This window comes from Corvus moneduloides, chromosome 5, assembly GCF_009650955.1.
Source record: "Corvus moneduloides isolate bCorMon1 chromosome 5, bCorMon1.pri, whole genome shotgun sequence".
Taxonomy (NCBI): Eukaryota; Metazoa; Chordata; class Aves; order Passeriformes; family Corvidae; genus Corvus; species Corvus moneduloides.
This window is the reverse complement of record NC_045480.1, coordinates 829,594-1,391,760: the sequence shown is the minus strand read 5'-3', so window position 1 is coordinate 1,391,760 and position 562,167 is coordinate 829,594. Positions and strand designations below refer to the sequence as shown.

Genomic DNA, 562,167 nt, shown 5'->3' with positions numbered 1-562,167 from the left:
GATGGGATGGATGGGACAGGACAGGGATGGATGGGACAGCAGCACTTTGTGTTTGCTGGGAATTATCCGCAGATGATCCCACACCCTGGAGCTTCTCCTCTGGAATTCTGCTCCCAAGGGCAGCTCCAGAGGTTCTCTGGATCCACCAGGAAGAGCCTGTGGATGCACCAGCCCAGGACCTTCCTCTGGGACACTGAGGTGAGAGGCACAGCCCCTGGAGTGAATTCCTTGCATGGCCATTCCCTCTGGAGTTCCCTCCAGTGGACACGGCACTGGGATTCCAAGGGAAAATCACAAACTCATGGAATGGTTCCATTTGGAAAGGACCTCACCCAGTTCCACACCTCCCACCATCCCAGGTCGCTCTTCCAGTGGATCTTTGCACCTCTCATCCCTTCCCATTCCTTCCCATTCCCACTCCCTTGTTGCAAACGAATCCAACACGGCTCCAGCATTCCAGGACCCTCTCTGGCCATCCCACCCCTCGCTCTTCCCAATGGGAAGGACCAGCTGCGGCCAAGCCAGCCCCGAGCATGATCCATGAGGCCCTGGAGGAGTTGTTGACAGGGGAAATCCAGGCTGGGCCAGAGATCTGAGGGAGCCGCGGGCACTGCTGGGTCCTGGCACTGGGACAACCCCCTGGATTTGTCCTGGATCCTTCTCCCGGGGAGTTTTTTCCCCCAAGGGAGTTTATGGCTCGGCCAGAGGCGGGAATCCCGTGCCAGGATTTTAACAAGGCTTTCCTATAAATATTTCTCTTTTAGCTTAGGATAAAGGCGGGGCCTGCTCCGATGGAAAGGAGGGAAAAGCCGGGGAAATCCATTTGTTTTCCCATTTAAGCAAAACCACACATCCCTGGAATTATAGGCAGCATCCTCTGGCAAATGTGTCCCTGTTTTTGCTGGAATTATTTATGTCCTGAGAGTGGGAATTACACGGAGCCTCGTGCACAGCCCCCAACTCCTGGATTCCGAAATGGTTCCCATTTGTGGCTAAAAAGAAGGGAAACAACTGGAAAACAATTGGATTTATGGTTTGTCCGAACATCTGTACAATTACCCTGGAACTGGCAGCTGGAAAAGGAATTTTTCCCTTTTCTCTCCCAAATATTTGATCTGTTTTAGGAGTGGCTGTTGGGGGGTTCTGTTGTTTTGAGGGGTTTTAGGGTTGGGGTTTTTTTTCTGGAAACTCCAATTGGTGGCTCTGGGAAAGCTCCAAAAATAGGATGAGGATGGATATTGTCAGGGTGTAACGTGTGCAAGGAATTCAGGGAGAAAAATCCATGGAAAAGCAGAGATATCTGCAGTATTTTCCCACAGAATATGAGAACTGGTGACAGGAGCAGCTCAGAATCCCTGGAAGTGTCCAGGCCAGGTTGGATGGGGCTTGGAGAAACCTGGGATAGTGGGAGGTGTCCCTGCCATGGATGGATTGCGAATGGGATGGGATTTAAGGTTCCCTCCCAACCCAAAGCATTCCAGGATTCTGGAGCCCCTCTGCTCTGGATCAGGCTGGGAGAGCTGGGAATGTTGCCCTGGAGAAGGGAAGGAGCCAGGGAGAGCTGCGAGCCCCTTGCAGGGCCTAAAGGGGCTCCAGGAGAGCTGCAGAGGGACTGGGGCCAAGGGCTGGAGGGCCAGGAGGCAGGGAATGGCTTCCCAGTGGGAAAGGGGAGCTTGGGCTGGGATGTTGGGAAGGAATTGCTGGCTGGGAGGGTGGGGAGGGGCTGGGCTGGAATTGCCAGAGCAGCTGGGGCTGCCCCTGGATCCCTGGGAATGTCCAAGGCCAGGCTGGACACTGGGGCTTGGATCCATCTGGGATAGTGGGAGGTGTCCCTGCCCATGGATGGGGTGGAATAGATGGGATTTAAGGTCCCTTTCCAACCCAAACCATTCCAGGATTTCCTGGTTTGCCATGATTTGCCTTCCAGGAGACAGGAAAAGCCCATTGTCCCCTTCCAGCCCACGGAGCTCCAAATAGAGGAAAACTGGATTTTCTAAAGGCATTTCCATAATTCAAGGATGAGACAAAGCCCTCGGTGGACACTGAGGGTGTACAAATGCCCAGCTCCCATGGCAATCCACATATCCAGGAAAGTCGGTCCAGGGAAAATTAGGAAAAGCCCAGCAGGGCTTAATTTTTATTTTTAGACATTTAAATGTAAATATTCTTCTCCAACATCACCTCTGGAAGCTCCAATTCCAGTGGAATTTACTCCTCCTTTACTCCATATTCCAGGTGAGGCCACACCTGGATTATTCCTGGTTATGGACAGATTAACAGCTGGAGGGATTTTTCTCCTGGGATTATTTTTCCTCTTCCCATAAAGAATTCCTCTCTTGTTCACGAGTTGTCCAAGTTTATTAAACTGCCAAGCTTAATAATTTATGGAAAATCCATTTCCATAAATTCCCGATAACTTCTTGTATCATCAGATCCATTTTAACCCAGTTTTATGGGAATTTTCCACACTGGGAAAACCAAAGGAGCTGGACCAATGATGACAAGAGGAGCTGTGCAAACAGCTGGCGGCACTTTTCCGACATCCCGGTGCTCCTGGAACATCTGGATGCGACTCTGAGAAGCACTCGGAGAATTTAACTCCTTTCAAGTGCTTGTCCACTTCCCCTCCCAAACAAAGCAGAAAATTCCGTCTTTTTTTCTGCGGCAGAGGGAAGTTAAAATTCCCCATTTCCTCACGGATCAGCAAAATCCATTCTGGGATGAGGAATGTTTTATGGATTTGTTATCTATGGATCCAAAGAATCCTGAAGGGCCCTGTGCTCGTACGCAAATTTTGGGATGTTCTTTCGGTTGTAGGCAGCATCCAGAGGCTTTGGATGCGTTATCCTGGGAATATCCGTGGGCACAGGACATGTGGCTCTGTCCATCTCCTGTCCTTCCCCAGTGGGAAGCTCGTTCCATGGGAATGCTGCATCCTGAGGCTGGGATAGAATCATGGAATGGTTTGGGTTGGAAGGGACCTCAAAGTTCATCTCATTCCATGGGCAGGGATATTTTTCCATTATCCCAGGTTGCTCCAAGCCCTGTCCAATCTGGCCTCCACCTCCACCTGGATCTCCAGCTCCAGTCCAATATCCTTCTCCTCCATTCCCAATGGATTTATTATGGAGCATGGATTACGATGTCACAGTGCAAACGCCTCGCCAGGGGTTTATTTATTCCCAAAGGAAACACCGCTGGTATCCAAGGAATTCCTGGATGTGGCACTCGGTGCCAAGGTGGGGATCGGGCGCAGCTTGGACTTGATGAGCTTGGAGGGCTTTTCCAACCTCAGGGATTCTGGGATTCTGCTGCCAGAGCCTGTTGCCTGAGTCCTGCTGCGGCACAGGATCCAGAGCAATGCGTCCAGCGGCTTCTTCCGGTTTCCTTCCTGCAGCCTGGCAGAGCCGGTGGAAACGGGGATTGTTGGGATCGTTGAAAGGAAATCCAGTCTCCTCTGAAGTCATGGAATCATGGAATGTTACGGGGTTGGAATGGACCTTAAAGACCTTAAACCACTGCACGAGGCACTGGAGAATCCACACAAGGATCACCGTGTGTTATCCAGGGAAACCCCATCCCTGGAAGTGTCCAAGGCCAGGTCGGATGGGGCTTGGAGCAGAAAAGGCTCCAGGGAAAGCTGCAGAGGGACTGGGGCCAAGGGCTGGAGGGCCAGGAGGCAGGGAATGGCTTCCCAGTGGGAAAGGGGAGCTTGGGCTGGGATGTTGGGAAGGAATTGCTGGCTGGGAGGGTGGGGAGGGGCTGGGCTGGAATTGCCAGAGCAGCTGGGGCTGCCCCTGGATCCCTGGGAATGCCCAAGGCCAGGCTGGACACTGGGGCTTGGATCCACCTGGGATGGTGGGAGCTGTCCCTGCCCATGGATGGGGTAGGAATGGATGGGATTTAAGGCTGTGATTTGCAGGGAAACATTACAACTCTCCAGGATTTCAGAGCAGGTGGAAGTCATGGAATATGGAACCATCATAATCCAGGAATTCTGCGACCACGCCAGGGCTTGGAACTGGGATGGGAATTGGTGACACGGAGTCAGGAGTGAGAACATTTCACTCCAAACTGGGACTCACGGATGTACAAATCATTCCCAAACTATTCCCAAATTCCAGGTGGCTCCGGCACCAGCTCCAAGCAAAACCCACTGGGCTGCTGGCGGAATTCTGATTTATTCCATGATTTTTTTTAATACAAAGGAAAAAAGGATCTCCATGAGGAGTAACATGATAAAATTCCTGTATATCCCCATGTTTTCCCTCCTAAATCCGTGTGTTTTCAGGGAAAATCACATCCATGAGCACGTTTGGGAAGTGGAGCCATTAAAAAAAAAATTAAGGAAAAAAAGCCCCAGATGGAGATTTTTGGCCTGGCATCAAATCCCATTAAAAAGAGGGCAAACCCTCCCTAAAAATCTTTTTTTTCCTAATCCCAGATATTTTAGTCATTCCTGGTTTCTGGGCTCCCACAACTACTTCAAATTCCAAAGATATTTTGGTCCTGTTTTCCCAGATTTCCTCCTGTTCCCAATGTTTTGTTTCATCTCCCTTCCCTCTTTTTTTTCGATGGGGTAACACAAGGATTTGGGGGCAGATTGAATCCATCGGCAGCATTCCCAGTTTTCCCGCTTTCCCTATTTCTGATGCAGCTGATAGTGAGGAGACACCTAAGGAAAAAATTCCTTTTGTTTTCCATGTGCTCCGAGTGAGAACAAGAAACATCCTGGATATGGGATCTTCCATGCAAAAAATTCCAAGCTTGACCACTCCGATTTTTAATCCTCCTGGGCCATCCCGATCCATAAAGGAATGTGGGGATTTCTCCATGCTGTTGGAACATTATGGATAAGCCCCCAAAATTCCGGGATTTTCATCCTGCCTGGACCAAATCTGTAAAAATAGAAATATGGCAGGAGATTGGAGGGAAAATCCAGCTTTTATCCCAATCCCAGGTTTGGGTGGATGCTTCGCATGACATCAGGACACAACAAGGAAACATGGGATTTCCTTGGAGTCCCTTCTCCAGGCTTCCAGCTGTTGTTACATCCAGAACTTCTTCAGCTTCTCCATGGATCAGCTCCTGGATGTCCATAGGAATTCTGCTCCCGATTTCTCCATCTGGTTCTGCAAAACCAGAAGAACAAAATTTACTGGGAGATGTTTTCCAGGTGGGATTGGTGGGATTTGGACTTTTATGGAAGCGAAGATCCTCAAGGCTCGTGGCAACATGGAAGGGATGTAGCCATAAAAAATTTCCATGAAATGAAAGGAAAGGAGCTGAATTCCCCCAAATCAGGAGAAAAGGTTGGGTTTGGGAAGGCACAACTGGAATTCTAATCCAGCTGTGCCCACACTGGGATGGGATGTGGGAAGTATCCCTGCTGGAATACGACACAACAATCTCCTGTTTCTGGGAAAAAGACGGGAATGAACAGCTGGGATGAACGGAAGCTTTTCCTTTTTGGGAGATTTTGGGACTGGAAATGGAGAAGTTCCACTCAAGTCTTGCTTAGCTAAAACCAGAATCCTTCTGGAATCTTCAGCCAAATCCGGCCTCTTTTCACCCTGGAAGTTGCTCCCGCCACTGCCTGGATCCCAGATTTCCTCATGGAGTCAGACTTGGAGCAAAGTCTCCGACGGGGGGTTTTCCTGGGTCATTCCAAAGGAGAACCCTGGGTTGACTCCAGAAAATCGGGATGAAGGTGTAGGCCCACGATCTCAATTCCCTGGAAAAGCTGAGGTGGGCTTGTGAGGATTCCTTTTGCTAAAAATTCCAATGATTTTTTCATTGTGCTTTCCTGTTAAAATTTGCCATCCCCAAATCCCAACCGGCTCCAGAGCCCTCCCAGCTCCAAACAAGGGCAAATCCGTGGAAAACATCACCGCATTTTCCCTTTTTTTTTCCTTAAGAAAACAATCCGGGGAGTTTAGAAGGAATTTTACCTCTTGGAAAGAAAAAAATCACTGGAAATGGGGCCCTGAAAATCCTAGGAAAACACGAGGGGCTTGCCACAATGTTTTCCAGGGATTTTATGAGGAGCAGAGGCCAAACCCCGACATATTTGCTGGAGCAAGAGCGAATATCCGTCAGTGGAATGGGATATTCCCAGTGCTCCTGGAAGGGAATATTAAATTATTGCCGGTTAATATTATTATTAGTTATTCCAGGTGGAAAGGCTTCATTATTATTATTATTATTATTACTAGAAGTATTATTAGAATTATTAAAATTATTACTATTGCTAGAATGAGAAGTATTACTAGAATTACTAAATTTTTATTAATATTACTAGAATTATTATTAGAATCATTTAAATTATTATTATTAGAATTATTTTTACAACTATTATTAGAACTGTTAGAATTTTTACAATTTTTTGTTGTTATTATTATATTCATTATTATGATTGTTATTATTGTTATTATTATTAGAATTAGAATTATTAAAATTATTACTATTGTTAGAATTAGAATTATTATTAGAATTATTTAAATAATAATAATTATTAGAATTTTTATTATAGATACTATTAGAATTATTAGAAGTATTAGAGTTATTATTATTATATTCAGAATTATTATTAGAATTATTATTAGAATTCTTATTATAATTATTATTATTAGAATTATTAGAATTATTATTATATTCAGAATTATTATTATTATTATTAGAACTATTGTTAGAATTAGAATCATTATTGGAGTTATTTAGATAATAATAATTATTAGAATTATTATTACAAATATTTTTAGTATTACTATTAAAATTGCATTCAGAATTATTACTATTACTAATACTATTATTACTATTATTATTACTATTGTTAGTAATATTATAATTATTATTCTTGATATTATTATTATTGTTATTATTATTATTGCTATTGTTAGTAATATTATAATTACTATTATTGATATTATTATTATTGATATTATTATTATTGATATTATTGTTGTTGTTGTTATTATTATTATTATTATTATTATTATTATTAATATCAGTATCTATGTCTTGGTCAGACCAGAATTCCTTCTCCAGACGTTTTTTTCTCGGAGTCCTTCCCCTGGCCCAAGTGTCCCACATTCCCTGCGGGCTCCTCCGAGCCTTTCCCAGTGCTCGGGATGCTCCCAGCTCCAGGAGCGGATCTGGGAGTCGAACCCAGCCCAGGGTTTCTCGTCCTGTTCCGTAACAACGCCATCCATGGTTATCCGCGAGCATTTCCTCGGATACCGCCTGGGATCGGACCAGCACCAGTTTGAGTTGTTTGCGGGGGGGAATCGATGGGATCCATCCAATATAAATTGGATTTTCCCAGCCTCCTGCAATCTCCAATCCATGGGCCCTGTGGGCCAGAATTCCTTAATGGAGTCCAGGGAATTTTTCCAAAGCTGCACTTTTGGTTTTTCTGGGATGACTTCCCTGCCTGTCCCACACAAACCTCGCTCTGAGTAAGAGCGTCCGGTCCTTGTGGTGGTTTAATCCACCCCGAATTCCCAGCTGGATGAGGTCACTTTTTTGGGATTGGATTTCCAAACATCCCTTTGTACCTGGTGACTCCATCAGGGCGGGGATGTCCGGCCCTGGCTCCGTTTGGATTTGGACAAGGGACAGCCGGTGACACCCGGATTTGAACAATTCCAGGAATTTCCACCAGGGTTTCTTGCCTTTGCTTTACTCCAGAAAATCCAAGTGATCCCAAAGCTCTTCCCAACAGCTCCCCAATTCCAACCCCACCTTCCCAAATTCCATCTATTTTACCTACCCCATGGCTGGATTTGTATTCCTGCTGCTCTTTTCCTGGGAAAAGAGAAGCACACACAACCTTTGGACTGTTTGGGAGTGCCCCCCATTCCCAGACTTTCTTTGATGAGTGATTGATGTTCATGGAAGAGATTCCCACATCCAAATGGGAGCTCGACTCAAATCCAGGGAAGGAGGAATTAAAGCGCTCTGGCCAGGGAGTGTTTCCTAAGGAAAATAATTCCAACCATGCCCAGAGCTGTTTTCCAGGAGCCAGCTCTCCATCCTGGATGCAGTCGGAATAACATGTGCTCACCTCCCCTCAGCGCTTGGAACAACAGCCCCAGCCCAGTCACACTGACAGGACATTCCCAGAAAACCTCGGGATCCGAGGGTGTTGCATCCCGTGGCAGCGAGGGCGGGGAATGTTTTCCCATCACCTCCAATCTGGGCGATGATTCCCAGGGGATGGTGGGAAGTGACACGGAGATGACTTCATTTGGAGCGCATTTCCCACATTATCCATGCCCAGGGCCGGGATGTTGGCGCTGATTATTCCAGGCTGGAATTCCTGCTCTCTGCTCGTTCTCACAGGCCTTGATAAGGAACCCAAATCTTATCACTCCAAACCCCTTGGAAAAGACATTTCATGGATTTAATCCCATTTTTCAGGTGACCGAGGCGAAAACAGAGAGGGAAAGCAATTCCCACAAGGATTTCTTCCCACCTCGCCCTCAGGAATTATCCCCAGGATGGATTTTGGGGAAGGAAAAGGAATTTCCTTACAATGGAACGCAGCTGCCAAGGGGGTGGATTTCTCCGTAATCAATACACGGATATCGCAAACAGCTGGAATTTGGAGACCTTTCCCACAAAATTCAGCACTTCCAGCAAGTTATCGAAATCCACAACTCATCCAGGACTTTTCCAGCTCTTTTCCAGCTCCTTGTGGCAAAGGATCCGGCAAACAGGGATGGAGGAGATGGAGCTGTGGGCATGAAACCGGGATTTTTTTTCTCGGGAATTTTCGGATAACTCATTTTTTCTCGCCGCATCTCCGTACCTTGGGAAAAGGGGCAGTGGAAGAGGCAACTTTCCCAGTTCCTGAAAACTATTGGGATATGGAAACATTTCTCCCACTTGAAATGAAGGGAAAGAAAAGAAAGATCTCCAAAACAATTTGGAATCACCAACTTGGTAGGGAAAACAAATTGGATTCTATGGAATTTCATTTCATAATTAAAGATTATTTTAAAATTCCCATTTATCCCAATTACATCCAGGTTAAATTCCAAAAAAAAAAAGGACACTTGGGAGCATGGAAGGAAATTTATCTTTTTTATGGAAAAGGAAAAACATTGATCTTATTTTTCAAATATTGTTTGTGCGGAAAACTCTCCCAAAGCCAACATGGTCTGGAAAAAAGTACGGATATGGAGAAATGGGAATTTGGCAACAACAACAAAAAAATTTAATTACGGTATTTAAGTAATTAACAGGTTAATTATCAGAGCCAGCAGTAATTGCTGCTGCTGCAGCCTCGCTGGGGGTGTTGGAAAGGATTCTGGAGAACCTTGGAGTCATGGAATGGTTTGGGCTGGAAAGGGAACTTAAATTCCATCCAATCCCATCCCATTCCATGGGCAGGGACACCTCCCACTGTCCCAGCTGGATCCAAGCCCCAGTGTCCAGCCTGGCCTTGGGCATTCCCAGGGATCCAGGGGCAGCCCCAGCTGCTCTGGCAATTCCAGCCCAGCCCCTCCCCACCCTCCCAGCCAGCAATTCCTTCCCAACATCCCAGCCCAAGCTCCCCTTTCCCACTGGGAAGCCATTCCCTGCCTCCTGGCCCTCCAGGCCTTGGCCCCAGTCCCTCTGCAGCTCTCCTGGAGCCCCTTTAGGCCCTGCAAGGGGCTCGCAGCTCTCCCTGGCTCCTTCCCTTCTCCAGGGCAACATTCCCAGCTCTCCCAGCCTGATCCAGAGCAGAGGGGCTCCAGAATCCTGGAATGTTTTGGGAAGGAAGGGACCTTAAATCCCATCCCATTCCTACCCCATCCCATCCCACCCCACCTCATCCGTGGGCAGGGACACCTCCCACTATCTCAGGTGGCTCCAAGCCTCATCCAACCTGGCCTTGGGCACTTCCAGGGATCCAGGGGCAGCCACAGCTTCTCTGGAAATTCCATTCCAGGGCCTCGCCACCCTCCCATCCAGGAATTCCTTCCCAAGATCCCATTGATTGTGCAGAATTCCATGCTCCACATCCCAAATCCATGGAAGAGAAGGAGCTTCCTCGCTCAGCTCCCCGATCCTGGGGGACGGAGCACCTGCATCCCACTTGGAGCCTGGCCAGGATTTGGAATCCGCCCCTCCGTGTCCAAAGCAATGTTAGAACAACAAATCCTTCCCTCATCTCTAATTCCTGGGATTTCATGAGCTCTCTGCTGTCTAAACTCTTAGGGAAAACACCCAGGGCACGGCCCTGGCCGCGCTTCCGAAGGAATTTGTGGGATTATGTTGGACAGTTCCGGGCGAGCCGAGATCAAAGATATCGGGTTGCAGGTTTAACAAAGCTTAATGGGATGTGACAGCTGGGTCATTCCATGTTTTTGGGCTGCCAGGATGGATTGGAGGAAATCTCCAATTCCAGGAGATTATTCTGGGATGAGGGCAGAGGATGCGGCTGCGTGTTATTTTTAGGGAATATTAGAAATGGGATAAACGGGAAGAGAATTAAAGATGGAGCTGGGAAGGTGAATCAGGTCGGAATTTTGATATTTGGAATTCCAGGCTCTCCAGGGACAGTTTGGTTCCACAAAGAACATGAGGAGGGGAGGAAGAGGGATGGGTTGGAACAGGGATGGATTGGAAGGGGAATGGATTGGAACAGGGATGGATTGGAAGAGGGATGGATTGGAACAGGGATGGATTGGAACAGGGATGGATTGGAACAGGGATGGATTGGAAGCTGGATATTTTCCAGTGTGGCATCTCTGGGGAAGGGACACCTGGAGCCTCTGTGCCGGTGCCCAGTTTAGGTCCAAAAATTGTCATTTAAACATTTCCTGCCCAGGGAATATTTTAATATCCTTTGGCATCTCCACAAATCCGAGGGATACAGCGGAGAAATTGGAATCTTAGGAGTGTTTGCGAGGAATATCAATCTTATTTATTTATTTATATTTATACAATATAACAATATTTATCAACAATGAATACTTTATTATTTATATTTACTTATACCTCCAAGGCACCAACACCCCCTGGAACCAGCAGGGAAAGATTTGGGATGTTGTGGATGCGGCTGGAATGGCCCAGCCCAGACCCCCCCATGCCCTGGGCTGATCCCATGGTTTGGGAAGCAGGAAATGTGGGAATTCTGCCCCTGGGCCCCCTCAGATGAGACCCCACCTGCAGAGCTGCCCCAGCTCCTGGATCTCAACTCCAGGAGGACGTGGAGCTGCTGGAATGAGTCTGGAGAAGGCCTTGGAGATGCTCTCCTAAGTTTATCCACTGTGGATGGTATCCCACGTTCTGCAAAATCCCTGTGCTCGTGGCTGTGGCCCTTCCCAACTCCTGGTGCATCCCAGGCTCCTCACTGGGATGAGGAGCAGAAAAGGTTTTGGATCTGTGCAAGTTCTTCCCAGAAATAACTGAACCATCCCTGTGTTCCCAACATCAAATCCAGCCCAAATCCCAAACAAATTCCAGCTCCTGGGAGGAAAATTAACTCCAGCCTCAAAAGTCATTTTTTGGTAGCCTTCATGGGCCAGGAAAAGCCTTTGGAATGTTTGAAAATCCCAAATTATGGATTTTATCCCAGTGGGTGCCACCATGGAGTTCTCCAAGGGAAAACAGCCCTGGAGAGGATGATCCAAATCCAGGATTTTGGCTCAGGAACCAATCCATCCTCCAGCATTCCAAACTCCAACGGGAGGCTGTTGGTTTGTGAGGAAAAGAAGCCAGAAATGAGATTCCCGGCAGTTTCCAGCCCCGGGATTTTCTTTTAGAGGGGAAAAGGTCACCAAAGGTGAATTTATCCAAAAGGTGAATCATGACTGGAAAGAAATCCAAGAGGAAATAATCTCATGGATTGGCAGGGCAGTGCTGATAGTCAGGAGCTTAGATCCCTAAAAACCAACAACCCACGGATCCAACTCCGGCTCCTCAGCTCCCTCTTTTTCCTACTTTTCCACCCAGATGTGAGGTTGGAAATCCACCAAAGGAACAGAGACATCCCGCTGCTTTGGGAAGTTAATTCCTTAGGAAAACAAAGCAAACCCCTGGGATTAAATGGAATGAACTGGTGAGAAATCCTGGGATACCTCCTTATCTCCAGCAGGATGTGTCTGAGTGATGGGAAAAACACGGAGCTGGAGCAGCAGGTGGAGAAAAACGGGAAAGGAATTGGCCAGAAGAATGGTAAGATCCAAAAATCCAGGCAATTCTGGAAAAAATATGGAAGAAAAGGATAAGGAGGACACGGAGAGGGCAACAGACGGAAGGGAAAAAGGGAGAAGCCACTTTGGACTTGGAATTTTTCCCTGTGGTTCCAAAAAAATCCTGGCCAGGAGCCAGACTTGAGCAGTGACCTCATTGAGGCCTTCCAGGACCTGAGGCGGGGCAGGAAAAGGAGGGAGAGGGATTTTTAAATGGGATAGAGGGCCAGGAGGCAGGGAATGGCTTCCCAGTGGGAAAGGGGAGCTTGGGCTGGGATGTTGGGAAGGAATTGCTGGCTGGGAGGGTGGGCAGGGGCTGGGCTGGAATTGCCAGAGCAGCTGGGGCTGCCCCTGGATCCCTGGGAATGTCCAAGGCCAGGCTGGACACTGGGGCTTGGAGCAGCCTGGGATGGTGGAATTTTTCCCCGCCCATGGGAATGGGATGGGATTTAAGGTCCCTTCCAAGCCCAAAACATTCCAGGATTCTGGAGCCCCTCTGCTCTGGATCAGGCTGGGAGAGCTGGGAATGTTGCCCTGGAGAAGGGAAGGAGCCAGGGAGAGCTGCGAGCCCCTTGCAGGGCCTAAAGGGGCTCCAGGAGAGCTGCAGAGGGACTGGGGCCAAGGCCTGGAGGGCCAGGAGGCAGGGAATGGCTTCCCAGTGGGAAAGGGGAGCTTGGGCTGGGATGTTGGGAAGGAATTGCTGGCTGGGAGGGTGGGCAGGGGCTGGGCTGGAATTGCCAGAGCAGCTGGGGCTGCCCCTGGATCCCTGGGAATGTCCCAGGCCAGGTTGGATGGACTTGGATCCACCTGGGATAGCAGGAGGTGCCCCTGCCCATGGAACAGGATGAGTTCAAGGTCCTTTCCCACCCAAAACGTTCCATGATTCCATGATTCCCTTCCCTATGGTGAGCAATGCCAGAGGCGCCCGGAGCAGTTTGAGGGATGTTTCCACACAAACATTTCTGGAGTGGGTTTAAATCCAAGCAAACCTTTTCCCAGATTTTGGAATCGCTTTGAACTTTTGGAGCCACTTTGGAACACCAGAACTGCCGCGATTCCGGAGCTCCACACAAACTGGGGGAAGATGAATCCCAAAAAAAGTTTTTCTGGAGGAATGCCAGGCCTGTGTGCCCAGCAGTGTGGGAAGGAAGGAGCTGCCAGCCAGACTTGGAGAGGAGGATCCAGTCCAGGGAAGCGCAGCTGGGATTCCATGGAAATAACTCAGGTGATAAAACAGCTGAATTCCAGCCCAGCTGATCCCGGAGCAGGGAATAAATCTGGGAAGTTCTCACTCCCACTTTTTCTGTGCTGGGGGTGCAGCTGATCCTGAAAAAGGGAAGAGTTTTGGCAAGAAAGGAATTTTTTTTCCCTTTTTTTTGTTGTTGGGAAGAAGCCAAGGGCTGAACATCCCCATCCACGGCGGAGCCAGAGCAGAAGGAGAGAAGGAAAAGGAAGGAAAAGGCAGAAGGGAGGGAAAGGAGTCCCAGGAAAAAAATGAAATCAAATCTGGCAGGTGTGGAAAGGGAGAGAAAAGTGAGAGGGAAGGAATGAAAAGAGGGGAAGATGGGAAGGGAAGGGAAAGGAGGAGAAGGAGACTCAGGAAAAAAACTGGGAGATGTGGAAAGGGAAAGGAAAAGAGAGGGAAGAAATTTAAAGGGAAGATGTGAAGGAAGAAAGGGAATTGTGGACAGGAAAAAGGAGGAGAAGCCGGTTTGGGAATTGTGGGCAGTGAAAAACTGGGGGAATAACTGATTTGGGAATTGTGGGCAGTAAAAAGGAGGAGCAGTCCGTCTGGGGGAGATTTGGGGTTTCCAAACAGGAATTTCTCCCCAAAAATGGGGAGAAGGGCACAGGGAAGAAAGCGGGAGGAGGGAGCGAGGAATCACAGAATCCTTTAGGCTGGAAAAGCCCTGGAATATCATCCAGCCCAGCCTTGGAACAACTGGGGAGAGCAGCGGGGCTGGATCCTTCCTCACCTTGGGAATGAGGAGCAGCTCCCTGGAGGTTTTCCTTCCAGGAGGATTTTTCCTCACGGCATTCCCAGCCCAGCTCCGAAATATCCCGATGCCAATCCCTCCCTGCCATCCACGTGGAGCCGTTTGGAGAGCAAACAATTACCCCGTTCCTCCCTCCCACACGTGTGCGGCCCCCCTGGGAATTCCTTCCCAAACAATCCCGGGATCGTGTCCTTTGGCTGCCCTGGAGCGACTCCCGGGAGCAGCGGAACGAAACCCTTCTCTTCCCATCTTTTCACTCCAGGGAGAAGGGAAATGTGGAAAAATCCTGCTGGGAGCAGTTGGATGAGGCCTCTCCCGAAGATCCAACCCCCCCCCCGGAACCTTTCCCCTCCCTTGGGATCGGCATCCAAGAGGGAAAAATTGTTCCTCCTGGGATCACTTCCAGCTTGGAAAAGCCATTGTTTATAGGACACAAAAGCCAAAGGGAATTTGTGTTTGTTCTTTCCAGCTGTCCCCAAAATCCGGCCGGGAAAGGGATGCTCAGGGCACCCGAGGTGATGGAAATTTGTGGGAAAAGCAAAGGGAATGGATTTTTCTCTGGGATTTGACCCTGGAAGAGGCCACAGGGGTGGAAAAGTTGTTTCCAAACAGGTGAAACCATTCCCTGCTCCTCACATTTCTCAGGATAAAGGGCTTTTCCTGGATTTTTTTCTCTCTTCCAGGAGCTGGATAAAACCAGGCTTCCAAGAAAACTCCGAAATCTCCTCTTCAGGTGAGGAAAAATTCCTTTGTTTTCCTCACCGGGTTCTTCCCGTCTTGGGAGATTCAGAGGAAAAAGGATAAAGATAGAAATTGAGGGATAAAACCCCTTCCTTCCTTTGCCCTGCCTTGGAAAATTCCTTCCTGTCTTATGGGAGGTCGACATTCCTCATGGAAAACTGTTCTTTCCTCATGGAAAACGAGTTTGGAGGAAGTTATCCATGTAGGATCTTGGAATTAGGGGGGAATCATTCAGGATCAGCCTCAGGGACAGCCCCGACATTCCCAAGTTTCCATGACAGCTCGGCTGGAATATTTCCAGTCCTTTTCCCACGCCAAAGCCATTCCTGGTGCAGCAGGAAAAAGCCAAAACCTGGAATTGAGCCGGAGGTTACAAACTTTAGGGAAAAAACGGCTCCAAAAGTTCTGCTAAAGCTCTGGATCAGTCGGAATCCCACGGGATTCCTGTGGCTGGAAGGAAACTCTTCCCAAAGGGCCAAGGAAATCTTCCCATGGATATTCCAAGGTGGAAAAATGCAGCAGTTTGAGAGATTTTTATTTAAAAATCAAATTTCAGTTCTGGTTTCGGGGTCCAATTCCCTAATGTTTTGCAGATTCCACCAAAATCTGCATTTCCATAAGAATTAAAGAATCCCGGAGTTGTGAAGTTTGGAGAAGATTCCAAGATCATCAAATCCAACCCGATTCCCACCACATTCACCCCAAATTATTCCTCAAATGCTACATCCATAAATTCTTTGAACAATTCCAGGGATTGGGATTCCACCACTGCCCCGGGCATCCCATTCCAATGCCTGACACCCATTCCCATGGATACATTTTCCTAATTTTTGATCCAAACCTCCAGTGACCATCCCGTGGTGTTATCCCGGGAGGAACCGACTTTGCTTCATCCCTTTCCCGCACAATTAACTCTTGGATTGTCCGATTTTTCCCGGCTGAGATGGTCCCTTCATCCCGAGGAATTCCAGGGAGTAAAGATTCCAACCCAAATGAAATCAGACCAAACAATTGGATTCCTTCCACAAATCTCTTCCCTGAAGGATTTTTTCCCAGGGGAGGCTCAGGTTGGACATCAGCAGGAATTTCCTCATGGAAAGGGCTGTCCAGGCCTTGGAAGTGCCCAGGGAGCTTTGGATTTCCTGTTCCTGGAGGTGTCCAAGGAATTCCTGGATGCAGCACTCAGTGCCAAGGTGGGGATCAGTCCCAGGTTGGACTGGATGATCCTGGAATTCCAACCGCAGTGATTCCGGGATTCCATGCCAGCAGGGAATCCCTGCAGTGGTTCCAGGTGTGGTTGTCCCATCTGACAGCTCTGCCAGGCTTAGCCTGGGGATCCAAAGTTTAAACTCCCGCTTTAGGCTGGATTTTAGGGAAAATTCCTTCATGGAAAGGGTTGTCCAGCCCTGCCCAGGTCTCCAGGATGGCACCTCCCAAGTATCCCAAGGATTTATCCCAGCTCCAAGGGGAATCTGGTGCTCTGTTGCTCACATCCCGTGGGAAGATCTCCCGCTCCCGCACAGGATGGAAATCTGCCACTTCCACTTTTTCCTTCCTCTTCCCAAGGTCCACAACAATCCTGGGAATCACCTGAGCCAACCCCAACTCCTGCCACCTTCTCTCTTCATGGAATTCTCGTCCCTGCTGGAACAGATGAACCAGAAAATTTTGGCTGCTCTGTGGCCAAAAAATTCCTCCCCGGAGCCTTCCCTCCTCTGGGAACGTTCCCGATGAGCCAACGAGAGGAACCACAGGGAGTGGGCTGGGAAATCAGTCCCGGATTTGATGTTTTGCACATTCCCGGCCACTCCAACGGCTGCATCCTCAAAGGAATTGTTCTGGACACGTTCGGGGTGGCCCCGCTCTGGATGAGAAATGCTCCTTCCGAAGGAAAACTGGATGCACTGGGATAACTCCTGACTCAACTTTCTGGGAGCGAATGAGTCTTTTTTTCCCACTAATCTGAAGGATGTGGGAATTTTTTTTGCTCCCTGAACCAGCAGCGCTGTCAGCAATTCCTTAGAAGAGCTGAGCAGTGCCGGGAATGTTTAATTTTCCTGGAGAATTCTGGCTTTGCTGACGGCATTCAATCCTTATCCATTTGAATGGCTTTTTATATAAACCCATGGAAATCATGGAATCTTGGAATGGTTCGGGTGGGAAGGGACCTTAAATCCCATCCCATTCCAACCCCATCCATGGGCAGGGATACTTCCCACTATTCCAGGTGGATCCAAGCCCCAGTGTCCAGCCTGGCCTTGGGCATTCCCAGGGATCCAGGGGCAGCCCCAGCTGCTCTGGCAATTCCAGCCCAGCCCCTCCCCACCCTCCCAGCCAGCAATTCCTTCCCAACATCCCAGCCCAAGCTCCCCTTTCCCACTGGGAAGCCATTCCCTGCCTCCTGGCCCTCCAGGCCTTGGCCCCAGTCCCTCTGCAGCTCTCCTGGAGCCCCTTTAGGCCCTGCAAGGGGCTCGCAGCTCTCCCTGGCTCCTTCCCTTCTCCAGGGCAACATTCCCAGCTCTCCCAGCCTGATCCAGAGCAGAGGGGCTCCAGAATGCTGGAATGCTTTGGGATGGAAGGGACCTTAAATCCCAGCCAGTCCCACCCCTGCTAATCTGGCCTTGGACACTTCCAGGGATGGGGAATCCACAGTCACTCTGGAAAAGCCCTCAAACCTCTCATTCCCACTTCTCCGCATGCTGTGGATTGACACAGGAGCTCCTTTCCAGGGCTGTTACCCCTGTCCTGTCCCAAACCCATCACAGAGGTGCTATGAAGTGGTGGGTGCTGGCAGGACCCAAAGGAGCCATCCCTCTTTTTTGCTGTATTCCCAGAGCTTTTTCTTCAGAAATCACAGAATTGTTTCAGAAAATATGGAATTGCTCATCTTGCAGGAGAGGTCAGGACCAAGCTGATGTCAATATTTTGGGAATGGTTCCTCCCAGCCTCGGCAGCGGGAAAAGCCACCGGAACATTCCAAACCCCAGATCTTTCCCAAGAAAGATCTTTCCCTCCTCCAGCTACAAACACCAAAGCCAAATATCCTGGATTTTCAGCGCCTCTGGAATCGGTGGCACCCCCAGCCAGGCTCCCGAATTGTTTGTGCATTCCCTGAAATAATTTTGGGTGTAGCAATCCCAGCCGGGGGTCAGGAGCCGGCTCAATCTGGCTCCGGTTGGGATCGGGCCACGCTGTTGTGAAGGGAAATGACTTGGAAGCACAACCCAACGGATGGAATCCATCAAATCCGTCTGGACTTCAGGGCTCGGGGATGCTCCATTGGTCTTTTCATTCCAGAGGAATTTGTGGCCTCGCTGGCTCCAGGGCTCCTATGAAGCTTTTCCGAGTCTGGCTCGGGGACAAGGGAATTTCCTGAGGTGACAAAGGGGAGCAAAAGGTTCTTCTGGTGAGATTGGGAAAGGGTTTCACCCTTGGAAAGAAGGGAATGAAAAACCCTCCGAGGTTCTGTGGTGCAGAGGTCTGGGAGCCACATCCAAAATCATGGAATTATCCTGGACTGGTTTGGGTTGGGAGGGGACCTTAAACCTCAGCTCATTCCCACTCCACCTCCCACCATCCCAGGTGGATCCAAGCCCCAGTGTCCAGCCTGGCCTTGGGCATTCCCAGGGATCCAGGGGCAGCCCCAGCTGCTCTGGCAATTCCAGCCCAGCCCCTCCCCACCCTCCCAGCCAGCAATTCCTTCCCAACATCCCAGCCCAAGCTCCCCTTTCCCACTGGGAAGCCATTCCCTGCCTCCTGGCCCTCCAGGCCTTGGCCCCAGTCCCTCTGCAGCTCTCCTGGAGCCCCTTTAGGCCCTGCAAGGGGCTCGCAGCTCTCCCTGGCTCCTTCCCTTCTCCAGGGCAACATTCCCAGCTCTCCCAGCTGGCATGGAAATGAAGGAATCCAAAAAAACGACATTGTGATCCTGAAAAATCCCTCCTTGTTGTCGGATTCTTTCCCAACGGAGCCAAGAAGAAGCTGATGATAACAAAATTCCTCTTGGTAAGGAATTTAAGGGATAAATTGTAGGGAAGGGAAAGGCCTGGATGTGCTGAGGGAGATTTTGGATGGAGGAGCAGATGGGACAGCTCGGGATGATCCAAGGTGGGCCCCAAAGAACATTCCAACCACTGGAGAACACACCTGAGCTCCAACACTTGGCTAAAGACAATAAATTTTCATTAATTAACAGAGCTTTGAACTCACTAATTCCCAGGAAAAAAACCAAAAACATTCCTTTTGTCCATTTGGATTGAAAAACTGGGGGATTTCCTCTGGAAGCAACTAAAAATCCCATGGAGTTCCCTCCTTTCTTTCTCCACCTCCGATATTTTGCTGGAAAATATTTTCCTTGGAGTTCTCTTTTTCCCCTCCAGGAGCATCTTTTTCCTGTTTGCTCCAAAAGTGCTACAGATCCATTAAAGCTCAGAATCCAGGGAATAAAATCCTTGGAATAGACCTTTTCCAGGCTGTTTGCAGGGAGTAGTGTCCACATCCCAGGAGGAGATAGAAGGATAAGGATTTGGGATGGGAATTCACCTGGATAACAGGATTTTGGGTTGTGTCCTCATCCCACGCTGATTCCAGGAGGGAAAAACATTCCGGACGTGGTCCCGGTTTAAATCCTGAGAGAGCCGAGCCCAGCTCTTCAACCAGGCTCAGGCAAGCCCAGGACTGGGCTTTAGTTCCAAATCCATCCCTTGGAGAGAGGGAAACTGAGACAGAGCCAAGGATTCTTCCCAGTTTGGATCCACATCTGTGTCCAAAAATTTGGAGCAGCTTCTCCAAGGAGTTTGTTTGTTAAAATCCCAAACTTTCCCAGCTTCCACCTGGATCCTTTCCATGCCCAGAGTTTAATGGAAAAGCTCCTTAAAACAATTAAATAATTCCATGGATAAATGAAGTTCCTGGAGCCCTTTTCCAGATGATCCCGGGGAGTGGGAACGTCACAGCTCCAGCGCTGGAGGTTGGTGCTGCCCATGGGAGTTTTCCTTTGGTTGGGTTATCCTGATCCTGGTTTATTTTTCCTCCGGGAATTCTTCCTGGTAGGAGCCTCTGTGATTTCCTGACCTGCTCCTCTGACCTCATCCAGGGGTATCGTGCCCTTCTTTTCCTTGGAAAATTCCTTGGAAAAAGGATGTTGAGCTGCTGTTGGCTGTGACGCAGCTCCTAAATAATCTGGTTAAGATGATCCAGAAGATTCCAGGCAAACCTGGAATACGGCGTCTTCTGAATTCCACGAATATTTTTTCCAGGAATTATGAACCCTGTGAGCTTTGTCGTACTGTAAATTCCCAGCAGGATTAATTGTGATTAATTGTGACTAATTGTGATTAATTGTGATTAATTATCTCATGAGCTCTTACCAAATACTCCTGTGGTTTAGTGGATACTCCAGGGAAAAAAAACAGCAATTCCTTGGAATAATTTGTGGAAAGATCCTTCAGGGATGCTCTCAGGTTGAGTTTGGAGGTGGAGGAGGGAGGATTCCTCTCGGGATTTCACCCCGTGGGTCATGGAAACCTGGGATGGATGGAGAATTTCCAAGGAATCTCCGAAGATTTTGTCTGTGCTCCTTGGAGATTTCCATGAGGAAAATTCCCTTAGGGAGTCACAGCTCCACTGGGACACCTTTGGGAATCCAAAAGGATTAAAAACCTCAGGAATAGGCCACCAGACCTCTATTTCCAGGGGTTTTCCTTACCCTTAACCCAACACCAACCTCACGGAGATGCTCCATGGGCTGAAGATCTTCGAGAGGAGACCTGAAATCCTGGAAAAGGGGAGGGACTCCCCTGGATTCATCCCCAAGATTGGGGTGCGGAGCTGGGAACTTCTGGCTCCCCCCAGTAGAGGGCAGCAATGGCCCACACTCCACAGCCGGGCGATTCCAGCGGGATTTGGGGAAAAGATCCGTGCGGAACATGCCTCAGAAAGAACCAAATGAAAGGAAAAATCCCCTCAGCTCCAGGAGAAAGAGCTCCAAGTCCAGGGATTTGCTTTCTCTTTGGGTGATTCCTTTAAGATCCAAAAAAGTGGAAAGAGAGCAAGGATGGGATGCAAAAAAAAAAAAAAAAGGGATGCGGGTGATCCCGATGGAAAACGACCCACAGCCATCCAGTGAATCCTTGTGGCTTTCCTGGAGGGCTTGGACTTAAAGAGAGCCCAGGGAAAGATTGGATGAAATCAGGGCTAAAGCAGCTCCTTCCCGTTGGATCTGTGGCTTTGGAAAAGCTGGATTCTCCTTGGGATCTCCATCCCAACTATCCCGGGGTCTCCAGAAAGAACGGAGCCTTGGCGATCCAGCCCAAGCTGCTCCGGGTGTATTTCCTGGGAAGGTGCTTTGGAAGCACCTTCTGGCTGCCTGTTCCTGAGGTTTTTAATCCTTTTGGATTCCCAAAGGTGTCCCAGTGGAGCTGTGACTCCCTAAGGGAATTTTCCTCATGGAAATCTCCAAGGAGCACAGACAAAATTGTTTTTCTAGGATTGAAATCTTCGGAGATTCCTTGGAAATTCTCCATCCATCCCAGGTTTCCATGACCCACGGGGTGAAATCCTGAGAGGAATCCTCCCTCCTCCACCTCCAAACTCAACCTGAGAGCATCCCTGAAGGCTCTTTCCACAAAATATTCCAAGGAATTGCTGTTTTTTTCCCTGGAGTATCCACTAAACCACAAGAACATTTTGTAAGATCCGGTGGGGGCTTGGGAGTGAATTCCTTGCAACGAGGAAAGTCGGGACGGAGCGAATCCATCCAAGGAGAAACATCAGCACGGAGGGAAACCAAACCGGGAATGCAGCTGGGCCCCTTCCCATGGGGAAAAGCCAGGGATAACACCCTGGATGGATTCTGCTGGTTTAGGGGGAGTTTTCCATGTGGATATTCTCCTCTGGAGCATTGGATGGTGTTTCCTCCTGGCCTTTTTTGGGATGGGAAACAACACTGGGACATCCAGGCACAGAGGTCAGGATGTGCCTCTGGAATGATCCCAGGGGTTCCAAGTGGGCGAAGTTCCACTTGGATTCAGGAGCTGCTGGAGAAGATGGCATTCCCTTCTTGCAGCCCGCCTGGGAAAAGTTGGGAAGCAGATCCCAGTCTGCGAAAGGGCCACCATTCCCTGCCTGCTCCTGGGAAGTGTGGCATGGAAAGGGAACAGAACAGGGAATTCCTGGGAATACAGACATGCCTGGAATTGAGGGATCAATGCCTGAGCTCTGCCCTAGGGATTGAGGGATATGATAGCAGGGAAAGGGTTAAAAGTGGGATGCTGAGGGTTGGCTGCAAAAACTGGGATGTTGGATGAGGCCTGGAAAGAGTGGGATCGCGATATTCCAGTGGGATGGTTTTTGGGAGCCTTGTGCCGGTAGCTGAGCTCTGGAGAGGAAAAGGATAATGGGAACATATTCCAGAGGCGATCCTTGTTCTCCCCTCTCTGCTGGGATATGGAACTGGAGAATAATCCCAGTGCTCCGACGGCAGACAAGGAGCTGTGCCCAAAACTTCATCTGAGCTGGGAATGTGAACCCCGCAGGAAAATTTGGGATCTGGGACTCCATGGAGAGGCTGCTGAGGCTTGTCCGGCTCTGGGACTGTATTCCCTGATGGTTTTCCATGTAGGAAACCACATGGATATGGAGACATGACTCCACAGGTCTGTGGGTGATGGTCAAGGGCCTGGAATTGTGGAATCATAAAATCATGGAATGGGTTGGGTTGGAAGGGACCTCAAAGATCCTCTCATTCCAAGCCCACTGACAAGGGACACCTTCCACGATCCCAGGGTGCTCCAAGCCCTGTCCAGGAGAGCTGCAGAGGGACCCAGGGAATGGCTTCCCAGTGGGAAAGGGGAGCTTGGGCTGGGATGTTGGGAAGGAATTGCTGGCTGGGAGGGTGGGGAGGGGCTGGGCTGGAATTGCCAGAGCAGCTGGGGCTGCCCCTGGATCCCTGGGAATGTCCAAGGCCAGGCTGGACACTGGGGCTTGGATCCACCTGGGATAGTGGGAGGTGTCCCTGCCCATGGAATGGGATGATCCTTAAAATCCCTTCCCATCCAAACCATTCCATGATTCCATGACTCATTCCATGGTTCATTCCATGATTCCATGATTTTAATGCTCTGGAGGCTCTGGCAGGTGGGACGGAGCAGTGGAAGTTTGGAACTGTCCCTCCATTGCCTAAATCCAGTGCTCATCCAGCCCAAATTCCCTGGAGCAGAGCTCAGGATTCCTGGAGCTGTCAGATCCCAAAGATCGCCAAAGAAAACAGCTCCGGGCATTTTTAAGGATTTCCCTCCATGGAGAGAGGAACCATGGACGGAAACTGGATCATCCCACCTTTCCCACCTTCTCCTTTCTTCCAAAGGAGCTGCTTTGCAAATTCCATTTCCAAGATTTAATTCCTGGGATTCATCCAAGCCCTGCTGTCATTCCGAGGGCCTCTGTTTATTTATATGTTAATTTTATTTAGCCCTGTCCCACTTCTTTATTTCCAACCCCATTAATTCCCAATTAAACGCCTCATCCCTTATCCCCGGGAGATGGGATGACCTTATCCCGGCGTTTTATCCCTGTCTTTGTTTATCCCGAATTTTGGAAAGACATCAAATCTTAACGCAAAGGCCTCAGCCTATGGAGAAGGAGGCACATCCCAGGGGAAGCAATTTGAAGGGATTTGTCCTTCTTTCCAGGAAAAATCTTCCAAATTCTTTTCTGGCTTTAACCCCCAGCTGTAGGAATTGTATTTTTTTAAAGGAAAATCCAAACTTTTTGGAAGCAAAGTCCTTCATTTTTATGGAGCGATTCCTCTCCTGGCATTTAAGGATCTTAGGTGGACACAAATCCTAAAAATATTCTTTGGATCTGGATTCTGATGGTATGGGATAAACTTTCCTTTTCAAATTTTAAACATCATTAAATGCAAAAGTTCTCGTTTTTCCTCAAAATATTTTTTCTTTGGTTGAAAATTCTGGGATTTGAGAGGTTTTGTTGGAAAAAAAAAAAAAAGGGAAAAAAGCAAACTTCTCTCATTTTTGGCAGCAGGAACATCCAGCCCTGATTCCAAAGGTGACACACGACCATGGAATCATTCATCCCAAAATCCAGAGGAAACAGGAGTCCTTTTCCCTACCAGTATCTCTGAGAACGCAAGAGAACTGGGAAATCTGGGATTGCAGGCTGCTCTGTGAATCCCTTTTCCTCAAATGTTTTGGGAATGGACCAGCAGAGCTCCTGGAAGTCCAGGATTAAGGTTTATGGATGCCAGGCTGGGAAGAAGCAGCCGCAGCCTCTCCAGCACAGGACACACGGGAGGAGATTCCAGGATATTCCAGAGGAAACTGGGCTGTGGCAGAAGCAGCTGGAATGGTTTTTGTCCCTCCTTCCGCCTCTCCTGGGCTGTGTCTGTCCCCAGCTCCATTCCCGCTCCGTTGTTTTTTTTCCCTTTTCTTTCCCTTTCCATGATCTCCTAAAGGAAGAACAAACAAATGAGGAAATGAAACCTTCCTTGGATCTTCTTCCATCCTTCCCTAGCAGGGATATAACCATGGAATCCCGGGATCACTGAGGTTGGAAAATCCTCCAGGATCAGCAAGTCCAAGCTGTGCCCGATCCCCACCTTGGCACTGAGGGACACATCCAGGAATTCCTTGGACACCTCCAGGGATGGGCACTCCAAACCTCCCTGGGCAATTCCAAGGCCTGACCACCCTTTCCATGAGGAAATTCCTGCTAATGTCCACCCTGAGCCTCCCCTGGCACAGCCTGAGGCTGTTCCCTCTTTTCCTGTTATTCCCTGGGAGCAGATCCCAACTCCCACCTGGCTCCAACCTTTCAGGGAGTTGTGCAGAGCCACAAAGTCCCTCTGGATCCTCCTTTTCTCCAGCCTGAACCCCTTCCCAATTCCCTCTGGAATTCTCCAGCCCCTTCCCAGTTCCATTCCCTTCCCTGGACACGCTCCAGCCCCTCTTTCCATGAGGAGCCCAGAACCAAAGCCAGGATTTGAGGAGTCCCAGCAGTGCCATCATTCCCTGCTCCTGCTTCCACTCTATTTTGGATAAAGGCCAGGTTGCCATTGGAATTCTTGCCCATCTGGGCTCGTAATCAATGGAAAACATCAAGAAGAACCTTGGGAAAACTGACCAGACTTTGTCTGTCCTTGGGGATTCAAAAAAAAAAAAAGGATGGAAAATCAGCCATTGGAACACTTCTGCTTTAATTCCGGCCTTTTGGAAAAATTCCTGTTGGGAGAACGTGATCCAGCGGCATTGTTAAAACAGAAGGTGAAAGGCGAGAAAAGAAAGCAGTGAGGAAAAGGGTGGAAAGAAAAAAGTCACGGATGCAAAAAAGGAGGGAAAAAAAATCAAATCAAAGGAATATCAGGCATCCGGGCAGGATTCCAGGAGAGTAGGCTCGCGGGATCAAGGGATAATTAACTGGGAGAAAGGAGTTTGGCACAGGAGGATTTCTACCAAGGGAAGGGCTGGGAGGGGGATGAAGATGTGGGAAAACACCAGGAAAATCCATTCCGGAGGGGCACTGGGAGTGATTTTCCTGAGGGTGAGGGAGCTGAGAGAGCACCCAAAGGTAATTCCAGGGTAAGTCGGAGAGGAAAAAGGAGGTGGGAAACTCCAAGCGGGAAGCAGCAAATAAGAATGCTCCGAGGGAAAAGATTCCAGCCTTAGTTGGAATTGAGGGATAAGCAGCTTAAAAATGTGCTTGGAGCAATGTTCTGGGAGAAAAGGAGGGACAGGCCCCTGGGAGAGCTGGAATTCCTCACAACATTCCATCCGCAAGGAAAGGAGGCAAACAAAAACAAGGAGGGGGAATAAAAAGAAGGGAAATGCGTTTGAAAAATCAGGAATTAACCTGTAAAAGTAGCTCCTGGTAGGGAAGAAGGAGGGAAATACATGGAAAATTGGATAAGAAGTGGACTTGGAATAGGAGAGTTACAAGGGAGCAAATTGGATTTCCAAACCTGAGGAATTGGGGTGAGAGCAGGAGATCTGGGAAAAGGGAAAGTTGCGCCAGACCTTCCAAAAGCCAAAAGAATGGGAATCCTGGGAATTCCCATTGTGGAAGTGTGAGCCGTGACTCCGGTGTAATAATTGGGGGAGTACAAAGGGAAAGGATTTGGGAGTGAACCTAAAGCCGGAGCCTGGAAAACGAGGTTGAGCTTCCAGGAAAACATTCCTGGAAATCAGGAACGTCACCCCCTGGAATCACCATCCCATAAAGAAGCGAGGGCTCCGTAGGTGGGAATACAGGGAAGTTGTGGCTGGAAGTGTTGGAGGCCAGACTGGATGGGGCTTGGAGCAGCCTGGGATAGTGGGAGATGTCCCTGCCCATGGAATGGAGTTGGGATGGGATGGGGTTCAAGCTCCTTCCCAACCCAAAGAATTCCAGCAAGGATGATGAAGATCAGTGTCTCCAACTCTGCTCCCGGATTTCCTTCTCCATCTCATCCCTCTTTTTCCTCTAAAATGATGGTTCAGCTCATAAGGCTGGAAAACAGATCCCAGAGTGTGCAAGGATGGGAAATTCCAGGAATTTCCCATGGGCACAGCAGTGTCTCAATCACAGGAAGGGGATGGTGAGGGGAAAAACCTCGGGAATAAGCAGAGCTCCTGAGGAAAAGGGGGATTTGGGACACAGAGAGGGTGGTGAGGGTTGCCTTTGATCCTGGTAAAATGGGTCCCTCTGTAGCAGCAATCAGGCAGGAAAATATTCCCACACAGTATCCAGGGTTCAGGTGTCACATCCCAACCTCTGGAATAAACATTCCCAACTCTCCAAGCAGCCGGCAGCCCCACGAGGTAAACCATGGATCAGGTAGGACACAGGCAGCATCCAGAGCAACGCCGAAGATGCTCCGGCTGCAGGGGGAATTCAGGAGGTCAAAAAGCCGGGGGGACAAAATTCCACTAAAAAGCCAAATCCTTGTTCTCCAAGCAGGAGAGATTTCATTGGAAGCTGCGCAGGCAGCCCTGGCAGTGAACTTGGCCGGAGCAGCGCATTCCCTTTCCATGGATGCATCCCTCACAGCTTTCGCCCATTCCTCAAGTTCCTTCTCCCTGCTAAGCCGTGTCACTGCTGCCTTCTCCGGCCGGAGTCACCGCGGGATCCTTCTCATCCCGCTCCCTGCAGCGGCCTGGCCTCGGGAAGCGCGGGGACGGCTGTGGCCGGGGTGTTTTTTTAAGGATTGTTTAGCATTTACTCCTCCGGAGCACTTGTGTATTTTTCTTCCAGCCCACTCACGCTCCCAGCAAGAAAATTCCCGGGCCAGGGCTCCACGCGGGCCCTCGGCACCCCAGGATTCCCCGGCTTTATCCCAAACCTGCGGGGGACGGCTGTTATTGGAAAAGAAAACAGCCATGTCAGGCTGTTCCCCACTCCCCTGCCCCAGCCTGAAAGTCCCAACTCCGTGTCCCGAGTCTTTCTTGGAGAGTAGTTTCGCATTCCGGAGCTCAGATCGCTCCTGAAGATGCCAAAGGAATTCGGTTGCTCAGCTCACAAGGAAATGCTTGGAAATTAGGTGTCCACATGTCTCGGATGGCTCCGGATATTTCCACCGATAACGTTTCCCGACAGATCCTTCCTTTCCCAGGTTTGCCAGGGGAAGTTTGGCCCTCCCGAGAAGCAGCTGGAAAAGCGGGAAGTTGAGGAGTTGAGAGGTTTCTTTGTCCCAGCATATCCAGACAGCAGCATTCCCTCAGAGCCTGGTGGGAAGAGGAGTTGAGGTCATCCCAATCCTCATCAGTTTTCCACTAGGAAACGAGGAACTGAAGGAAAAGGAGAAACTTGTGGGAGAACCAAAGCTTAAATTTAAACTGCCCGGGGAAGTTGGTGATGTCCCATCCCTGGAAGTGCCCAAGGCCAGGTTGGACATTGGGGCTCGGATCCACCTGGGATAGTGGGAGGTGCCCCTGCCCATGGAAATTGTGGGATGGGATGGGATGGGATTTAAGGTTCCTTCCAACCCAAAACATTCCAGGGTTTCTGATAAATTCCAATTGCTCCGAGCCAACACAGTGTGAGGTGATTCCTTCCACATCCAGGACTTTGCTGGACAGAGGGGACAGCCCTGGAGTCCTTTTCCGTATGACTTTTTTAGGACAACATCCCACTCCTGGGAATACCATTCCCAAAGAGCCCCTCACTGCTTCCAACAACTGTGGCCAGCCCTCGGAAAGGATTTGTAGGGAAGGAAGTGCCTCCACATCTTCTGTCTGCTCCAAGGTCACGGATAATGAGGAATGGGATCAAACCATGTATGGACATCCACACATTTCAAGACACCCTCGATCCCAAACGCACGGAGGTGGGAGCAGAAGGATTTCCAGGAGGACGGTCCCGAGATGAAGTAAAAAAAAAGTCAGATGCGCTCTCAGGAAAATATTTGTAAGGAATGCGTGGAGCTCTGGAATGGTGTCCCAGTGGGAATGGTGGAAGGGTGGGAGCCCCTTGACTTGAAGGACAGGACAAAGCCCTGGGGGCTGCAGAATCCGGAGAATCCCGGGGTCAGCGGATGGACCGAGCAACCCAGCGGGACAGGGCTTTTCCATCCCTGATTCCAGTGGGTCTCTGAGAACCCTCTGGACTTTTGGGAGCCACGAAGCCAAGAAGCCATGGATACAACTCCCATAGCGGGAGGCTGATGTCATTCCAGACCTCTGGTCCCTTTGGCAGCACAACCTTTGGAGCTGGGATTCCCTCCAGCGTCTCCTTTGGTGGCTTTAAGGGCTCTCCATTAAATTCTAGTCCAGAAATCTCCGTGCAAGGGCAGATCCAAGCGGGAAGTGGAATAAAAACTCCGTCAATTGCTCTTATCTGGTTCATTCCATGCCGGAAAGTGGAATTTCTCCATTCCCACCCGGAGACCTGTTTGGATACTTGCACATATTCATGGATGATTCAGGCAGGACCAATTTTTCCTTCTCTTGGCCTGTTTGGGGAAAATTCTCCTGGAATTTTAATAGTATTTTGTGGAAAAAAGTCTGGAAATTGATGAGGGATCCGTGTGGGAAAAACCCCGTTTGTAACACCATTTGTTTGTCGCTCTCCAGAGGAAATCCAAGTACCACAAGGCTGGAATGACAAATGGATACAGTTTGGATTTGACATCCCACGGGATGACAATTCCAGCGGGAAAAAGACTCCTTCTCAATAGGAAAACCCCTAAAAACACCCCCGATCTTCTCAAAATGGAGATTTTTAAGGTTTCTTGGTTTTGGCCATCTCGTATCCATATTAATCAACGTATTCCAGAGTTTCCAGTGATTTGGATTTGTCTTTTTGGGAAGCAGAACTCTGTAGAAAAGGCCTGAATTCTTCTTAAGTGTTTGAGATGAAGCTTTAAAATTGAAGGGAATTGGGAATTTGGAAGTGAAAGCGCCCAGAAGTGTTTGATATTTTTGGAATATTTTGGTTATCCCTGCATGGCAGTCCCAATGAAAACCTCTGCCTTGGAATGAGCACGGAGGTAAAAATCTTTGGGAACGGCTGTTTGGAACATCTGCACCTGCTTAATTTGCTCATCACAGAAAATACACCGAGATTTGGGGTGGAAGGAATAATTACCCAGGCAGGAATGAGCCCTGGATGTGTCACAAGAGTCGCATCCGGAATACTCAAATATTCCCAGGATGGAATTTCTTAGCCTGCTCCAAGGAGGTGAAATTTGGGATTGAAGGGATCGAACTTGCAACGGAAAGATGAAAAAAAGGTTCAACACTACTGAGGGAATAAAATTTGGTGTGAGCAAATATCCAGACCTGCCTCATCCGTGGGAAATAATCATGGAATCATGGAATGGGTTGGGTGGGAGAGGACCTCAAAAATCATTCCATTCCCACCCCATCCATGGGCAGGGACACCTCCCGCTGTCCCAGATGGATCCAAGCCCCAGTGTCCAGCCTGGCCTTGGGCATTCCCAGGGATCCAGGGGCAGCCCCAGCTGCTCTGGCAATTCCAGCCCAGCCCCTCCCCACCCTCCCAGCCAGCAATTCCTTCCCAACATCCCAGCCCAAGCTCCCCTTTCCCACTGGGAAGCCATTCCCTGCCTCCTGGCCCTCCAGGCCTTGGCCCCAGTCCCTCTGCAGCTCTCCTGGAGCCCCTTTAGGCCCTGCAAGGGGCTCGCAGCTCTCCCTGGCTCCTTCCCTTCTCCAGGGAACATTCCCAGCTCTCCCAGCCTGATCCAGAGCAGAGGGGCTCCAGGCCTGGAGCAGCTCCGGGGCCTCCTCTGGGCTCTCTCCAGCAGCTCCACGTCCTTCTGCTCTTGGCCCCAGGGCTGGGGCAGCTCTGCAGGTGGGCTCTCACCTGAGGGGGCCCAGGGACACAATTCCCACCTTTCCTGCTGCCCACGCTGGGATCAGCCCAGGGCATGGGGAGTTCTGGGCTGGGCCATTCCAGCCTCATCCACAACATCCCAAATCCTTCTCCCAGGGATGCTCCAGCTGTTCATCCCCACCCTGGATTAATTTTGGACCAGCACCAAGGATCTGCCAAACTTTGGAGCACGAGACCCCCACCAAAGTCCAGGATCATCCGGGTTCCGTGCCGGAGTATTATGAACGCTGCTCCCGGGTGGAGCAATGGATTGATTTCATCAACCACATGATTTTTCCTGCTTTTCCAGAGCCAACTTTGTTACTTTTTTGCTGTCAAGACATGAAACGGTTTTTGGGGCCTTTGTGCTCCGAGTTTTCCTCTCTCAACATCCCGCTCCGAAGTGGTTGTAGCTGCACTTGGGAGTTACACCCGGAGTAGTTACACCCAGTAGCTGGTAGAACCTGAGAGAGCAGAACCAAGTAGATGAGGAGCCCAAAAAGCTGGAATCTCTTCCAAGCTGGGATGAGACCAACCCATCCCTGAAAAACTTCCACTAAAAATTCCCTACCTTTACTGCTCGGATTCCAGAGGAATTCAGCAAAAGAATATTTTCCGGGTGGGATTTTAGGGTGGGAAACAGCTCCACAGAAATTGAATTTTCCAGAAAGTGGAATTAAGCAAAGGAGCATTCTCCAGGTGGGATTTTAGGGTGGGAAATGGCACCGCACAAATGAAGTTTTCCGGAAAGTGACGTCAGCGATTCCATAGAAACTCCTCTCCTCTGGGCTAAATTTATTTGCCAGGATTCATCTGAGGGTCTTCTTTTCAGGAAGACGTGAACTAAAATTCCGGTAGCCACTCCCAGTTACCCAAATTCTCTCTTTCCTGAAGAAAAAGGAGCTGGAAGCTGCTTTCCAGGCCAAAATCTGATTCATGTTCTGCCTTCCCACGCTTCTTTTTCCTGTAATTTTCACTGGACACGATTCTTCTCTTGGATCCAATCATCCTCTTCCCTTCCCGAGCCTGTTCCTTCCTAAAATTGTGCTGGATCGAGTAAGCTGAGGTTCCAGAAGCTGAGCTTGACTGACTGAGAGGCTCTGTTTTCTGGGAAATTGGGAAAATTGGGGTTGAAAGGGCAAGGAGGGATGAGGAAAGGCCGTTTGTTGGGATGGGTGGAAGCCGTGAGTCACAACGGATGAGGGATGAGAAGACAAGGAGGAGGCAAGGCTGCTCCAATGGGTCATTTTCCAGGCCTGGACCTCCCCCCGTGGACTTGGGAAAGTTGGAGTCACATCCCTCTGTTACTTTTTGGATCAAAAGTGGTCACTCGAAACTGAGAAATTCCAGGATTTCGGCTCCTGCTTTTAACCACGCCATACTGGGAAGCGTTCCTGATGTTTTCCTGCTTTTCCGCCATCTCCTCGCCGTCTTCTTTCGTTTAACAGGAATATCAAGTTAGAGGCTCGTTAAGCCTCAGGCTCATTAGGAGAAACCGAAGCTCCTGGAGTTTGCCTGGAATAGTCGGGATCTGATGACAGAAGCTGACACTGGATTGTTTGGGAGTTCTTAGGATCAAGGAGAAATCGGCTGGAATCCTGTGATGAAAGAAATTGGAAACCAGTCAGGAAGAGGCAGTGGTTTGTATCAGGCAAGGGAAGCTTTTCCTAAAAAAATCCCACAAAATTCTTGATATAAGGAATAATTTTGTCGTTTAGGACAAGAAGAAATGGCCTCAGATGTGCCAGGGGAGGTTTTGGTTGGATATTTGGGAAAATTTCTCCCTGGAAAGGGTTGTCTAGGCCTGGAAGAAGCTTCCCAGGGGTGGAGTCCCCATTCCTGGAGAGATAAAATCCATGTGGATGCGGCACTTGAGGATGTGGATCAGAGGTGGCCTGGGCAGTGCTGGGGAATGGCTGGACTGGATGGGCTTGGAGGGCTTTTCCAACCTGAATTATCCAGGGATTTCCTGGATTTATGATGTCATACGGGGCAGGGCAGAGATCTTGGTGGCCCTGTGATATCCAATGATCGGAACATTCAGCGATTCCGGTTGGGAAAGGCAATTCCAGGGAGGTGAGGACACACAACCCAACGTTCTCCCCGGTCCCACCGAGGCCAGGCCCTTCCTCTCCTTTCCCTGCATCCAGAAAATTCAGATCCCCCTTTTCCCTCTGTCCTCCGAGGGATGGACAGCCCCCTGGGAATTCCCACCTCCCTGGAAGCCAGAGCTGCTCCATTTTGAGGGAACCAGCAGGACAGGGCTTTATTTCTGTCCAAAAAACTTCCGTTAAGAGGAAAAAACCTTTGAATCCTTGGATATCCATGGAAGCAGCGCTTCCACTCCATCCCAGCTGGCATTTCCCTGTCTCTGCCTCCACCAGGAATGGACTCCAGCTTTTCTATTTTTATTTCCTCCCTCCTCTCTCCGTTGTTCGCGGAGCTTTCATCCACCCGACCCAAAATCCAGCTCCGCAACTCCGAAACTCCGAGAGCCCCTCAGAAGGAGGAAGCAGCCGGAGTCAGCAGCCGGAGCAGCGCAGGCACGAAGGTCATCCTTTGCATAATATATTTATCTTGGAAAACGGGATTTTATTCAGGCTATCCAAGAATCCAAGTGCTGAAACCAACACTAAGTCAACAGCACTTAGAGTAATGAAATAAATTCTTCAGGACAATCCAGCCGAAGGAGTCGACAAGGAGGGGGGGACCGGGGTTGTTTTTATTAAAATTCCTTCATTCCTGCAAACTGGCATTGTCTGTATTTCTTGGATGCGGCCTACGGAGAGACACCGTGCAAAGCCTAGGCCGGGGTTTATTTAGTCTGCTGCCTGCAGCAAAGGAAAATAAAAAGCTTAATAAAAGATTTCCTTCTGTGGGAGCCCCTGCGATTTGCAGATTGGAAGATAAGGGGGCTGTTCGGAGGAAAGGATAATTCTCCATCCCAACAGAGATGGCATTCCCAGGCCAAGGGAACGGGAATTTATCTCCAGCCTCTGGTTAACCACAGGCCTGAGTGAAAGCCACCAGGACTGAAAGCTTAAACTGTTCTTAATTGTGCTGTAAAGCTCAAAGGAAAATATTTTTGATGCTCCGGCTTTTTAATCTAAATATGATTTAAATTCGGCTGTGCTCTTTCCCTCCCGACAGCACTACATCAATCCTTGATTTCATGACCTCTCGCGTGGAATTCTGCCAGGAGTTCCATTGAATTGGAAGCTTAATTGGAAGCTTAATTTCCACTGGCCCTAAAACGCCAAGATTCGGTTACGCTGCAGCTGCAGCAGCAGCAGCAAAATGAGGTTCTGCTTCTGATCCTTTTGTTTACCTGGAGAGGGGTTTCATCCCATTATTCCCAGATATGGTAGCTGTTATTCCTTTGCTCAGGAATTCTGTGATTCCAGGTCCTGAAGGATTTTTTTAGACTTCGAAAATGGAAAAGTTTCCCAGTTCCAGAAATGGAAAATTCCCTTGGTTTTGGTGTCTTCCCTTTCCAGCTCCCAACCTGCCTCTCCCACCCTGTGGTTCTCCACAGCCCAGGGATCCGGAATTCCGTAGAACTTCTTCCCGTTCATCCTCCCCCCCTAAGCCAGAAAATCTCCAGGATTTTGTAGTCCAGATCAACGAAGAGGAAAAGAATTCACCAATCCTTTCCCACCTTTTTTCCAGCAGGGAAATAAGAGAAGACAAAAGATTCTTTCCACGGATGTCCTGCACAAGGAAAGATCCAACCAAAGGCTTTGCAGGGACCCTGTGGGAAATCCAAGGAGATCCCTTGAGTCTCCCACATCTCACAATCCCACTTTTTCCATGAATCCATGATGCATTTGCTTCTCAAAATGCACAAGCCAGCTTCTCCCAAAATTCAGGCCAAGCTTTGCAGCCCAGTTCAACTTCCAAGGGCTGCTGCGGCAAAATCCTTGGAAATTCAAAATAAGCAGAAACGGTGCCAATATTTCAGCACACCATGGATGGGATTCAACCCAATCCCTACGGTACCTGCTCTGCAACTCTGGATTAATTTAGCTGGGAATATTTTCCTTAAATCTCTCTTTTCTCCTCTTTGTTCCACCTGGGAAGGAATTTGCCTCCTGCATTGTCTTCCAACCCAACACAGCATTGAGGTGGAATTGTTGGATGTTCCAGAAAATCCCGGGCAGTTGGCTTCCAGTTGAGTCACCATTCCTCCCCATTCCCTCTTTTCCGTCTCTCCTTTAGGAATGGGATCCACGCAGCGTGAAATCCCACGATTGGGGCTGTTTGGAGTTAATAATTCCGTGTTCTCTCTTTTTAAGGCCCAGTTTTGGTGTCTGAACCTACTCCGGGCTCAACTGATCCACAAGCGGCCTCACTCCCAGAATTCCGGTGATCCCGAGTTTGGATTGGTCCCCTGATCCGGGCCTAGAGGAAAAGTTCTGTCCTTAAAGCCACCGTGGGAAAATGTCAGCCCTGGATACCTGGAGCTTCCGACTCTTTATTTTATGGAGGAAGCGCGTTCGGATTTTCCTGAAAGGTTTCGAATTTATTCACCTTGTGGAATCTCGGGATGGGATGGGATGGAATCATCAGACTCTGAGCCCCTTATCCTGACAAGCCCCAGAGCCTGTGGGAACACAACTTGAGATGAAAAACTGGGAAAAATATTCCTCCCTCTGAGGGTGGGGAGGCCTTGGAATGGATTTCCCAGAGAAGCCGTGGCTGCCTCTGGATCCCTGGAAGTGTCCATGGCCAGGATGGATCCACCTGGGATAGTGGGAGGTGTCCGTGCCCATGGCAGAGGGTGAAATGAGATGATCTTTAAATTCTCTTCCAACCCATTCCGTGATTCCGTGATTTTATTATCTTGATTCTCAGCCCCCAGGATTTCTCCCCGAAACTCCGGGAATAAATTTCCTTTCTATTTTTAGAGGGGGAAAATCTCCTTTGTTTTCTTTCCAGTGCTTTTTTTTTCCAGGTTTTTTTTTTTCCCAGACTCTCCTCTTCAGGTAGTACCTTTTTTAGGAATTCTGGGGCGCTGGATGAGGCAGGGGCCAGCCTGGGGTAGGAAAACCGGGAGAATAGGATCTTGTTCTGGGACTTTCCAGCCAGGACACACCTTTAGATCCGTGCTTCAAGCAAACCCAGGCTCCTGGAGTAGGAAAAAATGATGGAGCTGCAGGAAAACCGGTGGAGTGAAGCTGCTTGGACCACGGAGCGCCGGGATCCAGCATTAAAAGCTTGGGGGGGGGGGGAAAGCAGAGGAAATTAATGATTGGATAATGGCTTCCAAATGTTGCCGTTCCAAGTGAAATCCTAGGAATACAGGCACTTGAGGGGACACGGAGCTCCAAAGCGGATTGTTTTTCAAGGCAGAGCTGTGGCAAGGAGAATGCTGGGTAATGCTTCCCGAATTCCCAGGAAGGTAATAAGGTGAGGATTTAGCTCCATCCAAGCTCCGTTGGCTTCCGTGCGTGCAGGAGCCATCACGGAGCGCTCTTCCCAAGGCTTTGCATCCCGCCCGGACTGTTAATCCCGGTGGCAGGTGGCCGCCGGCCATCTGGAATCTCTTCATCCATTAAGATTCTCCCAGAAAGAAAGGAAAGAACTTCCTCAGTAGCCGGGCCAGGTTTTTCGGGGAGAGCTCCTGTGCGGCGGCTCCGGGTCAGCGCTCCCGCTTGGATCGTTGGCTCCAGCCTCAGGGAATGGGACTCCACATTCCCCTTTTCCTACCCAAACACGGCTGCTTCTCCCAGATCCTCACTTCACCTCCTCCATGTGCTTTTCCTGCTTTTCCAGGGGGCCAAACCTGGGATCACTCGATGGGGAGGGATGGCATGGAATGGTGGGATAAAGGGAATGGCCTGGAGCTGAGGAGGGAAGGTTTGGATGAGACATTGGGGTGGAATTGTTTGGATAAAGCTGGAACAGAGAAGCTGTGGCTGCCACATCCCCGGAATTGTCCCAGGCCAGACTGGAAGGGGCTTGGAGCAGCCTGGGATAGTGGGAGGTGTCCCTGCCCATGGCAGGGTTGGAACTGGATGGGATTTAAGGTCCTTTCCCACCCAGACCATTCCATGATTCCATGATTATTCCAATTATTGTTAGGATGTCCCGTTCTCTGGTGCTGCCAGAGGGGTTAAACCCCATCTGTGTTTCCTGCTTGGCTTAATCCCAGTCCTTCCTCAAACATCGTCGGAAAAAATCCTGCGGAGATGTTTGAGCCGCAGCTCCAATCGGGAACCGTGCCGGTTCAAAAACTAACGGAAAAATCCCCAAGGAATTTTCAAACGTGGGGAATTTATAACGCTGGACACAAGGACAGGGGAAAACAAAGGAAAACTTCCCAACATGAGACTCGTTCCTACTGCAGAAGGAAGAACGAGGCCTTTGGAGAACAAAATGGCCTTTCCCTACTAATCCTATATTTTTTTTTTGGATAACTGAGGGCTCAGAGGTGTCTCTCCCATTTCCGCATAGTCCAGATGGGAATAACAGCATGGATCAAGGGCCCTGGAAACCTTGGGAATTCCACAGGGCCGCCAGCAGACATGGGGCCAATTTTTCCGACCCGAAATCCAAATCATCCCTCTGAATTCCTGCGCTTTGGATGTATCCAGCTCTCTGTGACCCCCAGCAGGAATCAGTTAGGGATCAAAGGAGTGTCCGAGTGTATTTACTAGGATATTTTGGAGTGAGAATTAAGGAAAAAGGGTTTTTTTCCTGAAGGGGAAAGTCTAAGCAAGGAAAGGACGGGGGTGGATGTGGATTCCCAATCCTCTGCACTTCCCATGGGAATACCAAGTGGAGACGGGGACTGCACCGGGGCTGATCCACTGCAAATCATCCCATGATGGCCCTAAAGCCCCAGTGAGCTTTGGGAGACCCCAAAACCTGGGGAATTTGCTGTCGTCTTCCCTTTGGAATGGGTGTCACTTCCAGGCAAACTCCAACCACCTCTCCTTGTGTCCCTCCTGGTGACTTCCACGTGTCACCATTGTCCTGCTGGTTTTTAGGGAATCCAAGCTGATTTTGGAGGGGTGGAAGCAGAAGAAGGTGGTTTAATCTCTGGTTTAAACCCTTTTCCAGGTTTTTGGAATCGTGTCGCCCTCGTTCGCGCTCTGCGCTGGGCAGCCGTGGAACGATGTCAGAGGGATTCAAGAATTCCCAGAGATCATTCCCGTTCCTTCAGCTCCATCAGTGCATGGAGTTGCTCTAGTGCTCAGCACTTCGCAGGGTCCAGCCTTAAGTCAGGAGGCGAAAAATCCCGGAATCCCAGAGTCACTGAGGTTGGAAAAGCTCTCCAAGGTCACTGAGTCCCACCTGTGCCCGATCCCCACCTTGTCACCATCCCGGGAATGCCACATCCCTTCCCCACCCACTCCAGTCCTTGGAGCTCGGATCAGGTGGAAAAGCCCAGATAAGCACCTGAACCCTGAGATGTTTCCCTGGAATGCTCCCGGATCTATCCCAAGCTAGCCCATCCCTCCCACCAGCAACCTGTGGAAATAATCCGAGCTGAAATTGGGAGACTTCCAAGGATCCTGAGCGTTACCCTGGATAATCAGGGGGAAAAAATGCCAGGTGGAAAAATCAAAGATGCCAAATTTTTCCTACAACATACTTGTGCTGCCTTGACACAGCTCTGCTTCCTCGCACCATTCCTTTATATCCGGTTGACGGATATTTTTCCATAGAGTGGGAATGCTGATCTTGGCAGGGGCTGAGAGCAAATATAGAAGCTCTGATGCGTGCCCGGAGATTTCCAAGCCATCGGGAAAGCTGCCGGGAGCAGCAGGAGGAAACAGCAAAGAGACGGAGGACTGGAGAGGGCTTGTTCTGCATCCACAAATCCCGTGGGATCTGGGAAGGTGCGGGGAACTCCGCCATCCCAAATGGCAGGAGCCTGCCAAGGAACACTGCTGGCAAAATTCCCCCTCAATTATTATTCGATTTCTTTTATTCCCGCTCCTGCTCCCGGATCCTTGGCTTCCATCGTTACAATCTCCAGCCCCCCGCTGTCCTTAATATCTTTATCTTTTCCACATCCTCCAGAGCGGGAGCCTTGTGCTGTTCCTTGGATTATGGGAGCCCAAAAGGACTGGAGAGGCCCAGGTTTAGGATTTAAAACCGAAATTTCCTTTAAGCCAGGCTTTGGAGCCTGAAGGAAACAGCTCCTAAAATCCCCATCTCCCCACTTAAGGGTCATTCGTGTGTGGTTTAATTTGGGATGGGAAATTCCAGCTGGTTCCCACTTTTGGGAATTGCTGGAGCAACCTCCACCACTTCAACCCACGTCCTTTCCTGCCCCAGGGACATCCCAACAGGGAATTGCGGGATGTGGCTGGAATGAAGCTGCTTTTTCCTGAAGGGAGCTGCAAAAAAGATGGAGAGGGACAACTTCCAAAGGCCTGGAGTGACAGGGCACAGGGAATGGCTTCCTACTGCCAGAGGGCAGGGATGGATGGGATGTTGGGAAGGAATTCCTCCCTGGGAGGAGGAATTCCTCTGGGATGGAATTGCCAGAGCAGCTGGGGCTGCCCCTGGATCCCTGGCAGCGCCCCAGGCCAGGCTGGACATTGGGGCTTGGATCCACCTGGGATAATGGGAGCTGGAATTACAAGATCTTTAAGGTCCCTTCCCACCCAAACCATTCCATGATTCCATGAAGGTCTTTCCAGGGGGATCTCTGCAAGGAACACAGGCCGGGACCACCTCCCCAAACTGTGCTGAGCTGGGCTGGCTGAGGGGACGATATCCAGGTGAAAGGCCGCGGATCCCATTCCCAGTCTCTGGAATCACCCAGTTTTCCCTCTGCTTTTTACCGTCAGCGCTTGGACAAAGCCGGACCTTTTCTTCGAGGAGAACTGCCAGAACCTGGATGTTTAAATGTCCAGGGATGGGGAAGAAAAAAACCCTTCGAAAAGCAAACTCTGGGTCTTCCAGTGGTTTATTTTTGGAGTCCAGAGAAAAATGTCCTCGGATTTATTTTTTTTCGCGGATCTATTTCGGTGGAGTTTTTCCTTTCTTTTTTTTTTTTCTTTAAGATGGAGCTGCTGACTCCTTTCTGCCAAAAAAAATGTAATTCCTGTCTCCTTCGTTGTTTCCAGAGGCCTTTTCCAGAGGTTCTCACACCCACACGGGAGCCTCTCCCAGAGCCAGGCCCAGACTCTGGGTGACCCCTCCATAAATCCCAGTAATTTATGGATTATTATTATTAATAGGAGGCAGAAGAATTCCAAAACTCCAGGACTTCCTCTCCTTGCTCCTTCAGAACAAATCCGAGAGTCTCCACTGAGCTCCCCTCGTGTGTTGTGGGAAGTCCAAGAACTTTTCCATGTTTAATAAGGAGAGTGGATTTAAGGAGGAATGACTGAGGGAATGTGGCTGGTTCTCCCCGTTATCCCTAAATTATGAGCTGCCATTCCCAGATTTTGGAAGGAGGTTGGAATCAAAGGAATGATGTGACCACCTGCCATTCCAAGGTGACGCAGAGCTCTAGACTGAAATCCACTTCTGGAATTCCAGCTATCCCGAATAAACTCATCCTGCCTTACCCAGTTCCTAACAGACCCAGACTTGGAGCCCCTCTCCAAGCAGTTCCATGGAAAAGAAACTGGATGAACATTCCAAAGGGTGTCCTCCCACTGGAGCTGGAATATTGTCAGCCAGGAAACCATCTTCTGATGGAACTGCCAGGTGTCCTGGCAACCGGGAAAAACCTGGATGGATAAACATGGAGAACTTGGGAGCAGATCTTAAAATGCAGGATAGTCTCGTTAAAATTCCCAGCTGAGGAGGGGATTATCCATGGAGACAATGCTTGATCTTGGATAAAGATGGAATAACTGATGTCATCCGCCAATATGGGGTAAAAGGAGTTGGAAAGATTCCACCAAAGGGATATTTTCCTTCGGTATGGAGCTAATCAGGAGCTGAGGTCTGGAAGTGTCCGAGGCCAGGTTCCATATGGACCAGTGGAAGGTGTCAGGGCTGGAACGAGGTGGGATTTAACGTCCCTTCCAACCCAACTGTTCCAAAATTCCATCATTTCCTGGATGCTCCTTTCAAGTGAGAATCTACACCCTTCCATGGGCTTTTCCCGGATTCTCTCTGTGTTTTCTGCCCTTTCGAGAGGGACCCACTCTCCTTGTTGAGCTGCACCTCATCAATCCATGGATGAGCTGATGGAAACTGGGAACATCCCCGTTTTTGCCCTGGGGAGGAGCAGGCATGGAAATCCCTTGGATATTCACATTTTCCTGCCTATCAGGGACTCATTCCCAGATGTCCCCTCCACCTTGTCACCCATCTCCTCCCTCCTGATGTTCCCTCTATCCCGCTTTTAGCTCTTCCCATCCCACGCTGCCTCCCCACATCCCCCTGGAACAGCGGCAGCCGCTGCATCCATCCAGAATTCCCTCAACATCCCCTTCCCGCTCTTCCTGGCTGCCCTTCCCATTCCCTCTCCTCCTGGGCCACCCCAAAATGCCGGTGGCCAAAACCAAGGCTTGGAGGCGGCTTTTTATCCCGAGGCTTTGGAAAGCCACATTCCCGGCCCTCTCCAGCCCCATCCCGCTCCGGCCGAGTGGGATGATGATGACACAGCAGGGCCTGGGTAGGATTTTTCCTCTTCCTTGTCCTGCTGCCAACGTCTTTGACCTCTGGATGAACTCCCCAAAAAGTGCCTTTGGAGCTGCTCCCGCTTCTTTGACATCCGTGACCGGTTGGAATTTAAATTCCCTTTTTTTTGCAGGGGGGAGAGGAGAGAGGGAATGAGAGAGGAGCAAGGAAGGGGGAGAGTTAAATTGGAAAAAACTAAAATGAAGAAAAAAAAAGGATGGATGGGAAGAAACCAAACCCAGAACTGAGGGAAAGCTTGTGGTCGGAAAAAACTCGGGAAAGAGTGAGATAAGTCAAGGGTTCAGAATATATGGATATCTTTGTTCCAAGAAAACAGCGGGAAAAGGTAACGGGACCTTATCTGGAGCCAGTTGCTGCTTCCCACGTTCCCTGGCAGGGTCATTCCCAGGCTGGGAATGCTGGACGTGTCCCTGGCTGAGACTCTGGAACAGCCGAGCTCCAGTCGCGTGTCCAGCCTTGGGAATCATCGATCCATCACCTTTGGCTGAGCTGGCGGAGCCCAAACTCTGGAATTTTGTTGCTCAAAGCTTCTAACAAAGAGCCAAGTCCACCCCAAAATTCCAGCACCACTGGCACCACCTGGATTGGGATGGACTGGAGGAGCAAACGGTCTAAAATTGCTGGAAATGGGAAAACTGACTCAATCAGGATAAAATTTTTTAAGGATCAACAATTCCTTCCCAGAGTGACCAGGAAATGATGCTCCACTGAATTTATTTAGGATTTGTTTTCACTAAATCCCAGAAAAACTGCACCGCATCCAGCAGGAATTCCATGGGATGTGGAACTTCTTGGACTTCTTGGACTTTTCCTAATTTAAGTTCCAACAAAGACCTGGCACTTTTTAAAGCTCCAAATTCCAATTCAGTTGGAAAATGCTACATTTTTATTTTCAAAGAGTTTGTTCCCAAGTTAAATTTTTTAAAAAAATAATTTTCTGCTCCAAAAAATATTTTACTAGGCAGAAAAAAAAAATCCAAACGCTTTCCTTTGATTTTTGAGTTGCTTTTTTGGGGGAATTTTAGGAAATAAAAAAAAGGGTGGGAATTTTGATGCCTCACAGATTTCCAAGGGGAAACCTCAGGCTCCTCACCTGGAAATGGAGGATTCTGAGTGCCAGAGGGAGCCTGGAGATCTCAGAAGGCTCCAGGACCTCAGCAGTGTGTCCTGGAGGCTGGAAATCATGGAATCATGGAATGGGTTGGGTGGGAAGGGGCCTTGAGGATGATCACATTCCACCCCATCCATGGCAGGGACAATTCCTGCTATCCCAGGTGGATCCAAGCCCCAGTGTCCAGCCTGGCCTTGGGCATTCCCAGGGATCCAGGGGCAGCCCCAGCTGCTCTGGCAATTCCAGCCCAGCCCCTGCCCACCCTCCCAGCCAGCAATTCCTTCCCGATATCCCACCCAGACCTCCTCTGTTCCAGTGGCCAACATGGACCTTTTGGAATTTGTCCTCCCCTGCCTTGATCCAAGCTAGGAGCAGGGAATTTTTACATCGGAGCTAAACTGCCCCTCACCTGTTGTTCCTCCTCCAACTAATTCCAGACATTTCCAAAGGAGGCGAGGAAAATCCTGCTGCACGCCTGATGTTTACTCTGCCTTAGATGGAGAGGCTGGGATCCGAGATGATCCCATTTTCCAGAGGCTAAAAGTTATCCAGTCTCGTGTAAAAATACGCAGGAAAGTTTGGGTGACCTTCAACGCGGGAGGAACAAAAATAGTTGGAAATCCGATAGTGCCAAGTCACTTGGAGAATGACAACAGGAATAGCAGCGGATTCATCCTCTGGGAACAATCGAATTCCAGGAGAAGGACAGGGCTGGTGCAATACAATTATGGAAAACCAGGATGGAATGAGTACACGCAGGAAAAAATCTATTTATAGTGGGATTAATAAGTGTTAATTACCCAGGAGAAATTCTCTCTTGGTTGTTCTTGCGCTCCATGCCTAAAAAAGTTGGAATTTTGGAGCCAACCAAGGGCTCCTGCAGGGATCAGGTGGACAGAAATCCAAGGAGAGCTGGGGACACTGGGAGGGTTTGGTGCAGCCTGGAAAAGATGTGTTGCTCTCCATAAATATCCTGGAGAGGGAAAAATCAGGGAAGGAAGAGCTATTCCAGTGAAAGGCCGGAACAAATGGGAATAAACAAACCAAGAATAAATTGTAGCTGGAAATTCCTGGAAGGTTTCAGCATCTTGGATATCTATTCCCACGACATCCTTCTCCCTGGTTTTCCACTGTGGAATTCCGCTGCTGTTCCCACGAGGTCATTCCCTCCTCTGTGCATCTTTTCCTGGGATTTCTTTTCCTTGTGTCAGTTGTGTTGTTCCATTAATTTATCCAAAGTCTCCAAGGCCTCTCTCCCAACCCCTCCTGTCGCTTCCAGAGCTTCTCCAGCATCAAATCTCTGGTTTTATCCCAGTTTTTGAGCACCATTGTTAAATTTTCAAGGTGTCTGGGAGGCAAATTTCCCAATAATGGAATTCTGGAATGGTTTGGAAGGGAGCTTAAAGATCAGCCAGTCCCACCCCATCCATGGGCAAGGACACCTCCCAGTATCCCAGGCTGCTCCAAGCCCTGTCCAAGCTCTCCTTGGGCACTGCCAGGGATCCAGGGGCAGCCCCAGCTTCTCTGGGAATTCCATCCCAGCCCCTCCCCAACCATCTGATAAAAAATCATTCCTGATATCCCATCTCCGTGTCCCCTGCCCTCAGGTGGATTCCCATTCCCACGGCAGAAGAGTCCCGGTGTCCTGGGATTGAAGGGATCTGGCTTAGCCCTGGCCAGGAGCTAAATCCCTCTGGGTCCTCACCAGCGCAGGCTGGGAATTCTGGTGCAACTGGGATTTCTTGTGGATCATGGCACGACCAGGGGATGGTTGGGAAAGAGCTGCATCATCTCCAGGCTTGTTCTGGGATTGAGCAAAATTCCAGCTGTTTTCAGCCTCTGGGCCATGGACACAACGTTTGGAAAGAGCTGAGTTTAAGCCTGGCCTGAATCGCTTGGATTCGCCTTTCCAAGCTTTAGGCTTAGCCAGAGTTGTGATTCCCAAGGTGAGACAAGGTGGGAGGTTATGGAAAAGCGGGAGACGAGAAACCAGGAGGTGGATTGGATGGAGAAATATTCCAACCAAAAGAGTTGAATAAAACAACCTCTTCCCAGATTAAGCAGAGATCCCGGGAGGGCTCTTAGGACGAGGCTCTGGAGAAGCAGCGGGAATGTCGCTCCTTGGAGCACCAGCCTTTGTTATCCCGACTGCTTTGGTGCCAGGGAAATTCCTGCAGGGATTTGGCTCTTCCCGGTGGCCCTATCCCAGATAATCGCTGGGAGATGGGATTATCCATTCCCTGTTTCCCAGAAGAGCTGTGGCTGCTCCTGGATCCCTGGAAGTGTCCAAGGCTGGATGGGGCTTGGATGCAGCTGGGATAGGGAAGGAAATAAATGCTCCATTAAAAAATGATACTAAAAGTTATATTTGAAATTATAGAAAATACGTTTTAAATGGTATTTCAAATAGATTTTAGAATTCTGTTACAATCATGTTCCAAAAAATGTTTTAAAAACGAGTAAAAATCAATTAAGAATCTTATTTAAATTGTAATTTAAAATTGCACTTAAAAATATATTCAGAAGTCATATTTCAAATGATATTTTAAGTCATATTAAAGATATTGAAAATTGCATTGAAAATTATCTCAGCATTATATCAAAAATATATTAAGAATCATATTTAAATTGTATTTTTAAATTACACTTAAAATTCTGTTCAAAAATATGTTTAAATCGTATTTTAAAATTGAATTTTAAGCTATATTTTAAATGATATTTAAAATGTATTAAAAATATATAAAAATATATTCAAACATTATTTTAAAAATATATATTTAAAATTCTACTCAAAGATATATTTAAATTGTACTTTAAAAGCGTATTTTAAATTATGTTTAAATTATATTTAAAATATATTCAAATTTATGTAAAGATATTTAAAATTCTGTTTAAAATTCTATTTTAAATTCTATTTAAAATACATTAAAATGATATAAAGATAAACTTAAATTATATTTTAAATTATATTTAAATAATATTTAATTTTTATTTAAATTTTATTTAAATTTTATTCAAATTTTTATTTAGATTATATTTAAATTATATTTAATTTATGTTTAATTTATATTTAAAATTCTATTTAGAATTATAGAAAAATTCATTTAAAATTTAAAATTGCATTTTAAAATTACATTGAAATTACATTACAATTATTTTAATTGCATTTAAATTTTATTTAAATTATATTTTTAAATGATATTAAAAGTAAACGATGGATCAGAAATCCCACATTTTCCAGGCTGCCCCTGGATAGCAGGACCAGGACATCCCAAAAAAGCCCCTCCCCCTTTTTTTTTGGATAACCCATCCAGCCTTTGGGAATGCAGCCTCCCAGCTCACACAAATCTTGGGAGGTGGGATTTTTTCCTTTGGAAAACTTGGGAATGAGATCCATGAGGCCTTTCCCGGTCGTGCCCATCCCGATTTTTTTGCTGTCACCCAGGGACAAGAGGTGACAGCCAGGCCAGGGCTGATGGTGACGTCACCGAGTGCTCCTGGACATTTGTCCTCGGGAAGAGCCAAGCTCAGGATCGTCACCACCAACAAAGATTCCCTACAAAATCTGGGAGCTGGGACGTGCCGGCCTCACCGTTCCAGCCCTTCCTGCCTTCGTTCCCGGTGCTGTTTGCGCAGAGCCGCGTTGGGAAGCTCCCAATTGTTCCTTCCTTAATGAATTCTTGGCACACGGAGCCTCGCTGTTAATGAGCTCCCTGCTCCAGCCTTGTTCTCCTTGGAAAACACTGGGAGAAGGAGCCAGGAATTCTCACCCAGCTCCAGCAGGCCCAGCCGGGGGAATTGTTGAGCCCAGAGCCGGGAAAATGGGAGCTCCATTGAGGGATAGCAAGGATCCAAGTCCTGTCTGCATCCCGAAAATCCTACAGGGATCAGGGCTGAGCCATGAGCCAAAGGGAAAAGAGGAGTCGAAACACCGGAAAACCAACAAGGAAACATTTCCAGAGGCCAAGAGAGAGGAAAAGGGACTTGGAAGTATGGAAGGCACAAGGGAGGAGCTCGGGGTGGAATTAAAGCCGTGCGATTCCCAGCACGGAGCTTTATCCATAGGGAAGCTTGGCCTGGATGTTGTTGGGATGCTGGGGGGGAATGGATTTGATCAAAAGCCATGGAATTAGGGAAGGAAGGGGGAAGGGGGAAGGGGGAAGGGGGAAGGGGGAAGGGAAGGGGGAAGGGGAAGGAAAGGAAAGGGGAAGGAAAGGAAAGGGGAAGGAAAGGGGAAGGAAAGGGGAAGGAAAGGGACGGGGAAGGGACGGGACGGGGAAGGGACGGGACGGGGAAGGGACGGGGAAGGGACGGGACGGGGAAGGGACGGGACGGGGACGGGACGGGGACGGGACGGGGACGGGGACGGGGACGGGGACGGGGACGGGGACGGGGACGGGGACGGGGACGGGACGGGACGGGACGGGACGGGACGGGACGGGACGGGAAGGGAAGGGAAGGGAAGGGAAGGGAAGGGAAGGGAAGGGAAGGGAAGGGAAGGGAAGGGAAGGGAAGGGAAGGGAAGGGAAGGGAAGGGAAGGGAAGGGAAGGGAAGGGAAGGGAAGGGAAGGGAAGGGAAGGGAAGGGAAGGGAAGGAAAGGGAAGGGAAGGGAAGGGAAGGGAAGGGAAGGGAAGGGAAGGAAGGGAAGGAAAGGAAAGGAAAGGAAAGGAAAGGAAAGGAAAGGAAAGGAAAGGAAAGGAAAGGAAAGGAAAGGAAAGGAAAGGAAAGGAAAGGAAAGGAAAGGAAAGGAAAGGAAAGGAAAGGAAAGGAAAGGAAAGGAAAGGAAAGGAAAGGAAAGGAAAGGAAAGGAAAGGAAAGGAAAGGAAAGGAAAGGAAAGGAAAGGAAAGGAAAGGAAAGGAAAGGAAAGGAAAGGAAAGGAAAGGAAAGGAAAGGAAAGGAAAGGAAAGGAAAGGAAAGGAAAGGAAAGGAAAGGAAAGGAAAGGAAAGGAAAGGAAAGGAAAGGAAAGGAAAGGAAAGGAAAGGAAAGGAAAGGAAAGGAAAGGAAAGGAAAGGAAAGGAAAGGAAAGGAAAGGAAAGGAAAGGAAAGGAAAGGAAAGGAAAGGAAAGGAAAGGAAAGGAAAGGAAAGGAAAGGAAAGGAAGGAAAGGAAAGGAAAGGAAAGGAAAGGAAAGGAAAGGAAAGGAAAGGAAAGGAAAGGAAAGGAAAGGAAAGGAAAGGAAAGGAAAGGAAAGGAAAGGAAAGGAAAGGAAAGGAAAGGAAAGGAAAGGAAAGGAAAGGAAAGGAAAGGAAAGGAAAGGAAAGGAAAGGAAAGGAAAGGAAAGGAAAGGAAAGGAAAGGAAAGGAAAGGAAAGGAAAGGAAAGGAAAGGAAAGGAAAGGAAAGGAAAGGAAAGGAAAGGAAAGGAAAGGAAAGGAAAGGAAAGGAAAGGAAAGGAAAGGAAAGGAAAGGAAAGGAAAGGAAAGGAAAGGAAAGGAAAGGAAAGGAAAGGAAAGGAAAGGAAAGGAAAGGAAAGGAAAGGAAAGGAAAGGAAAGGAAAGGAAAGGAAAGGAAAGGAAAGGAAAGGAAAGGAAAGGAAAGGAAAGGAAAGGAAAGGAAAGGAAAGGAAAGGAAAGGAAAGGAAAGGAAAGGAAAGGAAAGGAAAGGAAAGGAAAGGAAAGGAAAGGAAAGGAAAGGAAAGGAAAGGACACCTCTTCCATGGGGGTGTGAACTTCTGTTTTCCTGCTTGGAAAATGTTCCCATCAAATCCTGGATGAAGCAGCTGTTTTTATAGGAACAGATAAATTTGGTTGTGATTTGCAGGGAGTTTTTGGGCCCCAAATGATTCAGGGTTTGTTTGGGTGTTCCTGAACTTGAGAACAAAACCAGGTTTCAAATCCATGGAATTTCCTCCCAGAGAAATCCCAGCATTCCCACACAACCAGGAAGGACAGGGAAGGGTTTGTTGAGTCCCCAGCAGGAAATGGAGTTCTCCAAATACTAACTGAGCCAGGAAAGGTTTGGAGGAGTTCAAACTCCTGTCCTGGAGGTCAGGTCAGACCTGGAATGCTCTGGAAGTGTGGGATGCACTCCGAGCATCCCAAAATTTAGAATCTCAGCGTGACAATCCCAGAAAATCCAAGCCTCCCATTTTGGAAGGAGCTCCCCAGAGGTGCTTTCCCAGCAGCGGGATGAGGTTGCCCTCAGCTCCTTGGCTGCCCCCTCTCCTTCACCTCAGCCTTTCCAATGGATATGCCTGCAATTTCCAGGGATATTCCTGCTATTTCCGTGGGTATTCCTGCAATTTCCGTGGGTATTCCTGCAATTTCCATGGTTATTCCCTGCTCTGTTCCCCTTAGCTTTGATGTTTGGAAGGAAAACAATGGAGAGGCCCCATCCTCCCTCCGGCCATCGTCATTCCTGACTCAGGGATTCCAATCCAGTATTCCAAAGGTGCCTGGATTCCAAAGGTGTCACCTAAAGTGAAGATCCCATTGATCCCAACTTGTTTTCCATGTTGATCCTCCCTGGAGCCTCCAGCCCCTCTGGAAACAGGATTTTCCCTCCTAATTTTGCCAAATTTTATTGGAAGTGTCCAAGGCCAGGTTGGAGCAACCTGGGATAACGGGAGGTGTCTGTGCCCACGGAATGGGATAATCCTTAAGGTCCTTTCCAACCCAACCCGTTCCAGGATTCTGGGATTCTGGGAAGTGTGGGCTCAACTCGTGCCCTCCTTAAGGCAAATAATTATTCCCACCTCTGGATAACAGCCCAAATAATTTTTAAAAAAGGGGAAAATAAAGATGCTGCAGGAATTACGGGTCTGGAATTCATTCAGGATATGGAATTCTTTCAAGATATGGAAAAACCCGGAATTGGGGAAATTCTCTGTCTGTTGTGCTGACAAATTCCTTTAATCCCAGCTTCAGGATCGCTGGGAGAACAGGATGAGCCATGGTTTATCCTTAAAACAGGAGCAGGAAGAATCCCAAACTGAATCCCATGGAATCCCATGATTTGTTGCCCAGCCTGGCTGGAGCAGGAAAAGTAGGAAAATCCATTTGGATCTGGTGCTAAATCCTTCTTCCAGGTCCCAGTGGAATTCCAGCTTCCAGCGGGTTCATATCCCTCCGAGGCAAATTACTCCTGCTTATCCCTTGGGATCTGTGGGACTCCCTCCGGGAGCCATGGGAACACCTTCAATTCTCACAGCATTCCCCAAATCCTGACCTAGATCCCAAATCCAGTTCTGGAATAACCCGAAATCCACATCCCAAAGAGCTGTGTCCTAGCTCAGCTCATTCCCAGCTTTCCTGCTCTTTTCCCGAGCCTGATTTCCCTTCCAGTAGTTCAATCCCATTTATTAGGAATTTACGGTTCTCCATAGGGTTTTTATATTTAGCTGCCTCCCCTGGAAAACCACATTTTTATGGATGTTGGATCTGACCCTTTTCCCTGGGGCTCCTCCAGGCAGATTTTTCCCCCTTTTTTATGTTTATATTCCAATTTGGGAGCTTAGCACCAGTTCGTGTCCATCCTTTATTCCCATCCACCCATCCCAGAAATTCCTTATCAACAGGTCGGGTTTAAAAGGCCACGGTTGTTCTGGGATTGGGTCATCCTTGGCTCCCGCAGCCGTTTGGCTCCAAGAGAAAAGTGGGAAAAGGGATCGGTTTACAGCCTGCTAAAGGTCAGCTGTGCCGCTCCTGGTTTTTAGAGGGAGAGATGTAAAATCCTTAAAATGTAAGGATAATATCCCCAAAATAAAACCTCGCAAAGCCTGATCAGCTCCACGTGCCAGCGGATTTTCCCCTGGGATGGGCAGGATTGATCCGAATCCCAAAATTCTTGGTCCAAACCCAGAGGAAACCACTGGCAGTCAACGATTCCCTGCATTATCTGGTTATTTAAAGTCGAATTTTCCATGAGGAAACCGAGGGGGAGAGAGGCCGAGGCCTCAGTGATTCCCTGTTTAATTCCAGCAGGAAAATGGGAATGCAGAGCAGCTCCAGCCTCTGTGCCAAGGACACCAAAGCTGGAAATCAGGGAAAAATCCTGTTGGTTTGGGATTTTTTGTCAGGAATCACTACAAATATCAACTAAAAAGGAAGGGAATGACCTCGCTCCGTCCCTTTGGATGAGGTTTTCCAGAGGGGCTGTGGGTGCTCCATCCCTGGAGGGGTTTAAGGATGGAGATCTGGGAAAACTGGGAAAGGCGAGTTAAGGATGGGTTAAAAAGGTGCAAAATCAACTTCAAGCCAAAAGCATGGAAAATTCTTTATTTCCCTCCACCTATCAACAAATTCCATGGATTTTCCCAGGATCCCCACTTGTGAAAAGCTTTTCTGGGAATGAGAGAGGATTGGAGCTTCCCAGATATCAAACATGCCAAGGATTAAAGCAGAAAATGTGGGGATTTTGGAACTTCCCGCCCTTTATTCCTTTGGGAATCATCCTAATTATCGGCATTTATTTGTGTGTATGGAATTTCTGCCGGATAAGGAGTTGGCAGAGTGGATATTAGGGAATATCCGTGGAATTCCAGGATATTTTGGTGACCAGGATTTTTAGCCACATACAGACAGGCTTGTTCTAACCATGGAATAATCCAGGTTGGAATATGTTCCCGGAATTTCTGCTCTCACATTCCCAACTCCGAGCTGGGAGTCAGATCCAAACTCAAATTGGGTTCCAAGTGTGGATTTTTCCCATTCTGCACTTCCAAGGAATTCCATTTGTGGATGAACCATTCAATGGGGCTCCCAACTTGTTGGTGATGCTCTGGAAAAATGGGAAATCGGGAATTTTAGGAGATCTGAAGGTTCTGCCATGGGTGAAAGGGTGAAATGGGGGGAAACTTGGGAATAAATTCCCAGTGAAGTTTGGGAATAAATCTGGGTGAGGAATTTCAATCCTCTTTTCCCATGATCCACTTTTCTACCCAAGCCATTCCTCATGAAAGGAAAAACGGCTCAAAACTCTGGAAAAAGCGGAATTTTCTGCTGACTATCCAAAAAAATTCCGCCCAGGCTTCTCCAATTCCATGCATAAATTAACATAAATTAACTCCAACACCATTCCATGGCTACAAGCAGCCCGAGGATGGCATTGGAATAACTGCTCCAAGCTGGAAATTTTCAGGAATGATTTATCCTCTAACACATCCCTTTTTTTATTAAAAACCTGGATCCCAGTAAAGATTTCACATCCCATTAATGGTTTTGCCCTTAATTAAAGAAACCACCAGCAGCTCATTAATACCTCATTAGGAGGTGAGAACAAAAGATGGAAGACTTTGGGAAAAAGGGCTGGAAAATCCAACTCCTCCCAGGTGAAATTCCTCAAGAATTTATCAGGAAAGGGCAAATCTCCTCGCTTTTGGCTCGCACAGAGTGGCTCCTTTATTTGGGATGAGTCAGCCTGGAAAAATCCTATTTATTCCCAAATTTTGGCACAACTGCAGCTACCAGGCTCGGAAGTGATACCAGCCAGATTTCAGGATTTCTAATTCCCGGGAAATTTTGGCCTTTGGAAATTTGCAATTCTTTCCTTCGTTCTTGCCTCGGACTGGAATTTCTGACTCCAAAAAAAGCCCGGCTTTGGAAATCTTGACCTGGGATCATTGTTCCCATCCATGGACATGGGCAGGGCTTGGAATGAAGACTTTTTTGGGAGCAGAACTGAAGCTCCTTCAGGGGTGTTATTCCCAATTTTTATTGCTCAGGAGTGTTTTTCTTATCATGGGACAGAATAAAGATGGATTTTTGGAGCGTGGGAATGCGAAGAAAAGGCAACAGGAAGTTCTAGTAGGTTTTGGTGATGAATCCTTGGAGTCTTGGGGAATGAGCTGGGAATGTTGCCCTGGAGAAGGGAAGGAGCCAGGGAGAGCTGCGAGCCCCTTGCAGGGCCTAAAGGGGCTCCAGGAGAGCTGCAGAGGGACTGGGGCCAAGGCCTGGAGGGCCAGGAGGCAGGGAATGGCTTCCCAGTGGGAAAGGGGAGCTTGGGCTGGGATGTTGGGAAGGAATTGCTGGGTGGGAGGGTGGGGAGGGGCTGGGCTGGAATTGCCAGAGCAGCTGGGGCTGCCCCTGGATCCCTGGGAATGCCCAAGGCCAGGCTGGAGCACCCTGGGATGGTGGGAGGTGTCAGGGTGGGAATAGATGACCTTGAAGATCCCTTCCCACCCAAACTCTTCCATGATTTTCTGTTTATGACCTGCATCATTCCAAAGTCCTGGTCCATGACTGTCCAGGCTCTCTTTGGAAGGAAAACACTTATTCCCGATTTCTTTTTTAAGGGAAGAATTCCAGGAACTCATTCCAGGTCTGCACCAGACACAGGGTGTGGACACACCACGTTGCCCAAGCCAATCCTCCAACCTGATCCCTCTGGATTTCCCCATCCCACCTCCCACTTCCCAGCTTTTTCCCCTCAATTTGGAGCTTCTCCCAGGACATGCGACACCCACAAGGCTGCAGCAACTCCTTGGTGGGAGCCCTGTCCTAATTCCGGGCACTTGGATCCGAGTTGTCGCTGCCCCTCCAGGAAACCACGAGGCATGAGTCAAGGTCATGCCCAGACCAAGGATTTTGGGAAGGAGATCCTGTCAGTCCAGCCCCGAGTGAGGAGCCTGCTGTGGTTATGGACCAGTCTGCACCAGCCAGCCCAGGGATGAGTCTCCTTCCCCTCCTGAATCCCACAAATCCCAGATTTCCAGCTTCACTCCCACAGCTGGGCTGCAGGACCTCCATGGAGTGTGGGGAAACCTCATTTCTCCGGTGAATTCTGTCTCTGTCACTCTCCCAGTGTTGCTCAAGAATCCATGGCTTGGATCCAAGGTATCCATGCCCCAAACCACCGAGAAAGGAGCTGGACTGGGTTTCCTCTCCCAGCCGGGGACATTTCCCAACCGGAGCAGTGAATCCCACACTTGCCATGGGAAGGGAAGCAAAGCTGAGGCAACTCCAGAGAGGGAAAGTGGCCGGAGAACCACAAAAAAGCTGTTCCTGAGGTGGTTTGGGTCATCTTAGAAAATCCAGGGGCTCAGCTGGCAGGAGGGAGGCCCAGAGCCAGGAATTCTGGTGCGCAGGGGCTTGGAAAACCAGGATTTCTGGGATAAAGCTGGGAATAAGATCGACCACACATCAAATGTGCTTTTCTCCTTAAAACGTTGCCCTTCCAGGACCCAGATTGTTGCATGTGCTCAGAGCTGATCCCGGTTTTTGTTAGTCCAGACCAATTAAACTCGTCTTGTTCTGGGTGAGGGATCCCAATCCAAGTGGAAATGGATCCCAGGATGTGCTTTCCGGAGGTTTTTTCCATGGTTGAAGTGTTTCCATGGGTCAGCCTGGAGAAAGGGAGGCTCAGGGGGAACTTCTGGATCTCCACAATTCCCTGACAGGAGGGAGGAGCTGGTGGGGGTTGGGATTTACTCCCAGGGAATAGGGACAGGATGATTCCTTCCCAATATCCCATCCATCCCTTCCTTGGGAAGCCATTCCCCCTTGTGAACGTAAACTTAGGGAATGAGAGGAGAATCAACACATCCCCTTTATAACCCCATTAATCCCCAAAAACCAGATGTGGATCCAGGATTTTCCTTGATCCGAAGAAGTTCAAATCCCAACCAACCATTTTTAGGGGCACACTTTATTTTCGGCATTTCCTGGGAAAGACGGAAAACTTCCACTGCCCTGACAGGAGCCAGGTAGGTCTGGGAATCCAATCCTTTCTTCCCTTCTTGTTTTCCAAACCTTTTCCAGGCTCTCCTTTCACTGACCAGCTTGGCATCGGGAATAAAATCAGGAATATTGCTCTGCTCCGGAAAACAGCCGGGATTTTGGGGCCTCTTGTCCTCGTGAATCCTGAAGGAAAAAAAAAACATCTCAGTGCTTCCATTCCTGGAGCAGAGTCCTCACCAAAACTGAGGATTGTGCTCCAAGAGAAAGATTTCCAGCTCCAGGAGTGGATAAATAAACCCAGGAATGGCTGGGAGAAGAGACCATTCCCACCGAGCTGCACCCTCCTGTCTGGGAATTTCAGAGAGTACTTGGAGATACTCTGGGAGAATCCCTAGAACAGAGGGATTGGCTCTTGGAGAATCCCTAAAATGGAGGGATTTGCCTTTGGAGAATCCCTAGAATTGAGGGATTGGCTCTCGGGGTATCCCTAGAACTGTGGGATTTGCTCTTGGAGAATCCCCAAAATGGAAGGATTCACTCTTGGAGAATCCCTAGAATTGAGGGATTGCCTCTTGGGGAATCCCTAGAATTGAGGGATTGGCTCCTGAAGTCCCAGTTCCACCAGCAGGAAGAACGAGAGGCTTCAAAGTGGGATCCCAAAAACCAACTTAGGGACAAGGATCCACTTGAGATCAGCATAAGAAGCACACAAAGGGCAGGGAAAATTATTAAACACCAGGAAAAATTCTTCCCTGTGAGGCTGGGGAGGCCTTGGCACAGATTCCCAGAAAAACTTTGTGCCACATCCAGAGATCCAGAGCTCTGAGTGCCACATCCAGGAATTCCTTGGATGCCTCCAGGGATGGGGACTCCACCATTCCCTGGGCAATTCCAAAGCCTGACCACCCTTTCCATGGAAAAATTCCTGCTGATGTCCAACCTGAGCCTCCTCTGGCACAGCCTGAGGCCGTTCCCTCTTGTCCCATTTTTCCCTGGGAGCAGATCCCAAATCGCCCCTGGCTGCCCCCTCCTGTCAGGGAATTTCAGAGAGGGAAAAGATCCCTCTGGATCCTCCTTTGCTCCAGGCTGAGCCCCTTTCCAGCTCCCTCAGGAATTCTCCAGCCCCTTCCCAGCTCCATTCCCTTCCCTGGACACGCTCCAGCCCCTCCAGGACCTTCCTGAATTGTGGGGCCCAGACGGACACGGAATTCCAGGTGTGATCCCACCAGTGCCCGGCACTTAGGAAAGGGACAATCCCTTTCCTAAAAGGATGAGACAAAGCGCAAATCCCTTTTAAACCTGGAATTTGGAAGATCATCCCAGTTGTGTAATTCCAGCCCTTCATCCATGCTGCCCCTTCCGCAGCTCCGGGAATGAGCTCCAAGCCCTCATCACCTGCTCCTGTCTAACCCGTATCCGAAGTGTCCTGGAGCGATCCAAGGAAACCAGGAAGTTCAGGCTGGATCGGAGCAAAATCCATGGGGTGGAAGATCTGAGGGACAAGGAAGTGGAGGAAAAGGGAAAGGAAGCACTTGGACAGGAGGGATGCCTCAGAATTCCCTTCCGGCAACTCCCAGGATCCTGAAAATTGGTGGAATTTGGACAAAGCCTTCCCCTCTCTCAGTAAAACTGAAACCAATTCCAAGGAGCCTGGAGGAGTTCATGGCACAAATCCCGGGAAAGGGAGGGAAATGCCATGGATGAGCCACTGCCCGTGACTCACTCCGGTGACTCATCGGAGCAAAGCCGAGGTCAGGAATAAAGAAGGGAAAGCTGCCACCTTTCCCTGCTCCTTTTCCCCAAGTCTGGGATCCAAACTGTTGAACATTCCCGGGATTTCTCCCCTGGAAGTGGCATGGAAAGGACACTGCAGGTGCTGTTTCTGGTCGCTGCAAGGAATTTCCTTCTGCTTCCATGGAAGGAACTTCCCCGTCGTGGCTGCTGCTACCATCAAATCCCAAAATATCCCAAATCCGTGGCACAGGGAGAACCCAGCTGGGTTTATGTCCCCAGTTTAGTGATGGTAAACTGAGACACGATTGTGAGCCACCGGCAAAGCCCAGAATTCCACCTGGAATATTGTGGAAGGTGGTCCCTGGAAGAGCAGCTGGAAGTGCCCTCGGGTGGTGTTGCAGTGTTCTGGGAATATTACTGGGATTAGCACATCTCACTTGCCTGGGAAAGAGGAATTCCAGCAAATTGGCTCAATCGGCTGCTCTGCACCTCCCACGGCAGCACAGAATTCCCAGGATGTTCCACTGCTCCAACCACTCCCGTGTGGGAACCTCGGGTATCCCCCGGCTTCTTGGCCATGCCCAGGGAATTGGGATCACAGCCCTCATTATCAGCACGGAATCATGGAATCCCAGAATCCCAGAGCATCCTGAGCTGGAAGGGATCCATGAGGATCACTGGAGTCCAACTCCTGGTACAAACACCCAGGGATTCATGGATCGAAGCCTTTCCGGGATGAGAAGAAAGGACAAAGCAGGAATGCCACTGCTTCCTAAACTATTCCCAGACATGGATCTCATCCAGCTGCTTCCCTTGGGAATTTTTGCAGGGATGGGAGGTTTGTGCTCCCAGGTGGGAGCTGGTGGCTGAGGAGATGCAAATCCCGGTCAGGGAGATTCTGGGATAATCTTCCGTCAGGTCACTGGCTGTCCATGGAAGGAAAATCTCGTCATCCATCAAAACCTTCACATGGACACTTTTCCTACAGATCTCCTGGAAAAGCCCCTCCTTCCTTTCCTTCTCCATCCTCCTCACATCCCCCTCATCCCAATGGCTCAAGGGCTGAGGGAATAAACCACATTCCAGCCAATCCGTGAGTTTATATTCCCAATAATCTGTATTTTGTGCCTTCACATTTCTCCTGTAACAAGGAAGAAGCTGCGACTTCTTATCCATGGATTTGCTAATCCAGGGCAAAACAGAGAAACGGGAAAGTTCTTGTAGATACCCCTCATTCCCAAGGGAGATTCCTGCACTTTTTGCTGGATAAAAACTTTTCCAGGACTCTGACCTTGGACTAAGTGGCTCTCCAGATGTTGGGACACGATGACTCCAGCAGGTCCCGGCTTTCATGTGGCCACCCAGCTCCAGATGTTGGCCGAAAAAACTGCCTTTGGAGTCAGCTCCGGAAGGAAAAGAGGGAATGGGTATGGATCGGGATGAGTCAAGCTGGGTGTGGAGCCGGAAAGGAAAGGAATGTGCCTCCAAGGCTGCTTTTGTGGCCTTGGCACGTGGGTTTTATCCTGGTTGGACACACGGATGGAAGTTCAGCCCTCCCGATGGATCTTGAGAAGTCCCTGTGGACAGGAGCCTTTGGGCCAAAGTGTTTTGGGAACAACATTCCCTGGTTGTGTGGAGCTGGAAAAGCTCCAAACATTTCCTCCCTTTGGCTCCCACCTTCAGGGTTGTTCTGGGTGGGATGGACTGGGCCGAGGGACAGGGATGGGATGAGAGGATCGGCCTCAGGTTGGACCAGGGGAGGTTTAGGTTGGATATTGGGGAAAATTCCTTCATGGAAAGGCATCTCCAGGCCTGGCACAGCTTCCCAGGGCAGGGGTGAAGTCCCCATCCATGGAGCTGCTCCCAGGGCTCTGGAGCCCCTCTGCTCTGGAGGCAGCTGGGAGAGCTGGGAATGTTCCCCTGGAGAAGGGAAGGAGCCAGGGAGAGCTGCGAGCCCCTTGCAGGGCCTAAAGGGGCTCCAGGAGAGCTGCAGAGGGACTGGGGCCAAGGCCTGGAGGGCCAGGAGGCAGGGAATGGCTTCCCAGTGGGAAAGGGGAGCTTGGGCTGGGATGTTGGGAAGGAATTGCTGGCTGGGAGGGTGGGGAGGGGCTGGGCTGGAATTGCCAGAGCAGCTGGGGCTGCCCCTGGATCCCTGGGAATGCCCAAGGCCAGGCTGGACACTGGGGCTTGGATCCAGCTGGGATAGTGGGAGGTGTCCCTGCCCATGGAATGGGGCTGGAACTGGATTATATTTAATTCCCTTCCACCCCCAACCCATTCCATGATTGTTAAATTCTCTGGAGGCCTTCCTGCTTTTCCCTGTTCCAGGTTGAGGATCACACCTTGGCCTGGATTTCTTGGGAATATGTGACAGCCCTGAAGTTTCAGGCAATTTTCTGTTCCCGATTTTCCCCTTGGAACAACAATGGAAATGTCCCAGTGCCAGCTCCAGGTTAAAAATAGAGGCCTGGGATGTATGGAAAAGAGTTCATGACCCTACAGGGAGAATTCCAACCCTGGGCAAGTTTGGAATAACAGGGAACAGCCTGACTTTTTCCCTGGTTTTTATTGGCATAAAGGCAGCAAGTTCTATTTATAAAGGAAAAAAAAAGAAGGAAGGGCAGGAAAAGAAGGAAAATGGGAGATGTGGAGCTCCCTGCGTGTCCTGGGTGGAATCTGTCCCTCCGAGGTCACACTCTGGTGGTCAGGACAGGCTGTGCTGTTCTGGCCTGCTGGAAAAGTCCAGCTAGGAGATGGGAATATCCAAGCGCTAGGCTTTGGAATTCCTGCCAGTTTTCCATGTTCCCCGCACTTCCAGATTGTCCCGAGGCGGTGGCACATCCCACGGAGGGCTCAGTCCCAGGAGAGCTCTGCTGTCGCCTCCAGCTCAGGCTCTGCTCCTCTCAATCACCCAGCTGGGAAAACTTCGCATCCCAGCTCCTGGATTGTGCCCATCCCGGTCTTCCCCAGCATTCCAGGGCCCTCCTGACCAACTTGATCCAATGTCTGGGATTGGATCCTGCCCCCACACAGGAATCCAGGACCACCTGGGAAGCAGACATGGAGCAGAATACCTGGGATGTGCTTGGGAGGAGGTGGATCAGGCCAGGATCCACTTCCCGGATTTCCATTGGGAGCTCAGATCCCTTATCCATGTGCCAGAGGTGTCTTCCAACACCCGAGAGCGGGAATGTCCGCAGGAAAAATATTCCTTCCTCCTGGAATTTCCAGCCACCCCCTTTGAATCCAGAGTCTTTTCCCGAGGCAGTGGAGACTCATGGATCTGGAGAAACAGAGGAACAACTGGGTTTTCTTGGGATCCAGTGGCTTCCTCCAGAAATGGGAGGTGGTTCTTCCTCTTGGATATTGTCTTGGATATTTTGCTCCTCAAGAGACAACAGAGCAACCAAGGAGGGCTCCATCCAAGGAAGACTCTACATCCATATTTTCCTGAAAATCCTGCTGGGATCCGGTTGTCCAGAGCTGGCTGCACCCACCCTGACCTGTCCATGACCGGTTTTAGTGCTGGGCCAGCCAGAAGTTCACCAGATATTTGTCATTTCTTTCCATCCCTTCCGAAATTTCCTGGGATTTCCAGTGCCCTGTGGCTCCAAGAAAATGTGGAAAATGTGGCAGCGAGGAGCCGAAATGTTCTGAGTCACTGGCAATTTCCTGGAGCTCCCTGAAATATGGCCCGGATTGTCCGTGGCCTCCCAAGGGAAGCATTAAAAAAAAAAAAAAGGGAAAAAACAGGGAAAGAAGAAGAAAAATTTTTGGAGAAATGTTTCTCATCCCGAGCCAAGGAGAGAGAGAGGGAAATTCCCCTGGTGGGTGCCAGGTTTTGGTTGCAAAATGAGCAGAAATGGGCACTGCAGGGACACTTTGGCCTTCCTGGGACTTTTCCTTGGAAAATTCCCCCCAGAGGGGTGGCAGGGACAGCACTCGGCTGCCTGGGAGCTCCCATTTCCATGGGATTGTCCCTTGGATTCAGCAGTGCGAAGGAATTTTAGGAGATCTTCCAGTCTGTCCTCTGCTCCCATTTTCTCTTGGATATTTTTGGTAGGTCCAGCATCCTCCTAAAGGGCTGGAGTGATGCAGATTCCAACTTTTCTCCCCAAAAAGTGGTTTTCCCTTCTTCGCCTCAGGAAGGTGATCCTAACTTCCAACCTAAATTCCCTTTGAAATCTTTTGGACATAAATTATTTCCTTTCTCCATGTAATTCCTGGTATAGTCCAAGTCTTCAATTGGCTTTTCCTTCACCAATTTCTTTGGATTCATCCGAGTTTTACTTCTGTATCATCTCTCTTATCATCCCGCTCACGTTCCGAGGGAAATCTCCAGTTTATCCATACATTTCTTGCAATGGATTAGCCAATCCTGAGCTGTTTCATTCCACTGGAAGGATATTTTCCTAATCCTTTTTCTATACAACAGCAGGAATTTCTTGATTTGGGATCAATTTGTAATCCATCATTTCTCCCTCTAAAGATCCAGAGTTCTTCTCCAGCTGAGATTTATCCAGGCAATGAATCTTCCTCAAAAATAGTCCCCGCATGTGATTCCTTGAAATATTCCCTGCTTTTTCCATCCAGGTTTTTACTGCTTGGCTACAGATTCGCTGCCTGGGCCAGGAGAAGCACAAATTTGGCTCCCAAATTTCCCAGGTTCAGTGGCCTCTCCTAAAAAACTGCTCAAAATGAGAGGAGCAATCCAGCCCCTGTGGAGGGCCGATATTCCACATGGAACAATGTCATCATTCCCAAGTTTCCTTCACTTTGACTGGATGGGTTTTGCCATAAAAATGGGAATTGAGCTTTGCATTTGGATTCTGTGCGATCCATCCGTCAATAACCGGTTCTTCTCCTGGAAGGAATCTCCTCTGCTCCGAAGGAAAAGCTCATCCGCAGGGAAAAATTCCTTCTCACTGCAAAGTATCAGGCTGGACACAGGGAATATGCAAATGCGAGTGGGAAAAGCTGGAGAAATTCCCTGGGGGAGAGTAGGGGATTGCAGGAAGTCACTCAGGGCAAAACATGGAATCATGGAATGCTTTGGGTGGGAAGAGACATTAAGGATCAGCCCATTCCAACCCTTCTTCCATGGACAGCGATGCCACTCCTTATCCCAGGCCTTGTTCCAAGGCCTATCCTTGGATACTTCCAGGGATGGAGCAGCCGCAGCCTCTCCAGGCCACACCTTGGCACAGGGTAAATTCCCAAAATGTTTTCCTGCTGGTGACAACCCAGGAGCAGCAGCGACCCCGCTTTGACTCCTGCATTCCCGAGAGGAATGTCGGAAGCTTTCCCTAGGAAGGAAACACCTTTTTCCCTGGAGACAGAGCCCTCCCAGGTCCCAAAATTCCTGTGCACCACATCCACACTGCTTTTACGGAGCCTTTTCTCCTTGCCTGCTTCCCAAAAAACATCCCAGTAGCCAAACCCCCCAAATCCCGGAGCCAGCCATGCTGCCATGCATATTCCAAGATGTTTGTGGAGTTCAATCCCAACAAAAACCTCCCCTACCTTCCAAAGGCCACCCCCAAGTTAAAAACAGATGGGAAATGCTGGCGACGGAGGGATGGCTTTTTTTAATCCCTTTTTTTTTTCCATGAATGATTCAGAAGGCCAGGAACAGTGGCCTAGGCCTGGCCTAAGGCCAGGAATAGCGGCCTAGGCCTGGCTTAGGCCCAGCACATCCTGTTGAGTCACGGCTGATGTGTGCACTCTAAGCTTGGCCTTGTTAGGACTTGTCAGCCAGGCCTGGCTCCCAAAATATCCCCCAGCTTGCCCTGCCCTGGGAATTCCACAATAAATCCTCACCCTGGGCACAGCCAGGAGCGTGAGGGAGGTTTCGGAAGGGCCAAAGGGCGCGGATGGGAGGCAGGAAAACTCATGGATCATTGCTTTTCCCACTTTTTAAACAAAACCATGGTTAAAAAACGTTGGTGCAGCCAGAAAAAGAGGCTTTGAAGTCCCAGCATTCCCAGCATTCCCAGTTCCAGGCCTGTCACCGGGGTTTTTTTCCCAGGATAACAGCAGGAATTTTATCTGCCACTGGGTGATACTCTCTGCCCACGGACGAGATGGGAATTAGGGAATGCTGGGGATGGCGATGAATTAAAATCCGTCAAATTCTGAAGGGTGGTTAAGTGGCTCTTAACCTTTAATGTGGTCATTTGTTGATCCTGAAAAAATTCCCAGTGGGAGGACAAAGAGCATATCCAGCACAATCCAGACCTTCCTCTGGCAACCCTTCCCATTCTCAGCTACATTTTTGGAAATTCCCAATAGTCCACGAATTTTCCTGCCTCTCTCCCTACAGAGATCCCACATTTCACCCTGATGCTGATGGACAGATAAGGATCCAAAGAGGAGAACGCAGGGATGAGCTGAGCTTAAGATTCCCGCTGGAAAACTTCCACGCAGACCCTCCCCGCTTCCCAAAACGCCCAGATGGAGGATTTTGTCTGCCCTGGGTTACGGAGATAAAGCACATTTCCCACCGCAGATCCATCCTGGAGTTCAAACGTTCCCAAAACTCAGGAATGTTCTGATTTGTGCCTTTGGTTTTAATCCACATCCGGCTTTCAAAGGAAAGATGAAGGGAGATCGCTCCGAGATAGCAGCAGATCCATGGATTTGTCCAGGCCTCTCCTATTTTTGGGCAGTAGCTGAAAGGCTCCGAAATTTCCCTTTCAAAGCTCCGGAGCACTTTGCTTCACTTGGAAATTTTTTCCCGGTGAAACGCTGGGAGCTTTGCCACCGTTTTCAGCGGAGCTTGGATTCCCTCCGAACCGTTTAATCCTCCAGATGGGGGAAGGATTTTTCCGACTTTTTTTTTGCGGATGGGGGAAATGGAAAGGAATCACGTGGGAGCTGCTCATCCCAGGCCAAAGCACGGTCAAGGAGAACTCCAAATTCCTGGTGCTGAGCCCTGGGCTTGGACTTTGTGCCACGGTTTTCCTGGAGGAGAGGACTCCGGAGGCCACACACAGAGAGTGTTCCTGTTCTATTTTCCCTGTTTTCCCGGATCTGGGAGAACCAGGCCTCCTGTGCCTTCTCCAGGGTGCAATCCGGCCCTTGGGAATGTGCACAGGGACAAAAAGTGTCTCCAGACTCCTTGGCAAAAGTTGGAGCGTCCCTTTGCCTTTTTTTCCCAACTAAAACACAAAACTGGGACAGACTGGGGTCAAACTGGGCGGAAACTCAGCATCCAAAGTGGCTTTTTTTCTGGAAAAACTCTGAGGCGATGGATGAAATTCCAAAAGCCCAGCGTGCTCCCTGTTTTTTAATCCCCAAATTGTTTTCTGGAGATGGCCAATCCCTGCTCCATCCATCAAGAACATCTGGGAGAGCCAAGCACCAATTTAAGCATTCCAGACAAGCGCTGGGTGAGGTGGGATGAATCCATGGCCTAAAAATAGGGATGCGGATGCAGCCCAGTCCTTCCCTGGGAACTTGGGGGAGAGGGAGAGCCCTGGCACAGAAATCCCTGAATTATTTTGATCCATTTGTCACAAAATCATGGAATAATTTGGATTGGAAGGGAACTTCAGAGGTCTCATAATCCAAACCCCCTGCCACGAGCAGGGATGAGATTCCCAAACCTGTCTGAAGTCCCATTAGAAGGAACCTCTGGAATACTCCAGTTATTTAGGAGCAGGGAAGAGAAAGTCCTTGTGGATCAGGCTTTATCCCAGCCACGCAACAGGAAATTTCTGGGAGCAAAACCAACTCCCACAATTAGACAAGGTGATAATTTGGATCTTTCTTCCAGCTGGCCCTGGATCCCAGTGGGATCTGTATCCATGGAATACAGAGTTGAATCGACTTGGGAAGGGAGACAGTGCACAGGACAAGGAGGATTGGCCGGCATTTGATAAATCCTTTGCCATGCCTCAGTTTCCCAAACGGGAAAGTGGGAATGATGAAATCATCTGGAAAAAGTTTGGAGATGCTGGAACAACAAAATAAAATAAAATAAAAATAGGGAATGTTTGCTGCTAATTTTACATGGAAAGTTCTTGTCGTCAGCGGCACGAGAGGATCCAGGAGAAAGGAAAGAGGATAAAGGAAAATAATTCCAATAATTCAGAAGTGCCAGAAGGTTCCCAAATGAAACTCTCCCTTGGGAATGAGCATGCCCAGGAATCTGGAGCTCTGCAGATCCTCTGGAAAAGGATCCTGGCTCCCATCTGAGGGAAGGGAAAGGGAGGAACGGGCAGGAGCAGGTGGAGAGGGAAAGTGGTAGCAAACCAGCTGGGAGGGCAAGGAAAACACATGGATTCATCCCGGGCTTGGAGCATGGAGTGGGGAAAAAACCACTGGAGAACATCAGTGAGGGGGAAACGGGATTTGCTCCCAGGGAACAGGGACAGGAGGAGAGGGAGCAGACCTGAGCTGGGCCAGGGGAGGGGCAGGGTGGATATTGGGGAAATTCCTTCCTGGAAAGGGTGGTCAGGCACTGGAACTGCCCAGGGATGTGGTGGAATCCCCATTCCTGGAGGGATTCAAAATCCATGCGGATGTGGCACCTGGGGACGTGGTCAGTGGTGGCCTGAGCAGTGCTGGGAATGGCTGGATTTAATCCCCGAGGGCTTTTCCAGCCTTAAGGATTCTGGGATTCCAAGGATATTAAAGATCATCCTGGCCATCACCTGGGCAGGGACACCTCCCACCATCCCAGCTGGATCCAAGCCCCAATGTCCAGCCTGGCCTTGGACATTCCCAGAGATCCAGGGGCAGCCCCAGCTGCTCTGGCAATTCCAGCCCAGCCCCTCCCCACCCTCCCAGCCAGCAATTCCTTCCCAACATCCCAGCCCAAGCTCCCCTTTCCCACTGGGAAGCCATTCCCTGCCTCCTGGCCCTCCAGCCCTTGGCCCCAGTCCCTCTGCAGCTCTCCTGGAGCCCCTTTAGGCCCTGCAAGGGGCTCGCAGCTCTCCCTGGCTCCTTCCCTTCTCCAGGGCAACATTCCCAGCTCTCCCAGCCTGATCCAGAGCAGAGGGGCTCCACAATCCTGGAACGGTTTGGGATGGAAGGGACCTTAAAGCTCCTCTCCTTCCATGGGCAGGGACACCTCCCACTGTCCCAGGTGGATCCAAGCCCAGTATCCAGCCTGGCCTTGGACACTTCCCAGGGATCCAGGGGCAGCCCCAGCTTCTCCCAGGAAACCTTTGCAATATCTTGGAATCCTCCTTCCCCATGGTGTTTTTCCTTGGATCAGTGTTCCATTTTAACCTCTTCCCACCAGTAGCTCCTGTGGGATAAAGATATTTGATGGACATTTATATTTGATGGATATTTCTATTTTATGGATATTTTTCCGTTCCCAGTCAAAATCTCTGCACAGAGTTGGCTCCCTCCAGCAGCAGGCAGGGAGCAAACCCCTCCATTTTCCAAAGGATTCCTTGGATTTCAGAAGAGGTGCTGAGATCCTCAGTGTCCCAAACTGTCGCCCGATCCAGCAGGGAGGGAGGGGGTCTCTCTCCAGGATCTCACTCCGATTCCAGCCCACTCCTGCTGCTCTCAGGTGGGATTTCCCTGCTCCAACCCTATTTATAAACCCGAGATCATTATCCGGGAGCGATGAGCCAAAAAGGAGCCGAGGAAACTTTCCATGGAATGGTCAGGAAACGGCTCTCAATGGCCAGAAAGAGTGGCAGCCTCCGAAGGAGCCTCCTGGGAAAAAGGAGAGATTTTCCCCTCATGAGTCACGGTTTGTTGAGCTGGACACAGACAACAACATCCAGGAGGGGAGGTCCTGGAACGGCGGCAAAATCCATGGATCTGGAAGGGTCCTGGCAGCAGATTCACCATCCATTATCCCCGTTTAATCCTACACTGGCAGCAAGGAGAAGCTCAAGACCCTCCACTTTCCCACAGGGAAAAGGTGCCAATCCCAGGAATTCAGGGGAATTTCGCTTCCATGTGGGAATTGCAGGCAGATAGGACATAAATCCCATCCAACTTGGATGGATGAAGGAAATTCTCCTCTACACTGGAGCTGTTTAATTCTTTTCATCCAATTAAAAGCATTTAATGGCGATTAAATTAATTTGTGTGCTGGGCACTGCTGAGGTCACACCTGGAATTCCATGTCTGGTCCTGGGCAGGACGTGGAGGGGCTGGAGCGTGTCCAGGGAAGGGAATGGAGCTGGGAAGGGGCTGGAGAATTCCTGAGGGAGCTGGAAAGGGGCTCAGCCTGGAGCAAAGGAGGATCCAGAGGGATCTTTTCCCTCTCTCAAATTCCCTGACAGGAGGGGGCAGCCAGGGGCGATTTGGGATCTGCTCCCAGGGAAAAATGGGACAAGAGGGAACGGCCTCAGGCTGTGCCAGAGGAGGCTCAGGTTGGACATCAGCAGGAATTTTTCCATGGAAAGGGTGGTCAGGCTTTGGAATTGCCCAGGGAATGGTGGAGTCCCCATCCCTGGAGGCATCCAAGGAATTCCTGGATGTGGCACTCAGAGCTCTGGATCTCTGGATGTGGCACAAAGTTTTTCTGGGAATCTGTGCCAAGGCCTCCCCAGCCTCACAGGGAAGAATTTTTCCTGGTGTTTAATAATTTTCCCTGCCCTTTGTGCGCTTCTTATGCTGATCCCAAGTGGATCCTTGTCCCTAAGTTGGTTTTTGGGATCCCACTTTGAAGCCTCTTGTTCTTCCTGCTGGTGGAACTGGGACTTCAGGAGCCAATCCCTCAATTCTAGGGATTCCCCAAGAGGCAATCCCTCAATTCTAGGGATTCTCCAAGAGTGAATCCTTCCATTTTGGGGATTCTCCAAGAACAAATCCCACAGTTCTAGGGATACCCCGAGAGCCAATCCCTCAATTCTAGGGATACTCCAAAGGCAAATCCCTCCATTTTAGGGATTCTCCAAGAGCCAATCCCTCTGTTTTAGGGATTCTCCACTCTGGGAACCATAAACACCTTGGAGTCAGGTGGATCCTGCTTCTGAGTCTTGGATGATCCATAGGGATGGGGGTAAGGATCCGTCACTGGGGGAGACGTCTTTAGAGGGAGTTTACATCCATTCCTATGGAAATGTTCGGGAGAAGTGGCACCTGGAGAAGCCTTGAGGACTTAGAGATTCAATTTGCACTTGGAAATGACAGCTCTGAATCCATGGATGATGGAAAACCTGGAGAAATCCTCGTGGAGAAAGGGCTTCTAAGGAGAATTCCCCCAGGAATCTTGGGATGCTGATCAGTGTTGGACCTTAAATTTCTCAATCGATGAATTGTAATTAATTGGCACTTTCCATGCAAGGGAATTCCGGACCTTCCTTAATTTCCTCTTTTAGATCCCTTGTCCAAGGCTAATTAGGGATCTTAGGCAAAACCCACCCCTTGGGATATTTGTGGATCCGTTCGCAGTAAAATCTAATTAATAATCCAAAATTAAATCTAATAATTACAATTTAACAGAGTAATGGAATTGTGGGATCCTTAAGGTTGGAAAAGCCCTCCAGGGTCACGCTCCTGATTCCCACCTTCTCAAAAACATGGGAATCTCAGTGCTGGCCATGGCAACGAGTTTATTTGTTGTCATGGACCTTCTCTTTCCAAGAGTTGTTGGAAACAACTTCTGACCTTGGACCTGGTGCCACGGAATGTTGTGGATGTTACTCAGCCCCTGGAATTGCCCAGTTTCCTGGAAATTCTCCGAGAACATCAGGAAGCTCGGTGGGTGACGGGAGCGATCCGTGATTATTTTTTTGATCCTCGTTATTAATTTCTTGCATGGCGGCAAACAAGAGATCATAAATTCCACGAATGTGGAAGGAACTTCTCTGGAACCGGATCCCTGGGGATTTTCCAAAGTATCCACCAGGTTTCCTTGGCTTGGTTAAGCCCAGCTTGTTTTCATAACTCGGATCAAAACATCCTCCAAGCCCCACCCGAAGGCCAGGCCAAGGAAAACCAACTTTGAGTCATTTTTGTTTATTCCCACATGGAGAACCTGGGCACTGCGCATCTGCCACCACACAGCTCCAAGAGCTGCTTTGCCTCTGGAATGAGCAAGGGGGGATCCAGGGGAATTTGGAACCACCCCTGGAAGTGTCCCAGGCTGGGTTGGATGGGATTTGGAAAAACCTGGGACAGTGGGAGGTGTCCCTGCCCATGGATGGGGTGGGAATGGGATGGGATTTAAGGTCCCTTCCATCCCAAACCGTTCCAGGATTCTGGAGCCCCTCTGCTCTGGATCAGGCTAGGAGAGCTGGGAATGTTGCCCTGGAGAAGGGAAGGAGCCAGGGAGAGCTGCGAGCCCCTTGCAGGGCCTAAAGGGGCTCCAGGAGAGCTGCAGAGGGACTGGGGCCAAGGCCTGGAGGGCCAGGAGGCAGGGAATGGCTTCCCAGTGGGAAAGGGGAGCTTGGGCTGGGATGTTGGGAAGGAATTGCTGGCTGGGAGGGTGGCGAGGGGCTGGGCTGGAATTGCCAGAGCAGCTGGGGCTGCCCCTGGATCCCTGGGAATGCCCAAGGCCAGGCTGGATGGCAGAAGGGTTGGAAAAGGCATTTGGGACCACAGTGAGGGTCGTAAACCAGAGTCAATCCATAAAATATTCCTACAATCCTGGTCCATTCTGTGCTGGACATCCAATACCTTTGGATTCTGGGTTTCCAGGAATTTGGGAGAATGGGGACCTTAATGGGGACCTCGTGACCTTAAGGGTCCTCACAGGGCTGTAACGAGGGCTGAGCCTGATGCCCCTGGATATTGGAATGGGGCTTCTCAAAACTAATCCAAGCTGCAGAAAACCAGACTTCTAAACTGGCTCGGAATGACAAACTCCATGAAGGATCTGAAATCTGAGGAGGATGAGGTTGTCCAGGATGAGTCTGTCTGGGAAAGGGTGGAAATAGAATGAATTTAAGGAAAAGGAAAATTTCGGCTGAATCTCAGGAAGTGTTTCCTGACAGGGAGAAACACAAGGATGCGACGGATCCCCCTGGGAAGCTCTGGGAAGAGCTTGGTTGGAGCTGGGCAGAGCAGCAGAGAATAAAACGGGAAGGAAAAATCCGGGATTGCTCCCGCGGGATCCCAGAGGTGACATCAGAGGTGTTCTTTCCACCTCCAGTCTCTCCATTATCAGTCTGGGAGTTAAGGAAATGTGGGAATCACACCCTTTGGATGCCTGGGAAGAGCCCGGGAACAGAAATGCTGCAGATGCCAGAGCGAGAATGGGATCATTCCAAAGGGGGTGGGAAGGGGGAATTGAGACAGAATTGGAGTCCAGCAGCTCCTTGTCCCGGAGCACATGGAGAAGAGGGAAGGAAAAGAGAGGTTGGGAATCCCCATCCCTGCAACTGTCCAAGGCCAGGTTGGAGCAGCCTGGGATAGCGGGAGGTGTCCCTGCCCATGGCACGAGGTGGGAATGGATGGGATTTAAGGTCCCTCCCATCCCAAACCATTCCAGGATTCCATGATCATTCCTTGTCCAAAGTCCCTCCCAGCAGTTCCATAGTGGAGTTGTCCCTCCTTGATATCCCATCCCAGTCTCCAGGAAGCTCCAGGAAGCTCCTGAGGGTCCAATTCCCAAAATCCGAGCCATGGATCCATCCTCCCTCTCTTGAAGGGGACCCCCACAGGCAAATCTTGGGAGCATTTCCTGGCAGTTTTCCAAAGGGAATCTGAAGAAGGAGCACTGCTGGATAACACCCAGATAATAATAATAATAATAATAATAATAATAATAAATCTTCCTCCTTGTGCATCCCATCCTTTTCCAACCACCAGGATCCTCTGCCAGGGAGTTACACCTGGATCAAGGTGGAACCTCTGGTTTTCATTCTCTTCCCAGTTCGGGTGAAGTGTGGATTGGGAAGAGGTCCCGGATCCAGGAGGGGATGGGGGTCAGGAAAGGGAGGAAGCCAGGAACTGGGCTCCCCTTTGGAATATCCACACCATTCCCAACACTCTCCCTGCCTGGATTTGGGAGCAAGGAAGGCTCACCACATCCCACTTAAAATCCCGCTGATTCCCTGGATTCATCCTCACCTCCCAGAGCCTTGGCTTTGCTCCAGAAAATCGGGATCAGACCCAAGGGAGCCAGGCAGACGCTCCCTCCTGTGCAGCCTGAAATTCCCTCCTCTCCCGCTGCCTCTCGGCTGGATCAGCAAAAATCAGGGATTTTGCCTTGTTTTGCCTCCCAGAGAGGCTTGGAAAACTTTGATCCCAAGCACGCGTGGTTGTTTTCCTTAAATTCCGTGGGATGCTGCTGGTTTTGAACTCTGCCTGGCTTTTTTTTTCCAGGGATGTTTTAGTGCTCTCCGGTTTCCTTGTTTACGGAGCAGCTGGAGAGCCGGGGCTGGGGGGTGCCATAAAAATCCGATCCAGGATTCTGATGATCCCGATTGTTTTGTTGATTCCGTGCTGGATGAGCCCACGCGAGGCAGGAATGAAAAACCTCCGGGATATGTCAGGAATGGGGAGCAAACAGAGACGCTCTGCGGCATTCCCCGGAAAAAAAAAATGGGATAATAAACCAAGATATCCTTTCAAATCCACTCCCAGTTGGTTGGAGAAACATCTGTGTTTGTTTTATCCTGCGGTGGCAGAGATAAGGATCTGGGACAGGGATAATTTTCAAGGAATGTGTTCCTAATAATCAGCTGATAATTAAACATATGATAACTGTCATATTAACCCCCCCTCCCCCCCCATCGGATTTATTGGATAAGGATTTTCCTGGGCTGCCATTCCCAGTTTTTGAGGATTATCAAAACCATCCCGAAGATTAGCGAGGGGTTTTATCATTCCCACATTCCCCTCGTTAATCCTTAATAAATCTGCTTCCAATGATCAGCTCGAAATAAGCAATTGCGGCTTTACGGAGTTGGAATACGACGACAATTCCCATGGGAATTGCAAACCTGCCAGAGCTCCTGTCAGGAGATTCCAGGTGCCAGCAGGAAAGTTGGGATTCTCCTGCTCACCTGGTCAGGTCACTCGGCTGTTTGGAGGTTGGTGTCACCTGCAGAACGGGATAGAGATAAGAGGGAGAGGGAATTTCGACAGGATGCAGGGAATGGCTTCCCACTGCCAGAGGGCACGGATGGGTGGGATGTTGGGAAGGAATTGCTGGCTGGGAGGGTGGGGAGGGGCTGGGCTGGAATTGCCAGAGCGGCTGGGGCTGCCCCTGGATCCCTGGGAATGTCCAAGGCCAGGCTGGACACTGGGGCTTGGATCCACCTGGGATAGTGGGAGGTGTCCCTGCACATGGATGGGGTGGGAATGGGATTTTTAAAGTCTCTTCCATCCCAAATCATTCCAGGATTCTGGAGCTGCTCTGGATCAGGCTGGGAGAGCTGGGAATGTTGCCCTGGAGAAGGGAAGGAGCCAGGGAGAGCTGCGAGCCCCTTGCAGGGCCTAAAGGGGCTCCAGGAGAGCTGCAGAGGGACTGGGGCCAAGGCCTGGAGGGCCAGGAGGCAGGGAATGGCTTCCCAGTGGGAAAGGGGAGCTTGGGCTGGGATGTTGGGAAGGAATTGCTGGCTGGGAGGGTGGGCAGGGGCTGGGCTGGAATTGCCAGAGCAGCTGGGGCTGCCCCTGGATCCCTGGGAATGCCCAAGGCCAGGCTGGACACTGGGGCTTGGAGCAGCCTGGGATAGTGGGAGCTGTCCCTGCCCATGGGATGGCGTTGGAATGGGATGATCCTTAAGGTCCCTTCCCACCCAAACCATCCCAGGATTCCCTGACACTGCACAAGGAGCAAAGTGAGATGGGATCCCCGTGCAGATCCACACTGGCAGGACAGAGGGAAGCCGGGAGCCCAGGGAAGGCTGGAATTCCATGGGATGTCAGGAGAGCTGCCCGGGGCTCTTTTCCCTGATAAATCCAACCCCAGGCAGAACAGAAATGATGGAATTCAGCGGCAGAGCCCTGATGGGGAGGGCAGAGCCGGAGTTTTCCAGCCCAGACTCTCGGATTGGATTTCCCAATGATATTTCCCAATGGAAGCCCTCGGGAACAATAATTTTCCGGCAATCCGGGAGCTGAGTGCCGAAGCCAGGGGTTAATTGCAATTAAGTCTCCGCACTGGCGGCTCCCTCCGCCACCTCCAGGCCTTTGGAATTTGCTGCTGGCCCCACTGGGATATAAATTATCCTTTGTTTTCAATCCTCTGGAAATCCTCTGGTGGAATCAGCGTGGCTGGAGTTATCCAGGGAATATCCTTAAGGAATATCCTTGGGCGGGCTGGAGGGACCCCTGTCCCTGTGTCCCCCTCTGGGCATTCCCAGGGAATTTTAGGGATCCAGGTTTTCCTGTCAGAGAGGTCAAAGTCGGGCATTTAATCCCGGCTCCAGCTGCAATTGGAATTATCAAATCCATAATCCAAAGGAATCAAGGAGATCCCCAGCCTCCGGCTCAGGAATATCTGGAGTTTTTCCCAAGAACAGGAGCAGGGACATTCCCGGTGACAAATTCCAATCTTGGTGACAATTCCATGGCTCCCGGGGGATCCATCTGCAACCCCAGCCACAACCACAACATCCTTCATCCCAGGATTCGCAGGCTGATGATCCCTGGGTTTTCTGGGAAGCACAGCTAAGCTGGGAATACCAGACCTTCCTTTTTGGATAAGCATCACTTTTGTCGGGATTTTTTTCCGTGTTTTTGGGGATTGTTGGAGGATTTTGCCAGCAATGATCTGTTCCCTGGGAGCCACGTCATGGCCTAAGGAAATGGGTGGATTCCACATGGATTCATGGACATTTGGCATCGGATTCCAAAGCGTGAACCTGGCTCTGCCACCTCAGCTCTGAGCTGGGTATCCAGGTTTTTTATGGGATGAGCTGAGTGTCCTTTGGAATAACTTTCTGGGGAAAGGAGCCACAGCTGTAAATCCTTCCCGATCCAATCCCAAATCCTGCTCAGGGATCAAGGGATCATTCCCACCAAAGAGGATCACGAATGACAAATCCTCTGGGAATGAGTCGTTTCATTCCATCAGGGAAACACATGAGGGAATTTTCCTGTCCCTTTTCTCCTGGAGTTCTCGGCTCTCAGAGAGGCCTGATTCAAGGAACTGGAGAAATCCCTAAAAATTCCTCAATCCGAAAAGCCACGGATGAGGGAATTCTGCTGAACCCCCATTTCTCATCCAGGCTGAATGTGGTGCCCAAATTTGTTCTGGCTTTTTGCTGGAAATAGGACGGATAGTTTGGATCATTTAATATCAAATCCGTCGGATAATTAATTACAGCTGATAATAATGTGAGGATTAATTTGAATCCCAAATTTCATCCCTTTCATCCTGGAATGGATCATCCTAAAAGGATTTCTCCCAAGGCAAGTTTAATTCCTGGAAGTGTGGCTGGAATGTCGGGATCTGGAACATCCCTCTCCTGCCAGGAGCACCAAAGAATTCCAGAAGAACAGGAGGAACCAAGAGTCAGATCCTACAAACAGGAGCTGGTTTTTTGGGATTGTCTCTCCTTTGCGCCAAGATTTTTTTTGGGATTAAAAAATCTCAACTAATCCGACCAAAAAAATCCCGTATTTAATATTTTTGGGGGGGGGGGGGGGGTTTCCATGTTTTTTTAGTTTCTGGGAAGACTTTAGTGCCAGGAATTTGTGTGGAATGGGCGCTGCGATTAATGAGGGGGAGAAAGGGCTTCTTCCCATTTTTCCTGAGGAAAACCAGGATTAATTAGAGCCGGAGAAATTGGATTAATTCCCTCATTTTCTCAGCTGGGATTGGGCCCCACCTCAAGTGTTCGAAGCACAATTAAAAAGGTTTAATTAAAGATGAAATAAGCCACTTAATTAAAGATAAAAACCCCAATTAATTAAAGACAAAAAAGCCAATCAATTAAAGAAAAGACAATTAATTAAAGATAGAAACTGCAATTAATTTAGGACCAAAAAACCAATAAATTCAATTTTAAAAGACAATAAAATAAAGACAAAACTTTCCCCAATTAATTAAAGACAAAAAAGCTGATCAATTAAAGACAAAACATCAATTAATTCAAAACAAAACCCCCAATTAATTAAAGATAAAAAAACCAATAAGAGGCAAAAAAACTCCTCCACAGCCTCTGGAATAAAACTCTCCCAGACCTGATCCTTCAGGTGCCACTGGATTCTCACAGATGATCCTTCAGGAATCCGGTGGCGGAGCAAGAGGGGCTGGAAAATCCAGGATGGATCCTCTGGTTGGAATCTGGCCAAGGAATCTGATCCCAAACTCAGCCCCTGGAGCTGTGCAGCCTCTGGATTTGGGAGCTGGGAGAGGGATGTGGGGATGCTCTCCGCACTTTTCCAGCAATAATTCCCGCCTGGCTGCTGTCGCTGCCGGATCCCAGCATGGAGGCAGGGAATGATCCATCCACGTGGGATCTGAGCCCCAGGAGTTCCTGGAGCGAGGAGGAAAATCCGTGACCTGGGAGATGGGAATGAGGAAAGGATGGGATGTATCCGTTCCACCAGGGCAGCGTCCAAATTCCCACTGCAGAATATTCCAGGCTCTTTGGAAAACTTCCTTCCGACTTCTCCTGGATTCCAGTTGTCCTGGCGATTTATTAACCTTGGAATTCTGGAGAGGATTTTCCTGGAAAGGCCTCTGGATTAAGCCCAGCCTTGGGAGGAGAAGTTCCAAAGGTATCCCAATATTTTTGGTTTAAAATATTTTAAAATAATTTTTTATATATAAAATAATGATTATTCATTTATATAAAATATAAACTTATATTTATGTATAATTTATAATTTATATAAAATATATAATGTATATTTTATACATATAAAAATATAATTTATATATATATATATAAAATATATATGATTTTATATATCTATAAAAATAGATATTTAATATATTTTATATATATAAATGTATATGTAAATAAATACATTTAATATAAATATATTTAAAAATATATTTAAATATATACATTTAAATATATATAATATATATTTAAAAATATAAAATATTTAAAAAATATTTTTATATAAAAATAATTTTTATTTATTTATATAAAATATAAATTTATACTTATATATAATTTATATTTTATATACATAAAAATATAATTTATATATAGAAATATATATATAAAATATATATTTTATACATAAAATATGAGTTTAATATATTTAATATATTTTTTATATATTTAAAATATATATTTAATATAAATATATTTTAAAATATATTATAATATATATAAATAGATATATAATATATATTTTAAAATAGAAAATATTTTTAAAATAATTTCTATATAAAAGTAATTTTTATTTATTTATATAATATATAAATTTATATTTATATATAATTTATATTTTATATAATTATAAATATAATTTATATATTTAAAAAAAATATATATATAAAATATATAAATATATATATAAATATATATACGTAAATTTAAAATGGATATAAAATAATCTTTCCAGACTTTTTTGGAGTCTGAATTCCTGCCCAACACTGCCCAGGGAACGTCTTCCCATAATTCCTGTGGCTGAACCTTGTCCTTGGAAAAACGTCCTTATCCCACGCGTGCCATTCCCTGAACACTTTCCTTCTGCTCGGGTGTTTTCCTTGTGTTTTTGGACGGCCAAGTTTTTGTTTGGATGGAATTTGGACAAAGTTTGGACACTTTGGAGGAAACTCGATCCCGGTGATTCCTGTGGTTGGTTTATTTAGGACAAATCTGCTCCCTGCTTTTTGGAGTCATGGCTTGGACAAATATTTGACCTCTGGAATCCTTCATGAACCGGATTTGACCTGGGAGTGACCGATTTTAACTGGAAATTCAGAATAAATCGGGAATTCAGTTTGGAATTCCTGAGCCAAAGTGTTTTTTTTTTTTTTTTTTTGGAGAACCAAAATGGAAAAAATATTTTATTCCAGTCAGAATTGTCTGAATTTGGATGGATTTAAAGATTTTAAATTCAAATGGGAAGAAAATTCCAAGGCAAGTGGAATTTTGAGGGAAAACGGAACATCTGAATTAGGAATTTTGAAGTTCTGACTTTTTCCGATGATTTTTTTAATTGGGTTTTTTTTGGGATGACTTCTTTGGTGACACCGAGACCATTCCCTGGATATTTCCCTGTTGCCAAAACTGTAGGAAAATTTCAGGATTCTTCTGGCACCACTTTGAGCCCAAAATTCCTGTTCCTGGCAGTTTCCACAGGGAAATGAACTTCCAGCCTGGATTCCTCCCGGAGGAAACTCAGGAGCATCCTTGGCTTTTGTGGATTCCCTTTCATGCCAGCCATGGGTTTTCCGGGTTTTCCATGTGTTTGTGCAATCCCAAATCCGCGTCTCAAGGTTCTGTGCTCCCAGTCCTGGCCGGAAAGAGGGATGAAACATTCCTGGAGTTTCTGGATGTGCCGGGAAAGTTCCATTTTCTCTTCCCATGGTTTGGGATTAGGTAAAGACAAAAAAGGCTTGGAGCAGTTTCCCAGGGATCGGCACTTTCCCAGAGCTCATTCCCAGCGCTTTTAGGATCCAGAGGGATTTTGTCCAGTTGGACAAGTGAAGGCAGGAAGTCAACCTGGAAAACTCCACTGTGAAGGTGAGAATTCCCAAATAATTGTTATAAAACACCAACAGTTTCTTTTTCCAGTTGGGACAACCCAAGATTCCCACTTTTTTTTTTCCCCAAATAAAAGGCAAAAGGCACTTTTTGATGGAGCACCAGGGTGACCTTTCCCGGAAAATCAACCCTGGGCAGCTCCGGTGACATTTCCAAAGCACAGAGCTCCAAGAAGTCCATGGGGAGAGGAGCTGGAATGACACTGATTCCTTTGGAAGGACCCTGGATCTCCGGAGGCTCTTCCCAGCCACAGAGCTCTTTGTCACCTGCTGCTTTCCCAATTTTTTTGGCAGATTTTTTCCTCTAGATCCGCAGAAAAGAGAAAAACTTCGGAAAACAAAGGTTTGGGGAAGGGAGGTGGAATTTTTCCTCCTTCTCAGCTCTCTTTGTTCCTTAAATCTTTGATTCCTTCTTTTAATCTCCACCTCAAATCCTGGGATTTTGAGGGGGTTCTCAGGTAAAAAGTGGCATCCACTAAAACGAAAAAAATTCCAGAAGCGGCTCTTTACATTTATGGAAAACACGGGAATTTTCCCTCTCCCTAAAATCCAAATAATTAACAACCAACAAAACCAAAAATTCCACACCACCACCCAAAAAAGGGGAATTTTGTCCTGAATGGAAAACTCCTAAAAGTGCTCCAATCCGGAGCTGATCCCACTCAGGAAAGCACTTGGGAAAAGCACAGGTTTTTAGGGAATGGTGATTTCTCCTTGTTTCCAGGTGGAATTTGATGTCACGACAGATCCCAAAATTGCCCTGATAGCTGTGTTTTCCTGTTTTTCCTTAGATTCCAATGAGGAAAAGAGGGTTGGCTCCTTCCCATGGATTTTCTTCGGGAATGTGTCACCTTCCGCAGGTCTTCCCTGTCTCCTGGTGCTATCCAACCTGACTGGGAATGGCTCAGCATAGGATTGGAGTTGCTGCCAGTAGGGATATAAATATTCCAAGAATTCCCAGGGAACAAGAGACAGGATGAGGGGAAACGGCCTCAAGTTGCAGCAGGGGAAGTTCAGGTTGGATTTTCGGGAATATTTCTTCACCAAAAGGGTTGGAAAGCCATGGAAAAGGCTGCCCAGGAAGCTGCAGAAATCTTGGATCCCGGGAAATCTTGGATGCGCTCGGGGACAGGGTTTAGCGGGCTGACCTTTGGACTTGATGATCCCAGGGGTCTTTTCCAAAAGAATTCCGTGACTCCAAAATAAAAATGCAATTTTTCCCAATATTCTGAGGTGGGGGAAATTTGAGTTTCCTTCCGTGTTGGGTCCAATCCACTTAAAAGTCCAAAAATAGTCCAAAACAACCTGGGAATTCCACAGGAGTCATCCTGGGATAATGGCAGCTCCAGTGGGTCCCAGATGGGAGAGATGGAAACATTTTGGGGAATCAAATGGGAATTTTTTTAAGGAAAAAAGGATTCCCAAAGATTGAGAAGCCCTTCCATGGAAAGAGACTTTTCCAGCTTCCAGGGAAAGGTTTGGAGTGGTTTCCAGTAGGAATTTTCTCCATGGGGAGTGCCTGGAGCCGGTTTTTCCATCAATATCCATTCATATACAAGGAAGACTTGGAAGTGAAAGCTCCGGCCTCGCTGGGTGTCAGGAAATCCTGACTGTCAAATAAATCCCGGGAATAATTATTTCCCTTCAATTTATTTATATTTTAAATTAAAGAAAGGGGGATGAACGGATTCCGACGGCTCTTGGAATTCGTTGAAGGCAACTCCGCTACCACGCCGGGAACAGAGACTCCATTGTAATTCCCTACAAATCCCGGCCCAGGAGCCAAGAGCAACAAACAGGATGTCAGGGAATGGATGTGGAAAGGAGGCCATGGAAATTGGCGGGAGAAACAGCCGGAGGATGATGGAGAGGGAGGCTTCGGAGTGAACTTTTTGTTGGGAAACAGGAAAAATGAGGAAAATCTCCATCGTTTTTGGCTGGATTTTGAGTGGTTCTTCTGTAGGGAAGACCAAAAATGTGGATTTTTTGTCTAAAAGTGCTCTGCTGGATTTTTGGGAATGGCAGATTCCCAATGTGGAGAGATCCCTGCTGGAGACACACAAATCTCCGTGTCCTGTGCTGGTCCCCATCCCACTTTTCCTACGAAATTCCATGCAAAAAGAAGGAGATGAAGCAGCTCCAGTTCTTTTCCTGGATGGCCATTCCTGAAAAGGGCAAGAAAAACGGGAATGGAGGAAATCCCAGCCTCATTCCTTGTTTAATTCCAGCTGGGAGCTGAGCTTCAGCTTCAGCACCTTGGCCGTGATGTCATTTTATTCCAGAAAGACAATCCCAAAAAGTGGGAATATTCCAGCCAGGGGAGTTTGAGGTTGGATATTAGGGAATATTTCTTCATGGAAAAGGTTGTCAAGCATTGGAAAAAAGGATCCCGGGGCAGGGGTGGAGTCCTCATTCCTGAAGGGATTTAAATCCATGAGGAAGTGGCACATGGGGACACGGATCAGTGGTGGCCTTGGATTCAATCCTTAACAATTCCATAATTCCAGGATCATGGAAGCAACTCTTTCCTTTGGACCAGCACAGAGGGTTTGGTGTCTCTTTAATTCCCGGTTTTCTCACCTTCTCTCTCTCCCGAAAAAGCTGACCGGTCCTTCCAGGAACATTCCACAGGATTTTTCCAGATGGATCCCAAACAGCCGCGTGTTCCTGCTCCATCCTGGGGGCAAAACAAAGCATGGAGCAAAGGAAAAGCTGGAAAAGCTGGAAGAGATGGGCAGGTGACACCTTTTGCTTGGACACAGCTGAACTCAATGCAAGGGAATATTTTCAGGGAAACAAAGGTGATTTCTTTCATCTCAAGTGGAAAAACTTGGAATTTTTTCCTGTGCAGGCGCCACGGGTTCATCCGAAAGGACGTTTCGGTCACTTTTCCAAGGTTTCTCAGCTCTTCAGGGGAGTGAGAAAATTCAGGAATGAAGGAAAAGCCTCATTTGAGGGAATGGGAGAAATCCTTTTGGGGCCTCTTGGATGAGGAACAGCTTTTCCTTGGAATTCCGTTCTGGAAATTCCTCCTTCCTTCCAAAGGATATTCCTGACTGAAAACTTGACACTCATTTATTAAAGCAGGGAGAAGGAAAACCTTCTCCCAAAAAATTAAATGGGGTTTTTTAAAGGAACAAAATCCCAGGAATTGGGGGATTATTACAAAAACTGGGATATTTTCATTAAAACAGCCATTTCATCCCAACGTTTATCCCTTATTTACTTTTCTTTGGGAAAAGGGAAAGAGTCAATTGAAGAATTCCAGGCACGCTCCAAGCTTTTCCCAAGTCTATCCCATCAGGATCCCGTGGGAGATCTGGGGGGTCACTCCTCCCCTGCAAAGGGGCTCAACTCCATGGAAAAGATCCCATCTCCATTGCAATGGAATCCAAAACCTTTGGAATATCCAAAGGGATGATTTGCAGCTGAGGGAAAGAAATTTGCCGGGATGAGGGAACTGCTCCCACCCCTCTGAGCACTTCCGACTTCCAAGGAGCTCCAAAATCCTTCCAAAACCACATCCCTGACCCCAAACTGGTGGAAATTACGGAAAATCCTCAGGGACTGGAGGTTTTAGCCCAAAATTCCCTTTCCCCGGAATTCCAGGATGAACAATCTCACTCCTCCTTTGATTTCTGGAGAATAGGGATAAATCAGGAATGGCATCCAACATTCCTTCTCCCGCTTCACGTCTCTTTCCATGGAATGGCTCCAGACAGGATAACTGGAGCTAAATCCTCCTCTTGTCATTGGAATCATGGCCTGAAATCCCGCCTGGAATCCATGGATAACAGCACGGAGGCGCCTCAAGTGGGGGTTAATCCATCCCATTCCCGGCTCCTTCATCCCATTGGCTCATCCCGCTCTTCAGCCGAGCTCTGGGCTTTATTTTTAACTCCTGTGGAAAGCTCTGCTTTCCTTTTCCTCACAGCTCGGAGATGAAAGTCGGAATTCCGGCCTTGTCCACGTCCAGCCCGGGATGCAGTTGGATTTTTGGGGGGCATTTTTCCCTTTCCTTGGTCTCCCGCTTGAGTAATTCCTTCCCAATCTTCCCAAAGCGGAAGCATTCCCGGCCTGCTCTTTCCTTGTCAGCTTGGCAAGGCAAAATCCCCAAAATTCCAGCATTATCCGTTTCCAGCCCAGGATGCAGTTGGATTTTTGGGGGGCATTTTTCCCTTTCCTTGGTCTCCCATTTGAGTAATTCCTTCCTGGTCTTCCCAAAGTGGAAGCATTCCCAGCTTGCTCTTTTCTCAGCAAAGGAAAAGGAAAATCCCAACAATTCCAGCGTGGAATTCGGCTGGATTCAGTCCCTGAGCGCTCCGAGGAAACAAACCCACCCCACGCGAGGAAAACATGGAAAACATCCCTGTTTGGGGTGAGAATCTCTCCAAACTCCCCTTTTCCCTGAAAAACCTGGAGTTCAATGGGAGGCACAGCACATTCCCACCACGCAGGGCTGGGATCCGGCACAAAAGGGAGCCGTTTCCTGGATTTTTCCCTGGATTTCGGCTCAGGGAGAGGGTTCAAGCAGGGGCCAGGCCATGGATGTGTCAAAATGAGGGATGGCCTTGGGGGTCACGTCTCCTTTGGACTCCAACGCCGCTTTTCCGTAGGCTGGAAAATTAAGAGGTGGGAAGGAGATTTATTCGTCCCCTCGGCCCGGTAGTTCCTTGTTAGGTTAAATTCCCTGATTTCCGGCTACAAAAGTGCTTGTTAAAATAATCTCCCTGGAAAAATTCCTCCGGGAGCACTCGATCTTCCCGACTCCAACATTCCCGGGGAATGGAAGGGGAGAGGTGTGATGGGTTTGTGCAAAATCAAATTAATTTCCCCCCCCCGAAAAGCAGAGCTCATTCCCAGGAATTTTGGGGAATTTTGTGTGGAATTCCAGGATCCCTGCTCCATACAGGACTCACCTGTTTCTCTTTTAACCACAGGGATATTCTGCCTTTCCCACCCTCCCAGGCTTTTCCACAGGTAATTCCCATTAATTTTCCCTGGATTGGCTCTGTCCTCTGTCCACAACTTCCACCGCGTTTGTCCCGAAGAGGCAGCAGGAAAATCCATGTGCTCCACATCCCCCTTTCCCCAGGCTCTCAGAGGGGCTGATCCCAAAACTTCTCTTATCTGCATCCCTCAAACTCCAGTGGGAATTCTGCGCCCAATCATCCACAAATCCCACCCCAAAAATGAGGATTCCTCCCTATGGCTCCTTATCCCAGTAGCCTGCCAGCCCCATTCCCAAAATCCTCCATCTTCTTCCATTTTTCCACCCTCCGTGGTCCCGTTTTCCTCCCACACCCCACAAATCCCCCGAAATGGAACTTGCTCCAAGGATATTCCACATTCCCTGTCCTGATCTCCCTCCATCCCGAAGTTTTGGCCCTGCTCCCGTGTCCCAATCCAGACTCAGCCCTGGGAAGCTCCGTGGGGGAGACGAGACCTGCGGAGCACAGCCAGGATCAGCTCAACCGCTCCCTATCCCGGAGATCAGGATTCCCTCCAGCAAGGTTTTGGAATGGGAGCTGCACGGCAGGACCTGGATTGGGATCTCTGGCTTTAAACAACCCAGACTTTTCCATGCTTTTCATGGAATCATGGAAGGGTTTGGGTTGGGATGGAATTAAAGATGATCCCGTTCCACCCCATTCCATGGGCAGGGACACCTCCCGCTGTCCCAGATGGATCCAAGCCCCAGTGTCCAGCCTGGCCTTGGACATTCCCAGGGATCCAGGGGCAGCCCCAGCTGCTCTGGCAATTCCAGCCCAGCCCCTCCCCACCCTCCCAGCCAGCAATTCCTTCCCAACATCCCAGCCCAAGCTCCCCTTTCCCACTGGGAAGCCATTCCCTGCCTCCTGGCCCTCCAGGCCTTGGCCCCAGTCCCTCTGCAGCTCTCCTGGAGCCCCTTTAGGCCCTGCAAGGGGCTCGCAGCTCTCCCTGGCTCCTTCCCTTCTCCAGGGCAACATTCCCAGCTCTCCCAGCCTGATCCAGAGCAGAGGGGCTCCAGAATCCCTTGGAATGATTTGGGTGGGAAGCGTCCTTAAATCTCATCCTGTTCCATCCCCATCCACGGGCAGGGACACCTCCCACTCTCCCAGGCTTTTCCAAATCCCATCCAGCCTGGCCTTGGACACAGCCAGGGATCCGGGGAATGGGGAGGAATCTCCTGGCGGTTTTTGCTGCAGCCGAGGCTGCACAAACTCATCACACCCCACGGCTGTGCCGGTGCCTCTCCGCCTTTAATCCCTCCCCTTCCCTTTCCCCGCAGCCTCTTCCCAAAAATCCCGGTACCCCCTCGGGGTGCCTGGAATCAAGCCCTCCCTCCCTCCAGCAGAAAGTGGCGGCTCGGTTTTGTCCCGGGCTCAGAGCCGCGGGAGCCGCTCGCACAAAGCTCCCATTGTGTGCCTGGATTCTCCCGGCTGCCGGAGCGGGGAAAAAGCCGGGAATGCCGGAGGATGCTCGGTGAGCCGGGAGCCGGGAGGAGAGAGAGCAAAGGGCACATCCCGCCCGTGCCCGGCAGGAGAGAGCGAGCGGAGCCCGCGGGATCTCCAGGGAGCGCCTGTCTTTCCCTAAGAACGGAGATTGAGGAGCTGCCCGGAGCTCTCCAGACGTTACATCAGCTCCCACCTCCTTCCCACTGGTCCCGGGGCCGCCGCTCCCGGGATTCGGAGCGGATCCTCCCCGCCACCGCCGTGTCCCGAGCCATGAATCACGGCCGGCTCTTTCCCGGCACCGGGGAAGGGGGAAGCGCTGGCAGGGAGAGCTCCGCGTGCTTCGGGCTGCTGCGGGCAGAAAAAAGCTGCTTTTCCCTCTTTTCCCTCATTTCCCCCCCTTTCCCCTCCTTTTCTCCCCTTTATCTCCCCCTTTTTTTTGCCATTTTTTCTCCTTTTCCCCTTTTTTCTCCTTTTTTTCCTCCTTTTTTTCTCCTTTTTTTTCTCCATATTTTTCCTCTTTCCCCTTCTTTTTCTCCCCCTTATCTCCTCCTTTTTGCCCTTTTTGTCCCTTTTTTCTCCCTCCCTCCCTTTTTTCCTCTTTTCCCCCTTTTTTCTCATTTTCCCCCCTTTTTCCCTCCCCCCCTTTTTCCCCTTTCCCCCATTTTTCTTCTTTTTCCCTTTTTTCCCTCCTTTTTTTCCTTTATTCCATTTTCCTTTTTTCTTTTCTCCTATTTTTCTTTTTTCCGCTCTTCTTCCACTTTTTCTCCCTTTTTACCCCTTCCCCCCCTTTTTTCCCATTTCCCCCCATTTTTCCTTTTTCCTTTTTTTCTTTTTTCCCTATTTCCCCCCTTCTTCCCCTTTTTCTCCCTTTCCCCCTTCTTTCCCCATTTTTCCTTTTTTACCTTTTTTTTTCCCGTTTTTCTTTTTCTCCCCCTTCTTCCTCTTCTTCTCCCTTTTCCCCTTCCCCCCCTTTTCTCCTTTTTCCCTTTTCTTTCCCCATTTTCCCCCCCTTTCTTCCTTTTTTTTTTAATTTTTGGAACAAGCGACTCAGTGACGTTTTTTCCTTACTTTCCCCCTCCTTTTCACTTCTCCTCTCAACCCTTTTTTCCTTAGAAAACCAAACTCCCAGCTCCCAGATTTTAGACCCAGCTGCACCAAACAGGATCAAACTCTGTGCCATGAAGGATAAAATTTATCCCAATTTTGCCCCAATTTTCTCCCAGTTTTGCCCAAATTGTCTCCCAGCCGTGTCCCAAACTGCTCCCGCTCTGCCCCCATGGAAAACCAGCACATCCAGACCCTCCAGGGCAGGAATGAAGCCACGGGAAGATTTTACCCACATTTAGGGGAATTTACAGCGCATTCACAGCTGAGAAAAACAGGAATCACCCCAGGATCCCGCAGGGAGGAGAGGGATGCTGGGAATTGCATCCCGGTGCTCCCGCCTGGTTTCCAAAGGGATTCCAAATCCAAGGAGCTGCTGGTGGAGCTCTATGTGGGATGGTTGTGATTGTCGGGACTTCTCCAGGGTCACCCCCGCCAGGAATCCTCTTCAATCCCATCTCCACGGGGACCATTCCCAGGATTTCTGGGAGCTACCAGCCCCCCCAAAGCCGTGCCCTCCGATCCTCCAGGAGAAGCCGCTTCCCTGCCTCCCGCGGCTCCATCCCCACCACTGGAAACCCTTGGAAAAGGGTCGGGAATTTCGCCCTGAACGTGTTTGGGGAGTTGAAAAGGAGAAGGCTGAGGAAAAGAATCCATTAAGGAAGTTTAATCTTTCCCTGAGGTCCTGTGGTTTGGGAAGAAGGACGAGGAGGAGGAGGAGGCTCCTGGACAGGTTGGGGTTGTTTTTTCCTGTCCCCACATGAAAAATTTAGGAATCAACCCAGTGTTTGCCTCCAGCTTCCCTCTGGATATCCCACTGTTCCGGCGCCCAGCGAACATCCATCAGGCTCTGTAATTCCCAATCCATGTTTTCACCAGGAAAAACAGCACATTAAAACCTCCAACCCCTCCCCCCCCCCAGTCTTTTCCCACAAATAAATCAGATTTCGGTGCTAAAAAAGGCAGATTTGGGGTCGTTATCTCCCGTGGACAGCCTGATTAATTCCTCTTTTCTGCTGATTTTGGGATGAATCCTTCTTTTCCTTCATCCCTGGCTGCCCAGGAAGGAAGAGCTTCCCGGGATCCTTTAAAGCAGCATCTGTTTACAGCCATAGCTCCGAACAATTCCTGATTGCTTCCACATTCCCGATGGAGATGGGGCAGCTCCCAAGCTTTGCCCCAGAGCTTCCCAGAATCTCTTGCAGCTGGTGTCATAAACGGCCTGTCCAAAGCTCCCCAGAAAAGCAAGAATTCCTTATGGAAAACACCCCAGAGCCTGTCAGGGATGAGCTGCGGGGATGCTGCATCCCTGGCCTTTCCCTAATCCGCAGCAGTCACGAGCCAGGCGGCTTGGAAGGATCCTTCGGAATTGCGGGGACTTCCAAGAGGAACCGGCGGGAATGGCGCCAGGAGTGCAGCCTGTTCCATCTATCCCACTTTTCCCTCGCTAATGAGGGTGATCCATGAAGGACAGGAGGCCCCAGAAGGGGCCGACACCGCCTCGAATCCCAGATTTTCAAAGGACTTTACGGGGCTGAACTTCCGTGGGCCGGGTGGGTCAAGGAAGGGCATGTCCTGGGAAAAAGGGCATTCCAGGCTCGGTGTTTTCCATTGGAAAGGGAATGGATGAGGAGCTTCGGAGCTGATTTGTTCTACCTGGTGTAGGGTGGGAAAATCCTACAAAAAAAAACCCTAAAAAAGCAGCCGGGGCAAATGAGAACATTGATACTCCTGAGGTGTTGGTGCTTAGGGAGACCCCAAATCCTGGGAATTTTAAGTGTTTTTAAGGATCTCTCCCAATCCCAGCCAGCAGCTGGATCCCAGCAATCCTCTCACCCTACGGATCAGCACTAAAGGAGGGGAGGAGCCCCCAGCGCTGCCAACTTTGATGATTTTATTGGAAATTTACAATTTTTCCGTGTTCTTTCCATAAAATCCCAGCTGTTGGGTTCAGGGGAGGGTGTGAAAAACCTCAGGTTTTGGAAAACAAGGAAAAGAAGGAAAAAACATCAAAAGGGGGGGGGGGGGGGGGGGGGGGGGGAATGGGATCAGAACAGGAAGAAATCTGAAATGAAAAGAATTTTTTCAAGCTCCAAATCCGGAAGAGAAATAGAAGCCAAATCTGGGAAATCTGGAAGTAATCTCAGGATTGGGACAGGGTCCCTGGGGAGGGATCCTTAAGGATCATCCCATTCCAAGGGCAGGGACACCTTCCATCGACCAGGATGCTCAGGAAGCGCGGTGGGATTTTGGGATGCAGCTCATCCCGGTGCCAAGGCCAATGACATTCCCAGGGCATGGAGACGTGGAGAACACCAGGTTCATCCCCTTCCGGCCGAAGCCCTTTGGGATTTGCCGGAAACCTGGAGCGAGGGGAGGGGCCGGCGGCTTCAGCAGGTGGCGCTCCTGGCCTGACTAACGCTGGCAATTAGCAAATTAACGTAATTAGGCAGTGATTGGGGCCCGGCTGCTGCCTCCGTGTGTGGGCCCCACTGAGCAGGAGCTGCCCTTCCACCCCAAGCGTGGTCGGAGGAGCAGCCACGAGAATTCCGGAGGGAATGCAGGGGTGTTCCAAAGGCAACCCAAGGCAAATACCGAGGAATTTTCCTCCCTCGCCATCGGGAATTCGCTCTGGAATGACTCGTCCCACCCCGAACTGTCAATGATGGGGCTGAAGCCCCTTCGCCTCCAGCCATCCCATGGTTGTCCCATTGGGATTCCTGCTCAATCCCAGATTTCCCGCAGCAGAATCCCAACGTTTGGATCCTTTAAGTCATTGAGTTGTGGTGCAGTGACGCCACCACAGCCTGAGCTGGTGCCTCCAGGCAGGGTCCCCATCCAAGGAATCCCTGGGATTTTGTACCCTCCCAGTCCACGCACCCATTCCAAAGGTGGATTTGGGGCTGGGATCTTTCCGGTGGATCCTACGGAGTCCCTGGGTGAGGGCCTGGCACTGCAATCCCTGTGCCCGCTGTGAGGCCAGGGATTGGTGCCCATTCCCGGCTCATTCCCCTTGTCCCTCACCCATTCCCACCTGGCACTCCTGGAAAAATGGGATCAGCTGCTCAGGAATACACACGGGAGCCGGGTGTGGAATGGAAGGAGATGGTTGGAGCCACCGGGAATCAGCTGGGAATGGGTGCCTGGACTGGGAGGGTACCAAATCCCAGGCAAAGGGTTGGTGCTCATTCCCGGCTCATTCCCGGTGGTTCCAACCATTTCCTTCCACTCCACACCGAGCTCCCGAGTGAATTCCTCAGCAGCTGATCCCATTTTCCATGACTTCCCGCTGGGAACGGGTGAGGGATAAGGAGTCACAGGAAGCTGGGCTGCTGCTCCAGTACTCTCATCCCAAAGGAACTGCCCCCATTCCCTATCCCGGGGCTGGGAATCATCCCACCCTGGGGACCTGGAAATGTCACCGTGTCCCCTGCCCGCCCCGTGCTCATCCTCATCCTCCTCCTCCACGCGCATTTGGAGGCGAGCTCTTAATGGCTCGCTGTTAATTAGTGTGAACTCTGATTGCCCTGCGAGCACGCCCTTGCCTTTGTCAGCTAATTGGCCGGGCTTTCTCATCTATTATGTAAATAGCCCCGGTCTCTGCGGCGCGGTGTCGTAACGCCCCGCATTCCTGGGATCCTGCGCTCCTGGTTCATGGAATTGCTCTCCCAGCCCCGGGCGAAAACAGCAGCAACAACAACAAAAAGCAGGCGAGCCTTTGGCTCGGCTTTGGGAGGCTCCAGAGATGAGTTCCAGAAGAAAGTGTTCCGGGCAGGAGTTCAGGGCATGGACAGCGGGAGGAGGGGGTGGGAGACAGCGGGAAAAGCTGGATAATCCTGGCCTTGCGTCACCTCCCGCGGCCCCACGTGCACTGGTAGGGCTGGGAATGAGTCCAGAGGTTGTCCCGTGTCACATCCCCAGGGAAGGAGGGAGGAAGGAGCAGCTCTGCCCTTCCCTCTGTGCCCAGCACTGCTGAGGACACACCTGGAATTCCGTGTCCAGGTCTGGGCCTCTTATGGCATGGACGGGGCTGGAGCGTGTCCAGGGAAGGGAATGGAACTGGGAAGGGGCTGGAGAATTCCTGAGGGAACTGGGAAAGGGGCTCAGCCTGGAGAAAAGGAGGATCCAGAGGGACTTTGCGGCTCTGCACAACTCCCTGAAAGGTTGGAGCCAGGTGGGATTTGGGATCTGCTCCCAGGGAATAACAGGAAAAGAGGGAACAGCCTTCAGCTCTGCCAGGGGAGGCTCAGGTTGCCCATCAGCAGGAATTTCTCCATGGAAAGGGTGGTCAGGCCTTGGAAGTGCTCAGGGAGCTTTGGAGTGCCCATCCCTGGAGGTGTCCAAGGAATTCCCGGATGTGTCCCTCAGTGCCAAGGTGGGGATCGGGCACAGCTTGGACTTGATGATCCTGAAGGGATTTTCCAACCTTTATGATCCCGCTGCAAGAATTGCGCCTGGTTTCCCTCCTGTCGTGGGATCAGCAAAGCTCCTCACCCAATTCCAAGGTCCCTCATAGCCTTATCCATGGGAGCTGTAGGCTTTCAAGGGAAACTTGGATATTCCAGGAGCTGAGGAGTTTGTGGGGGCAGGAATTGCTTGTGTGAGAAGCCAAGGACTCTCTTCCCATCCACAGCAGGGGGAGGCACCTCCAGTGCCAAGAGCAGGAAGGAACCAAAGAATTCCAAAAGAGATCAACAGGCCACGATTTTTCCAAAGCCACCAAATTTTGGGGTTGGAGATTATGATATAAATGGGTCTTTTCCAGTGTTCCATGCCCTGCAAACAGGACAATTTGGGACAGGACCCCCAAATGTCCTGGCCCAGGTGGCTCCCAGGAATATCAGCCGGTATTTTCCAGGAGGGAGCAAAGGAGAGGGAGAAAAACTTCCGAAGGATATTTATTCCACAGACAAGCAGAGCAGTAAAACAAATGAGCAAATTCCCTGCTCCGATAAATCCACTTAGAAATCCAAACCCGGTAGCAACAGGATAATTTATGTCCCACGGAGAGAGGTCCAGAGGAAAATTGATGAAGTCTCTTATTTGGGTCATAAATCAGATTCCATTAATGGAACCCATCCACAAATTTATAAACACAGCCCGGAGCCCAGGCCGGTCCTTCAGCTCCCGGGGAGGAGGGGCTGGAGCAAAAAGGGGGCTCTGATCCATAAACTCCTTCCTGATAAATCCAGAAAGACAATCTGTGAAAAGATAGCGGCGCTCGATTTATGGCACCTGAAAGGGAGCCAGGCGGGAGTAAATCTCGTGTGCCGGCAGAAATAAATCTGGGAATGTTCTCCTCTTCTTCCCTGTCCGGAGAGCCACTCACAAATCCAAGAGCATTTCCAACTCCTCTTTGCTTTGGCCTTCCTGCCTCTGGTCCTGGGAATGCCAAGACTTACAGGATCGTGGAATGGGTTGGGTGGGAAGGGATCTTAAGGATCAACCATTCCCACCCCCATTCCATGAGCAGGGACACCTCCTGCTGTTCCAGGTGGATCCAAGCCCCAGTGTCCAGCCTGGCCTTGGACATTCCCAGGGATCCAGGGGCAGCCCCAGCTGCTCTGGCAATTCCAGCCCAGCCCCTCCCCACCCTCCCAGCCAGCAATTCCTTCCCAATATCCCATCTATCCCTGACCTCTTTCCGTTTAAAATGCATTTCTGGGACAGGACAGTAGAAAATGGGGCCAAACCTTTTCCTTGGAGCAATCCCTGCATTCCCAAAGTCCATTTAATGTCAGATTCTCAGTACAAAACCCCAAAACTGAGGAATTTTATCCAGGACCGGGATACTTGCCTGTCAGCAGTGCCTCATTATGCTCATATTGGGAAGGAATTCCTGGCTAGGCTGGAATTCCCAGAGCAGCTGGGGCTGCCCCTGGATCCCTGGAAGTGTCCAAGGCCAGGCTGGACATCGGGACTTGGACCCACCTGGGATAGTGGGAGGTGTCCCTGCCCGTGGGAACTGGATGAGCTTTAAGGTCTTTCCAATTCCAACCATTCCATGATTCCATGATCTATAGATAAGGGGTTCAGCAGTGTAGGGAAGGGAGAGGAACGTCCCCTCAAAGTCTGGGATCACCCCAAGTTCTGGTTTGAAGGCCGGCTGCTCTTGAGCTCCCAGGAATGTCTCAGACCCTGGAGAAATCCCATTCCCTCCATTCCGCATGGCTGGAAAGTTATTGATGGATTCACCTCAGTCCCCAGTAAAATCATCCGGTCTTTCCAAGAATCCCAAGGTGGTTTTGGTTGGAAAGAACCAACCCTGGAAAGATCCTGAAAGATCCTGGAAAGTTCCTCAGTTCTAGCCAGGCTTGGGCGGTGCCCACCATGGATAAAAATCAGTCAAAATCCATCGGGATCTTCCCTAAAACTTGAGGAACAATGAAATCCCAGGTGGCTGTCAGGGAAAGATGGGAATAACAACAATTATCCCACACTTTTTGAAGTCTCTCCAGCCCAAACACCGAGGGCTCAGAACAGCTGCGATTCCTTCTGCTTTGCAAACAACAACCTGGAGTTTCCAAAGGGGGGGAAAAAATCCCTCCCCATCCCATCAGCGCTTGGGAAAGTCGAGGAGAAGCCCAGAATTCCCCGGCTTTGCCTTGTGGCAAGGATCTTCGGAGCTGCTTGTGGTTCGATTTGTGCTCCTACTGCAAAATTCCGTTGGGTCCTGAGCTGGGAAGAGCCTTTACCTCAAAAAAATTCCTTAGGGAATTTCCCTGGGGGGGTTGAGGAATGCAGGGGGTCTTTGCTGTGCTTTCCTTGGAAGAAAACTTCCCATTCCAGGCAGATTCCCTAAACCAGAGCTCCGAGGAAACTTCTGGGTATTCCACGGAATTAATCACGGATATTACCCGAGGCAATCCCATGCGGATGCAGAGGGGCTGGGTTGCAGCACCGCCTCTGGCTGAGCAGGAATTCCTGTTCCTCTGGAAAATACAGGAGGGAAAAGGCTCCAGCCACTGCTTCCTGCTGCACTCGGAGCTTTACGGACACCTCAAATTCGGGAAAAAGGGGGGAAATGGGAAATTGCAGCTTTTTCCTAACTCCATCCCATCGTTGCCTCCAGGTGGAATCACCAGAAGGGAGAATGGAGAATCCTTGGATGGAGATTCTCCTTTGAATGGAGAATCCTTTGGATGGACATCTCCAGGGAGCTGACGCTAAATGTGCTTTATTCCAGGTTTATTCCAGTTTTATTCCAGGTTTATTCCAGTTTTATTCCAGTTCGTTGCTGCAATGGGTTGTTGGGACAGGATTCCTGAAGGAATCGCTTCCTTGTTATCCCAAAAATTTTATTCCCACGTGCCTAAAACCACTTTAAAAAGTCATGGAGGCTCAGGGGTTGCACATGAGAGAGGTCAGTGGTGGCCAGCCCGACTTATCATGGAACCATGGAATGGTTTGGCTTGGAAGGGATCTCAAAGATGATCTAATTCCGACCCCAACACCTCCCACTATCCCAGGTGGATCCAAGCCCCAGTGTCCAGCCTGGCCTGGGACATTCCCAGGGATCCAGGGGCAGCCCCAGCTGCTCTGGCAATTCCAGCCCAGCCCCTGCCCACCCTCCCAGCCAGCAATTCCTTCCCACCATCCCAGCCCAAGCTCCCCTTTCCCACTGGGAAGCCATTCCCTGCCTCCTGGCCCTCCAGGCCTTGGCCCCAGTCCCTCTGCAGCTCTCCTGGAGCCCCTTTAGGCCCTGCAAGGGGCTCGCAGCTCTCCCTGGCTCCTTCCCTTCTCCAGGGCAACATTCCCAGCTCTCCCAGCCTGCCTCCAGAATTATGGAATGGTTTGGGTTGGGAGAGACCCTCAAGCCCATTCAGTCCCACTCAGGGACACCTCCCACTATCCCAGGTTGTTCCAAGCCCCGTCCAGCCTGGCCTTGGACAATTCCATGGATTTGGAAGCTGCAGCTTCTCTGGGCAACCCCGTTCAGCAGATCCAGAGCCCTTCCACCCTTCCCAGAGCAAGGGAAGAGGTTGAAATCCATTAAATCCCTCAGAATTCCTTGCCCATTCCCCACAGCTCCCGTTCCCCCGTGCGGAGCAGGAGGCCACAGCTCCGTTGGATCTGAGAATATTCCCTGAGGAGCTGCTGCAGGCTTTGCCATCCGTTTTCCAAACCCAACTTGCGACCACTCCATGGATTCCTCTGGAATGGGGCACGTTAGGAAACGATTTTGGCCTCAGATGGAAATTCAGTTGGGACTTGACTGGAATTTAATCCTGACAGGGCACACAGGATCAGCTCCTGCTCTTCCCCAGGGATAAAAATTCCTGTTTTCCTTTGTGGATGCCGCTCTCCGGGACACCAAAGGCAAATTCCGACAGCAGAATAATCCAAAAGCGGCGGAGCTTGAGAGTGATGAGTAAGGATTAAAAACTCCTTTGTACAGGAATTTCATCACCAAATCCCTGCCTTTCCCAGCTTAAAATCCATCAAGGATTGTCTGAAATGCTTTGATGAGGTGCCCTTAATTGGGCTTGGAATTCTGGAGGCATTACCTGGGATACAGGTGAGGGAATTGCACAAAGAGGTCGGAAAAATTAATTTGGATTAAAAATCGACTCCTTTTTTTCACTTTCCCAGAGCTTGGTGGAGCTGATTTCCCTCATTCAAAGAGAAATTTTCCATTATCTTCCCCCCCCAAAAAAAAGGTGGATATGTTGTGGAAGAGATGCCTTGAAATCTGAATCTCTTTTAAATTTTTTCAGGTGTTTGTTAAATTTGAATTTTAATTTCAATTCTAAATATTTTAAACGCATCAACTGAAAAAGAGAAGTTGGGAAGGGAAGGAAATGATGGGATAATTCTGGAAAATCTATCACTTTTATCATGGAATGGTTTGGGAAAGGGCCTTTCTATTTTTAAAAATCGTATTAAAATATTTTAATCCTGGTACAATTATTGAATGATACTCAAATATTAAGATATTATTATTAATAACAATAAAATAATTAAAAGAGAAGAATTAAAATCTCTCCTTTTCCAAGACATCCGTGAATTTTGTGCTCATTACTCCTCATGGATTTAAAAGAGGTGGATTAAAGCCAAATTGGCTCCTGAGAGGACTTTTAAATCTCTGGGATGAAGCAACCACAGCTCCTTCCAGGAGATCTCAGACCTGATTATGGAAGATTATCCAAAGCCAGGCTTAATCCCTGCCTGATTTTGGAGGAATATCAATGACTCTATCCCTGAAAAACTTTGCAATATCTCAGCCTTTCCCAACTTTCCTCAGCTCATCCAGGCGCTGCTTCCTTTTCTCCCTCTGGCATCTCCCAGCTCTCCCATTCCCTGTTCCAGGCTCATTCCCTGTTTTATTGCTGGATTTTGGGTGGTTTTCAGTCAATCCCTCGCAGCCATCCCACAGCCAGGAGGATTTCAAGGGGCTGGTGGGGTCAGGGATGGGGAGAAGGCTGGGTTGACCTTTCCGGAAGCTCGGGATTAAGGAAGCTCAGCCAGTGGTGGGATTCCAACTTTGGAATCTTTGGGATGAAGTCAGGCCTGAAGGCACCAAGGCCACTCTCAGGGTGTGAAGAGAGGAGGTTGGAAAGTATCAAAATCATGGAAGAATGGAATTGTTTCAGTTGGAAAAGCCCTCTGAGATCATGGAGTCAAAGCAGCACGGCCAAGGCCAGCACTGCCTCGTGTCCCCAGGTGCCACATCCACGTGGATTTGAAATCCCTCCAGGGATGGGCACTCCAAAGCTCCCTGGGCACTTCCAAGGCCTGAGCACCCTTTCCATGGAGAAATTCCTGCTGCTGTCCACCCTGAGCCTGCCCCGGCCCAGCCTGAGGCCGTTCCCTCTCCTCCTGTCCCTGTTCCCTGCCAGCAGAGCCCGACCCCCCCGGCTGCCCCCTCCTGGCAGGGACTTGTGCAGAGCCACAAGGTCCCCCCGGAGCCTCCTTTGCTCCAGCCTGAGCCCCTTTCCAGCTCCCTCAGGAACTCTCCAGCCCCTTCCCAGCTCCGTTCCCTTCCCTGGACACGCTCCAGCCCCTCCAGGTGTCTCTTGTCACCCGAAGCTGTCCCCAGGATCTGAGGTGTGGCCTGACCAGAGCAGTTGTGACCCTGTAGCCACCCCAAGGTTGGTGTAGGTGAATCCTACCCAGGGAAAAGCACAAAAAATGGGATTTCCGGTCCAGTCCGGGATGCTGGGATGTGTTTTCCAAGATCTGTGGGAAGCATCTGCTCTCCCTGATGTTTCTGCTTTGTTGATGAAGGGACCAAATTCCCTGTTTTCCAAGGTGACCAATATCCCAACAACATCCCTTTGACTTTCAGCCACGGAGCCAATTCCTCCCAAAAGGACCAAGAAACTTTGGGATATCTCTCGGGAAATCCACAAAATCCAAGTGTGAGGAATAATCAGAGCTATTTTTAGTTTTTATACGTCCTAGAATTAAAATTGGGACTATCTGGAGAAACTGGGGGTTGGGATCAACTCTTTAAGGTCTTTTCCCAAATCATTCTGTGGTAAAAATGATGGATTTTTCCATTATCTCTTTCCCTTATCAACTCCCTTTTTTTAGCTGATGTGTTTAAAATATTTAGAAAGCCAAAATCATGGAATAATGGAATTGTTTTAGTTGGAAAAGCCCCGGCCACCAGCTTGTCCCTGGTTTGGGGACAGCTCCTGTTCTCAGCTCTGGGCAGAGGTTTGGGCACAGCTGAGGCTCAGGAACCTCTCCGACATTCCTTGGAAAAATTTGTATTGGAAGAGTTTGGAAATGGAAGAGGTGATCACAAATGAGAACAAGGTGGGGGTTGGAGGTCAGTTAAGATTTTTAAAAAATTTTTGAAATTTTAAAAAATTAAAATAACAAAATTTAAAAAAATTAAAAATTAAAAAATTTAGATTTTAAACAATTTTAAATTTTAAAAAAAATTTAAAATTTAGAATTAAAAAAAAATCTTCTCAAATGTAATTTTCTCTTGAAAACATGACTGCAACCATTTTTGGGTGAACCCAACTGAAAGAAATCTCTTAATGAATTAAAATATTATTCTAATTTTTCTTTTAATTGGAAAATGAAACCAAGAAAATGCCAGCACTTTGACCTTCAAGGGTTATTTCAATAAACCCGGATCAGCTGATTTGGGCCAAAAGTTGAGCTGAAATTTGGGACCCTGACCCTGGCAAGGAAAAAAAATCGGAGCCAAGGAATTCATTGAAATAATAAATTAATGAAATAAATAATAGATAAAGGTATAAATCAATATAAATAATAATAAGAGGCTGCGTGGCAATTTCCTTCTCGGCCGTTGCTCACACGGCTCCCGTGACTCAGCCAAACATTTTTCCACCCGGTGGGGTCTGTCCGTGATCCAACCCCATTTCCTAACGATTATCCCGAGGAAAACATTAATGTCCAGGGAATTTTGCAATCCTGGCAGAGAGGTCAAGCGCGGACAGGGCAGTTTAGGAGGTGGTGACTGGGCAGAAAATCCTCTTTGGATTGCATTAAAGCAGCCAAGGACAAGTTTGGACTTCTTAGGAAAAGCGACGGAGTCTGGGAAGCTCCGGGAAAGCTTGGGATTAAGAGCAGATAACGCGGATCCGAATCCTTGTAAACAGCAGGAATTTCCTCCGCTGGGGTTGCTGAAGTGAGGACAAAGCAGCCGGAGGTGAAATGGGGATGAGGTTTAAAGCCTGGGACAGATGGGAGGCGGGGAATTCCCATCCTGGAGTTTGGGATATCTCCAAGGACAAATTGTCCTGAAAAAATTCAGCTGAGCTGTTCGGGATCCTCTGGTCTTGGAGCTGGATTTGCCTCTGGAGGAAAAGGAGGAATTTTTTGGTTTGGAAAGGTTTTCTCGTGCCTGGAGGAGTGGGAGATGTGAGTCCAAAATCCAGTTTAACCAACGGAAGTGTTCCGGGAGAACTTCTCAGGGATGCTGGGAATACCGTAGGATTAACGACCTCTCAGAATCCTGGAATATCCCGTGTGGGAAGGGACCCACAAGGATCATGGATCCAACTCCTTCCACGCACAGGACAATCCCAACAATCCCATCCTGTCCCTGGGAGCGGTGTCGAACCGCTCCTGGAGCTCTGGCAGCCTTGGGAATGCGCCCATTCCCTGGGGAGCTGTTCCAGTGCCCCAGCACCCTCTGGATGAGGAACTTTTCCACTGAGATCCAACCTAACCCTCCCCAGAACAGCTCCAGCTGCTTCTCCCTGGAAAATTTAGAGTTTCCTACACTTTATTTTTTTAAGGAATGTTTTCCTTGAGACGCTCAAAGCATCCAGGTGGTTTTCCTTTTTTCCCACCTCATTTTTTGTCCCGCTATATCAACGTTTTCTTTTCTCTTCCCAAAAAGTTGAAGCCCTTTTTGGCTGGGCCTATCCCAGGAAATTATCCATAAAATATCCATGTCGGAAATGGATTTTCTCTCATCCTGAAGCCCAGGGCAGCAGATGTCCACGTTTTTGGGCTCTCGGGGTTTTTGGCGATGTTCCCTGGTGGGATCCAGAGTGAAGCAAATCCAGAGGATTCGGAGCTGCCTCATGATGAGCATTAGGATTTGTCATGCGATTCCTGAAGGATTCATTTAGGGATTAAATTCCAAGAAGGGGGAAAAAATCACCCTGGATTGACACAGATCCATTTCTCAGTCACGAACTGGCAGAGGCAACCCCAGGAATCTTTTCTTGAGGAAAAATCACCATTTTTGTGGGATTTGGTGTTTCTAGGAATCTTTCCTTGAGGAAAAATCACCGTTTTTGTGGGATTTTGTGTTTCTTGGGTCAGGCTCTCCGATGCCAGGAAATTTTCCTGCTTTTTACCAGCTGGGATTCAGGCCAAGGATGTGGAGTCGCTCCCTGTTCGCTTGTGCTGGTGGAAAAGAGCGGCTCTGAGGATGGATTTGAGCTCCTGCAGGTGTTTAAAAAGGAAAAATTGGAATATTCCCTCTCTCTGGAGCCTCCAGATTCTGGATTCGTGTCGAGACAGTGGAAAAAAGTGGATCTGTGGTTACGGTGGGACAAATCCAGGGAAAGGTCATGCTCAAAGGTGAATTATTTGGGATTTGCAGATTATTTGCACTTCCTCCCATGGGATTCCAGCCTGGCAGCCCTTTCCCGGCAGGAATCATCCTTGTCCCATTTCCTGGCACAGCTGGGACAATGACTTGTCCTCCCCTCAGCAGAGCAGCCAAAAATTTGGGATGCAGCATCTCCTTCCTCCAAGGTCTGGGTGGGAATCTGGAAGGAAAACAGAACTTTTGCAGCTCCACCTGAGTCCCTCAGGGTTTTCTGCCTTCCCGAAGGATGATCCCGGAGCCTTTGCTGTTCCTGGGCAAGCACCTGGATCCGCTGGATGTGTGGGAATTAATCCGTGATTTGCACCCATTTTCGGAGTGTCGGTGGCTGATTTTTACAGCCCAGATCAGTGAGAAGCGGAGATTCAGGGCCTTGAAATGTGGATTTTACAGGCAAGATTCCAAAAAAAAAGCCCGGAAATAGATGAGCAGATAAATTCTGACAGTTCAGGACCTGCTGCAAGATCCGAGGGCTCAAGGGCTCCTCATCGAGGAGCTCATTAAATGCCAGATGCATTCGCTGTCATTCCTGCTCCTGCTATTTCGGGATACGTGGAAATATCAGGAAAAAAAGGTCAGAAAAACAAGGACGGTTCTGAAGCGCTGCTGGAGTTGGGGCAGAGCAGCTCCAGGGGATCCAGTCCCACATCAGGAGCAACCGGATTGTCCCGGGAAGTCTCCACGGGATCTGTGTCGGCTGGACACTGATTTGGGATGAACATCTGGTCCCAGAGATCCAAAAAACCCATGGCAGGGCTTCCATTTCTGACATTCCTTCAGCTCCGCCCTCTAATTCCCAGGGCCGTGAAACCTCGGATCTATTTTCAATCCAATTTCACATTTTTCCATGGAAAAGGTCCCCAGCTCCTGATTTCTTCCGCAGATGAGGAATTCCTGGCTGTTATCCTTTGTCCCAGATTAAGGGAAGAACCCTGGTAGTCGGAATCGTTGGAATTAAGCTCCGACTTTCCCATTTTCTGTGTCATTTTCAGGCAATTACGGCTCCACACCGGGAACAACGCTCACGATTCCCGTTTCCTGAGCAGGGATATGGATCTTGAGCTTGGAGTGGCTGAGGGTTTCATTACCGGTGTTAACACAGCTCATTCCAAAGGATTTTGCTTGGAATCTTCCCTTTCCTGGGAAAGGAACCTTCAAGCCCTCGTTCTTTTTGTCGCTGACTGAAGAAAAAATAGAGGAAATTTTAAAAAACCCAAACTCTTTCTTAGACTTTTCCTGCCATCCTTGGCTGTCATGCTGGACTTCGAGGTGTGACACCGGAGTGAATCCAAAGCACCCTGGAATTTTGCTGGAATTGCCTGGGTTTCCCACCAGGACGGGAGGACACGGGTGGCTCTCGTGGTGCAGGGAATTTGCTGCTGGTTGAAAGGATAATGGGGGTAACATTCAGGATCCTGCTTGGATTATGTCCATGATGGAGGAAAAGTGGCAGGAGATCCTTTCCAGGCCTCCATTCCCGAGGCAGGAGAGTTGCCCTGTTCTCTGGGAAGCTGTGCCAGCATGGAAATGGGGAATTCTGGCTCTGGGAGCTGTGCTTGGGAATCAGGATCCCTTTTCCTGGAGAAGGCCGTTGTTTCGGGGATACAAGGAGCTCTGGACAGGGAATTCCCAGTGATGGAGAAGGAACATAACCAGGAATTCCTGTCCTTCTCACCCAGCTGAGGGTCAGGTCTGCCCAGGCAAGGGCAGGGGTGGATGCTGAGCTTTGGGGGATCCCAATGTCCAAGGGGTGAACGGAGAAATAATCCCAGAATCCCAGGATGGTTTGGGTGGAAGGGACCTTAAATCCCATCTATTTCACCCCCATTCCATGGGCAGGGACAGCTCCCACTATCCCAGGTGGATCCAAGCCCCAGTGTCCAGCCTGGCCTTGGGCATTGCCAGGGATCCAGGGGCAGCCCCAGCTGCTCTGGCAATTCCAGCCCAGCCCCTCCCCACCCTCCCAGCCAGCAATTCCTTCCCAACATCCCAGCCCAAGCTCCCCTTTCCCACTGGGAAGCCATTCCCTGCCTCCTGGCCCTCCAGGCCTTGGCCCCAGTCCCTCTGCAGCTCTCCTGGAGCCCCTTTAGGCCCTGCAAGGGGCTCGCAGCTCTCCCTGGCTCCTTCCCTTCTCCAGGGCAACATTCCCAGCTCTCCCAGCTGCCTCCAGAGCAGAGGGGCTCCAGCCCTGGAGCAGCTCCGGGGCCTCCTCTGGACTCTCTCCATGGCCAAAATCCCTCTTTTTTCGAGGACATTTTCCTTGTAGCTCAGCACGGCCGTGTCGGGCCTCCCTGTAAATCCACACCCTTGAATTTGGGGGATTGAAAGGACTTTTCCAGGTCAGCCAGAGCTGGGAACAGCCCTTTGCCGTGGAGATCCCCCCACCAGGTCTTGCCCACCAGACCCAGCCTCTGCCAGGGGTTCAGGAGATGGTTCCTCATTTCTCCCTCCTGGAGCTGCTCTGACTCATCCGCACGGAGCAGACACAACTTCCTTGGTCCCATTCCCGCAGCAGCAACTGCTGCCTCTGGCTTGGCTTCAAAAAGGCTCCGTAGGTGCTAAAATCCCAAAGAGCTGGCAGGGATTGGAGCCCAAGATGTTTTTTTTTTTTAGAGCTGGGTCTCTGTCTCCGCTCTGAGGCTCTGTCTTGTTGCTCCTGGCACTGGTGGGAGGCTCTGAAGGTTCCGAGATTGGGGGTTTTTTTGGGAAAAATATAAGAGGCTCTATCTGTTGTGCCTCCCAGCTGGTTAATCAGGCTCCAAACAGACTCCATGAAATTGCTGTGGCTTTTCCTGCTTGGAGTGAGGCTGGGTCACTGAGATGAGCTACATTTGGTTTCTTTCCTATGTCACTCCACAGATGAGGATGGAAAACTCATTTTCCTGGTTGTAGGGAGGGATCTGGCGATGGGAAGTGGCTCTGCTCCATCAGCAGATCTTCCCTCTTTCTTGGGGAGGTCAGTCTTCAGGGCAATGAGCTCTCAGTCTGGAACAGTGATGGATGAATTCCAGGAATCTCCTGACAAGAGGGGGCAGCCGGAGAGGGATCAGGCTCTGCTCCCAGGGAACAGGGACAGGAGGAGAGGGAACGGCCTCAGGGGAGGGTCAGGTTGGACATCAGCAGGAATTTCCTCATGGAAAGGCTTGGGAAGCACTGGAAGTGCCCAGGGAGCTTTGGAGTCCCCATCCCTGGAGGTGCCCAAGGAACTCCTGGAGGTGGCACTCAGTGCCAAGGTGGGGATGGGGCACAGCTTAGACTCGGTGACCTTGGAGATCTTTTCCAACCTCAATGATTCCATGAACCAGGTGAGCTCCGTGTGGGTCACACGTTTTTCCTGGGACATCCTGGCCTCCAAAATCCATCTTATTTTTTTCATGGCCGCATTCCATGGGCGCAGGAAAGGAGCAGCAGGATTTGGAAGGCTCCCAGTGCCAGGTACATCCCATCCTGAGGAAACAGCTCCTGGACACCAATCCCAGATTGCTGGGACAACTTTGCTGGGTGAGGTCTTTTCAGGAAGGAGAGATCTGGGTTTAGATCTGGATTTAAAGATCAGGATTTAGATTTGAGCAGCCTGCTTTAGTGGAAGGGGTCCCTGCCATCGCAGGAGTTGGAATGAGATGAGCTTTAAGGTCCTTTCCAACCCAAACCATTCCATGATTTTTATTTCAAGGTCACAGCCTTGTTTTAGGAATCTTGCCACAAATTAAGTGAGGAGAAAACTCTCGTAATGTATTCTCCCCTCACCCTAAAGAAAAAGTACATTTATTTTATTTTCTTTTTTTTTTCTTCAGCCAACAACGCAAAGGCTTGAAGGCGCCTTTCCTGTGCCGGGAAGGGATGGATCAGGGAACACCAGCAAGGAAAAGGTGAGGTGACTGTAACAGTGGGAAGCAGCAGGAGCTGCTGTGCCCCGGCCAGAGCCTTGGAACCTTGCCCATCTCCGAGTAACACACCCAGAGTTCTTTATTCCTCCCCGGCACCAGGATCTCCCCCGGGAGCCTCCACAGAAAAGATTTGCAGGAATTCTGGATACCTTTGCCCTGCCAGTGCTGGGAGTCCATCCCATGGAGGGCTTGGCTTGGGTTCCTCCAGGTCCCTCGTGGCTCCCTGTTAGAATTAATTCATTTTTTCCCTCCGTTTTAAATCCAAAGGGCCTGGAACACCTGAGGACTGGTGGAGAGCTGATTTTCCAGCACATTGGGAGGGTGTGGGGAGGCGTTTCCAAGGTTTGGATGGCTGGGGAGGATGGAGAGATCCAAACCTGGGAGAGACTCATCCGTACAGCACACGGGGAGCAACACCTGGAGCCAAACACCCTTCCAGCTGTGCCCGGCTTCATCCCACGGAATGCTCATCCCACAGAGAGGCAGGCAGGAGCTGGTGGAGTCGGGACCACGACCTAGGCGGGGTTTGCTGAGCCGTGGATGGTGGAGATGGTGGTGGTTGATGTTCAGATGGTGGTGGTTGATGGTTTGGACATTCCAGGGGACACCTGGAGCTGGCAGGGACCTCAGGGGACTGTCCCGAGCCTTTGGGATGAGCTCCGTGGTGGGGAGCTGCAAACACACCAGAAAATCAGAATAACTCCACCTCCAGCACCCTGCTCCTTCCTTCCTCCTGCTCGGAACCCGCCTTGCTGTCATGGCACGGGGCAGGTACCCCCTGAGGGATTTCTGGGAAGAGGAGCTGTTCCTGAAGTTCCTGAGGGTGAAGAGCTGACAACTCCGAGAGTGCGATGAGCCGGGAGGTTTTGGGGTTGTGTCTCCTCTCCCTGGGCACGGCCCTTATCTCTTATCTCGCATGTGGTTTCCTTCCCCACACGGAGCACAGATGGGGCAGGAGCCTGATAAGCAGGAAGGAATTTCCCCGCACCCTGAGCATGGCTTGGGAAAAGCGGAGGGAGAGTGGAAGGGATCCAACATGCCAAGCTCCAGCTGCGATTCCTGGGAAATCAATCAGACAGGGAGGGGCGGGGGCCTTGGCAAACCACGGGATTGGGAGGAAAACATCACAAAAAGGAGGCGGAGGGAGGGGTTGGAGGAGTTGGGAGTGAGTGGATGCTCCCAAAAGGGTCAGCAGGAGCTGGTAGGGAAAGTCTGGGATTTGGGAAGTAGGCTGGTAATTAGGGAGATCAGGAGATGGGAATGAGTGGATTTGGTTGTGGGAGATGCTCCCAAAAGGGTCACCAGGATCCAGTAGGGAAAGTCTGGGATTTGGGAAGTGGGCTGCTAATTAGGGAGATCAGGAGATGGGAATGAGTGGATTTGTTCATAGGAGATGCTCCCAAACAGGTCAGCAGGATCCAGTAGGGAAAACTTGGGATTTGGGAAGCAGGCTGCTAATTAGGGAGATCAGGAGACCACGCTCATCCTGTGCTGAAAATCATCACCCAGGATTTGTGGACTGCAGTGGCAAAGGTTGGGAAAATCCACCTTCGGAATCTCCTCAGCAGTTTGGAAGCTCCGGTAGTGTCAGATGGAGCATTTGGGGGTTTTTTTGAGGCTCCAGTTCCCTCCCAGAAGTCTGTAAGGCTTGAATTCTCCATCACCCTACTTCAGGAATATGAGGTGCTGTGCTCCTGCCGATATTCCATGTGGGAAAAGCCTTTGCATGGACACTCAGCACGGGCTGCAGTTGGATTTAGGGATCTTCCCTTTCCTTCCCTTCCTCTTTGGAGTGTGCAGTTATTTTAAATTAATCTTTGGGTCCAGGTCCCTCCATTCCCAGTCAGATTCCCAGTTTGGAGGAGCTTCTAACTCCTGTTAGGAAGGAGCAGGATATTTTTGGGATGTGACCCTTTCCTTCGGGAGAGGGGCTGCTGCTGACAGGGATTGTCCTCATGGAATGTCTCATCCCGCTGAATTTAGGTGGAGAACTGGACTGGGGAAAACCTGGCCTTGCCCTTGTCCTGACAGGGTTGTTCCCCCTGAATTTTGGGAAGTTTTCTGCTGGCACAAAGTGAGGAAAGTGATTGAGGGTCTGTTGGACACGTGAGGATCCCAACTACCAAATTCCCACTTCCCAAACCAGCTTGAAGGGACAACAGAGCTGGGATTGGTGCCGGAGGAGTGGATCCCACTGCTGGGGGGTCTCATCTATGACCCTGAGCCTTCCTTCCCAAGAAAAAAAAGGGAATTCAATCCCCATTTCCATGGGAATTTCTCAGAGCACAGGTTTGGGGTTTCCTCCACCCTTTCATTCCACCGGAATGGTGCCGTGGGGGACAAGGGTGGGAGGATGCTCCAGGACACCAGGAACCTCTCCCCATGGAGCTCCAAACACCTGGAGCTCTGGAGAGGAGGGAGGAGAAGAGAGGCCTCAGCTCCAGGGCTGGGAGCTGTGTCCTGGCAGGAATTTTGGTTTCCTTGTCCTCTGGAGTGAGGTTTGAACTCCCATCCCAAGCTCCTCAGGACTGAGAACTTGGGGGACTTCCATGGATCAGCTTCTCTGCTATCCATGTAGGAATGATGGCCTTGTGCATGGGAGTGTCCCCACACTGAAATCTGCATTGTTATTCCCAAAATATCCTTCCAAGACTTTTCCTGTTGCATCCACCCAACTTGTAGGGTTTGTCTGGTCTGCTCATTTTCACTCTTTGTTCCTCTCGTTGAACTCCCCTGGAACCTTCTGTAGGATCTTCCAAATTGTTCCTCCTATTAAATTCCCGGAGAACTTTTCCTAGGATCTTCCAAGCTTCTGCTTGGACGATTGCTCTCTTTAAATTCCTCTCGAATTTTTTTCTAGGATCTCCCAAACTGCTGCTTGGGTGGCTCATTCGATTAAATTCCCTGAGAACTTTTTCTGGGATCTCCCAAACTGCTGCTTGGATGGTTCCTCTGATTAAATTCCCCGGAACTTTTTCTAGGATGCTCCAAACCTCTGCTTGGATGGTTCCTCTGGTTAAATTCCCCTGGAACTTTTTCTGGGATCTTCCCAACTGCTGGTGGGATGGTTCCTGTTGTTAAATTCCCCAAGAACATTTCCTAGGATCTTCCAAATGGTTCCTCTGATTAAATTCCCCTGGAACTTTTTCCTGGGATCTTCCAAACTGCTGCTGGAATGGTTCCCCTTGTTAAATTCCCTTAGAACCTTTTCTAGGATCTTCCAAACTCTGCTTGGATGGATCCAGGGAGATGAACCTGCTGAGAAGAGGGACCCGAGCCAACAGCTGGGCAGAAGAAGGTGGAAGTGTATGCACGTGGCTGGGAGAGGGAGAGGACTTGGGAATGAGATCCCGATGCCGTGATAGTGTCCTTGTGGGAGATGGATTGGTCCGGGGGTGTGAGAAAGGAATATTTGGAAGCGTGTGGGTGTGAGGTGTGTGTGAGACTGGGCCTGCCTTTCCCTCCCCACACTCTGAGAACCTTCCCAGGGTGTTCAAACAGGCCCCAGCTCCCAAAATAATCCACCCATCCCAAAAAATTCCGGAGTCTACGGCCCCCTGGAGGAGAAGGATTTGCTCCTGTGCCTCGAGACAGGTTTCCAGCAGCTCCTGCTGGAGGGCAGGGCAGGTGCCCAGGGGTGTTGGGGGTGTCCCAACCCCTCTCTTCGCCCCATAGCCGACTCTTCGGAGGGACGGAGAGGTGGAACATCTCTGATCTCTCCTCCATCGCGCTCCCGGAAGGCCATGGAAGAAGCAACCGGACATCCATGGGCTGGAGGTGACGTCACAAACTGCTGGAGAAGAGTGGAATTGTCCCCGTTTTTATGTCATTGGCTTGACAGGCTTGATAGTTTTCCCCTTCTGGAGTGCCCTTAAACCCACCTAAATCTTCAGAGCCCTGGATTTTAAGGCAAGGGCAGCACGTGGGAAACGCTTCTGATCCCAAAAAGTGCTGGCACCCCTGCAAGGGCATCGGGATTCTCCTGCTGTCAGCACTTCCCCTCACCAGCCCCAACATGCAGGAAATGTGGGCTCAGGTCCGTTTTCCCTCGGGAAAGGGCCAGGCCACCTCTCCCACCTGGAGCCATGTGGTGGCAAGTTCCTCTTTGCACCCATTTTTTTCCCTATTTTGGGAAAGCCATCCCGCCTGGCAGAGGGAAAACCGGGATTCAGTGGGTCAACAAGAAAGAACAAGCAAGGCTGGCCGTGTTGGCGCTCCGGGAAATTCGCCTGGGAGCCGGCAGAGCGGCCGGAGCTCCAGCTCCTGCTCCAAGGACTGTTGATGTGTTTGGAAATGAAACAACCCCTGGTGCTGGCGACTGGAATTCAGGTCTCCCCACTCCCAGGGGAGTGTCCCGATCCCAAGGCTCTGAAGTCATGCTCACTCTTGCCCTCTGGAGCTTCAGGCTTGGATTTGATGGGGTTTTTTTCCTTGGTGAGGAGTTTCTCCCAAAAAAGAGGGGGGGGGTGAGCCCCTCTCCAGCTTTGCTGTCGGGAAGGGCTGTCAGGATTTGGAAGATTTCTGCCTCCGATGTCAGAGGGAGCCGGGCTGGGGTTTCCCAGATCCAGGGAATGCTCGCTGACATTTCAGTTGTTATTTGGGAAGGGATTGCAGGAGTTTTGCCTCCTACTCCTGCTAATTATGGGAATTTGCCAGATGTGGAGCATGGGATGGAAACGCCCACGGACCAGGCCTTGGTGGTGTCACCAGGCAGGGACACAAGACACGGACTGAGATACCTCTGACCATGTCCTGATGTTTCAGGGTTGGGAATTTTCACTAAAAATGGAGATTTTCCACGGATTCTGGTGCCCCCAGGGTGACAGAGCAGGTGAGCCAGGGTGTGAGAGTGAAATCTTGGATACATCCATGGATAAACACGCTGGGTTTGGCCGTGCAGACCCTCGTGGGGGAGTGTTCTTCCCGGCGATTTATGCTGGCAGTCTCCAAAGGCAGCCAGCCTTCGGAGAGGCCCCTTGGAAAGCAGCAGGGCCTGAAGCCTGGCAGGAAAATCCACCACGGAGCCCTAAACAGGAAAGCTTTGATATTCCTGGCGTTAGGAATGGCGAGCAAGGAGAGGATCTTGCACAACTCCTTGGTGCTCCCACATCCCTCTTGGGTTTTAAAAGCTTTATAGCAGACCCTAAACTCCTTATAGGATCTCTCTCCTGACCCTGCCAGTGCTGAGCTCCCCTCTGGAATCCCGGAGGGTCCCCAGCTCCGGTGCCGCCAAGTTCTGGTTGGGTCCCGCGCGTTGAGTCGGTGCCTGTGGGCAAATCACTTCCACCTCTATAGGATCTGGCTGTAAAGCGAGGTTAATAACCCCAAATTACCAACCTGTGAGAATTAATGAGCTCAGCCCGGCTCGGCCCTTTGAAGGCAGGAGGCATTACAGGAGCACGGGGCCATTATTGCCGAGTGTGGTTTTAATCTCGGCCTAGTTTCACTTACAAATTGGAGTTCTGCTCCCTTTGGACTGCACGGCACTAATTAGACAGGGAAGGGAGGAAATAAAGGTTTCCAGTGTTGGAAACCAGTTAATTTTAGGGTGCTTTGCTTTAATTGCGTCTGCAAAGACATTGGGAAAATGTGTAATGAGCTGAGAACGCTTGAACTCGGCTTTTATTGGTCCCTAAACCCTTGCTTCTGCTAAGTCACAAAATGCCAGTAAAAGAGTGGAGAACTCGACCCCTTTTTTTTTTATTTTTTTGGGAACGCCGAGGCGAAATAATTCCTCCTTATCCCGTTTCATGTCGCCCTCCTCCTCCATAAATCCCGGAGCACTTCACAAAAGCGGGTGCAGCGCTCTGCCCTCTCGTTCGGGAAACACAGAGCAGAGGGAGGTGCTGGGATTTGCCCAGGGTCACGTAAATGAGGCTTTGGCTCCGTAAGAAACATGTGGCAATTTAGGAAAACAGGTGGAAAACACGCTGTGGACACTTACCTCATTCTCGGGCTTGTTTTCACTTCAGCCAGTTCCTATCGATTTAAGCTGGTTTTAGCTTAAAGTGAAGCTTTGCCGTGGTTTGTTGGACTGGGATCTGTCTGGCTCCAGCACAGGAAAGACGTGGAGCTGCTGGAGAGATCCAGAGGAGGCACCAGGGAGATCAGAGGGAGGGAGCAGCTCAGCTGGGAGAAAGGCTGGGAATGTTGCCCTGGAGAAGGGAAGGAGCCAGGGAGAGCTGCGAGCCCCTTGCAGGGCCTAAAGGGGCTCCAGGAGAGCTGCAGAGGGACTGGGGCCAAGGCCTGGAGGGCCAGGAGGCAGGGAATGGCTTCCCAGTGGGAAAGGGGAGCTTGGGCTGGGATGTTGGGAAGGAATTGCTGGCTGGGAGGGTGGGGAGGGGCTGGGCTGGAATTGCCAGAGCAGCTGGGGCTGCCCCTGGATCCCTGGGAATGCCCAAGGCCAGGCTGGACACTGGGGCTTGGATCCAGCTGGGATGGTGGGAGGTGTCCCTGCCCATGGAATGGGGTGGCACTGGGTGAATCTTAAATTCCTTTCCCACCCAACCCATTCCGGGACTCAGGGATTATGGTCACTCGAGAGCCAAGCACTTCAATTCAGGAAATCCCAGCAGTCCGGGCGCTTCCAAACGGTGCCATCCACCTTCTCCTTGTGTTTGGAGGGCGCGGGAAGGGAGCGCAGCCCTGCGGCAGCCCCGGGGCGCTCGGTACCATGGACAGCGCTGGGACGGCCCCGCCACTCGCGGGGACCCGCCGGGTCCCGGCCCCGTCCCGGAGCTCCCGGTGGGACGTTGTCCCCCCTCTCCTTCGTGCCCGCAGCCCTTCAGAGGTTGTCTCGCAGTAGCAGCTTTTATTTGTCCTGGATTAGCTGTGGAAAATCCATAAAATCCGCCTGGATTTAAGAGGGTGTGTGTGGGGGGGGTACCTGCACACCTGACATTGGCACGTGAGGGAGGCTCCGTCTGCCGCAGGAAAAAAGGAGTTTTTCCTCCGCAAGCAGAGATTTTGACTTCTTCAAATCCCGTGTGGATTAACGTCCCTGTATCCCTGCAGGGATGTGGAACGTGAGGAGGAAAAAATCCATAAAAAGACACTTTTCTGGGAAAGTAGATTCAACACAATGGGGGAAGTTGTGGCTTCCCTATCCCTGGAAGTGTCCAAGGCCAGGCTGGACAGGGCTTGGAGCAGCCTGGGATAGTGGAAGGTGTCCCTGCCCGTGGCAGGGGGTGGAAGGAGAAGATCTTTAAGATCCACCCCAAACTATTTTCTATTTCTACAGCTACTTTCTGGAGGTGGGAATCTTCCTGGAATTCTCCCTCTAAAGGTTCAAGGACGGGTCATGAAGCTCATTCTGGGAGCAGGGGGAGGTTCCCTCCCATGGAATCCCCTCAGCTCGCTGGGACAAAGGAGTGCTGGGAGCAGATCCATGGCACCTTGCAGGTTCAACCCCTATAATTTAATGTGTAGAACAGCTCCACCTTTGAGCCTGAGGAGCACAAAGTGGCTGGAGATTTAAACCTGGCTTAGCAGGGAGCACAAAAGAGCTTAAAGTGCAAAAAGGGAGCTCGTTGCAAAACATCTGGTGAGGATCCCACCTCCAAGCGTCGTTCGGCTCCAGCTGGGATCAGGACACGGGTGCTGAGCACAGGGAATTGAGGACATCAAAGCAGCAACTCTGCAAAACCCAGGAGCACTGAAATTCCCGAGGAACTCGTTCGGCTTCTCGGGAACACGGGAGGGACAAAAGAGGTGCCAGGTCCTCAGCAGGCTCTGGAGATCACCCAGATCTCACCTGTTCCTGATGGATTTTAAGCTGTAAGTCTGGGATGAGTTGGACTTTTAACACCAGGTTGACACTTGGCCACCAGCTCGATGCTGCTGTGGGAGTGCTTCCAGGTGGAGTCAGATTTAAAGGGAAATTTGCGGATTTAAAGGGAAAAATCAGCACCTGGAAATCCGTGACTGTGGGGTCTGATGGTTTGCTATGGCCAAAATTCTACTCCTGGCCACACCAGCCTCGTCTGCAGCTTTAGGCAGGGTGGACAGTTGGTTCTAAGGCCAAGGATGCCCATGGGGGATGGGCAAGGTGATTTTGGGATGGTTGTCCTGGCATGTGCCAAGGCAGTGGATCAGGCACTGGAAGGATGTGGAGTCACAGAATGGTTTGGCTTGGAAGGAACCTTAAATCCCATCCAGTCCCACCCCATCCATGGGCAGGGACACCTCCCACCATCCCAGGTGCATCCAAGCCCCAGTGTCCAGCCTGGCCTTGGGCACTGCCAGGGATCCAGGGGCAGCCCCAGCTGCTCTGGCAATTCCAGCCCAGCCCCTCCCCACCCTCCCAGCCAGCAATTCCTTCCCAATATTCCACCTAAACCATCCCACCTCAGTTCGAACCCATTCCCCCCTTGTCCCACCACTACAATTCCTGACAAAGAGTCCCTCTCCAGCTTCCCTGGAGGCCCCTTCAGATCCTGGAGGGACATCATTAAATATTTCATCTGTATTTCGGAAGCGTCCAGAGATTCCATCAAAGATCGTGTCCTAACTCCAGTTCTAGTGGACAGTGTCCCCGCTCATGGCAGGGGTTGGTGTGAGATGATCGCCAAGGTCCCTTCCATCCCAAACCATTCCATGATTCCCTGGTCGTGGCCATGCTGTGTTTGGAGTTGGGCAAACACAAACTCCTTGTTCTGAGAGGTTCGTCATCCATAGGGGGACAGAATAAGGGCTGGAGTACGGATTATTCCCGTTCTCCGTTGGGAAGTGATTTGGGGTTTGCGGTATCCAGTCATTCCAAACCGAGGGATGGATGGCGGAGTTTGTGTTTGAGGAGAATGAGTTGGATCTCGCAATCTGTTGGAATCCAGAACCTTCTGGATTAGGACAACCAGAGCTGTCCTGAGCCATGCATCGGTCCTGGATATTGGGAGAAGATGGTCCTGGGAGAGACTTTCTTCCCGTGTTTGACATGTGGATGGTGGAGCAGGAATGACAGAGGAGGTCATGATTCCGGGAATGACAAGTTCTTGGATTCCTCAATCCTCTGGAGCTGAGGGAACTGGCAGGGATTTGCCCTGGAAGACAGTAGGGAAAAGAGATGTGGAAAACCCTGAACCAGGAAGATCTTGGGCCTTCCATGGAAGAATCTCCCATCATCTCCTTGCTGAGGAGTCTCCCAATTCCTCCCAATCCATTGGCTGCTCTTCTGCAGTTCCAGAGCTCTCCTTGGGTCCCACCGGCTGCTGCTCGGGATGAGGCAATCCTAGATCCGCCACTTCCATGGGACGCCGGGGACAGGCTCCTTGCGTGCCTGGACACGCCACCCCAAAACTGTTTCTCTGTGCGAGTTTCCCACAGCCAGAGGAATTCCTTGCAGGAGCCACACCTGCTGTGAACTGGTTTAACACCAGTTTGTTAAATGGGAGAAGCTGATAGGGACTGGAACCCACTGGAAAACACCCGGCCCAGCCCAACCTGAACATCTGCACCCCGGGCAAAACTTCCCTCTGAGGAGAAGGTGACAAATGTCACCTCCGGCACTCCCAGCGTGCCCATTCCGTGCTGGGGAAGGGAGCTGGGACACGCGGGAGGAATCCCATGGAGAATCCCAGTGCTGGCTAGAGGAACTCTGCAGGAAGGGCATGAAAACCATTCCTCGGTGGAGAACTGGGATGAGTCCGGGCTCTGAAGTCCCTCTGGAAGTCTTGGGTGGGATTTTTTGGCCGTATTTTCCTGGCAACAAATCCACCCTCCTTGTTTTTCACTTGAAACAAGTTTTTCCAGGTCTGGAAGTGTCCCAAGTGAGAGGATTAAAAAAAAAAAATCTCTCATCTGCTTCAAGGCTCCTGGGAACACCTTTGAGAGGTTTTAGTGTCATTTATGCTGAGCTTGGAAACAAAACCTGGGCTGGTTTTGGTTTTAAACCAAGCCTGAAATTTAGGGCAATGGGGATGAAGAGAAATGGGAATTTTAGCTTCAAAAATCTTCCTCTCGAAAAATGGTTTTGCCCCAAAGGATCAGAAATATTCCTGATTATGGGTTGGAGAAATGGAGTGAAGTAAATGATTCTTTCCTCGTCTCCTTTTCCAAGTCAGCTTTTTCCTGCTTGATTTTTCAATTTTAGATGAATTTTTAATATTAAATTCCGATCTTTCGCAAAGGTTAAATTTTACCGATTGGAATTCAGTATTTAATTCAACTTCTCTCCGTGGTCTCCATGGAATTATTTTCCCTTATTGATTGCTCCACTTGAAAAATGGAAGAGGTTGGGTTATTTGGGGTCATTTTTAATTGTTTTGGCTGCAGAGCAGAAGAATCAGGTCCTGGTGCCATTTAGGGTCCAGACTTGCACTGGTCTGGATGGTTGAGTTGCATGAGATGAGATAAAATTTATGCTTTGAAGGGGTTAAAATGTGCAAACCCAAATTTCAGGTTTCCCAAACTGCCTGGGTTTTTAAAATTACTTTTTATTATTATTATTTATTGAAATAGATGACAGAAAATTTGTGGGGTTTTCTCTTCCACGTCTCTCTCGGGATTTTTCCCTCCCTCTTAACCTGTTTCAGCCCCTCCTTGTCCATCCTGATGTCAGCATTGCTGGCTGCTCCTCCTTTATTTATCCAGAACACAAAAATTCCCATTCCAGCCCAAACTTGCCGGCTATTTTTGTCTCCCGGCTGCCACCAAACAGGTGTCAAATCCCTGGAGTCAGCAGAGGCAGGACAGTGGAAGGGAGAGGTCCAAGGAGGGACAGGACCCAGGGAATGGCTTCAACTTGGAAAAGAAGAGATTTGGGTGGGATGTTGGGAAGGAATTGCTGGCTGGGAGGGTGGGGAGGGGCTGGGCTGGAATTGCCAGAGCAGCTGGGGCTGCCCCTGGATCCCTGGGATCCCTGGGAATGTCCAAGGCCAGGCTGGACACTGGGGCTTGGATCCAGCTGGGATAGTGGGAGGTGTCCCTGCCCATGGAATGGGGTGGGATTTAAGGTCCCTCCCAACCCAAACCATTCCATGATAATTCTGTGACCACACACTGGTCCCTCTGCAATCTCCATCAGGATTCCTTCGGCTGTTAATGGCGAAAAACTGGGAGAAGGTACCCAGGGAATGCTGGTTCTGTGCTTGTCCTGCACCGTCTCCTCTTAGTTTGGAAGAAGCTCAAATTCCAGCACTAACCAAAAAAAGATGGAGTGTTTTGGAAAAGACGGAAAAGAACCTGGAGTTTTCCTGATGGCTAAGGAATGAGTGGACACGGCAGGGAATGGGACAATTCCTCATCCTGCATCCCAACAAACCTTCAGCCACTCCAGCTGGGGGCAAATCCCAGTGCTCCCATTCCGTGGCTCCCTTCATCTTTGCCGAGAGCTTCCCTCCATGGTTTTGGGGTAGCGGCGGGATTTTCCATCTCCTCTTCCCTTCAGGAGGTGGAGAAGGACTTTGGGGTGTCCCATGTGGGAACAGGCCCTGTGCCTGGGTTGGATTCTCTCCCACCACCTCCCACCCGTGCAGGTGAAACTCTCCCTGATTTTGGCCCGGGGCCACCTGAAACCTTGGAGTGGCAAAACGGTGGAAAACCCCCGCGTGGAATCCCATGGGAACGGAAGGGAGCACCCAGTGTGGGGTCCAGAGCTTTGTAGGGCAAGGCATGAAGATCCGGAATGAGGATTTGGGGTGTAGGTTTTGGCATAAGCTCCTGGAATTTTGCAGGATGCTGGATTTTAGGGAAACGGGAGAGGCTTCCAAGCCTCGGAGCTGCGGCCCCTGGAGCCACCTGAGCGTGCAGGTTTGGGGCTTGCTCAGATCCAGCTGCTGGGCTGAGTCACATTCCCAGGTGAATTCCCTGAGCCCAGGTGAGTTCCCTGAGCCAGGTGGGAATCTTCCCGTTCCCCGTTTGCAGCTGGATCGGGAATGTGTCGCCGCTGAACTGCCCCGCAGGTGAACGCTCAGCCCTGGGCTTCACCTGTCCCAGGTAAATGAGTAATCCCAAGATTTGAGAAATTTGGGATTGCTTAGGGGGATTTTGTGTCCTAAGGAAAACCTCTGGAATTCCAGAGTTAGTGCCAGGAGGGCTTGGTACTGGAGGAGGCCCATATTCCCACTCCACGTGGAGTAAATCCCATCTGCCACCGCGCTGCATCCGGGAATTTGAGTCAGGTTCCCCTTGGTTGTGTCCATGATCCACCCATCAGGAATTCCATTCCATGGAAACACCAGAGAGGGATCCACAGGGATTCACTTTTATCTCCACACACAGAGTGATTGATACATTGTAGGATAAGTAGGACAGGACTCGTGGAACTTAAGGCAGGTCTTGCTCCTGAACCATCCCAGTGGATTTGGGAATGGTCCTTGTACCACCCAGGAGCTCTGAGTTGGTTAAAACCCCCCAGGTGAATCAGATTGAATCAGTTTTGGATTCATCTCCCTCACTTTTCCATGACCCTTTGGAATTCAAACTCGCCCTGGCACTGACTCATCCATGTCTGAGCTGTGCCTGAAACTGGGTCAGGCTGGGAGAGAGGTCCCCACGTTGCTTTCTCTCCTCCAGGATTTCAGAGGGGAAAAAATCTGGATCAGGGTTCATTAGGAATTAGGAATTAGGAATTAGGACCCAGGAAATAATCTGAGGTTTAAGGGCAAACAGAAATGCTGCTGGTGCTGGGGCAAGGGAGGAGGGGATGGAGCAGAAAAATGGAATCATGGAATGATTTGGGTGGGAGGGATCTTAAAGCCCATCCTGTTCCAGCCTCATCCATGGGCAGGGACACCTCCCACCATCCCAGGTGGATCCAAGCCCCAGTGTCCAGCCTGGCCTTGGGCACTGCCAGGGATCCAGGGGCAGCCCCAGCTGCTCTGGCAATTCCAGCCCAGCCCCTCCCCACCCTCCCAGCCAGCAATTCCTTCCCAACATCCCAGCCCAAGCTCCCCTTTCCCACTGGGAAGCCATTCCCTGCCTCCTGGCCCTCCAGGCCTTATCCAAAGTCTCTCTCCATCTTTCCCGTTGTTTCCCTTGCAGGTCCTGGAAGGCCACAATCAGCTCACCACTCGCAGCTCTCTGAGCGTGGTCTTCGCAGCTAAACTGGGGCTCCCAGGGCTTTGGGAATGGCTTGGGATGGAGAAAAGGCTCCTCTGGAGCTGAGAACTCTGGAAAGTTCCGGAGTTCCCCAGGAACTTTATCTGCCGGCTCCTGGTGCCATCAGCTGGGCCAGGACAAGGGGGATGGATTTAAATTTCCAAGAAGGTTGATTAGGAATAAATAAGGAATAATTTCTTCCCAGCGAGGGTGGAAAACCCCTGGGAGACGTTCCTTAGGGAGGTGGTGGCCGTCCCATCCCTGGGCAAGGCCAGGCTGGATTTGGCTCTCAGCAACCTGATCTGGTGGAAGATGTCCCTGTGGAGGGGTTGGACTGGAGGAGCTTGAAAGATCCTTTACATCCCAAACTATTCTGTGATTCCCAGCACCAGAAAGCTGGAGTGAAGCTCTCCTCACTCCGGGAATTGTTCTGGAATTATTTTATCCTGCCTGGAGATGACCTTGCCTTCCAAAGTCCCCTCAGGCCCAACTCTGCTCCTGGAGGACGTGGCTTTAGGGACAATGGGACTTGTGGGTCACCTCCTCTGGCATCAGGAGGAGCCTGGCCAGGCAGGAACGCAGTTTGGGAGGGTTTTTGGGAATCCGGGATGCCGGACACCGCCAGGAATTAGAGGGCTTGGAGATGACAGCAGGCCCTGGTTTGGATTGAGCCGAGCTTGCGGCCGCTGGGCCTTGCTCCGTGTGGGATCTGGGCCTCGTGTTGGAACGTGCCTTGATCCCGGGCCCGCAGGTGCCTCCAGGGAATGCTGAGTCCGGGAACTCCTTGGATTTTAGGCCCAGGGAGGCCGGGACCCACCCTGAGATGCAGGAGATAGGGAGAGGGAGCGAGACAAAGATCTGATGCAAGCGCTGACCTCGGAGAGGGGCTGGCTTCCCAAAGGACTCTTTTTCCCTCGTTTTTTTTCTCTCTTTGATGGTTTCTTGCAAAGCTTTCCCACAGCTCGGGGTGGGATTGGTCACCCTCTCAATGCTGACGGTGCCGGAACTCCGACTTTGTGTCCTTGGGGTGTGTGGAACCATCAGAGCCTGAAAGTTCAGGAGGTTTGGACAATGCTCAGGAACACGAGGGGATTTTTGGGGTGTTCTGGACAGGGAAGGAGTTGGGCTGGATGATCCTTGGGGGTCCTTCCTACTCAGGATATTCTGGGATTCTGGGAAAGAAATGTCCTGCACTGGAGTTCTGCACCAAAAATGTGTCCTTGGGAGGTGCCACACAAAATCTGCGCCTTTGGCTCAGGTTTGGAGGCCAAAAGGAGGCACTTGGGGAAGTTTTCTCCCAGTGGAGCTCCTCGTTTGCTGCAGATCTCCTTTATTAGGATTTTTTTCTGTGGATTATCCTATTTGGGGATTTTTTTCTGTGGATCATCCTTTTTCAGGATATTTTTCTGTGGATTATCCTATTTGGGGATTTTTTTCTGCGGATCATCCTTTTTCAGGATATTTGTCTGTGGCTCATCCTTTTCTAAGATATTTTCTGTGGATTATTCTCTGTCCCCATCCCTGGAGGCGTCCAAGGAATTCCTGGATGTGGCACTCAGTGATCAGGGCTGGGGACAAGGTGGGGATCGGGCACAGCTTGGACTCGATGATCTTGGAGGGTTTTTCCAACCTCAGTAATCCTGGGATTCTGGGATCGTGTTACCTTGGATATTAATGGGGAAACTGTTGCTTGTGAGGGTGGTGAGGCCCTGGAATGGAAATCCCAGAGCAGCTGGGGCTGCCCCTGGATCCCTGGGAATGCCCAAGGCCAGGCTGGACACTGGGGCTTGGATCCAGCTGGGATAGTGGGAGGTGTCCCTGCCCATGGATGGGGCTGGAATGGGATGAGCTTTAGCTCCCTTCCATCCCGAACCATCCCGGAATTCTGGGATTCTCTAATTCCTCAGCTGCTCGTCTCTTCACTTCAGGGCAGCAAATAAAAAAGAAATAATAAAAATACCCCATTTGTGGGACTCAGCGAGCCAGAAAGCTTCTCCTCATGGCTCCGATTTTATTCCCTGTGCTTGGATTTTATTCCCTATGCGTTTGTCCTGAAAAAAGCAGGAGCCAGGTCGGGTTTTATGGATGTCTCCCAGAGAAGGAAAGGAATGAAGCCATCGGGGTGGCTCCACCCTGCCATAAATCTTTTATGCATCGGGAGAGAAAAGACCAAACAACATCGGATTTGCAAGTCCCAGGCCGTGCCAGAGGTGGGACCGGGCTCCTGTTTTCCAGGGCAAGCAAATTCCGGGGTTTGCTAAAGGTCAGAGAGGAGACACCGATCCCAAATCCCTTTGTTGTGGAAAATGTCACTGTCAGGGCATTCCCTGGTTTTTATCCCGGTTGTAAAATTGTTTTTTTCCCTCGGAAGCATCTTTAAATCCCTGTTTTTCTTGCTGATAGTGATTTCTGCGGTACCTGTGCAGGGAGCAAACGATAAAACAGGGATGGGGTTGGGATTCAGGGAATCATGGAATAGTTTGGGTGGGAAGGGAACTTAGAGATCATTTTTCCATCCCCATTCCATGGTCAGGGACACCTCCCACTATCCCAGGTGGATCCAAGCCCCAGTGTCCAGCCTGGCCTTGGACATTCCCAGGGATCCAGGGGCAGCCCCAGCTGCTCTGGCAATTCCAGCCCAGCCCCTCCCCACCCTCCCAGCCAGCAATTCCTTCCCAACATCCCAGCCCAAGCTCCCCTTTCCCACTGGGAAGCCATTCCCTGCCTCCTGGCCCTCCAGGCCTTGGCCCCAGTCCCTCTGCAGCTCTCCTGGAGCCCCTTTAGGCCCTGCAAGGGGCTCGCAGCTCTCGCTGGCTCCTTCCCTTCTCCAGGGCAACATTCCCAGCTCTCCCAGCTGCCTCCAGAGCAGCTCCAGAATCCTGGAATGCTTTGGGATGGAAAGGACCTTAAAGCTCCTCTCTTTCCATGGGCAGGGACACCTCCCACTATCCCAGCTGGATCCAAGCCCCAGTGTCCAGCCTGGCCTTGGGCATTCCCAGGGATCCAGGGGCAGCCCCAGCTGCTCTGGCAATTCCAGCCCAGCCCCTCCCCACCCTTCCAGCCAGCAATTCCTTCCTAAAATCCAACCTAAACCTTGCCTCCTTCACCTTAAAGCCCTTTTCTGTTGTCTGATCCCTCAGGAAAAATCCCTCTCCAACCTCCTTTAGGCACCGGGACGCCGCTCTGAGCTCCCCAACCCCAGACAAGGATAACCGGCAACTGGGATCCTCAACCGCTGCAGATTTATGAGCACGGAGAGAACGGGGCCCGAGGGATCCCAAATCCCTTTGGGGCCGGAGCAGACGGGCAGGGGGGGTCAGCTGGGGGCTCTGGGCAGTCTGGAGCTGCTGAGATGGGGGGCACGACCCCCCTGGAGCTGGCGGTGCCACCGAGTCTGGCTGGCGAGGGCACAGCCACGGATGTGCTGCTCTCCACGGAAATCACGGATCTGAGGCTCCAACTGGAGCCGGGATGCTCCGGGGAGCTGGAGGAGGCTGTGGAGGACGGGAGGGGGTGAGGAGAGGGGGTTTAGGGGTGGAGGGGGTGAGGAGAGGGGGTTTAGAGGGTGAGGAGAGGGGGTTTAGGGGTGGAGGGGGTGAGGAGAGGGGGTTTAGAGGGTGAGGAGAGGGTTGAGGGGCACAGAGAGGGTTTGGGGCACAGGAGGTGAGGAAGGGAGTTTAGGGCACAAAGGGGGTGAGGAGAGGGGGTTTAGGGGTGCAGGGGGTGACAGAGGAGGTTTAGGGGCATAGGGGGGTGAGGAGAGGGCGTTTAGGGGCACAAAGGGGGTGACAGAGGAGGTTTGGGGGTACAGGGAGGTGACAGAGGGGGTTTGGGGATACAGTGGGGTGACAGAGGGGGTTTGGGGCACAAAGGGGTTGAGGAGAGGGAGTTTAGGGGTACAGGGAGGTGACAGAGGAGGTTTGGGGGTACAGGGGGCTGACAGAGGGTGTTTGGGGGTACAGGGGGATGAGGAGGAGTTTAGGGGCACAGGGGGGTGACAGAGGGTGTTTAGGGGCACAGGGGGTGACAGAGGGGGCTTGAGGGCACAGGCAGGTGACAGAGGGGGTTTAGGGGCACAGGGGGTGACAGAGGGAGTTTAGGGGCACAGGGGGTGACAAGAGGGGGTTTGGGGGCGCAGGGGGGTGAGGAGAGGGAGTTTAGGGGCACAGCGAGGTGACAGAGGGGGTTTATGGGCACAGGGGGGTGACAGAGGGTGTTTAGGGGTACAGGGGGATGAGGAGAAGGAGTTTAGGGGCACAGGGGGTGACAGAGGGGGTTTGGGGGCGCAGGGGGTGACAGGGGGGGTTTGGGGGCACAGGGGGTGACAGAGGGGGTTTGGGGGCGCAGGGGGTGACAAGAGGGGGTTTGGGGGCGCAGGGGGGTGAGGAGAGGGAGTTTAGGGGCACAGCGAGGTGACAGAGGGGGTTTATGGGCACAGGGGGGTGACAGAGGGTGTTTAGGGGTACAGGGGGATGAGGAGAAGGAGTTTAGGGGCACAGGGGGTGACAGAGGGGGTTTGGGGGCGCAGGGGGTGACAGAGGGGGTTTGGGGGCACAGGGGGTGACAGAGGGGGTTCAGGGGCACAGGGGGTGACAGAGGGGGTTCAGGGGCACAGGGGGTGACAGAGGGGGTTCGGGGGCACAGGGGGTGACAGAGGGGGTTCAGGGGCACAGGGGGTGACAGAGGGGGTTCAGGGGCACAGGGGGTGACAGAGGGGGTTCAGGGGCACAGGGGGTGACAGAGGGGGTTTGGGGGCACAGGGGGTGACAGAGGGGGTTTGGGGGCACAGGGGGTGACAGAGGGGGTTTGGGGGTACAGGGGCTGCACGGTGACAGGGACATTGCCGAGGCAGGACGTGCCCAAGGTGCTGACACGGATTTCAGGGAAGAGGGGAAAGGATCTCCAGCCCTTCTCCTTAGGAAAATTCCCCCTGCTGCAGAGAGGGAAGGCGAATCCCAGCTGCCCGTCCCTCAATCCACCTTCCTCCCTGCCGCTGGTGTTTTTGGGGATCCCAAAAGAGGAGCGCGGGCAGGCGAGGCAGGAGCGTTTGGGATAAACAGAGGAATTAAACTTTTACTTTTCCCTTCCCCAAACGGAAGCGGGAGCCGAGGCCGGGCTGGAATGCGGCTCCCGATTCCTGTTCCTTAATGAGCTCGGGGGCGGGGGTTGGACAGAGCTTTTCCTTGGAATGACAGCGCCGTGCACTTCCCACCTTTTACCTGGGATAAACATCCCGGCCGCTCCTGGCAGCGGCAGCCGCGTTGTTCCTTTGATCTCCGGGAGGGTTGGGAGCGGGGAGATAAGAGCGGAGATAACAAAAAGCGATCGCGCCGCGGTTGTGGCGCGGCCCGGGAAGAGCAGGAGCTGCAGATCGGTGTCGGTGCCTCGGCTCTGAGCGCCCGGGGGGACCTCTCCGCGCTGCCCTTGATCCTGACCTCCTCTGGAAGCAGCTCGGGACAATCCCATGGATCTGCCGGTGCCGCTGGGATCGTGCCCAAGGGGCTCTGCAGGATCAAAGGATCCCGGGAATGGTTTGGGATGGAAGGGACTTGAAAAATCCCATTCCCACCCCATTCCATGGGCAGGGACACCTCCCACCATCCCAGGTGGATCCAAGCCCCAGTGTCCAGCCTGGCCTTGGACATTCCCAGGGATCCAGGGGCAGCCCCAGCTGCTCTGGCAATTCCAGCCCAGCCCCTCCCCACCCTCCCAGCCAGCAATTCCTTCCCAACATCCCAGCCCAAGCTCCCCTTTCCCACTGGGAAGCCATTCCCTGCCTCCTGGCCCTCCAGGCCTTGGCCCCAGTCCCTCTGCAGCTCTCCTGGAGCCCCTTTAGGCCCTGCAAGGGGCTCGCAGCTCTCCCTGGCTCCTTCCCTTCTCCAGGGCAACATTCCCAGCTCTCCCAGCCTGATCCAGAGCAGAGGGGCTCCAGAATCCTGGAATGATTTGGGTTGGAAAAGACCTTAAATCCCATCCCATCCCATCCCACCCCATCCATGGGCAGGGACACCTCCCACTATCCCAGGTGGATCCAAGCCCCAGTGTCCAGCCTGGCCTGGGACATTTCCAGGGATCCAGGGGCAGCCCCAGCTGTAGGACACGGCTGTGGCAGGAAGGTTCCCTGGAGCAGTGCCAGGGTTTTGGCTCTTTGGGGTCACTTTGCTCTTTGCCCTCCTTCCCTCGGTGCTCCCGGGGGCGGAGGCACCTCCCAGGGTGCCCAAAGTTCAGCCGTCACCCAGTGATGACCTTTTGGCCCTTGGTTTGTGGCAAGGGTGTGGCAGCAGCCGAGCTGGTTCCGGGCAGGACCGGGAGCAGGAGAGGATGGAAATGGCAGGGGCAGGACAGGGACACGTCCTGGTGGCACCTGGGCCGGGATTGTCACAGCTCTGTCACCGCTCTGGTGGCTTCCCGGCCTGGAATGTGTGGCCACAGAGGAGCCCCGGCTCTGCTGGAGGTGCAGAGGGGACACTGGGATGGGGCGAGCTCCAGGAGAGCTGGAAAGGTGGAGAGAGCCTGTCTGGAATGGCCTGGAGGGCCAGGAGGCAGGGAATGGCTTCCCAGTGGGAAAGGGGAGCTTGGGCTGGGATGTTGGGAAGGAATTGCTGGCTGGGAGGGTGGGGAGGGGCTGGGCTGGAATTGCCAGAGCAGCTGGGGCTGCCCCTGGATCCCTGGGAATGCCCAAGGCCAGGCTGGACACTGGGGCTTGGATCCAGCTGGGATGGTGGGAGGTGTCCCTGACAATGGATGGGGTGAAACAAGATGATCCCTGAAGTCCCTTCTCACCCAAATATTCCAGCATTCTGCTGCTCTGGAAGCAGGCTGGGAGAGCTGGGAATGTTGCCCTGGAGAAGGGAAGGAGGCAGGGAGAGCTGCGAGCCCCTTGCAGGGCCTAAAGGGGCTCCAGGAGAGCTGCAGAGGGACTGGGGCCAAGGCCTGGAGGGCCAGGAGGCAGGGAATGGCTTCCCAGTGGGAAAGGGGAGCTTGGGCTGGGATGTTGGGAAGGAGTTTATCCCAACGAGTTTGTAATCCCTGCCGTGAAAACATCGGAACCCCGAATCCGCCTCGGGATTTACGGATCCGGCTCCAGCCCGTTTTGGGACAGAGCCAAGGAATGCTGGTGGTGGGTGCTGCTCTTCCCAAAAATGTGTGTGGAGCTCTCCTCCTGCTCGGGGGTAGTCGGGGACCTGCCCCATCCTGGCTGCTTGACACCGGAGATTTGGTGGTGGCTTGGAATTCTGATGGAATTCTGGTGGAATTGTGGTGAAGCTGACCCCACCCCGGTGTGACCTCGATCCCTGTTTTTCTGCCGTTTCCCATGGGAATTCCACGGTTAAAGTTGGTCCTGGTCACGTCAGGGTCGCCGCTGTGCTCTGGGCTCTGCTCTTGGGATGCAGAACCAGGAATTCTCTGGGAACGGTTGTGGCAGGTGGGGGTGGGACAGCAGGGAATGGTTTGAAACGGAATGAGGAGAGATTCGGGTGCAATGTTGGGAAGAAATTCCTCCCTGTGAGGCCCTGGCATGGAATTGCCGGAGCAGCTGGGGCTGCCCCTGGATCCCTGGCAGTGCCCAAGGCCAGGCTGGACACTGGGGCTTGGATCCAGCTGGGATAGTGGGAGGTGTTGGGGTTGGAATGAAAACACCTTTAAGGTCCTTCCAACCCAAACCTTTCCATGATTCCTCGTCCTTGACAGACCATGGATTCTCCCACAGCCAGCACTGAGCACCAGGTTTGGTTTATTCCCTGACTTTGAGGGATTGGACCTGGAGTGGCTCCTATTTTCCTTGTGGACTAATGCCAGAACCAGGGATAATGAGCAGGAATTTAATCCTAAATTAATTTCTGAGTCTGATGTCCGTGAAATGTCTGAATAATAAAACTTGGAATTACTTCTTGGATTCACGGAAGCTGGGATATTTCTCCTTTAAGGAGACACCTGAGGAGAAGCAGAGCTGTCACCTCATCCCCAGTGCCACAAAAATTCCTGGCAAGAGAGGAAAAAAGCAGCTCCTGTGGCAGAAACCTTTGGGTTTCCTCTGGCTCCTTCCTCTCCCAGGTGTGGGATCCGAAAATCTGGGAACAGGGAAGGATCTGCATCCTTCGAGGGTAAAAAATATCCCACGGAGGGCTGGGAAGAGCCAAGAGCAGCCCCAAATCTTTGTCCCCGCAAGGGAATTTTGAGGTCGATCAGGGCCTCTCCCGACACCACCAGGAAGAGTGAGACCAACAGCCAGGAAAATCTGTCCCATCCCATGAAATCCCACGGGACAGAGCCCTGGAAAAATCTTCCAGACCGAGTTTAGTTTGCATGGAGGGCTTGGAAAGCGCCAGGAACAAGAAAGTCCAGGAGTTCCTGTCCCACGTCCCCTTCAGGTCCTGGAAGGTCACAATTAGGTCATCTCCAAGCTTCTCTTCTCCACGATGAACATTCCCAGTTATCCCAGTTCCTTTCCTTTCCTTTCCTTTCCTTTCCTTTCCTTTCCTTTCCTTTCCTTTCCTTTCCTTTCCTTTCCTTTCCTTTCCTTTCCTTTCCCTTTCCCTTTCCCTTTCCCTTTCCCTTTCCCTTTCCCTTTCCCTTTCCCTTTCCCTTTCCCTTTCTTTTCCTTTCTTTCCTTTCCTCCCCTCCCCCTCCTCCTCCCCCTCCCCCGTCCCCGTCCCCGTCCCCGTCCCTTCCCTTCCCAGTAATTCGGAATAATTTGGAATAATCCTGGCAGCTTTGTTTGCTCTGTGCTCAAGGGCCTGGGCTTGCAGTCAAATTTCATAATATTTGTATTATATTTATATTATTTTCTAGTTTCTCTGATATATTTTCTATATTAGCATTTATAATTTTATTAATATATTTATATTTATATTATTTAGGTTTTGTCTAGAATATATTTTCTATATTATTTATAGGTTTTTATTTCGTTTATAGTATTTTTATTCTTCATCTTTTATATCTAATATATTTTTATATATTATTATTTATATTGCTATTTTATATTATTTATAGTTTACATCAAATGCATTTTATATATTATGATTTTAGCTTTATTACTTAATTTATATTATTTTCTATTATGTTTTATGTGGGATATATTTAATATATTATTTCGATTTTTATTATTTTGTTTATGTTATTTATATAATTTATATTTTACACTTATTACGTTTTATATATTATTATTTCTATTTTTACTATTTCATTTCTGTTATTTTTTATATTCTCTGTAGAATATAGAATTTCTATATATTATTTACAGTTCTATTATCTTATTTCTATTATTTTATTATTTCTATTTTTTACTATTTCTATTATTTTATCGTTTATATTTTATACCTAATGTATCTTATATATATTATTCATTATATTTTTATTATTTTGCTTATATTCTTTCACTATTTCTATGTTATACATTTTAGAGATATATAATTTTATTTTTATATGCTATGTATTTTATATATCTTATTTTTATATGTTATATATTATATATTTTTTTATTTATAATTTTTATCTTTTTTTTTTCCTATTATTTCATTCCTTCAGCTCCTTTAATATTCCAAGGGGCTGAAAGATGAAATTCCTGCTGAACTGGGAAATCCAAACCGGAAGTTGTGGGGAAATCCCTGCAGAGACTTTGGAAGTTTCGATGATTTCAAATCTCTCTCTCACCCCGAATTATGGATTTATATCCTTAAAAATCCCTATTTCCACCATTCCATCCACATTTTCCTCATTAAATCCATGTTTATATCCCTAAACTCCAGGCAGGATGGATTTGGCTCAGGTGTGGTTTGGTGAAGGATAAATTGACCCAATCCTGCTAAAATTTGGGATTTATATCCCAAATTATATCCAGCGGATCCACCTCCAACAGGAGCTGCTGTGCTCCCAGGAAATCATGGAATGTGGGACCGGTTTATTTTATCCACGGAGAATCCGCCTTTTGCCCCTTTTTCTCATGAATTTTTTTAGGTAGCTCTGGAAATTCCCCTTCCGGATAATGAGGAAACAATTCCCAATTCCTTTCCCTCCATCTGGGCAGCCATAAAATTTGGGATGGAGCAGCAGCTGTTGGACTCCGCACATCCACGCTCCGCAACAGGTCAGGGCAGGAAGCGGGGAGGAATCCATGGAAACCTTCGGGGGAATTTCGGGAGACGGAACGTAATTAACGCCAATTAGATTTTGGCCGGGATTCCAGGGCTCTGCTGTTGGGAAAGGCCCAGCTGGGATCTGGGATAGGCAGCTCCTCAGCTGGCGGGAATAATTCCGGCTCTGTCATCCTAAACGGGTAAAAATTGGGATCCGCGGAAGGAGGACAATGGAATTTGCTCGGCACATTCCCAGATCTGGCCCAGGAGGTCGGGAAAAAGCAGCTTCCCGTTCCTCATGCGGCTGGTTCCTCTCCGGAGCCGCGCCTTTGGAAGTAGAAATGCAAAACTTTATTGATATAAAAGGTGAAGAAGGAATTTTGGGAGGGGGGGGGGAATCCCTGGAAATGCCATGGGATATAAACAATCCCCACAACGATCCAGCGGGTTTGCAGAACAGGGTTTTTTTCCCTCCAAGTTTGTTGTTATTCCCATAAAAAATGGGACTGAGGGAGTGGAGGGGGTGTGGGCGTGGTTTGGTTTGGAAGGTCCCGCCGTGCTGGGATCCACCGGATGAGGGAATCCATCATTCCTTTGGGAATGCCCGGATTCTGTGAACACCGAGCCAGACACAAACCCGCTGTGGGATCCTGGAGCTGCTCCATACCCACATCCCGGTGTCCTGGTGCGTGGTGCCTTCCTTGGATCTGGCATGAAGGGCTCCGACAGCTCCAAGAATTCCCCAAACCGCAGGAACCGGGAGCGGGAGGGAAATCCAGAGGTCACTCAGTCCAACTCCTGGCCCTGGGGCGGGATGAGCTTTCCCTGCGTCATTCCTGAGATTGTCCAACCCATTCCCGAAACCCTCCGGCAGCAGCGATGGCTCCTTCACCCCTTCCCGGCAATCCATTCCTTTTCCTTATCTCTGATTTCCCTCCCATCCGTCTCTCCCGCTGAAATTCAAATCCCGGAGCAGGGATGGGATCATCCTTTTCCTCGCCCGGCCGATCCTCATCTTTCCCCATAAACCATCCCTGTTTCCTTCATCCTTTCCATGCTCTCTCCCCCTCATCCTGGATTTTCTCCAGCTGCTCCTGGTCCTCTCCAGGGTGGAATTCCGGGCTCAGGCTGCCTCCTCTGGCTATTGCCGCCTCATTCCCAGGGCTGTGGGCACAAATCCCTGTCTCCTGCTCCTGCGTTCCCACTTTTCACCTCCTCCTGCCCAGTCCATCCCTCCTGGCCTCCGAGGATCCTCATCCTTGTTTCCTTCGGACCCGCTGTTCCGATCGGTTTGGGGAAGGACGGCATGGCGCTTTTTTTCGGGATGAGGGTGATTTTCCAAGGATCAAGGAGCTGCAGGAGCCAGAGATAAGGATCAGAGTAACTCGGGCAGGGTGTGGGAGGCGGGAGAGCCGCGGCTCCAGCCTTAATCTCGGCCTCTGTGAGTCAGACCCAGCCTCTGCTGAGGTCAGGTTAGGCTTGAATTTAAACTCAGCCTGGGCTGAGGGTGTTTAAGCCACATTCAGGTCCTGGAATTCCTTTAAGGATCAGGATTTCCAAAGCTTTCTGCAGTTAAACCTGGCCTAAAGGAGCAAAAATTCCATGAACTTCACTCCAAACCCCATTCCAGGAAGATCCCCGTCCCCATCCTGCTGCTGGAGGTGGCAGTTTTGTGTCCTGAACCAAAGTTCTTATCCCATGGGATGCTGGAGCCACTGATCCCAGGGCTCTGGAGCCCCTCTGCTCTGGATCAGGCTGGGAGAGCTGGGAATGTTGCCCTGGAGAAGGGAAGGAGCCAGGGAGAGCTGCGAGCCCCTTGCAGGGCCTAAAGGGGCTCCAGAAGAGCTGCAGAGGGACTGGGGCCAAGGCCTGGAGGGCCAGGAGGCAGGGAATGGCTTCCCAGTGGGAAAGGGGAGCTTGGGCTGGGATGTTGGGAAGGAATTGCTGGCTGGGAGGGTGGGGAGGGGCTGGGCTGGAATTGCCAGAGCAGCTGGGGCTGCCCCTGGATCCCTGGGAATGTCCAAGGCCAGGCTGGACACTGGGGCTTGGATCCACCTGGGATAGTGGGAGGTGTCCCTGCCCATGGAATGGGGTGGGAATTAAGGTCCCTTCCCACCCGATCCATGATTCTATGTCGAGACCTGTGTGACCAAGCGTCACTTCACCTAAACCGGGAATTTCATTGTGTGGATTTCAGGGAGCCTCCCATCCCTCCTCTTCCCGCTTCGCCCCTGGATTGCTCCTCCTGAAGCAGCACCGGGACCCTTTTTTGGGTGACACTGGAGCAGAATCCCCGGATGAGGCAGAAACCCCAAGTTCGGCCACTTCTGCAATCATTCCCTGTGAAGATTTTGCAAGAGTGGGGGTGGGGTCCCTGGCTCGGCTCCAGCTCTGCTGATCCCACAGAAGCCTGGAAAAGAGAAACCCCAAATCCAAGCAGCCAACCCCAAACCCCCCCTCCTGCAATTTGGGTTGTTTCCGGTCATTTTCCAGAGTTGCTGCTGCCGCACTGGTGATATTTTAGGAGTGGATGAGGTGATTATCCGAGTGTTAACGAGATAAAAATTACGGCTGGATATCCCAGCGTTTTTGGGGGATTTGTGCTGCTGTGGGTGGTGGGAGGATGGATAAGCTGAGCTTTGCTGAGCTCCCGATGCTGCAAATCCCCACAATTGTTTGTGCCGAGCTCTGGGATCAAAGCTGCTCCATAGATGGGAGTTATTAATAATCCTAATTATTGGATGTTGGAAAATTGGTGCTGGGTGTTTTCCCATTAAAAAATAAAGGGAGAGGGATGAAGCCCTCTCAGCTTTCGGGAATATTAAGTTCATTTATCAAACAATATTAAGGAGTTGCCTCAAGGAGCCTGGAATTTGGGGTTGTTCCTGGGGATTTTGTCTCGCCATGAAAACAATTCCCAAATTCAAACGGGAGAATTTTTGGGAGCCGGAATTTAATCACGGTTTATAATTCCTGACATCAGCATTGCCCCTTTTCATCCCAATGGATCATAAAGCATTTTCCGAAGCAGGAATAGAGGGAGGGGGGCACTCCCCTCCTGTTTGGATGGGGTGGAACTCGGGAATCGTCCCATGCCAGCGGAATGAAGCAACAGCTCGTTTGGGAGGTGAAGTCATGGGATCACAGGAATTAGGGCTGGGAAAAAGCTCATTAAGGAATTTGCTCCATCCCTCTCCCCCTACGTGCTCGTGGCTGTGTCCCGAGCTTTGTCCGGACTAGTTGGGAACATCCCAGGGGAGCGGAGGAACTTCTCCAAGTGAAACTGCAACGGAGCAGCTGAAGCCCGGCCAGGAATGGGAATTTTCCTCCTGGAAAAAACAAACAAACAAACAAACAAACAAAAAACCCCCACCATGGAATCTCCAGGCTGCCAGGCTTGGAATGAGCCTCCAGCAGCACAAGGGTTAAATCCCAGGATCTTTTAGGTTGGAAAACCCGTCCGGGATCGAGTCCAACCCAGCCAGACCCACCGCTCGCTTTTCCTGCAGATTTCCTCTGCAGATCCCGAGCAATCCCATCGTTTTCCCGTGCGGAAGCAGCGCTGGCAGAGCGGCTGCAAATTCCAGGGAGAGTAGGAATGCTGGAGGATGCACGTGCACCTCAGGAATGGTGTCCACGAGCCTGGAATGAGCCTTGCTCCCACAAAGGTCACTCCAGGGCAGGGAAGCAGGGCAGGATTGGAGATCTGCGGCAGGAGGGAAAAGTCTCCCCACACGGGAAGCTGTGGAAGTGCTGTTGTTGGAATCATCCAAAGCAGGGCTGGAAAAGCAGATTCCAGCATGGAAAAGTGCCCGGTGTTGTGTGTGCAGGGGGTGGGGGAGCCCCCAAAATCCGGGATGTGCTGGGCTGGGAAGTGCCGGGGGAAGGAAAAGGGATTTTTACCAAATTTCTGTGTCCATGGAGAATTCCTCACCTTTTTAGGCCTCTGGAATGTTGCAGAGGCAGCAAATCCAAGGTGCTGCTGTTCCCTCCAGCCCCAAATTCCCAGCAAAACCCCATCCAGGCCTTTTCCTGGACAAATCCTCACGTTCTCCCTAAGCATTCCCTTGTCTAAACCCTCCTGGCCTCAGTGGCTGTTTTCCTCCTTTTTCACTTAATTCCAATGGATTTGGAATTCCCTCTGCCCCTCAAATTCCCAAGCAAACCCCAGCCAGGCCTTTTCCTGGATAAATCCTCCCATGATCTCCTAAACCTCCCATTGGCTAAACTTTCCCTGGCTTCAGTGGCTGCTTCCTCCTTTTCCACTCAATTCCAAAGGATTTTTTTGCCCCCGGGATGAATCAATTCCTTAGGCTCCAGTTGGGATCTCGGCCGCAGGGCGACCCCTTTGGCAACCCGGGAATGAAACGCGGTGTCCAGGCAGGATGGGAGGCAACCAGCTGCCCAGCGCCGGTTGTTTGGGAATGCTGCCTTGCCTGGCTCCTGGACACTCCTGCTTTTTCCAGGCTCGACCTTCCCACCTCGGGATATTTAACACACAATGGCTGGCACGGCGGAGCCTTCATTTTCCAGACAATTATGGGGAAGCGGCATCCGCCACATTCCTGCCCCGCTCCTTTGATGTTGGGTGATTTCACGGCACTTAATGATAGGACACGGACCAGGGAAAGATCCTCACCCTCTGGACTCGGCCCCCATTCCCACAGCCTCATTCCTTTCTCCATGGATTTAGAGATAGGATTTGGATCCCTCCCCACAGCAGCTGGAGTTGTTTTGCGCCTCGTTACTCCGGGTCCTTAATTAAAGCACCCTCATTAATTATCCATGGGGACACTCCTTTGGCAATTATAAGTTGGAGAGCGACGACGGCTGCTCCCATTATCCAAAGGCTTGGGAGACGTTCAGCAGGATCGGTTGGGTAGTTGGGATTTGCTTTTTCCGTGGCTAACCCCACTTTTTTTCCCGTAATTTGTGTTTTTTAGGGATGGATCAAAGATAATCCTGGGCCTTTCTTTTTTTCCCTGCAAGCAGCCAGGTGGAAAAAAATCCATTTATTTTAGTGGATCCCTTGATTTTCAGTGGATCCATCATCACCTGTCCATGGATATTTAGTCTGTCCATGGATTTTTAGTCTGTCCATCACTCCAAGCCTGTGAGGAAAAACTTTGGAAGTTGAGGTGATGCTTTGGGCATTCCTTGGAGCCTCTGGAAGCGAAGGAGCTGGCGGTGAGGACCAACAAACTGCTCTGCGTCCGGGAAACATTCTTGGGAAGCCGTGCCCTGAATTGTCCGGGAATTAAGCCCCTCCTGGACTGGATTTCTGAGGAGTTAAGGGATTTTTCCATCTTCCCACCCCTGTTTTCCTCGCTCCTCTGAGGCTGGGAAGTGCCAGTCCTGCTCCCCGTGAGCCTGAGTCACCCAGGAGTGCATTATCCCGGGAGTCGAGTGCCTTATCCTGGCTCCTGGGCTCGGGATGGCTCCCAGGGTAACATGGATGGGGTGGAGAATCCTGATTCTCTGTGCTGCATCCTTCCCGTGTTCCCAACCCTCATCATTCCAGAGGAGGCTTTCCAGAGGAAATCCCAGCTTTGGCGGACACGGGGGTTTGTCACGCTCTGACATCCCCTCTTCCCCCACCCCCAGCACCCCAGACTCCTGCCTTCCTGTCAGAGGCCTTTTCCCAGAGGAACTGCAGCTTTGGGAAGACAGGATTTTTGGGAATTGCGGGTTTCTGGAGCAGGGACAGCCACAGAAAACTGAGGCGCTCCAACAAATCCAGAGAGGCTCCAGGCACCGCTTGCGCTCCAAGATCCCGCGGCATCGTTTGGTTTCTCCTTGTCTTGGCGGTTCAGGGAATGGCCTGGAGGAATTCCAGGCGGGAGGAATTAGTTTGGAATCCCCTCCTGTAATTTCTCCCGAGGGAATTGCCCCGGAATTCTGCTGCAGGAATCACTTCAGAGAAGGGGAGGGTGGGGACAGGGGTTGTCACCTTGAGAGGTTTTTCACAGCCGGGGTATGGAGCTCCTTCACCATCAGGGTTTCGGGGATCGGCTCCCAGGAATTTAGGAAACGACATGGCCCCAGCTGGCCAAAAAGCCTGGAATTCCAATGGAGTCATTCGATAACGAATTCCCATGTTCAAAAAAAAAAAAAAAAGGTATTTTAATGAATTTCTATTCATCCAGGATGATTTTCCATGAATCCAGGGACCTCTGGGAGTGAGGGACCTCTGTGTCCCCTTGGATTTCTTCTCCCTTATTTAGCCTTTCTCTATTTTGGTCTTTCTCCCCGGAGAATTCCTGCATGTCCCCCCACATTTCCTCCTAAACTGGGGTCAGGAATTCCTTATCACAGGTTGATAACTCATTGATGATAAAGATTCAGCCCTCCAACTTCCTCTGGGAGCTTTTCCTTTCCCCTCTCACCATCTGGGAGCTCCTGGAGAGGCTCTGGGCTCCAGCATTTGGGATTCAGAGCTCACCCCGGAGCTTCTGGAAGTGGACGTGGTTGAGGACAACCCCAGTGGCCAAACCCGATGGCAGATATCAACCATCAAATCGTGGAATCATGGAACATTCCGAGCTGGAGAAGATCCATAAGGATCATCTAAGTCAGCTCCTCTCAACACTCCGTCCTCCGAAATTCCATCAGCTTTAAGGTCCAGACTCGTTTTTCCTGGTGGGAGACATCTGAGGGGGCTCAGGAGAACCCTCAGTGTTGTATTTCCGTGTTTATTTGTGGACACGAATTCCCAGTTGGTGATCCCACCACGATGGGTAGGGAAGGGTGGGAATCATTTGTCCCAGCTGTTGGTCCTTTGTTTTCCAACCCTTTTTAGAGGTTCCAGAGGGTCTGGAAGTCCCTGAGCACACGTGGACAGTTGGGATGAGCAGGGAATGACCCCAGGGGCCGTCGCTGTCCCTCAGGGTCTAAATTTAGGCTGAGAAAGCTCCAAAAGTGGGAGCCAGGATTGATTTTCCCTGTTTTTTCATAGTCTGGGATGGATCCGCTCTCTGGAACTTTGTTGTCCCTGTGAACCCTCCCATTCTTTGGGACAATGAGCTCTTAAACTCCTGACACGGGGAAAGAACCCAACAGCTTTGGTTTGAGCTGCTGACAGCGGGGTGTGAGATGAGGTGATGGTGATGATGATGATGATGGTGGTTATGGTGATGATGGTGATGATGATGGTGATGATGATGATGATGGTGGTTATGGTGATGATGGTGATGATGATGATGGTGATGATGATGATGATCCATCCTTCAATCACCTTCTCCAGGACAGCTTTGTCCAGACCTCTGTTCCATTCCCTTTCTTCCCAGCCAGGATTTGCTTCTCGAGTGCTTCACCCCAAAGCTCTTCAGGCTTGGAATCACCTCAGGTTTGGGAACTCTTCGCTTTCTCCTCTGGATCTTCTGAACCAGGAGACCGGAAGTGCACTCTGGAACCAAGCCCAAAATTCCCTGTGGAATTCCACGTTTTAATATTTTTATTTTATTTTATTTTATCCAGTTCTCTGGATAACTGGCTCCACGTGATTCCCTCCCAGGGAATTACGGTGCCCTCACTCCCAGAGGAGGTTTCAGGTCCATCCCAGAGTCCCTCATTCCAAGGGCTGAGGGAGGAGAAGGAACCTTGTGCTTGTATCCGTGGGTGTTTGTGGAGGATGGAGCAGCCCAGACTTCCAAGACATCATCCCGGAGAGATCCACTCCTGGATATGCTGGAATGGGACAATCGGTGTTGCTCTTATGGCCAAGGCTGTCCAGGTGTGGGATGGAGAGCCTGAGAGAGCCTGGAATGGTGACGTTTTTCCAGCAGGGCTTTCCCAGGAGGCCTCCACATGAATCCCTGTCCTACAGACAGGATTAAATCTCCAGAAAATCCCAACGGGTCCCAGATGGCTCCATCCGGTGGAGCCTGACCCCAGAATCCAGGCTGGGATCCTGCTCCTTGGACATTATCAGAGCTAAGCTGGAAGAAATCACAGAGAGTCTTGGTTGGAAGGACCTTAAGGATCACCCGGTTTGGAACTTTTCCTTCCCAGGAGAATCCGTTTTTCCCTGGCTCTCCTCACGTGTTTTGTGGTGTTATCCCTGGAAAATTTTTCTGTTGGGTTTAGAGATGATCCAAAAGAAACCGGAGCCTTTCTCAGCTTGGGATTTAGGACCAAAGGCCAGGAGAAGACCCCTGGGTCAGTCTTTGCCTCTCGGAGCTCCTCTGGCTGTAGGAAAAATTTCTGGAGCCATCAGCTCCACCCCACTGTTGGGAATTGCGGATAGGTAATATGAAGATCTCTCCATCTTCTTTCCCAATGTGCAAATCCATGCATTAGAAATACTGTAAATGAGGGAAATTTGGGGTGGAAGTCACTGATTGCCCATGGTGGGCGTGTCAGACCCACTCCCAGAAAATTCTTAAATAGTTCTCGTTTATTTACTGAGTCTCCATGGGACTCGGAGGTTGTCCAGCAGGTTCCTGCTTTCCTTGGGAGTTGAGACATGCTGGATATCCAGGTTGTTTGGCTGTGTATTCCCAGATTTTGGGTCTAGTCTGGAGTCTCTTGGGCAGTCACACGGGGTTTTCTTGGCATTGCTTGGGGTTTAGGGCTCCATTTAGCCCAGAAACTGCCGGACTGGGACTTTCTGGGCCCTGGAGTCCTCCCTGGCTCAGGGAATGTCATTCCAGGAGCATAAAATGGTTCCTTGCTGGGACAACACAACAATTCAGACTTCCTTAACTTTCTGGATAGGTTTCAGGAATTCCAGCTGGAATTTCCAGGCACGTAAATCCCCAATATCTCTTCCCGTGGTCCGGTCTCATTCCTTCTTGGAATGTGAGCCACTGGCAGTGCTTTAACCAAACCTCTTCCCTTTATTCCAAGAGGAGGAACAGCCTGGAAGGAACCTGCTCCAACATCCCCCATCTTGGAGAGGCTGCAGTTGGATCAACCCAGCCTGACATTGTTTGGGAAGCTCATTGATTCCAGGTGCGGAGCCACTGAGGGAGACAGCCCCTCCTAGGAATATTTCCAGCCTAATCCAAAGCAGGATGGTCGGTTTAGATGGGCCATAATTGCCCTAATTTGGGCAAGATGGGACTTGCTCAGCTCTTAAATCAAAAATGAGGCTTCACATTTCATCCAGACACGACTCCGGTCGTCCCAGCGCTCTTAAATCCATGAGTTGTTGATTTGGGAGATAAACAAGGGATGGGTTTGGAGCAAACACAAGAAAAAATAGAATTTCTCAACCACCCAAACTCCTAAAATTCCCTTTCAGGACAAATGGATTTCATCCTTTGACCGAGAGGAATTACAGTAGGTTTTCTTCTCTAAACATATTCTCATAATTAAATTTCAGGAGGGGAATAAAATCTCAGGCAGGAAAATTCCACCATTTCATTTGGTTTCCGTTTCGTTCCTCTGACATAAAAAAAAATGTAATTAATTACCGCAAACAGCTGAAATAATGGACCCGAATTTGATATATTTATACGTTTTATTTGTGTATTTATTTTATTTTGTGGCAAGTAAAATATTCCCTGAGGGAATGAGTGGCCCAGAGCTGGAGAAAGGATCCCTCGGGATTCCTGCGGCCTCTTTGCCTTGATGCCCAGTGCTCCTTGGTTTGGATTTTCAGCCTCGTGTCCTGATGGGCATTCCCTGGATGATTCTCCTTGCAGGGAGAGGTGGGAAATGGGGGAGATATTCCGGTTTTTCCTTTTCTCCTGCTGTCCTTGACCTGGCACCACGTCCTGCCCTTTCTCCCCCATGGATTGCCCAACTCTCCGAGGCCTCTGGCATCACTTTGCCTCCCACACCCTGCACCTCCACACCCCTTTCATCACAATTCCGCACCTCCTCCACTTCCCGGGGCTCCTTCCCCAGCTGAAGCCGTGAGCTCTCCTTGTTTTCCACCCCTTTCTCCATGTTCTTTGCTTGCTGCATGTTTGGGACAGCTCTTACTTCACCTGCCCTGCCTTGACTTGTGGGTTCCTCTCGGCACTGAAATCCCTTCCCACTCCTGCCAACACCTCTGGAAAAGCCATTTATCATGGAATTGTGGAATGGGTTGGGTTGGAATGACCTTAAAAATCATCCAGTCCAACATCCATGGGCAGGGACACCTCCCACCATCCCAGGCTGCTCCAAGCCCCAGTGTCCAGCCTGGCCTTGGGCATTCCCAGGGATCCAGGGGCAGCCCCAGCTGCTCTGGCAATTCCAGCCCAGCCCCTCCCCACCCTCCCAGCCAGCAATTCCTTCCCATTATCCCATCTAAATCTCCTTAATATTCTCCTTTCTTGGCAAGGAATATGAAGCCAACTGGGCGCTCTTGGGTTGGTGTCCCAGAAGAAGACACAAGAGCACAGTTGCTGTCCCAAAGAGTTTCCAGTCGAAGCAAAAATTTGGATCACACAGCAAATCAAAATATCCCCGATCCCAGCCTGGTCCAGGGAGTTCATTATCCCAACACCTTCCGCAGCACCACAAGAGAGGATTCCAACGCAGTGGTGACATCTCAGCTCCATCCTTGAGCAGTTTGGGAATCTCGTTTCGTTTCTCAGCTTCTACCCAGATACCCCAAACTGACCAATTAGGTGGCCAGCATGTGTTAATTAATTAATTAAGATCTATTAAGTGTTTTGAGTCGCCTGCAGCGATCCCAATCCCGAAGCACCTTTCCGTTATGAATTCCCTGGCTGCAGGGAGCTGGAATTGTCCTGTTGCTCCATGAAACAGGAAAATTGAGCTGGCAGGAATTTCTCTCCTGAAAGGTGAGCAAACCCCAGGCTGAAATTCAGGGATTTTCCACTTACTCATCCCAAATCCAGCCTAAAGGTCCTTACTCAGCTTCTGCCACCTGCAAATAAATATTGTTTATGTCAACAGGGGATTCCCTGGGAAAAGAGGAGAAATCCAGAGGAAATTGCAAGTGTGCAAGGCCTGGTTCCTTCCCAAAAAAACCCCTGGATTGAGGCAAAGCTTCATCTTCCATGGCACAGACCAGGAAGGTTTCCAGGTGCCTTCAGAGCTTGGGGTTTTGTATTTCATTCTCTCTTTCCTCTCATCCCAGAGAAACGAGGGGAAGGGGACGAGGATGGATCCGTGTTCGCAGCTGGTGAGTGAGGCTGGAAAAGTCCCGAGCTTTCCCTTGGAGGATGCACGGATTTATGTCTGGTTTTTTCCACCCATCCATTGTTTTTTCCAGGATTTGTGGACAGCTGATATCCTCAAGATTCCCTTTTCCCACTACAAGGGAAACGAATGGATCTGGAAGAAGTTACTGGGTGTTGGCAGGAGTGGGAAGGGATTTCAGGTCCAGCAGGAATGCAGACACACGTCAAGGAAGAAAAGGTGACATAAGAGTTGTCCCAAAGTGGTGATGGGACGTACTGAGAGCAAAAAAACATGGGAAAAGGGCTGGAAAACAAGGCAAATGCAAGGAATTTCTCCATGGAAAGGGTGGTCAGGCATTGGAGGCATCCAGGGAGATTTGGAGTCCCCATCCCTGGAGGTATCCAAGGAATGTCTGGATGTGGCACTCAGTGCCAAGGTGAGGATTGGCCCCAGGTTGGACTCGGTGATCCTGGAGGGCTTTTCCAACCTCAGTGATCCTGGGATCCTGGGAAGTTTGATGTCTTTGAAGGAGGTGATACGTGAGCTTCACCTGAAAATGAACACAGCTGGGTGAAACAAATATCCCAAAATCTCCGGTGCCTTTATTCCCTCCATGGATGATACAAATGCATTTTCTGTTCTCTGGGAATCTCGGGGGTTAAAAATCCCTATTTTATTGCTATCCTGTCCAAGAAAGGCATTTTAAACTGCCAGAGGGCAGGGATGGATGGGATATCGGGAAGGAATTGCTGGCTGGGAGGGTGGGGAGGGGCTGGGCTGGAATTGCCAGAGCAGCTGGGGCTGCCCCTGGATCCCTGGCAGTGCCCAAGGCCAGGCTGGACACTGGGGCTTGGATCCACCTGGGATGGTGGGAGGTGTCCCTGCCCTTGGAACTGGATGGGATTTAAGGTCCCTTCCAACCCAAACCGATCTGGGATTCTGGGAAGGACACTCAGGTTGATCACCCCAGAATTAAACCCGAGGTGATCCTGGATCCAAAGAAACAAAACGAGTGCAGCACCAGGGATCGGAATGGGAAATGGAGCAGGATCGCTGCAGCCTGGCTGTTCCTGGAAGGGGGAAATTTAGGCACCATCCCTGCTATATCCTGGTTGGAATGTGGCTCCAGGAAAGCTCCCGTTAGCCTTGGCAGCCCCATCCCAGCTCTCCCTGCTCCAGCAGAACCTTTGTGTGAACCCCACAGGTCCTTCCCGAGATCCATTAAAACCCCGGATCCAGAGGCAGAGCTCCGGTGGGGCTGGGCTTAGGAAAAACAACAACAGGACAACTGAAAATCCTTTAGGAGCACGGGAAAAAGCACAGATGGCTTGGAAAAGGGCATGGAAGGGAGGGTGGGGTCACCCCCCGCCTTCCTCAGGGCCTGGAGCATCCCTCAAATTCTTCCAGAGCCAGGGACTCCACATGGAGCCCAGGCCTTGGCAGAGGAGGGAGATTTCATGGAGTCCCACACCTGAGGGCAGAGGGAATTTGTTTATTTGGAAACAAAAGTTGTTTTTCCCATTTTTTGGGGGTTGTTTTGTTTCAGCCTCCAGGCCCTTCCAGTTGGGGCCAAGTCAGGGAGAAGGAGGCCTGTTGGGATTTAACCCTGCTCCTGCTGCTTCCTGAAAAGTACAGGGAAAATAAAGGTCTTTTTCCATGGATTAAATCCGTAAAAGACTCTTGAGAGTGTTGTCGAATCCTGTCAACAGGGGATTCCCTGGGAAAAGAGGAGAAATCCAGAGGAAAGGGCAAATGTGTAAGGCCTGGTTCTTTCCCAAAAAAACCTTGGATTGAGGCAAAGCTTCATCTTCCACGGCACAGACCAGGAAGGTTTCCAGGTGCCTTCAGAGCTTGGGGTTTTGTGTGGTTCATCCCTCAGAAATGAGGGAAAAGGGATGAGGATGGATCCGTGTTCGCAGCCGGTGAGTGAGGCTGGAAACGTCCTAAGCTTTCCCTTGGAGGATGCACGGATTTATTTATTTTATGAGTGTTGTCAAATCCCAGATCCTTCCCTCCTTCCCTCCCTCCCCCATTCCTGACTTTTTGCCACTTCCCTGAGGAGCATTTTTGGGGTCGTGTTTTATCCTCTGGTGCCTTTGATAAGAAGGGGCCATTTTGATCACAGGGAATTCCATGAAAAAGAAAAGAAAGTGGGAATAGTCCCAAAACGTCTTTTGGTTCTGGGAAGTGCATCCTGAAAAGAAAGCAACAACTTCCATGAGCATCCCAAGGACAATTCCATAACCTGATCTTCTGCACTTGCAGGTTCATGAGCCTACAAAGCAAGGAATGGGCTCGAGCTTAAAATTTCTGGGAGACAAAGACTGAGGGAAGAGGAGATTCAAGTAAATATCCAGGATTTTATTTATTTTATTTATTTATTCAGGTAAATATCCAGGATTTGTAGCTCCCTATGTCTAAGGGGTTGAAAATCCATGGAAAGCTTTGCCACGCTGTTCAGTTTTCCGGAGACGTCTCGTTTCGCTGCTCCAAGGCAGGAGTCAGAGAAACCTCATCCGTGCAGGGTCTTTTTTTGGGATTTCCTCCAAAGAAATATCAAATCCCTCCTGGAAAATCAAAAATCTGCTCATTGAACAACTAATTCCAGCGGTGAGCACCACAAAACAGCCCTGGAAAACATTCCTGGCTGGAAGACTGAGCTTTTGGCTTATCGTGTTGCTTGTTCATGGATCTGCCTCATGACTTGGATTCCATTTGTCCCATCAGCAGATGGGAGAAGAAGGTGAGGAGAGGCCAAGTTCCAAGGCAAAATCAAAGGAATTCTTTCCAAGGAAGGGCTCTCCCTGGCGCTGCTTCCAGGTCGGAGTCTCAGTCCCTGCTAAGGTTTCAGGAAAAGGAGAGGGAGCGCTGGGAAATGTCCTCATTCCAGAGGTGAGCAGAGGGAGGCAAATTTTTCTTTTCTTCCTCCTGTAGTTTCCAGCTTGGCATCAGGAGAACACAGAGGAGACCAGGAAACGTGTGATGGAAACGGGAAAAGCAACGTTCCAGCCATGGAAAAGCTGGATAAATCACAACTCCCATGTCCAGGTGAAGCAAAGCCTTGCTCAATCCGTAGGGAATGTCAGTGTTCCTCTTCTCCCAGGTTTCACCCAGTCTCTGGATCTGGGATATCATCACGGGACCAAAGGGCCACGATTGCTCCGGCGATTGTGGATGGAGCACGGGACACAGGGAATGCCAGGGATGAAGGGATTTATTAACAGTGCCTTTGAGCTATTTTTCCTATCAAAACACGGAGACAACAAGTTACAAATGATTGGGAATTCTGCCAAGGGGTTGCACAACCCGCACTGAGGCAACGAAGCCGAAAGTGCGACTCCGTTGGGTGGGAATCGCTCCCGACCGGAAGGACTCCAGGCCCTCCCAGAAAATGTGGTGAACTCTGAGTAGGTGACAGTTCACCAGGAAGAGGAGCCACCGGGATATTTTTGGAAGAGAACCTGGCACACAGGTCCCAGCCAGGTGGAAGCTCCAGGAGCCAACTGGTTGCTCCACTGAGCCGGAATCGCATCTGGAGCGGAATGGGAAGGAAGGAAGTTTGTTAACCCGTGAGGTGGTTCAGTCTGGCGGGTGGGTGAGGCTCCTGGGCCACTCCAGAACCTTCTGGAGATGCTGCAGGGGTTCAATCCAGTCCGGCCTTTAGGCCACTGTGGAGGACTAAAGGCATCCGATAAACCTGGATTCCGGTTCGCCCGGAATGTTCTCCCACGTTCCCAGAGAAGGTCAGAGTCATTTCCTCATGGAGAATCCAGGGCACAGAAGACACTGAAGGTCGTCCTGGTTTTGGCGGCTTCTCCAGGAAAAATAAGTCTCCAGTAAAAACTATTTTATCCACCGGTCTCTTGGAAATTTCTGGGATAATTTATGGTCAGATAATCATGGAATTATGGAATGGTTTGAGTTGGAAGGGACCTTAAATGGATCCAACCTTCCACCATCCCAGGTTGCTCCAAGCCCTGTCCAACCTGACCTTGGGCACTTCCAGCCACAGCTTCTCTGGGAATATCCGTGCCAGGGCCTCACCCTCATCCTTATCCTGATTTCTGGACTCTGGGATCCCACACATTCCAGAGGGTGTCCCTGCCCGTGGCAGGGGGCGGAGCTGGGTCATCTTTGAGGTCCCTTCCCACCTGAACCATTCCATAATTCTAAGGGAAGCAGCCGCTGACCATCCCATGACCTTGGATGCTCCCAGGAAGCTTCAGGATGCTCCTGGATTGATTGACTCCTGGATTCTACAGGGATGGGAACACTGGGAAACTGCCACTGGAAGATTTAGGAGAGACCTAAAAAGCCCAGCCCAGTAAACCGAGCTATCAGTATTAAGGGCAGGACTTGTCCCAGATTGTCCCTAATGGATCAGGGACAGCCCTGCCTTGGCTTTGGATACTCCAGGAGCTGCCCACCCCAGTGAATCCCACTCATCCCAACATTCTGCATCCAGTTCTTTCCCTAGGCTGGACTTTGGGCTCAGCTCCAATGTCTTTTTAAATTATTTTAAGTATTTGGACTCATTTAACTATTTTTCCTGTTTTTATTGCAAAAAAGAGCCTTTAACACTTCCCTTTTCCCTGATTTATTCCATGATAGTGTCCAACGGAGGGGTCCATGATTTATGGGACAGGATCAAGTGACAACGGGAAGATGGAAACAGTTGGAATTTTTCCTGGGAACAGCTGACTTAGGGCACTTAAGCCCTTAAATCTGACTCTCAGCACCATTTTTTGGGCAGGCAGCCCCAAAAAAGATGCTTGGAGAACCTCTAGAAAAAGAGTTCCTAACTGAGAACAGAACTTTTTGGACACACCACAATTCCAGAGTTTCCTCGTGGAAGTGTGGAGATTCCAGGGAAAGAATCAGAGGGAGATGAATTTCAGAAAAATAAGGAAAAAACACCAGGATCATATTTTAGATTTCTGGGGCGTTGTTTTATTTGTGTTATTGTAATTCTGGAGGAATAATTTTGATAATTTTCCATGGATTCATCAGGCAGTGTGACTCAGGCTGTCATGATTGAGTCATGGAAGTATTCCCTGATTTCCTTTTGTTTGCCGTTTCCAACCATTCCAGGGAAATCTCCGATCTCCCTTTGGAGATCAAAGCCTGCCCTGTTTGTGTTGTAATTAATCAGTAATGAAGCACCTTAATTACAACACAAACAGGAGCTCCTTTGATCCAGGAGGGATGAGAAGGAATTCTCGCTAGCAGCTGCTCGCAAGGATTTGGGAAAAAGAAAATAAAAATAGGATTTTGGAAGGATTTCAGGGCATTATGGGATGCCAGGAGCACCTTCCATAACACAGGGAGAAATAACATAAATATAATAAAATATGATTAAAACCCCATAAAATAACCCAGGAATTCCTTGAACTCTTGTTTTTGGCGAGAAAAATTCCTGGCGGTTTCCAAAGGCGTTGGGTTTGTTCTGCTTCCAAGTGAAAACAGGAGCGGTTCCTGGGAAAATGGGAATGTGGAGCATCATCCTCCCACTGCTGCTTCAGCTCCTTCCCTTTGGATCAATCCGATGGATAAGGAGCTGCAGCTTCTTCCATCCCCTTCTGGCCCCCTGCTCTGGCTCCCGTTCGGATCCCACTGCGGGAACACCCAGGAGAATCCTTTGCCTGGTGGGAAAAGCTGATTCCTGCAAGGCCCTTTTCCCCTGGAATGCCGTTGGGAGAAGTTGAAGTCCTGGCAGGAGGAAAAGTGGGATCTCTGCTCCGCTTCCATCTCCGCACAGCCCCGGTTGGACCCGCGGATCACGAGGCCTTTTCCAGCCTCAGTGATTCCCTGAATCCATGGTTTGGGAATGATCGGCGCTCCCTGCGATATAAAATCACCCGGAGGAAATGGTTCATCCATCACTCACGTGTTTCTTCCAGAATTCCAGGCAGGAATTTGTCCAGGAATAAACATTTTCCAAGGCAAAAGGAAGACAAACCAAGCCCAGTTAAGCCAATCCTTTTTCATTTCCCCCGAAACTTTAATTATTAAACTTATAATAAGCTATTCATTGCACTAATAATATTATTTGACTATTTACCATTAATTTCATTAATAATACACTATTATATTAATTTTTAGCTTTCTAAAATATTGGGTACCTCTATAAATACATCATATTTATATGAATATAATAAAATATTATAATATATGTTATAAAGTATATAAAATATAGAAAGATAAATATATCTCTAAAATTCTATGGGATGACATAAAAATGGATTTATTGTAATTTTATTTAAATTAAACTATTTAATGCATTTCTATTTTTTAAAAAAGGCAAAATTAGGAAGGGAAAGGAAAACCTCAAGGCTTTTAATTAAAAATTAATCCAAAGACGCAATTTTTATTAAAATGGAATTGATTAATGCCAAGATAATTCCATCAACATCTTCTAATCTTGGATTTTCTTATCTAACTTGATTTCTTTTGGAGTGCCTTTGGAGGAGCAGATACTTAATTTTATCTTTTCCCTTTATTTTTCTCAGCGTTGGAATTCTTCCGATTCCCATCTCCAACAGAACCTTTGGAGAGGGACAAGTGGAAGTGGCACTTGGGGACATGGACTGGTGGTTGGACTTGGTGACCTTGGAGGTCTTTTCCAACCTCAAGGATTCCATGATTTTCTATTCCCATCCCAGCTCCTTTAGGAAGTTCTCCTGCAGACCCAGAGTTATCCAAGGTCATGGAAAGGGCTCTCCGTGGGGGTTTCTGCCGGGATTCCCAAGGATTTTCCTCCATCTCCCCGTGGTTGTGTTTCTTTACACTCCAAAGGCAGAGCTACTGGATTTCTCCGTCATCCAAGGGAGCTGAGGATGGGTTTGGGAAAACCAAGTCCTGGTCCCCCCCTGGGCAGATGGTTGGGAATTCCCCTTGTTGGTGGAAGCCAAACAAAGCCATTTCTGGGATCAGGACACATTCCCAGATTTCCTCCCTCTTCCTAAAAGCCCCTCTTCTCCAAAGGCTGGGGAATTAGGAGTTCTCCACCCATCTCCTGGCTGAGGAGGGGAAGATTCCCACAATCCCTTTATGGTCTCCTCTCTCTGAGCCACGGAGACCACAGAATTCCCAATGGGAGACAATCCTGCAGCTTTCCAAAGCCAGAGGAGCACTGGAGACACAGGTCCAGGAGGAGAATCAGGATTTGCCGTTCGGCTTAGCCCGCAAGGAGATTCTTGGATCTGGGGCTCCTTCCTTGCTGTTCCATTTGGGAAAGCCAGAACTCCTGGAGATGGGCCTTAGGAAAAGGGAGGAAAGCAGGAATCTGGGAATGTGTCCTGATCCCAGAAATGGCTTTGTTTGGCTTCCACCAACAAGGGGAATTCCCAACCATCTGCCCAGGGGGGGACCAGGACTTGGTTTTCCCTGGACCTTCCTCAGCTCCATTGGATGATGGAGAAAGCTGACAGCCCTGCCTTTGGAATATGAGGAAACCCAGCCACAGGGAGATGGAGGAAAATCCTTGGGAGTCCCGGCAGAAACCCCCACGGAGAGCCCTTTCCATGACCTCGGATAACTGTGGGCCTGCAGGAGAACTTCCTAAAGGAGCTGGGATGGGAATAGAAAATCATGGAATATTTGTGTGGATCCATCCCTTTGGCAAAGCTCAGCTCCCGGCCCAGCTCAGGGACAGTTTTCCATGGATTGTCTTTGTTTCTCCACATCTGACCTTACAAACTCTTCTTCCCTATTTTTTTTTTTTTTTTTCCGTTTCTTTCCCCCTCCTCTTGTCCCTTCCCATTTTCCCCTTCGTGCCACCAGCATGAAACAGCTCTGGGCTGGATTGAAAGAACCGAGAAGCTGCAGGGAATCAAGAGGGATAATGGGAAGAAAGGCTCAATGGCTCTCCCGGGATTTCTCAGGGTTTCTCTCCAACTGTTTTCCACGGAGTCGAAAGTTCAACCTCCCATTTGCTGGAAAGGAAGGGGAAAAAAAAACAAAAAAAAAAAGGAGAGAAAGAAAGAGGACAAGTCGTGATGTGGGAATCTTTGGCCTGGGATGAAGATGGAAGGCGCCACTCGGAAAAGCGGAGCTCTTCCAATGAGATCCAGATGTTCCTCGTGTTCCTAAACACATCCAGGCCGTTTCCAATTAGCCTGGAATTAGAGCAATAATGGGAAACAAAACAGGGGTGGTGCTTGGGGTTGTTTTCCCTCTCTCTGCTCCGCATCCTTCCCTCTCTGTCCCAGCTGGATCGGGAGCGTTGCTCCAGCTGCCATCTCCCATTGCTTCCTGAAACAATCCCGATCATCCCATATCCCCCTCATCCTTCCTTTCCCCATTTTCCTCAGGCAACGGGATGTGGGACCAGTCCTGCAGCGTGATGAGAGCGGCTCGTTCTGCTCATTTTCTGCTCGTTAGGAGCTCATGGATAACGACACTTCGATGGATTTTCTGGGATTTGCTGTTTTTTCCAAACCAAGCCTTGACCAAATGGCTTTTCTCAGCTGTGGGATTCCTCATTAGGGCAAGAGAGAGGGAAGGATTTTTCTCCAAATACTGGATTTTTGGGATTCCTCATTAGGCCAAGAAAGAGGGAGGGATTTTTCTCCAACTATTGGATTTTTGGGATTCCTCATTAGGCCAAGAAAGAGGGAGGGATTTTTCTCCAAATATTGGACTTTGGAATCAGAAATTGTCCTGAACTACTTTGTTTCCTCAATTTCTTTTTCCCAAAGAAATCAGGGATTTTGTTGAAGATTTTTGGGTGCTCCATGACAGGTTAAGAGTGAAAACAAATTTTAGGCATCCCAAACCCAGCCCCGCTTTCCAAACTTCCCCCAGGTCCTTTGGCTAATCTGGATTTTAAGGCTTTTTCCTTGGATTTTTTTAGTGGAAGGTTCCGTGCCCAAGGAAGCAGAGGATCCTTAAGGTCCCTTCCAACCCAAATCATTCTGTGATTTTATGATTTTATAGTCGGTGAATCATTAAAATAGTTAATTAATGGAAAAGAAATAACGTGGGATAAATAAAGAATAAAGAATAAAAGAACAAAGAATAAAAATATAAATATTATAAGAATACAAATAAGAAATAATGTAAACGGAGAATAATTAAAATAAAAATAAAATTGAAATACAAATTATAAATAAGAATTAATAAATAAGAATTAATAAATATTAAATAAAAAAGAAAAAAGAAAAAGAAAAATAAATAAATAATAATAAATAATAAATAATAAATAATAAATAATAAATAGTTGAGGGGTGTGGACAGTCCTGGCAGGGCTCAGGTGGGAAAGGGCTGAGCATCCCTAAAGCCCCATCCAGCCTCCAGCTGTTCCAGGTGGCTCTTCCCAAATCCCAGGGGAGCAATTACTGGAGAAGGGGTCAAGCACATGGAGGGAAACGCTGGGAGTTGCAGGCCAGGAATTCCAGACCCCCTCACTCCCTTGAAAAGATCCAAAGGAATTGTCCCAGCTGCTCAGGACAAGGAGCAAGCAGAGGGTTCCACACAGGGTGAGGAGCTCTCCCGGATCATTCCTGCCCTTGGGAATGTGCAGAGGGATGTGGGGAGGGTACGGAGGTGGGAAGAGCGGAAATGGGAAGCGGAGCCATTGAATTGATTTCCCCTCCATGGAATGTTGCAAGGGAATGGTGGGAGCCACAGCCACATCCCTGAGACTGGGACGGGTTGGGAATTTTCTGCCAAAAACCTGGGATGAGCGATGCCTTCTCCAGGGAAGCAGATGGCAGAGCAGGATTCTGCTTCCCAAGCCAGGACCCCTGCCACTTCCAGAACGAGAATTCCCTCCTCTCCACACCCCTGGATTGGGCAGGATCTCCCAAACCATGTGGAACCCTTCAAACTCCACATCCGTAACGCTCCCGGTTTCTTGTCCACGGCTCTTTCCATGTGGCCTCATCCATTCCCCTTCCCCGTGTTCCTTGGCCATGAACTGAGGACAGGCACCTTCCAAAATCCTCATTTTTCCTCCCTCCCCTTCCCACAGAACAGATCCAGCAGGGAGCTCCCCGTCGCGCATCTCCAGCCTTCCCAATCCCGACCCTCATTTATCAGGAGCTCAATCCCTTTTTTCTTTCCCTTCCTCTCCTTCCAAAGTCCATTTACGGGAACCCTCAGCCTCCACATGGACATTGTTCCTCCTTTTTTTGGAGCTTCCTTTATTTCCCTGGAGATTGTTCCAGGAAACAAGAGGAATAAAATAAAACAAATGGATTCTGGATTCTTTGCTTTTTTTTTTTTTTTGCTTGCAATTTGTGTGTTTTAATTAAGGAAAGAAAACCAAACAATGGGATCATCCCATCAGCTCCTAAATGTGCTGGATGGGATGTTCCTTGTGGGATGATGCCTCCTTGAAGGAACAAACAAGAGACTCCCTGAGGAAGTCACTTCCATGAAACCCAGCCCGGGACAGCTCCATTTGTCCTGGTGCAGCTCAGGTCCAGCTCCGTCCTGATCCCATGATCCCGAGGCTGCTGAGGAGCTTGGGAAGGTTTATTCCAGGATGAAGCACCTGGACACTCTCCAGCCTCCAGCTAGCCCCAATCCAGGCAGCTCCTCCATCTCCGAACGGCAATTCCTGGCTTTTCCAGACCTGGCTTAGCAGGGACAGGATTAGCACAGTCCCTGATTTGCGGTATCAGCTCCACAGCAGAGCTGATCCATGCTCTGGAAAACCTGGATGTTGTGAGGGACCTGCCCAAGCAGCAAAGCCAGGGGGTGCTCCGTGCTCTTGGAGATGTGTCCTGGCTCAGGGGAAATCCCAGTCTGGAGTTGGGACACACCCAGGGATGGGTTGTGACCCCAGAGCTGGGGCTTTGCTTCCTCAGGTGGCTGGAGGATCCCAGGACAACCCACGTGGCTTGTTCCCACAGTTCTCCAAGGGACTGGAATTCCTCCTGTGCCGCTGGAGGGGATTTCCATAGGACACACCCACTTCCAGGTGTGGATAAAAGCTTGGACACTGCGGGCTTGGCTCCTGTGGTGCAGGACAGGGAACCAGGAGATCCTTCCAGAGCTCCTGCACAGCCCTGGGTGGTCCCCCGAGACATGGAGGGGCTGGAGTGTGTCCAGGGAAGGGAACGGAGCTGGGAAGGGGCTGGAGAATTCCTGAGGGAGCTGGAAAGGGGCTCAGGCTGGAGAAAAGGAGGATCCAGAGGGACTTTGTGGCTCTGCACAACTCCCTGAAAGGTTGGAGCCAGGTGGGATTTGGGATCTGCTCCCAGGGAATAACAGGACAAGAGGGAACAGCCTCAGGCTCTGCCAGGGGAGGCTCAGCATCGACATCGGCAGGAATTTCCTCATGGAAAGGGTGCTCAGGCCTTGGAAGTGCCCAGGGAGCTTTGGCGTTCCCATCCCTGGAGGTGTCCAAGGAATTCCTGGATGTGTCCCTCAGTGCCAAGGTGGGGATCGGGCACAGCTTGGATTTGCCCATCCTGCAGGATTTTCCAACCTCAACAATTCCATGATTAGGGCAATCCTCCCCTGGACCCCACTGGTCCCAGCCGGGCTGCAAATCCACACCTCCCAAATTCTTCCGGGTCAGCTCAGTCTCACATCATGGACAAGACCAAAGCTGCTTCCATAGGCTCTGGAGCAATCCCCAACTTTGTGATGAGCAAGGAGAATCCCGATTTCCTTCATCCCTGCTGTTCAAACCTCTCGTCCAGAGCAGCAGGAGGCTTCTCTCGGATTTCACCCACAGCCTGTCACACTCCGGCAGCCCAAGAGGGAAAAGTGACCTTTGAAGCTCCACAGGAGCCGAGGAGCTCCTCCCGATCCTGCTTCCCACCCAACCTTTCGGCTCAGGCACGTTCCCGTCGCTGACACCAGAGATCGGAGCTGGCGTGAGAAGGGCAGGCAGGGCTTGCAGAAAGTCTCTCCGAATCCGCTTGAAGTTTAAGACTCGCCTTGAGCAGGGAGTGATGCCAAACAGGAGAGGTGGGGGCGGATTCCAGGCTGGAATCCGCTCCCTGATACTGGAAAGGGTCGGTGCTAATCCCAATTTTAATGAATTACTACAAATGCCTGGATTTTAGGGGGAGAGATGGGATTATGGAAATGAGCCTCCTTCCCTAAACTCTCCTGGAGGTGGCTTTGAAATGGGGATGAGGTGAAATCCCAAAATGTTCCAGAGGGTGGATTTGTCCCTTGGATCCCCCATTTCCCAAAAAGAGCAAGCCAGGAGAGGCCTTTGTTCCTTTGAACATGGAAAAAAGGGATTTTCTCCTTCAGCCTCTATCTTTAGGACATGTTTTAAGTTCAGTTTGCCCTTTGTCGGCTTTAAAAGAATCCAAATTATTAATTTGCATCTTAATCAGAGATCCAAGCCCAGCTGTGCTCCCAGATCAAGGAATATCCTGGAATAACCAGGGCTATCTGGGATCTCACAACATGAAAACGTACAGAAGGAAAGGAGAAAAATGGTGGAAGTTTTTCCTGGAAATTTCCTATTTCTCATCCTTAGGAAAAAGCATAAAATGGCTTGTAGGATAGAAGCTGGATCTTGGATAGACCCACCTGGGAGCCAAGCCTATCCTGATTCCCAGGACTCAGCTCCAAGCTCCTATCCAGGCTCCCTGTGACAGTAAATTGGGTGGTTTGGAAAAGGGCATCAAACTTGGCCTCTTCTGTCCCTTGGAATCCTCTTTGCACCACGAAATCCATGGATTATTCCATCAGACTTCAACCAACCTGGCACAGGTTGCCCATCCCTGGAAATGTCCCAGGCCAGGTTGGATGTGGCTTGGAGCAACCTGGGCTAGTGGAAGATTCCCTGCCCATGGAAAGGGCCGGAATGAGATATCTCCAAGGTCCTTTCTAACCCAATCCCGTTAAGTCCCGTGCCCATATTTTCCCCCCCTTGGTTAGAAAAAGGATTTGGAGGAAAAGGAGCTTTTCTCAAGGATAAATGGAGTCGCTTGGAAATGACTTTTAAAGTCATTTTCCAGCTGCAAAAACGTATTCCCAAGAGACTTTAAAGAGGGATCACCAACACGTGCTGCTCCTTGGAATGTAAATAAACCAGGAATGACCTTCCCAGCTCAAACACCGACCAGCACAGGTGGCTGATGGACCCAGGAAGAAAATCCAGCCTTTTCCCAACCATCTCCTGATGGAGGGACCATTGTCAGACCTTGTTACTCCCAGTCCTCCAGCCCTGCCTAATTAATCCATTGGAATTATTCCAGGCACCGCTTTGGAGAGTTCGGCTCATGGTTCATCCTGGGGGAGCAGGAAGAGGAGAGAAAAGAAGGATAAATTCCAAATTAAATCCATCAAGAAGAACAAACCTCAAACGGACTCCCCAGCCAAACATTCCCAATGTCCTGTTCCTGCTGGGAATTCATTCCCGTTGCTCCTGATTTACAAGGGACATATGGAGGGTTGTTTACATTCTGCTCCTGGTTTATGTTCTTCCAGAAAGCAGGAATTCCTCCAGTAGGATTTGATTGCTTTCCTGTGTCCCTCTCTCCCCCCACCCTCCAGGATCTGGTTTCGCTTAATGTGCCCAGAAGTTTCCGGAACAAAACAGCTCCTTGGATTTTTTTTCCCCCCTTTTTAATGGCTAAACAAAAAGTCGGCTCTTTTTTTCAGGAAGGTTCAGGCCGATTCCCGTTATGTGGATCCACGATTCCGGACTCTTCCCTGATTCCAGGGAAGCAACCATGGCACATGGATGAAGAGCTCCGGCTGCGAACACCAGCCAGAAACATCCTGATGGAAACCATTCCCACCCGTTCCTTTGGGAATTTTAGGTTCTCCGAGCTGAGCAGCACTCCTGGTCTTACACTCCCGCTCTACAGATTCCAAAACTTCCATAGACTAAGGAAGAAATCCAAAGGAATATTGTTCACACCACAAGGAAAGAACATCAGAGGTTTTTCCTACTTTCCCAAAAATCTGCACCAGAGCTGAAGGTCCTCCGAGATTCCCTGAAATTCGGGTTGTGTTCCTGTTCCATGGGTAATCAACGATCAAACTGCCCTCCCGGTTTATTCCTTAAATTCCTGGAGACAAAGGACTTACTGGTGTGAATTCCAACTCTGTTGCTGTAGGATTTGCATCCTGGGCTGGATCCCAGGCTGCTCCAAGCCCCGTCCAGCCTGGCCTTGGACACTCCCAGGGATGGGGAGTTCACAGTGCAGATGATCCATGAAAAAATCCAATGGGATTCCAAGGAGCCACGAAATTGGAAGATGTTATGGATAATGGAAAAGGTTGTTGCTTTAGGAAATTTTGGGATCCCTGTTCCAGGTCAGAGGAGCCAAGGGCTTGCAGGGCTTTCATTCCACAGCCTTTTCCATGAGTTTGGCTCCTCCCAACAGAGGAAAACACCTGGAAACCTCGGCTTTGCTGAGCTGGACTCACCTGGGAAGCGACAAACCCATTTTTAGATGGATTCTTCCCAAATAGGACCAGGGTGTTAAACTCGATCCAAGGACCACCCCTCAATTCCTGGGTGCAAAATTTCCCACTTTGAGCACTTGTGTCCATAAAGTTCCAAACTTTTAAGGAAAAAAGAAGCTTTTGGGGTGGTTCAATCCCTGGATGCACCTTGGCAAGCGAGAGGGAAAAGCATCCTGTCCATCCCTGGATAGCATCCTGCTCTCCAGGTAGGAATTCCCCCACAGGGACCTTATTTTGTTATCAGAGGTCTTATCTGGTGAGTTTGAGGCCTTGGGAACGCAACAGGCCCGTGATAAATCCGTGGGATCACACATTCCAGCAGAGCCAGTAAAACACTGGAATTCAGGCCAGGTAACGCTCGAGTCCCACCTATGTAAAAACGCAGGGAATGACCAAAGAAAAAGGGATAAAATCCCACTGAAATTTAGGGCAAATCGGCTCCTTTTAGAAAGGGATGGCCTGAGAATTCGGAATCCATTTAAATAAGGAACAACAAGAATGGAATTGCATCTCCTTGGCCTGTCTGGTTTTTATTTACCCTTCCTCCCTTCCTTGGAAAAGCATCCTGGAGCAAAACAAGAAGGGAAACGAGCCCGATAAATGGACCATCAAGAGGAATAATTAGTCCAGATAGGAAAATTAAATAGGGGCAGCCACTAATCAGCTTCTCCCGCTGCAAGGAGGAGGCTGGGAAAGGAATTTAATTCTTGGAGGAGCCTCTGAGGCAGAGTGGAAAGTAAAAATCCAGCTGGGCAGAAATTGGAGCGAGTCTGGGAGCAGGGAACAGGTGGAATTGGTTAGGGAAGAGCTCCCCCCCACCTGGCTTTTCCCCCCTCCCATTCTCCTCCTGATTTTCCCTCCTGGTTGGCAGCTCCGGGAGCTGGGAGGAAAACAAAGTCTCCCCCTCCGAGCTGGTGAAGCGGATCCAGCTGGGAGAGGGGCTGGGAGCAGCCCTGCGGAGCGCCCAGCTCCGGAGGGATCCCAATCCTACTGCCAATCCCACTCCTGCAGCGTTGGCCTCACAAGGAGAGGGGAATTCAGTAGCCCCAGAGCCCTGATCCCAATCCCAATCGCAATCCTTCAGTGCTAAAGGGAATTCAGCACCCCCAGAGCCCCCATCCCAATCCCATTCCTTCAGTTCTGCCTTCACAAGAAGGGAATTCAGCACTGCCAGAGCCTGATCCCAATTCCAGCCCCTCAGTGCTGAGGGGAACTCAGCATCCCCAGAGCCCCAGTCCCAATCCCGATCCCAATCCTTCAGTGCTGAGGGAAACTGAGCACCCCTAGAGCCCTGATCCCAATCCCAATCCCAATCCTGATCCCAATCCTTCAGTGCTGAGGGAAACTCAGCACCGCCAGAGCCCTGATCCCAATCCCGACCCCAATCCTTCAGTGCTGGCCTCACCAGGAGAGGGGAGCTCAGCACCCCCAGAGGGCTGATCCCAAACCTGAGGGAAGCTTTTCCTGGGAAAACCAATCCTGAATAATCCCATCAGCCCATCCCAGTTCCACACTCCAAAGGTTTGGAGGGAGCAGCTCCTGTTTCCTCACCCCAAATTCCTTTTGGCTCCGGGATCTCGCTGTTCCTCCCATTCCCGTGACGGATTCCAAACTCTCCAGCATCCTTGGGGAATCTGGTCACGTGGAAAGGCCACCATGGACAACAAAGCGCTGGAAACGATGGAAATCCCGAAGGGAAATTGGGATAGACAAGGCTTTGGAACACAAATGGAATTCCGCACCCCAAGGAAGTTCGGGATCCTCATCTCCCATTCCACTCGGGAAACTTTAGCTGCCCGAAGCCCAGGGCTAAGCAAACTCCTGTCTCCTGGAATGGAATCCATTCCGGAGCTGGAATGCCTCTAATTATCCCGACGCTAATAACGTTAGCTCCCAAAATAGCTTGGGAAGGGATAAGTTACAAACGTGGGATTCGGGCTGGGGCTTTCCGGGGAATGGTGCCAGGAGGGGCTGAGGGAGGGACACAAACTCCTCTTGTTCCACTTCCATGAGGGAAAATCAGCCTCCGTCCCATCCATAAGGAACAGATGTCTGAGCTGCAATTTGGGCACCCAAAGCAGCGGAATTTTCTGGGATTCAGGAGAAAAGAGCTGGAAATTTTTCCTCTTTTTTAGTTTTCTCCTCAAAATTTAACCTAAGTAGGAATTCCCAGGTTTCATTCCCTTCCTTTTTGTAAAATCATGGATCTAGGACTGGGAAAACTTTAAAAAAACCCTGATTTTTCCATTTTTTAGATAATTTTCTCCTCAAAATTTAACCTAAGTAGGAATTCCCAGGTTTCCTTCCCTTCCTATATGTGAAATCATGGATCTGGGACTGGGAAAGCTTTAAAAAACCCCTCATTTTCCCCTTTTCATTGTTAAATTTTAAACACCAGAATCCAGACTTTTTTCTACCTCATCCAGCACTTGGGAAGTTCATCCCAGGTTACATCTGCCAGTGCTCCAAAATCAGGAATTCCTGGAATCCCTCTCCTCCTTCCAAAGGAAAGATAACCTTGCTCCAAAGCCTCGCTCCAGGGATAAAAAGGAGCCCGAGGAAAACCAGGGCCGTGGTTTTGAGAGGATTTTTTTTTTTTTGTTAAATCCAGGGTTTTCCGTAGAAAAATCCAATTTCCACCCAAAATAGAGTTGACTCCCTCTGATTTACGGATTGGGATGAGGGGTGGGATTTTTTTTGGTGCTCCCAATATTGGAGGGAACAGCGAAAGGGATTTTCCAAGGAGAAGTCACGGATTTCTTTTTCTCTCCATTTTGGGAGATTTTAAGATTAATTTTTTTAGTTTTTTCTTGGAAATACGAAAATTTTGGGAATGTTTATCTTCATCGGGGTATTCCTGACATATCCCGGAATAATCTGCAGGGGTTGAAGGGGTTAAGGATTATATTTAGACACGGAATAAAGGGCAGGGAAAAGAGTGACCAATTTAAAAATGAAAAGAAATCTCGAGCCAGAGGATTTTAAACCCAAGTATTCCAAATTTGTCAGGTTTTGCTGAAGAAAATAAATCCGATTATTCCTTGTTGTGGGATTGGGGATTCTTCCTGCGACTGTCACGGAATGAGATAAAGAAACACCCACAGGGTGGAGTTTCCAGTGCAAACCATTCCATGATTCCACATTTGGGGAATGGTTTTCCAAAGGAATTTCCAGTTCCGAGCACAGAGGGGCCGTGAACCATCCCAAGACTTTCTGCTCCAATCTCCAGACCTCCCACCTCTTCCCAAAGCATCCGTGAGATGTTTTCCGAGGTAAACACACAAATGTCACCAGGTGGGAATGTAAATTCCCAAAAACTAAAGACACTTCACTGATAAAAACCCCAAAATCCCCCCAAAAAGGAGATTTAAAGATCCAGCACCCTCCGCGGCAAAGAACATGCCCTGAAGTTTAAAGCAATTCCTAAATAGAAAAGCCCAGAATTCCTTGGATGCGTGACCTCATCCCTAAAAAAATCAAGCATGGCCCAGACAGACGTAACAAACCTGGGAGTCATCCCGAGGCCAAACGGGGAATCAATCCGAGTCGAAAAGATCAGGAAAAAGAACTCAAGGTTTAGGATCTGCCTCGAAAGCTCCGGCCTTTCCTACATCAACATTCCTGAGCAGTTAGGAAGAGATCCAGGATCATTCCGGGGTTTCCAGAGGCAGCTCAGGCGAAAGGAGAGGAAACTCGCGCTGCCGCGGAAGAAAACCACAAGAGAAGCTCTGGATATTCCAGTTATTCCTTGAGCAAATATCGGGAGCCAAAATATTCAGGGATTGGGTTCAAACATGGCCGAGGTGGGAGAGTATTCCAAGCATTTCCAGCTTTCCTGGGATAAACGGTGTCTGCACAGGAGGAGGAGCTGGACAGAACCCCTGGCTCGGGTCAGCACCGGGAGCTGGAGCCTGACACAGCACAGGAGATTTTGGGATGAATAATTCATTCACTGAGAGGAAAAAACATAGAAAATTCCGGGTTTTGGGGCCACCAAAAATATTTGCAAACTCAGGGAATATTTTCCATCCAAAGCCTGAAAATATTTTAGGGAATCGGGGTTTGTTTTTATTTTTTCCCAGCTTTTCACTCCAATGCCTCTGCTTGAAACAGAATTTTGGGGCTGGACTTGAGTTTAAGCAGACTGAGCTTAAAGATGATCCCATTTCCCAGTGAACATTGTGGCCCAACCCCAAGAAATCAGGGATTTGCACAGCTCCAGGAAGAACTGCTGGCATGATCCCACTGGCCCAGCATTCCCAAGGAAAGGCTGGATCCAGGGCCAGAAGACCCAGTTCAGGAAAAGCCGCTCCATGACCTGGAGCAAGGAAAAGGAAGAACTTCTGGGCTATGGAGATGGTGATTTGGGCTACTCGGGAGCCTGGGAACAAGAAAAACCTGGGAAGAGGTGGGAAGGAACAGGAAGGAGCCAGGCTTGGCACTCCAAGAACAGAGCTCTGGGAAGGAGATATCCCTGGAAATGAAAATCCACTGGGAGCAGAGAGCAGCTGAGCTGATGCTGGAGGAATCATCTCGGGACAGTTCTCCAGGCTCCTTGACGTCCATTAGAATTCCTTCCCAACATCCCAGCCCAAGCTCCCCTTTCCCACTGGGAAGCCATTCCCTGCCTCCTGGCCCTCCAGCCCTTGGCCCCAGTCCCTCTGCAGCTCTCCTGGAGCCCCTTTAGGCCCTGCAAGGGGCTCGCAGCTCTCCCTGGCTCCTTCCCTTCTCCAGGGCAACATTCCCAGCTCTCCCAGCCTGATCCAGAGCAGAGGGGCTCCAGAATCCTGGAATGGTTTGGGTGGGAAGGGGCCTTAAAGCTCAGCTCATTCCATGGTCAGGGACACCTCCCACTGTCCCAGGTGGATCCAAGCCCCAGTGTCCAGCCTGGCCTTGGACATTCCCAGGGATCCAGGGGCAGCCCCAGCTGCTCTGGCAATTCCAGCCCAGCCCCTCCCCACCCTCCCAGCCAGCAATTCCTTCCCAACATCCCAGCCCAAGCTCCCCTTTCCCACTGGGAAGCCATTCCCTGCCTCCTGGCCCTCCAGGCCTTGGCCCCAGTCCCTCTGCAGCTCTCCTGGAGCCCCTTTAGGCCCTGCAAGGGGCTCGCAGCTCTCCCTGCCTCCTTCCCTTCTCCAGGCTAAACAAGATCCATGCTGAGATTCCATCCCAAAACATTCCCAGCTGTCTCCTGCCTGGGGATGCCCTAAGCCAGAAGTGCCATCCCTAAAATTAGCAGCCCTTGATGGAGTTTTATGGCTTTTTCCTGCTTGGCTCCGTGCTGGAAGGAGAGGGAAAGAAAACGCACCTGGATATAAACCAGGAATTGTGTCCTCTTTGCCCTGTTGGGAGTTTGCTGAAGGAAACTGGATCCCATTTTGGATATTCAGGAATTCTGGCCACCACCAGAGACGTTTTGGCCACATGCAAAACCACCACCAGTTCCCAAAAATTCCACAATTCCTTTCCAGTGGTGAAGGGCAGGGACAGATCCCAACCCCATCAATCAGGTCTTGGGGTGTTTGTCCTTATTCCATGAGGAATTCTCCGAGAATCCTTCAGGAAATACCCAGCTGAGTTCTGGGCCTGGAGCTGGGCAACTGGCAAGGAACCGCAGCGAGAGATTCTGGAGTTCCTGGGATGGGATTGATGCTCCTGGAATTCAGCACCAATGTTTCCCTGGCAGCCAGAGGTAGGAAACAGGGAAAGATCTCCTCGTGGGAGAGCCTGTGGAGCCATCCTGAGGCACAGGCCTGGAGTTCACAGAGGATTTTGGGAGCTCCATCCTGGGCTGTCTCCAGCAGCTCCTGGAATCCGTTCCCTCTTTGGAATCTCCTCCGGAGGCACCATCAATTCCTGATACCTAATCCTGCTCACCAGTCCTGATTCCACCTTTTCCTGGGGTCTCAACCCTCTGGCTGGGCTGGGAATGTCACCGAGGGGTCTGGAAGGGTCTCTGGTCACACCCAGCCAGGTCAGAGATGAAACCTCTCCACACAGGCACGTTCCACACGGGAAAGCCCTTGGGAATGATAAATGCTGCCCATTCCCAATGCGGGAGCGACGCCAGAGACAACCAACCTGTCCCCCATCTCAAGGCCACCAGAGGTGACCCCAACCCAAAATCTGGGATAGGAACTTAATTCATCCCAAATTCGGTGCTCACCTCAAACACCCCTGGCTGGGAAAAGCAGGAACTGGGAGAAAGTTGGAGCCTGCCCTGAGTCCCCATCACTGCTGGAGCAACTCCTGAAGGGCTCCTGGAGCAGAGAAGGGAAAATCTTGGGATGAAGAGCGAAGTTTATTGGTGGGGGGGAAGACTGGAGTGGGTGACAAAGGGACAGTTTGTCCCAGTGCCACAAAAACACCCCATGGACACCGACTCCCACTGAAATCCCAGGAGCAGAGGCCTCTGGAGCCTAAACCCAACCAGGAGAACGAGTCAGGCACCTGGCAGCGCATTCCAGGGATATTTGCCAGCGCGGGTTTATTCCCTGTTCCTTTCCTTCCTCGTCTCCTCCCCCTTTCCCCGCCTTTCGTGAGTAACCGGAGCCAAATCCTTCCATCCGTGACTCTGGCACAGCCCTGGATTTGGCAGGAAGCTCCTCAGGTGAGGCAGCGCTTGAACTTTGACCTTTTCATGCCTTTCCCAAGGTTTTCTCCCGGAATATTTCAGGAATATTTCAGGAAACCTCCTGTGTGATCCACCTCCTCTCTCATCCACAGGGAATAGGGATACAAAGAAGGCAGGATCCCGTTTTTTCTCCCCAACTTGTTTAGGGTGGATTCTGGCACGAGGAGTTTGGGATGAGATCCCAGTTCTGCCTTGACAAGTCCCAACAAAATTCCTCCCCATCCCAATTTTGCCACGCTGGGTTCACACTCCGGCTTGGCTCCGTGCAGGGGGGACATTCCCAGTGTCCCCACATCCCTCCCAGCTGATCCCACCGGATAAATTCCCCATCCCAACCAGGGAGATGCCCTTTGTGAGGAGTGGTAAGCACAAAATCCATGGAATTGTAGGATATCCTGAGTCGGAAGCGACCCACGAGGATCCAAGCCCAACTCCAAGTCCTGCACCAGGACAGATCCAAGAATCCCCCCTGTGCTTGGGAGTGTCCAAACGCGTCCTGACCCCTGGCAGGTTTGGGAATCTGAAATTCCAGTGGGTTTTCTCTCCCACCATCCCAGGTGGATCCAAGCCCCAGTGTCCAGCCTGGCCTTGGGCATTCCCAGGGATCCAGGGGCAGCCCCAGCTGCTCTGGCAATTCCAGCCCAGCCCCTCCCCACCCTCCCAGCCAGCAATTCCTTCCCAACATCCCAGCCCAAGCTCCCCTTTCCCACTGGGAAGCCATTCCCTGCCTCCTGTCCCTCTCCCTCCTTTTTCTAAGCTCCCTTAAAGTACTGGAATACTGGGATAGGTGTTCCTGGTCCAGTTTTCCATATCCCTAAAAAAGGCTGGATGTGAGATGACTGTTATTGCACTGACTCCTCCTTATCTTCCTGATGAAAAAGTGGGATCTGCCTCCCAATTTTTCCACAAACAATCCATTAATTAGGAAGTCCTGTCAAAACTGGGCCAGCTGCATTTTCTGGGATCACCTAATTTCTTGGGATTTATGGAAAAAATTCCCTTTTTTTCCCCCAAAAGCACAGAAGAGTTCCTTGGTTATCCAGCCACAGCATGGAAGCGGAAGCAGCCACCTTTTCCTGATTATCCGATCCCGAGTCTGCTTTTCCTTTACTCCAGGAATCCAAAAGAAACCCAAAAATTTTGTTTCAGATGGAACCAAAATCCTGGGAACCTTGATCAGACTTCAGGTTGATTCGAGTTTTCCCTTCCTCATTTCCAAGAATTCCTCAAGAATTCCAGGGTCATGTCCACCAGCTGCCGTGAAGGAATCTCCCCCATTTTGGGTCCAGGCACAGAATTTATAGGATTTTGAGGATCCAGCATTGTGATCCATGAATTCCAAGCAGAAGCCTCTAAGTAACGGAAAAAGAGAAGATTCCGAGCATGAATGATAGGGAAGGTTTTAGATCCATTTTCAAAGTATCCAAATTCCAGATACTGATCAAATCCTTGGGTATTGTTGATGCCATTTATTGCTCTGGAAAAGAATATCCCATGGCTCAGGGAAATATCCCGGGAGCATCAGAAAACTTGGGATCTGAACAGTCAGGAGACAAAGGGAAAAGAGAGGAAGTGGGTGAAATTCTTGGAGTGAGGAGCAGCCCAGAGAAGGATTGGGAATTGTTGCTGTGCAGCATCCCAGGAGCACAACTCCATATTCCCCCAGGATAATGCGTGTGGTTATTCCAGAAGTACTTTCAGAGGGAAAACCGATCCCTTTCAGGGCACCTCAAATCCATCTCTCAAGTGGGTGACGTTACCTGGACACAATTCCAAGGAAAAATGCCAGGAATGTGAAGTGACGGGGGCGGTTTCACAGAAACCTCTCGAGGATCTCCAGCTTCCTCCTCACCCTCCATTAAAAAAAAAAGGGAAAAAAACACAGAAAGAAGAAAAGAAGAATTTTCCCAACCATAAAGTCATTGAAGCTCCTTGTTCAGGGTTTAAGGAATGTGGAATATTCACCGGCAGGGCAGGAATCATCCAAAAATGGAAGGAGTCCATTAATTTCAGGAGTAAATACAATTAACCCGGAGTTTCCATAGGCTGCTTTTAAAAAGTATTCCTTTCTCCCTAAAATGTGGCTCCAGACGGGAATTTTGGCAGCTGGCAGGAAAAGAGCCAAGAAGACACCTCCAAAATCCAGCTCCTCATTGGGGCTGGAAAAGAGAAATGCAGGGAAGAAACCGAGGTCAGCAGCACAATTCCCAAAATTCTGAGCACTGGGAGACACTGGGAGGGAGCGGGAGATGAAAGGGAAAAAAGAAGGGAAAGGGGAAAGGCAACATTTCCCTCAAGAAGCAGCACAAAATTCCCAGAGCTGGTGGCTTCTGCTGGAATTTCTCTCTATGCCGACTTTGGGATTGTCCATATTTAAGTTGGGAATGAACCCCCTCATTTAATCCTGGTCTGAAGCTTTTCATTAATTAATTAATTAAATTCATTCGGGTCAAAACCAACTCAAGCCCAGCTGTTGTGACAAGGAATTGGGATTCCTTCACCTGGGAGCTCCATCCCAACGGTTCTGCGCACGCAGCGCCAGGAAATGCTGGGAATGTGGGAAGTGCTGGCATCCCGTGTTTTCAGAATAATTCGGGAAGTCCGGAAAAGGTCGAGAAAAGCTTGGGATGGGAAGTGTCTTTTCAGGGGATTCATGGCATCTTCAGTCCAACTTCCAAGGGTTTCCAAAGAAAAGAGCGGCCACCAAAATTCCCACCTCTCTCCAGCAAAGTGAGGCTGAGCTGCTTGGAGTCACAGCCAGGACTGGGATAGGATAGAACGGATTAAAAATGAGGACAAACCCTGGTTATCCTGGGTAATTCCATGTCCCTGGATGACAGCAGCCGCATGTGAGGGTGGAGGATCTGCCAGGGGCAGGTTGAGCCCATCCTGTGCCTGTGGATTCCTCTTTCCATGGAAAAGTTCAGCTGATGTTTGTTCCCTGCTGGAGGATGGACAAGGCAGAACCAGCAAATCCTGTTCCAGGTCCCACCTGAGGACACTCTGGGAAAGCCCTGAGGAGCAATCCAGTGTTTTCCAACTTCATGCCAAAGTCTGGGAGATGATTCCTTCATGCAAAGCTCCTCAGCCTCTGCAGACTTCCAAGAATTTTCCTCCTTCCCAGTCCAGGAACTGCAGCCTAGAAGGCCTCACACCTCTAAATCCATGCACGGTTGGGCGGGGCTCAACCAGGAGATTTTAGCTGGATTTTCAGGGAAAATGCTGCAGGGATCCAACAGGGATTGTTCAACACCAGGATAACAGATCCAGGCTCCTTGGTCTCTGCAGACTTCCAAGAATTTTCCTGCTTCCTAACCCAGGAACAGTGGCCTAAAAAGGCCTCACACCCCTAAATCCATGGGAGCTCAACCAGGAGGGGTAAAATTTTTGCTGGATTTTCAGGGAAAATGCTGCAGGGATCCAACAGGGATTGTTCAACACCAGGATAACAGATCCAGGCTCCTTGGCCTCTGCAGACTTCCAAGAATTTTCCTGCTTCCCAATCCGGAAACTGCAGCTTAAAAGGCCTCACACCCCTAAATCCATGGGAGCTCAAGCAGGAGTGGTAAAATTTTTGCTGGATTTTCAGGGAAAATGCTGCAGGCATCCAACAGGGATTGTTCAGCATGGAACCAGGATAACAGATCCCGCTCTGCTCCTCAATCCAAGCCCCCAGAGGGAAGGGGCAGCTCCGGTGTCCCTCCAGCAGCAGGACAGACACAGCCCTCGGCTGTGACTTTTGGAGCTGTGGCACTGCACCCTGGCAAGGAGGAACCTCCGGCTCGCTCCAGCCGGGACAAGAGGAAAAATATCTGGCTTTTCCAAGGGATGAAAGGCTCAAGGGATTAAGGCCCAGCCTCCTGCTGCCTTTCAGAGCTGCTGAACCGTGCAGGGATCGATGTCAGCTGTGTTGGTTTAGTCGGGAGGCACAACAAAGCAGCCCAGCTTTCGAAGCGCCAGCAGCTCCAGGGAGGATTCCCAGATTCCCGAAAACCCTGCTCCCACCAGGGCCACAGAGGTGGCGAACAAAAGAGAAAAACCCTTCAACTTTTGACCCTGCCGAGGGCTCGTGGCACCGGGAATGAGTCAAGAGGCAGCTCCCGGAGCCCTTCCCTGCGCCGCACGTGCCGCTGCACTTTGTCACCTCCTGCCACTGTTTGTCCTGGCCCCACAGGAGGAGCCACAGGGTTCCTGGGAAGTTTTGCCCATGGATGTGCCTGTGTGCGGTGGCAGGAAATAAATTAAAGCCCTCCGGTCCTGAGGCCAAGCCGTATCTGTGGTCTCGATCCACAAGTTGAGAGCAGATTTGATAAATCCAGAGAAGCTGTGGCTGCCCCTGGATCCCTGGGACTGTCCAAGGGCAGGCTGGACAGGGTTTGGACCCACCTGGGATAGTGGGAGGTGTCCCTGACCATGGATGGGGTGAAACAAGATGATCCCTGAAGTCCCTTCTCACCCAAATATTCCAGGATTGTGGAGCCCCTCTGCTCTGGATCAGGCTGGGAGAGCTGGGAATGTTGCCCTGGAGAAGGGAAGGAGCCAGGGAGAGCTGCGAGCCCCTTGCAGGGCCTAAAGGGGCTCCAGGAGAGCTGCAGAGGGACTGGGGCCAAGGCCTGGAGGGCCAGGAGGCAGGGAATGGCTTCCCAGTGGGAAAGGGGAGCTTGGGCTGGGATGTTGGGAAGGAATTGCTGGCTGGGAGGGTGGGGAGGGGCTGGGCTGGAATTGCCAGAGCAGCTGGGGCTGCCCCTGGATCCCTGGGAATGTCCAAGGCCAGGCTGGACACTGGGGCTTGGATCCAGCTGGGATGGTGGGAGGTTTTTAGTGGATGGGGTGGGAATGAGATGAGATTTAAGGCTCCCAACCCAAACCATTCCATGATTTTATGTTTCCATCTGTTCCAAGCTTCCCAGGAAATCTCCAAGGAGCTCAAATCCCTTCTTTATCACAACAACAACAATTTTATGTGGTGGTGATCAGGCCATGATTATGTTGAATTTTGGGTCACCCAACATCCAAGTGGGGCAGAAAAAGCCCCTTTCCAACACTGACCGAGGTCAGGGGACGCAAGAAGGAGCCCAAACTTTTCCTAAATGGATTCTGAAGGCTGCAAAGCTGCGGCTTATCCTAAAATCTCCCTAAAGTTGGTTTTGCTTCAGCTGCACATTTGGTGTTTGGTGGTGTCTGGTCCCAAGCTGCCTTTGAAGTGGGGCTTAGACAAGAAGCCCTGAGTCACCTCCCGAGGGACCTCCGGGCGAGTGACATCTGCCAGGCTTAATCCTGACCTCGGGAACAATGGGTGACTCACAAAGCTGAACTTTACCTCACTCCCAGATTAGCCCTGGCCACCTCCTTGGAGATCCCAAACATCAGGGAGTTCCTGCCCGGGATGATTCAGAGCGGAGATTAACGCGGGAGAAAGCCCCAAGCCAAGCGGAATTATTGGCAAAGCTGAGTTCAGCAGGAAATGTTTGCCTGGGCCCTGGCTCCAGGATCCCATTATCCCACCATTATCCAGCCCTTGGAAGTTTTTCATCAACGTGGAAGGGCAGGAAGGACAAACAGGGCGGCGATTGGAGCTCACACGAGATAAGAGGCGCTCGGAACCCTCTTCGTGAATCACACAGGGAAGCTGAGCCCTGATGACCTCTAAGCCGAGCTCTGCTAATCTGAGCCTAAGAACCAGCTCCATCCTGGAGCAGGCCCCTCCTGATTCACCAGCAGGAACTCCACAAAGAACTCCTTGTTTTAATTAGTATTTTCCAGAGAAACACCAAAAAAAAAAAAGGAGTTCCAGGACTATTTCAATCTTCTTTGACAAGGAATAAAAGGGAGCAGAGCCCAAAACTTCTGAAAATCCAAACTTCCAGGTGTTTTCCTTTGTGTTTTTACCTTGCAGCAGAAATTCCAACTTTCTCAAAGGCAAATTCAAAACAATTTACTCAACTTTTTAATCCTTGACGTGGGAAAAAAAAAAAAACCCTCACACAGCACAAAAATCTCCATCCTCACCTTCATCCGCTGCTGCCGTCACCCCATCCCTGACTCAGCTCTCCTGGATTAAAAAAACCCCACACATCTGCAAATAAATTTATTCTTTCTTAATAAATCCTTTTAAAAACAAGGCTGCTCATCCCCCAAGTTAATTAATTGCACCTGAGGTCTGCCTTAATTAGCAGCTGCTAATGAGACAGGCTCACCTATGCTGGGTTGGAGCTTTACCTGTGAGGAAGGGACACCTGGAAGCCAAAAGCTCAGCGAAATCCAGCTTGGACCTGCTCGTCCTGTTCCACGTCTCCTGATCCAGAGGGATTTGCTTTGTGCAATTCAGTTTGTGAGGAGGAGAAGTTGTTATTCCCTCGGCAATTCCTTGGGATAACAGGGCTGGACCATTGTCACCAGGCAGTGGCAGCAGGCGTGGCTTGGTGGCAGTGGCCAGGAGGGAAAAAACATCCTCTTCTCTTTAAGGAATCACCCCTTGGCCACTCCCTTCTTTCCCTGCATCCAGGCTCCTTAAAATTCCAGTTTTCCCAGTAAAGCAGCTGAGCTGGCTACACTTAACCTAATCCAAGGAGCTGGAAGTGCCTCGAGCTCTGAGTTGCTCCAGCCAGGTGGATTTTATGGTCCCACTGAGGTCATTCCCAAATCCCTGCACTGCAAAGGTGATTCCTGCTGCCTCCTCCTTTTGTTATCAATCAAAGAAGAATCAACAAAACCAGCAGAAATCATCTATAAAATCAATAATGCAACTGGACCCTTCTCCACAAAAATCCCCGGAGGTCCCTGGGTAGCAGGATCCCAAAGGCTTGGAAATTTACGGAGATCAAGGAATTTTTCAGGTTGGGAAAGCCCTCTGAGGTCACCGAGTCCAAGATGTGACCGATCCCCTGCTTGGCACCAACCCAGGGCACTGAGTGCCACACCCAGGAGTTCCTTGGACGTGGATGGATCCTTCCATCACCTTTGGATGTTGACTCCAGCCTAGATCCTTCTTTTTCCTGTACTGATCCCTGCTCCCAGCACTCCAGGTGTCATCCAATATCCCTAAGGATCCAGCCTCTTCTCCCAGGAACGAGTGACAGGATGAGAGCAAACGCTCCCAAGTTGTGTTGGGGAGGTTTAGGTTGGATATTGGGATTTTTTTTTTTTTTCCACAGAAAGGGTTTTCCAGCATTGGAACAATTGCAGGGAAGTGGTGGACTCACCGTGTCTGGAAGTGTTCAAAAAATGTGGGGATGTGGCTCTTGGTTAGTGGTGACCACGGTGATGGTTGATGGTTGGACTTGATGATCTCAGAGGACTTTTCCAACCTTAATAATGCCATGATTCTGTATTTGGAGTAAAGAGACACACAGAGAGAGAGAGATCATCGCTGGCCTGAAGCACATGGAATTGTGGGATCGTGGAATGGTTTGGGTTGGGAGGGATCTTAAAGCTCATCCCATTCCCACCCCATTCCATGGGCAGGGACACCTCCCGCTATCCCAGGTGGATCCAAGCCCCAGTGTCCAGCCTGGCCTTGGACATTCCCAGGGATCCAGGGGCAGCCCCAGCTGCTCTGGCAATTCCAGCCCAGCCCCTCCCCACCCTCCCAGCCAGCAATTCCTTCCCAACATCCCACCAAAACCTCCTCTTTTTCCGTTTGGATCCATTCCCTCTTTTCCCACCTGACGGATCACACTCCACACAAGCACTCCAGCCTCAGGCTGCCATCCAGAGCCTTCAATCCATGGCCCTGCTTGAGTGTCACCCAAATGCCAAGGAACAGGGATGGAAAAACCTTGGGAATCAGTGACTCTTGGCTCCAGGTGAGCTCATCCTCACTCAGGAGGCTCCAACAAGCTCAACCAGGATCCATGGAATGCAGCATTTTCCTGCTCTGGATTTCTGCAGCGAATCAGTGCCAAAATCCAGCTTTTTCCCTGCCTGTGACTCCGTAGCCTCACCTCCAGTTCAGCCCACACGGAACCACAGCAGAACAACCAGTGGCCAACCCCCCGTCCCCTCCTCCCTTCCCGGGAGCTCTGGATTCTATTCCCAGCTTCTCTGGGGAGCAAACAGTCGTGGCCATCGGATTTGTTTTAGGGTTTGCTGGAATTTCCTGGGGTTGGAGCGAGGTTAACCACAGCCAGCTCTTGTGGCCGTGTCCTCAGCGTTCCCTATTGTTCCCTGCTAAGGTGGCTGGGCCTGGTTTTCTTGGAAGGCCAGGATGTTGTTTGGCATTCCTGGCTCGGTGCTCCATGGTGACGGAGAGGAAGAAGGAGAAGCAGCAGCTCTTCCTTTTTTAGGCCTGTGGCTTTGAGAGAGGGCCCAGTGTCACCGAGAGGTCACCCCGAGCTTGCTGGGATGGGATTTGGGACAGCAGGGGGCTGGAACCAGCTCCCTGCTTCCATAGGATTCCCTGGAGAGGCTCGGTGAAAAATGTCCGGAATCTCCCACTTCTGCCTCCTTCCACTGGGGTGTTCCGAAGGGCTTTTCTCCCGAGAAAAGGAGGAGAGGCCCATTCCATAAAAAGCTTTCCCCTACTGGGACAGGATCAGCCACGTTCGTGCTGTGTCCCGACCTTTTGCTACTGGAAAGCGGAATTTCCTCGGCTCTGCCAAGGGTCCATCCCTGTCCTGGCTCCCGGCGGTGCTCCCTGGTGGGAGGACACGCTCCGTCCCCAGCCACAGGGACACAAATCCTTCCCAGCTCGGCTCTGTCAGTGCCTGAGAGTGGAAACTGAGCTCATCCTCATGGATGCACCCCGGAGCCAAGGGCTGGACTCTGATTCATGCCTGGAGGGAAGGGAAGGCGCCGAGCACGGCTCCGTTGGCTCCACCGGGTTGTTCCAAGGAGTCAACAGTGGGAACTGTGTGATCCAGTGCATAGGACACCGCACAAGGAATGAGGGAATCTGGCTGCTAAATTCAATCACGGAATCATGGAATGGTTTGTTGGGAAGGGACCTTAAATCCCATCCCGTTCCACCCCCTGGATACCATCCCAGGTTGCTCCAAGCCCCGTCCAACCTGGCTTGGGACATCTTTCACACCCTGCTTTGTGATCCACCATCTCACAGAGCTTTTATTCCTCCTTTCCCACCCTTTTCCCTGCCTGAAGTGGAAACCTTGGATGGAGTTACTCATCCACAGCTTATGGATTGGAGAGGAGGAGACCCTGAAGACACGAGACCACCTCAGCCCGAGGTTGCTGCCTGACATGGTTTGGAGGAGGTGACGCACACATGACCTCCTCGCGCCCTTCCCAGCTCCTTGATGGATCCCTTCCAACTGGACATGTCCAATAATTCCGTGAATTAATTACCAAATTAATTGGGAGAGTCCAGAATTGTCAATGTACAGATTAAACCAGACATTCCACAGGGGTTGTCAGCAGAGCCCTTGAGTAGCAAGAGGTACCTGGGTGGCTCCTATTTGACTTTCCAGTGGTGGAATTCCATCGGAATGGCGGAATTGCACTGAAACAGGGCTGAAAAACTGGCTGGAAAGGAATTTCATGGAATCATAGAAAAGTTTGGAAAAGAATTGAAAGCTCGCCCAGTGCCACCCCTGCCATGGGCAGGGACACCTCCCACTGTCCCAGGATGCCCAATGTCCAACCTGGCCTCGGACACTCCCAGGGATCCAGGGGCAGCCACAGCTTCTCTGGGAATTCCATCCCAGCCCCTCCCCACCCTCTGAGTAAAGCTCTTCCTGACGTCTGATCTAACCTGATTTTAATGATTTTGATTGGATCCGACTTTCATTTCAATTGTATCCACCTTCCCTCCCCTTCCCCAAAATCCACCATCGCAAGATTCCCTAAAGATCTCAGCACGGTCCTGGCTGATGGGACAAGGGGCTGGAATTCCTCAGAGCCCTCAGCTCTGCAGCAGCAGGACCCAGGTACCTTCGCCTGTTGGGAACAAGTTTTTATGGAATACTGGGATGCCAGGCACAGGAATTTTTGGCCTGGGATGGCTCCATTGTCAGCAGGATCCATGGGACTGGAAAAGAGGGAGTGTCACAATCCTGAGGCCTGGCCAGTGGAAAAAGGGACACTTCAAAAAGCCAAACCCCCCTCAGGAAATGCCCAGAGACCCCAAAATCCGCCGGGAGCGAAGGTTGTCCCTCTTGGAGGACACCACCAACCCAACCCCATTTAAAAACCTTTTCCCTTTCTCCTCCCGGGCCCGGTGCTGCTGCATCCCACTCCTGGGAAGATGCAAGGAAGATTTCTGTGGCTTAGTCAGGCCACGATCCTGGATAAAAATGGCTCTGGAAGTGAAGCGGATGAGTCACCCGTCCCAAAGTCCGGGAGTCGTCAGGCCTGGCCCCGTAATGAGCTGTTGACACCACTGGGAAATGACTGCGAGCAAGAGCAGCCTCTTGTCTCTGCCTCGAGCACCCTTGACCTTGCTTTGGGATGTCACAAGTGGGACACATGAATCCAATTATTTTCCCCTAAAATCGCCCTTCAAGGGCCTCATTCTGCTGCCAGCCCTCAGCCTCGGCCCAGCTTCCAAAAAAACCCGGGATGAACCCCGCGAAACGTCCCCCAGCAGCAGCGGCAGGGCAGCTCGTTATCCCTGGGGTTAATTATGAACTCCTGGGATGCTCCAGGAGAAGCCAGGGAAGCTGGGACACAGACGGAGGGGACCCCATGTGTGAGGGGATGTTGGGCTCGGCACCACCTCGTGGGGGGTGGAGCTGCTCCAAGGATTTTTGGGGGAGGGAACACCCCACGGATTCCTCCTGCGGGAGGAGGAAGGGAATAAAGAAGGGGGAAGGAGGGATGGGAAAAGCACCGAATTCCAGCGCTGCAGGGAGGATGAGGAAGGAACCAGAGGAGACACCTCCTGTTCGAACCCAGCAGCAGAAGCTGCCACAATTTCACGGAAAACTGGGAAAAAAGGACTTCCCTCTTTTGTTGGCTTCCCCTACAAAGCCTTTCCCCTGCCTGCTCCCAGAACATTCCCAGCTGTCCCAGTCTGCTCCAGTTTTGCCCTCTGAAGCAGCTTTGGGCGCTCCAGGTGCTGCCTCCAGCCAGGGCTGGAAACCATCCTCGGTTTTGGGCAGGGAAGCGGGGCTGGAGCACCCTGGGCCAGGCTGGGAAGGAACCTGGCTGAACATCAGGAATTTGGACCAAGGAGGTCAAGGCAGGGCTCGACTTGAGCTTCAGACGAGTCGAGTGTCCAAAACTTCCTGGGCAGCTCAGCTGCGGGGCTGGGAATTTGTTGGAAAGAGCAGCTGAGCCCCATGAAGGTGCAGCTCCATCAGGAAGGAGGAAAGTCCCGGCAAGGAGCTCCCAGCTCTCCCAGTCTCGGTGTGCTGAGGTCTGGATGTTCCATTCCTGCTTCTCCCTCTCTCCAAAGCTTTGCTTTCCATGGCAAATGTGCCGGGAGGATAAATTTAGCCCTGAGCTGTCCAGGAACATCCAGAGCTTTGCTGGGATTTGCCACTGGGATATTCACACATCACCTGAGTGTTTTCCAGTTCCAGCAGCTCATTCCCAGTTCCAAAGCCCCCATTTTCCGGTTCCAACAGCTCATTCCCAATTCCAAACTCCTCATTTTCCAGTTCCAAGTCCCATTCCCAGTTCCAAACTCATTTTCTGCTTCCAGCACCTCAAACCCAGCTCCAAACTCCCCATTTTCCAGTTCCAACAGCTCAAACCCGTTCCAAACTCCTCATTTCCCAGTTCCAAGTCTCATTTCCCAGTTCCAAACTCCTCATTTCCCAGTTCCGGCATCTCAAACCCATTCCCAACTCCCCATTTTCCAGTTGCAATGTCTCAAACCCATTCCAAACTCCTCCTTTTCCAGTTCCAACAGCTCAGTCCCAGTTCCAAAGCCCCCATTTTCTGGTTCCAACAGCTCAAACCCATTCCAAACCCCTCATTTCCCAGTTCCAAACCCCTCATTTCCCAGTTCCAAACTCCTCATTTCCTGCCCTGTGCCAGAGATGTGGCCAAGCTGTGCCATGGCCAAGCAAGGGACAATTCCTCGTCACCCAGGAGCCACAAGTGGCATCAGCAGGACATCGCTGACCCCTGGATGCCACCACCCCCAGGGACCATATTCAGGCACCACTTCCACCTAAAAAACAGGGGGGGAAAATAAATTATGGAAAAGGGGCAAAAAAAAAAAAAAGGGAAAAAAGGGGGTGGGGACAGGAAAATAAAAAGTTCTGGAGTGTGAACTGACAGTGACCTGTCAGAAAAATGCTGCATCCAAACTTTCCCATCGAGCCCTGGAAATTTGTTCCTTATTAAAGAAAGAGGGGGGTGCATCCAGTTCAAAGGAGAAGCTGGGGCAGGGAAGAATTCCGTGGCTGCTCCTGTGGTGGATTTTTTTTTCCCTTCGCTTCCTCCCCTTCCCCGCTCCTTTCCTTTCCAACCCCAATTCGCCCTGAATCTCCCAATTCCTGTCCAGTGAAAAAAACAAAACCCCAGAAAAAAAAAGGAGAAAAGTCACGGAGGAGGGAGGGAAATCTCCAATTTGTGGGAACTGCTGGTGTTGAAGTGGGAATGCAGGGAGGGGTTTGGATTTTCCCAGGCTTGGAGCTCGGAATTCTATTTTTACAGAGCACAGGAGAAAGGGGGGGAGAGGGATTAAAGCAGTGTAAAAGCAGGAAATAAATGGAAATGTCACAGAATTCAGGAGCTGTTATTATTATTTATTATTTGAATCCTATTTATTCCTTCGGGGGATCCACAGTAGCTGGAACACCGGGATAAAAATAAAAGGGGAAAAAAAAAACCCTCGGAAGGAATTCTGGGACATTGATGGGGTTTTCTGGTGTTTTGCCTCAAGGAGTTGGAAAGTGTAGTGGAAGGATAAAGAATGGATCGAATCATCCTGGAGTTCTGCAGGGAATATCCTGGGCACAGCTCACCTGAGCTGGACCTTCACGGAATCATGGAATGGAATCGGCAAAGCTGGAAAAGGCCTCCAAGGAGTCCTTATTAAAGGAATCTGGAGTCCTGGAAATTTCCTTGGAGTGCCCAGAAAATCCCTGGATTTGCCATAGATGCCCAAAGGAATAGGGATGTTCATAGGAATGCTGAACATTCTCCCAAAAAAACCCCTCGCTGTGGAGGGGATTTGTGCTTCAGGAGACACTTGAAGTGCACCATGTTCTCCTGGAAAGCCCAAAGACAAATCCGTGGCTCAAATCTTCCTCTGGGAAGCAGGATGGGCTGGGATAGGGCCAGAATCCCTCCCTAAATCCATGATCAGGGCTGATCCAGCTATTCCAGCTAAATCCTCACCTTGTGTGCAGGCCCAGCCAGAAGCAGATGCTGAAGGAAGACCTAAAACCTGGAAAATCACGGAGATTTCCCCGTTTCCAGCCCTCTGCTCACGTGACCACACCAAACCACCTCCCTGGACTCTATCCGGGTCCATTTTATAATTCCTGACCCACGCTCCTCATGCCAGAAGGAATTTCCTGAAGCCCACAGCTCCTCTTCCTCAGAAATTCACTTATGGCCCCTTTATCCCAAATCAAAGACTCCAGAGTGACTCCGTGCCCTGCAAAAAGATCCCGGAAAAGCCAAATGAATGGCAGGGAAGCATGGCAGGAAGAGGGGCTATCTGGGATAGAGTTTTCCCTTTGTTTCCAGGGAAAAATGGAAAGAAAACTTCCAATTTTTGGTCTTCAGCTGGATGAGAAGGTCAGCGTTGGATCCTTTCTTTATCCTCATCTCTATGACGTGGGAATTTTCCTCCTTCATCCCAAAACAGGGCCAGGCTCAGATAAACACCTCATCCTGACATTCATGGAGTCATGGAATGGTTTGGGTGGGAAAGAACTGGAAAATCCCGTCCCATTCCCACCCCATCCGTGGGCAGGGACACCTCCCACTGTCCCAGGTGGATCCAAGCCCCAGTGTCCAGCCTGGCCTTGGGCATTCCCAGGGATCCAGGGGCAGCCCCAGCTGCTCTGGCAATTCCAGCCCAGCCCCTTCCCACCCTCCCAGGGAACAATTCCTTCCCGATATCCCATCTAAATCCACCATCTTTGATCTTGGAGCCATTCCCACTTGTCCTATCACTCCATGCCCACGGATGTGTCTCTGCCAGGAAGAAGCGAACTTTCCTGGGAAGAGCTGAAGAAAAATCCCACTTTTTCACTCCTTGCTCCTGCCAGATTATCCAGGAGTCCCACGGGAGCTCAAATCCATCTGCTCCACTCCAGTGGGTGGGAGAGGAACAACACAGGCTTGGATCCAGCCCATGGAATGGGGTCTCCATCTGGGAGAGCTCCCAGGATTTTTGCTCTTGGCAGCACCAGCTCCCACAGGGAGCCGATGTTATCCCACTTCCTTCTGCCTCCCAGCTGGATCCTCGGAGGAAAGGGGAATTCAGGATGTGCTGGGTTGGCTGGGCTGGAGTAAATATTCCTCCCAGGAGCTGGAATGGGGCTGTGTTTGGGATTTGGGCTGGATTTGATGTTGGGAACACAGAGATAGTTCCATTATTTTTGGGAAGTGTTTGCCCAGATCCAAGTTCTTTCCTGCTCCTCATCCCAGTGAGGAAGCTGGGAATGCATCAGGAGTTGGGAAGGGCCACAGCCATGACCACAGGGCTATTCCAGAATTTGGGAACAACCCTCAGTGGATAAAACTGGGCGAAAAAGAAGGAATGTGGGGGCATTCCAAGCGATACTGTTTTGTCTTCCCAGGTCGTCATTCCTGGGATGGAGCCTGGTTTTCCCAGGGATGGGCAAACACCTGCCTGGGATGCGAAGTGGGGAATTAATTCCTTGCTTTCTTTTTTTTTTTTCATGTGGAATTTCCTTTCTCTGTTAATCTTTATATCAACCCATGACTTTTCCCATTTTTGCCTCCTGATCCTCTCCCCATTCCAATGCGGATGAATTCCCAGTGGAGGTTAAAGCACTCCACAGCTGTTTCCCACTGGCACGGAGCTCATTTTCATCCCAGCTTTCCTTCCTTCATCCTGCTCCCTCAGCATTTCCCAAATTCCCACTGTCTGGACCCAGGAGCCAATTCCTCGGAGGCAGGAGGAGATGGGAATAAAGATGGGATGTGCACAAAGGAGAAATTCCTCACTGAGTCAGGGCCTGGGCAGCAAAATTAAATAGGAATAAAAAAAGCGGATTTTTTTTTTTTTTTAGGAAAGTGTTGGTCTCCCTATTTTTAGGAGAGGCCATTGTTTCCCTATTTTTAAACCAGGCTGGAGGAGCGAAATGAGAGGTTTTGTTCTAAATCCGAAGAGGAATTTTCAGATGGGCTGAGCTACGAAAAAGCTGCAGTTTTGGGACAAAGCTCTTTCGGCCACGGGAGCTTTGCCATCATTTAAAAGCCGTTCCTCGCTCGGCCTTTGTATGAAGGAAACTCAGGATTGCTCCAGAAACAGGGAATTTGTTCATCTGGTCAAGGCTTCAAGCTTCCGTCCACTCACAGCGGTGTGGGGGGATCGTGGAATATCCTCATGGGAAGGGCTCCATGAAGATCATGGATCCAAATTCTTCCCTTCACAGGCACCCCAACAATCCCACCCTGTGCATCCCTGGGAGCATTGTCCGAACACTCCTGGAGCTCTGGCAGCCTTGGGAATGTGCTCATTCCACGGGGAGCATAAAGGGTTTGGAAAGTTTGGGAAAGGAGCAATTCAGGCTCTCCAGAGCCACCATCACCCTCGGCTCCTCGGTGCTTCATTTATCCGTGTGGAAACCAAGGATTTGGAGTGGCACAGGATTGTTCGGATGTGCTGACAACCTGTTTGTCATGGAATCACGGGAAGGGATGGGAAGGGATGACCTCAAAGCTTATCCAGTCCCCCACCCTTCCATGGGCAGGGACACCTCCCACTATCCCAGGTGGTTCCAAGCCCCTCCCAGCCTGGCCTTGGACACTTCCAGAGCTGGGAATCCACAACTTCTCTTCCTAACTTCGTTCTTCCCGCTTTTTAAGGAAATCTTGGAGAAGGTTTTCTCTGCCCTGGATTAGCAAAAACTTAAAAATAGCCAAAGAAAACGAGGAGAGCACCGGCCTTGGCTCGGGACAGATGGCACAGAAAGAAATTTCCTTTGTTTTTAGGCAGCAAAAGGATCTGGAGGGAAATGGAAAAGGGAGTCTGGGATTTTTCTCTGTCAGGACAGGGCCAGGCTGTGGCACTTGATAGGGAATTTTTGGGTTCTTTTATCCCTGCTTTTCCTGGGGCCAACCCTTCCTCTTCATGTCCCAGTATCTCTCCGTGACATTAACAAAAATAACCCAGCAGGACATCACTCCTTGGCTGTTCCCAGTGCCTGAATTGCGCGGAATATTTGGATGACATGAGCCAGGTCTCACGGGGAACACCAAACCCCAGTTTCCCCACCCTAAAAAAAGAGGGATTTTCCCATAAATAATGTTTCTTCTGTCAAGCTCCTACTCAAGCTGAGGTTCCAGGGGATTTGACGTGCTCCTGGTCACCTCGGCAGCGCTGGAATTCTTGGAGAGAAGTCCAAGTGGGACAAAATGAAGTAGCTGGAAGGGCGGACATATGAGGAATAAAGCCAGAGGAGCTAAATATGGATAGTTTGGCTGGAAAACAGCGAAGGAGGACAACTGTCTGCGGATGGACAGAAATATCCGGGAGAGGGAGGAATTGTTTGGGTCAGACCGACAGGGGAATAACCAGGAATCACGAGATGGGATTAAGGAATGGAAAATGAGCACTGGCCATCAGGGGAAACATTCCTAGCAGTGAGACCCAAGCTCTTGGGTTGGGGAACATCCGCCCTCCCCTGGGGCTGGGGTGGGAATCCTGCTCTTGGAGGCGTTTAAAAATGGCCTGGAGGGCTCTTGGGAATGATCCTTGGGGTAGGGATGGATTGGATCCGGGCAGGGTGTTCCCTGCAGGAAGCACAACATGATGCCGAGCTCTCCCGGACCATGGGAAGGGGTTCAAGGAGCACAGGCTGCCCAAATCTGGGAAAATCCGGGCATGGATTCATGGAATCACAGAACGGGTTGGGTTGGAAGGAAATCTAAGGATCACCTCATTCCATGAGGGACACCTCCCACTATCCCAGGTTTCTCCAAGCCCCATCCAACCTGGCCTTGGACGCTTCCCAGGGATGGTGAATCCACAACTTCTCTGGGATACTCCGTCCTGGGAGTAGCTCCACCATGAGGGTGTGGAAAACGAGTTGCTCCCCTTCTTCCTTCTCTCCAAGGCACCTGGAAATAAGGGAATATTCAGATACAAAGCTGAGAATTTGGGGAAACAGTGATAGGAATTTTCAAAACCAGGATTTTTCTTTGCCCAGTTTGGACACCTCCTGCCCATCTCTTTGGGATTTTCCACCCACAGCTTCCATCCCATGTTCCCATCCAGGAGGGCACCACAGCAGGATCAAACACCAACCAAATACAGAAAAAAAATTAATGAAAAGAGGATTTTTTCTGGGTCTTTCAGTCCATTTTTCTCCCTCCTGGGACCATTTCCACCCCTCACCAGGACCAACCTTCTCCTCCTGTCCCACACAAACGTCTCGCTCCTGGATTTGGATCCCAACGTTCCGTTTGCAGGGGCTCCAGGAGCAGGTTCTCCTCCTCTTTTCCCCAGTCCCCTTTTCCATACTCCCAGTCTCCCAGCAAATCCCTGTGCACTCATCTCCTCTCCAGACTAAACAATCCCAACTCTTTCCGTCCTTCCGTGGAGGTCACGTTTGCCGGACCTCTGATCGTTCCTGCCGCTCTCCCCTGGACCTCTTCCAGCTGGCCTTGGTGTCCCTTGGAATGCCTTGTCCCGGACACTTGGGCTCCAGCTGAAGCCTTTTGGGACTCCTCAGCTCGGAGATCTCAGCTCGGCCCATCACAGAGGGAGATTAAAGTTCCTAAGTCTGGATCTGGTTCTGAATCCGCGTTTCCTCCGTGCTTGGGATGGCTCTGCTGTTCCCACCAGGGACAGTGGGGGATGCAAATATCCCAAATGTGGCAAGAGTTGAGAGCCAGCCCCGGACACATGAAAAAAGATGGAACAGAAACGCTTCCCAGAGGTCCTCAAAGCCCAGCACACCTGGGGACTTCCCAGCTCCATGGGCAGCATTTGAAATGGGATGAAGGGAATTCTGCTGTACTCAAATATCTCCCTTTTTACCTGGGCGGGCAGGGATAGGACAAAGGGAAATGAGTTTCAACTAAAAGAGGAGAGATTTAGATGGGATTTGGGAAGAAATTCCTACCTGTGAGGGTGGGAAGGGGCTGAGATGGAATTGCCAGAGCGGCTGTGGCTGCCCCTGGATCCCTGGAAGTGTCCGAGGCCAGGCTGGACACTGGGGCTAGTGGAGAGTGGGAGGTGTCCCTGCCCGTGGATGGGGTGGGATGGGATGGGACTTAAGGTCCTTTCCAAGCCAAAGCATTCCAAGATTCTGGAGCCCCTCTGCTCTGGAGGCAGCTGGGAGAGCTGGGAATGTTGCCCTGGAGAAGGGAAGGAGCCAGGGAGAGCTGCGAGCCCCTTGCAGGGCCTAAAGGGGCTCCAGGAGAGCTGCAGAGGGACTGGGGCCAAGGCCTGGAGGGCCAGGAGGCAGGGAATGGCTTCCCAGTGGGAAAGGGGAGCTTGGGCTGGGATGTTGGGAAGGAATTGCTGGCTGGGAGGGTGGGGAGGGGCTGGGCTAGAATTGCCAGAGCAGCTGGGGCTGCCCCTGGATCCCTGGGAATGCCCAAGGCCAGGCTGGACACTGGGGCTTGGATCCAGCTGGGATGGTGGGAGGTGTCCCTGCCCATGGATGGGGTGGCCCTGGATGGTCCCTTCCATCCCAAACCATTCTGTGATTTTATGGTGTTCCCAAACTCCTCGTTTTGCTGCCAGGCTCTGCAGCTGCAGCTCCATCTGCAAGTTGGGAAAAGAAGTCCAAAATCCAATCAATCCAACCCCAAAGATGTTCCCACTTCCCTTCAAGCGCAAGATTTTTCCTTCCTCAAAGAAAAAAACGATTCCCAAAAAAACCCCCACTTATTAATGGAACCAAATTGACACTAATTAATGATTAACCACTAATTAATGATTAACCATGCTAGAGTCCCTCCAGGACTCAATGAAATGCAAGAGGGAACAAAGAGTTCCAAGGATGAACCAGGAGATCCCTGTAAAATCCTTTCAGCGCCGCTCATTCCAAATGTTTCACAGAATTCCAGGCAGTCACATTTTTTACCCTGTCGGAGCATCCCTACTTAATCATATTTATTATTAAAGCAAATAATTAATTGGCTACAAACCCCAATTCGATTTGCTTTTCCTTTTGCCTCCCCATTACAAATTAGCAGGTCCCAAAATTCAATTATTTGGTTTGTTTGTAATTAAGAGCTGCTTAATCCTTGGCTGCTTCAGCAGTTCATAATTCCAGCTCTATATCCCTGTAATTCCAGTGCTATTCCAGTCTTCTTGCTTTTTTATTCCCTTCTTTTTATTCCGTGCTTTTTATTCCCTTGCTTTTCTCCCTGGAAATGGAGGAATGCAAGGACAAGCAGGAATAAAAAGTAATTTTAGGATAACTCCAAGCCTTCCACAGCTCATTCCTGATGGGATGATCCCAGAGGTGACAGTAAGACCTGCCTGGAGTCATCTCCGTGTGACACTGCATGGATAATCCCTGGGGTAATCACCCTCTCCACCTCCTCTCTTTCCCTCTTATCCGTTCAACTTCTGTCTCCTACTTCCTTTTCCATGGATTCACTGGGGAAATCCATCCCTTCCTTATCCCAGCTGGAGTTTGCAGAGAGCTACGACGCAGACAGGGGTTGTTCATGAGCCACCCATCATCCAAGCATGGAATAATGTCCCATTCCCACACACCTGGAATGAGACCTTCGATCCCAGAGATCCGATCTTTAGGAACCTGCAGCAGGTCAGCGTTTCCTGGCCCAGCTCTGGATCCTGTGCCGGGGCAATTCCCAGGAGTGTTTCCCACCAGCTCTGCCCATCCAGCCCAGCTCCCAAGGCAGGAGCAGGAATCCCATTGGCATTCCCATCCTCACCCCACAGACAGTTTCCCCTCCAATTCCTCTCACCCCCGAGGGATTTCCTGAGAGAACATCATTTCTATTTCCAGCTGGGATGAGGCACAGAGCTCATGGATCGAAGCCTGTGGATAGCTGGAAAACCGGGAGCAGTCTAGCAAACGCTGTCCTATTAACTTAGGCCAAGCCTAACCACCTTTCTGGATAAAGGGAAAGGGCAGGGAGGGGATCTTGGAATTGTGTCTTGAGGATTCATCCTGAAGCTCCGCAGACTGTGACTCATGAGAGTCCTGAAGGGGAACAATGCATTTCCCAACCTTTGGAGCGAGCCCTGGGAAGGCTGTGCCAACATTTTAACGGGAGAGGTGATTTCACTGGGATAGCGCTGCCTCCAAATGAATCCCTGCTCCTTTTCCCCAGTCGCTGGAGACAGGCAGGCAATTCCAAGCAATCATCCCACTGGGAGCCAGATGTCTGAGCCAGATTAGGTGATTCAGCTGCTGCAGGGCCTGGGGAAGGAACCTGGGATCAGACACCCAACTGGAATTTGGATAAAATTATCCCAGGTGACACCGCTCCACCTCCCAAATAATTACACTGGCAGCAAGGGTCGGTCCATGTTTTCCATGGAAAAGAGGCCTGACCGCCTCGCAAAATGAGGAATTCTGCTCATCAAAGAGGCTCTTCCAGGCAGAGCCAAAACTTCCATGTGGTGCCAGAGTTCACACGGCACAACCCCGAGCTGGAACAGCTTCTGCTGCAGGAAAAAACCCCACATCCCATGGACTGGGATTGGGACTGGGAGGGAGCTGGGAGCTGTTATTCCAGTGGGAAATAACATGCCAAAGTGGGATATTCGGCAGGATCTGCTGCCTTGCCCAGAGGTTGTCATCAGCTGATGGCAGCTCCCGAGGTCACTGGAGGTGGCAAAGTGCGAAGGAGGAGAAGGGCAGGATTATCCAGGTGCTGAGTGCTCTGGCTCCAATGAACTATTTAGGGAATAAAATCCAGTGGAACGTGCAGAAAACAAGGAAAATCCGCCATACACAGGGAGCAGAAGGACAACGGTTTTTGACGGCTTGAATACTTAAATGGGGACGGAGACCAGCTTGATTTCCCTGAAAAGGAATGGAAAATAGGATAAAAGAAGAATTATTGCAGCACAGAAACCCCTGACAAGGCAGAGACTGAAATACCAGGTACAGATTTTAGAAAAGTTGCTCAAAAGCTGGATAGATCCAAGGAAAATCCAAGAGAAAATAATGTGGTGGAAGACTTCCCGAAGAACCAGTGAATTCCATTCCCAAATCCCAATCTTCACTCTGTGAGGTGGATTTTCCGAGGGGATCAGCCCCCCATTTCTGACCTTGATTCGCAGCATTTAGGACAGAAAGGAGCAGTTTTAGGGCTCTCCTTCCGTATCCAAGCCCTTGGGAATAATTATCCCAGTTCAAGTCTCTCTTCTCCAGCCAGAAGAACATCAGGACACAGGAGCTCCTGGAAGTTTCAGTCACCAATACTTCGAGATAAAGGTTGCAGAAAAGGATGGCGAGATATTCCTATACATTAAAGCAGGAATTCCATGGGTGTTACTGCATCCTTACGGCATCTTCGGCTCTAACTCATCCAATCTCCTTCCCAGCCATCAGTTTGGGAATATTCTTCCTTCATCCCAAGATTCCTTCTTGCATCATCTCAACCATTCTCCCAAAATATCGCTCACCACGAGGCCAATGAGCAGCAGCTGCCCCGGTGTCCCTTTCCAGGCTGCTTCCAGTCCTCAGGAGATGTTTACTGGATCTGGAACAGAGAGGGACTTTCCACAAGGGCCTGGAGGGCCAGGAGGCAGGGAATGGCTTCCCAGTGGGAAAGGGGAGCTTGGGCTGAGATGTTGGGAAGGAATTGCTGGCTGGGAGGGTGGGGAGGGGCTGGGCTGGAATTGCCAGAGCAGCTGGGGCTGCCCCTGGATCCCTGGGAATGCCCAAGGCCAGGCTGGACACTGGGGCTTGGATCCACCTGGGATGGTGGGAGGTGTCCCTGCCCATGGAATGGGATGATCCTTAAGATCCCTTCCATCCCAAACCATTCCATAATTCCATGATGATCTCCAGGGCCTTTCCCAACCTAAACCCGCTGACCTTTTGGTCTTTCCCAACCTAAATATTCCTATAATTCTCTCAATGATTCCATGACTCCGTTCCATGAGTCCAACCTGGGCAAAACACAGGGAAAAGGCCAGGCTGGACATTGAGCTTGGATCCACCTGGGATAGTGGGAGGTGTCCCTGCCCATGGCAGGGAATATTGAATGGGGTTTGAGGTCCCTCCCAACCCAAACATTCCATGATTTTATGATTCCATGACAATGTGTATAAACTCCCCACCCAGTCCGGACCTTTTTCATCATTGGAGGAATAAAGAACTCTTCCTTTCCATCCTGTATCCTACATTATCCTGCATTACCTACATTGGCCAGAAAAACTCTTCTCCAGAACACTCCAAATTCATCCAGCTTTAGGCCGAACTCTCGGATAATGAGAGGTTCTGGCCTGGTTTAGCAAGGCCAGGCTTTTAGGCCGTGATCTCCAATAATGGAGACCTCATGGTCCAAATCCAAACCCCTGGATTTTGGAGTATTGTGGTTGACCTGTGTGAGAATCCAGGAAAATACGTATTATTGGGAATGCCGTGCCATGGGAATTCGGAGGAAGCATGTCTGCACACGCAGCTGGAACAAGGAATCCATATATTCTAGGAGAAATTCCAGAAGGGATCCATGTTTTAGGAGAAACTCTGGAAGGGATCCGTGTTTTAGGAGAAATTCTGGAGCTGGGAGCATAACTTGGCTTCTCTCCTTGTTTCTGCCAAGCTGGAACAATCCAGGCTGGAGCAGGGAGCGGGGAAAAGAGCCGGAGGTGCTCTCCCAACCATGTGGGAGCAATAGGGTGGTGGGAAAAATCCTCTGGCTGCCAAGGAACATCGGGAATTACAGCGTCAAACGTGTCTTGGTGCACAATTACGGGAAATAAAACTCCACACACGCATTCCAAGATGAGAAACGTTTCTATATGGACATATTATGGACAGCCCTCCTGCTTCCCCATCCAGGCTTCCTTAGGCTGGGATTAAAACCAGATTGGAGTAGCCTGGGAAAAGACATTCCCATGTCCTGCTTCCCTCGGTAAACTGTAGGTAGTTCATCCTTCCATGTGTTGGGTATCACGGGATTTGCTTTTCCACGTCCCTTTTGATGGGTCAGCACTCCCTACCCATCTCCAGAGGGTTTCCCAGGGAATTCCGTGGTGTTTCCCTCTCCCTGCCCATCCAGGTTTACCGTGCTGGAGGAGCACAAGGATTCCTTAGGCAAAGTTTGCTCTGCGGACACAGGAAACTCCAGGAAAAGTCCTGCTCCTAAACTGTGTCATAAATTATGGGACCACTTGGGCAGAGGAAGGTGAGGCAGCTCCACTGGAAAAGCCGGAAAATTTTCCCAGCTCGTTGTATAACAAGGGGTTGGGAATCCACAACAATTTTGCTCATCTGTACGAGGTAACACCAGAATTTTATCACTTGGAATTTGGGATTATTTTAGGGTTGAAAATGTTTTTTCCCCTCTGCCTTTCCCCCCAAAAAAGTGATTTCTCAAAAAAAATCCATTTCTGCTCTCATTTTATCACCAAAATCCCAATAAAACCCCAGAGTGCCAAAGGAGAATGGAAGAAAACCAGTTTAAAAATTACAAACCATGGAACAATGAACGCCCCATGGATTGGGATCTAAAGGATCTTTAAAGTCCTTCCCAATCCAAACCATTCCGGGATTCTCCAAAACAAAACCCGCCAAAGAGTTTTGGGCACTTCTCCGCCAACATTTTTCAGGAAAACCAAACAAGGGGAGGATTTCTGTGCACAGACAGAAAATGACCCTTTTAATCCATGGAAAGCCTTGTTTCCAACCAGCTCCAACCACAACATTCCCCAGGAATCCCACGGAGCCTCACACAGCGCCTGTGCTCTCCTCATCCATACATGGCATATTCCAGAGCCAATCCTCTCTTGGGTGCATCCTGAGGAGCAAAGGCATCTCCTGTGGGATCCAGTGTAGGGAATTCAGCCGCTTCCAGGTGCCCAGAGCTCCCATTCCCACTCCAGTGGCTGGGAAGCAGCTGGAGCCACGGCTCTGCTCCCCGCAAAGCTCTGGCTGAAGCAGCACAAACAAGGAAGTCCCACACATCAAGGAATTACCTAGGATTGACCTAAAATAGACCTAGGCCAAGGATTTGGTCTGGTTTAAGGACATGGACAGAGGTTCGACTTGCTCCCAGATGGCTCCAAACTGCTGGGAAAGAATCCAACATTCCAGCCACCTAGGATATGGCGCCTGCGACCACCCTGAGGCTTGGCCAGGTCACCTCCAGAGGGGTAAGCAGGGCCTGCTCCGCACCCTCCATGTCCTCAAGGAACTCCCAAAGCCATCCTTTCCAACCCCAAGGAATTCCCAAAGCCATCCTTTCCAACCCCAATGAAATCCAAAAGCCATCTTCTGAAACTACAAGGAATTCCAAAATCCACCCTTTCCAACCCCAATGAAATCCCAAAGCCATCCTTTCCAACCCCAAGGAATTCCAAAGGCAATCCCCCCAAACCATTCCTTCAAACCCCACTTTAGGGATAAAAAGGTGAGGCAGCATCTCCTGCTTTGAAATCCCTCTCCCAAGCACTGGGTGGAAAATCTAGGAAAAACTGGGAATTTCCAGAGGTGGATTATCCCACTGCTAGGGCCATCCTTTTCCCGGACATCCCTTGGTTATAAACTCACCCCAAGAACAAGCCAAGGACATTGTCGGGTTCTCCATGGATAACCTGGCACACGCCGGGAGCAGAATCCCCACGGAGCTCATTTAGGAATGACTGAGGCCATTCCTCGGGATTCCATCTGGGAAATCGAACTCAAGAACAGCTCCTCTTCCAGCTGTGGCCAAGGCCGTGGTTTTCCACAGAGCAGGGAGGAGGAGACACAGACCTTCGGAATGGTCTCTGCGGATGGGAATTCATCCGGCTTTGTTTTCCCAAGGCACAAATCCTTTTAAAGTCATGAGGCCTGGGAGGGGTGGGGAGAACAGGGAATGTTTGCGGTTATTTTTGGTCGGAGAGGAACAGTTCCGAAGTCATTCCAATCCCATTAAGTGAGTGCTTGGAAAGCCAAAACCCTTTGGACTTCTCCGCTCGGTGACACTTGGAAGAAGCAGAGGGAAGTTAAGGGTGTCCCCCTGCTCCAGAGATCCCCTCCAATCCCACTGCTGCTTCCTGCCCATGGATCCTCAGATCCTGCAGCATTTTGGGAAATCGCAGGGAATTTGCTCTTTCTTTAAGTTTAATTAAAGAATAAATAAGGGATCCCCTCAGCTAGGCATTCCCTCACCTCCCTAAATCCATCTGGGAGCAAGGTGGGAATCCAACCACTCAGCCAGGGGAGGGAAGCGTCACCTGGCCAGGTGTGGCACATTCCAGAGCTGTGGAGATCAGGCAGGGAGAGAGGATCCGATCCGGGTTTAAACACCCACCTTCCCCATCACAAACCTCAGGAATATTTTCCCTCAAAAAGAGGCTCCTCCTCCTCCTCGGATGCTTTGAAGAGGCTGATCCAAACTCCGGTGTCTCCATCCCCATGAGGCCCAACAAGGCTCTTTCCATGGTTCCTGATGGAACGGGTTCCATAACCACACCACTGAAACCCGGCTCCCTCCGGGTGTGTCCAAATTTCTTATGGAGCAGCTTCCATTGACCTTGGGAGCTGGAACAGCTTCATGGAGACTTCATGGGACATCACACAGGGGCTGGGATATCTTGTCCTGCCCCACAGTGGGATCTGTCTCCTGGGGAGCGCTCACCAGCTGGAGCTGGTGGTTCAAACGTTCACCGGGATAAGCTCTTCTCCATGGGATGAGTTTCTATCCCAACCTTCCTCCTCCTGCAGGAAACCAAGAGTGTGGAAAAGTCAAGTCAGAAAAAAAGTCAAATATTGGATCATCTTGAGCTTGGAAAACTGGTCTGGTGTAAGATCACAGAATCCTGGAATGGTTTGGGTGGGAAAGAACTGGAAAATCCCATCCCATTCCACCCCATCCATGGGCAGGGACAGCTCCCACTATCCCAGGTGGATCCAAGCCCCAGTGTCCAGCCTGGCCTTGGACATTCCCAGGGATCCAGGGGCAGCCCCAGCTGCTCTGGCAATTCCAGCCCAGCCCCTCCCCACCCTCCCAGCCAGCAATTCCTTCCCAACATCCCAGCCCAAGCTCCCCTTTCCCACTGGGAAGCCATTCCCTGCCTCCTGGCCCTCCAGCCCTTGGCCCCAGTCCCTCTGCAGCTCTCCTGGAGCCCCTTTAGGCCCTGCAAGGGGCTCGCAGCTCTCCCTGCCTCCTTCCCTTCTCCAGGGCAACATTCCCAGCTCTCCCAGCCTGATCCAGAGCAGAGGGGCTCCAGAATCCTGGAATGGTTTGGATGGAAAGGGACCTTAAATCCCATCCCATCCCACCCCATCCATGGTCAGGGGACACTTCCCACTATCCCAGCTGGCTCCAAGCGCATCCAGCCTTGGACACTTCTAGGAATGACAGGTGAGCTGTTGGAAGGTTTTCTTTGGAGCAGAAAGAGCAGAGAAGAAAGGAAAACTGAAAAAAAAACCCCAAACCAACAAACCACAATCCCAGCCTCAAAACTGGTTTTTTAACCTTGTTGCTTGAAGGTTTATCCATGAAAATAAATGGGAGAGTCTTTCCCAAACCCGTCCTCATGGTTTTGTGGACCAAGCTGGTCTAAACTGGAGGAACGTGGAATAAAAAAGAGGAAAGACAATGTGCATTTCCATTATCATTTCAATGATCACGGGAGCACCAAAAATTCCTTAAATCCAAACAGTCCAACCTCCTACAAAAGCCAGGCAAGAAAATCCCACCCGGACATCCCTGCTCTGACCACAACTCCCAGAGAATTTATGGAGTCTGCTTCCCAGAGTCTCCCAACCTCCTTCAAACACGTGGCGCACCCCTGGACCAGACGACCTCAGGTTTGTTGCCTGGATGATCCAACACCCAACAGCTTCCCAAGGGAAAACACGGAAAGCACAGCTCATGGGAGCGCCGGTGGATGTCCCAGCAGGGAAGCTGAGGGACAGGGAGAGATCCTGGCCTCTCTTCCCAATTATGTTCATTTTTTCCCAAGCTGGGCCTTGAGGCAAAACTCTCCCAGCAGTCTTTCCACAGTCAACGGGAGATGTGTTCACCTCATCCCCTCTCAGCCAGATCTCCTTGGAATTCCTGGGAAAACTCCTGGCAGCCGCGCTCAGCTCCCGGAGGTCAATTCCCGTTTTCCAGAGGCCCAAAGCTGCGGGATGCCAATAATTGCTCGGTGAATGACCCCTTGTTCGGGCTGCGCCGCCATGGCCGGGAGGCCCTTCCACACGTTTGGAGCTCTCGCTTCCTGACATCTGGTTCCAATCTGATCCCTGTGCCTGCTGCCAGAATTCCAGTGACCTCTTACCTGGGCAAAGGTATCACAAAGCCGGAATTGCCCTCGGAATTCCCACCACAGCTGTTCCCTCTCGTGCCAAACTCATCCCTCATCCCAAATCCATCGCACCAGACCTGGCGTTTCAACCTCTGTCCCTCCTTTCTGCAGCTTTGTCCTGTCTTAGAGGTGGAGAAATTAATTCAAATTAATAAATTATTAATTTAATTAAATTTTGGGTGCTTCCTTGCTTCCCATCTCCCTTGGATTAATGGGATCTCCCTGGATCCAAGCAGGATCCAACACCCTCCATGCAGAGGCACCAGCAGAGCCTCAAACAAGACAAATTAGGGGATTTGGGGGACTTTAATCCCATCCATCAGCTCCAAAGAGCCTGGAGAAGTTTGGGGATTCAGAATTCCTCAACCAGCAGCTTGGAGGATCAGATCCAACCACATGTCCCAGGATGGAATCCATGCTTTTCCCAAGCTCAGGGAAACACACACAGGGACACAAGGCAGGGAACCAAAATCTTGTCGATTTTTCCACCAAAATGTCCTTTCTCCTGTTTTTGTCCCACCTTGACCCAATCAACAACAAATTCCAGCTGCTTCTCCCGCCCCGTTAACTCCATTTTACCTGAAATTCCCATCTTTTCTGATGTTTGATGTGTGAAGGAATCACAAATCAATTCCCTCTCCCGCTTCTCCTTCTGCTGACCCATCTGCTCCTCCTGTTTAGCCTCAGGTGTCACTCCCCACATTCCCAGAGGGAATTCCTCCAGAGGAAATCCATGGCCTGCCGAGCAGAGCTTTGATACTCAGCCACCAAAAATTCCCATAAATAGGAAAATCTGATCCGCGCAACCCCAGGAGCCAATGCAGAATTCCAGGTCCTGGAAGGTGGAATCCCCCAATCCTCCAAGTGGGATTTTCCCATCCCGGTGGAGCCCAAAACAACTTCCAGCTCCCAGGTGCTGGGCAAGGGGATGTTCCCATTATCCAGAGCTGGGGGATCTGGTGGTCGCAGTCAGGTTTCATCCCAAATTTTCCCACTCTGGTGCTACTCAGCTGCCGAGGAATTTTGTAACAGGCGGTTCTGGGAAGCAGGGCTGGAGCTGGGATTGTTCCTGGAAAGCTCAGAGTGATCCTGCCTCGCACTTAAACTCGGATTTTCTGGGAAGTGCCTTTGCCACCTCATTCCCACCCTGCCACAGTCAGGATGACTTTGGCAAAGCCCCAGCTCAGCTCAATTTTTCCATCTGGACACTTGGGATAATTGCAAAGCCCCTTTCCCTAACAAGGTGTTTCCAAATTCCCAGGGAAAAGGCCCTGTGGAATTGCAGAACTCCCGGATTTTGGGATGTTTGGAGATTCATTGGATGCCAAATCTAAACCCTGCCCAGGAAAATGAAGTGTTGGGGGACCAGGGGGGTTCAAGTTTTTCCCCTCATTTTTAATGCTTGGATTTCCTCAGTGCCTGCAGAACTCAAACTGCCCCTGGAATTTTGTTTGCGCTCCCCCGGATCCCATCCAATCCCAGCCTCTGGAAGTGGTGCTAAGAAATATCCTGGAGCTCCAAGTCCAGATTCATGCTGTTCCAGGTCAGAGGCAGGCTCATGGACATCCTCATCCCAGCCTGGGTCGGGAGCAGATGGAAGAATGGATCTTCTGGATCAGCCCAAATTCCAGCTCTGGCTTCTGGGCCGGGAGAGACTTTTCCTGGAAGGAAAAGGGAGGGTGGAGTGGGAACAGGAGGCAGAGACCTGGATCTACCCAGCCGAGAGAGGGAAGAGGGAAGGGAAGAGAAAGCTCCAGGTCCAGTCCGTGCATGGAAAAGCTTCCCAAACAACCCCGGGAATTGCCTGCAGTGATAATTACAGCAAGAACTGGGTTTTTCCAAGGAACTGGAGGGAATCTTTGCAGCTGGACGAGCTCCTGCATCCCCGAATCCCTTCACGGATCCCCTCAGGAAGCATCTCGCAGGCACCTCCGCATCCAGAACCACTCCTGGGCTGACTCACATCCATCCCACGCGCTCCTCCAGCGGCGGCCGCAGCCAAAGCCATGGAAAAACAGCCCGGGAATGCTGCGCGTGCCCTTTGGCACAGCTGGCTCCGGCTGCTGCTCCAGTGCCCGGCTGCCCTCGGAGTCTGGCTGCAGCAGAGCGCGATTATTTTGGGATGCGGCGATGGCGGGAGCTGCAGCACAGCGCGATTATTTTGGGATGCGGGGATGGGGGGAGCGGCGCGAGCCAGGCCAGGGCTGTTTCCCTTGGATACGGGACGGGCTGAGCCCGGACACGGGACCTGCAGAGGGCAGCAAGGCAGCACAGCCATGGAATGTGTTGGATCCCGATGTCCAGCGCCGGAATCCGGCCCCCAGAACTCTTGGATGGGAGCAATTGGGATTTAGCAGCATCCCAAAAAGCCGTGACCACGCCCATGCCCAGCCTCAGGTGCTTCCAACAGCTCCCTCAGGCACAGCTGGGATGGGGCTGGGCAGCCCTCACTCCCTGCACTTGGATTTGCACACTCACCAAAATCCATCCCACAGGGAAACGTCCTAAAAATTCCTCTCCCTGTCCCCACCATCACATGGATACCTCGGGAAAGTTTCTCTCCCCAAGAAATGAGCGTGGGGTGGGGAGATCCTGATCTAGGGCCAGGCTCCTCTCGCTGCCCCAGCACCCAACACCAGGACACTCCACCCTGGCACAAACATTCCCAGTGCAGACGTGGAACAGAAGGAAATTCCCTTTTAGCCACTAATCTGGGATTTATCAGCACAGGAGGGTGGGGAGGGGCTGGGCTGAAATTCCCAGAGCAGCTGGGCTGCCCCTGGATCCCTGGCAGTGCCCAAGACCAGCTTGGACAGGGCTTGGAGCAGCCTGGGACAGTGGGAGGTGTCCCTGGATGGAATAGATGAGCTTTAAGGTCCCTTCAATCCAAACCATTCCATGATTCTTATTCAGTAGGAAATGTGCAACCCCTGCTCTGGAAGGACCCGCAGGAATTTTTCCAGCAGGGTCCTGTCCTCTGACTCCATCCTCACGCCTGGAGCAGTAGCATCCCAAAGGGCATCCCTGGAAATCCTCTGCACAGAACTTTAGAGGGTACTCAGAAGGTCCGGAAACGCTGGCTGGAAGTGGGCTGGAATGTTCCCTAATTCCCTGAGCTCATCCCTGCATGAGGGAAGCGAGATGGGGCCGCCCACAGAAGGAGCAGATCCTGCAAACACCTCAGACTTAGCGATAATTTCATGGAATCATGGAACGGTTTGGGTTTTAAAGGACCTTAAAGATCTCATCCCATTCCGTGGGCAGGAACAGCTCCCACCATCCCAGGTGGATCCAAGCCCCAGTGTCCGAGTTCCCACAGGTTTCCCTACAAAACAGAGGTGTTGGACACACGGACCATGGAATGGTTTGGATTGGAAGGGACCTTAAAGCCCAGCTTATCCCACCCCCTGCCACAGGACACCTCCCGCTATCCCAGGTTTCTCCAAGCCCCATCCAGCGTAGCCTTGGACACTCCCAGGGATGGAGCAGCCACAACATCTCCCAAAAAACCAGTTTCTCCAAAGATTTAAGATCCAAAGTTACCTGAGGAGGGGTCACACGACAAAGCTCGGAGAAGGAAAATGGAATGGGGTCTCCAAAGGGAGATGCTGGAAGGAGATGGATTCTCCTTGGTGATTTCCCAACCACCAGGATGGATGAGGGAAATCTGGGCAGAGTTTGTGTCCCAGATTTTTAAAAGGAAGATGAGTTAAGGAATGACTGTGAGGAAAACACGGAGAAATTATTCCTGAGGCAGCAGGACCTCAATAATTTTCACTCAGCTTATCAAAAACCGGGATCTGGTTCGATCCCATCCCAAAAACTCCTTCCCGAGAAGCAAAATCTGGGTCCTGCAGGAATCCTTATCCCATTGGTGAAAGGCAGAGCAGGAATGAATGCCTAGGAGTCAGACAAATTCCAAGTGGAAAAAAACAGTGAGGGGGATCAAGCAGGGAAGCGATGGATTCTCCTGATTTCTTCAAGATGGGAAGTTTCCCTGGAAAATTCACATGGAATTCCTACAACAAGGCATAACACGGGGGTAAAAGGCTAAACCAGATCCGTCCCTGATCCCAGGAAAACAGCCTGTGGAGCTCATCCACACAAAGTTCGGGATGGCTCAGAACCCAGCCGGAGAGACGGGAAAGGGGAGCAGTTCCCAATAAACTCAGTTTGGAAGGAATCATTGGATAACCCCGAGTGGAAGAGACCTGCAGTGGCCACCCCATCCCATCAGCTGGCCAGTGACCCACAGGAGATGGGGAATTGTGGGGATGGGACAGAGACCCACTGGAGATGGGGAATTGTGGGGATGGGACAGTGACCCACTGGAGATGGGGAATTGTGGGGATGGGACAGTGACCCACAGGAGATGGGGAATTGTGGGGATGGGACAGTGACCCACAGGAGATGGGGAATTGTGGGGATGAGTGGGACAGTGACCCACAGGAGATGGGGAATTGTGGGGATGGGACAGTGACCCACAGGAGATGGGGAATTGTGGGGATGGGTGGGACAGTGACCCACAGGAGATGGGGAATTGTGGGGATGGGACAGTGACCCACAGGAGATAGAGAATTTTGGGACAATCCATCTGAAGTGGGATCTTCTCTCCCGTGGCCTGGAAAGCCCTTGGGAAGGAGGGAAAAGGTTGGAAAAGTGAGGGATTAGGGAAGCACGGCCGGCAGCACTGTGGGTTAAGTCTGGCTCGCTCCACGGGCTGGGCTTTGACCACAAAGCCTCATCCCGGTCCCAGGGGAGGATGTCGTGGGTGTCCTGGGCTCCCATCACGTCATGGGGCCGGACACTCCGGCATTTCCCATTCCAAAGCTGAGCCAGAGCTTCTCCTGCTGGAGTTGATTCAAACCCAGGAGCACCAGAATGGCTTTTGCAGGAGCCTCATTAAGCCATTATTGCGTCTATTAATAAAGCAGAACATTTCCTCTACTGGACATTCATCCCTGGGTGGATGCACTCCATGGGGCGGGAAAGGGGCCTCTGGACAAATCTGGAGCGAGGAAATTGGTGGATCGGGTTACTCCTAGAAAATTAACCAGTGTTTGTCCACGGAAAACCAGGAAAAATGGATCCAGAGAGCCCCCAGAGCCACCCTGCTGTTCAAGCTGGGGGAGGGTAATTTATTGGGAAGCCCCTTGGGATCAATTCATTAAGGATTACAGGACCTGGAAGGTTGGAATTGTCTGAGCCTCCCTGAGGAGTCTCAGCAAGAGTTATCAGCTACTGCTGATAAGGCACTGGAGACCCCCCAGGGGCATTAATCAGTCACTGTCCCACTCATCCCCACAATTCCCCATCTCCTGTGGGTCACTGTCCCACTCATCCCCACAATTCCCCATCTCCTGTGGGTCTCTGTCCCACTCATCCCCACAATTCCCCATCTCCTGTGGGTCTCTGTCCCACTCATCCCCACAATTCCCCATCTCCTGTGGGTCTCTGTCCCACTCATCCCCACAATTCCCCATCTCCTGTGGGTCACTGTCCCACTCATCCCCACAATTCCCCATCTCCTGTGGGTCTCTGTCCCACCCATCCCCACAATTCCCCATCTCCTGTGGGTCACTGTCCCACCCATCCCCACAATTCCCCATCTCCTGTGGGTCTCTGTCCCACTCATCCCCACAATTCCCCATCTCCTGTGGGTCACTGTCCCACTCATCCCCACAATTCCCCATCTCCTGTGGGTCATTGTCCCACTCATCCCCACAATTCCCCATCTCCTGTGGGTCATTGTCCCACTCATCCCCACAATTCCCCATCTCCTGTGGGTCACTGTCCCATCCCCACAATTCCCCATCTCCTGTGGGTCTCTGTCCCACTCATCCCCACAATTCCCCATCTCCTGTGGGTCTCTGTCCCACTCATCCCCACAATTCCCCATCTCCTGTGGGTCACTGTCCCATCCCCACAATTCCCCATCTCCTGTGGGTCACTGTCCCATCCCCACAATTCCCCATCTCCTGTGGGTCACTCTCCCACTCATCCCCACAATTCCCCATCTCCTGTGGGTCTCTGTCCCACTCATCCTCACAATTCCCCATCTCCAGTGGGTCTCTGTCCCACCCATCCCCACAATTCCCCATCTCCTGTGGGTCATTGTCCCACCCATCCCCACAATTCCCCATCTCCTGTGGGTCTCTGTCCCATCCCCACAATTCCCCATCTCCTGTGGGTCTCTGTCCCATCCCCACAATTCCCCATCTCCTGTGGGTCTCTGTCCCACTCATCCTCACAATTCCCCATCTCCTGTGGGTCATTGTCCCACTCATCCCCACAATTCCCCATCTCCAGTGGGTCTCTGTCCCACCCATCCCCACAATTTCCCATCTCCTGTGGGTCACTGTCCCATCCCCACAATTCCCCATCTCCTGTGGGTCTCTGTCCCACTCATCCCCACAATTCCCCATCTCCTGTGGGTCACTGTCCCACTCATCCCCACAATTCCCCATCTCCTGTGGGTCACTGTCCCACTCATCCCCACAATTCCCCATCTCCTGTGGGTCACTGTCCCACTCATCCCCACAATTCCCCATCTCCTGTGGGTCACTGTCCCACTCATCCCCACAATTCCCCATCTCCTGTGGGTCATTGTCCCACTCATCCCCACAATTCCCCATCTCCTGTGGGTCACTCTCCCACTCATCCCCACAATTCCCCATCTCCTGTGGGTCTCTGTCCCATCCCCACAATTCCCCATCTCCTGTGGGTCATTGTCCCACCCATCCCCACAATTCCCCATCTCCTGTGGGTCTCTGTCCCATCCCCACAATTCCCCATCTCCTGTGGGTCACTGTCCCATCCCCACAATTCCCCATCTCCTGTGGGTCTCTGTCCCACTCATCCTCACAATTCCCCATCTCCTGTGGGTCTCTGTCCCACTCATCCCCACAATTCCCCATCTCCTGTGGGTCACTGTCCCACTCATCCCCACAATTCCCCATCTCCTGTGGGTCACTGTCCCATCCCCACAATTCCCCATCTCCTGTGGGTCACTGTCCCACCCATCCTCACAATTCCCCATCTCCTGTGGGTCTCTGTCCCACCCATCCCCACAATTCCCCATCTCCTGTGGGTCACTGTCCCACTCATCCCCACAATTCCCCATCTCCTGTGGGTCACTGTCCCACCCATCCCCACAATTCCCCATCTCCAGTGGGTCTCTGTCCCACTCATCCCCACAATTCCCCATCTCCTGTGGGTCATTGTCCCACTCATCCTCACAATTCCCCATCTCCTGTGGGTCACTGTCCCACTCATCCCCACAATTCCCCATCTCCTGTGGGTCTCTGTCCCACCCATCCCCACAATTCCCCATCTCCTGTGGGTCACTGTCCCACTCATCCCCACAATTCCCCATCTCCTGTGGGTCACTGTCCCACTCATCCCCACAATTCCCCATCTCCTGTGGGTCATTGTCCCACCCATCCCCACAATTCCCCATCTCCTGTGGGTCACTGTCCCATCCCCACAATTCCCCATCTCCTGTGGGTCATTGTCCCACTCATCCCCACAATTCCCCATCTCCTGTGGGTCTCTGTCCCATCCCCACAATTCCCCATCTCCTGTGGGTCTCTGTCCCATCCCCACAATTCCCCATCTCCTGTGGGTCTCTGTCCCATCCCCACAATTCCCCATCTCCTGTGGGTCACTGGCCAGCTGATGGGATGGGGTGGCCACTGCAGGTCTCTTCCACTCGGGGTTATCCAATGATTCCTTCCAAACTGAGTTTATTGGGAACTGCTCCCCTTTCCCGTCTCTCCGGCTGGGTTCTGAGCCATCCCGAACTTTGTGTGGATGAGCTCCACAGGCTGTTTTCCTGGGATCAGGGACGGATCTGGTTTAGCCCAACACAAACATGCATTTATGTGGAAACGTGCATCTTCCACACAGGAATTGAGTGGGACACACATCCCACCTGGATTTACCTGGTGACCACGGAATAATCCTGGTGCTCCACCAGGCCAGGACCTCCCAACCAACTCATAGACCCAACCTAAGGTTTAGCCAGGAAAAGTTTCCATCTACAGCTCCCCCCTTTCTCTCAAGCTTTTATGGAATAGTTTGGGTTGGAGGGGAACATCAAAGGTCATCTGGTCCAACCTCTGAATATACAGAATCCCGGGATCATTGAGGTTGGAAAAGCCCTCCAAGGTCATCGAGTCCAACCTGTGCCCAATCCCCACCTTGGCACTGAGTGCCACCTCCAGGAGTTCCTTGGACACCTCCAGGGATGGGCACTCCAAACCTCCCTGGGCACTTCCAAGGCCTGAGCACCCTTTCCAGGAAGGAATATTCCCAATATCCACCCTGAGCCTGCCCTGGCCCAGCCTGAGGCCGTTCCCTCTCCTCCTGTCCCTGTTCCCTGCCAGCAGAGCCCGACCCCCCCGGCTGCCCCCTCCTGTCAGGGACTTGTGCAGAGCCACAAGGTCCCCCCTGAGCCTCCTTTGCTCCAGCCTGAGCCCCTTCCCAGCTCCCTCAGGAACTCTCCAGCCCCTTCCCAGCTCCCTCAGGAATTCTCCAGCCCCCTCCCAGCTCCCTCAGGAATTCTCCAGCCCCTTCCCAGCTCCCTCAGGAATTCTCCAGCCCCTTCCCAGCTCCCTCAGCCGCTCCTGGGGCTCCAACCCCTTCATGTCCTGATTGGAGGGGCCTAGAACTGGACACAGCCCTCGAGGTGTGGCCTCAGCAGTGCCTGGGACAGAGGGACAATCCCTTCCCTGATCTTGCTGGACGCCATTCCTGATCCAAGTGCCCACCTGGGCTGATGTTCACCAATCCCAGGAGATCCCCTCTCCCTCGATGCACATTCCTGGCCATGCTCAGAGGCAGGAATTTGGTACAGCGGGACACCAGAGCCGCTCCTGCATTTCAGGGATGCCCAAGGAGCACATCCCAGTTGTTTGGGGTCATTCCCTGCAATCCCCCCCAAGCACGTCCCAAAAACGACCTTTCCCTCCTGAGCCAAACGAATCCGCGGAGCCGTAATTGGGCAAATATTGTTCAAGGAAAAGGGATCTGGGAATGTAGACTAAACACAGCTCCCATGCCAGAGAAAACTGCTCCTTACCCTGGAAAAGGAACTCTCATTCCATAACAAACACTCCAACTCGATACCTCAGGACAAATATACATCAATATAGATCCCATCTCTATTTACAGTGGGGAAAAAAGCATGGAAAAGCCTGACCCAGCTTCCAGCACTGGAAAGAAAGACATCCATTGACTTTGTCCAGTGCTGGAGGAGGATACGGAATTGTAACACGAACCGGAGGGCGTCGGGAAGGTCGTTTGGATGCTGGGATTCGATTATTAAAAGGGAAATTTTGATTATTAGAAGGGAATTCTCTCGGTGTTAAAGAATCGCTTGTTTGAGCTGCTGCCTGGAATTCTCCGGGAATGTTCGCGTTTGAAGTCCTGGGGATCAGCGTGGGATTCAAGGATGCGGCCGAAGGAGGGGATTGTCCTGCTCTGGGGGCAGCTTTGGGCACCACAATCCAGGAAAGATCCAAAACTCTTGGAGATCATCCAAAGGAGGGACACGAGGGTGGGGAAGGGTCTGGAGGAGCCACGCGAGGAGCAGATGAGGGCACTTGGAATGTTCCCCTGGAGAAGAGGAGCCTGAGGAGACTCATGGGATTTGCAGCTCCGATCTCTGCTCCCTGTGAGCACGGACAAGACCCAGGGAGCAGCTGGAGCTGTGCCAGGGAGGGTCAGGTTGGATTAAGGAAAAGCCTCCTTATCCAGAGGGTGCTGGGGCACTGGAAGAGCACCAGAGAGATTGGTCACATTCCCAAGGCTCCCAGAGCTCCGGGAGTGTTCGGACAATGCTCCCAGGAATGCACAGGGTGGGATTGTTGGGATTGTCCCAAGCAGGGAAGGAGCTGGATCCATGATCCTTGTGGGTCCCTTCCCACTCAGGATATTTCAGGATTCTTTACCTTGAGTTTCCCATCACCTCTCCATTATGCCTTTGGGAAGTCCACCCTGAACAAGACCTTTCCTGAGGTCTCCATCGTGAGGACCTCGCCCTACAGCCTCTGGGATCTTCCCGGTCTCCGGGAAGCCCGAGCCACCATGGAAAGACCAGCTCCTGGATTTCATATGGATAATCAGTGGCATTCCTGCCTATGGCGGGGGCAGTTGGAATTAGAGGGTTTTTAATGTCTCTTCCAACTCATTCCGTGTTTTTATGAGGATGATTCCATGAAAAATGCAGCAACCTCCAGTGAAACCACCCCGAGGAACAAGAGGGAAGCCTCACGTGGACGTCGTAGCTAAACCCACCCTTCATTCTGCAATTTTGGGTCTCTCCTCTGCGGATTATTCCCAAAAAACCCACACAAATCCACCAAGACTTCAGCCACGACCGCCAAACTTCCCTGCCCCTCCCTTCCCCACATTTTTCCATGCAAGCCTTTATCATCTGTGTTTTATCAGCTCAAAAATCCCACGTCAGCTGTTAAATAAATCATCAGGGAGATGCTCCAAGTCAGGATTTTGGTGTAATCACCTCTTGTAAAGGGAAATTTGAATTCCTAGCCTGGGATAAAATGAAAACCCTTCATTCCAAGTGCAGAGGGAGACCGTCAGAAAGGAATATTTGCCAGAAATCCATTTGCTGTCCCAGCACTTTACATCCTGTTTGCTGTCACAGTTTATCATTTGTAGAAGCACAGATCAAACCCCGAGGCCATCCAGGTACTCTAAATTATTATCCCCACACTTCGGGAGATTTATTAGGATTTATTTTGGGGTTTCAGCCAGTTTTACTCAGGAGATCAGCAGGGAATTGGATGCATGTAGAATCCCAAGCTCCTTTCACCCCAGGAGTCCAAACCTGGGGAGCGAATCCTCCATGAAATTATTTGGGTTGGATGGGACCTTAAGGATCATCCCATCCCATTCCATGGGCAGGGACACCTCCCACTGTCCCAGCTGGATCCAAGCCCCAGTGTCCAACCTCGCCTTGGACATTCCCAGGGATCCAGGGGCAGCCCCAGCTGCTCTGGCAATTCCAGCCCAGCCCCTCGCCACCCTCCCAGCCAGCAATTCCTTCCCAACATCCCAGCCCAAGCTCCCCTTTCCCACTGGGAAGCCATTCCCTGCCTCCTGGCCCTCCAGGCCTTGGCCCCAGTCCCTCTGCAGCTCTCCTGGAGCCCCTTTAGGCCCTGCAAGGGGCTCGCAGCTCTCCCTGGCTCCTTCCCTTCTCCAGGGGAATATTCTGTTTTATTCTATTCCAAGGCACCTTCCACGTTTTAATTCCAGCCAAGACCAGAGCATGGGGTTCACCAGGGCTCCTAAAATATTCTGGAGCAAAACAACACCAAGAAAGCACCTGAAAATCCATCCCTTTCTCCCATTTTTCTCCTTTCAATAATTCCTGCAAATGTTATTTAAGGACACTGCAAGATTTTTGCTCAACCTTTAGCTCAGCTCTACCTTGGAAGGGCCTGAGCCGGGAGATTTTCAGGTTAAATCCACATTTCAAGGGCACACAAGGCCAATGCCAGAATCCCATTTAGTTTTGCAGGAGCCAAAATTCCCTCTCGTTTTCTGAAGGGGAAAAAAAGGAGATGACAAGAGAAGGAAAAAAAAAAAAAATCCATGGATGCATTCACACACCTTTTCTGTGCTCTCACACACAACCTTTAAAAAGAAGCTTTCCAAGAGTTCAGCTCAAGTTAAAACCAAGGGAGTAACGTGAGCCTCGGAGCCGGCGCCGAGTGGAAAGAACACGGAGTCCGAGGGACCCGTGACGGGATCCAGCAGCTCCCGTGAGGCCATCCCCAAAAAAACCCTCTCCATGCTTCTGTTGGAGCAGAGTGAGACACCTCACCCCCCTCCAGGGGTGGTGCAGCTCCTCGCTGAAAGCCATAAATGACCAATAAATTATAAATAAATCCGAGCAAAGGGAGGGGAGCGGCGGGAAGCGAAGAAATCCCAAAAGGAAATGACCTTCCCTGCTCTGCCCGAGGTGACAGACGGGGTTTGTGGGAGCTGGACGGACAGAAAGGACGGGGAGGTGCCCCCTCGGGCTGGGAAAGGGGCAGGAGCAGCGATGAGCACAACACAAGGGTGGATTTTGGCGACAGCCAGGACACAGCCTGAAGTAGGAAAAGAGCAGCCACAAAGCTCTGAAGGGAGGGAAAGGAGCCTTGGAGCCTCTGGCTGCTCCGAAGGGACCCAGCCTTGGGCTTCACGGTCACATTTTCCAGCCAAAGCTCTATTCATTCCCGCAGCCCTCACTTGCCTTTGGATGTCATCACTGGAAGCAACATCCTGTTCTCCAACACTCCCACCACGGCCAGGGCTTCATCAGGGCTCTATTTATGGGGAGAAGAGGAAGGAGACAGAAGCCAATTACTTCACTAATTGCCTAATTACCCTAAGCACTCCCAGCCTGCCCCGGCTCCGCTCCGGAGCAGCTGCAGCTGCAGCTCCCACCAGTAGCTTGTCCTGGCACATCTCATCTCATCAAAGCTCTTCTCCCACCAGCCAGGGTCGAAAGATCCTAAAAAATTTATGATTTAAAAAGCTCGGAGCAATGCCAGCGGCCAGAAAACTCCAGGACATGGATTTGCTGAGGAGGTGGAGACAACCTCTCCAGAGCCCAAATGGGAAATGATGGGAGGGCGGGGACACCCGGCTGCTCCCACCCCACCTGCTGCCCATCGAGGGGTCATTCCCACCTTGGGAATCGTGTCCTGCCTCGTCTGCTCCACCCCACACCTGCTGCCCATCGAGGGGTCATTCCCACCTTGGGAATCGTGTCCTGCCTCGTCTGCTCCACCCCACACCTTCTGCCCACCGTGCCACGCACTCGGCAGCTGGGGGTTTGTTCTGCCACCCATGGTGCTCTCCTGTGCCAATTCCATATGGAGCAATTCCTGGAAAAAAGGGCAGCAAGGACCAGGACACACACACACACAGCTGGAATGTTTGCCTTCCCTTCCCTCCTTTCTCTTGCTGGGAAGAGGAGAAAGCTCTGGGCAGAAACCAGGTGTCCTGGACCACCCAAAAACCTTGGGATGGGTTGGACCTCGGAGCTGTGGCACCTTGGTCATGTCCAATCTCCAAAGATGGAGACTCCAAACCTCTCCCATTTAATCCAACATTTGACCATCCTCCCCATGAAAATTGTATTTTATTTTATTTTATTTTATTTTAGAATTTCCTCTTTGGGATCCATATCAGCCAGGCTTCACCTTGAGCAATTGGCTCAGGATCGCGTCCAGCCTCCAGGGATGGAGACTCCAAACATCTCCCACTTGATCCAACTTTTGGCCATTCTCCCCATAAAAACATTTTATTTTATTTTATTTTATTTCATTTTCTTTCATTTTCTTTCATTTCATTTTATTTCATTTCATTTCATTTTATTTCATTTCATTTTATTTCATTTCATTTTAAAATGGAATTTCCTGCATTTGGGTCCCTGTCAGCTGGGGTTCACCTCGGTCCGGTGGCTCAGGTCCATGGCCAATCTCCAGGGACAGAGATTCCAAATCTCTGGACGTCTTGATTCAACACTTGACCATCGTCCCCATAATTTATTTTATTTTTAAGCACAATTTCCTCTATCTGTGTCCATACCAACCAGGGTTCACCTTGGCCATCGAGCTGGATGCCAAAATCCCACCTTACAGGGTGCCCCAATTCCCAGGATGGTGCTCCCTGAAACCCCAACCCAGGAGGCCCCAAGGCCTTCAAAGGAGCTGCAGCTGGAACGTGAGACCAAAACTTGGGAGCTGCAACCCTTTTCGTTCTGGAATTCTAGAAAGGAGCCACAGAGATGATTTTTTGGTTTTTGTTTTGTTTTATTTTGGGATCACAAAATACACAACATTCATTTTAATATGGGACACAGAATATTCTGTACATATTAAAACCCACATGACTGCAACACAACCTCACACGGCACCAATTCCCAAACGAAAAAACCCCACAAGTGCTTTTTTCCTTTTTTTTTAATATTAAAAACAAATAGGATAAAACATTAATATTTTTTCCCAGACAACGTTTACAATAAAGAGGAAAAAAAAAATCATATTTTTACTAAATAACAAATATTTAACAGCACAACTTTATCCTAAATATCTATTTTTGAATTATAACAAAAATAGCACTTATAATAGTTTATAAAGACAGACCAAAAAAAAAAAAAATTTGTGTATAAAATAATATTATAGCAAATTGGACTGTGCTAATTAAAAAAAAAAAAACAACAAAAAATTCTGAGATTCAAAGTGCTTTATTCTGCAAACCCACTGCAGCAACTTTTTTGTTTTAGTCAAGTTATATTAGTTAGGACTGGAACAACAAAGCCTGGCTTACTTCAGCCTGGATTAAATACTCCCCCACACAAACACTGTATATCCACGGGATGTAAATGGAATTTCAGGGATGGCTGCAGCTCCCAATTCCCATCAAAACTCACTCCGGAGCAGGTTTGGTTCTCACTTTGGAATGACATTGGAAGTCAAAATGTAAATTTCAGGAGAAAACCCTTCCTTGATTCCCCACGAGAAGAGGGACTGAGCCCTTCCAGGAGAGTCTGTCCAAGGGATTTCGCTCGACTATCCAAGGGATTCAGCTTTAACCAGACCTTCCATCCTGCTTGTCCCTCCAGCTTTTCCCTTTCCCAGCTCACTCATCCCCAGGCACAGATCCCAGATGGAAATGGGGGCTCCCGGAGAGCACCCGTTGGGTTCTCACCCTACAGCTCGTCCACCTTCCATCCCATCCCCAAGTCCTACCCAAACCACGGACACCTCCCTGTGCCCATCGCCTCTCCCCAGGTGTTTGTCCCTGGGAGTCTCCCCCGTCTCACCACATCCAGGTTTGTGTTCTTTGCCCTTTGGGATCTGGATTTCCACCAAGCTCCTTTTATCACTGGGAAAGTTTTCTCCCCATCAGGGACAAGGAAAAGCCTGGAATCCCAACAGGGCCTGAGCTAGTGGTGTTCCACCCAAAAATTCCAGGCTGGGAAACTCTGACCCTCTGCTCCAGGGCTCCTGAGACCTTCCTTTGGGGTTTGGCACATTGGTCACCACCCAGAAATAAGGTCAGGATCAGAATGGGAGTTGGGAATCCCAGAAGACTGGGAGTTTTATTCCAGCTTAAATCAAGCTGTGCATCCCGGTGGGAGGGAACACCGTCCCCTGGGATGCTCCGGGGGGATTTTTGGCAGCTTGGCTGACGGCATTCCAACCTCAAGTGCTTCCCTTGGCTCCAAACCTGCCTCCCTCCTCCTTGCCCCCGCCAGCGCCGGGCCGGCCAAGGCAGCCTCACCTCCTCTTGCTTCACACTTCCTGCGACCTTCCCGAGAGGCACCTCTCGCCAAAGAGGCAAAAGCACAACCTGCAAAGCCACCTGGTGAGCCACACCTGTCCCTTCTCCTTGCCTGTTCCAAGCCCTCGGACTTCTCTGGACCCCTTTGGAGCTGAGAGCCAAGCTGCCCCCCGAGCGCCAGATCGGTTCCCGTCACCATTCTCAGCCCCCTCGTGTTGTCCGTTCCACCTCAGAGGGTTGGGGTGGGACAGGAGTGGAAGAGCTGCCCCAAGGCACAGAGGGATCTCCCAAGCTGGTGTTTGGCTCTGGTTTGAACCCAACACCTGCCCAGGTGCTCGGGGAGCTTTTGCTCCTCACTCTCCCAACACAAGCCCCCAAATCTCCAACCCAACCCAGGAGCCTCTCGCATGCAAAAAACCAAAATAAAATAAACCCCCCCAGCAAATGGAAGGCAAGATACCTCTCGGTGGCTGCTGGCTTGTGCTGGAGAGGCTTTGGGATTCTTCTGGGATATGGGGTGGCAGCTGACACGGAGCCCTCTCCTTCCTGCCGAGCTCTCCCGTCGCCAAAAAACCCCAAACACGAGACAAAGGAATGCGTGCGTTGGCTTAATTCAAGACATCACCTTTAATGCGAATGCCTCTGGCAGGAGCAGCCCCGGTGCTCCCAGAGCCGTGCTGGGGCTCGGGGCTGGTGCCAGCACCTTGAGGGGACAGCAAAGGCACCCAAATGCCCCCAAAGCCGGGTGCCTTTGCCCAGGACTGGCGAGGGGCTGTGGTGGAGGGGGTGCTCACAGGCCGTGTAGCAGCAGCAGGAAATTCAACGAGAGCAAAAAAGGGCATCCCCCTCCCCAGAGCCCCAAAACATCTTGGAAAATGCAAATCTGCCTCACCCGAGGCCTCGGGGATGACTCAGCCCGGACAAGACACCACAGGAGGGGTTTTTGGGAAAGCAAAACGACCCCTCCTCCTCCCCAGCCTGCCCCGGCACCAGCGGGAGAGGGGCTGGGAGTGGGCAGCGTTGTGTCCCCCTGGCCAAGGAAAGGCTCCAACGCCCCGGAACGAACAACACAACCAAACAAATGAAAAAAAAAAAACCAAAATAAAACCTCAAAAACCATAAAAACACTGTTATCACCAGCTAATTTAACACTGTTAAAAAAAAAATAGGTCAGAGGTCACCCCAGAGCTGCCCCGGGACACCAGACCTCAGATCCTCGGCTGATTCCAAAGCCTTTCCCGCAGTCGGGCCTTCTCCTCCTGGCAGCAGAAGTGTTTTATAGATATTTTTTTATATATATATATATATTTATAATATTTAGATACTGTGTATGGTCAGCCATCCCAGCTCGACTCGGCTTTTGTGGATCTTCCTCCCTCCCAACAAAACAAGACGACACCGACGCCGCCCCGACCTTCTCCGTGTCCCGCGGGAAGAGCAAAACGCTTTTGGCAGCTTCCCTGCTGGAAAAGCAGTCCCGATCTGGAGGTGAGCGCCGTGGAGAAGCTCCTCATCCCTCTCTCCTCCCCTCCTGTCCATCCCCTCGCCCCCACCCCACCCCTGCGTCCCCCAGCCGCCCGTCCCTGGTGCCACCGGCGCGGGCTTTACACGGTGGCCCCCAGCATGGCGTCTGTCCCCGTCAGGATCTCGTTCTGGTTGGAATCCAGTCCGAAGAATTTGACCTTGAGTCCGTCAACCGGGTGGACCACGGGCACCAGGGTGATTTTGGGGAAAGTCCTGGTGGCGAGCTCGAAGCGGCTGGTGCTGGCCAGCTCGATGGCCAGAGCCTTGAGGAAAAGCTTGGCCAGGTGCTTCCCCAGGCAGGTCCGTACGCCTCCTCCGAAGGGGAGGTAGTGGAACCTGCCGTCCTTGTCTTCGCTCCGGCCCTGCCCGAAGCGGTCGGGATCGAAGACGTCCACGTCCTTGAAGACGGGAGCAGTGTCGTGGGTGTCCCGGATGCTGTACATCACACTCCAGCCCTTGGGGATTTGGAAACCCTGCGGAGAGGTGGGAAGGGGTGGGGAGAAGAACAGAGTGGGTCAATCCTGCTGGAGAGGGAGAGGGAGCAGGGGAATGAGATAAAGGAATTTTGTTTTCATGGAATTGTGGAATGGTTTGGGTTGGGAGGGACCTTAAACCCATCCTGTCCCACCCCCTGGCATGGGCAGGGACATCTTCCACTATCCCAGCGTGCTCCAAGCCCCATCCAACCTTGGACACTTCAGGGATGTGGCACCCACAATCCCTGGGCAGTTCCTGCCAGGCCTCACCACCCTCGGAGTTTTCCCTGCTTATTCCCATTTCTTTTGGGTTTATCACTTGAGTGTGATGCAGATTCAAAGGAAAAGCAGAGAGCACAGCACAGAGAGATGGGAATCCTGGCTTTACTCCTCCCTCTATCCCAAGGATTCGTGGGATGATCCATCCCTTTATTTGCTTTGTGGTCACTGGCAGGAGCTGCCTACCAGGAACCCCGTGGTGCTGAGCAGGGGAAGCAGCTTCTCCCGTGCTGTGCCATGCCCCACACACCAGCCAGCCCTTCCCAGAGCATCCCAGAGGACCCCACAGCATCCCAGAGCATCCCACACCCCGCTGCCTGTCAGCACCACACACCCAACACCCACGTCAGCGCCCGGGCGATGAGAAGTGGGGTGCATTTATCATCCCCTGAGCACTTTAAAAGGTCTCTGACTCAAACCATTGCATTAGGAGGATTTACAGTGACAAGGCAGCTCCCGAGATTTTGTTTTGCTGGGAGGAAATTCCAGCCATGGCGGTGACTAATCCGCCTGTCATCCGGCCGCCTGGAGATGCCCTTTGCCGTAAACCTTTCCCCTGTCACACCCCAGCTCAGAATTCGGCGTCACTGTCACGAGCTGGCCTTTGAAGCATCACACCCGTCTGCTCTTTGACAGCCCCAGTGCATCCCTTGCTCCACATCCCATCACTCCGCTGCATCCGGAGCAAATCCCATCACCAGAGCCACAGAATTAATTAGGCTGGAAAAGCCTTTGAGATCATCAAGTCCAACCTGTGACCTAACACCAGCTAAGCCACGGCACTGAGTGCCACATCCAGGCTTTGCTCAAGCCCCTCCAGGGACGGTGACTCCACCACCTCCCTGGGCAGCCCATTCCAGCACCCAGCCACTCTTTCTGGGAAGAATTTTTTTCCTAATACCCAGCCTAAACTTCCCCTGGTGCAGCTTAAAGCTGTGTCCCTTGATCCTGTCACTGGTTGCCTGGGAGAAGGACTTCATTAGGCAGGACTTCATTTACCCCCTCGGAGCTCTCCTCTGAGCCAGGCTCAAGCGAGCTTGGCTGTTTTGGAGAGCTCAGGCTGCAGCACTACTCACATCCAACTCGAAGGTCTGCAGCACCGTCCGGTACCCCCCTGAGATGGGGGTGAAGAGCCGGAGCACCTCCTTGATGACACAGTCCAGGTAGTAGAGGCCATTGATGTTGTCCAGGCGCAGGGAGCCCTCGCAGATGCAGCCGTTGTGGAGGATCCCTTTGCTCCGCAGCTCCTCCCGCAGCTTCTCCAGCACCCGCGGGTGTTTGAGGAGCTGCATGATCAGGGAGGTGCTGGCGCTGGCCGTGGTGGCGTAGGCGGCGAAGATGAGCTCCAGGGTGCCGTCCTGGGGGACAGGAGAAGAGCCAGGGTGAGACAAAGGGGTGAGACAGAGAGGGCACCAACCTCAGCACGTCAAGGTGCCATGGGGTGTTTTTCTCCCCAAAACTTTCCATCCTGGCCTTGGGACCGTGGAATGGTTTGGGTTGGGAGAGAACTTAAAGATCATCTTGTTCCAACCCCAAGGACACCTCCCACTATCCCAGGTTGCTCCAAGCCCTGTCCAACCTGGCCTCGGATGCTCCCAGGGATGGGGCAGCCACAATAGCTGCCCAAAAGAGCTGCTCCAAAGATTTAAGCTCCAAAGGGGCCAAGTGACCTGAGGAGGGGTCACATCACAAAGCTGGGAGAGGGAAAAATGGAATGTGACCTACAAAGGGAGATGTTGGAGGAAGATGGATTCTCCCTGGTGATTTCCCAGCAGCCAGGATGGATGAGGGAAATTGGGGCAGAGTTTGTGTCCATTGTAAACAGCCTTGGACACCTCCAGGGGTGGGGCAGCCACAGCTTGGTCACATTTAACTGGAAGGTCACTGCTGGGACAGCCGCCACAGGGAGCTTCCCACAGAGCCTCCGAGGATCAGAGAGGCAGGACAAAAAACCCAGGAGATGGCTCCTGACCTGCCATGACCCAGCTGCAGATAAGAGCCTGCTGAAGGGCTCCTGTGCCCTGCAAAGGAGGCACCAGGAAAAGTGGAAGGGTCAAGGGATGAAGCTGATCAAGGTTGAAAGCTTCCGTTGTGACCAGGGAGGTTTATGTCGGCCATCAGGGAAAATTTCTTTCCTGGAAAAGGGGCCAAGCGTTGGAAGAGGCTGCCCAGGACAGCGGTGGAGTCACCATCCCTGAAAGCGTTAATAAACTGAGTGGATGTGGCACTTTGTGGTATGGTTTAGTGGGGATGGAGGTGGGATTTGATGATCTCGGAGGCCTTTTCCAAGCTTAACGATTCCGTGGAATGCTTTGTAGAAAGGGCTGGGCACAATCAGCAAATAGATAAAGCAACTGGTTTGGATCCACCAGACCAGGATCCACCAACACATCGTGGTCCCTCAGCTCTCACCGCTCATCCCAGGTCTGCCCCAGAAATTCCTCCCTGCCTGGGCTATCCCACACTTTTTCCTTCAGGAAGGCGCTGCCCTGAGCAGAACAATCACAAGGAGACCCCAGGGAAGAGCTTTACCTTCAGCTCCTGCATGGTCAGCTCCTTGCCGTGCTCCTTCCCACTCTCGATCAGGATGTCCAGGGCGTCAGCGTAGTCCTTGCCCTGCGTGTTCTGCAGCTTCTCCTGGATGGCTTTTTCCAGCCCCTTCTGCAGCGTCTCCCGGGCTCGGATTCCCTGTGGAGCAGGAAGCGGTCAGACCACACCACCAGCAGCACCTTGCCCATCCCAGGAGCTGCAGACGTGCTCAGGACAGGTCCAAGCCATAAAAGCAGAGGCTCAAAGAGGGGTGTGAAGGTGTTGGAGGTGTCCCCTGGGCAGGAGGAGTAAAGCCAGAGTGGGGGAGATCACAGGCGGAGTAATCAACACCTAGGTGTAAATGACGGGTCTGGGCTGGGAGCCCCTGTCCGGCACCGGTTCACAGCCCCCGGCTCCTCCTGGGATGTATGGAAATCCCTGGGAAAATCGGCTCTCAAAGGAAGGCCCATTCATCCCAAAGAATCCTCTTCCCGAGCAATTTGATCACCTGGTCCCAGTAAAGCAATTCCTACGGGAGTGCAGCTGCTCGGGGCTAACCTGCTGCTGGGAATGATTCCGGACTGTGAGGGGATGGAGTCATTCCCATGGGCAAATAACAATAAAAAATAAATCCACAGGGATGTCACAAAACTAAATTTGGGACCCTTGTATTTCTGTTATCAGAATTCCCCATGGGAAAAAAATAGGATTTTATGTCTCTTTTTTGTTATGTTTTCTTTTTGCATCATTCATCAAAAAACCTGGAATACTCCAGGAATTGTAAGGATCTGTCTTAGTACTGGGAATTACAAGGCCCTGTTTTAGTTCTTGGAATTACAAGGACCTGTTTCACTCTGAGGACAAGAGGGAATGAAAAGGAGAAGGATCCCACGAACTAAAAAAACAAAGGAAAATTGCCGAGCGAGGAAAAATATGAATTCAATTTGGGAAGTCCTAACTATTTTCTGTTATCAAACCACTCTAATCACCAAGGAATGGATCTTCCTCTGTGCTCTCCGCTAAATCGGGAATAGTGGCCCAAAATGGGTTCCTTGAGGTCAGAGGATGAGAAATCCCCCTGAGAACCGGGAAAGGTGTGGAATAATCGCTGCCCGTTAATGAATCGGTGCTATCAGGGTGGAGAACCCAACCCAGATCTCACCCTCCTGTAGCCGCTGAAGGGCAGATCCATGGGCAAGGAGAAGACGTTCTCCACGAACTGCTGGTAGACCTCGAAGAGCCGGCCGAGCTCCTCGTCCGGGATGCGGAATCCCAGCAGGACGCGGATGGCCATGCGGAACGTGAGCTTCTGCGTCTCGTGGTACACGTTGATGGACTCGGGGTTGCTGCTCCAGGCCCGAAGGGTGTCCTTGATCACCAGCTGGATCTTGGGGAGATAACTCTCCAGAGCCTCATGGCTGAAAATCTTGGAGAAAACCTACAAAAGACAACAAGGAGAGGTTTCTCCACGGCCCCAACACTCTTGGCCTTCTCCAAGGTCATCATCACGTGTCCTACACGGAGTTGTCACCATTCCAAACTCTTCATCCAGAATCACCAATTCCTAAAAAAGCTGCCAGAGACATCAGCTCCTCCCGAGATTCCCACCACGACCATCGCAAGTGACGGGGAATAACGGAGCAAAGCAGGGATGGGAGGAATTCCTTCATCCCGTGTGTGGCAGGAGGGACAGAGCCAGCTTTCCGTGTCTGACAGATCCCAGTTATGTTCATCCCAAGGTCTGGATGTTAATAACACACCTTTTCCACAGGGATCCTCCAGTGTCCAACATGGGTGCACAGGCAAACACAATGGGAAAGCACAACTCTCCCAGCGGGAAGTACTGACAATTCCTCCCACCTCTCCACCACCTTTTTTTTTTTTTTTTGTAAATGCATGTAAAATGAAGCAAAATAGTTATTTTGGAGCCTTTAGGATCTGTGTGGAACCTGGCTGAACTCCGACAGGGGTTCAAGTGGGGAAGAGCCTCTGCACGTACGCAGAGGCCACGATCGCCCTCGGCTCATTTCCTTGGGAAACCAGGAAAAAAAAAATTCCTGATGTCAGCAGCCAGCATTAATTTAAGCTCTGCGAGTAAACAGTGAGCAGGACTGGGCCTCCCCAGGTCCCCCACGCTAACGGCTCCTTACTCCAATTTTTTTCCTCCAATTTGGGCCCGGGCCCGCGCGAGGAGCTCAGCAATGCCAGGAATGTCCCTTCTCGGCACAGCAGCGCTTTCATTCGGCGTTCCCGCCGCATCCCTCCCCGAAAAAGGGGGGAAAGTGCTGTTTGTTTATTTTTTATTAACCTACACACACGCATGGGGCAGGACGCACACGCACCGCAGGCCTCCAGGAAAATCCAATTAAAGCAGGATTCCAAGGAGGGAGCTGCGCGCCGGAGCCTCCACCGGTGGCCGCTTCCCGGCGGGAATGGAGGCGAGGTGGGGGGGCTGCCAAGCTATCAACCCACCGAGAGGAGCGAAATCAAAGCCGCCCCCTCTTTTCCATGAGCGCCGGGCTCGCCGGAGCTGTAAATGTGAGAATTTCCTCCGCAGTCAGCACTCCAAGGGAAAGGTAATATTTTCCTGGCTGCGACCCCTCATTGCTAATGCCCGGCGTTCCCTGGGAGTTTGTTTGGTGAAAAAACACCTCTGTCCCCTCGCAGCTCCGGGCAGGAGGCTCCGGAGGCTCCACAAGAGCCGCTTCACAATGCCCCAGGTTGAGCCCCGAGTTAAACTCGGCACACGGCGGGCACAGCGCGGAGCTCCGCATAGAAATCCTGGGATGGGAGGATGGATAGGGAAGAAAATCCAAGCGGATCGGCCTGGAGACAAGGAGCCATCCCTGGATGGCCGCACGGAGCCGAAGCATGAATGAATGAGAGGAGGAATCAATGAATGAATGAATGAACAGCAGGGAGCGAGAGCACGGCGAGGGCGCGGGACGGGGCGGCTGCGGCCGCCTCCTGCCTGCATCCAGAGCGGCTTGGGAGCCTGGAAAGGCTGCGATGTTCAGGCATTTTCTGCTGGAAAAAGCAGCTGCTCGGGCAAGAGAAGCTGGAGGGGGTAAAGCCGAGACACTCGGCTGCGTGGGGAAGGTGGGAAGGGAGGGGGAAAGGGTTGGTTCCCTGGTCCGTGAGCAGGACACTGAAGCTCGATGCAGAGCCGGCATCCCTGAGCTGTTCCACAGGGATGGGACAAGACCACCTGGGTGGGGCCGGCAACGGTACCCCACCGTCTCCCCATCCAGCTCTCATCTGCCCTTCATCCACGCTGAGGAGCTTGGAGTAAGGACAGAGGCTCCCAGTGAATGGCCCCCAACACGTCCCATGCCTCAGTTTCCCCAGCTGGAAGCAGGGCCAACGAGGGGACAACCTCTGCTTTAGGAGCACCGGGTCTACATCCCTGCTTGGAGCCACCATCCCACTGGAGGTGGCCCTTGGGGCTCCTGGCCTCATCCTTCCCCGGCATCTCCCACGGGAGAAGCACTCGAGGAGCCCCTGCTCCCTGAAAAAAGGATGCAGTCCCAGAGGTGCCTCTGGTCCCAAAACTGCTGCTGTGGTGGAGAGGGCTGGATCCACAGCCCTGGATCAAGGCCGGCTCCCAAGAGGGAGCATCGTGTCCCAAGGATCGATGTGAACAGATAGGAGGACCCTTGGGAAGAGAAGACCAAACCCCTACGGGGTCAACAGAGTCCTGCCCAGCCTGACGAAGGGGAGCAGTAAGCACTGGGGGGTGAGGGGGATTTTTTTCTTTCCCTGCAGTTTTTGGAGCTCTCCTTGTGCCAGGAGGCTCCTCCAGCTGGCTGCTCCCTGGAGCTCCCAACCACGTCCCGAGCCCCGGCCACGCTGCTCCGTCCCGGCCGCCGCCGCCGCCGCGCTCACACCGCCTAATCCCACATGTCAGCAGATCCTTCCCCGGCCAGACACAAGTCTGGATCCCCTTCCAGTCACCTCCAGTTCAACCCTGCATCTTTCCAGTTGATTAAAAAGGAGGAGAAGGCAGCCAACTTTCCCCGACAAACCCCAGCGCGTTCCTAGCCTAAAATTCCTGCGCCCTCTAGTGAAGTCGAGCCGAGCGGCTCAGCTGCTCCAGGAGCGAATCCAGGCAAAGCCAAGGAGAATCAGGGCAAAAAAAAAGTTGTTCCAGAGCTGCCAAGAGGCAAAATCATCTCTAAGCTCAGCTTTGTTAACCCTGAGATGGCACAGCCCGGCTGTGGTGGCACCCGGCCACAAGGGCTCACAGCAGTGCCAGGACTCTTGGGGATGCTGGGAAGAGCCCCCAGTTTTTCCAGGTTGGGATATGTCCCAAAAGAGCCAAATCTGGGGATTTGCTCCATCCAAGGGCGTTCACTGGCACCACACACCCGCACCGAAGGAGACCCCACCACGCAGCGAGCCTGGCTGGAACCTTCCCGCTCCGCCTTGCATGGAAAAAGGATATTTAAGGATTTATGGTTTTCCAAAGGCAGAAAATGTCTTCCCAGTGCCTCAGCTCCAGCTCCATGTGACAGCAAAGTGCCCCCAGTCCCAGCTGGAGAATGCCCCAGCCCCATCCTTAAACCTTGGCCAAGAGGAGAGGGAATTTGAGGGAATTCTCCGAGCTCCAACAGTGATCCCATGCATGGTTGGGGTGGGAGGGATGATGTTTTCCATGTTCCCCTTCCCACTCCAAGCACCAGCACCCATCTCTGCCTTTTGCCAGCCATGATTTGCAGAGCCCATCCTCCCAAAAGAAGGGACGGAGCTTTCCGTTCCTCCCCTCCGGGAGGAAAACTTAAATTTTGGGATCAGCCACCTGCACCCCATCCAGCCCAGAGCCGCTGGCCCAACCAAAGCAAGGCAGGAAGAGCCTGGAAATGTTTTCAGGAACTAATCTGGCACCTGCCAGGGGTTTGGCTGACAGGATATGTCGGGAAGCATCCAAAGCAACATCTCAACCTGGATTCACCCTAATTCTTCCCACATTTCCAAAGACCAGGCTGTGTTTGTCCCAGCCCTGTCCTCCCACCACATCACCCTGGATGTCTGCCCCTCTCCAGAGCCCATCCCCATGCTCCAGCAGCCTTGTAAACCGGGATGTTTTTGGAGCAGGTTCACGGACAAGAGGCCGTCCTGGTACTGGAAGCGTGAACAGAGGGAAAACACAGCAAAAAGTCTGGGAAGGCACCACAAAAGGAGAGAAAATTCCACAAAATCCCGCTCCTGCCTGGGCACTCTGAGGTCTGTTTATAAAAGGTCCGGCCTTTGCTCACAGCAAAGAACCGATTCCCTTTCTCCACTTTTTTCTCTGGGAAATGGAGCACATGGAAGGCTCCGTCCTGGAGGAATCCAGGCCCTCGTGGATGCTCCAGCCTCCAAAGGGAGTCTGGGAACAGTAGCTGGAGCCTCCAGGCTGAAAGGAATGGTGTGCCTTTGCCAAATGATTCTCAAAAAAATCGGCTGGAAAAAAAATATAAGGATTGTTTCGGATCCTTGGGCCATGCCAGGGTGCACCTTTGAGTGTTGTCCCTACCCCTGAATTTTCCATGTTTAAAAAAAACCGGACTGTGAGAAACTCCAGCATTTCCAGTCAAGTTCAGAATAAAATTAAGCCCAAGATCTGCATTTCCCCACAACTCAAAAATATCCATGTCCGAGAATCTTCCCTACAAATCCCCCACATGGCATGGGAGGCTCTCGATCCCAAACCCTTTAAGGCTTTAATTTCAATCCCAAACCCCTTAAAGCTTTAATTTCAATCCCAAATCCTTTAAGGCTGAGAGGTTAAAGGGGGTGTGGGGGAAAGCCAGGACCGAGCAGGATCTGCCTCAGCGCTCCCTCTGCAAAACTGCCTCGGTCTCCAGAAAATTCCATCCCCAGCAAAATCCCATCCAGCAGTTTTGGATTCTCAGCCCAATTTCTGGGGACACCAAAAGGCACCGGGGTTCATCAGCTCTGGAGTGCTGCTCCAAGTGTCCTCTCCCTATTTCCTCATGGAGAACGAGGAGAATAAAATTCACCTTGCTCTCCTCAAGGAGGGAGGAAGATCCCACATCCATGGGTGTCATGGCAAAGAAATGGGAGCTGTGTCCGGAAAAAAGGGATCAGAAAGGTGGGATCAGCTGGCCAAGATCCAGCTGGGATGCCTGTGGATGGAGTCTTTGGCTGGAGCCGTGGGGAAAGAGAATCCCGCAAACCCGCCGGGCATGGTCGGAGCTCGCATTCCTCAGAGAATCATGGAATGGTTTGGGCTGGAAGAGACTTTAAAGACCATCTAATTCCAACCCCTGGGATGGGCTATCCCAGCTGGTGATGGAGCACACAGCAAATCCCACAACGGTGGTGTGGACACAGGAGTTTCCCTGGAGACAAAGAGGAGGAGAGCGGCTTTCCCAGGTAGCCAATGGAAGCTGGAAATATGAGAAAATTCCCATTTTTTACTGACCAGATGCATTTTCCTGGAGCACGGAGAGAGGACAAAAGGGAAGGATCCCTATGGATTTAAGTAACAGAGACAGGTCTCTCCTAGAGACAAAGCCAGATTTAAAAAGAAACCAGTCCTCGGTCCTGCCAAGAATTCCAGAAACTGGGAACAGAGCAGAGCAAGAGGTGGCCACACTCAGGAGGCGATGGGTGGGAAATTCCCAATCCATGGTGCAGCCGCTTCATCCCGAAGGAATAAAAACACCTTCCGGAGCATGCACGGTCCTGTGGCAGGAATAGGGGAAAAGGCTTGGAAAAGGGATTCCTCCAAGGAAAACCTGAGGATTCCAAGAGCTCTGCGGGATGAGCAAACACCTGAGGAGCTCCTGCAGACCAGGTGAGGATTAGAGCTCCTCCAGGGAAGAGGTGACAAGGGCTGGGATGACCCCACAGGGTGATCCCAGCTTAAGGCCCCCCCTCAAGGAGAAGGAAGCTGAAGAACCGGCAGCTGAGAGGGATTTCATGGAAGGAATTCCCACTGGGAAGTGATGGAGAGCTCCATTGTCACCAGAGGGATAAGTGGGATGCTACAAACCCCAGCTGAGGAGGTTCCTTGGGCTGCTCGGAGGGATGGAGGAGGATGGATGGATGGATGGAAAAAACAAAGGAACCATGGTGCAGGACGGATCCTGACTCCCTGACATCCCTGGGATTCGCTCCCCATCCCTTTGGAAGTAGAGCCTGGCTTGCAGATCCACCCAGCCCAGAGCGCTGCTGCCCAAGGAAGGGCTTCACCTTCTCTGTGCCTCCCAGGACACCCAAAAACTCCCACCCTGGATGGCACGGGAAGGAGGAAAATCCAACTTTAGGGATGTTCGGCTCCCAGGGTATCCCACAGCCACAATCCCGCTCCGCCAGCAGAGCGGGCTCGGAGCTCGTGGGAATTTTGGGGTGGAAGGCGCTGTGAAATTCCACCAAATTTGTATTTTAGCCAGGAGCTCCTCCACTTGGCTTTTTTTTTAATCCCTTGGAATTACTCTGGATTTACAGCCCTGGAGATGACAGCACTGCTTGGTCTAAAGTTAAGGAGCCAACCCAGCCCAGGAATTCAGAACAGAAGCCCTCCTCCATCCGTGGAAGCTTTTCCCTGCTCCAGAGGCTTTTGCCCATGGATTAAGGCTGCCAGGGCACGGAGAAGGGGCCGGATGTGATGGCAGCTGGAATCCAGCCTGTTTTGGGAGCGGGCTCGGATGGATTGGGATGGTTTCTTTTCCACCGTGGGATTTACGAGGCACATGGAGTAGGTCGGATGGACATGAAGAAAAAAATCCTAAAAACCCTAGAAAAAACCCCTCTTAACAACCTGGGCTTTTTGTAGGAAAGGTCCACTCCTGCCACCTCCCATCCCTCCTTCCTCCTCCAGCCCTCTCCCCCATCCCAATCCCAATCCTTCCCTCCCCCCAGCCGAGCCCACAGCAGCTGGTTTATATTTGGCTGTAAATTTATGGCCCCTTTTGTGTTCTTAATCCCCCCGCAAACGATATGAAAGCCTCGGACCTTTCCACTCGGTGCTAATGAGCTCAACACTTGCGTGCCTCGGAGGCAGAGCATTAATTGCGGTGTGTTAATGAGCGATGGAGCTTTGGACACTGAGACAAACCAGGGCCGTTCCTCCCACCTGGAATCTCTGGATGTCTCCCCAGCAATCCCACGGATTGCTTTTATTTTATTCCTTCTTTGCCTTTTTTTTTTTTTTTTTTGAGCCGGCTGTGCCTATTTTGGGATGGCTCCGCAGGAACACAGGTCTGGAGCTCTCCTGCGCCAAGCTGGATGATGCCAAGGAAAGTCTGAGTCCCACCTTTCCCCTGCGGATCCTGCGCCGGGAATCTCCTTCCTGGCCCCGGGCTCTGCACAGACTTGACCTAAACCCTAAAGGCCGTGTCCTGGTCGTTTCCAATTCCCATTTCCTTCTCCACCAGGATCCCTTGCAGGCACAGGAATGCTGAATTCCAGCTTCCCGCTGGAATTAGATCCCATAAAAGCAGAGCCTGCAGTATCCCTGAGATCAGGTTTGTTTTGCCCTCATTACAGCTCCTTTCACCCCGGAACCAACACTCCCAAAATCTGGGGTTTCATGGGTGGAAATGGGAATTGAAGAGGTTGACAAGGACAAGATGGGATCAGGTGGGACAAGGATGGAGGGAAGAGCCAGGCTGGGACAGGGAATGGCAGAGGTGGCACCGCTGGGTGGCCAAAACAAGAGCAGGATGGGGTGACCAGCGGAGCACGGAGCAGGAGCCAGGAATGATCCCATCACCCCTTCCAAGGGAGTTCCAGCAGGAGAGCAGGAGCTCCAATCCCAAGGAATGACGTTCGTCCCTCATGGGGTGGGCAGAGACCGGGATCTGCCACCAAAACCCCGGAGCAAAGACCCTGCTCAGCCAGAGGTGGGAGCAACGGGGTCACTCCTGTGAGGAACCTGCAGGCGATTCCAGATGAAAATTCCACTGTGGAGCTCCGACTCCAGCAGAGGTGGCCCAGCTCCTTCTCCAACATCAGGAGCAGCAGGAGCAGCCTGGCCAGGATAACTGTCCCAGGAGGGCAGGAGAGGAGTTTGGAGTTGCTTTTGTTTATTCCTTGTAAACTGCTCTGATCTCCCAGCTCCACCTGAGGTCGAGGCCGGAGCCATCGAAGACAACGGCAGTGAAGCCATTCCCTGCCGCAGGAATTCCCTGTTCCCAGCCTTCCATCCTGCCCCACATCCCTGCTCCAGGCTGACTCCGTTCCCTCATTCCCTCTCTAATGACCAGAGAGTTCATTTCCCAAAACAGGGAGGTTTTCCTCAATTTATAGGAATTTTCAATGCCCGTGACATCTGCAGTGACGCCATTCCCTGCCGCAGGAATTCCCTGTTCCCAGCCTTCCGTCCTGCTCCACATCCCTGCTCCAGGCTGACTCCAAACCCTCTCTAATGACTGGAGAGTTCATTTCCCAAAACAGGGAGGTTTCCTCCGATTTGTAGGAATTTTGACAACCTCCTGGAGGGGAATTTGATAAATTTGGGATGGGAAAGCAGAGAGCTTCCATAGGGTTAGGATTGGCGTTTGCTCCTCCTGAGCACCTCCTGCATCCCAGAACCCTTTTCCAACAGGATCAACCCTTCTGGCTATTCTTTATGGAACAGGTCAGTGAATCCATAAAGATTCCCAAAAACAGCTGGGACGGGGAAACAGGAAAGAGAGAAGAGCTCCAACATCTAAATCATCCCAGCTATCCCTGATCCCATCCAAGCGTCCTCCAGCGGATCCAGCGGCAGGAGCCGCAATTTGCTGATCCTGGAGTTCCACCGAGGAGCTAAAATTCCTTGGAAAGCTCCACCGAGCAGCTGATTCCTGGCAAGATCCCAGAAACCTCCTGCAAGAACATGTTGGGTTTGGAGCTCATCTTCACATCCCGGTGACAATCTGGAGACCACGGATCGTCTGCCAGGGAATGCTGGAAGAGGAGCTGCCGGTGCTGCTGGAAATAAATGCAGCTCCACGGGGTTTTGGGGAAGATAAGAGGGATTTATGGCCACGGACAAGAGCTGGAGGTGATCCCAAATGGTTGGGAGGGCAGCAGAGGTGGGTTCCACGCTCCGCTTTTCCCCATTTTGGCCAAAATCCTGTGCCAGGTGAGGAATTCCACCTCAATTTCTGGCAAGGTCAGGGAATTAAAAAGGAACAAGTGAAGGCTCGAGCTCAGAGATGAGGCAAAACCCGGAATTTAAGAGGGGGACTGAACACCAGGAAACCCCACAGTGCTTTAAACTGGATCAACATCCACCAAAAAGATTCCCCGGGAAATCCTCTCCTCCTGGAGCTTCCAAACCTTTCAATCAATCTCTCAAGGGCAGCGTCCTCGCTGTGGAAACTGGGGAGTTCTGGGGAAAATTCTGCCTTTGCCAAGCTCTTTGCTTGGACCCCTGGTGGGTCAAGAGGACAACTCGGGCTAGGTTTGAGATTTAAGCTCGTCCTAGGTCCAAACCCTTTCTCCTGAGAGCGCTCAGAGTTTCGGGGCGGGGAAGAGCTGAAAGTCGAAGGCGCTGAAGAACAAAAGCTCGGTGTTAACGAGCTCCGAAGAGGCCGCACCTGATGGGAAAAGCTTTAATCTGATCATCGGAATCTTGATAAGAGCGGAATGATCGATTTTCGCCCTATTAGAGGCAGGCTCGGCTTATCTCTGTGTGCGGCTCGGGGATGGGTTTTTTAGGGAGGATTCAGGGCAGCCCAGGGTGGGTGAGGCAGGGAAAGCAGCAATTAGCAGGAGATGGGGTGAAGAAATCAGGATAAACTCCTGAATTCCAGGAATGAGCCCCCTCTGTGCCCAATCTCGAGCCGATGAAAGAGAAAGCTTCAAAAAGAATGAACTCCCGGAGCATCCCAGAGCCGCTGATCCCGGGAGAAGAGTTGGGAGGAGCTCAAAGAGCACCAAGGAGTGGGAGAAGGGGCCGGGGTCATCCTGGGACAGGGTTTTGTTGGAATATCTGTGCTCAGGAGGCCTTTAGCCACCCCTGATGCGGGAATTAGGATTCAGGAGTTAATTGGGATTTACGAATGAATTAGGATCCTTGCCAGCTTGGAATCGCAAGTGGTGCCAAAAATGATGGAATTATAGAACGGCTTGAGTTGGAAGGGACCTTAAAGACCATCAATTCCCACCCATTCCACGAGCAGGGACACCTCCCACCATCCCAGCTGGATCCAAGCCCCAGTGTCCAGCCTGGCCTTGGGCATTCCCAGGGATCCAGGGGCAGCCCCAGCTGCTCTGGCAATTCCAGCCCAGCCCCTCCCCACCCTCACAATTCCTTCCTAACATCATCCAACATCTAATCAGGCTGGAAAAAGGCTTTTGAGGAGCACGGCGGAGATCTTTAGGACTCGGAATATTCCAAAAGCATTGGGCTTCACGGTTTAGGGTGGGCCACGTGGTTTTTCCCGGTAGGAAAACGCCAGGAGTGAAAACACCAGGAAGAGGCACGGAGGAGAGAGGCTCTGGCGGGTTTGTGCCGCTGGCATCGCTCCTGCTGGGGCTGGCACTGCCCAGCCCAGCCCTGGTGCCAATTCCAAACCCACTAGGATCCCACAGAGGTCAGGCTTCCCTTTTCCATGACCCCATTCCCATAACCCTCGCTCCCCTGCGCCTGCTCGAGGTGGGAATTCCGTGTTTTTTTCCAGTCCATCGCAAGCAAAGGCCACGTTTTCAGGAGCAAAAAATAATCCGGATGTGCAGGAGGGTGAAAGGAGCAGGGAACGGGCACAGAGGCACCTCCGGATCTCTGCCTCATCCCACTAAACCTTCCCTGGATAGGGAATAAACGGGAGCCAAAGCTGCTGCCGAGGAAAAGGCATTGTTCCCGTGTCCCTGCACTTCTCCTGCCACCGATTCTGCTCCTGGATGGAGGCAGCCGCATCACCCTTCCTCTTGGACAGCAAGGTTGGAAAAATCTCTCCATCCTTCAGGAAAAACCCCAAAATCGGAGGGGCTGAGTTAGGCCTGGCTTAAGGCAGGGACAGACACAGCCTTTTTTTTTTTTTGTGGTGTCACTCCTAAAAATTGTGACTAATGGGTGTCATGTGCTGTTTGTTTTCCCATAGTCTCCCCCAGGAGAAAAGAGGGAAGGACTGGGTTTGGAAAGGATTTTGCAGGCTCCAAAATAGGAAACGCGGCCGGAGCAGGGAGCAGAGAGGACCTGGCCTGGGGGCAGGGATGCGGACAGCCTCGTGGCCCCAGCGGTGTCCCCACACCGCAGAGCTGGGAGGACACCCCCCTTTCATCCCAAGTCACTCCCAGCCCAGATCCAGCTGGGAATGAGCCGGACCCGTGGAGGATGGGGCGTGACAGCCGTGCCACCACTGCCACCAGCCCTGCAGCAGGGGGGACACAGGGACAGCCCCCACCTCTGCGGGGGCTCAGCACCCCCAAACCGGGGTGACACAAAAGGGTCCCAGCACCCCCAAACCGGGGTGACACAAAAGGGTCCCAGCACCCCCAAACCAGGCTGCCCTGGGGGCTCTGAGCGGGGGGAGGGTCTCACCTCAGGGTGACACAAAAAGGTCTCAGCATCCCCCCAACCACCGCTTCACCCCGGGACCCCCACCTGCGTCCCACATTCCCTGAAATCCAAGGAAGTTCTCAGCACCACCAGAGCACCCCCTCCAAGAAAAACCCCTTGGGGTCTCCCTGCAATTCGGGGGGCGGCGGGGGAGGGTCACAATCCCCCCCACCTCTGCCACATCGCCCTTTTAAGAGCCCGACCCGCGTGTCCCCATCGCGGGGGGCGAGGGGCCACACGCGGGTGCCCCGACCCCCATCCCATCCCACCCCATCACCCCTTGAAGCTCCTCATGGGATCAGCGCGGCCGCGGAGCCCACGCGGGACTCCCCCCTCCCCCTGCCCCAAGCGCGGGGGATCGGCGGGGACGGAGGGGGAGAGAGGATAGAGGGAAATAAAGGGAATAAAGGGAAAGGGGGGGAAACGGGGGGGAAAGAGGAGGAAAAGGGGCGGGTTTCGCGCGGGGACACACCGACCTTCCTCTTGTGGCGGTGGATGTCGCCGATGGAGTTGGCCACGGTGTTGGGGCCCAGCAGCATCCGTGTGCTCCGCGGCCACTCGGTGCTCACCAGGTGGTGCTCCCCCATCAAGATCTTGCGCACGTTCTCCGCGCCCGTCACCCGCACCAGCGGCCGCCCCAGCAAGTGCGTCTTGAACACGTTCCCGTACTTCTCCCGCCGCGAGGATTGGAAGCAGGAGCCCTGCGGGCGGCGGGATGCGGTTGGGATCGGGATTGGGGTCGGGGTTACCCCCACGGGGAGCCCCCGCGGCGGTGCCGCGTGGGAATTGGGGGTTTTTGAGGGGGAGAATTTGGGGGTCACCCCCCGTGCCCGGCCCGTCCGCTCCTCCCGCAGCCCGGCGGGGGTCGGTGCCCTCCGCCCCCCCTTCCTCCTCCTCCTCCTCCCTTTACCTCCCCTGTCACTTTTTAACGTATTTCTCTTTTCCCCCTCATTTTTCCCCTCTTTATTTTCCCCTCCTTCACACCCTCCCCCTCCCTTTTCCCCCCTCGCTTTTTGTCTCTTTTTTCCCCCCCCCCTCCCTCCTCTCTCAGGCTGATTTTACTCGAAAGGCAGCGCTTTGCCTAAGTAAATCTCCAGATTTCAGGGACTTTAATAACTTTCCCACATGCTCCAGGGGCTTTTGTCGGCGAAGAGGCGGCCGGAGCCGCACCAACAGCGGGGGGGGTCCCCCCAAAAAACCCCCCTGGCGAGCGGGGAGAGGCGCTGCGAGCGCCGCGGCCGCGCCGCTGGGCTGGGAGCGCGGGTGTTTATTTTGAAACAAAAGCGCGGTTGTGAGGTTCAGATGTTCAGGTGACCCTGTTTCTTGATCTGCGTAAATATAATTAAAGTCCTTTTTGTGGCATTAATAAAGAGTTATTTGTACACCATTTCCAGGGCAGCACAAAGAGCACCTTTATACGGCACAAGTTGCGAGCCGAGTCCAATTTATACAAAATTTTGTATTTTTAGCCCTGGACTCTGTTTGGACGGAGCCTGTGGAAAAGCGAGAACCCTTTTCTGGTCCCCCTGTAAAAATCTGATAAATTTCTTTAAAAAATAAAGCCCTATTGAGAGCGTGCCGTTAACCCCTTCGGCGCCGGCGGCGGAGCGGGGCCGCCGTGGCGGGGCTTCCCCGGCGGTGGCGGCAGGGGGGGACACCGGGGGACGCCGCCGCTGTCCCCGCCGGGACCGGGCTGTCCTGCCCCGCCGCCGGCTGCGGCAACGAAGGGCGGGAGCATCCTCGTCTGATTATTATAATTTTTTCTTTTTTTTTTTTCTTTTTTTTTCCTGGGAGGAGAGAGGGGGAAACCCTGGCGCTGCTTCGCCTCGGGGGTTCCCTCCCGGGATGCTGCGAGCCCCGGGGTGCCCCGAGCCCGACACGCGGCTCCCTCCGAAGCCGGGCACCCCCCGGGCGCCTCCTGCCTCTCCTCATCTCGCATTTTTCCCCTTTTCCCCCCGGTTTTTTTGGCAGCCGCCCCTCGCCCCGCGGTGCGGGGGGATCCCGCTCCGCCCGCCGCTGTTGGGCGTTTAGCGAGGTTAATCCCGGGTTAATCTCCCGATTACCTCGGCGGGCTTCCCCCGCCGCGGGAGCCGAGCCGGGAGCAGCCCCGGGAGCGAGGATGGGACGGGACGGAGCCCGCGGCACGGGGGGAACACGAGCGGCGGAGCCGCAGCCACCCCGGGCCGCCTCCCGCCCGCGGCTCCGGCGTCACCAATTTCATTTTTTTGGCAAGAATTGAGGCTGAGGAGGGGAGGAAGAGAAGGGGGCTGGCAGCCCAGGGGCGATGCCGAGCCCTGGCAGCCCCCGCCGGGGGAGCCGCGCCGAGCCCGGCCGGGAGCGCAGCGCGGGGCGAGCCCAGCCCGGCCGCGCTCCCTCGGTTCCCCCGCAGCCACCGCCGCTCCCCCGGCTCCTGCTCTCCCTCCCCAGCTCGCCGAGAAGCCGCATGATGCAATCGGAAGGACAAGAAGACGGGGAAGGGGGGGGAAAAAAAAGCAAGAAAAAGCTTTAAAAAGCCCTTAAAGATATTAAAAAAAAAAAAAAAAAAAAAAAGGAAAAACCGGTCGCAACCCACCTTCCAGCGAGGAGCGGGGAATCCTCCTTACCTGCAGGAGCCAGTGGAAGGTCTCTCCGATTAAGGGGAATCCCATGGAGCCTTTGGGGATTGGTAGCTTGCAGGTTTTGTCGCGGGTGGCAGCCCAGCGGAGCTGCCACAGCTGTTGGGACACGGCCAGCAGCAAAGTCAGTGACACCAAGCACGCGGCGAGGGTAGCCAGTGCCGAGACGAGATCAAAACTTGCAAAAAGCATATTTGGAAGAAGGAGGAGGAGGAGGGTGGGGAGAGAAACAGCCCCTTGACAGGCACCACACTCGCACCCACACACACGCACGGAGAGAGGGCGAGTGCGGAGCGCCCGCTCGGCGCTGCCTGGGGGGTCCTGGGGCGAGGGGGGCCCCGGCTCGCCCCCCTCTCGGCTGGCAGGTTGGGAAAACAGCGAGGGGAAAGAGGGGGAAAGGAGGAAAATTCAAAAAAAAAAAAAAATTTAAGAAAATGAAGGGGGGTTAAAAAAAAAAAAAAAAGCTGTGGTTGTTCTGCCCCTCGCTGCGAAGTTTGGGCTTGTTTGGGATAAACTTGACAGAGTGACACGGAAAAAAAGCACCACGAGCGCACGAAGAGAGAGGGGAAAGGGGGGGAGGAAAAATTAATAAAGGAGGGAAAGCAGCGCCCCGAAAGAAAAGGGTGTGGGGGGAGTGAGGAGGGGAAAAGGCGAGGGTAAAAATTAGCAAAAAAAAAAAAAAAGAAAAGAAGAAAAAAAGGGAAAAAAAAAAAAAAAAGAAAAACCTTGGAGTGGCGGAAAAAAAAAAAAAGACCCCAAAAAGTCCAGATGCTCTGGCTCTCGCTCGCTTGCAAGGCAAAGCCACACACACCAGAAGGGAGAAAAAAAAAAAAAAGAAGAAGAAAAAAAGAAAAAAAAAAAAAAAAGGGGGGGGGGGAAGAAAGAAAGAAAAAAGAAAAAAAAAATGAGCGAGATTAAAAAAAAAAAGTTCAAAAAAATCTTAAAATAATTCAGCCGCGAGCTGGAGAGATGGAAGAATTAAATAGCTGTATATATGTATCTACACACACGCAGCGAGCCGGTTCGGTTTATAGCTCTATCTCTACATATATATAAATATCTCCCTATAAATACAGATCTCTCGCGACGCCGCTTATTTGGGAGCCCCAGACTTTTCACCAGACTTCTGTAGAGAGAGAGGAAAAAAAAAAAAAAAAAAAAAAAAAAAAAAAAAGAGGGAGGCAGGGCTGCTGGGCAAAGCCCCTCTGCACTGTTCGCTTTGAGGCAAAAGAAAGTCAAATGTGTGTTTATATAGAGGCGGGGAAGCCGGGGCTGGGCCGGCCGCCAGCGCCGCTGCTCCCCCCGCGCCCCCACCCGCACTTCAGAGGCTCGGGGGGGCCGGGCCGGCCCGGGGGACGCGGCGCTGGAGCGTGCGAGCCCTGGCGAGGAGCCCGCGGCTCGGTCACGCCGCTCTGCTCGGCCTCATCCTCCTCCTCTTTCTCCTCCTCTTCTCCTCCTCCTCCTCCTCCTCCGCCGCCGCCGCTGCTCCTTCCCCGCCGCCGGCCTGCGGAGAGACGAGCGCGGCTCAGCCCCGCCGCCCCCCGCCCGGCGCCCCCCGCCCGGGTTAACCCTTGGCGAGGCGCTCCCGGCATCGGCGCCCTTCGCCACCCCACGGGTGCCCTTCGCCACCCTATCGATCCCCTTCGCCACCCCACGGGTGCCCTTCGCCACCCTATCGATCCCCTTCGCCACCCCATGGGTGCCCTTCGTCACCCCCATCGATCCCCTTCGCCACCCCACGGGTGCCCTTCGTCACCCCCATCGATCCCCTTTGCCACCCTATCGATCCCCTTTGCCACCCCACCGCCCCCCTTCGCCACCCCATCGCCTCCCTTTGCCACCCCATGGGTGCCCTTCGCCACCCTATCGATCCCCTTCGCCACCCTATCGATCCCCTTCGCCACCCCACGGGTGCCCTTCGCCACCCCCATCGATCCCCTTCGCCACCCTATCGATCCCCTTCGCCACCCCACGGGTGCCCTTCGCCACCCTATCGATCCCCTTCGCCACCCTATCGATCCCCTTCGCCACCCCATGGGTGCCCTTCGCCACCCCCATCGATCCCCTTCGCCACCCCCATCGATCCCCTTCGCCACCCCCATCGATCCCCTTCGCCACCCTATCGATCCCCTTCGCCACCCCACGGGTGCCCTTCGCCACCCCATGGGTGCCCTTCGCCACCCTATCGATCCCCTTTGCCACCCCATCGATCCCCTTCGCCACCCCCATCGATCCCCTTCGCCACCCCCACCGGGTCCGCTCCTCAGCCCCCCCATGCTCTCAGTGATCCCCCCGGCGAGGGTCGCCCCGATATTTAATCCTCGGTTGTCGCCCCGATATTTAATCCTCGGTTGTCGCCCCGATATTTAATCCGGGATTGCTTCTCCTCGCCACAACCCCCCCGGTATTTAATCCTCGGTTGTCCCCCCAACACTAAATCCGTGATCGTTTTCCCCTCGCCAAAACCCCCCATTATTTAATCCCCTTGGAATTGTGTCCCCCCTCCCCAATATTTAACCCTCCATCATTTTGTCCCGGAAAAAATCCCCCCCACACCCCATTTAACCCTTGATCATTTCCCCCTCTCCCAATATTTAATCCTTGATTATTTCCCCTATAAGAGGCTCCCCCCAGTATTTAATTCTTGATTAACCCCCCCCAGTATTTAACCCTTGATCACTCCCCCCTTGCCACAACCCCCCCAATATTTAATCCCTGGTCCCCCCCGAATCTAACCCTCAACCACTTCCCCCCAATATTTGATCCCTGTTTAATTTCCCCCATAATGATCCCCCCCGATATTTAACCCTTCACAGCTCTCCCTCCCACCACCCCCCCGATATTTCTCCCCCAGTCACCCCTCCCTTGCAAGCATTCCCTCTTCCAGTGAGACCCCCACAATATTTAACCCTTAACTCTTCCCCCCCATTAATCCCCCCCTTTTCAATGACCCTCCCCCCAATTTACCCCCTGATTATTCTCCCCTGGCAGGGATTTACCTCTCTGCCCCCACCCAGGCACAGATTTACCCCCACGCCTGACATGAATTCACCCCAAGCACTGATTTTTTTCCCTCCTTTCCCAATAATTTCTGCCTCTCTACTGATATTGCCCTTCCCTAATTCCCTCCTTGGAACGATTTCCCCCCTCCCTTGATGATCCTGACCCCCCTCCCTTTCCCCTGCCATTATTCCCCTGCTGATTTCCCCCCATTGCAGGGGTTTTCCCCCACAAGGATTTGGCCCCTTGCAACGGCCGCCCCCCGCCCCAAATTAATTCCCCCCTTGCATTAATCCTAAACCCCTCCCCTAATTACCAGAGGTAATTAACCCCGCAATGATTTCCTCGGTGCCCCCACGACGTTTGGGGGATCTGCTCTGGGCTGGGGGAGATTTTCCTGCTCCCCCTCCCCGCTGCTTCCCAGGCCAGGCTGGGTGTCCCCGCTTTTTCCAGGGGTGTTCCCATTGTCCAGGAGGCTCCAAGCCCCCCGGATTCCCTCTCTTCCCCCTCCCCAGGATGGCAGCAGGTACCGGGGCCGCCCGCTCGCAGCCGCTTTGGCCGAGCATTTGCTTCGGATTACAGGAAAAACAAAAGTTCTTTGAGTTCCCCCCTTCTCCTTCGCCCCCTCCTCGCCCCCCCGGCCCCCGGCTGGGCCGAGTCTGTTCCCGGTGGGATCGCGGAGCGCCGGGAAGAGGGGGCCGAGCACCCCTGAGGAGTAGGGGGTGTCCCCTCATCCCTGTTTTTGGGGTGACCCCAGGGGGAGCCAGGCTGGAGCCCCTTCCCTGGATCCCCTCATTCCCGCCTCCTTGGATATCCAGCCCCGCTCCCCTTTTTTTTTCCCGGTGTATCCCTGTCCGGAGAACCCCCCCATGGCATCCCATGGGAATTCCCACCACCGCCACGGCGCATCCCGGTGCGGGAACCCCTCCCGTGCCCCAGGCCCGTCCCCTCGGGCTGGGATCCCCCTCTGGAGCGGGGTTCCCTTCCCGGGGCTGGCGCATCCCGGGGCTGGAGCCCCCCCGAGCCCGGCCCGGCCCCGCGCCCCCCCCGGCACCGCCGCGCTCACTCCCGGCCCTGCGGCCCCACCCGGTGGCGGCCGCGGGCACTGCAGGAGGCGGCAGGTGGCCCCGGCCCCGTCCCCTCCCAATCCCGCCCCAATCCCGCCCCAATCCCGCCCCCATCCCGCCCCCTCCTCCCCCCCTCGGGTGTCCCTGGGCTCGGTCCCGTTCGCGTCTCCCAAGCATCTTCCCGGAACACCTTCCCAAAGCACCATCCCAAAGCTTCTTCCTGAATCTCCGGCCCAAAGCGCCTGATCCCACCCCCCAAAAAAACCTTCCGGGAACACCTTCCCAAAATACCTTCCCTAAATACCTTTCCAGAGTCTCTTCCCAAAGCGTCATCCCAAAATATTTGCCCAAAGTGGCTCCCAAAGCCCCTTCCCAAAGCGCCTCACGCTGTCCCAACTCCCCTTCCCTAAAGCGCTTCCCAAAACACCTTCCCAATCACCTTCCTGACGCCCCTTCCCAAATCACCTTCCTGACGCCCCTTCCCAAATCACCTTCCTGACGCCCCTTCCCAAATCACCTTCCTGACGCCCCTTCCCAAAGCATCTTCCCAAAATTCTTGCCCCAAGTGACTCTCAAAAGGATCTTCCCAAAACACCACCCCAAAGCCTCTTCCCAAAACCTCTTCCCAAAGCATCTTCCCCAAAGCATTTCCCCCAAGGATCTTCCTAAAACACCCGCTCCAAGCACCTCACACCTTCCCAAAATTGCCTTCCCCAAAAACCTTCCCAAAGCTTCCCAAAGACCCTTCCCGAAGCATCTTCCCAAAAATCCTGCTCAAAGCACCTCACGCCTTCCAGAAGCTCCTTCCCAAACCTCCTTCCCTAAATATCTTCCCAAAACCACCCCTGACTGCAGCACCGGCCCTGGAAAACACTCCCTGGAATTCCCAATGAGGAGGCCTTCCCTCCTCCTTCCTTTTCCATGGAAAACCCCATCCCCGGGATGCTCTTGGCAGCCCCAAAGCAGCAGAATTCCTGTCCTGAAATCTCCCATTTCTTTCCAAATGTGTGGAAAAGCCTCTCTGAAGGGCAGGGAAAGGGGCACGAGTGAGCCACCAGCACAGAATTCCATAGGAATTTTATGGAAATGGTTCCTGCTTCTTTTCCCGGTGCTGGAAATTCCGGGAGAAGGGGGAAGAGCCTAAAAAAACATCTGTGGGGTTTTAAGGGTTTCTCTTGGAGCAGATTCCCACCCTCTGGAGGTAAATCCAGGCTTTTCCAAGGTCAGAGGTGGCAGAGCTCAGACCAGGTGAGCGGGATGCAGCCACGGCATTCCCAACTTTCCATGGAGTCTGGGGAGTTTTGTCACCGTCCACAAACGAAGCCAAGGGGCCGGGAAATCACAGCTGGCGTGGGGAAGGCACCGGGGGAGCGACAATTCCCGAGCGGAGAGGGGCGATGGCACCACAGGAATTCCCATCGGGAATGGGAATGCCGGGATCTCATCCCCCCGCCCCCAGGATGCTGCAGTGGCTTTGGGGCTCAACCAGCTCCCAAATCCCGGGGTTCAATCCCGCTTTTCCCACGGGATTGGACCCCAGGGTCCAATTTTGCAACACAAACGGGATCCTGAATTTCTACCTTGGGAAAAACTGGGAATTTCGGTGCCAGGAGGGAACAACATTCCCATAGGAAAAGCTCCCTCCGGGCTCTCCCTCTGCCTGGGCCCTACCGCACCAAAATTCCCTTTGCTTCCCAAATTCCCTGGGATTTCCCGTGCCCAGAGCGGGCAACGCTCTCCCTGCAGCTCCTAAAAATTCCAGCGCTGTTCGATTCCAGCTGGAGAGAGCAGCAGAGAGTCCCGGAGGTTCCGGCCGGCGCAGCATTCCCGGGATATCCTCATTCCCAGGGAACATGGGGGGGCTCTGCCTTCCCGGCTCACCCCAGGAGAGGTGCTGGAGTTGCTCCCTGCACACAGGAACTCCCTGCGGGAATTTTCCTTCCCTGTTTTCCGCTCCCTGGCGGAGGCAGCTGCACCCCCTCGGCCGCACGGACGGATTGGATTCCCTGAGAAAATTCCAGAGGCGCTCCCAGGTAATATTTAATTTTAATTCCTTTTTTTTGTTGGGTATTTTTCCCAAAGGAATAATCCCTTCTAAAATCAACGTTTATTTTTCTCCCTGTCCGAGGCTTCCTCACATCCCTTCCCTTTTTTGTTTTACACTCTGATCCCCCTTTCCTTATCCAGGCAAAACATTCCCGAATCTGGAAGAGCTTGGAATGAACAGGTGAAATTTTCAGCGTTCGTGTCTCACTCGATGACTTTTTTTTTTTTTGGCCTCATCCCATTTTTAATTGAGAATATGTCATTAAAAAAACTCCCAATTCATCCAAATATCTTTCATTTTCCAGCCGGGATTCCCTGCTAGTGATCCATTAGGAATGTCGATCCCGGTTTTTTTTCAGTCTGATTGTGGGGTTTATTCCCATTAATTAATATTCCTGATAACACTTTCATGACTGATTTAATAATTGGGATTTAATAATTGGGATTTAATAATTGGGATGCACCACGAGCTCCTTTCCCGCCCTCATCCACCTGCACAGGTGAAGCTCAGAATGGCAGAATCCATGGAATTCTACATTCCAGAGGAATCCCAGCTCCAGCCCCTTTGGAATTGAACCACTGCCCCTTCCAGGCCGATAACGAGGAGGGAGGAAAACCCCACCCCAATCCTGCTGTGAAAATCAGGGAATTCCAGATTGGAAGTGACCTTAAATATCCCATCCCAAGCCCGTGCCATGGGCAGGGACAACTTCCACCATCCCAGGGATTTCAACCCAAAAATATTTCATTTTTACAACTAATCCCGCAATTTCATTGAATTGTTGCTCCCAAATCTCCAACCGGAATTTTTTGCAGCCAAACCCTCCTCTGGAATTTTTGCATCCAAACTTTCAACCTGGATTTTTTTTTGCAGCCAAACTTCCAGCTGGAATTTTTTTTGCACCCAAGCCCCCAACTGGAATTTTTTGCAGCCAAGTTCCAATTCCTTTTCCTTACCCCCCAAACTTCCCGATCAAGTTTTGCTCCTTCCTCAATTTTGCTCTTTCCACCCCCCCCCCACCTCCCCCAAATTCTGCCGGGGCCTCGGGAGCCGCTTCTCCCGCTGGGAGCAGAATTCCACCACTTCCCCCCGCTGGGAATAGGCCCTCATTCCTGGTTTGGGGCTCCGCTTCCCAAAATATTTTTCAAACCAGGCGCCTTTCCAGCCCTGCACTGAAATTTGGGAATTGTCATCACTGCTTTTTCCACCCTCTGGATGAACAAACAACCACCACCCCCTTGGGCAGCAGAAATCCCGCGGGAAGGGGCGCGGATATTCCGGGATTTTGGGAGCGATTGGCTGCCGCGGCTCCCGCTTCTCCAAATCCCATCTGGAAAAATCCCTGGGAAGAAAATCCGGATTCTTTTTGCCACTCACCCAACCTCCAAGTCCAAGTTGGCCCTGGCGGCCGCTCCCCACTCCCGGGAAAACTCGGAGCGTTTTATAGCGTGGGAGCCGGGGTGGTCCCCGCCCACAGGGGGAAAGTGCCACTGGAAAATGAGGATTCCCAAGGATTTAGGGATGATGGCAATGTCAAGCTTCCCCCCTCCTCCAGAGCCTCCGGCCCGGTTCTGCCTCAGCTCCATCACCCCGCTCCCAAAATCCCGCTTTTTCAATTCCAAATGCTCCAAGAGATTCCTCAGCAGGGGCTCCTCCACTTTCACCCCCTGCAGGAGCAGATCCTGGGGCTTTTCCCTCCTTTTCCTATTTTTTTCCTTCTTTTTTTCCCCTCTTCTTTTCCCTCTTTTTTTCCTTCCTCTTTTCCTTCTTTATCTTCTTTTTTTTATTATTGTTTTCCCTTTCTTTCCCCCCTCATTTTGTCCCTTCTTTTCCTTATTTTTCTTTATCCCTTTTTTCCCTATTTCCCCTTTTCTTTCTTCTTTTTCCCCCTCCTTTTCTCCCTTCTTTTCCTCCTTTCCTCCTTTATTTTTTTCCTTATTTCCCCTTCATTTTCTCCCTTCTTTTTATTCTTTATTTTCCCCTTCATCTCTCCCTACTTTTCCTTCTCCTTTTTATCCTTTATCTTCTTTTCCCTTCATTATTTTATCACTTCCCCCTTCTTTTCTCTTCTTTCCTCCCTCATTTTTCTTCTTTTTCTCTCCCCTTTTCTCTCATTTTTCCCCCTCTATTTTCCCCTTTCCCCCCTCTTATTTTCCCCTTTTTCCCTTTTTATTTTCCCCCCTTTTTTCCCCTTCTTCCCCCCCTCTTTTTTTTCCCTTTTTTTTTGGTTTTTTTTTCTGAAAAGCCTCCGAAACCCAAATGTTTCTGCCCGCAGTTTATCAAATTACATTTGGGGACAAAGAGCTAAAGTGCATTTTCTTGAGGGCTTTGACAACTGGGGGAGCCAGCAAGGAAATGAAAAGAATGACAGAAAACCAAAGGCTTTTGTCGGATGCAGATCGGGAAAAGCCGCCCTTGGGGGGGCCCTTTCTTTCTGTTTTCCTTGGATTTGCTTCCCACTTTCTTTTCCCAGGTGTTAAACTCGGGGCTGTGGGAAAAGCAAGGAAAATCCCTTTGGGTTGGGGCGGGGGGGAGGGATGTTAAATGTTCAATTTGAGGTTTTTTCCGGGTTTTTTCGGTTTGTTTTGTTTTTAACAAAATGCCAGTGTTTCAAAGGAAAATGAAGCCCCTTTGGAAATGTGAAGCTCCGAGATAATGACCGGATCGCTCCACGACTGGATGGGAACAGGTGATTTTTTTTCCTTCCTTTCTTGTTCCCATCTGTCCTTTGTTCCATAGGAGACCGAGGAGAGACAGAAACGAGATCGGTTTGATATTCCCCCTTTCTGTGCATCCGCCTCTTCCCGAGGAACGGGGACGCGGCTTGGGCCCGCTCCAGGCGCCGGCAGAGGGGGGATGCCGGCGGAGCCACGGATAAAACCTCAAGAAAATCCCAAGAAACCCCCAAACCTCAACTTTTGATCTCTTAAAAAGCCAAAAGTGGCCGGGTTGGGGCTGCTCCGACCCCGAGCTCCGGATGGGCCCTCGGGAAGCTGCTCCAGGGACACCCTCGGGGTTATCCCAACCCAATTTATCCCCGTTCCCAAACCCTTTTCCTGCATTTTTTGGCCACTCTCAGCCCCTCTCCTCCCCAAAATCCATCAATTCCTCCTCCAAACCCAACCCCAAGGCAATAACCCAGTGGCCAAAAGCCCCTCGGAGCATCCCAAATTCCCGGCTGAAATCCCCATGGGAGCTGCCCAGAGAAAGTTTTGAGCTTCTGTTCCCTTTTCTTTCCCCAGTCAGGAGAATTTTGCAGGATTTGCTCCTCACTTCTGGGTCGGATGAGCGGGGATGGAACTGGGAATATTTTCTGTGCCTGATCCCAGCCATGCAGAGTTTCTCCTTAAGGTCTCCTCGTTTGGAATTCTCCTCAGGAAGAAGAGATCCTTTTCCTGAGTATCCTCTTCTTTTTTTTTAATTTTAAAATCTATTTCTTTCAGATCATTTCTTTTATCTCCCTTCCTCTGCCAGCCATTCCCAAAAAAATCGCTTTTAAATCCCAACCTGTCAGCACGGCCTGGGATTTATCCTGGTTTTCCAAACAAACTTCCTTATTTCTAATAAAAATTCTGCTACCAGCAAAGCCAAATTTCAGACCTTTTTCCAACCCATCTGGCTTTTCCCTGGCCTGGATCTCCTGCTAATTCCCCAAAAAAAGGGTGGGATGTGAGGCGTTTGTGCATCCTTACAAGACTCCAGCCTCTGTTCTCCTCCAGGCCATGGAGAAAATTCCAAAGGCACAACAAGAACCATCTTCCCCCACTCTGGAAGGAAAAGAAGCCCCAGGGAGGTTTCTTCCTTCATTCCCAACACAAAATTCCCGGGAATGCGGGACCACGAGGGATCCACGGATATTTTTAAAAATGGGAATTTGGAGTTGTTGTTAAAACATTATTTACATCCCAAATATTTGAGCATAAATCTGGATAAGGAGGCAGTTCCAAGGACCCACAGAATGGGAATATCCCAATATTTCCTCTCTCCCAGACCAGGATTTCCTCTCTGCGAAGGGGGCTGGGATTGATCCCGTTATCCCGAAGTTTCATCCTTCTCCCTGCACTGAAGATTCCCACCTGCTCCCTTTCCACCTCTCTGCTCCTGCCCCTCTTCCCAACCCATCTCAAAACCCTTGGAAAAAGAGGTTTTAGAACCTACTGGGGAAACAGGGAAAAGGGGGGAGAAAAGGAAAGAAAGGAACCAAACCAAGCCCCAAACGCCAACTGCATCCAGAAGAAATTCCATGTGGGATTTGCTGCCGAAGTGAAGGGTTTGGTGCCCTTGAGACCAGTCCAGGGCTCCTCCTTCCTCAAGGACTCCCGAAATTCCCCTTTTCCCTTCGGGATCTTTTTAAAATTCCTTTCTTTTGGCTCAAACAGCCAAAATTTCCACACCCACCCCCCCCCCCCCCCCGCCCCAGCCTTCAGCACCTCCATCCCACAGCCCAGGGAGCCTTAAAAACAGGGAAAAACCACTGGGATGAGGCCCTGGACCAAGGATGTCACCCTGAGGTGGCCCAGAAAAGCGGGATTGGGAAGGGATGGGAGCTCGTTCCATGTGGAATATGCAGGATTTTTATCAAAGCAAGAAGGGATTTTCTTCTCCATTCCCAGAAAAAGAGAGGGAAGTTTGTGATGGAGGGAAGATTTGGGGAAGAGGAAGAAAACAGCAGTTTTCAGAACCGTTTTTTCCTGGTTTTGGGAAATTTGGGGAAGTTTGGGGGAGTTTTCCACTTCCCTTGAGGATGTGGAATGAAGCGGAAAGCACCACAGCTCCGTTCCTTCCCAAAATCCCCTTTCCATCAGAACAACTCTGCATCTTCCAAACTGCTCACGGGGACCTCGTGGTCCCAAGGAAACGCAGCGGCCGCGTGGAAATCCACGGAATAAATCAGGATGCCACTCCTGGGTGATGCCGGCTCCAAGTGCTCCTCCACGTCCCGAAACACACGGGGAAGGTTCCTCCAGCTCATCCTTAGGGATCTCTGAGTTCCAGGGAGGTTTTCCCGTTCCTCTCCCAGAGTTTAGTTCTCCTTTAAGGACAAATTACTGAAACTTTCCTTCCTTTTGGGAAAACTGCCTTAAAATCAAAATCAATCCATGCTCCCAGTTAAAAACCAGGGAAGTAAATCCATATTTAGTTTGAGCCGTTTTCAGGATGTCTACAAGGCAAAACTCATTTTCCTACATGGAATGGCCCAGATTGGTGATGGGAAGAGAAATCAGCAGGTTTTTCTAGGAGGTAAAACCCCATTTTCCTGCATGGAATATCCTGGATTGAGGACGGGAAGGGAAATTAGGAATTTAAGGAATAAGGGGGGTGCTGGTGTGGGATAACCAGGAGGTGTTGCCCCCCCTTTGAGCATCCTCAACCCGAATAAATCCCCAACCGAGCCTCAAACAACCCACATGAGGAGACCCCAAGACGAATCCTTTGCCCAGCGATTTCCAGGGCTCTGGGATCCGGGATCTGGGCAGGAAGTTGTTAATATTTGGGAACGAGGAGGTACCTGCTCCTCCTCGCACAGAACCCCTCCGCCAAAGCTCATTTGCATTCATTAAGAGCCCGGGGTGATTAGCACAGCCCTCCCCCCCTCGCCCGCCCGTGAAAGGTCCCTCTCTCCCGCCGGAGCTCCAGGGATCGAGGCCGATCGGGTGACAGAGCAAAGAATTCGCTCTGAAAGAAGATTCATCCCCAGGGTCCGGCGCGGAGGCCTCGGCAGAGGCGGCTCCGTGCGGATTTGGGAGGCTCTGCTCCGCCGGGATGCGTCCACGTTATCCCAGCAGCTCCTGCCGCTGCCCGTGGAGCGGGAGATGGGGACGATTCCCAGGATGATCAGGAATGTTATCCCTCGTGTTCTGTCCTTCCTGCCTTGGCGGGGGAGATGGGGCCTTGATGTTGGCATGAGTTGAATGTCCACTTCCTGGGGCCATTCCCATCTCCCTGAGGCCATTCCCGTCCCCCTGAGGGTCTCCAAGAGGGCCAAGATGCTCTCCCAGACAGGTTTCCCAATCCTGTCCCTCCAAGGATCACGCCAGGAATTTCTCCTTGGATTTTGGTCTAAACTCCGCACCCAAAGTCATCCTGAAGGTGAGATCAGTGTCCCAAAACCTCCTCCACTTGGATCCCAGTTGGACACAGCCTCCTGAGCAGGAGGATGAAGAAAATCCCGGTGAGGGATCACGGGCAGGCCCTCAGGGGCACCTGCTGGGCATCCCGTGGGCTCCCTCCCATTCCAGAGGGCATCCATTAGATGCCAAGAGATCTGCTCTGATGGATGCTGGAATTTTCGGAGCTGCTGGTGGCTTTTGGAGGCATTTGGAGCCCAAACCTGAAGCCTCCGGTCATTCCATGAATGTTTGACTGCCAGCACTTGGCTCCCAGGAGCATCCAACACTGGGGTATCCTCTGGAAGGGAGAGGAGAGCTCCCGCTTGGGAAACCTGGCTGGGAGAGTGTCCCAAAGAACATACTGGAACTCCTGGAGACCACCAAGGGAGACAGGGAATGCCCACGGGAGCAGACGCTCTTTGGATGCTCAACTCAAGCCAACACACACCCTCCATCTCCCCTGGTTTTAAATCCCACACCTGGGTTTAAAGCCAGATCCTGATCCCAAATTTCCAGATCCCAACGTGGGTGTGGGACCAGGGATGGACCCTTGGACACTCAGCGCCCCTGGATCAGGATGGGAATTGCCACCGGTGCTCCCCGCTCGGGCTCAGCACCAGGATAACCACAAAGCACAACTGCCCAGGGATGGGGGATTTGAAACCAGATCCTAATCCCGCATTTCCCGGTCCCAACGTGGGTGGGGGACTGAGGATGGACCCGCGGACACTCATCCTCCGGGATCAGGGGTGGGAATTGCCACCGGTGCTCCTTGCTCAGATTCAGTGCTGGGATACTCACAAAGGCTGGAGAGGATGGGCTGGCACTTCCAGGGATGGGCTGGCACTTCCCGGGAAGGATCCCAATGCTCCGAGCTGCCGTAAAATCCCCGGCATGTCCCTGTCCCGCTCCATTGTCCACCTCTGGCACGAGACGGTTCTCATTAAGGCCCGCAATTGATCTCCTGGCTTTGAAGGAAACAAGAAAGGAGGAACAAATCCAACGGGATCCTCCTTCCTCCGGCCCAGGGGAACAAATCTGGCTTTAATTTCTTTTCCTTTTGTCGTTCCAGTCGGGATTTCACTTTAACGACGCTGCCTTCCCCATCCCTCTCCTTCTGCTCCTCGAGAAACCAGGACGTCCCCTCTGCTTTCCATGTTCCCTCCCTTTGTTCTCCACGGTTGATTTATGAAAGGACTTTTCCCTCCCCAAATCCTTCATTTTGGGAGTCAAGGACCCCCAAAATCGGTGGTTCCCACCCCGGAGTTCAGAAGAGCCGTGCTGGGGCTTGCTCAGATGTTCCTGACTGGCTCTAAATATTCCAGCTCCTCTGGGAAGGTGCCGGAGGGCCACACCTTTGGAGCCATCCTTTGGGAAGGAGCTGCGGATTGATGCTCCTGGATGGTTTTGATTTCCACTTCTTCCTGGAGAAAAGCCACTCCAGCTCTGGAATAATTCACCCCCAAGCAGGTAGGAAGAGGGATCCAGTGGGATTGATTTCTCCGGGGGATTCAATCCTGCGTGGAAGCCCCGTGGAAAACCTGGGAGAGATGATGAAAGTCACCTCCCTTCCCTGACCTCGCTGGCGCAAATCCCAGCGGCGCCCGCAGAGAAGCTGCTCCGAGGCAACGTGATGATGGCACCTGGAAAAAAAAGCAAGGATTTCGGGATTAAGGTGGGAAAAGGCATGGAGCATAATGGTCTTTTAATCAGCAAAGAGACCCAACTCCAGGTCTTTTAAGCAGAAAATGTTTTTTTTTTATTTTTTCACTTGGCACAGGCATCAAAAAGTTATTAAAAGGGCCTGGTTAAATATCTCATTAATGAAGATGAACGAGGCCCCAGATTTGTTTTTAAACACTTCAAAGCCGTTTTTTTTCTGACCTCCCAAAGTGTGAGTGTGGAGGGGATCGCAGCGCCTTCAAATGTTCCTTATTTCTGGAATTTTACAGCAGCTTTAACAGATTTCAGTGCCGGAGCTGCTGCTGCTCACCCTAGGAGGGAGAGCTCAGGCTGGGAGATGAGGAAAATCCATCTGGTGATGCAGGAACCCCCCAGGGATCTGAGGGGCTGCTCTGCACATCCCAACGCTCCATCCCATGGGAGATGCTTACGGTGGGATTGAACCAGCTCCCTCCTGCTGGGAGCACATGGGAGAACCCGGGAAGGAACAGCTCCAGGGGATGAGGGATCTCAGCCCCCAAAAATCCCAGCTGGTGCTGCCCCGCATGGAAAACTGGGAAGGAGGCAGGTTATCCCACCATCCCAGTCTGGGACAAGACTGGCCTTAGAATCATGGAATGGTTTGGGATGGAAGGGACTTTAAAGATGATCCAGTTCCCTCCCCATCCATGGGCAGGGACACCTCCCACTATCCCAGCTGGATCCAAGCCCCAGTGTCCAGCCTGGCCTTGGGCATTCCCAGGGATCCAGGGGCAGCCCCAGCTGCTCTGGCAATTCCAGCCCAGCCCCTCCCCACCCTCCCAGCCAGCAATTCCTTCCCAAATCCAATCTAAATCTCCCCTATGCCAGTTTAAAGCCATCACCCTTTGTCCTGGGACCAGGTCAAAGGGGGTGAGCTCCGAACTCTTATTAATGAGGCCAAACCTTCAGGCTGCCCCACAAATCCCCAACCCCAAGCCAAAAGAATCCTGAGCCCCAAAACCAAAATATCCCGGAATCTTGAGCCCAAAAAAAAACATCCCAGAATCCTGAGCCCCAAAATAAAAAACACCCCAGCTCCTGCCAAGGCCGGGAATGGGAGGAGCCTGGTTTCAGATGGGTTTTTGATACACAGCCCCAGAGAAGCTCCTGGGTGCCTTATTTGAAGAAGGATGGCATTAAAATCACCCTCCCCATTACCCGACACTAATGGGGCTCAGTGCATTATTCCTATCAAAGTGCAATTTGCATTTACAAAGGGATCCCGGGAAGTGATGGATGGGGAAGGAATGGAGAAAGCCTTGTAAAGCCGAGCGTGCTCACGGTGGAGGAACTTCCCGGCACCAGGCGGTTTTCCCTACACCTTCCCCTCCACCCCACAGCCCGTGACGTCGGCTGAAATGAACATTCCGGCCCTCGCCTTTCACCCCGCAGCCCATCAATAAAAGCTGGAAGAGCTGGAGGAGTGGGAATACTCATTTATCTTCATTAGGACTCTGGCCAGCTCCTCTGATCACCACGTCGGCGTCACCGGGGAGAGAAAAGCTACTGTTCCTTTTTCCCTGGATTCCCGGCCCACACAGCCGAGCAAAGGGCTGGGATCCCACTCAGCACCTGCCCTGGGCGGAGGGAGAAATGGGATTTTGGGGGGATTCCCCTTCTCTCTGCTCCTTCACGGAAGCAGAGCTCCGGGAGAGCAGTGGGGAGAGACAAGGAGAAAGCAAATTAATGCCAGGAGTTCCCATCAGGGAGGGAGATTAAAGAGGAGGAGCCCTGCTAGACAGGCAGAAGGGGGAATGGGAGACTCGGGAATGATCCCGTGCACGGCCTGGAGTTGGACTCGATGATCCCTGGGGTCCCTTCCCACTCAGCACATTCCATGACTCCGTGATCTGTGGCTCAAGGATCTTAAAGGGATAAAAAACGCTCTGGCCCCAAAGCTCAACCCCCATCCCAAATCCCCACATTTCCCACTTGCATCGCCTGTTTAGAGGTCCCGTTTTGGGCAAGGGGGATAATTTTGGGAAAAGCACTGCACTCCCCCTGCCCTTCCCAAGGTTTCCTCCCACGGACGCACGGAAAGTCCCCTCAAATCCCCTCCCAAGCCCCCTGCAAACCTTGCTGGGATGCTGAGGGACAGATCCAGGTGCTGCTGTCCTCAGGGATGTCACACATCCTCCCTGGACACTGTTGGAATGACTCCATTCCTGGGGTCACGGAATGACCACAGGGTTGGGTTCCAAATCCCTTCTGAAATCCGTCAGCAGCTCCCTGAAAATGCTTCCAGTGTCTGCCATCATCATCTGAATGACGTCACCTGGAATGGGACAACATCTTTGAGGAATCCCAGTGGAAAAGCGGCATCGGGACGCCGCTGCTGCCAGGGGGTGGGGTTCATCCCACCTGTGGGCACCCATAAACGAGGCGTCTGCTCCAGGATGGCTCTTTGGGATTCCCTGGGACTCTCGGAGACGGAGGCCTCTCCTCCCAAGATCGAGGGCTCAGAGGGGCAGGATCTGTCCTCCCATGGAAGTGACCATGCCTTGGGATGGGAGGAATCTCCTGGAAGTGCCTCATGGCCTGGCCCAGCCCAATTCCATGGCAGTGAAAAAAGATAAGGAGGGATGAACTTGGCTGATTGACTCCGGGCTGGGAAAAGGGAGACTGGAAAAATCCCTGGCTGAGCCAGGACATTCACTGGGAAGACACCAAGATTCCCAAACATTTCCCCCGGCTGGACACTGACATTTCACCTGTCCAGGCTTCCTCAGTCCCCTCACCCCGGCTTGGCCACCTGAAATCCCACAGATGAATCCCAGGTGGGAGAGTCACCTGGGAAAATTGCAGGGACCCAAAGCTGGGTGAGACGAATCCCTCATCCCCAAGCAGAGGAGGAAGCAGGATTTGGAGTCCTCAGAGCACCAACTTGCCAAGAATGAGGGAATTTGGCGTTCTTTCTTCTTATCGTAGTTTTGGGATCATTTTTCTCCAATGTCTTTCCCCCTTGATTTCATTTGGGGATCCTCAGCCGCACTCCAGGCTCCAGCCCCAGCTGAGGTGGCAAAAGTGTGGAGCCAGGGGTGACCCCTTAGCAAATCCCCCCTGGAGAGGGGCAAACGAATCCAGCAGGGAATTCTGGCACTAAAAATGACAGATTGGGAGCAGTGCTGCCCTCCCAGTGTTTTACAGGCTGCTCCCACAGGAGTTATTGCCTGGATTTTCCCTGGTTTATGGGATTAACAACCCCCTCAGCTCCGCCCTTCCCAACCCTCCCTGTGCCTGGTTAGGAGGTTTTTTTGTCTAATTACCCAAGCGACATCGTTAAGTCTCGCTCAGCCATCCTTGGCCAGATTTGGGCTCTGCTCTGGACTCACAAAAGGTCCCCAGGCCTGAAAAACGTCCAAATCACAGCAGAAATTTGCAAAAGGTCCTTTTTGTACCTAAAGCCCACCTCAGGATCTGAGGAATGGGAAAGAACAAACAAAAAAACCTCCTTTTCCTCCCACCTGCCCTTGTCCTGCCAAATGCACAAGGACACCACAGATTTTCATGGCCTGGAATTGGGTCTGGGATGCCCATGCTGGGGTTGGATCCATGATCCTGTGGGTCCCTTTCCAACTTGGGATATTCTGCAATTCCAGGATTCACAGAAACGAGGAGTTCTGTGCCTGTGCGGGACACAGGGAAGGAGGGACGGATGATGGACAGGGATACAAGGATGGGCAGAGCTTCCACCCCACCCCTCAGTGACAGAATCACAGAACAATTCCGGTGGAAACATCTCCCAGATCGTCGAGCCCAGCCACTGACCCAGCAGGGCCAAGGCCACCACATCCCCCTGAAGGCTTCACTCCGGCTCCCTCCCTGCCCTCCCGCCCGGCTCAGCTCTCTCCATGAGTTTGCTCCCTCCCTTTCCCTGTGTGCCCATGGAGGAGCCTGCTTGAGCAAGGGATTTGCTCTGCTGACCACACAGAGAGCTGGGAGCAGCTCCTGACCATGAGTGACCTTCAGCCCCAGGCCACGGGGGCCACCCCACACCTGGGGGTCAGACTCTGCTCCCAGGGAAGCTGGGATAGGACGAGGGGACTGCGCTGGGGAGGCTCCGGTTGGACAAGAGCGGGAATTTCCTCACGGGAAGGGTGGTCAGGCCTCGGAAGTGCCCAGGGAGCTTTGGAGTCGCCATCCCTGGAGGTGTCCAAGGAACAACTGGATGTTGGTCTGGGCCACAAGGTGGGGACCAGGCACAGGACGGACTCCATGATCCTGGAGGGCTTTTCCAATCGCAGTGATCCTAGGATTGTCCATAACTGTGAGAACTCAGCACCTCGGGGAGAATTCCGTCCTCCTGGAACAACGGCTGCAGGCCAGCTGCGCTCCCGGGTCACTGAGGCGTCCGAACTGCACCTCTGCCTTTAGGTGGGAATATCTGGGAGCTGGATCCTGGCCGGAGTCCAGCTGGAACCCCTCACTGGGGACAGAAGGGCCCTGATCCGTGTCACTGGGATAAGACTGGAAGGGCCCCACAGCCGAGCTCAGGCAGGGAGCCTCGGGGTTCATGAGAGGCTCAGAAAACGGCTCAGTTCCTGATTTTGGGAAGGAAAAATTCCTGTTGGGAGAGACCTTAGGGTAGAGGTGGGAATGAGAGCTGCTTCAAGAACTGTTCCCAGCCACGGGGTTTTTGGGAAGAGCTGGGTTTGATCCAACAAGACAGAAAACCCCAAAGGGGGCATTTAAACCCTCTTGTTCCCGGATTGTTTTGACGATCCAGTAGGAATCCTGACTTCCCACCGGGCAGCAGCTCCCATCACCTCCTGATCCCAGAGCTGGGGGATCTGAGCTGCCTGCTGCCCGTGCTGAGCAGGATCAGGATGCCTTTGGATGGATTTTGGAGGAGCTTCCGGCCCATTCCCGACCTGTGCAGGGGTCCCTGGGCAGGCCCTGCTCCAGCTCAGTCCCCTCCTGTTGGTTCTCCAACCTTGGAGATGCTGCAGGCCCAACACCCCCACCCCACCCCCACCATCCTCCTCAATTCCAGCCTCTCTGGATCCAGTTCCATCCCCTCCCTGCTTGCAGAATCCCGTGATGGATTTGGAGGCCGTTGGAAAACGTTTTCCTCAACTAAACAACTGCAAACCTTGGGATCTTCCTTCCCAGGCCGCCATTCCCTCTGGTCTCTCAGCAGCCCAATTCCAGACCGGCTCCAGCCCCTCCGTGCCCTTCCAGCACCGCAGCCCAAAATTTGGGATCACTGGCACCAACTAAACGGGATAGTTGGGCAATTCCCAGCTCACACCTTCCCTCTTCCATCATTTTTTGGTGTTTCCCTGAGCATCCCTCGTCCATCACCCCAAAGCAAACACCCTCAGCTTTTCTCGGGAGCAATTTCCCCAAGAGGGTGAGGAGAGAGAGGCTGGAAAAGAACATTTAGGAGGGAGCCAAGAACCTGGGTGTGTCTCAGGAAGGCCAGGATGTGCCTTAGTCATCGGCTTATCCATCTGGGAATGAGGGCAGGGTCACTGCGGGGTCACGGATGTCCCACCTCACATTCACCTGCTCTGGAGCAGCGCTTTGGGAAGGGGGAACCTTCCCAAACATCCCAGGGTGTTCCCCAGATGACCGGAAAAGCAAATAAAATCACAACAAACCCAAAAGCAAGGGAGGAACCCGTCCCCTCCTGCAGCGGGGAACTTCCTGGTTGGAATTCCAGCATGCAAATCTCCCCCACCCATCCCACTCCCGGGCAGACGGGGCGGATCAAAAGTGCCAGGGAAGCGGGAGGGCGGCGGGAGGGAGGAGAGGACGGGATCCTGGTGGAGCTTTCTCCAGGCCAGCTGACACAGGCACTGTGGGATCCCAGCTTGGGAAGGAATCCGTTTTCATGGAATGGTTTGTACTGGAAAGGACCTCACAGAGCAGCCACTTCCAACCCCATGGGACACCTTCCCCTAGACCAGGCTGCTCCAAGCCCCCCATTCTCAGGTGGAAATGAGCTGGAAAAACCAGGGATTCTCCCTGTCTGTGCTCCAGGAACTGAGCCTTCCCTGGTGACAATCCCAGCTGCTCCAGGCACGGCCTTAATCAGCCAAAAGGAGCCTTCTGGAAACCAAAAAAAATGAAATTAGAAATAAAATAATGCAGATTAAAGTGAATTTTTGCAATTGGAATTAATGACTCTCCCTTAGGAATTCAGGGCTGCGTGTTTGGAATCGATCCAAGCTGGGAAGACCCGAGTTTGGGAAAGCTGGGCCTGGTTGGCCATGGCACATCTTCACCAGGATCATGGAGGTGTCTGGGATCATGGAAGAGGCTGGGATCATCCTCCGTCCACGAGGACACCTGGCAAGGCCAAGCCTTCACCCACTGGATGACCTCCACAAAAGCAGGGAGCCAAATCCATCCTGCCCCTTGGGAACGCTCCAGGCACAGTCCGGAGCCGTGCCCGAGAATCACCTGGGCAATGATTTAATAATTCAATTAAACCGTGAGGATAATTGGAGTCTGAAGCCTGGAACTGCTTAATTTGCTGGGATAGACACAGCCCCAGGGCTTTCGCTCCAGCCCATCCCCAGGAAAGCATCCCAAGGCTGGGAATTATCCGAGCAGGTGTGAGCCGGGGTCAGGCCCGAGGGTTTGGTCTCCAGCTGAGGCCGGGGGTGGGGAAATCTCGCCCCTGGTAACCCCACAAGGCCAGTCCTGACATATTCCCTGCTCCGTGTCCAACCCCGGGATGGGTTTCCAACGAAACCAGCGGAGGATGAGTCACGGAATTCGGGTTTGGGTTGGAAAGGATCTGAAAGATCTTCTCATCCCAAGCCTCCTTCCAGCACCTGGGAGCCAGACCCCAGCCAGATCCTATCGACCCCTGCCTGTCCCCACAGGCCCCAGGCTGGTCTGGCCTCCTGCAGACAGAGCTCCCAAACCGCTCCCGAATCCAGGGAACACCGGAGCCGGGCGGGAGAGCTGCGACTCCGCCGCTCCTGGGGCCTGGATGGGCGGGATCGTGCCCAGGATTGTTTGTTCCTGGGGATCTTCTGCCTGTGTTGGTGGCCACCGTGGAGCTTTGATGCCGGAGTGTCCAGGAGATGACCTTGAAATCCACGTGTGCCCAGCATTCCCTTAGGGATGAGCCGCGTCTGCATCCCTTGTGTCTGGAGCTGCCTTTTCCCAAGCAATCAACCACGGAATCATGGAATTTTTGGGGATGGAAGGGATCTTAAATCCCATCCCATTCCACCCCCTGCCATGGGCAGGGACACCTCCCACTATCCCAGGGTGCTCCAAGCCCCGTCCAGCCTGGCCTTGGGCACTGCCAGGGATGCTGGAGATGGATGAGGTGAGTCCAGGCCCTTGGAAACAAAAGGGGCTTGGAGCAACCTGGGATGGGGGAAGCTGTCCCTGCCAGGGGCTTTGGGATGAGCTGGGCTTCAAGGTTCTTTCCAACCCAAACCATTCCATGCTTCCATGAAGACATTAAAGGTGGATTTTTCACTGCTGGCTGGCTGCAGCCACCTTTCCCCCTGTGAATTCCTGTGCTTCCCACAGCTGGGAATGCTGCCAAGATCCCTCCATCCACCACCGAGATGAACCTTCTCCCTCAGCTGAGCCATGGAGAATCCAACGGGATCCAAACTCCAGGTGCCAGGACACATGGATCACCTCAGCAGCCCGCAGCTGGGCACAGGGGTTGGCCCATCGAGCACCAACATTCCCAACCAATCCCACCAAGGATTGAATTCCTCACTGGAGTTTTGCATCCCTCAAGCCATTGCCTATCCATAGAAAGGAGGATTCCTTGGAGCAGGATCTCTCTGAGCAGGGAATGGGGTGGGGTTGGGCATCACGGACACCCAGGGAATGCTCAGCTCAGGTTCTTGGATCATGCTCTGCCCCAAAATCCCACTTTTCCGGCCTGTCCCTACATCCTGCCCTCAGAGCAGATGGATTTAAGGGGACTTATCCCAGACTTATCCCAGTCTGTTCCCAGAAAGAGGCACTGGAGAGGTTTCAGAGCCCAGGCTGCGATGCCGGGGCCAGAAGCAAGGAAATTTCCACCGAGGAAATTCCAGCTGGGAATTTCCACCTCCAACAGCCACAGATCCAATCCAGGGGCACCGAGTCAGCCGCTGCTCAGGCTCTTCCCACAACTTTCTGCTGCCTCCTATTCCAGTGGAGCCAAGGGCAGGAAAAGACCGGGATAAAGTTCTCTCACATCTCAATCCCGGGGAACCTCAGCCAGGATTTTCCTCTCTCCAGCCCATGGGGGTGTCTGATTCCCACCAAAAGCCAATCTGGGCGACAGATCTGAGGTTCCCATGATCACTCCCTATGAAGTGAACCCCACTGCCTCAGAAAGCCCCAAAGCTGTGCCCCTGCAAGGAAAAATCCCGGCTTCACGCGGGCTTGGGAATGCTGAGGGAGGAGCAGCCATTCCTTGGCAGAGGCTCCATCCCTCCGAGTGGGCAATATTAAGGATATTCACCCAAAAGTCAATTTTCCCCTTTTCTGTGGGTTCCTCCTGGTCTGAATCACGATCCTGTGGAGAAGGGGAAGAGCCAGAGGCAGGGAAAGAGGGAAGACCTGTCCCAACAGGACAGCCTGGAGGCTGCTGCCCGTCCTTCATCGGACGGACGGGAACAGGAACGCGCCTGGAGATCCAGTCACACCCCGGGCCCTGCCCTGGGAAACCCATGGCTTGGGCTTGGAAGAGCCTGGTGGGGCCGAGGGAAAGGTCAGAGCCGATGATTTGAGGAGGATTTGAGGAGGAGAGGAGCCAAATGGGGTTTTGGCACAGGGAAACATTCCCAGAGGAGCAGACGGTGGTGGTGGGATGGAGATGGAGCACCCCGAGCTCTGCACAGCCCGAGGCCAAAGAGAGGGAAAAGAGAAGTCCCGGCTCTCCCCAGGACCTCGCAGCAGCTGCCTGGCCCCTCGGGATGGAGGACAAACAGGACCACGCTCCTGCCGTGGCAGCAACAAGTGCCCGGGGCCGCCAGGGGAGGAGAAACGAGGTGCCACCACTTGGCCGAGACCCGCGAGGGAGCGGAGGAGCGGCTCGGAGCCCCTCGGAGCTGGAGCCGACATCTGCAGCCGGTGGCTAATGAATACAAACGAGCGCCCCGTGCCCCGCCGGGGGGTCTTTAACACTTCACACGTCCCGGTGACAGTGAGCGATGGTCCCCGCAGGCAGCTCCGCGTCCCGGGGCAGCGCCTCCGTCCCGGGAGATGAATGAGCGCCCGGCAGACGCGGCACCGCCGTCATTTGTCATTCCTGAACCTTTCGGGGAGCAAATCCCATTTGGCCGCCACCAGCGCGGGCTCGGAACCTGCGCTGGGCCCCGCTGGGTCAGGGAGGGGCGGCGGTGATGGATGCCTTCTCCCGGCTAATCGCATCCAGGGCCGGGCAGATATGGATGGGCTCCCGCCTTTGATCCATGGCGCTCGGGAGCGCTCATCCAATTAGTGGCCCACGGAATGCAATTAGCGCGGCTGGAGGCACGTGGGGCGCGGGATGGAGGGGCTCTCCGGCAGGAATGCGGCCCATTCCCACCTGGGATGCACCGGGAAACGCTGGGGAGGGAAGGAGGAGAAGTCCTGTTTATCCCGAGCAGTCCCATCCTGATTTTGCCCCCACCACCCTCACCTTCGGTGCCACCCGGCTGGACCATCCTCACCCTCTCCCGGCATTCCCGTGAGCCAGTTTCCCATCCCGGATCCGGCTGCTCCACCTCCCGTGCCCGCATTTCTCACTCTGCGCCTCATGGATCCCCTCCAGCCTCCCCGCCTTATCTCCCTCCTTATCACAAGCCGCGCTATCTCCGATCTGCTCCTCTCCCTTCTCACATTTATCTGCTCCCACAGCCTCCTTCACCTGCGCTCTGCGGGCAAGTGGTGACAGCTGGCCCTTATCAGCTTCCTGCTGCCACCTTTCCCTCAGACTCCTCACTCCTGGGAACTTCGGTGCTCCCGCTCCAGCATCCACCTGCCCCCTCCTTCCCGGCTCCCGGGGCTGGCAGGTTCATTGCAGGAGTTTTTGGAGCCATGGCAGAAGAAATCATGGAATCACAGAATGAAGTCCATCCCGTCCCACCCCAGCCATGGGCAGGGACACCTCCCACCATCCCAGCTGGATCCAAGCCCCAATATCCAGCCTGGCCTTGGGCACTGCCAGGGATCCAGGGGCAGCCCCAGCTGCTCTGGCAATTCCAGCCCAGCCAGGAATTCCTTCCCAAGATCCCACCTGATCCATGGGACACGATGGGAAAGCGACCCCACGGGCATCTCCCAGTCCCAAACCTTCTCCTGCCCCGTTCCTGGGGCTCCCGGGAGGAGGCAAATCCCATGGAGTCAGACTCACCCGACAGCTCTGCTTCCCTGCAGCCTCAGCCGATCCCATCAGGAAGGAGGTGAGGAGGTGAACCGAGGTGAGGGCAAGAAGGGACAGAGACAGCAGGAAACGAACGCTCGGGAGCAGCTGCTGGAAAATGTTTGTCTCACCTGGCTCGGAAAAAATCAGGAGGAAAGAGAAAGCTCCCTGCTTGGGGCGGCTTGTGGGGCGCTTGGGGTGTCCTGGGCAGGGCCAGGAGCTGGACTGGGTGGTCCCTGTCCAACCAGGATATTCCCTGATTCTGTGATTTGATGAAAACCGGGCTGGCAATGCATCCCGGGGCGGGAATGACGGCTCGGTGCCGGGCTGGGGGTGTCCCGAGGACACGAAGGGGGACAGCGCTGGTGGCCGAGCCGGACGAGGGACCTCGGGGAGCCACAGGGCCCTGGGGAGGTTTGACCCCGCTCCGGGCACTGATTTAGGGCCTGGCCACACCCAGGGTGACATCGGGGCCACTGCAGCATCCCAAATCCCTGCCCCAAAAGCCACCCGTGTTGCACTCCCTGATCCGGGAAGGTCTAAGATCCACTGGTCCAGGATGATCCCAGATGCACTGGTCCAGGATGATCTCAGATCCATTGGTCCAGGATGATCCCAGATCCATTGATCCAGGATGATCCCAGATCCACTGATCCAGGGCGATCCGAGATCCACTGATCCAGGGCGATCCGAGATCCCTTCCCACCATCTCCCACCGGGCTCCCACGGCACCGGCCACATCCCACCCCAATGCAGGACATCTCCATCTCCCACCTGGAGCACACCCGGAGCATCCAGGTTGCTCCTGGCACGGCCCAGCTCCCAAAACCCACCCGGAGAAGGGGATGGGGTAACACACAGCTCCTTAACCCAGGCACTGGGGGGTTTCCTGGAATTTTAGGTCCTCCCTGGAGCTGCTGTGGAGGAGATGGAATTTTCCCTTTGCTCCATGGTGGCCATTACCAGGAAACACCAGGAATATCCTGGTTAAATCCGGGGGGTCCCCACCCTCCTCCTTCCCTCTCTTGTGGGGAAAGGCCCCTGGAGAGGTGGAGTCACCAACAGCTCCAGGGAATGTTTTCCTTCCCACTGCTCCAAATCAACACCTGGGAACCCCTGCCCCAGCATCTGCCAGAAACCAGAAGGGATAAACAGCTTAAAAATGGGATTTAGAGAAACTCGTGGAGTACAATCCAGGATTCCTTGCTATCCCAGCCCACGGGTATTCCCTAAATCCTTCATCCTCCACAAAACCCGCATCATCTGCCTGAGCCCTTCCATGGAACCTCCCCATCGCCCTTCCCAGCGGGGGCAGGATCCCCAAATTCCCCCCATCCCGGTGTTCCCAGCAGCTCCAGGATCCTGGAATGGTTTGGGTGGGAAGGGACCTTAAATCCCACCCCATCCATGGGCAGGGACACCTCCCACCATCCCAGCTGGATCCAAGCCCCAGTGTCCAGCCTGGCCTTGGGCATTCCCAGGGATCCAGGGGCAGCCCCAGCTGCTCTGGCAATTCCAGCCCAGCCCCTCCCCACCCTCCCAGGGAGGAATTTTTTGATAGAAACCAATTAAAATCCCCCCAAATTTGGTCAAAACTTGGCTTCCGCTCAGGGCAATGAGGGAGGGTGGGATCCAACGCCCATCCAGGGAATTTCTTCCCCTCGGATCCCCCACAAATCCGGCTGTGTCCAGCAGCCAGGTGTCCAAAGGAGATGTCGGATTTTATCACTGATGGGATTTAGGGGTCGGGTTTTTCCACAGGGATGCACAGAGCCACGGGAGGCATTAATGGAACAGTTAAATGCTGTATTTGTTTAATTGGAATTACACCAGGATAAATGTCCAACATGCTAATTTCTAACAGAACAGAACCTGTAAACCATGCAGTCCTTTCTCCGACCATTCCAGCTCTTTTTCCTCTCGGAATCAGTAGCTCTGCTAGTGAGTTTTAAGGAAAAAAAAAACCAACAAAATTCCCTTTAAAGTTAAACCTAATTGCTAAATTTCCCCCTTATTGTGCAACGACTTGTGCAAAAAAAGCTGTTTTCACCACCTCAGTTCCCAAAATCAGGTCCTTCCGCCCCAAAATGAATGGGAAAAGGCAACCCCGGCAGCCGGTGGACAGGGAGGGACGGGATGGGACGTGGGATGGGATATGGGATGGGAGTGTGGGGGGTTTTCCTGGCAAAACAAAATCCGAGGGATGAGCCAAGGCAGGGAGCAGCTGGGCACTGTCAGGGTTCCAGAATGAGCTGCCCATGGAATTTTTGGGGAGCTGCAGGTGGGGATGGATCCCAGCTCCGGGAAAAGCTTCCCAAACCCAGCCCTGGGGGCAAGAGAGGGGCTGGAGATTGGAGCAGCAGCTTTGGGGTGAAGCAAAGCCCCCCCTGAGCTCCCCCCCCCTCCATCCCGGTGCTTTTGGGGTGAATCCCGGCCAATCCCGGTGCGCTGGGGTCGCTTCCCTCCGACGCACAGCGTTCCCAGTGCATCCTGCACCACTGGGGATGGGATTTATGGGAGTTGTGCTCCCTGGGAGCTGCCAGCAGTGGGATAAACACGGAATCGTGCTGGGGAGGATACGAGGGCTCTCCAGACCCCATGGAATTGTAGGAAAACCGGGACAGAGATCCCAAAAGCCCCAGGGGTGAGACACAAATCCAACCGGAGTGTGGGACGGTGTTCGGATGCTCCAAACCCTTCCATGATCCACAAAAGCACCAAACCCGACCCAGAAGTAACGGGAAAAACCCGATGGAGGCAGGGAACACCCAAGGGGGAGGAATCTCCGCCTGGGATTTGGATTCCGGTTGGAATTTGATCCCAAAACTTCAGCACGAGGGATGTGAGAGCAGCAGTGGCCCTGGCTCCGCCCCAGCACCTTCCAAGGAATTTGGGGCCACCATGACCCTTCCCACAGCTCCTGCCCAAAATTCCACCTTCCCCAATTTGGGAGAAAACAACCCCAAAACAGCACCATCCCAACTCCTGCCATCCCCATCCGAGCGGGAGTTGGGATCGGATCTGGAACAAAGTGCAAAAATCACTGGGAGCATCCGGCTCCAGCCTCAGGAATACCCAAAAATCCCAGGAAAACTCCTCCTTCCCTACAGAAAGGGCTCCTACAGAACACCCTACGGATGGCTTGGGCTGCGCATTCCCACTCTGGACACCTCACACAGGGTTATTCCCAACTCCTGGAATGCCTGAAGATGATGAAGAAGGAAAGAAGCTTCTCGGGAAGCCAAATTCGTCTTTTTTTTTTTTTTGGTGTTAATATGATTTTTCTTCCCACTGGAAGCTGGAAAATATTTGCTGGACCCTGGAAAAATGACGGGATAATCCAATTTTCTTTAAAAAAAAAAAAAACCCCAGCCCCACTAAGGAATGTTCAGTGGATATGGAGCGAGGTGTTAGAGCAGCGTTATTTATTTGGGAGTTGGAAATCTCGGATTCGGGTCCTGCCCCTGTTTCCCACATCCCCCCCCCCCTTTAAATTCCCAGCAGCGACTTTTCCCTCCTAAGCACTTCCATCCGTGTCGGAGGACACCCATCATTAGGAAGAGACTGGGAGGGGGTTTGGGATATCTTCCAGGGGCTTTTTGGGCAATCTGTTTAAAAGATTCGTTTTATTTGGAAGGGATGGAGCCGCATCTCTCCGAACAAAAAGTTAATTGGGACCAGAGTCCCAAAATCCCATTTTTCATCCCGGGCTCTGACTTGCGGTTCCGGCTCTTGACCTCCCGAGATCAGGAACTCCCTGAAGCTCTCCCTTGGCTGGATTTGACTTTCCCAGCAGCAAATCCCGAGCGCCAGGAGCCGGTTTGGGGGATCCCGATCCTGGCCTCTCCAAGAAGAGCCTGAAGGAGCGAGGAAACCCTTCCCAGGTCGCTGCTCTTGGGATTACAGCTCAGGGAGACGGGAAGGGGAGCCCAGCGTGGATTTGGGAAGGGTGGGAGCTGCCTGGAGCACCTGAAATGAGGCCTTGCCTCGGCTCTGTGGAGGATTTTATTGGGAATACCTCATGGAGTGAAAAGTGGAATTTCAGGATGGCAGCACAAAATCCCTTCCCTGTGTCCCGGGGTTTCTGCTCCTTCTCCCTTCATCCCACTCCCGGAATTCCCATCCCTTGTCCCTCTGGGTCATGTCCAGAGGTGTCTCCAAAGCCGATCCCTTTCTGGCCACACTGACTCCAACCTTCCTTCACCTGCTGCTGTTCCCTTCATTCCTCTTCCACATCCCTTAAAGAGGAGCTCACAAGGGATTCACCTCCCGTCCCCCTCCAAAACCAAAGGAATTTTACATTTTCCCTCTTATTAATGAAAAGAATCCCTTGGTCCCTGCAGCTGGAGATGGCCGGCACGGGCCAAGGGCTCCAGGGGGTCATTCCCGACCGCGTTCCTGTTTAATTTTGGGATGGAGCCACACGAACCTTCTCCAAATGGAAACCAAGGAACAAGGAGGGAAGGGCAAACCTCATTCCCTCGGTGCATCCAGAGGGTCGGGAATGGGCACAGGAGCAGCACTTCCAGGGCTGCGACAACCACCGGGGAGATCAGAATTCCCCTCAAGGGTTTGGGAATGCGGCTGGATAATGCCGGGAATTAGAGCCAGACGGGTTAACGAGATGAGGAGGGCGAAAATCCCCCTCTGGAACCTGAATCCTGGGATTAAATCCCGGTGGTGGCGTTTCCCTCCTCCCCAAAACTGCCTGGTTTGAGCAGAGGATCTCTGGGCATCTTTGGGACAGTGGGAATTTTGTCCACAGGCACTTTGGAGCAGCGCTGCTCCCTGGGGAATCTCCCACTGCCTCCAGGAGATTCCCACCGGCCCAGCTCCAACCAGGGCGACCGAGAGAAGATTTCCCCACGGAACCATCAGGAGGAAAGGGAAAATGGGACACCAGCATGGAAAAGAGAGGAAAAAAATCGCCTCCTGGACACCAGGAGACCTCAGTGTGCCCTCCCCCCATTCCCGCTCCTCCATCCATGGATGTGTCCAGCAGCATCCCAGCCCCGGAGCGGTGCCACAGGACACATTCCCAGTTTATCCTTTTGGCTCTCCCTTCCCAAATCTGATCAAGGAGGCAGCTCCAAACCCTTCTCCATGATCCCAACCCCCTGGCAGGTCCCGGAGTGGAGCTCAGGGGTGGTTACGGACACACAGGAAAGGGTCACGATTCCAGGGATTTGCAGCCTAACATGGAAATCAGCCCACGGAGTGGGAAAAGAGGAGAAAAAACCCTGGGAAATCCCTTTTTCCTACCTAAATCCAAACCACAGGACACACTCAGGGTGACCCCCTTCCCCCTGCCCAGGAGAAGAACCCAAACCCATGGCTCTTCCCAGATTCTTGTGTTTTCCAAGGGAATAAGTTAACAGAAGGAAGGCAGGACGATCCCTTCAATTTGGCTTCGACAAAAAAAAAAAAACAACCCCAGTCTGGGTGTGGACTTCTCTCCCAGGCTCCAAGAATTCCCATCACTCTCTAAACCCCTGAAAATAGGAGTTGATCCAGGAGACTCCTGCCACCACCTCTTTTCCTGGGACCGTTCCACCGGGAGCGTTTTGCCGTCGGGGGGAGGCTCCGCCGAGACTTTCCGGGTGAATAAAAAAATACAAATCTGCTCTCGGAGCGAGATTCCCGAGGGCCAGGCTGCGGGAAGGGGATCCCGAGTCCCTCAGGAGTGGTGGCTGTTGATGAGGCCGCGCAGCTGCTTGGCCACGGTGTCGATCAACTTCTGCTTGTCCCGCTCGTTTTTCCGGAATTGGGCGAAAACGTTGTTTTTCCTGCTGGTGTCCCGCATCCTGCACGGAGCACAGAGAGGTTATGGAGCAGGGATTGGGGGTGTCCAGCGCTCAGAGAGGAGGATGTGGAATTTCAAGGATCTACACCAATTTTTGGGGCGTTTTTCAGGCTTTGAACCCCTCCGATCCCAATCGACGCCGCTTTGGGGTCTCTCCCTAATTCCCAAATGCAGGAAATCCTAAATCCTCCCCCTTCCAAGCAGGGATTTCTCCGTCCCCATGTCACCTTCTGCAGCGGTGATGGAATTTGAGGAGGAAATTTAAAAATCAGCCCGGAATCCACAGAATTACGGGGTTTTGTTGAAAACGGTGCCTCGCGCGCACGAGACGCAGCTGGGAAGGTCTGGAGTTGTGAATTTTAAACATTACAAAATATTCCCGGGAATCTGGGCATGTTTGGGTTGGAAGGGACCTTAAATCCCATCCATTTCCAGCCCCGTGCCGTGGGCAGGGACACCGTCTGCCATCCCGTTTTTCCCAACAAATATAATATATAAATCATATCCATAGAGATCATTTCCATTAAATGGAACACGGGATAATTTCCATCCCGGGAAGGAACCCAGCTGTTTGGAAGGAGGTCTCCATAAATCCAGAGCCCAGCAGAGCAGGAGGTGGGAGGGGACCCCACATGCAAAGCTGGCAGAGGGGGGTTTCATGCACTCCTGCATTCCCAGATCCGTATTTTGGGGGGGAAGAGGGCTTGGGATATGCTCCAAGGGTGCTGGGAAGGGAAAAAATCCCACCAGGATCAACCTTCCCGCAGCTCCTGAAGGCACAACCTCCCAAAATCCAACCTGCAGGGGCTCAGCTCTCCCAAATGATCCCAGTTTGTAAATGACTTTCCGGGTAAATCAGATCTGGCAGAGGCTGAGGGCTTTGGATGCATCCCATAATCCCAGGTTTTGGCTTTGGGGACCTAAATGAAGCTTTGAAGTGCCAGGGACACGGCGCTGATAATCCCTGGGAAGCTGGCACTGGACCATCCCGAGGCTCTGGAGTCAACTGAGCACAACCCAAACCTCTGCAAACTTATTGGACACCATCAAAAATTCCAAGCTTTTCCAGGCTCCAGCCCTCCTAGAAAGAGCCACGGGGAATCTGAAATGTTCCCAAAAAACACCCAGCTCGGAACTGGAATCTGGGATAACAACTTCATCCCAAAGGGGAATTGACTGGAGTTACCAGTGCCCAGAGACTCGGGATCTCCCAACAGGAACAGGAGAGCTTGGAGCACTTCCAGCCACCAAAATTGGGATTTTTTTTGGTTTTCCCTATTTTTCAGCTGGAGCAGGTTGGCAGCTGCTCCTCCAGGAGAACCAGGGAGTGACTGTGCCAATGGGAAGTGGAGTTTGGAGTCGCCCAGGTCTTGCTATCATGGATTTTGGGATAAACAGCTCCAAACAGCTCCAGGAGATCTCCAAGCCCTTCCCCAGGAGAGCTGGGAGCTCTACCAGTTTCCAGAGGGACATCAGAAGTGCTGGAAGTCACCCTGTACCTTTGGAAAGCTCTTCCTGTCCCTCTCCAGCCCTTCCACACACCGGGAATTTAGAGCAGAACCTCCCCTGCCCTAAGAGCTTTTCCATCTCCCATCCCGTGGGACCTGCTCGGGTCCATGGAATGTTTCGGGAGCAAGGCACATTCCATGCAAGAAAACCTTGGGATGTGTTTGGATGATTGGGGAAGAGCTGGATGGATAAACCTCCGGATCAGGATGGCAAGGGATTGCAGCTGGAGCCCTGATCCCACAAAAAACCCGCAGGGTTTTTTGTGGGATCAGGGCTCCAGCTGCAATCCCTGGTGAAGTCTGGAAGCATCTGGGAGCTGCTGGCACCTCCAGACACATCATGAAGGTGCAAGAACTCAGCTGTTAATTATTCTTCATTAATTAAGTTGCCTACAGGACTCAAAATCCTGCAGGATTCGGGTTGGGCTGTGCAGCTCCCCAGTTTCATTTCTCCGAGCAGAGCCTTGGGATAACTGGGAACACCATTAACAAACCCACAGAGGTAAAGTCTGGGAAGGACGGGAGCTGCTGGGATCTCCAGACGCCATGTGAAGGTGCAAGCGCTGAGCTATTAAATATTATTAATTAATCAAGTTGCCTCCAGGACTCAAAATCCTGCAGGATTCGGGTTGGGCTGTGCAGATCCAGTTTTTTTTTCCCTGAGCAGAGCCTCGGGATAACTGGGAGCACCACAGAGGTAAGGCCTGGTAAAGTCTGGGAGCATCTGGAATCTCCAGACACCACGCGAAGGTGGAAGCTATTAAATACCATCCACGAATCCAGCTACAGGACAGAAAATCCTGCAGGATTCGGGTTGGGCTGTGCAGCTCCCCGGTTTCACTTCTCCGAGCGCAGCCTTGGGATAAGCGAGGGCTTGGAAGCCGGTCCCAGGATTAGGAGTGAAAGGAAGGGAAAGGAGAGCTCGGCACTGTCCCCACCCCTGTCAACAAACACCACCTCGGAGAGAGCCGAGCTTTGTTTCAATTAATCCGGGAGGGGAAAAAAGCAGCGGGGTAAAAGCTCCTCTTTTAGCTCTAATTAGTGCATTTGGGAGGATCGGGTTCCGCAGGGCCCCGCTCCAGAGGCACTTTGCCTTTCCAGCGTTTCGGGCTCCATTGAAACCAGACAATCGAGGCCCTGCGAGGTGAGGGTGAAAGCCCGAGCGAGCACATACTTACACCCGGGATATCCTGGGAGAGAGGGGTGATAAGGGAGAGAGATAAGGAGGAGAACAGGTTACAGACTGAAGCGGCCCCGGCGGAATTCCCGGCGGGATGGGAGCGCTGGAGGCAGCGGATGTGCTGCCTGGGGTGAGGAGCCTCGGGAGAGCTCGTGGGGGGTGGGCAGAGACCCCTCAGAGGGGCTGGGATGAGGGCAGAGCCTCTGGAGCGCGTGGATGGAGCCACGGGGATGCGGGATGTGCCAGAGCCAGCCCAGGGATTGCCTCCGGAAATCTGTGGAGATTGTCCTGCAGATTCCTTCTCACATGGACTTGGAGGGACAGGAGGCAGGGAATGGCTTCCCAACGGGAAAGGGGAGCTTGGGCTGGGATGTTGGGAAGGAATTGCTGGCTGGGAGGGTGGGCAGGGGCTGGGCTGGAATTGCCAGAGCAGCTGGGGCTGCCCCTGGATCCCTGGGAATGTCCAAGGCCAGGCTGGACACTGGGGCTTGGATCCAGCTGGGATAGTGGGAGGTGTCCCTGCCCATGGATGGGGTGGGATGGGATGATCCCTAAGGTTCCTTCCAACCCAAACCATTCCAGGATTTTATGACTTTATGAAATGAGCCGGGCTGGGGTTTGGTGATGTTTTACCACCACCGAGTGTGGAGCTGCTCTCCTGCTGTCCCACCTCCTTCCCAGCCTCCTCAATCCCCTGCCTCTTCCAGCTGCTGCATGGCCAAGATCCCAGATTTTTGACGAGTTTTGATTTTCTTTCTTTATAATTTTCCTGATAGCTCTGAATAAACCTCTCAGTTTTTTATCTTGGACGTGTTGGGTCACGAATTCACTGTGGATCACGGAGCTATTCCAGTTGGAAAAACCCTCCAAGGTCACCGAATCCAACCATCCCCCAGCCTTTCCACATCCACCCCTGACCCATGGCCGTGAATAACCCAAGGATAACACAACCCATAAAATCCCAGCAGGAAAATAATGCCACGAGGTGTAAAGCTGCTTTACACCACGTTTGGTCCCCGTGTCCCCCACTGGTGCCCTCTGGACATCCTGAGGCGCTGTGAGATCCGTTCTGTTCCTCTGCTGGACAGGAGCCGGAGGTTCCCTGGACCACGGATGACACCAGGTGACCACCTGGCCCTCTCTGCACCACAGAGGCAACCCCGAAGCTCCCAAACACCCCAAGGTCGCTCACAGAACCAGAGATTCAGAGCATAATTCAGGTTGGAAGGGACCTTTAATGCCCACCCAGTGCCACCCCCTGCCAGGGACACCTCCCACTATCCCAGGTGGCTCCAAGCCCCGTCCAGCCTGGTCTTGGGCACTTCCTGGGATGTAGCTGGGTTCGGTTGGATTAACCATGGAATCAGACCATGAGGAGCAGTTTGAGTTGGGTTTGGGGTCTCCCTCTTTCTCCTCAAGGAGCAGGTGACGAGTTTAGAGTTGGGGCTGCACTTCCCGAGGAACATTCAATGGCCCTGGATCCCTGGAAGCGTCCCAGGCCAGACTGGACACTGGGGCTGGGAGCAGCCTGGGACAGTGGGAGGTGTCCCTGCCCATGGAGCTGGATGCGCTTTAAGGTCCCTTCCCACCCAAACCATTCCATGAGGATTCCCTCCTGCCCGCTCCTCCGTGCAGGACTCAGCACCGCAGGAGCCGCTCGGAAAACGATAAATCCCCAAGTTTTGGCTCGTTCTCTGTCCCACCAGCTGGAAAACGAGCCGGGAGGTCCGTTGGGAGCCAAGGGGCAGGAGCAGAGTGGATCCTTCCCAAGGCAGCTTGGAGCTCTACCAGGGGACATCATCTGGGAGACCCACCACGGGCAGGCCGGGCGGCGCTTCCCTCCCTCCGGCGCGCCGGCAGGCACGGCAAAGCCGCGGCGTTCCCGCCTCACTGCTGGCCCGCAGGACTGGCACAAGCCCGGGAGCCACCCCGGAGCCCCGCGGAGCGTCCGGGCGCTGTTCCCGGCACGGCTCCGGGATCTGGGCCGGAGCTGTGCAGAGCATACGAACTACGGCCCTCAAAGGAGGGATTCAGCCCCAGCGGGGAGCTCGTCCTCGCTGAGGGCACCCAGAGACACCTCCTGAGCCCACGGGGCTTGGGAATCGCGGGGCGGCCGACGGGACGGAGGCGGAAGAAACAGGAAGAGAATTGAATAGAAATAGAAATATAGAAACAGAAATAAAAATATAGAACTAGAAATAAAAATACAGAACTAGAAATAAAAATATAGAAATAGAAATAAAAATATAAAAATAGAAATAAAAATATAGAAATAGAAATAAAAATATAGAAATAGAAATAAGAATATAGAAATAGAAATAAATCGAAACAAAAAGACAGAAGTAGAAATAAATAAAAATAGAAATAAAGCAATATAGAAATAAATAGAAATAAAAATACAGCAATAGAAATGAATAAAAGTAGAAATAAATAGTAATAGAAATAAATAGAAATAGAAATATAGAAATAGAAATAAATAGAAATAGAAATATAGAAATAAATAGAAATAGAAATATAGAAATAAATAGAAAAAATATAGAAATAGAAATAAATCGAAACAAAAAGATAGAAGTAAGTAGAAACAAAAAGATAGAAGTAGAAATAAATAGAAATAGAAATAAAGAAATATAGAAATAAATAGAAATAAAAATACAGCAATAGAAATAAATAAAAATAGAAATAAATAGAAATATGTAGAAATAGAAAAAAATAGAAATAAATAGAAATAGAAATATAGAAATAAATAGAAAAAATATAGAAATAGAAATAAATAGAAACAATAAGATAGAAGTAGAAATAAATAAAAATAGAAATAAAGAAATATAGAAATAAATAGAAATAGAAATATAGAAATAAATAGAAAAAATATAAAAATAGAAATAAATAGAAATAAAAATATAGAAATAAATAGAAACAAAAATATAGAAGTAGAAATAAATAAAAGTAGAAATAAAGAAATAGAAAAATAAATAGAAATAAAAATACAGCAATAGAAATAAATAAAAATAGAAATACATAGAAACATAGAAATAAATAGAAATAGAAATACAGCAATAGAAGTAAAAGCAGAAATAAATAGAAGTAAAAATACAGAAATACAGAAATAAATAAAATTAAAACTCAGAAATAAAACCAGAAATATAGAAATAAAAATAAATAGAAATAGAATGGAATAAAAGAGAATAGAAGGGAACCTACACCAACGTGGTCCAACTGCCCGAGCCCTTCACAACCAGAAGTTGTTCGTGGCATTGCCCAAAAATTCGGGATGGCCACTCCTGCCTGCAGCCCAGCACACGGTGGAGGATTTTGGAGCTGGAGATTCACGTCTGCAGTGAAATGTTCTGGTAGGACAAGGCAAAGGCTGCTCAAGAGCCAATAAAAAGACGGACCCGCAGCCAAGCCATTGAACTTGGGTAATCTGGGACTCGGCTCCATGGGATAAAATGGGATTTTTCTATCTGAGCTCCCTCAGGCCACCCAGCGCTGGAGCCGCTGCTCACAAGGATGGAATGAGCTCCTAAAGCAAGATGGGAACGAAAATGATCCCGGGATTCGGGAGCTGCACTCACTTTTCCAGCAGGATGAGGGCTGTGGTGGGGTTCACACGAAGGTACTTGCACGTGGGCTGTCCATAGTCGGCCAAATACGTCGACCAATCCCACTGGATGAACAGATCCAAGAGCTGGAAAGGAAAAACAAACGGGATTGGAAAAAGCTGGAAAAGGGAGCAGGTGCTTCCCTAGAAGCCGACAGAGGCCCTGGGCAGGTGGTGGTATCAATAAAGAACGGTTTGCAGGCTTTATTGATTTGTTTAATATTATTCTGTTAAACACTTAATCATTAACCTGATAATACTGCACTATTAATTTAGGAATATTTAGCGTTAATTAACGCAGGGCTGTATTAATTCGGCCATTGAGCATTCCTGCTCTGTGATCCCTGTTTTTGGGGATTTGAGGTCTGAGGCGCCGCGGGGACGTGGGTGACAAACAAGCGCAGCGCCCTGACGCCCTCAGCTACGGCAGGAGGAAACTTTTGGGGTCAAAGTCACCACGAACTTCTTCTGTCCCCAAACAACCCCCAGCGCCGCTCTGACCATCCCCCACGGAGTTCTCATCACCCTTGCTCCATCCCAACACCCTCCAAGTGCTTTGGAAGCGCCTCCAGCGCCCAGAGCTCCCCGAGGAGCTCCGGGGTTATTCTGGGTGAGCGCAGCTCCCGGAGCCTGGGAGTCCCAGGTGCTTTCCAGACATCGGTAAGAGAAACCACCAGGCCTTGGCAGCAGGGGAAGGAAAGGGATTAACTCAGCCATCCGTGACAGTCCCTGCTCCAGACCGCCAAAATTCCCACCTGCAGCCCTTCATCTCCACGGATGACCCCACTCCTCCCAGCCAGGTGAGGGACGGGCGAACGACAGCCCAGGCTGCCTAAATGCCCTCTTCCCACACCGCTCCCACCCTTATTGTCCTTAAAAACCAGGTGCTCCCATGCCTTCCCCACATGTGGATCTCCTCACCTCAACGAGGACTTGGCTTCTCCACCCCACCCACAGGGGCACAGCCCGGGATTCCCGGGATGCCGCCTTCACCTCAGCACCGTCCACAGCAGGTTAATTAAGAGCTCCTGCCGTTCCCCCCTCCCAAAGATCCCGTCTTGGAGTGCTGCTGTGACCACTCTATTTGGGGACAGGCTGCCAAGCGCGTGGACGTCTTCATCGCCCGCTCGGCGCGTCCCGGCGCCCACCACCGGAGCCGGGAGAGGCCGGGCCCGTCCCACGGCCAAGCGGGGCCCATAGAGGCCTCATTGTCCCCGCGTCTCCATGGTTTTCCTGGAGGTCCTGGCGCTGTTTAACAACGCATCCTGCCCCGCCAAGAAGGGGATTTAGCTCCTCCGAGACCTCCAGATACAAAACAAAAATGTGCGACAAGATTCTTTTTGACTATGTAGGTCAGGGCAAGGAAAACAAGCTGTCGGGAACAATCCCCCGGGCTGGCGGGGGGGACGGATTAGCTGGGACCTAAGAGGGCTTTTCCAGCCCGGGTCCCGCTCGGCTTTGTCCGGCGGGGCCTTTGTGTTGAACTACAAACCCGAGCTGAACATCATTGGCGGGAGGTTTTTCCAAGGGGCACCTTCGAGAGAGACAACCTTAAATATGATTTCACAGGCGCTTTTCAGGCCGAGCGCCGGGGCCAAAACGCTTCCGCGGGGTTTGGCGGCTGCTGGGAGGAGTCGCATGGTTGTAGAGGCTCAAAGGGAACCCCCACAACGCACCAAAGGCCTCTTGCTGGTGGCCCCTGGAGGCTGAACGTGCCTCGGGCAAATCCCAAGCAAAGCCCAACGAGTTCTTGCCATGGAAAGTGCGCGGCCGGAGCGGCCAGGTAGCTGTTGGTGGGGAGGGGGGAGAAAGAGCCAGGAGGAAAGGGATGAGGAAAGAAAGGATATAAAGAGGTGAGGATTAGGAAGGAGTTTGGAGAAGATGAGATTAAAACGTTGGGAATTGTTCTGGCAGAGGCTCAGGAGCAGTGCTGGAGCTTAGAGGGACACGAAGCTGCTCCCAGGGCTGGAGCCCCTCTGCTCTGGATCAGGCTGGGAGAGCTGGGAATGTTGCCCTGGAGAAGGGAAGGAGCCAGGGAGAGCTGTGAGCCCCTTGCAGGGCCTAAAGGGGCTCCAGGAGAGCTGCAGAGGGACTGGGGCCAAGGGCTGGAGGGCCAGGAGGCAGGGAATGGCTTCCCACTGCCAGAGAAACTCCAGTGACCTGGAACCATCAGCAGCGGCTCTACACAAGCCCAGGTGTTGCCCAGGTGGCCAAGAAGGCCAAGGGCACCTGGGCTGTCCCAGCACCAGGGTGGCAGCAGGACCAGGGCACACCTCAAATCCTGGGGCAGTTTTGGGCCTCTTTCCACCAAGAGAGACCCTGAGGGGCTGGAGCTGTCCAGGGAGGGGAACGGGGCTGGGAAGGGGATGGAGAATTCCTGAGGGAGCTGGGAAGGGGCTCAGGCTGGAGCAAAGGAGGCTCAGGGGGGACCTTGTGGCTCTGCACAAGTCCCTGACAGGAGGGGGCAGCCGGGGGGGTCGGGCTCTGCTGGCAGGGAACAGGGACAGGAGGAGAGGGAACGGCCTCAGGCTGGGCCAGGGCAGGCTCAGGGTGGATATTGGGAATATTCCTTCCTGGAAAGGGCTGTCCAGCCTGATGGAGTGCCCATCCCTGCAGGGATTTCGAACCCCTGTGGATGTGGCACTGGGGACACGGGGCAGTGGTGGCCCCGGCAGAGCTGAATGAAGGCTGGACTCCATCTCTGAGCGCTTTCCCAGCCTCACTGATTCCATGACTCCCAACGCTCCCACCTCAGCCTGGACCTTCCCGGAGCTCTCCCAGAGCCAGGCTCCCCCCGGGTGCCTCCCGACAGTGACAGATGGGCTGTGTATTTTCCAACTGTTTGCCCACATCCATCTTTTTTGGCTCGGCAGGTCCGAGGACGGCCGGGGCCGGCACCTTTGGCCCCGGCTGCCGGCGCTCCCAGCCCGGCCGTGGGTCGCGCTCCAGAGGGGAGAGGTCCTGCAGGAGGAAGCCCGAAGGCTCAGGGAGAGCTGCCTCCAGACGATTTATCTGTCACATAAATGTGGTTTTATTGGTTTTACTGCTTCAACTTTTCACCTCTGCTGCTAAATCTGAACAGGCCGAGGGGGAAAGAAAAGAAAGGGAAAGGAAAAAGCCAGCGGCGCGGGGCTGCCGCGGGTCTGCCGGGGGAGTTTCCAAATCAAATATGCAAATACCATTAATTCTTTAAACTGGAGTCTCCCTTTCAAGGCCATAAATCAAACTCGACAGCACATCCACTGTGGGGTGGGGGGGAAGGAAAAGGAGAGGAGGGAAAGGGAAAGGAGAGGAGGGAAAGGGAAAAAAGAGGAGGGAAAAATAAAGAGGAGCTTTCACCACGATGATGTGGGAGTGGGATAAGATCAGGAAGCTGCAGACACGCTCAGGGCTGGGGACCTGCAGCTTCCTGGAGTTCCAGGAACACCTTGAGCAGGAGCAGGGAGAGGTGCAGGTGGAGCTTTATAAAAATGGGGAAGTGGAGGATAATTTAAATAAAATGCTGAAAGAAAGGTGCTAAAAAGAAATTAAAATCCTATATATACGCATAGAGGCGCTTGAATTCAAAGTGAAATCAGAATTCAAGAGAAGGAAATGCTGGAATGAAAGAATTAAACCGGGAGCCGGTTCCCAGCCCTGCCCCAGGCTCCCCTAGGAAGAACTTTCCCCCCATTTCATGGAATCGTTTAAACTGGAAAAGACCTTTCACATCATCAAGTCCAACCACCAGCTCTACCTCAAAACCACTTCCTTTCCACCCCCCTTGCAATGTCAGCACCTCAAACTCTTCAAAAACGTCCTTTTTATCCAAGCAGACAAATTTTTATGCCCCTCGCCTCAAGCACAGGGAGAGGATGGCTGGAAGGTCCCTGCAGGAGGACACCAGGCCACCGTTTGACTCCGCGTCCCCCTCCAGATGCGAAGGAGAGCGGGGACAGTTTGTTCTGTCTGACGACAGAATCTGGATCAAATCCTCCCAGCCAAGCCAGGAGTACTGGAATGTGAATCCAAACTGATTCCAAACACAGCCTGCGAGCCCTGCCAGAGCTCCTGGAACTGGATCAAAGCCACCACCGGCCTTTGCACGCTCGCGCCCGTGTCACAGCCATGGAATCGTGGGATGGTTTGGGTGGGAAGGGGCCTTAAAGCCCACCCAGATCCAACCCCCACGGGCAGGGACACCTCCCACTGTCCCAGGCTGCTCCAAGCCCCAGTGTCCAGCCTGGCCTTGGACACGGCCAGGGATCCAGGGGCTGTGAGTGCCCCGTGTGACCCAGCATCCCCCAACAGGGAATTGCACCAAAAGCTCCTGACCTGCAGGAAATTCCCATGGGAATGCACCAGTTTTGCCAGGAAAAGGGAAGGGATTCGGTTGCGTAAGAGACGTCCCCTCATCGTGGTTTTCCAGCCCTTTAGGGGTGGCTACCAGGAGGAGGAGGAGGAAGAGGAGGAGGAGGAGGAGGAAGATCTCTCTTCTCAAGGAGCAAAGGCTCCAAGGTGCCACAGGAAAGGTTCGATCTCCACACAAGAAAGAAATTCCATGGAGTGAGACCCATCTTCCACTGGGACAACTTCCCTGTGGATGTGGTGGAGACCCCATTGCTGGAGGCTTTTGGGATGCATGACAGGGTTCCTTCCAGGCGCTCCTTCCCCACACCGGGCTGGACCAGATGAGCCCTCAAGGTCCCTTCTAACCAGGGTGGTTCTGGGATTCCATCCCAGAAAAATCCACTCCTTCCCTCTGATCCACCATCAGATTTCCTCCCAGGGACAGGGTGGAGCACCAAGATGGAGTTGGTGGGACTGGATGGATTTGGATTCCACCAAGATGGATTGGAGAGGACTTTCCTCTGCCGGTACCATCCCAGCAGATGAGATGGCGCCAGGGTTGGTGGGGAACATTCCATAGAGAACCAAACCTTTCCTTCAACAAAAGCCTAAATTAGGGAATTCTTGTGTCCCTGAGGATGCTCAGCACCATTTCAGTCCTCGTTTCTCCAAGCACACCCAGCCGGGCCGAGGTCTCCTCGCGGTGGGATTCTGGGGACACTCAGATCCCCGCGGGAGGGACGCCGATGCCACGTGGTTATGGCCAAGTGCTTGTGATGAGTTTTATGGGGCATGAAAAAGCAGGAATTCAGTCAGTTTGGTGCTTTCCCAGCTGGAAGCAGCACTCCAGCCCTGAACCCTGCTGAGGGCCATGTCCAAGTCCCTGAGTGCCCGCTCTGGTTTTCCGGGGAAGAAGGAGGGAATGGTTTCAGAACCAAGGTGAAAACAGCTCTCCAAGCTCCATTATCCCTCCTTAGCCTCACAACCGCCGTCTGATGTTCCTCCTCGCAGTGCTCTTGCTACCTGGAATGAACAACCTTTGACCCAACACCTTCCACAAACCGGCCCTGCTTTGATTTGTACCAGATCGCGCCTCCAACTCCGAAACCTTGGAAGAAACTTCCTTCAAGCAGCTCCTTGCCCTGTCTGGACATCGCAGCTCCTCAGCAGAGGTGACAACGAGAGGCTGCACTTGTGTCCCACCACTGTCCACCTGGAGGACAGGACAAGATGCTCCAGTGGGACACAAAACAGTGGTCGGACCCGGTCGTGCTGGGGACTTCCGAAAAAGACACAAAACTATGGAAAACCGGTGGCAATTCCCAGTGCGTCCACATCCAGAACCCATCCCACCGCTGGTGGAGCAGCCCCTTCCACCCGCCAGCAGGGAATTGTTATGGACGACAAAAACCCAAGGAGCTTCCAGCAGCAGCAGCCACGGACAAGCGCAGCCCAAATAATTTATTTTGGGGAGGTTTCAATTCCGCCTCGTGGGAAAGGAATACTGAAAGAGAAAGAAACATTCCGACCCCTGGGAAGACGTGGGGTTCGGACAATAGCGTTCCCAAAGAGAAAAGGCACCAGGAATTGGAACATGATGTTTGTTGTTGAATTGTGAAAGGCACGGAGGCGGAAATCGTGGCCTAAGTGAAAACAGGAGCAGAGCTGTCATTGGTTTCACCGGAAAAGAGGATTTGCTCCGGGAATTGGGGGTCCTTGGGGTGAGGGGCTGGAGAGCACCCGCAGGGAATTGGTGATGGACAAGGAAAGGGATCCACACACGGAGCACAGGGAAGGTAAATCTTAATTTAGGTGCTCCCCAGACCTGGATTTCTGGGAATTATTACAGATCCAAGAGTCCTGCTTGGACCTCTCCATGAGACAACAACCACCCCAAGTGACACCTCCAGGTCTCCTGGGATGTCCCACCCAGGGGACAGAACCAATTCCAAGCTCCTCGCCTCACATTTAACTGGGTTGATCTTGCAAGTTAAAAGCAGCAATTTAATTTGGTTTTTTCTCTTTTTATCTGCAAAAGTCAAACAGTTCCTGGGGAAAAAAAAAGAATCCAGGAGAGGAATCTGCTGGAAGGATTTATGGCAGCGAGGATAGTTTGTAATGGAGAGAGGTTTGAGACCAACAAAACCCAAATCTGTCCAGCCTGGATTATTTTCAGCTTCACATTATTGCCTGTTTATAGGTTCTTGTATTCCTGATAGCCCAGATTTCCAGGGAAAGGGCTCCACAAAGCTTTTTGCACAGAGAGATCTCCCGGCTTTCCAGCTGCAAACATTCATCGTTTATTGGGAGGAAAACCTCTGGCTTTCCACCTCTGGCTTTCCACCTCTGGCTTTCCACCTCTGGCTTTCCACCTGCTTTGAAGCCACGCTGGAATTACACGGGGTTGACTTTTCTCCTCTTCCCGAAGGAATTTCTTCCAAGGGCCTCGTTAAAACCTCAGAAAATTTGTGTTTCTGGGCACCAGGAGCGGGCGAGGGAGCCTGGAGCAAAGGAGGCACAGCTCCCTGACAGGAGGGGGCAGCTGGGGGGAATTCAGGATCTTATCCCAAGGAACAGGGACGGGAGGAGAGGGAACGGCCTCAAGTTGTGCAAGGTTGGATACTGGGAAAATTCCTTCCTGCAAAGGGCTGGCCAGAGGGGACGCTGAGGATCAGCATCACCACGTGTGGGGTGACAGCTCTGGAAAGTCCCCCCAAGCCGCACTCCCGGCCTGGCTTTAGTCACCCGCTGGATCTTTGCCCGCAGGGAAAGCTCCGCTAAATTCTAGGGAAATCCCGAGTTTCTCTCGCCACGGCACAGCCCTTGGAAAATAAAAAAAAGGAAACAAGGCCTGAAAACGATTTGGTGCAAAACCCCTGGGATTCCAACGTTTCGGGATGGCAGCAGCCCTTCCCAGCGATAACACCTCGACAGGGGGATTTTATGAATGGCCACGGGAACAAAAGGAAGCGGAGCTGCTGGATTTAGTGGCCAATTTGCACTCCTAAAAATAATCCCTTGGACTCATCCCATTCTCCAGGCAGGTTCACAAGTTTGCAGGGAAGGCTGGGCCCGGAGACGGGCGGATTTCCACCCTCCGGACCCTCCGACGACACACGGGGACAATACTGGGCGGGAGCCAGGAGGAATGAAAGAGCCTCGGAAGAGCGTTCCGCAGGGAATTCCGCTATTGAATAACACTTGGCTTTTCCATTGAACCGCCACAAAGAGGGATTCATTCCCAAGGCAAAGATGTCTCCTGTAGCAGCATCCCCCGGATCGGGTTCTGGTGGAGCTGCACCCAGCGAGGACGGGGCTGGATAAATCCTCTGGCATCAGCATCCAACGCCATAGGGGAGAAATTCGGGATGTGATGCTTGGAAAGCGCTCAGGGTGTAGGGAATTGTCCTTGGAGGCGATTTTGAAGGTGTTTCGGGGAGGAGAAGGTGGATTTTGGAGAAGCTCCGTGGTTGGGAGATGATGGCTCCATGCTCAGGGTACCCCATCATACAGAATTCCTTTTCCACTGCTGCATTCCAGGTGCCCACGGCCTCCTGGGTTTCCCTGCCTGACTCACATGTCCAAATCAGTGGCTCCAAAGAAAACGTAAGGAAATAACGCGGAAAATCCCAATATTTCAGGAGCAGACAAACCTTTAGCCAGGGAAGAGCAACCACGAGCACAAAGCACAAAACCCCCGAACACAGGAAAGGGCTTCAGAGGGGAGAAATCAGGAACTGTCCAAATAAACCTAGGGGAAACCACCTCCAGCATCATCCCAGCTGGGAAAAAATCATCCCCAAAAAGGGAAAAGAACCAATCACTCCAATGCCACTTTTCCAGGAGGCAGCATTCCCAAGTCACGGACGGAGCAGCTTTGGGGCCGGGAGGGGTCAGTGCCGCCCGTCAGCAGCAGAGCCAGGCACTGCAGGGAGCAGGAGACGCCGAACCACGCTCCGGGACCGACGGAGCCCAGAGGGTGCCACCAGCACCGGCCTGGGACACCCAGACCCCGCAGCCAGGGGCATTTCCCCTCTGAGGGGTCCCACCAGCAGCGGGGAGCAGGGACGGCTGAGCCAAGAAATCCTGAGGGCTCCTCCTTTGCATGGTGACAAAACCCCGTGAGATTCGTGAGACGTGAGCCGAACCTCTCCGGACATCCCAAAAACCACCGGCATCACCTCCCCGAGCCCCACGGGGCCGAGCACTCCACGCTTCGCTTTCCTGCTGCTGCTCAGCTGATGCCAAACCCTCTGCAAAGTTGCATTTTTCTCGTGTTTACACGTTAAAAAGGGGCTAAAAAAAAAAAGGATAAAAAAAGGAGGTGACCTCTTGCTCACCCCGGGCGGGCTGTGAGGAGCCGCCGCTGCCTTCACCTCCGGCTGAACTTCCAGATTATCTCAGCCAAGATTCACCTTGCACTGAACTTGTACCCGGAGCACGGTACAGTCACGGAGCCCTGATTAAACATTGCAGCACCACGGGGCCATAAATTTATACATTTAATGAGGATTAGCGGCGCTTCCTCCCGCCCTCCTCGGGCTGGGGAGTGCTGGGAGCACTGGGAAGCGATGGCAACGCTGGGAAGCGCTCCCCAGCGCGGGTTAAGACGTGGAAAAGCTGGGAATACGAGGGAGATGGAGCAGCTCCTGTGCTGTTCTCTACCACGAACTGTGCACGGAACCCGGGGCAAATCCCACAGGAGCAACCACGGAACGACCCGTGGAGGGCTTGCGCCACTTCCCGCCCGGAAAACACCAGAAAAAGGCAAAAATGCTGTGGGACACGGCGCTCCGGGAGCCCGTGGGTGCCTTCGCCCAGCAGGAAACCGTCCGCAGGCCGTGGCCTCCTAAACTCTGGCTGCCCTCTTCCCACCGAGCGCCGCATCCCAGCGCCGTCCTCCCGTCTCTTTTCCAGGACGGACGCGTGACGGGAGGCAGCGGCGGCCTCCTCCTCCTCCTCCTCCTCCTCCTCCTCCTGCTCCTCCTGTCCCAGCTGCCACGGAGGGAACGGGAGAGCTCCGCGCTCGCCGACGCCGGCCGGGGTCACTCGGCCGCGCCAGGGGAGAACGTCTGGGCGGCGAAATGGATCCGCTCAAGTTCAAGTGCTTGGAATGCCTCCCTCTTTTTTTTTTTTTTTCCTGAAGAAACTAAACTAATACATCCCTGCTTTTCCTGATAACTTCCTCCTTTCCCTCGGAGGTTTTGTTTAGCAGATCCATTGTTCTCGGCCAGCCTTGCCCTGGGGTCCAATTTGAGAGCGTTCTCATTTTTCCCCCTATGTAAGCGATGCTTATTTCTTTAAGCTCCACTGTAAACACAAAGCGCACGGCAGAGCCCTGGCCTGGCTTTGCAGGAGGCAGCCTCGGCTCTGGAACTGCTCCTCCGTGGGGTTTTTTTATTGGAAACAAAAGGATTGGGTCTCCTTGCTCCAAGGAGTCAAACACCTGCGGGATGCGGGAACCCGCGGGTGGTCCGGCGGCTCCGTGACCCTTTTCTGCTTCCAGAAATGTGGCTTTGCTAATTAAAGACTTCTTGATTGTTCATTAGGGGCAAGGGCTGAGGCAGCAGGACCCTCTGGAGGTGGCCTGAAGGGCCTTGGGGTGCTCAGGGTGAAGGAGAAGCCACCAGGGTGTCCACTGGGAGGGGTGGCACGGGGGGAAAAATAGAAACTAAAATATAAAATAAATCCTTGGAAGAGGGGAGAGTGCCTTGGACAGTTCCAGGGACACGCCAGGAGATGGGATTTGGGAAGGATGGGTGATGAGGCCACCACTGCCCCGTGTCCCCAAGGGACACATCCACAGGGCTCCGAAATCCCTGCAGGGATGGGCACTCCACCTCTGCCAGGCCTGGACAGCCCTTTCCAAGAGGAATATTCCCAATCCGCCCTGAGCCTGCCCTGGCCCAGCCTGAGGCCGTTCCCTCTCCTCCTGTCCCTGTTCCCTGCCAGCAGAGCCCGACCCCCCCGGCTGCCCCCTCCTGTCAGGGACTTGTGCAGAGCCACAAGGTCCCCCCTGAGCCTCCTTTGCTCCAGCCTGAGCCCCTTTCCAGCTCCCTCAGGAATTCTCCAGCCCTTTCCCAGCTCCTGGAACAGGTTTCCCAAAGAAGTGCCCCATCCCTGGGAGTGTCCCAGACCAGGCTGGATGGGGCTTGGAGCACACTGGGATAGGGAAGGTGAGGAAGGGGGTGGAACCAGGTCCTTTAAGGTCCCTTCCCACCCAACCCATTCCATGATTCCACGGTGAAAGAGGAGGATTTCACGTTCCCACTCATGCCAGGTCTGCCTGGGAGCATGGCCAGCCCCTCTCCCCCTCCGCAAACCTCCTCCTCCGGAGAAAATCCCGAGTTTATTTGAACCTGTTCCCTTTTTGGTGGATCCGAACCGTTTCAGGAATTTGGAATTTGCAAGGAACGAAAGCGTGGAGTTAAAAACTCCAGTGGAGAACGTGCCGCACTTTTGGCAACCTAGAAAAAACTCCTGGATCACCCAAGCCCGGCTCCTAATTCATTAAAAGCCCCAAATCCTACAGGACACATATTCCTGGGATTAAAATGATGCTGAGCAGCAGCTGAGGCAGGATTTGATGCCGGGGCTGCACCCGCCAGACGGCCCCGGGCACGGGGAGCCCCGGCAGGATTTATGGGTGTTTGTTGGAGATAAAAGCAGCCCAAGAACCTCTGGAAAACAAAAGCCAAGGCTTTTTCCTTGGAGTGTCACAGTAACCCCTGGACGGCCCCGCGCTCATTGTCACAGCCCTGGAAAGGTACAAACAAAGGGAACTTTGGGTGCCAAGAGCTGGAGCAGGAGGGAGAGGAGCGGCCCGGCGGCCGCGAAATTCCCTTTGCGGCGACTCCCGGGGCAGCAATCCCGGGAAGAAACGGTTTAGGATGAGCACGAGGAGTTCTCGCCCCATTCCAAAGCGATTCCTGGGGGGAAAGGCGATGAGGGAGGAGGGTGGAGTCCCCCGGGACTGGGGAATTCGACACCAGGGCGGTGATGGGGGAAGAATAAAAAGTCCCTTTTGGGGTTAAAAATGCCCTTTAAGAACATTTTTGAGGCTGGAAATCTGAGGGTTTGGGGTGGGAGTGGTTCCCAAAGGATGGGATGGATGCCAAAAAAGTTCTGGTTAAGGATAAGGTCCACAGGTGTTCCCTAAATCTGATGCTCCTCCTGCCCCAAAGATCAGCAGTATCTCCAAGAAAGGTGTTTTCCAGAATTCTGGGGAATGAAGACAATTTTGAAATGGAAGAAAACTGCTCTGGGGAGGTTGGAGTAAGTATGGAAGGGGGGAAAAGGGAGAAAAAATTAAAATGAAGGAAAGAAGGAAAGAAGGAAAGAAGGAAAGAGAAAGGAAGAAAGGAAGAAAGGAAGGAAGAAAGGAAGAAAGGAAGAAAGGAAGAAAGGAAGGAAGAAAGGAAGAAAGGAAGAAAGGAAGAATGAAAGGAAGAAAGGAAGAAAGGAAGAAAGGAAGAAAGGAGGGAAGGAAGGAAGGAAGGAAGGAAGGAAGGAAGGAAGGAAGGAAGGAAGGAAGGAAGGAAGGAAGGAAGGAAGGAAGGAAGAAAGAAAGAAAGAAAGAAAGAAAGAAAGAAAGAAAGAAAGAAAAAGAAAAGAAAGAAAGAAAAAAAAAAGGAAGAAAGAAAGAAAGAAAAAAGGCAGAAAGAAAGAAGAAGGAAAAAGGAAGAAGAAAAGCAAGAAGGAAAAGGAGGAAGGAAAAAAAGAAGGGAAAACGAAAACAAAAGATGAAAAACCAGAAAAAGAAAAAAGCAACAAGGAAATGAAAGAAAAATGAAGCAAAAAAAAAAAAAAAACAAACCAAAGGAAAAGGGAAGGAGGGAAAAAGAAAAGGGAAAACGGAAAATAAATTAAAGATTAGGAAAAGAAAAAAAAAAGGAAAATGAGAAGACAGGAAATAAAAACAATAGCAATGAAAAAAATCCCAAGAGGTTTAATGTAGATGGAATTTCAGAGGAGGAGGATTTGCCAAAGCAGACCCAAACTCATCCATGGAACCCTCATCTGCCACCTGGATTTGGGAACGAGAGCCAAGGATCTGCCACCGGGATTTGGCACCAAGTCAGGGATCTGGAACTGGGATTTGGGCACCAGAATCAGGGATCTGTCACTGGGATTTGGGCACTGGAATCAGGGATCTGTCACTGGGATTTGGGCACTGGAATCAGGGATCTGCCACCTGGATTTAGGTGCTGGAGTCAAGGACCTGTCGCTGGGATTTGGGCACCAAGTCAGGGATCTGCCACTGGGATATGGGCACCAGAGTCTGGGATCTGGCACCAGGATTCCCTGCAATCAGGGATCTGGCACCGGGATTCCCTGCAGTCAGGGATCTGGCACCGGGATTCCCTGGAATCGGGGATCTGGCACTGGGATTCCCTGCAGTCAGGGATCTGGCACCGGGATTCCCTGGAATCAGGGATCTGGCACCGGGATTCCCTGCAGTCAGGGATCTGGCACCGGGATTCCCTGGAATCAGGGATCTGGCACCGGGATTCCCTGGAATCGGGGATCTGGCACTGGGATTCCCTGGAATCGGGGATCTGGCACCGGGATTCCCTGGAATCAGGGATCTGGCACCGGGATTCCCTGGAATCGGGGATCTGGCACTGGGATTCCCTGCAATCAGGGATCTGGCACCGGGATTCCCTGGAATCAGGGATCTGGCACTGGGATTCCCTGCAGTCAGGGATCTGGCACCGGGATTCCCTGGAATCGGGGATCTGGCACTGGGATTCCCTGCAATCAGGGATCTGGCACCGGGATTCCCTGGAATCGGGGATCTGGCACTGGGATTCCCTGCAGTCAGGGATCTGGCACCGGGATTCCCTGGAATCAGGGATCTGGCACTGGGATTCCCTGCAATCGGGGATCTGGCACCGGGATTCCCTGGAATCGGGGATCTGGCACTGGGATTCCCTGCAGTCAGGGATCTGGCACCGGGATTCCCTGGAATCAGGGATCTGGCACCGGAATTCCCTGCAATCGGGGATCTGGCACCGGGATTCCCTGGAATCGGGGATCTGGCACTGGGATTCCCTGCAATCAGGGATCTGGCACCGGAATTCCCTGCAATCGGGGATCTGGCACTGGGATTCCCTGCAATCGGGGATCTGGCACCGGGATTCCCTGGAATCAGGGATCTGGCACTGGGACTCGGGCGCTGAACTCCCGGTTCCAGGTCTGGTGGAGCCATCGACTCCCGCCTGTCTCGGGATGGCCACCGATGGATGAAACGCTCCAAACCCAGCAAAGCCCATCCAGAATTTGTCCAGCTCGCGTGACCTCAGTGAACTCAGCCTGGACTAAGCCCAGCTCAGCTTTAAGCCCAGCCTAAGAAGCCTCGCTAAGCCAAACCCCCTTTTCAGGGCATTTTCCACCCAAACCGAGGCCTGTGTGTTTCCATCATGGTTTTGTTGCCTCATTCCCCCCTTCCCAGCACGTTTTCCTGGCAGGAAGGAGCAGCAGCCGGGCCAAGCCGTCTGCTGGCCCTTCCCTGAGCTCCAGCGGCGGCGTTGGAGACAAATAAATTTGTCTTTATTTACCCCAAACGTGTTTATTTTCTCCTTCCCTTCTAATTTGGTTATTGTTTGATAGGAACATAAAGCAGAAGCCCCGATCGATGCCAGAGGCTCCCAACCCAAGGGTTCCTTGGAAACTTCCTTGGGGTTGTTGGAACGTTTCGGAGGGGTTATGAACTCCTTAAACAAACAGCTGAGGTCATTGTTAGTCACAAAAAAAAAAAAAAAAAAAAAAAAAAACAACAACAACAAAAAAAGGGAATTATTTCAGGAAATAAAAAAAAAAAAAAAGCAGGATTAAAGCTGCAGCCAGAAGCTGCTCCCAGAGAAAGGAGCGGGGACGGGGGATGGCGAAATCCAGGGCAAAACCGTCACGGAACCACGAGCCTGGCCCTGCTTTTGCAGCTGCTGTTCCAAACCCCTCTCTCCACGTTTTTAAGGTGTCAAATCCTCATCAAATCCTTCTCGCAGGACTCAAAGTCAGAGATCCCTACCCCGGTTCCAAGGGTCATTGTCGGGGAATGGGGAATGGGGAATGGGGAATGGGGAATGGGGAATGGGGAATGGGGAATGGGGAGGGAAGGGAAGGGAAGGGAAGGGAAGGGAAGGGAAGGGAAGGGAAGGGAAGGGAAGGGAAGGGAAGGGAAGGGAAGGGAAGGGAAGGGAAGGGAAGGGAAGGGAAGGGAAGGGAAGGGAAGGGAAGGGAAGGGAAGGGAAGGGAAGGGAAGGGAAGGGAAGGGAAGGGAAGGGAAGGGAAGGGAAGGGAAGGGAAGGGAAGGGAAGGGAAGGGAAGGGAAGGGAAGGGAAGGGAAGGGAAGGAAAGGAAAGGAAAGGAAAGGAAAGGAAAGGAAAGGAAAGGAAAGGAAAGGAAAGGAAAGGAAAGGAAAGGAAAGGAAAGGAAAGGAAAGGAAAGGAAAGGAAAGGAAAGGAAAGGAAAGGAAAGGAAAGGAAAGGAAAGGAAAGGAAAGGAAAGGAAAGGAAAGGATCCATCAAAGCCAGTGGATGCCAGAGTGACTCCATCCAAATTCATGGATACAACACCTGGACATCCATAAATTCAGGCACAGGGAAGGAGTGGGATCTGAGCACGTTGGAAAAACAAAGGAGAGAGGCCTCTTATCCCACACATTCCAGGCAGAACGAAGAGCCTGCCTGGCTGCCTCTACCCCAGCCCCCTCTCATCCCCTGATCCACGTGGGACAGAATTCCATCCATGCCAGAGGCGATGGCTCCACTGGTTCCATTTCCAGTGCCAGGGGTATCAGGATTCCCACTGGGCAGGATTGCTCGCACCCCTGGGTGAGCCTGGGAGCTCCAGAGATCCCAGAGCTCCGCTGTGATCCTGGGAAGGATGGGATCCGCTTCCCACCTCCAGCAGATCCAGCTGGGGCATCCCAAATATCCAAGCCAGGAGAAGATGGATGCACGGAAAACTCCTTGGAATGGAGACATTCCTGTTTTATGCTGCTGCTCATCCCTCCTTGTTGCTAACAAGGCTCTCCCCGGCCTCATTTCTCATTCCTGCTTTCTCCCACTTTTCTTCTGCCTTTGTGCCTCCCCTCTCTGTGTCTCATCCTCTTTTTTCCTTAAAAAAATCCCTGTTTTCTGCACGGCCCCAAAACCCCCTGAGCCTGCCCAGACAGAAACATGAATAAAATACAGAGGGAATTCAAAAAGAGAGGGGAAAATTAAAAATAAATAAAAGCCAAGCAAGCTCCTGGCAGGTGCCGAGCTCTCCTTGTGCTCCAAGAGAAATTTTTCATGACATCCCATCACTTATTTAGGCTGTGGCTCCGTGACCTCCCGCATTTCCCTGCATTCCAACGAGGGATTGGCAGCTCCTCTGCCCATCCAAATCCCAGCCCAGCCCTGGGATGGGCAAAAAAGCCTCCAGGAAATAAAAAGTATTTAAGGAATTGATTGGACAACTGATCAACGGGAATCATATGGGGAATCTATGCCCCAGTTTAGGAAAAACAGGAAGGAAAAAGGAAAATCCTCGTGGATGGAGAAGATGTGGGAGGAAGGTCAGTGAAGTGGGAATCCAAGGGGTTTTTATTCCTCTGCTTGGTCCGATGGCGAAAGCGGGAGGGAAAAGACAGGATGGGCAAGAGGGAAAAGCAAAGGTGCTTTGGAATCACAGGAACACGGAATTGTTTGGGTTGGAAAAGATCCGTAAGCGCATCGAGTCCAGCAGTGCCCAGCAGTGCCCAGGCCAGCACTGCCCTGTGTCCCCAGTGCCACATCCACAGGGCTCTGAACCCCTCCAGGATGAGGATCCCACCACTTCCATGGGCAGTTCCAATGCCTGACCACCCTTTCCAGGGAGAAATCTTCCCTCATTCCAACCTAAACCTCCCCTGGCACAACCTGAGGCTGTTTCTCCTTGTTCCGTCCTTGTTCCCTGGGAGCAGAGCCTGATTCCCACCTGGATTCGCCTCCGTGGCATCCCAGAGAACCTCTGAGAGCCAGGGATGGAGCAGCCCTGGGTGAGCCAAGCCCTGAAACGCTCTGGGAAATGAAGAGGAGCAAATAAAGCCCAGGAAATAAAGAGGAGGAAATAAAAGATGAGCAAATAAAGCCCAGATCTGATTTCAGAGAGGCTGAAAATCAGCAGCTTCATTAAGAACTAAATTAATTAGAGCCCGTGGGAATTAAGGGTTAAGTAATTTCCAGAGTCATCCTGGGGCTCCTAAAAGCCACCAAGTGCTGAGATAAGGAAGTGTTCAGTGAACACCAAATTAAACAATTGTGGTTTTATCTCAGTTTATATCTTGTGATCGATCCCTGATCCAGGGACGGGCCACCCTTATCCCATCTGAACCTCATCCCATCTCTGGAACTCCCTTCCTGCTGGATTCTAGGGAGCAAGGAAGCGTGAGCCCCTCTCCAGGGATAACGCTGGACTTCCCCTCTTCTCCAATTTCCATGGAACTGGGAGTAATTTAAGAACCCTCCACCCTTGGTGGGATTGCAGTGAACTCCAGGAGTGCTGGGAGGAGCCGAGAGAGAAAAGCAGGGGCAAAACTCCCAGGCCATGTGAGCCTGGCTCTCCATTTCCTTTGGAAAGGATTAGGCTGGATATAGGATTAAACTGGATGGATTATATTGTGTTAGATGTAAAAATTATATAGAACTTTATATGGTTATGGGTAATATTAGATAATGCTGTTTGTGGGGTTTATGATGTTATAAATTTATTATACATTATATGTTATATTACAGGGAATCAGGGAATGGGTTGGTTTGGAAAGGACCCTAAATCCCATCCCATTCCACCCCATCCATGGGCAGGGACACCTCCCACCGTCCCAGCTGGATCCAAGCCCCAGTGTCCAGCCTGGCCTTGGACATTCCCAGGGATCCAGGGGCAGCCCCAGCTGCTCTGGCAATTCCAGCCCAGCCCCTGCCCACCCTCCCAGCCAGCAATTCCTTCCCAACATCCCAGCCCAAGCTCCCCTTTCCCACTGGGAAGCCATTCCCTGCCTCCTGGCCCTCCAGGCCTTGGCCCCAGTCCCTCTGCAGCTCTCCTGGAGCCCCTTTAGGCCCTGCAAGGGGCTCGCAGCTCTCCCTGGCTCCTTCCCTTCTCCAGGGCAACATTCCCAGCTCTCCCAGCTGCCTCCAGAGCAGAGGGGCTCCAGGCCTGGAGCAGCTCCGGGGCCTCCTCTGGGCTCTCTCCAGCAGCTCCACGTCCTTCTGCTCTTGGCCCCAGGGCTGGGGCAGCTCTGCAGGTGGGCTCTCACCTGAGGGGGCCCAGGGACACAATTCCCACCTTTCCTGCTGCCCACACTGGGATCAGCCCAGGGCTGGGGGGGTCTGGGCTGGGCCATTCCAGCCTCATCCACAACATCCCAAACCCCTCTCCCAGGGCTGCTCTCCATCCTTTCCTTCCCACACGGATCCCTGCAGGTTTATGGAAACAGAGTCCAGCTCATTCAGGGAACTGAGAAGGCGCAGCTCCACCTGGACCTGTTGCCACAGCTGCAGCGTCAGCCACTGAGACAGATTTATTGCAACAATTAGCAGTAATTAAGATCTAGGATCAGAAACGGCACAAATCCCATTTTTCACATGTTCTTTTAGGAACAGCTTCCTTGAAATCAGCAGGAAAAAGAGGCAAAATCCCTAATTTGTCTCAAAGATGTCCCTGAACTCTGGGAAGCTGAGCAAGGCCGGCGCTATGGGTAAGGATGAGGAGCGGAGCCATCCTTTGAGGTTCATGGAAGCCGAAGGGAAGGAATCTTCCCCGCTCCCTGCCAGGCTCCCGGTGGAGCCGGGAAGAGGGGCCGGCTCCCGTCTCTCGTTTCTTCCCCCCCCAAGGCCTCAGTTGGGAGTTTACAATTGAATTTTCTGCCGTCGGACCGCGGAGCCCTTTGTGTACAGAACGTCTGATGGAAACGGCCTTTTTCAAATTAACCTGGAATTCGGGCAAAAAACCTCCATGTGTTTCTGTTCATTAGGGAAGGACATTTGGAAAGGGAAGAGCGCTCGGGGAGGGCAATGGGGTTTGGCTGGCAGGGCCGCGGGACAGTCGGGAAACAGGGATCTCCTGCCACAAACGGCTGCTCGGCATCACAATTCCTCCGGGAACGACTTTGTTCTTCCTGGAGTTCAGAACCTCCGCCCGTGACCCAGAGCTGCTCCTGCATCCATCCCTCCCTCATCCCCCTCGCTCCCGGCTGCCCATCCCGAGTCCTCACGGTCCCAAAGCTGGGTTTGATGGTCTTGGAGGGCTTTTCCAACCAAATGATTCCATGGTTTGAAATGGAATGTGGATCTGGCGGATAAGCCGCCCTCCTGCCTTCCCAGCTCCTTCCTTTTTGGGTTAATTCCTCAGGAAAATGGGGCTCTCCTGGGTATTTTTAATTTGGTTTGATACCTAAAAGGGTCAATCTTTTCCCTAAAATCCAAACAGGCAAGGAGAGACCTCAGAGGTGGGAAAGGGGAAAGGGGAAAGGAGAAAGGGGAAAGGGGAAAGGGGAAAGGGGAAAGGGGAAAAGGGAAAGGGGAAAGGGGAAAGGGAAAGGGGAAAGGGAAAAGGGAAAAGGAGAAAGGGGAAAAGGGAAAGGGGAAAGGGGAAAGGGGAAAGGGGAAAGGGGAAAAGGGAAAGGGGAAAGGGGAAAGGGAAAAGGAGAAAGGGGAAAAGGGAAAGGGGAAAGGGAAAAGGGAAAAGGGGAAAGGAGGAAGGGAAGGGAAGGGAAGGGAAGGGAAGGGAAGGGAAGGGAAGGGAAGGGAAGGGAAGGGAAGGGAAGGGAAGGGAAGGGAAGGGAAGGGAAGGGAAGGGAAGGGAAGGGAAGGGAAGGGAAGGGAAGGGAAGGGAAGGGAAGGAAGGGAAGGGAAGGGAAGGGAAGGGAAGGGAAGGGAAGGGAAGGGAAGGGAAGGGAAGGGAAGGGAAGGAAGGGAAGGGAAGGGAAGGGAAGGGAAGGGAAGGGAAGGGAAGGGAAGGGAAGGGAAGGGAAGGGAAGGGAAGGGAAGGGAAGGGAAGGGAAGGGAAGGGAAGGGAAGGGAAGGGAAGGGAAGGGAAGGGAAGGGAAGGGAAGGGAAGGGAAGGGAAGGGCTGATGAAACCAGACTCCCTATGGACGTCACTCCCAGGACAGCGACATTTCCCACTTCAGATATTTTAAAATACCAGAAAAATACTGAAAAAATATTGAAGGAAAGGTGAAAATACATTGGAAAAAAAGCTTAAAATACTGTAATATATTGGAAAGCATCGAAAGAACATTGAAAAATACTGAAAAAATTTGGAAAACGTTTTGAAAAAGATGCTCAGCAAATCCGCTGTGCATCTTCAACAGCCCAACCCTTCTCCAATCCGGCTCCCTCTGCCTCTTGGAAACTGCTTCCCTCCCTACTGTTTTTTGGGATCCACACTTATTATTCTTCCTCTCCTCTCCTTTGTTATCACTCTGCTCTCTCCCTCCAGGCTTTTCCTCAGCCCTGTTGCTTAATTTTTCTAATCCCTGCCCCTCGGAGGGAGGAAGCCGTCCTGTTTTCCTTATTAATCAGAAATCTCTGGCGCTGACCACAAGAAAAGGCTCCAGGAACAGGGAACGTTTCGGTTCAGTGCATTCCATCACAACAGAGCTACCAGCACGCAGAGCCCACGGAGCCCAGCAATATTCCCTGGAATCACCTTCCAAGAGCACGGCCCAGCAAAGGGGCTTGGGGGTTTTAGGAGCCACCGAAATTCCTTAAAACTGCCGGGTTGGCGTGGGGCTGGGGCCGAAGTTTGGAAGCTGGGGGGGGATATGGTGTTCCCAGCTGGATTTTGGATACCTGCCACCGGAATGGGGTGGGGAAGGAAGTCCATGAGCAGTGGCACCAGCCCACCGTGTCTGCTGGAAAGCTCCCACCAGGATGGGATTATCCTGCTCTCCTGAGACCCCACCTGGAATTCTGTGTCCAGGTCTGGTGTCCCCAACACAGGAAGGACGTGGAGCTGCTGGAGAGAGCCCAGAGGAGGGTCAGGAGGAGTGGAGCATCTTCCCTCTGGATCAGGCTGGGAGAGCTGGGAATGTTGCCCTGGAGAAGGGAAGGAGCCAGGGAGAGCTGCGAGCCCCTTGCAGGGCCTAAAGGGGCTCCAGGAGAGCTGCAGAGGGACTGGGGCCAAGGCCTGGAGGGCCAGGAGGCAGGGAATGGCTTCCCAGTGGGAAAGGGGAGCTTGGGCTGGGATGTTGGGAAGGAATTGCTGGCTGGGAGGGTGGGGAGGGGCTGGGCTGGAATTGCCAGAGCAGCTGGGGCTGCCCCTGGATCCCTGGGAATGCCCAAGGCCAGGCTGGACACTGGGGCTTGGATCCACCTGGGATGGTGGAAAGTATTAATTACGAGGCTTCCATGATCCCAGAGGGGTTTTCCCATCCTAAGCCCCCCAAGTTCAACCCTCATCCCTCCACCCCCTCTTCCAGGAGCACAGCCACATTCCATCTTTTTTTTCCCGGTTGATTCCGTACCTTCCCAACACTGGAAAAGAACAAACTGGTGTAACTGGGCTCTCCATTGTTAAGGAACAAAATAATGGAAAGGGGAATTCCTGATGGTAGAGGAGAGAACCAAGGGATGGGGATGGGAATGGAGATGATGGGGATGGAGATGGGAAGAAGGGAAATATTTCCCTACCGACCCTGCACTGAGATTGAGACAGCACAGCCCCAAACCAGCCAAAATCAGGGTTTCTATTTACCTGTATCTGTTTATTTATATCTAAATATCCATCAGTCCCCGTATCTGTCCCTACATCCATCCCAAATCCCTCCCAAATTTAAGCGCTTGATAAAGGGGGGGGAGGTGAAAAATCAGCATCTGTGTGAAGATGGGGAACTCAGGAACAAAGATGTTCCTGGCTAACAGCTCCACCCATTCCCAAGGTGTGGGGCCTGAATCCATCCAGAATCTTCCTAAAATTAAGAAATGATCCCATTCAACCTTATCAACTCCTCGGGAGCACCGTTCCCACGGGCTGCAGAGGGACCCCAAAAAATTAAAGCTGTTTTCCCCACAGAATGCTCAGAGATGACCACGATTTTTCAAAGGTCGGATCCAAATCCTGCAAAATTTTGGATTCTTGACAAGGACAGGAACAACAAACCCCATCCCAGGGGTGCTCTGCTGCAGCTCCATTCAACAATTCCCTCCTCACCTTCTCCCTCAGCAGCCTATCCCAGCCATTCCCAAACTCTCCATTCCTCAGCCTTCCCAATCATTCCCAACTCACCATTCCTCAGCCTTCCCAGCCATTCCCAACTCTCCATTCCTCAGCCTTCCCAATCATTCCCAACTCACCATTCCTCAGCCTATCCCAGCCATTCCCAAACTCTCCATTCCTCAGCCTTCCCAGCCATTCCCAACTCTCCATTCCTCAGCCTTCCCAATCATTCCCAACTCTCCATTCCTCAGCCTTCCCAGCCATTCCCAAACTCTCCATTCCTCAGCCTTCCCAGCCATTCCCAAACTCTCCATTCCTCAGCCTTCCCAGCCATTCCCAACTCCCTATTCCTCAGACTTCCCAGCCATTCCCAACTCCCTATTCCTCAGACTTCCCAGTCATTCCCACCTCATCCCGATGCTGTTTATGAAAACCCATCTTGATTTAAGGCCCTTTTGGCCCAGCAGCTTTTGCTGGGATTTCGGAGCCGGTGTTTTCCTCCCTACGGACGTCTCCGATTTTCCTCCGAGTTTATTCCTTGATCCCCTAACGCTGACAGGATGTTCCCGAGATATCTCCAGTCCCAGAGCCATTAACCCAGCGCCGAACTTGCGTCCCAAAATCAGCATCATCTCGTGCCTGGCTGGGTGCAGGATTTCTGCACTCATTCACGGTGTTGTTTTACCCAGTAATTAATAATTAATTGAGCCTGCTCCTCCTCAGGATGAGTCCCCAAGGTCGATAAGGTTCCAAGAGCTTCCCTGATGGAAGTGCCACCATCTGACACCAGCACGTTGCTCAACCAACGGGCTGAGCCCGGGCTGCTGTCACCACGTAACAGCTCCATGGAATCATTCTACTCCAACCAGGAGGCCAAGGAGAAATTTAAAAATTAAAACAGAACCAGGTCAAGGAGAAATTAAAAAACTAAACCAGAACCAGCTCCAGGCTGGTGGAGCTTCTATCGACACCAGGGAGCTGCAAACCTCAGGATTCAGCTTCATCATGGACCAGGGACGCAGCCGGGAGGTCTCTCAGCCTTCCCGCGCATCACTGGGCGCTCCCGTATCCCCCCTCCACTCTCCCCGCTCCAAAGCCTCTGGAATACAAATGACTTTCGCAGCAGAGATGGAAACTCGATCATTAAACTGAGATAACTGAGCCGAGCCCCCGCCGGGGCCGCGGCTGGCGGAGCCCAAAGCCAAGATCAATGTTGTGAGGAGGCAGCGCTGTCATTTAATCGATAGCCATGTGCAGCCCATTATCCCGGCGCTCCCGCACGGAGCCCTGCCCGGCACAGCCCTGGCTGCTCCCGGGAATCCTCCAGCCCATCCCCTGTGCTCAGCCCCTCGAGCCGGGTGACGCTTGAGGTGAGCGCTGAAGGGTGGAAGTTTTTCATTCAGGGCACTTCCCGGGACAATCGGAGCGATGGGAGATCTCCCAGATAAGTTTCACTCCCCACCATCCTTCTGGGAGAGCTTTTCCCCCCCCTTTTTTGCCATCCACCAGGACAAAGGGGCCTTTATGGTGTTTTTTAGCCAGTCTGTTTATTTAGTGCATATTGCGGCCGGGCTGCTGTTGGAATATCATCCATTTCCCTCCCTGGAGAGATATTCCAAGGAGCAGCGAGGAACCGACTTTAAACAAAAAGGCCATCTAAATATACAAACCGAGGAGAACAATGGCAGCATTAATTATAGCCCAGGCAGGAGGGGATCCAGCGGGAATTCAGAGGCAGGGAAGCTCTTTCTGCGCGATTTATTCCCTTCTCCGGCCGCTCGGAGAGCGGAGCCATGGCCGGCGGCGGAGAGGGAACGTGAGGATGGAGGGAGGGATGGGGGAGAGAGAAGGGTCCGACCAGCTGAGACCCAGACAGGCCAAAAGCAGCAGGAGAAGCGAAGCCACGGGATTTGGAACTTGGAAAAGAGGATCAGGAGCTGGGTCTTGCTTGGCTGGGGCAAGGAATCAACAGCAAAGGCAGGGACGTGTCCCACAGCTCCAGGGAAAAGGGGATTGGTTTTAGAACTTCCAGAAGAACCTAAAATCCTCCCGGGGGGGGATAATATGGAATCATGGAATGGGTTGGGTTGGAAGGGACCTTAAAGCCCATCCAATCCCACCCCATCCATGGCAGGAACAGCTCCCACTGTCCCAGGTGGATCCAAGCCCCAGTGTCCAGCCTGGCCTTGGACACTGCCAGGGATCCAGGGGCAGCCACAGCCGCTCTGGATAACCAAGAGTGTTCCTTTCCAACCGTAAGGATTCTGGGATTATCTCCCCAAGGAACATGTTCTGGTTGGTCAACACCTGTGGGAATGTTTGTGCGGGAATGAAGGATTTGGGGGATATAACGGAAAACCCAGAAGTCTGAGTTCAGGATATTAAATCCGACATTCAAATGGAAAAAAGGGACTTAGCGGGAAAAATCAGGAGAGTCTGCTGAGAAAGAGCAGAAATAAGGAAAAAAGGGAATAATGGAGTAATGGAATGGTTTGGGCTGGAAAGGACCTTAAAGATGACCCATTCCCAACCCTTTTCCATGGGCAGGGACATCTCCCCCTGTCCCAGGCTGCTCCCAGCCCCAGTGTCCAGCCTGGCCTTGGGCACTGCCAGGGATCCAGGGGCAGCCCCAGCTGCTCCGGGCACCCATCCCACTGTTTGATCACCCTCACAGCCTCTCCAAGGAGGAACAGGGAATTCCTGCGGGAATGAAAACCAATTAACGCCGACATCCGGCTGTGGAAGAGCTCTGGAGACGTGCAGGGGATGCCACCACTGCTGGCATTTTTGAAGACCAGGGCGGCCAAGGGTTGTCACCAATGGCTTGTGACGGCACAAATGGACGAACACCTTCCGTCAGAGGGATTTCCCTGCACCCCTCGTATCCCTGCTGTGGTTGGGTTGGTTACTCAGCCATTCCCAGGGCTTGAAATTCCAAGAAGTGCCTCTCTCCCAGCACGTGGAAGAGGAGTTCATCCAGCACAAAGCAAGCTCAAGGTACCAAACCCATAAAACCTTACAAGGGCCCCCCCAAAATAGACCAGGCTCCATCTTGCTAAAACAACTGAAAAATCCTCTTTCCATGGGAAACATCCCACTCGATGCAGGGCAAAACAGGACTGTTGAAGGAAATCCCAAGGATTTGGCCCTGACAGCAAGCAGAGACAGAAACATAAAATTGTGGAATTATTAAGGTTGGAAAGGATTTTTAAGACCACTGAGTTGCCCAGCACTGCCAATCCCACCATTAAACCCCATTCCCAAGTGCCACATCCACAGGGATTTTAAATCCCTCCAGGAATGGGGACTCCACCCCTGCCCTGGGCTGGAGAACCTTTCCCATGGAGAAATTTCCCCTAAAATCAACACCTACCACGGAATCGATAAATTTGCACCTCGTATAAAGTCCCGGAGACTTTGGGTCCCATCTCCTGCTGAGGAAGCCCCACAAGGTGGATCTGAGTCTCATTCCAGGAGCTTTTATGGCCAGGCGGCCTCAGGGAACCCGCACGGAGCATCCCAGGAGATCACCGGGATCTCAGCACTCACCTGCTCCACCAACAATCCCACCTACAGCTCTCCAAATAACAGAGAAAATCCTGATTTCAAAAGCAATTCCCAGGAAAACTCCACCCTAAACCTCTCCAACGGCACAGGTGAAGATTGGAAATAGGTGTTTTCCGTGGATTTTTAAGGATAAACCCCAAAATTCCGTGTTCCTCAGCAGTTTATCATCAGAGTCCTCAACTGGAGTTGATGGGACTTGGAGCAAATCACTTCAGGCCTCCTTTAGTTTTCCGGAATATCTAACAATATATAAAAAGTGGGAATTTTGCAGCAGAAAACTTTAGGAACTTTCTTTTCTATAAATAAATCTTTTAACTCTCCTCAAGTCTGTAAATGGATTTTTTTTAAGGATTATCAAACTTTGCTTTAGGGCACAAATTATTCTTCCAGAGATGGTTTTTCCCTGGAAATTTCCTTGGTTTTTCCCTGGAAATTTTCTTGCACCTCAGAGCAATATCAGGCTGCTAGGACTGCCCCAATGCTGGGACAACCCAATATGGCCATGGAGCAAATTCCAGCTCAGTTTCCCAGCTCCTTCCCCCTCATGGATACAAATCGATGGCGGTTGATGCTGCCCTTTGATTTCATGGAATCCTGGAATGGTTTGGGTGGAAAGGGACCTTAAATCCCATCCAGTTCCACGGGCAGGGACACCTTCCCCTATCCCAGCTGGATCCAAGCCCCAGTGTCCAGCCTGGCCTTGGGCACCGCCAGGGATCCAGGGGCAGATGGCAAAAGCACATCCAGCCACTGGTGACTCCCTTCAGGTGACACCCGTGAGGTGACCCCCCGAGGTGACATCCCAGAGGTGACCCCCCGAGGTGACATCCCTGAGGTGACATCCCCGAGGTGACCTCCCCGAGGTGACCTCCCCGAGGTGACACCCCCGAGGTGACAGCCCCAAGGTGACCCCCCCAAAAGGTGACTCCCCCAAAAGGTGACCCCCCGAGGTGACAGCCCCAAGGTGACTCCCTTGAGGTGACTCCCCCCAAAAGGTGACCCCCCTGAGGTGACCCCCCCGAGGTGACCCCCCAGCCTCGCCGGTGCTGGGTGTCCTGCTCAGGCCGGGCTGGGCTGCAGCTCCTGGAGCATTCCCAGCCCAGTGGCACCTGCAGCTCACAGCAGCCAGGACTCTGTCGAAGGGACGAGGGCAGCGGAACGAGGCCTGGAGGTCCTTTTTGGGAACACCGTTGGGAACTGCAAACACGAAACCCTCCCCTTGGAGGGTCTCACCTCTGTGTTCCTAATTTTATTCTCATTTTACTCCCCTAAATATCCCTTTTTCCCTTTTTTTTTTTGAGCAAGAAGAACTTGGCCGTGCTGCTCTGCTCTTCCTGAGCCATCACCAGGTTTATCCCAGCCCCATTCCCACTTTTCTGCCTCTTTTCACCTCCACATGACCTCACCTGCTTCATTTTTTGGGATTTTTCCCCCTCCCTTTTGTCTGGGAGGCCAAAAGTTCTGTCAGCAAATCTTCAGGGCCAGGCAGAGTTCAGGGTCACGACTCCCATTTCTCAGCAGGGTGCCCAGAACTAAACCCCGACCCCAACCACGAACCTACAGCAGCTTTAAAACCCCAAAGAGCTAAACCCCAGCCTAGCAAAACCCGGTTTATCAGCGGCTGCAAGGCTGAGCTGTGCGATCCACGGAGCCTGGAGCACGCACCTCATCCGTCGGGATTTATAGGGAAAAACACAGGGATTTAGAGGGGAAAATACAGGGATTTATAGGGGAAAATACAAGGATTTAGAGGGAAAAATACAGGGATTTATAGGAAAAAATTCAGGGATTTATTGAGGAAAATTCAGGGATTTATAGGGAAAAATACAAGGATTTATAGGGAAAAATTCAGGGATTTAGAGGGAAAAATATAGGGATTTACTGGGGAAAATTCAGGGATTTAGAGGGCAAAATTCCGGGATTTATAGGGAAAAATACAGGGATTTAGAGGGGAAAATTCAGGGATTTATAGGGAAAAATTCAGGGATTTAGAGGGAAAAATACAGGGATTTATAGGGGAAAATTCAGGGATTTAGAGGAAAAAATTTAGGGATTTAGAGGGAAAAATTCAGGGATTTGTCGGGAAAAATTCAGGGATTTATAGGGAAAAATACGGGGATTTAGAGGGAAAACCATAGAGATTTAGAGGGGAAAATTCAGGGATTTATAGTGGAAAATTCAGGGATTTAGAGGAAAAAATTCAGGGATTTATAGGGAAAAATACAGGGATTTATAGGAAAAAATTCAGGGATTTATTGAGGAAAATTTAGGGATTTATAGGGAAAAATACAGGGATTTAGAGGAAAAAATCCAAGGATTTAGAGGGAAAAAATTCAGGGATTTATTGGGAAAATTCAGGGATTTATAGGGGAAAATTCAGGGATTTAGAGGAAAAATTCAGAGATTTATTGGGGAAAATTCAGGGATTTATAGGGAAAAATTCAGGGATTTAGAGGGAAAATTCAGGGATTTATTGGGGAGAATTCAGAGATGGGGTTTGTGCGCTGCCCCGGGTACCCTGGGCAAAAAGGTGCCAAACATCTCCTGCTTGGTTCAGAGGATCGTGGAATGGTTTGGGACAAGAGGGAACTTCAGGATCATCCCATTTTTCCCTTCTTTCCTGTTTTCCCCTTCTTTTCCCCCACTCTTTCTGCGTTTTTGGGGTTTTTTCCTATTCTTTTTTCATTTTTCCTTTCCTCCTTTATATCTTGTTTTTCCTTCCCCCCCCTCACTTTTTCTGTCCCTTTTTTCTTTCCTTCATTTTTCCTTTTCCCTCCTTTCTCTCTTCCTCCCTTTTCCCTTTTTCCTATTTCCCCCCTTTTTGTCTTCTTGTTTTTCTCCTTTTTTCTTCCCCCTTTTTTCATTTCTTTCCTTCCCTCTCCTTCTTCACTGCCCCCCTTTTCTTTTCCCCTCCCCTTTTCCCCCATTTTTTATCCCTTTTCTCCTTTATTTTCCCTTTTCATTCCCCCCTTTTTCATTTCCTCCCTCTTTTCCTTTTCTTTCCCCTCCCCTTTTCCCTTTTTTCCCCATTTTCTCATTTCTCTTCCCGTTTTCCCTTTTTCCCCCCTTTTCTTCCTTTTCCGCCTTTTTTTTTTCCCAGGGAAGAGAGCAGTAACAGCACAGGGCAATCCCTACAGCTGAGGGCATTATCATGGAGCAGGAATAATTCCCAAAAAAGACTCCTGGGCGCTCCCAACCCTTCCCTGCGGATTAATGACCTTTGTAGCTCATTAATATTAATTAATACTAAAGCTGCTCTCCTGCCTCACGTCCCCCTTTTCCATCGGATTTTTAGGCTTCATTCCCCCCTTTCCAAACCCGTAGTGGGAGCACGAGGCTCTGGGACACCCATCGAGAATTCTGCAGGGTTTCCCATCCCCCAAAAATTGGTTATTTGGGGAGAAAAGAAATGGAATTCCACCCAGGAAGAGGGAGAGTTGTTAATATTGCAATGTGAGAGAGAGGTGAGAGCACGTGAAGCCAGACTCCTCCAGAGCCCGAGCAGCTGCAGCGCTCCAGAGGGATAAATCATCCCAAACCAGGATCGAAACAACATCTCCGTGTTTTCCAATCAAAACCCATCACCTGCACCCAATTACGCCACCAATTCCACCAGGGAACTCCGCTGGCAGAGCAGGAACGGCGCCATGAACCAACGAACCCCGTCACGGCCACGCCGCGCCCCGGCTTCGGCACGTCCATCCTCATCCCCATCATCCTCATCCTCATCTCCTCGGCACGTTTCATTGGATTTGGGAATTCTCGAGGCACCGGGAAACGCTGGGGAAGCGGCAGAAGCCCTTTTTTGGAGGGGCCAGCAGGAGCTGCGATGTTGGCTGGGAGCTGCGAATCCCCGCGGGGGAGGAACGCTCTGAGCGCCGCCACCGCGGGGCCGGGACCGCGCTGGGCCCGGGCCTTCCCGAAACGAAACACGTCATAAGGTTGGGTTTTCCAGCAGCATTCCCGGCAGTTCACGTCCCCTCTCCCCAAGCCAAGGGGTCCCAGCCTCCCTTTGATCTGCTGAGCTCTCCAAACCCGGCAGCGAGAGGAGCGGAGTCAATAATTGATGGAGGTTTGCTGGCAAGAGGCTCTGCTGTCTGAGTTACCTTTCCCAGACCTCTCAGAAGTCATCCAGAGACTCAAATCTCTGGCATTGTTTTTGCCCAAAAAAATCTCCAGGATAAGCCTTCAAGTGAACCAAACTCCACGAGCCAGGGTTTGCTCGCTCATGGTGATGGGAAATCGGAGAAAGAAAAGGACTGTGGGAGCCTTGATGGGTCCTGAGCAACCAAAACAATTCAAGGAATGAAAAATTCCCGTGGAGCCAGGCTGGGAGAGCTGGGAATGTCCAGCCTGAAGAGAAGAAGGCTCCAGGGAGAACTTCCAGCACCTTGCAGGGCCTCCAGGAGAGCTGCAGAGGGACTGGGGCCAAGGGCTGGAGGGCCAGGAGGCAGGGAATGGCTTCCCAGTGGGAAAGGGGAGCTTGGGCTGGGATGTTGGGAAGGAATTGCTGGCTGGGAGGGTGGGGAGGGGCTGGGCTGGAATTGCCAGAGCAGCTGGGGCTGCCCCTGGATCCCTGGGAATGCCCAAGGCCAGGCTGGACACTGGGGCTTGGATCCACCTGGGATGCTGGGAGCTGTCCCTGCCCATGGATGGGGTGGCCCTGGATGGGATTTAAGTTCCCCCCAACCCAACCCATTCCATGATTCCATGATAAGAGCCAGCAAAGAGGGGCAATTCAGGGTTTGCAAGGTGTCCTTGCTCGTTTCCAGGTGGAAACTGAGCTGCTCTGGCTCAAGGTGTGTCACTGAAGGGCACAACTGCACCGAGACGCCGCCGCCTCAGGGCGGTTTCTGAAGCGGCGGAGCAGAAAGTCGCACCATTATCCACTTACCCGCCCACAGAAATCACCAGAAATCCCCCAGTCAGCTCCTGGCTTGGGTTTCCACCTCCACCAACAGCAGGAAAGGCCAAAAACCCAACAGATTTTATCCTACAGCCTCTTTCCACTCTTTCCTTGATCCCAAAATGCTGTGCAAACACCACTGGGCCGACTCCCCGCGAGGCCCTGGGGATTGCTGGTGTTACTGGGAGCTCTTTGATGAACACCCCAGCCACAAACTGCTCCCCACGACCCCTCCAGGTCCCCCCCGTCCTCCCTGGCCATGTCCCACCCCGTCCTTGTGGTGCCAAGGCCGGCTCAACCCTAATTGACATCATGTGTGCACGGGGCTGGCTGCGCCGGAGACTCCCACGGCACCGAAAAGCCGTGGAAAAATCCAATCATCGACCCCAAAAATCGCATTTTCCCTCCCCGCTCCGGCGCGGGGCCTGCGCAGGAGCAGAACCCGGCGTCCAGCCGTTGTTAGGCCCAGTTTAAATATAGATCCAGCTCTGAACACATGAATAATTGCGGTGCTTAAAACGTCTGGCTAATCTTTAGCAGAGCTGCAATCAATCACCGGTGTCAGACTGGGACGCATTTCTCAGTTTCATACACAAAACCTTCCTTCAAATGCAAACTATATCCACTTTCAGGGCCTGGCCCGCCTTCCCCATCTGATATTAATGGAAGAGCTCCCGGCATGAGGAGGCTCCGGGCGGAATTGATTTGGATTTTCCAAAAAAAAAAAAAAAAGAAAGAAATAATAAATAAAAAAAAAGAATAGGTTCAGTCAGGAATGACAGTCCTAGGAAAAAAAACCCTGAGCTGCTGAAGGGGGATTGGGATGGGTTTGGAGCTTTGGGAAAGAGAATGCTGGGAACACGTTTGGCTGATCCCGCTCTTTGCTCGCCGAAGGGGCAGCGAGGAAAAGACGAGATTCTGGCTCAGCCTAAATCCCTGGAGCACTTTGTGTCCTCCAGCCTTACGGTCTCTCCCCTGGGAGTGTCTCAAAATGGTGGAATAGAAAGTAAAAGTTACTCTCTTGTTGATGAATTGGACTTTTTTCTTAATTAACAGCTGATATTCACTAATTTGAGGGTCAATGGCACACTCTGGTCCTGCTCCCGGCTATCCCAAAGCATTGCCCATCTCTTAGTGGACAACAATCCATGGCCAGCTTTCCCAGGAGAGTATTCCTCAGGTTTTCCCAATTTTCTAGAGAGCAGCTGCGGATTTTCCTGCAGCACGAGGCTCACACATCCCTCCCTAGATGGAAGGAAGCCCGAATCAAGTAATCCTTTAATCCTTTAAGTTAATTAATTAATCTGAGCTCCGGCCAACCACGGCTCCACAGAATCATTTAGGACAGAAAAGACCCTCAGGATCACCAAGGCCGACCATCAAACCAGGAATTATTCACGGATTGAGCACAGGGATTCCCCTTAGACCCGGACACGTCCTCCAGAAGATCCCACTCTGCTCATCCAGGAGATGGAAGAACTCAACCAGGAGAACCAACTCCAGTCTCCTTCTTGCCACCAAGAGCTGGAGAACACCTGGCAGAGCCTCCCGAGCTTTTACAGAGCGCAGCTCCCCAGTTAATCCCGTTTTACAGCCAGGGCGATTTTCCCACCTCACCATGGCCAAGACAGAAGGGCCCTGTCACCGTTTCCCGTATTAAATCAGAAAACCCCGGAGCTGGCAGCAGTGGGAGCAGGAATTGTGACGGTTCCTGGCACCAGACCACGGTGGAGCCCAGACTTCTGCAAATCTCTGCCTGACAAAGTTCACGGAGCGTTCTGAAGCTGTCAAAACCCTCCAAGTGCGTTTGAGGTATGAAGGAACCCGATGTGGTCAGATCCTGAAGAACTCGGAGGGGACAAGGGTGAGCATGACCCTCGTTAGGCACCTCCTGCCACTTCGTTCTCTCCAGAATTTATGGGTTTTTAAGGGGTTTTTTTATGGTTTTTTAATTTTTTTTTTCATTTATTGGTGTTTTTTGTGGGCAGACTCCGAAAGGCAGAGCGCTGACATCTCCCAACAAGACCACGGGCTGCCCCAAAATTAAAACGTGCGAACACCAAACGTGGTGATGGTATCTGGGGGCCCTTCAGGGGTGGAAAGTTGATAAAATCTGGTGAGTAATACCTGGATTTTTAATCAGCTGCCATCTGAGCACGAGGGGAGATGTGAGGTTGAGGTTTGCTCCTCCAAACATGATGCTTGACTCATAAACGCCGTTTGCTTTTCTTTCCTGGTTCGGCAATCTGGCTCTTATCACCTGGGCATGGATGTGCCCCCTCAGTGAGGTCAGGAATTCCTGTCTCCCGATGTTCTCTGCCACTCCAAGCCCCCTGTGCCCATCCCCTGCCTCGCTCACTGAGCTGTAACCCAAAGTCAGGTTGATCCGGGTCATCTCAGGAAATAAAATGAACTCAAAGAAATCACCCAAGCTTTGGTTTGGTTGTTGGGCAGCTGCCTGCGGGGTTTTGGAGCAGGTGGGAGCATTTTGGGGGGGTTCCTCCCCACTTGGAGAGTTATTTTACAGAATTCCTCTCCATCCTCCATCCCTGGAAACTTCCAGCGCCAGCTTGGACAAGGCTCTGAGCAGACTGATCTAACTGCTGCTGTCCTGGCTCACTGCAGGCCCAGACGGCCTTTAACCCAACCCATTCCATGATTCCACCACCATCCTTGTCCTTATCCCCACCAGCCAACCACGGGAATAACGGCCCTGCCACAAACCCAAGGAAAACCCTCAGACGCTCCAGGAGCTGCCACCACCAAGGTGTCCCTGCCCCGATGTCTGATATTTGAGATGCAAATCCGTAATCCAAGATGAGGCCACCTGGGCCAGTGGTCCCGGGCTCCGCACAGCCCGAGCCGCAGCCGTTCCGCGGAGGATTCATGCTCCAAAAAACGTTGGCTCTTGGTTTTGGCTTCCCCTCTCCTGCAGGCAGGTGCGAGCCCAGCCCAGCCTCCCCTGGGAGACACCCCACTGTGCGGGAAGCACTGGAGGCTGCTCCCTTTCCGCGCGGATCAGATAAGTCCTTGTGGGAATTTTGGCAGCGGAGCTCCGAAGATGAGCTTGGCTCGGCTCCAAACAGTTGGAAGCACCTCCGAGGCAAGATTTGTCTGATAAGGGATCTCTGGCTTCCTCCTTCCCTCTGCCCCAGCACGTCCATGGCTTTGCTGATCCTCTGACGCTCCTGCCCCACAAGGTCAGCACCGAAGACGCGCTGGTGGAGCTGCCCGTGACCCCAGATCCGCGCAGGGCTGACAAACCCCGCGGGTCTGGATGGAGGCTGGAAAAGACGCTTAAGCTCACAGAATGGTTTGGGTTGGGAAAGATCTTAAATCCCATCCAGTCCCACCCCTGCCATGGGCAGGGACACCTCCCACTGTTTCAGGGTGCTCCAACCCGGCCTTGGACACTGCCAGGGATCCAGAGGCAGCCACAGCTGCTCTGGGAACCTGTGCCAAGGCCTCATCACCCTCACTTATTAGGAATATCTCTCTATCCTATCAGGAATTTCTTCCTAATGTATAATCAGGAAATTATCCCTGGGAAACAGTTATGGATTTATACCATAAAAGGTATAAAGGATTGGGGTAAAACTCATTTGGTCTGCTCAAGCTTTTAGGAGGACTTTGTTCCACATCGCTGAGGCTTCTCACCATCCCTGGAGGTGAGCTGAGCTTTAAGGAGGTTGAAATGACATTCCCAAGGCAACGGCAGCAGAGCAAATCCAAAGCCATGGGAAGAGCCCTGTTCTTCTGTGTTTGTACAGAGCTGGAGGACCAAAACCCCCAGAAACTGTCAACCTGAGTGATGAATTCAGAGATTTGATAACCAAATCCCACCTGCAATGGATGATCCATAGGGACTCATCCTGCAGATTATCCTGGATATTCCTGCTTGAAATGTGGGGCAAAGAGTGGATTTATTCCTTTTGAAGCTTTTACCACCTGAGCTTTCTGAATCGGAGCTGGTAGGAGATTTGGGATGCCTCTGGAAGACAAACTCTGCAGGAATCCAGCCGAAAGATCCCTAAAAGCGGCTAACGTGTGGCAGAAGCATTTTCCCTCTCGTGCAAGAAAGGGACACTGGGATATTAATCACGGATTCCTGCAGCATCAGTTCCTGGGGTTGCAATGGTCAGGATCAAAATGAAGCAAAACCTGCCAGTCAAAACACTGAAAAACCTAGAATTCCTCCTGTCTCTCGCCCTTCACGATGATCCGGAGCTGCTCCAAGCTGACACCAGCGATTCCTCCAGGCTGTAACTCAGCAGCTCGCTCTGCAGCAAGGCCTCGTTGCTTTGGAAAAACAGAGTTTATTAGGAAGGCTCCCAGCCATCCCTTCTTTGCCAGCATCCAAACCCAGAGCAGATTCTGCGGGAAAAGATCGGCGCTTTTCTCTCTGCTGGGGGAAGCCAGGTTGGGACACAGGAAAACCCACAGCATGGGAGCTTCGGACCGGTGGGCCCCGGGAGATTTCTGCACGTGCCACCGTGGAACGATGCTGGCCATGGAATGACTGTCCCTGGAGAGGCTCTGCTGGGCACAGGATGCACAGCTGGAGGAAAACAGTCTGGAGTTCGTGAAGAGGTGGACAGTGGGACCTAAGAGGGTCCAACTCCCATTTACCATCCAGTGTGGGGCAGGTGGCCCTGCCCATGGAACGAGATGATTTTGAGGTCCCTCCCAACCCAAACCAGGCCGTGATGCCGCAATTCCACGATTCCATGAACACGAGGCACCCAAAACTCCAACAGCCGAGGCTGCCTGTGCTGGTGCTGCCTTGCTGGAAAAGCCAGCGTGCTTGAGGTTGGACTTTGAGAACTCTTTGCACGCAATAAACACAAGGAAATTAGGGCAGGGTGGGAGCAAACAGATTGTAAATCCCAGCTCTGGTTTGCTCCCTGCTCATCACCCCTCACAAACGACCCCTTTCAGTGCCACTAAAATCATTTGCCCAATTGTCAGCAGCAGCAGGCGACTCGTGGTGCAGAATTCCTGAAAAACCAGCAACAAAAACACGTCGACAGCAAGAGGCCTTTGGAAATTTGCATTTTTGGGGAAGTTTCCACCCCGTAAACACCACGGGAGTTCGATCGGGGCCCGGAATTCTTCTGCTTTCTGTTCTGACTTAGTTCTTGTGCCTGTGCCAGTTGACACAAGCGAGGGAGCGCGGGACGAGGGTCAGGGACGTGGAGGTGCAATCCTGGAGCCACTTTGCTGCCCCGGGCATGGAGAGAATCCCTCCAGGAACTGAGCCTCTTGCTCAATGCACCCACAGCGTGCCCTGACACCTTCCTGGAGAGGCGCTAAAACCTCTTTTGTTCTTCACTGTCACACAGAGGTTAGGAGAGATTAAAGCCAGGAGCATTTAAACCCGAGAGGAGCATTTAAACCCGAGCCAACATGAGCATTCCAACCCCTGCCACCTCGGGACGTGCTCGGGTCACTCCTGAGGGATAAACCCGTGGCAGGCCGGGGGCTGGCTCGGGGCTGGGCATCCCGCGGGCGCCAGGCAGGAGCTGTCACAAAGCCGCCCAGATGTCAGCTCTGCCACGGCCACCCTTCCAAGGGAGGATCCGTGGCGTGGCCGGCGGCCAGGTGGGGGAACAAAAGGCGCCTGCTGGGTTTTTCCTGCCGCTATTCAACGCCGGCTCAGCGGTCGCGGCGCGTTCGCCTCCTCGGCTCTCCGCTGACGGATGCTCCATGCCCAGGCCGCCACACGCGGCGGGGTCTCACCTTCCTGCGTCGCCTGTTCTCACCTCCGCGCTGCTGCGAGGCAGCCCAGGCCAAAATATAATGTTCCTTCAATGTGCCGGGTGAGAGCACGTTAACAGGCGGATCTTTCGAAACTTCCCCATTCTTCTGGTAATTTATTGATGAAAGGATTCCTCGCGGGTTAGGCAATATCCCCGCGGATGAAAGCCTGGCTTAGGTTCTCTCCTTTCTCCCCCCTCGGTAACGTACACCTCCTCTCGGAGGGCCCCTGATGAAAAATTCCCTGCTGGCCGGGCTGTGCTGCCAGCGGTGCTGCTGATGGATCGTGTTCCTCTCTACCTGCTCAGATTAATCAGGTTACAGCTCCAGCCTGCCAACAAAGCCTGGCCTCACACCTCAGCCCAGGCCCGAAATCCAACATCCGAGTCGGGCAAAGGCTGCCCCAGCTTGAAACCCAGCCTAGGAGTCGGGAGAGGCCCCGGCCATCACTTCAGGTGAAAAGAATCCTTCATTTGCTCCACATCCCGCTTGTAAATCCCATTTAAACTTCCAAACTGTGAGGCACGGAGCAGAGTGCCAGCCTGGGTGGTGGGAATTGAGATGGAGGAGCTCTGCTGCTCTGGAACACCATTGATGTGGGAGCTCCCTGGCTGTAAAACCAGCACAAAGCTTCTCCTCCCACTCTGGCAGGGCTGCCGGGAAGTTTAATTTGTGTTTTTAATGATCTGAGACACTCCTGAGTGAAAGCTGGGAGAGAAACACTCCTAAACACGTCCCCAATTCAGCGCCTGACCAGGCTGAGTTTATCACTGGGAGTAACTCTCATCTCACCAGAGGACAAGGCCCATAGATCTCCTTGGTGTTTAAACCCAGCTTAGTGGTCCTTAGGATTTTACTGCAGGGGAGTAAATCCTGGCTGTGAGCTTGTCTGACAGAGCCCTTCCACCATCCACTCACCCCGTGACCGACCAGGCAGCTCCAGTTGGGACTGAGTGTCACAAACCCACCTCGAAGGATGGTTTAAAACACTGGGAACAGGTTGGGTTTGAGCACAGAAATGGATCTGGGGTGTTTTAAAACAAGAAACCGAGGTCACCGTTCTGCCACGGACACACAGACGCAGGCTGGGGTATGGATCTTGTGGCTGGAATTGTGGGGGGCCACTTATTTGTAAATTCAATTCAAACCAGGGATGTCCCAGCCCTGGGGCCAAGAGCAGAAGGACGTGGAGCTGCTGGAGAGAGCCCAGAGGAGGCCCCGGAGCTGCTCCAGGCCTGGAGCCCCTCTGCTCTGGATCAGGCTGGGAGAGCTGGGAATGTTCCCTGGAGAAGGGAAGGAGCCAGGGAGAGCTGCGAGCCCCTTGCAGGGCCTAAAGGGGCTCCAGGAGAGCTGCAGAGGGACTGGGGCCAAGGCCTGGAGGGCCAGGAGGCAGGGAATGGCTTCCCAGTGGGAAAGGGGAGCTTGGGCTGGGATGTTGGGAAGGAATTGCTGGCTGGGAGGGTGGGCAGGGGCTGGGCTGGAATTGCCAGAGCAGCTGGGGCTGCCCCTGGATCCCTGGGAATGCCCAAGGCCAGGCTGGACACTGGGGCTTGGATCCACCTGGGACAGTGGGAGGTGTCCCTGTCCACGGATGGGCTTTAAGGGCTCTTCCACCCCAAAGTTTTTAGGATTCTGTTCAATGCCGGTGCTGGGCTGGACCACAGGAAGGACACGACCGACCTTCGGCAAATTCCAGCCTTTGCTTCATCCCCTCGTTTTGCTCCAACCAGAACCGATTGCTCAACTTCTCCTTCTTGGCTTAACCTTCACCAGACAACCAAATTCTGGTGAAATGAGGTAAGGTTTCACCTGTGGGAACCACAGGCAACTTCTGCAGCCAAATTCCTCAGCGGAGCAGCTCCAGCACAGTAATTGCGTTGTCACTCATCATCAATGTCATGCAGATTACTCAGCAATTAACACCAACTCCCGAGAACTGCAGCCCTGAGACAAAACCAGGGCGCCTGGAAAGGCAGTGATTTTTAACTCATTGCTTTTCCAACAAAACTCAGAGGCCGAGAGGCTCAGGCTCCACTACTGAAATTTGTTGTTGGAGTAATAATAATAATAATAAAAATAACAACAATAATAAAAAATATAGAACCAGTAAGCAAGAACCACTCCATGCTTTGGATTTTCTCTGAAAAAAAAACCAGGAACTTCTCAAGGAATTTTCTTGAGCAGTTCTGGCAGGTTTGGAGCAGGGTTGAAACTCGCAGTTCTCTGCTCACAGGTGAAAAATCCCATTTCTTCCCATTTTTACAGTTACCACGAAATTCAAATGTACTGGTTGGCAAGACTGGCTTCGTTGTGGTCTTTTCCTGTCAATTTATGTGGCTGTGGAGTTTTTGGGGCTTATTTTTTTTAATCTGAACCAGAAACCAACGGATGAACTCGAACGAAGCCTCAAGTCCCACATGAAGTAGGACACGCCCTCCGACAGCTGCGCAAAAATCAAGGACAAAAGTTGCCCAGTATCATCCAAACCTTGAGCTTCCCAACTCCCAAAATTATCTGTGGAAATTCCCTTCCCTCCCTCTTCCAAGTAGCGCTGGAAGAGCTCTTGGAAACGAGGTGGAAGGAGGTTTCTCCATCATTTCTTCTGCTCCTTGGCTGTGCCGCGTGGCCTGCGGTGGCCGTGGCTCTCCTGACTCTTCACCCCAAGGCCCGCGTGTTGTTCGCTGTAAATCACAGCTGGCTTGACTCTTTCCTGAAATGCCCAGAAGTAATGGATTAACACCGGCCAGGATTCCCTGCAGGAGCAGAGATTCTCCGAAAAGCTCCAGCAATGAAAGGAATGCGCACGGAGCGACGGGAGAAGAAAGAACGACTTCAAAAAAAGGGCCGTAACATCTGGCTTAGCTTAGCCTAAAGCTACAACCAAACCACAGTCGCCTCGGCTCCACTGGCACCGCGCTCGGGAAAAATCCCACAACTCCAGGATGACAGTCGGGAGTCGGAGTGGCAGCGAGGAAATAGCACTTGATGAGGTGTCAAGGAAAACCATCCTTGCTGAAACAGAATTGATGGTACCAGGCTGGGATCCCCTGGGAGCGTCATTCCACGGTGTAACTGGATGATTCCGGCGAAGGTGAACGTGTTTGACCCCCGCAGAGACGTGGTCAAGCTCCGAGGTGTTGGCGGAGAACCTCTGAGAGTCCCAGAAGTCCAAGGCCAAGAGGTTTCACCACAAATTCACATTCTCCGCTTCTGCACTCCTTTTTTAACCCTTTTTTTCCAGCAATTCCATGGGAAAGATATGCACAAAGCAGCTCCAACCGCTGACATTATCATGGAATCGTGGAATGGGTTGGGTTGGAAGGGACCAGAAAGTTCATCTTGATCCACCCCATCCATGGGCAGGGACAACTCCCACTGTCCCAGGTGGATCCAAGCCCCAGTGTCCAGCCTGGCCTGGGACATTCCCAGGGATCCAGGGGCAGCCCCAGCTGCTCTGGCAATTCCAGCCCAGCCCCTCCCCACCCTCCCAGCCAGCAATTCCCTCAGTCTGAATCTCCACCCTTTCAGCTTAAAGCCATTCCTTGGAAAAGTTCTTCTCCGGCCTTCTCATAACATCCCTTCACACCCTGGAAGGTGCTGAAGATCTCCCTGAAGCCTCTACTCCTTCAGGCTACGCATCCGTGCCTTGGAAAACTCTTCCCTGACTCAGGGCATGGAAGCCAGAGGAAACCACGGGCACCGAGGTCCCCAAAAGCAGGAGAATGACCCAAAACCACTTTAATTCCGTCACTTTTAAGGCAAAACTCGCAGCTTTAAAGATCAGCTAGATGAGCTGGGGTTTGACTTAGCCTCAGTCTGATTTAAGACATCATAAAAGCAAATTTAGGCTTCAGGAGCAGTTTTGGCAGGAGGAAAGTGCTCCTGAGGTCGTCTCTCTCAAGATGCCGTTCACACCTCGACAGGCGACAGGAAAACATCGTTTAATGTTGACAAATTTGATGATGTCACTATACAAACAGCCAAAGTGACCCAAACACGTTGATAAAGGCTCCAGCCCAAGGCAGGATAAATGCAGCATTATAGAGAAATTTGGGAAGCACAGGAAAGCTCCTCATTGCCCCAGCCAAGGGTGAGGAACGCCGGAGCAGAGCCGGAGGATGCGGGGTGGGAGACGTTCTCTTCCAAACAAATCCTCCAACACACCTGGAGGTTCTCCCGCGTTTTCAGTGTGTCATTCCCACGGGTGTTCGTTCCTCTGGAAGGCAGCCCGGTGGTGCTGCCCCTTCCTTGGAAAAACACCACGCTCCCAGGATTGCTGGGATTCTTCCCGAGCTAAAAGGGTGGCAGGAGCGGGAGTGGGAATGTGACACCTTGTGTGAAGTGAGCCGTGCCCGGGATTGTGCTGGGAGGGCTCTGGGAGCTTCACCGAGCTCCCAGATCCGGCTGTTCCCTGATGCTGCTGGTGGCATCTCCAGCTCCTCAGTCCTGCTCCAAACTCAGCTCCCAGGGGCCACAGAACCATGGAATGGGTTGGGTGGGAAGGGATCTTGAAGATGATTCAGTTCTTTCAGTCCCATCCCATCCATGGGCAGGGACACCTCCCACCATCCCAGCTGGATCCAAGCCCCAGTGTCCAGCCTGGCCTTGGGCACTGCCAGGGATCCAGGGGCAGCCCCAGCTGCTCTGGCAATTCCAGCCCAGCCCCTGCCCACCCTCCCAGCCAGCAATTCCTTCCCAACATCCCAGCCCAAGCTCCCCTTTCCCACTGGGAAGCCATTCCCTGCCTCCTGGCCCTCCAGGCCTTGGCCCCAGTCCCTCTGCAGCTCTCCTGGAGCCCCTTTAGGCCCTGCAAGGGGCTCGCAGCTCTCCCTGCCTCCTTCCCTTCTCCAGGGCAACATTCCCAGCTCATCCAGAGCAGAGGGGCTCCAGAATGCTGGAATATCAGACTGGAAGCTCTCGCACCACGTTCCTGCCCTTTGCCAGGGCTCCACCTGCAGCACCGCTGGAATTTGGGACACTGCCAGGGATCCAGGGGCAGCCCCAGCTGCTCTGGGCACCCTGTGCCAGGGCCTGCCCACCCTCACAGCCACGAATTCCTTCCCAAGGGTCATTTGGGGCTCTGACTTCCACAGGAGCCTTTCCACAGGCAGCTGCTGCTCCCATGGGATGGACTCACATCCATGAAACCCGAATGCCATCACACACACAGTGACTTCTAGCCCCTCTGATGGAAGACAGATTTAAGCTCCCGTGCCAGAGCCAGGCTGCTGCATCCAATCCTTCCCCACCCCCCAAAAAGCTGATTTCATCAAGAGATCCGATTGCAACCCTATCATTTACCCAAAAAAATGGGGGGGGGGAAAAAAATCCCTTCAGTGTAATCTACTTAAAAACCCAAATCTCATTTGTAGGTTATTAGAGCTGCTCCCGTCTGTGACATCCGGGCACGGAGCTCCCGGGAATTTTGAGGAGTCAGAGCTGGTTTTAGTGGAGCGTTTGGCCGAGTTTCTGAAGGGCTCCTCAGCTGCCGTGGCAGCCACAAACAGCTTCCCGAAAAGACAGTGGAAAATCTGGGAATAAAAACCCAAATAAAAGCGACGGCTCTAACGAGCTCTGTGCCGGTTTCGGGGCCGATCACTCAGCTCGTTGTCAGCTCCAGCTCCAGACTCCATCCATCCGTGTGTTTTCCATTTATCCCAGGCTGACAGGAGCAATAATCCCGGCTCTGCTGCTCTGTGCAAACCACCCACCACACTTCAGGGGTTGTTGGCCCTCAACAACCAAAACGACCCTTTTCCATCCTAAATTTTCAAGGATGTTTTAGAAGAGGAGTTTCCAGTCCCACAGGAGTTCACAAGGAGAAGTTTCACTCATTAAAAGGAAAAAAAAAACCACCTTTTTTTCCCCCCCAATTACTGCTTGGCTTTCTCTCAATATCCACAAATATCCACGGTTTTCACGGAGGAGGGGGGGAAACTGAGGCACGGGGACTGCGGCCAAGTGCGGAGCTGCAGCCCCGGAGCATCATTCCCGCCAGCCCCATCCCAGTCCCGGGAACCTGGATCCCATTAGTGGCTTTGGCAGAGCCCTTGGGCCGGGCTGTGCTCCTGTGAGCAGCTCCGGGGACGGGAACACGGGACTTTCCTGCTCCACGGTTCACATTCCAGCCTGGCGGGGCTGCCAGGGCCGGGGTCGGAGATTTGGGAACATCTGAGGGACGGGAGCAAAGGGGTATCGGGAGAGGAGCAGCCTCTGCTTTCCAGAATTAATTACCGGGAACACTGGTAATTAACTTCTCAGGATTGTGGACCTGCAAACCAGGTGGAAGCTCCTCCTGAAACACTGACAAGAAGGAGAAGCTTGGCCAACCAGCAGGGTTGCTTCCCCGAATCTTTTCAAACCAAAGCTGACACAATCCTTCAAAATACCCTGAGGAGCAGATGAATCCCATTCTTTGGGCAGCCTGGGAGAGCGGGAGGTGACCCTGCCCATGGCACGGGGGTGGAACAAGATGAGCTTGAAGGTCCCTTCCAACCCAACCCAACCCAACCCAACCCATTCCATGGTTCTGTGACACCCGGGCAGGCGGAACCTTTTCATTTCGAAAATAAAATAAAGTGAAACGGAAGGAAACTGAATGGAATGAAATAAAATAAAAGAGTAATTTAAAAATAATTCTATTTTCAGGACCACTTCGGTGCTGAACCAAAAGCTGAAGTTTTTGAGGTCGATTTTTGGGACCTTCCAACCTAAAGGCGACTCCAGAGACAAAAAGCCTCAGAACCTTCTCAAAGTGACCAGCGAGAATACAGGGAAAAACAACCATTTCCCAGTGGGAAAAAGGTGGGAAAGGAGTCCAAAGAAGTTGGGGAGTGTCTGGAAAAGGTCCTGAATAACCTGGTCTGTCTTTGTCTCGAGTCCTGCTCGGGACAGAGGGTCCAAGGGTCCTGTTCATGATCATCTTCTGGAATATCTCTTTTTCCCAAAGAAATCGGAGTTACTTCTGACATCCCACCCTCAGAATCTCACTGAATCTTGGATCTGTTTCCTTCCTGCTTCTCAGGGAACACCAGGAATGACAAACGGGATGGAATGAGATGGGGATGAGTAAGGAAAGGAGAGATTTGGGGGGAAGAATGTGATAAAAAGCCAAAACAAGGGAAAATCTGAATAGAGAGAGATGAGTCTGCTTGCTCAAAGGTTTTGGAATCTGCCTGGAATGGGGAAAATATCCCGGCATTCCCAACTAGAGTAGAAGTTAAATGCAGCTAAACATAAACCAACAAGAATTTAATCAATAAATAGGACCAGATCCTGCCCAAAAGTTCAAGAACAGTTGTCACTGGCTCCATTTGGAAAATTCCCACCTGGATTTTGTCTTCCAGGTGCCCATTTTAAGCCAGGATCAAAGCCTGGAGTTGGTGGTGCTCACTGCCACCACATCCAGCCTTCCCCAGGACGCCGGAGCTGGGAAAACCTCCCCAGGCATATTCCTGAGGGAATTCCTGAAGGAATCAGCATTTCATCTGTTCCACAGAAAGCAGCCCAAAGGGAACCCCGCTCCTGCTCGGGGCTGCCCTTCTGGGGTCCCTCCTGCCCCTTCCCAGCCTGGAGGAGGTCTCAGGTTCTGATTAAAGGAGGATTAAAAGGTTTATTTAAGGGAAAACCACCCCAAATGATTTAAACTCTGCAAACAGATCCCACAGGGAATCCAAAGGAGCTTCCTAGCCCCGGCCCTGGATCCGAACGGGTTTCACTCGTGCCAACACCTCGCTCCCATCCTTCAGGCCAACCTTTAACAAGGCATCAGCAATCCCAAAGCTCCAATTCCAGGCTCGATTCCTGCCCCAATTCCCTGCACTGCTCCAGTCAGACCTGGAATGCGAATCCCGTCACCCTGAGCTCCAGGTGGCGTGGGAGGGAACTCCCACACTCCACGGGGCAGGAGAAATCCCAGGAGAAATCCCTTTGCTCTTCACCTGAAGGAGTTTCCTTCCCTTCCTTGTCCGTGTCTCACTTGGGGCTGGGATCTGCACCTTCCGAGCGAGCAATAATTGACATTATTCCCCGAAATCCTGCAAGGGTTGGATTTGCTCCACAGCTTCAAAACGCATGGAAAGAGATTCCCTGACTGAACTCTCCTGTTCCCAAACCCCAGCTTGGATTGGGATCTGGGATGCCCAGTGAAAAATAAAGCAAATCAAACTCGTGTCAGTCAATAATTGGAGTGGAAAAGGTGAGGATTCCCTTGGAGGAAAGCGCTGGGGGCTGGAATGCAGTGAATCCCACAGGAGTGGCAGGAGAAACGAGGGAATTCAACCAAACCATTCCCAGCTCACATTTTCACCTCTCGTTTCTTTCCCATTTCACTTCTCCAGGCAAGGAGGCAACTCAGCCTAGGATGATACAGAGCTGGTGCTTGAGCTTCCCAGAAAAAGTCCATTTTTCATGGAATCCTGGAATGGTTTGGGTGGGAAGGGACCTTCAAGGTCATCCTGATCCCATGGGCAGGGACACCTCCCACTATCCCAGGTGGATCCAAGCCCCAGTGTCCAGCCTGGCCTTGGGCATTCCCAGGGATCCAGAGGCAGCCCCAGCTGCTCTGGCAATTCCAGCCCAGCCCCTCCCCACCCTCCCAGCCAGCAATTCCTTCCCAACATCCCAGCCCAAGCTCCCCTTTCCCACTGGGAAGCCATTCCCTGCCTCCTGGCCCTCCAGGCCTTGGCCCCAGTCCCTCTGCAGCTCTCCTGGAGCCCCTTTAGGCCCTGCAAGGGGCTCGCAGCTCTCCCTGGCTCCTTCCCTTCTCCAGGGCAACATTCCCAGCTCTCCCAGTGGGAAGTGGGACCGAGCTGCTGACGGGGAGCAGCAGCAAACGAGGGACTCAATTACAGCACTGCATGGACTCCGCTTCCTCCCGCTCTCCAGTCTCCCCTTTTCCCATTATATCCTGATTTTCTGGGCTATTTTTTACTCCTGGCCCTGCCTAATGAGCTGCTGACTGGGCTGGCCACCTCCAAGCCGTGACAGATGGCTCCACACGCCGCCGTTAATGTGCTGGAAAACACCCCTGGATGGATCCAGCTCTGCCCGACCCCAGCACGGAGCTCTGGGGAGCCTTCCCGGAGTGGGTTTCATTTCACTGCCTTGTGCCTTTCCTCACTATTTATATCCTAAGTGTGATCAGATGAGCGAAGGAATATAAAAAATATTCTTTCCACAGCCCATGACATCACCTTTTCCTCTTGGAAAAGTCGGTAACTCCATATATATTTCTGCACGCAGCCCCACACAGGCTGTGCTCTCTCCTTACAGCAGCAGAACATTCCCGTCCATGAAAATTAAAGGATAATCTATAGGAAAAATGTGCTACTGGAGAGAAATTTGTGCTGGAGGCTTCTCTGCTTTCTATTAAGGGCCCTTTGGAAGGAGTTTCAAGTGGCTGAAAGGCAGAGGGATAATTAAGTGCCCTAAATTATGGCTTTAAACAGACAGAGGGCAGGGTTAGATGGGATACTGGGAAGGAATTCCTCCCTGGGAGGGTGCTGAGGTCCTGGCAGAGAGGTTGTGAACTCCTCACCCCTGGCAGCATCCAAGGCCAGGTTGGACATTGGGGCTTGGAGCAGCCTGGGATGGGATGGGATTTAAGGTCCCTCCAACCCAAACCAGTCTGGGATTCTGAGTTTCACAGGGATCAAACAGAAGCAGGATTTTCCCCAAACTGGGGACGGAGCTGCGCGCGCTCATCCCATGAACCTGCTGGAACAGAGGGACGTGGTTTGACAGCAGCTTTGGACCCCAGTCACTCCAAACAAGAATTCCTACCTCCATCAGGGCAGGAGGGAAAGGAGTGTGAACTCGGGGTGACCTCCAAGAAATCCCTGAACCTAAAAATATGACAGACGAACTGTTTCCACTGAGAGCTGCTATATAAAACCACCCCGGCTGAAAACTCCTCTCGAGCTAACCTCAAACACGAGGCGAATTCCAGCCTGCTATTTTCCTCTGGCATCCCGAAATGTTCGTCTCAAGGACAGAACTGGCTGTTCAAACGAGCCCCTGCTCCTGCAGAAGTGATTGTTTTCAAACACTTTGGAAAAGCAATCCCGCACAGGGGCTGCATTCCAGGCAGGATTCCCTCCCCCCTCCAGATTTTAAGCATTAAGAGGAGCAGAGCAAGAACAGACTTTGTCCACTTTGCTTCCAAGTCGCCGTAAATTGAAAGAAGAAAAGACCTTTTTCAGTTTCTTTGCAGCACAGAGGATCACAGAATCATTTAGGTTGGAAAAGATACTCAAGATCATGGAATGGCTTGGGTTGGAGATGACTTTAAAGATGATCCAGTGCCAGCCCTGCCATGGCAGGGACACTTCCCACTGTCCCAGGCTGCTCTGAGCCCCAGTATCCAACCTGGCCTTGGATGCTTCCAGGGATGAGGAGTTCACAACCTCTCTGCCAGGACCTCAGCACCCCCACAGCCAGGAATATTTCCCCAATATCCCACCTAAACCTCTCCTCTTTTCCTTTAAACCTCTTCCCTCGTGTTCTGCCTGTGTGGAAAGTCCCTCTCCCTCTTTCCTTTCAATCCCCTGAGGGCACCGAAAGGCTGCAGGGAGCTCTCCCTGGAGCCTTCTCCTCTCCAGGCTGAAAACCCCAACTGGGACCAGTCTGGCCGTGGATTTTTGTGCCCTTGGATCCCCCGGAGGCTGATAACAGCTCGAGATGAGAACAAACCGAGCCATTTGCAGCAAGATTTCAGTTCCCTGTGTGGTTCGGAGCCGTGACTCAGCTGCAGGGACTATTTCTGGTCACGGGCACACCCGGCAGGGCTCGGAGCTCAGGTTCCCTTAATCTGTGCAACAAAAGATGCCAATCTCCCGTGGCTGTCAGTGCTGATTCCCACCTCGTTTCCCCATCAGCAGCCTCATGTCAGCAGCCAAATTAAGGTATTACAGCCTGGAACATTTAACGAGATTAGATCGGGGGAGTGTTTGCTCTTCCACCGGGGCAGATGCGAGGCTGCGAACAGGAAGATGGGGAGATGCCAAACAGCCTCGGTCACACCTACAGCTCCTGCCCTGTCTGTCTGTCTGTCTGACACCACGCAAGACAAAAGCCAGACTTTGTTTTATGATGTTCAGCACATCAGGCTCCAGCCCGTGCTGAAAACACTCACGGGCTTTAAATAAAACTCACAGATCTGCAGCAACCGGAATTCCCAACACCAGGAACTCCCGGCCCCACCCAGCCCAGCACCCACTGCTTTATGGGATCACAGAAGGGTCTGAGTTGGAAAAGACCACGGGCAGGGACCCTTCCACTCGACCAGGCTGCTCCAAGCTCATCCCACCTGGCCTGGACTCGTGGGAAGATCCAGAATAAAAACCCCAACCGAAAATCACAGGAATTGAAGCGCTGCTCACAAGAGCTCTCACCCCAAAACACACAAACCTCCCGATTAAGCACCACAAACAAAAGCTCTGTCTGGTCAAACCAAGCCCAAATTTTGACCAATTAATCAGAAAAGACAAGAGCGGAGCCAGGGAGCTGAATTATCCAATTTAAGGAACTCAGGGTTTGCTCAAGCAAGAGGAAGGCTCGGGGTGACTCACAGGATCCAACCGCTGCCATCCCCACGGATTATCCAGAAAACACGAGCTGGCTCAAAGAAGTTGGGCCGCTTAACACCAACTATTCCAGTATTTATTTATTTTTTTATGGGCCAGTTAGCACCAACTCTTCCAGTATTTATTTGGTTTTTTGTAAGTCAGAGCTGGTGCACAGCTCTCAGCATTGGGACTGAATTCTTACAGCAGCGTTTTCGAACTTTAGTCAAAATAAAAATAACCTCAAGGTCTCCTCAAAACCTTCCTCCCTCAGATATCCCATGAGTGGGAATCAGGGAACAAACATCAGGATCTCCCACCAAATCCGTGCCATCTGCTGCTGCTCCCAGGGACTCCAAACTTCAGCATTTTTGGGACTCATTTGGCTTCGAAGCAATGAAAAGTTCACCCCAGTGCTCTGCAAAGAGCTGAGGTCACAACTGCTCTGGAAAAGGGAAAAACCAGGAGTTTCTTCTCTCTGGGATGGGATTAATGAGGGAATTGTTGAATTATGCAATCATGGAATGGTTTGGGTTGGAAGGGATCTTACAGTCATCCCACTCCACCCCTGCCATGGGCAGGGACACCTCCCACTGTCCCAGGCTGCTCCCAGCCCCAGTGTCCAGCCCGGCCTTGGGCACTGCCAGGGATCCAGGGGCAGCCCCAGCTGCTCTGGCAATTCCAGCCCAGCCCCTCCCCACCCTCCCAGCCAGCAATTCCTTCCCAACATCCCACCCATCCCTGCCCTCAGCCGCTCCTGGGGCTCCAGCCCCTTCCCACTGATGGACTGATCCTCTCTCCCTCTGCGTTGCCTGGACAGTCTTGGACTCCTGGAAGTCCTCCTGGTCCCGAAGGAACCCCTTGGTTCAGCGTGTCCTCCCTCAGTCCCACACCTGCTCTGAGCTCCGGGTCGGTGTGCGCCGGGCTGGCTCCACGTCCACCCCGATCCCCAGCAAACCCCACAGCAGCAAACGCCACCTCCCTGCTCTGGTGGCCTGACCACCTCCATCCTCATCGAGCAACGGCTGGAACCCTGATCCCAGAGGTCTTTTCCAACCGAAATGATCCCGTGATTCTGCAATTAAAGCCCATTAGGATAATTGCTCTCTTCCTCCCTGTGCATCCAGCACACGGAGCCCTCTTGGCACTCCCTGATCCCACCTTGGAGGTCACACGGAGTTGTTCAGGATAGGTAGAAAATCAGGGAATAATGAGGGTGCTTGTGCCAATATTTAGTCCAAACTGCACTCGGGACTTCTGATCTTGTTAAATCCGTGATGCTTTGGTGAATTTGTTCCATTTCCAGGATGAGGTGTTGGGTTTATCACAGGGCAGGACACAAAGTCAATCCGAAGGACAGAAAGTCAGTCCAGGATATTCCTGGCTGGTTCGTTTTGGGTGTGAAGAACCACAGAATCATGGAATTACTGAGGCTGGAAAAGTCCTCTCAGATCACTGACACCCAGCACTGCCAGGGCCAGCACTGCCCATGTCCCCAGTGCCACACCCACACGGCTTTGCAATCCCTCCAGGGATGGGGACTCCACCCTGGACAGCCCTTTCCATTAAGAAATTCTCCCCAATATCCAACCTGAATCTCCCCTGACCCAGCCTGAGGCCGTTTCCTCCTGTCCTGTCCCACAGGGAGCAGATCCCAGCCCCCACCTGGCTGTTCCCCCTCCACCCCTCAGGAACGGCCTTTTGGAGACCATATTCCCAAATCCTGCCTCCCTGAAACGGCAGGAGCGCATTTAAAGCTGGGAAGTGAAGCTGGTTGAGCGCAGCTGGAACATGCCCAGCCCAGGACTGGAACAAACCCCACCTCAGCCCCCATCCTTCCCCTGGGAGCAGAGCTGGGACCTCGCAGCTCCGCTCGGTCCCTAGGACAGCTGCCGACACACATCCGATTACCCAGCCGTCAGTCACGCCGAGCAGCTCGGCTCCTCCGGTGAAGGGGCTGGCACCATTTCAGGCACCTAAAATCCTCCACCAGCTGCTGCTCCAGCGGGACACAAATCCCTTGAAAGCCTGCGTCCCATCTACTTATCCTTTGTGGACAGCTGGGACACCTCTGGGCTTCTCCGACAGCAACATTGACACACCTGGACAACCACAGGATCATCTGGGCTGGAAAAGCCCTCCAAGATCGAGTCCAACTCTTCCCCAGCACTGCCCAGGCCACCACTGCCCATGTCCCCAAGTGCCACATCCACAGGGCTTTGAAATCCCTCCAGGCATGGGGACGCCACCAGCGCCTAGGAAGTTCTGTTTCAGCGCTCGACAACCCTTCCTCCGATCGGAATTGTATAGGAAATCTGCGCTTAAACACTGAGACAGCGATTTCGAGCCAGAGCACAAAACTTCCCACTCTCACCAGATCAACCTCGAAACTCTCCCAGCAGACCCAGCCTAAAAATAACCCATTTATACATTTAACAGCAGCTAAACCAAACCCACGCGCCCTGGGATCGGCAGAACCTCCAGGAATGGAAATGACCATTTTTATCCTGGGATGGTGGGGAGCTAATTAATTGAAAAACCATCCTCTGATTCCGTCAATCCAACGGGGAAGCTGGAATCGATCCCGGTGCGATGTTCCTGGCTATACAGTGCCACCTTGCTGTCAACCCATCAACAAAATGACAGCTGGGAAGGGCCGGCGCTGCTGGGTGGGACGTGCAGCACGTTCACCTCGAGCGACCCCGGAATTCTGGGCTGCAATACCACATCAAAATCATCTCAATCCCAATTCTTAATGTATTCCAAGAGATCTGCTCTCTGATGGATTCTTCCACAGCTCCACATCGTCATTCCTGCGGTTCCTCTCCACCCCTTGAGGCATGAAGAGGTCGAGCTCCCTCTCCTCTGCCTCGCCCCCATCAGTCCCTGCCTTTCCTCACCGGCCTTATCGCATTGATTACCCTCCTAATCCACGTGTCCAGCGCTCCACGAGCGCCGCTCAATATTTGTACTCCTTAAATCCAACGGGAAGAAAAATCAATGGGAGACTCCGAGAACAGATTGCTCTGGGATTGTGTGTCTGGGAGGGAATTAATGCCTCATTCCTGAGGGACATGCGTGCCCAAGGCCTTGCAATCAAAGTCACCTTGATGGGGAAGAGCCGCAGTGGTCCTGTCCCTCATCCCGTGGTGTTATCCCAGGAAGATGACTCCCAAGGTTTTCCAGGAGCTAAAGTTTCCCTGCTCCGAAATGATCCAGCTGCCCTTGGGAGGTCCCAAGGAGAAGAATTACAGGGATGCACTGGGATAAAGTTTCCCTACGGCTTCAAAGGCAATGGAGCTCTGCACAACTTCCCCGACCACCCACCACGATCCGGCTGCGGGATCCCATTCCAGGGAAACCCGGCAACGCTTCCCTGCCACGGCAGCAACAGGAGCTCCCGGGGGGAAACCCCACATGGCACCAGGGGAAGGTTGGATGTCATGAAAGGCAGCTCCATAAAAGCTCCTTTATGGACAGCTCCTCCTCAGCCCCCAGGAGTGGCAGCTCCCGAATCACCGGGGTGGGTTTGGTTTCCCAGCCGGGGCTGTGGAGGTGAAGGGCACCCACCTCTGGCCCTCTCTGTTCCCGTCAATCCCAGCCCCACCCGCAGGATAAAGGGGAATGTGGGCCCTGCAGCTCCGGTGGTGTCCGTTTTCCCGGTCGGATGAGTGGCTGCAATTACAGGGAAGGAATCTCGGGAAGGAGATCCTGGCTCCCATAGCACAGCCCCGCTCCTGCTCCTGGGAGGATGGACCAGGGGCAGCCAGAGGGTGCTCAGGAGGAGCCAGAGGCTCCAGGTGAGTCTTGTAGGAATAAAACCTGATGGAAACACGTTCCTGGCCCAGGGTAAGGTCCCCTTGGGATGAGGTTCCCCATGGAGTCCCCGGGAGTGGCACCTTGTTTGACCATAAAATTCCACCAGACCAGGCTGGAGTCACTCCCCATCCCTGGAAGTGTCCAAGGCCAGGCTGGAGCACCCTGGGATAGTGCCAGGTGCCCCTGCCCATGGCCAGGGGTTGGAATGAGAGGATCTTTGGGGTCCCTTCCAGCCCAAGCCATTCCATGATTCCATGATTCATGCGGGAAAGGCATCTCCCACCTCCCCACGTCCCGCTGCCAGCGTCCATCCCCGCTCCGTGCCCTGCCCGCGCGGCATCCCGAGGAATCCAGCACCCAACCACGAGGCACCGAACTCCACTCCTCGCTCTCCAACTCCTCATTTCCTTCCTTTTTTCCCTTTGTCTGAAAGGCTCCCAGTGGAAGAGGATTTGATTGTTTGTTTGCTTTTATTGTTCCACGGGGCCAAGTGTCGACACGCTCCACAATCCCCAGTGCCCAGAAGCCCCGGCAGCGCTCCCCGCCTCCCACAAGTGCTAACAGGACATGTTGGCACTCCGGGTTTTTTTTTTTGTTTGGAGCCTCTGGGGAGCACCCAGGCACTTTGAAGTCCTCCCTATGCCACTGCATCCCCTCCTGGATGGAGAGTGATGGCCTTGGAGCCCGAGCAGCCGAAGGGCAGAGGGATCCGTGTGATTTTAATGGGACTCAACCACAAAAGGCTGGGTTTAAAGCAACACTAAGACCAGTTTAAACCCACCAGGGCAGGAAAGACCAGAGTTAAGGCTCTAAATCTGCTCCGAGCTCCTGCTTCTGTGTTTCCTGCCCTCTTCCCATCCCTTTTCCGCAGAGCACAGCGAGAGGCAGCTTGGATTTCCAGCCCAAACTTTGGAGGATCCTTCCTTTGTGAGTCAGGCAGTTAACACTGATTTAAAAATAAATAAACCACTCCATGTGCCCTTCTCCAACACTGTTGGGCTTTGGGCACTGGAAAAAAAAAAAAAAAAACAAACGTGCCCTGAGCCTGACAAGGAAGAAACAGAGTGGTTTGGCCAAGCCTCTGGAATGCCCTTCCTGGAGCGCCGGGCTGGCCGCAGCCCGAGGGATCCCTGCCGGCTGCCCGGGCAGGGTCTGCCCAGCAGCCCACGGCTGAGCACGTGGATCCACAGGAAGGGAGGAAAAATGGATGCACAGATCATCTCTGCTGGGTGCCCAACGTGGAGCAGCGCTCCCCATGGCAGTTCTGGGAAGGGTGAGTATGGACACTAACAAGCTAGGAAGGAGCAGAGGAATTTCCAGCTGCTACAGCATCTTGTGGAGTTTTTCCTTTCTCAGGCTTTAGCTGAGAAACAGTGAAGAGGGTTCTGTAAACAAATTCTCTATCTCTGCACCTGGGGTTTGTTTTCCAGGCTTGTTTTGGTACATTGGATGTGCGGGTTTTTGACTCCCACTTGTCCTCCCCGGATGGGGGACAAAGTCCTTGCCAGGAGTAAGGGATGAACGGGACTTTTGGATTTTCTGTTTATTATATCTTATCAGTAATTTACACGCCGGCAACACAGCGTGAAGCAGAGCAGATACCAAAAGGCAACTGCAGGAAAACTCAAGGCCTTTTAAAGGTAAATTACCCCATAGTTGCTAAGTAGGTACATTATTTTGACTTTTCTACCAGTGCCTACGGAACTATCCATTCACATTCCATTGTGCTGCAGCATTTCCTCACCGATCGTTCTGTGCTACCAACACGGCAGAAAACGGAGTAGGTGAAAGAAAGGAGACCTGACAAACCACAGGGATCCTCCATCTTGCCTTCATCCACTTACCGTACTAATAAACCTAAAAACTCTCAGTTTTTCACCCCATAACGAACTGTGTATTATACCACCACCTAACCGTAGATTCTAATTCATCCCAGAGCCTTGGCAGCTTTCTCCATGGATGAAGGTTAAAAACAGTGTTTTCCAGGGGGGATGGGTCTTCCAGAACAGGCAGAGAAACACTCCCTGCACTTTGGGTTCCAACAAGTGGAGAGAATATTTTGAACGGGCGTTGTGGAACCTGCACCGATCGTTCTAGAGGGTGGATGGCCAAGTGGCCAACGGGGTCATGGCACCCTTGTGAACGAGGCCATCTAAGCTGATTTATGGAATTAAATACAGCCTTTTTGACCATCTAAGCTGATTTATGGAATTAAATACAGCCTTTCTGGCCATCTAAGCTGATTTATGGAATTAAATACAGCCTTTTTGGCCACTTATCCTGAAACTGGACTCGTGCTGGTTTTCGGTGCTCTCGGTACAACAGGTGAGCAGCGCCAGAGGTGTCAACGCCTGGGAGAGCAGGGCCGTGGGTTGGAGCTCAGCCTGAACTTCAGGAGGTCCCAAAAGATCTCCTAAACCATCTCTTGCTGCTTCTTAGACGTCTCCCAACTGCCCTGGGACAGATTTTGACCCAGATCCAGCTGGTTTTCCAGGGAAAACGCCTCGCTCTGATGTCACTACCGGGGGGTCACACGTGAACACCAAGGCACAAGGATCAGGGGATACTGGGAGCAGGAAACAAAGCCAAGAAAGGGCCCCTCATTGAACATCTGCAGCTTTTGGGTTGATAATTCCGGTTTCCCTCCAGCTTATCTTTCTGTTTCTCCACCTCTTCCAAGTTTTTTAGGGAGCCATGGGGTGGGAGAGGGACGGATGGAGACGCCTCGGTACTTGGACTAATGGGGAATGGCCCCTTCTCCCAAGTAAAAAGCAACAGGAAAAGAGGAAACAGCCTCGAGTTGTGCCAGGGGAGGTTCAGGTTGGGTATTAGGGAAGATTTTTTCCTGGAAAGGATTGTCCGGCCCTTTAACTCAACAAATCCGTAACTTCAAATATTTTCAAAGGTAAATTAATTCCAGTTATGGATTTAGAAGGCGAATCCAGGCATTTCTGAAAGGAGAAATCCAGTGTACAGGACTCCTTTTGTGCGAACGAAAAGATTGTCTCTCCCCTGCCGATGGAGAGGACACTCGGCCACCCCTGAGGCCCACCAGGAATGAACTGCAGCTTTGCTTTGGCTTCCCCAGGCATTCAGGAAAACCAGGAGAATTTGGGTTTCTGGAAGCAGAGAGGTGGGACAGAGGATGAAGGCGATAATATTAATATTAATAATAACAACAACTTCTGGGAAGCTGATGTGGTTATGGGTGCCTGGAGAAGCCTCCATCACACTCAGGGGTGTTAGGAAACAAAATATCCTTTAATTAGCAGTAATTAGCTCAGCTGGAAGTCAGACATCTGCCCTTGCTGCCCTCCATTATCTCGTCAGACTCTTCAGGGCTTCGTGTCCGCACAAGAAGCAGCAAAATGGGCACTTTTCGATGGCCTGTGGGCACCACCTTAACGAAGGTGATTAATAACACTGGATAAATGATCCAGGAGATACCAATCAGTGGAAGGAACTTGGGGAGGAGCCACAAAAGCAATTAAGAGCCTGGAGACAGGATCTTAACAGCAAAATCCTGGATTTAAGGGTGATGATCCAACCAGCTCCAACCTCTTGCTGCTGGGAAATGAGGAATTAGGGCTGACACTGGAACCTGTGTCTTCACACCTCTGCTTCCTGAGTGCTCAAGGGGTTTGCCAGGAAAGATGCAGGGAATTCTGGAATTCAGCATCTCCCTTGCTGCATTTGGGAGCCGCGGGATCCAGAGCTGGAAAAGGGGTTTGGATCACTGGGCTGGACAGGAGACCGTGGCAGAGGCCACAGAGAAAACGGTTAAATAATTAAAGTGTTATTAAGCAAGGAGAGGATCCATGGGAGTAAAGGGATGCAGGAAAACAGGGAGAACGGGAGAGGTTTCTGGTTGGAGCTGATGGTGTTTCCCAGCCTGGGTGATTCTGTGCTGACTATAAAACAAGAGAGATGCAAAATGTAAATGCTGTCCCTTGCAAAGGGCCCTAAACACGGAAGGTGAGCAGAAACCCAAAAGTACAACCTGGCTTCTCCAAATCATGGAGTCATGGAATGGGTTGGGTTGTGGACCATGGAGATCAGCCCGTTCCAACCCTCTTGGATGGACAGGGACACCTTCCACCATCCCAGGCTGCTCCAAGCCCTGTCCAGCCTGGTCTGGGACATTTCCAGGGATCCAGGGGCAGCCACAGGTGCTCTGGACAAACCCCAGCAGCTCAGATCCCTCTTTGGCTGGAGCAGAGCAAGGGAATTCCAAGAACCAGCCGAGCTCCGAGGCCGAGGCCGGGCAGGGCAGTGGGGGAGGGGGATGGAGCCAACGGAACAATTTGGAGATGAAAAACAGCGACTGAAATGAGCTGAAAACCCCTCGTGAGTCACCTTTTCATCTCTGCCCTCCTGCACCCAGTGACTAACACGGCAACAAAGCTGCAGGAGCTGCTCTCCCAGCAGAAACCCTGGAGACACAAGCAGGGACATGCGAGAGGAGACACCTCGGCGGGAGTTGGGTTCATTGATCATCCCTGAGCAAGGTGCTCAGCTGCTGCTGTATCTTCCAGCCAAACAAGCTGCAGAGAATCAGCCAAACCAGTTTGCTGAGCAGAGGCTCAGGATGGCTCTGGGTTCACCCAAAGTCTTGGTTTTGCTCTGCTCCCCAAACACCTCCTGAGTTTTTATGGCTGGGAAACCACATTTAACCATAAAATACAAAAACAAGTTAAAAAAACAACCTGGAGCTCCCTGCCCGGTGGGAATGAACCCTCAGGCCCTCTGGGATGCTGCCCTGGAGTGACTGGAGGGACTGGCTCGACCTTCCCACCACCAAAATGCCTCAGGTGACAGAGCTGAGAGGTGGCCAGAGCCACCAGTGTCACGTCAAGGGGATGGACCTTCACCCCAATTTCCAAGGGCGTTCCCTCAGCCACCAGCTGGGGATGGAAGCCCTGGAGCACACGGAAGCAGCAGGAGACAGGGACGTATCTCATGGAATGTCCCGAGTGGAAAGAGATCCACAAGGATTGAGTCCTCCCCTGCCCAGGACATCCCCACAGCCCCACCCTGCTCATCCCTGGGAGCGCTGCCCCAGTGCTCCTGGAGCTCCGGCAGCCTTGGGAACGTGCCCATTCCCTGGGGAGCTGTCCCAGCGCCTGACCCAAGGACACAATTCCAGGCCTCCCAGTGCCTTTAGAGCAGCCAACAACCAAGTCGGAGGGGGTTTCAAACACCTGATTGATCAGCTGGTGTTTGATAAGAAGCAGGGGGTGCTCCCCATTCCAGCACAACCGGAGCTCGCGGAGTCACCTCACACTCGCTGCTCCCTCCAAGGGAGCAGGTGGCTCCCTTAAAGCCAGGCATGGAGCCCAGGAATCCAGGCTTCTGGAATGTGAGGCTCAGGGATGAGCTCACACTGCAGCTCTGCTCCTCTGTCTTGGTTCTTGTTTGGAGACAAAAAGGTGCAGGACTGAAAACAAAGGGAACATCTGGTGACTGCACAGCACAGGGAGAGAGGAAACCTATGTGAGGTCATGGATGCCTCCGGATCCCTGGCAGTGTCCAAGGCCAGGCTGGATGGGGCTTGGAGCGGCCTGGGGGAGTAAAGGTGTCCCTGCCCATGGATGGGGTGGGGCTGGATGGGCTTTAAGGTCCCTCCCACCAAAACCGTTCCGTGATTTTGGGATTCTATCGCGGAGCGGGGATGGAAGGGAATCGTGTTCCCAAGGGGATCATTCTTTTATTAAGTGTCTCTATCAGGGGTAATAAGAGAAAAATGAATGCATCAGAGGGAGACTTCCCACTCCCAGCTGGCCGGGGTCCAGCAGGATCCCACAATAACCACAGCTGGATTCCAACACGGGAAAAATACACACAAAGCATTTCCTATGGGACAAGCAGTGGCACAGAGTCATGGAATGGTTGGCTTGGGAAGGAACCTCAAAATCATCCCATCCCACCCCTGCCATGGCAGGGATACCTCCCACTGTCCCAGGTGGATCCAAGCCCCAGTGTCCAGCCTGGCCTGGGACATTCCCAGGGATCCAGGGGCAGCCCCAGCTGCTCTGGCAATTCCATCCCAACCCCTCCCCACCCTCCCAGCCAGCAATTCCTTCCCAACATCCCACCTAACCCTGACCTTGCCTGTCTTAACCTCACTGATTTGAGGAGCTGATGCTCAAATTCAAACCCACCAAGTTTGCACGAAGCAAAGCAGAAAACTGCTGGGGGAGACGAGCAGAACCTCCCTGTCCTCATCCCTTGGACATCCAGGTGCCTCAGTCCGGGGGGTTCCCACCTGCCTCTGTCCAAACGTCCCTCAGAGCTGAAGCTGGAACTTGCGGAGGAAATTCCGCACTCAGGATTTACAACTCCCTGGACAGACAGAGCGGCTGAGAGGAGGGAGCTCTAATCACCGAGTACGTTCCCTCCCCAGAGCCCAGAGTGAAATTCCTCGAGTGCTGGAGACAGATTTTCCTTGGAAGGCGGCCACGAGCGCTGATCTGGCTTCTAGGAGAGATTGGCGTGGCCGGGGATTGCAGGGACCTCGCAGACCAGCACAAAGCCCTCCTCTTCCAGCACCTTCCTCACAAGAAACCCATGAAAACCAAACCCTGAAACGCCTCCAGCTGCCCAGGAGCTGCGGGGAGAACAGGGAATGACTCCATGTGCAGGCTTGGGAATGACCTGAGAGCACCTGGAGATCTGCAGTGGCATTTGGACACTCAGGGGTATTTGGGGAAGAGCTGATTATCTCAAATTTCAGCAAGGTTATTTAGGGGGCTAAATTTATTTCAGATTCCTAAAATACAGCACTGAGTGGGCAACAGCAAAGCTTAAACAGGAAGGGGGGAAAGCAAATATTCCTTCCTTGTAAAACCTTAAACATTTGAGCCTCACTCCTACAGAAGGACTTGAGATGGGACTTGGTTTCCTTCGTGGCTTCATTAAGGGTATTTATGGATTTAGAATTGTCCCAGAATAGGAAATCAAGCCCCATTTTACATTTACTGTCTGCTCAAAATAGTGATTTTGATTCTCTGCGCTTGACTCTTCCTCTTTTCCAGAGAGGGATGGAATTGCTCCTGATTTCCTTGGGCACAAGGGGAAAATCAGGATTTGGATGTACTAAACTTGAGTCTGCTGCTCTGAACAAGGACAAACTGATGCCTTTAAACAATGACAGCTTTTTAAGGCTTATTTCCCACTACTGGGATCTGTACCAAGGCAAAAACCAAGTCACCACATTTTCCTATCACTTCATATTTCATCAATTTTGCTCATTCCCTTAATCATCCCCCATTACTTTGAGAATGCTCTCGGATTTAAAACTGTCTTGTAACAGCTCCTACTGAAATACGTTGGGAAGAGAGGGAAATCTCTTCAATTTCCCTACTTTGGCCAATTTTTGCCCAGTCATTTTTCCTCCCTCCATTCCCAAGCCAGGTCATCCCATTTAAATCAATGTTGTGGTGCCATTCACGGAATTTCATGGAATGGTTTGGGTTGGATGGAACATTAAAACTCGTCCAGCGCCACCCCTGCCATGGGCAGGGACACCTCCCACCATCCCAGCTGGATCCAAGCCCCAGTGTCCAGCCTGGCCTTGGGCATTCCCAGGGATCCAGGGGCAGCCCCAGCTGCTCTGGCAATTCCAGCCCAGCCCCTCCCCACCCTCCCTGAGAGGAATTTCTTCCTCCAATCTCCCCTGCTTCGGTTTAATTTCATGGCTTAAAAGAGAAAGAATACAATGTCCAAAAAGAAACTTTTCAAGACAAGACGAAGAACAAATCAAAGACCTCTCCTTGCTGTACCTTCATCCATGACTTTCCTACCTATCCCTGCTCCCAGCAAGAAGTGCTGGGAGTGTTGGAGGTCTGGTGGCCACAGAGCAGCCACCAGAGCCTTGCCTGGATGGAGTTTGGTGACACATTCCAACGTGGCACCGGATCAGGTCACTGACAGGGCCAGGGAGCAGGAACTGCCTCATCTTTGCACACTATTGATAAACTCAGTATGTCAAGGAGAGGTTGATTCTTCTCTGCTTGGAGCAAGGAGATGTTGTCCATTATCTGTACAACACCTCCCTTTTCCCCTCATCAATAACCATCCATTATCCAGGAGATCCAGGACTTCCCATCCTCCCCTGAAACTTGTATCTCCTCTTTCTCCTTGCACGTTCACAGAGTCCTGGAATGGTTTGGGGTGGAAGGGACCTTAAAGCCCATCCAGTGCCACCCCTGCCATGGGCAGGGACACCTCCCACTGCCCCAGGCTGCTCCAATCCTTGGCCTTGAGATTCAGAGGTGCTGCTGTTTTTAAATGCAAGAACAAAACTTGGGAGCACCTCCCAAAACAAAGAGGAAACCTCCGTGCCCAAAGACTCCCATCGGGCAGGGGAGGAGGACTGGAGAGGCTCCTGCTCTGCATCCTCCTCACCCGAGCTGGGTCCCTTTGGCTGCACTTAGGAACCGCACAAACGTTTCACTGGCTCGACCCCACCGAGCCGTTTGCAGGCATTTCATTCTTCCAAGAGCCCCAGCTTCCCCTTCCAAAATCCCTGCATTCATGGCCTGGTGCTTGGAAAAGGCCCAAAGCTTCCACATTTCCTTACACCCAGGAGGCCGCGGGCGCGTTGAGCGCCGCAGTCAATAAAGTGCCAAGGAGCTAATGAAGATAAAAGTGTCAACACAGCCTGGTGATAACACACACCTCTCCCATGGAGCTGTTGGGACCATTCTGCAAACAAATTTGGCAGTTCCTGGCAGGCCCGGGCCCGAAAAGCGGCGTCCTGATGTTATTAAAGTTAACAGAAGTGTCATGGGATGACAGATGGCTCCCTGCACATCAATTGGATTCTGAGGAGGTCTCAAACCCTGGCGGGTTGAAAGCAGCTCCAGCACGAATCAGAGGCAGGGTAAGATCATCGATACAAGGGATTATGCAGATTTAAGAAATACCCTCGGCACCCGAAAGTTTTCAGAATGCAAACGACGTCAACCCCGCGAACAAGAGGCACTGCATCATGATGGCAGCAGGGACAAAGCCAGGGGGGTTTAACAGACAAAAAAAGATTGTTTTAATAGGAGAGAAGCATCAGTCATTGAGTCTTACTTCATTCAGACTTTCTCTCCAACCCATCCATCTTCAGTGCCAAGAGATGACAGGACCACCTCACTTTTCCCCCCGGCCTAGTGTATCAATAATGCCCATTTCTCCCCAAACAAATGACTCCCCAGAATGGCCCTTTTCCCAAAATTGGCTGCCAAGCCCCACAAAGGCCTCAGTACCTGCTATGGTCAACTTGGCTCCAACGGGGCCCCCTCCAGAGGTGGCCACCGATGGGTGGAGCCTTCCCCAACCATCTTCCCCAAGAGCCACTTTGTCATTGCTGGCCAGGGAGCATCTGTGGAAGAGGGGACTGGGGCGGGGGGGTGGCTGAGCCGCAGAGGGACACAGAGAGGGACACAGAGAGGGACACAGAGAGGGACACAAACGGGCACGGGCACAGGGGAATGCAAATTCCTCCGCCCTCGCAAACGCCTCCGTGGGCATTCTCTGGGAACAAAGGTCCCCGAGGCGGGCGGGCTCTGCATCACTGCTCTCTCTGTTCCCAGCACCTGCTCGGCGTCGGCCGCGGAGTCGCCGCGGTCCCTCCGCGCCGTGGCCGCAGAAGCCAAGGGCAGCACAATGGCCCCGTTGGCCAGGGTCAGGCCTGGCTTTCTTCCTCGCCCCCTTCCACCAGCCCTTTTCACCTCCACCATCTCCAGGAGCGCTCAGCAAGGAGGTGGCTTCGAGGGACGAGAGGAGGAGGAGGGGGGAAATATAGGTCTCTGGCGTAAATCACTGACGCCGTTTCCCCTCCTCTCCCTTCCCTTAAGACCTGATGGTCTTCAGTCACACATCTTAAAAGCAAAACAAAAAACAAAAACACAAAGACTTACTTGTCTCAAGTCGATGAAGGCCAACTGCAGCGTGTCCCCTTGGAACCCAGGCACTGGGCCGGATCTGGCAAACTCTGTGGGAAAGAAAAGAGGATAAAAAGCGCCTTTAACTAACCATGGACAGGGAGATTGGCAGACGGATGACAGGGAAGACAAGAGAGGCTGGGGGAGAGGAGGACCGTGCTTCTAAGGAGTCATGTCTCCCTCCCTTCAGCGTCTTTGTTCGCCCTTCAAAATTCGTGTCATCAAAACACCATTAATTCCACCGTCCTGACAGCAAGGAAACTGTACTAATTCGACCTGAAATTTATTCCCATGAGCCGCACTGGGCTTCAGAGTATTTGTTTTGTGAACGGACAAACAACTCGCCCAGAAGAAAGGGGGGGATGGGGGTGGAAAAGTTTTTCCTCTCAACACAATAAAATCTTCAGCTGTGAAACTCTTTTCAGTTCCGAAAGCTATTTATATTTTAGGGCGCTGAAGGAATTTTCTAATTTCACGCCTGTCACCAGGCTCCATGAGCATTCATCAAAAAAATATGCCCGGCCGCATCATTAATTATCAGGCAGCAGATTATTTGCATGATCTGGTGATGGCGCCTCTTGGTCAGCCCAAACGCGGAGAACCGCGGCCGTTGGGTGGCATTTTTATTTCTGGTGGATGAAGACATCTGACAACTGAATAACGTTGGCTTCTAAAGCGAAGAGAATATTTCCAAGGCCACATTTATCTCCTTCCAGGCTAATCTGGCCAAAATTTCATACTTTGGTCGTTCGTTTTTCTCCTAATCCATTCTTTAAACCAAATCTAAAACCGCTGAGGGGGCTTGAATGGAGCCATGTTAGGGGACCTTGGTTCCTCCATGGCATTTAGCAGCTTTTCCTTGGGAACACTCATGAAGCCGACGCCTGCATGCATCCGAGGGCGTCTTTTGAGGTTGGTTCTGCCCAACTTCACTTCATTTTCACCCTCTGCAGTTACAGCTTCATCTCCGCTCTCCTCACAGCCTCTCGGCACTGAGGGGATCTGGTTTGTGAGGCCACAACTCAACGCCACCAAAGGCTCGAGGGGGAGCATCTGCCTGGGGTTGAGTTGTGTGGCTCCTGCACGCACTGGAGGTGCTGGAGGAATGAAATGTTTTCTTGGGATGAAGCCAGGTGTGATGGCAAAAAGGGAGAAAGGAGGAAAAATATACGCCAAATACAGATTTTTCAGTTACATGGCCCATTATCGCCCAACTATCCCGGATTTTACCCTACAGGAACTCTCCAACGGCTCCTAAAGCTTCACAAAGATGAGGATTAGGGATGGCTTGGCAATATGGAAGGAAGATTTTGCCTTTTGTCTCCACGACTAATCAGAGGTACCAGTGGACAAAGCGATTTCATGTCAGACGGTCTTCGCCTTGAATCCTTGCCCTTCCAAAAGTTTTCCTATTTCCAAGCCAGTGCCACGAAATCAGGAACATAAATCATCACATTCCCATTTCCAAAGCTTTCCTAGAGCAGCCCCTTGGCTCTAACAAGAAGAGATTAATGAACGAAACACCAGGATTCAGTCCTGTCCCTCAACCGCCTCATTTCGGGCAAGTAAAGCAGGGTTATTAATCAGCTCCCTTGCTCCACCTTCCATTAAAACCTTAGGATGGAGAACATCCTTCAAGCCAGACACAGGCACCTCCAGGGGCACAGGGGACACTTCTCAGACTCTGCTTTTTAATAGTCGCAGATGCCAGAAGAGGTTTGAGATTGAAACCATCGCTCATCTTTGCAGTGATCACTCAAGTGACAACTGCTGCAGGACAGGAGCAAACATGGCTGGAAAAGCACTGCTTTTATCTGAAGTTACGACTCGAAAGGAGTAATAAAAAACTACAAAGAGAAATTATGGACGTGACTGTTCACATTTAGGTTTTGGATAGGAAAAGCACAAACCAAAGCCAGCAGAACCATCCATGGTCATGCCTTTGGAGTTTTGCACAGGGTGGGACTGGACAGGGATGAACAGGAGGAAGTTCTTCCCTCTTCCCTGCGAGGGTGGGCAGGCCCTGGCTCAGGGTGCCCAGAGCAGCTGGGGCTGCCCCTGGATCCCTGGCAGTGCCCAAGGAGGCTGGACACTGGGGCTTGGATCCACCTGGGATAGTGGGAGGTGTCCCTCCCAAGGCAGGGGTGGCACTGGATGGGCTTTAAGGTCCCTTCCCACCCAAACCATTCCATGATTCCTTGAGATCGGAGCTGCTCAGCTTCCAGCCAATTCCACTGACCAATCCTGCAATATTCCATGTGCTAAGAGCCCCAAGCGACTTCAAATGTGTCCCTCAAAAACTGTTTTAATTAACCCTAACTGCAAAGGCATTTTAATGTAGCTTTGCTATAAAATTTGACTGCAGCTTGCCCGAGCCAGCAGGGAAGGAGGATCAACCCAAACTCTCTGACTCTGATCTGCAAGGGATAAATCATCTTTACACATTCCCTCTACGCCCCACTGTCCCATCTGGAACAATTATCCCAAAAGCCACATCAATCCTAAAACACCCTGCTTTGGAAAAGCACAATACCTGAGAAGCTGCAATGTTTACAAGTGAGAAACGGCGTTTGAGCACCTTCTCAAGAGGGGAAAGTCCCCTGAGTGGCTCAGGGTCGGAGATGTCCCTGGACTGAGGAACCCAACCTTGACATCCTACCCTCCAAGGATGGGGTCACCTCATGTTCCTGATTACATTTGGAGAAATCCTGGAAAAGAAACCCTGGAAGGACTGCAAGGAAAGCGAGTTTCTATTTTGGATGAAGGGCCACGCAGCTGTTCAGAATCTATTTAGGAGCACACACAGAGTTGGGAAATTTAAGATCTTCCCCAAAGCATGAACTTCAAATCCTCATGAGAAAATGCCTGTGATTGTGAATGTTCTCACAAGGCTGGTGAATTTATCACCGCTGTCAGCTGCTTGTGAGCAACCCAAGACAGATTCCATTCCAAGGCAGATTTCATCCCAAGACAGACTTCATCCCAAAACAGATTTTATTCCAAGACAGACTTCATCCCAAAACAGATTTCATCCCAAGACATGGCTGCTCGTTAGCAGCTCACCTTTAGCTGTCTCTGCCCGATGTCTCTTCCCACGGTTCCCTGCCCATGGAGGGGGTTGGAACTGGATGGTCTTCAAGGTCTTTTCCATCCCAAATCAATCTGTGATTCCTAAGGAACCTACTGGAGTGACACTGCCCTTCAACACTGCTCGTTAGGATGGTCGCACATGGAGCCAACACTGATTTAAGCCGCATTTTCCATCAAAATACTGAATTAACAATGATCTGGAGCCTGCTAGAGAAAGGCATCCCTGCCCACGGCTGGAACGAGATGGTCTTTTAAGGTCCCTTCCATCCCAAGCCAATCTGTGATTCCTAAAGAACCTACTGGATGAAGCTGGGACAGTTATGGAGAGACACTTCAAAACTTCGGATGGTCACACACTGAGCCAACATTTAATTGAACAGCAATTCTCATCAAAAGATTAATCAGTACTAAATTAACAAAGCTCTGGAAACTTCTAGTGCAAGGTGTCCCTGCCCATGGCTCGAATGAGATGGTCTTTAGGGTCCTTTCCAACCCAAATTCTACCGTTCTGGGATTCTACGATTGACATCCAAGAAGTGAAATGACGTCGGAGCTGAAATTCTTTGTATCCCAGAAGAAATGGGAGTGGGAATACGGCCCAGACGCTTGGAGAAAGCTGCGGCAGCCCCGGGCTGGAGGAATGAATGCAATGCTTCCCCTGGGCTGCTGGAGAAGGAGCTGCACCTTCTGTAATCGCAGGTCACACTTTACATACCAATGCCACCAGCTCATTCTGAAGGAGGAATGAACAAAGTCTCAGAGAAAAAAAAGGAGAAACAAAGACGAGAACGGAGCTTGAGAGGAGAGACACAGCCAGTTCTTCTTGGGTTTAATCTCTTCAAGCAGATTTCAGGATAATTTTCTCGGAACAACCGAGCGCAGTGTTGGCCTCAGTACTGTCGGATTCGTTTATTGTACTGTCTTCACTACCAAGGCAAGTGGCAAACATCGCAAGCAACCTACAGAGAAGCCCCTTGAGCAGAAAATCACAGGAGAATAGAGCAGATCAGTATGCGGCTGTTTGTACAAAGCATTTAGCCAGGCTAAAGGTTTGAGGGGTTTGTGTTCAGGCCAAAAAAGTAATGTCTTTGCAAGGTCTACAGGCTTGGGCCACCCAGGGCAGGTCACAGGGGGACTCCAACCTCTCTTCCAAAACATTTCACCGATGAAAGAATCAAGGAACAGGAACCGTTAAGCCCTTTACAATGGACAAAGAATAAAGAGTTCAAAGGCGCGGCAGAAAAGAGACATCCACTGTAAATTAATTACAGCGCACGGGGGGATCTGCCCGTGCCCCAGGCGCGGCTGCGCGCGCGGGGATGGGGCCTTGCAGGGATTGAGCGGGAAAAATGGGCCCAGCCGGTGACTTCATCCCTCAAAAACATCAGTTGAGGGCAAGATTTCCTCTGAATTACACGGGATTCGTGATGGCACCTCCAGGATGGAGACAGATGCAGTTCCCAGGGAAGGGAACGTGGACAATCTGCTCATGGCCATGGATAAGATCTGGGGAATCGACCATCTGAGGATTCCTCAAGGAAGAATGGAGGTCTCGAAGTCATCTTCCTTGGATAAAGCCTTGGAAGGCTATCCTAGGAAAGCCAAGTGATGGGATCTCCTGGATAGGCTATCCTAGGAAAGCCAAGTGGTGGGATCTCCCTGGATAGGCTATCCGAGGAAAGCCAAGTGGTGGGATCTCCCTGGATAGGCTATCCGAGGAAAGCCAAGTGGTGGGATCTCCCTGGATAGGCTATCCTAGGAAAGCCAAGTGGTGGGATCTCCCTGGATAGGCTATCCGAGGAAAGCCAAGTGATGGGATCTCCCTGGATAGGCTATCCGAGGAAAGCCAAGTGATGGGATCTCCCTGGATAGGCTATCCGAGGAAAGCCAAGTGATGGGATCTCCTGGATAGGCTATCCTAGGAAAGCCAAGTGATGGGATCTCCTGGATAAAGCCTTGGAAGGCTATCCTAGGAAAGCCAAGTGATGGGATCTCCTGGATAGGCTATCCTAGGAAAGCCAAGTGATGGGATCTCCCTGGATAGGCTATCCTAGGAAAGCCAAGTGATGGGATCTCCCTGGATAGGCTATCCTAGGAAAGCCAAGTGATGGGATCTCCTGTTCTGTATCCACAGGAACAAAGTGACACCTCGAGGACACCGAGGCTGAAGAACAAATCCATGCGTGGACTCTGGAGAAGCTGCCAGGGGGGAAAAGTGAGAAATGATGGGTAGGATTTGAGGCAAGAGGAACAGAGAGAAGCTCCCAATTCCCATATTGAGCTTCTACTTCACCCAGTTTCCATACCGAGCTTCTCCTTCTCCCACACCGTTCCCACACAACCCCGCTCTGAAGCTGTTCCCCATTACAGCCCGAACTCTCAAAGCTCATTCCCATCTGGGTAGTTCCAGAGAGCTGTGGGAAGAAGGAGGAGTTACCCAAAATACACTGAACTGGGTCAGATTAAAGAAAAACTTCTCTCCCGCCCCATCAATCGTTCCTCTGATGGAACAAAGATGAGCCTGGAGTGCTGTCACTGCAGAGAAACCAGTAGTCCCAGTCATGGGACACTGGCAGGGTTGGGGAGCACCCACAGCCCCAGGGAGGGACTCCTCAGGGGTTGACCACGAGATGTTTTTTAAGGCTGTGGGAGACGCGTGCCAAGAAATTCTGCACAAAATCGGCAGGATGGGCTTCAGAGACGACTCACGGATCTCCACAGGTTCCCAAACCCAAACCCAAGGTCTGCAGTGGATGTGTCTTGCAGATGTGAAGTTCTCAGCTTCGTTAAATACCAGCACCAGGAAATGTGGACTGTGCCCATCCCACCATCAGCTGAAGAGGTTGGCATTTCCAGCCCTGGAAAGGTTCAAGGCCAGGTTGAGGGTCCAACTTGGCCTTCCAGGGATCCAGGGGCAACCACAACTTCTCTGGGCAACAGTGCCCAGGCCTCACCACCCTCACAGCCAGGAATTCCTTCCCAATATCCCCTCCATCCCTGCCCTCTGGCAGTGGGAAGCCATTCCCTGTGTCCTGTCCCTGTTCCCTGCCAGCACAGCCCGACCCCCCCGCTGCCCCCTCCTGTCAGGGACTTGTGCAGAGCCACAAGGTCCCCCCTGAGCCTCCTTTGCTCCAGCCTGAGCCCCTTTCCAGCTCCCTCAGAAATTCTCCAGCCCCTTCCCAGCTCCGTTCCCTTCCCTGGACACGCTCCAGCCCCTCAGGGTCTCTCTTTTTTGGGAGGTGCCCAAATCTGACCCCAGGAGCTGAGGCACATCAAAAGATCAGCACTGTGGGCTGGACATTCCTCTCCTCATTTGTTCTGCTTAAACCTTCCCACGTCTCCACTGCAACATTCCCATTTCTGCCCCAAATCCAGGCTTTTCCTGGTGTGCTGCAGCAGGACACCACAGGATATCCTAACTCTGGCACCACCAACTCCAGTCCCTGATGGATCAAAGGTTGGATGAACACCTGGGAGTCCTTTGGATCATGCCAAGGGAAGGATGACTCCAGCATCATGGACAAACCCCGGCATTTCCCCCAAATCCCAGGACTTCCATGGGAGAAATTCCTGGGAGCCAGATAAGGCAGCCAAAAAGGAGGTGGGGAACAGCTGTGCCGGGATCCATGTGGGCACATTTTGGGACGATCTGTTGGGATGGAGAATTCCTCAACCCAGCAGAGACATCTGGGTGTGTGCCTGGCTGATCCCCAGGAGCGGGGCTGACTAAAAATAGGGAATTTAATGGAATTTGAAATATAATTTTTAGGGTGCTTTTGATGTCCCATAAAGCAGCAGTTAAAAGACTTCGGAGATGATGGAATTGCTCATTTTATGATCCAAGGACTGTAAAAACAACTCCTCAGCCACTGCTGGAACCCGTTATGGAGATGGGAAATGCTTCCTAGGAGCGGGAACAGCCCCATTTCTTTGGGATTTTTCAGCTGTCACCTCCAAATCTGGGTTGTTACATTTGATTCCCACTATGTCTGAGGTAGAGGGGAGATGGAAAAATTACATATTTATTAAATCATATATTTATATATGTATTTATCAGTTCAAAAAGAGCAGAGCAGGGCATGTAGGAATTTAAAAATCCCATTGCATTGTTAAATCTTGGATTATGGATGTGTTCTGGAAGACAAGAAACCCTCTGAATAAAGGAAATGCCTTTTCTGGAAAAAGCATCACTTCCTCTATTTACAGGATCCCAAAAATCTTTCTCTTTGGGATTTTTTTTCCCCCCTCTCCAGGTTTTTTTGTCTTTTTTTCAAGTTGGGCCAGAGCCAGAAGTGGCTCCTAAACTGAGACTTAATGAGACGTGTCCCACTGAGACCTTCTGGGCAGCCCATTTAAGCTGCACCTTAGCCCAGGTTTAAAAGGAGGTGAGAGAACCTCTCCTGACCGCAGGGAAGGAGCCACGAAAACCAAACCACCCCAACGAGGGGTGCAACCAACACCTGCCCAACACCACATTCCCAGCCCACCCTCAGCCCTTCCCTGGAGCCACCCAAGCACTCGGATCCCTGCAAAGCTGCTCCCAAAGCCCTCCCAACACCTTGGGAAGCAGCTCCCTGCTGGGAAAACCTGGGGACAACCACCCCGACCACCCAGCACCGTGCACCCCCTCGAGGGTTTGTCCAGCTGGAGACTCCGTGGTCTCACCAGGTGCAAAAAGCCGTGGAAAACGCTTGGATTTTTCCCAGGTTTCTCTCATCAGAAGCAACCTGAAAGAATTTTTACAACTCTGCTCTTTTTGCTTCTCTCACACCAAAACTGCTGCTGATGTGTAGGGACTTTTCATGAGGAAAACATGGAAGATCTGGCTCTCGGTGTCTGTTTGATTCCCTGCTTCTCCCCAGGCCTACAACAGCTCCCTTTTGGAAGATCAGAAAATGAATAAACTGCATTTTCTGTGCTTTGAACATGCAAAACAAGCTTGTTTCAGGGAGGGGAAGATTTAAAGAGCAGGTGAGGGGTCGCATCACAACCTCCTTCTGCTCCCGAGCACCACAGACTCCCAGACTGGTTTGGGATGGAAAAAACCTTCAAGGTCATCTTGATCCAACCCCATCCATGTTCAGGGACACCTCCCACCATCCCAGCTGGATCCAAGCCCCAGTGTCCAGCCTGGCCTTGGACATTCCCAGGGATCCAGGGGCAGCCCCAGCTGCTCTGGCAATTCCAGCCCAGCCCCTCCCCACCCTCCCAGCCAGCAATTCCTTCCCAACATCCCAGCCCAAGCTCCCCTTTCCCACTGGGAAGCCATTCCCTGCCTCCTGGCCCTCCAGCCCTTGGCCCCAGTCCCTCTGCAGCTCTCCTGGAGCCCCTTTAGGCCCTGCAAGGGGCTCGCAGCTCTCCCTGGCTCCTTCCCTTCTCCAGGGCAACATTCCCAGCTCTCCCAGCCTGATCCAGAGCAGAGGGGCTCCAGGCCTGGAGCAGCTCCGGGGCCTCCTCTGGGCTCTCTCCAGCAGCTCCACGTCCTTCTGCTCTTGGCCCCAGGGCTGGGGCAGCTCTGCAGGTGGGCTCTCACCTGAGAATCCCCCTCAGCCACCTGGACCTGCCCCTCCCTGGGGCCAAAGCTCAGCCTGGAGCCACGGTCCAGCAGCCACTCCCTTTTTGTGCTGAGGGAAGAGCAAACTGGTCGTAAATCAGGAATTCTTTTATGAACCCAGAACTGAGGAGAATTAATTTAGCAGTGACTTGTTTTAAGCCTAAACCACCACATTTTTCACCTCTCCTGTTGTCAGTTGTGTTTATAAACACATTTCCTTCCAATGTGTATCAGAGCTGCTTTTAACACGGAGAAAACGATCTTCACCACCTTCAAACTACGCCCAATATACAATTAAATAATTTCATTAACTCACCTCACCTCTCCTTCATTTCTTCAGGATTCACAAGCAAACCCTAATAAACTCCAGCAGCAAAACTCAGCAGCCCCATTCCCTCATCTCACTAGAGTGCTCCAAACAGCCATAAAATCTTATTTCAGTGTGATAACTGCAGGATGAAACTGCTGGATTGGGGAAGGTTTGGGAATTTATGGGGAGGAAGAGGAGGGAGGCAGAAGCATGAACTGGTACCCGTGAGGATGTTGAGATTCACACCTCTGCTTTCGGGTAAAAGATTAAAAAATCACCAAAAACCCAAGAATAAACCCCAACTTTGCAAATTGAAACTTATTTTCTGCATTCACCAATCCTCTCTTGGAACTGGCTTATCCTAAAATTCAAACCTTGACGTATTCCTGCTCCAAAAAAACCAAATTCAAGCCATTCCCAGGAGGAGCTGAGCCACCAGACAGACCCGTGGGGATGAGGGGACGCATTTTTGCTGCTGCAAAGGAAAAGATTTTGTCTGTTCTGGGGCTGACAGTGATGGATGGGGAGGATCCAGCTCCAGCATCCATCTCCATTCCCTGCTCCGATGGCACCTCGGGACGGGGCTGGGGGACAGGTCCCTGACCCCACTGCCCACGTTGGCGTCACCTGCTCTGGGATGTCTGAGTGCTCCAGCCTTGGGCTCCCCGAACAACCGGAATTTGAGGAACCATCCTTTTCAACCTGCTGTGAAATCCCATCTGTTTTCCTTGGTGGCAGCAGCAGCTTTCAGGGAAGAGCCGCTGCTCCGTCACCCACGTTATGGATGGGGCGGAAAACTGCCGGGTTGGGAGCGTCTGCAGCCAAAAAACCAGGGAATTATTATGGATGACAAACGCTTCCCGTTATCCCCAGCTCTGCTGCCCGTCCCTCGGCAGACACCCATGGGAACACAGCTGCTCCCAGGACACAAATGAGCCGCAGGAATTCAGGGATCGAGGCAGTGCTGGGAGAAAAGTCAGGAGTTGCTTTGTGAGTTCTGGTGCAGCTGCAGGATCTGCATGGGAATCACTGAACTGGGATCCTCGTCCCGGGCTGGTCAGATGAGGGCTGGAAAATGGCAACTGGATGCTAAAAAATGGAAAAACCCTCGTTGGAAACAGCAAAATTCCTACTGGGGAATAAATTTAATCTCAGTGTTGACGGAGCAGCTGAAGTAAAAGCTGAGCAGGAAAATGTCGGCTAAAGGCTGGAAGAACTTGTCTTGGCAGTGGGAGGTGCTGGGGGCTGATGAAACCAACACAGCTGATGTCACTGAGTCACTGCCCTGGATCCCTGGAAGTGTCCAAGGCCAGCTTGGAGCAACCTGGGATAGTGGGAGGTGTCCCTGCCTTGAAGGTCCCTTCCCAGCCAAAGCATTCCACGATTCTGTGATAAACAAAATACATCCCAACCTCCACCTCAGCCAAGAAAGCCACAAGGGTGGGTATCTGGGGAAATAAAAATCCTCAAAATACTTTATCAAAGATCACCTGGGTTCTTCAGGAACTCTGTTGAGCTCTGGGTTTTCAACCACCACGGTCACGAATCCATCCCAGAATGAATCCCAACAAATCCATCTCCCACAAGGAAAGAGGATCCTGTGCAGGACTGCCTTCACTCTGCCTCAAATTACAAAAATGGGATCAAAAAGAGCATTTTGTCTGCTTTGGGCTCTGGCTTTTAACCCTTTTACTGAGCAGGACAGGCAGCAGCTTGAGGGCAACGTGCGAATTCCAGGCCCAGCTCAGGTGGGCACTTGGAGACCCAGAAGGAGCAGGTTTGGGAGCAGAACCCTGGTGTTGGCACCACGATGCTCCACACCCCCCTGAGCAGACAGGGCCACTTTGTCCCAAGACATCTCTTTTCCACCACACTGACTTTGCCAAAAGGGTTGATTTGAGGAAAAATTCCCTGCAGAGAGGACAAAGGGCTGAGGTCAGGAGAGGACCAGAACTGCTGAAGAACATCAGCTTCTTCAGATGCTCCAAGCCCCATCCAACCCTGCCTTGGACACGTCCAGGGATGGGGCAGCCACAGCTTCTCAGAAAGAGTCATAAATAAACTGATTTTTGATTCATGCACTCCAATCCCCCACGTTTTTAAAATCCTCCATCCCAAGAAGCAGGGATGGTCTGGAGAACATCAAGGCAGCATTGAAGAGGAAAAGGAAGAGCAGAACTTGGATCTCCTGGAATCCTCTGTCCTGAAGATGCTCTGGGTGAGCTCTGTGGGCACCCACCACCCCCAGACCGTGGCATCACCACAGCCTGACCTGGCTCCCCAAACACAAAGGGGCACAGCAGGGCTGTAGGATTTCCCCCCAAACTGGGGACGCTGCTTTGGGGTTACTCCTCTGGAGGTTGAGGGAAAGGACTCCGTGTACACCGCGGTTGCTTTGGTGGGAAGCTCCACTTGATTCCTAATTGATCCTGTTCCTTTTGATTCCTAATTGATCCTATTCCTTTTGATTCCTAAATTATCCTATCCCTTTTGATTCCTAATCGATCCTATTCCACTTGATTCCTAATCAATCCTATTCCTTTTGATTCCTAATCGATCCTGTTCCTTTTGATTCCTAATTGATCCTGTTCCTTTTGATTCCTAAATTATCCTATTCCTTTTGATTCCTAATTGATCCTATTCCTTTTGATTCCTAAATCATCCTATTCCTTTTGATTCCTAACTGATCCTGTTCCATTCGATTCCTAATCAATCCTATTCCTTTTGATTCCTAAATTATCCTATTCCTTTTTAATTCCTGATCTATCTTATTCCTTTTGCCAGTTTTAATATAAATATAAATACATTTATAAATATAATTTTAATAGCAATACCTTAATGTCACCCACAATCTCGTGTAATGCACCAATAGTTCTTTTTGGTTTATACCCTGTAGTAATTTTGATTAAAACCTTTTCTTTGTTTTCACCCGTCTGGTCCATAAATAACTCATTTTATAAACAGACCTCATCTGTCATTCTTAAAACTCATGGGCCAAAGTCACTTTGGGTGTGGGCCACCTGAATTTACATCACTACCAAAACTCTGAGCCTGAGGCAGAGCAGAAATTCCCCCTCGACCCGTGACCAAGCCAAGGGCAGGGGTGGTTGGGCTCTTACGTTCGCACTCCTCCACGTCCAGGTTGAACTGGTGCAGGGCCCCCAGCGTGAGCTGCCTCACCTCGGCCTCCAGCAGCAGCTGCAGCAGCGACGTCGAGAGGTGTTTGCAGGCCGACATGCAGGCGGTCTGGGCCACCTTCCCCTGCAGGGACAAACGGACACTCGTCAGGGCCACCAGCAGACAAAGCCACCAGAGACCTTCTCCAGCCCAACCTCCTTGGTAAAGCCACCAGAGACCTTCTCCAGACCAGCCTCCTCAGTTACAGCCACCAGAGACCTTCTCCAGCCCAACCTCCTCAGTTACAGCCACCAGAGACCTTCTCCAGCCCAACCTCCTTGGTAAAGCCACCAGAGACCTTCTCCAGCCCAACCTCCTTGGTAAAGCCACCAGAGACCTTCTCCAGCCCAACCTCCTTGGTAAAGCCACCAGAGACCTTCTCCAGCCCAACCTCCTCAGTTACAGCCACCAGAGACCTTCTCCAGCCCAACCTCCTTGGTAAAGCCACCAGAGACCTTCTCCAGCCCAACCTCCTCAGTTACAGCCACCAGAGACCTTCTCCAGCCCAACCTCCTTGGTAAAGCCACCAGAGACCTTCTCCAGCCCAGCCTGCTCAGTTACAGCCACCAGAGACCTTCTCCAGCCCAGCCTCCTTGGTAAAGCCACCAGAGACCTTCTCCAGCCCAACCTCCTCAGTTACAGCCACCAGAGACCTTCTCCAGCCCAACCTCCTTGGTAAAGCCACCAGAGACCTTCTCCAGCCCAGCCTCCTTGGTAAAGCCACCAGAGACCTTCTCCAGCCCAACCTCCTTGGTAAAGCCACCAGAGACCTTCTCCAGCCCAGCCTCCTTGGTAAAGCCACCAGAGACCTTCTCCAGCCCAGCCTCCTTGGTAAAGCCACCAGAGACCTTCTCCAGCCCAACCTCCTTGGTAAAGCCACCAGAGACCTTCTCCAGCCCAGCCTCCTTGGTAAAGCCACCAGAGACCTTCTCCAGCCCAGCCTCCTTGGTAAAGCCACCAGAGACCTTCTCCAGCCCAGCCTCCTTGGTAAAGCCACCAGAGACCTTCTCCAGCCCAACCTCCTTGGTAAAGCCACCAGAGACCTTCTCCAGCCCAGCCTCCTCAGTTACAGCCACCAGAGACCTTCTCCAGACCAGCCTCCTCAGTTACAGCCACCAGAGACCTTCTCCAGCCCAGCCTGCTCAGTTACAGCCACCAGAGACCTTCTCCAGCCCAGCCTCCTTGGTAAAGCCACCAGAGACCTTCTCCAGCCCAACCTCCTCAGTTACAGCCACCAGAGACCTTCTCCAGCCCAACCTCCTTGGTAAAGCCACCAGAGACCTTCTCCAGCCCAACCTCCTTGGTAAAGCCACCAGAGACCTTCTCCAGCCCAGCCTGCTCAGTTACAGCCACCAGAGACCTTCTCCAGCCCAGCCCTGCCTCCACATGTTCCATCTGTGATGGGATCTTCCCACAGAGCTCAACGTCACCACCGCCTTCTTCCAAGGGACTCCCCTCTGGAAGTGCCCATGGCTGAGGGAAAGGTTAGGCCTTGCTGGGTGCAGCCTGGGAGAAGCTCAAATTCTCCCAAAGCTGGGGGAGCTTTGGGGTGCTCAGAGCTCAAAGTGCTCTCGTCACGTCCTAAGGCGGGCAAGACAACATCGCATCGATTATCAGAGAACCACGGAACGTTCGCGTTGGAAGGGACCCTACAGCCCCTCTCATCCCACGGGCAGGGACACCTCCCACTACCCCAGGGTGCTCCAAGCCCTGTCCAACGTGGCCTGGACACTTCCAGGGACACTCTCTATGGCAGGTGGGACTGCACCATGAATTAAACCCACAGAAACAGGGAAATCCTTTGGCACAAGAGCGGGATTTTGCACAAACGCTCAGGCTGACAGCACAGGGAACGATCCTGATGCCTGCGTGTGCAACCCCACCAGGGTGGTTTGGATCGTGGTGCTGCCCTGAAAACAGCTCCAGGAGGAGATTATGTTCTCAAACGCTCACAAAAGACTCCTAACATGCTTTTCTGACACCCAGGCGTGGCTTAGGAGCTCCCACCGACTTTTACAAGCGCTTTACAAGCTGTGTTTAAACTGGGATTAAACGCGGAGTTTACGCCGCGTTTCCAGCTCTGCACCGCCGGTTTTGTTACGGCGACACGGCAACGTTTGATGCCTGTGCTGGGAAGGGTTTTTTCCCAGCTCTGCAAAGTTGGTTTGGGTCTTCAGGCCACATTCATCTTCAGCAGGAGGGGAAAAATGCATTTTTTATTTAAAAAAGGAGCCGAGCCGTGCGTTGCAGGGCAGGGTGCTCCATCTCCCGCTCGCTGCCGCTCCCAGGCTCCGCAGCGTCCATCACTCACCTCCCAACAAACACCTGCACCAAAATGAAGATGAAGCATGGCAACCATAAAGTTTAGCAGAGCTCTGGGGTTTTTTCTTTGCTTTTCATCATTTGTTTGTGCTTTTCTGACACGTTGGGTTATTTAAAACCCCGCTCGTGCCAATTCCTCATCCCCGAAAGCTGCGGGAAGTGCAGCGCTGCCCGGCTGTGATTTTTCTTCATTACTTGCCACAGACACTGAGTTTTTGCTGTGGCCGAGGAGTTTTGACAGAAGCCTGGAATATCCTGAGTTCAGAGGGACCCTCAGGATCATGGATCCAACCCCTGTTCCTGCACAGACCCCCCAACAGCCCCACCCTGGGCATCCCTGGCAGCGCTGCCCAAACGCTCCTGGAGCTCCGGCAGCCTCGGGGCCGTGCCCATTCCCTGGGGAGCCTGGGCAGTGCCCAGCAGCCTCTGGGGGAAGAACCTTCCCTGATATCCAAACTGAGCCTGCCCTGACACAGCTCCAGCCCTTCCCTGGGTGCTGTCCCTGTCACAAAGATCGGAGCTGCCCCACAAGGGGCAAATCCCAGTGGGTCTCCCCTGAGCCTCCTCTGCTCCAGCTGGACATTCCAAGCGCCCTCAACCTCTCCACGTGTCATTGAGATGTCCCAGATGGAAGCAGAGGATGGGAAATCAAAGGTCTGCCACCAAGCCCTAGGGCCAAGACCCTGCTGAGGACAGGGAACAGGGCTCCTGACCCTTCCTGGAAGAGCAGGAGAGAATCCCAAGAGGAGCTCATGCTCCACATCAGCGGGAATTTGCAGAGGGCTGTAACCCCTGGAGAAGCCTTGGAGGTTCTCACCCCCAGGTGAATCATGGAATGGGTTGAGTGGGATCTTAAATCCCATCCCATTCCACCCCATCCACAGGCAGGGACACCTCCCACCATCCCAGCTGGATCCAAGCCCCAGTGTCCAGCCTGGCCTTGGGCATTCCCAGGGATCCAGGGGCAGCCCCAGCTGCTCTGGCAATTCCAGCCCAGCCCCTGCCCACCCTCCCAGCCAGCAATTCCTTCCCAACATCCCAGCCCAAGCTCCCCTTTCCCACTGGGAAGCCATTCCCTGCCTCCTGGCCCTCCAGGCCTTGGCCCCAGTCCCTCTGCAGCTCTCCTGGAGCCCCTTTAGGCCCTGCAAGGGGCTCGCAGCTCTCCCTGGCTCCTTCCCTTCTCCAGGGGAACACCCCTCAAGACGAACTCCATGAGCTTCCCACGTGCTCACCTCTCCAGCCTGCCCAGGTCCCCGTGGATGCCCTCCGTTCCCACACCACGCAAAGGAAAATCCCCAGGAAGGTTTTCTGTCCCCACTGACCAAAACTGAAGAGGAACGGCCCTGTGACCCCCCAAGAACACACGGAGGTACCTGAAGGGTGACCCACACCTGCCCTGGGCACCAATCCCTGCTCAGGCAAAGAGTGAATGAGAAATGACACTGAGGGGGTGCAAAAGAGCCAACACTTGGGATGAAAGGTCACATCATGAAGTCCCAAATGGGGAAAATGGGATGGGAAAAGCGATTTAATCATCAGGGCTCGGCAGCACCACGGCTGTGCAAGGCTTCCCCCAGTGGAAGTGGCACTTCAGGATGTTCTTTATGGGAATGTTCTCCCAGGACTTGTTGCAGAGGTGGCAAAGGGAATCCAAACAAGCCCAGGAACAGCTTCTGGCTCACAGCCTGCCCTCCTCCTGCCTTCCCCACACAGGATTAAGCCAGGCCTAAAACTGTTTCAGGTGCAAATGTCCATGGTCCACACTCTGAACCTGAATCTTCTCAGGCCAGCTGAGAACCCTTTTATTTCTGTTATTCTTGAGCTTCAAACACCTGAAACTCTTTTCTTTAAAAAATACTCAGTTTTCCCTCTTAAAGAACACACGGATGCCTCACACTTTAGATCCAGTATTATCTGAAGAAAAGCAAAAGAATATGGAATTATTTCTTCTGCCTTTTGAGCCTGAATCCCTTTTCCCCTTGTATTTATTATCAGAGAACTCGGAGATGCCACAGGGCTTTCAATCACGGTGTTAAATGCCTGCTCAGAGAACAGAAGGCACCACCAGGGATGAGCAGCAGCTCCTGCCCTGGGCACCGAGATTTAAAACCCTCCCAGAATTTATGGGTTCCACTCCTTATAAATAAGACCGAACTTAATCCTTTCCTGCCTCACCCCTGCGCCCCACGAGTTACAGCAGCTCCTTATAAAGTCAGCCATGGCTTGTGAACATCAATTTCAGGCTATTTCCCCAGGAATACAGTGGGAAATCTGCTGGATAAGCAGCTGCTGCTGACAGGAGACAAACGAGCGCGTGGCCGCTGATCCATCAGCGCTAATAAGCCGCTGCCGCAGCTGAAGGCCGGGTGTATTCCCGCTTGGAGCGGCCGGGGCTGGCAGGAACCGAGCACATCCTCCTGCCACAGATGCCCATCTCGGCTCTTCGGAGCTCCTTTGCCACGCAGTTTCACCCCACGGCGCTGGGGCTTTTCCGTGGGTCGTGCTCGGGTTTTCCTGCAGCGCTGGAAGAGCCGGACCCGCCGGCCCTGCTGCGGGACCCGCGGAGCCGAGCCCGGCACAGCCCCGACCCTCCCGAAACCCTCGCCCGCCCCACCCTCGGCGGCGGTGCCGGGACTTGTGCCTTGGCACGGAGCGGGGAGCTCCGAGATGTCATCCCAGACGTCGCCGCTCCTGGAGAAGCCCGCGGGCTGCTCCGAGGAGCCGCTGCGCTCAGCCGGGACGGCTCCGAGCCCGCGCTAATTCCCTGATGATTTTCGGGAGCGTGGCAGAACCAGGGGCACTCCCAAAGGCTGTCCCCGTGCCAGCGCCCCGAGCAATATCGCTGGTGACGTCCTGATCCCGCTCCCCGGCGTGGCTCCAGCCCGGCTCCGTCGCTGTCTGGGTTTCAGGAACAACCTGCCCGGACACCCCGGTCCCTCCAGCTCAGGAACAATTTGTTCAAAGGGAAGGGTGAGATCTGGACAGGGAGCGAAGAGCAGGAATGCGACCATGGCCTGAGCTCTCTGCAGGGAAAGGGGGAAACAAACACCTCAAAGGCACCAACTGCTCCTTTACCAACTGGGCAGAAAACTGAGGAGCTCCAAACCACGCGAAGCAATCCCAGAACAGCTCTGTAGGGTCACTCATTATTTAAGAGCTTTGCAAATCCCATTAAAACCTGGATTTGCACTGGGGAGAACAGGGATCACAGGTGAAAGCTGACAGATCTCCACGGTCAAGATGCCCAAACACCTCCTTGGTCCAGCCTCAGTCAAACAAAGCCATTCCGAGGGTGTCATCCAAGCAAAATCCATGGATTTGTTGCTTTGCAGCTCAATCCGTTTGTAACCAGATTCCTGGCAACGAATCCCTCTGTCCACGGCTCCTGAGGGAACCTCGGGGTTCTCGTGACACCTCCCAAGGTGACGCCCGTGCCACGCAGGGTCCCTCTGGACACACGGGAAGGATCCAGAAAGTTCCCTGTGGCCATTCCAAGCACTGAAAGGGAGGAGCCAAACTCCAAAGCTCTCCCAGAGATGCAGCCAAGGGGCTCCTACCAGAGCACATCACCACGGGATCCCTGAGGCTGGAAAAGCCCTCCAGGATCGCCGAGTCCCAGCCGTGCCCGATGCCCGGAGCACTGAGTGCCACCTCCAGGGCCGGGGACTCCAAACCTCCCTGGGCACTTCCAAAGCCCAACGTCCATCGCTACCCTCCACCAAGGCCATCCTACTTGAGGAGATCAGCCATGAAATCCTCTCTTTCCACCCGTATCCCGTCCCTGGGCAGAGAGGGAAGGCTCTGGATTCCCAGGAGCAGCCTCAAGGGAAGGGCCGCACGGAGGCTCCGGAGCCGGCCCCGCTGCGGCAGCGTTTGTTTAGAAATGGCCAATCTGTTACCAATTAGGGAGAGGAAACGCCGAGAGGCTGCCTTGTTAATTAAGGAACTGGCTATCAAAGGACTCATTAAGAGCTACTGAAATGGAATGGTTGTTCAAATAAATACCCATTAATCTTCACGTGCAATCAGGAACACGCTGCCAGTCCCCACCACCCCGCAAGGAGCACCTCTGGCTGTCACGGAATCGTGGAATGGGTTGGGATGGGCCTGAAGGATCAGCCAGGTCCACCCCTGACACCTCCCGCTGTCCCACCCGGCCGTGCACACTGCCAGGGATCCAGCCACAGCTGCCCTTCACCTGGTGGGGCCTCCTGCACTTCCCCTGGCCCAAACCAGGTGGGATTTGGCCCTGGAATGCAAACCCAGGTGCTGCTGCGGCACGGAGAAGCCTCCCACCGACTCTCCGAGGAACTGGCGCAGCGCTCCCGTGGGGAACAGAGCCTGACGGGCTCCAAGTGCTCTCAGCGTTTCCAATTTATCTTTTTTTTCTTTGTGCTACCAACAGAATTCCTTCTCCATCCGCAACCAGCATCAGGACTGATTTAAGGATATTTAGATGTACAAATCCAGGGACTGCAGACAGCAGAAAAGTGGGCCAAAACCTGGGAATTCTTCGGTACTAAATGTACCATTTTCTATAAACACCACGAGTTGTCCCAATAATTTCAACACCGAATTTCCTGACTTTCCCAATCCATAAGGCAGCGCTGGGATGTTTTGCAGAGGATGGAAACGTGATGGGGAAATAATGAGCAATTGTTTGGTAGCACAAACCCGAGGATAATCCCAGCGGATCCTCTCTGTGTGGCCACGGATGGAGACTTCAGACCCCGCAGACCTCCCAGGGCTCAGCTCCTGCTCCAGAGGCCTCTGGATCCCCTGGCTGCCCCAAATCCCCCTAAACTGGGGGCAAATTCAGTAAATCAGCTCTGGAAATTTTTCCTGCTTGCCCATGCCGTCCTGATTTGCCTTTTTAAAAAAAAAAACCACTTCTGCACTCACTGAAGATGGCAAAAAAACCCCAAACCATCACCCAAAAACACGAACACTTCCCAAAACAAATGAACGATGAGTACTTGTACTTTTTAAAAATATTTTTAAGAGGTTTACTTAAAAAATAAACCTTTCATTAATTGCCCAGAAATCCATTTTCAACTGGACAAAGTGGGGCTTTTTGGAGGTTTTTTGCTGGATTTTTTTTTTCTGGTTTGTTTTGGGTGTTTTCAGCTTTGTTTTAGTTAAAAAAAACCCACACAAAACCAAACAAAACTCCTACCAAAAAAAAGACAACCCAAAAGCTGTGGATCTGCACTCAAGATCCTGCAAAGAAAAGGGTCTCCGGGACACAGGGGTCCAAAGGAACAAGGGAGAGCCTCAAGCAAGGAGACCCCAAGCCCAACTGATGTATCTGGCTGGTTGTCAACGTCACCCCGAGCTTGGTGGCCTCCAAAGATGCTCCCTGGAGGCTGGAGCTCAGCTGGCACCAAGCACCGCCTTGGCCACACCACCTCCACGTGCACATCCCAAATGAACCCAGCAGGTATCAAGAAAACTCTCAGCTAATGAATTCTATTTACTCGGCTCTGCAGCAGACTCTCGAAGAAGAAGAAATCCCTGTTTTGTCCCTAATTGTTATTTTTTATGGAAGGAGGGCAGGAGCAGAGCAGCTCCTGGTTCCAGCTGTGGCCTGGGCTCTGTGACCCCGCGGTGACGGCGCGGGGGGGACGCGAGGGGCGGCTGACGTGTGGCCACTAACGGGCCCCGGGTCGCCGGTTTGATCCCTGGCTCTGAGGGGCTCTCCCAGGAGCTGGACACTGGAGCCCCTGCGTGGATTTACGGGGCTGGAAAAAGGGGCTGGAGCCAAGTCAGGAGGTGATGTTCCCACGGGTTTGGGATCTGCCGTGGAAAAGAAGAAGGAGGGAAAGCTTCCAGCCAAGGTTGGCTGGTGGGTCAGGGCTCCTGGGCACACGGGAATGGCTGCTGGAGGAAAGGACATTCCTCAGCCTTGGAGCCATGGAATGCTCCCCAGCCTTAGACCAACGGGATGCTCCTCAGCCTTGGAGCCATGGGATGGATGTTCCTCAGCACTGGAGCCATGGGATGGATGTTGCTCAGCCTTGGAGCCATGGGATGGATGTTCCTCAGCCTTGGGAGTCATGGGATGGATGTTCCTCAGCACTGGAGCCATGGGATGGATATTCCTCAGCCTTGGAGCCATGGGATGGATATTCCTCAGCACTGGAGCCATGGGATGAACATTCCTCAGCCTTGGGAGCCATAGGATGGATGTTCCTCAGCCTTGGGAGCCATGGGATGGATGTTCCTCAGCCTTGGAGCCATGGGATGGATGTTCCTCAGCACTGGAGCCATGGGATGGATGTTCCTCAGCCTTGGAGCCATGGGATGGATGTTCCTCAGGACTGGAGCCATGGGATGGATGTTCCTCAGCCTTGGGAGCCATGGGATGGATGTTCCTCAGCCTTGGAGCCATGGGATGGATGTTCCTCAGCACTGGAGCCATGGGATGGATGTTCCTCAGCATTGGGAGCCATGGGATGGATGTTCCTCAGCCTTGGGAGCCATGGGATGGATGTTCCTCAGCATTGGAGCCATGGGATGGATGTTCCTCAGCACTGGAGCCATGGGATGGATGTTCCTCAGCACTGGAGCCATGGGATGGATGTTCCTCAGCATTGGAGCCATGGGATGGACGTTCCTCAGCATTGGGAGCCATGGGATGGATGTTCCTCAGCATTGGAGCCATGGGATGGATGTTCCTCAGCACTGGAGCCATGGGATGGATGTTCCTCAGCCTTGGAGCCATGGGATGGATGTTCCTCAGCCTTGGAGCCATGGGATGCTCCTCAACCTTGGGAGCCATGGGATCCTCCTCAGTGCTGGACCAATGGGATGCTCCTCAGCTTTGGACCAAAGGGATGTTCCTCAGCCTTGGATCCACAGAATATTCCTCAGCCTTGGGAGCCATCTTCCTCAATGTTGGAGCCAGGGGATGCTGCTCAACCTTGGACCCATGGGGTGCTCCTCAGCCTTGGATCCATGGAAAACTCTGAGCCTTGGAGCTCCTGATGCCCAGACTCAGGAAAAGAGAGGCAGAAGCTGCACACACGTTTCTTTGGGAAGGCGTCTTGGATTCCGCACACACTGGGACGCGTGGAATGGCCAACGTCACTGCCACCGCGACAACAGCGTCCCTTCCAACAGCCCCAGCACCCATCCTGCCATTCCCAGCTGATGGGACACGCACCCATGCCCCCATTTCCCAGCAATGGGAAGGGCCTCTTCTGCCCGCGATGTGCCATTCCAGAGGTGATCCCACGAATCGGAGTTGCTGGTTTGGGAGGAGGGCGGGTGCTTTGGGAGGGATGAACCTTGGGCTGGGAGCAAGGCAAGCTGTGGTCACCCACGGAAGAACCATCAGCAAATCGCCAGATTTCAACAAAGTTTCACTGCTGGAGCTTTTCCTGAGTAAAACTGGGATTTTAGTCGTGACTTTGACCATCCCTATCTCAGTTCAGGAGACAACTTCCCAGCAGGAAACACCTCACATTCACCACGGAAAACCTACGGGCAGCAGCACCAATTAACCCAGTTCCGAGTGGAATTTGCCTCCTGCAAAGACCAACTCAACTGGGACACTCCAAAGAGCCGAAAGTGGAGCTGCTCCCACCAACCTGGAAGGCCCCATCCCCTGCCTGACCCGGGATCTCTCCCAAACTCCTGTGGAAGGTGAGCCTGTTTTAGTGGCTACATTCCAGAGGTGTGGAAAAAAACTCCACAAAGGGCTGTCCTTTGCCAGAGGCAAACATTGCCCACCTGGATGATATTTTGGGAAAACGGGATCCGACAACAGGACCAACACACGGCAGAGCTGAGCTCCCAACAGAAGCTCAGGGACAACTGGACAAATTAAAAAAAAAATAAATAAAAGGAAAAGGGGGAAGAAAAGCAAATCCAACAATTATCCTCACCACACCAAAAATAAACCAGCCACTGCAGCCCGACACAAACCCCTGACATTCCAATAAAAGAGGGAAAACCCTCGGCTGTGTCCAAGATGCCCAAGGTCAACAGCTGGAAGTATTTTGGCTGGAGCTGGGGGAAGCTCAAGGCAGAGGGAAATCGCACTGGGGGTGATGGTCACAACCAGCTCCCGCAGACAGCTCTGAAAGGGGCTTTTATTAAAAATATTTAATGCAGTTTTATCCAGTTCGGGGCTTTTTTGGGGGGGTTCTTCAATGATTTGTGGGGTAAGCTGCTCCATGGAAAGGCTTTTCCTCTGAAGGAATCAAGAGGTCTTGGCACCATGAGAAGGCTGAGAAGCAGAAGCAAAAACACCCAACAGCAAAAGCACAAATCAAGGAGTTTGCAGCCACGGAAAATCGTGGGATTCGGGATATCAGAGGCTCTGGGATAAGAGCAGGCACAGACACAGGGTTTGTCCCTCTGTCAGAGTCAGCAAGCGACTTCTGCTGCATTATTCCTGTTAAATAGGGAACTAAATAAACAGGAGGAAGGGCAGGGGGTGGGCAAGGGAAGCACCTCGGGATGCAGCTTCTCTGAAGCCTTAGAGAGCCCCAAAGCGGGCAGAGATCTCCTCTGGAAGCTCCACGGTTTGGAGCAAAGCTGGGCAGCTGCTGGGGGGAATTGGGATATGCACATATCCAAAAATCCAAGGACACAGAAGATTTCGTGATCGCCGTCTTTTTCCTTGTCCAACATCCGAAGGCAGGGCAGGGTGCTTTTAATGAAGTGGTTTTTGGGAGTCAAGAGCATGGAAATTGTTGGGTGCAGAGCCTGGCTCACCCAGAACGAGCTGGAGCATCCGGCTGCTCTCTGGGCTCCTGGGATGCTGCAGGATCTCTCCAAGGAGCTCCACACCAGCCACGGGCGGGAAAGGTTCCTGCCAGTCCAGGTTGGGGGTGGGGCAGCACCACAGCTTGAGAAGCTCTAGGAATTACAGGCTTTATCCTTATTTGCCACTGGGTTTAACTGCGGCCACTCAAGAACCACCTGATCCCAACTCTCGCGCCAGGCTGGAAGTTGAGACTGGCATCAAAATCACGGAATCCTCCAATGGTTTGGGTTGGAAAAGACCTTAAAGCTCATCCCATTCCATCCCCAGCCATGGCAGGGACACCTTCCACTGTCCCAGGCTGCTCCAAGCCCCGTCCAACCTGGCCTTGGGCACTGCCAGGGATCCAGGGGCAGCCACAGCTGCTCTGGGAATTCCATTCCAGGGCCTCCCCATCCGCACAGGGAAGAATTCCTTCCCAATATTCCAGGTAAATCTCCCCTCTTTCAGCTTGAAGCCAAAACGTACACAAGGAGCTTGAAGTAGCCTTCATTTTTTTGGTGCTATTCGTGTCTCCCAAGGCTCTCTCCTGGTCCCTGTGTCCAGGATCCGAGACTTTCCCAGTTCCTTGATGCAAAGCAGAGCCGTGGCCCGGCCACGATCGGAGCGCGCGGCTCCAAACTGGAACGAGCGAGACCAAAAAAAAAAAAAAAAGAGGACATATTTCATCCTCCTCTTTTGTGGCTTTTATTTTCTTTTGTATTCGCTTTGGGAATAACATTCTTTCCATTGGGAAGAGCCTGATTTTCCATTAAATACAAAGCAGCTGCCATTTTGGAAACAAAAAGCTGATTAAATACAGATTCATTTTTTATTTTTTCCCTCACTTATGAAGAGCAAGAACCACGTTTGTTTCTGCTGATTTATCGGGGCAAAGCTGCCAATTACAGCAGCAGGAAAACTTAAAGGCAAGGACTTGAATCGCTCCATCTTCCCGAAATCATGTTGTAATTATAATTCGATGCCGGAGAAAAGGGGAGAGATGCAGAAGTTTGGAGCGCTTGCCCTCCCTCTGGGACAGTGACCCCGGGGGTTCCTCACCCTCTGCACACACAGGGATGCTCCAGATTGCCCACTGACGCAGATCCCAGCCCGTTGGGATGCTGGGGGAAGGCTCAGCACGCTGGGGTGACGCGCGGGGCCTGGAGGAGACACAACCGCTGCCCCACTGCGGGCCCAGATGTTGAACAGACTGGAAAAAAGGATGAGCTCCAAGGAAAAATCCCAACCCACCCACTCCATTGCTACTCCATGAGCCAGCAAAGCTCAATCCAAGAGATTTTTCCAAGCAGACTCGAGTGACCAACAGAAGCAGCGTCCGAACCTTCAGCTCATTTTGTCTTTTCCTGCAAACTGAATCGTATCTTAAATTTCCATGTCAAAACCGAGGTGTTCTAGCTAAAAACCAGGGAGAAGATGGATGAAACAGGCAGATGGGGAAAGCTGCAGGAATTAGTGACTGGTTTGTAATTAACCCATCAGGTTCTCCTGATTTACTGCCCTTCGTGAAACCCAACAAAAAACTCCAGAGGATCACGAGAATTCCAGAAGGATCTGCACTTTGAAACGCTCTTCCCGCTCCTGCTATCCCATCTACCCAAGGCTGCAAGATCCAGGGAAAACATTTGTGGAAAGGCACTCTGTGATGGTCACAAAATCATTTTCACCCACACTGATGGCATCAACCAGGTGGCTCCCAGCTCTAAACAATGATCCCGAGCACCCGACTTTTCCATGCACCCTCAAGTCTCCCCTGCACAGGGACCCCAAAAGATGCTGCATTTGGAGGTTTGGGCTGCTCCCATGGACAGGTTAAGGAAGGTGTGGAGAGCTCTGGAAGCTGTTCACGGATGTCCCTTTGCACATTCCCAACTTAAGAGCCTCGGAAGAGCAGCGGAGGAAACAAGAGGAAATTGCAAATCCCATGATTTCCAGTAAATTTCCTAAAGGGTGAAAAAACCCCAACCCAAACTTTATCTCCTGGCAGGATTTTTGGAAGGTCCAGGCTGAGGCTCTGGAAGGAGAAGGCGCGTTTGGATTCCGTGTGCCAGGGCTGGAATTCCGGCTGCCAAATTCCCTGTGCCACATGTTCTTTATGGACAGAGGTGCAGGCAACAGAAAGCATCCGACAGCTTCACCAATCCCAAAATTCCACACCAGCCACACTGAGGTGACTCCACAGAGGGAATGACACCTATGGAAGCACGGCCTGGTTTAAAGGATTTATGGGATTGGGCATTTTGGCTTCCATTAATTTTCCAGCTGCTGAAAGCAGACAAGGAAACCATGGAATTCCAGATAAGCCGGCTTAGCCAGACTCGAGTTTACAGAGCTGCTGGGTTAATCAAGGGTCAGCCTGCCCCATCCACAAAATCCATGGGATTTGGACACCCTGCTCCTTGTTTAAAGCACCACCAGCTCCTGTTTTGACCCCTCCATCCTAGCAAATATTTGGGATTTTGGAGACACTTGGGAAAGCCAGGAAAGGGCTGCTCCAGCCACCAGCCCATCTTCTCCCCCTCGAGTCATCCACGTTTTAAGGGAATTTGGCCCAACTTTCAGGCCAAGCAATCCCCTAAAAGACTTGGATCACCTCTGGAGTGGAAAGCCCCTGAGCCCCTGACGTGGAGGATCCTGGATGCTGCTCATGCCCGGTCCATGCCTGCATCCCACTTTTTCCACCTTTTAGACTTCCAGGAATAGCCACAACAACTTCCCACCGGACAAACGAAACTCTGCTAAAATTCCTCCTTTGTCCTGCTACTTTGTGCAATCCCGTTTTTATTGCTCCCCCTCTTTCAGACGGACACGGACTCTTTCCGTGATTTATTCCCACCAATTAATCCCGACTACGTGGAGAACAGAAAATTAGGAGGGATGAAAGGAAAACCGGGATCTGTTGCCGTTAAGAACAAACCCGACTAAGAGCAGGCTGGCAAAGCCCCTCCATATAAAGGGATTACTCCATCCCTGACCCTTTCCAGGGGACCTCCAGGTATTATTTTCCATTGATTTACCTTAATGAAAGTAATGCCCCCCTCTCCATAGGAAGCTGACTCCAGAGCTGTCTAGGCACTGGATCCAATTAAAGGAATAAATACATCTGGCTTCTAAACGGCTCCAAGCCTGGAAAAGCCAGAGGGAAAAGGGCTTTTTGCATCTCTCCCTCTTGGGCTACGCCCTGAGGACACCACGGAGGATGGTTGACATCCAACACCGCTCCTGGAAACCCCTGGCTGCAGGGAACGCCTGGAGCATCCCGGCTGCTCCGCGGCTCCGACGCAGCTTTGATGGGAGCCGGCCTGGGATTGCTTTAACGAGGCTCCGTCTCTCCAGGAGCTGGCGTTGATTTGAGGCCTCGGTGTTGACTTAGAAACCCCCCAGGTGCCTGGAGCCTGCAAATACTCCAGGCTTAGCTAGGCTCAGTTTCCAGGGAAAGGGGCGCAAGCATCCCACCGGAGCAGGGAATATCAGTCGGCATTCCCATGAAAAGCAGGGAATAAAGGCTGGAAAGCAGAAGCAGGGTCCAGGCTCTGAATGTGACAACCCCACAGAATGCCCAGGCAGGCTTTGCTGCCAGGGGCCTGGGTTTGCAGACGTGGGAATAGAGGAAACAAGGCGGCTGCAGAGCACTTTGTTTGCCGTCTATCCCTGGAAGTGCCGCGGGTTTTCCTCCCGCACATGGAACAAGCAGAGGTGACAACAATCACAGGGGGTCGCTGAACCAGAAGGAAGGTCTGAAAGGTCTCCTTGGCTTTTTTTTTTGGTGCTAATTGGCCAAATCCAAACAGGGAGGTGGCACAAGTCAAGAATCCACATTATTTTCTGGAGAAAACCATGGAATCATGGAATGGTTCGGGTTGGAAGGGACCTTCAAGATGATCCAGTTCCAGCCCCTGCCATGGGCAGGGACACCTCCCACTATCCCAGGTGGCTCCAAGCCCCGTCCAGCCCGGCCTGGGACACTTCCACTCCAGTCTGAGGGAAGGCTTAGTGTCCAATCCCTCAAACCAGGAGGAACTTCCAGCTGGAATCCCCATGGGGATTCCTCTGAACAAGGAGCGAGGGGGGATTTTACAAACATCTCTTCTCTTTTGGAGCAGAGGATCCCATCAAGCTTTCCCTAATACCAGGCATTTCCCCTAATTCCCTGCAAATTTAGGTATTCCAAGGCGATAAAAGGAGCCATTTCAATGCTCTAAAATCAACAATTTAGTGACCCCTTGGGAAGGAAATCCTCCCCATCGGCTTCTGATTTATCCCAGAATTATTTATCCTATTGATTTGAACTTTTCATCCATCTTTTCCTTTCCTCCTGGCTCACACAAAGGACCTTTTCTGGTTCAACTGCCCCCCAAGCCTGGAGGTGGGAGCAGAGCAGAGCCAAGGCGCAGGACACGGCGTCCGGTACTCACCGACATGGTAGAGTGGACATCTACCTCCCCCTACAGAGGACAACACAGGAGGTCAAGGTCAAAGGCAGAACAGAGCAAAGCAACAGGACAAAGGCAGAAAGGACCCCAAAGGTCATCAGAGGTGCCCACAACCCCCCGGCGCTCCAACACGGCTCCGACAAATCAGCGAAGGATTGGAAAAGCAAAATAGGGGCTCCTGGAAGCTGCTTGGAGGAGGAGGAGGAGGAAAATAAAGTACCACAAGAGCAGTTTTGGTGTCATTAAAGTGTCACAGAATCCTGGAATGGGTTGGGTTGGGAGGGACCTTAAAGAGCATCTTGATCCAAGCCCCATCCATGGGCAGGGACACCTCCCACCATCCCAGCTGGATCCAAGCCCCAATGTCCAGCCTGGCCTTGGGCACTGCCAGGGATCCAGGGGCAGCCCCAGCTGCTCTGGCAATTCCAGCCCAGCCCGGAATTCCTTCCCAATCTCCCATCCAGCCCTGCCCTCTGGCAGTGGGAAGCCATTCCCTGGGTCCTGGCCCTCCAGGCCTTGTCCCCAGTCCCTCTGCAGCTCCCCTGTCTGCTCTCCAAGTCACCATCCCTGTTCCTCAGCAATCCCACCTGAAAGAGGTGATGGATGTCAAACCCTGGGGGTGACAGCTGGGATCAGCTCCAGCAGGACTTGCTCAGCTCTTCCAAGGGCCAGGGGAGTTACTTAAGCACAGCCTGGACTTGTGCAAACCCAGAGGTGACTCTGGTGCTCCTGAGATGTTTTCCTGATGGTTATTTTCCACTTGGGTCCCTCCCAGCGCGACCGAGGCTGCGGTTGGTGCAAAGTTCACGGCATTTCGCTTCCATGCACAGGGCCTTGGCTTATAAATATTCCAGAGGGATTTGACTTTTCAAATAAAAACACAGGCAATCGTTCTCTTTGGAAAGAAAATAAACACTTGCAAAGCTCTTTCTACCAGAGCAAGAGCTGCCGGGGCCGTTCGTTTGCGAGGGGGAAGAGATGCCAAGAGAAGGCAAAAACCATCGCGGCTCCAGCTGAAATCTGTGCCTGCCATCTGGCAAAAATAAGCAGAAAAGGGAGAAAAAAAAAAAAAAATAGGGAAAAAAAATTCCCCTCTGCAGAAGGTTCACACTGAAGTGCTCAACAGCAGAGGTTGGATTTGTTGGATCGCTGAAAGATTGCTTCCCCTTCCCGGGTCAGCTTCACCTCTTGACCTGCCCTGATTCCCTTCCAAAGGAGGTTATCGAGATACAAGACTAACAGAGGATTAAAGGAAACTGAAAATAAAAACAAAACACCCCCCCTTCCCCCAGTCCCGCTCCCCTCCCCCAAGAAAACATCCTTGCTTTGTTAACCTGACAGTTCAGGGGAGGTGTTGACACAACCCTCCATCTCTGAGGAGCTTAATGTCAACAAATCAGTGTGTTTGGAGTAGCCCTGTCAATGCCATTTACATTAACTTGTCCAACAAGAAATAAAAACAACAATCAGCCATCAAAGACAAAAGGCTTTTTCAGTCATTCTTTGCAAAGTCTTAGGCTGGAAATGTTCATTTTTGGAGGCCGTGGCCCTTTGCTTGCTGAAAACCAGAAACCACCTTTTTTTTTTTTTTTTCCAGGCCTAAAATACTTTTTGTACTAAATTTTTTTTTTCCCCTTAAAAAAAAAGAGGTTTTTCTTTTAAAGGAGACCCGAGCATCCCATATTAATGAGCCCCACAGCAGCAGCAGGAACCGACTCTCCCTGGTTAACGCAGGAAGAGGGCGGCCTCGGGAGCCAAATGTTAATTATGCTTTGATTCCCATCAGCGTTTTATTTGCTTGGAGACATTTTTGGGCACTTAGTGGAGCATTTTGGAATTGTGGCTCTAAACCACCATGACCATTTCATGCAGCACTGGCATGCACCAAAACCCCGGGAAGTCCTCCGTGAACTTTTCCTGCCCCCCGGCACACGCTGTCCCCACGGCACTGGTGAGGGCTCAGCGTCCCCCAGAAAACTGCAACGTGCAAATAAATTCCAGCAATTCCCAAAATCACGTGGTTTTCATCATCTCCCACATGCCTAATCCAAAGGAAAAATTCAGAATTGCAATTCCTGCTTGAGCTCTAGAGAAAATGGAGACTCCTTAGGCCAATCCACCAGCCAGGGTTTTGGGCTGGGTTGTTTTTGCTGGGTGCCCAGAGAAACGGTGGAGGCCTCACCCCTGGAAAAATCCAAGGCCAAGGCTCGGGACAACTTGATCCAGCTGAAGATGTCCCCCAGAAAAGTGCAATATGCAAATAAATTCCAGGAATTCCCAGAATCAAGTGGTTTTCATAATTGCCCACAAAGCCTGCTCCAAAGGAAAAATTAGGGACTGAAATTCCTGCTCGAGGCCTAGAAAAAGTGGAGACTTTGGGCCACTCCACGAGCCAGGATTTTGGGCTGGGTTATTTTTGCTGGGTGCCCACAGAGGTGGTGGAGGCCTCACCCCTGGAAAAATCCAAGGCCAAGGCTCTGGACAACCGGATCCAGCTGAAGATGTCCAGAGTAGGTGACCTTTAAGGGGCCCTTCCAACCCAAACTATTCAAAACAATCGTTCTGGAATTCCCAAGAAATACAGGAAAAATTCAGCCTAAAGAGGGAAACACAAACCCTAATCCCAAAGCCTGGCTCAGATTCCTTTCAGCTCCTCTTCACCCCCTCTCCAATGTTGAGTCTCAAGGATCTTCCAAGGCCACTTGACCTGCCCCGGGGCCAGCTGGAGCCGTGACCCCAGAGAGGTTTTCCTGCAGCTCCGTCGGGACAATGGGATTACTCGGCCCCGTCACGGTGCATTTCTGCAGCCTCAGGACTTTGGGCTCTGTTCTTTTCCATGACAGGGCTTTTTGGAGGTGTAATTTTAGCTCAGCAACTCCGACAAGCCCGGGCTGAGGTTCCCTGATGGGCAGTGGAGGCGTCATTCCAGCTGGGACAAAGGGCAGGGGAGCAGCTCCTGCCACCGCCTCCTCTCCCGACAGGGACACGCTTCCAACCAAACCGCACCTTCCAACACCAGGGGAACGCTTTTCGCTTGTCCAAAATCCCACAAATCCAACAGGAATCAGCTCTGGAAGACAGAGGCATTTCCAAACCAGACAGGAGACCGGGAATGGGTGGTGCTGCACACAGAAATGGAGATGCTCCAAGGCTGCCTCATCCCAGGATGGGGCACAGTCCTGGAGCTCCTGGCAGTGTGGAAATCCTGGATTTTATAGGACCAGGCTGAAAACTCATCTCACACAAGGCAGCAGCTCCTCTCAGACCCCAAAACTATCGTGCTTTACTTCCAATCACACCTCTGGTGGACTGGGATGGGTTTGGATCAGCAGCGTAGGAACAGCTCCACCTTGTCCCCAGAACCCTGAATATCCTCCTGGAGCTGGAATTCACCCTTTCTGGAGATGTTCCCTCACCCCTCTCGCTCTTTCTTTCCCCAGCTGATGCTCATCCCACATTTTTGGTGCTTTAACAAACACCTCCATCATTTTCTGCATCACTTTGGACAACCCCTTCACCTCCTGCGCTTCAGCAGCAAAGCCCAGGAATTTCAATGTGCTCCCAAATCAGCCACTGGAAAAATCTCCTGAACCCTACAAGGATGAAAAACCTCGCCACCAAAGGATCTGGAGTCCTTTGGGATGCAGCCTGGTCCTTCCTGGCTCGCTCTTACCCACCATTGCCCACAATTTGGGTGAACCAGCAGCAACGTCAGGAAAAAAACCTCAGTAAATATTAAAAAATCCCAAACCTGCAGCTCCCACAGACCTGCAGCTGCCCGAACCAGGCTGCAGCACGTTCCCAAGGTGCCTCCTCTGTCTCAGCAGGCTTTGGGGAGGCTCTGGAGATCGGGGGCTGCCCGGCACATCTGAGCTTCTCCTCAGCTGTGGCTTTTCTTACCCAGTTCTGGCAGACAAAAGGCTGCCTCCATCTGTCCTGGTGCTTTTTAGACCAATTCACGTCCTCCCAGCCTCCAAACCAACCCTGGCTGGCTCCAAAAGGAAACATTAATATTTAAGGAAGATAAATCACTCCTGGCCCACCTCATAAATCACTGCGGGCATCCCTCCCCAGCTCATCTCTGCTGCTTCATGCTCCGGTGCAGAGACCAATCTCCCTGTCAGATTCCATTACTGCCTCCTGAGTATTCCCAGCACGATGGGTGGAAGCCTCCAGGTGCTACCCCAGCCCTGTGCAGCCACAGCTCCTTTTTTAAGGAGAAATCCAGCCGTTTCCAGCACCTCCTGGCTCCAGAAGGCACCTGCCACACTGCCTGGGGACATTTGGGACAAACCTGGCCAGGGAGACGGATCACAGTCCCTCCCGCCTCTCTGCTCAGGAGGTAGCACTTCATTTATCAGTTTATTGATCAGTTTGTCCCACTGAGAACAGAGCTGAGAAAGCAACTTCTCCTCAACACAGGTGCAGAGGAGCGGGGAAGCCACTTCCAGATCCCTTTTGGGGGCTTCTCCCCCACAGCGAATCCGTGTGAGCTCCCTCCTGCTCCCAGATCTTCCTGCTGGGACAGGGATGCCCAAAGACACGAGCCAGGCCTGAGGCTGCACAATTTGGGGGTGCAGCACCTCCCAAAATGGCTCTGGAGGGCTGAGACCTCCTTCCAGAGGAGAATCCCAGGGCACAGACAGAGTGAAGGAAGCTGCCACATCACATCTTCCCTTCCTGTTTATTCCCAAACTCCTGAAAGATGCCCAGCGTGGGGACAGCCCCGGGCACCCAGCACCAGCACACAAATCCCAGCTTCATAAAGAAAGAAAGGAAGATCTGAAATCGCTTTTAGAGCAGCCACAGAGTTGGGGGGATTTGCTGTTTCCAAATACCTGCTGATCCCAGCTCCTGCTGAGCGTGTATCCACACAGCTCAGAACAAATCCCATTCAGAGGAGGGGAAAAAGCTGTCGGAGAAACAGCGAAGCTCCCGGGTGATTGGATTTTTCCTACCAAGGAGACACCGCTTAGCCGGCTGCAAAAAGCACCATCAAGCACATTTCTGATGGCAACAGCAGCGTAAACACAGGGGGACTTTGGAGAGCAGAGAGAAGAAAGAAACATATGGTGCCTTGCAACGGAGCAACATTGGGATGGGAGGCATCAGGGACTTGACAGGCACTTGGAAATGCAGCTGTAGTTCCAGTAACGCACCCATTTTTTGGGAAAAAAAAATCCTGGATGGCCATTAGCTGGAAGTTAAAATATCTAAAATATAGGTGGGGAGTGAATTATGATCCTGCTGGTACATGGTGGGCTGGGACAGAGCCTCAATCCCATAAAAAATTCAGACTTGCAAATCATTGGGAGGCTCCCACTGAAGCCCAGCTTGTGGTGACACGTGAAACACCTGCCTAAATAAACAGAATTTGTTCCTTCATCCTTGGCAGCGCCAGGCCCCGTTTCCAGCACAGCCCATCACGTCGGGGTTCCCCCAACACCCTGGAGCAGAAGGGAGGGAAGGGGCGGCCTGGCTCACCGGGAGGTGGGTGAAGACGGCGAAGGTGCTGCGCAGGAAGCCGATGAGATCCACCAGGTAGTCACTGGCCCTGCTGCCTGGCTCCAGAGCCATCCAGTCGTAGTCTGCCAGCTGCAGGAACTGATCGATCTTCTGGTTGAGGTTGGTGTAGATCTCCTCCTCGGCGGCATGCCGGGCGTCCTGGGAACGAGACCCGACATGGGATGGGGGCTCCACACCACCCAGATCCCACATGGGATGGGATGGGGGCTCCACACCACCCAGACCCCACATGGGATGGGATGGGGGCTCCACACCACCCAGACCCCACATGGGATGGGATGGGGGCTCCACACCACCCAGACCCCACATGGGATGGGATGGGGGCTCCACACCACCCAGACCCCACATGGGATGGGATGGGGGCTCCACACCACCCAGACCCCACATGGGATGGGATGGGGGCTCCACACCACCCAGACCCCACATGGGATGGGATGGGGGCTCCACACCACCCAGACCCCACATGGGATGGGATGGGGGCTCCACACCACCCAGACCCCACATGGGATGGGATGGGGGCTCCACACCACCCAGACCCCACATGGGATGGGATGGGGGCTCCACACCACCCAGACCCCACATGGGATGGGATGGGGGCTCCACACCACCCAGACCCCACATGGGATGGGATGGGGGCTCCACACCACCCAGACCCCACATGGGATGGGGGCTCCACACCACCCAGACCCCACATGGGATGGGATGGGGGCTCCACACCACCCAGACCCCACATGGGATGGGATGGGGGCTCCACACCACCCAGACCCCACATGGGATGGGATGGGGGCTCCACACCACCCAGACCCTACATGGGATGGGGGCTCCACACCACCCAGACCCCACATGGGATGGGATGGGGGCTCCACACCACCCAGATCCCACATGGGATGGGATGGGGGCTCCACACCACCCAGACCCCACATGGGATGGGATGGGGGCTCCACACCACCCAGACCCCACATGGGATGGGGGCTCCACACCACCCAGACCCCACGTGGGATGGGATGGGGGCTCCACACCACCCAGACCCCACATGGGATGGGGGCTCCACACCACCCTCCAACAGGGTGGGAGCTTCACTCAACCTTTAGACCAGGAGGTGACACAACCCCAAAGCTCGAGGAGGCAACCACGAGGCTGCTGCAGCCTCAGGCTGGTGGGACAGGGGCCCCCAGGTCGTGGTGGGCAAGATCAGGGAGGATTCTGCCTCTGACGTGACCTGGGGACCACGAGGAGCAATCCAGAGGAGAGGGAGGAGAGACAGGCTCCCTTGGTGGGAGCCTGGTGTTCACAGCACCAAGGCTGTGGTTCAGTCCTGGGTGGGAGCTGATGATCCTTGCAGGTCCCTCCAGCTCAGAATATCCCATGATTCTGAGATGGGAAAGGAACATCCCAGATGGAAACCCCACCAAACCCAGCGCAAGGCCGGGGTCCAGGAGCCTCCCTGCCAAAATAAGGGCAGGAAACTCAGCTTTAGGCCAGGATGGACCTCCCTGGGGACATGAGAGTGAGTTATCCCACGGCAAAACCTCACCAAGCCAATTCCTGCTGTTCCCACCTGTGGATCTCCACGGGACACAACTCAGACACCCCGCACTCGACCCAACCAGATTCCATATAAAGCATCTGGGGGAACACTCCTGGGGTGGGATTTAAAGGCTGGGAATTCTGGGGGTTTCTGTCAGCCCTGGTTTTTAGGGGATAATGCTAAAAGGAGTGGAAAGAGAGAGAAATATAAATTCTGGAAATCTTTCTCCTGGGTGGAAGAGGAGCCTGGTGTGCACGGCCAGTTGTGTTAACACTGCACTCCAACAGCGAAGTGAGAATTCATTTAAATAAGAAATAAATTATCAGGCTTTTGTTTAAAATCTCCTTAATCCTTTAGCTAATTAGGGCTGTAAATTAAGGAGAAAGCCTCCCACGATCTCGACAGCAGCAACGCTCCGAAGGACAAACCCAAAGCGATGGCGCAACCTTCCCAAAATAGGCCGGAATTATCCTTGGGCTCAGCCCAGCTGCCTCCCAGGGCTCCTGCAGCAGCAGATCCCTGCCAGCAGCCACCCAGGGCCCTCCCGGGGGAGGAACCCCGGCCCCGCTCACCTTGAAGGTGGTGGTCCCGTAGAGCTTGGTCGTGTGGACGGTCTCGGGAAGGACGTTGGTGATGTTGGTGATGAACTCCTCCAGGAACTTGCAGGACTTCTCCAGATGGGTGGTGTTGATGATGATCTGCACCAGCTGGGAAGGGCAAAGAAGGGTTTCAGCGCCGGTGCTGCCGAAGCCAGGGCCGTGCCAGGTGAAGGGATGCCAGTTCCGTGGAATCCTGGCATGAAAAGCTGACACTGCAAACACCCCGAGCTTTGCTGCGGTCTCTCCTCCTTTAACAACACCTAAATCCAAGATAATTTGGGGGGGGAAGCGTTTCCCATGACAGCCACTGATACCACGGAAGGTGATTTTTTTTTGGAAGGGCTTTCCTACATTGAGCCGTCACTCAGGGCTCCCGTCAGCGCCGCTCAAACACAACAGGGGCTCCCAAAAAAACTGCCAGCACCAGTCAGGAGGCTCCTGGCTGCCACTGAACCCGAAATAACTCAAACTTGAGTGACGCCGAGCAGCATCACACGGGCCCCGAACAAAGGAACCACGAGGTTTGGCGCTGGGAGGTGTGGGGTGAGCAGATCCCTGCCAGCCCCCCGGGGCAGCAGAACGCCCTGGGTTGATGTCACTGAATTGCTGGAGCGTGGTGGGGCTGTCGGGAGCCACCTGCCGTGCGGGGAGGATTTGGGAACACTCCCAAATCTGAAGGGGATTGGATTAATCAGCGATTGCGAAGGCGCGGGGGCAGAAATCCTGAAGTGACACCACAAAGATCCCAGCACCCAACTGCTGCTGGTGCTGGTGGGATCACAAGGGGGATGGGGACACTTTGGAAGGTTCAGCCTGGGCACTGGGAAGGAAAAGAGACATCAGGAAGGTGGTGCAGAACTGGAATGGGGTGTCCGGAGAAGCTGTGGGATGTGTGGGAGAAATGAGAAGTTGGGTGGGGAAAGCTATGGTTGACACGATCCAAGGCAGTAATTATTAATTAAACAATTAATAACTCCTTGTTTAATAGCAGCACCCAGAGGTCCCACCTATCCTGGGCACCAGGTATAGCTTTAAAGGGATTAAAATCATCAGAAACTGGATTTTGTACAGAAAAAAAGTATGGACCATGGAAAGGAAACCCCAAATTAGGGTTTGTGCTGCAGCAATGTGCTGAAACCACTCAAACACCACCTGAAAACGAGAACTGCTCCCCCATTCCCTCACATTTCCCACTTGGATCTTCTCTGGTGCTCCCTGAAGTGCTCTGACTTTTATTCAGATTTATAACGTTGCCCAAAATGAAGAGGGAAAAATCCACAACCAACAGCAAAAAACCCCTTTTTTCCCCCAATCTGAAGTTCCCCACTTTGTACAACAACGCTGAGCAGGCCCCTTGTTTTCCAAGCAAACATTTCACGGAATGCTCCAAACCAGCACCTCTAAAGGTGCTTGAAGGAGCTCCAAGGACCTTCCTGCCACCCTGCCCTGGAATCACACAGTCCAGGAATGCTGTGGGTGGGAAGGGATCTTAAAACTCATTTATTCCACCACGGGCAGGGACAATTCCACCATCCCAGCTGGATCCAAGCCCCAGTGTCCAGCCTGGCCTTGGACATTCCCAGGGATCCAGGGGCAGCCCCAGCTGCTCTGGCAATTCCAGCCCAGCCCCTCCCCACCCTCCCAGCCAGCAATTCCTTCCCAACATCCCAGCCCAAGCTCCCCTTTCCCACTGGGAAGCCATTCCCTGCCTCCTGGCCCTCCATTCCCAAGGGAAGCCAGGTCCCACCTCTGTGAGTCCAACGTTTTTCCTCTTGATGACGTTCTGTAAACAGTTGCTCAGGGTCCGGGTCAGCAGCAGATTTGTGGATTTTCTGATCATGTCATCGACCTCCGTGGAGCTGCAAAGTAAAATTTAAGGAGAAATTTGCAAGGTGCTCCATGGAAAGAAAATCACGGGGAATTCTCCTCATCCTCCTACCCAACTCTCCTCTGCCTCACCCCTGAGCATCTGTGCAGCCATCACAGGAGCTGACATTTGGTATACAGTAAAATACACCAATTTAGGCCTTTTTATCCATGTTTCAGAAGGAAAAGTGGATTAACACCTGCAAGTCCCACAGTCCTGAGCCTCCCACCCGCGAGGGGCTGGTGTAGCCCAAGGAGAAACCTCCCACGGCATCAGCACAACCCAACACACAGCACTGAGGATTTGTGTGTTCAGTACAAGGGAAAAGATCTCCAGTGGGTGAAAACCCCAAATCAAATCCCCCAAAATTCCCCTCTCAGGCCTTTCTGGGCTTTTTAAACAAAATTGTAGAACCGTGGAATGGTTTGGGTTGGAAAGGATCTTAAAAGGAAGCTGAAAAAATTGCAGAAGTGAACGAGGTCACAGGGAATGGGGTTAGAGGAAGCATTTCCAGCCCCAAATGATCCCTGGATTTCCACACACAGGGACTCCTCAGCACAGCACAGCTCCCAACTCCCAGAATGGTTTGGGATGGAAGAGACCTTAAATCCCATTCCATGGGCAGGGACACCTCCCAGCATCCCAGGTGGATCCAAGCCCCAGTGTCCAGCCTGGCCTTGGACATTCCCAGGGATCCAGGGGCAGCCTTGAAGGGAAGTGGGAACATCTTTGGGGTTGGATTGATTGGATTTTGGACTTCTTTTCCCAACTTGCAGATGGAGCTGCAGCTGCAGAGCCTGGCAGCAAAACGAGGAGTTTGGGAACACCATAAAATCATGGAATGGTTTGGGATGGAAGGGACCATCCAGGGCCACCCCATCCATGGGCAGGGACACCTCCCACCATCCCAGCTGGATCCAAGCCCCAGTGTCCAGCCTGGCCTTGGACATTCCCAGGGATCCAGGGGCAGCCCCAGCTGCTCTGGCAATTCCAGCCCAGCCCCTGCCCACCCTCCCAGCCAGCAATTCCTTCCCAACATCCCAGCCCAAGCTCCCCTTTCCCACTGGGAAGCCATTCCCTGCCTCCTGGCCCTCCAGCCCTTGGCCCCAGTCTCTCTGCAGCTCTCCTGGAGCCCCTTTAGGCCCTGCAAGGGGCTCGCAGCTCTCCCTGGCTCCTTCCCTTCTCCAGGGCAACATTCCCAGCTCTCCCAGCCTGCCTCCAGCATTGGAACATCAAACTGGAAGCTCCTGCACCCCATTCCTGCCCTTTCCCAGGGGTCTGGAATGACAGCACTGCTGGAATTTGGGGGTTCGGCCCTGCCATGGTGTCACCTCTCCTTTCCCCAGGAGGTTTTGCCAACCCACCCTGCCAGAGGCTCCTTGGATCTGTGCTTGGCTCTGGATTAGCCCTGACAGCACCAGGAATTGTCTCCTGCAGTGAGAGGCGGGAGAGGGAATTCCCAGCGGGAAGGCTGGGAAGTGTCAGTAACTTCAAGCTCCCGGTAAATCGAGCCCCTGACCTTTGTTTCCTTCTCCTGCTCCACCTGACACAGGGGCCACGTCACAAACCAGGGATTGACGTGGGAAACGAAAGCCAACGTGGAAGTTATCCCGGGAGGAAAGTGGGGGGTGTTGGGATGCTGCAAGTGGGGGGCAGGAATGGGTTAGATGGGATGTTGGGAAGGAATTGCTGGCTGGGAGGGTGGGGAGGGGCTGGGCTGGAATTGCCAGAGCAGCTGGGGCTGCCCCTGGATCCCTGGCAGTGCCCAAGGCCAGGCTGGACATTGGGGCTTGGATCCACCTGGGATGGTGGGAGGTGTCCCTGCACTTTGTATCCCAAGTTCCTCCAGGACTGGGGCTTTGTTTGCAGAAAACCCCAACCCAAACCCAACCCAAGTCGTGGTGGATTAGAGCTGATCCATCCCATCCTTCACCCATGGCTTCCCAGAGATCTTCCCTACTTTCCAATGGGAAATTCCACAGGAACAAGCGAGGGGATGCTTTGAAAGACAACCTGATGAACTCAACTTGCAAAAAGACAAAAGTGCTGAGGAGATAAAGGAGGTTTTCCCGCTCTAACCCAATTAATAGAGCCAACAACAAAAATTCCAAGCCCTACAAACACACCCGGAGCTCCGAACTTTCCTCAAGTGAAATAACTTCCACACAAAAAGGAGAACCCTCCCATCCAACAAATACAAGGAGCTGCTTTAACAAAATAATTAGGGGGGAAAAAAAAAAATAAAATAATAAAATAGGAGCTGCACTTTCCGCCACGGGCTGTGCTGTGCAGGAAAAGGCTTGAAGGGAACTGTCTGGGATAATGACAGCTCCTGTCCCAGATCCCGTGGCAGCTGCGGTGACCTCCAGGCCCCTGTGACTGACGGGCTGACCCCCGGCACTCCGGGGTGCTCCGTAAATGACAAGGCCAGGAAAAAAAAGAAAGGGAGGAGAAAAGGGAACTTGCTGCCGGCTTTGTAGCCAAGCTTCCTAATAAAACCTAATTCAAGCTGTCAGGGTGAAATGAAGAAAGTGTCAACAGGGGTTTGCAGAGAAATATTCCAAATGTTTGGCTCTGAGAGCCAGAGAGGGGCTCCCCTCCTCCCACTGCTCCGAAAGGGCTGGAAAATCCAATGTGGAAAGGAATTTTAATAAGGGGTCCAGGGGGAGCCCCGGGAGGGACCCAAGGGGACACTTCTCCTCCCTGGCCTGCCAAAGGCAATCATGCCGGCAACGGGGAAGGGCACGGAGCTGCGCAGGGAGGGCTGGGGGCAGCAGCATCCCTGGGCAACCAGAGCGAGGTGCCGGCTCTGCAGAGGGAGAGGGGCCACAGTGACCCCGGGGTTACGAGCCCAGGGAGCCACCAGAGAGGAGAAGCTGCCACCAGGGCCAGACTGGGATGGGACGTGGTGGGAGAAACTCCTGAGCTCCCAAAAAACCAACGAGGGCTGTGGTGGGACCCACAGGGAAAGGGCCTCTCCAAATCGGCACCCCTGGCACCAAGGAGAGAGGGAAAATCCTGGAGAGCCTGGGGCACGAACCGGAACAGTGCTGAGGTCCCACAGCTGTCCCAGCTCCACAGCAGCAACGGGGCAAGCATGGAATGGGTTGGGTGGGAATCTTAAAGAGCGTCTTGATCCCATGGGCAGGGACACCTCCCACTGTCCCAGCTGGATCCAAGCCCCAGTGTCCAGCCTGGCCTTGGACATTCCCAGGGATCCAGGGGCAGCCCCAGCTGCTCTGGCAATTCCAGCCCAGCCCCTCCCCACCCTCCCAGCCAGCAATTCCTTCCCAACATCCCAGCCCAAGCTCCCCTTTCCCACTGGGAAGCCATTCCCTGCCTCCTGGCCCTCCAGGCCTTGGCCCCAGTCCCTCTGCAGCTCTCCTGGAGCCCCTTTAGGCCCTGCAAGGGGCTCGCAGCTCTCCCTGGCTCCTTCCCTTCTCCAGGGCAACATTCCCAGCTCTCCCAGCTGCCTCCAGCAGCTCCAGTGCCAGGTCACGGCCAGGACACGAAGCTCCCAAGGAGGTGGAACTTGCCCACCCCAGGGCAGCCTCTTGCTTGCCCAGGTGCCCTGGGGTGAGGCTGTGGAGCCGCTTTATTCCTTCCCCGTCCGCTCAGTGCCCAGGGCCGCTGTGCCTTTAGGATGGACCCGGGGATCCGAGGGGCAGCTGAAGGGCTCAGCCCAAGGGGAGCACCGTGCTGCTGTCTGGGTTTCCTTTGTGTCCCAGCTAGCTGGGAAAAGGTTCTGTTGGGTTTCTTTCCTTGTTCTTTCTTCCCTTCCCTTCCCTTGCCTCACTGCCTCCCTTCCCTCCTTGCTGGTCCGAGCCCGGGTGTCTGTTCCCTCTCTGGGAATTTGCTGTATTTTGAGGGGGTTTTTTATCCTGTTCTGCCCTGTTTTGTTGGTGTGTTAATAAAGAGTTTGGTTTCTTTTTCCCACTTTCACTCCTTGTGACCCATTTTTCTCACTGACGGAGGAAAAGGGGAGGAACACTCATTCTGGAGTGTTTCCTCCTGAAGTTTTGTCTCAAAAACCAAGACACCAGGGAAGGCAAGGAGGATGAACCCTTCCAGCCAAAACCTTGTCCTTCATTTTTAAACCTCTCCCGAGCTGCAAACGCTGCTGATGCAAACCCAAAGCCCCAACTGGCAGCTCCTGGCAGACCCCGTTGGTTTCCAGCCTCACACACGTACACACGGGTGAAACAAGCATCAAAGCACCTCGGGATGGAGCAGGGAGGGTAAACACACAGAATATTTTACAGGCTTTAAAAAAAAAAAAACCAACACATTATTTGTGTATAAACTCCCCGAAGAAACGAGAAAAACAAAAGCATGAAACCGGCAGCCGAAACTCGTTCATGACCGAAAATCCAACCCTCAGAGCCCTCCTGACAACAAGTTCACGGAGCCACAGAATTCCCATTCCTTGGGGGACAGCAAGGGGAGGCCTGGGGGGATCTGAGATGTTCCAGCAGGCCCTGGTGGTGACCAGTGGCCATCACAACCTTTCTGCAGACACCTGGCTTCATTTATTTATTAAATAATGATGCAGAAACGCCTTGGAGGAAACAGCCCCTCACTTCTCACACAACTGGGACTGGCCTGGGAGTGTGGAATTCCCTGGAGGTGTCCAAGGCCAGGCTGGAGGAGGCTTGGAGCATCCCAGGATCGTGGGAAGTGTCCCTGTGATGGGTTGGAACGAGATGATCCTGAAAGTTCCTTCCAGCCCAAAGCACCCTGGGATCTTCCCCTACAGGAGAAGACCTTGGCCAGCCAAGATCCCACTGCTCCAAGGCCACTTCCAGCCTGGACTGGGTCCATCCGAAGGGTGAGGAAGAGAATCCAGATTTTAAATCAGTGCAAACAACATCTCCCACCTGAGGTGCAGGTCCTCGGAGAACTTCAGGCAGGCGTAGATGAACTCCTTGATCTGGCTGTAAACCTTGGGCACGAACTCCGAGAAGGGGAACTTCTTCGGGAAGGGTTGCTGCAAAACACAGGAGAGAATTCCAGAGGGAGGGAAGGAATTTCCCTCCTCCCAGCGGTGTGTTCCAGGCAGGCAGAGGAATTCTGGGATTCATGCTGGCTTATACAAACGCTTCAGCCAAGGGAAAGAGCAGATAATCACTAATGGCACCTGGAGCCGTGTGTGGGATTTGGGGCTGGAAGGAGATGTGCAGCACACCAGGACCCTCATTCCCTCCTTCCCTCTCCCAACTCCCTTCCCCTCCCTTGCTGGGAACACCTGGAATTCCTCCCCCCACCATGCACGAGGCGTTTTCCTGCTCACCCCCTCCAAGTGCTGCCCAATGGCCTCGAAAGCCGGGAGGAAACGGATTTTCCAACACCAAGTTGCTGCAGCTTTCACCCCCAGCACACACCAGGCTGGGAGGTGCAGGGAGCAGCAGCGAGGAGCTGAACCCCAGGACTGAATTTTGGGGCAGGACACAGAAATCTGAACCCTTGACTGGGATCACCAGGGGTGGATTTGGTGGCTGCCAGGTGTGGAGCACGAGGCCAAGCAGGATTTAGGATTTAGGGGACAGCTGGACACACTTTGGTTTTCCAAGCACACACTCGTGCAAAGGCCAAGATCCACCACTTTTTGGGGCTCTTCTTCCTCTAAATACGAGACTAAAACCAATAAATCAATCCCAGGGTCCATAAAATGGGACTTAAATGCCAAGGGAAGCGGATACTTCTACCTGTGTGCTGCCAGGGCTGCTCAGCTGTGACAGAGCCCCCCGAGAGGAACACAAGTCACACGTCCCTCACCCACACCAGGAGAAATGCATCCCATGGAATGTTCTTCCCCAGTGTTTTCCTTTCTCTTTTACTCTTTATTTGGGTTGGGGGGGTTGATTTGGGGTTTTTCAGAGCCTTTCATGTGCAGTTCTCAATGCCCACAAAGGGTGCGAGGTTCTCCTGCCCCAGCAGCCAGGCCAGGCCACTTTCCCCTTTCCAAGCTTTACCTTTTCAAGTTCAGCATCCTGGAATGGGAACTGTCCAACGATTTTCTTATAAACTTCTTCATTTGACACCGGGATGGGGCTGTAGTTATCCGAGTCCAGGATATTCCTGGGAAAAGAAACGTTATGGAGACAGCTCTGAGGGGAAAGTTTTGCTGCTGGGTCAGGAGATTCCCAGAGGTTGGTGCCAGGCTAAGGTGTGATCCCAAATTCCTGCAGCAGCAGCAACCAGGGATATCCCAAATCAGCCACAGCTTGGGGATGGAGCGAGGGCACAGAATCCCGGAATGGTTTGGGTTGGAAGGGACTTTAGGATCACCTCATTCCACCCCATCCATGGGCAGGGACACCTCCCACTGTCCCAGCTGGATCCAAGCCCCAGTGTCCAGCCTGGCCTTGGGCATTCCCAGGGATCCAGGGGCAGCCCCAGCTGCTCTGGCAATTCCAGCCCAGCCCCTCCCCACCCTCCCAGCCAGCAATTCCTTCCCAACATCCCAGCCCAAGCTCCCCTTTCCCACTGGGAAGCCATTCCCTGCCTCCTGGCCCTCCAGCCCTTGGCCCCAGTCCCTCTGCAGCTCTCCTGGAGCCCCTTTAGGCCCTGCAAGGGGCTCGCAGCTCTCCCTGGCTCCTTCCCTTCTCCAGGGAACATTCCCAGCTCTCCCAGCTGCCTCCAGAGCAGAGGGGCTCCAGCCCTGGAGCAGCTCCGGGGCCTCCTCTGGGCTCTCTGCAGCAGCTCCATGGCAAGGGTGGCACTGCTTCAAGCTCCCTTCCCAACCCATTCCACGATTCTCTAATTAATCCCTCAAAAAATTCCACTTGGGGGCCAAAACTCCTCAGTGAGGGGCGTCCCAGGGGGTTCTTTCCGAGCCTCTCACCTGAACACTCCTGCCCATTTCTTCAGCAGGGTCTCGCTGTACTGGTCCTGGATCTCCAGCAGCATGTCGAACAGCTGGTTCACTGGGAAGCCGTAGCCCTGCAGGAGCAGGAGGGAACGGAGCAACCTCAGGGAATGAAGCCACCAACGGGCAGCTTATGGTCCGTGTTTAACAGGGGGCAAATCCTCCTCCAGCACCAGCCCTGGAGCAGGTGGAGGGGTTTGGGGTGATTTACTGAGCGAGAAGGACCCAGAGCTATCAAAGGCCCAAGGGCCGGGTGAGGTGGCCAAGGCTCGGTCCTTGCACAGACCAAGCCAGGCTGTCCATCGGGTGATCCACGCCCAGAAATGCCAGGAAAGGAGCTGGGCCAGCGCAGGCAGCCCCCCCGAGGCACTGAAGCACCGATGGACAGCCTGGGAGCAGCAGGGGCGGCGCTGGGAGAGGACAGCCCCGAGCCCCACGTACCTGCAGCGTGTCGGCGAAGAGCACAATGAGGTTCTTCAGGTCCAACACCAGGCTGGGGTCGGAGCAGTAGGACTGGAGGGGAGGGCAGAGATGAAAACATGGCTTTAACTGCGTGGCACAGCACAAACCCCTGCCCTGAGCCCTGCTGCGTTATCAGGGCACTGATAAGAACTGCCCAGGCCTGGGGAGCAGCCCCAGGAGCAGCAGCTTCATCCCCCAGGCCGTGAGCGGCGCACGGGGCAGACAGGGCCGGCTGATAAGGGTGTCTCTGCTCCCAGTGCTGCTCTCCAGGCTGGAGAAGGCTTTGGGCTGCTCCAGAGATACCTGAAGTGTGTCTAAGATTGCACAGGAGCTGCTGGGCAGCGAGAGGAGACGGAGCCCGTCAGCGCCGTCACGGCGGGACGGGGACAGCGCCTCTCATTTAATATTTACCGTGTTGTGTCTGATGGTAATGAAGCATCTCAGCCCGGCACCCACGGCCCAGGCTGAGGGAAAACACGCTGGATTCCAGCTCCAGCACAAGGATTTATCCTGCTCCAAACCCTCAAAGACACAACTCCGTGCCCCCAGAGCCACCCCGGTCTCCCCCAGGCTTCCTGCACTCACCAGGAGCAGCCAAAACCTTCCCCGTGCTGAAAAATGTAAAGTTTGAGACAGAGCCTGCCCAAATATAGAATCAGTGATCCCAAGCTGGGAAGAGAGCGGGATTGAAAGAGCACAGATTTAAAGCTCGCTGGAAACTCCAGGAGGAACGACTCCATTAATCAGCAGGAAGGACTGGGAGACACACGTTTTCCATCTCCCTGTCCAAAAAGGAGAGTCAGGAAGAAAGATAATGCCCTGAAGCACCAGCAGTGATTAAAGATGTCCCTGTCTGCGGCAAGGAAGAAAATCCAGGGATAAATTTGTCTGCCTTGGAAGAATTGCAATAGCCTCAGCAAGGTGAGACCCTCCCTCGAATCCCAGTTCGGGATGCAGGGCACTGGTTTATCTGGGAGCGCTCAGAGCCAGCGGTGATGGCCACAACGTTGGGAAATCACGTAATGTTTCGTGATCACCGACAAAGCCTCCCCTGGCAGCCACTCCGTGCATTAATTTTGGCACCACTTGAAACAACCCGCGTGGCAACAAAGCTGGGAGCACCAAAAACCCCACGGCTGGGCCTGGCTCAGCCTCCTGCTTCCACCTCGGAGAAAATCCCACTTGAACCGAAAACAAACACAGGTTTGCAGCCCAGCGGGGGGTTGGTGTTTATCCCCTCTGCTAGCACAGGAGCTCAAGGGGAAGGAGGCAACTTTCCAGTCACCCGGATGGGGATGGAGAATGCTGGGGAGCTTCTGGGCTCCCTCAGCCCAGGGAGCTCCAGGGAAGAGCCACGGAATGGGGTGGGGTGGAAAGGACCTTAAAACCCATCTGGTTCCACCCCCTTCCACTGGACCAGGATGCTCCAAGCCTGGTGTTCGTGTCCGTCTCTTCCCATATTTTCACCCCCTTCCCAGGGTGCTCCTTGCTCCCTCCTGGGGTTCTCCCTCCCTGGATTTGGTTTTTCAGCCCATTTTTCAGCCCGTTCACAGCCATGAAATTTAAGGGATCAAGATGATCTTTAAGGTCCTTCCCAACCCAAACCACGCTGGGACTCTCTGATCCTGAACTTGAACAAACAAGGTCATGCTTCGGGGTGCCACAAAGATGCTTTTCCCCCCCCCAGTTTTTTGGGATTAATCAACCCCCTCTGCTGGTGCTCCTCAAAAACAACCAATGCAATAATGATGAAAACACAAACCCACTGTTTTATTCTTCAAAACACTGAGTTTGGTGGGGAAATGCAGTCAACCAGAGGAAAAAAAAAAGCCAGACAAAGAGAATTATCTGCGTGTCTTTGTGTTGCTCTTTTCAACGGTCATTGGAAAAGAGGGAAAACAAAGAATCCTGGGGGGGAAAAAAAAAAAAAGGCAGCTTTGCAGCATGTCAAGGATAGTCAAGCAACAGCTGAGCTCTCCCAGGCTTTTACTCACGGAGTGAGTCCTCAGGGCTGCGATGGTTTTGGACAGGGCCATCTCCCACAGCTCATCAATATAGGCCCGGTTGACCAGGCCCTGGGTCGTGTGCAGGATGTGATCCTCCACCACAAAAAACCTGCAACGGGCAGAAAATGGCATCGAAACTTCCAACTGGAGAGATCAAAAGGCATCCCCGAGCCCCTGAGGCGACGCGCGCGCATCCGCGGGCCGCGGGCCTGCTCGGATTTGAGGGATCTGTCAAATCCAGGCGGCACCAAACACTTCATTCCCCCATTTTTAACAGCACTGGGTTCGAGGAGTGAGTTAAAACACTCCCAGAGCCACCCTGTGTGTACACAAAGGCAGAATTCCCCCTCTCCGAGTTCTTCACCTCGTTATTCCCACAAGAACCACGGATTAAACTCTGCTCCAGCCAGCAGCAATCCCATTACAAGTGGGTAAAAAGCTCTAACTGCAGGGAAAACGCTCTGACTGCGGGGAAAAATGCTTTATCTGCAGGGAAAAATGCTCTGACTGCGGGGAAAAATGTTTTAAGGGCAGGGAGAAATGCTGTAAGTGCAGGGAAAAATGCTGGAACTCCAAGGAAAATCCTCTCTCCCACCCAGCTCCACCAAGTGCTCCCAGCCATTTCCAGACAACCAATTCACTCCAATCTCCAATTATCAAATCTGCTGCTCCAAAAGAAACTGTTTTTCAGGGAATGAGGGTGGGACTGGACATTTTAAACAGCAACACACGAATTTCCAGGTGTGTTTTCCAAGGAAATCCAGCTCAGGAGCAGGGAGCTGCACGAGGAGAGCAGCAGACATGGAATTTGTGGTGGTCATAATTAGGCATTGAAATTATCCTCATTATTAGCTGAAGAAACAACAAATCCTATCCTATTTTTATGGATTAGCAGCCTTTGGAATTCTCCTCTCGGAGCTCAGTTTTGGAAGATTCTTGTCCAATTTGAGCGTGACAAAAAGCAGCTCTGGGGAACAGAGAATCACCTCCTTCACCAGGAAAATAATTAGAGAATAATTACTCAATATTCCAGAATTATTAAGGCAAGAGGGCCCATTCATGTCATTAGTGGGGCAAGTAGATGCACATAATCCACAGGGATCATTTATCCCCAAATTCCCAGAAACTCCCAGGCTGCTACAAGAGCTGGCAGGTCCCTCCTCGCTGCCCCCAGTGACACAGCAAAGAGGATAAAATCCACTTTACAACACTTAAAAAGCACGAACCACCTTTTTTTGGGTCCTGTTTTGGCTTCAAGGACCACCAAAAATATCGACATTCCTTCCTCTCCCGGTTTTTTTCGCGCTCCTCGGCAACCCAGGGCACGCATTTTTAGCAGGGCCGTGTATAAAAGGAACACCTACCCTACAATTTGATTGAAATACTTCCTGTAGCCGTCTAAAGTTTCGTGCTGCAACAAAGAGAGAGGGAGCAGAGGTTAAAACCCAGGTGGCCGAGGGCAAAGGGAGGCTTTAGGGATGAGCCACGGGCAGCAGGAGCCCAGGGACAACATTCCAGCTTGGGAAGGGCAGGGCACACTGACCATGTTGGAGGGCGGCTGCAGCACCAGCCGGGCTTGTTTTCTCCTCTGCTTCCTGTAGTAGCTCTCAAAGGTCTCCCGGGCACCCTGGAAAACAGGGAAGGGTGGTTCCAGTCAGTAGGACGGGCACGAAGAGGTCACTCGGAATATAAATCATGGAATTGCTGAGGTCAGAAAAGCCCTCTGAGATCACAGAGTCCAACCATCCCCAGCACTGCCCAGGCCAGCACTGCCCCGTGTCCCCAAGGGACACATCCACAGGGCTTTAAATCCCTCCAGGGATGGGGAATCCACCCTGCCCTGGGCACTTCCAAGGCCTGAGCACCCTTTCCATGGGGAAATTCCTGCTGCTGTCCACCCTGAGCCTGCCCTGGCCCAGCCTGAGGCCGTTCCCTCTCCTCCTGTCCCTGTTCCCTGGGAGCACAGCCCGACCCCCCCGGCTGCCCCCTCCTGGCAGGGACTTGTGCAGAGCCACAAGGTCCCCCCTGAGCCTCCTTTGCTCCAGCCTGAGCCCCTTTCCAGCTCCCTCAGGAATTCTCCAGCCCCTTCCCAGCCCCGTTCCCTTCCCTGGACAGCTCCAGCCCCTCAGGGTCTCTCCAGAGCTGCCCCCAGCACTGGAGGTGCCCCAGCAGTGCCAGCCCAGGGGACTGTGGACACAGGGTGGCCCTGCTGCCACCCCAGAGCTGGCACATTTAATATCCAACCCTGTGTTCCTCCAGCACATCTGTGGAACTTTCCTCCAAAATTCCATTCAAGTATCAGAGGATAAAGAGATTTTCTGAGAACACCGAGTCCGACCCCAACTGCTGAGGTCCAGGAACGTTCCATGCCCAGTTCCCAGTGTCACTGGGCAGGTGTGGGATCCAGAGGGATGTGTCCAGCTGCTTTCTGGACCATAATTTGGACAAATATCGGATTTATTTATCCATGGGGCAGTGAAACAACCAATGATGGTGTCAGCAAAGAGAAAGGGGGGCCAAAGGACATCAAATCCACAAATGGGAGGAATCCAAGGCCAGGCTGGATATTGGGGCTTGGAGCAACCTGGGATAGCTGAAGGTGTCCCTGCCCATGGGCACTGGATGGGCTTTAAGGTCCCTCCAACCAACCCATCGTGGGGTTCTGTGAACCGCAGAACTGTTTGTGAGGGGTGCAGCACTGCAGGGACCGCTCTGCAGGGCTGGGAGGAACAACCTCCAGAGCGCACTGCTCCAGCTCGGCCGGGGCTCCCAGTGCCCACAGCATTTCCACCCCAACAGCTGAACCCCACGCTCCTTCCCACGGGCATCACCCCCGGGCTGGGCTCTGAACAGCCCCTCTGGGGTGGTTTTTGTACCCAACCAGGCTCTACCTCAGCATCCCAAGCCCTGAGATCCCCCAAAATCCAAGGATCTGCAGTGCTCCAACATCTGCCCCCCCACCCCGGCCCCCAGGCCATCAAAGCCTGGATGTTTCATCCCTGCCCGTTCCTCCCTCCTCCACACCCGCCCTGTTTCTGTCTGAAATTGGATCACAAACATTTGCAGGGAAGGGACAACGTCTTGCTTTGAACTGTTGGGAGCCAAGGGAGAGAGGGGGGAAAAAAAAAAAACCCAAAAAAAACAACAAAACACCAAAACTCCATCTCATTTAGAATTCACAAAACAAACAACATGCAGCAACAAATATCACCTGAGCGAGGCACCAGCTGTCAACCTGCTCCTCTCCAGAAAATGAACTCATTAAAAGCAAAACCTGATGGTAATTTAATGATTCTCCAGCTGTTGTGGCATTACACAACCAGGCTGCCTCAGGATGCCCTCAGCTACCGAGGGCTTGTGAGGAGCCATAGCCTGACTTGCTCCTTGTTCTCCCCAAGTGCAGCTCCAGGCCCCAGCAGGAATCAGCATCCTGGGGATGCGCCCAGAGCTCTCCCACCTAAATCTGCCCTTCCCACAGGGCCTAAAATCCGTCCCCAAAATGTTCTCAGAGGCTAAAATCCATCCCCAAAACGTTCTCAGGGGCTAAGATTCATCCCCAAAACCTTCCCAGGGGCTAAAATCCATCCCAAAACCTTTTCAGGGGCTAAAATCCATCCCCAAAACCTTCTCAGGGGCTTAAATCCATCCCCAAACCTTCTCAGGGGCTAAGATTTATCCCCAAAACCTTCCCAGGGCCTAAAATCCATCCCCCAAACATTCCCAGGGGCTAAAATCCATCCCCAAAACGTTCTTATGGCCTAAAATCCATCCCCAAAACTTTCTCAGGGGCTAAAATCCATCCCCAAAACCTTCTCAGGGGCTAAAATCCATCCCAAAACCTTTTCAGGGGCTAAAATCCATCCCCAAAATCTTCTCAGGGCAAAAATCCATCCCCAAAACCTTCTCAGGGGTTAAAATCCATCCCTAAGATGTTCTCAGGGCTAAAATCCATCCTCAAAACCTTCTCAGGGGCTAAAATCCATCCCCAAAACCTTTTCAGGGGCTAAAATCCATCCCCAAAACCTCCCTGCTGCCTGCATGTGCACTGTGAAGGAATGTGGAGATTTAGAGTGTGGATTTTGTCCTCGAGTTGTGCTTTTCATCCTGGCTGAGATCAGCGGGGCTCAGGAGGAGCAGCTCCCGATCCGTGCCAGGCACATCCAGCCCCCCTGGCAAATCCAGATCATAAATCCCAGCTTTTCCCCATAATCAGGTTCAGGATCATCCTGAACCTACGAGGAACTTGACATTTTATGAGAAATTTTAGAAGCAGAATCTGTGAACCAACGTTTTTCTCTCTCAGCTCTTCCCAGCGCTCCCAAAAGCTGTTTCCCTCAGGGAAGGGAAGGACCCCGAGGCAGAAATCAGGGATCTACAGGTGACACCCAGAATGAGGAGGATTACTGCAGCTTTGATCAAGCCAAGAGATAAAAGCAGGTGACAGTGATACATGAAGTGATGAAATGATAAATTCCGAGCAGGGAGCTGTGATCTCCCTCTGAGCCCCTCTCCAAGGACTGAAGCTGGGGATCCTCAGGATCCTGGTGTTGTCCATCTCCTCTCCACCACAGGAAAACCAAGGGAAAAGGGATTGTCCTGCTCCCACCCCACCACTGAGGGGACCAAACTAAAGGGATTTATTAAATTCTGCTGGGCCTTGGCTCTCCAAACCCCCATGAGAAGCACAACCCCCCCCCGATCATCTCCATCCTCATCAACCCATCCCTGGTGCCATCACCGGCACCTTGGAGTGAAGCCACTCCTTAAGCTGGAGGAAATTAATTAAATAATTGAATTTCTGGGGCCAATTTAAAACTGAAGGGTTTTTTTAACCATTTCTTTAATAAATGAACGTGTGGCACCATCAAAGGCAGGAGCGCAGCGAGGTGGAGCCGCCGCCACCACCAGCGCCAAGGTTGGACACTCACACCAGAGAGCTCGTCTGGTTTTACACAACCTCACCTGGAAATTAATGAGCCATTAATTAATTCATCACTGAACTTGCAGGAGCTGTGATTTCCCCAATACTTCGTGGTGGCCTCGAGGACTTATTGGAATCTCCAGGAGCAGCTCGTCAGGAGGCCTCAAACCAATCTTAAGAGCAGATTTTGAAGGTTTCTGCTGAGACCGCACCAAGTCCAAGCAGAGCTGGGATCACTCCCTCATCCTCCTGCTCACCCCACCCCACCCCACCTTCCTTCAGGAAAGAAAGGACAAGAAGCCATCCCACACCTGGCTGTGCTTCCAGCACTTCCAGTGTCCCACCATGGCCGTGTCCTCCCCAGTTCCACAGAATTCCAGACTGGTTTGGTTGGGAAAGGACCTGAAAGATCACCTCATTCCACCCCATTCCATGGGCAGGGACACCTCCCACTATCCCAGGTGGATCCAAGCCCCAGTGTCCAGCCTGGCCTTGGACATTCCCAGGGATCCAGGGGCAGCCCCAGCTGCTCTGGCAATTCCAGCCCAGCCCCTCCCCACCCTCCCAGCCAGCAATTCCTTCCCAACATCCCAGCCCAAGCTCCCCTTTCCCACTGGGAAGCCATTCCCTGCCTCCTGGCCCTCCAGGCCTTGGCCCCAGTCCCTCTGCAGCTCTCCTGGAGCCCCTTTAGGCCCTGCAAGGGGCTCGCAGCTCTCCCTGCCTCCTTCCCTTCTCCAGGGCAACATTCCCAGCTCTCCCAGCCTGATCCAGCCCTGGAGCAGCTCTGGGGCCTCCTCTGGATTTGCTCCAGCAGCTCCCCACCATTCCTATGGTGAGTTTTTCCCACCAGCTCCTCAGGAGCGCCACAGGATGCGGGAGCTCCCCAGGTCCTGGGGCTCAGGGAAGAGGGAAGCACGGGAACCACAATTCCCAACTCCATCACTCAGCTCCTTCACCACGAGGACAAACCCCAGGCCAGGTTTCCATCCCTGTTTTACCGACGGCTTTGAGGAAGGTGAAGCGCCTGGACCAACTTCAGCACAATCTCTGGAAGTTAAAATTATTCTGGAATGACTTCCAGAGGAAAACTCTGTTTTCCACAGGCAGGAGAAGCTGAAGGGATCTGAGCTGGGCTGGAGATGCCACAGGAAGGCCTCACCATAACATGACTCCCACCCTTGGCTGGATTCTCCTCAGCCTTGGAAGGTTTTGGATGCCACCTCCTCATTCCAACCCAACAAACGGCTCGAGCTGCAGCAGAAGGGAAGGAACAGCAAAGACCTCTGAAACCATTCCCAAAAAAAAAAGAAAATCAGAGAATCCTATTCACATTTTAGCAGTTTCCTGAAAATTTATGGCCCAGGGAGCTGCCAGTGTGACCAAAACCATCCCCTCCCACAGCACTGCTCCCTGGGTTTTCCTTCCTGAGCCGTTTTTGGCTGCCCCAGGAATCAGGGACTCTCTCACGAGAGGTGACTCCAACTCCAAACTTGTCCTCCCCAAAGCCCCTCTCTTGACCCTGCTCCCATTTTTCATCCTCCCAGTTCCATCCCTTTCTCTTAAGTGCATTTCTCCCTCATCTCCACAGATATTCTCATTGCTCCCACATGACATTCCCCTCAAAATGGAAAATATTTCTTCCTCTTCGTGGCAGTTTGAGCTCAGACCACCCAGTTTCCCACATTTGATCCATTTAGGACTATTCAGCTGCTCAGGTCTCCAGATAATCCATTACTCCTCTGAATCCCATGTCTGAATCCTGTTTTCCTCTGGGTAAAAAACCCAAAAAAGCAGAAAACCAAACGAACACATCAACCACACCAAAAAAGCTTCCAGAGCCAACCTCAAGACCCTGAGTTTTCCAGGCTACTCAGCTGAAACTCCAGATAGGATTTGTGTTTTAGGGCTGCTCTTCTCTCACAGTCCGAGTGAGAGAACGAGAGGAAGCGGCCTCTTGGGAAGGTTTAGGTTGGATATCAGGGAAAATTCCTCATGGAAAGGGTGGTCAAGCATTGGAACTGCCCAGGGAGGTTTGGAGTCCCCATCCCTGGAGGGACTGAACAGCCCTGTGGATGTGGCATTTGGGGACACGGTCAGTGGTGGCCTTGGAACAGCTGGACCCGATCCTAGAGGGCTTTTCCAACCTCAGTGATTCCATGGAATCCAGCACTGGTGCTGGGCAGAGAAGCAGCTCCTTTTCCATTCATCCCCTCGGTTTCAATTCCAGTTTCACCCAGCTCTCAACCCCTCTGAGGGAGCAGAGGAATCCAAAGCTGCGCTCCCAAAGTACCCATTCCTTGTAATCACCGGTCCAGGAAAAACCCTCAATAACGCCTCATATTTGTAAAATTACCGGGCAGAACTTCCCTGCTCAAATTAGCCCCGGAGTTCACAGAGTTGGCAGGGAGAGGGGGATAATTACGAGCGGGGATGAACACCACAGAAGGGAAAACAGAGGATAATCACAAGAAAGCAAAAACAGCAGCTGAACAAACCCAAAAATGTTTCGGGATTCGGGAGCAGCGCAGAGCTGAGAGCCAACCGAGCTGGGATTACAGCGGGAAAAATGTGCTCCCGGTTTTATTCTCCAGGAACCATTAAAATGCCCAGGGAAAGGGGACTTGCAGAGTTTGGATGACAATGGTTTGGAGCACAACTTCTCCTCACCTTGTGCATTTCACGTACTTCCCACCTGGATAACGCAGGATATCCATAACCCAACATTCCCGTGCGGTATCAGTGCCTGAGCCATCCCAAACCCTTCCCCATCTGGAACACCATTAATCATTCCCTAAAAATCAGTGAATCTCCTGAGCTCTTCCGTTAAAATTCCATCCCAGTGACAGCAAGGAAGGGGGTGTGCTACGAGATCTGCTGGGAAGATTCCTCCTTGGAAAACCCAGGTCGTGCCAGTTTACTGTGGATCTATTTACACCAGGAAAATAAATCCACAGAAACCATGGAAACAGCCCAAATTCACCAGAACATCCCAATTTTACATCCTCTGGAGAAGGTTTCTGTACCCCCTGACTCACAGAGCAGCAAAGTCCCGTCACTGCAGCTCTGGTTTAAATAATCAGGGACAAATCCAGCTCTAATTCCGTGTTTGGAGAATCCTAAACCCAGCACCCACCTGGATTTATTCACGTAACAGCACTAAAATCATGGAATTACGGAGTGGTTTGGGTTGGGAGGGACCTCAAAGCTCATCCAGTGCCAGCCCTGCCATGGCAGGGACATCTGCCACTGTCCCAGGCTGCTCCCAGCCCCAGTGTCCAGCCTGGCCTGGGACAACCAGTAAAGCTTTCCATGAGGCCCACGACAAGCGGGATTGGGGAACAGGAATTCTGGGACCTGCTCCCTCCACGTCTTCACCAAAGACCTGCAGGAGGACTGGACAAGGCCTCTCCACTTTGGGGGAGTTTTCGCCCAAACTGGGTGAAAACTCAACAGAGTCAAGGCAGGGCCAGCAGCTGGAGAGGTCTGGGCAGGATGGGGGAGCAGCCCAACGTGGTGGAATCCAAAAGGCCAAATTCCAAACATCCCTCGTGGAACAGGAGAAACCCTGAACGCCTCACAATGACACCAACTGGGACCACTGCTTTGGGAGCTCCTCTGTGCATAAAGATGGGAATTTTGGGCAGACGGGAAGGTTTCCCACAAGGAGAAGAATCAATATCCCTGAGATCGGCTCAGGTGGTCAGAGCAGGGTTTGATCCCTGCATGATTCCCTTCAGAGTTGGACTCCATGACCCCTGTGGGTTCCTTCCAGCTCAGAATATCCCGTGATTCCATGAAACAGCACAAAGAATTCCCAAAGGTGGACCCAAATCTCCATCCTTGCAACCTTTCCAGGCCAGAGCGGACAAAGCCCTGAGAAACTCGGTCTGCCCTCCCAGCTCCAAGCAGGAGGTTGGACTGGAGCCCTCCTGAGGTCCCTTCCCACCCAGGTGGCCCCATCCTGGGAGAACACCCTCTACAACCAGGCTGCACAGAGCTCCCAGAGCCTCTGAGTACCCCCCACACCACTCATCTCCCAGCCTGGGCTCCAGGTGCCCTGATCACCAATCCTCTCCCATGTTCTAGGAGAAGGAAAGGCCAGATTTGAGGTCAGAATCCGATTTCACAGTTTAGGTGATTCCAGTCTCGTTCCAACAAAAATCAGGATTTCCTTCCCTGCCGTGAGCAGAGCCCTGGGCTGTGCCACCCTCACTGCCTGAGACAGCCCCAGCTCACGGCTTCATTTGAATTTGCCTGCGAGTGCCAAACAACTCTTGGCATCGTATCCACCCCAAATCCACTCCATTCCACTGGATCCCACCTCTACTCCCCTCTCACAATCCTGGAATTTCATGGAAATACCCCCAACCCAACCCCGATTGCTCAACAGCTCAGAGCAGCAGCTTGGATGGGACAGATCTTACCAAAAGCAGCACAGAAGCTTTAAAACCTTAAAAATCACCTTTTTTTTTTTTTTTTTACCCCAAAATCAGCTGAAACAGGCAGGTTTTTTAGGGAGAGATGATTGTCCAGCACTTCAACAAACACCAGGAGCTTCCCACCAGTGAGGAAGGAGCTGCCAAGAAAAGCAGCTCAGAAAATAATCCCGACATGCCCCGGAGATCTGTGCAGATAAGAGAGCCCCGGTAGCCACTAATGAGGCACAAAGAGTCCGACTCGCGAGCAGATGCTCCGCTTGGAAAACGTAAATATTCCCAACAAATCTCACGGAGCGCATGGATGTTCGCAGGTGCTCGGCGGGGAAAGCTTTGCCGAGCTGGGATCAAACAGGAGGCTCCTGTTTGTTGACTGTAAACACCCCCTCGATACCGAAAACAAGGAGATGAAGTGGAGCAGGAGTTGCGTGGGGGGAAGAGAGAGTGGCTGGAAGAGGCCTCTCCTCCCAGCGGGAAGGGTTTGGGCTCTCTCCACCCAGCCCTGACCCCGACCTGTGTCCCGGATAAAGGAACAGCCATCCATTCCTTCTGCAGGGATTGAATCCCGAATTTCACAGGGAATTTCACCTTTCAGGTGCTTCAGGGCTTGTATCCAGCACCAGGGCATGGTTCCCCTCCTGATTTAATGGGCTCGGAGTCAAGCACTTAAAAATAAATTAATTGAGACCTGGTGAAGAGGAAGGAGGCCAAGAAGCACAGGCAAAGCTGATGCCAAAGGAAAGGAATCTGCAGAGGTCAGGAGAGGTGGTGGAGTCCCCATCCCGGGAAGTGCCCAAGGCCAGGCTGGACACTGGGGCTTGAAGCAGCCTGGGATGGTGGGAGGTGTCCCTGCCCACGGATGGGGTGGGAATGGGATGGGATCTAAGGTCCCTTGAGAGCCGAATCATTCCATGATTCCATGAAATGACCCCTAACCGAGAACCAGGCAGGTCCTCAGAAACCCCACCTGGAAAGGTCCACGGAAGATCCAGCTCTCCCTTCCCTCTCTCCCCTCCTTGGCTTGGCAAATTAATTTAAAGCAAACTTTGAAAGCAACAAAAATTTACAAAGCAAAAGCAAGGGGAAAAAAAAAAGGGTTGAAATCTGGGTCCAACAAATTCAATGACCTCCCCAGCTCCACTGAGTCCGAGCTCCCGGCCAGGCCCGCTCGGGACAAGAGGGAACACACGGACAACAAGGAACAGCGGACAAGGAACACATGGCAATCAAAACATCAGGGAACTGTTTTAAACCCAGTTCTCTCCAGGGGGAACTGTTTCAAACCCAATTCTCTCCAGGGGGAATTGTTTCAAACCCAATTCTCTCCAGGGGAACTGTTTCAAACCCAATTCTCTCCAGGGGGAATTGTTTCAAACCCGATTCTCTCCGGGGAAAGGTGCTGGAGGCTTTGCCTCGGCTCTGGTGCAGAAGCCATTGCTCGTCCCAGCCTCCTGGCACAGCCTCTCCCGCTCCCCACCAGCCACGGAAGAGTTAACCATGAGGAAAAATAGGTGAGATTCCCCCTTTTCCCCCTTCCTCCGAGGCAGACACCCAACCCCTCCTCTCTGCTCCTTCCTCCCAGCAAACCAGGCCATTACCCCGGCCCAGAGCCACAGCCCCATTGTTCCCAGCTCTGGATATGGAAAGCAATATCCATTTTCCATTTAGACCAGGGCAAAGCCTTTAATTTCAGCCTCCTGCCTGCAGCTGGAGTTCCCTTTTAACTGCTGGGCCACAGGAGTGAAGACAGTTTTATATGGAGGGAAACGCTGCAAAGGCCACTTTAATATGGTCACATGTGGGACGGGGGGAGCCGTTCCGAGGGCCCGGTAATGAGGGGCAGAGGGATATTGCACTTCCCATCTGGCTGCTCTGCACAGCAGGGAAAAGGCTCTCCTGGCTTTTTAAGGACAGGCCCCACTGCAGTAAAACAAAACACACCAAACAAAAAAAAACAAATAAAAGAAAAATAACAAATAAAGCGTGAGGAGGAGATGCCCTCTAATGTTCGAGCCCGGCAGCACATCCATGGAACGGGGGGAAAAATTGGGAGAGCGGGGCAGGGATGAGGGAAACAACAGGGGTTTGGGGTATCCCGGAGCTTTGGGATCGCCCCACAGCTGGGACAGGTCCCCCACACGCTGAGGAGGGGTGCCAGGGCTCAGCTCCTCGGCCATGGCCACCCGTGCTGGTGTTGGTGGCCCTGGAGTGACCCGGGAAGGCCCTTCCTGTCCCGTCCTGTCCCGTCCCGGCTGCTGCCCCCACAGCTCCCGGCAAATCTGCCGGGAACAGATCGGGGAGCAGCGCTGCAAGAGGGACAACAGCCTGATGAAGGAGCCTGGCTTTGGGAATCCAGCGTTAATCCACGGAATACCTTCCCAAAGGGCTCTTGGAGCAGCCGGGTCCTGCCGGAGCCTTCCCAGCTCCGTCTAATTAAGCGTTAATTGACCTCTGCTTTGCACAACCTCTGACCCGGGGTCGGGACAGCAAAGGAGGAGTTTCCATCCCAACAGAGCATCCCAGGGATGCAAAGGGCTCCGATCCCAGGGATGCAAAGGGCTCCGATCCCAGGGATGCAAAGGTTGGAGATGAGCTCACCTGGCTCCATCTGGAGCAGAAGCCAAGGTTGGACGAGGTGGGAATTGTGTCCCTGGGCCCCCTCAGGTGAGAGCCCACCTGCAGAGCTGCCCCAGCCCTGGGGCCAAGAGCAGAAGGACGTGGAGCTGCTGGAGAGAGCCCAGAGGAGGCCCTGCTCAGGCCACCACTGCTCCATGTCCCCAGGTGCCACATCCACAGGGATTTTAAATCCCTCCACCCCTGCCCTGGGCAGTTCAAATGCTCGAGCACCCTTACCATGAAGGAATTCTTCCCAATATCCACCCTGAGCCTCCCCCGGCACAGCCTGAGGCTGTTTCCCCTCATCCTGTCCCTGTTCCCTGGGAGCACAGACTGACACCATTCCCTGCTTTCTGACCAGGTCTGTCCCCATCCAGGCCAAGCTCCTGCATCCCAGCTGCAAGAGAAGTGTCTCTATGGAGGCATAAACCTCCAAATCCAGGGAATTTCAGGGATTTTCAGGCTGAGGGAAGCTCTAAGGTGACAGACAAGTGGCCACAGCAAATCTTCGAGCAATCCAAGATGCGAATTCCACCTCAATCCCATTTCACAGGTTTCAGTGTGAACCAGAGATGTTTTCCTTTCCCTGGAATATCAGGAGGGAATTCCACGTTCTTGGTGCTGCTCAGTTCATTTACTGAGGGCAGGGCAGGGTAGGGTTTCAGGCTGGATCGTTTCTTTTGTTGTTCTGCTCAGCCAGAAGAGCTTTTCCTCAAACCAGACCAAGCCAGGAGTGCTGCCCCAATCCAAGATGGATCTCCCATCCCATCATCCCACCTACAGAGGGCTTTGCCTGGATGAACAGCGAACGCGTGGCCAGCCTTCAGAACATCGAGTTTGGATCTACCACCCCAATTCTCCAGATTCCAAGGAGATTTGTTCATCCAGCAGGAAGAGAACGGCTCCAATCCTCCGCAAGGTTTCCCTGGGGGCTTTTTGGGATGTTCCAACCTTCCCTTTGGAGCAGCTGGAGGGAAGAAGGGCAGGGAAGTGCCGGGCGTGGGGCTGGGCCGGCGAGAGGGACATTGAACGTCTCTGGGGTGACAGCTCCGGCTTTCCCAGCCACTGCTGCTCCAGAGGGCTGGAAAAGCACAGGAACAAAGCTTCTCCCGAGATTCAGAGCCCTCAGTTCATCCATGAGGGGCAGCAGGCAGCAGAGGGTCCCCGGCAGGGCGGTGACACCGCGGACCAGTCAAACATCAGCCGTTCCTCCCGATTTTCCACGGCTTTGGTTTGGTTTCCAGCTGACAAAATCCACCAAGCAACACTGGATGTTCCCAGAGTTTACAGCAATGAGCAGGACCGGGCACAGAGCCGGCCCTTCCCGAGTGGAGGAGTTCCTGCCTCTGCTCCAAGGACAGACCCAGACACCTCCTCCTGCCGCGAAGAGGCTTCTGCACGTCACCCTCACTCCTGCTGCAAACTCCCCAGCAACCTGAGCATCCCGAGACCCGCCTGTCCCACACTGATCAGCCCTCCCTAATCCCAGATCTCCCCGTGGGAATGGGCTGGGTCATAAATCAGCTTGAGGAAAGGGCAAGGAGCTCCTGGGCTGCCGGGGAAAGGTGGAATCCTTCAGCTGCTGCAATGAAAGAAAAGCTCAGCCCCTGACTTATCCCACTTGGAGTTGCCCAGGATTAGGCCCCTGCATTCCAGAGGGCAAAAGAGATTCCCAAGGAAACGGGTGCTGATTCCAGAACGATGATCCTAAAAAGGGTTACAGCAGCTTGCAGGGCCTAAAGGGGCTCCAAGAGAGCTGCAGAGGGACTGGGACCAAGGCATGGAGGGACAGGAGCCAGGGAATGGCTTCCCAGTGGGAAAGGGGAGCTTGGGCTGGGATGTTGGGAAGGAATTGCTGGCTGGGAGGGTGGGCAGGGGCTGGGCTGGAATTGCCAGAGCAGCTGGGGCTGCCCCTGGATCCCTGGGAATGTCCAAGGCCAGGCTGGACACTGGGGCTTGGATCCAGCTGGGATGGTGGGAGGTGTCCCTGCCCATGGAATGGGGTGGGATGGGATGGGATGGGATGGGATGGGATGGAATTTAAGGTCCTTCCCACCCAAACCACTCCATGACTCCAGCATCCCTCAGAGACACCTCCACCGCACGGGACCCAAGGCGTTCACAGGGAACATCCTCCCAGGCATTCCCGGGAGCCCGGATTTCAATCCCTGGAGCAGAAACCTCCCGTGTTTTGCACCGAGCCTTCCCTCAGTGCAATCCCTCCCGGGGAGCCCAACCCTTGGATCCGGAGCTCCAGCCCCTCCTGCCAGCTCCGGGTGGAGGCCGGGCCCGGCCGAGCCCCGCGCCCGGCACCGCTCCGGAGGATCCCAGCGCTCAACAATGGGGGATCTGTCAGAGCCCGGCCCGAGCACCGGCCATCATCTGTTTCCCATAACTCCAGCTGACCTAAACTCCACGGGCTGAACAAGTAGCCTGTGTTTTTCATCTGGAAAACGCCGTGGAGCCGTTCCCACTCTGGCCTCTCCCTCCCCTGCCGGAGCCAGACTTGGGAGAAGTTACAAAGTGGTGATGTCGACAGAGATTTCCTCGTTATCCCCAGCAGCAGCACTGAACGTTTTCAGGTTGGGGTTTTGGCCGTCTCCTCCCGTCCCAGGTGCCCCCACACCGGGATGTGCCTTTCTCCCCCACCTCTCCCCGAGGAAAATCCCAGCCCGACACTTCCCGGTGTAAAAACGAGCGGAGCCGGATGCCAACCCCGTGCCTGTTTCATGATATATTTAAAACCCATTAAAACTTCATCAGGGATGAGCTGCCAGGGAAACAAACACATTCAGGACAAGCCCCACAGGGTCTCCCATGCGGAAAAGCCCTGGAGGACGCCGCTGGTGGGGAAAGCTCCGTGTGCAGGCCCCGGGAAGGAAGGAAGGGAGCGCTGGGAATCGGTCACGAGCCCGGCAACGAAGGATCCAACCCCCAGAGTTATCAGCTCTTGTCAGGGCTCCCATCCTTTAGTGGGGGGAAAAAATAACCTCCGATTAGGGAAAATGCAGGATGAGTCCTTGAGGAGGATGAGGAGCAGGTCCAGAGGGAGGAGGAAGGAAAATGTAGGGAAGAGAACACAACGTGCACCAAACCCCACCTGTTTTCCACAGTGCTGTGAGGTTCAAGCTCCCAGAGAGCCGAAAAGATCCCAAAATGGGGAAGTTTCCATGAGATGATTTGAGGTCAAAGCCCTTTGCTTTCCCCCTCCCTGGATCCCGTGGGATGGAGGGGACAAGCTCCCATCCCAGCCAGGAGCCTCAGCTCGCTCCCACAGCTCTGCTGTGAAATGTTTGGGTTGGAAAAATGACATTTCCATATTTATTATTGTGTTCTCCCATGGCAGAACAGGGGGGAACGCTCGGGGAGCAGGGAGAAATAAAAACAGGATAAACTCGTAAATAAACCTCCTGTTCCTGCTCATCCAGCAGGAGCTGCACCCTCCGTACTGGGAGAGAACTCGTGTCCCAGCAGCCCTTTTCCAACTTGGATTGTGCCCCTTTTTGAGGCAATAATCCATAAAAACTGATCCAAACAGAAAATTCCAGATAAAGGGATGCTGTGGAGTCCACAGGGCACACTCTGAGGAGCCAAAGCACATCTGGGGTGTTGGGAGGGGAACGGCCACGGAATGCGAGGACTCTGGAAGGGACGGGGCATCCAGAGGGACCTGGACAGGCTGGAGAGGTGGGACAGTGGGAACCTCAGGGAGTTCAGAATACAAAGTGCAAGGGCTGGGACCTGGGTCAGGGCAATCCCAGCACAAATCCAGGCTGGATGGGGAAAGAAGGGATCGGGAGCAGGCCTGAGAGGAGGATTTGGGATGTTGTGGATGAGGCTGGAATGGCCCAGCCCAGATCCCCCCAGCCCTGGGCTGATCCCAGCGTGGGCAGCAGGAAAGGTGGGAATTGTGTCCCTGGGCCCCCTCAGGTGAGAGCCCACCTGCAGAGCTGCCCCAGCCCTGGGGCCAAGAGCAGAAGGACGTGGAGCTGCTGGAGAGAGCCCAGAGGAGGCCCCGGAGCTGCTCCAGGCCTGGAGCCCCTCTGCTCTGGAGGCAGCTGGGAGAGCTGGGAATGTTCCCTGGAGAAGGGAAGGAGCCAGGGAGAGCTGCGAGCCCCTTGCAGGGCCTAAAGGGGCTCCAGGAGAGCTGCAGAGGGACTGGGGCCAAGGGCTGGAGGGACAGGAGGCAGGGAATGGCTTCCCAGTGGGAAAGGGGAGCTTGGGCTGGGATGTTGGGAAGGAATTCCTGCCTGGGCTGGAATTGCCAGAGCAGCTGTGGATGCCCCTGAGCCAGTTCCAACCAATTCCAACCAATTCCAACCAATTCCAACCAGTTCCAGCTGGATGCAGACAGTCCCGTGGTTGCCAGGGTGTCCCAGGGCCCTTTGTGACACGGGGGCTGTGACCCATTGTGACCCTGGAGCCCGGGGGACACTGCCAGGGATGCCCCTCGCTCGGGAGGCAGCAGCTCCCGGGATCCCTCGGAGGATCCCCCGATCCCTCTGAGGCTCAGGAGCACGGAGATGGCGGAGAAGGCAAATCCCAAATCCCAGCCTGGCAAGGGGCAGCCGAGCCCCTGGAGAAGGGGCCAGGTGAGGGAGGGGATGCGAGGGGACAACAAGGAGCTGCCTGGGGGACAGGGATGGGATCGACTGTGCCAAGGATTCCTTCCCACGGCTCCTCCTGCCTGCAGGCAGGACATGGGGAATAAGGGGTGGGACACAGGGAATGGCAGGGGGGACACAGGGAACCACAGGTGGGACACGGGGAATAAGGGGTGGGACACAGGGAGGTACAGGTGGGACACAGGGAATGGCAAGTGGGACATGGGGAATAACAGGTGGGACATGGGGAATGGCAGGTGGGACACAGGGAGCCCCTGACAGGACACAGGGAATAGCAGATGGGACAGAGACAGGTACAGGTGGGACACAGGGAACCACCAATGGGACACAGGGATGACACAGGCAGGTACAGGTGGGACACGGGCAGCTGAAGGTGGGACACAGGGCAGCCAGGGCCAGTCCCCGTCCCCCCATGGGATGAGGCTGCCGGGGCCACCCAGCCCAGAGAGCCCGTGGGACACTGGGAGCCACCAGAGCCATTGGGAGAGCCCTGGAGACGGCACCCAACACCTTCCCCAGGCCAGCAGCTGTGACAGCAGCCAGGGCCACCCTCACTCACCCTCTGTCCCCTGCAGGTGGCCGTGCCCCGTGCCAGGCCAGCCCAGGAGGGGCCAGGGCCCACCCTGCCCGTGCACAACCCCGGCACCGGCCACCGGCCACTGCCCCCTGTGCCAGCAGCACCCTCGGCTTCTCCTGGCCACAGCAGCTCTCCGGCCGCCGGCCACCGCCCGCAGGTCCCCAATGCCCAGGACACCGGCGGGGAGCCGGGCACTGCCACGGCCACACAGGCCCAGGCAGGGGAGCCTGGGGACAGCACGGAGCCGCCCCCGCGCACCGTCAGGGTGGCCCGGCCGACCGAGGCCAGGCTGAGGCAGCTGGGGAGGATCTCCAGCTACGAGAGGATTCTGGAGTGGCTGGACGGCACCTTCCCAAGCACAGCCGAGGCCGTGGTGGAGCTGGAGGAAGAGCTGGATGGATAGTGGGAGTCCCAGGAATAATTACAGAATAATTAGGGTGGAAAAGACCTCTGAGATCATCGAGTCCAACCGGTGACCAAACCCCACCGTGTCCACTCAACCACAGCCCCGTCCAGCCGCTCCTTGGACACCTCCACAGCTCTGAGGGACCTTCTCGACGTGGACAGGCACCAAAGGGGGAAGCTGAGAAGGCAGAGCCAGACCCTGCTCAGGACAAACTGAAATACAGAATTCCCACGGAAATTCACAGGAAAACCCCTTTTCCCTGGGAGGAGGATCCACCACTGGGACAGGCTGCCCAGAGAAGCTGTGGAGCTCCATCCCAACGGGACGTGGACCTGAGAAACTCCTGCAGCTCCCTGGGGAGCTGGACACGGTGATCTCCAGAGGTTCCCTCCAACCTTTGTCCGTGGTGCTGTGAGGATGGGGACAGCAGCACCTTCCCCGTGGAGCAACAGCTTCAGGATGTGCTCCAGGGATCACAGAACCATGGAATGACCTGGGTTGGAAGGAACCTTGAAGCCCACCCAGTCCCACCCCCTGCCACGTGCAGGGACACCTTCCATTACCCGAAGTTTCTCCAAGCCCTCGTCCAACCTGCCTCTGAGCACTTCCAGGGTCTAGGAACAGGGAGAGGAGGAACCTTCCTACCCAACACCTGTGGAAAACACGTCCTGGAGCATCCCAGTAAAGAGTTGTTACACAGATCCACCCTTGTCCTCTGGTTAACACCTGAAACCATGACAAGATGCAACAGGAGCAGCTTTTCAGCCTCTGGTTTTCCCAACAAGTTTGTATCCTGAAGGATTCCATGGGGTTTCAATCCAACACCACAGCCACGGCCGGGGCAAGACAGAGTCAGGGATGTGAAGGGAAGAAACCTTCAAACCCCTGCTCCCCAAACAGCCCCTGTGGGCTGCTCAGAGGCTGTGAGGAGATGATTAAGCCCCCACAAAAAGGTGAAACCTGAAGATCAGAAGTCCCCCAGACCTCCAGCTCCCACCTTCAAACCATAAAAGAGACGCTTTTCTCTCCAGCCAACCCCCTCATTCCAAAGGATCCACGGAAAACCCTCTCCGAGGGCAACACTGCCCTTCCAGCACACCCCAGCTTTTGGGTGCAGCCATTTCAGAGCTTTCCCATCCCCCTCCATAAAACACGACCCCGAAACCCCTTTTTTCCTTATGGGGGCTGCTGCTGTTCCCGCTGCTCCGGGAGCGTTTGTTCATCGTACAGCACCGGCCTGGCTCCCACGTTTTCCTGAACAAAGGACTGAAACAGGGGGAATATGCGTCAGAAGCCCGTCCTGGACGTTGCTCACCCTTTTCCTGCACAAATATTTGTAAACACGTGGAGGATTCATGTCCAGCCGGCTCGGGACCCTTCATAAAACCAGGGATTTATTGCAAACAGGATGGGAATCATTTCCCAGCTCCCAGTGCTTATAGGGCTTTAGGATGAGAGACATAAAGAGCAGGAAAACAGCGCCTGCAGCTGGGCTCTGAGCTCTGCTGGAGAGGGATGAAACAGGGTGGGGGGGGGGGGTGAATTCACAGCTCCAGAGCCCCCCACAAACACCCTCCCAAAAAATAAAATAAAGTTTTGGAGTTTCTGGGCCGCACAAGAGAATGGCCCAGGGTTGATTTATGGACAGAAGTTCAGGGATAGGCTGAGCTCAGCTGAGCTGAGCCCAAGGACCTTCCAGAAGGGCTGAGGCTGGAGCAAAGGAGGCTCAGGGGGGACCTTGTGGCTCTGCACAAGTCCCTGACAGGAGGGGGCAGCCGGGGGGGTCGGGCTCTGCTGCCAGGGAACAGGGACAGGAGGAGAGGGAACGGCCTCAGGCTGGGCCAGGGCAGGCTCAGGGTGGACAGCAGGGAAAACTCCTCATGGAAAGGGTTTTCCAGCCCCAGCAGGGGTGGAGTGCCCACCCCTGCAGGGATTTCAAACCCCTGTGGATGTGGCACTGGGGACACGGGGCAGCGGTGGCCCCGGCAGGGCTGGACTGGGTGACCTCAGAGGGCTTTTCCACCCTCAGTGATTCCATGATTTTATGATCCAAAAGCCTCTCCTTGCAATCTCAGAGTTCCTCTCTTACCCATCCTCTGCTCGCACCCAGAGGGACAGAATCCTCCCGACCTTCCTGCCATCCTTATCCTACTCCTTTCGTTTTTCCATGATTCCCACAGCTGCAGCCAATGCCAGCAAGGGCAAGACCTCAGATTTTAGGGATAATCAGGAAAAACCAGAACTGCTCACCAGGGTTGGATTTGGGTCTTTGAATGTCCCCAAGGAGTGGCACAGAGATTTTTATTCATTTTTAGGAGCCAAAATAAGGCCTAAATGGGGAATATCAGCGTCAGCCCAGTGGGACTGGGACAGCTGGGGAAGGAGGGGAAGGAGAAGGCTGAGGAAGGTCATCCAATCCAGGATTCCAAGATTCCAGGATCCCCTTGGAAACACACAGAGAAAGAGAGGAAAGGGACAAAACGCAGAAGGAGGAATTAAAATTAGTTAATTAAAAAAAATTCCACAGAGGGTGGTCAAATGTTGGAGCAGGGGCACAGAGGGGCCGGGCAGCCTCCAGCCTTGGAGATCCCCAAAATTTACATGGAAAAGGCTGGGAAATTCCTGATTTCACTTCAAATTCAGCAACTTTAGAGGAGACTCGGACCAACTTTTCCATGAGCTGTTCCAGTCTGAATTAGGTGTCCCTGCCGCTGGCACAGGGTTGGGATTAGATGGGATTAAAGGTTCTTTCCAACCCAAACCATTCCACGGTCCGAATCCATAACCAGAGGATGAGAAAAGAGTGGGAATTCACGATTTCCCTCTGTGTTAAACCGAGTTTTACCTTAGAACACGAATGTTCTCCAGGGAAATTCCTTCCAGATCGCTTCACTTCCGCTCCTATCACTTGTTGTTTTTGAGATATCTCCCTTCTGGACACCACCACAAAGCCCTCTGGGGCAGCTGAGGCGTTTTCCAAACATTCCTGGGACCCTCCTGAGCCCCAAAGCCCGGAAACAGCAAATCTTGGGAAGAGCCTTCCCACGCCTGCACAATGCAAGGAGCGGGGCTGGAATTTGGGGTGGCTCAGCTGGACCCGTGTCCTGCACCACACCAGGCGAACATTCCCAACAAAACCCCGATGGCTTCGGGGATCCCTGCAGCCAGCAGCTCCAGAGTGGTTCAAATTCCTTAAAAAAAGATGTTGGAGACGAGTGGGGAAAGGTGAATGTTGCAGTGAAGGCTGAAAAAAGGAGCTGAGGAACTCCAGGACTTTCAGCCTCGTTTCAGCCCCTGAGCTGAGTCCTCCTGGGACAGAATTCCAGGAGTGTGGAGGAGAAGGGGAGCGGGGAAAAGCAGGACGGACTGAAGCAGGAGTGATGCCGATGATCTGATGGCACAGCAGGATTTGTGGATCCTGGGAAAGCAGAGGGTGTCCCTGACCTCAGCCAGGATTTAAAGTGCTTTTCCACAATACTCCCAGACCTAAACGCGGAGTCCCTGTGTGGGTGAGGGACCGCTGGATAAATAAATAAATAATTAGTGGGGTGGTCAATTCCAGAGGGTCGGGATCAAGGAGTTGCACCCCAAAGGGAGCTGCTGACAAGTGGGGAGCACAGCAGGGCCTGTCCTGGGACATGTGCAGCTCCACTTCTGTGGCAGCGACTCGGAGGAGCCACAGAGCAACTCCAGGAGCTCCTCAGTGACTCCAAACTGGGGGAAAAGTCACAGAATCATGGAATCCTTAAGGGTGGAAAAGTCCTCTGAGATCACCAACCATCCCCAGCACTGCCCAGGCCAGCACTGCCCCAAGTCCCCAGGTGCCACATCCACAGGGCTCCGAAATCCCTCCAGGGATGGGCACTCCACCCTGCCCTGGGCACTTCCAAGGCCTGAGCACCCTTTCCATGGGGAAATTCCTGCTGCTGTCCACCCTGAGCCTGCCCTGGCCCAGCCTGAGGCCGTTCCCTCTCCTCCTGTCCCTGTTCCCTGCCAGCAGAGCCCGACCCCCCCGGCTGCCCCCTCCTGTCAGGGACTTGTGCAGAGCCACAAGGTCCCCCCTGAGCCTCCTTTGCTCCAGCCTGAGCCCCTTCCCAGCTCCCTCAGGAATTCTCCAGCCCCTTCCCAGCTCCCTCAGGAATTCTCCAGCCCCTTTCCAGCTCCCTCAGGAATTCTCCAGCCCCTTCCCAGCTCCATTCCCTTCCCTGGACAGCTCCAGCCCCTCAGGGTCTCTCCAGAGCTGCCCCCGGCACTGGAGGTGCCCCAGCAGTGCCAGCACAGGGGACAAGGGCAGGGCAGGACAAGTTCCCTGAGAGGTTCTGGAGTCTTGGAGGTTTTCAACACAAGATGAGATAAAGCCCTGAACAGCCTGGGCTGATCTCAGAGGAATGGTTTGGGTGGGAAGGGGTCTGAGAGCCCATCCAGTGCCATCCCATGGGCAGGGACACCTCCCACTATCCCAGGTGGATCCAAGCCCCAGTGTCCAGCCTTGGCCTTGGACATTCCCAGGGATCCAGGGGCAGCCCCAGCTGCTCTGGCAATTCCAGCCCAGCCCCTCCCCACCCTCCCAGCCAGCAACTCCTTCCCCATATCCCATCTGTCCCTCACTCCAGCAGGTCAGACCAGAACCCCGCTGAGTTCCCTCCACAGGGAATGATCCCATGAACCACTCAACAGATCCCATGAATTCCCCCACTCAGGGCAAACCGAGTTGGCCACAAAGACTGGGATGGGATTGAGGGAACGGGGATGAAGCCAGCCCTAGATCCAAACTCCCAGGATGTTTCCCATGGCTGTGCCCAGCCCTGGGAAAGCTCTGCTGCTCTCCCTCCCCTCAGCTGACGAGGAGTCTGCATCCGGGCTATTGTAGGAAAACCTCTCTGGGTCAGGTTGGTTTGTTTTTTTTTTTCCCTCCCCTTTCCATGTCTGTTTTGCAAGTGGAATATTTCCAGCCCCACCGGCCGCCTGTGATCATATCAGGCCAGCCCCGAACGAACACTGATTTCTCTGCTGCCGCTTTGATCGCAGCCAAGTGCTTTTCTCTCCCGGGTAAGGAGGTCACGGGGTTAAAAGAGCAAAGTGACAATTCCCAAAGTTCAATCCGCTGCCACCAGGGCCAGACGCGCTCGCCAGGCTCCATTAGCACGTAGGACAGGGTGGTTATCACAGGTCACTGACACCGGCCCCGCTCTAATGGCTTTTCCTGTGGCCTTATCAATGCCGTGCACAAAGTGGCTCCCCCCAGCCTTCCCCTATGATCTCAGAGCTCTGTTTACAGCTATCTCCCTGCACCAGGCACCAGGGGGGCAGCCAAGTCAGCAGCCGCTGAGAAATGCCAGGACACGGCCACGGGACAGGCTGCAAAGTGCCTGAGATGGACAAGGAGTTACTCGGGAAGGGAATTTTTTCCACTGTGCGGCCCCCTCCTTCTCCACCCCCCCTCCCAAAAAAAAATAAAAATAATTTTTAAAAAAGAAGTTTTCGAGTTCCCAAGGAAAACTTGACAAGCCCCAGCTCTGAAACAGAAGGGAACCACAGATTTTCCATGGTGGGGTTTGAGTTGCAGCGTGGAATAAAAGGAACAAGTGGTGCCACAAAGAGAAAAAAAAGGATTTGGTTTCGTCTGCAAGGCAGGGCTGGGTGGCTCTCGTTATTGGAGCTGTGGTTCCTCAAGAGCCTCTCTCGTGCCCTGAAAGAAGAGCTTCGGTTCTTGCCCCGTTTGCAAAGCATGAATGTTTCTGGTGGGGATGCTGAGCCCCTCAGAGGGTGGGGAGCGAGCAGCAGCTGAGCCCCCCCGCCCCATCCCCATCCCAAAAAGGCAGGAGAAGGAGGATTCGGGCAGGCAGCACCAGCAGCAGCACGCTGGGAGAGGAATTAAAACGTGAGGAACGATTTCAGTGCAGGGCTGGGAGGAGAACCAGGATCCACGGGATCCCCCAGTTCCAAGGGAATCTGCTCCACGCTGCCATCCAAGGCGGGCATTCCAGGGGCTCACCTTGAGCCCAGGGACCCCCGGGCAGCTCCCGCAGCAAAACCTTGCAATTCCAGCGATAATTCCAAAACAAAAGCGTGTTTCTCCTCCTGAGGCTGTGCTGGCTCCACACTAAGAGATACAGAACTTGTCCTTCCCTAAAATTCCCAAGGAGAGCTGCTCCGAGTGGATACAGACTATCCACGCTGACGAGATATTCCCACGTGGATTGTTTTCAGTAAAATAGGGGGGTTTTTGTTAACTGTACCTTTTTTTTTTAACCTTTTTAATGCATTTTGTGCATCAAAGCAGCTCGAGGGTTGGAGGAGAAGCAGCACAGATAAAAACGTCAGTGGTAAGATAGGACAAATTTATAGTAAATCCCTGTCAGCTCCCATTTATCTAAATTATCCAGCTCTGGATTCTCCAGAAATCCTTCACCAGCTCCAGTTTTAAGCCTGTTTTTACCTCAGAATCTACTCCCTTTTTCTTTCTGGGTTGTTGCCTTTTTTTTTTGGACACTTGTTCTTTCCCCTAAAATGACCCCTTTGTAGCTGGGATCAAAGAGCTGGGAGTGTCAATCCCAGTGTCTTCAGGAACATGTGAAGAACCTCAAAGTAATTGGGAAGCAATTAGCACAAAGCTAAAAAATCCCACCCCGCCGAGGCAGAGCCTAAATGAGCACTAACAGGCACCAGCCCGGGCTCAGGGAGGCGTTTAAGGGACTTAAATCACCCTCAGCTGCCTCGGAGACAACTTTTTGGGAGCACCTTCAGTGCAGCCCACTCTGCCTTGAGTTTTTTTGGCTTTTTTTTTTTTTTTCATTCCTTTCTGCTTTGGGTTCACTCTTTGCTTTCTGCCTCGCTGCAGCTTACGGGAAACAAGAAACACAAAACTGCTTTTCATTCTCTGTTATGTAAAGTCGAGCCATTCCACGTCTTGGCCTGGAAACCCAAGGCACCCACCAGCTGCTCAGATGCTCCTGCAGATAAACCAGCTGGCCCAGGCCTCACCTTCCCTAATTTATTCTGGATATCGATCAAAGCAGCCCCAGCATTACACAGACTTTGGTCAGAGGCAACATAAAAGATAAACCCATCAATGGCGAAATCGCTGCACTGCAGCGTTCTGGGTTTGTTCTTTAGATCATAATATTGGCATTTTCCACAGCTCCTCTCCCCTAGGATGGGATGGAGCTGATCCCACCAGCCCAGAGCCCCAGCAGGCTACAGGTGAATGTCCTGAGATAGCACTGGGCTGCTGAGCTCAGCCTGGGCTGGGCTTAGGGCTCAAGCTCAGCTCAAACCAGGCCAGGCCTCAGCCAGCTGACCCTGAAATCCCCAGGGCCCGGATTTGCTGCCGGTTCCCCCTCTAAAACCTTTCACTGGTTTGGGATGGAGGCACCCTGAAGAAGTTGGGATGTTTTGTTTGACATCTGCAGAGATCCAAAGCCTCCCCATGCCCATCTCTCCCTCAGGACAGCATCAGGCAGCCCCTTCCTCACCAGGAAAGGAACGGGGATGAATAATCCCCTCAAACATCTCAGGAGATCCTCAAATGGCACATCCCTGCTGAACAGAACCTGGGCTGGGCTTGGGGCTCAGGCTCAGCTCAAACCGGGCCAGGCCTTGGCCAACTGACCCTGAAATCTCCAAGGCCTGGATTTGCTCCCCCTCCTTAAATCGTTCCCAGATTCCCAGACTGGTTTGGGACAGAGGGACCTTAAAGATGATCCCATTCCACCCCAACCTTCCCCTGCCCCAGGCTGCTCCAAGCCGCGTCCAACCCAGCCTGGGACACTTCCACCCGAATCCAACGCTCCTGGCACCCAAAGCCCACCACACCCATGTTTCCAGCTCCTCTCTTTTCCATTTTCCTAGGAAAAGGACAGCCCCCTTCTGTCTGATATTGTGAGGATCCCCACTGAGGTGGTTCAGTGGCTCCAACCTGAAGCCAAACCTGGAATTTACCAAACCTCATTCCCTGCAATTCCAAGGGGATTTGCTGCAGGCAGAACCCACGGACAAGGTAAGGACTTGTTAATTCAGGGACATAAACCCAAATCATGGAATGACCTGAGGCGAGCAGGAGTTGCACACATGGATAACCCCAATGAAACAACACAACCCCCACTCCTGGGATGTTCTGTCCCAGATCTGCAGAGATCCAAAGCCTCCCCACGCCCGTCTCTCCCTCAGGACAGCGTCAGGCAGCCCCTTCCTCACCAGGGAAGGAACGGGGATGAATAATCCCCTCAAACATCCCAGGAGAGGCTGAAACCTGATGAGCACAACCTGGACTGGGCTTGGGGCTCAGGCTCAGCTCAAACTGGACCAGGCCTTGACCAAATGACCCTGAAATCTCCAAGGCCTGGATTTACTCCCCCTCCTTAAATCGTTCACAGATTCCCAGACTGGTTTGGGATGGAGGCACCCTGAAGAAGTTGGGATGTTTTGTTTGACATCTGCAGAGATCCAAAGCCTCCCCACGCCCGTCTCTCCCTCAGGACAGCGTCAGGCAGCCCTTTCCTCACCAGGAAAGGAACGGGGATGAATAATCCTCTCAAACATCCCAGGAGAGGCTGTCCTGCCCCGGAGCCGCCACCATGCCAAGGTCCAGCTCTCAATTAACCCCCGCCTGACCTTCCTTCACTTTCTTTCCCCCTGCTCTGCCCTTCCTGCCAAAGTTCAGCGTTTCCTGGAAAAGTCTCCGTGCCTGTTGGATGTTGTCCTTCGCCTTGGTTGCCGAGGGAAGGATTTGCAGGATTTACAGGTGCCTGGCCCCCTCTGGAAGCCCATGACCGCGGGCTGACCCGCCGGTACAATATGTGAACTCCTGCCCTGCTGATAAGGCTGCCAGATAGGAGCGGGAGTTTGCAAATAATCCTTTGGGAATTTATAAGCAGCGCAGCCATAAAACCGAGGTGACTGGAAGGTCGATTTCACTAAAAATAATAAATATCTCAATGTTTATTCAACGTGGGCCTTTTTAACTGCAGGCCAAGCTCTGAGATAACGCTATTGTAAATGACAAATATGAGGAGTTTTGGGGAACTATTACATTATGATCCTTCCGTCTGACACGGCCGGGGCCGTTCCCTCGATGCTTTGCAGGATCTCTGACATTGTTCAAGGCGAGCTGGGCCTCGAAAGCCAGGTCAGGATTCAGTCCCAGGTCAAGAAAAGGGCAATTTGCTGCTAAGGAGGTTTTTTCTCCTACTCCTGGCTCCGTAAAACACCTTCCTTAAGCTCTGCTCGGGATTTCGGCTCGTTACAAGTTCTCAATCCCATTTTTAGGGCTTTGGGAGGGAACAGGAGGAATGGGAGCACTGACCGGGCCCAGCTCAGGATGGGGACAGAGGACGCTGAGCTGCTAGCACAGAACCCCTGCACTGGTTCAGCCTCTCCATGGAATCCCTGAGGTTGGAAAAATCCTCTGGGATTGAATCCAAGCATCCCCAGCTCTTCCAGGGCCACCGCTGCCCCGTGTCCCCATGTGCCACATCCCACATGGCTTTGAAATCCCTGCAGGGATGGGGACTCCCCCCCTGCTGGAAAATCCTTTCCATGGAGGAATTTTCCCTAATATCCAACCTAAACCTCCTCTGGCCGTCCCATCCCATCCCATCCCATCCCATCCCACCCCATCCCATCCCATCCCTCATCCCCAGCTGCACCCTCCCATCAGGGCGTTGTAGGGACACCACCACCCACCCGCTCCCCTGCACCATTCCCACCTCCAGAAGGAGACAATCCCATCCCAACCCATCCCACGGATCTGGCCATGGATCTGCTGCTTCCCCTGACACATTTCAGAGGAACAATCCCTACTTCAGATTAAAAAGTGAAGCAACAAGACAACAAAAAAATTCCAATGCACAAACAAACATCTTTCTGTTATGACCAGCAAAGCAATTCCACGTCTTGGCCTTGAAATCCAAGGAATCCAACCATTTGGAATGTCCAGAACTGCTCCAGCCACCAGCAGAAGCTGCTGACCCTCCTCAGAACACCTTTATGGGCAATCACACCATCAAATCCATACCAAATCCATATCAAATCCATATCAAATCCATATAAAATCCATATCAAATCCATACCAAATCCACATCCTCGTGTCAAACCGAGGCACAGGCGCCCCTCCGATAGGATTCCCAATCCTGTTCCCATGATCCATATTCCTCCCTGAAGTTTCCCCAAATAAAGTGGCACTTTCAGCCACCCCCCCCCCCCCCAGCCTTTCAGCCCCTCATAATTCCCAATTAACAAACTCCTGCTCTGGCTCCCAGCTCCGCCTCGGAGCAGGAGGGTTTCCTCCAAGACAAACACAGCCACACATTTTGGGGAGGGGAATTTCTCGTTCCAAGAAAATCTCACGGCAACGTGGCCAAATGACCTAATTATGAACAGATGAGGGGCACAAAAAGATGTTTTATAGGAACAGGGTTTCTGACAGTTCTTTTCCTTCAGCAAACTCGTGTGGACTGCTGGAGACGCCGGGAATTGGAAAACAATTCCCTCTCAGGGCTGGGAAGGGAGGAAAGCTGGGAACAGAGAGCTCCTTTCATCTCCTGCCTGGGCTTTGGGTTGCCCAACCGCAGGGCAGAGCCCCACAACGGCTCCCGGGCTCCAAAGGCCCTGGAAAAGGGATGCAGGTTCCTTGGAATGGCACAGGCAAGGCCTGGAAGCTGCTGGAAGCATCCCTGAAATCCAGAGCTGGAGCATGAGCTCCAAATGTCCCTAAAAAGGGATGAGACTCCACAGGTTCCATGGATCAGGAGATTCAAGGCTCGGATGCTGCTGGAAACACCCCCAAAATGAAAAGTTGGAGGATGAACTCCAAAGGTTCCTTATCAGCCTCCCTTGTAAACTAATAATGAATATAATTAATTAATTTCAAACAATTCATTAATAATTAAAACTCAGTGCCTGATGTACTCTGAATTGCCAGGAGCCAGCCTACGGAAACAGGAGCTCTCTGGGACAGCTCCAAGGAACCATTTTCAGTCAAAAAATGAACTCCCGGCACAATCTGAGGGAATTTTTCCCTCAGGAACCTCGGAGGGATCCCATTCGGGGATGGCAGCAAAGCTGCTCCCGTCAGGCAGCCTTTGGAGGGCAGTGAAAGTCTCCACAGTGCAGCAAATAATTCCTTCCCGAGCAATTCCTCCCTGAAACTCTTCAATTTCCACAGAATAACGGAATTATTGCATCCAAAGAGGATTTCTTGGAGGAAACAGCACCAAAATCCAACCAATTCTACCCAAACCTCCCCAATTTCCACCGAATAACGAAATTCCTGAGTCCAAAGAAACATCCTTGGGGAAAATGGTATCAGAATCCAGCCAATTCCTGCCCCAAACCCTCCCATTTCCATGCAATAACGAAATTACTGCATTCAAAGAGGAATTACTGGAGGAAACAGCACCAAAATCCAACCAATTCTACCCAAACCTCCTCCCTTTCCACGGAATCATGGAATTCCTGCGTCCAAAGAGGATTTCTTGGAGGAAAATGCAACAACTAAGAAATACAAATATATGAAAAATTCAGGATTTGGGACAGCTGGAGAAAATTCCCTTTGCATTTCTGGGCCTCGCATGATGAAACCCCACGGATTTCACCCAAATCCATCCCACCCTGGCTTTTTTTCTCCCTCAGGGATGCACATTCCAGGTGAGCATGGATAAATGATGGAGGAGCAGAGCCACGGAATTCCTCAAAGCAGGAAAATCCCGGAAAAGCCTGGATTTACTCACCAGGACTGAGTAGATGTGGAGGCATCGATAGACCGGGGAGAAATCCACCAAATCCTGGGCCCCAGGCACCTAAAACAGGGAGAAAATCCATAAAAAACGTGGCAAACTCACCAAAATTCCATGGATAAGTAAGGAAAACTGCAAAAAATTTAATTATAGGGAAGCAGGGCTCTAAAATATCACATGGAGACAAGTGAAATCCTAAAAAAATCACATTTAATTAAGTTTGTCACTCCAAAAAATCACATTTAGGGGTGTGTAACTCACAAAAATTCCATGGATAAATAAGGATAACTGTGAAAAATTTAAATATGGGTAAGTGGAACTCTAAAATATCCCAGAGACAGCAAAATCCTAAAACAAATCCAATATAAATAAGCGTAAGTCTAAAAAATCCCATTTAGGTGAATGAAACGATAAAAAAAAATCCAATATAAATAAAAGTCACTCTAAAAAAAATCACATCCGGGTGAGTGTAATTCATAAAAATTCCATGGATAAAGAAATAAAAGTGCAAAAAATTTAAATACGGGTAAATGGGACTGTAAAATATTACTTGGAGATAAGTGAAATCCTAAAAACATCACCTTTAAATAAATTTGTCAGTCCAAAAAAATCACATTCAGGGGAGGATAACTCTAAAAAAATCAAATTTAAATAAGTGTCACTGCAAAAAAATCCCATCCAGGTGAGTGCAAGTCATAAAAATTTCATTTATAAATAAATAGAATGGCAAAAAATTTAAATATGGGTAAGGGGGATTCTAAAATATCACATGGAGATAAGCGAAATCCTAAAAAAATCCAATATAAATGAATGCCACCCTAAAAAAATCCCATTTAGGTGAATGAAACTCTAAAAAAATCATATAAATGATACGTGTGTTTATGACAAATTATGTCAAAATATAATTTATCAAAATATCAACAATTCCATAAATCCCTTCAGAATCCCACTTTTAGGTGAGTGTAGCTCTAAAAAAATTCTGATATTAAACCAGTGTCACTCCAAAAAATCCCATCGAGGTGAGTGTAACTCTAAAAAAACAACAGTGAAGTAAACTCCACTCTAAAAAAAATCACATTTAGGTGAATGTAAGCCTAAAAACTCCAAATACAAATAAGTTTATCACTCCAAAATGTCATTTCTAGGGGAGCTCCAACAGCAGCAGGTTCAGCGGAGCAAAGCCAAGATTCCAGGTATGGAAAAACCAATTTAATTCCTGGGATCTGCCCACATATTTCGATTTTTCAGGGCTTCGGGAGCAGGAAAATGTCCTTTCCTGTTGGTCTTGCTCCATTTAAATCCCACCTAACACTCAGGCTCCTTCCAGCCATAGAACCCGAAGGATCCTGGCACAATCCCTGCTGCTCCTTACGCAACAGAAAGGGGGAAAAAAGGCAAAAAACAGGGGGAAAAAACCCAACTTGTTCTTTGGATTGCACGTTCGGTTTGGTTGAAAGCTCCATTTGGGTTTCATTTGCTCCCCCTCAGGAAGAGGCGCCGGCACCTTTCAACGGGGCCGAGGGAAAGGGAATTTGGGCAGGGTGGGATGGAGGGAAGGAGAGATCAGAGGGGCAATTTGCATTCGAGAGGTTTTTGTGTCCTTTGGAGATGTTCCCTTTCAACTGCTTGGCCCGGGCTGAAAGCTCCGGCACCCAAAATCCAGGGAAAAGGGAGTGTTCTGTTGACATGGGGCGGGAAAAGGGGGCAGGGATGAAAGGCCCGATGGACAGGCCTCGGAATGTTTTCATGTTCCCGGGTTTTAATGAGGCTGCGAGGGAGGTGGGATGAAGAAAGGGGAGCTCAGGGAGGATTTGCCAACCCCAAAGTGCCCCGGGCAGGGTCCTCCTCAGCTGGAGACTCCTCGGCAGCGGAGGGAGCCGGCCTGGCAAACTGGGATTTGGGGATAAACTCCTCTCTAACGTGGAAATGGAGGTAAAGGGTCTCCTCCGTGCAAGGAAAATCGGTCCTGGGTGCTGCAGAGGGTCCTGGCTGGAGCTGAAATGAGGGATCCCAGGATCCCAGACTGCCTTGGGATGGCAGGATCCTTAAAGCCCATCCCGAGGTACTGCAGGATGGGATTCCCCACATCCACACCTTCAGCTCCTGCCTCTGGAGCTGTTCTTGGAGCTGCCTGGGATAGTGGAAGTGTCCCTGTCTGTGGCAGGGGTGGAACAGGGGATTTTGGGGGATAAACTCCTCTCTGACCTGGAACTGGAGCTGTTAAAAGATCTCCTCCATGCAAGGAAAATCAGATGTCAGCACTGCAGAGGTTCCTGGTTGGAGCTGAAATGAGGGATCCCAGAATCCCAGACTGGTTTGGGATGGGAGTGACCCTAAAACCCACCCCATTCCAGCCCTGCCACGGACAGGGACACTTCCACTATCCCAGGTGGCTCCAAGAACAGCTCCAGAGGCAGGAGCTGAAGGTGTGGATGTGGGGAATCCCATCCTGCAGCACCTGGATCACCTCGAGATCCCCAAAAACTCGTCAGTCCAACCCAGGGGTGCAGGAAGGGGAAGCAGGAGGTTCAGTGGGATCAAGGCAGCAAAGGGAATGAATCACGGGGACGGATTTTAGCCAGCTCACCCCTCTCCCTGGGATTCCCTTCCTCCCTGGCACTGCTCTTCCCAGCGGCTCTTCCAGCGGAGCAGGAGCGGATCACCAGAAAAGAGGAAGGATCCCAAGTGAGGAATGGGGCTGGGATCACCTCTGACCCTTTCCATGTCCACCTTGGGCTGTTCCACACATCCCACCTGAAGGCTGGGAGAGCTGGGAATGTTGCCCTGGAGAAGGGAAGGAGCCAGGGAGAGCTGCGAGCCCCTTGCAGGGCCTAAAGGGGCTCCAGGAGAGCTGCAGAGGGACTGGGGCCAAGGCCTGGAGGGCCAGGAGGCAGGGAATGGCTTCCCAGTGGGAAAGGGGAGCTTGGGCTGGGATGTTGGGAAGGAATTGCTGGCTGGGAGGGTGGGGAGGGGCTGGGCTGGAATTGCCAGAGCAGCTGGGGCTGCCCCTGGATCCCTGGGAATGCCCAAGGCCAGGCTGGATGGACTTGGATCCACCTGGGACTGTGGGAGGTGTCCCTGCCCATGGCAGGGGCTGCACTGGATGGGATTGAAGGTCCCTCCCCACTCAAACCATTCCAGGATTCCCTGCTCCCAGCTGACCCCAGGACAAGGGCTCTGAACACCCCCCATCCCTCTCACCAACTTTTCCCTTTCCCCAGACTCTGACGCCTGCACACACGAGGCAGCACTTCCACTGAGTTAATCCCAGTATTTTCCTGCCTTCCCGCTCGTTTCTTTTCCATTCCCAGCCTCCCAGGCCTCCTGAATTCCCTGAACAGCTCCCGAATCCCCAGCCCAGCTCCTCAGGACTCCTCAGGCGCAGCTTTCGCCTCCCTTTATTCCCCCAGCGTTAGGAGCCATCGGCCTCTCGTTGGTAAAACCTTAAACAGTCAAACCCTTCCGGCTCAGAAATCCTTGGAGACACCCTTGGATATCCCTGGAGCAGCCAGGGGAGCGTGGGCAGCTCCTGCCCAGCCCTGCCCAGTGACCACCACCCACGAGGGGCCGGCCCCCAGCCCACGCCGGGGTTTTTTAGGGAGGAGGGATCTGTCATCCCTCCACACCCCCATCAAAGCAGGGAACGTTTTCCAGGGAATTTCAACCCACGATCAAACGGTTTTGCTCCGCTTGGATTCGGGACTCCAACTTGAACGGGCTCCACAGAGAAATTGTTCTGATAAAGATTGAAAAAATCAGGCTTTTGCCAAAAAGAGTTTGACTCCCCCCAGAGAAATTTGTTCAAAGCAACAATTTCAGGCTCTGATTTTCTGGAGAAACTTCCAAGCCCACACACAGGCTCGGGAAAAATCGGCTGGGCCACTCTGCACAGCTCCCATGTCCAGCAAGAGCTGCAGAATTCCTGACCCAGGAACAGCAGGACCAGGCAGGGAAGGTCGAGTCCTTCCCACAGCAAAGTTGGTTGCAAATAAAGACAAAACCCCAAAGCTGTGCTGGGGTTTTATGCAGGGGATAAAAAGGAATATAAAAATTATATCAATAAATGTATAAACTGTAAAAATATTATTTTATAATATACTAAATATGATTTTATAATGTGGTAAATATTACTTTATAAGGGATTTCAAGAAAAAAACAGATCAGCTCTTCTGCACACATGGCTTTGTAGAAGAGATGTTAATTCTTTTATTCCAAATCTTCCCAGAATTTCCAATATAGGGCTTGGAATACATGGAATTGCATCCAGCAGAAGGACGTGGAGCTGCTGGAGAGAGCCCAGAGGAGACCCCGGAGCTGCTCCAGGCCTGGAGCCCCTCTGCTCTGGATCAGGCTGGGAGAGCTGGGAATGTTCCCCTGGAGAAGGGAAGGAGCCAGGGAGAGCTGCGAGCCCCTTGCAGGGCCTAAAGGGGCTCCAGGAGAGCTGCAGAGGGACTGGGGCCAAGGCATGGAGGGCCAGGAGGCAGGGAATGGCTTCCCAGTGGGAAAGGGGAGCTTGGGCTGGGATGTTGGGAAGGAATTGCTGGCTGGGAGGGTGGCGAGGGGCTGGGCTGGAATTGCCAGAGCAGCTGGGGCTGCCCCTGGATCCCTGGGAATGCCCAAGGCCAGGCTGGACACTGGGGCTTGGATCCACCTGGGATAGTGGGAGGTGTCCCTGCCCATGGAATGGGGGTGAAGTGGGTGATTTTTAAGGTCTCTTCCATCCCAACCCATTCCATGATTCCATGAAATTCCCTCTCTGGCTGGATTAACACACTGCACAATGAACCTGTCCAACATTCCCAAGTTCAGGTATTTCTCTGATATTTCAATATTCAGACGCACCCAAAAACTCAGGCTCAGCACTGAAGAAGTGCCTGCACTCCCTGAGCCAGAGCAGCGCTGCCAGTGCTCCCCACAATCCGTAAATCCCTGGGTTTGGGGACGTGCCGATGCCACGGCAGCTCGGGCTGCCCCAGGCCGGGACTGATGGCTCCCCTGCCACCCCCCTTCAGCCCAACCTCGGCTTTTTATGCCCTTTGATTTGCAGAACAAAGGATTTATTCATCTTGTCCCAAAACTTCCCAGTTCACGCAACATCAGCCTCCCCAGTCTCGTTCCCAAATCCTGCAGCAGGCACGTTCCGGAGCTGGGAGCGGGGCAGGGCTCTGGAAACACCGAAACCCCTCCTGCAAGTGGGGTTAAACAATTCCTGCAGCACGTTTAACCCCTGGAAGCCGAGTTTTCCATGGAAATGTGCAGCCCTGGCTGCCACCAGCACGAGGCTTGCTCAGAGTTTCGGGATGCTTTGCTCTGGGTTTGGATAATTTGGGATACAAGGGTTTGGATCTCGGATCCTCGGTGGGGTTTGGTGTGAATATGGGACACGAGCACAGGTTCTGCCCCTCAGTGAGGGTGAAACCGTCCAGACAGGAACACCAGGAATTCCAGAGAACACAAATCCAGGGATTTGGGAACCATCCCAGAGTCCCACTGTTTGCAATCCATGGATGAGCTCGGGTAGAGGGACATGGGATGGGACACAGAACCCACGGAGGCTCCGCTCCAGGGGAGGGCACAGGCTGGGGGGGACTGCAGGTGACACAAACATCCCAGGAATCGTCCCTAAAACTCCACTGCAGCCAGCAGCGACAGCTCTGAACCAGTCCAGCTCTGGATCCGCAGGAAAAGGATCTGGAGCTGCTGGATCAAACCCAGGAGACATCACAGAGCTGCTCCCAGGGCTGGAGGCAGGCTGGGAGAGCTGGGAATGTTGCCCTGGAGAAGGGAAGGAGCCAGGGAGAGCTGCGAGCCCCTTGCAGGGCCTAAAGGGGCTCCAGGAGAGCTGCAGAGGGACTGGGGCCAAGGCATGGAGGGCCAGGAGGCAGGGAATGGCTTCCCAGTGGGAAAGGGGAGCTTGGGCTGGGATGTTGGGAAGGAATTGCTGGCTGGGAGGGTGGGAGGGCCTGGCCCAGCCTGAGGCCGTTCCCTCTCCTCCTGTCCCTGTTCCCTGCCAGCACAGCCCGACCCCCCCGGCTGCCCCCTCCTGTCAGGGACTTGTGCAGAGCCACAAGGTCCCCCCTGAGCCTCCTTTGCTCCAGCCTGAGCCCCTTTCCAGCTCCCTCAGGAATTCTCCAGACCTTTCCCAGCTCCCTCAGGAATTCTCCAGCCCCTTCCCAGCTCCATTCCCTTCCCTGGACAGCTCCAGCCCCTCAGCGTCTCTCTTGTCACGAGGAGCCCAAAACTGCAATGGCTCCATTTTGACCCGAGAGATTTTTTTTGATCTAATAAATAAATAATTTTCACTCAAAAAAAAAAAAAAAAAAAAGGCCCAGCAGGATTCTCTCTGTGCCCAGGGACAGCACCCAGGGAAGGGCTGGAGCTGGGCCAGGGCAGGGTCAGTTTGGATATCAGGGAAGGTTCTTCCCCCAGAGGGTGCTGGGCACTGCCCAGGCTCCCCAGGGAATGGGCACGGCCCCGAGGCTGCCGGAGCTCCAGGAGCGTTTGGACAGCGCTGCCAGGGATGCCCAGGGTGGGGTTGTTGGGGGGTCTGGGCAGGGCCAGGGGTTGGATCCATGATCCTGAGGGTCCCTTTCCATTGAGGATATTCCAGGATTCTACGAGGATGGAACACAGGGAACTCAAAGCCCATCAGGAACAAATCGCTCTCGTTTCCCTGAGGCGCTGCTGGGAGAAGGGGCCGTGGGGGCTCCTCCCTGGGGGCTCCTCCGTGGTCCTGGCCAGGTGGACCTGGGGGTCCTGTGGCCAGTGCCCCGCCCCCACTGCTCTTCATCACCACGGACAGCGGCCACTGCCCACCCTGGGACAGGGACAGGGATGGGGACAGCCCCAGCTGCAGGGTCACCCCTCCTGTGAGGTCAGCAGCGTGCCACCACACCCAGGGATGGGATTCACCCGCCTGAGATGGGCCAGAACCATGGAACCATGGAATGGGTTGGGTTGGGAGGGATCTTAAGGACCATCCCACCCCCATTCCATGGGCAGGGACACCTCCCACTGTCCCAGGCTGCTCCAAGCCCCAGTGTCCAGCCTGGCCTTGGGCATTCCCAGGGATCCAGGGGCAGCCCCAGCTGCTCTGGCAATTCCAGCCCAGCCCCTCCCCACCCTCCCAGCCAGCAATTCCTTCCCAACATCCCAGCCCAAGCTCCCCTTTCCCACTGGGAAGCCATTCCCTGCCTCCTGGCCCTCCAGCCCTTGGCCCCAGTCCCTCTGCAGCTCTCCTGGAGCCCCTTTAGGCCCTGCAAGGGGCTCGCAGCTCTCCCTGGCTCCTTCCCTTCTCCAGGGCAACATTCCCAGCTCTCCCAGGCTGCCTGATCCAGAGCAGAGGGGCTCCAGGCCTGGAGCATCACTCACTCCACGGTGATGCAGGAATGAAGAGCCCACCCAGAGGGTTCCAGAGCAGCCAGGGGCTCTGGGCTGACCCTACAATTCCATCCCTGTGGAGGAAGTTGTGACCTGACTGAGCTTTGGGTGCACAGCAGCCGTGGAAAGGAGGGAATGGATTTGCAGGGAAAAAGGCGGAACAGCAGCACAGAACCACCCTAAAAACCCCGTGTTTACATTTCAAACCTGTCCTGGATCCTTCCCTGGCTGCTCAGGGGCTGTCACGGTCAGGGTGACAAACACCCCCCAGCCCAGGGACCGGCTGAAAATATCTTTTTCCTGACATGAGAGGCTTCAACAAAAGACAAAAAGCATCCAGGGGGGCAGACACAACTTCCCAAAAGGTCCAGGACACGGCTGCATCCCAAGGAATGATGGGCACACCCAAAAGCTCAACCCCTGTGTCCTGCACTGCAGCTCTGCCTCTCCAAGCTGCCTTTCCTGAGGCACAGGGCTCTATTCCATGGTAAACATCCCAAATCCTAGTTATCCCAGCCCTGGGAGGAAGGAAAACCCAACACCATGCCCAGGTTGTGGTTTGTGGTTCCCAAAACCGACGTCCAGGTCCCAGGAAGCAGCAGCAGACAGGGAAGGAAAGGAGGGAGCACATGAAGGAATTCAAAATTCCAAACTCCCGTCCTGACACCATCCTTGGTCCGAAGACAAACGTGGACAAAGGAAAAGGCCAAGGATCTCGTGGACTATGGAGCAACTTTTCCATGAGGGATGGGTGTTCTCCACCAGCACCAAGGTGCTGGGACTGACTGCCATGGGCAGTTCTCAATCCTTGGCCTCTCTGCTGAGTCTGGCAATGGGAATAGGGATAAAAACCCAAAATAACCAGATTTTAAGGCACACCCCACATTCTCCAGCCTCTCCTGCACCTTCAGGACTCCCAGCAGGGCCCCAGGAGCGAGGAGCAAACCCCTTGAGGCACCAGATTCACCCCACACTGCCCAGTGTCACCGGTTTGGCGTTGCACAGTTACCTCTTCCTCCTCGTCCTCATCCTCCACATCCAGGATCCCCGAGTCCTGCTCTGACATGGGGCTGGTGTTCTTCACCTCCAGCTCGGAGCTGGCGCTGAATTCCTTCTTGGATTTCTTCCCCCCGCTAATCCTGGGCTGCTGGGACACGATGTTGTCCAGGTTCCTCTGCTGCTGTGCCTAGGAAAAAGCAGATTTCACCTAGGATTTAATTTGGTTTTCAGGCACGAGGCGCAGCCCCTCGCGAAAGGGGACGAAGGAGGCCGGACGCGCCCCGCGGAATTCCGACACGTCGCCTTTCCCCCACCCCAGATATCCCAAGATCCATTTGCAGAGCAGGCCAGGGATTATGCAACAATCCAAACACGCTCCTGACTCTTTCCGAATCACGACGGCCCGGCCCCCGCGCTGCCACATTGATCCATTTACGGCCCAGCTGCGGCAGCGCTGCCGTGGGCCATGTGGTGACTGTCACAGGCTGCACTCAGGGACCTCCTGAACCGCTGGATTTGTTCCTCCTTTCCAGCCGTGGCAGCACAAAACATTCCACATCTGGACCCCAGAGGTCCCTGAAAGCATTTTTGTGGGAGCCCAGGAGGGTTTAATTGCGCGTTGTTGATGTGCGGAACGAGCTGTAAAAGGTACTCAAGGAACAGGCACTGGGAACACGTGGAGCTGTTCCAGGGATTCTGGGGCTGGCTGGCAGTGGAGGTCGCTGCCTGTGCCCTGCTGTGAAAATTCCCTGGTTTTCCTTTGCTCTGGAGCACAGCAACCGACAGGAAAAGTGGTTTAGCCCCAATTTTTCAGGAGTCGATCAAACCGAAGGACGAGGAATGGGAACAGCACGGACACAGGGGGGGTCTCCAGGGCCAAATCCCAGCCAAAACCAGGGAAAAAAGGCCAATCGCATGGATGCGGCGGTGCTGGACACATGGGTTGGTGCGCTGGTGCAACTGGAGAACAAACACTCGGAAAACCTGGAATTTATAGGGATTTAGCCACAGATTTGGAGGATTCCTCCCGTATTTTGCTGTGGCTTTTTTATCTATCAGAAGAAAGGTGTGTGGGAATCATGGAGCCACGGAAGGGACCTTGTGGATCCTCTCCTTCCATGGGCAGGGACACCTTCCACAAGCCCAGGTAGCTCCTGGACAGTCTGGAATTCTGTGATTCCATGAGGTGGCAAAAGGGGACCATCCCCTTCCCCATGGGAATGCGACAGCCTGGATTTAGAAGGCAGCAGGAAAACCATAAATCCTGCTGTAGATCCAGCTGCCAGTGACACCGAAGGAGAATGAAAACATTCGTAATCACTATTACAAATCACTAATTATTTATTACTAATTATTAATTAGCGCTACCTGAGCTGCAGAGAGCACAAAGCTTTATCCATGTGCAAACCTCCCGGATTATTTCAACGCTTGGAAGTTTTAATATCCCCCCCCCAAAAAAAACAATTCAGGAGCAGCTTTTTACTTTTGCCAGCCTCCAAGTCCCTTTGGAACCCCTCCTTGGGATGCAAAACCCCTCCGGGGACCGAGCACCGGAGTAATTCCTACATCCGAAGAATATGAAAATCCAAGCACGGCATGGACATCCCGTTCCTTGGCAAATCCACCCCCAAGTGCTCCTCACCCCGAGCACACACGGTCAGCTCCGAGTTCATTAAGGAGCACGGTAATCGGGAACAGAATTCCACGTGCAAAGCTGCCCCTGGAGGTGGCGAATGCTCGGATTGGGATGCGCTATCCCACAGCACAACCTTGACCTCTAGTGGTTGGAAAGCAGGAGCAGCCCTGGAGCTCATTTACTCCGAGTGCTCCTCCCAGCCGAGCCAGGGGACTCCCAGCCCATCCCTTTAAAGAGATCTCTTTAGGGATGAATCCCAACAATGGGAATTTTTGCAACAGGGCCCCAAAGGGAAAGGTCTGGGTGGACACTGCCCAGGACAGAGTTTTGCTCCCAACGTCAGGACCCGAAGCCATTGGGGGAAAAAGGGGCGTTTTTGGCAGCGGGAACGTCGGACTTCAGAGGCACCACTCTATAGAAAGGCCTTGCGACATCCCATAAAGGGAATTAGGACTTCAAAAAGGGGCGGGAGCGCTTGGTCCTTCAGAAGAGGACACAACAAAGGGTCGGGGCTCCGTCCCACCCTCAGACCCGCCCAGCGCTGCCATGAGTTTCCCAACCGAGGCGTAATGAAGTTATAACCCTGAATCCACTGGAAATTCCCCCAAAAGCAAGCCCAGTGCACTCATTAAACCTTCCAGTTCATGTAATCCTTCTTCTTCTGGAGAGGGGAGAATCAAAGAGTGGGAAAACGCCAAGTTTTGGATCAAGCACTGAGCTGGAAACGGACCATTAACCAGGGCGGAGCGGGCCCGGAGCGGCCATGGGAGAGGGAAATCTGGGATAACGAGCTGGAGGATGCTGCTGCCAGCCCCGGACTCCTCTGCCCAGCCCTCAGCATGAAACACTCGGGATTTCAGGCTGCACGTGGAATTGGTGTCACCAAGGATCCATGGAAGTGCTCTCTGACGATCCCCGGCCTTGGTCCCACCTCTCTTTTCCAAGAGGGATTAATCTTCCTTCAGGCCCAGCTCTGCTGTGGGAGCGCAGCAGGACGTGACCAGGGGTCAATATTGATAAGATCCAAACCAAATATTGATAAGACCTAAAAAACTCCAGTTATTTAGAAATCACGGAAAGCTGGCTCTCCGGCATCGCTCCAGGACAAGGAGTCCCCCATGGAATTCACCCCCCACGCTTTGATTTTGCACTTTCAATGCAAATAAACTGATTTCTCAAGTTTGACCTGGATTAAAGCCCAAGGACTTTCTGGGAAAATCACAGAATCCCGGAATGGGTTGGGTCGGAAGGGACCTTAAAGCTCATCCCATTCCACCCACAGGGACAGCTCCCACTGTCCCAGGCTGCTCCAAGCCCCAGTGTCCAGCCTGGCCTTGGGCACTGCCAGGGATCCAGGGGCAGCCCCAGCTGCTCTGGGTACCCTGTGCCAGGGCCTGCCCACCCTCTGGATTAAAAAAAAAGGGAAAAATTGCATGTCCCAACTCCCAGATATCCTAAAAAGCAGCCAGAGGATGTTCTGATGCACAAAAGGTTTCCGGCCCCCCAGGAGCAATTTGGACCTTGAGGAATCTTCACCCTTCAGGATTTTTTGTGGGGGCAGTTCAAAATTAGACAAGATTTTCCAGGGATTTCTACATTAAAGAAAACCCAATGGCCCCACAGTAGATCTGTGGATGTTTGTTCCCTTCCCTTTCTGGGAACACCGGAGCCAAATCCCAGCCTACAATGGGCACATTTCGACCGCAGCGGGAGCGCCCCGAGCCCGGAATGAAGGAGCGATCCTGGAACCAGGCCCTGCGCACGCCAGAAGGAACGGGAATGGCTTTTCCATCTCCAGGAGGCCATTCCCAACCCCCCGCTCCCGGCAGGAAACGATCTGGACTGAGGTGACCTAGAAGTGAGAAATATCGAATTTTCTTCAACGTTGTGAAGCCGCCGAGGTTTCGGTTTCACCTCGAGGGAAAGGCAGAGCTGGGGGGAGGCCCAGAGGAAGCAGCTCGGGAGAAATTTGGGATTATCCTAAGGAACTCCCCACTCCCAGCCCCAGGTCATTCCCAGCACTTTCCTGGGCTGGGGGTGAAGCGGAACAACCCTTCCATGGATTTGCTGTGGCACAGGAAGGATCAAACCCGACCTGCAGAGCAGCACTGGGGGATTTGGGGGTTCTGTTCCCCACAGAGGGGCTGCAGGAGCCCGGGGAAGAGGCCCCACATCAAAGGCCGGGTGACACCCGGGGCGCCCTCGGAGGAGCCGGGGCTGCGGGGGGCCCAAAGCCCTCGGGGGATGGCAAATCCAACCCAAAATCCCCTCAGCTTTTGGTGTGGATTGCATGAAAGCGAGGCCAGTTTGGGGTTATCCTGTGAAATTGCCTCTGGTACCCAGGACCATCAATCCTGGCTTGCTCTGCCCCACGGGAACACGAAGGGAGGCAGGACAGCCGAGGCCCGTTCACAGCTGATGTTGTGCTCAGGAGGAAAACACCAAGCGTTGGGTTCGTGGAGGTCAAGTTCCCTCCAAGCACAGCCGCTGCCCTCCTCCACAGCAGCCTGCGAGACCAGGAGCACCCCCAGCACTCCATCAGAGCAGCATTCCCAGTGCCTGACAGGAATTCCCGCTCCAGACTGGCTGGTAGGACAAGCAAAGGCACCTTTCTGCCTCCAGGGCCAGGCCCAGGGCAGGGACCCGTGTTTGGGGACCGAGGTTGTCATCAGACAGCCCTGGAGACTTTTAGGAGACCTGGGACAGTGGGAGGTGCCCCTGCTCATGGCAGGGGTGGCACTGGATGAGCTTTAAGGTCCCTTCCAACCCAAACTATCCTGGGATTCAAAGTCCTCAACAGGAAGGACTTTCCTCAGCATTCCAGGATCCATCCTGAAAAAACTCCCACAAACCTGGGAACGGCAACTCCACCTTCCCCACCCATCACAACCCAACTGACCCAACCCAACCAAGCTGGAGTTGAATTTTCCGTAGCTGAATTTTCCATAGTTGAGATTTTCAAAGCAACTCAACCCCTCGAGATCGAGTGACCCCAGCCCCAAACCTGCACCCCAACGCCATGGAGTCATTCCCAGCACCACGGAGTCATTCCCAACGCCATGGAGTCATTCCCAATCCCATGGGATCGTTCCCAGCACCATGGAGTCATTCCCAGAGCCATGGAATCATTCCCAACACCATGGAGTCATTCCCAATGCCACGGAATCATCCCCAATGTCATGGGATCACTCCCAGCACCACAGAGTCATTCCCAATCCCATGGGATCATTCCCAGAGCCATGGAGTCATTCCCAATGCCACGGAATAACTCCCAGCACCATGGAGTCATTCCCAATGCCAGAGTCATTCCCAATGCCATGGGATCATTCTCAGAGCCACGGAGTCATTCCCAATGCCACGGGATCATTCCCAATGCCATGGGCTCATTCCCAATGCCAGAGTCATTCCCAATGCCATGGGCTCATTCCCAATGCCAGAGTCATTCCCAGTGCCATGGGATCATTCTCAGAGCCACAGAGTCATTCCCAATGCCACGGGATGATTCCCAATGCCATGGGCTCATTCCCAGAGCCACAGAGTCATTCCCAATGCCAGAGTCATTCCCAATGCCATGAGATCATTCCCAGCACCACAGAGTCATTCCCAATGCCACGGGATGATTCCCAATGCCATGGGCTCATTCCCAGAGCCACGGAGTCATTCCCAATGCCAGAGTCATTCCCAATGCCATGAGATCATTCCCAGCACCACAGAGTCATTCCCAATCCCATGGGATCACTCCCAGAGCCACAGAGTCATTCCCAATGCCAGAGTCATTCCCAATCCCATGGGATCATTCCCAGCACCACAGAGTCATTCCCAATGCCACAGGATGATTCCCAATGCCAGAGTCATTCCCAATGCCAGAGTCATTCCCAATGCCATGGGATCATTCCCAGCACCACGGAGTCATTCCCAATGACACGGAATCATTCCCAATGCCATGGGATCATTCCCAGCACCACAGAGTCATTCCCAATCCCATGGGATCATTCCCAGAGCCACGGAGTCACTCCCAATGCCATGGGCTCATTCCCAGAGCCACGGAGTCATTCCCAATGCCAGAGTCATTCCCAAGGCCATGGGCTCATTCCCAGAGCAGGCCAGGGGCTCCCCCAGGCTCAGCCTCAGAGCCCCCCTAAGGACAGTTGTTTCCCCACCTCCAGGAGCAACGAGCTCCTTTAAAACCCCAGTATTTTTATTTTTGTAACTTCACCCTGTTTTCTGCTCCCGTTTGCAGACGCTCCAGTCTCACCTCCCCTCACCTCCACCCACCAATATTTACTCGTGAGCAGAACCTAATTAGGTTTATCCTGATGAGACACGAGATAAGGCCCGGGGAGAAGGGGCTGATGATTTAAAGGGAGCGAAGTCGGCTGTGGTTGGCTTTGGTGGTTTTGATTAGCTCCTGCTGTGATGGTTTTACAGACCTCTCTAATGGGCTGAGACACCGAATTTTCAAATATCATTTCCCGATTCCCCCAGGAATGGGATACATATTCCTTAAACAATCTCAGGGAAGAAAAGAGGCGGGGGGGAAAAAAAAATAAAATAAAATAAAGCAGCAAAGCAGACTGGCTACAGGGAGAGGAGAAAAAGAATGTTAATAAAAAATGACAGTAGGGCTGGAGCCCTGCCAAAGAGCCATTCCAGAGTTATAAAATCCCCCTCGGATCAGATAAAAGCAGGGATTATTATTGCAAGGTGTAAACTCAACACACGGCCACGGCTCCTGCTTTGAGTTTGCCCGCGGAGCCGGCGCTGTGGGGACGAGGAGGGGCTCGGCCTCTCCCGTTCCCGGTGCTAACTCGTTATCAGAGCAGACAATTTGTTGGAGGTTTGGCTGACAAAGTTCTCCCTCGGCTCAGGAAACGAGGCCCAACAATGGGAGGGGTTTTTTTTAACTCCATTCCAGGTCATTAAGTAAAAGCGGTTTGGAAGTGCAGCACTGAACGGGTTTGTTCTCCCCCAGCGCCCTGCACAGACTCGGCCTCGACCCCCCCACTCCTCATCCCCTAAAATGTCTCTTCCACCTCGGCCCATCCAGTGCTAAAATCCACCTCATGAGCTGAAATCCCTGAATATCAATTTTCCTCAAATCCAAGTATTTGGCATTGAGTGATGAGGAAAATGCAATTCCCCCTTTGCTCTGCTCTCACCCCATGATTTATCCTCATGCCCTACTCCTGCTCCTTCTCCCAACCCACGGGATGAGCTCAGCCACATTTACATCCTTGCAGTTCATTCAGGAACTGGGTTAATTCAGCTTTTTATACCAAACCCATTAAACCTCAGCTGGTTTTGGGGCTGGGCCGCTCAGCCCAGCACTTGGAGAAGGGAACGATCCCGACTCTCCCTTCCAAGGATCCGTAAGGAGAAGTTTATCACACGAGGATTGATAAAAAGCCTTGGGCAACCACAGCCCTCGGGTCAGCTGCACAAAAAAAGCCACTTTTTAAGAAGCCCTTTATGGACAAAGTGTTGATTTACACTTCTGCGGGATCCAGATCTGTGGGCAGCTTCAAAGGGAGCTCAGTTGTGCGATTACAAAGTTTATTTATCACATTTACACGCGGCGGAGGAGCCGAGAATGAGCTCAGGGGACCGAAAGCAGCAGCGGGATGAGGAGGAGGAGGAGGAGGAGGAGGAGGAGGAGGAGGGGGAGGAGGAGGAGGGGGAGGAGGAGGAGGAGGAGGAGGAGGAGGAGGAGGAGGAGGAGGAGGAGGAGGGGGAGGGATGTTCCACAGGGAATTTCAAACACATGAAAGGCCTTGGCCTGACAACCCTGCAGCTCGGGGCTCTGCTCCATCAGCCCAAGCTCTCGGCGAGATAAATGGTTTACAACCAAGCAACTGCATGGAGATTCTTTGATTCGCTTCTCCCAAGGATTTAAAATTCCTTTTCCAGCTGGGAGCACCCCTGGGTGAAATCCCCCACGCTGGGAGCTGCCCTGACGCCGGGCTGGTTTAACTCCGCCTGTCCGCACAGCGCCGGAGAGGCTCCCCTGGCCCGGTGAGACACAATGGTGACTCAAAGCTCCCGTGTGGCAACTCCCACACGCTGCTTCCACCTCTCCTCACTCGGCACTGGGACCCAGCCGAAGCCCTGAGTAAGAGAGGGAGCAGCAGAGGAATCCCAACCAAAGCTGGGCACAGGCGAGAGGGTCCCAGGCTCACCCAGCCCGGCCCGGGATGACTCAGGAGCACCCAAGCGTGCAGGGCCCGGCTTCGGGAGCTCTCCTGGGGAATTGGGATTGTTTTCCAAGCCAGGCCTTGTTCCAACACGCTCCCTGACAAGCAAGGCATGACACGGGCAACAGGGATTGGGTTGGTTCGGTTTTTTTTCCAGTGAAACTGTTAAAAAGGAGAAATCCTTTGTTTCCTCAGGAAAAAAAACCAGAAGGAAAGAGGAGAGGAGAGGAGAGGAGAGGAGAGGAGAGGAGAGGAGAGGAGAGGAGAGGAGAGGAGAGGAGAGGAGAGGAGAGGAGAGGAGAGGAGAGGAGAGGAGAGGAGAGGAGAGGAGAGGAGAGGAGAGGAGAGGAGAGGAGAGGAGAGGAGAGGAGAGGAGAGGAGAGGAGAGGAGAGGAGAGGAGAGGAGAGGAGAGGAGAGGAGAGGAGAGGAGAGGAGAGGAGAGGAGAGGAGAGGAGAGGAGAGGAGAGGAGAGGAGAGGAGAGGAGAGGAGAGGAGAGGAGAGGAGAGGAGAGGAGAGGAGAGGAGAGGAGAGGAGAGGAGAGGAGAGGAGAGGAGAGGAGAGGAGAGGAGAGGAGAGGAGAGGAGAGGAGAGGAGAGGAGAGGAGAGGAGAGGAGAGGAGAGGAGAGGAGAGGAGAGGAGAGGAGAGGAGAGGAGAGGAGAGGAGAGGACTAAAGGGACAGATTCAGGCTTTGATTTAAGGACACTATCAGAGAATCATAATTACAAAACTGGGCAGTTCATGGAATCACAGAGAGGTTTGGGTTGGAAAAGCTCATCCCATTCCAGCCCTTCCACAGGCAGGGACACCCTCCACTACCCCAGGCTGGTCCGAGCCTCTCTCTGCCCTCCCTTGGGCTCCCCGAGTGCAGCTCTGGGGCCTGGAGCGAGCCCAGAGCACCAGGAAAGCTCCTCCTCAACCCCAAGGCCCTCGGCGAGATTCCAGCTCCCAGGATCTCTCCCAGCACAGGAATATTCCCAGCTCCAGCAGCCCTTGCCTCTCCTCAAACCCTCCTGGGGACTCTCCAGGTGCTGTCCCCACCTCTGTCCTCACCCAGGGAAGGTGGGACCCTCCCCCCTCTGCATATTCAGGGTGAAAGCAGCCATGGATTGGATCTCACTGAAGGGGGAAGGTGTGAGGGACTGGGCGGCTTTCCGGGGTTTGATGCAGGGGGAATTCTGGAAAAACAACCGGGGTGTGCTCAGGATTGCAGCTTCAGCTCGGAACTGGCCCTGCTCTGACACCACACAGGGCCCTCACTCCAGCCACGAGCTTTGAACAGCCGGACTCCAACACTTCCCAAAGGTTTTGCTCCCATTTTCCCTTCCCAGCAGCCCCTGGCAGCTGCTGGTTTCCTAAGGAACAGCCTGCCTGTTATCCCTGTTTTCCAGGAGCTGCTCCCTCAGCCAGCAGGGCAGACAGGGATTATTGCTCAGGGATGCTCCACTGCTTTTCCTCGGCCGTGCTGAGCCTCACAGAGCTACCCAGGGAGTTACCCCTGGCCTGGCCTTGGATGGAATCCTTGGATCCCACTGCCTGTGGGAGCTCCCAACGTGCTGTTCCACAGCCGTCCCTGGGCTCCTCAGGCACTTGGAGATAAGGCTCCTTTCAGGATCCTGCTTTTGTTTCCATTTACCAGCCTGGGCTGGGATTTTGAAGAATTCCGAGGGACTGGCCATGGCCAGAGCAGCTCCCTGAGATGGTCCTGATTCTCCCAGAGCACACAGGGACTCAGCAAATCCCAGGATGAAGCCCAGTGTGGTTAATCCTGGACAAAACAGGATTCTGGCTTTTCCACAGGACAGCCTGCAAGTGTTTGTAAGGAGATCTGGGAAGAGCTGCAGAGATCCTTTGGATCTAACTCACCTCCCAAACCTCCAGCCGGAATATCCTCAACCATTGCCACAGTGATCTGGGATAACAGGATCCTAACGGGACACGTTCCATGGCTGGAGATCTGGGAACACCTTCAGTAACTGAGGGAGAGAGGTGGGATTGGGAATGTTCGTCACACCTGGGAAGAACCTGCTGGACTAATTCCTGAATTCCCTTTCATCCAGTTTGCCATGGCAGAGGAATGTTTTTCCATGGATTGGCCACGGGTGCTCCCCTGAAGTGCCGTGGGCTTCGGAGCCATGGACCAAAGTTAAATCCTCATGGAATGGTTTGGGTGGGAAGGGACCTGAAAGATCACCCAGTGCCATCCCATTCATGGGCACGGACATCTCCCAGCATCCCAGTTGGATCCAAGCCCCAGTGTCCAGCCTGGCCTTGGACATTCCCAGGGATCCAGGGGCAGCCCCAGCTGCTCTGGCAATTCCAGCCCAGCCCCTGCCCACCCTCCCAGCCAGCAATTCCTTCCCAACATCCCAGCCCAAGCTCCCCTTTCCCACTGGGAAGCCATTCCCTGCCTCCTGGCCCTCCATGCCTTGGCCCCAGTCCCTCTGCAGCTCTCCTGGAGCCCCTTTAGGCCCTGCAAGGGGCTCGCAGCTCTCCCTGGCTCCTTCCCTTCTCCAGGGCAACATTCCCAGCTCTCCCAGCTGCCTCCAGAGCAGAGGGGCTCCAGCCCTGGAGCAGCTCCGGGGCCTCCTCTGGGCTCTCTCCAGCAGCTCCACGTCCTTCTGCTCTTGGCCCCAGGGCTGGGGCAGCTCTGCAGGTGGGCTCTCACCTGAGGGGGCCCAGGGACACAATTCCCACCTTTCCTGCTGCCCACGCTGGGATCAGCCCAGGGCTGGGGGGGATTCTGGGCTGGGCCATTCCAGCCTCATCCACAACATCCCAAACCCCTCTCCCAGGGCTGCTCTCCATCCTTTCTCCTCCCAGCCTGGATTTGTGCCGGGATTGCCCCGACCCAGGTGCAGCTCCAGCCCTTGCCCTGCTGGAGGTTCTGTGCCAGCTCTTTGGGAGTGACCACCCAGCCCATCCCTCAGTCCCTGAGTGTCCATCTGTCCAGTCTGGACACAGGGATGTTGCATGGGACAGAGCCAGATGCTCTGCACAGACCCCAATGGATCATGTCAGTCCTTTTTCCCCTCTTCCATCAATACTTCAAGAGGAATCTGGGCAAGGATCCCAGTTAAAGGCTGGACCCTAAAATCCAAAGAACTCCCAAGCATCCCGCTCGTCCCGGGGAACAGAGGCAGCAGCAGCACCTCCACCTTCAGGAGATTTTTAAAAACATCATTTCAGAAAAAAAAAAAAAGAAAAAAGGATAAATCCTCGTTGGAACAAAGCCCTTTTCATTCTGTTTGGGAATAACCCCCCTGGTTTTTTTGATGAGAAACCCACAAAGCGGCTGCCAAAGGGGCTGAGCCACAAAGAGCAGCTCAGCTGGGGAAGAACAAAATGGCTTTTTCAGGAATAATCATCTTCCCTGGGATCCCTGAGCTTCAGGGAGCAGCAGAAGAAAGCAGAACATGATTTGGTTAGTGCTGGTTTTAATTAATCACAGAATTAGCCAGGCCCTGCCTCCCCCAGCTCGGTGACTTTAAGGAATATTTAATCCCAACACGAAAAGTTCCAGCTTTACAGAGGAGCTTCAATTTCATTTTGCTGCCTCCACTTCACAAAGATTCCTCTGATAATGTGAAATATTCTGTTGATAAACACATTTTTCTCCCTCTCTAAGCATTGGGGCGTGAGGCTTGAGGGTTTAGAGAAGAGATTACAGCAGAGAAAAATGAAATTATACATTCAGCACTCAGCAGTGCTCTCCAAAACCAACTCTCCCAACTGAAACCGCCTTTTGTGGTCTTTTTTAACATAAAAACGAACTCAGTCAACACATTACATAATTCTCCTCTCCCACAGTATGTTCCCAGGATTTTCCTCTCTGCATCCATCACCAATATTTCACTTGCACCACGATTTTTAGTACTGAGCCTAAAAAGATTTTAAGTCCACAGCGATAAATCAAAACCCGATCTCATCTCGCTGCTGTAAATTCACTTCACGGTCACCCTCGAAGGCACCACGAGTTATTGCAGAATTCGAATTATGCTTTAAGAAAAGTCATCTCCATGCTCTGAGTGCTCCAACCTTCCCAATTCACTGCCAGGAAGATCAAGCACGTCCCAAACCCGTTATTCCCTGGACGTGATCTGCCCTCTAAAGGCTTCTGGGGAAACTACAAAGAGCATTTTCAGCCCTCAAAAAAGCCCTGGAAGAGTTTGATTTTCCTTTTCTTTCCCTCCCCGGCCTCTGCCCCCATCCAACCCCTCAGGCTCAGCTTAACCAGGCTCTGCCTGAGCTCAGCCCGGTCAGGACCATCCTCGACTCAAGGAAAACTCCACAGGAGAGAGCCTGGATCTCCCTCTATGGAGGCTGAGGGATGAGCACCAGGCACAGATCAGATTTAATCCAGGCCTAATTCCGTGGCTTTTACAGTTCAATATTCCCTGGCCAGGACAAGGCCTGGCTGTGGCAGCAGGACCCCCCCAGATTCCCAACAATTCCCACCTGGAATCCCTGGCAGTGTCCAAGGCCAGGCTGGAGGGGCAGCGGGAGGTGTCCCTGCCCGTGGGATGGGATTTAAGGTTCCTTCCCACCCAACCCATTCTAGGAGCATCCCGACCAGCAACAACTCGGGATTGAGGCAGATCCCAGAATCCCACAACCATTACGGTTGGAAAAGTCCTCACAGACCATCAAGAGACCCAAGCCCGCCCTGAATTCCCCAGAACCTTTCATCCCAAGGCACCAGGGGTGCTCCCAGCAGGAACAGCCCGTCCCTGTTCTATGGACACCGCAAAGAAATCGCAGCCCAAAAATCACCTCAGAAATACTAAAAGAATAAAATCCAAACGATCCCAACCCCACTGCCAAGGATTTGCAGGATTGAAATTCCCAGCAGATTCAGCAGAGCCACCCCCTCCAGCCCTTCCCTGGCCACCAGTCCGGATCCTTCCCACCCCTCCCAGCCCTCCTTCCCGAGGTTTCCAACTCCCAGACTTCCAAATTACCAATCCTGGTTTTAAGAGCCCAAAATAAACAGCAGCTCATACCGGGAAAAAAAAAATAAAATAATTTTTTTTTCTTAAAAAAAAAAAGGGCAATTAAAAAGTCAGAATTCCTCCAAGTCCTCATTAGTAGAAGTTTTATATCCCTCCGACATGTGGCATTCCAGTAGAAAACCTGGCAGAGGGAAAAATGCCCTGCTCCACCTTTCCCGACCACAGCAGTGTTTCAGCCTTGGCAAAGGTGGCTCCCATTAGGGCCTTTTTTTTTTTTTTTCCATTGGAAATTTACTGGTTAATTTTATGGGAACAAATAAAGGGAGCTGCGTATTATAAATCTATTAAGGATAAAAAACATAACTCTGCAAATAAAAAGCCCGGAAAAATCTCACACCTCCCCTCCAGCCCTTTCCAATTTTCATTTATGGGCCTTTTAAAAGGAAAAAGTGGAGCTGGGAGGTCCTCCCTGAGTCCCCACGATTGCCACACGTGTGGCATCGCTGCTCAGCCCTCGGGAAGGAGCAGGTTTATGGAGCCATCCCCTTTTCCAGGTGACCAACTCCACCTGCTGCTGAAACAGGAAAAAATCCCTTTTTTAAAGTGAATTTTGCTCTCCCCACAGGATGGGGTTGGTGAGGGAAGCTGAAGGATGAAATTCCAAAGGGTTTCAACCGGTTTGCCTCCATGTGGAGTTAATGGGGCTGCACCTGCTTTTCACAAGGTGTGAACGTGCCCCCCCAAGAGCTCAGGGAGGGTCCAGCAGTGCCTTGTCCAAGGGAATGGTGGGGAGATAAATCCAGCTGGGAAAAGGTTTGGGAACAGAACATGAAACCCTCGGAGGCGGGCGAGCAAAAGGCCACGAGGTCCAGCCAGGCCAAGGGCTGGAGCTGCACCTGGGTCGGGGAAATCCCAGCACAAATCCAGGCTGGGAGGAGAAAGGATGGAGAGCAGCCCTGGGAGGAGGATCTGGGATACTGTGGATGAGGCTGGAATGGCCCAGCCCAGACCCCCCCAGCCCTGGGCTGATCCCAGCGTGGGCAGCAGGAAAGGTGGGAATTGTGTCCCTGGGCCCCCTCAGGTGAGAGCCCACCTGCAGAGCTGCCCCAGCCCTGGGGCCAAGAGCAGAAGGACGTGGAGCTGCTGGAGAGAGCCCAGAGGAGGCCCCGGAGCTGCTCCAGGCCTGGAGCCCCTCTGCTCTGGATCAGGCTGGGAGAGCTGGGAATGTTGCCCTGGAGAAGGGAAGGAGCCAGGGAGAGCTGCGAGCCCCTTGCAGGGCCTAAAGGGGCTCCAGGAGAGCTGCAGAGGGACTGGGGCCAAGGCCTGGAGGGCCAGGAGGCAGGGAATGGCTTCCCAGTGGGAAAGGGGAGCTTGGGCTGGGATGTTGGGAAGGAATTGCTGGCTGGGAGGGTGGGCAGGGGCTGGGCTGGAATTGCCAGAGCAGCTGGGGCTGCCCCTGGATCCCTGGCAATGTCCAAGGCCAGGCTGGACACTGGGGCTTGGATCCACCTGGGATAGTGGGAGGTGTCCCTGCCCATGGATGGGGTGGCACTGGGTGATGTTTAAGATCCCTTTTAACCCAACCCATTCCAGGATCCTGGGATACCTTTGGATCACAGGGAACACACTGATGAAGGGAAAGTTCAGCCAAAGCCTCCAACACAACCAACCCCGATAGTTTTCCATCAGTATCAGTGGAATTGTCTCCAGGGAAATCCCAGCTGCCTTTGCTGACCCCCACTCACTGCAGGGACCGGGATGTGTCCGCAGGAGAGGCTCTGGAGCAGCTCCACCCACGGCTCATGGCTGACCTGGGCATTGTGGGTGTCCCAGGTTCCTCCTGGGAACTGCTCCTCCCCGCAGGACCCACCCGGCCTGCAGCAGGGACAGAGGAACTCCGTGGGATGGGGCAGGAGGGCAAGGGATGGCACCAGATCCAGGAAACGGGGAAAAAAGGGTCAAAAAGGGAAAACTCAAGTTCCACCTGCCAATAGCTGAGCTCCACCCACAGCTCCCAAAGGCAGGAACAACTTCCAAGCCTTTGGTCAGAGCTGGGATCAGAGCTGGGATCAAAGGGAATCCAAGAACCTGGGATCAACTGAATTCCTGTGTCCAGCCTCCTAAATTTCATTCCTTATTGGGAGAGGGAAGAGTTCCCTTAACTCCTGGGCATTTTACAGGGATATTTGTTCCCTGGTCGCCTCAGAACCGCAGAATTTGGATTATTTTAGGCAATCAGGTGACGCTTGAGGAAGAAAAAGACAGGGAGACAACTTCAGGCAGCCCCAAAAACACCTTCCTGCCTTGTCCCCACCCACGTGCAGCACTGCTGGAATTGCCCAGAGCTCCCAGGAATGGATGCAAGGAAGAATCCCACCTAAAAATGTCTTTTGTTTTCCCCCAGCACAGTGACTGGGAGAGCCCCTGACAGAACAACCCCAGAGATTTCCTTCTGCAAACCATCAGAAAACTCCTCAAGGACCTGGAACCTCCTCATCCTCCACATAAATTCCAAGCTGCCTTTTTCTTCCCTTTCCAAGTGAAGTGGAAAAGAGAGATCCTCCCATGTCCCAAACTCTTAATAATGTTCTTCAAACGCTTTGGAGATGCTTCAAGAGAAAGCACTGAAGAAATATTAACCAGGATTTCATCCGAAAGCCTTGGAGCTCATTTCAGGGCCAGCTCCACATTCCAGCCCCATTCCCTGTTCCCAGATCCCTCCTGGTTTAAGGTGATGGGCGTCTGGGTACTTCAAAAGGTTGGAAACCTCAAGAGCTTTGCCCTGAAGAGTTTATAAATCCCTTTTCCCCCGTTTTGTGAGTGGAACCCCAGGTTTTCCACAATCCCAGAGGGATATGAAGGAAAATTTAGCCGTGGATGATGCCCCGGTCCCAACCCTGGAGCCTGAGAACTCCTGGAGCTGCCCAGCCTGACACTAATGAAAAATAAGGAGCTCCCAGCACAGCTGCCTTGCGAGGAAACACCAAAAATGTGCTCCTAATTTCTTGTTCAGCTCCCAAGATTTGTGAGGACTTTGTGGAGCTACTGCAACGAGTTAGGAATGATGAAGTGCAAGGCTCCGGCTCCGGCCAAGCGGCGGAGGATGCAGACACTGCCTCGTTAGTGCCCCGCTAATTGAGGTCCTGCTCAGCCCGGAACGCCGAGGGAGCAGCAGGGAAACGTCTGGGGTCTTTCCTTGTGCCGGCCATCCTTCAAAAACCCCTTTGTAAACCCCCATCGTGCCCCAGGAAGTGGCCCTGGAACGTTCAGGGGGATTCTCGGCCGGATCTTTCTTCCCGAAGTTGAAGCAGAAACTTTGGGGAGCGATTTGGATACGTGGATTTAAGGGAAAAACTGTGGGATGTGGGAAATGTGGATTTTCCAAGCTCACCTTGGAAACCAGGCTCTGGTTCTTGTCGAGCTTCCAGGGAAGCAGGAGCAAGGATGGGCAAAGAGAAGGTCCAGCTAAATGTTGGGAGAGTGGGAAAAGAGGGGCTTTTGGAATTCTGTGGAAGACTTCAAGGATTTTATCAAGGCCAGGCTGGACACTGGGGCCTGGAGCAACCTGGGATAGTGAGAGGTGTCCCTGCCCATGGATGGGGTGGGAATGGGATGGGATGGGATGGGATTTAAGGTCCCTTCTATCCCAAAGCATTCCAGGATTGTGGAGCCCCTCTGCTCTGGATCAGGCTGGGAGAGCTGGGAATGTTGCCCTGGAGAAGGGAAGGAGCCAGGGAGAGCTGCGAGCCCCTTGCAGGGCCTAAAGGGGCTCCAGGAGAGCTGCAGAGGGACTGGGGCCAAGGCCTGGAGGGCCAGGAGGCAGGGAATGGCTTCCCAGTGGGAAAGGGGAGCTTGGGCTGGGATGTTGGGAAGGAATTGCTGGCTGGGAGGGAGAGAAGAAACAAGTCCTTTCTCCTCTAAATGGATCCCATATTTTTCCCAAGACTAAAAGAATTCCCCTCAGCACTCCCCAGCCCAGGGTTTTCCCTCCCTCTCGCGTATCTTTAGCCCTGACAATAAATTCCTCCAACCATTCCATACCTACCATTCCCATGAATCCCTTCCCCAGTTTTAGGAACCCCCCAGTCTGTTCCCAAGAGTTTCATGTCAGGGGAAGAGGAGCTTCCTCAAAACCTTAACAAAAAAACCTTCACCCAAAAGACACGAAAGAAAACTTTTCTTCCCAGTGGTTCTTCCTGGTGCTTGAGGCAATCACTTCTTGGAAACAGGATTTCACCCAGGGGATTTTGTGGATAGCTGCCCTTTCTAAGGAGAGGTTTGCAGCTCACCCTCACTGCAGGAGGATCCCCAAACGTTATTTTTGTGAGCCAAGAGGAGCAACACCAGAGAGGGACAGGAGCAACATCCTACACAGACCCCACCAAAAAACTCCTGCAACTCCCTGTCCTGGAAAAAACCACAGGACAATTCGTGTGCAGCTGGAAAAGTCAGATGATCAGAAAGAAGAAAACTCCTAAGAAACAGAAGCAGCAGAAGAAAAAGGAGAAGATTCCAAAACAGAAGATTTCAAACAAGAAAAAGACGATTCCAAAGGAGAAGAAAAGATTCCAAGGAAAAGGAAGAACATTCCAAAGAAGGTTTCAAGGAAGAAGCAGAAGATTCCAAGGAAGAAGAAGAAGAAGATTCCCAAGAAGATGAAGATGATTCCCAAGAGGAAGAGGGGCCTGTGGAAGGACACTGTCCCCTCACCACTCCCAAGGGACACAGAAGGCTGTTCCTAAACCTTCTTCCAAGCATCCCTTGGGACACCAGGCAGGATTTCTGCCCCTTGGCAGCTCCTGCCCTGCCCAGCCTGGAGCCACGAGCTGGAGTAAACCCAGGTTTAAAAACCACCCTGGGATGCGGCACCACAGCGAGCGGAAGGGAAGTCAGCTGCTCTCCTCACTGGGGGAGGAAATTCAAATTCCAGAGTGGGAAATGAGAAACAGAAGGAAAACTGAGGGTCCTCGTGCTCGAGAGGGGCTGCTGTGGGAAGGGATCAATGAATTCTCCTGAGGGCATCAACAACACCCGGCTTAAAGAGCAACTCCTGAGCTTAGGCCTGGCCTGAGGGAACGGAGAGACCTGGAGAGGGGGAAAAGTGGGAATGTGGAGCGGTGCAAAAGTGAATCCACACATCGGCCACCAGCAGGGCCTGGAAGGGTGTGGGGCCAGCCAGGAATGGGAGCTGGAGCTCAGGAAGACAAAGAGGCCACCAGGGCACTGGAAGGAGAGGAAAGATCAGGGCCTCCATCGGGAGGGATGGAAAGGCCACGCTGAGGATGTGACAGAATCCCTGGAGACAAGGGAATTTTGGACTGAGAGGTGAATAAAAATTGGGAAAGACCTAAATGCTGAGTAAAAGAAATGTCTCAACAAGTGGGTGAATTCCAGAGGAAGGAGAGGTGGGATTCATCCACATCCCACACACAGCAGCTCCAGGAGGAACGGCCAAACAGCATCGTTATCCCAGGAATTCAGGACCTCTAATTAAACATGGCCAGAAGGTCCAGGCAGATGTTGGAATAGCACGCTCTGGAGAAGAAGGGTTGGAGAGTATTTGGAAAAATTCCTCGTTTCATAGAATCTCAGGCTGGGCTGGGCTGGGCAGGACCTACAAAGGTCCTTTAGTCCAACCCCTGCCACGGGCAGGGCCATCTTCCACTAAATCACGCCCTGTCCAACCCGGCCTGGAATATTCCCAGGGATGGGGCATCCCCCACCTCTCTGGGCAGCCATGCCAGGGTTTTACCACCCTCATTTGGAGAAACTTACTCTTTATGTCTCATTTCAATCGAGCCCTCAGCCCCTGTCCCACCACAACAGGCCCTGCCATAAGATCTGCCCCTGTTTACGAGGACACAGCAGTCCCTGCTTCCCCTCTCTGACGGGGAGGTTTCAGAAGCGGAGTTTGCCTGCCTGGGGGCGAGCAGGGACGGAGTCTGATGGGACTCTGGGACCCCACGGGGCAGCTGAACGCAAGGCACGACAGACACTGGTAAACAACCCCTGTGGTCTGTATTGAGAACAGATCTGGGAGCAGGAGAAGGGGCCCAGCAGGGGGGATTTGATCTGATCCATGACCAAAACCATTCCCATGCCCCAAGCCAGCCCTTCATGGGCTGACCAATGAAGCAATCCCCCACTATTTACTCCTGCCATAAAGGGAGCCTGGTTTCCCACAATCCTGCAGCCACCGTCTCTGGGATCAATAAACCTCCTCAACAGCCACATAAAACTCCTTTCATCCCTTCTTCCCTCCAGAAAAGGTGGCAACTGCCACTCCAAGTGGCCAATCCTACCGACCAAAGGGGCCCCGTGCCCACGCCTTGGGATCAACTCCCAGCCCCACCACGGCGTCCCGGAAAACAAGTGACTGCCGCTCCTCACCCCAAAAGCTGTGGCTCATGGCCTCGGCTTTGTGGGTCCTCTGGAAAGAGTTACCAAAGATAAAACAATCTTTCCATCTTCTGATTTAAAAGGGACTTCTGGGCAATGTCTGTCTTAAAAGTCAATATAAATTTGCATTTCTCCCTGGAGGCTCCTCGTTCCAAAGGGTTCCCATTGGGCTTTAACAATGCCACTGCCCTTTTTTGGGGAACAATGACAAATCCTCGTCCTCTTGATGGATGCTCGTTCCCTACAGAAGTCAACAGTAAAAATGTGAAAGGACTCGGAGCATCCACGATGTTCCTACCAAATTCCTCAGGCTCCCCAGCCAGGCACGATTAAGGACTCGGCACAAGGAGTGAGGATGTGCTGAAAGAGATCCCAATCTCACCAGAAGAGTCATCCCAGGTTCCTCCCAGTTCAGCAAAGCGGGGCTTTGCTCTTCTGGGGGGCTTTCGGCAGAGATTCCACCCCGGCTTTGGCAAGATCTGCCCACTGCAAAGGGGGACCTCCAGAGGGAAACAATGAAAGGAAAGGGAACCAAGTTCAGGCACTTCGGAGCCTAAGAAGTCACTGAACTGTTGCTCAGGCAAACTTCAGAAAGCCATTCATCTTCTGAGGGAGCCACCAGCAACGGCACTGCCGCGGCTCTGGAGCTGCTGCCATCCTTGTGGGAGGTCCTGTCAGACTCCCAGGATTTACGGAGCCGCGGGAAGATAACGCCGAGCGCTGGGATCACCACGAGGAACGATTGTCTTTTCAACAGAGAGGCAAAATTCCTCCCACCCACTGCCAGCCCTGGGCAGCCCAGCCTGTCTAAAGCCACGGCTACAGGTGGCACCTCGACTCCAAACATCCCCGGGTCCAGGAGAGGGGGAGACTCCAGGAACACCGGAGAAATTCCGACAGACCTGCAGGGAATTCGGAAGGATGAGAGGTTCTGCAGAGGGTCTAGTACCAATCCCAAAAACCTCCTGGCACAGAGGGGGTCTGGGTCTCTGCAGAACCAAAATGGACTCATGAGTCATAGTTAGTATTTGTTGATAATTACAGACACTTCAGGAGCGGATTAAAGCGGATTAAACACAAGTTTCTGCTCTCCTTTGAAACAGGTCATGTCCAGCTGCGGGCTCAGCACAAGACCCCCACTTTGCCATCCCTGTCCCTCGGGACAAATGAAACCTTGTTAGCATCCAGCAGGAACTTCCCACCCTTAACTGCACATCCATGGAAAACAGACCTTTCCAATGGCTTTCACAGCAGTCCCACACCAGAACTCCCCTGGAGCAGCTGAGGAGCCGAATCCTTCTGTGGATTTATCCCATCAACAGCTGGGATCGGTCACTGGTGTAGGAGCCCAGAGTGCTGAGAGGATTTCTCTGCCTGTTTTTAAGGGTTCTTACCCCCCTGAACAGCACTGGTTTTACCTCCAACCTTGGAAAAAATTACCAACGATCAGACAAGAACTAGAAAATGCAGTGATGTGAATTAGGGGATAGACTATTATGTAAGATTGTCACAGGGTGAAATATTTAGAGGTTTTGGGCTTCTCTTTGTAGTAAATAGGTAAGAGTAAAAAACATCAAAATGGAGGATTGTTGTTGTTCTCTAAACCTTCTACTCCTTCTTCTACTACTCCATGTTCTGCAGTAAAAGTAGTTTGGAATGATTGGATAGAAAATTCTGCAGTTCCTGGCTGTGTTACTGAAGAATTGGTAGGAAAGTGAAAATAATGTATGTTTTTAGTAACTACTGGTTAAAATATCTTTAAAAGGCTGTGTAAATCTTGATAGAGAGGCCTCACTCCTGCTTTCTGTGCTCTGTGCTGTACCTGGGTCACGCTGGTGGCTCAGTTCCTCTGATAAGACTTAATAAACAACTATCTGGAAGCATTGAAACTCCAGGAAAAGTCTGGGTTTGTCTTTGAAACTCCTTGCAAGGACTTTTAGAAAACTCTCTCCCATCGGGAGGGATTTGATTTGTGGCACAGTTCAGTGTCACCTGGAAGCAGAACAAGCTGTGAGCGTGTGGAAACGACTCCAGCGGCTTCCCTTGCTGCCCTCGCCCTGTCTTCGGAAGCGCCGGAGCGACTTCCATGGCAAGGATGTCACTGGGACTCCAGTGCCGGGCACCAGCTCCAGGAACTCCTCGGCTTGGGCACGCTCTGCTCGGCCAGGGCAACCCCCAGGAGTGCTGGAAGGGCTGGGCTGGCTGAGGGCACGATCCAAACCGCCTGGGACTCGTGGGGGACGAAGCTCTGCCCCCACAGCAGCAGCGGCTGCTCCTGGCCAAGGGCTCTGGGAAGCTCCAGGCAGGAAAAATTCCCAACTCCACAGGCTCAGGTTCTGGGATCAAGGAAATCCTCCCAGCCAACATCTACGGGGAGTCATGGAATGGTTTGGTGGGAAGGGACCAAAAGATCACCCAGTGCCACCCCATCCATGGGCAGGGACACCTCCCACCATCCCAGGCTGCTCCAAGCCCCAGTGTCCAGCCTGGCCTTGGACATTCCCAGGGATCCAGGGGCAGCCCCAGCTGCTCTGGCAATTCCAGCCCAGCCCCTCCCCACCCTCCCAGCCAGGAATCCCTTCCCAACATCCCACCTAAACCTGTTTCTTTTCACTTTGAAGCCAAAACCTGGACACTTCACCTCCCATCCCACCTGCCCGGGGTTAGATCGATCAAACTCATTCCCCGGCTCATCCCCAGCTGAGCAGACACAGCAGTGATCCTCGGAAAACATGAAAGCAGAACAAAAATGGATAAATGGATAATAACCTCCCCATTTTCTCCTCTCAGGGACAGGCTCCCCATCACCATAGGTTTGTCCCAGCACCTGGTTCTTTCCAGAAAGCAGGATTTTCACCAGACACTTGGCTGTACTGCAGGAATATCCTGAAATATTCCTCAACCTCCAGCTCGCAATAAAAAACTTTAACCCTAAATATTTAACCAAGGCACCTTTACTTGCTGTGAATAAACCAAAAAAGACAGCTTTTGACGCAGAACTCGGGGGTTTTGCTCTTAGTTGTGGGTTGGGTTTTTAAGGACAGCAAATAAAGATTGCACCAGGTAGGAATAAAACAACGAAATTCCAAATAAACTCTAAAAACGGCAATACAAAGAGTGACGGGGGTGGAAAAAAGGGATTTCTGCGGCTCCCACTTTGAAGAGTTTCTCACATCCCTCTCTATAGGATCAGAGCACTCAATTTATATAAAACAAATGTACAAACATGCTGGGAGAGGCTTTGGGAAGCGTTGGGAGCAGAAAAGAGGAGTTCCCACGATAAGGCGAACGGGAGAAGCCATCGGACACGGCGACAGAGGGATTCTGACACTCAGTGTGCACTAGGTTTTAATTATATTGCAATAAGGAGCTATATATGTGCATTTTTCATGATTTATAGATGGCTTCTTTAAATTCTAAGCCAAGCCGGGTTGTTTTGGGGTTGTTTTTTTTTAAGAAAAAACCCCCAGTTTTTTAAAAAATAATTAAAAATAGAAACGGCGCTGCAGCGAACATTTGGAAAATTTTTCGGAGTCGATTGTTTATTGGGACTCCAACTGATTTTAATGAAAAATATGGTTATAATTTGAAAAAAAGCAGCACTTTTATGTTTTGCATAAGGAAAGGCCCTACAATGCAACCTCCGGGGCACTTCTGGAATCAAAAAAACCTAAATCTCAAATGGTCGCCGGGGCTCGCCGGCCAAAACCCCTCCTGGAAACCCCAAAGATGTGGGTTCCAAAGTATTCCAAGTATCCACAACAAGTGAAACTGGATGTAGGGAAGTATGTTCTCAACATTTCCTTCTGTTTCTGGTGAAACTGGAACCAGATGACCCCGACCAGCACATTGTGTGAAGGGGTCACTAAGCAGCTGCAGCTGCAGCCCCACTGCTGAGCAGCGACATCGGCGCTGATCGGTTCCATCCCGCTCCGGGGAAAGGTCATCCCGGGGGTAACGTGGCATCACCCCGCCCCTCGGAGCATCCCAGCGCAGCCCCAAGGCCAGGAGTTCTCTGCAGAACTCGGCCAGGAGCTCTCTGGAGAGCACAGTCCCAGGCAGAGATGGTGGCCCGGTGCTGGGCGCCTCACTGAGGCCGCGATGGATATTGAGGTCCTTCTCCCAGTGGGATAAAGATCCAGGTCTTTCCCCCGTGGGGGGTTCTCCCATACGGCCCTTCCCTGCTCGTTCCACCACAAAGCCATCCCAGTTGGCTTTCCTGGCTCTGTGAGGTCACAGGAAAGGTCCCGGGTGACCCTGGCAGGACCTGGCCCAGCCTGAAGTGATGCTGCCTTCACCTTCCACAGGAACGTGGCCTTTCCTCCCCTTCTCCAGTTCACCCACAGGAAATCAAACCATGAAGTAAATTTCTTCACTGGAAGGGTGCCCAGGCCTTGGAAGTGCCCAGGGAGGTTTGGAGTGCCCATCCCTGGAGGTGCCCAGGGGAGGCCTGGAGGTGGCACTCAGTGCCAAGGTGGGCATCGGGCACAGCTTGGATTTGATGGTCTGGGAGGGCTTTTCCAACCTCGATGATCCCAGGATTCTGTGATTGTCTTAGATGGGATATTAAGGGGAAATCCTTCCCTGGGAGGGTGGGGAGGCCCTGGCACAGATTCCCAGAGCAGCTGGGGCTACCCCTGGATCCCTGGCAATGTCCAAGGCCAGGCTGGACACTGGGGCTTGGATCCACCTGGGACAGTGGGAGCTGTCCCTGCCATGGATGGGGTGGAATGGGATGAGCTTTCAGGTCCCTTCCCACCAGACCATCCCATAATTATATGATCAAACAAACCACACTGAGTTCAGCAGGAGCTGGGGTTGTCCAGACATCAAAGGGTTGGAGACAACACGCCTTCATCCCAGAACCACCATCCCCTAAATGCCACAAACCCCTACATCAGCACCCCCTGGGCCAGCACCCACTTGGAAAAACTCCCTTTTCCAACCAGAGGGGACTTTTTCTCCCACTTTTTGGACAACTCAAAGAGCCGTGACTTGATGGCAATTGCTCAGGGCACACAAAATAGGTAAAAATTAGGAATAAACCAGCAGCACCAATAGTCCACACACACACACAACGTACACACAGCTCCAAGAGGACCGGTTCCATCAAGCTGAAAATAATTAAGAGGCAAATCAGTGGGGAGAAAGAACGTAATCAGAAAAATATGAAGCCTAATTGAAAATTGTTTAAGAACATTTTAACGAGATGCTCCAGAAGCCGCAATCCCACAACTGAGCGGGGCGGCCACGCTGGTTGAAAGGCAAACCTGGCGCAGATGGGAGTTAAAGAGGCCATAAAAAAAGAGGGGAAAAGAAAAAGGGGACACGACAAAGGGAATAAAGGGAAAAGCTGGGGCTGCCAAAGGGAAATCTGGTGTTAGGATGTGCAGGGGCTGATATGGGAAGCAAGAGATGCACGGAGAAATCATTGGCTGGTTAAGTCTATCCCTGATTTCTTTTTTTGGGAACATTCAAACAATCCAAGGGATGCGTTCTCTAAAAGGGGAATTTTTGGTAGTGTCCAAGGCCAGGTTGGATGGAGCAACCTGGGAGAGTGGGAGGTGTCCCTGCCCGTGGCAGGCGGTGGAGTGGGATGGGATTTAAGGTCCCTTCCAAACCAAACCAGTCTGGGATTCCATGACTTTTTTTTTCCCTGAAGAACTTGAAAAAAATCTCAACTTTGTGAACAGCTGAGGGAGGTCATGGAATCACAGCCATGGAAATCACATCCCCTCAGATTGCAATCCACTGGCAGGTGGGCCAGCGAAGCACATTTTGGGTCAGCAGATTGTACAGGTCAGGTGTACAACCACAGAAACGGTGCTGGGACTCCTCCTGAAAGACTGGACTCGGTTCTGACATCCAGATTCCAGAAGCTGCGTGAAAATCCTCTCTGGTTTCATAGCCCAGCAGATGCCCAGACTGGAAAACTGGGAGTATTTTCCATTAGGAAGTCGATTTCTAACCACAGCAAAGGTTAGTGAGCTGTAAGTCCTCAGCCAGGGAACGCAGATTTGCAGTTTAGTGCCACAAAATCAACCCCAGGAGGCCAAAGAAAGCCAAAGGTGGACTGGGAATTAGGTCCAGGTTATTCTCCAGGAGAGGGAATTAGTGACCAGTGCAAAGTACCTGAACATCTGGAGAGAGCAGGAGACTGAAGAATATCCTGGCAATTATTTTCCAGTGATTGTATCTGCAATCCTTTAGGGAATGAAGGGAACAAACATTAATAAAAGAAGAAGCAGCAGCAGCAAAGCAGAGAAGACAGAGAGCAGACAGGCAAGGAAAATTCCTCAAGAGTGGAAGCAAAGAAAGCAGAAAGCTGACAAAAACATGGGATTAAGGAATTTGTACAACTGAAGGCAGCAAGAAAAGGGAAACTAAACCCAGAACTGCTACACCTGGCGGGACTGGGCTGGTCATGAGGGACAAGGCCAAGTGCAAGGTCCTGCACCGGGGTCAGGGCAACAAATCCAGGCTGGGAGGAGAAAGGATGGAGAGCAGCCCTGGGAGAGGGGTTTGGGATGTTGTGGATGAGGCTGGAATGGCCCAGCCCAGAATCCCCCCCAGCCCTGGGCTGATCCCAGCGTGGGCAGCAGGAAAGGTGGGAATTGTGTCCCTGGGCCCCCTCAGGTGAGAGCCCACCTGCAGAGCTGCCCCAGCCCTGGGGCCAAGAGCAGAAGGACGTGGAGCTGCTGGAGAGAGCCCAGAGGAGGCCCCGGAGCTGCTCCAGGCCTGGAGCCCCTCTGCTCTGGAGGCAGCTGGGAGAGCTGGGAATGTTGCCCTGGAGAAGGGAAGGAGCCAGGGAGAGCTGCGAGCCCCTTGCAGGGCCTAAAGGGGCTCCAGGAGAGCTGCAGAGGGACTGGGGCCAAGGCCTGGAGGGCCAGGAGGCAGGGAATGGCTTCCCAGTGGGAAAGGGGAGCTTGGGCTGGGATGTTGGGAAGGAATTGCTGGCTGGGAGGGTGGCGAGGGGCTGGGCTGGAATTGCCAGAGCAGCTGGGGCTGCCCCTGGATCCCTGGCAGTGCCCAAGGCCAGGCTGGACACTGGGGCTTGGATCCACCTGGGATGGTGGGAGGTGTCCCTGCCCACGGATGGGGTGGGAATGGGATGGGATTGAAGGTCCCTCCCAACCCAAACCATTCCATGATTCCATGAAATGCCAGAGTTTCAAGGCCTAGAGATGAGAAAATCATCATTGTTACACCTTGAGTTGTTTCTGTACCTGGAGTAAGCCCAGAGCACAGAACTGACCCAGCTGGGCCCTGGCTGGGCTGGGTCTGAACTCTCCGATTTTGTGAACATCGAAATCTCCTCATTTAAAGTGAACTTTTCCTGTAAAAAATCCTGTGCTTTTCAAGCTGCCCAAACGCCTCAGCCTGGAGTGAGAACAGACAGAGAACCCTTAACCCTGGAAATGGTTTGGTGAGGAAAAAATGTAAATATAGAGAGGAACAAAGAGGGAAAATTCCGAGCCGGGCACCAAGGCCACGTCTCGTCCTTCATGGCACCGGCTGATACCAGCTGTGGGATCGTTCCCAAAATAAATCCATGCCCAAGACAACCAAAAAACTCTTTCTGACTCAGGCAAGCCCTGGTGTCCAAGGCCACCCTCTCCCCCAAGGTCAGGCTCCTCCGTGAGTCAGAGCCTGATTCCTTTTCCCGTAACGCAGCAAGCTCAGCACTCCAAGAATTTCCAAGTTTCATCAAAATCCATAAACACGTTTTATTCCATCCAGGAGAACATTGAACTTGGCGGCACCGAGCGCCGCAGCGGTGGCCGCGAGTCAAGAAAAATCCTCTTTGGAAGAGTCAAAACATCTCCCAGGAGTGAAATGAAGGAGGTCTGGAAAATGGGCATCTCCCCTAAACACAGCCACCCTTTGTCATAAACAAAACATCCATAAAAAGCCGGTAATTATTCCCTATTTACATTAATGGCCTGTTAAAAACGCCTCGTTCCAGTGGGAGCGTGGAGCTCCTGGACAGCCTGGCACAGGGAGGCACCCCTGGATTAACAGCTCACCCAGGGCCACCCAGGGAGCGTTATCAGAGCCCAAATCACAGCTCCGAGTCCTTGGCTGCCCCAGCTGGAGCTCAGCTTCCCTTCCCTTTCAACTCCTCTTGGCTTTGGAAATCTGGTCTTCGCCACAAGAAGAAAAACAAGGAATTTGAAGCTCCTGTTCCTACAGGGATGAGGTTTTTGGATCACGGCGCTCAGGTAGCCCTGAACCCCAAACAAGGCAGATGAGGAGTTGGCCACTGATTAATGCCCACCTCGAGGTCGGGGCTTGTGGTTGGAACGTTGAGCTTTCAGAAGAAATGACTCACTGGGATTGTGAAGGTTTTCCAGGGATGATGCAATGGCCACCGCAAACCCTGATGGATCATCCCTGGAGGTCTTTACTCCACTCCCAAGCCTCGACCCAGCTTTGACCTTCATCTCCTCAACTCCTGGCTGCTCATCTGAAACAGTGGCTACGATCAGTGCTCTCTACCAACCAAATCAAAAGCCCCTTCTTTGATAAATGAATTAAACCCCTCAAGCCTCGCAAATCCAGATTCCAACTGGCCCATCTTTGTGCAACAAAGCCAACTCCAGCCAGATGAGGACAACCCCTGCATAAACCCCAGTGCTCAAAGGGAAATGTTCTGTGGCCTGGAGTGAAGCTCTGCAGGTGGAATCAAACCAAGAGCTGCCATGAGGACGTTCCAGAGGGATTGCTCAGGACATGCCTCACTCGGAATCTTTTGCCTGAACTCTTCCATCCCACAACCTGAAAGGTGCAACAGCTCGGGAGGAAAGGTCAAAAGATGAAGTAAAAATCTTATTTAGCAGATGCCACTCCCAACAAGGACTAGAGAGGAAAGCAGCTCCCTCTGTTCCCATATGGATCGTGGCCATAAGAAAATCCATTCCTTTAGGACACCCTAAATCCATTGGAACTGATTTCACATCAAAGATTTATTAACTCCATCCTATCCAGACACTCTCTGTACCCTGAGGTGTCTCCAAAGGATCCTGGCACAGCTGGGGCTGCCCCTGGATCCCTGGCAGTGCCCAAGGCCAGGTTGGACATTGGGGCTTCGATCCACCTGGGATGGTGGGAGCTGTCCCTGCCCATGGATGGGGTGGGATGGGATGATCCTTAATGTCCCTTCCCACCCAAACCCCTCTGTGATTCCCTGGACTGTGCAAGGCACAGGAAGTCTGCAGCTGACACTCCGCCACACATGGATATTCCACGTTCCTGGAGCTGCCAATTCCCTAAAGATGAATGGATTTCCATTTTACCATGATTTCTAGGATCTCAGGGTGGCAAACCAAGATGGAATTTCTCTGATGAGATCATCACCAACTTTGATATCAGACACAGAACAAATCCCTGAACCTGACGTGAGCAACCTTCACTTTCTACAGCTTCGAGGTTTTGTGTTTCCCCGGCTGTTTCCAACCCCCATTTGTGTCCCAGCCTCACCTCATCCCAAATCCTGCCAGTTCCCAGCAAATATCCAGGTGGTAAGAGAGGAAAACACAAATAAAACTGACCGGCATCAACAGCTCCAAGTGATCAGAGCCTTCAGTGCCACAATGCCAGTTGTGCACCAGTTGCAAAAGCCAGGGCAGCCTCTTAGGAAATGGATTTGGCCAAAGGAAAACAGGAATTTGGGCGAAAGTCAAAGGCAGAGCTAAAAAACCCCAAAACAAGGAAAAACCCAGCAATGTCCCTTAAAAGTTTCTCCTCTAATGAGAGGAAACTGCGGATCTACAACCACAGAATTTCAAGGTATTTGTTTCTGCCTTCAAATATTTGGAATATCACAGCTTGACCACTCTCCCCACCTTTTTTTTGGTGGGATTTGGTTTGGTTTAAAACACCAATTCCTAATTCAATCTCTCTGGTCCCCCCGGCACCGTTTGCTGTTTCCAGGAGCTTCCCACTGGGCCAGTTCCGGCTTTGCCAACACCAAACTCACAGCCAGGGATGCAAGGAGCCAGCTCCAAACTGCTCCAGGGAGTGTGACACCCAGCACAGGCGGGATCATGGGATCATTCCGGTTGGAAAGGATCCTTCAGACCATCAACCCAAACCAGTACCCAGAGAAGCTGCGGCTGCTCCATCCCTGGAAGTGTCCAAGGCCAGGCTGGAGCAGCCTGGGATGGTGGGAGGTGTCCCTGCCCATGGCAGGGGTGGGATTTAAGTTCCCTCCAAACCATTCCATGATTTTACAACCTGCAGGAATAGCACTACAACCTATGAAGCTGAACATCCTGGAAGTCTGACATGGAGGAAGGAGCATTTTGGAATTCCATGAATTCCCCAAATCCAGTGGCCCAGGGAACAGAACCTGTCCCTCCACCCCACAGCTCCAGTCCCACTCCCACGAAAAGAAGTTTGGATCTCAGCTGTTTGGACCCTCCTGGCCACGCCATGAACCAGATCCAAGTCTGTCACCCCTCCTCCATCCACCAGACGGAGCATCCAGCTCCTGCTGACCACCACAGGTGGTTCATTCCTGCCCTCACATCCACACCCTCCACACTCCTCCGGCTGCTGCTGGAGCTGAACCTCCTCCAGCTTCCCCATCAACAACAGCCCAGGGGGATTCGCTCCACCAGCAGGCCCTGCCTTCTGGAGGCGATGCCGCAGAGCCAAACTCCTCATCAGGCCCATGGGCAACTCCTCATTCCATGTGGGCAACTCCTCATTCCATGTGGGCAGCTCCTCATCAGGTCCATGGGCAACTCCTCATGAGATCCATGGGCAACTCCTCATGAGATCCATGGGCAACTCCTCATCAGGTCCATGGGCAACTCCTCCTGTGGTCTATGAACAACTCCTCATCAGGTCCATGGACAACTCCTCATTCCATGTGGGCAACTCCTCCTGTGGTCTGTGAACTACTTCTCATGAAGTCAGTGGGCAACTCCTCATGAGATCCATGGGCAACTCCTCACTAATCTATGAGCAACTCCTCATCGGGTCCATGGGTAACTTTCCATGAAGTCCATGAGCAACTCCTCATTAGGTCCATGTGAAAACCCCTCATCAAGAGCAGAAAAATCCCCAGACTTAATCCATGAACTGCAGAGCACACACAGGACAAGGGGTGTTAGGACAGGGCCTCATGGACCACTTGCAACCGGTCACTTCTGGTTTTGGTGGCACAAAGCCTCAGACCCAGGGACTGAACCAGTGCAGGTCACCGTGGTCAACAACCTCACCCCTGGGCTTGGGCACAGCAGGTGACCAGGAGGTCACCTCAAAGGCTGGCCTTGATGATGTGGCACTTGGTGCCATGCTCTGGGTGACAAGGCGGTGTTGGGTCACCACCTGTGAGGTGGGTGTTAGGCTGGACTTGATGATCTCAGAGGTCTTTTCCAGCTGAGTTACTTCCGTGATTCTGTGTGATCCTGGAGGCCTTTTGCAGCCCTCGTGATCCCATGAAAGGCAGCGCTGGAGGGCAGCAAGGAGGTGACCCACACCAGGTTTTACCAAATCCCTTAGTCCACACTAAGTTCTGGAAAACTTCCTGCCCGGTTTAATTTTCCGTCTGCTGCCAAATGGAGCCCAGAGATTTCTATTTGCATCCTGGTATTTGGCAAGGGCAAGGAATATTTCCTAGCGGGAATATAAAAAGAAAATAAGCCTTCCATTCACACTGAAACATCTCCTGGACATCCCTGTGGGCCTAATTCCCAGAATGCCGAAATCCAAACCTCCAAATGGGAAAAATACACTGATTACCTGCCAGGAACCTCAGGAGAGGCAAGCCAAGCCCTAATAACAGCCTGTGTTCCCATCTGGCCTCCACACAGCAACTGCGAAAATGTCCCTGTTCGGAGCTGGACCGGCTCGTCAGGGTAATTGCCTTGGAATTAATTAAATGTTCCTCTCTGCAGCTGCACAGAACGTTCACATGGATCATTCCCTGATTGCACTGATGATTCCCTGGAATGGATGCGACCATCAGGCCTAATTCCATAAGAGTTGGATTCCATGATCCTCGTGGGTCCCTTCCAACACTCCGTGGGTGAAGAATTTGCATCTAAATACTCGCCTTTTAGGCTAAAATGCTAAAAATCAGTATGAGAATTGTGAAGGTCAATTCACAGTATGAGTCTTTAACCCTCCAAAATAATTAAAACATTGGAAGGGGAAGAATGGCTTCCCAGTGCCAGAGGGCAGGGCTGGATGAGATATTGGGAAGGAATTGCGCCCTGTGAGGGTGGGCAGGCCCTGGCACAGGGTGCCCAGAGCAGCTGGGGCTGCCCCTGGATCCCTGGCAGTGCCCAAGGCCAGGCTGGACACTGGGGCTGGGAGCAGCCTGGGACAGTGGGAGGTGTCCCTGCCCTTGGATGGGGTGGCACTGGATGGGATTTAGGGTCCCTCCAACCCAAACCAGTCTGGGATTCTCAGAGATGGGAGCTGTGCTTGGCTGAGGAGCTGCTGTGTGAGGAGATTTGGGGATCTTCAGGAGGTGGAAATGTGTCCTTCTGAAGCCACTCCCTGTGACCTCGTTCTCCTCTGGAATTCTTTCAGTCTTCACGGTTCCTTCACGACTCAGCTGTGACTCTGAGCAGGGCAGTAAAAAGTGGAACGTTTCTAAAACTGAAACATTTTGCTGGCCCTAATTAAAGCAACTCCTGATGATTATGTAAAACCCTATCCCAGGCCTTCAAACGAGTTCCGCAGTCCCGGCTCCGCTCGAGCTCCGTGCCTAATCACCCCTGGAAGGAGCAGGAGCTGCGGGTGTTGAAAGGGAACAGCTCGAGCTTGGCCAGGGCACCCGGCGACCGCAAGTGTTGAAACTCGCAGGGAACACGAGCAGAGCTTTGATCCCAACACAGCCCAAATTTCCCCAGCTCGGGAGCCGACCGAGGGCGCTGAGCAGACAGCGGGGAAAGGAGGTTTTGGAGAGACTTCAGAGCCTGTGACGGCGGTGTCGCAGCTGTCATCTCACGGAACCCCGGCTCCACGGAATTCCCAGCACAAAAACGGGATCCAGGGCAGCACAATCCCTTCCCTCTCATCCCGAGCACCTCTTTGGGTGCTTCAGTTTCTTCCAAACTGAGTCACTCGTGGAAGGCAGCAGGAGAACAGGCTGAGATGCAGCCAAGGGAGTGGGGAAAGGATTTGGGGCCGATGGGAGATCTTGGCACGCTTTGTCTCAGAAGGACAACGTGGAAACGGAGCTGCACAACTCACAGGATAACAAATGTCACTTGAGGTGTCCTGCAGTTCTTTTAAGCCAGGCTTGGGACACAGTCCAAACCTGTTAGAAACTGCTGAGAGCTGAAAAACCAAGTGGGAGCTGCAGCAGTGCTGGATTTGGTTTGTGGATAAAAGTGGGAATGTAAATGGGATGATCCCAATTCCTCAGGCTCTTTAGTTCAGGTAGGGTGGCTTTTTGAGGAGTCATGACACTCCCAACCCCATCCGGAATCTGCAGGAAGTTCAGTGATGTCAGGGAGTTCCTGGACACTCAGGTCGGTCCCTTGATCAGCTCTTGACTCTCTATCTAATATTAATTCATCCCGGTTTAACTGGACTGAGCAGGATCAGCAGCAGAACATCAAGAAAATGAGGAGTGGCTGAAGAAGCACCAAGTTGTTCCTGAGGCTGGGCCAGGACATGGGGAGGACAGGAAGAACCTGGAACTGGACCGTGCCAGTGGGAGAGAAAGGCAGTGCTGAAGGTGGAGGTGAAGAAGGAGAAGGAGAAGGAGAAGGAGAAGGAGAAGGAGAAGGAGAAGGAGAAGGAGAAGGAGAAGGAGGAGAAGCATTGGCCGAGCAGCTTTGGGATGTGGCTGCAGCAACCAGAGAATCCCACAATGGGCTGGGTGGAAGGGACCTTAAACCCATCCAGTGCCACCCCTGCCATGGGCAGGGACACCTCCCACTGCCCCAGGGGTCTCTGAGCCCCATCCCACCCGGCTTTGAACCATTTTAAACTTCCAGTTCAGTCCTGAATGGATCAATTCTTGATCCCCGTTCCTGGAAGATGCACAAGAGATCAAACAGGAGCTGCTGAGGACAGGAAAACCAAGCTGCTCTCCATATGCACGAGGAAAGGGCCCTCTATAAATAGAAAAGTGGGAAGTGAAGTCTCCTTTAGGAACATCATTTATACAAAGTCGGGTTTGTTCCCGACTTCAGAAGCGAGAAGCAGGAGGAGGAGTAGGAGCTGATTGCAATCTGATGGAGAGGCTGCATGTGGCTCTCTTATCTCTGCGCTCCCACAGCGGCTTCACGTGAGAGCAGCTCCAGCTCCAGAGCCCTGCGGGAAACACGAGCTGAGCTCGCTCCCCAACGTCTCCCCAGGCTCAGGGACCTCCTCTGGCCCGGCTCCGTTAGAAACCATCCACTGAATGCAAAGTCAGGGTGGAATTTCAGGAGATTCCAGCCCTCTGCCCCACCTTGTGCTTCCCGCTGTGTGCTGCTGCATCCCAAAAACCTCTCCAGCATCCCACCACCTCCAAGCTTCTCTAAAGTGACTCCCTGGGACTGGAGGCTTGGAGATAAAGGCTCTGCAAAGCTCTCCTGGGCTCTTCAGGAAGGATGTCTGGTGGGAGCTGGAACAGCTCCCAGGGAATGGGCACATTCCCGAGGCTGCCAGAGCCCCAGGAGCATTTGGACAACGCTCTCAGGGACAGGGTGGGATTCTGGGGTGTCCTGGGCAGGGCCAGGAGCTGGACTGGTGATCCTTGTCATGGATTCTCCTCGTGGCAAGGGTTGGAATGAGATGACCTCTAAGGTCCCTTTCACTCCAAACCATCCCGTAATTCCATGGAATTATGGAATTCCTTGTGGACTTCCTTGTGGGTCCAACTCAGAACATTCTGCCCAAGCTTCCCGCCGCTCCACATGGAAAATATTTTAGGGAGAGAGCTCGTGGGTCATGGGAATTCTTTAGTGGAGGAGCTCACCTGCTGCACCTGCGTGAGCAAAGCAGAGCTGAGATTCCACAGAATCCCGAGGCTGGAAAAGACCCCTAAAATCAGCAATTCCAAGGATATCCCAGAGATCCTTCATCTCCCGAGATGGGGACTCATCCACTGCTCCCTGGATAAGGAGCAGGAGACACTTCCATCACCCCAAATGCCACATTCCCGAGTGATGGGAAAGGCAGCAACGATCACTGGTGGGAGCGACGTCCAAGCGAGCTCAGACAAACGCCTGGGATGAACGCACAGCTGGGGAGGAGGGAAAAACAGGGAAGAAACAAACCCCACAACCCTTAGGGCTAAAAAAGGCAGCCAGGCAGCCTGGAAATTCCCAGAGAGCCAAAAATCTGCGGAACACCTCGGCGCTCTTCCCCTGCGCCGCCAGGCGCGGCGGGGGACGGTGGGAAGGGCAGCAAATCCCTAGCATTTGGGGTTGGAGGGATGAACTCCCCATCTCGGCTCTGCCTTTCCACAGAACAAAGATGGAGAGACGAGGAATTGCTTTTCCAAGGCAGCTGCAGCCCTCGGCAGCGCCTGGAAGAGGCTCCGTGCTGCTCTGTGTGTGTGGCACCATAAACACACAGGGATGCTCCTTGAAGTGGGATCCTGCAGGCAGTTTTGCTCCCAAGGCACACCCGATGAGGAGGCTCCCCGTGGCTCCAGCTGCTCCGAGATGGATCCCGTGAGCCGCCCTCGGAGCAGCCCGGATTTGATCTCTTTTGCCTGTGGAATATTTTCCTTCAGCAGCCCAGGTCAAAGGCAGAGGCAACGCCAAGCCCTGACGCTGCTCCAGAAACTCTGTGTGCACCAGATGGGGCCATTCCCGGGATGGTGGAAGGCCCTGGATGAGCCCCTTGGACAGGCAGGAATGGTGGCCCCGGATCCTGTTATGGCTCCTGTCAGCAATCCCGAATTGCTGCTCCCAAATCCAGGGGCTGAACTTCCCCTGCAGACACAGAGGCTCGGGCTGTCAAGGCAGCGAATCCCAACGGGAATCCCAGGCAGCAGGAGCCTCTCCTGCTGCCAGCATCCCGAGGATCTGGATGCCCCCCACGCTGCCAGCACAATAAAATCCATCAATCCCACCCAGGGGACCCTCCCCTTCCCAAATATCCGTCTCCTCTTTCCCTTCCCCTCCGAGCTCCTCGGCACTTCTGTAACATTTCAATTTGGGAACCTCCAGGCTCCCAAATCCAGTGGCTGCGGCCGCTTCCCATCCTCTGACAGCCCCAGCTGGGTTCCTGTAAACACCTCCCAGTGCAGCCATTCCAGGGGGGTTTTCAAGTGAGAAACACCCACGAGGGAAATTGGAATCCTTTAATCCCAGCCAAGAGCAGAGCGGGAGCTTCCCAAGGCACCCCCAGTTCCCCCTGCCCGCCCGGGAAGGGAGCAGGGATGAGGATGGGAGGTGGGAGAGAGGCTGTTCAATCTCTTCTTGATTCCCAATAATTATTTAAAGCTGCGAGGGCCCTTGTTTTGAAAATCCCACTGCGTGCACTCCGTTTATCCCGCTCGCACTGACACGAGGAATTAGAGAATTCCAGCTCCATCAAAAGGGCTTTCGGGCGGATTTTGCTGCTCTGGACTTTCTCAGGCTGCAGACAATGCCATAAAAGCTCTCCCTAAAACAATATTCCTCTGTATTTTAACAACACAGTGGAAATATTTCTTCTGTTCTGATGGTTTGCTACAAGGGAATTTCCAGTCAGTGCTGAGTTTCAGCCATTTTCCAGCAAGGCTCGGGAATTTGGGATGCTGGAATCAGCAGTGAGCTCGGGAGCAAGCTCAGCTTTAAGCACGTGCTTAATTTCCCCTGAAGGTGACTCAGGCACGCTGAAGGCCTCTCCTGAACAGGCCTGGTCTGCTCTATCAGGGCATGAAAAAGGACATAAAAATCTAAAACGCACTTTAACAGTGACTTAGGGCTTCTCTCCGAACCCAAAATGAAAAATTAATATGGATGCACTGGTGTTTTCCTTGGTCACTGCCGTGTTTTTGCAGTCCTCGGCGTGTTATTCCGGGCCATTTTATGGAGAGGAGTTATTTGCTCAGCTGAGTGATTCCCACTTTATCCCGTCCGATTCAGACATTCATTGGATTTCTGGACGATGGCGGCTCCTTGTCAGCAATCAGAGGGGATTTACAGAGATTTCTTCTGTAAAAGTCAATTCTGCAAAGGTTGAATTGATCTGAAATTCAGTTTTGATTTTTTTTTTTTTTTTTTTTTTTTTTAGTTTGTGGACTTGCAGTGTCAAAGCCGGGTTGGATGGGGCTTGGAGCAACCAGGAATCACCACCTTAGGAAGTTCTAAATAGAAGTCTTGGGGCACTGAGCACATCAGCCTCATCAGAGAGAAACTGCACCACAGGGTGAGTCCCACACCCCGCTGGAAAAGTGGGAATTCTCCCAAAAGCCACCCTGAAATCCTCATTTAAGCCCAACTCCTCCTTCAAACCTCTGAGATTAAACGGAATTGATTCACTGGGAGACCAAGGACGGAACGTGAGCATTGTAGGAGTGATGCTGCTACTCCGTCCCTACACTCCAGATACACCTGGGAGCAAGGAGAAGGCTCTGACAAGGTTTCCTTTCCCTAAAACATCTCAGAAAACGTTCTGAGTCAAAGCTGGGCCTTACCAACATCACAAATCCCTGAAGTTATTCCTACCCAGTAATTCCCATTTCTAATTCCATCCTCACACTCCACTCCTTCCCTTCACTTGCCATTTGTAAACTTCCAGAGAGGAAAAAGCAGCTCGGATATCAACAGGTCAAACACCTGTTCCTTCTCTGACTTCTGCCCTTCCCAAGACTTCTGTCACATTCCCTGTGAGTGTTTGTTCCCAAAAAATCTCAACATTCCCACATTTTAAACCCAAAAATCGCCTGGCAGCACCAACAGAGGAGGAACCAAGGGTAGGAACATTTTTGAGGAGCAGCAGATTTCCCAAAGGACATTCCCAGACTCCACCACAATCCCTGGGCAGGTTGCTCAGGTTGTCCTGGAGAACCAACTCAGATCCCAGAACCCCTGAGGCTGGAAAAGCCCTCCAGGATCATCGAGCCCAAGATGTGCCCAATCCCCACTGTGTCCCCAGCCCTGAGCTCTGAGTGCCACCTCCAGCCCTTCCTTGGACACCTCCAGGGATGGGGGCTCCAAACCTCCCTGGGCAGCCCCTGCCAAGGCCTGAGCTCCCTTTCCATGAGGAAATTCCTGCTGCTGTCCACCCTGAGCTCCCCTGGCCCAGCCTGAGGCTGTTGCCTTTTGGCAAGTTCCTCTGATGGACCCGAGCAAGGTCCACACCTCACTCCCAAACACCTTCCTCATTCCCAAGGCCGTTGCTCCAAATTAATTTGGTTTTCCCACGGTGGCACAACACAAGGAGAACAAAGAAAGAGATTGGATTGGATATCAGGGAAAATTTCTCCATGGGAAGGAGAAAACCCAGGGCAGGGCTGGAGTCCCCATCCCTGGAGGGGTTCAAAGCCCTGTGGATGTGGCAATGGGGACAGGGGGCAGGGGTGGCCCTGGCACTGCTGGGGATGGTTGGACTCTGTGATCTCAGGGGGCTTTTCCAGCCTCAGCGACTCCACGGCTCCAGCAGCAATTCCCAAAGCACGCTGGCAATCCCAGGGGCTGCACATCCATGGCCTGCCCATCCCTCCCGTCCCCCACAGCTCTGCCCAGGACACTCCCAGGGGCTGCCACATCCCTGGAGCAGCTGAGGGATCCCACAGGAGGCTCCAGAGGTCAGGGACAACAACAGCAACGCTGGAGAACCTCTGGCATCACTCAGGGCCTGATTTTCCATGTGCTTCCCGACAGCTCCTCCCCGATCCCAGTGAGGAGTGACTCTTCCCTGGCTCTGTCATTCCAAAAAAAGCCCTGGTGCTTCCCATGGATGGACACATGTGGAACAGGGCCCGGGGCTTTTGCTCATTTGGCTCCTGGTTGGGATTACCAAGGGCAGCAGCAGAAACCCGGAGGAAAATGTCAACAATCCCGGCCTTCCTCCGGTGGGGAGAGGCCTTGGAAAGGCTTTTCTTCCCCTGCCATGTGTCTGGTTTTACACTGTTGGTTTTGGCTCTTCCAAGGAAGGAAATTAAATGAGCAGCTTCTTTTTTTATCCTTCTGGAATCCTCCAGAGGAGAGAGGCTGAGCTGAGGCTGCAGGAGGACACCGGGGCCTTTGCTCCGGCCACAGAGTTTTTGTCAGGGCTGGTGTAGAATTCCCAATCCCTCCAGGATAATTCCCTGCAGCTGTCATCACCCACACACCAGGTTCCCAAAAAAAGCTCCAGCTGCAGATCTCCCTCGGGAAAGAGCGCGAGGCCGGGGGTGCTGCAGGTTGGGAAGCGAAGGGCAGGAGGATGTCCCCAAATCCCACCCTCCAAAACGCTCTCTGTGGTCTCACCTCCTTCCCAGAACCATTAAAGCTGGAAAAGACCTCCAAGATCATCAATCCCACCATTATCCCAGGATTTCAGAGTGCTCTGCTCACACAGTTCTGGTCTCAAGCCCCTGGTCCAAACCCTAAGGAGGTTCTGCCCCAATTCTGCAGCTCCTGAGCTGCCCCTCCACAGCCGAGCCCAGGCAATGCCAGGAAACGCTCCAGGTATTCCTGCAGCACGGAATTCCTGCTACTGGGATGGCTGCAGCAAATATTCCCAGCTGCCTGGGCCTGCTCCAAGAAAAGGCTGAGCTAAAATCTCCACGCCAAGAAATTCAATTCTCACTCCGGGACTGCAATAAGAACTTTCAAAGGTCTGAGATACACGGAGGAAGCGGCACAAAGACAGGGAAAAAAGGGAATAGGACGGTTAAAATTCCTGGGAAAGCGGGAGATAAGGTTGCTTTCCAAGCTGGAGGTAAAGAGGTCTGAGCTACCAGAAGCCATCAGAAGCAGCAGGGAGCCAGACAAGGTGCAGGAACAACCTTCCTTGGACAGCTTTTCCGAGAGCAATCCAACGGCAGCGGTGATGGTTTTCATTTAGAACCCATTTACCTTGGTGGGAGCCAAGACAGATACAGACCCTGGGATTTGGGAACAGCTCCCAGCTCCCTAAAAACCCCCGGCAGCTTTCCCACTCTCTGATTTCACTTTGCTCCGCCGCGGTTTCTTCTGTTCTGGCCTCTTTCCTCGACCTTGCCCTTCCTAAATCCCAACTCCTCATTCCCTCGTCTGCCACCTCTCCTTGTCAGGCCTTGGCAATCCCTGCTGGGATTTCTTCCTTCCAGAAGGACGGGGCTGTTTCACCTCTAAATCCACAAGCGTTACGTAAGTGCCCCTGGCAGGAGCTCCGTGCTCCGTGCACGGGGTCGCTCGCAGCAATTGGGGATTTTAATAGACATCAAAACAGGAAAACATTCCCAGTTATGCAATCGTAGCCGTGATTGAAACCAGAAGCAGCCACCGGCTCCCAAAAAAAGAATTGGGAGCAGCCAAGCGGTGTCCACACAGCTCAGCGTTGCTGCTCCCTCCCTCTCCATCCCAGAATTCCCCCCATTTGTCCGGAACCAAATCCAGTTCCCTGGGAGAGGGGCTCTCCTGCTGCTCGGGCTCAGCTCCCTCACGAAGAGGGAGACAACCCAGCTGTACTCTGGGATTGGAAGAAGAAGCTTCAGGGGCTTTTTCATTAACCAAGGTGCTCTTCCCACACCCCCACCTCTGCTCCTCCCAAATCCTCTGCAATATTCCAACACTTTTCCAGGCTCTAGGAATAATTTCTTAGGCTTTTCCTTAGGTTTAAACCTTTCCACTTCAGGGCAGGAACAGCCCAGGAGCTGCTGGAGAACTCATCCCTATTCTCCCATCACCTGAGCTCTCATTTCCCAAACAACAGGGAATTCTCTCTCTGTAACTCCCCTGCTCCCTCTCTCTCCACCCCAGAATTCCCACCATTTGTCTGGAACCAAATCCAATTCCCTGGGAGAGGGGCTCTCCTGCTCCTCCGGCTCAGCAGCTGCTTCCTCATGGCAGCACTTCCAAAGCTGCTCTTCCAACAGAGACCTTCCCACATCCCCAGCTCTGCTCTTCCCAAATCCTCTGCAATATTCCAACACTTTTCCAGGCTCTAGGAATAATATCTTCGGTTCACAACCTTTCACCTTCAGGGCAGGAACAGCCCAGGAGCCGGTGGTGAACTCATCCCTATCCTCACCCCACCTGAGGAAACCCAAAAAGGTCTCGTTTCCTAAACACCAGGGAATTCTCTCTCTGTAATTCCCACTTTTCCCGGCTCTCACTACTGTCAGGACACTGTCCAGCTTCCCTGGAACAACGGGATGGAGCAGCTGAACCCTGCACCGATCAGGAATTCCAGGGATTAAAGGAGCTCTCTGTGCTTCAGAGGCAGCTGCGGGAGGTGAACGTTCCCAACCACCACGAATCAGGGCAATAAACACCAACCAGTGAAGGAACGGGATAAAAACTCCAGGATCAGCTTTGTGGCTTCTTCCCACGAGGACTGAAACAGGAACAGACCAAGAGACAAGGGGAAGGTCACCACAGTGGGGTGAGGAGGTTTGGAAAAGCCACGGGAAGGGGATGAGGAGAGGGCAGGACAACAGCGGGCGCGAGGTTTCAGTGTCCCACAGCTCGGGATTTAAATCGTGGATCAGCACAAGATTCCCAACCTTCCGGAGCCGGGGCCAGCAGGGTTTGGAGCAGGGATCAGCAGCCCAGAGCACGCAGGGTTTTCAGGGAGCAGCAGGATGAGGAGAGGACACTGTGGGAGGATCCCAAGTGTCACCTGAAGGTGACACCGAGCAGCCACCAGGCTCATCACAATCCCTTGGGACACGGAACCGTGGAATCATGGAATGGTTTGGGTGGGAAGGGACCTTAAAGATCATCTCATTCCATCCCCCAGCCATGGGCAGGGACACCTCCCACCGTCCTGGGCTGCTCCAACCTGGCCTGGAACACGTCCAGGGATCCAGGGGCAGCCGCAGCCCCAGTATGGATGTCCCAGCTGGGTATTTCCATCAAGGAAAACTGAGCCTAGCAACTTCAGGAGATCCCAGAAAGGTGTGGACAGCAGGAGAATCCCACTGCACGGACAATTCAGCAGTCAGGAGAACAGCAGCACTCCTCCAGTGCTCACAGGAGTATCCCAAGCCAAACTTTCGTACGGATTTTCCAGCTTCTGGTGAAGCCACAGCCAGGAATGCTCAGGCAGCACAAGCCTGGTGTCCTCACTCCCTAAATAAAACCTGCACTCAATACTCTGTGCAAACAGCAGCTCGGGTTATTCCACACTCCCATTATCCAACAACGTAACACACAATTCCAGGGAAAAGCATCTTCCATCCAGTTGTGCACTGCAGAATTTCAAAGCAAACACAAGGAGCTCTGTTCAGAGCTGGTTTTGCCCCCAAACCTGCCCCGAGCTCTTTTGGGACCCATCCTGCAGGTTGTCACCCCCTCAGTGACCACACAGGGACAGTGTGAATGCCACCACAACACGGAGCCTGCCCCAGATGATCCCCTGAAAACAACCCACAGGAATTTCACAGGGAACCAACAACAAATGAGGAGACAATCCAATTATCCTTTGGGATTGGAAGACGAAGGTTCGGGGGGGTTTTCGTTAACGAAACCAGGGTGCAGAAGCTGCTCAGGTCATTGTGTTGTGTAAGCAATGGCTGGGGAGCTGATTTCTCCAAATCATCAAATGGGTTCCGTCTGCTCCAGCCCAGGCCTCGTAAACAAACTCATTATGTTGGATCTTGAAAGGAGTAAACAAATAGTTGGCATCTCTCACCAGAGCTCTTACACAACCTCACCCAAACTCCTGCCCCTGCCCGGCTCTACGGGCGCTCGGAGCCCCCGCGGCACCGGGGACACCCCAGGGACACCCCAGGGACACCCCAGGGACACCCCAGGGACACTCCGGGGACACCCCGGGGACAGCGTGGGCTCGGCAGGCCCGGTGCTGCTGGATGTGGCACCAGTGGGAGCTTCCACATCCCTCCGGGATGGTGCTGCCACCAGGGCACAGCGCAGGGTGGCACCGGGCCCTGTGCCCGGCCTGGCCCAGCCACGTGCCGCCCTCTGGCCCTGCTGGCACTACCACCACCACAGCCACATGCCACCCTCTGGCCCTGCTGTGCCCAGCCACATGCCACCCTCTGGCCCTGCTGTGCCCAGCCACGTGCCACCCTCTGGCCCTGCTGTGCCACCAGCACGGCCACTGCACGCCAGGAGGAGCCTCCCGATCCTGCAGAGTGCAGGGCCAGGAAGCCCCGAGGGGACAGGGGACACCAGCCTGCTCCAGGCAGTCCCAGAGCTGGGAAATCCGGGCAGGGCAGGAGGTGCCAGCGCTGCCCCTCCGTGCCCGTGACGCCCTCCTGGCCCAGGCCACGCTTCCTGCTGGGATCGAGGCAGGCCAGAGGTGGGAACACCACAGTGAGAGGCTTCGGATGGAATATTCCAATGTTTGGGTGATCTGAGGGATCCCAGGGTGCTGCTGAGCAGCAGAGCATTCCCTGGACAGGGCCGTGGCACACACAGGCCCCAAACCCACCCCCAACCCCTTCCCTCCTCTGCTCACGTGGGGTTTTCCCCATTTCAGGGTATTTTATTCCAAATCTCAAGGCCTAAACAAACACAGCCTAAAGCAGAGCCACAGCAGCTGGAGATCCTGGTGGGACTGGAGTGGGAAACTTCCTTCCCCAGAGAGTTTTGGTGTCCTGTAAGCAGCAGACCCAAACCCAGCTCTGAACACAGCCCTGAGCAGAGCTAGGAGGAGCCGCCAGCAGAGGTGACACCACCCACACCCCGACCTCAGCCATGGTGACGTGTCCCCTTCACCCAGCACACTCCAGGGCCACCAGCCCAGGGCCACCATCCCAGGGCACCTCCTGGGCCACGAGCACCAGAGGAGTGAGGAGCCATAAAACCATGGAACATCCTGAGCTGGAAGGACCCACAGGGATCAGCTCCTGGCCCTGCACTGACACCTCAACAACCGAGGGTGTAAAGAAAATAAATTCCAAGGGCAGTTACTGCACATCCTGACCTTCCTGCCAAGTCCAAGCACTTGGACAACCTCCTTCGCCACAGACTCCGGATTCTGGTCAGAACTGGCCCAGGGCTCTGGGATCCTGCTGCTCCCCATGGGATCTCTGCCACGTTCCCATGCGGCAGGAATGGCAGGATCCGGCAGGATCCGGCAGGATCCAGCCCTGCCCTGGATCCCAAACAACCCACGGCACCCGAAGGACGAGTGCAGGGCTGGTGCTGAACCAAGGGATTCACCTCCAGGCTGGTGCCCCTCAGGGAGAACATCCGGAGGAGGCCACGACTCCTTCAGTCACCGGACAAAACCACCTCCGCCTCCATAAATCCCCTCATTGCCCATAAACTGCTACAGGAGCCCCTTCCTCAGCTTTTACTGCATGGAAAGCCCTCCAAACACGTTATCCCAGCTCATTCCCTGGGGATTCCCTCACAGCTAAGCCAGGTTTTCTCCATTTCACCACCTCCTGAGCAGGAACGGGGTTGATGTCACCCACCCTGGAGCAGGATCGGGTTCACTGTGGCTGAGCAGGGACAGGGACAAGGCAGGCACTGGGACGTGCTCCGGATGTGGCAGCATTCCCTGATTCCCTACAGTGCTCAGGATTCCCTGCACTTAACCCCCGGAGGAGGCAGCGAGCAGAGCCCAGCAGCCGCATCAGCACCAAATTTGCACTCTTATGGCAAAAGCCTCTGGCACGAATGGAGGAAAGGAATCCATGAGGAGTTCATTTTCTCCTCTTGGGCCCAGGTTTCATTCCTGGCCTCCCCGTGCTGCTGCTGCAGGTCCAGCGCCTCCGGGGGTGACCAAGGAGGGGACGGGACAGAAAACTGCCCCAAAAAAACCCCGCTGGCACCAAAACCCAGCAGAGACGGAGAGAGGTGGCAGAGCCTGGTGATTCCCACAGCTCTGTCTCATCTTCCCAAGCCCCAGCTGAGCTCCACGGGCTCTGCTCCTGGGTGAATCCCTGCTCCAAGCCTCAGCGATCCCAAGCCTTACCCGTGAGAAAGGGAGCGGGAGGACTCTGCTCCCGCCCGCGTCCCCCGGCGCGCCCCGCCAGCCCCGCGAGGTCCTTTATCTCGTTACTCTAATGCAAACAGACTTCTGTGAGCTCTTTCACATCCAAAATTTCACCATCGCAGCGACCGCAGGCCTGGCAGCCTCTCCCCCGCCTGGAAAGGGAACAAACTTCCCAATCATTTCTAAATAACCATTTCAAGAGCACAGCTTTTCTTCTTTCATCCCACAAAAGGCAGAAATTCTGCTCGGGACCGCAAGCTGTCAACTTCCCAGCAAACCCCAAATCCCACTTAACTCTCTATTGTAAACAGTGTAGTATTGCGCTCCCACATCAATAAATAACATTCCTGAAGGAATTATTTCTGTGTTTGATTCACATTTGTTCTGCATATGCCACTGAGCCCAAGGTATTCACAACGTTCAACTCCTAAAAGCCTCGCCTTTCAAAAGGGCCGCGCACGAGGCGCTGGAGCGAACCCTTCCCGGGGGATTCTGTGAGCCAGGATGAAATCCCAAATCGAGGATGTCATTTGTGACCCCCCCACTCCACCCTCCAAACTCCTTCATTTCAGGATAAAAAAATTAAACGGCTCCAAAGTGTCTCTCAATGGGGTTGCTGAGCTTCAGGGCCCAGATGGGGCTATCAGGGGGAGCCTGGGTGGCCACTGGATGTCAGCCCTTCCTGGGCTGCTCCAGAGGGACCAGAATCCCTGGGAGAAGGGTTTGGGATGTTGTGGATGAGGCTGGAATAGCCCAGCCCAGAATCCCCCCCAGCCCTGGGCTGATCCCAGCGTGGGCAGCAGGAAAGGTGGGAATTGTGTCCCTGGGCCCCCTCAGGTGAGAGCCCACCTGCAGAGCTGCCCCAGCCCTGGGGCCAAGAGCAGAAGGACGTGGAGCTGCTGGAGAGAGCCCAGAGGAGGCCCCGGAGCTGCTCCAGGCCTGGAGCCCCTCTGCTCTGGATCAGGCTGGGAGAGCTGGGAATGTTCCCTGGAGAAGGGAAGGAGCCAGGGAGAGCTGCGAGCCCCTTGCAGGGCCTAAAGGGGCTCCAGGAGAGCTGCAGAGGGACTGGGGCCAAGGGCTGGAGGGCCAGGAGGCAGGGAATGGCTTCCCAGTGGGAAAGGGGAGCTTGGGCTGGGATGTTGGGAAGGAATTGCTGGCTGGGAGGGTGGGGAGGGGCTGGGCTGGAATTGCCAGAGCAGCTGGGGCTGCCCCTGGATCCCTGGGAATGCCCAAGGCCAGGCTGGACACTGGGGCTTGGATCCACCTGGGATAGTGGGAGGTGTCCCTGCCCATGAATGGGGTGGCCCTGGATGGGCTCTGAGGTTCCTTCCATCACAACCCATTCCAGGATTCCATGACCACAGATGGGCAAAGAGCAAAGCACTTCCTGAGGGCTCTGAAAGACTCCAGAATAAAAGGCTTCAACAAAGCACCAGGAGAGGGATGAAGGTGGGAAATGGGAGTAATTTGGGGTGCAAACACCCAGAAATGATCCCAAATCCCTTTCCATGGATTGGAAGGAGGCTCCTTTGCATTCCCACAGGTGTTTCCTCACCAAACCCACAGGGAGGATGCTCCACATCCACCACGACTCTGCGTGAGCAGAAGCCCCAATCCCACAGGAATTCCATCCCTGCCCCTTCCTCACTTGGAATTCCCAAGTGTGAGCAGCCGAGGAGCCCCGGCAGGGATTCACCCTCTGGAAAGGAGGAATCCCTTCAGTCCACGCCGCAGATCCGCTATCCCTGGCACCCGCCCGGCACCGGGATGGGATTTGGGATTTGACCATTTCAACTCTCCACAGTGGGCGTCTGTCTCGCTGCACTAACAAAGAATTCCTCGGGAAGATTTCGGAAACAGAAGGATTATTTAGCCACCCACACACAGGCAAAATTAACCAGTCATGGAAATTCAAGATAATAAATGCCATAATTTTGCCTTTAACTTCACAATTTTTTTTTTTCCCCCTAAAAGTGAATGTTTCTAATTTATGGAGAGAGAGAAAGAGGGGGGGGTAAAAAAAGAATAAAAAAACCCTTTCATTACTTTGTTTTTCCATGGATCAGAACTCCCCAAATATAAGGAATTAGCACACTAATGTAAACAGCCGTCTGCTCGTGGCGCTGGAACAGATTTACCCAGGCACTACAAAAGGCTGCCCCCTCACTGATTACCAACCCCAACTGGAGACTTTTTGTATAAAAACAGCCCCATAAAGCTTTTTTTCATCTAAATGAGAAAGTGGTCAGGCTCCACTCTTCCCAAGAAGCGCTGGAAAGGATGAGCTCCAGCTCTGGAGATCACAGGGAGAGCCACAGGACGGGAGAGGCGAGGGGAACCTGGAAGGGACGGGAAACCTCCCACTTCAGCTGTGGAGCACCAGGCTCTAACGCAATTAATGGGGATGGGGAGCAAATGAACGAGGAATTCAGTGACCACGGGAGCTGCTGAGGGGGCTTCCAAAGGATTGGAGGCTCGTGGTTTATGGATTTGGGTGTCCAGGCAGGACAAGCCCCAGGTGCAGGCCCAGTGAGCCCACAGGTTCTCCAGCAACTAAGAACAACCTTATTCCATTTATTTCCTTCAGCTGCAGCCCTTCCAGAGGCTCCCCTGGGCTTCCCAGGAATCAGAAAGGTTGGGAAAACTGAGATCACCAAGTCCAAGTTCTGTCCCAACACCCCCATTCCCACTAAGCCCTATCCCGAAGTGCCACATCCCCTCGTTCCTGAACACTTCCAGAACTGGTGCCTCCAGCGCTGCCCTGAGCAGCTCTTCCAGTGCCCGACCACTGTCCCAGCAAAGCAATTCCTCCTCACATCCAGCCCATCCCCAGGAACCCCTTGGAATTCAGCCTCCCAGGAACCCGAATGTGGCCAAATGCCGTGCGACAGCCACACAGGCGGCACAACAGCCCCGTGACTGCAACATCCACGTCCTGCACTCAGAGGACTCCCCCAGGACACACTCCCGGCTTTCCTGCTTCCCTTGCTCATTCCCTGGAAGTGCTGAGCAGCCAGCAGGACCTGCCCTCCCCTTCTCCCCAGCTGGCTGAGACGTTGTGTGACTGCAGCACCAACACCAGTCCCTTTCCCTTTCCCTTTCCTTTCCTTTCCCATTCCCCTTCCCTTTCCCCTTCCCCTTCCCCTTTCCTTCCCTTCCCCTTCCCTTCCCCTTTCCTTCCCTTCCCCTTCCCTTCCCTTCCCCTTTCCTTCCTTCCTTCCTTCCCTTCCTTTTCCTTCCCACCATGGCTGCTCCCTCATTTTGCAACATCCGAAGCGACGAGAGCCAAGGGAAGAGCAAAACTCCTGGATGATGAGACTGGAAAAACCATGGGAAGAGGAGCTGGAGTCTCCCAGATATCAGCAGGGAAGGAGAAACCACCTCAGGAACGGCCATGGGATGGTGCAAAACCCAGAGAAGTTCACCAGACAAATCCTGGCTCCGACACAAAGCCCAAGTTTGCCTCAAGCCCAAGGCCTCCAGGCTTCCCAATCCCAGCCCCCTTCGCTCTGCCCGTAATTTAAAAGGAGGAATGATTTAAAAACTGGGCTTTTTAAAGAAAAAAAAAAGCTTGATTCAGTCTGAGGAGTCGGTGAAGGGAAGCCTTCAGTCCTGGATCTCCAGTGGGACGGGACATCAGGGATTGATTGCTCCGGTTTGCGCGTTCCTTGGGCCCCTGCTCGGATAATCTCCGTGACTCCCAGGCCCCACTGAAGTGGTTTCCAAGAGCTAAAGCCTTGGATCAGCCTGTCAAACCCTGGGACAGCTCTGGGAAAGCCAGAGCCAAAATGCTGGAATTGGGAGCCTGCCCTTCAAACCCCAGAGCGAGCACACACCAAATTAATAACGCACAGTGGCAACCCCAAGCTGCTTTTCCCAGGCCCTTCCCAAAGTCCTGGCAGCCCAGCTTCCCCACAGCCCCTTCCCTGCAGTTAAATCCCAGGAGAAATGAAAATTCCAGGTGAAACAGTGGTTTTCTCACCCTGAGTGCACCTAGGATCAGAGTTATTGTGATGACCACCGAGCCCCTGACTGATGGGATTTACGTAGGGAAGGGATTCACGGAGCCAAGCAGGGATCCAAAACCATTTCTTAGGGAAGGTCCTCAAATGTGAACCACACAAAACCTCAGTCTAAGAGCCCAAAAATTGGCACCTGAGTGCCAAAAGCAAACCCAGAACTCCTCACCTGTCCCATCCCTGCTCCCCACCCCCTGCCCAGCCTCTGGATGTGCCAAGGCTGAGCCTGGACACGCAGCTGATAAATTTACACCGAATTACCCCAAACCTGACACTCCAAAGGGGAATTATCCCAAATTCCTCTCCCAAAGCTGCTGTTACGTTTCCCACACCTCGGCCTCAGTCCCAGGCTTACCCCTACACCACATTTTTGTTCTTTTACGCCACAAAGTGGCCACCAGTTAAAAATTACTATTTTTTTTGCTTTAGTAGAATGGCCATTTCTTGAAACTTGACAAAAGTCATGGAATAGTTTGGTGGGAAGGGACACCAAGGATCATCCTGTTCATCCCATCCCACGGGCAGGGACACCTCCCACCGTCCCAGGTGGATCCAAGCCCCAGTGTCCAGCCTGGCCTTGGACATTCCCAGGGATCCAGGGGCAGCCCCAGCTGCTCTGGCAATTCCAGCCCAGCTCCTCCCCACCCTCCCAGCCAGCAATTCCTTCCTAAAACCTCTTCTAATCCTATTTTCCCTCCGTTTAAAGCCATTGTCCCTTGCCCTGTCCCTCCATGCCCTTGTACACACACATACATATATATACTTTTTTTTTTTTTTTTTTTTTTTTTAATCCATGCCACACAAAGAACCCCATTATGGAGAACGAGCTGGGATCCACACAGGAATCCTTGGCTGCACTCCTATGGAATAAGTGCCTGACAGCCTCTTCAGCTGTGCCCTCACCCCCAGAGCAGTGACGGATCATTCGGATTTAGGAGCCGCCTGCGCGGGTCTGCAGCGACATCACAGGGGCTGAATTCTGCCTGACAAGAACCGTCAGCAAAACCTCCCTGCAATCCTCACGCGGCCTCTGCAATGTTCTGGCACAGGAACGAGCTGCACGTCAGGCCAGGACACCCTTCTGATCTCCTGGGTGTCACCTCCTGGGCCACGGCAGGAGGGAGAGCCCAGAGGGAGGGAGAGAAGCTCTCATCAAGAAAGGCACTTCTGTGTCTGTTCTCTCATCATTTCTCTACCTGTGGAACCCAAAACAACTGCAATCCAAAACAACTGCAATCCAGAACAACTGCAATCCAAAACAACTGCAATCCAGAACAACTGCAATCGAGATCAACTGGAACCCAAAACAACTGGAATCCAAAACAACTGGAACCCAAAACAACTGCAATCCAGAACAACTGCAATCCAAAACAACTGCAATCCAAAACAACTGCAATCCAGAACAACTGCAATCCAGAACAACTGGAACCCAAAACAACTGGAACCCAAAACAACTGCAATCCAGAACAACTGCAATCCAAAACAACTGCAATCCAGAACAACTGGAACCCAAAACAACTGCAATCCAGAACAACTGCAATCCAGAACAACTGGAACCCAAAACAACTGCAATCCAGAACAACTGCAATCCAGAACAACTGGAACCCAAAACAACTGCAATCCAGAACAACTGCAATCCAAAACAACTGCAATCCAAAACAACTGCAATCCAGAACAACTGGAACCCAGAACAACTGGAACCCAAAACAACTGCAATCCAGAACAACTGCAATCCAGAACAACTGGAACCCAAAACAACTGGAATCCAAAACAACTGGAACCCAAAACAACTGAAATCCAGAACAACTGGAACCCAAAACAACTGGAACCCAAAACAACTGCAATCCAAAACAACTGCAATCCAAAACAACTGGAATCCAGAACAACTGGAATCCAGAACAACTGGAACCCAAAACAACTGGAACCCAAAACAACTGCAATCCAGAACAACTGCAATCCAGAACAACTGGAACCCAAAACAACTGCAATCCAGAACAACTGCAATCCAGAACAACTGGAACCCAAAACAACTGCAATCCAGAACAACTGGAACCCAAAACAACTGCAATCCAGAACAACTGCAATCCAGAACAACTGCAATCCAAAACAACTGGAATCCAGAACAACTGGAACCCAAAACAACTGCAATCCAAAACAACTGCAATCCAGAACAACTGGAACCCAAAACAACTGGAACCCAAAACAACTGCAATCCAGAACAACTGCAATCCAAAACAACTGCAATCCAGAACAACTGCAATCCAGAACAACTGCAATCCAGAACAACTGGAACCCAAAACAACTGCAATCCAGAACAACTGGAACCCAAAACAACTGGAACCCAAAACAACTGGAACCCAAAACAACTGCAATCCAGAACAACTGCAATCCAGAACAACTGGAACCCAAAACAACTGCAATCCAGAACAACTGGAACCCAAAACAACTGCAATCCAGAACAACTGCAATCCAGAACAACTGCAATCCAGAACAACTGCAATCCAAAACAACTGCAATCCAGAACAACTGGAATCCAGAACAACTGGAACCCAAAACAACTGGAATCCAAAACAACTGGAACCCAAAACAACTGCAATCCAGAACAACTGCAATCCAGAACAACTGGAACCCAAAACAACTGCAATCCAGAACAACTGCAATCCAGAACAACTGGAACCCAAAACAACTGGAATCCAAAACAACTGGAACCCAAAACAACTGCAATCCAGAACAACTGCAATCCAAAACAACTGCAATCCAAAACAACTGCAATCCAGAACAACTGGAACCCAAAACAACTGGAACCCAAAACAACTGGAATCCAGAACAACTGGAACCCAAAACAACTGCAATCCAGAACAACTGGAATCCAAAACAACTGGAACCCAAAACAACTGGAACCCAAAACAACTGCAATCCAGAACAACTGCAATCCAGAACAACTGCAATCCAGAACAACAACCCTGGTTGGATGGGGCTTGGAGCACCCTGGTCTACAGAAGGTGTCCCTGCCCATTGCACGTGGTGGCACTGGATGGGATTTAAGGTCCCTTCCCACCCAACCCATTCCATGGTTCTCTGATTAACTGAAGAAATTGCTGCCCACTAAGGAATTTGACCAAAGTTGCTCTTTTTTAATGCATGAAATCTTCCGCTCCTGATGATGTGGGAAGGGCTGGAGGGAAACCAGTGCCCACCAGCAGAATCCCCTTGTGAAGGGAAATCCCCTACAAAGCCCGGCCTACTGAAGACCTGCTCACCCTATAAACGTATTTATCAACCTTGACACACTAAACATACGCTCAGCCTATAAAGAATCCTCCCTCAGCTTTCCTAAAGCGAGGCTGGGACAGCAAACCCAGGGAGTCTGCACCCAAGGGATGCCCTAAACCCACAATTTATCACCTGCCACTTCCTCCAGCTCCTCCTCTGCCCCCACAAAGAACCATCAGGTGAGATAGGACAGGAAAAACTCAATTATCCACATTAAAAATCAATTCAATTATTTAGGGACAATGAGCAGCTGCCTCCACTTTGCCCCAAATCCGTGTTGGATGTCCATGTCCATCCACTGTGTCGCCTGCAGGAACAGCCTGTGGTCACCACACTGCACTTCCACAGCACCCAGCAACGGGAAGAACACGGAAAAAAACTCTTAGGAGGGAAAAATCTGCAGTGTCTCCTACATAAATCTGTGATCAGTGCCTTGGTATTCCATGGGGTTGGAAAAAATCCAAGGGGATCCCAGCACCTGCCAGGCTGGTCTGGTATCAGTATCCCTGACCACGGAGCACGTTGGGGTGTCCCTCAAGGACGGGACTCACTTGGGAGCCTCTCCCAGGGGAACGGGGAAGGAGAAAGGACAAAGGGACACCAGCTTTGTTCCCAAAAACCATTCCAGGAGGATAATTGAATAAATAAGAGAGGGGTGGTGTTGGAAGAGGTGGGTAAGGCACTTCTGAGCTCTGGGGAGATGGTCAGCAACCCTCCCTCAACCACCATTCCCTTGGGAATTCAACAGAAACGTCCAGGAATGGGAATTACACCCCAAACTTCAGCCATGGGCACAACCTGGGGGGATCCAGGGATGAGGTGACCGAGATGTCCCTGCTCCATTCCCACCCCACCACATGTTCCCTGCTTGCCCGTGGGGATGGTGGGGCAGAGCAGGAGCTCCAGGGCCCTGCTGGGAGCTCTGAAAGGCGAGGTGGCACCAGGGGCTGTTTCCGAGGTTTCCCTGCTCTTGGAGCTCGGCCTTTCTCACCCCCATCTCCTCTGGAGCGAAACTCATCCAACAGCACCTTCTGGAAGCTCTTCAGCTTCCAGCAGAACCACTCCTGAGCCTTCCAGACACATCCCTCCCACCTTGAGAGGCAGAACCCCGGCCCTGGCTGCCAACATTTCCCTCAGAATCCCGAAAAGCAGCACAAAGCATCTCCAAACGCCACGGCGCTCCGTATCCCAGCCCGGGCGATTGGAAAATGTGGAAGGCATTAAAGGCCTCACTTTCCCTCAGCAGAGAGGAACAGGGACCTACAAACAACGCCTTGGAGGCATTTCAGCAGCTTCATCTACACGGGGGCCTTTTTTCATGAGGATTTTTTAAGTCAATCAGGAATCGGTGGGGCCGGAAAGCCGTAAATTGGGCTTAAAAGGGAGAAAAGCAAATAAATGCTTGGAGAGGGTGGGAAAAAGGGGAGGAAAAAATGGGAATCACTGAAGGCTTCCAAAGCCTTGTTTGTTTGTGATAAAGCTCAGCTGTACACAAGCTGTCCCAGCCGGGCTCGGCCTGGTGACATTTGCCTGCAGTGGCACCACGGGGAGCGGCGAGCAAGGGGGTCTGTCAACATTTTATCAGCAGCAACTGCTCCCAGGGCTTTTTGAGGCACAAAAGCTCCTTTTCCTCAACCTCGCGGCCGCTCAGGACGTGCAGGCTCTGACTCAGAGGAAATTATTGGGATTTAAAAACCACATCACACGGAGCGGGGTTTGGTACCGGGGTGGGAACAAGGAGAGGACACGGCACCCAAAATCTGGAGTTCTGAGGGGAAAAGGTCTCCAAAAAAGCTCTTTGGGATATGTGGAACCAACTGGGGAGTCCCAGCGTGGATATTATGGATATTAAGGCTCCATAAGCCAAGAAGTGATAAAATGAGGGAAATAATTCAATCAGCCAACAGCAAACTCATCCTGCCCTTATTTCTATATAAAACAAAAGCACAGCATAAAATTAAACCTTAAAGACTCCAAGGTGGGCAGAGCTTTGCAGACAAAATCCCTGGAGAGCAACAGGAGAGGAGGAAGATGGGATTCATGGAATACAGACAGACACTGCCTGCAGTGGTGTCCAGCCCTTGGCCACAATCCCACAGGAACTGCAGGATTGAGCCCCAGTGCCTCGGGACACCTGGGAGCACTCCCAGATTTCAGAGGTTTCCATAAAACAGGGAAGAGCCAGAGGCAGGGCTGGGCCACGTGCACCCTCCATAAATCCCATCATCCCTCCCTGGGGGAGGGAATATTATTGCCCCTGTCCATGGAAGAGCTGATCCAAGTCTCCCTGGATGGGATAAATCCGCATTCCAGGACAATGATCTCATGGAAGGCTCTCCCCGTCTGAGGCCCTGCACACAGAGCTCAGGGCATGGACAGGAGAGACTTCCAGCACCTTCACAGGGTGATCCCAAAGCTTCCCAGCACAAGTCCTTCCCTCCTCCCTGGGGGGGTGGGGAGGGGCTGGGCTGGAATTGCCAGAGCAGCTGGGGCTGCCCCTGGATCCCTGGGAATGCCCAAGGCCAGGCTGGACACTGGGGCTTGGATCCACCTGGGATGGTGGGAGGTGTCCCTGCCCATGGATGGGGTGGCACTCCCTTCCACACAAAGCATTCCATGGTTCTATGAAATCACCACATCCCAAGGACCCCATGGAACCGTGCACCCAGCTGGGATCCCGTGGGACAAGGATGGCACTGCCCAGCTATGGCAGGGGGACACCAGTGACGAGGTCAGGGGCTGGAGCACCCGAGAGGAAAAGGCTCCTGGAAGAACCTTCAGTCCCCACAGGAGGTCACCAGGAAGATGCAGGAACAAAACACGACTGGTTCTTAGTGAAGATAAGGAAAAAACCCCCAGAGACTCTGCAGCCTCATCCATGGAGGGTTCCACGATAAAACCCTGAGAAAAGCCTGACCTAAAAGTCTGACCTTGAGCAGGACGTTGAACTGAGAGAGCTCCCCTGGCTGTGCCCTACAAACCAAATGTTCTCGTGTTCTCTGAGGGTCCTCCCAGCTGCACTTCCAGCACAACAAACGGGGCTGAGCAGCATCAGGGACGTTGGGTTTTATGGAATCCAGAAGGTATTGGGTGGGAAGGGATCTAAAATCCCATCCCATCCCACCCCTGCCATGGGCAAGAACATCTCCCACTGTCCCAGGCTGCTCCAAGCCCCAGTGTCCAGCCTGGCCTTGGACATTCCCAGGGATCCAGGGGCAGCCCCAGCTGCTCTGGCAATTCCAGCCCAGCCCCTCCCCACCCTCCCAGCCAGCAATTCCTTCCCAACATCCCAGCCCAAGCTCCCCTTTCCCACTGGGAAGCCATTCCCTGCCTCCTGGCCCTCCAGCCCTTGGCCCCAGTCCCTCTGCAGCTCTCCTGGAGCCCCTTTAGGCCCTGCAAGGGGCTCGCAGCTCTCCCTGGCTCCTTCCCTTCTCCAGGGCAACATTCTCAGCTCTCCCAGCCTGATCCAGAGCAGAGGGGCTCCAGGCCTGGAGCAGCTCCGGGGCCTCCTCTGGACTGCAAACAGACCAGAGGGAGGGTTAAGGCTGCTCCAGCCTTCCAGGTTTGTGTCCAGTTTCTGCAGCTCAGGGAACAGCTTCTTACCCTGCCCAATTTTTCCAGCAAATTCTCCCCTAGGAACATCCCACGTGTGCATCCGCGGCCCCCACACGAGCTCCGTTCCCAAACGAGCTCTGCAGTAGCTGCAAACACAAACTCTCCAAGCTGCAGCTGCACCAACAGCCCCGCACCGTAAAGACACTTCAATAACCCCTGAAACGGGACATTTGAAAAGCCCCGATTTACGGGGCCAATGCCCCTCTTTAAAGCAGCCCAGCACGCACAGGTGGCTGATAAAAGCCCACTTTAACAGCCACACTTGCGAAAGAAATTTATAAGAGTTAGCAAAGCTCACAGCCCTTTAATTGCATGTCAGATGCTGGGCTCCGAGAACTAAACCAGATTCCCCGCAGGCTGTGCCAAGTGCTTCCAGATATTCCGTGTCTGGAGCAGATCCCGCTGCTACCAAGGGGTTAAAATGCAGCCTCTGAGGCCAGGGAAGCTTGAAGGCAATGCCACCAAGCCTGAAGGAAAGCAGAGAGCGTTTCTGCCAGCTTTGTTCCAAATGAAAGGTTATTAAAACCAGCCCCAGTCGCTGTTAACAGGAACAGCCCGACGAGGAGGCGTTTACAAAGCATCTGAACTTGTAAATAAGTGGAATTAATACCCAGCAAATTCCTTTGATCCACAGGACACGAATTCCCTTTCCCTGCAAATCTGCTCGTTAATAGTTCCACGCTCCACTTGTGTCACTCGCCAGCGAGTCCAGAGGAAAACGCTCCAAGTCACAAAGAGCATCTCTGGCTTTTCCTCTGCCGAGGGATTTCTGGGAAGGCCCTGGAGAGGCTGATGGGGAGCAGTGGCAGCAGGGGAGGACACTGAGGGAATTCTTCACTCGGAGGCAGCCGAGGCCCCGGAATGGAACTCCCAGAGCAGCTGGGGCTGCCCCTGGATCCCTGGCAGTGTCCAAGGCCAGGCTGGAGCACCCTGGGATAGTGGGAGGTGTCGCTGAACACGGAATCAGATGGTCCTGAAGGCCCCTTCCAACCCAAAGCATTCCAGGATTCCCGGATTCCTCTCACCAAGGTGCTCGCAGATGTAAACGTTCAGTATCAAACAGGCCCCATGTCCCAGACACCCAACACCTCACACAGAGCAAAGGCAGCGGCCTCACAGCTCCCCCGGAGCACCTGGAGATGGGGATCTGCCCTCGGGACCACGAGGCACTGCAGGGTCGGGGCTTTCACGCAGGAACGCGCCCCAGGAGCAGCCCTGAGCCACCCGTGGGTGCCCCTGCAAACCCCAACGTGCTCCAGAGCCCGTCCACAGCATTCCTGTGGCACCTCTGGAATCACGGAGAGCCCGGGACGGGCAGGGAGGGGACACCACGGGACTGCCCGGCCTGCAGGACCAGGAGAGCCCTCGGCCCGGCTGTTCCCATCTAGGCCGGGCCTAAACTCCGTAAGGATTTCGTTGTTGTGTTCCTGCTCTGCGCTGTGAGGGGGAAGGGGAGAAACAGGGACACAGCAATGACGAATTCAGTCAGCCCCGGGTGCGCAGAGGGGTGGCCTGGCCACCTTCTGCCCTGGAGCCAGCCACAAACACCTGGAGAGAAACCACTCAGGAGAGGAGCACGGTCGGGGCAGGTTTCTGCAGTCAGAACCCAACGAACCAAAGCACAGAGGTGCAAACTCCATCCAGCTTTTTCCCATGCTGTCACCTCCCCATCACCCATTCCTAGTGAGGAGGATGAGGCAGAGATGGATTTTCCAAGTTCTAATGAAACGTGGACAGAAAGGAACAAGAGAGGCTGCAAAGAGGAACAGCAGGAAAAAGGGGGAGGAAAAAACTCATCTGGATTGTGTTGGAAACAGGGGGAAAAAGGGACTGGAAAGAGGAAGAATCCAGGAGATGTGAATCTTCATGGATACACTGGCCAAGGGAGAAGGGGGCGTTGGTCCAGTGGGCAAATCAACAGGAGGGACAAGCTATCAGAGCAAGAAATATCATGGAATCATGGAATGGGTTGGGTGGGAACGGATCTTCAGGATCATCCAGTGCCACCCCTGCCATAGACAGGGACACCTCCCACTATCCCAGCTGGATCCAAGCCCCAGTGTCCAGCCTGGCCTTGGGCACTGCCAGGGATCCAGGGGCAGCCCCAGCTGCTCTGGCAATTCCAGCCCAGCCCCTCCCCACCCTCCCAGCCAGCAATTCCTTCCCAAATCCCACCTAAGCTTCCAGGTCCTGTGCCACATCCGTGGGTGCTCCCACAGCCCGGCTCCGACATCCCCAAAGCAGCGCAGGGCTGGAAACTGCTCTTCTCCAGAACTGTCCTTCCTCTACTTAACCCAGGACTTTCCACAGCCTTTGGAGAGGTTCTCCTGAAGGAAAAAGCCACAATTGAGGCATCCAGAGCTCAGTTCCCAGCAGCATCCCGAGGACAAGGCGCTGGGAATGTGACAATCCCAGGAAACCCCAAACACTCAGCGCTGCTCTGCCTGGGAAGCGTTTCCATCCCCGCTGGGAAGCTCTGACACCCGGTGCCAAGGGGGAACGGCTTCCCAACGGCTTCACCACTGCTCTGGGAAGCTGAAAACATGGGAAAACAAAACCCTGGAGCAGGAGACGCTCCAAGAGAAAAGCTCTGTTTGTTTTTAGTGGGCAGACAAAGGGGAAAGCTGGCACGGGGTGGGTGGGAATCAGCGGGAAAGCAGCTGGAGATGGAGTTTTACCTGCACAGGGAAGCACAGCTTCCTCACCTCCTGGATCCAGGGAGAAGCTGGAAGCACCGACACCTCCAGGCACCTCCTGCTCCTCCTTCCTTACACACAGGAGCAGTTTCTGCCCCAAACCTTCCCCGGCCCCAGCCACGCCAGCACCACACACAGCACCCCGAGCCAGCCTCATTTCCCTCTTCCTTTTCCCAGCATCCTGCTTTAGCTTTTTCCCTACAAATGCTTCTTAAACTCTTCCCAAATCTGCCTGAGGCACGGGAAGGCCCCCTGCCCTCTGCTCCTGCTGCAGCACAGACTTGGAATGCCAGGGAAAATTCCTCCAGCCCAGCAGGATCATCGCCAACAGGTTGCTCCCAGCCATCCATGTCCTTTTTGAGTGGTTTTTCCCCTAATTCCTGAGTTTTTTCCTTGAGATGCCCAGAAGTACCCAGGACTCATCTGTGGAAGGTGTTTGGAACAACAGGAATGGGAACTACAGAAACTACAGGGAACAACAGGAATCCGGACCTACACTTCCTTCCCAATCCTGCAAAGGAAGTGGTGGAGTGCCCATCCCCGGGGGATTTAAATCCCTGTGGATGTGGCACTTGGGGACATGGGGACATGGTGGCCTCAGAAGTGCTGTCCCCAGTCCCTCTGCAGCTCTCCTGGAGCCCCTTTAGGCCCTGCAAGGGGCTCGCAGCTCTCCCTGGAGCCTTCCCTTCTCCAGGGGAACATTCCCAGCTCTCCCAGCCTGATCCAGAGCAGAGGGGCTCCAGCCCTGGAGCAGCTCCGGGGCCTCCTCTGGGCTCTCTCCAGCAGCACTTCAGACAAGGCCTGGAGGGACAGGAGGCAGGGAATGGCTTCCCAGCGGGAAAGGGGAGCTTGGGCTGGGATGTTGGGAAGGAATTGCTGGCTGGGAGGGTGGGCAGGGGCTGGGCTGGAATTGCCAGAGCAGCTGGGGCTGCCCCTGGATCCCTGGGAATGCCCAAGGCCAGGCTGGACACTGGGGCTGGGAGCAGCCTGGGACAGTGGGAGTTGTCCCTGCCCATGGCAGGACGGGAAGGGGATGGGCTTTGAATTCCCTTCCCACCCATCCCATTCCATGATTCCACAGAGCAGAGCTGCTGTTGCATCTCCAGTTTTCATCCCCTGCAGTACCAGGAGAATTCAACCTCTGTTTTCCACTCTAAAATAACACAGCAACAACAGAACCAAAGGAATTACCAGTGACAGCGCAACAATCAGGAATCCCATTTTTTCTCTGGAGTTCTACTGGATCTGGGATCCAACCTCTGGAGCCCAGAGCAGCCACAGGTGACACTTCCACCTTCACCCTTCGATGACCCAGCACAGAGGACAAACCCATCCATCCCCAGCATAGAACACCCCCTCGGTTCCAGAGAGAAATCCTGATTTCTCCCAGAAATCCAGCCTGGGAACACTGGAACAGAGCCTTCATCAGCTTCCCTGATGAACCAAGAAGTGATGAACCAAAAGTGCTGAGCCCCACTCAGATGGCAGCAGGTGGAGACCCCAAATGGACACCACTGGGGCGTCCCAGCCATCCCTCCCCTGTCCCCACAGGAACCTGTCCCGCTCCAAGGAGCCGGGAAAGGGAAGCAAAGCCGAGCCGGCCTGGAGGAACTGAAGGACGTTTTTCCCCCAGAATGAAAGCTGTTCTGAATTTGCCATAGATGGGAATTAGAAGAAGATGTGGAGAGGCTGAAATGACCTGAGCCTGTCAGCAGAACTCGGGGGTTTTGTAGAAAACCTCGGAGAGGAGGGAAGTTTGGGCTGCTGCGGGATCCCCTGGGTGGCTGCTGCAGCACCCGGTTGCAATTTGTCCCGCAGTGTCACGGGAAGGGCAGGCAGCTCGGCCCCGTTCCCTGAGAACTGAACCACCATTCCTGGAGAACTGGAACAAGCCCAGCCCCCGGCATTAACCCACCTCCACCTCGACAGCAGCCCCAGAGTGAATTCCCCCGGGATCGGAGCCGCTCCCTTCCACGGGCATCGCTCACAGCCCAGCAGCACCGAGCGCTGGACGAAGCTCCCTGGGAATTCCACGGCAGCAGCGTTCCCAAAAGGGGATTTTGGTCCCTGCTGCACGAGGTTTCACGTCCGTCATCTGCAGGAAGGATCAAGTTTTGCTCACCTGGACAAAAAGCCCAAATCCGAGCCCAGGGGCTGTGTGAGGTGGGGGTGGCACACGGAGTTTGTGTCCCCGGGTGTGACCTTGGCACAGCACCAGGGTTTTGCCACAGCTGCCAAGGATTTGGCAGCTCCAGGTGAGGACCTGGAGACTCTGAGCTGGCTCTGAGCATGCCGGGACAGGGAAGGAGTCCTTGGCATGGGAATGGGATGGGATTTATGTCCCCTTCCCTCTCAAACCATCCCATGGCTCCACGGCTGTGGGACACCAGGAATGCTCCCAAAACCTCCTCAGCTTCTCCTCCACATCTCCAGAGTGCCAGGGCAGGAGCAGCGCCCAGCTGGAGAGCACGGAGAGATGAAACCACTCTGCGTTACCAAAACCACCCATAGAATTTTTAAGAGGAGAAATCCGGGAAAAGCCAGTCCATTTAAAGGTTAATTAGCAGCTACATTGCGATGAGCTGAGGAATTCATCATCCTGGGCAGCAGCATCCCAATGGGAGCCATTCCCAGGGATTTCTGCGGTGATTCCATCCCCTCTCCTGACAGGGCCGTGCTGCCCAGAGCCCTGTGCTCCTCCACACCAAACCAGGCACAAAACTGAGTTTATCTGGGCTCTGCCCGAGCTGCCTCAGCTCCAGAGCTGGCACCTCCTCGGCATCCTGGTGCTCCTGGCACAGCCGTCCTGGGAGCCACTTCCCAGCCCCGCAATGAAAACCAGGAGAAGCTGGAGCAGGAAAAATCACAGTGCCCAACCCAAAAATCACAGTCCAGGCTGGGTGAAAGGAGTTGAACGGCCCCTCTTTCCCAGCTGAAATCCCATAAACACAACAGCAACTCCTGAGGGCTCAACGGAAGGAGCAAGGAGAGCTCCTGCCTCAACCTGGCACTTTCCCTTTGCCTTATTAATTATTATTATTATTATTAATTATTATTAATTATATCACAGTGGTTGGAAGATGTCCATGGCCAGGCTGGATTTGGTTTGGAGCACCCTGGGATGTGGAAGGAGCCGAGAGGTCGGAACTGGATGAAGGCCCCTTCTCAACCCAATCCAGCCCATGATTGGAAGAGAAAGGATTTCCAACACCTCTGGATTTCAGGACTGTTAAAAGGTCTAAAAGGCAGCCACACAAAAAGCTGGGCCAGAATTTGACTGCCCTGTGGTTAAACTTTGGATTTTCTGGTGCAGCCGTGCCCAGAGAACGCGGATCCGCTGCTGGGACCCCCCAGGCCCCGCGGCCGTTACTCACCCAGATGCTGAAATAAAAAAGGCCATGATTTAGCAGTTTCATTTCTGAGGTCATAAAAGGAACTGAGAGGGATCCCCATTTATTAATAAAGTTCCTATGGAGTATAAATTTTCAATGCAGACTTAAAGGCACAGAATTCCTCTTAAATAAACAGCGAAACCTCCCCAGAACGCCAGGAAACGGGGAATAAAAAGCTCTTTTATGACAATAAGCACATTTGCACTCCAGGTCTGTGATGTGGGAGGGAGAAGGGGGAAAGCACAAGGAAGGGTAGGGGAACAGAACCTGCTGAGATCTGCACAAAGCCCTCAGCACCTCCCCAGATGTGTCCTGGCCCTACAACGTTCCCGGTGGCTCCGGCTGCTTTTCCCATCAAGGGCTGCCCCATCCATCCCAGCCCTGCCCGGCTCCCACGGCGCCGAGGGATCACATTTAACCTCAAGCTCCTGGCCTGACATTTCACTCATGAGCCACTTCAAAAACCCTTCCCAGTTCTCAGATCATTCCCATCTCCTCCTACTCTCTTTTCCCGTAGTTCTCATCCCATCCCAAGACATCGCTGGTGCCGCTCGGGGTCCCCAGGTGCCGGGCAGGGGATGGAAGATGGTGACAGACCCCACAAAAAGCCACCTCCTGGCTCCGGGATTTCTCACACCTCATCTCCAGAGCCCCAGCGAACAAAGAAAACCCTGGAGGTTCCCAGCTTCAAAGGCTGGACTTGATGATCTTGGAGGCTTTTCCGGGCCTGGATGGATCCGGGACTCGGTGACGGGAGCGGTGGCTCCGGCTCGGGGCAGACACTCGGGGAGGCTTTGTCTCAGAAAGCTTCCAGATCAAACACGAGTGGCAAGCGATGAATCCCTGCCCAGAGAGGGCTGCTCAACACTCTTAAAATAACAGATTCTGGGGCCAAGGCTTAATGAAAAAATAGCAGGGTCTTCCAGAGCCGTCTGAGGTTTCCATCCGGCGCTAAACAAAAACTCCTTTTACCGTCTCCCTCGAGTGGGTTCTCCGAGAGGTTCAACAAAGGATGCTGAGGGCAGTGCCCAGCGGAATTCCCGCTGCCCATCCAGCTCCTCCTCGGCAGGGAGGAAGGGGATGGCTGTAAACATTCCTAAATCCTGAGACTATCTAAACCAATCTTTAAGTAAGATGAGAATATTTAAACCAGAGCCCTCTCAGTGACACCTCTCCTATCCATCGTTTCTCCAGTAGGACACGGCATCCCACGGCTTGTGGGAGCCTCTTCCCAAAATCCTGCGAGCCCAGCCCGTGGCTGCCCATCTCCCTGCCCATCCCTCCAGCCCCAAGGATGCATTTCCTCTCCTAAGACTTTAATATCCCAAGCAGACAAGCAGCAGGAGCGAAGATTAAGAAGGTCTCGTTCTTAAATTTGACTGGAGAATCAAATTCCCGCTCCCCAAACCTGCCCAGGAGCAGAACCCCCCATCCCATTATCCCCAGCCCGCTGTGGAAATCCTCCCAGCCGCCGGAGCGACCTCTCCAAAGGCTCTCCTGCTGCATCCAAGCCGGGAAAATTCCCTTCTTTTAATAACCAGCCTGATTTTGGCTTGTTAAGGCAAACCCCCGGAATGGGAACCAGCAGGAAGTTCAGCTCCGAGGGTGCCTCTGGAAGTCCCAGGGCAGGATAAATCCCGGCCCCCGTGGAGCAGGAGCTTCCAGAGGCTCTGGCTGAGCCCAGCCTTGGCACGGGCACAGCCAGCCCACGTGGCAGGGACACAAATCCCAGCCAGGGCTCCGTGACCTCTGGAGAGCAGGGAATGCTGCCGGAGTGGCGACGTCCCGGGAAAGGCACCAGGATCCAGCGGACCCCAAACAACAATTCCAGCTGTGCTGCCCAGGGCTACCCAGAGCCCAGAAATGCCAGGGATGAGGATAATCGGGAACACGAGCCAAAGTGCGTTTTTGGAACGCTTTTCTGGGCCGTCAAAAGGCCACGGGGCAGTGTGTGGAGAGCGGGAAGTGTCCCTGTGTCACCCAGAATGTCGGGAAGCGCTGGCTCCTGTGGCTCTGGAAGCAGGCAGGGAAATGGGGTTGTGTTCAAACAGAACCCAGGGAGGGCCAGGATTTCCCAATGGAATCTCCGCGTGCCACGTCCCACCGATCCCCAGCATTCCCAGGAAAGCGCTCCGAGTCCCTCACGCTCCACAGCCCGGGCACAGCCACCTCCGAGGGGATGCTCCAGGATGTGCAGCAGCTGCTGCAGCTGGCTCAGGGCTCCAGGGGTGGGATCCCTGCCCAGTGTGGGAGATGTTCCCACTGGGGGCCGGGAATCAGGCTGGCCTGGAGCGTCGGGACAGCATTGGAGCAGCAGCTCCTGGCCAAGGGCTTTGTCCTGGGCAACCTCCAGATCCTGAGGGCTCTGCTGCCCTTCCCATCCCTCATCCCCTTCCCATCCCTCATTCCCTCCTCATCCCCCACTCCCTCCCCCTGGATTCTGCACCCTCCCACCCCACCCCTGCACCCCTCAGGTGCTCCTGAGCTCACCCAGCAGCCCGGAGCTGCCCCACGTTGCCCCGCTGTGCTCCACAGGAATCCCGGGAATCCCAGAGCCCCAGCTCTCCATCACACCTGTGTAATCCCACCAGTGCCAGCATCCCTGTGGGGAAATCCCAGAAGAGCTCACCAGGATGGAGCAGATGGAGCGGCCCAGAGCCAGCACTGCTGGGCAGGACAGGAGCCGCTGCTGTGAAATCCCATCCTGGCACCCAACCTCAAAAGTGCAGTTTGCCAAGGAAGAAGGCTCCGGGAGCTGGAGTTCACCCCGTTTTTTCCATGGATTTGTGGCAGAGCAGCAGGAAGGGCAGCTTGGGCACGAGGCAGATTTTTATAAAACACCAATTTTCATTTAATCGTGAAGAAAATGCCACGGTGGCACATTTCATTACCAAACCAATGGATTAAAGGCGGGTTTGGAATTGAAAAACAACCGACAGATGCTCAGGACTCCACACGGAGCCACTCCCAGGACTCCTGGGAAAGATCCACGTCAAACCCAGTTCCATTTGGAAGAGTCACCAGGAGCACCGAGCAAACACCCAAGGGAACTTCCATCCCCCCATAAACCCAGGGAACTCGGGGTCTGAATTCAATCGAAATCCAGACATCCCTAAAATCCTTGGGATGATCCTTCAGTGGCTCTCCCTGATCTCTGAGCTGCAGGGATGGGGTGGGAGGCGAGGGAAGAGATCCAAACCTGGATCTGCATCCCGGATTTCACACACAGCTCTTGTTCCATGGAGTCTATCCATGCCCTGAGGAGCCCCATCCCCCCCAGGTGACGGCCAGCACGGCATTCCCACCAAAATCCGAGCAGCGCCTCCATGTTCACATCCGCTTCTGTTGGCCAGAGCAGCTGGGGCTGCCCCTGGATCCCTGGCAGTGCCCAAGGCCAGGCTGGACACTGGGGCTTGGAGCAGCCTGGGACAGTGGGAGCTGTCCCTGCCCATGGCATGGGGTGGGATGGGATCATCTTTAAAGCCCTTCCCAATCCATTCCCATCTCCAGGCTGCCAAGGAGGGAAAATGCCCTGACCCAACCTCACCTGGTGGCACGAGGATGAAACATCCCCTTCCACCAGCACAGCTGGAATTCCAGCTGTTCCGACTCCCACTGCTGGATCAACCTGTTCCAATTCCTCCTGGATCAGCCAGTCCCACCTCCTACTGGATCAGCCTGTCCAAAAATTCCTCCTGGATCAACCTGTCCAAACTCCCACTGGATCAACCTATCCAAAAATTCCTCCTGGATCAACCTGTCCAAACTCCCACTGGATCAACCTGCCCCATTTCATCCCGGATCAGCTTGTCCCAATTCCTACTGGATCAACCTGTCCCATTTCATCCTGGATCAGCCTGTCCCAATTCCTCCTGGATCAACCTGTCCAAACTCCCACTGGATCAACCTGTCCCATTTCATCCTGGATCAACCTGTCCCAGTTCCTACTGGACCAACCTATTACAACTCCCATTGGATCAACCTATCCAAAAATTCATCCTGGATCAACCTGCCCCAATTCCTCCTGGATCAACCTGTCCCAACTCCCGCTGGATCAACCTATCAAAAAATTCCTCCTTGATCAACCTGTCCCAACTCCCACTGGGATCAACTTGTCCCAGTCCATCCTGGATCAACCTGTCCCAACCCAGATCCCCACCTACCCAAGCCCAGCTCTGCCACTGCAGCATCCCGGTGATTCCCATAAATAAACTCCTGCTTTTCCTGCCCCTCCGGAAAGGCAGAGCTGACTCTTCTGGCTGTCCCCAGCACCGCATCCCCGACTGCCTCTTGCCTGGGCTGCTTTCGGCCCCCGGCTCGCAGCAGCACCATCCCCATCCTCCGCATGCCCGGCACATTCCGGCCGCGGAGCGAGATAACGAGGCCGGCCCGGATATCAGCATGTGTTAACGGGATGTAATTCAGGCCCAGCCAGCCCCGAGCTCAGAGCCCTGTAAAAAACCCCACCAAAACCCAAACACACACGCAGGTTCACGGGGCCAAAGTCCACGTGGAGTTCAAGCGTGTGCAGCTCCTTTCATCCGCTCCAGGCCGGGTAATTAAGAACAAGATTTGGAACGCGGCAAATTCCCCCGGAATTTAGGTAATAAAGCTCAGATTGGGATAAAACCCAGGAGGGAAGGAGTCCGGGAGAGCTCCTGGGCGGGACAGGGAGCGCTGAGGTTCCCCTGTGAGACCCCGGGAATGCCTCACTGAGTCCATCCCAGGAGGGGCTGGGAGCTCCCCCGTTCCCGGGAGCGTGGCCACGGCTCCGAGCGCTGCTGGCCAGATCCTGCTGATTATCACAAAATGAAATGTTCAGCCCTTGTCAGCGGCAGCCTCAGATTTGTAATGTTACAAAAACCCCATTTCCTCTCCCATTGTAGCGAGGCCTCCTCCGTTCCCGCTGGTGAAATCAAACAATTTTAAAGGAATTTATATGATCCTAATTTAAACCGAATGCACGGAGCTGCCAATCGCGGCTCCCCGGCTCTCCAGGCCTCCTGCCAGCTCCGCTCCTTCCCAGAGCTCCCATCCACATCCCCGCCAGCAGGTCCAGGGAAAACACCCAGCGACCCCAGCCACCGTACTGGTGGTACTGGGAGGGACGCCCTGCGGCCAGGGGACACCGAGCGACCCCGCACAGCGGCAGCTCCGAAGCTGCAGCTGCTCCTCCTTCCCCCCCACGGAGCTGCAGGATGGACACAGCACCTTGCTCCAGTCCCAGGATCGCTCCTGGGATTTCCCAAGGGCAAGTGGCACATGGAGCTCCCTCCTAATCCACACTGAGTCCAACCTGGAGATAACTCTGCTCCCACAAAGGGTGAGGGAAAACCCTCCTGAAGCCTGCACATCGCTCCCATAGAACAGCAGGAAGCGGGGATTTGGAGAAGCTGGAAGATGCAAAATTCCCTGTATTATCCACAGGCAAATTGAAGACAAGGGGCTCCAGGAGAGCTGCAGAGGGACTGGGGCCAAGGGCTGGAGGGCCAGGAGGCAGGGAATGGCTTCCCAGTGGGAAAGGGGAGCTTGGGCTGGGATGTTGGGAAGGAATTGCTGGCTGGGAGGGTGGGGAGGGGCTGGGCTGGAATTGCCAGAGCAGCTGGGGCTGCCCCTGGATCCCTGGCAGTGCCCAAGGCCAGGCTGGACACTGGGGCTTGGATCCAGCTGGGATGGTGGGAGGTGTCCCTGCCCATGGATGAGGTGGGATGAGATGAACTTTAAGGTCCCTTCCATTCCATTCCATTCCATTCCAAACCATTCCATGATTCCAGGAAAATCATGCACGAGTTGCTCCCCAGCTCTGTCTCCCACAGGATGAAGAACCAACTTCCCCCCATTATTTCCAGGGAATTTTAGTGACCCCTCATTCCAGGCTGGTCCCACTCGCTGCCCCCATTCCCGAATTCAGGCAGGGCAGGAGCAGCCAATCCTCAGCTCCCCCAGAGCCTGCCCTGGTTCTGCAGGTGGGAATATCAGGAGGAGGAGGAGGAGGAAGGGCTGGAATTGATGGGAAGACACCGGGAGAAGCCACAGGATTCCTTCCCTCAGTGCAAGAGATGGAGAAGGAACGGAGCCCTGGGAGCAGGAGGGACGGGAAGAACGGGAAGAGCAGCACTGTGGATAGGGAAGGGACGGAAACACAAACCTAGAGAAGTTTCTCCAACCAGAACAGCAAAAAAGGTGCCTGAAAGGATGGAAATTTCTCCAAATTGATCACCTAAAATCCATGGAAACGTGGCTGGATGTGCACATCCCTCCTCACCCATCACATCCACCAGCACAGTGCCAGGAGATTGGAATCCTCTCCCGGAATTCCTGGAACTGGAAATTACCAGACAACACCAGCACCCTGTGATGTCCCTAAAATCAATAAATATCCTTCAGAGGATAAAAAATGACTTCATTAAATAAAGTGCTCATTGTGTTAATTGGGCACCAAAGAGAAATGGAATTCCTGTTCCCTCCCAGCCCCAGGGACCAAGGAAGGATCTTCCCAAAGCTCTGCCTGCCCCAAGGAACACGAGGAGTATTTTTGTATGGAATTCTGCTCCAGAAATCGCTGCCTCAGGTAAATCCAGCACCTGGAGCCCTCCCAGCCATCACCACTGGGCACATCTGGCTCCACATCTGGATTGGGAGGGGTTTCAGGAAGGTCAGTCTGAATTAAAAAGTTTGCTGAGCTCTCAGGTGCCAGCTGGCCCCTCCCCACAGCTCCATCCCACAAGGAAAGACTGGCTTGGCTATCCCAAAAAAACCCAGGAAGGAGCTGGGAAGATAAAAAAGGCACTGAAACACGGGGAATCAAATTAACTCATAAAATCCCCCAGTTCCATCCTGCCACAGAAAGGCTGGGGGCTGTGAGACACAAAACCGAACTCGTCTGTGCCCACAAACACAGCAGCAGAACCCCAGCAGCTCCTGGAAAATTCCAGCCAAGTCCTTCCCATAAATCAGCATCCGCCACCACTGGGGAAGGGTTTCACTGCCCAGGGCAGGTGACAGCTCACGGCTCCTGCACTCCAGCAAAGCCCTTCCCAGGAGCAATCGCAGAGCTCTGGGATGAGAGGAACTGAGAGCCAAACACCCAGCAGGAGCGGGAAAGGCAAATCCTGGTTTAAGGCACAGCCGGGGATGTTCAGTTCATCAGCTCACCCTGTACAGAATCAGCCACGGGAAAGGGCAAGGGAGCCACAAGCCAGGCTTAGCTGGGATTTAAAACCACTTTAGGATGCAAAATAAATCAAATTCAGTGCACAAACTCCTACTTTTTTATCCCAAAACTGGGAAATCAGCCTGGTGTCTCCAGGTCTCCCAGTAGCACCAACTCCCTGCGCAGGGAAGTGGAAGATAGGAGTGGAAAATACGAGTGGAAAATGGAGTTATGCACCTCGGGACTGCCAAGAAACCACGGAAAACCCCAGCTGGGAGAAGCCAATGACACAACGGATCATCACTTCCCAACGGTCTAAAAACCAGGATAAAACTCCAGGAGTAACCATGGAGAACCAACCACTCCTCACCCAGCAACAGAATTCCAAACTCAACCCACTGCCTCGGGCTGGAAAAGCAGAACTTCCACACGACCGATCCTCCAAGCTCTTCCCGAAAAGCGGCCGCTGCCATCCCCCCCATCCCACCTGCTTCATGGCCGTCTCGCCGATCTTGTCCGAGTGCTTGCGGATGCTCTCCAGGAAGTCCTTGAGGTCGGACATGGAGAGCTCCTTGATCTCCTCGCGCAGCCGCGGGATGTTGTCCACCATGACCTTGCAGAAGCGGTAGTGGCTCACCTGGGGCAGGAACGTGTGCTCCAGGTGCTCCAGGGTCTTCAGCGCTGGGTAGTGCCTGGGAGAGCAGGAAAAGGTCAGGAGCAGCCCCAGCCCCATCCCATTCCCTCCGGAACGTGGAAGGGTTGGAAGTTATCCGACACGACTCAGCTCCAGGGGACCACGGAACCACGGGGACCTGCACGCCCATCCCCCGCCTGGGCTTCCACCAGCCTAGGGTGGCAACCCCTGACAGGGAGACGAAATCCTGGAGCTGGGAACATCCCATAAATCCTGCAGGCTGATCAACCAGCGCCTGACTCATCGGTTAATAATTAATTAATTAATTAATTAACACCCAAGATCTGCTGCCGACACAGACCTTGTAAAGAGCCTGGAGGTGCAAGCTCAGCTCCCTTTCCCTGGGGATTCCGGGATCTGATCCCACTTTCCCCCTCCTAAACACCACATCAAAACCACTTCCCACCCAAAGGGTTTTTTATTTAGAGGGGAAAAGCCTGGATCCAAATCCCAGATCAGGAATCCAACAGATCCATCAGCCCCTGCCTCCCCATCAGCTGCTGGATCCATGCCCTTCTCCGTGTTGGAATAATTCATTTCTCCATCCCAAAATGAATATTTTATACTTCTCAAAATGCAGGAATCTCATGGATAACGAATTCCTTTTTATTGTTGGTCATGCCCCATTCAGTTCGATCCTCCTTTTCTGCATGAAAGTGAATTTCAGATGGGAAATTGAGCCGAGAAATTCATTTGTCTCAAATGCCCTCCCGTCTTTTCCCTCTGGAAAGTGGGAATCCATAGGATTTGCCATTTCCTGGGATGTGGAGCCACCCTGGATGACGATATAAGATTCAAGACCATCCTCCTGTCCTGACCACAGACCTGGTCAGAAGTGAAAAATAATCAAAAGGGAACCACCCAGGAAGGGTTAATAGGGTTTAACAACAGAATAAACCAACACTGTGTAATAAATGTTATATATTCTATAATCAAATAAACAGATTTATGATCAATAAATCTCATGTCAGCCACTTTGAGGGGGAATCAAGGGAATTTCAGCTCACACAGCCTCGGAGAAATCCTGGGCAAAATTCCACCTGGAATTTTGGGGGAGAAGCAGTCTTTGGTCATAAAAAACCACAGGAACACCACTGCAAACCCTGCCATTCATATTCCATTCAGGATAATTCCCGCCTGAAGTGCCGGGAATTCTTTCAGCCCCATTCCCAACACCGATGGATTCACCCCTGACTGGGGGGCTTCCCAGTGGGCAAGGTGTGACCAAGGATTCAAATCAAAGCCTCTGCAGAGAAACCTGGGAACGAGCAGGGAGCCAGGGATCCACCCAGAGGGATGAGCACCCACCAGGGATTTACCTTTCCGGGAATTCTCCGGTCCCATTCCCTACACAAACCCCCCGGAGCAGCTCCCAGAGGGGAGCTGAGCTCTCTCCCAGCTCCGTGTCCCCGGGAGCTGAGGGGGAAAAGCAGGATTTTGATAAAATCCGGGCTCAGAGGGGCCTTTTGGGGTTGTTTCCCTGCTCCTGCTGGGCATTGCTCAGCTCCAAGCAGGATGAACGTTCCCAGTGGATGCACGAGCGTTCTCATGGAGCATCCAGGCCTGCAAGGAAGCTGGAGAGGGAATTTCTGGTGGGAATTGTAGTGCCAGGAGGCAGGGAATGGCTTCCCAGTGGGAAAGGGAGCTTGGGCTGGGATGTTGGGAAGGAATTGCTGGCTGGGAGGGTGGGGAGGGGCTGGGCTGGAATTGCCAGAGCAGCTGGGGCTGCCCCTGGATCCCTGGCAGTGCCCAAGGCCAGGCTGGGCACTGGGGCTTGGATCCACCTGGGATGGTGGGAAGTGTGGAATTAGGTGACCTTTGGGGTCTCTTCCAACCCAAACCATTCCATGATTTTATGATTCCATTTCTCACTGCTTGGAGACCCCAAGACAGAGCCAGGACAAGGTCAATTAAAGGGTCTGATCCCTCCAGAGCCCTGCAGGACCAGGAGGAATCCCTGGAGCCAGAAATTTTGGGGTTCCCCAGTATTTTCCACACATCTCAGCCATGGGAAAAAGGCTCTTTCTGTCCCTTCTTTAATTTCAGGCCAATGGCAGAGAAATCCTCCCTCTCCATCCCAATCATTCCTCTGGGATCAGCCCACACTCCTTCTCCGCCTCCATCCCATGGCCATGGATTCTCCATTTGGAAAATCCCGAGCTGGTTCATGTGAACATCCCCCAGTTCCTCCTGGCTCTGGAGTTTATTGTCCCAAACCCAGTCAGTCCCAAACCCAAGCCCTGGCTGCCACCCTGGAATGATCCAAGTGAGACCTGGAGCAGATGGAAAACATGGAATATCTTGGGCCGTGTGTGGTGAATGGAGCCATCAAATCCAGACAAAGAAAACCGGAAAAAAACTGGCCAAGGCTCCCGATATTCCTTAAATGTGGCTTCCAGCTTGGATTCGTTTCTGAATGAACCAATCTCAACAAGGGAGGGAAAACAGCGACGCCATTCTGAGCAGCAAACCCGGGGAATGCCGTCCAGAGGGAGGGGGTGGAGCAGCGTGTGGATTCCCTGCGGGAATTCCCAGGGATCAGCTCCACTCCCACCGCACATCTCCCAGCAGATCAGCCCCTCGCTGCTCCCCGGAATGCTTGGAGAACCCATCCCTGCCCTGGAGTGCCCCAGGAAGAGCCAGGAGCTCTGGGAACAGCTCAAGGAGCCCCCAAAGCCCTCCCAGGCGCCTCCGAGGGGTCACCTCATCTGCTCACCCCACACCCAGCAGGGCGGGAACAAATCCCATCCCTTCTCCCGAACATCCAGCTGCTCCCACACTGCGGGGCAGGCACGGAGCAGGGATGGGGCCGCTTTTCCAGCCTGGCATGCAGCTGGAGCCGCGCCTTCCCCCTTCCAGCAGCTGCTCCGTGCCCAGTTGGCCACCCCTGGGGCTCCAAAATCGCTCCATGCCACTCAAACAAACCAGGATTCCTGCCAACATCCCAGATTTTCATCCCTCGGCATCCCAGCAGATGCGGGGTGGGGAAACTCCTGGATTTACAGCCCAGCACTCCCGAATTACTGAGGAATTATCTCTACAGCCAAAGAAGTTTTCAGGTTTCTCCCCAACTTCCACCATCCTGCTGTTCCCGGCTGTTTGGATCCCGCCCACATTCCCTGGAATCTCTCCGATCCTATCGGGATTAGGATTACGGCATTCACGGAATAAAATGTAGCTGATAACACGCACTGATTGCACGCACAGCAGTGCTGAGCTTCCATGAGAAAACAAGGAATTCATTCCCAAAACCTGAGCCCGCTGCCATCCCAACTCTCGGCTGTCCCGCAGGAGGCTGAGCAGGACCGTGAGGAAAACCAGCCAAAACCCAGGGAATTTAACCTGGAAAGGCTGGTTTTGAACTGCTGGGAAGCTCCTGAAATTATCCAGCACCAAACAATTCCTTGGATTCTTCCCATAAAACCCCAGTTCAGAGCAGATTTACCTCTTGGATTTCATCTGCTCCCGCAGCTTGCTGTACATCTCCAGCACTGGGAAAAGAACGAAAACACGGCTCTGAGACAGCAGCACACAGCAGAGAGTCGAGAATTCAAACAAACAGCTCCGGGAAGGAAGCAAAAAGTTGGGAATTCAAAGAAAGAGCTCCAAAAAGGAGGAACGAGGGGGAGATTCCTCACCGGGAAGACACAGCGTGAGTTTATCGACCGTGGCCGAGATGTTCCTCTGCTGCAGCCGGCACTGCTTCAGCTCCTCCATGGCAAGGATCAGCTTGGGAAAACGGGAGAAGCTCCGTTAGGATCAGCACACGCCCGTGGTGTCCATCCCAAATCCTGCTCTGGTAAGCGGCTTCCAGCAAGTGGCAGGAATGTCCCTGAATTCCCTGAATTTCAGCAGAGGGAGCAGCAAAACCAAAGGCATCGAAGCAGCCTTGGAGCGCGTCCCGTGGATTCCAAAACATTATCTCCCCCTCCTATTGGAGGCACCGCTTCCAAGATTTCTGGTTCCCAAAGGCAGGATGTGGCTGCTCGCTCCCGGGGGATTCGCCGCATCCCAAAGCTAGCGGGGATTTCTCAGGGCTCAGGCTCCACCAGAAAATCCTGGGATGTGGACAAGGGGAAGCCATGGATACCAGGCCAGGTTGGACTGGGAATTCTCATCCCAAGACAATAGGATTTCTCAGGGCTCAGGCTCCACCAGAAAATCCTGGGATCTGAACAAGGGGAAGCCATGGATACTTGGGTTGGACTGGGAATTCTCACCATTTCAAGCTAACAGGGATTTTTCCAGTGCTTGGATTCCAACAGAAAAACCTGGGGATGTAGAAAAGGGAAAACCAAGGACACGAGGCCAGGCTGGATGGGGAATTCTCCTCATCCCGAGCTAACACGGATTTTCCAGCGCTCAGGCTCCACCAGGAAAACCTGGGATGTGGAAAAGGGGAAAACATGGATACAAGGCCAGGCTGGATGGGGAATTCTCATCCCAAGCCAACAGGGATTCCTCAGTGCTCCAAGAGAGAAACCTGGGGATGTGGGAGAGGGGAAAACAAGGACACGAGGCCAGGTTGGATGGGGCTTGGAGCAGCCTGGGAGAGCAGAAGGTGTCCCTGCCCATGGCAGGGGTGGGATAAATGGTTTTTATGTCCCTCCCATCCAATGCCGGCTGTAATTCCAGGACTGGATGCATCACTTACTTCTTTCCCTTCGTTCTGCAGCTTCCGGTTGGTGTCCGTCACTTGGTTCTGCAGGAATATTGGGAAGAACACAAAGCACACCCCATAAATCAGGACAATGTTTTTCCCACCGAAACAAAGTGTCCATAAACACCACCCCTCCCCACGGCTCCCATTCCATGGAAAAGCTGTTTATTGCTGAGTTAACGGCCACTGCCACCGGGGGACGAATCCAGGGATTTTCCTCCTTGCCACTGGAGAAAAGGGAAAGGCAGCAGGAGTTCAGAGGCGTGGAAGCCTCAAAATGCTGGAGTTTTCATGGATCCAGACTGGATTGTGATCCAAAAGCTGTTCCACTTGATTGGGGGAGGAATTAATTCCCTTCTCCATCACCAAATAAATTTAGGTTTTAACTCCTTCGTATCCCAGCAGGAAAGGATTCCTTACCAGGAGCTTTCCCTAGAAATAATTATTTATATTTATAGGAATCCCTATAAACTTCCTTTGGATCTTCATCTCCCTCTGGATCCTTGCCCCTGGCTGGTGTAAGAAGGGATTATTTATACACCTGGGATAAAAACCTCTGTGCTGGATCATCCCATCAAGCTGGGGCTCAGAACTGGAAAATTTCCCACTTGGCAAACCTGAGGATTCCCTGGAGTGGGAAGAGCCCAGCCCTTCCCAGCCCCAGTGGGACCCACAGGAGAACAAAGGGGATTTCGGGGCTCATCGGGATGGAAAATCAGGAGCTCTCCCATGATTTAGCCAACAAGTGGGAAGAGGCCTTTGGGAATTCCCCTGGGGTCAGGCAGGGAAGGGCTGTAAACCCCGGGACAGCTGGAAAAACCAACGCAAACTTCCCAGCCAACATTCCCAGCTCCAGATCTCCAGCAAAGCAGCAATTCCAAGGGAATTCCAGCAGGACTGCTCAGGGTTCAGGTGCCTCCCATCACTCCGAGGTTCCCATGCCATAAAACCCCTTTTTTTCCCCCCAGAATATTCCTTGTGCCGCTCCCGAAGCTGGAAACGTTCATTTCCAGGCTCGTCCCTGTAAGAGGCTTCGGGTCCGATCCCGGCTCTCCGCGCACTGGGAGCTGCTGCTGGATTTCTGCCCCATTTCAGGAACTAATTCCTGCCTGTTTCCCGGAGTTCTGCTCGTTCTGGAAGCAGAAGCTTTCCCAGAGCTTGGAATACACCACGAGCTGGGAACCAGAGCCCTTCCAGGGCTTTGAGGAGTGTGAGATCTCAGAAATCCACCTGAGAGCTTCGCTTCCTTTGGAATAACCATGGAAATGAGGAATTTTTAACGAAGTTCACCCCAGGGAAGGAACGGCCCCGGGGGGCTCTCCCGTTCCCCAGCAGGATGCGGATGGAGGAGGAGGAGCAGGAGCAGCTCCAAGGGGGATTGGGAAGGAAAAACCATCCTGGAGCAGGAATCCAGTGGGGAGCAGCTGAGGGAGCTGGGAAGGGGCTGGAGAATTCCTGAGGGAGCTGGGAAAGGGGCTCAGGCTGGAGCAAAGGAGGATCCAGAGGGATCTTTTCCCTCTCTCTGGAATTCTCTGACAGGAGGAGGCAGCCAGGGGGGATTTGGGATCTGCTCCCAGGGAACAGGGACAGGAGGAGAGGGAACGGCCTCAGGCTGGGCCAGGGCAGGCTCAGGGTGGGTATTGGGAATATTCCTCTTGGAAAGGGCTGTCCAGGCCTGGCAGGGACTGCCCAAAGAGGCAGCGGAATTCCCATCCCTGGAAGGATTCAAATCCGTGTGGATGCAGCCCTCGGGGATGGGGTTTAGTGGGAACACAGTGGTGGCTGGCCTCGATGATCTCCAACACCTTCTCCAACCTGAACAACTCCATGATCCCACAACCTCCCTCCTTTTTGAGCTCACCAGGTCGGACAGAAGGGGAACCTTGGATTCATCCACATAAAATGGATTCAGGATCCGTTTGGTTTTTTCCCCATTGGAAAAGATCCCAGGCAACCACGATTTTCCAGCTTCCACCAGGAAGGTTTGTGGTGCTCCCAGCAGCAGAACCCTCAAACCCCACAAGCTCCCTTCAATTCCCACAGCAGCCACGCTGCTTTTGGAGCTTCCCAGGATTCAAGGAGAGGAGTTATCCATGATTTCCCCTCACACTGCTTCCCTCCAGCATCTGCATCCCATCCCTCCCCCTCCTGCAGTAGCTGCAGCTCTCCTGGCTCCCTGCCCTCCCCAAAACCTGCTCATTTCCTTTACGATGTATGGAGCTTTTACGAGCGGGAGCCCAGCATCTCTTCCAAAGATTATTTGATTTGCTCAGATCCTGAAAATCCCACCAGGAGAAAGGAATCCGTGTCGGGTAATTTAAAACCACTCCTAAAATAATGCCGAGGCTGGAGGAGTTCTCTGTTGAAATTACACAGCAATCCCAGCTCCAGGAAAAAGCAGGGAGAGAGCGGATCCCTGCACGCTCCGGGTTTTCAGGGGGCAGGGGTTGTGTTTGGGTTTGTTCCGAAAGTCTGCAGGCCTGGATTAAAACAGGGATGATTATTTACACAGACCCCGAGCAGCCAAACTGGGCTTAGCAGAGCGGGGATTTGCTAATCCAGGCCAGACACCCAGAGGGGGACAGACAGGTGGCACGGATGGGAGGGATGAGGCACCGGGAGCACTCCAGGGATCTGTGGGACAGCCAAGCTGTTCCTTCACCCACACACCCAGAACGTGCAGCTGGGGGCTCCGAGAGTCCTGTGGGATCATTCCAGAGGGGGAAAATGCTGGGAGAGAGGAGCAAAGGAGTCCTGGGAATGGCCCCTGCTCTGGATCCATCCCTGTCCCTCGCAGTGACTTCCACCCCCGAGGGAAGGGACAGCCACCGGAGCGATCCTTCCTGGTGGAAACTCAGGAAGTGCCAGCAACTGCTCCCAGCTCTCTTCCCGACATAGGAGGGAAAATTCCTTCCTGGAAAGGGCTGTCCAGGCCTGGCACAGCTGCCCAGGGCAGGGGAGGAGTCCCCATCCCTGAGGGATTTAAAGCCATGGATGTGGCTCGTGGGGACAGGGGCAGTGCTGGGGATGGTTGGACTCCATGGGCTCAGAGGGGTTTTCCAACCTGAATCATTCTGGGGTTCTGTGAAATTACGGAGGAAGAATCTCTGGTTTATGCCTGACAGCTCAAAAAGCTCTAGAATTAAAAAGGACTTTGCAGCCATGTGACCTGAGATTGCTGGAGAGGGAAGGACAGCCCTACATGGGATAACACTGGATGAGGTGGGATGAAAATCCATCAGGAATGACACAGCTGAGTCGGAGAATCTGGGAATGGGTTGGGTGGGAAGCAACATTAAATCCCATCCCATTCCACCCCTGCCATGGGCAGGGACACCTCCCAGCATCCCAGGTGGATACAAGCCCCAGTGTCCAGCCTGGCCTTGGGCACTGCCAGGGATCCAGGGGCAGCCCCAGCTGCTCTGGCAATTCCAGCCCAGCCCCTCCCCACCCTCCCAGCCAGCAATTCCTTCCCAGCATCCCATCATTCTGTCCATGTAATGGCAGGGGAGCTCCTCTGCTGGTCACAGAATCCCAAAATCATCATGGTTGGGAAAGACCACAGAGTCCAACCATCCCCAGCACTGCCCAGGCCAGCACTGCCCCACATCCCCAAGGGCCACATCCACAGGGCTCCAAAATCCCTCCAGGGATGGGGACTCCAAACCTCCCTGGGCACTTCCAAGGCCTGAGCACCCTTTCCATGGGGAAATTCCTGCTGCTGTCCACCCTGAGCCTGCCCTGGCCCAGCCTGAGGCCGTTCCCTCTCCTCCTGTCCCTGTTCCCTGGCAGCAGAGCCCGACCCCCCCGGCTGCCCCCTCCTGTCAGGGACTTGTGCAGAGCCACAAGGTCCCCCCTGAGCCTCCTTTGCTCCAGCCTGAGCCCCTTTCCAGCTCCCTCAGGAATTCTCCAGCCCCTTCCCAGCCCCGTTCCCTTCCCTGGACAGCTCCAGCCCCTCAGGGTCTCTCCAGAGCTGCCCCCAGCACTGGAGGTGCCCCAGCAGTGCCAGCACAGGGACGGGCACTGCCCTGGCCCTGCTGATTCCCAGTGCTGGGACAGCCCAGGGGCCACTGGCCTCCATCGGCCTCGTGCCCACCTGGGCACCCCGAGCTCGTGTTCAGCCAACTCCTGCTCAAGGAGATCAAGTTCCCAACCCAGAGCTTGGCCTATTTAGGGAAAAACGGGGCAGAAGATGCAGTGGTGAGGTTCTGATGGGGTTTGAGTTCATTTGGGGGCACCCAGAGGCACCCTGAGAGCCCCGGGGCTGCGTGACACACGAGTGAGAGAAGGTGACACATCCACGTCGAGCTGAGCGCTCCTGAAACAACAACGGGGACGTTGCTGCAAAAACCAAATCCTACAGAACAGCCCCGAGCCAGGAGCACACGAGAGAAGGCTCCGAGCAGGGAGGGCCCTGCTTTCATTGCTGCTTCCTCACGGGTTCAAAGCCCAGCTCTACTGAGAAAAGCCTGAGATCAAATAGAGGATGAATGGCTGGAACCAAACCCACTCTCACCACTGGATCCACAGATGATTCCCAAGGGAAAGCCTCACAAAGAGGGCTCCAGGACTTTCTGGGGATGTTTTTGCCATGTGCTGTTTTATGGATCACATAGGCCTGGAAATCAAGAGAGATCCTGAGGGGACAGGGATGGACTTCACAGTGAGCCACCAACAAAGGGGCTGCTGGCAGAATGGGAACCAGCTCCGAGCAAACAAACAATGTGGAATTCTTGGCTGGAAAACAATGGCTTAGGAAAAAAAAAAAAAGGAAAAAAAAAAAAAAAGAGGGGAAAAAAATAAAAAAGGACTTATTTCATGGTAATTCCAATGGACTCATCCTGCAACAAACTGCTGGGTGAATTCTCCTCAGGACATCCCTCAGGAAGGTGTTCCTGAGAGCAAAGCCCTTCTTGGGGACGTGTGAAGTTAGAATCCTGCTGGGAAATGCCCCAGGTAGCTTGAAATCAGTAAATAAATGTGTTAAAAGCAGCAAGCAGCACCCTGACCTCGAGCTCTTCCTTCTTTTCCAGAAAATTTGCTTTTTCTGAGGTTTTCCCTCATGTTTTAGAACTTCAGCTTTTCCAGAGCCCACTGAAGGGTCTCCCACACTCCTGGAACACCAGGAAGGTCCTTCCCAACAGGACAGGCCCCACTCCACTGGAAAATCTCCCAGTGCTGGTTCCCCACAACTTTGTGGGAGCCCCAGGACTCAGCCCCACTCACCAAGTGACTCTTCTGGGAGGGATTTTGGATTTCCAACCCAGGTCCCACCTCGCTCCTGCAGGAAGGGACAGCCCAGCTGCCTCTCCCTGCCCTCTTTGGAGTTGTGGAGGAAAACCAGGAAGGTTTTCACACTGATGTGCCCCCAAATTACGGAATATTGGTATTTTAAGGCACAGGAACCAAGCTTAAACCCCAATTCCACCTGACCCCGAACACCTCCAACCTCCTGGTCCCTTTTCCTCCCCTGAAGCCACCCCTATTCCACACTATCATCCTACAAGTGGCTTTTTCCACACATTACTACACACACTCTGCCAAGATCTGGGTAAATCCCACTCTCCCTCATCTTCCTGCACAGTTTTAAAGGCCACAAGACCTATTTTAGCTGAAGAAACTGGGGTAAGGTCCATGAGGAAAAGCACTTTTCCTAATTAAACGGGCTTGGCTCTAAGTTCTCTGATGCTTTTAACGCACCACGCCGCTCCAGCTTGCCCTAATAATTATTACATTTTCAACGACCAACCCATGGCTCCAGGAAGAATTAGGATAAATATTTCTATTTTTAATTTCTTTAATTAGAAATGCTCTGGGCCAAAGGAGAAAAGATTCAGGCGGTTCCAGAGAATCCCAGAGTGGCTGAGGTTGGGCCACCTCACCCCCTGCTCCGGAGGGGTCACCTAAAAAGAGCTGCCCAGGGCAGGCTCAGGCCAGGAAATTCCCTCACCTTGAGTTTCTGGGCTTCGCCCCGGACCTTGAGCAGCTCGGTGATGGAATCCACGAAGCCCTGGTAGTGGAAGTTGCACATCTTCTCGATCTCCCGGTCGTGGTTGCGGATCCGCGCCTCCAACTTCTCCATGAAGCGCCCGTGCTCCTCGCCATCGTACACGGACCTGCGGGGACACGGCGCTGCTCAGCGGCCCAAATCCCGCCCCAAAAAAGCCCTCCTGGGATGAAGGGACGGGTCATAAACCAGGCACCAAAGCTGCGTTTAAAAACCTTTCTATTCCAAGTTTCTTTTCCTTTTCCCACCGTTTTGGTGTTCCCTCAGAGACCAGAACAGGCCAAGCTGGGCCTGAAATGTTTCTTTCCACCCTTCTTTTCCTTTTTCCACCAGGTTGGTGTTCCCTGAGAGACAAACCAGGCCTGAAATGTTTCTATTCCAACTTTTCTTTTCCTTTTCCCACCGTTTTGGTGTTCCCTCAGAGACCAGAACAGGCCAGGAGCACCTGAAATAAGGTTTGTCTTTGAGTTGAGCCACCTCTGACCCCCCTGTCCAGAAATCCCGCCTGGAGAAGCCTCTGGGGGCTCTTTGGGCTCCGAGGGTAAAAGGGACAATGGAAAACAGGATCTCCACAGCTGCCAAAATCCTGTTCCCTCCACACCCCAAATTCTGCCAGCACAGTTTTAACCCCTGTTGATAAAAGACCAACAGAGCTGCTGGGGACACCACTGGACACACATCCAGTGACCAGGAGCGGTAAATCATGGAATGCCAGGATGGTTTGGATTGCAAGGGACCTTCAATCCCACCCCATCCATGGGCAGGGACACCTCCCACTGTCCCAGGCTGCTCCCAGCCCCAGTGTCCAGCCTGGCCTCGGGCATTCCCAGGGATCCAGGGGCAGCCCCAGCTGCTCTGGCAATTCCAGCCCAGCCCCTCCCCACCCTCCCAGCCAGCAATTCCTTCCCAACATCCCATCCATCCCTGCCCTCCCTCAGCTTCAAACCAAACAGAAGGATGGAAGTTAAAACCAAATTTCTCTCCTTCAAATGTCTCCCCAGAAGGCAGAGGGATCGGGCCACACGCTGGGATTTCTGGGGTTGCTTTCCTGGTTTTTTACAGCAAATATGGATATTTGCAATGCATCGTGGCAATCCCACCCCTGGCCCTGCCTTTGGGGAGTTTTGGCTCCTAAACCTGAATTCCCTCCCAGTCCAAGAGTTAAGTCTGGAGTGAGGTTTGTGGAGCTGAGCTTGTGTCAGATACTAAGGCCAAATTAGGGATACAGCGGATTCCAGGCAGCCTTTAGAGAGAAAAGACGGGGATGACAGAGCTGACCAAGCTGGAAGAACAAAATACTAAAAATTATGAATCACAGCAGCGAGAAGCAGCATTCCAGAAAGAATCAGAACTCCAGGAATCCAGCTGGACACAGGAAATCCTTTTTCCTGAGTGATCCATGCTCACCACTCCCTTTGGAGAATCCCATCCCTGCAACCCACAGAGGCCTCAAAGAAATAGGGAAAATTACCAAGACAGAGTAAAAGCTGGAGAAAATCTATTTAATTTTTATTCTTTCAGACCTGCCCAGGCCGTTTCAGCTCTGCAGGTTCAGGAAAATGCTCTCAGTGGCAAAACAAAAATGCCAGAATTTTAAAACCTCTTTAAAGTCGGTGTAAAAGAACCCAGACACCCGGAGCAGGCGATGGCGAGGACACTGCCTCCTCCTGGTTGGTCTAAAGGCGGAAAAAAAGAGATAAAACCCCCTCAGATTCGAGGAGAGGCACCACTGGAGCGACGCTTGTGGGTTTGCCTTAAAGTTTCGTGGAGTTCTGGCGGGTGGGATCTGAAATTTGGAGCCCGAGTGCCACCTAGTGCTGCACGGCCTCTTAGCAGGGCCTCCCCAAATGATTCCGAAGGATTCTCAGCCCAAAGATGGGAATTCCGATGAAAACGAAAGGTGGATGAGCTGTGCTTGCATTCAGGGATAAATTAAAACAAAAAAACCCGCAGCAGTACTGACATGTTGGTGTGCACAGGGAAATTCGGGATTTACATCTGATTGGGGGAGGAGGGGGGAAAATCCTCAAAAGTACTTAAAATGTCCAGGAAAAATTCCCTGTGGAGGTGGCAAAGCTCGGATGTAAAGGCCTGATGAGTAAAACCCGGTTTTTATCAGAAATTCTATTATTTTATTCTTTTTTAGCCAAACTTTAGTGTGGAAAAAATAAATTAGTGTCAGGCAGGAAGGAAACACCAGCCCTAAACAGGCCCTGGACATTCCTCCTGAGCTCTGCTGCTCATCCTGGATCCCTTTTCCAGGGAAAACCAGCCCTGGACATTCCCTCCTGAGCTCTCCACTCATCCTGGATCCCTTTTCCAGGGAAAACCAGCCCTGGACATTCCCTCCTGAGCTCTCCACTCATCCTGGATCCCTTTTCCAGGGAAATCCAGCTCTGGACATTCCCTCCTGAGCTCTCCACTCATCCTGGATCCTCTTCCCAAGGGAAAACGAGCCCTGGCCATTCCCTCCTGAGCTCTGCTGCTCCTCCAGGATCCCATTCCCAGGCAGAACCAGCCTCCTCCATCTCCCTCCAGAACATGAGGGAGCAGGGAACAGCCAGGCCAGCCCCAGATCCAACGCTCCAAAGCTGCAGGATGGCCCCTGCAGCACTTTGGGATGGTTCTGGCTCTGGAACCTCGTCCCACGGGAACGCCGTGGTGACTCCCAGCTCCAAACAAACCACGTTAAACACTCAGTTTGACGGTGCCAAGAACAAACCCCAAAACCCCAAATTCCACCATCACCACCTTCCACACTGCTTCCCACCCTGGCTCTGGTATGGATCCAATTTCCTCAGCCGACACCAGTCTGGGAAAACCCTCCTGGTGATCCCAAATGCTGGCCAGGGGAGCAGCGTCACCCCGCTGGCACTGCCAGCGCTCTGCAGATCCACTGGCTGAGCCCCTTTGTTCCGTATTTCTCCCAGATTTCCCACACCTGGGACATTCCCTCTTCCTGCCTTGCTCTGGATTCCCAGCTCCCTCACTCCCATCCCCACACTGCTCTACGGACATCTCCAAACACCCACCACAGCCTGGAGCTCCACGGAACTCCCCTGGAGCAGCCAGGAATTCCGGAGGCACCGAGGGTGACGCCCAGAAACCGCTCCAAAAGGAGAATTAGCTGCCACTCGTGTTTCTGGGTGTCGATAACCCCGACAGCACAACGCAAAGATACAGCAAGGAGCAAGAAAACAAGGATTAAGCTCGGTTTGGGCTGATCCCTCTGTTGGTTTTAAGGCTGGGACTGAGCTACACAAAACCATCCTGGAGGCTGCTTTTTGGGGTTTTTTTCTCTTTTTTCTCCTTCTTTGCCATAAAAAAATAAAAATTAAAAATTGCTGGTCAGAAAAGCTCCTCCACAAAAAGGCTTTTGATTAAAAAAGTCTGAGGCAGAAGGGCTGTCCTGCAGGCACTTATCTGGGAATTGTGGAGCAGGCTGGAATTCTCCCCCCGCAGCCTCTGCTCTCCGACAGAGCGCTCTGGTTTAGGGTTTTTAAGTGCACTCACTAAACATCGAGGAGGACTTCAAAATCCCTCGGATTGGATTGTTTAGTTTCACAATTTCAGCATCTGTTAAAAATCCACTTTGGTTTTGGTTTTTATTTTTTCTTTTTCTGAAAGGTCAAACTGGAAAAATCTTTCCAGGAAAGCCACAAATGGATCAGGAGCTCCCACGTGCAAAGTTCATCCCCCAAAATAGGGGCAAACCAAAGCTGGAGCAGAGGGAGCAGCCAAACCATTAAAAATGGGATGTCCCAGATGAAGATCTGGCTGTGCCAGGTGTCATAAAGTCATGGAATATCCTGAGATCCACAGGGATCATCCAGCCCAGCTCCTGGCCCTGCCCAGACCCCCCAAGAGCCCCACCCTGGGCACCCCTGGCAGCGCTGTCCCAACGCTCCTGGAGCTCCGGCAGCCTCGGGGCCGTGCCCATTCCCTGGGGAGCCTGGGCAGTGCCCAGCACCCTCTGAGGGAAGAACCTTCCCTGATATCCAACAAAACCTCCCTGGCCCAGCTCCAGCCCTTCCCTGGATCCTGTCCCAGAGATCGGAGCTGCCCCTCGGAAGGAGCAAACCCCGATGAGTCTCCCTCAGGCTCCCCTGCTCCAGCTGAGCATTCCCAGTGCCCTCAGGCACTCCCATGGGGATCCACGGGCGCCTCTGCCCTTTTCCAGGTGGCAGCAGGCATGGGGGGCTCAGAGACGAGCACAAGGTGGGTGCTGAACATCCCACACCCCCACCTGCCCCGGCACCCCAGAGCCTCCCTCGACTCCGCCTGAGCTCAGCCCCCACGAGGCCCTGGACACCCCCTGGACACTCCCCTGTGTCCTCAGCCACTTCTCCACTCACAGCAGCCAAAATTGGGGGAAAAGCGGAGATTTGGGGGGTACAGCCAAGAGAAAACTCAGAGAGACACCAAGCCCACACAGAAATCTCCTTCAGACACAGCCAGAGGCAGGAGGGGACAATCCCAGAGCAGTTTGGGTTGGGAAGGGACATTAAAGCCCATCCAGGTGCACCCAGGGACACCTCCCACTATCCCAGGTGGCTCCAAGCCCTGTCCAGCCCGGCCTGGGACACTTGCAGGGATGGGGAAGTGCTGCTTGGAGCAGCCTGGGACAGTGGGAGGTGCCCCTGCCACGGTAGGGATGGCTCAGGGTGGGATTTAAGCTCCGTGCACCCCAAAGCATTCCCTGATGCCATCAGGCAGGGCTGAGCCAGCTCGATTCCCAACCAGAGCTGCCTCCAGGACGAAGCTCAGAAGGAACCTAAATAAATGCAGAGGAGGGAAATCTCCAGGGACGGAAGGAAAGAGCTCTGGGACAATGCAGGGAGGACGAGCTGGGGACAGCGGAACACGAGCGGGTTTTGTTTTCAATTAACAGAGGAACAAATTCCTGAGTCTGCTGCGGACTTAGATTTTCTTTTTTTCCCCCTTTAAAACTTCTGTAGTGGTTTGAGTCCCTCCGAAACATTTTCTTCTCATTAAGCTACATAAAAGCATTAGCAGTTTGTTTAATCTTCGTCTAACTTTCGTAATAAACAAATTAACCACCGAGCACGGCAGAAAAATAACGAGGGCTTCGAGAGTGGTGCAACAGGCTCCACGGAAAAAAGGGCAGAGAAAGTTTCAGGATTAATGCCTGGTTAGGATGGAACTGGCAGGAGTTTGAGCCTCGTGATTCCGAAGTTTATGCACTTCTGACACAGCCCCAGCACTCCAAAGGTTCCCCACTGAGGGGCTGGGTTACACCTCGAGTCACCTGGGGGGAGGGAAAGCAAGAGGAGAATCCGCTTTTTGTTTTCGTTCTGCCAATTAAACAGAATTCACTTAAGGCCTGAACTGAAGCCCAAAATTTCAGCCCAAAACGTAAGCTCAAAATTTAAATCCAAAATTTAAACTCAGAATTGAATTAAAGCCCAGAACTGAAGCCCAAAATTTAAATCCAGAATTTAAGCCCAAAATCTAAGCCCAAAATCAAGCTCAAAATTAAGCCCAGAATTTAAGCCCACTCTGCTTTGCCCTGTCACCCACACAGGCCCCTGTTTACACCAAAAATACAGAAAATCCCCTTTTTTGTCCTTTTTGGAAGAGTTAAAATCTTCAATCACAAGCCCTCGTCATTACCACAGCATGGCCACACGGGTTTGTCCTCCTCACACCTCTTCCACTCACGTTTCCCTCCCCATCCAATTTCCCGTTCGCAACGGAAACCATTCCAATCGCTGTAAAATTCCACAAAATACCAGGGATAGCCCATTATTGCCAAGTAGAAAACAAAGCACTTGCTGCAGAGCACCACTAAGTTCATTTTTGTCAGGATAACCCTGGTTTTCCAGCTGGGAACACCTTGGTTCCAGCCAGGAACGGCCCCAGGTGGGCATTCCCACAGCTCCAGGGGGAAGCCAGAACAGAGAATTCCCACAAACCACATCCAAATGCTCCTCAAAAACCACCCCAAACCCCCGTGGGACTCGTCTGGCCTCAACCAGGAGGAGCTTTTCAACAGGGCTTCCTTGTGGATTTGTGCTGGGCCTGGCTTTCCTCAGTGGCTTCAGGAGGAAATTGGGGAATCCGGTGCCAGCTGCTCCTGGGGAAGATGGCAGTGCCACCACAGCTGAGGGAGTCACAGGGCTCGGGAAGCCAAGGGCAGCGGGAAACTGGAAGGGATTCCAGAAGCCGAGGGGGATGAAGGTCAGCACAGGTCCAAGAAAAGGGCAGGAGCAGGACCAGGAGTCCCAAGGGATCAGGGGAGGAAGGAGAGGCCCTAAACTCCCCCCCAGCCACAGCTCCTGATTTACTGATCCGTGAAAAACCAGAGGAATTGGGTTTGGATTTGAAGGCAAAAGGCTGGGGGAGGACATGGGGAGCACAAAGCCATACAAGAAGTCCTCTGCTACAAAAACATGGAACGATTAAGGTTGGAAAAGCCCTCTCAGATCCTGCAGCTCATCCCATAACCCAGCACCACTGCGGTCACAACAAACCCTGCCCCGACTGCCACAATCCAGGACCTTCCGCCACTTCCCGGGAAGGCAATTCCCGTTCCAATCCCTGACCCCCTCCAGGGCAACATTCCCAGCTCTCCCAGGCTGCCTCCAGAGCAGAGGGGCTCCAGCCCTGGAGCAGCTCCAGGGCCTCCTCTGGGCTCTCTCCAGCAGCTCCACGTCCTCCCTGTGCTGTTGGCCCCGGAGCTGAAGGAAGCCTCATCCCGATGAACTTCCCAGCCTCCCTCTCCCAGCCCTCCGAGCAGATTATTTTACCGCAGAACGATTTTAATGCCTCTTCTTGCTGTTTTATTGCCCAATAAAAGCTCCTTCCCTACGAACAAAGCTCGTTTTGTTGTCTTTTGCATTGTTTAAACAAGTCGATTTTGATTTTTTTCAGAGCCTTCTTGGCTCCGAGTCCTGCCCCCTCCTCTCTGCTGGGAAGAAATGTTGTCACAACATCCAACGGCGGCACGACAAATCCTCGGGACGTGCCCGACGCTGGACACTCTGCACCGGGAAGCCACACAGAGCCCATCCCCGTGGACAGCGCTGATTGATCACTTCCAGCAGCGGGACAGCACCGCCAGCCAGCAGCATCCCTGCATTTGCTCATCCCTGCATTTGCTCATTGGATTTTAAGAGGAAGGCGGCAGCCTCCCTGCCTGGCACCGCATCCCTGTCTCGGCAGCTCCCAGCTCCTGCCCTCGGGAAGCGCCTGGGTCGGTATCAGGGTCAACTGGAGGTCTCCCTCGGGGCAGGAGCTGACTGAGATGGCCCAGTCCAGCTCCTGGCTGCCAACCCATTGTGTTGGGAAGCTCCTGCTTCCAGCAGCAGATGGATCCGTGCTCTGCACGCAGCTGTGCCGGGAGAATTCCTCCCTGCCAGCCTCTGCTGCAGCCCCAGGAACGCCTGCCCGGCCCTCACGGCCTCTTCCAGCATCATGGAATGGTTGGGACTGGAGGGGACCCTAAAGACCACCCCATTCCCCATGGGGCACCTTCCAGAGCCCCACCCAGCCTGGGCAGAGCACCCAGAGGGAACGAGGCTCCTGGTAAACCTCGGGATACCCTCGATCCGTTTAACCCCACAGGACCGGAGCAATCCCAGCAGCGGCTCCCGAAGGAAAGGCCCCAGCAGGGACCCCAGGCAGGGACAGGAATGTGCTGAGCCCGTTCCTCTCCTCAGCACAGCCTCAGCCACAGGAGACCCAGCCTCATTTCCAGCCCCGCTGTGCTCCAGCACTCCCGTGCCAGTCTCAGATTAGAGGACACGGAGGTTCCAGGTGCTGCAATCCAGATCCTGGAACTCTCTGGGATACCTGCCTGGCATCCCAGCCCGGCACGGGACCTGGAGGGGATCAGTGCTGTGGGGAGAGGCAGCTGGAGGCCACACAGGACATCCCAGCATCACCAGGGACATCGGGTTCTGTGGCTGAGTCACTCCACGAGGGGGGGGTTTAGGAATGAGAATTCCTTGGAGAAGACTCAGGTCATGATCCCAAAAGCAGAGAAGCTCTGCAGGAGACATCCTCAAAAACCCATGTGACACTGGGGCTTCCCAAAAGAGAAAACTGGGAATGGCAGAGATCTCCCCTGTTTTACTCTCCCCTTGTAGCTCTCCATCATCTCATTTCTCCAGGCTGACGCTCCCCCCATCTCAGGACCCGTGCCATCAAAATTAGGGATGCACAGGACCAGAGGATGCTGAATTTACAATTAAACTTCCCAAAAGTTTAATCAGAGGAGTGTTTTAAGAGCCACATGCTAAGAGAGGAAAGCTGGATCCAAAGGCAACGGATTTGGGATCTATGAGGACCAGAGGAGGCCAGGACTCACATTCCCATGGAATATTTGTGTCTGTTGAAGAGAAGAACAACAGGAATGGGCTCAAAGTGCCCAGGAGAAACAGGTTAAACACTGGGAGAAGTTTCCTGACTGGGAGAGGGGCTGAAATCCAAGAGGGATCACCAGGGCATGTTCCAGGATCTCTTTAAATGGATCATCCCTGAGGGCGAGACTGAAGGACGTGAGCAGGAGCAGCCGTGGTGCGTTTGCTGCCACAGAGACCAAGCAGCTCCTCAGGCAGGGACACGATTCAGGGGTGGCTTCTGGAGGTCCCCAAAATCCCGTTTTCCACAGTTTCATCTCCAGAAGAGCTGGAGCTCCTTGGAAACCGTCCTGATCCTCGCCAGCACTCCCAGGAGCTGAAGGAACTGATGGCTCTGACCCTGGGTATCAAATCCTGCCAGGTTTTCCAAGATTTCTAAGGACCCAACTCAGCTTTCAGTGATGGCAACAGACAAATCCCCATTTCCCTCATTCGCACAAGGTCAGGGCTTTAAAATCATGGAATGGCTTGGGTGGGAAGGGACCTTCAATCCCACCCCATTCCCATCCCAGGCAGGGACACCTCCCACCATCCCAGGTGGATCCAAGCCCCAATGTCCAGCCTGGCCTTGGACACTGCCAGGGATCCAGGGGCAGCCCCAGCTGCTCTGGGCACCCTGTGCTGGATAAATATTCCAAAATCTCCTGAAGAGCTCACTGATGACAGCAAAGCACTTTCAGACCATAAATGAGTGGAAAAACAGAGCCCCCATAAAGCCACAGCCACCTCTGGAATGGGATCCAACTCTTCCCTGCCAGGCAAGATGCCGAAGGAAATGAAGGATAATTCCCCTAATTAACGATATAATGGAACGACCTGGTTAGAAGATCCCTATTAAAGAAGGAATTTCAGATGCTCAAAGCCATCAAGAAGAGCTTGAACAAATCCATGTCCAGCTTCCAGAAGAGCCAGGAATGGAGGGAACAACCCCAATGCAGGGAAGGGAGAACAGCTCCAGGACACGAGGCCGGGATGGGGAGAGGTGGCCACGAGCTGAGCTTCCAAACTGCCTTTTGTCCCCTTTTCGGGAGGACAATGGAAACAATTCCCCAGAACAAAGGCGATGCGTCAGCCGCCCTCCGCGGCTCTTCCAAGCGGGAAGGACACTTGATTTGAGCTATGTGTAGGATGGGAATGCTCCGAGAACCAGGCGAGAGAAATTCCAGCCCGTCCAAGCTGGAGAGCATTAAGGCAGGGATGAATCATCCTCACAAACGCCTGTAAACAACGCTGCTCAAATCAGGAACGGAACTCCCCACAGGCCCTGGTCACACGTTGCTCCGAGTTTCGGAATGCTTGGCCCATATGGACAATTGTTGGGAAAAGTGTCGAAATCAGGGGGCAGACACGAAGCCACAGGAATGGGAGGATGTGGATGGGAAGCACCACAAATGCTGGGCTGTGCCTGTCTGTGCTGCGCGTCCCAGCACGAGCGGGGACAGGGAGGGACAGAGCGGGGTCAGCTGGGGGGCCTGGAACGAGGGATGGAATGGGATCAGCTGGGGGGCCTGGAACGAGGGATGGAATGGGATCAGCTGGGAGGGGTGGGAATGAGGGATGGAATGGGATCAGCTGGGGGGTCTGGAACGAGGGATGGAATGGGATCAGCTGGGGGGTGGGAATGAGGGATGGAATGGGATCAGCTGGGGGGCCTGGAACGAGGGATGGAATGGGATCAGCTGTGGGATCTGGAATGAGGGACAGAGCTCAGGGGGATCAGCTGCTCTGCTCTGCTCTGGGGGATTCTCAGCCTGAGAACTCCTAAAACTCTGAGTTTCACCGGGGGCACCACAGGGTGTGAAACCACAGCGATGCCACCTTTCTTGGGAACTCGGATGGGAGGGAAATTCCAAACCCAAAGCACCCAGAGCACCGGGCAGGCGAATCCCAGCCCGGACAAAGCATCTTGGATGTGTCCAGACGTGGAGAGATCTCCCTGCTTTGCTAATTCACAGGGACACTGAGGAAAGTTAATTACTGGAAGTGATTACCATGGAATTAGGGTTGGAAAAGGTCTCCAAGATCATCAAATGCAACCTCATGTCCACCACACCACATCCCAAAGTGCCTCGCCTGCTCCTTTCCTGAACACTCCCAGGAATGGCGACTCCAAAACTTCCCCAAGTTCAATGCTCAGCCACTCTCTGAGGGAAAGAATTTTTCCTAATATCCAACTTGAATAAGTTCCTTTAAAAAAAAGATCCCGAGAAGCTGTTTAATTCAGGGGAAAAAAATGGGATAAAATCACTGCAATCTTAAACCAGATGGATTCAGAGCAGAAAGAAGAAATCATCATTTTTGTTTCTGTGCTCCCAGAGCCTGGGGTGGAAACCACCAGAAGTGGAAGAGTCAATCTGCCAAGCTGGACCCTGCTCAGTGCAGCAGCCACCAACCAGACAGACGCCGTGCTCACGGGTGGAAATGAGGTGAAAATTCCGTGAAAATGTCGTGAAAATGTCACGAAAATTCAGTGGAAGTGTCATCAAAATTCCATGAAAATGTCACAGAAATGTCACCAAAATGCCGTGAGAATTCAGTGGAAATGTCACCAAAATTCCATGAGAATGTCACAGAAATGTCACCAAAATTCCATGAAAACGCCATGGAAATTCTGTGAAAATGCTGCAGAAATTCCATTGAAATGTCGTGCAAAATTCTGCAAAAATTCCATGAAAACATCACAAAAATATCACAAAAACCCGGTGAAAATGGCGCAAAAATTCCATGAAAACGCCGAGAATTACGTGAAAACATCGCAGAAAAGTGACAAAAATTCCCTGAAAACGTCGCGAAAACGTAGCGAAAATTCCGCGGAAACACTGCAGAAATTCCATGAAAATTCCTTGGAAACATCACAGAAATCCCACAAAATGTCACAGAAACGTTGCAGAAATTCCTTGAAAACCTCGTGGAGACGCCCCGAAAATTCAGCGGAAATTCAGCAGAAATTCCATAAAAACGTCATGGAAGCGTCGCGAAAATTCCATGAAAATTCAGCCGCGGTGGAGCCCATCCCAGCTCCTCCGGGAAAGCCCGGGAAGCCTCGCCAGCCCCACGGAGGCTGCGGGATGCCAGCACCTCGGAGATTCCCGCACCTCCATCCAACACCTCCTGCTCCGCACCAGGGGAGGGTTAGGTTGGATAACGGGAAGAAGGTTTATATGGAAAAGGCTGTGAAAAGCATTGGAACAGGGAAGTGGTGGAGTCCCCATGCCTGGAAGCACCCAGAAACCACCGGGATGAGGACATGGGGATGAGGTTTGGTGCTGCTGCTGGAGGGTTGGACTCGATGATCTTTCCCGGCCTTTAACAAGTCCACCATCACAAAGGAGAGCGATCCAAAGCCTCGGGAAGGAATCCAGAGGCCCCACACCCAGTTTTCCGCAGGGAACACTTTGGGACCACAGGCTGAAGGAGCTTATCTCCACACTACCGCCTGGAACGAGGATAACAAACGAGGCACCACCCCAGTGGCAACCCTGGCACGGAACCGGAGCCAGCGCGGGCATCACCCGCGGCCCGAGCAAGGGACAACCCCACGCCCGTCCCACCTCGGGGACCGGCCCCAGCTCTGGGCTCCCCGCAGCTCCCTCCCAGGTGGCCCTGGCTCCATCTCAGAGGGCTTTTCCAGCCATTTCACAATGCCAGGAACCCTCAGCCCGCTGCCGGCCCCACTTCCAGCAGCGCACGAGGAAAGCAGCTTCAGAACGGGGAGAAGCAGAGCCGAGCGGTGCCGGTGCCCTGGGCTTGAGCTGCCGGGTCTGCCAAAGCCGGCGCTGCCCGGTGCCCCACACCCACGACCGAAAAAACATCCCCTGGATGCCCCCTGCACTCCCAAAATCAGAACCCAGCACCAGAACCCCGGGATCTGCGCAGCTGCTGCGGCTCAGAGCAGGAAGAAACCAGGGAAGGGCAACTCAAAGCCTCCCTGAAAGGGGGAACTGGGTCAAAATTGGGTCAAAATTGGGTCAAAAACGGGTCAAAACCTGCTTTGCTGCAAGTCCGGGAAGTTAAATTGGAAAAGTGGGATCACAAAATATTTATTAGGAGCAGCAAACCCAAACTGACCTCGTGGTGCAGGTGTGGGCAACAAAGAAAAAGGGCAATAATTGGGCTGTTCCCAGCAGTGCATTTATGTTCTATTTTACATTTCATTCATAATTACATTAATTACTGATACTTATATTAATTCTATGCATATTATTAATGTCTCTATTTAATTTATAATTAAAGGTAATTCCAAGGGGTGGAAGGAGAAGGAGGGGCAGAACCTGGGATGGTTTTGCAGGATTTGGGAATGTCCTTCCCCCTCTGCCAGAGGAACACTGGGATCAACCCGCGGCCTCTGCTCGCTGCTCCTGAGCACCTGACCCGCCCTGCAAAGCTTAATCAAGGACTGAACTAATTGTGATTCACGTAAATTACTTGTGATTCACATAAATCAATTGTGATTCATGTAAATTAATTGTAAGCCATGTAAATTAATTGTAACCCACGTAAATTAATTGCAATCCATGTAAATTAATTGTAAACCAAGTCAGTAAAATCCCTTGAACCAATTGGTGCACGGGATTAATCAGGCCAGGAATGAAAAGGAAAAACGCGACTGATGGGATCATCCATCGTCTTTCTCCCGATATTCCCGTGTCCTGCCCTTCCCACACCAGGCACATCCCAAGGAATCTCGCCGCATCCTTGAGCAAAGTCCTTTTGTTCCCCAATTCCCTTCGCTTATCCCGGGAATGGCCCCAGCCAAGGCACGATCCCGGATTTTGCCACTGGATGGCAGCAGAGGAAATCCCAACTTGTCCAGTCCTGACCGAGAGCTCCGGGAAAGCAAAACCCAAACCCTGAAGGAAAGAGCTCCCGGCCAAGGTTTGTGGAAGGAAGGTGTGGATTTGTTGGAATCAGCCCAGAGGAGGCCCCGGAGCTGCTCCAGGCCTGGAGCCCCTCTGCTCTGGAGGCAGCTGGGAGAGCTGGGAATGTTGCCCTGGAGAAGGGAAGGAGCCAGGGAGAGCTGCGAGCCCCTTGCAGGGCCTAAAGGGGCTCCAGGAGAGCTGCAGAGGGACTGGGGCCAAGGCCTGGAGGGCCAGGAGGCAGGGAATGGCTTCCCAGTGGGAAAGGGGAGCTTGGGCTGGGATGTTGGGAAGGAATTGCTGGCTGGGAGGGTGGGGAGGGGCTGGGCTGGAATTGCCAGAGCAGCTGGGGCTGCCCCTGGATCCCTGGCAATGTCCAAGGCCAGGCTGGACACTGGGGCTTGGATCCAGCTGGGACAGTGGGAGGTGTCCCTGGGATGGGATGGGATGGGATTTAAGGCCCCTTCCCACCCGAACCATTCCATGGGATCCCACGACGAGCACACAAGGAATCAACTGTCTCCATGCTGGATGTTCCCACATCCCAACTGCGCAGCAGAGAGCACAGCCCAGCTCATTCCAGGCTCCAGGCCCAGCATTCCGTGGCCTTTTCCCGTGGGGTCACAGGGACCCAAGGCAGCCCCTCCACCGCGGGGACAAAGGAACCCAAATGCTCCCCTCTGCTGGGGACAGCGCCGGCTCCAAACCCCAGAACCCCACCCTGGACACACCTTGGACCCCAGGAACTGGCTGGCAGGGGCAGCAGGATGGAGCAACAGGATCTGGCTCGCCCTCAAGACTCCGTGCCAGGGAAATCCAATCCAAATCCAATCCCAATCCAATCCAAACCCAATCCCAGTCCAATCCCAGTCCAGCCCCAAGCCCATCCAGCCCTGCTCGGCCCCTCCCCAGCCCAAGGGGGACACAGCCCATCCCCAATCCCACTAAAACCCCCAGGGTTAATCAGGAGCCAACACTTGCCAAGGTCCTGGATTATCCAGAGCCTCCTCAGGCACGTGGGAACGCCACAATGGCACAGAAATCCCAGGGAACCTCCCTGCCCGGGACATGCATCCATGTGGATGCAGCAGGAATTCCTTCCCTCTGCTGGCATCTGCTGCAATCCGCTCTGGAAAACCCCCTGGGTTTTCCCAGCCAGCCTGGATCATCCATCCCTCAGCCGCTGCTCCACAGGGAACTAAAGGAATTCCTGCCTTTCCTTGGCATCCCTAATCCCACTTCCATCCCTCAGCAGGACACGTCCATAAGGAGAATCCCCGGGAGCCATATCCACGTTTATTTCTGCTTCCCACCAACCACCTCTTAATTCAGAGGCATTAACGGCCTGCACTGGCCACAAAACAGGGAAAACATTAAATTAAATTAATTAAAACCCAGTCTGAGTGTCTTTGAACACAGCCTGTGGCAGCAAATGCTGGGATAGGATCCAGCTGTGCCAAGTATCCAAGGAAAAAGCATTTCCTTGTCGGTTTGAAGGTCCCACGAGTGCCAACAGCATCCAAGAGGATTTTAACTCAGATTTATCTCTGCTGTTATCGGCCCTGACAGCCTCGCCGCCGGAAATCCTAATGGAAAACCCTGCTGGAAGTTCCAAGGAAAAGCACACAGGGAGCTTGTCCTCGGTGTGGGATGGCCACAGCATCCATCCCCAGAGATCCCAAATCCCCTACAGCATCCATCCCCAGAGATCCCAAATCCGCTGCAAACAGCAGCAAACCCCAAAAGGACAAATGGACTTTCTCACAGGGAGCCCGGGCTGGGGAGGGCGCTCCATGGATGGATGGAGCACTGCTCATCCAGGGATTGGGATGGGGAATGCAGGTGGCTGTGACTGCTTGGGAAGGATTTAGGGACAAAGGATTAAAAATAAATCGCTTTAGGGATAATTTCGGGCAGTTTTAGGGCCTGGGATGGGCTCGGTGGTTGGAGGGATCCATCCCAGGCAGAGCTGCTCCAGAGCAGGAATTGATCCCTGAGGGTCCCTTCCAACACAGAATATCCCAGATCTGGAAATAAATAGGAAATATCCCACAGCATGCACACGCAGGGAATGCTGGGTTTAAACACTGAGATGGTTCCGTGAATTAAATCATTCATGGAACACTGGATGGGATTCATGGAATCCTGGAATGGTTGGGTGGGAAGGGACCTTAAATCCCATCCAGTGCCACCCCATCCACGGGCAGGGACACCTTCCACTATCCCAGCTGGATCCAAGCCCCAGTGTCCAACCTGGCCTTGGACATTGCCAGGGATCCAGGGGCAGCCCCAGCTGCTCTGGCAATTCCAGCCCAGCCCCTCCCCACCCTCCCAGCCAGCAATTCCTTCCCAACATCGCAGCCCAAGCTCCCCTTTCCCACTGGGAAGCCATTCCCTGCCTCCTGGCCCTCCAGGCCTTGGCCCCAGTCCCTCTGCAGCTCTCCTGGAGCCCCTTTAGGCCCTGCAAGGGGCTCGCAGCTCTCCCTGGCTCCTTCCCTTCTCCAGGGCAACATTCCCAGCTCTCCCAGCTGCCTCCAGAGCAGAGGGGCTCCAGGCCTGGAGCAGCTCCGGGGCCTCCTCTGGGCTCTCTCCAGCAGCTCCACGTCCTTCTGCTCTTGGCCCCAGGGCTGGGGCAGCTCTGCAGGTGGGCTCTCACCTGAGGAGGCCCAGGGACACAATTCCCACCTTTCCTGCTGCCCACGCTGGGATCAGCCCAGGGCTGGGGGGGATTCTGGGCTGGGCCATTCCAGCCTCATCCACAACATCCCAAATCCTCCTCCCAGAGCTGCTCCTGCGACCCCTTTGGATGAAGGGACAATTCCCTCTCCAGGCACTGCTTTGGCCTCTCCCAATCCCAGCAGCTCCCCAGCTCCAGCTCCCTTTCTCCAGTGCTCCCCAAACACAGACCTGGAATCCACCACAACCAAATCCCAACAAATCCATGGATGCAGCAGCACCGTTTGCTCTGCACTGCCCTGAGCTCTCGCAGCCAAGATCCCAACCCCCCCGGCTATTCCCAAACTCCAGCAGCTCATTTTGGAGCCCATTTCATGGAACACCACCACCAAGGCTGTTCAGCACAGGAATATCTGCATTCCCAAACATGGGAAGCAGCTCACCGGGATTCCTGGAGAGCTGTCACTCCCAGCTCCTGTTCCCAAGGACAGGAAGCCAGGGATGCTGTGTCCAGCTGATAGAGCACAAGGAATTTTAAAAAGGCAACATCTCCTGGCTCCAGCCTGCAGCCAATTCCCTGCAAAGCCCTCGGGATCCCCACAGGGAAAATTAAGGAGAAGGGGGGGGGGGGGGGGGGGGGGGAACAACAACAACACATGGAAAACAAAGGAATTCTTCACGGAATTTGTGTCCTCCAGCCCCAACCCCTGTCCTCCAGCCCCAACCCCTCCGGCAGCTCCGAGCTCCTAAATCCGCTCCTCAGCCCTGGAATCGCTCTGGAACCGCTCCTTATCACCAGACCCAGGCGTTTCCAGGCCAGGAGGAGCTGGCGTGGCCATGGATCTCCCTGGAACACAGAGAGCACTTCCCAGAGCAGGGAGAATCGTCCTGGATTCATCCCGGAATTCCTGCTCCAGCCCTAAAGGTGCACACAGACTGGGATTTGGCAGCGGGATTGAAAGCAGTTTGGGGCTCTGGGTTCAGCCAGGGAAAGGGGGACTGAGGGGTGCCGGAGCAGAACTGGGATCTGCTCTCCACCCTCATGGATCCTTCTGGATCGGGGTGAATTCCCTGGGGACAACCCAGCGTCCAAGGGAAGGGAATTCTGCCACGACCACCTCATCAGGAAACGAGCCCTCTGATCCCAGGGTTCTCCCCCAAAAACAGCCTCCAAAGCCACGTCACCTCCAAGCAAAGGCTGCCACAGGCAGGAGCCGCAGGGGAGGGAATTCCACAAACCTATGGAATACATTCCTCCAAGCCCCACCCCATGTGGGGATTAAAGATCCAAATCCCCTCTCCCATCCCTTTGCACCTCTGGCCTGTCGAACACGGAGCCCTTCAGAGCAGTTCCGATGCCTTCCTCGAGAGGAAAAAATAAACTCGTGACTTTTCCTGTTTGGGAAGTGGGCAAAGAAAGGGAAAAACACCGGAGCACGCTGGGCCCGGCTGGAAAAAAAACCTAAGAAAGCCCCAGCCCTCGGCACAGGATGTGTAAAAATAGGGCTGCTGATAGGATCGGGACAACCCAGGGCTCCTGAGTCCCACCTTCCCGGCTTGGGAAGGGACACGTCCCTCTCGCCCAGCCCCGGGTGGGAATGCCGGTGGGAATGCCTTGGAGCAGGGAGAGAGGGATTTAAGGAACATCTCAAAGCTTTGGGAGGGCGCAGGGGGTGATTAAATCAGTTTGAAGCAAGCCAAGAGAAATTAATTCCAGTGGTACAAGGATCACCTCTGGAGAGCTGGGGAAGAGAGGGATCCAGGGGCACGTTCTAGCACATTCCAGGGCCTAAAGGGGCTCCAGGAGAGCTGCAGAGGGACGGGGGCCAAGGCCTGGAGGGCCAGGAGACAGGGAATGGCTTCCCAGTGGGAAAGGGGAGCTTGGGCTGGGATGTTGGGAAGGAATTGCTGGCTGGGAGGGTGGGCAGGGGCTGGGCTGGAATTGCCAGAGCAGCTGGGGCTGCCCCTGGATCCCTGGGAATGCCCGAGGCCAGGCTGGACACTGGGGCTTGGAGCAGCCTGGGATGGTGGGAGGTGTCCCTGCCCATGGAATGGGGTGGGATTCCAGGCCCCTTCCCACCCGAACATTCCATGACCCACATCAGGCACTCAGCAGCAAACCTGGGCAGCTCCTGGTTTTACCCATCCCTGGATCATCCCTCGGCTTTTCCCAGCCCTCCTTCCCCATCCCAGCTGTGGGGAAAAAGAATCCCAAAGCCAAGGAAACCCCAAACTGTGCCCACAATCTCGCCCCGCAGATCCCTGGAGCAGCTCCACCCCGGGATCCTCCGCCCATCCCTCAGGATTGGCTCTTTTCCCCAAATCCAGGCAGCGGAGAATTCCCAGCTCAGGAATTCCAGGAGCTGCTGGGAAAATCCAGCTCTGCTCGGGAGAGCCCAAAATGCACAGCAGGAGCTCCCTAAGGAGCACGGGAAGGGTGGCAAAGGGAAAAGCGGCCGGGAAAGGAGGAGGGGAGGGATTGGGGAAGAGCCGGGCTGCCCAAATTCCATCTGGGAAAAGGGAAACTCCGGAGCCAGGAGCAGGGGCAGCCTTGGGGGCACCTCAGACAGAGGGCAAAATACCGACAGCGTTAATTAATATTTGATGTGGATATTGATACGGAAATGGATATGGATATTGATAATTGTATTTGTATTTTATGTGCATGACATGCCTATATTGATATCTATATTGATATCTGTATTTTATGTGCATTACATGTTTATATTGGTATCTATATTGATATCTGTATTGATATCTGTATTGATATCTGTATTGATATCTGTATTGATATCTGTATTTCATGTGCATTACATGTTTATATTGATATCTATATTGATATCTGTATTTCATGTGCATTACATGTTTATATTGATATCTATATTGATATCGATATTGATATCGATATTGATATCGATATTGATATCGATATTTTATGTGCATTACGTTTATATCTATATTTATATTGATATCTATATTGATATCTGTATTTCATGTGCATTACATGTTTATATTGATATCTATATTGATATCTGTATTTTATGTGCATTACATGTTTATATTGATATCTATATTGATATCGATATTGATATCGATATTGATATCTATATTTTATGTGCATTACGTTTATATCTATATTTATATTGATATCTATATTGATATCTGTATTTCATGTGCATTACATGTTTATATTGATATCTATATTGATATCTATATTTCATGTGCATTACATGTTTATATTGATATCTATATTGATATCTATATTTCATGTGCATTACATGTTTGTATTGATATCTGTATTGATATCTGTATTGATATCTGTATTTTATGTGCATTACATGTTTATATTTATATCTATATTGATATCTATATTTTATGTGCATTACGTTTATATCTATATTTATATTGATATCGATATTGATATCTGTATTTTATGTGCATTGCATGTTGATATCTATACTGATATCTATATTGATATCTATATTTTATGTGCATGACAAGTTTATATTTATGTCTATATTTATGTCTATATTTTGTGTATGACATGTTTATATTGATATCTATGTTGATATCTATGTTGATATCTATGTTGATGTGCATGACATTTAAATGGATATTGATATGGATATTGATATGGATAATTATAATTATATTTATATTTAATGCGCATTACATATCTATATTTCTATTTCATGTGCAGTACATATCTATATATTGACATTCTTTACATTTTACGTGTTTTGTATATTTTTATATTTTACCTGGGGTTTTTTGCATTTTTGTGTGCACTGTATATTTCTAGTTTTATACTTTTGTGCATATTATATCTTTATAGCTGTATAATTTACTTGTACGATATATTCACATTATTTTCTATATTTTATGCGTATTATATAGATTTTTTTTTTTTCTATATTTTATGTGTATTATATATTTTTATATTTTATTTCTATTTTTTATGTGTATTATAGATATATTTTTTTTAATTGTATTTGTATTATGTCTATTAACGGGTTTATATTTTATGTGTATTACAATTTAACGTTATGTGTTTGTATATATTTATATTTTTATATCCCTTATGTGCACTATATATTGATAATTTTTATAACTTTATGTGCGTTGTATCTCTCAACGTTTTTATATTTTACATGTATTAGATCCATCTCCATTTTTGTATTTTTATGTGCATTATATATTTATAGTTTGATATTTTACATGTGTTATACATTTTTGTGTGTATATTTATAGTCAATGCATTATATATATGAATATTTTTATCTTTTACATGCATTATATATTAATATTTTATAATTTACAAGTATTCTGAATTTTAGGTTTATATATTTATATTTTACATATATCAATATTTTTTATATTTTATGTGTATTACATATTTTATGTGTATATATTACACATACAAGATACGAATACTTTTATATTTTCCATCTATCACATATTTACATCTTAATATTTTTGTGCATGTAATTTATATCTTACATGTGTTATATATCAATATTTTTATATTTTATGTGTATTATATATTTATATTTTAAAAAATTTATATTTTTCTATTTTTACGTGTACTATCCATTTATGTGCATTATATATTTAAATTATATATAAAAAATTATATTTTTCTATTTTTACGTGTACTATCCATTTATGTGCATTATATATTTAAATTATATATAAAAAATTATATTTTTCTATTTTTACGTGTACTATCCATTTATGTGCATTATATATTTAAATTATATATAAAAAATTATGTTTTTCTATTTTTACGTGTACTATCCATTTATGTGCATTATATATTTAAATTATATATAAAAAATTATATTTTTCTATTTTTACGTGTACTATCCATTTATGTGCATTATATACTTAAATTTAAATTATATATATAAAAATTTATATTTTTCTATTTTTACGTGTATTATACATTTTATGTCTATACATATTTCTACTCCACATGTATTACCTACATTAATATTTTTATTTTACATTTCTTATCTCTTTCTATGTGTAGATCTTCATATTTGCCATGGAATAGATATTAATATTTTTATATTTTCCATTTCTTCTGTATTTATATTTCTATAATCTTATGGGTATTGTATATGTTTATATTTCTTACATTTTTATGTGTATTACTGGCTTATATCTATTTAAATATATATTTTCTATCAACTTTTCTATGTAACAGACAGAAAACGCAGCGAACTCAGCGCGGGCGCATTAAACAAATACCAGACAGGAGCTACCACTGGGGATTACCCTCATTAATTATCAGCTAATTAAGAAATTACAACTAAAACAGGAAGGAGAAGAGGAGGAAAAGTTCCCATCTGAAGGATTTGCAGCAAAGATTAAAAAGTCAGTGGCACAAATTAAAAACCGGGGCATAAATTCAAATATCAATTGAATAAATCTAAAAATCAGCTGTATAAATTAAAATACCCGTCATAAATTAAAATATCCGTCATAAATTCAAATATCAGTTGCGTAAATTAAAAAAATCAGATGCATAAATTTAAAAATCAGCTGTATAAATTAAAATATCAGTGGCATAAACTAAAAAAACCAGCAGTATAAATTCAAAAACCAGATGTAGAAATTCAAAATCAGTGGTCTAAATTTTAAAAATCAGCACCTAAATTAAAAGGTCGGTTGAATAAATTAAAAACTCGGTGGCGTAAATTAAAAACCGGCGGCATAAATTAAAACCTGAGCGCTACAAAATCTGCTGCCAGGTGGGAGCAGAGGGAGCCCCGAGCCACGACTGAGCCTCTCCGGAAAAGGAAACGTCCCCCAGGAGCAGGGAAATGCCTGGAATTCCTCGGGATTTCACCGGTGCGAAAGGGGCTTCTGAAAACAAAAACTCATCCGAAAGCCCCGGGACCTGTCAGGGCCCACAGGGATGGAACGAGAGATCCCACAGCGGCCTCGGAATCCTGGAGCATCCTGATGGGAAGGGACCCACAGGATCGCGGATGCAGCGCCCGCCCCACCCCGACGATCCCCGCGGGCATCCCTGGCAGCGCTCCCGGAGCTCCGGCAGCCTCGGGAATGGCATCATTCCCTGGATTCCCGGAGTAGGAGCAGGGGGCTCCAGCACGGAGCTGGTTCTGAACGTGGGATGGCTGGAGTGCCATGGAACGGGAGAGTCATGCCAGGGAATCGCACCCAGGGAGCGCCAGGGGATGCTGGAGAAATCCCTGCGGAGAGAGGCGGAGAGGCTGTGGGAGAGAAGGGGAATCCATGGAATGGTTGGGTGGGAAGGGACCTTAAATCCCATCCAGTTCCAAGGACAACTCCCACTGTCCCAGCTGGATCCAAGCCCCAGTGTCCAGCCTGGCCTCGGGCATTCCCAGGGATCCAGGGGCAGCCCCAGCTGCTCTGGCAATTCCAGCCCAGCCCCTCCCCACCCTCCCAGCCAGCAATTCCTTCCCAACATCCCAGCCCAAGCTCCCCTTTCCCACTGGGAAGCCATTCCCTGCCTCCTGGCCCTCCAGCCCTTGGCCCCAGTCCCTCTGCAGCTCTCCTGGAGCCCCTTTAGGCCCTGCAAGGGGCTCGCAGCTCTCCCTGGCTCCTTCCCTTCTCCAGGGCAACATTCCCAGCTCTCCCAGCCTGATCCAGAGCAGAGGGGCTCCAGGCCTGGAGCAGCTCCGGGGCCTCCTCTGGGCTCTCTCCAGCAGCTCCACGTCCTTCTGCTCTTGGCCCCAGGGCTGGGGCAGCTCTGCAGGTGGGCTCTCACCTGAGGGGGCCCAGGGACAGAATTCCCACCTTTCCTGCTGGGATCAGCCCAGGGCTGGGGGGTTCTGGAGCTTTTCATCCATAAACATTCCCAATCCTGCTCCCAATCCATCCTCCCCCAGCCTGTCCCTGGCACTGCCCAGCCCTGTCCCTTACCCTCAGCTGCTCCCACCAGCTCCAAACACAAAAGCACCGGGATTTCCACACGGAATTCCCGCTGCCAACACCTTCCCAGTGCTCTGCTCCCAGCAGGACTCTCTCTTCGGGATCATTTCTCTCCCTGACTTTTTGCCACTCCGAGTTATTTTTCACAGCAGCGTCACCCGGGCCGAGCTCGGCTCAATCTCCACTTGCACTTCCTGCTTTTATTTCCAGCTTCCATTTATTTTCCTGCCCCGGGCACTGCCTGCAGCCTCTGCTCCGCAGTTTAACCCCACGGAGGATCCAACCAGGGCTTGCTGTGATTCCCTCTTCAAGCCTGAGGGCTCGGAGGACACTCAGGGAGCAAATCGGGCTCTTGAGCACCGACACCCCTCAAACTTTGCATTTTTAACTCCGTCATTATTTATTATGACTCAAAGTTTCCAAGAAAAATTAAAGCCCAGCCTAACGAGAGCCCAATCTGGAGCAGAATTTAACCGAGAATCCTGCATTTTATAGTTCTGGACCAGAGCCAAATCAGAGCATCAGCACCAAAAATGATAAAGAAAAAACAAAAAATCATTCTGATTTTGCTCTCAACCTGGAGGACCTAAAGCTTGTCCTGGGTAAGACACAGAGACCCATTTGAGGGGGAAAACCTAAAAAACTGAGCCTGAATCCAAACCAAGCTGCATCCACATCGCAGCTGCGGGAATGATTTGGAATTAGGTGTTAAAAAGCCATAACCTCACCTGTATCTCCAAAAGACAGATGATTTTAAGGAAAATAAGAAAACAGTTTCATTTCAAGGTTACTTTGCACAGATTTGGGAGACTCAAACAGGAATAAAATTAGATTTTGCTTCCCAGGAGAAAATATTCCATCCAACTTCACCCTGCCAGAAATTTAGGTTAAGAAATAAAATCCAGAAATTAAGATTAAGTGTAAAAACAATATCAACATTTCATGGCAACGAGGCCCAAAGAACTGCTGGGTTTTTCCTCTCCCACTATTTTTAGCAGGTTTGACCTCCCTTGAGCTGCACAATAATATTTGAGGCATTTTCCAAAAACACAAACAGCCCTGACGTGTTTTACTGAATCCATGGATGTGTCATCCCTCGAGTTCCCTTCCAGCACCTATTTTGGAATTCTCTCCCAAGGAAAGGCGGGCGGGTTTGGGTTTGCCTGGCACAGCTCGATCCATGGCATGGCACCAACTGGAAATGGGCATTTTGAGCTGCTGATTCCCAGGCAGGAGACAACCGGGAGCAACGTGGGATAGCGGAGAGCGGGAATTCGGGATTGGGGGATAAATCCAAACCCCAACCTCGGTTTAAAGAGAATTTCACTACAGGGAAAAGGAGGAAGAGGAGAGGGACTGGGGCCAAGGCCTGGAGGGCCAGGAGGCAGGGAATGGCTTCCCAATGGGAAAGGGGAGCTTGGGCTGGGATGTTGGGAAGGAATTGCTGGCTGGGAGGGTGGGCAGGGGCTGGGCTGGAATTGCTGGGGCTGCCCCTGGATCCCTGGCAATGCCCAAGGCCAGGCTGGACACTGGGGCTTGGATCCACCTGAGATGGTGGAAGTGGATGAGCTTTAAGGTCTCTCCAGCCCAATCCAAGGGATGACGAGCAGGAAAATCCGGGAGATTAAAGGGTCAGTCTGGGATTTTCTATCCTTACTGAGGGAGCTGAGCTTGGACTTTCTCTTTCTTCCAAAGGTGACTCCTCCCTCCTGCAGGAAAATCCCCCCAGGTTGGTTCCTAAGCCAAGACTGCAGGAAAATTCCCTCTGGATTGAAAATCCAGAGGTTTCCTCCATTCCCATGCCAACACTTGACCCTTCCTTGGTTCATCCCAGTCCATCACATCCCATATCCCACAGCAGCTCCCCACTCCTGACCTGTTCCAGGCCTAGCCCAGCCCTCCTTACACCCCGTCCTAACCCCATGTCCTGCAGCACATTCCCACTGGGCCATTCCCACACCTGCACAGCAACAGCTGGGAAATACCCCTTCAACAGGCACCACCTTTATCCACAGCACACATTCCCTTGGGATTCCGGCCACGTCTGCAGCCGTGTCCCTGCCCCAAAGCCCTGCCTGGAGCTGCCTCCACGCTTCCAGCAACTCCTCCTACTCCGCAGCTCCGCACTTGTCAGCAGGAGAGGGGAAAAAAGCTCCTTACCCCCATCCTCTCCCTTTCCGTCCCTTTGGAATGGCCGCGAAGGAGGAAAAGAGCAGAAACCAACGCTTGGCTTCCCAGAGAACCTTTTATGGGAAAACCTGGGACATCTCTTCCCATCGCTGACAGATTTTAAGGAGGAGGTTTTGTTTGCTCTTTTTGTGGCGAGGGCAGAGCTGAGCCCTGGTCCCATCCCACACCCCTCTCCCTCGGCACCCTTGGCCCCAGCTGGGTGGGCAGGCAGAAGAAAACCATTAAAACAAAGATCAGTAACGGGTCACTAAAAATTCCCCAGGATTCCTGGGCCAGCGTGGGGGATTCCCTGCCCTGGCAGAGGCTGGAGCTTGACGCTCTTTAAGGTCCCTTCCAGCCCAACCCATCTGGGAGGTCCGGAACAAAAGCCCCCTCTGCAGACTGGGACCTTTCCTTTGCTGCACGCACTTGAAAATCCCAAAAGCGCCCAAACAGCAGGAATGGGACCAGGCTCATCCTCAGCTCCCTGAGTGCCTCTGGCTGAGGATTCCCTGCCCTGCTGCTCCCTCGTGTCCCAGGGCCTGGAAGCACCGTGCAGGGTGTTTGTCCTGCCAGCCCCCGCAGCAGAACCCATCATCCCTACGCTCATTTTCCCAATCCAAACGGGTTTGGAAGCAGAGGGAGGAAGTTCCAGCAGGCAGCACACCGTGCATCCTCACTCCTGCAGCAGCCTGGGCATTCCCAAGAAATCAGGGAATTATTTAGAGCTGGAAAATACTCACAAGGATCAACAAATCCAACTCCTGACCCCGTACAGGGCGACTCCAACAATCCCACCCTGCCCCCGGGAGCTTTGGCCAAATAAATCTTTGCAATGACCCAAAGCCGCACCTGAAGATTTATTAAAGGAGGTTCTTTCTGAAAGCACAGCCACAGGAAATCCTGCAGAGCCTGAGCTCCTGGATCCAGATTTTTCAAGGAATTATGGCCCTGGGGATGGAAGCATCTTGAGCAGAACAGTGTCCAGCAGAAGGGTCAGCCTGGAGCAGCCGCAGCCCTGGCCAGGGGTGACAAGGGACCGCTCTGGTGGCAGCACAGCCCGAGGAGAGCCCTTCTGGTGGCTCCTTGAACCCACAGAGAGTCTGGACAGCTGCTCCCTGGGAATCACAGAATCCCTGAGGTTGGAAAAGACCTTTGAGATCATCGAGTCCAATCACAAACGCAGCAGCACCAGGGCCACCACTGCCCCCCGTCCCCAAGTGCCACATCCACAGGGCTCCGAAATCCCTCCAGGGATGGGCACTCCACCCCTGCCCTGGGCAGCTGTGCCAGAACTGGACAGCCCTTTCCAGGAAGGAATATTCCCAATATCCACCCTGAGCCTGCCCTGGCCCAGCCTGAGGCCGTTCCCTCTCCTCCTGTCCCTGTTCCCTGCCAGCAGAGCCCGACCCCCCCGGCTGCCCCCTCCTGTCAGGGACTTGTGCAGAGCCACAAGGTCCCCCCTGAGCCTCCTTTGCTCCAGCCTGAGCCCCTTCCCAGCTCCCTCAGGAATTCTCCAGCCCCTTCCCAGCCCCGTTCCCCTCCCTGGACAGCTCCAGCCCCTCAGGGTCTCTCCAGAGCTGCCCCCAGCACTGGAGGTGCCCCAGCAGTGCCAGCACAGGGACGGGCACTGCCCTGGCCCTGCTGCCACCCCGTGCCAGGGGTGTCACACACCTGCATGAGCAGAGGGAGCCGAGATTCCAGAGGGACACAGGGACATCCTGGCCCCCCAAATACCACCCTGGAGCTGGGATAGGCACAGGACACCACCTCCTACTGAGGGGACCCTCGGCCAGGCCAGTGTCACCACTGGTCCCCAGCTCAGCACCGGACAGCCCAAGGGAAGCAGAGCCAAGCACCCTCCAGACTCCCAGGGAAGCGATTCCCAGAATCCACCTCCTCCACGGGGTCACCTCCCCATCCCACTGCTGCCAGACCGTGCCTGCCCCAATCCCAAACCCTTCCCACCCTGTAGGGCGCGAGGGAGCCATGCCAGGATTCAGGGTTTGGGATTGCCAAAGGATTTCCTTCCCAGAGGATAACCCGCAGCGGGAAGTGCTGCTCCTCCATCCCTCTGAGGTGCTAACAATGGGATAAAACACCCAAACCTCGCTGGGAGCAGGGATAAAACTGTCACCATCCCGCATCCCAGGCAGTAACAGCACTGGGGGGTTCCACCCCTTCCCTAGCCAAAAAGGGAACTAGAAAGGAGCAGCTACAAGCGTTAAATGCTGGTGGGTGGCACGAAGCTGCTCCAAAGCCGTTTCTGTGCTCCCAGGTGCAACTCTGAAAAGGGAATTTCAACATTCACCCCCCCTCACCGGGGTTAAACAGCAGCGGAGGAGAATTTCAAGGAATAAAGAGACAAAAAAAAATTTCCCACTCTGGAAAATTCAAGAGGCTGGAGCGCAGCTCAGCACACGTGCAGAGCAATCCACGCCAACAGCAGGGCCGTGTGAGCAGCTAATCAGTTAATATCGGAATAATGAGGAGCTGCTTCAAACATCAGGAGCAGGAAAGCTGCCAGAGAGAGGGGGTGGGAATCAAGGAAAACTCTTCTACGTGACTGGGCAAAGCAGAAGTAGGAATTATTCTATTTTTGATGGAACAGTTAATAAATATGTAAAAAGTACAACAGAGCAATGGAGACAAGAGATCCTCTGGGTGGCATTCCCACATTTCCTTCACCAGGACTCTCGCAAGGAGCCAGCCTTGTTAACCAGGGCGATCTGGACACCCAAGTGCACTTGAATGTTGCAAACTCCCAATGAAAATGCCATCATAAATCTCCGCTCCCGAAATCCAGCGCTTCCCGGCGGCTTTGCGCAAGGGAGGAACACGGAGCTGACATCGTGCAGAGGACACAGAACCATTCCTTGGACCGGCTCCAAAGCCAAAAAGCTGCAAAGGGAGCAGCACTGAGGGAGGATCAGGTGACAAAGGGACAAGGGAAGTGTCAGAGGGACACTGGCAGGGGACAAAGCCTTTATAAATCCTTTGAAGCCCCCCAGAACTGAGGGGCTCCAAGGGAAGCGGCGCTGGAGGGGGGGACAGCAGGGCCACGAGTCAAGGTCACAGCTCAGCTCAGAGAGGGCAAGGAAAAGAGAAAGCAAAGCAGGAAAGATCCCTGTGCCCCTTCCCACACCTCCAGGCAAATCTGCATCCCGATCCCTCTGATCCTTCCAGAATCATCCCTGAAAGGTGAGAGCTGTGTGAGGAGCGACAGCAAGAGCAGCAGCAGGATAATGAGCCATCAAAGCAGCTCTGCCAGGGAAAAGAGGGAATTCATTAAAAACCTGCGGCTAGGGAGGCAAAAAAAAAGATGAGTGAGTTAAAATTCCTCCTAACACTCTGTGCCAGCCTAAACCCGGTCCTAACGCGCTGTGCCAGCCTAAACCCGGTCCTAACGCGCTGTGCCAGCCTAGACCCGGTCCTAACGCGCTGTGCCAGCCTAAACCCGGTCCTAATCCTCTGTGACAGCCTAGACCCGGTCCTAATCCTCTGTGACAGCCTAGACCTGGTCCTAACGCGCTGTGCCAGCCTAGACCCGGTCCTAATCCTCTGTGACAGCCTAGACCTGGTCCTAACGCGCTGTGCCAGCCTAGACCCGGTCCTAACGTGCTGTGCCAGCCTAGACCCGGTCCTAATCCTCTGTGACAGCCTAGACCTGGTCCCAGCAACCAAAGCCACCAAATTTCCACCCTAGAGGAACTAAAGACACAACCACAGAACTCAGCACTCCGAAGGTTTCAATGGGAAAGGATTCCAGTGGCGAGGGAGGAGTGGGGGAGGAAAGATCCATGGCAAGCTTCCGGCCAGAGAATCTCCGGCACAAACTGCGCCCAAAGCCCACCCTGGAAACCCCTGGAAGGACGTGGCTGCGTTTGCTGTGTCTCCCTGGAAAAGCAGCACTCCTCCATGCTGAGACAGGATAACTCAGGAAAGCTTTGGATGCAGGAGCATTCCTGGGATTTTCTCCATTAGGGAGCACTTCCTTCGTCTCTCCGTGCTGCAGTTTCAGCCCAGATTGCAGCCCTGAGCTTTTCCTCATCCTCCCCAGCCCATGACGGATTGTGGGCCTGTCCTGCCTTCCCCAGATGAAGCAATCCCGGCCCTTTCAGTCTTTTCCCAAAGGTTCTGTTTGCTCTCCTTTGGGACAACGATTCCGACTCTCAGCTGCAGCCCCGGCCCGAGCTGCCAGATTGTGGCATTTATGGGGGAAAAGGACAAAAATTCCTCAAACCACGCAGCCAGAAAGGCAGAGAGGAACAAGTCTGTGGGGGTGGAAACCCCACGGGACTCTGCCTGCACCGGGATCAGCAGCCACGCTCCCGCTTTTCCACAACGCCCTCCGAGGACGAGCTCAGCTGCCAGCTCGGGATGAGATACTGCAAAGTCATCCCAGTGGCAGCTCCGGGGACATCCAAACGCAGCAGCAGAGCAGCCTTTCCCCGAAATTCCAGGGAAATCTCCCCTTTCAGCTTATCACCCCTCAGCACTGCACTCACTCTCATAATTCCCCATGCTCCCAAGAGTCTGCATCCCATGGAACAGGAACACGGATTTGCCAAGCTGTCCCCCGCTGCCAGGGATTCACGGAATTCCAAAAGGGAAGGGACTGGGGTGAGAAAGAAAATCCAGGGTATAAATAATGGAGCAGTGCAATCTGTTGCCTTTGGATTGCAGCAGGGCTGGGAGAAAAAGGGGTTCTGGAATTACAGGGATTCACATCTCGGAGCTGTCTGCAGAACCTCAGCACTGCCGAGGGGAAAGTGTCCCTAAAACCTGGGTATTCCTTGAGGGAGAGGTAACAACGCTCCACACATTAAGCGAGAGCAGCCCTGTTGGGGTCCCTCCCCTGCGCCCAGATCATAAATGCTGACTATTCCCCAGGAGAAATTCCTGGTATTTTTTCAGGAATTGCAGCAGAGCTGGGAGAAAAGGGTTTATGGGAATTGCAGGGATTCACCAGCTCTGTCTGCAGAACCCCAGCACTGCTGAGGGGAAAGTATCCCTAAAACCTGGGATAACTGAGGATAACCCTTCAGGCAACGATGTCAGTGCTCCACACACTAAACCAGACCAGCTCGGATCATAAATGCTGACTATTTCCCAGGAGAAATTCCTGATTCTTCTTCCTCCCCACCAAAAAACTCGGGAGCTGCCCAGCATCAGCCAGAGCAGAGGGAATGAGAACACAATTCCAGCAGCACTGCAAGGAGCTCTGCTTCAAAAGCCACTCAATTACGGACCCACGAGGAGAGGCCTGGGCTGGTTTTCAGGAGAGAAAAATCAGGATTGGGATTTTTTTTTTTCCTGCAGATTCCCTGTGTGGGTGGCAGGAAAATGGGCTGAAAGATCCTTCAAAAGCTCCTGGGAGGTTTTTATGAGCAGACAACTTAGAGCTGTTGCAGGCAGCTTCCCAAGCAAGCTCAGTGGCCAGCACTCTGTGTCTAGACAGCCTCTGCTGCTGCTTCTTTGCTGGGAGTTGATATTCCATGAATTACTGCCCAGCAAAAAGGGATGGGGCTGATGGGAGACGGGATTCATGGAGCTGAGACAATGTCAGAACCACTCAGTGGCATTGTAGCTCTCAGTGTTCAGCCTCAGGGGGTTTTACAGATCCTGGGGATGGCTTTTGGGTGATTTCAATTCCTGCTGTGCCTGGGACCCTCAAGAGATGTTTCTCAGTCCTGGCATGAGGAAGGGAAAAACCCCAAAGCCGGTCCAGGCTGTCCTTCCTCTCTCCTACCCTGATGGACAAAGCCCAGCAATCCCAGGGAAGGCTGTCCCAGGAGACACCAGAAGTTCCCTCTCCGCTCCGGAATCTCCCAGGGGAGCCGTTCATCCAGAGGCTGCGGCTCCTCCTCGTCCCACATCTGCACCACAGACATCGTCCTCGTGTCACCCCCACAACAAACATCGGGCCAGCCTGGCCCCCTCCTCCGCAGCCTCCAGCTCCAGGGGATGCTCCTGCTCCCTGGGCTCCGTGCCGCGCTTCCACGGGCTCCGGGAACGGCAGGGAAGGGACACGGCCGGGCTCGGGGTGTGACAGCACCGCTGGAAGGCAGAGCAGCGCCTGCCCCGAGCGCCAGTGCCAGCCTGGACACCGGGAAGCCACGACCAAGGCCGAGATGAGGTGGAGGGAGCAGATCCAGCTGGGACGGTGACTCCCGGGAGGCGGGAACAGGGACACAAGCCCTGAGCGAGCCCCAGCAGGGTCCACGAGCACGGACCAGGAATGGAAGGAAGGGAAGGTCCCCTTCATCCCAAGGCTGATCCAGGCTCTCCTTCTTCTCTCCTACCCTGGCAATCCCAGGGAAGGCTGTCCCAGGAGGGATCAGGAATTCCCTCACCGCTCCCCCACTCCGGAATACACCGGACACAAACCCAGCTCTGTGCCTGCCTGGACAAACTCCCCGAGCTTTTCTAAACCCAGACAACTCAGCCCTGGCTCCGTCCCTACCAAAGCCCTCTCTCCCATCCCCACACAACTCCTGGAAATCCGGGATACCCCACAGGCAAACCTTCTTTAGCCGGGCTATTTCTCCACCCAGATCCATTTTCCATCGGAATCTATCGCAGAGCTCGTGCCAAAGGCACAGCTCCCAGCTTAGGAGATGCTGGGGGCTCAGGAAGAATCCCAGCACTTGCTCAGCTCCATCCCCAAGTTTCTAAGGGAAAAGCCTCAGTTTTCCAAGCTCAGCTCCAGAATCCCGGATGCCCCAGGGCTGTCAGAATTCCAACTCAGCTCCTTTGGAAGCTGTAGGAGAAAATAACCCGGAGAACATTCCCTGGCCAGGGCATCAACCCCAGCTCAGGATTCGAGAAATTCCTGGCTGGGAGGGTGGGGAGAGGCTGGGCTGGAATTCCCAGGGAAGCTGTGGCTGCCCCTGGATCCCTGGGAGTGCCCAAGGCCAGGCTGGAGCACCCTGGGACAGCGGAAGGCGGGTGGAACAGGATCAGTGAAGGCCCTTCCCACCCAAACCATTCCACGACTCCCTGACCTGTCAAACATTCCATTCACAAGCCCCATAATCCTAAAAAATGAAGGCAGGAGGACCTCGAGCTCCTCCGTCTCAGCTGACCTGGGCACAGGCAGGGAACGGCCATGGAATGATGCTGGAACAGGGAACGGGCATGGAAAACCCCAATCCCGGCCCCTGGGACGGAGGAGGAATGGGAATAACTGCAAAAGGAATTTGGGAACACGGCTGAACCACGGGGCTGCTGTGAGCCCAGGCAGGAGCTGCTCAGCACAGACACGACCCCAGCTGGGCTCCCGGCTCTCACCCCGGCAGCTACATTTACATTTAACAGAGCTTCACTAGAGATAATAAAGAATTTAAATATGCAATTTATTGTTCCTTTATATTATCTATTATATGTGGTATTATTATATATTAAAAATTATTTTTATATTAAAATATTTTATATAAATATTTATTATCTCTTTTATATTTATATATTATATATGAAGATTTATAACTATTCATATATTATGTTCATATTATATATTACTATATATATTAAATAGCATATTATATATAGTTATATGTATTAACAATTATATTTATATATAAATATTTATATTTATCTATATTCATATTTAGTTATAGACCATTATATATTGATATTTATATTTATTTCTATATAGTATACTATTAGAGATGATATAATATGTATTAAATAGTATACTATATATTATATCTATTAAAAATTATATCTTTTTATATAGATGTTTATATCTTTTTATATAGATGTTTATATCTTTTTATATAGATGTTTATATTATATCTATTTATGCATTACTATATATATTTATACTTATTTTATATATACTATATATTATTTTATATTATATATTCTATAACATTATTGTAGAATAAATTATTAACATTCTTTATATCAATTTTAATTACTATTAAATAATAATTTAAACAGCTGAACAATTCTATTGACCAGAGTTCCAGATCTGGATGGTTTTACACAAAAGCCCAGCCTGGCTGATTAATCCCCGATTTTCCAGCAGGACTCTGGGAAGCACCAGCCCCGACAGGACCGATAAAGCCCGGAGCACCAAGGACCAGCCCGGAAAGCAAACACACACCTCCGAGGGAACAAAAAGCAGGGGCGAGCTGCTCTGCAGAGGACACAAAAGCCCCGAATCGGGCAGGGAATAACGAGGATCAGCCGGGAATGCCGAGCCTCGCCAGCACCTGGCACTGCGGAGAGGCAGGAAAGGCGCAGGGACACCCTCCAGGCCAGGGATAACTGAGCTCCAGGGATAACCGAGCTCCAGGGATAACCGAGCTCCAGGGATAACCGAGCTCCAGCGAAAGCACCCCGAAAGGGACAATTCCTGCCAGAACGGAGCAAAGGCAGCTCCAGCCTCTCAGGGAAAAGCTGAATTTTGCAGCACGATGAGATTTTCTCATCATTTTTTTTTTTTCACAAATTTTGTGGGGTGATGAGATTTTATCTGAGTTTAAAGTAGAGAGGAGACACGAAAATGTTGTGAGCGCACCTGTGCGGCCTCCCAGGGCGGCTTGAACTCATCAGGCGCTGATTAAAAACCTCCTGAATTTATCAAACGCTGCTTAAAAATCCTTCATCAACTCCCAAAAGCTGCCGATGCCACCCGAGAGCAGCCCGGGGCTCTCGGGAGGGACAGCCCTGCGCAGCCCAAGCTGTTTAAGCAGAGAGGAGATTAAGAAGTGACTTAATCCGGGCTGAGCCTGAGGCACGAGGTGCCAGCGGGTGCTAAAGGACGCTGCAGAGGAGCACAGGCAGGGAAGGACGGCAGAACGCGCCCAGGCTGCAGCCAAGAGCTGCTTTTAGAAGATCTGAAATTCAGATATCACAGGGACAGCCCTCGGAGGCCAGGCTGAGCACAGGGCAAAGGGGGGAGGTTACAAACCCCGTTTTATGGGGTGCCATGAGAAAACCCCACTGTTACCCATCCCCACTCAGCGACCAGGGCCGGGATATCACCGACTGCCCAAAAAGAAATACAAACCCAGCTCAAGGGGACAGAAAGAGCAACAAACTTCAATTAAATGCAATAAAAATGAGGGCGCTTGGGTGTCAGAGTTCAGCCAAGAGCTGGTTTTAAGCCAGGAAGTTTCTCTTCCCCTACAAGGTTTTCCGGCCCTGCAGAATTAAGGGATTCTTCAAAACCCAGACCAAGAGGGGACCCAAAATTACTCCGTAAAATCAGGTGTGAGGGAGAGAGAGGGAAAAAGAGGAATGAGACCAGCAGAAGGGAGCGGAATTAGAAGCAACGGGTGGAATTAGGAGAGGCTGAAAAGCAGCAAAGACATCCCAGCTTTGATTCCAGGAGCATCACAGAGCTCCCCACAGATCCCCGAGCTCGGTGTCCTCCAAACACCCCATACCTGGGGGGGGGGGAAACAGAGCCCTGGCCCAGCTCCTCCCAGCCCCGGGACTGGGGCAGCGCTTCCCTGGGTCCCAATTCCCATTTGGGAAGCAATTCCTGTCTCCCAGAGCTGCACAATGGAGCCCCCAGAGCCAGAGGGGGAGCAGGGCTGGAAGGGACTTCAAGGAGGAACCTCCTCCTTGCCCGGCCCTAGGGCAGCAATTGCTGCCCTCAGCCTTTCCCATCCCCCAAAGCTCTCCCTGCTGGCTGGGACACGAACCCACCCGGACAGATCGAGGGCTGGGCCCTGCAGTTCCCCTCTGAACCCCTCCAGCCCCCAGGAACATCTCCGAGGAGCCAGGAACTGACAAAACCCCAAATCTGCAAACCAAGGAGACCAGGAACTGATAAAACCCCAATTCTGCAAACCCAAAAGGGCCAAGAACTGATAAAACCCCAAATCTGCAAACCAAGGAGTCCAGGAACTGATAAAACCCCAATTCTGCAAACCAAGGAAGAGCAGGAACTGATAAAACCCCAGTTCTGCAAACCAAGAAGACCAGGAAATGATAAAACCCCAGTTCTGCAAACCCAAAAGGGCCAAGACCTGATAAAACCCCAATGCTCCAAACCCGAGCAGCAGCAGCACCCCGGGCACTCCAGCCAGGCTCAGAGCTGTGCTCTGGGAATGCTGGTCCTGGAGGAGAAGCCAGCCTGGCTCCTGGACACACAATTATTCCATGATGCCCACAAGAAATGAGTCACCTTTTTTTTTTTAAAGAAGTTTCCACCATCCTCTTCTCCTGACTCTCGTGTTTACCCTGAGCTGCTGCAGATTAACCCCAAATCCTTGCTGCTCGTTCATATCCTCACACCCAACAGCAAATGAATAAAACCCAAACCTCTCCCAGCCCAGACACTCCGAGTGTTTCTCCTGTGGGAATGCAAAGCTCCACATCAAGCCCAACTCCTCACCTAACTTTAATACCAAGAAACAAGATCAGCTGCACTTCGTCCTCTGAAATGGAAAAAAACCCACCCACACTCTTCATCCCGGCAGTTCCCACCCATCCAAACCAGTTTTTGAGGATTAATAAATCTAATTCCCAGCACCTCCCGCTGTTCAGGTTACCTTGAAAAGTTTCCCGGGAGAGCTCCGGGAAGAAAACCGCGAGAACTCCAAATAAACGAAGGAATGGGGAACTCAGGAGTGACTCCAGAGCTCTGCTGCTCCACAGATTCAAGGCTCTGCCACTCGAGCTCCGTGCCAGCGCTGCAGCACCGCTGCAAGTCCCACAGCTCCGAGCCCCTGCTTTGTAAAGAGGCCCCAGGAACGGCTCCAAACCATGACTTGGGGAAACCGAAGGCACAGGAATGAAGGGGTGCGAGGGGGGCTCCAGCCCTGAGTGCACCCAACCATCCCCACCTGGCACCGATTCCCTCCCTGGCAGCACCTGGGGCTGACGAGGAGCAGCTGAAACCCCAAATTCCCCTCACAACAGGCACCAAACTCGGCCCCGAATTTAACTCGGAGATAACGCAGCTGTTCCCATTTTAACCCGAGTATTTTTGTAACGCTCCTGTCTCCCCCCTTCTCTCAGCGATCAGAATGTGGCTACAAGCAGTTATAAATATCCTCTCTCCATTCCTACCGCCCCTAATCCAGGGGATAACGCACACACCTGCGCTCAGACAACATTTTGGGTGGATTCAAAGCTCTTTGGAGAACTTCTCCATCACTTTAAAGGCGGGGAAGGAGGGATGAGTTATCTCAGCATCTCAGGGCAGCGATGCTGACTTGGTCCAGCAAGCCCGAACAGGGCTTAGGTGCGGATAATTGATCTAAAATAATCGCATTTTTTGAGAAATCGGGTGATTCCTCATCGGACACACCTTTTAGATTAACACTACAGAAGCCACTGGGGCAAAAGCTGCCCTGCCGCACAAATAAATCCCCAAAGAACGGCAGATGCAGAGGGATGGATGGAGCAGGGAAGGGGCAGCGCTGCCGGGCCGGGGCGGGCTCGGCACCCCGCGGACGGAGCGGGGCTGTCCCGGGGCGGGGGGCGCGCACCGGGGGAAGGGGCTGGGCGGGAGAACAAAGGAGCCGCGAGCAGCCCGAGGGGTGCCCGCTGCGGACGGGACCGCGGCGCGGCCGAAGTGACAGAAACCGACAAAGGGCGCGAGCGGCTTTCCCAGAGTAACTCCGGCACAGCCCCGGGAAACCCTCCCCATCCCCGGAGCTCCGAGGAGCCGCAGCCGAGAGGGACAAGGATGCCCCGCTCCCCCCGCGGCTCCGGGCAGGGCGCGCACCTGAGCGTGGGGCCGATGCAGGCCGTGTCCGTGCTCTCGATCTCGCGCAGGATCCGCTCGTGCTCCGCCGCCGTCTCCAGGCTCTCCAGCTCCGCCATCTTCGGCCGCTCCATGGGGCCGCTCCACCTGCGCGGCCCCGCCCGGCCCGGCCCGGCCCCCCCCGCCGGGAGCGGCACCGCCGGGGCTGCTCGGCCCCGCTCCGCTCCGCGCGCGGCACCACGGGACATGTAGTGCGGGAGGGGGCCCCGCCGTGCGGCACCACGGGAGATGTAGTCCGGGGAGGGGGGAGGTGGGCGCACGGAGAACCACGGGAAGTGTAGTCCGAGTAGGGCCGGGTGCGTGCGGCACCATGGGAGATGTAGTCCGGGAGGGGGCCGGGCCTGCGCGGCCGCTCCGCCCAACGAGGGGGGGACGGACCAGGGGCGGCCACGGGGCGAGGGGAGCCGGCGGGAGATTGGGTGGGGACGGTGTCGTACCCCTGAAGGGGACACAGACCCCCGTCCTCCGCATGAGAGGACAGAGCCCCATGGCTCGGACACCTCCGTGAAGGACACAGCCCCATGGCACAATCCCCGTGTTGTACCCCGGGAGGGGACACGGCCCCGTGGCAGTGACACCGTTGTGACATCGCAGCAGGAAAGAACCTGTGTCCCTGCCCCGAGCAGAGGCAGCCCCCGCTCCTCCTTCCCCATCCTGTCCCTCAGCCCCACAAACGATGTCACCCCCACCCTGAAAAAGTGCCATTGGCTGCGGTCCCAAACGTACGGGAAATCTCGCTGCGGAAAGCTGGTGTCCATAAAGGAGACAGGAGACAGAGAAGTCCTGAAGCTTCATTCAAATACAGGCAGAGTCCACTGGGGCACACGCCCGCGGGGTTTTCTCTCTCCAGGTTTTGGAGGGCGCAGCTTCCTTTATCCCAAACTCCCGGCCACTTGTTGCCCTCTTCCTTCCCTCATTGCTGAGGTACCAGGAAGGTGCAGCCTTCCCGAACCGCCTGCCACATACCCACTTGAACCCGGCATTTGACCCCAAAAGTCAGAAACTCCGGCTCTTGCAGGCACACTTGTCTGTGTCAGGAGTCAGGCTGTCCGGGCTCTGTGACAAACCTGCTGCTGGAAGTTCACGGAGACATCAAGCCCCATCTTAAAGCCGTTCTCACCCACCCCTGTCACCCCCGGAGCCGTGTGCGAAGCCATCAGCACACCTCTTCCCTACCACGAGGAAGCTCCTGCAGACACCGACCCGCCTCTGAGCTGATCCTGCCCCACCCCACCCGCTGCCGGGCGCGGCGCATCCCCCCGAGCTGTGGGATCCAAGGACACCGCGGATCTTGCTCCGAGCACACCGGCGTCCTGCAGGAACATCCCTGGAGGTCAAGGTCTCCTCGCTGCCGCTCCCGATGTGACTCCCTTTGGAAGCAGCTGGTTGTTACCGTTACCAATTCCTGTTGGGAAAACAGTGCTGGAATGTCCCGTCCCCAGCCACACCTTATCAGGTGCTGTCCTTGCACGGGAATGCCACAGCGGGATGGGATGGAGAGCAGGAATCCCAGACCATGGATACCGCCAAGGGTTTCTGCCTTTGCTTTTGTTGTTTCACCCTCTGAGATATAAATAAAAGATTCCAATTGTGTGAGCACAGCTCGGGCCTCCCCCGCTGCTGCTTGTGAAGGTGGAGCGCTGCTGGCTCAAATAACACGGAATTATGGAATGGTTGGGGTTGGAAGGGACCTCAAAGTTCATCTCGTTCCTGTATTGTCACCTAATGAAATGAGAAGGGCATAAAAGAGCTCCCCAAAATGAAGCACCATGACTGGAACAACACAGGAGGAGCGAGGAAAGCCTGGTGAAAACTCGGAGTCATTAGGGCTGGAAAAGACCTTGAAGATCATTCAGCCCGAATGCTCCCCAGCACTGCCCGGGCCACCACTGCCCCATGTCCCCAAGTGCCACATCCACAGGGCTCTGAAATCCCTCCAGGGACGGGGAATTCACCCCTGCCAGGCCTGGACAGCCCTTTCCAGGAAGGAATATTCCCAATATCCACCCTGAGCCTGCCCTGGCCCAGCCTGAGGCCGTTCCCTCTCCTCCTGTCCCTGTTCCCTGCCAGCAGAGCCCGACCCCCCCGGCTGCCCCCTCCTGTCAGGGACTTGTGCAGAGCCACAAGGTCCCCCCTGAGCCTCCTTTGCTCCAGCCTGAGCCCCTTTCCAGCTCCCTCAGGAATTCTCCAGCCCCTTCCCAACTTCCTCGGCCACTCCTCACCAGACTTGCTCCAACTCCCTCGGTTCATGTGAAGTTCACCAACTCTTCCCATCGCTTCCCTAACACGGTGTCACTTTGGATGTGACAGCAGGCAGGAAATCTGTCCTCCGACAGTGTCACGGCAGGGATCTGTAGAAGCTCTCCGAGGACCAAGAACTGAAGAGACGCATCAGCAGCGGGAGGAAAGGGGTTGAAAATCGCAGGGTGGATCCTGATCTGGGGCTGGATCGGGAGCTGTTCCCAGCACTGCAGAGTCTCCACCAGCTCCTCTGGAGACGCCGGGCATCCCTGGGGAAGGAAGGCTGGAGCTTCCAGCGATCCCTCCCGGCAGCACAGGGGACAATCCCTCCGGGAATTCGCCCTGCGAGGAGCAGCCCAGCGGTAACTGAACCGCGCTGGAGCTCAGCCCGCTGCCAGGAGCTGCCTGTGGCCATGGAAATGCATCCCGGGCTGTCCGTGCGGGACACACCCGGCGCCGCGGTGACATCTGGAGGTGCCACCGCTGCCAGCAGATAAGAGGATTATTGTTGTCATTGAAATTAGCGGGGTTTGTGCTGTCGGGAATGAGCCAATATTCCTGCAGGCAGCGGTTCTTCCTGGGATTTAAACGGGTTTGAACAGCAGGGCCAGGAGGGAGCGGCTGGTAACGATCCTTGGTGGGTTTAATGACAGGGTGTGACTGGCACCAGGGCCAGGGACAGTTCTGAGGGCTGGCTCGGTGCTGTCACAAATGAGGATCTCAAGAACTGGATCTGCTGTGAGGAGGCTGCTCAGCCCAGGGGATTGTGGTACAAGGGATCGTGAGCACAGAGTGGGAATTTAAAATCCCAGAGATGGGAATTTAAAATCACAGAATGGGTTGGGTTGGGAGGGACCTCAGAGCCCCTCCAGTGCCACCCCTGCCATGGCAGGGACACCTCCCACTGTCCCAGGCTGCTCCCAGCCCCAGTGTCCAGCCTGGCCTTGGGCACTGCCAGGGATCCAGGGGCAGCCACAGCTGCTCTGGGCACCCTGTGCCAGGCCTGCCCACCCTCCCAGCCAGCAATTTCTTCCCAAGATCCCATCTAAATCTCTCCTCTTCTGGTTTAAAACCATTTCCCTTGTCCTATGACCATCTGCTCATATAAAAAGTCACTCTCCCTCTTTTTTAGAACCCCTTTAAGCACTGGAAGCTGCAATATGGTTTTCCTGGATCCTTCTCCTCTCCAGGATGAACATCCCCAGCTCTCCCAGCCTGTGTCTGTATCAGAGGCGCTCTAACCCTCAAAGCATCTCTGGGTTCCTCCTCCGGCCTGCTTCCCGCAGCTCCACATCCTCCCCAGGGCTGGGGCAGCTCTGCAGGCGGGGTCTCACCTGGGCGGGGCAGAGGGGGAAAATCCCCTCCCTCAACCTCTGGTGCTGCTGAGGATGAGCCCAGGGTGGGGTTAGCAAGGAACAGAAATCAAATGGTCTCCAAAACCAAAACACCAAGGGAACACCATCCATCTGCTCCTCCCCAGCGCTGTGTGGCCACAGGGTCACCCCGAGCCTCAGGTCCAGCTGATTCCCCACCAGCGCGCTCAGCTCTGCTCAGGTCAGGGATGAAACGTTCCATCCCGTAAGAAAAGCCCCACTCTTTGTCCCCAAACGCGTGGCACTTGGTCACCTTCACACAAATATTCGCTGCTGGCATCTGCCTGGGATTTGTCCTTGTTATTTGCTGCCACACAAACTTTGCCCCATTTGAGAGCCTGTCCACAAGAAGTTTTTTGATTTATTGATTTATTTATTCCCCCAGTCCCTGTTGTAAACATGCTGAATGGGTATTGTTGGAATTTATTAATCAACTCATCGGGTGAGGCCGACACAAATGCAGCAAAGATGGCTCTGCCCAGCTCACAGTCCTTGAAAAACGAGACTGGCTTTGCCTGACAGATTCTGTTTGCCTTGAACCCGTCTGGCTGCCATTAACCCTTTTATGTTCCCTTAATTTCCTCCTAATGAAGCTCCATGTAATTGGGTTTTATGGAGCTGACAACAGCCTGATAATGCTTTAAAACCTCTCCCTTTTCATTGCTGAGCTTGCAGTGTTTTCCAGGCCTCCACGACTTCCCTAGTAGACCAAAACTTCCTAAAAAAATCAGTGGGATGGGTCAGGGAGCTGGAGGAGCCTCGTGTGCAAGTTCCTGCTGGTTCAACAATCTGCCTCTGTCCATGACTTCCCAAACCCAGGAGCAGCTGTCCCGAATCCCTGGAGCAATACCATTATCAGAATTTATCTCCTTGTTATTGAACTTCACAACCTCAAGCTTCTTGTGTTTATTTTGGGGGTTTCATTTTGTGCGGTTGCTTTGCTGAACTCCTGCAACATCTCCTGGCTTCTCTCCTTCCTTTTCCACTTCCCCCTCTCCCTGCTGGATCTTCCAGGTGGCTCCGTGCTCTCCTCCCCTCCATCCAGCAGTGACAGGAGGGCACGATGCCAAGCCAAGCTTAAATCTGGTCTCTCCAGAGCCATTCAGGAAAATATTTCCCAGTGGAATGATGGGTTTAGCCACAAACCCGGGAATTAAAAGTGGAAAGAGAGGATCAAACAAGGCCAGATGCTGTTCACCTGGAAAACCCCTCCTGCAGCAACACTCCGGGAGTCTCAACCAACTTCTCTGGGGAGGTGCCTCCTTTTGGGATGAGGACTGGAGTCCTGGAGCTGCTTCCACGCTCCTCTCCTCCATCCTCACCCTCTCCTCCTGCTCTCCCTCCTGCCCTCACCAAACCGCCAGCTCTCAGCAGGCTGGGCACCCTCGGGCTTTGCTTTCCCTCCCCGAACAAGGAAAACCCCGGGATTTCCGGCGCAGTGACAACGCCCGGTGCTGACTCAGCCCCGAAGCCATCGCTCCTGTTTGCTCTGGGGGTGCGGCAGCCCGGATTCCCTCTCCAGGGCTGCCCTTTAGCACCCTGCGCGCCGATCCCAGGGAATAAACACATCCCTGCTCCCGGATTCCCTCTCCAGGGCTGCCCTTTAGCACCCTGCGCACCGATCCCAGGGAATAAACACATCCCTGCTCCCGGATTCCCTCTCCAGGGCTGCCCTTTAGCACCCTGCGCGCCGATCCCAGGGAATAAACACATCCCTGCTCCCGGATTCCCTCTCCAGGGCTGCCCTTTAGCACCCTGCGCACCGATCCCAGGGAATAAACACATCCCTGCTCCCGGATTCCCTCTCCAGGGCTGCCCTTTAGCACCCTGCGCGCCGATCCCAGGGAATAAACACATCCCTGCTCCCGGATTCCCTCTCCAGGGCTGCCCTTTAGCACCCTGCGCGCCGATCCCAGGGAATAAACACATCCCTGCTCCCGGATTCCCTCTCCAGGGCTGCCCTTTAGCACCCTGCGCGCCGATCCCAGGGAATAAACACATCCCTGCTCCCGGATTCCCTCTCCAGGGCTGCCCTTTAGCACCCTGCGCGCCGATCCCAGGGAATAAACACATCCCTGCTCCCGGATTCCCTCTCCAGGGGTGCCCTTTAGCACCCTGCGCGCCGATCCCAGGGAATAAACACATCCCTGCTCCCGGATTCCCTCTCCAGGGCTGCCCTTTAGCACCCTGCGCGCCGATCCCAGGGAATAAACACATCCCTGCTCCCGCAGAGCAGCCTGCCTCTCATTTACCCCCTCCCTCAGCCGCATTCCACATTTTTCCAAGCGGTGCCAGCTGCAAGCACCCCCTGTGCCCATGCAATGCGATCCTGCCCTGTCCAGCGGGAAGCTCGCGGCTTGGTTTCCCTTTTCTGGGAGAAGGGAAGGGGCTGGGCTGCGATGGAGAGGAGCCACAGGGCCAGGGCTGCTCCTGCTGCAGGGAGGCTGGCAGCTGCCGGCAGAGCCGCTGCCACCCCTGAGCAGGGCACAGCTCCCTCCGCGCCGCCCGTCTCCATCCCACACACTGGGATGCCACCCGCAGCAGCCAGCCCGGAATGCCAGGGGCTCCGCAGGCTGATTCACAGGGATGGCGCCCCGGGCAGGTGCCCTCGCCTGGCCCTGGCTCCCTGGCGTTTGTTGCCCCCACGTGGATCCGTCCACATCGCCACGAAATATTCCAGTCTTCCGCCAGGTACTCCTGCAGGATAAATCCACATTTTCCAGCCACAGCGCTCGGTGCTTGAAGTCCCGCTCTGTGTTACGTTTAAGGACTGAAATCGAGTTTTAAGCCTAATATTATTGTGTGTTCCCCAAATCCCTGTTTGGGACACACCTGGATGTTCCTAAACACAGCTTTTGTTTTCTCATGTGTTTTATTCCGCCTTTTCATCTGAATACTGGAAAATATCTCAGACAGACTGAAGATGGATTTCAGCCGTGGAGTTCTGGCTTAAGCCTTGGAGAAGGATTTTTCAAATCTGAGTTTCTGCTTTAACTAAATACAGCTCAGGGATCTCTGGTGGCAATTTTGGGGTGAAGATCTTTTGGCAAGCTGTGCATTTCTAAAGTGCTCCCAAATCCCACATGGAATGAATGGCTTAGCTTCACTGAGGCAGGATTTGAAGACCAAAGAGGTGAATCCCCACCCCAGGGCTGCTCCAAATGGGAATTCTGTGCTTGGGGCTGTAGGATGGCAAAGGAGGGGCCACAATTTATGAGCAGGAGGGAGATCCCACCTCTCATCCCAAAATGAGGGGAGATTTCCTCCCTGCACACTCCACTTCTCATCACAGACAGCTGCAGGAGCGAGGATCCTGCTGTGCCACTCAGCCCGTCCCATTGTCCTTCCTGCCGTAAATCCAGCTGGATACAGCCGGAGCCAGGATCACCCGAGCCATGGTGTCCCTGGGAGGTGACACAACGAGCTGTGAACACGATGGGGCCCCACAGCTGGGGTGGCCTTCGGGCCACTCAACCAACAGCAGAGCTCAGGAGTGAGGCCACACCCGCCCTGCCCGCAGCCCCCGGGGAGCCACGGTGACAACAGCCAGGGTGCCAAGTGCCAGCCCTGCCCTGCTGCGGAGCCACGGTGACAACAGCCAGGGTGCCAAGTGCCAGCCCTGCCCTGCTGCGGAGCCACGGTGACAACAGCCAGGGTGCCAAGTGCCAGCCCCGCCCTGCTGCGGAGCCACGGTGACAACAGCCAGGGTGCCAAGTGCCAGCCCTGCCCTGCTGCGGAGCCACGGTGACAACAGCCAGGGTGCCAAGTGCCAGCCCCGCCCTGCTGCGGAGCCACGGTGACAACAGCCAGGGTGCCAAGTGCCAGCCCCGCCCTGCTGCGGAGCCACGGTGACAACAGCCAGGGTGCCAAGTGCCAGCCCCGCCCTGCTGCGGAGCCACGGTGACAACAGCCAGGGTGCCAAGTGCCAGCCCTGCCCTGCTGCGGAGCCACGGTGACAACAGCCAGGGTGCCAAGTGCCAGCCCTGCCCTGCTGCCGTGGGACAGAGATCCCCAGGGATCCTGGGGTGCTCCTCCTGAAAGCTGTTGGTGCCAGTCCTGTGCCCAAGGAGTTCAGAGCTTCCTCTCCGAGGAGCCCTGGCAGTGTCCCAGCAGGGCATTCCCAGCTCCATGGCATTCCCACTGCCCTGGGATGGGCTTTCCCCTCTGGAAACCCTCCTGGCTTTCCCTGGAAGGGGCTGCCCACAGATCCCTCTGGATTTGTGATGTCACTGACACAGGGCAGGGGTGGAGTCCCCATCCCTGGAGGGATTTAAAGCCCTGCGGATGTGGCACTTGGGGACACGGGGCAGTGCTGGCCTGGACAGTGCTGGGGATGGTTGGACTCCCAGAGCGCTTTTCCAAGGCTGAGGGGTCTGTGATTCCCTGACACCAAGTGCTGCTTCTCCCAACTACATCCCAAGCCTGACCACTGATGGGAGAGTTTTGTGGATTTCCTGCTATTCCCTGTTCCGGATCCAGCTCCATCTGCCCCTGGTTCTGTGAAGGCCGAGAGGTGCCTGCCCTGTGTTGTCCCAGCACCAGAGAATTCCATGGGATCCGTCCACATCACCACTGGGGTTTGGAGTGCACTGAGTCCCCCCTGTGCCAGGGTGGGAGGGATGTGGAGCAACTTCTGGAGTTTTAGAGATTGACCTTCCCTGTGAGGGTGGGGAGGGGCTGGGCTGGAATTGCCAGAGCAGCTGTGGCTGCCCCTGGATCCCTGGCAGTGCCCAGGGCCAGGCTGGACAGGGTTTGGATCCAGCTGGGATAGTGGGAGGTGTCCCTGCCCATGGCAGGAGGTGGAACGGGATGGGCTTTCAGACCCCTTCCCACCCAAAGCATTCTGGAATTCCGTAACTTCCCTGCAGTTCTGCCCTTCAGTTCCAGCTCTGGGCTCATTTGGTCACTAGCTCCTTCCCCCTGATATTTTATGGGATTTTTACCTGACTTCAGCACAAGCAACTTTTATCCGCTAAAATTAAAATCCTTCCTGAACCCTCACTCCTGCTTAGAACCACAGAATGGTTTGGGTTGGAAAGGACCTTAAAGCCCATCCCATTCCAAACCCCTGCCACGGGCAGGGACACCTTCCACCAGCTGTTCCAAGTCCCCTTGAGTGCTTCCAGGGATCAGGAATCTCCTGATGGAAGAACTGGGTGGCTGGAAGGAAAGCCCAGCAAACGCTGCCCATTCCCAGTTGGCCCAGCTCCGTGTGGGGTGCCAGGCTGGGAAGCAGGGCAGGAATCGTGATGGATGCAGGAGACTGGAGCTGCCAAAGTGGGAAGGGGGGAACTGGCAGTGACTGAAGCAAGTTCTGCCATCAAGAAGCTACTTGTGAAAAAAATACACATTTGCTGTCTTATTTTTTTGCTGATGATCTTAATTTCTCCGAATGTGTAAGATTTGCTTTAGCAAAACAAATACCACTCTTGGGTTTTTGCCACGCCATGAATTTTTAATGCTTTATTAGAGCGCTGGAGGGTTCCAGCCCAGTCTGTGGCTGCTTAACTGAGTGAAATCCCACTCCATTACCTGCCTGGAACCATCTGGCCTCGGGATTGAACAGCTGGGAATGCAAGCCCTGCTGCCAGCTCATTCCATACAAACCAGGTGTTCTTTGGAAAAACCCTCCCTGAAAGTTGTCTGCACCCCCATGCACAGAGATATTTACTTTTGAAAAGGATTTTAGGGCTTTTTGTGATCTGACAGGGCGTTCACTTCCTAGTAAAGTAGCAGTGCTGGGTGCCAAAAACTGGGATTGCAGAGGGAAAAGGAGACGGAAGGCTTTGTTGGAGCGTGGTCCTGCAGGAGCGGCAGGGGGCAAGGGGACAAGGCTGAGCAGGTACAATGAAAGGGAATTTACATCCACGCTGAGGGGAAAAAAAAATACATATATATAAAAGGATTAAAAATTGATTTAAAAATATTTGTAAAATACACTGAAAACTGCATTGAAAAGGGGGAGAGGCCAAGGACGGCCACGCTGTGGGCAGGCGGAGCCCGGCGCTCCAGGGACGCAGCCACATTAGCAGACTGTTTCCGTTCCTGTTCCTGTTGCTGGCTCCGATCCCGATCCCGTTGCTGTTCCTGTTCCCGGGCCCGTTCCCGGTCCCATCGCCGGCCCCGTTCCTGTTCCCGCTCCGCCGCTCCCTCACGGAAGCCGCACCCCCTCACAGCGGCCGCAAGGGGGCGTACCGCGCTGGCCACGCCCCACAGCGCGCGCAGAGGGCCGAGCTGGCGGCGACCAATCAGAGCCGGCGGAGCTGCCCGCGCGCTCGGAGCGGCCATTCACGAAGCGGCGGGGCATGAATGGGGCGGGTCACGTGGGCAGGCGCTTTCCCACGCCCCCTCCGCTGGGTACCGGGATGGAGCCGGGATCGGGACCGGGATCGGGGCCCTGGGCCGCCACCGCCTGCGTGGTGACCGGCGCTTCCCGCGGCTTCGGCCGCAGCCTGGCGCGGCTCCTGGCGCCGCAGCTCGGCCCCGGCTCGGTGCTGCTGCTGCTGGCGCGGTCCGCGGAGGCGCTGACCGAGCTGGCGGCCGAGCTGCGCGCCGGGAGCGCCACCGGGAGCGCCACCGGGAGCGCCGGGCTGCGGGTGCAGTGCGTGGCCGCCGACCTGGGCTGCGAGGAGGGGCTGCGGACGGCGGGCGCTGCCCTGCGGGAGCTGCTGCAGGACGCGTCCTTCGGCCGCCTGCTCCTCGTCAACAACGCCGGTAACGACACGGCTGTCCCCGGCTGTCCCCGGCTGTCCCCCCGCCTCCCCGAGCCGCTGCCCTCCGCCCCCGGGGGCAGCGGGGTCAGCCCAGCCCTGCTCCGGCTGAGCCGGGGCTTGCTCCGGGCTTGGGGTGCCGGCACATAACCCAAAAGAATAAAGGAGCTGCGGGGACTTCACCCTGTGCGGGTGTTGGCTCATTAAAGGAGTTAATTGGGGGGGCGGGTCTCTGGCAGTGCTTTGCTGCTCTCAGTTTTACTGTGCCATAGGAGCAGTTGGTTCCCGTCCTGCACCTTCTTGTCCCTCTGCTCCCCAAATCCAAACCTGCAGGCAAACTTCCAGCCCCACCTTGTGGGTGCTTCCTCGCGCCTTTAATGCCTTCGGTGTCCTTTTTACCCATTGTCGCTATAAATCACCCGTGGGTTCCGTAGGAAATGGGTGCTCCAGGATTTGGGCCTTTGACTGGCACAGGGCCCGCAGGAGGGCCCGTGGTGGCCCTTGGGCACGCTGTACTCCAGAGTGGGAGCTGTTTGTGTTGGCAGAGGGGTGGCAGGGCAGGTCCCTGTCCCCTGTCACTGCTGGGTCAGTGTGACCCAGAATGGGCTGGGCTGGGCTGGGCTGGGCTGGCCTGGGCTGGGCTGCTGTGGGACCCTGGCAGGGGCTGGGCCACCAAAGCTCTGGAAGTGTTGGATGTGGAATGTGGGAGCAAAGGGATCTGTTTTGCGGTCGATCCCATCTGTAACAACTCATTTTTCCATCTTTCTGGAAATATCCCAGGCCGGGCTGGACAGGCCATGGAGCACCCTGGGACAGTGGAAGGTGTCCCTGCCATGCCAGGGTGGGGACTGGATGTTCTTTAAGATCCCTTCCAACCCAAACCATTCCACGTTTGTTCTTCCCAGGCTCCCTGGGAGACGTCTCCAAATCCTTCCTGGACCTCACTGACCTGGAGGAGATCAACACCTACTTCTCCTTCAACATCAGCTCGGCGCTGTGCCTGACCTCCACAGCCCTGAGGGCCTTTGGGGCGCGGCCTGGCTGCAGCAGGACCGTGGTGAACATCTCGTCGCTGTGTGCCCGGGAGCCGTTCCGGAGCTGGGCGCTGTACTGCGCCGGGAAGGCTGCCCGGGATATGCTGTTCCAGGTGCTGGCGCTGGAGGAGCCCGGGGTCCGTGTGCTCAACTACGCCCCGGGTGAGGAGAGCAGCTCACGGATGGTTATCCACCTCATCCTGCCTTTGGGAGTGAAGATTCCTGCGGCCCAGCCCTGCTCCTGTCCCTCCAGCCCTGAGCAGCACAATTGGGACCACAGTTCCCCGTGCTGGACTCAAACACCATCTCTCATCCAGCTTTTCCGTCAGGATCACAGAATTCCAGACACCTCCCACCGTCCCAGGCTGCTCCAAGCCCCAGTGTCCAGCCTGGCCTTGGACATTCCCAGGGATCCAGGGGCAGCCCCAGCTGCTCTGGCAATTCCAGCCCAGCCCCTGCCCACCCTCCCAGCCAGCAATTCCTTCCCAACATCCCAGCCCAAGCTCCCCTTTCCCACTGGGAAGCCATTCCCTGCCTCCTGGCCCTCCAGGCCTTGGCCCCAGTCCCTCTGCAGCTCTCCTGGAGCCCCTTTAGGCCCTGCAAGGGGCTCGCAGCTCTCCCTGGCTCCTTCCCTTCTCCAGGGCAACATTCCCAGCTCTCCCAGGCTGCCTCCAGAGCAGAGGGAAAATGACCCCTGGATTTTCCTTTCTCCTTAAGTGATTTTTTTTTTTTTTTTGGTGATTTTTTGAGGTGATTTTTTTCTTTTCTCCAGGCCCTCTGGACACAGACATGCAGCTCCTGGCCCGGACCAAGACTGGAGACCCCGGGATGCGCCAGCACTTCCAGAGGCTGCAGGAGAACGGGCAGCTCATCGAGAGCTCCGTGTCGGCCCAGAAGCTGCTCCAGCTCCTGCAGGAGGACTCCTTTCCCTCTGGGGCACACCTGGATTTCTACGACATCTGAGCTCCTGCCAGCCCCACCTTTGCCTTCCTGCTTTGCTTCCTGCTGGGCCTTTTCCCGGTGCCTCCAGCAGGCCCCTGTGCAAATCCTGGGGTCTGGGAAGCTTTTAAGAGACCCCTGTGTGCCTTATGAACACCCCTGGTGCCCTGAGGGGGTTGGGAAGCAGCTCCTGCTGCTGAGCCCTGGCTGGCAGGAGCAGGAATTCCTCAGCTCCCGGGGATGGGGGAGCAGAGGTGGCTTTCCCAAGGGAATGGCCCTGGGAGGTTAAGACGCTCCTGCACAGGAGTTTGTGGGAGCCAAGGGGTGCCCAGGCACACGAGGCCAGGGCAGAGAGGTCCCTGCCAGCCCCAGGAGGTCCCAGAGAAGCCAACAGCAGGGTGGGAGCTGAGTGTCCCCCTGTCTCTCCCCTTTGCCCCGCAGGAAAAAGTCCCCAAGGAGCCATTCCTGGGGCTGGGGGTGGTGATGTTCCCCTCGAGCCCCAACCCTGTCCCCTGCCCACCAGGGACCCCAAGTCCCCCTGCGGTGCTGGGGCTGTCTCTGGAGATCTGTGGGTTAGGATGCAGCAAAGCCTGTCCCAGTGGTTTTTCCACGAAGGCCGGTGATCACCAGGAGAGGGAGCTGGCCTGGGAGGAATTGGGAATTTTGGGAGCCTGGCTGGGGTCACGAGCTCACAGAAACCTGGTCAGAGCAGGGAGACACAGACGTGAGTTCCTGCTGTGCTCCTGTTGCAGGTTTTGGGTCCAAGCCTTGCTCTGGGGTTTCATCCCCTTCCTTTTAATTATTTGTGGGGGTTTTTTGTCATTTTCCCATCAGATTCCAGCAGCCACAGACACACAGAGAGTTCCCTTCTGGAAAGCTGATGCAGGACAGTTGGTTTGGAGCCCAGTGGCACCCCCCATGTGCCCTGGAAATGCCCAGTGCCCCTCTGTGCCCCCTCCCTGCAGCCTCCACCCCAACCCTGCAGCTCAGATTTTTGTCCCCCTGGCTCTCCAGTCATTAAAAGTTTCAAAATCATTAAAATCGTTAGGAATGTCTGCTCTGGGGTTTCTGCTGTGTCTTTAAGGGTGGGTAAATCCTTGGCAGAGTGGGAGGAGGATCTGGGGTTGAGCACTGGCTTCACCCAGCACGGCACCACCATTCCCCCCTGGAGTCCTGTGCTGCCCTGTCTGAGCCCTTTCATTAATTCTGGGTTCATTTAATCCTGTCCAGCTCATAAATGCCTCCTCCCCAGCCAGTCCTGGGCCTGGTTTCAGCTTTCCTCCCTGCCTGGGGAACTTTTATTAGCAAAAAGCCCCTCTGCTTCTCCCAGCCCCGGCAATGGGAATGTTGTTCTGGGATTTGATTCCTGCTGGGGTTTCTGTGGTTTGGGAACCCTCCCTGGAATCTCTGCTGCTAAAAAATCCCCCCTCTCCTCACCTGCAGCCGTATGGGTTTGTCCCAACCCCTCCTGGGCAGGAATATTCTTTTGGGATCTGGCTCTCTGCAAAAAATAACCCCAGAGCTTCCCAAGCTCGCTCCAGCAGCCTCGGGAATGGCATCATTCCCTGGATTCCCGGAGTGGGAGCAGGGGGCTCCAGCACGGAGCTGGTTCGGAACGTGGGATGGCTGGAGTGCCATGGAACGGGAGAGTCATTCCAGGGAATCGCACCCAGGGAGCGCCAGGGGATGCTGGAGAAATCCCTGCGGAGAGAGGCGGAGAGGCTGTGGGAGAGAAGGGGAATCCATGGAATGGTTTGGGTGGGAAGGGACCTTAAATCCCATCCAGTGCCAGGGACACCTCCCACTGTCCCAGGTGGATCCAAGCCCCAGTGTCCAGCCTGGCCTTGGGCATTCCCAGGGATCCAGGGGCAGCCCCAGCTGCTCTGGCAATTCCAGCCCAGCCCCTCCCCACCCTCCCAGCCAGCAATTCCTTCCCACCATCCCAGCCCAAGCTCCCCTTTCCCACTGGGAAGCCATTCCCTGCCTCCTGGCCCTCCAGGCCTTGGCCCCAGTCCCTCTGCAGCTCTCCTGGAGCCCCTTCAGGCCCTGCAAGGGGCTCGCAGCTCTCCCTGGCTCCTTCCCTTCTCCAGGGCAACATTCCCAGCTCTCCCAGCTGCCTCCAGAGCAGAGGGGCTCCAGGCCTGGAGCAGCTCCGGGGCCTCCTCTGACCCTGCTCTGACAGGTCCCTGTCCCTTGTGCTGGCCCTGGATCATTTTTCAGCCCCTTTTCTCTCTCCCCACAAACAGCAGGAGCAAAAATCCATCTTGGATCTCCAAGCTCTTGAAACTCCACATCTGCTCCAAGGGGAACCTGCACGCACCAGGCACATCCCAAGTGCAAATGCCATGGATGTGAGGATGGGCTGGGGCTCCCACTCCTGCATTTCCCTGTGAGAGCCGCCTCGTGCTCACAGTTCCATGGAGGGGGTTGTTCTCCAGCATGGCCATCCCACACTTTGTGCTCCCGGCTCTCCTGGATGGTTCATTTTTCGGGGTTTCATCCCCAAAGTGTGCCCATTTCCCTGTGGAGCTCTTTGGTGTTGGGATCAGTCTGTGATCCCCAGGGATGGGCTGGGTTTGGGATTCCCACTGCTGGAGCAGAGCTCTGCCCAGGGAGAACTGACAGCGACGCTTTGGGGACATTCCCCTGGGTGTCCCCATCCCCCAGGTACTAACATCCCCCAGGTACCAGCATCCCTGGGTACCAGCATCCCCTGGGTACCAGCATCCCCTGGATATCACCCTCCCCAGGGTACAGGCAGCCACCAGGTGTCAGCATCCCTGGGTACCAACATTCCCAGCTGCCAGCATCCCCCGGATATCTCCCTCCCCTGGGTACCAACATCACTCTGGGCACCATCATCACTCCAGATGCCAGCACCCTCTGGGTGCCAACATGCACCAGGTGCCAGCATCCTCTGGATATCCCCAACCCCTGGATACCATCATCCCCTGGGTACCAGCATCCCCCTGGTACCAGCATCCCCTGGATACCATCATCACTCCAGGTACCAGCATCCCCCAGGTACCATCGTCCCCTGGATATCAACATCCACTGGGTACCAGCATCCTCTGGGTACCAACGTGCACCAGGTGCCAGCATCCTCTGGATATCACCATCCCCATGGTACCAGCATCCCCCAGGTACCCACATCTCCATGGGTACCAACATCCCCCAGGCACCAGCATCTCTGGGTACCAGCATCCCCCCGGAACCCCCATCCCCCAGGTGCCAGCACACATGGATGTGGCCATGCCCTGGGCACCACCATTCCCTGCGCTCCAGGGAACAACCCCTGCCCCCGGGGGTGCTGCGCGGTGTGAAGGCAAAATGCCATGAAAGCTTTTATTCCCCTTTCCCGGCATTTTGTGTCACCAGCTGAGGGCGTTCCGAGACCGGGTAACAGAGCCCGGCTGGCACGGGGAGCCCGGGAATGCCCCTGGAAAAGCAGTGGGATGCTGGCAGGGGACCGAGCGGGATTCGAGCCTCTTCCTGCCTCTGCACCCATCCCTTGGCCACTCATTTCTTGATTGAGGCCCCGCGTCCCGGAGTCGAAAGGGTGTTAAAAAGAAAGGAGTTTGGAGCTCTCCTAATCCCAGAGGCAGGAGCTCACCGCTCACCTGGCCAGGGGTATCCAATGGATTCGTGTGTCCCCATGGGAGCCACGGGATCTGGGCAGCGCTGTCTCCTGGGCTGGGGATGAACCCTGAAGGGAATCACCCCAAAATCAGCCACCGTCCCCTCTATCCCAGACAGAGCCAGGGATTCTGTTCTCCCTGTTGGGAATCAAGCACAGCTTTCAAGGCCAAAAATCCTCCACCCATGGGGTGTCCCTCCAGGCAGGTCTGATTTCACCCCAAATTCCACAGCTTCCCACCCTGCCTCCCACAGCAAAAACCCGGGTAGGGTATTTTATCCCTTTTGCCGCTTTTTTCCCCCTTCCTCCTAAAGAGGGAGATAAAGCTGGAGCAGGAGCTGTGCAGGTGCCTCCCCGTGTGAAATCCCAAAAAAATGCTACAGAAAGCCCCATGCCAGCCTCATGAGCAGTTTGGGGCAGGAGGGGAGGGGTCTGTGCGATGCTTTGAGGTGACACCGCCTGCGTGAGCGGCCCTGGGGACCCTCCCCAGCCCCCTCCCCGTGCTGGGCACACACTCTGCCCTTTGTGCCCGAGGTGGGATGGGCTGAGCTGGGTCATGCAGGAGCCAAAGACACTGCTGGGTTTTGTTTCCCTGGGTGCGAGCAGGGCCCGGGGCCAGCAGCGGGGCTGAGCCCCTAAATCCCCCCCAAAGCCGCCCAAATGAAACCCAGCTCACCCCCTGACCTCCCAAATCTGGGCCGCTGCCCCGGGCTGGCCCTGGCCCAGCAGGGAGCTCCTCTGCCCCTCCTGAAAGGTTTCCCAGCACGGGGAGAACGCGACCTTTATTGTCCCGGTGCCCAGAAGTGCTGAGCTCGGCTGTTCCGGCCGGGACACCGAGTGCCCCAGCTCCGGGCTGGCAAACAGGAGCTGCCTTTGCCCAGGGCCAAAGGTAACGGAGCTGCTCCCCCCTCAAAGTGCTCCCAGCGAGGGGGGAAAGAGCTGGGGGTGCCCAGGCTGCCCTCACAGGGACCCCCACCCTGCGCAGCCCTGGAGGCGCCCACGGAGACACGTCCACCATCCCAAAAGCTCCCACTGTGACACGGCAGGAGTTTTGTGGGATATCGTGGAGCCATGCTGGGGTGTGCCGGGTGTTCAGCGAGCCTGAGAGGGCTGGAACAACAAAGTCCTTTCTGCTGAGCTGGCAGGGTCCTCAGAGAGTCTCCTCCTGCGGACTGAGCTCGCTGCACGTCCTCCTCCTGCCCCTCTGGCCATCCTCACTCCCAGCCCAGTGACCCATTTTTAGCTGTGTCCCCTCCTCGCTGTCCCCTGGCTTTGGTGGCCTGAGGAGCAGCTCCACCACAGGGATTCTGTCCCTGGGCCCCTCAGGTGAGAGCCCACCTGCAGAGCTGCCCCAGCCCTGGGGCCAAGAGCAGAAGGACGTGGAGCTGCTGGAGAGAGCCCAGAGGAGGCCCCGGAGCTGCTCCAGGCCTGGAGCCCCTCTGCTCTGGATCAGGCTGGGAGAGCTGGGAATGTTGCCCTGGAGAAGGGAAGGAGCCAGGGAGAGCTGCGAGCCCCTTGCAGGGCCTAAAGGGGCTCCAGGAGAGCTGCAGAGGGACTGGGGCCAAGGCCTGGAGGGCCAGGAGGCAGGGAATGGCTTCCCAGTGGGAAAGGGGAGCTTGGGCTGGGATGTTGGGAAGGAATTGCTGGCTGGGAGGGTGGGGAGGGGCTGGGCTGGAATTGCCAGAGCAGCTGGGGCTGCCCCTGGATCCCTGGGAATGTCCAAGGCCAGGCTGGACACTGGGGCTTGGATCCACCTGGGATGGTGGGAGGTGTGCCCATGGAACAAGATGATCCGTGAGGTCCCTTCATCCCAAACCCTTTGGTGACCCAGGTCCCTGGAGCAGCCAGCAATGAGTAACGAGGGCCCGGGGCCAGTGAGGAGCTCACAGATTAACCCAGCCCGGAGCAGGGAGCAGAGGGGTTGTGGTGGAGTGTCCTGTCCCAGAGAGCTCCAAAGCCTTAATGAGTAATTAGTTAATTTGCTGTGGAGGGTAATGGGGAGACACTGCAGAAATGATCTGTGATTAATTAAACCACCCTGGGCTGGTGCAGGCAGAGAGGCTGCACTGCTGGGCTGGGGCTGAGCTGGGCCTAGGGCTGGATCCAAGCTGGGCCTAGGGCTGGATCCAAGCTGGGCCTAGGGCTGGATCCTGACTTGGACTAGGGCCTGATCCTGACTTGGACTAGGGCTGGATCCTGACTTTGGCATCGCTCCTGGAGCTGGTCTGGACCAAAATCCACCAGGTTTGATCTGGGCTCTGCAGACCAACAGCCGCCTCCACCCAAGCGGGAAAAGCTGCCAGAAATGGGTTTTCCCTTGTTTTTTCTATACACCACCCCAAAGCCAGGCTCTGTCTCACTCAGCCGGGTGCCTTTCAAGCGTCTTTCCTGAATCCTGGAATCCCAGACTGGTTTGGGTTGGAATGGACCTTAAAGCCCATCTAGTCCCAGGGCAGGGACACCTCCCACTATCCCAGGCTGCTCCAGGCCTTATCCAGCCTGGCCTTGGACACTGCCGGGGATGGGGAATCCAAAACCTCTGTGGGCAACCTGTGCCAGATGTCACCCCCTCACAGGAGGAATTTCTTCCTAAGACTGACCCAAATTTGCCCCGTTTCAATTTGCTCCCATCACTCCTTGTCCTGTCACGGCAGTTCCCGATGAGCTCTCCTGTCAGGCTCAAGCCAGTCTGTGGCTGAGCTCCTCCCGTGCCTCCCCCGGGATTTGGGGACATTGTGCTGTCCTCCTCCCTGTCCCCTTCCTTCAGCAAAGCCACCGGTTCAGCTGGGCACATCCATCCTCCTCCTCCTCTGCCCATCCTGTGCCACACCTGCACCCCCTCATCCTCCTCCTGCCCTCTCATCCCTCCTGTGCTGGCGGCTCAGGCAGTCCCGAGCACGGGGTAATCCCGGCGCATCCCTGTCCTTCCCGCCAGGAAAACAGAGGACTCTGAAGGATCCTCAGCCCTGAGTTTGGATCAGAAAGGGCTACCAAGCTCCCACCCCTCTCATCCCTCCATGCTGATGGCTCAGCCCTTCCCTGAGGACTGGATAATCCCAGTGAATCCCTGTCATTCCCGTTGGGATGCCAGCAGGCTCTGAAAGATCCTCAGCTCTGAGTTTGGAACAGAAAGGCTGAGCAACCCATGCTGCTCCCATCCCTCACATCCATCCTGTGGTGGTGGCTCAGCCCTTCCCAACCACGGGATAATCCCAGAGGATCCCTGTCCTTCCAGGGATTTTAGGGTTAGGATAACAACGAGCTCTGAAAAATCCTCAGCTCTGAGTTTGGATCAGAAAGGGCGACCAGGCTCCCACCCCTCTCATCCCTCCTGTGCTGGTGGCTCAGCCCTTTCCCAAGCACGGGATAATCCCAAAGAACCCCTGTCATTCCCATCCCGTTGGGATCCCGGCAGGCTCTGAAAGATCCTCAGCACCGACTTCACACCAGCGAAGGCCAGGAAGCCGTGCCCACCCCTCGCATCCCTCCTGTGCTGATGGCTCAGTCCTTGGCCAACCAGGGATAACCCCAACAATTCCCCGTCCTTCCCGCTGGCATCCCGGCAGGCTCTGAAAGACCCTCGCACCGAGTTCACACAGAAAGGCCGAGCAACCCGCGCTGCGCCCGCCCCGTTCGGGATCCCGCAGCAAACCCAGCCCGGCTCCTTGCTCGGGGACTCTCCCTCGCCCCGCCGGCTCCTTGGCCAGGCCGTGGCCGCCGATTTTGCCGGAGCGGCGGGCGAGCGGCGCGGCGCGGCCGGGAGCCGCATTCACATTCCTGCCGCGAGCGCACTTGTCAGCCGAGCTGTCAGTGCCGCCGTAATGGGGCCACGGCGGTCACTCGTGTTGGGAGTAAACACAGCCGAATCTGAGAAAACAAGAGCAGAGCCCCGCGCTCCCGGCACGGCTGCAAAGCCCCGCCGCTCCCGGGGGAGGGGGTGCCCAGGCTCCCCCCGCCTCCCCAGCGCCCCCCTCTCCCACCCCAAAAACCCCCGGGAGGGATGGGGGCAGTGCCGGGGGTAGCCGGCACCCCGGGGGGACGGGGGCGCGGCTGCTGGGGTGTGACTCCGGAGAGCTGGGATTAAAAAGGGCTTCTTCGGGACGTGCGGGGGACGGGTGGGGACATCCCCGGCCTGGAGCCGCTCGGGGACACGAGGCGGTGGAGCCGCAGGTCGGTGACTTGCAGCACAAACCCAGCCCCAGCTGTGGCTGGAGCGCTTGGTCCTGATTTTTTTAACTTAAAAACCAGAATTTTGCACATCCCGGAGCTGCCCCGAGCCCGGGGGACCTGTTTGGAGTGAGGGTCCGGCCTCCTTGTCACCCTCCAGCATCCCCCAGGGTCCGCTCCAGCCCTGGGCTCCTCTTGCCACCTGCAGCGGTGTCACCAGCCGGAGGGGACACCTGGGCCAGGTGGGACGGACCCAGCCCGGCACGGGGACGGTGCGGGGGCTGCACAGGGACCGAGGGGTTCGTGGGGCCGCAGCCCCGAGGAGGAGAAGGAACAGCAGCCTTGGGAATCATCGGCGCCGCTCCTTCGTTTGGGAATATTCCCCCAGCTTCCAACCCCTCCCAACAAAGGGGCCGCGCTGCAAAGCCGCGGGTTTGGGACAAAGGAGGGAACGGGGCGGCCGAGGGCAGAGCGGGCACAGCCCCGGCCGTGCCCCATCGCCTGCTCCCTCCCTCACCCCCCCAAATCCAGGGAATGCTGCTTTCCCCACTCCTGGTCCCCGGCGCGGTTCATTCACACCCGCAAACCCTAAAAAAGCTGCAAACGCCACCGAATATTTCCTGCGGGCGGGGAGGGGAGCGGGCAGTTTTTATCCCCCTCCAAACCCGACGCGAAATGTTGGGGTCACTCCTCCTTTGAAATCCCCCGCGGCCTTTCTTCCCATTAAACCAGCTCCCAGCTCAGAAGTTTCTTCCCCACCCTCCCCCCGCCTTTTTTTTTTTTTTTTTTTTTTTTTAATTTAATAATAAAGCATCTCAGATCTCGGAGCTGCAACTCATCTCACACCTAAGCGAGATTGCGTTTTGCACAAGCCTTTCAGCTGTTTTCTCAATCTCTCCTCTGTCTCATTCTCAATTCAGGCAGTTGCTATAGGTATGTTTTAATCCCCAGCATGGTAGATTTTAATTAGTCTTTGTACAGATGGCCAATTAACATTCATTACTTTTGCCTTGAGCGATTAATTATGAGTTTGGATAGAAGGGGAGATGGAGACAGGAAAGATGGGCAGGTGAATAAAAAAAGGGATTTTAATCAGAGTTTGGGAGGGTTTTTTTTCCTTCTGATTTATATATATATACACACACACACGGAAAGAGGAGGGAAAAGAGGCAACACGGTGCGAGTTACATTTCCAGAGGATCATTCCCGACCTGGAACCGCGGGAATGGGTTCTCAACCCAGGGATGCTGCAGGGTTTGGGGCTGCGATCCAGCCGAACCCCACTGCGGGGATGGGGGAAGCGAGGCAGGGAGTGCTGGAGTGACCCCAGTGCCCAGCCTGGGAATCCGCATCCCAAAGGATTTGTGTGCCTGGGCATGCCGGCTTTGGGGCTGTAGCGGTGCCAGGGCGCTGGGGACAGCCAGGGGAGCGGTGACACAGAGCCACCTCCTCCGCTGTGTCCGTGTGCAGGACGGGGCCCGCAGCTGTCCCCTCCCCAGCCCCGGTGACACGTCGCTAATTCTTCCTAATTGATTTTTCACGCCGGTGGGAGGGAGACGGTGACATCCAACAACAGAGCCCTGATGTCGCGGCTTTCTCCGGCATGAAAGGGGCCGGCATCTCCCCCCGGAGCCCGAATGCTTGTGCCGGGGCTGGGTAGCCATGGAGAGCCGCTGCCCGAGCCTTTCCCGGCCGCCGAGCCGCTGGCGCTGCTCCGTGCCTGCCGTGCCAGCCGCTCCCGCAGCTATTTCGGGACGCGGGCTGGCGAAGGAAAATAGCAAAGCCCCTTGGGGCCGCATCGTGGCCCCCTCCCCGGCACGGGGACTGCCCCACATTCCCGGCTGTCCCGGCACGCGGGAGCCGCAGCGGGCTCTGGGCGCGGTTTGGGGTGTGCAGCCAGCGGGGGAGGGCTGGAAGGGGCTGATCCAGCTCGCTCCTGGGGTGGCAGGAAAATGGGAGTCGTGTAAGGATGCTGGGGGGAGGGATCCATCGCACAGGACTCGCGGGGCTCCTTCCCGGCGCCGCTGGAGGCTTTCCCCGGGAGCTGGGGTCGCTTTTAGCACGTTTGGGGTTTGGCCCCGGCCCGCTCGGGATTGGCGCTTCTCGCAGGAGCTTTGCCGGGATGGGGCACTCGGGAGGAGCAGGAAGGGGCCGGATCCCTCCCGGTGCCGCAGGGATGCGGCTGCTGTGTCCCGGGCACGTGGCGGAGGTGTCACCTGCACCCTGCCATGGTCTGTGGGTGGTTGTGTCACCTGCGCCCCAGCGAGGTCCCTGGGTGGATGTGCCACCTGCATCCCAGCGGCATTCCGAGTGGATGTTCCGCCTGCATCCCAGAGTGGTCCCTGAGTGGATTTGTCACCTGGATCCAGCACAGTCCCCGGGTGGCGGGGTCACTGGGATCCTGGAGTGTTCCCTGGGTGCTTCCCCACCCCGCCCATGAGGAACCACTCCAGCAGCGCCTCACCACCGACCCACCTCATCCCACAGAGCTCTGGGAAGGGCTGGATGCCCGGGAGCCCCAAATCCACGCCAGGCACCCACCCCAGGAGCTGTCCTGCTGCAAATGCCTCCTCCACGAGCCAGATCCCTGCTCTGCAACCCTCAGGGAGCAGCGTGGCCTCGGCCAGGCCATCCCCTCCCCACCAGCTCTGTTCTCCAGGTGAAACACAGGTGGAACAAACAGGAGCCAGCACGGGGGGCAACCGACCCCCTCCGACAGCCCGGGGCTCCCTCCCGGGCGGGGCAGAGGTCGGGGGGGAGCACGGGAGGCTCGGCACGGCCCCGTCCCCACCTGCAGAGCTGTGGCAGGGTATGGCCCTCTGGAAGTGTGTGCCATGGAAATGTGCACATTTCCTAAAAGCAATATGGAACAGCTAAATATACTGCTCACAAATCTGTTTACACTAATAATGGCTGGGAGCCTGCCATCCATATGACTGCACGGAACCATTGATTCAACAGAAATTTGCTGAAAATCCCTTGCAGGAGGAAGAAACTCACAGCACTTATATTTCATTTTCTTCCCCCTTGTTTTTTCTTTTTTCCTGCTTGTCGGGAAAGGGGGAACGGGGAGATGTCGGCACCTCTGGCACGGCCACGGCCGCGTTGGCAGCGGCTCTGCCCAACCCTCGGCCCCGCTCCCTCTGCACAGCCGCAGGGCCGGGACACTCCGCAAACCAGGATTCCCCAGCGCGGCTCCAAGCACTGGAGCTGCCTCGAGGGCTCAATGAACACAATATTTACCCACTTCCCACCCAACGGACGGGTCCGAGGCAGGATTTTGGCGCCGCGCTCGTTCCCGTTTCTTAAAAAAGGGGGGGAAAAAAAGAGGGAGAAAAAAAAAAACCCTCCGGAATTGGCAGCTCACGGCGTATTAATGGAAATGCTGCAGACTTGGCTCCCGCTCACCTCCCCAACATAATGTTAAATGGCAGCAAGGCAGTATAGCAGTCATTTACATATGGTGCTTATAGACGCCAAACTTATTAACACAATAAAACTGCTGCGCCACGAGCTTTCCTGCCTATTTTTCTCCTGGAGGATGTCAGTGTTGGAAGCACCTATCCGCCTCGTATGGAAACACCCGGGGCTGCCTTTCATATGGCACCAGCAAAATAAATAAATGGCTCAGCCAGGGGCCCCCTCCGACCACTCCCCGAGGGAGGAGGGAGGCAGATCTGAGGGGTCTGGGGGTTTGCGGGCGGGGGAGATCACCAGGATCCATCAGAATCCACCAGGATCCATCAGAATCCACTGGAATCCACCAGGATCCACCGGGATCCACCCGAATCCATCTCAATCCACCAGGATCCATCAGAATCCACCAGGATCCACCCAAATCCACCAGAACCCATCAGAATCCACCAGGATCCACCAGGATCCACTGGAATCCACCAGGATCCACCGGGATCCACCCGAATCTACCCGAATCCACCAGAACCCATCAGAATCCACCAGGATCCACCCAAATCCATCAGAATCCACCAGGATCCATCAGAATCCACTGAAACCCACCAGGATCCACCCAAATCCACCAGGATCCATCAGAATCCACTGGAATCCACTGGAACCCATCAGAATCCACCCGAATCCACCAGAACCCACCAGAACCCATCAGAACCCACCAGAATCCACCAGGATCCATCAGAATCCACCGGAATCCACCAGAATCCATCAGAACCCACCAGGATCCACCGGGATCCACCAGAACCCATCAGAACCCACCAGAACCCACCAGAATCCATCAGAACCCACCAGAATCCACCAGAACCCATCAGAATCCACCAGGATCCATCAGAATCCACCGGAATCCACCAGAATCCATCAGAACCCACCCGAATCCATCAGAACCCACCAGGACCCAGCAGAACCCAGCAGCACCCTCTGGAAAAGCACGTTCCCTCCGTGGTCGGGATGGGGCAGCTCCACCCCAGGACTGGCTTTAACCCCCCCCCCCCCCCCCCCCCCCCCCCCCCCCCGGCTCTGAGGTGCCCCCAGGGTGTCCCCAAAGCTGGAAGGGACGCCCTGGATGATTCCTGTATCGATTTTCCTGGGTGCCACAGGAAAAGCCGCCCCAGGCATTTCCATAGAAGGCATCCAGGTGCTTCCAACAGGGAAGTTCTCCACATGGGAAGGGAGGCAGGAGAGCAGGAGAATTCCCAGCAGTGGTTTGGCCGTGCTGGGAAGTTTGGTGTCCATCAGGGACATTTGTTGGTGGCTGGTGCAGTGTCCCAGTGCCATTTAATGGAATTCCAGGGAGGCGAGGGCAGCCAGGTCTGCTCATCCCCCCTGATGTGACCCTGCGAGGTCCCCACGGGGTTTTGGGGACGCTCTCCCAGGATCCAGGTGGCCACAGCTCCTCTGTCCATGGTTTCCTGGCCCTGGCATCGGTGCAGTCCCACAGGGAATGTTCCTTTCCTGGCTGCTGGAGCGGGGCCAGCAGGAGCTGGGGGGGTGATGTGGGGTCACAGGGGGAGCTCCTGAAGCCTTGCCGGGGCTGGAGGTGCAATTTCCTGTGGGGAAATTCCCAGGAAGACATTTCTGCTGGAATTATGGCCCCGCCGTGCGTGGGACAGCGTTTCTGAGCTGCCACCCGAGAGCCCTGGCGGGAGGTCCCTGCTGGGACATGAACTGCCACACCGATCTGCACCCCAAAAGCGCTGGGGAGCTCTGGCTGACCCCAGATCCTGAGCTCTTCCTGGTGCTGTCAGTGGGATAAACCCACAAAATTAACCCCAGGAATCAGTGCTGGAGCAGGGAGCTCCTCACCACAACGCCCTGAGGAGATTTACAGGATCAGGGATGGGGGAGGCGTCCGCTCCCAGCCAGGCCACGGCAGTGCCACGCAGCCACCACTGCTGCCACCCCAGGGACCAGCACAACAACCCAGGCTCGGTTTGGGGTTGGGGGACTGGATTGAATCCCTCGCTGTGGAGATTCCAGGGATTCCAGGAGCCCAGGGAGGGCCATGTCCCCTGTCTGGCACCCATGGCAGTGATGCCACCCCTGGAGCTGTGTGTGCTGCCGCTCCCCGTGGCACCAGTGCTGCTGCCACGAGTCCTGTCACGAGCTGGAGACGCTGATACTGCCCCAAATCCAGGTGTTCCAGAGCATTCCATGGGCCCTGCTGGGGGAGAACCAGGGCATCACAGCCAGGCAGGGCACACGGGGGCCCCAAGGCCTGGCACAAGGTCAGGGGAAGGTCCCAAAATGCCCAAACTTTACACAGCACTTTGCGTTAATGGGGTTTGAATGGCTTTCCCAAAATCCCTGTCCTGTGTCACTGCTGGGCAGGAGTGACCAGAGCAGTCCCTGTCCTGTGTCACTGCACTGGGCGGGAGTGACCAGAGCAGTCCCTGTCCTGTGTCACTGCACTGGGCAGGAGTGACCAGAGCAGTCCCTGTCCTGTGTCACTGCACTGGGCAGGAGTGACCAGAGCAGTCCCTGTCCTGTGTCACTGCACTGGGCAGGAGTGACCAGAGCAGTCCCTGTCCTGTGTCACTGCACTGGGCAGGAGTGACCGGAGCAGTCCCTGTCCTGTGTCACTGCTGGGCAGGAGTGACCGGAGCAGTCCCTGTCCTGTGTCACTGCTGGGCAGGAGTGACCGGAGCAGTCCCTGTCCTGTGTCACTGCACTGGGCAGAGGTGACTGGAGCAGTCCCTGTCCTGTGTCACTGCACTGGGCAGAGGTGACTGGAGCAGTCCCTGTCCTGTGTCACTGCACTGGGCGGGAGTGACCAGAGCAGTCCCTGTCCTGTGTCACTGCACTGGGCGGGAGTGACCAGAGCAGTCCCTGTCCTGTGTCACTGCACTGGGCGGGAGTGACCAGAGCAGTCCCTGTCCTGTGTCACTGCACTGGGCAGGAGTGACCGGAGCAGTCCCTGTCCTGTGTCACTGCACTGGGCAGGAGTGACCGGAGCAGTCCCTGTCCTGTGTCACTGCACTGGGCAGGAGTGACCAGAGCAGTCCCTGTCCTGTGTCACTGCACTGGGCAGGAGTGACCAGAGCAGTCCCTGTCCTGTGTCACTGCACTGGGCAGGAGTGACCAGAGCAGTCCCTGTCCTGTGTCACTGCACTGGGCAGGAGTGACCGGAGCAGTCCCTGTCCTGTGTCACTGCTGGGCAGGAGTGACCAGAGCAGTCCCTGTCCTGTGTCACTGCACTGGGCAGGAGTGACCAGAGCAGTCCCTGTCCTGTGTCACTGCACTGGGCAGGAGTGACCAGAGCAGTCCCTGTCCTGTGTCACTGCACTGGGCAGGAGTGACCAGAGCAGTCCCTGTCCTGTGTCACTGCACTGGGCAGAGGTGACCGGAGCAGTCCCTGTCCTGTGTCACTGCACTGGGCAGGAGTGACCAGAGCAGTCCCTGTCCTGTGTCACTGCACTGGGCAGGAGTGACCAGAGCAGTCCCTGTCCTGTGCCACTGCACTGGGCAGGAGTGACCGGAGCAGTCCCTATCCAGGGGCAGCCTCGGCCACCAAGAGCTGAGGGTGGCCCAGCTCCTGGAAAGGCTTTCCCGAGGCCATGGGCACCTGGAGGTGTTCCCAGGCTGGAGATGATCCCGTGAGGAGCTGGATGTTCAATGTCTGCAAGGACCTGGCTGCCAAATCCCGTTTGCTTTGCAGGCTCACAATTCCAGTTCCCGACGTGGCTGCAGCCACCGGAGCCAGAGCTGTGTCCCCACCAAGGACCCTCAGGATGTCCCAGCCCTGAGCGTGCCCAGAGCCCGGCCAGGTCACAGCAGATCCCACGGTGCCTGGGCAGGGTTTGGAGAGGGGAGGCTGGATGCAGCCCCCATGGAAAAGCTGCTGAGAGCCCTGTGGAGGTGGGAGAGAACCCAGCAGCCTCTTTCCCTGCTGGAACAGCCTCTCCCAGCCCAGAACTGGGGCACCTGGGTGGCTTCCCATTCCCACACTCGGGGTGGGATCCTCCTTCAGTCAGCCTGATCCCATAAACCACAGCCATCCATCCATCCATCCATCCATCCATCCATCCTTCCATCCATCCATCCTTCCATTGATCCATCCATCAGGCACAGGGTGGGATTGTTGGGGTGTCCTGTGCAGGGCCAGCAGTTGGACTCGATCCCTGTGGGTCCCTTCCAATAAGAATATTCTGATCCTGTGATTCTCTGATCCATCCATCCATCCCTCCATCCATCCATCCCTCCATCCATCCATCCGTCCCTCCATCCATCCATCCCTCCATCCATCCCTCCATCTCTCCATCCATCCCTCCATCCCTCCATCCCTCCATCCCTCCATCCCTCCATCCCTCCCTCCATCCCTCCATCCCTCCATCCATCCATCCATCCATCCATCCCTCCATCCATCCCTCCCTCCCTCCCTCCATCCATGGACCAGCTGACACAACCACCTTAAAAAGGGACACTGAGGTGACAGGAACAACCTGCTGGGAGCCACTGGCTTCAGGGACAGCTTATTCCAATTCAGAATATTCCTGAACCAAATAAAAATTTAAAAATAAAATAAAATAAAAGCCAGGAAAACAGGGAAGGGACCTCCTCAACCTCCCAGCCCTAAATACGCCCCCGTTTCCCCCTCTCCCCTTCAGGGCTGCCCTTGCTGGCCGGCGAGAAGGAATCCGGCCGGGGCAGGAGCTGTGCCCACGGGAAGAGCAGGTGGGAGAGCAGAGCAGGAAATGATCCAGCGCTTTGAAGTCTGGTCAACTTTTAACGCGGCGGCCGAGCCGTGCCCGCGGCCACGCTCCGGGCCCGGGGCCGATTTTCCACACGGTGCCCTTTGATGCCGGGGCCGCGGCGTTACCGATTAACGAGGGGACAGCACCTGCCGGGCCCGGCCCGGGGACACCTCCCTGCTCCGGGGCCAGGCACGGGCGGGGAGCTGAGTCTGGGGGTGCAGATGGACGTGGGCACAGGGGTGGCCCCGCTGTCCCTCTGCCACTCCAAACACCCCATAAATGACCCTCTACCCCCAACCCACGGGCACCGTTCGGTGCCTGTCCTGCCCCTCTTTCCCTCTCCTTCCCTCCTCTTCCGTTTGCTCCTTGCAGGATCCCCCGGTTGGATTTTACAGACCCCCCCGGCACCCCCGATCCCGGTGCAGCCGCCCCTGCCCGGCCCCTGCGGTTCCTCGGCCGCGCTCGCACGGCCGCGGCTCTTTCGTTAGAAAGGAAAATGCCTTTCTCCCCTTCCCGGAGCTGCTCCCGGCCGGAACCCAGCGGGAAGGCAGCATCCCGGCTCCCCTCTCCTGCGAATTCCGCGGATAAAGTTTTCTGTCAATGAACCAGGGGCACTTCGAGCCGGAGCAAGACCCCTGCTCGGCGGGTCCGTGTTTATTCCCGAAAGGATAAAAATCCTGCTTGAGTTATGCTGGAGCTGGGAGCAGGCCTGGGAGCAGAGGGGAAAAGGAAATTTAAAGATAAATTTGGGGTTCTCCACCGGTTTCAGCGCAGCAGCTCCCCGGTTCCCTCCGGAGCATCCGAGCAGCCTCGCCTGGACACGGAGCCGGGACCGAAAACCACCGGGGCGAATTGGGGAAAAAAATAAATCAGATGAAAGATTTATAAATTCCCGAGAGGGCGATCTACCCCCAAAGCTGCTCCCTCCCAAAAATTGTTCCAGTGGAGCCAGGGCGCCGAGGGGAGATGCCGCCGGCGGGGATCCCACGGGAAGCAGCCGGAGCCCGGCCGCCTTTCCCGTTTCCCCCCCGCAGAAGATGCTCAAACCGAGGGAGATCCGCACGAAACGAAATCCCGGCCCCGCGCCGCGCTCCGGGGCCGCGGATCCCGCAGCGCCCGCTCCGCACCCGCGGCTGCCGCAGGGCTGGGGCGGAGGGGCCGCGTCTCCCCCCTCCGGCCCCGGGGGCAGAGAAAAGGTCGAGGAAAAAAAAAGAGAAAAAAACAAATTCAATTCAATTCAATTGGATTAAATTGATTTAAATGAAATTCCACAAACGGTCCGGAGCCGGGCACAGTTTTCCGCGACTGAGCCGAGCTGTCCCCGTGTCCCCTTCCTCTTCCCGATCCCATCCCTTTCCCTTCCCCTTCCTCATCTCTATCCCTTCCCCTTCCCCTTCTTCCCCATCCCTTCCCCTTCCCATCCCCATCCGCCGCGGGTGTTCCCCGCTCCGCTCCCGCTGCCCTCTCCACCAGCTCTCTCACCCAACTCCGCTTCTTTATTTCCATTTCTCATAGTAAAAAAAACCCGGAAATATATATATTTTAAATCTATTTATAATAGATTTAAAATGTCGATTATTTTTTCTCCCTCTCTCCCTCTCTCTCGCAGAAATGAAAATTAAAAAAAACGCTTTGCCGACGCTCTCGCTCCATTTTTAGGCTTTCACTTCTCTGGGATTTCGTGTAATTTTTCCTTTCCTCTCCCCATCCTTCTTCCCGCAGCCTCTTGCGGGAACGCGTCCGCGCAGAGCCCGCGGGTGCGCAGCAGCAGCGCTCTCCTCTCCGCGGGGGGAAGGAACCCGCGCGGAGTATTTCGATCCAGCCAAGTGGAAAATAGACTTTCAACCCCCTTTGTGCGGGAGGGGAGGGCTGGCCCCCGCCTCCGCGGGCCAACAAAACTCCGAGCAGAGCCAAACTGCGGAGTGAACTCGGGACCGGCCCGCGCAGGGGCTGCGCGCCCGCGCATCCCCCCGCGCCGGGGCAAAACGGCCAAAATCGCCGCTTACTTGGCGCTTTATATATATATATTTTTTTTAACTCCCAGCGCAGGATTGGAGCCGTGGGAAGAGGTTTTGGCCGGGGGAAGGTCCTGCCTTTGGAAGGGGTTACGCGGAAGGGAGCGGAGCTTGCGCGGGGCGCGGGAGGGGCGGGGGCGGCCTCACCTCTCCCCCCCCGCGGGCCGGAGTTCCGCTCCGCCGCTGCGGGCAGGGCTGGTTTATTTATTTAAATCGCGAAGAAAAAGAAAAAAGAAAAAAAAAAAAAAAAAAGGAAAAAAGGAAACCAAAGGAAGAAGAAAAAAAAAATGAGGAATTTTAAAAGATCTTTTTAATTTTTTTTTTTTTTTTTAAGACGGAGGGAACCCCCCCCGCAGCCGGAGCCCCTCCGCCACAACTTCGCGGCGCGCCTGCGGCAGCGGCTCCAGTCCAGTTTTTCGGGCGCTCTCTGCGTCCTTTTGCCTCCTCTGCCTCCCCTTCCTCCCCTGCCTGCCCCATCTCCCCCTGTCCTCCCCTGCCTCCCCCGGCCTCCTCGTGCTTCCCCCGTCTCTCCTTGTTTCCCCTTGTCCTCCCCTGCCCGTCTCTACCTCTCGTGCCTTCCCCTGCCTCCCCCGGCCTCCTTGTGCCTCCTCTGACTCTTCCTGGCTGCCCTTGTCTTCCCCCGGCCTCCTCTTGCTTCCTCTTGCTTCCCCTGCCTGTCCTTACCCGCCTCAGCCTCCTCTACGTTCCCCTGCCCGTCCCTCCCATCCCATCCCATCCCATCCCATCCCATCCCATCCCATCCCATCCCATCCCTACCTTCCCCTGCCCTACCCTCCCCATCCCATCCCTACCTTTCCCTGCTCTCCCATCCCATCCCTGCCTTTCCCTGCTCTCCCATCCCGTCCCATTCCCATCCCGTCCGTGCCTCCCCCTGCCCTCCCACCCCGGCCCTGCCTCCGCCGCCCTCCCCGCTCGGCCGCGGGGCTCAGGTGAGGCCGCCCCTTCCCGGCCCCGCAGGTACCGCCCGTATTTGTAGCGGCCGCCCGGGGCTCGGGGCTGCGTGGGCGCCCGCGGGTGGGCGGCGGGGCGGGGGCGGGCGGGAGGGAGGGGTGCGGGGTGCGGGTCCGCGTGTGTGCCGTGCCCAGGGGGAGGTTTCTTGCACACGCACACACACACACACCGCACACACGCGCGCACCCGCAGGACCGGCCCCGCTCCGGCCCCCCCCGCTCCCGGCTCACACCATGTTCCAGCCGTCTGCGAAGCGCTGCTTCACCATCGAGTCCCTGGTGGGCAAGGACACCCCCCTGGGCCCCGAGGACCCCCCGCGCCCCGCCGCCCTCGCCTACCCCGGCCCCGCCGCCGCCGCCGACGCCGCCGCCTTCGCCCCCGGCTTCCAGGGAGCCGCCGGCCGGGCCCTGTACGGCAGCGCCGAGCTCGTCTTCCCCGAGGCCGTGGGGCACCCGGCGCTGCCCGTCGGGCCCCCCCAGCTGGGGGGCTCGGCCCTGCCGCACCCGCACCCCTTCTTCGGGCCGCAGCACCGCGACCCGCTCAACTTTTACCCCTGGGTGCTGCGGAACCGCTTCTTCGGCCACCGCTTCCAAGGTGAGCGGGGGCTGCGGGGGGCGCGGGCCGAGGGCTGGCGGCGGCCCCGGGGGCTGCGGAGCCGCGGGGCTCCTTCCCCGGGGGTCGGGGGGCCCGGGGGCAGGACCTGTTGCTGCCGTGCCCGCACGCACGGCCGGGGCCCCGGGCGCTCCACAGCGGGGCCGGTGTCTCTGCACACCCGGCGCCTCTGCACACCCGGGGCCGGTGCCTCTGCACACCCGGTGCCTCTGCACACCCGGGGCCGGTGCCTCTGCACACCCGGTGCTTCTGCACACCCGGGGCCGGTGCCTCTGCACACCCGGTGCTTCTGCACACCCGCGGCCGGAGCGCTCCCGCAGCCCCAGGGCCGTGGCCGTGCCCGGGCAGAGCCGGGGACCCGGGGCAGCCCCGCAGAGTCCCGGCCGAGCATCGCGGGGCTCCCGGGGACGGGACCGGCGCCGCCGCCTCCGTGCGCAGCCGAGCCGGGAATTTGGTTTTCTCCTTCCCGGGAACGAAGGGAAGGATTTCGGTGCGGTGGATCTCGGCTGCGCAGCGAGACGTTGTTTGGTTCCGTAGATTTTTCTCTCTATTCCGTTTCTTCTCTTTATTTCTCTGTTCTCTTTCTTTCCTTTTCTTTCTTTTCTTCACTTTCTTCTTTTGCTTCTTTCATTCTTTTCTTTCCTTCCTTCCTTCTTTCCTTCTTTCTCTGAATCTTCTGGTTTTGTCTCTATTTCTTTTATCTTTATTTTCTTTCTCTCCGTTTCTTACTATCCTCTTCCTTTCCCTTTCTTTATCTGCGCCCTTTTCTTTCCTTTCCCCCCATGTTTGGTTGTTTTTTTTCCCTCGGTTTTTATTTTCTCATTTTTCTGTCTCCGTTTCCCCTCCATCGCCGTCCCCTCTGTCCCGCCGCGGTGCCGGGGGGTCCCGCAGCCCGGATTAGTTTTATCTGCTCACCACCAACCCCTCGCTTGTCTCCGGGGCTCCGCCGGGGATTGCGGCCGCTGCCGGCGGCGCTCGGGGGCACCGGCCCGGCCCCCTCGGGCCCCGGGAGCGGCTCCGGCCGGGGCCGCGCGGGGCTCCCGGTCCCCCACAGCCCCCGGGCCCGGCCCGCCGCTCTCCCGCGCCGTCCCTCTGTCCTGCCTTCTCTCTCCGCCTTTAATTCTCTTTTTCTCTCCTCGCTTTCGTTTCTTTCTACCTTGTTTCGCTCGCTTGCGGCGCAGCTTCTCTCCTTCGTTATTCTTTGCTTCTTTCCTTGTTTTCTCGCTTTCCCACTTCTCGTCTCTTTCTTTCCTTCCCCTTTCACTTTCTTTTCCTTCTTGTTTTTCTTTCTCTTTTTTTCCCTCTTTTTTTTATTGCTTTCCCACTTCTCTTCTCTTTCCTTCCTTGTCCCCTTCCCTCTTTCTTTCTCCCCACCACTTTTTTCTTTCTTAGTTCTCCTTTTTTATTTTTTTCCTGTCACTTTCTCAGTCTTTCTCCTATTTTATAATCTCTTTTCCTCTCTCAGTTTTTTCTCTGCCTCCCACCTTCTCTTCCCCTTTCTTTCCTCTTCCCGCTGCTCTCCCCGTCCATCCCTTCTCCCTCTCTTTCTTTCTCTCTCCCTCCCCTCCCTTTGGCGCTGTGTCCAACCCCACCGTGGGACTGCGAGGAGCCAAGAGGGAGAATGCGGGACAAACGCTGCAATTTTAGGGTGGGGAAGGCGCCCAAAACCCCTCAATTCCCCTTTTGTGCCCTCCCCGTGCCACAGGGCGAGGAGGCCACCACAATATCGCCCTGCAGCGGGGGGGCTGGGGGTGCTGGTGCTGAACTCCGCTCTGTGCCCGCAGGGAGCGAGGTGTCCCAGGAGAGCCTCCTGCTGCACGGCCCCTTCGCCCGCAAGCCCAAGCGCATCCGCACGGCCTTTTCCCCGTCGCAGCTGCTGCGCCTGGAGAGGGCCTTCGAGAAGAACCACTACGTGGTGGGCGCCGAGCGCAAGCAGCTGGCCAGCAGCCTCAGCCTCTCCGAGACACAGGTACCGCCACCCGCCTGTCCCACTCCTGTCCCGCTGTGTCCCGCTGTGTCCCGGGATCCCAGCCCCGGGAGCAGCTCGGCACCGGCCGCTCGGAGCAGCACCAGACCCGCACGGTGCTCCTGCTGCGAAATCCCAGCTGGGATTGCCCAGGAGCCCCAGCACGGGCAGACCCCGCGGGTGTTTCTGGGCTCCTCGGGGTGGGTTTGGGGTTTTTTGCGTGGCAGCATTCGGGTGTTACGGTCGCTGTGGCAGGTTTGGGGCCGGGAATGCAGCTCTGGCATCATCCCGCGCTCCAGAGCGGTTTTCCGGTGTTGTTTCTCGCCTGCTTGGGGTGTTTTCCCTGGGAGCAGTTTATGGGTTTAAAAATCCGGTTAGGAAAGGAGCAGCAGCCCGAAGCCTTCCCGGGAAAGCCGGAAAACCGTGGCTCAGCCGAGCAGCTCCGGGTCTGTGCACCAACACCTGGAATGCAGGATGGGTGTGGGGACGGTGCTGCCGAGGGGCGCTGGTTTTGGATGAGGCTTTCGGAATCAGAACAGACATTTCCCAGGAATTTAGATCTCAGGAGACCCAGGAGAAGCACAAGGATGAAAGGAAAAGTGAACAGAGCTGGGGGAAAATGAGGGAATTGGGGCTGAGCACCTCTGTGTGCCCGAGGCCGGTGTCCCGGTAGTCGCTGTTCCCAAATGCTCCAGGGAAGCAGCGCTGTTTCCCGGGATATTCAATAACTGAGCGGGGGGGAGAAAGTTTTCCCCAAATTCTGGTGAGGTACTTGGGCCTATGTGCTGAATTCATTGAATTTTTATGCTTTAATTTAATTGGGAAATAAAGCTGGAGCCGTGGGTGTTCCCAGGGCCCGCCTGGCTCATCCTCGCCCAGGCTCTGCCAAACAAAACCCCCAAACGCATCCCTGGGAGCGGGAAGTCCCTGGGAGGAGAATGTCACCAGCACAGGGACGGCGGCAAGGAGCAGGTGTGGATGTTGGGAAGCAGGGACCGAACCCCCCAAATCCAGAGGGTGTGGGAATCCCGAGGGCAAGGCTGTCCCGACCCCCAGCCCGCGGCTCGTGGGGCCCAGCGCTGACACCCGGCTCGGGTCCCTTCCGCTGCTCCCGTCACCTCTCTGGGCTGGAACGGAGAAAAAAGGGGAAAAAAGGACAAAACCCAAAGGTCAAAGAACAACCAGGAACTTGTCCGGGTGGAAAGGGCAGCTGTGGGATGCCCGAGGGGGAGCTCAGCCATTCCCTGGCCTTTTCCAGCATCGCCCGGAGCCCAAACGCGATAATGGGATTTACTGGGGAAACGCAGCGGCATCCGAACCGAAATCCCAGGGAGACTCAGGAGTGGAAAGAGGCCATGCAGATATTTATAATCTTCATTTTTTTATGTGCTGCAGCCTATTTGGTGTTTCCATGATTTTGGGAAGCTGCTGCTGCTGGCAGGGAGCGAGCGCGGGGATAACGGGAGGCGGCTGCAGGGCTGGGAAAGGCTCCTGTCCTTCCCACGGCCTCAGGATCCATCTGGGAATGGGCATGCGGCAGCAGAGGTTTCATGCAGCAGGGAAAGCCTTTTCCCTTCTGTTTTGTGGTTTTGGAAAAATAATTAAAAAAAAAAAAATCTGTTTTAATTACCTGGAGGGAAATAATCCCAGTGTGCGGAGGGACAGGATTCGGGATGTACATCCAGGTATTGGGATTGGAGGAGTGGGACGGCCAGGGGCTGGCGGCCGTGCCAAAAGCAGGATATTATTACTATTACTATTATTATTAATTATATATTCGGTGATAAATCCTGCATGGAATCAAGTTTCCATGGAAAACCAACCCCCTGGTCCACGACACCCATCCCGGTGTGACACCGGTGTGTTTTCACCTTGGGCCCCACACCCAAACCCACAGTTTGGGGGGTTTTCCGATTTTTTTCATGGATTTAACAATTCCCAGACAGGATTCAGGTTATGGCTGTGCCTGGCCCTATTTCCCAGCTGCTTTTCCCTCCGGAAAAGGGAGTTTTGTCCTTCAGGCTGTGCCAGCTCCGGGTCCCCCACCCGGGGAGCAGCACCTGGAGCAGCCCAGGGAAGGTGAGAAGGGTTCAGGTCCTGCCCAGCATCGGGAAATGCCTTGGGATATGGGGTGGGGACGGTGCAGGGGTTTAACCCCTTCCCAGCCGTTCTCCTCCCAAGGAGCGGTGTTAATTTGGGATAAGATCGGAGCAACAGGCCCAGGGAACGGCAAAATCAAAGGGACGGGGGGAACAAAACGCAGCTCAGGGTCCTGAGGCAAATCCAGGGGTTCCGTAAGTGGGGTCAGGGTGCAGCAGGTGCAGGGAGGGCTCCGGAGGGAAGGTGGGATGGTCTGAGCGAGAGGAGCCGTCTGTGGGGTTTGGGTGTGATGGGGGACACGGGGGGCACGGGGGGGGTGAGCCGGGTGGCATCGAGCCGGGCATGTGTTGGGGGTTCCAGGCACCGGTGGCACTGGGATCAACAGGGATTCCAGGCACTGGTGGCACTGGGATCAGCGGGGATTCCAGGCACTGTGGATACTCCAGGATTGGTGTGCCGGGCTGGGATCTGGCAGTGGGACGAGCTGGGGGCACCGTGCTGTGTCCTGTCGGGATGGGCATCGCCTCGCCGTGCCCAGCGCTGATGGCACCAGGTCACTTCACCTCCCAAGGCAGCACCCTGGGCTGGGAAGGCACTTCCCTGGGTTCCTCTGGTGCGATGGAGCCCAGAATTCCCAGCAGAGCCACTCCACCCCTGGCAGACCCCATTCGGGGTCTCAAATCTGCATTCCCAAAGCAAAGGCCTCTCCCTGGCTCCTGCCAGAGGGAAGTTTGGGGTGATTGTGGAATCACTGCATATCCCAGTGTCCCCTCCTGGCTTTGGATGATTACGGAGTCACTGGATATCCCAGTGTCCCCTCCTGGAGCTGTCCCTGCAGGAATGGAGCAGCCCTGGCTGGGGGCTCGAGGCCCGCTGGGAATCGCAGCCGCTCCATAATTAATAATTAATAATTAACGGAGCGAATGCCTGGGAACCATGGGAGGAGAAAGATGCCCAGATAGGGCTGGAGAGCGGCTGCAGTGCTCAGCCCAGGGCCGGCAGCTGTCCCTCCCCCGGAAACTGTCCCCAAAAGCAAACTCCCAAAAGTTTTGGGGTGTTTTCAGGAGGAAAGTCCCAGCGGGGACAGCAGGAACAGGCGGAGGTGCGGCGCTGGCACTGGGGGTGGTGGCACTTTGGGTGACAGCCGGGCACAAGCGCTGTCACCCGGTGATGGCAGGGCTGGTCCCTCTCTGTCCCCTCCAGACGCATCCCAGCGCTCTCAGCCTTTGGGGCATTGCCCAGGGAAGCTCCACACGGAGCCACCGGATTTTAATTGTGCCCAGCGTGGTGATGGCAATGTCACCTTCGGGCCAGGGCTGATTCTCCGGGTGCCATCGGCATTCCCGGAGCAGAGCCGGATGTCCCGGTGGCCGTGGTGGCCCTCGGGGCACTGCACAGGTGGGGATGTGCAGGGAAACCCAGGGATGGGAGCCGGGGCAGGATGGGTGGGGCAGGACCGGGATGCGGGAGCCATCCCGGGACCGTCCCCATCCTGCAGCAGGAGCACGGGGCGGGAGGTGAACCTGGGGACATTCCCGCCGGGAATGGCGGGGCTGGAAGCTTGGCACGTCACTGCAGCTGGATGCACAAGCCCCGGCATGGGAACGGTTAATTTGGGAAGCGATAAAACCCCGGGCTCGGAGGTTTAAACCAGCTACTCCTGGAGTCGGGATGAAGCGGCGCAGGGGGCAGCTGGGAGGGGATCCCAGTGCCCACTGCGAGCTTCTCACGCTTTCCCCACTGTGGCTGCGGCCCGCTGGAGTGAGGGATGCGGCATCGGAGGGCCAGGGAGCTCCTCCAGGCTGGAAACACCCCCATTCCCGCAGCTAGGACGGCTGGGAATCCCGGGGAGCCTCATCCCGCAGGACCGGCCGTGCCCCTGAGCGGAGCCGGGCAGAGCCGCCGCTCTCCCTCCCTGCTCCCACCCAGCCTCGCCCCGGCGGGTAAATTGCTTCCTGCCCTGCTTCCCCTTCCACACCTCGGGGATAAGGCAACTTCCCCGCTCCCAGAGGGCCGCGAGCTTTAATTAAAGTTTGCCAAGCGCTCCGCGCTGCTTGAACCGAAGGCGCCAGCTCGGTATTGCTCCGGGAATGCCCCAAAGGTAGGAGAGCGAATGGGCTGTGTCCCGGGCGGGGGCAGGACACATCCCGGTGGCACAAAGAGCTGTTCCCAGAGGCGGGGCGGCCGGAGAGTCAAGGACTGCTGCTGTGCTGGCTGCGGCTCCAGGGAATGCCGGCCCGCGGGATGGGAATGCCGGCCCGGGATGGGAACGCCGGCCCGCGGGATGGGAACGCCGGCCCGGGATGGGAATGCAGGCCCAGGATGGGAATGCCGGCCAGCGGGATGGGAATGCCGGCCCGTGCCGCGCCGGGAAGGCTCCGGAGCAGGGAGCAGGCGGTGCCCGTGGCTGGCGCTGAAGGAGAGTGGGAAAAGGGCCGGTGATCCTGGCAGGGAGCGGTGCCAGCGGCTGCAGGATCAGGAACAGCTGCAGCGGGAGAAGGCTCAGCCTGGGCTGGGCTGACAGCGGCGGCCGAGCAGCGGCACCTAGTGCTGCGGGCCTGGGAGCCCGGCGGCGTCCACAGCCCTTCTGGGGCATCCTGGATCCTGCCTGGGGCATCCACAGCCCGCCTGGGGCATCCCGGATCCTGCCAGGGGCATCCTGGATCCTGCCTGGGGCACCCTGAATCCTGCCTGTGGCATCCTGGATCCTGCCTGGGGCATCTTCATCCCACCTGCAGCACCCACATCCCGCAGCGCTGCCTGCAGCATCCCACCCCACTGCCATCCCTCACCCCACATCCCTGCCCGCAGCACCCAGTGCTGCTGCCCGAGGCATCCACACCGCTCCCTGCAGCATCCCAGCTGCAGCATCCCTCACCACCCAGCAGGCATCCTGCATCCCATCCTGCATCCCATCCTGCATCCCATCTGCACCCCTGCCATCCCTCACCCCACATCCTGCACTGCCGCCTGCAGCATCCCGCATCCTGCGTCCCATCCTGGACCCCTGCCTGCAGCATCCGACCTGCAGCATGCCTCCCCACTGCCTGCAGCATCCCTCATTCCCTGATGGAGCACCCCACAACCCTGCCTGCAGCATTCCCACATCTCTCACCCCATCCACGCTGCTCCCTGCAGCATCCTGCATCCCTCACCGCTGCCACCAGCATCCCTCATCCCTGGCTGCAGCATCCTGCATCCCTGCCTCCGGCATCCCGCGTCCCTCGCTGCACCACTGACCGTGTGGGTGCCCTCAGCCTCCCAAACTGCCCCATGTCCGTGCTGCCCTGTCCACCCCCCACCCCAGCCCATGCTCCCAGGGCTGGGATCGAGGACTGTAGAGTTGGATCAGGATTCCTGGGGCCTTGGCAGGTGAGGAGGGTGGGATCCCCAAGGACGGAGACTCCGCTGCCTCTCCGGGCTCCTGGGATGGTGTTTGGCACCAGCACAGTGGAAAAGGTGGAAAAGGTGGAAAAACCTCAGTGTGGTCAATTAATGATCGATAATTGTAGTCACAGTCCTGGCTGGAGGTGCGGGGATGGCTCCGAGTGTCATCCCAGTGGTCACTGGAGCCACGGCCGCTGTGCCCGTGGCATCCTGGCACCAGTGACAGCCGGACCAGGGCCGGCTTTGGCTGCTGCCACAGCTCTCTGCCCAGCCGGGCACAGCTCAGCTCAGGCTGATGGGCTCTGGGTGCGGCAGTGAGGGTCCCCTGTGCCGCTGTCCCGTGTCTGAGGTGTCACCGAAGTGTCCTTCACCCCCCGGGGTTTCTCCAGGGCTGGGATGTGCAGCCGAGCAGGGCTGGGAGGTGGCAGCAACCACATTTGTCCCCCGTGTCCCACCTTGCCTTGGGAAACTGAGGCAGGGCAGGGTGGCTGTGGGAGCTCCTGGAGGGACAGGGAGGGACAGTTTTCCAAGGAAAACCGAGCTTCCTGCGGGCTGCAGCGGCGTCCCCGTGCGGGGCCAGCTGTGCCAGGACCCCACGAGCGCCCGTCTCTCCGTGTCCCAGGTGAAAGTGTGGTTCCAGAACAGGCGGACGAAATACAAACGGCAGAAGCTGGAGGAGGAGGGCCCCGACTCGGACCAGAAGAAGAAGGGCTCGCACCACATCAACCGATGGCGCCTCGCCACCAAGCAGTCGAGCGGAGAAGACATCGACGTCACCTCGAACGACTAAGGCAGGGACAGGCTCCTGGTGCGGCCACCATGGAGAGGACCCCGGGGCAGGAAGGGGGGACACAGGCGGCGGCACCGACCGGACTGTAGGGACGTCGCCCAAGCCGCCGCCGCCGCCCGCGGCCTTTCCCCGGGGCGCCGGCCCGGGCGGGGACCGACCCCCGTCCCCCCGGGGCGTCCCTCGGAGGGGCTTTTCGGGGAGCTCCCGCCGAGCCGAGGAGGGAGAGGAGGCTGCCAGGGCGGCCCCGGGACCGCGCATCCTCCTCGGCGCTGGAGTCCGTGAGATCCAACCAACACGTCCTACCGGAAATGTTCCACCCCCTTCTTCATTTGCCTTTTTATTATCATTTTCCACCTTTTCCTCCCCCTCCCCTTCCCCCCTCCCTCATTTTCTCCGTTGGTTCATTGTTTGGGTTTTTTATGACAACTCATTTTAATTTATTCTTTCTTTCCGTGCCCGTGTGCGTGCGTTCCCTGCCGTAGGTAGCAGCTGTAGTGAGTGTTACTGCGTGGAAATAAAAGGCAAAACGTGCTGGAAACTCATCTGGATACCTGGGAGGGGAGGGGACGAGGGGACCGCGCCCTCCTCATGGTGGGGACAGCGGTGTCCTTGTGGGACGGGGACTGGGAGTCACTGGGAGGCACTGGGAGCGATGGAACAAGCGGAGTTTGGTGGCCCCATGGCGGTGGGTGAGGACAGGGGTGTCCCTGGGGGTCCCACAGCTGTGACAGGTACGGGGGGTGTCCCTGGGGGTGTCCCTGGGGGTGTCCCTGGGGGTGTCCCTGGGGGTCCCACAGCTGTGACAGGTACGTGGCAGCTCCAGGGCCGGCAGCTCCACACCTGCACAGGGATTGAATGTCGGGAGAGCTTCCAAACAGCTCCGCTTCCCCATGGATCCCTCGGGAATATCCCCTGCAGGGAGACCACCCCCGGCATGGGGCACCCAAGGCGGGCCCCCCTGGGACCCGCAGGAATGAGGGACTTGGAGGTGGGGGAAGCTCAGAGGAGAAAGGTCAGGAGTCCTTCTCAGGTTCTCCTGGAATCTGGGGAAAAACACGTACCATAATTTTATATATACATATATCTATAAAAAAGAACTGTCTCTATATATTATATACAAATATATATAAAAATTATATTAAATATATATATAAAATAATTATATAAAAATATATCTCGATATAAAATTATATATAAAATATACCATATATATACACATATATATACACGAACAAAACATATACATATAAATGCATATATAATGTGTACACTGTATTTGATATTTTATATATAATTTATATTTTGTATCTATTATCTATATTTTATTGGTATGCAGACCATATACGCACATATTTGTGCATGTAATATGTATATATAAAATACAGATCATGTTTTATAATGTGAATATTATATATAATAATATCTAATTACATATTTTAAAATATATCAATTGGCTTATATATTTTATTATATGTACTAGATGATAATTATATATATTATGCCTATAATTATACATATTTTTATCTTATAGCCTCTTACAGATTTTGTAATTATTTATGTATAATTATATACAGACACAAAAAATTTGTCATTCCTGCTGCTGGGAAAGCCCCCTCCCCACCTGCCCTGACATTCCAGGAAAACCCCCCATACCCAGCAGCTTCTCCCCTGAAAATCCAGCCCATAATAACCTTGTCCTTAGACAAGGCCTTTAAATCCCAAAATTCCACACGGAGCTGGGAGCACACCAAGTGTTTGACCTCTTTTATTCTGACAGATCCGAGTGTTACACCGAGAGGCGCGGCCGGTGCCTACGGAAAGGGTTAAAAAAGCCGGAGCCGTGGGGGTCCCGGGGGTGCCCGGGGTGCCCGGGGTGCCCACGCCCGCTGGAAGACACCGGTGCTGGCAGCTGCCCCCTCGCCAATCCCGAGGGATTTGCTCTCAGGGTGTGCTCAGATCCAAGGGGGAGATGCCAGGGGTGGAATAAGCCATAAAACCGGGAAAAACCCAAAGTGGTGTTTCCTGAAGGGGCCCGGGGACACAGCTGGAGCTGGGGACAGCCACCACCACCACCAGCACCTCTCCAGGCCTCCACATCCTACCTGGGAATGTCCTGGGAGCATCCCGGGGGAGCTGATCTGTACCCAAACCTTTGCCCAGGGGTGCCAGGGTCTCCCACACCCCGGGAGTCCCCACGCTCCTCCCAAGGGAATCCCAGGCTCCGGATCTCCATCCCAGCCCTCCAAGAGGAGGGGACACCACATCCCTTGGCCAGGTGGCATTGGCAGGGATCTCCCAGTGTCTCCTGTCCCAGGGTGGCAAGGTCCAGCACTGGACAGGTGACCCCACACCCTGGCAATGCCCACGGTGACCTCCTGCCCATCCTGCCGGGACCCCAGGATGGGGAGCAGGGAAATGAGCAACACGGAAGAATGGAAGGAGCTGAGCCGTGCCCAGGCTGGAAGGTTTGGGACACGGGTGACACCACCCTGGGCTTGTCCCCTGGTTGTGCCCCGGCCGGCTCAGGGAGCAGCCAACAGACCCATCCTCCAGGAGAGACTCAAAACTTCTCGCCGGCACCTTTTGCTGCAACCTGGTCCTCATTATTTCTTAATTAACATAGCCAAGAAATCAATTAACCGCGACATTTCTAATTAAATACTCCAGGAGATGATCATCTCGTTATTATTCTCTGCCGAGGTGAACGGCTCGATGTGAGTGGCGGGTTCCGCGCTCCCCGTTCCCCGCACCTCCCCAATTACAGGAAATCAGGAATGCAAATGCTTGGGGTTGTTCCCGCAAACCCAAGGCTCCGTTTTGTGCATTAGGAGAGCTGAGGAGATTAATTAGCGATGAAGTGAATGTGCACAGTGTTATCATTAGCTGTGGTGTGGAGTCGTTCCTGGCACCGCTCGCTGTCCTAATAACCAGCGCTAACGTGCCGCCGCTTTCCCGGCTCCGTGGATCCCGGCCCTAACGCCGATGGAAGCGGTGAGCGGGGTATTCCCGTGCTCTCCATCGGCCCCACCACGAGGGCAGGGACTGGGAGGATCCAGTGCTGGTGGTTGCTGCATGAGGGAGCCCAACCTTGAGCTGCCTGAGTGTGAAATGGTCCTTGAAGATCCCTAAGGGTCAGGTTTGGGTCTGCTGTGGTTTTCTGCTGCTTTGCGATAAAATTCAACCCCAACCCTCGTTGGGATGTTGGAACCACATTGGTTGAGTTCAGCTGGGGACGTCGTGATCTTGGTGTCCTCGTGCTGGGACGCCCAAGGACTCTGGGTTGCCCAGGGCACCACGAGGTGCTCCTCATGCAAACCCCTCATCCTGCTCACCACCAAGCCGGGGACAGCGAGGGGAAGGGCAGCAGGGAGGGATCTGATTGTCTGGGGGGGATGCACGTGGGTTTGGGAAAGTGGGGACAAGTCCCGGGGTCTCCAGGCTGGTGGCATTGCTGACGGCAGGGCCACCTCCCCACCCCAGGCCTGCAGGACTGTGCAGGGGGCTTGGAGCACCCTGGTCTGGTGGGAGAGACCCCCCTGGCAGGGGTTTGGAATGGGATGAGATTCAAGGCCACTTCCAACCCAAACCATTCCACAGTTCTGTGCTTCTAGAGGAGGCTGGGGAAGGGAAGTGAGCGCAGGACACGGTGGCTCTGCCCAGCTCCCAGCAGGAGCACCTGCCTGGTGCTTTGGGCGGGGGCCACGACATTTTGGGTGGCATTGGGGCAAAATTTGGGAGCAACCATTGCTGCCCAGCTGCCAGAGGCTCCCTGAGGTAACCCCTGGGGAATGCCTGACTCAGGCCTGGGATGGTTTCATTCCTCAGCACAAACCCTGCCGACTTGACTGAGTCCCATTTTCCTGCCACACAAAGCCAAACAAGTCTGACGGGGTTTGTGCGGGCAGACGACAAATCCAGACTCATTTAGGCCCTGTGATTGTCACTTGCTTGACGGAGCAGCTGCCTTTGAGCCGAGCCACGCTCACAGCACAGCTCCTCTGCCATCCCCCAAGCTGGTCCTCAGCCCCTCCCGCAGGATCGGGCCCTCGCGTTCCCCGGAGCTGCCTGGTTTAATAAAGCCCGAGGCTCTTCTCCAAACTGATGCAGCCCCTGTTGATGATCACTGGGTGAACGGGGTGAGCACCCCCTGCTAATTAACGGCCCGCACAGGCCAAGCTCTGCAGGTGATGGGTGCAGGGAAAGCATCCACGCCCGCTCCCATCGCGGGGAAAACCGGGAGCCGGCTTTTCCCAAAGCAGAACTTGATCAATCCCTGCTTTTCCTTGGGTGTCTCCTACAGAAGCACGGGCAGCAAGGCCCAGCCTCCTTCCATCCACTGGGAATTCCTCGCTCCAGCTGCGGAGCCAGCAGGTGCCCACAGCTCGCCGACACCAAACCTTCGATCCGCGATCACCGACAAACCCAAATCACCGCTCCCTGCTCGCTCCAGCTCTCCGGAATCTCACGGCGAAGCGCAGCCTCCATCCCTTCCTCCTTCCCCCTCCTCCAAACAAAAGCCTGGGATGAGGAAGCTTTGCAGCAGAACGGCTCCGACAGCGCCCAAACCCGCCAGGAAGGGGGAACGATGCACCCAGACAGGCACCCGAGCCAGGAGCCTTCTCCCTGTCAACACAAGAGGCTGTTTCTGTCTCAGCCCCGCGCTCCCATCCGGCAGGAGGAAGGCAGCGAGTTGTGCCTCCTGCAGCAGATCCCCTCTGGCTCTGCAGAGCCCTAACAGGAATTTCAGCCTCAGAGGAGCTTTTCCCTGCTCCACACACCCCCAAGGATGTGGTGCTAGGGGGTACCTGCAGCCCCAGCACCCCACAGCGATCCCAGCCCCATGGAAAGGGCCCGTTCCAGGCTCACAGCTCATCCCAGCTGCTCTCCCAGGCCTGGCCATTCCCACCGCAGGCTGCTCCTGGGGACTGCCAGCATCCCTGCTCCCCTTGCCTGGCCTCCCCTCTCACTGCTGCAGGGAGTTATCTGCTCCCAGGGTGCTGCCAGTAGGACAGATGGCCATCAAAGGGTCCCCAGGACAGCTGTCCCCTCCCTGTGGCCTCCCCAAATCCCAGCCAGGGTGGCCTCATCCTCTGGGACGTACATTCATTTCATCTAGTGCATTAAAGGAACTCCACTGGGCCAAACCCACTTGTCCTGGCCCTGGTGTAAACCCAGAATAGCCCCAGGGGTGAGCTGGGACCCACCCTGGGTTTCCAGCAGTGTTTGGGACCGGGAGCTGTCCCAGCAGCAGCAGCTGTGAAGAGCCCGGAGCTGGCCCCTCCTTTCCTGATTGCCGATGTGTGAATCCACAACACTGATCCCTTTTGTGCAATTATTCCTGATTTACACCTGTGCAGGGCAGAACCAGTGGCCCTGAGCTGCCCCACGGCGTGGCTCCAGTTCCTGCAGGTCTGACCCCACACGAGGGGGCTCAGGCCTCCCCATAAATCCACCAAATACATTCCGTGTCAGTGGTGATTTGGTTTCCCCTTTCCCCCCACCCCCCCAACCCCACAACAAACTGGCGTTTGAAGGGTAAGAGCTGTGCCACGCCCAGCCCTGCCACGGCTCCATCCCTGCGGGGACATCCTGCCTTTGGAACGCTCTGCTGGTGGCCACCGTCCCAGTGAACCTGGGGGAGTCACCCAGGGTTGAACTTCGGCTGTGAGATACCAGAAAGCCAAACTGTGGCCCCAAGCCCAGGGAGGGCAGGACTTGGTGCAGTG

General features: G+C 53.0%; 4 protein-coding genes and 4 long non-coding RNA genes across 17 annotated transcripts; 5 read left to right on the top strand and 3 right to left on the bottom strand.

Annotated features, from left to right (window-relative positions):
* The first annotated feature begins 3,881 nt into the window (after positions 1-3,881).
* LOC116444834 lies at positions 3,882-9,010 on the top strand. Its single transcript, XR_004240543.1, has 2 exons — positions 3,882-5,748; positions 7,029-9,010. It is a non-coding gene; the product is annotated as an uncharacterized LOC116444834 (long non-coding RNA).
* Positions 9,011-122,835: 113,825 nt separating this feature from the next.
* LOC116444751 lies at positions 122,836-126,275 on the top strand. The gene is made up of 2 exons (XR_004240471.1): positions 122,836-123,467; positions 125,654-126,275. It is a non-coding gene; the product is annotated as an uncharacterized LOC116444751 (long non-coding RNA).
* Positions 126,276-133,734: 7,459 nt separating this feature from the next.
* On the top strand, positions 133,735-138,507 carry LOC116444813. The gene is made up of 5 exons (XR_004240535.1): positions 133,735-134,195; positions 134,311-134,539; positions 134,630-134,775; positions 136,804-136,883; positions 137,473-138,507. It is a non-coding gene; the product is annotated as an uncharacterized LOC116444813 (long non-coding RNA).
* Positions 138,508-198,995: 60,488 nt separating this feature from the next.
* Positions 198,996-218,751, bottom strand: LOC116444397 (cytochrome P450 26B1). Its single transcript, XM_032109760.1, has 6 exons — positions 218,303-218,751; positions 216,176-216,400; positions 204,363-204,638; positions 203,204-203,359; positions 201,748-202,029; positions 198,996-200,389 (listed from the first exon to the last, which is right to left on the bottom strand). Exons 1-6 carry the CDS (start codon positions 218,504-218,506, stop codon positions 199,997-199,999), a joined length of 1,536 nt encoding a protein of 511 aa, XP_031965651.1. The 5' UTR covers positions 218,507-218,751; the 3' UTR covers positions 198,996-199,996.
* A 10,099-nt stretch (positions 218,752-228,850) lies between these two features.
* LOC116444614 lies at positions 228,851-235,489 on the bottom strand. Its single transcript, XR_004240407.1, has 3 exons — positions 234,604-235,489; positions 234,318-234,517; positions 228,851-232,181 (listed from the first exon to the last, which is right to left on the bottom strand). It is a non-coding gene; the product is annotated as an uncharacterized LOC116444614 (long non-coding RNA).
* An 8,866-nt stretch (positions 235,490-244,355) lies between these two features.
* Positions 244,356-516,481, bottom strand: EXOC6B (exocyst complex component 6B). 9 transcript variants are annotated; one of them, XM_032108405.1, is made up of 25 exons: positions 516,304-516,481; positions 479,546-479,711; positions 473,590-473,637; positions 472,574-472,664; positions 472,381-472,426; positions 468,729-468,933; positions 425,233-425,304; positions 399,933-400,109; positions 391,538-391,606; positions 363,771-363,854; positions 363,592-363,638; positions 362,216-362,336; positions 360,201-360,272; positions 359,736-359,833; positions 358,864-358,969; positions 357,769-357,878; positions 352,772-352,883; positions 350,998-351,132; positions 348,856-349,035; positions 343,354-343,383; positions 327,786-327,927; positions 315,689-315,762; positions 254,627-254,739; positions 251,053-251,064; positions 244,356-248,367 (listed from the first exon to the last, which is right to left on the bottom strand). In XM_032108405.1, exons 1-25 carry the CDS (start codon positions 516,414-516,416, stop codon positions 248,241-248,243), a joined length of 2,550 nt encoding a protein of 849 aa, XP_031964296.1. In that variant the 5' UTR covers positions 516,417-516,481; the 3' UTR covers positions 244,356-248,240. The 9 variants fall into 9 exon arrangements, with proteins under 9 accessions (XP_031964296.1, XP_031964297.1, XP_031964299.1 ...); XM_032108407.1 differs by lacking the exon at positions 251,053-251,064 and adding an exon at positions 254,253-254,398 and having other exon boundaries at positions 248,300-248,367; XM_032108406.1 differs by lacking the exon at positions 251,053-251,064 and having other exon boundaries at positions 516,304-516,480.
* A 9,803-nt stretch (positions 516,482-526,284) lies between these two features.
* Positions 526,285-529,694, top strand: SPR (sepiapterin reductase). Of its 2 annotated transcripts, none has more exons than XM_032110020.1 (3): positions 526,285-526,670; positions 527,572-527,813; positions 528,473-529,694. In XM_032110020.1, the coding sequence occupies exons 1-3, from the start codon at positions 526,322-526,324 to the stop codon at positions 528,926-528,928; spliced, it is 1,047 nt and encodes a 348-aa protein (XP_031965911.1). In that variant the 5' UTR covers positions 526,285-526,321; the 3' UTR covers positions 528,929-529,694. The 2 variants fall into 2 exon arrangements, with proteins under 2 accessions (XP_031965911.1, XP_031965912.1); XM_032110021.1 differs by having other exon boundaries at positions 526,288-526,670; positions 527,572-527,862; positions 528,473-528,760.
* Positions 529,695-547,689: 17,995 nt separating this feature from the next.
* On the top strand, positions 547,690-556,979 carry LOC116444641 (homeobox protein EMX1-like). The gene is made up of 3 exons (XM_032110201.1): positions 547,690-548,180; positions 549,983-550,167; positions 556,274-556,979. The coding sequence occupies exons 1-3, from the start codon at positions 547,820-547,822 to the stop codon at positions 556,439-556,441; spliced, it is 714 nt and encodes a 237-aa protein (XP_031966092.1). The 5' UTR covers positions 547,690-547,819; the 3' UTR covers positions 556,442-556,979.
* The last annotated feature ends 5,188 nt before the right edge of the window (positions 556,980-562,167 follow it).

Bases quoted from the DNA above. Each gene is read 5' to 3' on its own strand.
- LOC116444397 (XM_032109760.1), bottom strand. From the start codon at position 218,506: ATGCTTTTTGCAAGTTTTGATCTCGTCTCGGCACTGGCTACCCTCGCC. The intron at 216,401-218,302 runs GTAAGGAGGATT...CGCCGCCCGCAG, and splicing joins CCTTCCACTGGCTCCTGCAG to GGCTCCTGCTTCCAATCCTC. The intron at 200,390-201,747 runs GTGAGTAGTGCT...ACCTCTCCGCAG, and splicing joins TGCAGACCTTCGAGTTGGAT to GGTTTCCAAATCCCCAAGGG.
- SPR (XM_032110020.1), top strand. From the start codon at position 526,322: ATGGAGCCGGGATCGGGACCGGGATCGGGGCCCTGGGCCGCCACCGCC. The intron at 526,671-527,571 runs GTAACGACACGG...TGTTCTTCCCAG, and splicing joins GCTCCTCGTCAACAACGCCG to GCTCCCTGGGAGACGTCTCC. The intron at 527,814-528,472 runs GTGCTGGCGCTG...TCTTTTCTCCAG, and splicing joins CCCGGGATATGCTGTTCCAG to GCCCTCTGGACACAGACATG.
- EXOC6B (XM_032108405.1), bottom strand. From the start codon at position 516,416: ATGGAGCGGCCGAAGATGGCGGAGCTGGAGAGCCTGGAGACGGCGGCG. The intron at 360,273-362,215 runs GTGAGTAAAAGC...CCTCCCCTCCAG, and splicing joins CAGCCCTGAGGACTCACTCC to TCCTACTGCTCCGACCCCAG. The intron at 357,879-358,863 runs GTAAAGCTTGGA...TGTGTTTTGCAG, and splicing joins AGGATGCTGAACTTGAAAAG to CAACCCTTCCCGAAGAAGTT.
- LOC116444641 (XM_032110201.1), top strand. From the start codon at position 547,820: ATGTTCCAGCCGTCTGCGAAGCGCTGCTTCACCATCGAGTCCCTGGTG. The intron at 548,181-549,982 runs GTGAGCGGGGGC...CTGTGCCCGCAG, and splicing joins CTTCGGCCACCGCTTCCAAG to GGAGCGAGGTGTCCCAGGAG. The intron at 550,168-556,273 runs GTACCGCCACCC...TCCGTGTCCCAG, and splicing joins TCAGCCTCTCCGAGACACAG to GTGAAAGTGTGGTTCCAGAA.